At 54.1% G+C, this 551,160-nt stretch overlaps 25 protein-coding genes, 6 long non-coding RNA genes, 2 other non-coding genes and 1 pseudogene across 83 annotated transcripts in view; 18 read left to right on the top strand and 16 right to left on the bottom strand.

The window, feature by feature from the left end:
• The window catches only part of PIAS4 (protein inhibitor of activated STAT 4), a 27,784-nt gene extending 5,662 nt beyond the window's left edge, over positions 1 to 22,122 (top strand). The window contains exons 3-11 of one of the 2 annotated variants that reach the window (XM_032465927.1): positions 9,747 to 9,831; positions 10,460 to 10,501; positions 10,859 to 10,949; positions 11,070 to 11,198; positions 11,296 to 11,401; positions 13,843 to 13,916; positions 14,009 to 14,169; positions 16,576 to 16,706; positions 19,699 to 22,122. In XM_032465927.1, the coding sequence (XP_032321818.1) occupies positions 9,747 to 9,831; positions 10,460 to 10,501; positions 10,859 to 10,949; positions 11,070 to 11,198; positions 11,296 to 11,401; positions 13,843 to 13,916; positions 14,009 to 14,169; positions 16,576 to 16,706; positions 19,699 to 19,703 (824 nt within the window). In that variant the 3' untranslated portion in view covers positions 19,704 to 22,122. Of the gene's footprint in view, positions 1 to 9,746; positions 9,832 to 10,459; positions 10,502 to 10,858; positions 10,950 to 11,069; positions 11,199 to 11,295; positions 11,402 to 13,842; positions 13,917 to 14,008; positions 14,170 to 16,575; positions 16,707 to 17,022; positions 17,524 to 19,698 lie in introns of those variants that run through there. The other variant, XM_032465926.1, reaches the window with a different exon arrangement.
• Positions 21,762 to 41,206, bottom strand: ZBTB7A (zinc finger and BTB domain containing 7A). 5 transcript variants are annotated; one of them, XM_032465925.1, is made up of 3 exons: positions 40,211 to 41,206; positions 29,325 to 30,607; positions 21,762 to 25,715 (listed from the first exon to the last, which is right to left on the bottom strand). In XM_032465925.1, the coding sequence occupies exons 2-3, from the start codon at positions 30,590 to 30,592 to the stop codon at positions 25,205 to 25,207; spliced, it is 1,779 nt and encodes a 592-aa protein (XP_032321816.1). In that variant the 5' UTR covers positions 30,593 to 30,607; positions 40,211 to 41,206; the 3' UTR covers positions 21,762 to 25,204. The 5 variants fall into 5 exon arrangements, with proteins under 5 accessions (XP_032321816.1, XP_032321812.1, XP_032321815.1 ...); XM_032465921.1 differs by lacking the exon at positions 40,211 to 41,206 and adding an exon at positions 38,961 to 39,287; XM_032465924.1 differs by lacking the exon at positions 40,211 to 41,206 and adding an exon at positions 33,469 to 38,910.
• Positions 40,507 to 42,723, top strand: LOC116659060. The gene is made up of 3 exons (XR_004314353.1): positions 40,507 to 40,623; positions 41,919 to 41,986; positions 42,448 to 42,723. It is a non-coding gene; the product is annotated as an uncharacterized LOC116659060 (long non-coding RNA).
• Positions 42,724 to 49,209: 6,486 nt separating this feature from the next.
• Positions 49,210 to 49,282, top strand: TRNAD-AUC. The gene has a single exon. It is a non-coding gene; the product is annotated as a tRNA-Asp (tRNA).
• Positions 49,283 to 61,611: 12,329 nt separating this feature from the next.
• On the bottom strand, positions 61,612 to 83,567 carry MAP2K2 (mitogen-activated protein kinase kinase 2). Of its 3 annotated transcripts, XM_032465918.1 has the most exons (11): positions 83,174 to 83,564; positions 79,783 to 79,993; positions 73,998 to 74,144; positions 70,652 to 70,729; positions 69,959 to 70,010; positions 69,756 to 69,880; positions 69,262 to 69,475; positions 67,310 to 67,374; positions 65,963 to 66,024; positions 64,961 to 65,006; positions 61,612 to 63,099 (listed from the first exon to the last, which is right to left on the bottom strand). In XM_032465918.1, exons 1-11 carry the CDS (start codon positions 83,263 to 83,265, stop codon positions 62,986 to 62,988), a joined length of 1,206 nt encoding a protein of 401 aa, XP_032321809.1. In that variant the 5' UTR covers positions 83,266 to 83,564; the 3' UTR covers positions 61,612 to 62,985. The 3 variants fall into 3 exon arrangements, with proteins under 3 accessions (XP_032321809.1, XP_032321808.1, XP_032321810.1); XM_032465917.1 differs by lacking the exons at positions 61,612 to 63,099; positions 64,961 to 65,006 and adding an exon at positions 65,476 to 65,716 and having other exon boundaries at positions 83,174 to 83,567; XM_032465919.1 differs by lacking the exons at positions 61,612 to 63,099; positions 64,961 to 65,006; positions 65,963 to 66,024 and adding an exon at positions 66,054 to 67,077 and having other exon boundaries at positions 83,174 to 83,566.
• A 26,370-nt stretch (positions 83,568 to 109,937) lies between these two features.
• CREB3L3 (cAMP responsive element binding protein 3 like 3) lies at positions 109,938 to 118,615 on the top strand. Of its 3 annotated transcripts, none has more exons than XM_032465910.1 (10): positions 109,938 to 110,091; positions 110,571 to 110,699; positions 111,124 to 111,421; positions 112,429 to 112,541; positions 114,010 to 114,144; positions 114,684 to 114,790; positions 116,282 to 116,350; positions 117,235 to 117,319; positions 117,524 to 117,620; positions 117,823 to 118,615. In XM_032465910.1, exons 1-10 carry the CDS (start codon positions 110,065 to 110,067, stop codon positions 118,134 to 118,136), a joined length of 1,374 nt encoding a protein of 457 aa, XP_032321801.1. In that variant the 5' UTR covers positions 109,938 to 110,064; the 3' UTR covers positions 118,137 to 118,615. The 3 variants fall into 3 exon arrangements, with proteins under 3 accessions (XP_032321801.1, XP_032321802.1, XP_032321800.1); XM_032465911.1 differs by having other exon boundaries at positions 111,121 to 111,421; positions 112,432 to 112,541; XM_032465909.1 differs by having other exon boundaries at positions 111,121 to 111,421.
• A 715-nt stretch (positions 118,616 to 119,330) lies between these two features.
• SIRT6 (sirtuin 6) lies at positions 119,331 to 126,590 on the bottom strand. 4 transcript variants are annotated; one of them, XM_032465916.1, is made up of 9 exons: positions 126,478 to 126,590; positions 124,495 to 124,622; positions 122,934 to 123,116; positions 122,569 to 122,628; positions 121,178 to 121,273; positions 121,019 to 121,099; positions 120,325 to 120,448; positions 120,131 to 120,241; positions 119,331 to 119,835 (listed from the first exon to the last, which is right to left on the bottom strand). In XM_032465916.1, exons 1-9 carry the CDS (start codon positions 126,541 to 126,543, stop codon positions 119,353 to 119,355), a joined length of 1,332 nt encoding a protein of 443 aa, XP_032321807.1. In that variant the 5' UTR covers positions 126,544 to 126,590; the 3' UTR covers positions 119,331 to 119,352. The 4 variants fall into 4 exon arrangements, with proteins under 4 accessions (XP_032321807.1, XP_032321804.1, XP_032321805.1 ...); XM_032465913.1 differs by having other exon boundaries at positions 119,336 to 120,241; XM_032465914.1 differs by lacking the exon at positions 126,478 to 126,590 and adding an exon at positions 124,898 to 126,365 and having other exon boundaries at positions 119,668 to 120,241.
• A 115-nt stretch (positions 126,591 to 126,705) lies between these two features.
• Positions 126,706 to 150,872, top strand: ANKRD24 (ankyrin repeat domain 24). 7 transcript variants are annotated; one of them, XM_032465902.1, is made up of 22 exons: positions 126,706 to 126,840; positions 129,387 to 129,458; positions 136,868 to 136,954; positions 137,055 to 137,185; positions 137,261 to 137,349; positions 138,269 to 138,333; positions 138,882 to 138,939; positions 140,481 to 140,551; positions 140,737 to 140,843; positions 141,019 to 141,206; positions 141,732 to 141,760; positions 142,344 to 142,424; positions 142,546 to 142,653; positions 143,355 to 143,399; positions 143,485 to 143,586; positions 144,538 to 144,610; positions 144,838 to 144,956; positions 145,110 to 146,612; positions 148,492 to 148,659; positions 149,921 to 150,046; positions 150,276 to 150,341; positions 150,523 to 150,872. In XM_032465902.1, exons 2-22 carry the CDS (start codon positions 129,423 to 129,425, stop codon positions 150,598 to 150,600), a joined length of 3,330 nt encoding a protein of 1,109 aa, XP_032321793.1. In that variant the 5' UTR covers positions 126,706 to 126,840; positions 129,387 to 129,422; the 3' UTR covers positions 150,601 to 150,872. The 7 variants fall into 7 exon arrangements, with proteins under 7 accessions (XP_032321793.1, XP_032321791.1, XP_032321794.1 ...); XM_032465900.1 differs by lacking the exon at positions 126,706 to 126,840 and having other exon boundaries at positions 129,408 to 129,458; positions 143,488 to 143,586; XM_032465903.1 differs by lacking the exons at positions 126,706 to 126,840; positions 148,492 to 148,659 and having other exon boundaries at positions 129,408 to 129,458.
• Positions 150,873 to 151,018: 146 nt separating this feature from the next.
• EBI3 (Epstein-Barr virus induced 3) lies at positions 151,019 to 159,475 on the top strand. Of its 3 annotated transcripts, none has more exons than XM_032465908.1 (6): positions 151,019 to 151,896; positions 152,524 to 152,644; positions 153,784 to 153,962; positions 155,496 to 155,653; positions 157,754 to 157,898; positions 158,532 to 159,475. In XM_032465908.1, exons 1-6 carry the CDS (start codon positions 151,830 to 151,832, stop codon positions 158,609 to 158,611), a joined length of 750 nt encoding a protein of 249 aa, XP_032321799.1. In that variant the 5' UTR covers positions 151,019 to 151,829; the 3' UTR covers positions 158,612 to 159,475. The 3 variants fall into 3 exon arrangements, with proteins under 3 accessions (XP_032321799.1, XP_032321798.1, XP_006179379.1); XM_032465907.1 differs by having other exon boundaries at positions 152,521 to 152,644; XM_006179317.3 differs by lacking the exon at positions 158,532 to 159,475 and having other exon boundaries at positions 152,521 to 152,644; positions 157,754 to 157,906.
• Positions 159,476 to 159,658: 183 nt separating this feature from the next.
• Positions 159,659 to 174,186, top strand: YJU2 (YJU2 splicing factor homolog). The gene is made up of 8 exons (XM_006179318.3): positions 159,659 to 159,804; positions 161,776 to 161,876; positions 163,295 to 163,439; positions 165,714 to 165,848; positions 168,172 to 168,353; positions 169,540 to 169,660; positions 172,428 to 172,572; positions 173,563 to 174,186. Exons 1-8 carry the CDS (start codon positions 159,781 to 159,783, stop codon positions 173,673 to 173,675), a joined length of 966 nt encoding a protein of 321 aa, XP_006179380.1. The 5' UTR covers positions 159,659 to 159,780; the 3' UTR covers positions 173,676 to 174,186.
• LOC116659058 lies at positions 169,815 to 171,408 on the bottom strand. The gene is made up of 2 exons (XR_004314348.1): positions 171,196 to 171,408; positions 169,815 to 170,099 (listed from the first exon to the last, which is right to left on the bottom strand). It is a non-coding gene; the product is annotated as an uncharacterized LOC116659058 (long non-coding RNA).
• On the bottom strand, positions 172,557 to 180,397 carry LOC106728970. Of its 3 annotated transcripts, none has more exons than XR_001365243.2 (3): positions 180,179 to 180,397; positions 175,328 to 175,406; positions 172,557 to 172,691 (listed from the first exon to the last, which is right to left on the bottom strand). It is a non-coding gene; the product is annotated as an uncharacterized LOC106728970 (long non-coding RNA). The 3 variants fall into 3 exon arrangements; XR_001365242.2 differs by having other exon boundaries at positions 180,187 to 180,389; XR_004314347.1 differs by having other exon boundaries at positions 180,229 to 180,378.
• A 65-nt stretch (positions 180,398 to 180,462) lies between these two features.
• On the top strand, positions 180,463 to 186,888 carry SHD (Src homology 2 domain containing transforming protein D). Its single transcript, XM_006179319.2, has 6 exons — positions 180,463 to 181,586; positions 182,679 to 182,784; positions 182,863 to 183,051; positions 184,010 to 184,133; positions 185,255 to 185,374; positions 186,478 to 186,888. The coding sequence occupies exons 1-6, from the start codon at positions 181,290 to 181,292 to the stop codon at positions 186,662 to 186,664; spliced, it is 1,023 nt and encodes a 340-aa protein (XP_006179381.1). The 5' UTR covers positions 180,463 to 181,289; the 3' UTR covers positions 186,665 to 186,888.
• An 803-nt stretch (positions 186,889 to 187,691) lies between these two features.
• On the bottom strand, positions 187,692 to 193,707 carry TMIGD2 (transmembrane and immunoglobulin domain containing 2). 2 transcript variants are annotated; one of them, XM_032465899.1, is made up of 5 exons: positions 193,655 to 193,707; positions 191,634 to 191,996; positions 188,592 to 188,627; positions 188,415 to 188,516; positions 187,692 to 188,081 (listed from the first exon to the last, which is right to left on the bottom strand). In XM_032465899.1, the coding sequence occupies exons 1-5, from the start codon at positions 193,698 to 193,700 to the stop codon at positions 187,711 to 187,713; spliced, it is 918 nt and encodes a 305-aa protein (XP_032321790.1). In that variant the 5' UTR covers positions 193,701 to 193,707; the 3' UTR covers positions 187,692 to 187,710. The 2 variants fall into 2 exon arrangements, with proteins under 2 accessions (XP_032321790.1, XP_032321789.1); XM_032465898.1 differs by having other exon boundaries at positions 188,415 to 188,627.
• Positions 193,708 to 194,543: 836 nt separating this feature from the next.
• Positions 194,544 to 196,235, bottom strand: LOC116659056. The gene is made up of 2 exons (XR_004314346.1): positions 196,107 to 196,235; positions 194,544 to 195,392 (listed from the first exon to the last, which is right to left on the bottom strand). It is a non-coding gene; the product is annotated as an uncharacterized LOC116659056 (long non-coding RNA).
• Positions 195,288 to 206,485, top strand: FSD1 (fibronectin type III and SPRY domain containing 1). Of its 2 annotated transcripts, XM_032465895.1 has the most exons (13): positions 195,288 to 195,435; positions 196,423 to 196,518; positions 196,688 to 196,819; positions 197,540 to 197,641; positions 198,343 to 198,365; positions 198,568 to 198,689; positions 199,268 to 199,477; positions 202,624 to 202,722; positions 203,537 to 203,696; positions 204,049 to 204,128; positions 205,644 to 205,895; positions 206,000 to 206,088; positions 206,181 to 206,485. In XM_032465895.1, the coding sequence occupies exons 1-13, from the start codon at positions 195,421 to 195,423 to the stop codon at positions 206,289 to 206,291; spliced, it is 1,491 nt and encodes a 496-aa protein (XP_032321786.1). In that variant the 5' UTR covers positions 195,288 to 195,420; the 3' UTR covers positions 206,292 to 206,485. The 2 variants fall into 2 exon arrangements, with proteins under 2 accessions (XP_032321786.1, XP_032321787.1); XM_032465896.1 differs by lacking the exon at positions 197,540 to 197,641 and having other exon boundaries at positions 195,298 to 195,435; positions 206,181 to 206,367.
• Positions 206,486 to 206,701: 216 nt separating this feature from the next.
• STAP2 (signal transducing adaptor family member 2) lies at positions 206,702 to 215,237 on the bottom strand. 3 transcript variants are annotated; one of them, XM_014554746.2, is made up of 13 exons: positions 215,018 to 215,236; positions 211,880 to 211,951; positions 211,617 to 211,739; positions 210,619 to 210,675; positions 210,009 to 210,109; positions 209,406 to 209,540; positions 208,957 to 209,026; positions 208,763 to 208,865; positions 208,572 to 208,637; positions 207,431 to 207,574; positions 207,250 to 207,342; positions 207,095 to 207,169; positions 206,702 to 206,863 (listed from the first exon to the last, which is right to left on the bottom strand). In XM_014554746.2, the coding sequence occupies exons 1-13, from the start codon at positions 215,117 to 215,119 to the stop codon at positions 206,757 to 206,759; spliced, it is 1,248 nt and encodes a 415-aa protein (XP_014410232.1). In that variant the 5' UTR covers positions 215,120 to 215,236; the 3' UTR covers positions 206,702 to 206,756. The 3 variants fall into 3 exon arrangements, with proteins under 3 accessions (XP_014410232.1, XP_014410234.1, XP_006179382.1); XM_014554748.2 differs by lacking the exon at positions 211,617 to 211,739 and having other exon boundaries at positions 215,018 to 215,237; XM_006179320.1 differs by lacking the exon at positions 208,572 to 208,637 and having other exon boundaries at positions 206,705 to 206,863; positions 215,018 to 215,208.
• Positions 215,238 to 218,558: 3,321 nt separating this feature from the next.
• MPND (MPN domain containing) lies at positions 218,559 to 228,095 on the top strand. Of its 8 annotated transcripts, none has more exons than XM_032465878.1 (13): positions 218,566 to 219,057; positions 219,155 to 219,417; positions 220,157 to 220,462; positions 222,860 to 222,989; positions 223,509 to 223,593; positions 223,796 to 223,892; positions 224,171 to 224,243; positions 224,322 to 224,398; positions 225,197 to 225,365; positions 225,451 to 225,521; positions 226,159 to 226,248; positions 226,952 to 227,044; positions 227,802 to 228,095. In XM_032465878.1, exons 1-13 carry the CDS (start codon positions 219,051 to 219,053, stop codon positions 227,952 to 227,954), a joined length of 1,614 nt encoding a protein of 537 aa, XP_032321769.1. In that variant the 5' UTR covers positions 218,566 to 219,050; the 3' UTR covers positions 227,955 to 228,095. The 8 variants fall into 8 exon arrangements, with proteins under 8 accessions (XP_032321766.1, XP_032321770.1, XP_032321773.1 ...); XM_032465880.1 differs by having other exon boundaries at positions 218,576 to 219,057; positions 220,157 to 220,393; XM_032465881.1 differs by having other exon boundaries at positions 218,589 to 219,057; positions 220,157 to 220,393; positions 227,868 to 228,095.
• A 192-nt stretch (positions 228,096 to 228,287) lies between these two features.
• Positions 228,288 to 258,410, bottom strand: SH3GL1 (SH3 domain containing GRB2 like 1, endophilin A2). Of its 2 annotated transcripts, XM_032465888.1 has the most exons (11): positions 258,176 to 258,410; positions 233,672 to 233,740; positions 233,279 to 233,351; positions 232,307 to 232,450; positions 231,958 to 232,091; positions 231,645 to 231,803; positions 231,214 to 231,317; positions 230,444 to 230,568; positions 230,224 to 230,283; positions 229,680 to 229,797; positions 228,288 to 229,045 (listed from the first exon to the last, which is right to left on the bottom strand). In XM_032465888.1, the coding sequence occupies exons 1-11, from the start codon at positions 258,218 to 258,220 to the stop codon at positions 228,682 to 228,684; spliced, it is 1,395 nt and encodes a 464-aa protein (XP_032321779.1). In that variant the 5' UTR covers positions 258,221 to 258,410; the 3' UTR covers positions 228,288 to 228,681. The 2 variants fall into 2 exon arrangements, with proteins under 2 accessions (XP_032321779.1, XP_032321780.1); XM_032465889.1 differs by having other exon boundaries at positions 228,903 to 229,797.
• On the top strand, positions 246,570 to 251,357 carry LOC116659055. Its single transcript, XR_004314345.1, has 3 exons — positions 246,570 to 246,636; positions 249,403 to 249,405; positions 251,345 to 251,357. It is a non-coding gene; the product is annotated as an uncharacterized LOC116659055 (long non-coding RNA).
• A 2,227-nt stretch (positions 258,411 to 260,637) lies between the features above and the next one.
• CHAF1A (chromatin assembly factor 1 subunit A) lies at positions 260,638 to 285,552 on the top strand. Of its 2 annotated transcripts, XM_032465865.1 has the most exons (15): positions 260,638 to 260,925; positions 263,412 to 263,462; positions 264,651 to 265,516; positions 270,849 to 270,905; positions 272,994 to 273,223; positions 273,332 to 273,392; positions 273,761 to 273,829; positions 276,055 to 276,281; positions 276,793 to 276,961; positions 277,101 to 277,181; positions 277,583 to 277,675; positions 278,471 to 278,723; positions 279,312 to 279,802; positions 284,439 to 284,535; positions 285,076 to 285,552. In XM_032465865.1, the coding sequence occupies exons 1-15, from the start codon at positions 260,658 to 260,660 to the stop codon at positions 285,174 to 285,176; spliced, it is 3,114 nt and encodes a 1,037-aa protein (XP_032321756.1). In that variant the 5' UTR covers positions 260,638 to 260,657; the 3' UTR covers positions 285,177 to 285,552. The 2 variants fall into 2 exon arrangements, with proteins under 2 accessions (XP_032321756.1, XP_032321757.1); XM_032465866.1 differs by lacking the exon at positions 270,849 to 270,905.
• Positions 285,553 to 287,738: 2,186 nt separating this feature from the next.
• On the bottom strand, positions 287,739 to 298,977 carry UBXN6 (UBX domain protein 6). Its single transcript, XM_032465890.1, has 10 exons — positions 298,774 to 298,977; positions 295,684 to 295,847; positions 295,173 to 295,237; positions 294,032 to 294,160; positions 290,525 to 290,622; positions 289,987 to 290,062; positions 289,251 to 289,335; positions 288,791 to 289,141; positions 288,408 to 288,556; positions 287,739 to 287,891 (listed from the first exon to the last, which is right to left on the bottom strand). The coding sequence occupies exons 1-10, from the start codon at positions 298,854 to 298,856 to the stop codon at positions 287,766 to 287,768; spliced, it is 1,326 nt and encodes a 441-aa protein (XP_032321781.1). The 5' UTR covers positions 298,857 to 298,977; the 3' UTR covers positions 287,739 to 287,765.
• A 6,950-nt stretch (positions 298,978 to 305,927) lies between these two features.
• HDGFL2 (HDGF like 2) lies at positions 305,928 to 328,243 on the top strand. Of its 3 annotated transcripts, none has more exons than XM_032465872.1 (16): positions 305,928 to 306,100; positions 308,480 to 308,556; positions 308,651 to 308,789; positions 315,070 to 315,261; positions 318,842 to 318,958; positions 319,069 to 319,140; positions 319,890 to 320,055; positions 320,165 to 320,240; positions 320,321 to 320,633; positions 321,688 to 321,791; positions 325,553 to 325,626; positions 325,826 to 325,896; positions 326,279 to 326,380; positions 326,554 to 326,767; positions 327,494 to 327,626; positions 327,927 to 328,243. In XM_032465872.1, exons 1-16 carry the CDS (start codon positions 306,029 to 306,031, stop codon positions 328,024 to 328,026), a joined length of 2,022 nt encoding a protein of 673 aa, XP_032321763.1. In that variant the 5' UTR covers positions 305,928 to 306,028; the 3' UTR covers positions 328,027 to 328,243. The 3 variants fall into 3 exon arrangements, with proteins under 3 accessions (XP_032321763.1, XP_032321762.1, XP_032321761.1); XM_032465871.1 differs by having other exon boundaries at positions 305,929 to 306,100; positions 319,893 to 320,055; positions 327,924 to 328,243; XM_032465870.1 differs by having other exon boundaries at positions 305,929 to 306,100; positions 327,924 to 328,243.
• PLIN4 (perilipin 4) lies at positions 328,216 to 340,348 on the bottom strand. Its single transcript, XM_014554751.2, is given in 8 exon segments — positions 328,216 to 330,600; positions 332,812 to 333,002; positions 333,121 to 336,145; positions 336,147 to 336,773; positions 338,420 to 338,481; positions 339,371 to 339,518; positions 340,024 to 340,091; positions 340,210 to 340,348. Coding segments are annotated over 7 exon segments (4,437 nt in total). The 5' UTR covers positions 340,075 to 340,091; positions 340,210 to 340,348; the 3' UTR covers positions 328,216 to 330,267.
• A 3,211-nt stretch (positions 340,349 to 343,559) lies between these two features.
• On the bottom strand, positions 343,560 to 351,000 carry PLIN5 (perilipin 5). Of its 4 annotated transcripts, XM_032465884.1 has the most exons (8): positions 350,861 to 350,999; positions 349,999 to 350,079; positions 348,980 to 349,175; positions 347,991 to 348,073; positions 347,439 to 347,619; positions 346,389 to 346,588; positions 344,773 to 344,901; positions 343,560 to 344,610 (listed from the first exon to the last, which is right to left on the bottom strand). In XM_032465884.1, exons 2-8 carry the CDS (start codon positions 350,056 to 350,058, stop codon positions 344,080 to 344,082), a joined length of 1,380 nt encoding a protein of 459 aa, XP_032321775.1. In that variant the 5' UTR covers positions 350,059 to 350,079; positions 350,861 to 350,999; the 3' UTR covers positions 343,560 to 344,079. The 4 variants fall into 4 exon arrangements, with proteins under 4 accessions (XP_032321775.1, XP_032321774.1, XP_032321777.1 ...); XM_032465883.1 differs by having other exon boundaries at positions 343,560 to 344,901; positions 350,861 to 351,000; XM_032465886.1 differs by lacking the exon at positions 349,999 to 350,079 and having other exon boundaries at positions 343,560 to 344,901; positions 350,861 to 350,984.
• A 940-nt stretch (positions 351,001 to 351,940) lies between these two features.
• LRG1 (leucine rich alpha-2-glycoprotein 1) lies at positions 351,941 to 354,454 on the bottom strand. Of its 2 annotated transcripts, none has more exons than XM_006179355.3 (2): positions 354,304 to 354,454; positions 351,941 to 353,327 (listed from the first exon to the last, which is right to left on the bottom strand). In XM_006179355.3, exons 1-2 carry the CDS (start codon positions 354,354 to 354,356, stop codon positions 352,310 to 352,312), a joined length of 1,071 nt encoding a protein of 356 aa, XP_006179417.2. In that variant the 5' UTR covers positions 354,357 to 354,454; the 3' UTR covers positions 351,941 to 352,309. The 2 variants fall into 2 exon arrangements, with proteins under 2 accessions (XP_006179417.2, XP_014410238.1); XM_014554752.2 differs by lacking the exon at positions 354,304 to 354,454 and adding an exon at positions 353,992 to 354,297.
• Positions 354,455 to 357,680: 3,226 nt separating this feature from the next.
• Positions 357,681 to 389,342, bottom strand: SEMA6B (semaphorin 6B). Of its 3 annotated transcripts, none has more exons than XM_032465868.1 (17): positions 389,009 to 389,342; positions 369,174 to 369,323; positions 368,910 to 369,033; positions 367,233 to 367,293; positions 367,009 to 367,071; positions 366,457 to 366,558; positions 365,957 to 366,047; positions 365,497 to 365,616; positions 364,907 to 364,995; positions 363,398 to 363,615; positions 362,464 to 362,595; positions 362,097 to 362,246; positions 361,232 to 361,414; positions 360,998 to 361,144; positions 360,151 to 360,228; positions 359,963 to 360,021; positions 357,681 to 359,576 (listed from the first exon to the last, which is right to left on the bottom strand). In XM_032465868.1, the coding sequence occupies exons 2-17, from the start codon at positions 369,292 to 369,294 to the stop codon at positions 358,669 to 358,671; spliced, it is 2,646 nt and encodes an 881-aa protein (XP_032321759.1). In that variant the 5' UTR covers positions 369,295 to 369,323; positions 389,009 to 389,342; the 3' UTR covers positions 357,681 to 358,668. The 3 variants fall into 3 exon arrangements, with proteins under 3 accessions (XP_032321759.1, XP_032321758.1, XP_032321760.1); XM_032465867.1 differs by lacking the exon at positions 389,009 to 389,342 and adding an exon at positions 370,175 to 370,835; XM_032465869.1 differs by lacking the exon at positions 389,009 to 389,342 and adding an exon at positions 370,007 to 370,086.
• Positions 389,343 to 422,617: 33,275 nt separating this feature from the next.
• Positions 422,618 to 436,410, top strand: TNFAIP8L1 (TNF alpha induced protein 8 like 1). 2 transcript variants are annotated; one of them, XM_032465893.1, is made up of 3 exons: positions 422,653 to 422,755; positions 429,528 to 429,674; positions 433,906 to 436,410. In XM_032465893.1, exon 3 carries the CDS (start codon positions 433,911 to 433,913, stop codon positions 434,469 to 434,471), a length of 561 nt encoding a protein of 186 aa, XP_032321784.1. In that variant the 5' UTR covers positions 422,653 to 422,755; positions 429,528 to 429,674; positions 433,906 to 433,910; the 3' UTR covers positions 434,472 to 436,410. The 2 variants fall into 2 exon arrangements, with proteins under 2 accessions (XP_032321782.1, XP_032321784.1); XM_032465891.1 differs by lacking the exon at positions 429,528 to 429,674 and having other exon boundaries at positions 422,618 to 422,755.
• Positions 436,411 to 437,596: 1,186 nt separating this feature from the next.
• On the bottom strand, positions 437,597 to 445,765 carry MYDGF (myeloid derived growth factor). Its single transcript, XM_032465894.1, has 6 exons — positions 445,512 to 445,765; positions 444,406 to 444,456; positions 441,826 to 441,887; positions 440,436 to 440,517; positions 439,205 to 439,277; positions 437,597 to 438,083 (listed from the first exon to the last, which is right to left on the bottom strand). The coding sequence occupies exons 1-6, from the start codon at positions 445,683 to 445,685 to the stop codon at positions 438,004 to 438,006; spliced, it is 522 nt and encodes a 173-aa protein (XP_032321785.1). The 5' UTR covers positions 445,686 to 445,765; the 3' UTR covers positions 437,597 to 438,003.
• Positions 445,766 to 450,875: 5,110 nt separating this feature from the next.
• On the bottom strand, positions 450,876 to 488,533 carry DPP9 (dipeptidyl peptidase 9). 7 transcript variants are annotated; one of them, XM_032465860.1, is made up of 22 exons: positions 488,341 to 488,533; positions 487,324 to 487,372; positions 485,057 to 485,144; positions 481,109 to 481,362; positions 475,792 to 475,904; positions 474,623 to 474,796; positions 474,377 to 474,545; positions 473,515 to 473,628; positions 470,327 to 470,455; positions 469,210 to 469,271; positions 467,518 to 467,618; positions 466,755 to 466,932; positions 466,376 to 466,538; positions 464,340 to 464,419; positions 461,612 to 461,764; positions 461,042 to 461,177; positions 458,960 to 459,105; positions 457,838 to 457,984; positions 456,948 to 457,100; positions 456,199 to 456,341; positions 454,694 to 454,805; positions 450,876 to 452,023 (listed from the first exon to the last, which is right to left on the bottom strand). In XM_032465860.1, the coding sequence occupies exons 3-22, from the start codon at positions 485,110 to 485,112 to the stop codon at positions 451,931 to 451,933; spliced, it is 2,676 nt and encodes an 891-aa protein (XP_032321751.1). In that variant the 5' UTR covers positions 485,113 to 485,144; positions 487,324 to 487,372; positions 488,341 to 488,533; the 3' UTR covers positions 450,876 to 451,930. The 7 variants fall into 7 exon arrangements, with proteins under 7 accessions (XP_032321751.1, XP_032321754.1, XP_032321750.1 ...); XM_032465863.1 differs by lacking the exon at positions 487,324 to 487,372 and having other exon boundaries at positions 488,341 to 488,482; XM_032465861.1 differs by lacking the exons at positions 450,876 to 452,023; positions 454,694 to 454,805 and adding an exon at positions 456,691 to 456,825 and having other exon boundaries at positions 456,200 to 456,341; positions 488,341 to 488,427.
• On the top strand, positions 487,905 to 496,180 carry LOC116659054. Its single transcript, XR_004314344.1, has 3 exons — positions 487,905 to 487,955; positions 494,063 to 494,264; positions 494,899 to 496,180. It is a non-coding gene; the product is annotated as an uncharacterized LOC116659054 (long non-coding RNA).
• TRNAG-UCC lies at positions 488,750 to 488,821 on the top strand. Its single transcript has one exon. It is a non-coding gene; the product is annotated as a tRNA-Gly (tRNA).
• Positions 496,181 to 524,513: 28,333 nt separating the features above from the next.
• On the top strand, positions 524,514 to 532,145 carry LOC102523428 (annotated as a pseudogene).
• A 14,481-nt stretch (positions 532,146 to 546,626) lies between these two features.
• Positions 546,627 to 550,238, top strand: FEM1A (fem-1 homolog A). Its single transcript, XM_032465858.1, has one exon. The coding sequence runs from the start codon at positions 546,763 to 546,765 to the stop codon at positions 548,755 to 548,757; it is 1,995 nt and encodes a 664-aa protein (XP_032321749.1). The 5' UTR covers positions 546,627 to 546,762; the 3' UTR covers positions 548,758 to 550,238.
• The last annotated feature ends 922 nt before the right edge of the window (positions 550,239 to 551,160 follow it).

Genomic DNA, 551,160 nt, shown 5'->3' with positions numbered 1-551,160 from the left:
GGCTGAACGTTCCATCCAACCTTCCCTCCTTCCCCTCGCAGAAGGCTGTTTCCTAGTGGGCATCCAGCGGGAGTGACATTGGTCAGGGGGTTCAGGCTTGTCAACGTGGGCCAGCCTGCCAAGGCACATCTAGGTGTACGCCCAGGAGGTGGGGTGCAGTCGCAGCCGGAGGAGGTAATGCCAGGGAACCTCGTATTTACGTTGACTGCGCGCCTGCTGTGTGGCGGGCCCCGGCCCCTCCCAGACAGTTCTGATGACAGAGCTGGGGGTGGATGTCAGCCTGGACTCAACCTCAGATACTGTCTTGAGCTCCAGGCCGGGAGGCCGACTAGCCACATTTTCTAGGGCTGGAGATGGGGTGGAAGGCAGTGGGGCTCTTGTCGCTCCTCCAGTTTTACCAGGTCCCTGCTTGTTCCTAGAGAACCCCCCTCATCCATCCACTCACTGGTTTATTCACACGGCACGCATCTAAGCGCATGGAGCAGACAAAGCCCCCACCCTTGTGGAAGTTCCCTTCTTGCACTCCTTGTCTGGGGCCTTGGGTGCCCCCAGCCTGTGCTGGCCCTCTGGGTCCTGCAGCCCATCATGGTGAGCCCTGCGCACCGTGGCAGAGGTCACGGCCCTTCCACCCAACTAGCCGCTGGGCCCCTGGCTGCGCGGTTCTCTCCCTCCCACCCTGCTGACCCAGCGGACTGCCTTGCTTGGCCAGGGGCCCTCTCTGCACATAGGCTTTAGTTCAGCCCCACGCCCACTGGCCCTCTCGGTCCTGCCCTAGGTTTGGGAAAGGGGAGGGGGACAACTGCCTATAGTCCTTGGACTTGGTGAGGGTGGGTCGGAGGGGCTGTGGTTCCAGACGAGGCTGCAGGAGGCCAGTGAGAGCTCTGGTGGTGGCCTGGCCCTGGGATCTGAGGGCCTACACTCCAGCCCGGGGCTCTGCCCTCCTCTGCTTTCTCTGATTTGAGCAGGCATTTCTCGCCAGCCTTCAGGTGGGGAGCAGGTTGCCTCAGCAGCACCTGTTGTGGGAGTGACGTGGCAGCACTGAGGCCCAGAGTCCCCTCCCTGCGTTTCTCCGGATGACCTCCCCTGCCTCTGCTCCCCACAGTGTCTCATAGATGCAAGGACCGGTTCCCCCACCCTGCCCCTAACAGGCTTTGAGGCCTCAGAACTGGCTGGCTGGCTGGTTCTGAAGGTCGAGCTGATGATTTAGGCTCCTAAGGACTCCCAGCATGATCTTTGTAACAAGGAGTCTGGGTTTTTACTGGGGAGCTGCAAGGCGGGTTTGGCATTGGGCGGAGGATGGGGCTGGAGGTGACTTTGAACTCAGGGCGGCAGCCTCCCTCCCCTGCCTGGACCGTGGGCTTCCTTCCTGCACGGCGAACGTGCAGTCCTTCCGCCCCACAATGCATCACTTTGCCCTGAGCCCCCGGGGACCCCGGTCACCTGATCTCCGGGAGAGTCTGCTCCCCTGTCTATACCGGGAATTACTCTGCTGGCGGCTCAGAACAAAGAGGCCGACCCCACCCTGCCTTTGCTCCCACCCACTCCCCTGCCCCATCCCAAGGTGTACGCTTTTCTCATGACTCTCTTTTTTCTCGAGGACTCCCAGCGGCTGCCCGGTTTCCTAGGGAGGGGCCTCATCCAGCACAGACGCTGGCCCCAGAGCAGGCCAGCCCCTTCTGTTCCAGGAGAAGTGGTTCTGCCTGCCCAGCCTGCACCCTGGGTGCCTCCCTGTGGTGAACCCTGCAGCGCTGGCTTTGCCCAAGGGCCACTTCAGGAGGTTCTGGCCAGCTTCCCCTTCCCCCTCGCCCCTGGTCATGACCTGCCGACCAAAACAAGGCCCAAACAGTCTGGTCCTGTTTCACCAGAAGAGCCGCCAGCCAGCTCCAGGATGGAGACTGAGCTAGGCCGACAGGAGACATAAATCACAAGGAGAGGAATGTTCGGGTTGGGGGAGGGGAGGGGAATAATAGAACCACAGAGCGAGAACTGGAAGGACCTTAGGAGACAGATGATCTGCTCCAGCAGGGGGTGAGGACCAGTGCCCAGAAAGGTCAGGAGACTGGCCCAAGGTCACACAGTCTCCTGAGGAGGGGAGTCTGGGGCTACGTGCTCAGCCATCTTCCCAATTCTCACCCCCTCCCTGCACTATCAGTGCCTTGCTCCCCTGTGGGGAAGCACCTGTTCTGAACCACATGAAGCTTCTGGACCCCAGGCCTCTTCTCAGGATGGGGACCCCAGCCGTCTTCCCCTTCCCAGTTGGGAGAGGGGCCAACGGCCAGGCACACTGGGACCAGAGGCTCTCACTGCCCAATGATGGGGTGGGGCTGAGAATGCAGCCTTGGGTTATGACACTGCTGCTGGGGGCTCACTGGATATCTGGTGACCTGAGGGTCCCCCAAGCCTGGCCCCTTGGGGTGTCAGCAGCCAGAGTTTGACTGGTGACTGTCATGAGACTCAAGGACAGACAGAAGAAAACACAACCTGGCCTGGTGCTGAACCTGGGCTCCTGGCATCCCCGTGGCCAGCGCCTTGCAGGGTGGGCCCACTCCCATGGCCCAAGAGAGAGAGTAAGCTGTCCCTGGTACTCCAGTGCCCAGAGAAGTGGCTGATCGAGAGCCAGTGGTCTAGTGCCCGCTCTGTCCTGCAGAGCCCACACATGTCCCTCATTCAGGCTTGACGCCCCTTTGGTTGGTATTGCCCAAATGACAAGCAAGGTAATAGAGCCCTGGCCTGGTGCATTTTGCCAGGAAGCTGCACTGGAGGTGATGATAGGGTGATGGGTGAGGAATGTTCTAATCAGGGAGGGCAGGGTTCCCAGGGAGCCAGTAATATTTCAGTACCAGGAGCCCCTTATTGCACATTTGTGGGGAGGTGGCAGTCAAGGAGGCTTCCTGGAGGAGGTGGCATTCCCATCTGGATCTGAGGGATGAGTAGAAATTAAGCTGGACCAAAGGAGGTTAGGGGGTGTGTGTGTTTTTTAGGCAGAGGCTGGGTGGTGAGAGAGGGTCGTGAATGGAAGCCATTGTGACTGGAGCATGGTGTGGTGCAGGCTTGGGGAGGGAGAGCAGCCCAGACATGGGCCGCAGAGGCCAGGAAATGCAAGATGGGTAGGCCATTGGGAACATTGGGAGCCAATTGGACTGTCCTGAGGGCTTCTGAGCTTTTCCAGGTCTTGTTTTCTTGAGTCCTTTCTGCGGCAGGGAATATCCTTGAGGCACAGAGGTAGGGTGGCCTGCCCGCCACCCCATAGCCTGGAGTAGTTCATACCAGGCCCCTGGTGCCTCCGTGGCATCAGGTCCATCTAGTGCCCTGGGAACCTGGACAGTCATGTGGCACCCCATGTCCTGTGTCCCAGCTGCAGGGCAGGTGGCCTGTCCCACTGGGCTGGTTGGTGGCAGGAGGGGCTCTGCCAGCTCTGCCGTAGGTGCCTTAGGGAGCATCCAGCACAATCTGTGAGGAGCCTGCAGGTGGGCATGGAGGTGGTCCTGCCTTCATGCTTTCCCCCCAGCAGCCAGAGGAAGCTTTTAGACTAGCAGGCTGGTTACGTTCCTCCTCTGCTCAAAACCATCTCATGATCTGGTTTTTCTTCTCTGTCCCCTCTATGCCCTTACCACCTCCCTCTTGCCCGCCCACCTTGCTCACTCTGTTTCAGTCTCCTCCAGCATTCCAGGCCTGATCCTGCCCCAGGACCTTTGCATGTGCTGTCTTCCTGTCTGTCACACTCTTCTCTATACACCCACATAGTCGTTCTTCCCCTATCGCGTAATCTGAAGCTCATCTGCCTCTTCTCCTTGCCCTCCCTCACCACTCTCTCCTCCCAGCCTGACATTATTCAATGCCTGGGACTGGCTTGTTCCCCCACTGCATCTGCAGGATGGAGTGGGGTGGGGGCAGAATGAGCAAAGGCTTGGAGCTGAGGAGCAACCTGGGGGCTGCAGTGAGAACGACTTTGAACTCACGTTCTCTTTCAGTGCTTGTTCCTCCCACGGCCCCACCAGCAGGAAGTCGGGAGCCCAGGTCCCTTGCCCCGTGAGTGGAGGAGCGTGGTTTTGAACCCAGAGCCCCCAACTGGAGTTTGTGGTACCCGTCTGCTCCCTGACATTTTCGAGGCCTCTGTCCTCAGCCCAGGACACCTGTTTTCTGGCCTTGTCCATGACACCCCCCACATCCGACCAGCACCACCTGCTGGGGCGGGGCTTCAGCCTGGACGCCAGGCCTGGGGCCCCAGGGGGCTGCCATCTAAAGGACTTCAGGCCAGTGGGAGAGACACCAGTCCCATCCGATTGAATTCTTAAAAGGTCTTTTTCTTCCTATTTAAATTTTTGTAAATATGTGTTCATCATAGAAATCACAGGTTAACACCAAGGAAGCCCGTTGTCCAGGGCAGGGGCGGTCCCTGTGGGCGGTCTCGGCTAGTTCTTGCCACCGCCTTCTCTGTGTGTGTGCGACCTACGAAGTGTGGTGTGTCCTGACTACTGGTGTGTCACCTCCTACCCCCTGGTATATCGTGCGCACCTTCTGAGGTCACTAAATATTATTTGCTAGTGGCAGTTTGCGAGGCTGTGTGGTAATGCGTATGTCATGCTCTGTGTTGGGGTCTCAGATCGAGCAGGCAGCTAGTTCCCCGTCTCCCTGGTCCATTTGCTCCTCCCGGGATTCCAGCTCCCCTGAGCACCCTGGAACAGGGGCTCTCCCTTTAGTCCTGAGGGGCGCTCTGCCTGGTGAGTGTGCTGGAGGCTAGGAGGGCGATTACCTCCTCCGCCCTGCTCCACCTGTGCAGCATGGGTGACAACAGAGGTACCTTTGGCACAGCGTCCACAACGAACCAAAGACATGGGAAAATTGTGTTCACTCTAAGAAGATAAAAGTTTTGGAGAAAACAGAACAGGGAAGGGGGTGGGGAGCGCTGGAGTTGCAGGTGGGTTGGGGTGGAGGTTGTGGCTTTTAAATAAAGGCACTCAAGGGAAGACTTCTATTCCAGGGGCATTTGCGTAGACTTTCTTAAACACCAGGACTGTGTAGGTACTTGAGGAGGGGAACGTTCTGGAAGAGGGGATGGCAAGTGCAAAGGCTTCTAGGCGAGATGTTCTTGGCAGGTGAGGAGCATGAGGAGGTGGCTAAGGTGGCTGCCGTGGAATCAAGGCCACCAGGGCTGGGGACAGAGTGCCCCCTAAGGTCCTGAGCTGAGGGAGCCAGGAGACCAGCATCGGGTCTGCATTCTGATCAGATAAGCACTGGCGGAGAAGGGACCACCCTGGATGCATTTGGGATTTGAAGTGAGCAGGATTGGCCTCAGGAGCTGATGGTGAGGATGGACGCCACATCTCAGCCCTGAACAGCCCGAAGGGTGGGGCCGCCACTGGCGGTGGACGGCTAAGGCACGGTTTTGGGGGACCCTCACCCCCTCCTGGTGGTGTAGGGTGTGCTGTGTCCCTGCTGAGGTGGCAGCTCACCTCCCACTGGCCATTTGGCTCCCTGGGGAAACAGTCACAGCCGTCCCAAGCTGATGGCACAGCAGAAAATCTGGATTCAGTGTGCATCCCCTGCCCCCACAGCAGCCTCACCTAGAAGTAGGAGTCCTTCTCGGAAAGGGACCCCGGATTCTAGTCCTTCAGTGACCTTTCTTGCAGTTTCTACTGGCAGAGCTCCCTGATTACCAGGTGGACCGCCCCCCTCCCCTGCCTTCCAGGGGACTCGGTGGGATCTATCAGATGTGAGACCCCCTCCCCCATAAATAATTGCCCCAACTCTTTGGGCAGGTCTGGGCATGTCTGCAAGTAGCCTCCCTGCACCCAGCCCTCCAATTAGGCGGCCCTTTTCCAGGGCCCCAGCCAGGACTCTGGAGGGACCAGCCCTCCTCAACAAGCAGGAACTGGCGGCAACAACGTGGCAGTGTCAGTGGCCACCTCTGACTGGCTCCATCTCCAGACCTAGCCCTGAGAGATGGGTCCTGTGCGTGGAGGCTGTCCAGGCTTGGGTGGGGATGGAGGTGTACAGGGCTGGGTAGAGCTGGGGTACGAACCAGTCCGAGCTGGTTTCAAATTTGAATTGTGTTTGCTTTTTAAATAGCTTCCCCATTGTGCTGCTTTGGACTTCGGAAGTAGGGGTGGGCTGACCAGGGCCTGTTCCCTGCTGGTCTTGGCCACGCCAGGCCTGTGCTCAGCTCTCACTGGCGGCTTGCGTGGTGCAGGGCAGAGTGGGGACGTGGAGGCATAAGCCACGTGGCTTACAAAGCCGAAAATATTTACACCCCTACTCGTTACAGGGACAGTCGGGCCATCGCTCTTCTGACGGGTTTGCAGTATGAAAAAGGCAGACGCCTTACCTCGTGGCCACTCCAAGGCTGACATGTGGCCAGCTCTCGCACCCCCAGAGACAGCTCTTGCACAGAGCCCCTCCCTCGGTTTTGGGTTTTGATTACACAAATAGCAACCCCTGCTCCGCACCTGCCTTTTTCACTTAAAACCATCTTGGGGATGAGTCTGTATCGGAGCACCTGTTTTCACGGTAGCATAGTATTCCCTTGTGTGGGGTCCCGTGTGGATGTTGACCAGACCACACGGGTGGGCACCTAGGTCATTAACAGTCTTCTGCTGATAAAAACCATCTGGAGTCGCGTCGGGCGGCAGGCGTGGTCCTGCTGCGCGTGCGCGCGTCTACCGGCGCCGGTGGCCGTGGTCCGGGGTCTGTTCCGGCTTCTCCGCAGAGCCTTTCCCTCCTGCCAGCGCGGCCTCGTCAGTGTTTATCAGACTTCTCCACCTCTTCCAGTCTTCCAGTCACATGACTGCCCAGTGTAGTGGGTTTTGTTGGGGGGGGTATTGGTGTTATTTGTGTTTTGGTTTTTTTGCTTCATCAAATTTATTTTTACATTGAAGTGAGATTTTTTTTTTTAATTGAAGTATATAGTCAGTTTACAATGTTGTGTCAGTTTCTGGTGTACAGCACAATGCTTCAGTCGTACATGAATATACTTATATCTGTTTTCATATTCTTTTTCACCGTAAGCTACCACAAGATATCGAATATAGTTCCCTGTGCTACACAGTATAAACTTGTTTATCTATTTTATGTATACCAGTCAGTATCTACAAATCTCAAACTCCCAGTTTATCTCTTCCCACCCCCTTCCCCCTGGTAACCATAAGTTTGTTTTCTATGTCTGTGAGTCGGTTTCTGTTTTGTAAATAAATTCTTTTGTCTTTTTTTTTTTTATTGGATTCCACATATAAGTGATATGTCATACAGTATTTTTTTTTTCCTTTTTCTGGCTTATACATTGAGTAAGATTGACCTATAATCTGATATTAGTTTCCGGTGTACGACATAGTGACTTGGTATTTTTATGCATTACATAATGATCACCACTTCTCAGTGCAGTTTTATATTTTTAATCATTGAGGTATAATTTACATACAGTGAATTCCAGATATTTAGGGTGTAATTTGAGTTTTAGCAAATGAACGTACCCGAGTAAACCAAGTGCCATCAAATACAGAACATTCCCGTCACTGTTAAGTTTCCACGTGCCCCTTCCCTGACAGTCCTTGCCTACCCTGGCCCCAAAGGCCACCATTGTTCCGAGTTCTGTCACACAGGTTCATTTTGCCTGTTCCGGAATGTGACACAACACACAGGCAGCACATACTTCTTTGCATCTGCCTTCTCTGGCTCAGCGTTTTGGGTTTCAGATTCATCCATGTCAATGTATAGATAACAAGTTTTATTTTATTGTATGATTGTAACACATCTTGCTTGTTCTTCCGTTGGCAGGCTCTTGAGTTGTTTGCAGTTTAGGGCTACTAGGAATAAATTTACCAAGCATTCTTGCACAGGTCTTTTTGTAGACGTTTATTTGGGAAATACCTAACAGCAGATTGCTGGTTATAGGGTAGGTTTAGATTTAACTTTATTAGAAAGTGCCCAACCATTTTTCCAAAGTGATTGTACCATGTTACAACCACCATCACCCCCAGCAGAAAGTTCTGGTTACTCCACATCCTCATCAGTTGGAATTGTTGGTCTTATCATTTTAGCCATTCTAAGTCGACGTGCGGAGGTTTTAAACCAATCTTGCATTCGTAGGCCAAATCCCAGGGGCCCTGGCTGTCTGCTAGTATTTTGTTAAAGATTTTTACATCTATGTTCATGAGAGCTGTTTGTGTTTTTCCTTTCTTGATGCATTATTGTCAGGTTTTGGAAGCAGAGTTATGCTGCCTCATAAAATGAGTTGAGAAGTTTTCTTCCTTCTCTGTTTTCTGAAAAAGTTTATATATAAAGTTTATATGGATTCTTCCTTAAACATTTGATAGAATCCACCAATCTGGACCTGCAGTCTTCTTTGTGGAAAGGTTTTTAATTATGAATTCAATTTCTTTAACTGATAAAAAGCTTTTCAGACTCTCTATATCCCTTGGTGTCAGTTTTGGTAATATGCATCTCTGGAAGAATTTGTTCATTTCATCTAAATCGGTGAACTTACTGGCATGACGTTGCTTACGACTGCCTCGATTGAACCGGAAGGCTGTAGGGTCTGTCCTGTTGTCCACCTTTCGTCTCTGATAGTTCATGTTCTCACTGTCTGACTGTCCGGTCTGACTAGGTGTTTATCAGAAACCTTGGGTGCTGTTGGGCCGTCTGTCGTGTACTGGGCTTTCTGTTTCATCGGCTTCCATCTTCATCTCCTTCCTTCTAATGGCTTTGCTTTTAGTCTGCTCTTCTTTTTCTAGCTTCTTGTGGAAGGAGGAAGCATATGTCATTCATTTTAAACCCTTTTCATTTTTTTTTAATAGAAGCACTTAAACCTATAACTTTTCCTCTCACGACTGCTTTAGCTGCCTTCCACACACACATTTTGGAAGGCTGTGTTTTCTCATCCAGGCCAGAGCACTTTCTGATCGCACCTGGGGTTCTCAGTGCAGGTACGACTGAGAGTAAAGACCCAGCTCTTCACCACCAAGGTCTCAGTCCCCTGGCCGACTCCCCTAGCCTCTAGGGGGTCTCCAGTGGGTGCCTTGTGACGCGAGCATGGCTCTGTGTGCCCTGGCCCTGCTGCCCTCCTCACACTTCCCACTGTGAGCCAGGCCAGACTGCTCTGTGACTCTGATTTTGTGCACTTGGACTTTTACTGCTGGTTCAATTCCTTATCTCCTCGGCCAGCCCGTGAGTGCCTGAGGCAGGATTTTGTTCAGCTTGTGCCCTGTCCCCTCTGGCAGTGCTGTGCAGGGCCCACTGAGAACCCATCACGTGCAGGACCTGGGCCGAGTGCCTCACAGTTGGGCACATGCTCACAGGTGCCTGGAACAGCCCTGCGATTTAGGGACAGGGCAGTCACTGGTGTCTCTCGGACCTGGAGCAAGCGGCTGACCTGAGGGCACTTGGCCTGTCGTGCTGTCTCCTGCCAGCCTGCCGGGCTCTTCTCCTGGCACGAACAGCTCTCAGTCCTCTTGAGTAGATGCCTGAACTCTGGAGGGCTGAGAAGGCTGTTACTCCCCGAGTGGCCCTCAGTGGGGGGCGTGGGGGACACAAGTGTTCCCTGAACCATAGGCTGTGGTTAGTGGCCCCAAGAAGGGGCAGGATCCCCCATCCCTGGAGGTCCCCCGTCCAGCCTACATGTCCAGCCACATGGATGGGGCTCAGCCTCCCATTTCCTGCTTCCCAGTCTAAAGATGGCCAGGCCTGTAGGAATGACCATGGTCAGCGCCTGCGCCAGGAACCAAACGTGTCCCTGACCCCGAATTTGTCTCCAGTTCCACAGAATAATGAGAAGCTTCAGGAGAGCCCATGCATCTTCGCCTTGACGCCCAGACAGGTGGAGCTGATCCGGAACTCCAGGTGCGCCAGGGCCACTGCAGAACCTGGGCTCAGCACTGGGGGAAGGGAGGCCCCAGCCTGCTCGGGGCCCGTGCTCTCATGGCCTTTGACCCACAGCCCTGAGGCAGGCCAGCCGTCCTTCTTTAACAGAGCCCCGCCTGGGTGCTGCCAGCATCGGGGCTTGCGTTCTCTTGGGGGGGTGTGGAGCAGACTCCCTGGCCCTGCTGTCCCCATGCCAGGAGCGCCCCGCCATGACCACCAGAGACGTCCCCAGACATCACCAGTGTCGTGGGGGCGGGACTGCCCGGTGAGGACACTGGGCTGTAGCAGATGACGGTTGGAGGCTGGTTCCGGGCTGCGACTCTGCTCTCTGAGGCCTCCATCTCCAGCCATTTGTCAGGCACCCACTAACCCACTATCCACACCAGCCCCCCACTTTTCAGAGAGAGGAGGTCATTTGCCCAAGTCACCAGTGAGTCAATGGCAGGAGAGAATGTTCTAGATAGTACCCCTTGGCCTTTGGTTGTTATAGAAGGTAACAGGTTAGTCCACCCAGCTGGCCCAGGAGGGGCCCACAGTCCCCAGCAAAGGATCAGAGTGGCTCCCGGCACGCTCCCCCACTGACCCCTCTTCTCCTCCCCGTGCACAGAGAACTGCAGCCCGGGATTAAGGCCGTGCAGGTCGTCCTGAGGTAAGCCCAGGTGTGCCAGGACCCCGGGCGGGGGCACGGCAGGGACCCTTACCTGACTCTACCTCCCTGACCCTGGGTGGCCAACGTCCTGCCATGTCCCGCCCCAGGCCCCTCTCAGAACCCCCTGCTTCTCCTTTCTTGTTATCTGGCCTTGTCTGTGGGGCATCACTATCCAGCCCCACTCAGGCCAGACACGGGACCCCTGACACCTCCCACTTACAGTCCAGCATTGAGATCTACCCATCAGGCCTGACAGGGCCTCTGTCGCCTCCATCCACCGTCTGTCCTCCCTGCCGTCCCAGCGGGCCCTCCCGTGCCCGAGGTGCTGCGGCCCTATGGTCCCCACTGTCCTTGCAGAATCTGCTATTCAGACACCAGCAGCCCCCAGGAAGACCAGTACCCACCCAACATTGCAGTGAAGGTCAACCACAGCTACTGCTCTGTCCCGGTGAGTGCGGCCCTGCCTCCGGCATCTGTGGTGGTGGGGGGGAGGGGGCAGAGAACAGAGAGTAGAGGGGGTGACGCCGAACACCTCGGCGATGGTGTGAGCTGGTCTGTTTGCTCTCAGGGCTACTACCCCTCAAATAAACCTGGCGTGGAGCCCAAGAGGCCGTGCCGCCCCATCAACCTCACGCACCTCATGTACCTGTCCTCGGCCACCAACCGCATCACCGTCACCTGGGGCAACTATGGCAAGGTGAGCGCGCCCTGCCACCCCTGCCCTTTCCCTCCTACCCCCTCCAGTCACCCACCCTTCCTCCAGCTCAGTCTTGACTCCCCTCCCCCGCCCTCAGAGTTACTCCGTGGCCTTGTACTTGGTGCGGCAACTGACCTCCTCGGAGCTGCTGCAGAGGTTGAAGACCATCGGGGTTAAGCACCCGGAGCTGTGCAAGGCACTGGGTGAGCCCTGGGGCCTTTGTGCTGATGGGTGGGGCTCCCACGGCCCCCGGGGGTGGTTGCAGCTCCATCATCTCAGACGTTCCCTGTCCCGGGTGTGAGGTGCAGGCCCAGTCCTCATGGGAGCGTGTTGCCTGTGAGGGGCCCCCTGACAGGGCACCTTGACCTCCCAGGGCCCAGCTATCACCCTGGGGGTTAGGGAGCTCTGAGAGGTCTCTGGAGGGTGTGGAAGGAGGAGGGGGAGCCAGGCAGCGAACCGTCAGTGCAAAGGCCCTGAGGCAGGGATGAGCAAGGAGTGCTGACAGGCCCCAGGGAGCCCAGTGAGTAGGGCAAGGAGAGCTAGGGTGGGGGCTGTCGGGGTCCACCGGCCAAGCACATGCGGCAAGGAGCCTTGGAGCCTTGCTGGGAGGGGCCGACCCACGTGGTCTGTGCTCAGGCAGGTGCTTCTGGCTGCCCTGCAGGGGATGGGGCAGGTCAGGGTCGGGGCCGGGGCTCAGAGAGTTGGAGCAGAAGACGGGCTCACGGCGGAGGTGCATGCCTGGTGATGAAGGTCTGACCAGAAAGCCGAGACCACTCATTTGGTGTTGTGCTCTAACAACCGAAGAAAGGGGGTGAGAATACAGAGGGCATTTTAACGAAGCCAAAACCTCCCCTTAGACCAGCAGCGGAGCGGGGCTGCCCGGCACACAGTAGTACTCAGGAGTTTCCTCCCGGGTTGCCCAGACGCCCGCCTGGCTTGGCTTCTGACCCCAGCCTCACAATGGCTCTGGGCAGTGGGACCTGGCCGTGTCCCAGTCTGACCAGTGGGGACAGACGTTGGGGTGCAGAATGGCCGAGTTAGGGGGCTGTGACCCCGGGACCTCTGCCTAGGCGCCCTGCTCCACCACCTCTCTCTTTTCACAAAGGGCCCTTTTCCTTCAGCCCCACCCTCACCTGCCTGTTGGCCTGCAGGGACGGTGGCCAGCTTGACCAGAGGAGGCAGGCTCCCCGCAGCAGCTCGGCTAGCCGCAGTGCCTGTTGGCAGGTGCACGGATTGGTGCAGGGCTGGGTAGGGCTCATCTAGGCAGCAGGGGCTACAGGGGGGGGACCGGCTGGTGGAGGCTTAACTCCTCAGTGACCAGCCAGGAGCCAAGGCCTAAGGCAGTGCTGGGGGCCCTCAGGGTGTGTGTCGCTCTGTGCGTGCCAGCCTGGGCCTGTGCTGGGCAGGGCTCCCTCTCTGCAGCCAGCCTCCTGCCGGGCATCACCGCTGCTGCATTTGTTCCTCTCTAGTTTCGGCCACGAAGTTCTGTTGAACCTTTTCTGCTGCACACGCCTTGCCTCTCTTAGGTAGGGGAGGAAGAGGCCTTGCTTTGAAACAGTGGATGCTGCATCCATTCTTAGCTGTCCTGGGTCTTTTAGAGGGGCCGAGGCCTCTGGGTCCACCATCAGTTAGCACTTGTTAGCCAGAGAGGGGAGCCACAGGGTAGAAATTCATACTGAGGTGTGAATGACTGGTGTGACCTTAGGGACAGTGGGGGAGTGGTGGGGGAGAGGGGGCAGGGGGCAAGCTGGCAAGTCACCCTCAGCCCCCTGTGGGATCGGCTTTCTGGAGGAGAGGGCGCAGGAGTTGTGTTGGGGGAGGGGCAGTTCCAGGCCCCTAGCAAGGTGGCCTCCCCCACTGCAGGGCCCGGGGTTGATCTTCTCCTGAGCCATCTGGGAATGAAGTTTAACGAGGTGCCCCTCAGGTGCGTCCGCCAGCCTCCCTGCACCCCCTGCAGGCCCATCCCCAGGGCTGCAGTGGGCGAGTTTCCTTCCAGGCTTTTTCCAGCCTTGTGTGTTTGCGGTAGGGTGGCTTTAGTGGCAGGTACCCACTGTCTTCTCATCTGATAGAGAAGCAGACTCAGATGGTGCCAGAGAGCCGCGCTCGTGGGCCTGCTCTTGCCCCCCGGGTCCGTGGTAGGCACTCCTGACCTGGCATCAGGGCTTCCCAGCCCTTGGAGTGTTCAGGAGGCCGTCGGCACTGCCTCACCCACCCCAGAGTCCTCAGGGATGGTTTTCATGGGAATTAACAGTCACAGTAGGTGGCCTGTGTTAGCTGCTTGTTGCCTGGATCTTTTCAGAAAAGTCACATGGGTCATGAAAAGCCCCAGCAGGGCAGGCTTATTTGGGGGGCCTGTCCCCCATCGTCACGCACCCAGAAATAACTAGCTGCTGCCCAGAGGTTTTTAATATAGGTGGTCTCTGTAGCCCCTCGCCCTGGAGCTAAAACTCATGTCTCATCATCCTGGAGGTGGGTATTAGGGTGCTCTTTATGTGAAACGCTGCCTTTCTGAAACAAGGGTGCCGAGCGTGCTCGCTGCTGCCCTCCGAGCACCTCTGAGTGCTGCAGAGAACCCGCCTCTGGCCTCAGGCCTGCAGGCATCTCCGTCCCTTCCCTGCTGATCTAGGCTGCCCCTTCCCCACAGTCAAAGAGAAGCTGCGCCTAGACCCTGACAGCGAGATCGCCACCACGGGCGTGCGGGTCTCCCTCATCTGCCCGGTGAGTGAGGGAGCGCGGTGGCCTGGGGCAGCCAGGCGGGCGGTACTGGGCCGGGTGGCCACTCACACCTTGTCATCTTCCCGGCTCCGCAGCTGGTGAAGATGCGGCTGTCGGTGCCCTGCCGCGCGGAGACTTGCGCCCACCTGCAGTGCTTCGACGCCGTCTTCTACCTCCAGATGAATGAGAAGAAGCCCACCTGGATGTGCCCGGTGTGCGACAAGCCGGCCCCCTACGACCAGCTCATCATCGATGGGTGAGTCGCCGGGGCGCTCATGGGGCTGTGCTGGGCTCAAGCTCTCACCTCTCAGGGCCCCTGTGGAAGGAGGAATGGAGCCAGGCAACCTGTGAGGCCTCTGTGGCTCCTCCTCCTGGGACCTCTGGGCAGCCCTGTGGGACATGTCAGGGGTGTTGCTGTGCAGTGGCAATGGTGTCACTTAGGGTTCAGAAGCAGGGCTAGGGAGGTCCACTGTTGCTTTCCACGTGACCTCGCTGCACGATTCAGGAAGCTGCTTCCTGGGTGGCATTCAGCACAGGCTCCGTCACATCCTGCATGTAGGACGGTGAAGGGGATATGTCTCCCCAAAACTCTGGCCCTTTCTGTTGGTCCCTTTGCTAGGTAGTGCCAGCTTGTGGCCAGTCTGCCTCCCCAGTCTGACTGGCAGGCCCTCCCCTTGCCACAGGGGAACGAGGGGAAAAAGGCCATTCTCCCCAAAAAGGAACCTTTGCTCTGGTCTTAGGTTTCCAGAAACTGAGCCTAGCACCTGACTGACCAGCTCCTGCCAGGCGCCAGCCACACCCGTTTCTGTCCCCAGAGCCGGGGCAGGGGAGGGAACAGGGTGGCCCAGGGAGGAGCAGGCCAGGGGCAGCATGGCTGAGTCTGGTAGCCACTCTCTGAATCACCGGCTACACGGCCCACACCAGTGCGTGGCGGCCGAGGTGCAGCTAGGGCACATGCTGTGGGGAAGGGAGTGGCCGCGACCTGCAGTGGCCACGTGTGAGTTGTCCCCACGGTCAGCCACTTGTCTCCATCTGATCACCGCACGTGAGGTCCTGCCAAGCCCTCCCTCTCAACCATCCTGGGAGCTGGACCTTGATCCTCTCCACCTTACAGATGAGGAAGCTGAGGCTCAGAAGGTTCCCCCCAGCTCACAGGTGGCCAGGCTGGGACTCTGACCACACTATGGCAAGCTCTGAGCCTGGGTCCTCTCCCCAGGAGGACTGAGCTGCCACCCCCATGCAGTCCAGCCTCAGGGTAGAGTGAGGAGGCCCCTGGGGCCGGGCACAAGGGCTGGGCCTGAATGGCAGCTCTGTTCCCGGCCTGGCAGCTGTGCGGCCCAGAGCCCGACTTCCCCCCCACAGGCCTGGAGTGGGCCACCCAGGCTTGGGTGGTGGTAACTGTGACAGCTCTAGGGACAGAAAAGACTGGGGCTGGGCATTGTGATGGTGTCCCACACAGACTGCAATTCCACTAGCCCATGGAGCCTGGGTGTAGCCAGGGAGGCTTAGGGTCTTTGATTTATGCATTTATTCCTTGAGGCTCTACCACTTTGTTCCTGGCCCTGAGCTGAGTGACTCAGGGGTCCCCAAAAGGACTCTGTCCCAGACTCTGCGTTCAGGGAACTCCCAACTGGGCATGAGGGGTGGGGGGACCAAGCCAGACACAGATAATTCCTGTTGTCTGTGCTCTGCCTGGAGATAAGCCATAGAGTGGGGCTTTGGAGGGTGAGTAGGAGTTTTCCAGGTAGTGAAGTGCATTGCAGGGAGAGTTGTGTTCACACCAGGGTAACCCTGGGGTGGTGGGTCTGTGAGTGTGACGGTGGAGACAAGGCCTCAAGGTGGGCCTGGGAGGGTCCACGTCAGCCACAGCGGTGTCCTACACAAGGCTTCCCTCCTGCGTGACCACGACCCAGGTGGTCGAAGTCACCTAGAGGCAGGTGCAGCGTTGAGGTTGAACAAACGCTGGGGGCTCTGGTATGTTCCCTGCACCCAGCCTGGTATGGGCACTTGGCCACTCCTCAGATCCCTGCAGCTGCTGGAGATGGTGGGCCCTGTGCCTGCCTCATCCTGCAGACAGAGAGACCAAGGCTGGTGGTCAGGAAGTAGCTGGGGGTTAGGACCTGAACCCAGGCCTGCTGCTGCCTGGCCTTGTGGCCTCAGGAGGACTCACCTCCCCATCCCAGGCTTCAGTTTCCCCAACTGTAAAATGGGCCTTGCTGGCTGTACCTCAGAGAACAGTGCCCAGGGCCACAGCTCGCCATGGGGCCCTCTGGGGTTGCTGCTGGCCATATGGGAATTATGTGGGCTCATTCTGTTCCCAGGTGAATTGAGCCTGTTTCCTCATCTGTAAAAACAGGGGCAACACAGAATCAGGATGGGAGGGTGGGAGCCCCTCATTTAGGGGGTCAAGTGGCCCCCTAGGCCTCATGCTCTCGAGTAATTGGAGGGCAGGCCCCATTCTCTGCCCCGGCCGGCTGTCACCGCAGTCCCCTTGCCACGAGTAGCTCATTGCAGGCCCTCCTGGAACCCCAGGTCACCAGGCCTGGCCAGTGCTGCCCCAAAGCCGCTTCTGCAGAGAAGGAAGTGGCTCAGCAGGCATCTCACCCCATCCAGGAGAGCAGGGTGTGGCCCAGGAATCAGCACCCACTCCTCCCGCCCCCAGGCTCCTCTCTAAGATCCTGAGTGAGTGTGAGGACGCCGACGAAATCGAGTACCTGGTGGACGGCTCGTGGTGCCCGATCCGCGCCGAGAAGGAGCGCAGCTGCAGCCCCCAGTGCCCCATCCTCGTGCTCGGTGAGGCTTCACCCAGGCTTGACCCAAATCCCTGTTCCGGGGTTTGGCACTCTTTGAGTTAGACTTGTATCCACTGTGTGGCCTTTTTGTCTAAAACACAACCATCCCGGGGAGTCGATCCCCTTGGAGCAGGGTGGCTGAGGTGGTTAGTGAGTGCTCGCTGTGTGCTGGGCCCTGTGCAGAGCGTGGGGGACCCGGCAGCGTCAGGCCACCTCACCCCGTCCTCAGAGGTGTGCTGCGCGACACGGCTGGCCTACCCTTCGCCGGCCTCAGCTCCTCGACAGCCATCCCGAGCATCTGTCCCTGTCTCCCGCAGGCACCTCGGACGCCAGTGGGCTCCTACCCACCCCCAGCGTCAACAGCGGGGGCGGCGGTGCTCTTGGGGGCACCGGAGGCGGCGGCGGCGGGGGTGGGGCGGCGGGCGGCCTAGAGAACGGGAAGCCGGGAGCTGACGTGGTGGACCTCACGCTGGACAGCTCGTCGTCCTCAGAGGAAGAGGAGGAGGAAGAGGAAGATGAAGAAGACGAGGACGAGGAAGGCCCCCGGCCCAAGCGCCGCTGCCCCTTCCAGAAGGGCCTGGTGCCGGCCTGCTGACCGCCCGCCGCCGCCGGCCGGACGCGCGACTTCCCTGGTGCTCACCGCGCAGAGGGCGCAGGCGGGCCTCGGGCGCAGAGGGAGGGGTGGGTGTTTTTTTTTTCTTTTTATTGTTGTTCATTTTGTTTTTCCAACCCTTTCCCTGGCTCCTGGCACCTGTACCTCTGGACTCTATCGGAGGATTAAAAAAAGTAAAATGACAAAAAAAGTACAAAAAAAAAAAGAAAAACAAAACAAAGAAAAATCAAACTTAAAAACAAGGCCAGCCACCCACACAGCTGCTTCCTCGGCCGGAGTCAGAGCCCAAAGACAGCTGACCCTGGGAAGGGCGGGCGGGCCCAGGATGCCGCGCCTCCGGACGACCATTCCAGCTGGTGCAGGGGACCGGGCGGTGGGGGCTCAGGGAGGACTGCCGGGCATGCGGCCCTCTCCCCGGCAGCAGACACGACTTCGACATTCGTCTGTTCCTTTGCTTTTTCTCTCTTTGCAAACGTGTCCTCTCCTGAGACCCTGGAGCAGGGAGCGTTTTAGCCAAGAAGCCATGGAGTGGGTGGGGGCGGGGAGGGGATGATGGGGGGCGGGTGGCAGGGGTGGGGCAGCGGGGGGGAAGTGGTGGGCTGGGGAGGGTTTAGCCACAGATGTGTTGTATTTTTTGAAAGTGCAATAACTTGGTATTTTGAAGACCCGGCATGTGGCCAGGACCGCCTGTGGAAGGCGGGGGCCCCAGAGTGCGGCACCGTGTGGCGTGGGGGGGTCTCAGTTTTCTAGCCAGCTACCTCGGTAACTCCAATTCAGGTTAACTTCCCTACGGAACAGCGCAGATGTCCACGGGTGCCGCCGTCACCCGCCCCTCCTCAGCAGGGCGCGGGGCGGCCACTTCCAAGGGGCAGCAGGGACCTGCCCGGCCTCTCCATTTGGGGCAGTTCCTTCCCCCTTTTCTTGCTCTTGGGTTTTCTGACGGGTATGAGGCCTGCCCGGCACCCCCTCCCCCTGGGAGCCTCAGTCTCGTCTTCCAACAGGACTGGGCTGGGCCGCCCTTCATCTACCCGCCTGGCCCCAGGTGGCCCCTGGCCTGGGGTCCAGTGACCACGGGGCTCCCACAGCTGCCCCAGATGCCTCCAGGGACCCGCAGCTGGGTGCCCAGCCCCCAACCCAGCACCCTTGCCCCCGGAGGCCACCCCTGGTTCTCCAGACTGCCTGTGCCCACCGTCCTTTTTGCTTTTCTTCTTCCCCATGTCCCCACTCCCAAGCCCCAGAATAATTTTTCTTTATATAAACAAATCTAGTCAGGAAGCAATATCATTTCAGGTCTAAAGAAGAAAGGGACACAAATCTGGTCGAGGACAAATTCAGTTTTACTGTATAAACTCGGTTGTGCAGTTCGGCCCCCACCGCCCTCCGCCTGCACTGGCAGCCGAGGGCCGCTGTTTTCTAATATTTGTATTCTAATTTAATTGTTTTTTAAAAACGCAAATAAAAAAGTCAAGGTGAAGCCACTGAGGCGTCCGCTTCTCTGTGTATCGGGGCTGTGGCGGGGAGCAAAGGACAAGACTTCCCGCCATGTGCTGCACAGCCTTCGGGTTCCAAAGGCACAGCATTTGGTCAAATGAGGAAGATTGCATCTTGAGCTGCCAGGTCCAGTGTGTTTGCTGGGCCGGACAAGGAATTCAGACAGCCACTGAATCCCAGGACCGTCCCTGGCCCCCTGGGTGACCAAGAAGATACGCAAATGCTCAGTAAGCTCAGAAAGATGCTCAACATCTCCAGTCACCAGGGAAACGCAGCTCACGACCACGGGAGGCCGCCCCATGGCTCACCCGCACCGGGTCAGCGAGGATGAGGACGCAGAGCCCTGGAGGGCGCCGGTGGGAATGTGAGATGGGGCAGCCTTGGTGGAAGGGTCCCAGGTTGGAGTTGCCATCTGACCCAGCGGCTCCTCTCTGAGGTATCTGCCCCAGGGTAAATGGAAACAGGTTCACAGAAACACTGGCACGTGTGTTCGTAACAGTACGATTCACAACAGCCAAAGGTTTGTTGGGAAGCAACCTGGGTGTCCATCGACAGGTGAATGGCCACACAAAATGTGCTCCATCCGTGCAGTGGAATGTTAGCCTTAAAAAGGAAGGCAGTTCTGACACCCACTACCACGTGGACGGACCTTGAGAACACGATGCTCAGAGAACCAGACATGGACGCACAGTGTGTGATTCCATGGATGTGAAACATCCAGAATGGGCCAATCCACAGAGGTCAGAGGGTACCAGGGGCTGGGGTAGAGATAGGGAGTAACTGCTAATAGGGAACGGGTTTCTTTGTGGGGTGTTGAAAATGTTCTGGAACTAGATAGAGGTGATGGTTACATAATTCTCCAAATATGCTAAAACCTCTGTTTCACTAGGGTGAACAGTGTGTGAACTTGATGAAGAGCCAAAGCCTCCCCCCTCAGCAGAGGAGACAAGGGAGTGTGAGCGAAGACGCCCTCCAGGGCCCAGTGGCTTAGAACCTTCCTCCACCGTTCTGACCAGAGGCCTCCAGTCTCCTTCATGGCTGGCTCACCGTCCATAACATCTTCTATTTGCACTGGGTGCCACCCAGCCTGAGCAGGAGACCTGGGTCTACAGGAACACAAACAAGCGACCTTGCTGCTGACGGAGGACCCCCACTCCCCACACCGAACCAGCACTCCGAACCCCTCCCCAAGCTCCTGCCTTTGTGGCATTTCCAGGCAAGGGCTGTCCATCCTCTCCCAGGCTGTGGTGTGGCCATTGTGCCCCCTTGGTGTCCCTCCATCACCCCACCCCCAACCCGGCCCAGGTGGCCCCAGTCTGATTTGGGGACTGGAGGGAGGGCACTCCCCAGGGCCCTTGAAGTGGTGGTATTTGGTGACCCCAACCCAGAGGAGGGGGCCGCAACCCATTCCCCCCAGGGGTTGGGGGAGCAGTGAGCTCAGATCGTGGATCATGTCACAGAGACCCATTGTAGGGCTGCATCTTGGGGCCCTCTGGCTGACTTGGTGCTCCCTGGCCAAGGCCATCCCACCCAGGGCCTCAAAATACCCTGCAGTTGAAGGTGACCAAGGAGCCCGCCCAGCCGGTTCTCCCCACCCACCCCCGCCCTCACCTGGTGGCACCCGCCTGTGCCCAGGGGTGTGGGTCACCTCCTCTGTAGGGGCCCTGGGCCTGGCACTGCTGGCAACACCCACCCCACCCTGGGAGCCCAGAGGCAGGGTCGCTGCGTGCAGACCCCTGCCTCCCAGGCCTGGTAGGAAGAGTCAGGCTGAGCTTGAGGTCCCCTCCTGGAACCCGAGTAGAGGGGCCCCCCAAACCCTCCATCCCCACTCCCAAACCTTCCCCCAACAAAACACAAAGAACATCAAAATCAGGCAAATGAGGCAGCAGCGGTCGTAACAGGCTGCGTTTAGTGGTTTTTTTATGTACAAGAAAAATGATTTTTTTGTCTGGTTTTTCATCATCTTTTGTCCTTTTGTTTTTTTTTTTTATTACTTTCAAAGCTTCTCCCTCCCCACCCCCAAAAAGTGCATTTTTATCAATTGTTTTTTTTTTTAAATCTCCCACACTTTATAAAGACTCTCAAATACAGTCTATGGAATGTCTGCTCTGTGCTCTGTGACCCTGTGGGCGCTGCCCCCCGCCCTTCTCCACCAGGCCTGGCCCCCCAAAGTCCAAGGCACCTCGTGTCTGGGCCCGGGCAGGGCGGGGAGGACCCTGGGCATCAGGACCCCTGGCCGCAGCCTTCAGGCAGGGATGGGGGAGGTTCTCCTTAGCCCCCTCCATCTCCTGCCCTGCCCCCATCCCACATGTAAATCTATATATTTAGTGCGAGCTAGTCTCACTCTGAGGTTATGGCTCCTGGGGTGCCCGAGCCCCAGGCCCTGACCCGTCCTGCGCCAGCCATCATCGCCCATTCAAGGAAGGCTGCTTCCTCAGCTTAAATAACTTTTTTAAAATAAAACTGCAAATATAAATATCTTTCTTTCTCAAAAAAATAGGATTTTTGCTCTTTTTTTTTTGTTGATTTTTACTTTTTTTCCCCGCTTTTCCTTTCACTCTCTTGGTCTCACCTCCTACGATCCCGGCTGCCTGGACTGCCTCGGTCCTGGGGGGGCCCTGGCCCCTGCCTCCGTCCCATGACCTGTGATGAGGCAGTCACAACCACGGCCAGTGGGTCTCAGTAGTGCAGACTCCCCAGAAGACCCTGGAAGGGGCTGGGGGACTCCCTCCCCTCCTACCCAAGACACCCCCCACCCCTTTAGAAAGAAGCAAAGGGACAGCCATGTACAAACAGGGTGACAAGACAGGATGGCCACAAAGGGCCTCCTGGGCAAGCCGCCCATGGGGGCAGACTTTGGTACGGCCCGGGGGAGCCCGCAGGGCCCAGGCCCAGGCCCACACCCGAGCCCGGCTGGGCCTGGTCCGGCACTTTACATTCACTGGTTTTTGATTTTTTTTTTTTTTTTTGCTTTTTTTTTCTCTTAATCTCAAAAGGCAGGGTGGGGATCAAGGTCGGGGCTAGGCAGGTGCAGCAGCAAGGGTGCTAATCTCTCTCTCCCTGGTCCTGAAGGCTGGCGACCGCTCCAGGTGAGGGCTCCGTCCCCCACCATCCTGTCAGGGACCCCTGCCCCTGCCCCGGTGTGCCCCTCTGGAGCCCCCACCTGGAGCCCCCCACCTGGACCTCACTCTCGCACACACGCGCACACACATCCACACAACTTCACCAAGATGATGGAAATAACAATTTTGCTGTTTTTCTTTTTTCTTTTTTTTTTTTTGTACCAGGCAGTTAAAAAAACACCCCAAAAAAAGAAACCACAAAAAAAAAACCCCAAACAACCAAACAAAAAAACTTTTTGCTGTGTCCTTTCTGACCAGTCAGCACGTTCCCCTCAAATATTTTTGTTTGTTTGTTTCCTGAAACGCAAGAATTCAGCAGTATCTTTGGCAACACTTTATCACGACCTTAATTTAAAGAATAAAAATAAAATTGATCCACGTCTATATACAGTATGTGATTGCGCGGAGTTGGGGGACTGGGCTGGGAGGGCGCGGGTCCCGGCACTGGGCCCATGCAGATGCTGCGGCCCCCGGGACGGGCTGGCGGGCAGCAGGAGAGGGGTTAAGGCGGAGTGGATGGGCAGGGCTGGCAGAAGCTGAGCGCAGAGCTAGGGGCAAGGGTTTAGTGCAATTCCCGAGGAGGTTTGTGTTAAAGTGTGCTCGGCGGGGTTCGGCCCTTGCCCCCGCCATAGTCCCAGAGGCCTCGATCCCCCAAGTTCGGTCGCCCCCACTGGCCAGGACGACAGCTGTGATTTTTTCAGTTGGTTTTATTGCGAGGGGGTGTATGAGTAGTGGGGAGAGGGCTGTCCCCTCGGGGAACCTCTCTGGGAGCTGGAGTTGGGTGGGGGGGTCCCTGGCCTGGGCACTTGAGCTCTCCGCTCGGCCTCCACAGATGGTTCTCAGCAAGAGCTCGCCCCATGACGCTGGGTTGTGGACGGGGCCACCCGGCCCTGGGCTCCCCTGCCACCCCCCTCAGGAGGGGGGGTCCTGAGACATTTGGGGGGCTGACGGGCTCGGGGGGGTAGGGGGAGAGCAGGAAGAAACAAAAACTATCCTGTAGAAACAATGATGAAAGTTGCCTTCTTAAAAAGCTTCCCTTTAAAAACAAGAAAAAGATGGGGTTTGTCACAGAACAAAGGGGCATGGGGTAATGGGCCAGTGGCTGGAGGTGGGGAGCAGGGACACCCCCACACCTTGGGTATTGACGAGGAAGGGTCTCAGCTCAGCAGAGTGTCTATTTACAGGGTCCCACGCTAGGGTTGCATATGCGACAGTCGGGGAGGGGGGAGGGTGCCCTGGCCTCTGGCAACACGGTCTCCCTAGCCCTGGCCCCAATCCGTGGCCTGTGGCTCGGTCAACACCGGGCCTTTGGGGAGCCAGAGGCTGGGGGGAGGCAGGTGCCAGCCCCCAGATTACAGTCAGTGCCTTTGAGTAAAAAGAGGGGTGTCGGGGAGGGTGTAAGGCCCTGGAGACGGGGCCCCTGGTCGCCCACCTCGACGGGGATGGCATATCCAAGATGGCAGCTCCTCGGTGGCCACAAGGAAGGGCGGCCATGTTGGAGGACGGGGGACAGCGAGGGTTGGGGACAAGGGCAGGGACACAGGGTTGCTCTGGCTGGTTGGAAGGCCAGCCCTCTCTCAGGCCCATCCCTGAGCTGGGGAGTCGGTAAGGAGGGTCCCCGTGGACGTGGGTGGCCACTGAATGGCTAGCAAGTAATGAGACATCTCCAAATCAGAACCCAAAAAAAGGACAGGACAGGGTGGGGGTGGAGGGGTTGGTGGGGACACGGCAGAAACACAAAAACCCCACAGTCCTGCCTGCAAGGCAGGCCCCCGTGGTAAAGCACAAACGCCTCAGAAGGCCTCACCCTCACCCGTGCCTTCCTGACCCTTCTCACCTCGGGGAACAGAAGTGGATTCTACGTCTGCAGTGGGTTTCTTTTTTTATTATTTTGTACAAAAATAAATCGACTTTTAGGAATTTGTTTGCTCTCTCTCGCTCTCTCTCTCTCTCTTTTTTTTTTTTTTTGTCTTTTTGACTTTTCATAGAAGTTGGTTGCAACTTGTAAACATGTTTTTTAAATTAAGAATTAAGATAAAGCGTAGTACCCGTTCTGTTACAAAGTGCCAAGACTTCTATTTGTGGTTGGTTGTCTTGTGTTTTTTTTTTCTTTTTTTCCTTTCATTTTGTAAAATCTTGTTTTTATTGCTTTTGTGACATTGGAACTTCTGGACATTCTCTCCCCTCATCCCTGCCACCGTGAGACCCTGGGTTCCCTCTCCTCTTGGCTCTCACCCCACACTGTTGCCTGCTCCTCTGAGGAAAAGTATATTTCATATATATATATATATATCTATATATAAATTTTGTTTTTAAGGAGGAAGAGAAAAAAAACCTTAAAAGTGCTTTAAAAAATTGGGAGAGGGCTAGGGGGAGGGAAGAGGGTGAAGACAAAAAGTTTCGAATCTCCAAACATCTCATGTGGTCTGGGGGGCTGGGGTCAGGGGATGAAGACAGGGGTGGCAGGGAGCCCTGAGCGGTGGCCCGAGGGTCACGCTGGGTCGTAAGTGCCATGAAGGAAGGCAGTGGGGACCCCGGGGAGCCTCCCTGGTGTCCCCCCCACCTCGTCTTCTCCCCTTTCTCCACACCTGGAAATAAATAGATTTGTGTCCCAGTGGCCAGGAGATACGGGGGACCACAGGCAGGAAGGAATGGGAGGCGGGGAGATGGAGGGGGAGACCCCCACTTAGGAAGTGCCCTGAGGAAGGAGGGTGGGGGTGGGAGGATGGGGCCATTTTAACGTCCGCTCACAGCGGACAGAAATCATTTAAGGTCTTGTCTAAAAGACTCTAGAAACCAGCGAGGAAAGGAAAGGAAAAGCCCATCCCGTCCCCGGCCCCCCGAGGCCCCACTCACCCCTGCTGGGGCCCAGGGCCCTGACCGAGCCTCGGATGGGACCCCAGACCCCGAGCCGGCGGCGCCCGGGGAGCTCAGAATCCTTGTGTCCCACAAAAACCCCAAACCGAGCCCCGAAAGCCATTGTCGGGGTGGGGGGAAGAGGGGCCGCAGGTGGGGTGGGGCGAGGGTCCCCGTGGAGGGAGAGAGCATGAAGGAGAAGAATCTGAGAAAAGCACTACCCTAGATTCTGTGACGCTTCATATATATATATCTGTATATATATATATATATATATAGATATAGATATCTGTATATAGATAGATTTTCTTTTTTTGTGTTTTTGGGGGGGGGTGGGTGATTTTCTCTCTCTCTCTCTCTCTCTTTCTCTCTCTCTCTCTCTCTCTCTCTCGGGTTTCTGTTTTCTCTTTTTGGTTTTCAGGCAAGTCCAGCCGCGAAGCTGCCATCGGCGGTGGCCCCGGCGCCCCCGTCGCCTCCCCCTGCGGCGCCCGCTACATTCAACCTGCCCAGGCCCTCGGGGCTGGCCTCGTCCTCGTCCTCCTCCTCGTCCTTAAAGTGCTTCTCCTGGCCGTTGCGCCGCGCGTCGGGCGAGCCGGGCGGGGCGGGGGCGCCGGGCGGCGCGGGGGCCCCCGGGGCGGGGGCGGGGTCGGGCCCCCCGAGCCCCCCGAGCCCCCCGCTCCGCACGCGGGGCTTGCGGCCGCGGCGCGAGGGCACGCCGTTGCAGCCGTCTTTCTTGAGGTGTCTGTGCAGGTGGTCGGAGCGCACGAAGGTCTTGCAGCAGCTGTCGCACTGGTAGGGGCGCAGGCCGGTGTGCACGCGCATGTGGTTCTTCAGGTCGTAGTTGTGCGCGAAGGCCGCCCCGCACTGCTGGCACAGGTACGGCTTCTCGCCCGTGTGCTTCCTCATGTGCACCTTGAGCTTGTCCTGCCTGTGGGCGGGTCGAGGGTCAGCGGTCGCCCGGCTGGGCCCCCGCGGGGGACAGCAACCCCCCTCCCCGCCCCTGCTGGCCTGGCGCTGAAAACCTGGACCCTTGTGGAAAGGGGAGCTGCTGCCAGAGGCGGCCCGGGTGAAATGGGGCCAGCGGGTGCAGTTTCCCGTTCTGAGGACAGCACCAAGGGCCCCTGAAGGTCTGAAAAGCCCCTTGGACCCTGCTTGCTGCCTGGTCTTGGGGAAACAGCTGAATCTCTCTGAACCCTTTTTCTTAACCACAGAAGGAGGAAGATAACAGGTCTCCCACCCCCACGGGCTCTGCTCAGTGGCAGGTGCATGCCTTCACAGCACAGGCATTTATCGAGCACCTGCTGAATACCAGACCCTGTTCCAGGTGCTAAAAATGCTACAGGGAACAACGCAGGATGCCAGAGTGGTAACAGAGAGGGTGAAGCTGTCCTGGTTTTAGCACTGCAAGTCCTATGTCCGAGGAAACCCTTCAGTCACTGAAAAGCCTGGGCAGTTGATCACAGCAGTAACCAAGTCCTCACTCTAGGGATCCCCCAAGTTCCTGCCAAGTCTCCATTCACCTCTGGCTCACTCTGCTCTGGCCACACTGGCTCCCTGGCTGTCACCCCCGCATGCCAGTAAGCACAAGCCTACTTCAGGGCCTTTAAACATGCTGTTCCTGCTACCTGGAACACTTTTTTCCTCCCAGATCTTCACAAACTTCAGTCCAAAGGCGACCTTGCCAGAGAGGCCTTCCCCCACTCCCCCATTCCTGGTCCCTCACGGCACAACCTTGTTTCTCGAGAGCACAGACCGAGTGTGATTACAGGGCCCCTCCCTGCCCATCTCACCCCACAGAGAAATGTGGACCTGGTTCAGTCTGGGGCTTCCAGCCCACAAAGCTGGTCACCATATCAGTCCTGGGCTGACTATGGCCCAGTCGCTGCTCTGTCCCCAGCCCTTGGCTGTCCAAAGTGAGATGTGTAGGAAGTGCAAAAGGCACACCAGATTCTGAAGACTTCATTTGCTCAATGCAATGTAAAATATTCCATTTATAATTTTGCATATCAATTACATGTTGAAATGGAACTAATGGATTATGTAAAATTTGATTAAAATTACTTTCACCTGTTCTTTCTACTTTTTAAAAATGTGGCTGCCAAAAAATGTAAAATTACGGAGGTGGCTCACACGATATTTCCATTGCACTGAGCTGGTCCGTACTGATTGGGCTGTATTCCTTTGTGGACTCCACAGGGCATGAGCAGGGACCTAGGTCTCCAGAGCTCTGGCTACCATCTGATCTGCCCCTTGCTGCAGCCTTTTGTGTGCCTCTGAGTCACTCTGGGTCTCTTCCTTCTGATGCCCACCAGACTGAGAGGTTCTTCGGTGCCAAGACTGACAAACTCCTACTCATCCTTCAAAGCCCCACCTGAAATGCCCTTCCTCCCCCAAGAAGCTTTTCACAACCCCCAAAGACCTAACTGCCTCCCACCCTTGGGGCTCTTCTAAGTCCCTCCCTCTAGCACCACCCACACAGCTGGTGTCCCTACTTGCTCCAACTCTTCTTACGGCTCCTTATTGTCCTGAGGATCAAGACCTGGCCCTTTGCAACAAGACCCTTGCCTATTCTCTGGCTTTGTTACCTCCAAATGAGCCAACAGAACTCAGGCCACAATGAACTCAACACTCCCTGGATTAACTGGGACTGTTAACAAGGGGCAGCAATCACCAGGAGCTCCCCTTCCCCCGGCCTCCCTCAGAGCCCACTAACATGGTCTCCCAGCTGTCCTGCTCAGATCTAGGAGCCAGCTCATGGAGGGGACGGAAGGGACTCAGACTGTTCTAGCACTAAACAGAGATTTCCCCAGCTGAGGCTTGGAGGCTCAGAGAGGGGAAGTGACTTGCCCCGAGTTGCACAGAGGGTTGGGGGCTGCGCCAAGTTGGGGTGGGGGTGGAGGCAGCCCCAGTTTCATCACCTCAAGCCCCGGCCCGGGTAATTATAGCCCCGGCCGCCACAGGCCCTGCTTACTCAATTCTCTAGTGTGACTCAGAGGGGCCCCTGGGCTCCCCAGCCTGGAAGGAGGGGTGGGGGCTGGGGCCCTGGGTGGGGGGGCAGAGAAGAGCCAGGCGGGTGCATTGGAGGAAGGGGCCTGGCCTGGTGTCCTTCTCTATGCCTCAGTTTCCCTGACTGGCAAACAGGATCGGCCCTAGGGTGGGATGGCCAAGAGAACTCCAGCTCAGAATGAAACCGAGCCTGGGAGGGTTCAGTGGGGGTCACCTACAGGTACTCTGGCTTGCTGGGCCTCCATCAAGCTGTTCTTCCCAGGCCCAGAGACCCTTGAGGGTAGGACCCACAGCCAGCCCAGACCCCCCATCTGGAGGAAGAGGTAGCCCCAAGACCACTGGCACCCTAATCTCACCAAAGGGAGAAACTAGACTGCCTTCCTCCCAGTAGCTGCCCTTTGCCCCTGCCTGGCACTCCTGGGCCCTGGAGTCCTGGCCACACCCTCCTCTCTTGGCCTGCTGGGGAGGGGGCTGGGGAAACTGGGTCGGGGGTCAGTCCCTAGATCCTGTCCCCATTGGGGTAGGGCCGAGAAGCTGGGACAATGGCTTCTTTCTTCAGCCTGGGTGGGCGTGGCTGGGGGAACCCCAGGGCGGGTGGGGGTAGGGGGTGGTGCTGAGTCATCCAGCCTGGCCAGGCCCCTGCATGCCAGCCCCCCACCCCCACCAGGCTGGCCCCACAAGGCCTAGCCAGTTACCTCTGGACTCTTAAGACCAAATCACAAATTACCCCCAGCCTGGCCTCAAACTCCTCCTGTCCAGGGACCAAGCCCAGTGGCTCCTGTGCCCTTTTCCGTCCACTGGCTGTAGTGATCCCCTAAGTGAACTGGCCTCTGGGCCTTTGCACTGGCTGTTCCCTCTGCCTTTCTCTTTCCCTTTCTCCACGGCTCCCTCCCTTTCCTCCGTCAGGTCTCGGCCCCTGGGGAAGCCTCCCTGTTTAAGGCAGCACGAGCAGGCAGCACGAGCAGCCACCCCCAGCCCTGTGCTCTGCTCTCTTTTCCTCCCAAGCACTTTCCACCAACCAGTGCCATCAGTTCTGTGGTTTCATCTCGCGCATGCTCTGTCACCCCCACGGGGATTTTGGCTTGCTTCTCCACTTCAAGAACAGGGTCTGGTACCCAGTAAGCACTCCATAAATGTTGGCTGAATGAAGCAAGTTCCCCAAGTGACACAATAACCAGGGTTCCCTGTTCCCAGTGGGGCTGCCGCCCTCTCTCGTGGCCCAAATTCTCCAGTTGGAACAGGAAGAACCACCCCAAGAAAAAGAAGAGCGACTCCTTGGGCCCTTCCTTCCAGCCTCATGAGGTTCAGCACCGCCTGGCACGCTTTACATTTATGTAGTCACCTTGTTTAGGGCCTGTGCACCCCCCACCCACAGGCTCTCGACAGGCACACAGGGATGCCCTGATGGAGAAGGCACCCTGGCAGGGCTGGGCAGTGCTGGTTTTACAAGCGCACAGGCACGTGTGTGTGTGACGGGGCAGGAAGCCCCTGCCACCCCCGGCCACCCCCCGCCACGGTGGCGCCAGCTCACCTGGTGAATCGGACTTTGCAGATGTTACACTCGTAGGGCTTCTCGCCTGTGTGGGTCCGGATGTGCCGCGGCAGCTTGCCGGCGCCCTGGATGACCTTCTCACAGATGGGGCACTTCTGGAAGGCCTTGGCCCGGATCTTCTTCTCCACCTTCTGAGACCAGGCCGGGTAGACGTCGCCATCGTGGGCACTGCTGAAGTACTTCAGGTAGTAGTCCACGACGCCCTTGTCATCAGCCCTCGACTCTTCGTCGCTGTCCCCTGCCGTCGCTGCCCCAGCCCGGCCCACAGACGACATCATCTGCTGCAGCAGAGTGCTGGCCGCCAGCCCGTCCGCGTCAGCCCCATCCCCGTCCTCGCCCTCAGCTGCGCCCGACAGGAAGCCCGGAGAGTCGCCTGGCTCGGGGGCCGCCTCTGACAGCGAGGCTGCCTCCTCCTCCCCACCTCGGCTGTAGTGGCCATTCTGCGTGGCGGTGGACGGCGGGGCCACGGGAGGTGGGAAGAGACCCCCAGCAGGGGCATCCTCGTCCCGCTCTGGCCACAGACCCGGGTTGCTGTCGCCCTCATCCCCATCCCCAGCTGGGGGCCGCTCAGCCGGGGGGCCCGGCCCGTAGAAGTCCAAGCCGTTGCAGTCGCCAGCAGCCACAGCAGCCACTGCAGCAGCCACAGCCTCCTTGGTGGCATCCAGGTCATCATCAGATGTGCCAAAGGCAGACCACGGGAATGTGGCAGCGGCGGCAGCAGCGGCGGCAGGCAGGCTATTCATGGGGTTGCTCTGGAAGAACTCGAGGTACTCCTTGGCGCGAAGGAGGTTTCGTTGATCAATTTGATCTACGAGGTCCAGCTGCCCAGCGTCGGCGCCCGCGTCAGCCGCCAGGATCTGCCGATCGAGGAGGTCGGCGCAGACGTGGCTCACGGCAGGGATCTCAAGTAGGCGGGCGGCGCTGAGGATGTCGCCCACGTTGGCCGTGCTGACGGTCAGCGTGGCCGTGTAGGCGAAATCCATGAGGGCCGTGAGCGCCTCGGCACTGACAAAGTCGATCTCGTACACGTTCTGCTGGTCCACCACGGCGCCCGACGTGAACAGCTTCTTGAAGTACTGGCTGCAGGCAGCCAGCACCGAGCGGTGTGTGGGGAACTCGCGGCCCTCCACCAGAATTACCACGTCGCACAGCAGGCCCTGCGTCCTCTGCTCGTTGAGTCCGCTCAGGATGTCACTGCTGTGGTCGGGGAACGGGATCCCGATGGGGCCGTCCACGCCGCCGGCCATCTTCCGCGCCGAGACCTGCAGTGCCGGGAGGAAGAAGCGGTCATGAGGGTGGGGAAGGGCCGAGCCAACTGGCCGGGGTGCAAGACCCTAGGAAAGTAGTGCCCCCCTGCCCCCCAGACTCAGTTTTCCCAGCTCTGCACCAGGATGGTCGATGTCTGGTTCTGCATTATCCATGTGAGATTATGCTGACAAAATCCAACTGGGCACTTCAGAGATGAACACCAGCACCCTCCACCCTTCACTAGGAGGCCCACTGGAGTGCCCAACCAAGGGGCGATTTGAAGTGGCATAGGTGCACACAGTAGGTGTTTGATAAATGCCCAACACGAGGTGTTTCCCAATGCATCTGAGCACAGGCTTCTGCCCACGCTCTCTCTAGGGGGCCACAGCGACATAAAGCACTCACTGTGCGCTGTCGTGGCCGAGCACCCAGCAGTCCCACAGCCAGCACCATCTCCGCTGCAGAGGTGAGAAAAGGGGGCTCAGGGAGTCCCAAGGCCCCATGGCTGCACCTGACCCAAGAGCCAATATCCAAGCAGAATGGCCATCCATCCCTGCCTGCCCCTTCACCTCCCTGACCTTCCCTCCTGCCTCTTGGTTAGGCCTAGTTCTCCTGGGGGGGCTTTGAGTCAGCAGGAAGGGGTGAGGCCAAGACCCAGGGACAGGGTTAGGGTCACTGGGGCTGTGGGCGTGCCCCAGTGGGGTGGGGTGATGACTCTGCAGGACAAACCCCTTTCTGCTCTGCGGAGCCCCTAGGATGTGGCTCCCCTAGTACTGAATAATGAGGGAAACCGGACCACTGCCCACCGAAGCTGAACCCCCTCAAAGAGTGGGGGTGCTGAGGGCCTCCTGCTCAGCCCTCTCCAACTTCTGGCCACCCTGCCTGCGCTGTTCAGCTCAGGACAAGGCCCTGCCATACTCTGGGCCTCAGTCTCCCCATCTGTTGAATGGGCGGAAGCCACTGGAAATACAGGGGCGGGGGGGGCTCTGTCTGTCCCGCCCCTCTCCCCCCCTCCTTTTTTCCGCCTTCCCCTGGGCTGTGACTCATCCACCCACTCGGGCGCTTGTGCAACCCTCTGGCTCCTGTCCCCACCCCTCCACCCTCTCCGGGGAGAGCCCCCGGCTGCCCTAAGCCACCCAACACAACCCACAATCCTCTTGGCCCAGCCAGCCTTTCAAACCAGAGCCCCCGAATGTCTCTGGAGAGAGGGCCCAAACCAGATCTTTCTCAGCCTCCTAAAGACCCGGGGACCCCAAGCTGAGTGACCCAGCTCAGCTCTACCCTGATCCCTCCCGCTGCGTCTCTAGTGGGATGCAGGCGGTTGGCCCGGCAAGGGAGCTGGGGTTGGTCTGGGAGCCCCAAGGCTAGGGCAGGACTGTCCCGAGTCAGGCCTGCCCTGGGAGCGGGCTCCAGGCTGCGGGGCCGACACAGAGGCCTTTGTGTGGTGCGCAGGCGGGCAGTGCACTTCCCGGGACGCCTCTCTCTGAGGCCCGCCCTCTTTCCCGCCGACCGCACCAGCTGCTCTGCTCCCCCCCTCTGTTCCGCCAGCCCGCAGTGGGTACGGGGGGAGACTCAGATGTGGCTGCTGGGAGCAGGAGGATGGGGGGGCGCGACCCCATCCAAGGCTCGGCCATGGGAAGCCTTGGCGGAGCCCCCTATGGCGGCTTCCACCCCCTGCCACCATCTGCCGTCTGGCCTCGGCCCCAGGGAGCAAGTGGGCAGATGGGACTCTGGATCAGACCAGCCTCCGCCCCTTCTCGCCCCCCTCCTCTGATCCAGGCCACCGATGTGCCAAGATGGCCACCCTGGCCCTGCTTGCCAGTGTCCCTCAGGTGTCTCCAAGGGCTTCTAGGTCAGGACTTGAACTGGTCCAGGTGACTCACCCCTCCCCATGGCCACTCTACCCCATCTTCCCACCAACACCCAGCCCACCAGGCCTACTTCAAGCATGAAGCTGCCAGGTGCCCACTTGCTGGAAGCCACCCAGCTGGGAAGGAGCAAGCTCGGGCCTTGAACCCAGTACCCAGTCTGGGGCACTGGATGAAGCCCTGGGCCTGGGTCTCCACCAGCCAGCTGAGCAAGGCCACATGCAGAGAGCCTGTTGTGTGGGACAGCCCTTGAGTCTGGGCTGAGTCTGAGGGTCACGTCCCTGTCCTCTCCCAGCTGGGGCTGCTATTTCTCCAAATAAGCAACAGAGACCGTCCCCCAAAGGGCAAGGCCTGGAGAGACGCCAGCCAAGGACAGCCCCCGTGACAGTAGCATGATCCCCTACTTACAGACGAGAACACCAGAGAAGCTGGAATCTGGGCCAAGGGCGCCCAGCAAGGCTGATCCATAGGGCTGACCCAGGAGCTGATAGAGGCAAGAGGTTGGCCCCTGCCCTCCCCACCTGACACCTCCCAGCAAGCCACAGCCTCTTCCCTCCCTCTGGAAACTAAAATGGTCCTGCAGACACCTGACCCAGCCCTCTCTCCAGGAACACATGCTACCTGCCTGCCACGTCGGGCCACTGCCCCCACCGGGGCCTCTCAGGGCCCCCCCAAAAGGTGCGAGGTGGGGGAGGGAAATCAGGTAGGGTCCCGGCAATAAAAAGCACCGATTACGAGCACCCACTGTGCGCCATGGCATCTTCTAACCATGAGAGGCTTGTGGCTCCCTTCCTCGCTTTATGAGGCCCTGCTGGCACCTGACACCTAGTAGGTGGCCCCACACGTGGCGGTTTCCTCTAATGACTAGCCAACGAAACTTCTCTCCTCCAGGAAGCCCCACCCCCACGCTGGCCAGGTCCCCACCCTCAACGGCCAGGGTCCCCTGAGCTCAGGCCCACACCCACCCAGGGCCCCGTCTTTCATCACAGCTCCACCCCCACACTCGCCTCCATGGGATTTCCGGGGCTGTTCAGTGCTGACTCGGCGGCCAGCCGAGGGGCAGGCCTCAGCAGGCTCCTCCTGGGCTGGAGGTGGGGCGTCCTCCTCCCTCTGGGCTGCTCCCAGGCCCCCACACCCAGTCCTCTCCCGGGCAGCGCACAGTAGGGATGCAGCAAATGACAGGACAAACCAAAGACCAAAGAGCTATGCGCTGGAGAGAGCCCACACCCAGTCCCGCCCACTTGGCTGGCAGGCACACCCAGTACCAGGGGACTGTGCCAGTCCCACCTCCAATCTAACCTAGGGTCACTTGCTGCACCTACTTTCCAAGGCAGCGGGACCCAGGCCTGCTTTCAGCCCTCCCAGGAGCCTCCTCTGTGCCTGAGAGCTTTCAAGAACCAACTGGGCTCCTTTATTTTTCACCCTCCCCACTGTAAAGCCCTGGGCTTTACAGATGAGGAGAGGCTCAGTCAGGGAGGTGATGGAGACCAGAGTAAGGTCCCACAGCAGACCAGAGGCCAGGTTGGAACTCATGCTCTGACCTGAGCTGCCACCACTGAACTGCTGGAGATGCAGGGTGAGGTCAGAAGTGTCCTGACCTGGTGCCGGGAGCAGCAGGGGCCGCCCAGGAAGGGCCCCGGGATTGCAAGGAGGGTACCCTGGGCATGCGGACAGCAAGGACAAAGGCCTGAGGGTGGGTGCCTGGGAGAGGGGCAGGGGGAGGAGGAGGCTGGGGACTCCCCAAGGTCAGGAGCAAGGTGAGGGCTGGGGCCAGGCCTCCTACTCCCAGCTATACTCCTCAGGAAGGAGGGGCGGCCAGCAGGAGGCAGGCAGGTAACTGCCACACGACGCCTTCCTGAAGGAGTGTCTAGGGATGGGGGCAGCTTAATGAGGTCTTAAGGGCTTCCACCCCCACCCCCACTCATGGAGAGAATGAAAGAAACTAAATAAGGGACCTCTAACACCTACTGTGTGCCAGGAATGGCAGCTTGGGTCCAAATCCTGGCTCCTCCACTTCCAAGCTCAGTGACCTTGGCCAAGACACAGCACCTCCCTGTTTTCCTCAGGGGTTGGAATGGTAGTAAAGGGTCCCACTATCGTCCATTCAACAAACTTTGGCCTAGGACCTACTGTATGCCAGCGCCAGTTCCCAAAGGCCCAACAAGACTGTTTACCCCCTCCCTTGTGAATTGGGGGACTTTGAACTTCACTGCTGAACATTATTTTGGGAGTCCAGCCCCCTTCCCACCTACTATGTGCCAAGGAAGTGTGTGGTGGGCCCCAGGAGGAAGCTGAACCATCATCTGGAGGGGAAAGCCAGGCCCAGAGAGGGTGGGCAGCCGGCCCAAGGTCACACAGCATGTCTGGTGCCCAGGTGTGGCTGCCAGGCCAGCGCCCAGCCACCCCCACCCCCTCCCAGCCTGGCAGCCTGTGTTGCAAGGTTGGTCCTGACGGGTTGCCCCGCCCTGACCTGGTGCCAATCCCCGCCTGGCCCAGTCCCCGGCCCGGGGTTTAATGGGACAGGAATGCAGTGTCCTGATCGGGGGGTGGGGGGCACCAATGGCTCAGGGTGACTGCTGGCTGCCAGCTGTCAGCCTGCCCCCTGCCCGCCTATCCTCACAGGCCTCACTCCAGTCAGACACCAGCAAGCAGGCCCTCGGCCATTTTACGTGTCCATTTATTGCCCTAAATGGGGAGGGGCTTCCTGCCCGGGCCTTAAAGGGCCAGAGGCAGGAAGGCTGCGGGCCCAGTGGGAAGTGTGTGTGGGGAGGCTGCTGGGGTGGGGATTAGGAGGTCATGGGGATCCCATCTCACCCCCAACTCACGGGTGGGGTTAAGGCCCACCCTGTTCTCACACTCCGAGTGCTGTCAGGGGCCAGGAAGTACAGCCCTGACACCAAGACCGGGTTCCAAGAGGAAGCCCCACGAAGAAAGAGCCGTTCTCGGCGGAGTTGGACGAATGAGCTTCCCGTCACTGGGAGTAACCAAAGCCAGGCTTCACAGAATCCCATCACTGTCTACCCTGCCCTCAGCTCAGGTTGCACCTGCTTATCCAAGACCTGGATGACCTCTAGGAGTCCTGCCCCTCTCTACCTCCAGACTGCTCCCTTCCTCCCCTGAGGCATGCTTGTCACCTGGAAACACCTGCACTACCACCCCCAACCCTGGCAAGTGGAGGGCTCAGCCTGGAAGCCCCAGACAAAGGGGTGCTCAGCCTACTGGGGCCCAGGGTCCCGTGCCTACAAATCCAGCCAGTTCCCTCCCATTAAACACATCCTGATGGGAGGTGGGACCTGGCCTTGTTTTCCAGTCAAACCAGAAAGGCGTGGGTGGGGACGCTTCCACTGAGTGGCCGTCCACAGCCTGCTGGGGGGACAGATGGAGGGACTGGTCCTGTGGCCAGATTCTCCACAGGGCGCCTTCCGCACTTTGGTGCTCCAAACTCAGGACTCAGGCCCACAGGGCAGGGGCTGCTCCTCAGTGGGGCTTGGTGGGGGGCCTAGTCTTGATCACCTCAAAATGGATTCTCATAGCTTTGGGAGGCAGGCTCTGCAATCACTGCCACACTTTACGAGTCAGACAGCCGAGGCAAAGAGAGAGGAAGCAACTAGCCCAGGGTCACACAGCAGAGCTAGATTTGAACGCAGGTCGTCTGTCTGCCTCCATCTTGCCTAACTAGTCCTCCCAGGGCTCCACCCCCACCACCCCCACCATTGCCCCCAGGTACCAGCTGGGACTAAATCCCCCTACCCTGGGGGCCTAGAGGCTGAGGACAGCTTATTCTCACGCCTCCTCAGAGCTGCATGATGATGGCTCAGAAAAGGAAGAGGTTTGCCTTAGGTCTGGGGCAGGGCTGGAGCCTGCGGCAGGGCTGGAGCCCAGCTGACATCTGTGAACTCAGGGCATGAGGACAGGGATGCAGGAGGGGCTCCTCCAGGCCCTGACACCACACAGCAGTCACTCAACAAACATTTCTGGGCAATCACTGAGTAAATTCTCTGTACAACACTTTTGGGCTAAAGGTAATCTCCACATTGTACTGATGGCAAAACTGAGGTTGGCAGTGGGAGGTGACCTCCCTAGCTGGACCTCAGGTGGAGGTAAGGGCCAGGCTGAGACTGGACCACACTGGCCCCCACCCAAGCCTGTTCCTCTGGTCTCACTGCCCAGGGCTGTGGCAGGGCGGTTTATGTCTATCAGGTGCCTGGAGCACAAGGTGACAGGTGGGGGCCCATCCCTGCTGGGCCCTAAGCTGACCCAGGAGCTTCGTCCATGAGGGAGGGAAGGAGAGGGGACACAGGTGTACCTGCAGGCAGCACCTGGGGGGACCCTACAACCCCCTTTTACAGAAGGGCTCTGAGAGGCCTCGGGGCTTGTCCAAGGTCACAGAGCAAGTGGGCCGGCATTTGAAACCCCAGTGGCCTCTCTCCTCAGGCCAGCTCTGCTTCAGAAAGGATGGCTCTGAGTCTTGGCTCTGTGAGGTGACCTGGGTCTCCTCAGGAATGATGGGTCGTAAAACCCAGGGCCCTGCCAGTCTCCAGGGGCCAAGGGGCCAAGGGGCCAAGGGGCGGGGCTGCAGCTCAGATGCAGTGGGAAGGGCCTGCCTCTGAAGGTGGGAGGCAGGACTGAGGCTCCTGCTGTGTGACCTTGGTCACCTTGCTGGCCCTCTCTGAGCCTCACTGTCCTCTTTGGGCAGAGTTTCATAAGCCTTAGGCAGGTTCCATTCGGCTGACAGGTGCCTGCTATCAACCTCCAGGCCCTCTGGAAGACAGGTGGGCAGGCGCCCCTTGGCTGCGACACAGAGAGGACTTTGGACGCGTCCTGAGCTGGGAGGGAGGACCACAAGGGTCAGACCCAACTCTGGCTGGGTGACCTTGGGCTGCTCTGTGCTTTCCCCAGGCCTCAGTCTCCCTTGCCCACCACAGTATCGTTCTGAGGCTTGCTCTAAGGGCTGAGGCTCCACACCTGGGTTTGACTTCCCCTCCTGGCCTCGGTTTCCTCACAAGGCACTGGGGACTGCCACTGGCCCAACCAGCTACGGGTCAGAGGGCCCCAGGGAAAACAAAGGGAGGAAAAAAACCAACACAAGGACTAGTTACTGCCTTGGGATCCTTCCCCACTGGACGAAGCCTGAGCTCTGCCAGGCCTCAGTCTTCCACACCGAGAAAAGGGTGCATCCGCCGCCTGTAGCCACCCGCAGCTGAGAGTTACGTGGCTCCCCGCCCAGCCCAGGGTGCTGACTGGCCACCATGCAGCCAATCAGAACTGAATAATAAATACCCCCCCAAAGTGACCCACGAATTAAAATTTCAGTGTCCCCGTTGGCTCCTCTTTCCTTCATTAGGCATGCGGATCCCAGGGCTTCGCTCTTCCAGTCATCGGCTTCTGCCCCCCCTTCTCCCCCAGGCTCCCGTCTCCACAGCGATGGCTGGCGGTAAACAGAGCCCCGAGCCCAGTCGAAAAGTGCCAGGCCTGGTATGCTCAAAAGGCCCCACCGGGGGTGGCCCTCAGAGAATGCCCCGTGCCTGGAGCCTTAGGGGCCTGGGCAGCAGCAGGGCCCAGCCTGGACTCCCCGACCTCTCCCAAGACCAACTCTGCCAATAGGAAGTGATCGGCTGGTCCTAGGGAGGCCCCCCCAGTGTGGGAGCGGCACACTCAGGGTTACGCCCTGGCCTTGTTGCAGGGGGGCGCTGACATGGAATCCCGGATGCCCTCTCCGGCCAGGCTTGCTCCAGGAGGCAGCTGGCAGGGAGCAGGGAGCAAACCAAGCCCGCCACCCATGGGTGAGCCAGGTGGGCACACCCGGTGGAGGGGCACCAACACCTCTCTCACTTCCGCCGCCTGGCTAGGGGGAGAGAGGAGTTGCCTACCTCCCTCTGCCACCATGCCAATTGCTAGCTGCACTCCCCAAACATTTAGTGGGCGCCCACTGGGTGCCCAAGCCTGGTTGGACAGCAGTCTCTTGCTGCGGTCCACTGGACTTCCTCACCAGCCAGCCAGCCAGCCAGCCAGCACGGGCAGTGCTTCCCAGGACCTGCAAAGGCCTGGGCCCGGGGGTGCACTGGCCCCAGCGCTCAGCTCAGGCCCCTGCCCGGTTCCCAGGCCAGGAGCTGGGGGAGGGGGCCGGTTCCTAGGCCAGGGAGGGAGGGAGAGCGAGGGAGGGGCCGGATCCCACCAGCTCACCCCCTCCTCTGCCCGGGCTCTGGGTTCGCACGTGGTGGTGGCGTCAAGGGGAAGAAGGGGGGTCTGGGCCAGAGGAGACGGGGTCACGAGCTTTGGGGGCGCTGGCAGGGGAGAGGGTGCTCTCTGTCCCCTTCCTGGAGGCCAGGGCCGGGCGGCCGCGAGGGCAGGGAGAGGGGCCAGGCCTGTCCCCCCACCCAGGGCTGAGTCAGGCCCGGGCGGGGGCAGGAAGCGGCCCCCTCCCCCGCCCCGGCCGCAGAGCGCGGCCCCCGCCCCGGCCCGCGGGCCCCCGCCGCGCCGCCTGCGCGGGGGCTCCTACCTCCTTCCCGGGGCAGCGGCGAGGGGGCCCAGCCCCGGCGGCGGCGGTGGCGGCGGCTGCGGCTGGGCTGGCTCCCTCCGAGGGGCCGGGAGGCGGCAGTGAGCCTGGCCCCGCGCCACCCCCCGCCGCCGGCGGCCAATCCCCACCCGGGCTGGGGGGAGGGCGATGCAAATTACCCCGGATCTGGGTCCGCCCGCCCGCCCGCCTCCCCCACGCCCGGGCCCAGTCTGCACTAGGCCGCGCATCCCCGGGCTCGCCTTCGCCGCGCGGCTGCCCGGGCCGCCGCCCTCCCCGGGGAGCGCCGGGTGGGTGACCCCCCCCTGGGGCGGGGGGCTGAGGGGAGGGGGGCTGGGGACGGTTACACAACCAGGCGGGGAGGGGCCCCGGGGCGGGGAGGGGGCCGGCCCGCGGGCCGCGCAGCCGGAAGCCGGGGACCGCCACCGGCCCCCGGCAAGGGGAGCCCGGCTCCAGGCCCCGCCCCCGGCCTGGCAGGGCCCGCCCCCAGGCCGCGCCGCGCGATCGGCCGGCGCCCATTGGCTCATCAGCCCGCCGCTCACCGCCCCTCCTCCGCACCGCCCCTACCCGCGGGCCGCGGCGAGCCGCCAGCGCGGTGCAACCTGGGACTTGTAGTCCAAGCCGCCTGCCACCTGCCAGCCGCAAGCGCAGGGGGACTACGACGCCCAGAGGCCCCAGCGGTCGCGCCCGCCCACCCGGACACCCCACCCCTTCCCCCTCCTTTGCAAAGCCCCCCTCCCTGTTTTTTCAGCCCCCTCCCCCCCATCCCCCATGGAGCTCAATCCTGGCCAACTCCAACGTATGCACGCAGCACCGAATAGGCCCCCGGGGGGCGAGAGCGCCCCCAGTACCAAGCTGCAAACTTAGCACGCGACGCGCCCCCCTATCTCCCCACGCCGGCTCACCCCCCACCCTCAATGCAGCCCCACTTCCCCTCCCCCTCTCCCCGCGCGCCTGGGAGCCCCGAAAAAGCATGCACCCGGGGGGGCTGCTGGCACACAAGCCCTTGCACTTCGCCCCCAATACCCCCTCCCGGACAGCACCCCCTCCCCGCGCTCGGGATCCAGGGCGCCTCCAGCCTCCCGGCAGCTGCCAACCACCCCCTCCTCTGAAACTTGCGGAACGTCCACGGCTCCCGGAATCGCCCCTTTCAGAGAGGGCAGGGGTGGGCGCAGCGCCCCCAGCCCGTCCCGCCCTGCACCCCATGCTGGGGGCCGCGCCGGGCGCTGACTTACCTCGCGGGGCCGGGCCGGGGCCGGGCCAGGCCGGGGCGCGCGGGGCCGGGGCCCGGAGTTGGGACTGGGCTCCTCGGCCGCTCGCCTCCGGGGTCCGCGTCTCGCTCTCCCTTCGCTGGCTCTCCCCTCGTCGCTCTCTCGCTCCGGCGGCGGCGTCACTGCCCCTACAGTAACTGTACAGTACAGCCAAAGCCCCGTATGATGCTCGCGACTCCCTTCCTGGTTTCTCCGAGGGCAAGAGGGGTCCTCCCTTGTCTTAAAGGTGCCGCAGCCGCCGGCCCCCCCCACGCCCAGCCCGCCCCCCCCACCCCGGCCTCAGAGGCCAGAACAGGCTCGGCAGGTCCCCTCTTGCCACGTCTCTGCCCTCCCGTGGGGCTTCGCCCGCTGCGCCGGAGAGACCGGGCTGTTACTAGGTTTTGTCAAGTTGGGGGGGGGTCCAGCCCGCCCCCAGCGCGCCCCCCCTCCTCTGACCTCTCCGCCCCGCTGCGCGGCGCCGTGCCAGCCTGCCAGCTTATCTGGCCCCAGAGCTCCCCGGGGCGCGGGGGGAGCGGGCCCCCCGGGGTGGAGGGGGGTGGGGGCCTCCAGATAAACAGGCCCCCAGCCTCCGCGCAGAGGCGGGTGCGGGGGGGCGCGGGCTTTGCCCCCGACGCCTGGGGCGTGGCAGGATGGCAGCGGGGGCGGGGAAGGCTGTGCGCACTGCGTGGACCGACGCGGGCGTGGGTCGCGGCTGCCCCGGCTGCTGGGGGTGGGTGGGGGGCTAGGGGGTGGGGACCGCGGGCCATGCGCCCGCCCTCCCGGAGCCTCAGTTTCCCCAGCCGCGGAAGGGACCCGCGGGCGGGCTTTCGGATGACGGCTCGGGTCCGCTGGGCACCCGGGTCCCTAAATGAAACAGCCAACCTGCCCGCCCGCGATTATATAAAGGAGTCGCCTCCGCCCGCTGCGCCAGGGGCGTAGCGGGGGAAGGGGTTGGCGAGGGGCGGGCTGGGCTGTTGTTTTCCTGGCTTTCCAAGTTCCCCTACCCAACTGCGGGCCACTGGGCGGGACAGGGACCCAGCTGCGGACGCCTGGGTCCTGCGGTCCGCTCCCCCAAGGGTCTGCGTGGCTCAGGAGGGGCGGAGGTGGGGAGCGGGGAGGCGTTGCCTCAGCCCAACTTTTTTTCCCTGTCCATTTCTCCCACTTCCTCCCCGGTCGTGGGAGAGGTCCGGCGGGGGACGGGAGAGCGGGAGGAGGGGACGAGTGGTGAGAACAGCCTGACCCGGCCCGGCCAGCTGCCCGCTGCACACAGTAGGCGCCCGGGGAGGGCCGGCTGGTGCGATCAGCCGCTTGAGGGTCTCTGAGCCTCAGTTTCCCCTTCCTTATTCCCTTGGTCGGAAAGACTGGCACCTGCTTCATAGTTGTCGTTTACTGCGCGCTTCTAGAGTGGCTGGCTCTGTCCGGGGTCCTGTTTACCTCCATTCTAACATCTAATGCCATTATCATGATCATTCTTTATTGTCATTATCATTTTTACCACCATTACCTTACAGGCAGGAAACTTCCACTGCCTTGGGTGAAATGCACCCAGTCTGTCCTTCTCTGACTTCAAAGCTTACTTCCCCCCCACCCCCCTAAACTCCTGCCCTTTATTGCCTCTTCACACACGTATTAAAAGTGCCTTTCAACTCCCAACGGGTTGAATTGGCTTTTGTAATAATAATTTGGCTTCAAGGGGAAACCCGGGAGGCCCCCAGAAGGGAAGTGACAGCCCCAGGACTTGCAGCCTGAAACCAGCCCCGGGTGAGTGGGAAGGTACTGAGGGAGGGGCCACATGGGTCCAGAGTGAGGGCGGAACCCAGGGACTTTGCTCTAACGACCCTGCCTGGGATATAAGCCCTCTTCCTTCCTTAAACCACCCTGCCATCAGCCTTGGGACTAGAAGGGCCAAGGAGAATCACAGTCTGCAGATCCCAGGACCGTGCTTGGGCTCTGTATATACCTGACGCTCAGGCCTTAATCCTAAATGGTCTTACTTGCTATCCCCCCAAGCTCCAACTATTCAGCCAGAGGCAAGGGGTGACTCAGTGGCCCCACCCCCACCCCGGGTACCACCCAGCCTCAGATATCCGGCGCCCTTCTCTGCAGTTGATAACCTGACTCAGAAGGGGCAGGGAACTCGTATGTAAGATTGGCATTGAATCTAATCCTTATCAGGCCCCTGGAAGAAGCAGGTGTTACATGATTTCCACCTTATATTTCAGAAAATTGAGGCCCAGAGAGGGACCGTGTGCAAGGATGTCAAATCTAGCTTCCTCTGGCTCTGGACCCTGCCAGAGGGGCTGCAGATGGATCCTTCAGGAAACTCAGAAATGGCATATCCCTCCTTCATGACCACTCCTGCCCCTGCAGTGAAAAGAGAGGGAGAGGGGGCAAAGCTTTGTCCTGACCCTCACTCTTTAGTCCCTACCCTCTCCTCGCCCCTCAGAAGATACCCAAATAGATACTATTTTAAAACCTAATAAAGCATGTAAAATTGAGTTATTGTGTGACCTTGGGCAGATTACTTAACCTCTCTGACCCTCAGAGTCCTTTGGAGAGAATACTGATAGAGACTTCCTAGGTTAATGACAAAGGAGAAACAAGGTGGTACATGTAACACACTTAAATAGTACAGTGCCTATGGTGGGAAGTCCTCAACACACCATAGATGTGATGATGTTGTTACTGTAATTATTCTTATTTGGGCCATGCCCTCCGCACCCTGTTCCCAGCCAGGGTAGAGGTGAAACCCACATTTCCAAAGGTGAAAAACACACACACTCAAGGCATTTTTTAATTTCAGACCACCCCCCCACCCCCTGCCAAAGATGCTTGGCTAAAGGGTTCTTGGAATGTAGCAGGACCAGCTCCATCTTAGCAATAAAACAATATAAAAATTGATAAATATTTGGCACTTACCTCAAAACAGATTTGTTCTAGGGTGAGTATGAGTTCTACCTTTGAGTGCTATTTTATTCATCTGCGTAGCAGGGTTTATCATCCCTGATGTACACAATAAGACATGGAGACCCAGAGAGGCCAAGAAACTTGCCAAAGACACACAGCATTGGAGTGGGTGACTTGAATTTGAGTTACATTGGCTAGGCTGCAAAGTTATATAATATTTTGAACAGATGATTCTTGTCACCATAAACGGGTTTCTTCTGGGGTGGACAAATAAGGAGAATGGGGAGCAGAGTGAGAGAGTTTCTGTTCATTCTCTACTCTTTGATATTTTGAATTTTGTATGATACATGCATTACTTATAATAAAATCAAAAGAAATACTTCTAAAGTAACACATTCCATAACTAATGTGCTTCAAATGACACCATTGAGAAAGTAAAGGAAAAACTCATAGAACAGGGGAAAGTATTTGCAAATCATAGATCTCCTAAGGGTCTCCTCCCGAGAATATATAAAGAAATCTTAAACTCAGCAATAAAAACACTACCAGTTTTTTTAAATGGGCAAATGACTTGAATAGTCAATTCTCAAAATATATATATAAATGACCAATCAAGCTCATGAAATACTGCCCAACATCATTAGTCATCAGAGAAATGCAAATCAAAACCACAAGGAGACACCACTTCACCCCTACTAGGATGGCTAGAATCAAAAAGACAGCTCATAGTAAGTGTTCATGAGGGTATAGAGAAACTGGAACCCTCATATGTGGCTGGTGGGTGTGCAAAATGTTACAGCTGCTGTGGAAAACAGTTTGGCAATTTCTCAAATGGCAAAACAGAGAGTAACCATGTGATACAGCAATTCCACTCCTAGGTGCCTACCCAAGAAAAATGACAACACAAATACTCACACAGCATTATTCCTAGTAGCCAAAAGTAGAAACAGCCCAAATGTCCATCAACTGGTTAACGGATAAATAAAATGCATTCCATCCATACCATAGAATATTATTCAGCCTTAAAAAGGAGTGAAGTACTGACACTCACTACAATGTGGATGACCCTTGAAAACCTGATGCTCAGCGAGAGAAGCCAGATACAAAAGGCCACATGGTGTGTGATTCCATTTGCATGAAACGTCCAGAACGGGCAGATCCACAGAGACAGAGTGGGTTAGTGATGCCCGGAGCTGGGAGGTGTTGGGGAGGATAGAGAGGGACTACTAGACAGGAAGTTTCTTTTTGGGGTAAGGAAAATGTTTTGGGATTAGACAGCGGTGACAGTTTCACAACTCTGTGACTATACTAGAAATTGCTGAATTATACACTTTGAAAGAGTGAATTGTATAGCATGGGAATTATATCTCAATAAAAATCATATGTATATACACACACATATATATATACACACATATCATTCTTTTTAAAAAAAGTTTTATTGAAGTGTAGTTTATTTGCAATGTTAGTTTCAGGTGTGCAGCAAAGTGATTCAGTTATACTAGATCGTTCCTTTCGACTGCAGGACATTTTGCAGCTTACAAAACCCTTATGACGTTATTGTCTCATCTAACCTTCCAAATGCCTGAGATACTTTCAGAGATGATATCTCAGTACTACAGAAGGTCATATAGGTGCTGAGCTTCAAAGGGGGACTGGAGTTCAGGTTTCCCTGGGTTGTAAAGATTTTCAAGTGGGGATGTTAGGTGCCATCTTGGGAGCTTCTTTGCTGGTACACGTTGAGTTCCTGAGAGTTCCCTCCCTCCTGGGGGATGACGTAGAAGATAGTCTCTGGACCAAGTGAGCTCTGGGCAAGATGGAGTCTGCCATTTCTCCAGACCTGGGCCCTGAGCTGAGTTTGCACGGGGAGCCTGCTGCTTTCCATCCCAGACCCCTGCTCCCCCACAGTCTATGGGGGTGGTTGATGAACCCCTAAGTCTCCCTTGCCTGAATCTGGTGTTTCTTAAAACCAGTCATTTTGTCTGACCCTGGTCACCCTCCCATTCTGGGCCTCAGCTCGCCAATGGCAGTGAGGGCTGTACCTCTTCCACAGGCTTACAACGCAGCCACAAAACAAGGTGAGGTGTCTTCGGGCACTTGGGTCAAATATCTGTAGGTTTTTCAACAGGTATTGGCCGTTCTCACAACCATGATCCAAGGGAGAGTGGATGAGGGGCCTTCCTAGCTGCTGTGGGTGAATTTGGGGGTGTAACTGGGCCTCGAGGTATTAAAACAGTTTGCACGTGGGCCCAGGGACTCCTAGTTCATATTCCCGGAGGAAGTTCTGAGAAAGAGAGCTGGGGGAAGGTGTTCCACCTTTGAAAAAGGGTGGGACACAGGCAGGTTCTAAAACCTGCAGGGTCACTGAGCTTGAAGAGGACCCCATGATGATTCGAGAACATTCTGCTCAGCGATCGGTCTTCCTGGAAACCCACTTAGCCAGCCCATGAGCCAAGTCCCTGATCTCCAGCTTGTATTCTAGTGGAGGATAGAGAAGACAAGCAAATCAAAGGAGTTCAGACAATGACTGGTGAGCTGAGTGAAGACGGTTAACCCGAGGCACTGAACAGACATTGATGGGGGTCTGGGAGCTTTGATTGTTTGTTTCTTTGTTTGTTTGTTTGTTTGTTTTTTAATGAACATGTGTCAAAAGATTTTATTTCAATCATTAATTGAGGGAGCCAGTAAGATGTTACAACGGGTTCAAAGGAAAATCTGAAGAACATTCATATGTAGACAGGTGGGAAATGCTGGAATGAATTTACAAACAGAAGCAAAACATGACTATGTGCAACCACTTTGTATTTCTGGGGACAAGAATCATTGCTCTAAGCAACCGTTTTTCACAATGTACACAGTTGTACAATAGCCCAAAGACAGCAGAGGGCACAGAGACCCCATAGAATCAGACAACGTCTAGGTTTGTCTGGGAGCTGGTTCTTTTATTTAAATGGTCATCAGGTAGAATTCTTCAAAGGAGGTGGTGTTTGAACAGAGACCTGAATGAGGGTCGGAGGATGGGTTACCAGGCATGTGGGTAAAGGGTGGGTCTGAGTTTTGTGATGGAGGCCAGTGTGGCTGGAGCAGCAGATTAAGAGGGTAGTGAAGGGGCACCTGCAGGCCAGGACTTTATTTAAAGTGTCATGGATTTAGCCATAAAAAGGAGGGAAGCACTGACACTTGCTACCATGTGGATGGACTTTGAGGCCACGGTGCTCAGTGAGAGAAGCAGACACAGAAGGACACACAGCGTGTGACTCCATGGATGTGAGGCGTCCAGAACAGGCCAGTCCTCAGACGCAGAGAGGGGGTTCCTAGTTACCAGGGGCTGGGGAAGGGATGGGGGTGACTGCTAATGGGGACTGCATTGCTTTGTAGGGTGATGGAAATGTTCTAAAACAAGACAGTGGTGAGGGTTATGTAAATCTGCGAATATACTGAAACCACTGTATTGTACACTTTAAAGAGCAAATTTTGGGGTATGTGAATGACATCTCAATTTTCAAAAAGCAAAGCAACACCCATGTTTAACGGCCGCGGTACTCACAATAGCTAAACCATGGAAACAACCCAAATGTCCATCCACAGATGAATGAATAAGCCAAATGTAGTCCATCCACAATGGAATATTACTCAGCCTTAAAAAGGAAGGAGATTCCAACACCTGCTACAACATGGATGAACCCTAGGGATGTGGTGCTCAGTGAAATTAGCCAGACAGAAAAGGACAAATACTGTCTGATCCTACTCACAGGAGGTCCCTAGAGGATGTCACATCCATAGAGACAGGAAGTAGACGGTGGGGGCCAGCAGCTAGGGGAGGGGAGGGGGAGTCAGTGTTTCACGGGGACAGAGTTTCAGTTTGGGAGGATGAGAAAGTTCTGGAGATGATGATGGGGATGGTTGCAGAACAATGTGAATGTGCTTAATGCTACTGAATTGTACACTTAAAAATGGTTATAGTGGTAAATTTTATGTTACCAGAAATTTTTTTTAAGTTGAAAAGGAAAGTCGGCCTGGAACAGAATATGAGTGGCCATGTTCCAGCTCATTCCAAAGTCTGGGAATGTCCCATTAGTATGAAGTGTGGTTATTTAGGAATAAAATTAAATCTTTTCCCTTTGGAAAAAATGAAAATTAAGAGAGTAGGAAGTTCCCCCCCAGAATGTTACTGGAAAGACATTAGCTGGGATTTGAGCAGAGGAGTGCCCTGCTTTATGATTTGTTAATCACCCCAGGGTAAGGCCAGTAGGGAGCTGGTGTGGGCATCCCAGCGAGCACAGTGGGAGAAGGAGGAGAGGGTCTCTTTTGGAGGTTGAATTGAGATGATTTGAAGCTGGGTCAGATGTGTTGCGGGGACAGAAAGCAAAAAACCCAAAGAGCATGCCTGGTTTTACGGCATGATGGATGGGTTTGGGATGACAGCCAGGGTGGGGTGAAGAGTTCTGTTTTCCCTTTTGTGATGGAGTGTCCATCAGATGTCCAGCAGAGGAGCTGAGCAGGCAGGTGGGTAGAAGAATGAGGAGTGCCAGGGCGGGGGTTGGGTCTCCCCAAACTCTGAGGCACATGACATCCCCCAAGGAAGTGGGGACTGAGAGGGCATCCCAGGGCTGGGGGACGCCAACGGTGGGGTCCAGCAGAAGGGGCTGGGAAGGAGGCCAGTGGAACAGAAGGGAGTTGAGAGTCAGGTTACAGAAACCAACTTCCGGCAAAGTGGCCTGGCTGTTCACCGTCTGATCCCCAGGGCTCAGAATACTGTCACTGAGAGAGCGGTACCCAGTACAGGTTTGGTTCAGGAATGACAGTTTGTCTCTAACCTCATGGACGAGACAAACAGTGAGCATTGGGAACCCATGCGAGCTCCCTAGAGGCAAGTCATGCCGAGGGGATCTTCATTTGCTTGTTGGACCGAATAATAGGCAATGGCAGGCAGAGGGTTACCTGGACTCCAGCAAACTGTGGCTGGGGTGGTGCAGGGGAGTCTGGAACATTCTAAGGAATGTTGATGAGCAAATAGAACACAGTAGATAAACGTGGCATGTCCTTAGATCTGCTTGCTGTGTGTGTTACTGCATGTACACGTTTATTTTTAATATTAATTAACTATAAGTAACTATGTATATGTGATATATACACACTGACTTAAAAATAAATTTTTGTTTGTTTCTTTGTGGGGGGAGGTGATTAAGTTTATTTACTTACTTATTTATTTATTTACTTATTTACATTTATTTATTTATTTATTTATTTATTTAATGGAGGTCCTGGGGATTGAACTCAAGACCTTGGGCGTGCTAGTCTCTCTCCCCTTATATACCTATTTTTAAAAGGCTCATGATCTGTTTCCTCCAGCTTCAAAACCAGAAGCTTGACATCCTCCCATCTCTCTGTCTCTGACCCTCCTACCACCCTCTTATAAGGACCCTAGGAAATATGTATATAAGTTAGTTTCCTTCAGCTGCTGTGAAAAAGCCCCTCAGACTGGGTGGCTTGGAAGAGCAGAAATGTGTTTTCTCTCAGTTCTGGAGGCCAGAAGTCCAAAGTCAAGGTATCAGCAGGGCCATTCTCCCTCCAAAGGCGCAGGGGAGGGATCTGTCCCTGCTTCCTTCCGGTAGCCTCAGGCTTTCCTTGGCTTGCAGGTGCCAGCTTCCCCCAGATGCCTTCACGTCCTCTTCCCTCTGTGCGCGTCTGTCTCTGCATCCAGACGCCCCTTCTTAGGAGGACAGCAGTCGTATTTGATCAGGGGCCCACTCTGCTCCAGCACGAACTCTCATTAACTGATTACATCTTTAACAGCTCTATTTGCAAATAATCGCATTCTAAGGTCCTGGCAGCTAGGACTTCAGCATGTCGTATATATGTGTGTATGTCTACGCCCATATCTAAACATATCCATCTGTCTAATCTTTTCCACCAGTGAATTCGAATATAGATGCTAAGATGTGGGGGAGGGTATAGCTCAGTGGTAGACAGCATGCCTAGCATGCAGGGGGTCCTGGGTTCAATCCCCAGTACTCACTAAAAAAATAAATAATTAAGCCTAATTACCCCCCCCAAAACAAACAAACAAATAGGGAGAGGGTATAGCTCAGTGGTTAGAGCACATGCTTATCATACACAAGGTCCTGGGTTCAATTCCCAGTACCTCCATTAAAAGAAATAAGTGAATAAATAAATCTAATTACCTCCTCCCAAAACAAACTAACTAAATAAATAAACAAATCTAATTATTTCTCCCCACCACCAAAAAATTAAAATTAAAAATGAAAACAAGATATTGAAGCTGCTGAAGGCTAGCTTACCAGCTCTACAGGAGAGCAGTCTGGGAGAAGGGCAGTAAGTTTGGATTCAAGGTGCATCGCGACAAACACACAAATAAATACTAATAACTTTCCTGGGGGAACTGTGAAGTTCTGTGCGCACTTTCAAAAGTCAGCTGACGGCTGGGAAGAGAGTTTCAGTTTGGGAAGATGAGAAAGTAGTGGAAACGGAAGGGGAGGCTGGGAGAAGCGTGCTGGGAAGCCTGTCTAGAGTCTTCGTGATTTTTCTGTGAATCTAAAATTTGTCCAGAATAAAGCCTTTATTTAACAACAAAGAAAAGAGCAAAAATTGAGGCCACGTGGGTATATACATTTGTCAAATTCACCCAAGTCTATACTTAATATCTGTGCATTTTACTATATGTCACCAATACCTTAATTAAAACATACACACACACAAAGAAATAAAAACACCAGAAAAAAAACCTCTCTGCTGAAAATGCCTAAAAACATGTATCGTGTTTGACCCAGAGATTCCATATCTAGAAAGGTATCCAAAGCAAGTAATTTGAAAGGTCAGGCTGGAGAAGTGAGAAAGGTGGGCTACAAACCGGTGACTCATGAAATTCCTCTTGTTCTTTTTTTTTTTATTTTACTTTTTAAATTAAAAAAAAAGCATTTGGGGGAGGTAATTAGCTTTATTTATTTATATTTATTTATTTTAAATTTGTATTTATTTTTTAATGGAAGTACCAGGGATTGAACCCAGGACCTTGTGCAAGCCAAGCACACACTCTACCCCTGAGCTGTACCCGCCCCCCAAGTTGTATTAGTCTTAACAATATGCGCACGGCTACTCACAATATACACACTGAGGTCTCGACAGCGCACGTCTTCAGGTGGTGGGACAGGACGACTTTGCTTTTCTGAATATTTGAGTTTTCTTCAATGACTATATATTGTTTTTCTAAAAAGTAAGTAAATAAATAACTGCACAAGATAGAAAGAGAATATCCTATGAGGGTTTTGTATGAGTTTCCTAAGGCAGTTGTAGCAAATTACCAAAAATTTAGTGACTTAATACTACACAAATTAATTTTCTTACATTTCTAGAGATCAGAAGTCCAAAATGGGTCATAAAGGCTAAAACCCAGGTGTGGGCGGGGCTGGTCCCTCCGGAGTCTCCAGGGAGAAGCAGCTCCTGCCTCTTCCAACTTCTAGAGGTGCCGCATCCCTGGCTCGCGGCCCCGCCCTCCATCCTCACCACCAGCAGCGTGGCATCTCCCGTCTCTCTCTGACTTTGACCCTCCCGCCTCCCTCTGATAAGGACCCTGTGGTGACACTGGGCCCCTGTGCGTAATCCAGGATAATCTCCCATCTCAGGGTCCTCGACTTAATCCCACCTGCAGAGTCCCTCTAACCACGTAAGGGAGCACACTCACAGGTTCCAGGGGTTAGGATGCGGACGTCTCTGGGAGACCATTATTCTGCCCACCACAGGTTTGAATGGGCAAACCAGGGAATTAGGAGTGCAGCTAGGATTCTGGAAAAGCTAATGTGATTTCAGGCCACATTAATAGAGGTCTAGTGTTCAGCTCAAGGGAGGTCGTAGTCTTACCAAACCATTCCAGGGATGAGACCAGGACGCTGAAAGGAGACAGGGAGCCATGTCCCACAAGGAAGGACAGACAGACTGACCGATAGCAGAGCCTGGTTTGCCGGAGACTTCTGTATGGCTTAGGGCTTATAGATGGAAGGGGGACTTGATTCTGGAGCATTCCCAAGGGAGGCAGGATGTCAGACCTGGCCTTGGTCCTGAGTCTCCTCTCACTGCCTAGCATACAGCACTGGGCTCAGTCAGCGAGTGGGACGCTCTACTCCCGGAAGGCGAATCAACACACTGTCAGGAGAACCTCCTGGAAACCTTGTGGGGGTCCTTCCACCAGACTCATTTGGTCAAAATGCTGACCAGGCTGCCAAGGCCTAAGTCAGATAACCCAGAGCAAAGTTCAATTCCTAAAACTGTACAGGTGTTTGTACGCCTGTGTTCATAGCAGCATTATTCACAGCAACCAAAAGGTGGAAGAAACCCAAGTGACCATCGACAAATGATAGGGAAACAAATTGTGGTCTATCCACACAGTGGAATATTACTCAGCCTTGAAAAGGAAGGAGAGTCTGACACAGGCTACACTGTGAATGAAACTTGGAAACATGATGCTCAGTGAAATAAGCCAGACACAGAAGGATAAATACTGCCTCATTCCACTCACATGAGGTCCCTAGAGGAGTCACATCCATAGAGACAGGAAGTAGATGGTGGGGGCCAGGGGCTGGGGGAGAGGATAGGGAGGGTCAGTGTGTTTTATCTTATTTTATTTGTTTTTGGGGGGAGCCAGTTCGATTTACTTATTATTATTATTTTTATTTAACACGCGTCCATGACCTGATGCATACTAAGCATGTACTCTACCGCTGAACGGCACCCTCTCCCTTGGGGCGGGTCAGTGGTTTTTTTTTTTTTTTTTAACATTTTTTTATTGAGTTATAGCCTTTTTACAGTGGGGGCGGGTCAGTGTTTAATGAAGGCAGAGTTTCAGTTTGGGAAGATGAGAAAGTTCTGGAGATGGGTGGAGGGGATGGTTGCATAACCATGTGAATGTGCTTAATGCCACTGAGCGGTGCTCTTAAAAATAGTTAAGATGGTAACTTTTTTTTTTTAATTGAAGTATAGTTGATTTACAATGTTGTGTTAGTTTCCGGGGTAGAGCATAGTGATTCAGTTACACATATATGTTCTTTTTCATAGTCTTTTTCATTATAGGTTGTTACACATTGACTATAGTTCCCTTTGCTGTACAGTAGGTCCTTGTTGTTTATCTATTTTATATACAGTAGTTAGTATTTGCTAATCCCAAACTCCTACTTTATCCCTTTTGTCCCTCCCCCTACCCTTTGGTAACCATAGCTTTGTTTTCTATGTTTGTGAGTCTGTTTCTGTGTGTGTCATTTTTTCAGATTCCACATGGACATGATAGCATATGATATTTGTCTTTCTCTGTCTGACCTGCTTCACTATTGGTGGTAGGTTTTCTGTATGTTTTACCACAATAAAAAAAAAATCATGGTCTGTTTAAACAAAAGATTTAAAAAAAAAAAGAAAAGAAAAGAAAATACTTTGGGGTCCCACGTAACAAAGCCCAGCCTTTTAGTTTGGGCAAGTGAGGGCATTAGAAAGGAAAGAACATGAAGGCCACTGGCCACCATACAGAGACCAGTGGCTCCCCGCCCCGGCTTTGGAGGCTTCAAGCCCCGCTGTGACCACTTGCAGGCCTGAGGCTGGGCCTGTGGGCAGGGACTTTGCCTGCCCTGGGTGCCCAAGAAACCCGGAACCGGTGCCCGGGTGCGCGGCAGGCCAGGTGAGCCTCCGGAAACCCCTCCGGTTCCCCGGTGGGTGGAGGCCTCCTCCCGTCCAGGCTCCTCCCAGGGCCCGGGCCCCTCCCAGGCAGGCTCTGGGGCAGAGCTAACTTTTAACTAGCACAGCCCGGGGTGGCCAAACCAGGTGTGCAAGTATCGAAATACTTCAGCTGCGTCACCGAGCGCCCAGGGCCCCTGCCCTGAGCCCTCTCCTCGGACAGATGGCCCCCAGCATCACGGAGAAGCGTTTTCTAAGCAGCAGACGCTGAGTTCATAGCCGAGGTGGGGGCGGTGTCTGGTCTATGTACCCCCGGGGGTCTATGCACCTCACGTAAGAGGTGGCATAGACCCCTCCAGAGGTGGGACACCTGGTGCCGCCCCTCCTTCCCTCCCTCCCCTACTCTCTGACTCCCGTCTGCGCAGCGAGCCCTTCCAGCCGGAAGCTCCTGGTCCCCGCGGGCCCTGGCTCCCCTCTCCACCTGAGCGCTGGTCTCCTGGACTCCCCTTCACATCCAGGCTGGACAACAGCTCCAAGGGGCCTCTCAGAACCTCGGCTGAGTGCTCCAAATCTGGGGTAGGGGGTGAGCCCGCCTGCCTGCCTCTGGGGTTCAGCCCAGAGCTCTGTCCCTGTCACTCTCCACAGCCTGGCTCAGGGAATTTGCTTAGGGCAGTGGGTCCCATCGGTGGGGGGAGGGATGTGATTTCCCCCCTCCCCACTTCCCTGGGACAACTCTGGTTGTCATATTGGGGGCGCTCCTGGCACCAAGTGGATGGGGGCCAGGGAGGCCGCTCAACACCCACCAGGGCCCAGGAGCCCCACCCCCAAGATGGCCCGATGCGGGGGTGGGGGTGGGGGTTGCTATGCCCAGGATCTAACGCGCCTGCTTGCTCCTCCCTCTCTGTGCTCTGCAGAGAAGGAAAACCACTTCCTGGTGGCCTCCACTTGACTGGTGGCCCAGTCCCAGCCCTTGAGCCACCCGGCTGCCCTCCCCACCCCGACTCCCCACGCAGAGCCTCCTCCCCATCCCACCCTGCACTGCCCCAGGCAGCCTGTCTCCACGCCGGGGGACCTTGGTTTTCCATGTGTGCAGGGGCCTGAGGCTGGATAGTAAGTGGAGATGGGCCCCCTCGATCATCTTTACCCAAGGGACCTCGAGTGAACCAGGCCAGTTTTGTGCCCCCTCGCCCCTGCCCCAGGGCCTTCTACAAGATGGCATCCCCCAGCGAGCCTGCGGAGCCAGCGGACCCACAGCCAGGCGAGGCAGTGGAGGAGCGGAAGGGGAGAACGTGGCAGCATTTCTGGCTGGCTGGACCTCCCCCTCCATCTTTCTTTTTTTAAAATCACCGCAATTTAAGGAGCGACTCCTCCCTCCATCCCGCCTGCCACGTGGGCTGTCCGAGGAGTCACCGCTAGCTCGCCCTCTCTCCCTCGCTGGCTTGGCTGAGACGCAGTAGCTTCAGTTTCACTTTGGTGTCACCAGTTTCACTTTCGGGGAGGGAAAGAGGAGAGACAGAGAAGAGGAGAGAGGGAGACAGGGAGGGCGGCTGTGTCAGGTGCAGGGTCAGGGAGGGCTGTGCCCTGCCTGCGGGGCGGGGGGGCCACCACCTGCCGCCCGCTTTCCTGACCTTCCTCTGGCCTGTGGATTCTCATAGTTAATGTCAAAGGGTCAAAGGCAAGTTCTCCCTGTGTGACCTTGGGCCTCCAAGAGTCCCCCCCCTCTTGGAGAAGGGGATCTGAGGATCATGCCCACCCTACTGGGTTCTGGGAAGATCAAAGCCCTGATGACTGCTGACCCGGGCCGGTGAATGTCAAGGACAGTCCCACAGTGTCCCCGGTAGGAGGGCGCAGAGCAAGGTCCAAGGCAGAACCGGATGTCAGCTGCCTCTACCCAGCAGGGACCCTTGGCCCAGAAACCACCAGGAAGGAGGCTCCATGTGGCTTGAGTCAGGGCTAGGCGGCGAGTGGGGCATAGGCAGTGTCCCCCAAGGCCAAGTGGCTTGGGGCTCGTGGTCTGGCCAACCAGGACTGGAGGCCCACCTGCTCTGCTTACTTCCCAGCAGGCCTGCTTGTCTCTGGGAATCGGTGTGACCTTGTCCCCCTCAGCCCTTGCTGTTCTTCCTGTGGCGGGAGGTCCATGGCCCGGGCCGCAGAGCTGCCGCCTCAGGGGAAGGGGAGGAGGTTTTTATTTACTTGTTTTTAATGGCGGTGCTGGGGACTGAACCCAGGACCTTGTGCGTGCTAAGCACGCGCTCCACCACTGAGCTATCCCGCCCCCTCCCCCCTCCCCGAGCCACTGTCTTCTGAGCCTGGCTGAGAGCCAGTTAAGGGCAAGAGTGGGCCAGTTCACCCGGCTCAGGTCCTGTAAAAGGAACCCCTAGACTGGACAGGAGAATACAGCTCAGGGAGATAGAAAGTGTGGGAGCCAATGGGAGGGGGCGGCTCGTTTTTAGTAACAGCTTTATTGCGATATCATTCACATACCATACAGTTCACCATTTAAAGTGTGCAGTTCGCTGGTTTTCAGGACATTCACAGAGTTATGCAACCATCACCACTGTCTAATCTAGAACATTCTCATCAGCCCAAAAGGAAACTGTCCTGTCCCCTTCAGTATTGCCCCCAGCCCCTGACAACCACTAACCCACTTCTGTGTCTGGGGACTGGCCTGTTCTGGACGTTTCACGTCCATGGGCTCACACACTGTGTGTCCTCCTGTGTCTGCTTCTCTCCCTGAGCACCGCGCTCTCGGGGTCCGGCCCCGTGGGGGCGGGTGTCAGGGCTGCTCTCCGGGTCACGGCGGAGCGATGCTCCCGTGTGTGGAGGGACCACATTGCGCTTATGAAGCCCTCAGCTAATGGCCAGTGGGTGGTCTCCACTTTGGGCTGCTGTGAATCATGCTGCTGTGAATGAGGGCAGGTGTTAAGGTAACCGAAGGAGGTTTTGATTAGTGCGTGTCCACCCACAAGTGATATATGGGGACCTTGCATTTTCTGGGGGTAAGAAGCACACCCTAAAATGCACAGAGAGAAGGAGCACCCCAGGGGCAGCCTGGCACCCGGGCTCTCTGGGTGTCTGCTGGACGCTGGGAAAATCCTTTCCCCACCCCCACCCCCACCCCCACCCAGTTGGCCCCATTATCAACCCGGAACTTCAAAAGGGAGGGGTCTGAGACGCTCCCAGAACCTCAGGGGCTGACCCTGGGGGTGGCACAGAGCAGCAGGGCTGGCAGGCTGGTAACTAGGGCCCCTGGAAAATGGCCCCACCCTTTTAATGAGAAGGAGAGCTGGGGTAGGAGTGGGCAGGCCGAGGGGAGGGGTGGGGAGGGAGGAGGAGAGGGATGAGGGGAGGGGCGTCCTCACATCCAGGTGGGCGGTCGGCTTCCCTGCACCTGTGCCCGGCTTGCACCTCCCCTTTGTTGGAGAGCGCCCGGCAGGGGAGGAGTCAAAGTCACACAGGATCCCATTCTTGCCACTCTGGAGCCACTTCCTGCTCTTTAACATGGGGTGAAAGCAGGAGACAGTGCACCTCGAGGTTCATGTGTACCGGGGAGACCCCATCCCTCCGTGAGGAGGCTGCTCCCATCGGCCCCGCCCCCTCCAGCCCAGCTCCGGGTGCGGGGAGACCCGGTCCAGCAGCTCCCCAGGCGCTCACCGGGCACCTGTTCAGCGTCTCTGAGGAGGCGTCCCTTCAGGTCCTCTGCCCACCTTTTTAATTGGGGCGACTGTCTTTTGGTTGCTGAGTTGTAAGGATTCTGGGCACTGGACCGGTCTCCCATACAGGATTTGCAAATACTTTCTCCCACTCTGTGGGCTTTCTCTTCCCTCTCTTGGTGGTGTCCTTTGATGCACCCTAGTTTTTAATTTTGATCAAGTCCAAGTTCATCTGTTTTTGTTTGTGCTGCTTGTGTGTATGTATCATGTTGAAGAATCCACCACCAAGTTCAAGGCCATGAAGATGGGCAATGGGAGAGTCAAAGGAGCAATCATGCTGAGGGTTTACATGGTGGGGGGTGTCTGGCAGCCCTTGGCAGGGGTAAGGGAAAGGCTGCCCTGAGGCTGCCCCCTCCCCACCCGTAACTCCTGAAGCAGGAGTTACGGGTGGGGATGGGGGAAATGGAAGAGGAATTCCAGAACAGGGAACAGCAGGTACAAAGACAGGATGCCAAGAGTGAGTGAAAGACTTGCACAGCTTCTCCCTGCTTTCCCCTCCCCTCCCCTCCTCTCCCCCTCCCCTCCCTCTTCTCCTCCCCTCCCCTCCTCCTCCTCCCTGACCCTGACCCCTGGGCAGCCCTTACCCCTGGACCCTTGGTTCCCCCATGGGCATCAGGGGTGAGGTGGGTGATGTGGCTGCGTTTAGAAGCTTTCTGGGTCCCCACTGCAAAATCCAGGGCTGTTATAGACGAAAGGAGATGGGTTGCCAGGCAGGGGGATGGCAGCTGACCTCAGTGCCTGACCTTGCAGGTGAGTATGGGGGTTGGGGGTGGGACGTCAGCCACAAGGGAAGGTTATGGGGGTGTGGAGAAGGCAGAGAGGCCTCCTGGAGGGAAGGTGACTTCTGAGCAGATCCCCACACGTGAGGGAGCAGGGGCAGGAGCTGGGCAGATGCAGGTGGAATGTGCGAAGAGGCTCACGGGAGAGCAGAGAGGAAGTGCGTCAGCACAGAGGGTGCTGGCTGGGGACAGGACGGCTTGGCCTTCTGGGAGGAAGTGGGGACATGGGGACGGAAGATAAGGGGCTAGCCTTCATCTCCATCTCCACCCAGGGCAGGCCACCTGGACGAGGCTGTTTGTGGACCGACAGATCTGAGCACTGGGTCCCGGGGGACCGCCTGCACGGGGGTCTCCAGTCAAAGGCCTTGCCCTGCCCTGCAGGCCCAGCTCCCTGTGACTTTTTGCAGGACCTGTAACCTGAGGCCAACTTCCCTGTGGCCCTGTATTCCTCCCTGGGCACCCATGCCTTCCTAGCTGCTGTGACCCCAAAGGATGGCCATGGTGGGGACTGGCCTGCACCCCTGTGGTGGTCTTTCTGAGTGTCCTGCTCCTTTGCTAACTCATCTTCCCAAACCTGCTTGTCTGAGGTCACTGCCCAGTTTGTAGTTGGCCACCGTCCCCACCATAAAGTTCCAGTTCTTAGCCAGACATCCAAACGGCCTGGCTTCCCGCTTGGCTACCACCTGATCCTGCACCCAAGGCCAGTGGGGGCTGAAATGCCAACATGCTTCTTTTTTGGTTTTGGGGGTTTTTTTCTTGGGAAGGGAGGTGATTAGGTTTATTTGTTCATTTATGTATTTCGCTGTTTTTATTTTTTAAACGGAGGTACTGGGGATTGAACTACCACTGAGCTACACCCTCCCCCTCTGAATAGGCTTCTGCTCGCCTGGTGGCAGTCAGTGCCCCAGCCCCTATGCCCCCCACACTGGCCACCAGAAATTAAAGGGTTAACACGAGGCATAGTGGGACAGATCTGACCCTCTTCGGAGCCAAGGTCCCTTCCCGTGCCAGTTAGGAGTGGTCACTGCTCTGCTGGACAGTTCTTAAAGATTTTGTGCGCCGTCCCACCGCCACACCCTTGCTCACATGGGGTCCCCTGCCTGGGGTGCGCTCTCCGCGTGGACGCCCAGTCTGTCAGGCGCTGCCTCTAGTTCTGTGAGCTCTCTCCAGGGCACTGGGTGCTGCAGAACAGCCCCAGCTCTTTGTGGCCCACAGAGACAGTGACCAAGGGGAAACAGGGCTGCAGAGTTGTGAGCCAAGGTGGTGGGAAGGCCAGTCTCTGCACCGATCCCCGGTCACCAGGGCTCAGAGAGGGAAGATGGGGTTACCGAGATCAGCTCTGCCCACTTCCTGGGGTGCAGCCAGGGGGAAGGGAGAAGGGATTTGGACTGCTCAGGAGAGGATCTACTCCTTCCTGGGGGTCAGCAGATACCACCTCATTTAGTCCACTATGACCCCCTGGCAGGGGGCGTGGCCTTCCCCAGGGGTGAGTGTCAGGCTGGGGGCGGTGGCGGGGAGAAGGCGTCCTGGGTCCCTCCCTCACCTGATTCTCCAGGTGCTTCTCTGCGGGCCTCCTTCTCTCCCCAGGGAAGCCTGGGCAGAAACCCGAGCCTCCACCCCAGTTCAGGCTGCCATGGGGCCCTGGCCTCTCCCTCCACCCTCCTTCCTCCTCCAGAGCCACCCTGTCGTTGCCACTGGGACTGCAGAACAGGCAGGTCCTCCACCCACCTGGCCTGCGGTTGGAGGTGTGGCCTTCAGCCCCCTGCAGCCTGGGCCCTCCACACCTGGTCAGCTCAGAGCCTGAGCCCTAGAGAGGAGGGTTGAGGTCTGGAGGGGCCCCTGCTGGTTTCGTTTTGAGGCAGTCCCTTCCCCTTCCTCACTCCCACTCCACCCGACCCCCGCTTTCTGGGAAACCCTGTCGCAGCTTCCTCTGAACTGAACCCTGTTAACCCGGAGTCCACTGAGTTCCGCCTCCCAGACCTGAGGCTTCCTGCCTGGCACACACCTCCACCCCTGGGCTGGCTGAGCACACTTCTGCTGATTCCTCACCTTCCAGAAGGTTCTGGGCTGCTCCTGCCTACATCCCCGCCACCCCACGCCACACTGTGTCCCAGGCTCTGGACACAGGAAACCTGGTCGCTTCAAGCAGGGCAGCCCCGGACACAGATGACCGAGGGTCTGACTTCTGCTACTGACGACCATGGCCTCCTACACCGTTGGATGCGGGGAGGGGTGTGGGCCAAACCAGCTTCCTCTCATCACTGCTGATGGGGGGGGGGAGGGGCTAGGTGAGGGGTTGAGCAGCACCCCTGGCCCCACCCAGTCAATGCCAGGAGCCCAGTCATGACAACCCCAGATGTCCCCAGACCCTGGCCAGTGTCCCCTGGATTGAGGGGACAAGACGGTCCCCATTGAGGCCAAGTGGGTATGGCCAGCTGGGAAAAGACAGCACTGAAAGGCTTAGAGCTGTGCTGCCTGACATGCGGCCACTGGCCACGAGTGGCCTCGAACACTCAAGATGTGGACCGTAGGAACTGAGATGCTCCCTGAAGGCAAAACATACCATCTTGCCAAGACTTCATACCAAAGAACAAAACAAAGCAAAAAACAAACAAAAAATCTAAATCAGAAGACCAGACTTATTTTCCATATTGATTACAAAGTGAAATGGTAATATTTTGGCAATATTGGGTCTAATAGAACATACCATCAAACTACCTTCACCTATTTCTTTTTCTTGTTTTGAATGCGGCCTCGAGGAAATTTACATCGTGCCTGCAGCTGAGTGATGCGCGTGCGTGGTGGGGGCATGGGGCAGCGAGACCCGCCTGACTCTGCCTGCTGGTTCCGCACATTTTTCTTTCCATTTCCCCCTGCCCCATCCCTGGACCGTGTGTTACACTCAGAGAAGGGGCTGATCTGATCCTGGGTCGCCCGTGACCCTGAGCAAATTAAACAGACTCTTTAGCTGGCTCTTACCCGCTAGCTCACACACTGCTAGCCGGGGCTGCGGGTGGAGGCTGGAGGCTCTCTGATGGAGCTGGGCCATCTTTTCCGGATCATCATTTATTCCTCAGTCACCTGTGAGCTGCTCAGAGCTCAGGGAGAGGAACCAGGTGGGGACAGTCTGCTCTCTGGGGACTCAGGGGACAGCACACGTGGTTTTGAAAAGTGCTTTTGAAAATGATGCAAACATGGAGCTGAAGAAAAACTTGCACCTACAAGACACTTGGTATCTTCTTCCAAACCAGGTGCAAAACAAAACGACAACAAAAGCAAAAAACCCAGGAGCAAAGAAAACCCAAAACCCAAAGGTAAGAACACCCATTGGGCAAGATTCCGAAGCTCTCAGATTCATTTTCTGATTGATTTGTCTTTGCACCCAGAGGTCAGAGGAGCACGGAGTGGGGGGGGGGGTCCCAGGGCCCCCAACACAGCGGCTGCACCATCTCACACACTTGGCCATCTTGGGGTTTAAGGAACAGCCACGAGGAACCTTGACACAGAACAGGGTCTCTCACAAGAAGCTTGGGAAGGCCTGGAAGCCCCCAGCGACCTGGCTGCTGGACCCCACATTCTGCCTGGATCCCCGCATGTCAGGAGACCCCCGAACAAACAAATGTTACATTTTAAGAACCTGCCCCCTCAGAACAGAGGACCTATAGGCTCGCCTGCCTGTGGCCACCCTTGGCCAGACCGTGCACCAGGGGAGACAGGGTGTGGGAACAGAGGGTGCCAAGTCTAGGGACGTCCACAGGGAGCAGTGGGCAGGGGAGAGAGGGAGACCCCTGGCTGTCAATGTCAGATCTTGGTCTCCAAGACTCTGGAGTGTTCCCAGCTGACTCGGAGAGGGAAGGGAAAGAGCCACGTGTTGGTGTCTGGCTCTTTTTTTGAAGGGCAGTGGGGTCCTGGCGAAGTAACACAACAGTAGAGGATGCAGACCCGGCCGAGTGGAGCAGGTGGGCTGGGAGGTGCCAGGGCCCCTCTCTGAGGCCACACTGTGGGAGGTGCCTGCTTTTGAACCATCACCCCACCTCCCTCACCAACCCTGGAGGCCTTACCCACTGGCCCCAAACTCCCACACTGCTAGGACCCTGTCAATGTGGTCTTACTCCTTGCAAATGGGAGCCAGCTGTTGGCAGGAGTTGGTCAAGCCCAGGGCCTGATGGGTACAGGACTGGCCCTAAGACGCACCTGTCTGACCGCCAGCACCAGCACCATGGGCCAAGACGCTGAGCCACAGTTCACCTGTTAGGCCTTCCTCTTCTGAAGCTCCTGAGGGAGCTGGGGGACCCACAGAGTGACACCTCCATTGCTTTGAGTTATCTTTTTTATTCTTTTCTAAATCAGGTGAGTCTTGGGCGGGGGTAACTCAAAAGGCAGAAGCCTGGAAAGCTGGTCTAAGGAGCTACCAGCTTGTCTCCTCTTTGGTGACCACAGAAAAAAAAAACACAGACTGGAAGGGTCACCCTAAGAAGAAAAGGATCCAACAGTTCCCACAGGGCCACAAGTCCCCAGCTTCTGCTGCACCTTCTCCAACCCCAGGGCCAGAGTGGCGCCAGGCCCATCACTCTTGGAGAACCCTTCCCCTGCAATTTATCACAGATAAGTATCAGCTTCTTTCAGGAAGTATTGGGGAGAGGGGAGGCTCACAGCTCATCTTCAGAGGGCCCTGCCCTCCACCACTTCCTACTGCCCTTGGCCTGGAGGCAGCCTTCTCCATCAGAGGTGGCACAGCCCTAAAGGTGGAAAGGTTGGGCTTTGGGTCTTGGGCAACGTGCAGACCACAGCAGGGGGCCTGGCTGGACACCCCAGAGGACACCGGGAGCTAGGACCTCACCCCCGCCGCCTCATTTCCAACTAGCTGCAGCTGAACAGTTCAAAGCCCAAGAGTGACGTGCCCTGGGCGGTCACTTCTGATTTGCTGGGCGCGTGGAGGTGACAGCAAGCCACCCGCCCACATCTGTCGGCCTGCAGGCGTGGGGGTGCAGGCCTTATCTACAGGATCTGCTGGGGTTTCCAACCGCACCGACAGCTTGGAAACCCAGCACTTCCTTTCTGCTGAGTGAGTGTCGGCTCCTGCTGCCGCGAGCTGTCAGAAGTCTCTGTTCCACGAAGCATGGGTGAGGATGAGAGAGTCCCTCTGAGGGGCAGGCCATGCTCTGCTGAGGATGGGCTGCGGGACCAGAGGCAGGAGTGGCCGGGGGTGGGTGGAGGGAAGGGGACCCCGTGACGGCCATCAGGCTGACTGCTCTCTGGGAGGTGGTGCCTGGAGGACCACCTCACAGGGGCAGGTGTCAGGCCAGGGGGACACTTGAAACCTAGGGCAGCAACCCCCCTTCTGGTGAAAGGTGCCAACGTTGGGGTCCCTCCGAGGCTTCACCCCTTGGAAAGGAGCAAAGCCAGCTCCCAGTGGCTCCCCATCTCTCGCGGGTCAGGGCCACCCTTGCGGGAGAGACCGCCCTAGGCTGGCCAGGGCTGACGCCCAAAGGGCGAGGAACAAGAAGCACAAGGGGCACGTTTGCTTTTTCTTTCCCGGTTTTGTTTTGGTTTTTTCTTTAAACCTAAGGAAGCAGGTTCCGAGAAGACGGCACGAAGGTGGCGCCCTTCCCAATGCGCGTGGGTCTCCACGGAGGGCGCGGCGGGAGGAGGCGGGAGAGGAGGAGCCGGTCCTGCAGCGGGACCGTCACACAGCGGCGCTGCGCGTGGGCGTGCTGGGCTGGTTCAGCCGCAATGTTTTACACAACCAGCCGGCGAAATCCACTTCTTCTACCTCCGACCGTTTGATGAAGGCATGGTTCTGAAAGGGAAGGAATGGCGTGAGCAGCCTGGCCTTGGCCGGACGTCCAGGCCCCCGGCCCAGGGCACGTGCAGGACTGGGGAGGGGAACCAAACCCAGAGCGGGGAGGCCCCAGGCCCCCCAGCCTGGGACAGGGTCTCAGGTGAGGGGGAGGCTGCTCTGTGCCCCCTGGAGCTCAGGGTCTCCTCTGTCCCTGACACCCTGCACTTCTGACACCAGGGCCAGTCTCTGCAGGACCATCCCGGGCACCGTGGGGTGTGTGAAGCAGCCTCCCTGGCCCCACCCAGACAATGCCAGGAGCAACCCCAGTTGTGACAACCACAGATGTCCCCAGACATGGCCCAATGTCTCCTGGGAGCAGAGTCACCTGGGTGAGAGCATCTGATCTGAACAACGGAACTCTCTGTGAGGATAGTAAGTTCCCTATATGTCCCGTCCAGGGCGGGCAGCCACCGGGGCCATGAGGCTCCTGAGCCCTTGAAATAGGGCTCATGTGGCTGGAGAGCAGAACCTCGTGTTCTCCATCAGCATAAGTAACTTAAATAGCCGCCCTGGTAGCGGTTCCCGAACAGGATGGCTCAGTGCCAGAGGCTCCTGGTTTGCAAGGCCAGGACCACTGCCTCTTATGCCAGCTGGGAGCGGGCGAGACCACCCTCAGCCTTCCCAAGGTGGGCGCGGGCCTGGTGAAAAGCCAAGCCAAGGGAAGAGGGCTCCTGTGGTCAGGGCGGCGAGCTCAGCCTCACACGCACGCAGCGTTACTCGGGAAGGGGCCTGGAAGCCCTCTGTGCCCCGCGAGATGCGCAGAGCTGGGGGCGGGGGTGGCACCATGGGGGTTTCAACTCCTCTGTTCCGGGGATTTGCGTATTCCGCAACAAAGACATTTCTTATATCGTGTGTTCCTTGGATTCACCAGACTCAATAAGGAGATTCTGGAAGCAGGTGGCTGCAGACCCAGTCCCACAAGGCGCTCCAGGCCAGGCCAGCTCTTTGGCCCGCAGCAGACCGACTGCCACTGGGACACACTGCCTGTAGCCACAGCTAACCGAGGGTGGGCTTAGACAGGGTGCTTTCCTGGAGGAGGCAAGGAAGCGGAGGCCCAGAGGCAGCGAGAGAGAGCAGCAGGACACACCCCGCGGGGGAAGGAGCGCCCTGTGCCGATGCCTGCGGTGGGGAGGACCTGTGGGGGGACGTGCGGGAAGGCAAGGAGTCTGGTCCTGCAGGGCAGCAGGCAGGGGCCTGGGGCCCGGGGCCCACCGCAGGGCGTGGCTCGGTTATTTAAGGTACCACATCGCAACTACCCTAAGAGGCTCCCTCTCTCCCCCGTGGACAGCTGAGACTGAGAATCCATGTCTTACGTCTGTAACTGGCAGTGTTTTCTCTCTCCGGGACACGAGAAATAATTAAGGGGCTGCCTAGCATCGGGGGAGACTCAGGTGGGCAGACCTGGTGGCACAGGAAGAAGGCCTCGCGTCCACTGCTGCCGTGGGCGCAAGGCACTGCGACAGGCAGCCCTGCTGGGGGAAGGCGGCTTTCGGTGACCACCTTGGTTTTCAAGGATATTGAATAGCGTGGGTTTAGAGGAAGGCAGACACCCACATGGTGTCAACGACGCCTTGGAGCCCAGTCATTCAGTCATGTGTCCCAGGCATGTGGGCCCCTGTGTTCCCCCGCAGCCGCTCCCCATGTCTCCCTCCGGCGAACCCAGGAGACCCACGGGGGTCCTCCAGTTGGCCAAGCTCCCCATGTTCCCTGCGATATGCTGGCTTGGGGCAAGGACAGCCTGCCAGGGGCCCATCTCCCCACAAGGAGGAAGAGGCCCTGGGCACAGCCTGTGACCCCAAAACCTGTGTGCCTCACTTACCATGAGCATCTTCAGATCCGCTCGCTCTGCTGGGTTCTTAATTAGGCTGCAGGTTCCGGGAGGCAGGAGAGGACAGAGGGTGGGGAGACAAGACAGGCAGACAGTCAGTGGCCGTCAGGGAGCCCTGGGACCAGGCAGCCCCCGCCCTGGCCGGTCAGAAGCCTGCGTCCTGCCGCCCTTTGCTGCCTGGCTCCTGTGGTGGGGGGCCCCACCGTGCTCTTGGGTGTAAGAACAGGAGGCCCCGGGAGGGAAGAGCAGAAGTCTCAGCCCAGGACAAGAGGGAAAGAGGGTGGGAAACCCCTCGAGGCTTCTGGGTTGGAGGCCCAGCAGCAACCAAGGCTGCATTTCTAATAAAAACCCCAAGTTTGGGAGTCCAAATGTCAAAATGGAACTTTTTCCTTCAGAAAAGCAGAACTGTCTAAAGGCAGCTGCTCTAAGTAGCTCAGGGTGGTGTGGCAGCTCTTCAAATACAGGCCTCACAGGCATAGGGACGTTTACGGGGCGGGGGGGGGTGGCCGCACCCCAGGGAGCTAGGCCGTCCAGCGGCTGTGCCCGGGGCCGGCCGTGCTGGCGTCCTGACACGTGGGGCAGCGGGGCGGCCCTCCCTCCAGGCCCCAGCCCACCTGCGAGGTACTCCTCGGCCTCCAGAGGGTGGAGGGGCTGGGACAGCCCAGAAGCCGGCTGGGAAGGCGTGCTTGGGGGCTGCAGGGCCCTGGGCTTGCAGGATTAGGAAACCAGGGCGCCTGACGGCAGGAGCTGAGGTGGGAACAGTATCACTTCCAAAGAGCCTGGACTCCTGGTTCACTCCAGGCGGGGACACTAGGGGATGGCAGCTGGACACCGTGACTCAGCAGCCTCGGGAAGGGAACCTGGGCTCTCAGGTGAGCTCTGCGTCCCGCCAGACACTGCCACCGGCCTGGCATCCCTGACAGCCAGGGACCAGGAAGCAGGCAGTCTGGCCCCCTCCCTGCCCACCCCAGGCTGGGGGCTGTGGTAGCTCACCATTTATTTACAAACTCCTGGAAGTCCTGGGTGAAAACGACGCTGGGCAGCTTGGGAGGAGGCTGTGGGACAGAACAGACAGGTGGGGGTCAGATGCTCAAGGATGATTCTGGAATCAGGGGAAGAGACGCTTCCCAGCCCTGCGGGAGTGGGGACAGCGTGGCACTTTCCAGGCACCCTCGGGTGCACTTCTCCTGGCCCTGAGCCTTTACTGTCCTGGGGGCAGCCCACTGCAGGCGGGCAGAGGGCACCCACCCCCAGGCTCCTCCAGCGGCTTCCCAGGCAGCCAGCTGGGTTGGGCTCTTCCCAGATTTTCTCTCAAGAGCTCTTGTCTGGGGGTCACAGCTGGTTCTAGAAGGAAGAAGGACAGGGCTCATCCTCATTTTACGGACGAGAGTGGTTACTCTTGACCACAGGTCATCCTGTCTCGGCCACCCCGCTCTGGGGGTGTCTTGGAATGAGCTGAGGGTCTGGACCTCAGGGAGGCAGTAAGCTCCAGGGGTTTGGGCCCCAAAACAGGGGGAGTCTGAGGGGTCTGTCCTGGCACAAGTCTGGGCGTGCAGACAGCGGTGTGCAGGGTCAGGCCCCGTCTGGAGCGGGTACTCGCTGGGCCTGGGTGTCACTGCTGTGTCACCAGAGCCACCTGCCCTGTTCCACCACCACTGACTGGGCCCTGAGCTGCTCACCTCAAGACCTAACCCTGGGCCAAGCCCGGCCACCCCAACTGCAATGGGCCACTGGAAACACACTTCAGTCAGAGAAGGCCCAGGGAGGGTGACCCGGTCGTGCTGAGACGGAGGGCCGTGGGGTCAGGCCTCACTCAGCCCCTTCCCAGCTGCAGGCCTTATGCCTGGATTCACCCATCTGCACAATGAGAGTATTCGTGCTGCCCTCTCCCAGGGTGGGGAGGGACTGGGTGTGCACCCTGGGCCTCCTTCCCAGAGATGGGGGTCTGGGGGGTGGGGACAGGGACGCTGAACTTTCCCCGAGGAAGGGGGAATGATTTAGGACTTCACGCACAGATGTCAAGATGCTCAGAGAAGGAGCTGCTGGTGACAAGAGCTGCAGGGAGGGGCCAGGCTCCTGGGCTCAGGGTGGGAACTCTGGGTTCACCTCTATGAAAACAAACAAAAAGGAGTCCTTTGGGGAGGGTGGGCTTGTGCAGGGTTGGGGGAGTGAGGCCATCACCTTCATGCCTCATAACCTCCTGACAACCACAGCTGGTCTCCATCTCTCCCCACAGCCCCTCCCCAAAAGAACCCGGTCTACAAGTCCGGCTCCCTTCTTTCCAACAGGAACGGCTTAAACCCGCTGGCCCGAAGGCCCGCCAGGGCCCCAGGCACACACCTCATTCACGATGTAGTCCAGCAGCTCGAAGATAGCCATGGCCGGCCGGCTGTCCACCCCATGACCTGCCCAGGGCAGAGACAAAGATGGGTGAGATGGGCAGGTGGCCGCAGCACTTCTGTCGGGCATCAAGGTCCGAGTGCGCTGAACACAGCCGAGCGCCTCCTCCCCACCCGGCTGGAACCAGAGGCGTGGTGCCCCAGCCCGGCTGCCTGGCGACTGAGCTTGCCTTCCTGGGAAAGTCACTTCTCTCCTGAGCCTCCGGTGAATTAACAAAACAAAACAGCAAAACGAACAGGAATGTTTTTTGAGAAGTCACAGGTCTGGCACAGTGCCAAGTCTGTGCTGTACCGAAGTCAAACCCCTGCCCCCTGGTGCCGGTGGGGCATGGGGGGCCGGGCAGGCAAAGGCGGCAGTGTGACCTTGTGTGGACCTGCTGGTGGAGACGGCCGTGGGCCCGAGAGCCGCTCACGACGGTGGCCGGCTGCATGGCTGACCCCTGTCCTAGACCCAGCTGGCCAGGCCCGTGTTTGGCAGCTGGACTTTCGCCTTCTGTCCCCAGTCCTGAAATGGGCACTCGGGCTAGGGCCGGGGCTGGGGGAGGTGCTGGCAGGCCGAGTGGCTTGGCACAGCCCACCGCTCCTCCCCGCCTGGAAGGCCCAGACACCATCTGGGAGTCGGGCTGGGAGGGCGGGGCCAGGGCCTGAGGACACAGATGCAGGGATGGGGGTTCTCCCCTCGGAGGAAATCCAGACACCTCAGCAGTGTGGGTGTGGCACCAGGAAAGGGGAAGGTCTGGGCTTGAAAATACTGTGACAACCACCATCTAAAGACCCAAGTGTCCCATTAACGGTGAATAGGTACACAAAAGCCACCCACACAGTGGAATACTACGCAACCATAAAAAGGAACAAGGCACCAACACTTGGCACAGTGTGGACAGACCCTGAGAACACAAGGCTCGGTGAGAGAACCAGACAAAAGAGGCCACACAGCGTGTGACGCCACTGACGTGAAACATCCAGAACCGGCCAGTCCACAGAGACGGAGAAGGGGCTCCTGGCTGTCAGGGGCTGTGGGGTGGACAGGGTTTCCTTTTGGGGTGATGGAATGTTCTGGAATCATATAAAGGTGGTGGTCAGACCTTATGAAGATATAAAAATCTGCTGAACTGCATGCCTGAAAAGAGTGGGTCACAAGGTAGGTGAATTCTACCTCAATAAAGCTGAGAAATCAACTGATCAACTGCAGCCCAAGGCCTGGTCCTCTGGACCCTCACTTAATTCAACTGTCTTCCTGTCACTTGACTTAAAGAAAAAAAATCACAGAGCCCTAAGCGCTGCTTCCTAGTTAGACCACCTGAGCCGTGACCACGAGCCGGGACCCCGAGCCGGGACCCTTCCCCTCGCCAGCCCCCGGCCTGGTGGAAGTACCAGCCTGAACTTCACAGCACAGGTGGTGGCTCTAGGTACCGAGGGTCCTCTGGGGGCCCCGCCGGCCCTCCGGCCCCACCCACCCCCGCTGTGTGTCGGGGCTTCATCCAACAAGCCACCCAAGGAGGTCCTGGCCCAACACAGCAGACGCGGCACCGCAGAGCCCAGGTGGTGGGCACAAAGGTGCCTGCTGGGCAACCCTTTCAGCTTTTCTGCACCCTTGAACGCTTTTGTGATAAAATGCTGGAAAAACCGCCCACCCCGCGCGCGGCTTGGCTGAGGAGAGTTTCTGGGCCCCGCCAGCTGGCAGCAACAGGTGCAGCTGCCCCGGACGGGACAGTTTGAGGCGCTGCTTGCAGAGCTGTCCCCAGAAGCCTCGGGACCATCTGAGGACTGCTGACCACAGTGAGCATGACCCAGGGGGACAGGTGGCGCTGAGAGAGGCCAGAGGGGAGGCAGCTGCCATCCCCGGGCGCCGCGTGCCCTGTCCAAGCTGGAAGTCCCAGGCTCGGGCCCTACCGCTGATGGGGCGTCCGGGGGGTCTCGGCCGTGGTGAGATGCCGTGAGGCTCTCCTTCTGCACCGTCGACCATGGGCCGGCCAAATATCGCCTCCAGCTCCTTGGCGTCTGGCGGGGGGATGGGGTACCTTCCGATGGACAGCTCCACCAGGGACAGGCCCATGCTCCAGATGTCCGACTGCACCGAGTAGTGAGTGCCTTGCAGCCGCTCTGGCTGTGGGCGAGACAGGGAGGTGGAGGGGGCTGGTGCATGCGGGGTAGGGGCTGGCACCCTAGAGTGTCTCCCTGGTTCCCCTGCAGCCCCATCATGCCCTGTCATCCCTCTGGAGACCAAGTAACAGGAAGAAAGCAATTCCGTCTCCTCCCTCCACCTGCTTCCAGCTGTGCTGACGGTGTCTCCTTAAAGACCCACAACCCACAGGTCGTTGTCTCTGCTCCTGGAGAAAGACCAGTCCAGGAAAGACAGCTGTTAAGCAGACTCCCGCCAGACTCACCGACATGTAGGACCGCGTGCCCACGAAGGAGTTGGCCATGGAGTCGATGAGCTGCCCGCTAACCCCAAAATCGCACAGCTTGATCTCCCCTCTGGAGTTGACGAGGATGTTCGATGGCTTCACGTCTGGGAGGAGAGCTGGCGGTGAGGATGCCCCGGGCCACCCGCCAGCCCCACCGGGCCCCAGAGGCTCCCAGCCCTTACCTCGGTGCATGATCTGGTGCTTTTCCCGGAGATACGCCAGGCCCCGCAGAACCTGCAGGGAAGCCGCAGGGCGGTGCTGTGTGGGGGACTGTCCTCTGGACAGGCCCTCAGGCCAGACTGCAGGGGCCATGTGATGGTGATGACATCCGCACAGGCACGCACCTCACTGACTCATATGACTCCCTGCCCGGAAAGCAGACACTGCTCCTCTCGTGAGGCCCGTGAGAGCTGGGACAAGGCCTGAGGCCCCGTTAGTGGGCCTTTGAGTGTCCAGGCAACTGCCCCACCTCGGAGGTCACCCCTGTTGAGCACTTTGGTGCTGAGACAGTGCTCAGGCCCCAGGCCGATGTGGTGAAGGACGCAGTGGCCCTTTCACCACGTCAGAGAGGAGACACTCCATGATGACAGCACGGAGGGACACTGTGTGCCTGGGACCAGGCCCCCAGCATCTCCAGCAACCCATCCGGATGGGGTAGGGGAGCATCATCCCCACCATATAGGGCAAAGGGACACCACCAGCTCAGTGCCACAGCTGGTGGAGACTGGCACCAGAGGCCATCTTCGCAGGGGGCCACTCTAGTGCCTACTACTGGCTCCCAGGGGCTCCTCGAACCCTGGCTGCGTGGCATGGGGGCAGGAGTAAGAATGAGCGGGCGAGAGCGTGCAGCCAGGAGCGCACACTCGCACACTTACCGCGATGCTGACCTTCCCCAGGATCTCTTCCGGAATTCTCTTGGCTTCTTTCAACACCTGGTCCAGAGAGCCACCATCCTAGGGGCAGCACAGAAGAGAGAGGAAAGCCACTCTGAGCCGTCACCAGGCAGGGCTGGCAGTGCAGAGACGGGTCCCCAGGGGGATGCCAGGGCAGCAGGTATAAGAACAGAGCATTTCCCTGTTTCCCAGTGATCTGGTGCCCAACTTCCTCCACAGGAAGCAGAGACCAGACCACAGCCAAAGGCAGCCCATCGGCCAAAAGCAGGGACTCTGGCGGCCCCTGCTGCCTCCGGGGCCTCAGGAAGCGGAAAGGGTGCCAGCACGCTCCCCAGGCGGCTTGTCCTTCCCGGAACTGAGGCCCACAGCTGGATGGCGTGACTCAGCCTTCCCGAGGTTGCCACGGCAGCGGCGGGCGGAGCAGAGCCACGGAGGCCAGAGCTCCACGAGGCCTGTGGCCGAGCCACCCACTCTGGGGCCTGGGTCTCCTCCGCAAGCTGGGTGCAGCCGTGGGAAGTGGAGGAAGAACCCAGAGGCAAGGCCCGTAACTGCCCAGTGCAGAAGGAAGGCCAAGTCGACTGACCCCTCCACTGCTCCCTCGCCCAAGCCCCCAGCTCCACCAGGAAGGCTGATGGCGGAGGGGCACGGAGGAGGAGGAGGAGGGGGAGGAGGAGGATGGATGGCTCCGTCCCTCTCCTGCAGGCCTAGCCCCTGCTCACCGCCCCGTGTGTGGGATGTCCTGCAAAGGACCTGACACAGGTGACTGCAGTCCATCCCCCAACCTGGGCGTGGCCCCAAATTCACATGGTTAACGAGGAAATGGCAGAAATCAAGTGTCTTGCGCAAGGTCTCCTGGCAGTACTTGGAGACCGAAACCCAGGGCGTCGCCAACAGGCCCAAGGCGCTTCTTCAGAGGGGGCTCCAAGGGCCCCAGGTCACTGGGTGGACTGGAGCTGAGGCTCGAGGGGCGCAGTGGGGATGTGGCCAGAACCTGTGCTCGTGGCCAGGTGGCCCGTGCTTTCTCTGGGGCGTTGCTCTAGGGCTCCCGTGGCCACCAGCTGCCTCTTGCTTCACTTGGGGGAGGGGGAGAAGCCTGGGTGCTGCCCCAGCTGTGCTCGGTGAGGAGGGCACGGTGGGAGTTCTGGAAAACCCAAGGCACTCTGAAGCTTCAGGATCCTGTGTGCGACACTGTCGGCTAGCGCCAGACTGAGGGCGGGGGCCGAGTGCAGGCAGATGGTGAGGGTGGCTGAGGAGGAACCCAGGCGATCGGCATTCTGCCCAGCCCAGGCCTGTCTCACATGGGGGGAATTCCTTTTATTCTTCTCATTTTTTGTTTTAGCAACCTTAAAATTTTTTCTTTAAAGTTAGTGATCTCTGCTCCCTAACACAGCCCCTTTCATTCTTAATTTTCTGTAGAGCTGTGATTTGTTTGCTAGAGGATGCTCAGGGTGAGCATCCACGGAGAGGCTATGGTGGCCCAGGCCCCGTGCCAGGGTCTCAAGTCAACTCAAAACAGCCCCGTGGCGCAGACAGCACTGTTCTCCACAGCAGAATCCCCAGGGAACTGAGGACACGGGGCGGGTCACTCTGGCAAACGGGGGAGAGTATCCTGCGTGTCGTGTGCGTGTAAAGCAGCATGTTCGGCCCGCATCCGCATCTCCCGAGTTGTGACAACGCAAATGTCCCACACGTCGCCCAGGGGAGAACCCCTGGTCCACAGCTAAGAAGACACATGGACAGGATGTGGCGTGGGGGCGTCACAGCTGGGTCACTCCTCACACACGACCACACGCTTTCATTGTGTGTGTGTGTGTGTTTCTCCTAAACATCTCCGAAACCACACTTGCATTAAGCAGGGAGTCTACAAATACCTTTCTCTTATAAAAATTCAAATGCAGATAAATTACACTCTGATCTCCAACAACTCCACTTGCCTCCCCTGAAGTGTAACTTAGACTCTTCCAGCCCCTTCTGTGCACACACAGAGAAACACAGAGTTCTAAACCTGTCTGCCTGCCTATCTATGTGTCCATCCATCTAGATCTGTCGCTGGGCTCGGATCGCAGACACCTCGCCCCACAGCCGACGCTTCACACCCACCCAGACCCGGGGTGGGGGGTTGATGCTGACCCGCTTTTCTGCAAGGGAAAGAGACTCCGAACTCAGGGTATTTGGGGAGGACGGGAGGAGGGGGGAGGGGGAGAGAGAGAGGAGGGGGAGGGACAATCTACAGTGCAGACCTGGCTCCCCTCAGACCACACTGACTTCACGCCCTTTCCCCGCCCGATTCTGTCTGCACAGTGGCTGCCGGGGGGGGGGGGGGGGGGGGGGCAAATCTGGCCGCCATCTCCCAAGTGAGGAAGGGGCTCCGCCAGGACAGGCGGGGGAGCCCCTTCCCGGGGGCACTCCCCGGACGCTGCCCTCCCTGCAGGCGCCTGCTCAAATTCATTTCCTGCCTCCGTTACAAAACTGTCAGAGGGGACAGCGCACTCGAGGCGTAACCGAAGCTGCCTGCCTAAAGCCACATGGCATCCTGGTTTTGCAAGGCCCCCGAGGGCTAGGGCCAGACAGCCGAGGGCGGACAGAGCCCTACCTGGCGGACGCTGGGCGGAGGAGGGCCGGAGGTGTTTCCTCCGGGGGCCTTCGGCTCTGACCACTTCTGCTTTCGATACACCCAATCCCACCCATTTCTGGGCCTCGATACCAGAGTTCCTCAACAAGGGGACACAACAGAATTGACCGTGGTTTAAAAAAATCACCTGCCACCGCAGAGGTCTGATCCCACAGGCCTGCAGCCCACCGCCCTCTCACTGGGGGATCGTGGGAGGGAGAGACAAGGCTCCCCCTGTGCACCACTGCAGGCCTCAACGCTCACACAGCCTGCTTGGGTGCAAGGACTCTCGGAGCAGCATTACTTGTGACATGGTGGGGACTGGGAGCAGCCTCAGCGTGCTCAGCACATTACCTGCCAGCTACCTGTGGATGCCAGGAGGCTGGACGGTGGGAAAAGGCAAAACTGTCAGGAAGGTGGGGTGGGTACAGCTCAGTGGTAGCGCGGGCTTAGCATGCACGAGGTCCTGGATTCAATCCCCAGTACCTCCATTAAAACCAAAAAATATTAGGAGGACAGTGTCTGGTATCCAATAAAACAAAGGCATCTATACAAGCATACGGCTGTACTGCATCCACCATCTCCACACGGGTCCCCTTGGAAATAGGATGGGGGCCTTGAGGGTCTCAGGCAAGGGGACGTCTGTTCCTCAACCTGTGTGAACTCTGCCCGGTGACTGGGGGACACTGACGCGGCTCCGGGGTTGGGGGTGCTCACCATGTGCTCCATGCAGATGCTGATCTCCCCGTCGCTGTAGAAGGCCCCGTAGAAGCCCACAATGTACGGGGAGTTGCACTCGTGCAGCACCTGCAGCTCGCGGATGATCTGGTTCCGGATGGCCGGCTTGATCTCCAGGTGGATCAGCTGCAGGGGAGAAGAAAGTGGGTTCAGAGCCAAGCCGCCTTCTAAGGGGAGCCGGGAAGCAGCGGGTATCCATCAACCCATGAGAACTGAGAACACAGCCACAGACTCGAACGTGAATGTTCGCAGCAACGTGAGTCACAACAGCTGAAAAGCAGAAGCAGCCCAAGTGTCCTGAGTCAGCTGAAGAAGGGACAGACACACGTGTCCCTCCACACGCGCGACATCAGTCACGGAAAGGAGAGCAGCCCTGACACTCGCTGCCACGGGGACTGACCCTGAGAGCACGGTGCTGAGTGAGAGAAGCAGACACAGGACGACACACAGCGTGTGAGTCTGTGGATGTGAGACGTCCAGAACAGGCCAGTCCACAGACACAGAGAGGGGGCTCCTGGCTGTCAGGGGCTGGGGGACGGTGGAGTGACTGCTAAACGGGCTGGCGCGTATTTCTGGGGTGATGGAATGTTCTAAGACTAAGGTGGTGATGGGTGCATGGCATTGTGAAAATATACTAAAAGTCACTGAGTGAAATGCTCTACAAGGGTAAATTATATGGTATGTGAATTACATCCCAATGAAGCTGTTTTCAGAAAAATGTCATAGGAGGCAACATTTTTCACTTGGTTATGGGGGGAGTTCTTTAAGACTTTTCTTCCCACCAAATCACACAAAGTGCCAGCCTCTCCCAGGAGAAGGCGGGTGACGCCCTGTCAGACAGGACGACTGTGTCACTTCTGCCCCCAGCCCCACCAGCAGTGGGCTTTCGGGGCCCTTCATCCCTCCAGCCTGGAGACAATACAGAGAGAGCTGCCACCTGCCACCTGCCACCCTAGGATCCCAGCTCCTCTTCTACTCGAGTTCCAGTTGGCAGAGGGGACTGTCACCAAATTCGTCACAATGTGTGGAAAGGTGAGAAACAGAAAGGATGGTCCGGAGAGACATGGAAAAGACAGCTGACAAAAGGCCAAGAGCAGTGTCCAGCTCCAAACCCTGCACAAGCCAAGACCCACCGCCCAGCGGGAGAGAGCCACGGCTGTGGGTCCCTGTCTTAGCTCCTCAGGATCCTAGACGCGCCAGCCATCGTGACAAGGCAAGAAAAGGGTGTGATTTCCACCCCTTTGTCAGAGAGGCAGACCCAGATCCCTGGTATCTGAAAATGACCAATACCAATTCAACAGACATTTCTGCAGAGTGGGTTATATGTGGGGCCGATGATGGGGAGAAAGACACAAAGGTGGCTCTGCTTGGAGAAGACCTGTCATCAGGGGAAGAGAAGGGGTCAAAACAACCCCGGTATGGCGGAGGTGCCAACGGGGTGACTCAGGGCGTGGTGATACTGAGGCCAGGCCTCCAAGGACAGGTGCGAAGAAGCCAGGCGGACAAGGTGGGGCAGGCGCTGGAGGCAGAAGGACAAGAGCTGCCTGTTGGAGGGGCGTGTGCTCAGTTCAGGGGGGCACAGGGTAGCACGGCCTGCTCACTGGCCCACATCGATGACCATCAAAACCTTGAGAACTGTGGCAGATCTGGGTGAAACCGTGCCTGGTGCCCCCGCCGGCCCCAGGCAAAGCCTCAGCCCTCACTTGAAGGGTCCCCACTGACCCAACCTGCAGAGCCCAGCTCTGGCCGTGGGCCTGGGACACTGCACTTCCCCCTCGGGCTCCTCCAGTGGGAAGGTGGGTCACACCAGAACTCCAGTGGCCACACCAGGGAGGGAACGCCCAGCATGTGCATGCAGACATGCATGGAAAAGGTGGGATGCGGGTCTGAGAGCAAAGTGCTGGCGTCTGTGTGCAGTGCGGCAGGCTCACCCGGGAGCTGCGAAGTCAGCACCAGCGCCGCCCACAGAAACACGGCGTGAGCCACCAACCGAACTTTGAATCCTCCAGCTATTGCGTTAAGAGTGCAAAGAGACAGGCGAAACAAATCTGTTTTGTTTAACTCAGTGAAATGCATCAAAAATTTACTGTTTTGACATGAGATCAAGGGAAAGAAAGATATTAATGAGTTTTTTCACACGGAGCACCGGAAACCTGGTGTTTCTGCACGTACAGCACAGCCCCGGTTCACCCTGACTGTGTTCCGAGGGCTCGGCACCCGCGTCTGACCAGGGGCTTCCTCAATGGATGGTGCTACTCTCTGCCAAGAACTTCAAGGAAGCTGCAGGTGAATGGGGCGGGGGTTGGGGGAGACAGAAGGGGTGGACAAGACTGGGCCGAAGTGGACGAATCTCATAGGTCCCGGGAGCCTGGAGTTGGCGCCTTAATGTGAAATAAAGCCAAAGGAAGTCAGGGGCTTTCGAGAAAGATCCAGTGAAGAGAGGACACAGGGGTGGCTGCTATGTGAACACAGCTTTGGTGGATATTATAACTGGCGTGTGTAAAGTGAACCTTCCAGATTGACTAGGAACCACTGCTGAGGGTGTGCAGAGAAAAAGCAGGAATGGGATGAGGGCCATGTTTCTGAGCACAAATGCTTGCAATCTGCCCTGGCCCTGGGGGGCAGGCGGGCAGGGAGGACTGCCCCACTGCACTAACCAGCAAGTTCAGGTTCAGAGACGTGAAATCACATCCCCAGGGGTACACAGCTGGTGAGTGGTCAGGTAGGGTCGGGCCAGGCTCACAGAACACCAAAATCCACACTCTTTCCCCATCAGCACCTGGCTGACAGCTGATTAGATAAAAATGGTGCTAGTTCAAACCCCTGGAGTTTACGGCTGTTCTGACTGCAGAATGGGGGATATGTGTTAGGAACGGGGCAGGGTGGGTGGGTGGTCCACAAACTAGGAAAAGAGGGAAATGGGTTATGGAGGCAAAGCCTTGACAGCTCCCATTGGGTCATTAACTGCAAAGGGCAGACTCTGCAACCCAGACACTGCCCCAGCTCAGACTCAGTTTCTAGTCTGTGAAGCGGAGCTGCTGACCCATGTGAATGAGAACACGTGTCAAGGTCTCAGCACTGGCTTTGACTTTGGGCCATCACTCGAAAGAAGGCAGCTAGTGTTAGGACAGAGCCTCGGGCAGGTCCATAACCTCTGTTCTGGAAGCAAGCAGGGGCCGACGGGAGGGACACACACGCAAGGCCGCAAACGCAGTCACCTGCTGCAAGCAGAGGGAAGCCAAGCGCGCTCTGTGTGCACAGCAAACGCGCCGAATTCTTTGCAGATCCCCTCTGGCCCCCGCAAAGCAGAGGTTTGGTTCCTAGGGCTCTCACAAGGACGCACAAGACAGGACAAGATGCTCGAGTCAAGAAAATATGTACAAACAACAGTGAAAATGGAGACCAGTTTTCTGGGGTCTTAGGAAGCTGGTCTCACTGCTCTCCTGGTGGCAGGTCATACTGGTCACGACGATCCCCTGCCCATCAAAGGGGCCGGAGGGATGCTAGCCCACAGCAGATCTGGACAGGCCTTCCAGAAGCCCCAGCCCTGCCCTCACCCTCACACCTGGCAGGGGCTGCATCTGGAGATCTGATAAGCTCACACACTTGGAATGCATGGAATTCCTACTCAACTTCCTGGGAACTGGAATTCCACCCAAGGCAGTGGAGGAAGGACTGAGGCCACTGTTCCTTAAAACCCACTTTGTCCCGTCAGTTTTCCCACCTGTGTCCTCAGCTGAATACAGGGTGAACTGGCATTCCGGAAGCCCTGCACCCCCACAGACTGGCCAAGGGCTTCTGGGCCACTGGAGACTGACAGCCCTGAACCGCACGCCAGCCGGCAGGTCAGCCTCCGTGCTCACCATATTCAACCAACACTGGTGGGTGCCTGCTCCGACTGAGGTCCATACCCCCTAATTTTTGGACCTTTCTTAACTTTTTATTTTGAGACAATATAGAAGCACAGCAACGTTTGCAAAAGCGGCAGAGAGAGTCCCGTGCACCCTTCCCCCAGGCCCCCCAGTGGTGACCACATCTTCTGTGACAGAGGCCAGTATCAAAGCTACGACACTGACATCGGGACAGGACCGCAAACTAGACTACAGGACTCATCTGGCCCCCCAGCTTTAAACCCCAAAGTCCTACTTCACAGGCTTTCAGGAGGCTGTAGGCAAACTCATGGACTCACGTCTATGCAAGGCATGCTGGCGGCCGGCCAGCGAAGCCCTCCGTCCCCAGCAAGGACTCTGTTCCCAAGACCCCCGTCTCTGCCTGCACCTCACACCTGCCCTTTACTCCCCGTGCTTTGGCCGAGCAGACCAGGGACTTCTGGGGCTGCTCTGGTTTTGAAAAGGCTGCCTGCAGTAAGCAGACAGAAATAGAAAGCGTGTGCCTGTAGGTTTCAGGAGAGAGGGAGGTGCTCTGGAGGCAGGAGGAATAGCTGCAGCGCTAAACCCCAATGGAAACCAAGTGCAAGGTTCCCAGGAAAGGCGGGCAGATCCACCTGGGTGCGGGGCGGGCAGTTTTCCAGAGTACAGTTCAGAAACTACAGACCACGGGCTTCTGGGAAAGGGGGCTTTCTATGTCCAAAAAAATATGCCTGTATGAGCAGAATAATCCTTCAACACAACGTCCACTGGTTACGTGGGTCGGAGCCCCTCTGTCCATGTGGTGACCTTCTCCTCTGCACCACTCGACATCTCTCAGGGATCCCTCCCCAACAAGTGGGGGGGAGGCCACACTGTGGCACAGGAGCCCTGATGAGGAAGGCACCAAAGGGTGGGGTGACAGTTGATTTGATGTGTCCACTTGTCTAGGCCACAGTACCCAGCTGTTGGGTCAGTATCTCTTTTTTGGGGGGAGGGGGTAGTTAGGTTTATTTATTTATTTATTTTTAGAGGAGGTACTAGGGATTGAAGCCAGAACCTTGTGCATGCTAAGCATGTGCTTCACCATTGAGCTATGCCCTCCCCAAAGCTGTTGGGTCAAACACCAGTCTAGATGTCACTGTGAAGGTATTTTTTAGGTGTGATTTGACATGGAGATCATCAGACTTTGAGTAAAGCAGATGACTCACTACCATGTGGGTGGGCCACATCTAATCAGTTGAAGGCCTTAAGACAGAGGTCCCTCAAGGAGGAAGGAATTCTGCCTCCAGAATGTCTTTGGGCTCAAGCTGCAACATCAACTCTTCCCTGAGCCTGCAGCCCACTGACCTGTCCAACAGACTTCAGACCTGCCAGCCCCATGACTGTGTGAGCCAATGCCTTAAAATACCTCAACCTGCCCCCCAACACACACACACCTCTAGTGGTTCTGTTTCCCTGGAGAACCCCAACTAACACAGGTGGTTTGGGTGCCTCATTGCCAAGGGACTCCCCTCAATGTGACCATCACTACTGGCAGCCCATCCGGGTCGGCAGGGTCTTCTGGTTGTGCAGTCAGGGTGATGCCGACTCTAGGGGACCTGATTCTCCTCCTTTCTTCCCCCAAACTCCGCTTGCTACCTTTCTCAAACCAGTCCCTTTCTGGCAACCTCAATTTAAGACATCCCAGAAGGCAGAGAGCGGTATCAAACGGAAGAGTTGTGTGAGGCAAGCCTGCATTGCCACATTCTAACTAGAACCCATGGCTGGGGGCAGGGCTTCCGAGCCCAGAAGCCAATCAGACACCAGAGGCCTGCACCTTTCAACCCTCTCTCCCATTTTCACGGGACCTGCCCCCACCACTCGCACCATGCACGGCCCTGCCGGCCACCTCTTACCTTTCTTGCCATGATGAGGCCCGAAGGTCTGTGCTGGACCTTGGTGACCACCCCACCGTTCCCGGCTCCCAGCTCTGAGATCCTTTCAAAGTCATCATCCTTGAGCTCTCCGACCTTGGCCTTCTGGGTGAGGAAGGCTTCCAGCCGCTTCTTCTGTTGCTCGTCGAGTTCTAGCTCCTCCAGCTTCTTCTGGAGGTCCACCAAGTTTGCTCTGCAGAGACCCCAAGGGCACGGGTTAGCCAAGAGCGTGCAAGCCACCCAGAGATGATTCAGGCTGAGCCGAGTTTACCGCGTGGCCACTGCACGCCAGGTCCCGGGCTTGTAGCTGGGAGCTGAATGAGACCTGATTCCTGTGCTCAAGGGCCCTGTGATCTGGCAAGAAAAAAAAGACCACCCACAGACACAGCCAAACTCCCCGAGAACTGGGGACACTGCTCCTCTCCCCACTCATAAAGGTTAGGAGGCCTCAGGACTTAAAGGACCAGCTCTAGTCTGACAGCCCTGGTTTCAGACCCAGGAGCCCTCCTTCCTGACACAAGGGCTCCAGACCACAGGAGAAGGAGACGAGAGGATGGGGGAGACAAGCCCCAGGGTTGGGGGTGAAGACAGGATACCTGTCTTTCACGAGGATGGAGGCGCAAACTCATCTTGAGTGGCCTCAGAGCAAAGAACTAGAAACCAGCAGGCGGATGACAGAAGCCACAGCATACATGCTTCTAATTTACGTGAGTTACACACAGGCACCGGAGGGGGAGAGGAGAGAGGCCCAACCTAAACAGCGAGGACCACTCCAGGGCATTCTGTTCAACCAGCATGCTCTTATTACATCCTGAGCGTTGCTGTAAACATTAGGCCTTTCTACACACACATATTCCCAGACCTGGTTATTAAAAGCCAGCCACGTACACTGCACTGTACTGGGTGACTCGAGGAACTTTCAAAGGAAATTTTGACAGTAAGCTATTTTCACCAGTGCCTTGACTTTGAACCAACTCCTGGAGTAAAAAGCAGTTCTTTATAAGATGCTAGCTTAGAGCACACAAGGACTACCTCAGTGCAGCCACAAAGAAATAGAACATAAGCCATGTGTGCAACTTAAACATTTCTAGCCATGTTAAAAAAAAAAAGTGTCAGGTGAAATTAACCCATCTGGAATGCATAGTGTACTTACAGCTCCCCCGAATCTGGACAAGCTACATTTCAAGTGCTGGCTACGGCCAGGGGCTGCTGGACCAGACAGTGAGTGCAGCTCTAAGAAAAGTCTCTAAAGGAGAATGGGCCACCTCCGGTGGTCCTCAGCCACTGTGTATCAGGGCACGTAAGCCAAGGTTGATGGCCCACCTGGGGGAGACCTCGTGGGGGGATTCGGGCAGGGGATGAAGGGGAAAGAGTGGAGTTCTTGCAGAAACCTTCCAATCCCCAAGTTCAACCATGACTTCCTGCAACTTACAGAGGCATGAACAGAAGGGCACACAGGAGCAAGATGACATGCCGCTGGGTGATTTGACCTGAGCTGGTACTGCGAAGAGGTCGCTGGGAGGTGGGGGCTGGGGCCACTTCCTGAGCAGGTACTAGAGCTTTGACCATTTTGTTTAATTCTCATGACCCTCCTGGGAGGCAGCTCTCTGGGAGACCCAGCCCACACAGGAGGGAAAAGGCTCAGAGGTTAAGTAACTTGCCTGAGGGTCACAAGGCAAGGAAGTGGCAGAGGTGGGAATCACACCTGTGTTGTTCCTGCCCACAAAGCCTGTGCTCGTGGTAGTGACCCCTTGAGCCAGGACAAGGGCCTAGCAGGTGCTCACTGAATGCCTGGTGAACGCAGACCTGGATGAAGAGGGAATGAGGACCCACATGGACAGAGGAGGGAAGGCCAAAGAATGAGCGTATGTGCCACCACTCCCTCACCGTAGGGCTGAAGAGACAGCATTTGCGGCCAGACCCTGGAAGGTCTCCGGCACTGGCCTCTGACATCTAAAATGCATTCTGGAGTCAGCTGATTAATCCATTTTTAATTTATTGGCAACTCAATGGCGGTTATAAAGAAAAAACCCTGGAATTCCAATGGCTAGCTTCCTCTACAGGGGGAACTCTTGAAGGGATGGGAATCAGAAATCACGTAAAAGAACAAGAATATGACAACGGAGCTCTCTTGTAAGAATAAGTGCATTTTTTGAGACTAAGGAACACATCCCCAGACGGATCTGTGCCCTCAGGGACAGAGAAAGATGTTAACTCACACACACGTGCATCAAGTCTGGCCGCCTCCATCCGGTGGCAGAAGGCCAAGCCCCCTGAGAGGCACCAAACGTGCCATTCGCCCCTCATACCTGGGTCTCACGGGTCACAGCACAAGCACAGCACCCGGACCTGGGCCAGGGGCCCCCACCAGTGCCCCCTGCTCCTTCCTCGGACCCCTTCCCTCAAGTCCTCTTGTCACCCTCAATCACCTCAAACCACCTGCATTTCTCCAGCTGCTGGAGGCTTTGCTAATTCATTCGATTCAGAACCTCTGCTAATCTGCTGTCAGGGGTTCCAGGAGCCCTGGACTTCTTTCCTGCATGGCTCCCAGTTCCCCCCACACCCCGAACTGTCAAAATCCCCCTTACTCCTTGCCTCTTCTGGGCCTCCTCACCACTCTCCCCAGGCTCAGGGGCTCCACCCTCTAACCCCTAGGATAGCAGGATCTTCTTAGGTGCCCCTCCCCCCAGATTTCCTCAGAGACCTCCTACTCCTGAGGAATCCCTCCCTCATCCTCGTCTAGCAGGCACCCCTTTCCCTTTTCCTGGACCTCCTCACCCCATGTTCACTCCCAGGGACCCCTCCTCACCCCATCCTTCCCTCTCAGGAACCCCATTTGCCCTGTCTTGGCATGCAAGGAACCCCCTCCCTCCACATCACTACTCAGGGACTCCCACCTTCACTCCGATTTCACTACTAGGGGCCCTTGACCCATCCTCACCTCTCAGGAACTCTCCCACCATCACCATGGCTTCACTATTTAGGGCCCCACACTCCCGTCTTTTCTCCACCAAGGACCGATTCACCACTCAGAGACCCCCACTCCATCTTCTCCCATCAAGAACCCTCTCCCAGCCCGACTGCACCACTCAGGGACCCATTCCCCCCAGTCTCGATATTCAGAGACCTTCATCCCTCCTCTCCTCGCAGGGATCCCTCCCCAGACTTTGCTACCCAGGGTCCCCTCTACCCGCCTCTCCTCTCCGGGACTCCCTTTCTCGATCTTGCTACTCAGGGCCCCTTCACTCGCGTCCTCTCCACCCAGGGCCCCGTCCCCCTTCCTCCCCTCTCAGGGACTCCCTCCCTCAACCTCGCTACTCAGGGACCCCCCCCCCCATCCTGTGCTCGCCCCGGCCCTGCCCAGCCCACTCACTCGGAGGCGCCCTCGCTGGTGGGGGACGGGCCCTCGGCGATGGCGGGGTTGATGGTGAGCGCCGGCAGCACCGGCTTCCTCCGGGCCAGCATCGGGGCTCCGCGGGCCGGCGGCGGCGGCACCTCTATCCGGGGCCCATAGGGGGCGGGCCGGGAGCGGGCGGCGCCGACGCGAGCCCGGGGCTGCGGCCTCGGCCTAGGCCTGTGCCCGGGTGGCAAGGATGGGCGGCGCTGAGGACTGGGGCCGAAGGGCGCCAAAGGGCGCCGGGGCTGAAGCCGATAGACCGCGGCAGTCGAAGACGGACCAAGGCTGGACCGAGGCTGACGCTGCAGCCAGAGCCCGGGAGGCCAGAGAGGGAGGGGGAGCGACGAGATCACGGGCCGGTCTCTCGCGAGAGCCAGAGCGGGGGAGCGGCCCCGGACCCCGCCCCTCGCCGGGGCGCGTGCGCACCAGCCTACGGCCGCCTCCCAGAAGGGGAAAGCGGCGGAGACCGTCTCGAGGCGGTGCCCGAAGCATGCGCAATCGTTCGCCTCCACCACCGAGCGTGTGCGCATGCGCTTGGGGCTCCAGGTTGGGGCGCAGGAGGAAGCAGGGCGAAAGGAAGGATGCGATGCGGTGGGCAGATGTGCGTAGGGAGAGGTCAAACCCTCAGACTCTTGCAGGAGCCAGACTGGGACTACAGGAGCCAGTAAAATCTCAAAAATTGTGGGAGATTTCAGCTGACCTCAGAATCAACTTAAGTATTTTTCCAATTATGGACACCCCCCCACCCTAGCCCCCACCCGCCAACGAACTTATATTGGTTACCATCATTCTTTAAAGAAAGAGAGGTCATTAAAAAACTTTTGTCCTAATGGTGATGGTGGTGCTAGTACGTACGTGCTACATAAAATTTACCATTTTGCCATTTTCAAATGCACAGCTCACCAACGTTAAGCGCATTCACGTTGTTGTACAACCATCCTCACCATCCATCTCTAGAACTTTCTCATCTTCTAAAACGAAACTCTGTTCCCGTTAAACACTCACTCCCCTTTCTGTTCTAGTCCCCCACACTACCACTCCACTGTCTATGAATTCAGCTTCTCATGTAAGTGGAATCAGGCAGTGTTTGTCCTTTTGTGTGTGGCTTATTTCACTGAGCATCACGTCCTCAAGGTTCATGCATGTTTGGCGTCCGTCCAAATTTCCTTTTAAAGGCCGAATAGTACTCCTTTGGATGGATGGACCACATTTTGTTTATCCATTTATCCATGATAGACATTTGGGTGTTTCTGCCTTTTGGCTGTTATGAATAGTGCTGTTACAAAATGGGTGTACCAGTATATATTCAAATCCATGCTTGCAAGTCTTTTGGATACCTACTTGGAAGTGGCATTGCTGGTGAATCTACGTTTAGTTTTTTTAGGAACCATCATACTGTTTTCCACAGCGACTACACCATTTTAAGGGAAAGGTCATTTTAACACCAACTATAAAAAAAAGGAGGAAGTATGTGGCACAAAATAAAGGGACAGCCGTTTAAATGGGAGAAAGTTGACTTCATGAAAAACTCACCACATTGCTTTTCTTTTTGTCACGTCTCTGAGCACCTGTGCGCATATCATGGTGGGGTGCGTCTCCAAGTGGGAAGAAACAGGAAGAGGAAGATTCAGTCAACCTCTTCTAGAGTCCAGCTGGAGTCCCCTGGTCACCCTGACTCAGTCCTGCCCACTTCCTGTCCAGCCACCCTGCAGTCATTCTTTTAACAGTCAATTTGCAAAGCCCTTTATGTGCTAGACACTGAGCTGGGAACTGAGAGATACAATGTTTTAAAAATAGATATATAATATAAATATACATAATCGCAAAATGTGACAATGCTCTAAAAATGCAAAGATGTATCCATAGCTCTCCCTGATGGAAACTGTTCCCGGACAGTTGCTCCTCCTTGTCTACAGTCTGAGCATTTTTCGTTTTGCCTCTCACTGCTCTCACTCCCTCACCCAAAATTCAGGATAATGCCATGACCTTTCCCAGATCTGGGCTTTTCCACCTTCCTTCTGTTATGCAGAGTAATCTATCATTTTATTTTAGGCTATATATACAATCTTTTTCTTTCATTGAGCTATATAACTTACATATATTAAACATTACAGTTCTTGAATGCTCAATTCCTTAAGCTTTTACAATTGTATGTACCCATGAAACCATTCCCAGAAACAAGATGCAGAGCATTTCCATCACTCCAGAAAGTTTTCTCAGTGTCCTGTTCAGTTAATCCCCCTCGCCCCAGGCAGCAGTGGCATGCTGGTTAATGTTTAACCATTAGGAATAAGAGATTTAGAGAGCGGGGAGGGGCACTGCTTTACCACGTGTCCTTTTTGTGGTGTAAGTATTCTTACCAAGAGATTGCCAGTTACTATGAAGTAGGGAGGAATGGTAACAATAGGCACTTAGGCTTTTTGCAGTGGTGGGGGGGCAGGGAGGAGGAAGTAACTAGGTTGGTTGGTTGGTTTGTTTGATGGAGGTGCTGGGGATTGAACCCAGGACCTTGTGCATGTTAAGCATGTGCTCTACCACTGAGCTACACCCTCCTCCCCAATAGTAGGTACTTATGAGCCAGGACAAGCTGACTGCAGCCCATCAGTACTCCACAGGTACCCTAGATTCTGATTTCTATCCCCATAGATTAGTTTTGCATGTTCTGGAGCTTTTTGGAAAGGGAACTGTGCAGTATATCGTCTGTGTCCGACTTCTTTTGCATGATATTTTTGTGACTCATCCATGTGATTGCCTGTAACAGCAACTTGCTCTTTTTCCTTGCTGTATGATAATCCGATTGTGTGTATTTGGGGGGCTGCCCTTCCTGTTGAAGAATAGATTAGCTGTTGAGGAGGATAAAGGGATTGAATCTTTTCTAAGGATCCAAGTTGTCAGTTCTGCTCAGTTCCTAGTTGGGGCTCAGCTCACATAAAGTCTAATTCTCCCAGTTCCCACTAGTTCCCTGCTTCTTGGAATTCCGATACACCCTGCTTATTTCTGGCTTATGGCTCCTGCTGCAACATTTTGATTCACATCCCTGTTCTTTCATTATGCCTTCCCTTCTAGTTATGAGTATTTCAAAGGCAAGGAAGCAGGTGGATCTGCCTCTTTCTCTCCCAGTCCAGCTCCTTGGATAGCTGAAGCCCCGTACATATAAGCCTCCTGAATGAACGAAGTGGGTGTTCCTGTCCTTGGGAGACAAGGTTCCTGCTAATCACTTGATTCTCAGCCCTGGTTATAGAACATGAGCTTTTATTGTTGCGATTATAGCACAGACTTTTGCCCTTCACCCCCTTCTCTATCTCAACTAGTGAGCACATTTCACTCTGCAACCTCTCCCTGTTACCTATCTCTCTACTTACCGTTGGTTCCAATCACATCTCTCTTAGTACATCTGTTCCCTGGTCCCCGAGACTTGGGTGTCTCTTAAATCTCCTCCACCCCGGGAAATAAATTTCTAATAGCTTTGTTGATAGATTCAATCCAAAGTGACGTTTATCTTGTTGAGGCACCGTTTAGTATTAATATCACATGTGTACACTCTGCCTATCTCGGAATGCACCCTGAACTTTATCTCTCTCACCTGGGCAATGGATTAACTGAAAGAACAACTGACCTGACCCCTTTGAATAGTGCAGTTTAGTTCTATCTAGACCACCTACAACCCAGCAACTCTGCCCCTAGGAATATACCCTAGGAAACCCTTGCCCTTATGAAACCAGGAGACATATACACTAGTGTTCTCCATGGAAAAAATCTGGAAACCACACAAATATCCATCGATGGAAAAATGGAAAAATATGTTCTGGTCTAGCCCCCCCCCCCCCCGATACGAGGCAGCAGTAAACTCCCAAATGATAACAATGTAAAAAAGTCTTAGACACAGAAAGTTATGGGAGACTCCATGACCCCATTTTTATTAAATGAAAATGGCTCAGAACCATTAGACATGGGAGAGATGCAAATAGAAACCACAGCAGGCCGCCACCACACATCTGCTGGAATGGCTAACGTGGGAAAGGCCGACAACACCAACTACTGGTGAGACTGCAGGGCACCCTCATATGTTGCCGATGGGGATACAGGCGTGGTGCAGCCCCTCTGGAAAGTGGCTTGGCTTCTTTGAAGGTTAATCACACATGACCCAGGAGTCCCAGTCCTGGGTGTTTACCCAAGAAAAAGGAATGTTGAGGTTCATACAAACACCTGAACATCAGTGTTCATAAAAGCTTTGTCTGTAATAGATCCCAAACTGGAAACAACCCAACGCCATTCAGAAGGTGAATTGATACACAATTGTGAACTGAATGAATCGTAAAGATGTGGGTTAATTCTACACAATGAAACGCTACTCAGGAACAAAAAGGAACAAACTATAGATCCACGCACCAACTTGAGTGAATTTCAAAGGTGTCAATGCTCACTGCAAGAGGGCAGTCTCAAAAAGTGACGTAGTGCTTGGTTCCATTTAATGGCAGATTATAGCGACTGGCAACAGATCAGAGGTGGCCAGGAGCGAGGACTGGGGGAAAGTTGTGATGTGAGGGGTTTTCTTTGTGGTGATGGAAATGTTCTGTATTCTGATTATGGTGGTGGCCACAGCAATCTAAACACGTGACAACTTTTTGTAAGCCTGTACACATAGCAAAAGGAGTGCATGTCAAAGCTGGTGAAATCAGAATAATGTCGATCGTACCAATGTGAGTCCCCTGATTTTAATATTTTTCTATGACTATTTAGGATTTTATATTTGGGGGAAGCTGGGTGAAGGGTATAGAGGAACTCTCTGTACTTTTTTTTTTTTTTTTGCAACTTGTATGTGAGCCTGAAATTATTTCAAAATAAAAAGTCTTTTAAAAAAACAAGGAAAACATGGCAGTTCCTCAAAAAATTAAATAGAATTACCGTATGTTCCAGCATTTCCACCTTGGGGTATACACCCAAGAGAATTAAAAGCAGTGACTCAGCAGGTGCTTAGACACTCATGTTTACAGCAGCATTATTCACAGTCACCAAAAGATGGAGGCAACCCAAATGGCCATCAACGAATGAATGGACAAGCAAAATGTGACATATACACACAGCGGAATACTACTCAGTCTTAAAAAAGGAGGAAATTCTGACACACACTATGCCATGGATGGACCGTGAGGACATTTTGCTAAGTGAAATAAGCCACTTACAAAAACACAAGTACTCTATGATTCCAGTAATAAGAGGTCCCTGGAGGAATCACTTTCATAGAGACAGAAAGTAGATGGTGGGTGCCGGGGCAAGAGGGGAGGGATGGGGGAAGTTACCTAACAGGTCTGGGTTTCCTTCTGGGGAGACGACAGTGTAGTTTGGTCATTTTGTGACCAGAGCTGATGACACGAATCATTGTGAAAGCAATAAATGCAACTGAACCCCTCGCTCCGGAATGATCAGCTGCGTCTCACTCTGTGGGCCCTGCATCTGTCTCCTGCATCTACTCAACCCTGAGGGTGTCCTGGGGAAGCAGCCGCAGACAATGCTCACCAAATGGGAGTTGCCGTGTGCCAATAACGCTTTATTTACACAAACAAGCAGAGGGTCATAGCATGCCAACCCCTGGTTTAGGCTTAAAAACGTGGTGGAGAAAAGTTATTAATGCATTTGGTTTGTTTGTCTTATGACGGGGGTACTTAGGTTTATTTATTTGTATGTGGAGGAGGTACTGGGCATCGAACCCAGGACCTCGCTCATACTAAGCATGCGCTTTACCACTTGAGCTATACCCTCCCCCTAATAACGCAGCCTGCACTTCAAAACGTGTGGTGTCTGCCATCGTTAGGCTGTGAGCAGCACACGCGCACAAAACGGGAAGTAATTTTCCCAGCGTTCACAGACTGCTGTCTGATTCACCAAAGAAGACGCTCACATTATCCGTGAACAAGTGAAATCCCAACGAAGGTCTTCACTTTCGCGTTGCTTATTAACATAAACGAAAATATTGCCAACGTACACGTCAGAACTACACCTGTTCTGCTATTTGCTACCAGGGGTTGGCTATGAATACGAGAGTCTGGCAAAAATCAACACAGACCTATTTTGAGATTCAAGTGGCTATAGAGAATTTGTAACACGGTATTGTACACCTGATCATTTGTAAACCGTGCTCTATGCATCCTTTATGTCCGTGACATTTATAATAAATACGTGTTCTACAATGCAAGTGTATCATGTGTGTGTCATATATACTGGATTACAGAGGCATATGAAGTCCCTGCCCGGAGAGCAGGCTGTTAAACGCTGACCAGCGCACGGTGACTTTTACACATCGGCCAGTTGAAATATTCCTCCGCCAGCTTGGCGGGCGTTCATTCAACTAACATTTATTGAGCGTCTACTTCCTGCCAGGCAGAAAGACCTACCCCAGGGGATATGGAAATTCACTGATTATTTCACTTGACAGAAGTGTCTCGGGGGAAGGGTACAGCTCAGTGGTGGAGTTCTTGCCTAGCATGCATGCGCTCCTGGGTTCAATCCCCAGCACCTCCAGCAACAAATACATAAATAAACCTGATTACCTCCCTCTTACAGACAAACAAACAGTCCTGTTATCCTTCCCTGCATCAACATCGGTCCAGATGCTCAGCTGGTCAGAGAGAGGAAGGGGGAGGGGGTGGGAGAGCCCAAGAACGAGCAAATAAACGTGCCAAAGCACGGAGGCTCATCTCTGCAGTGCCATTCCTAGGGTTTCTTTCTTTTTTTTAACCTCTTTTTATTTTTTGATTGAGATATAATCGACCTATAACATTATATTAGCTTCAGGTATACAACATAATGATTTCATAATGGTTCGGTTTGTGTATATATTGAGAAATGATCACAGTAAGACTCAGTAACAACTGTAACCACATACAGTTAACAAACATCTTATTTTTTCCCTGTGATAAGGGGGAAAAAATTTTGTACAGTACAGTATTATTACCTATAGTCACCATGCTGTACATTCTGTCCTCAAGACTTACTTATTTTATAACTGGAATTTTGTACCTTCTGATCCCTTTCACCCATTTCTCCCACCCGCTGCCCCTACAGGTTTTGTGTGTGTGTGTGTGTGTGTGTGTGTGTGATTTTGTACCATGTCTTGACCAATGGATGGTCAAGATGACATCTACTTACAGCTGTGCAAAAAGGATTCATGCAGGGGGAGGGTACAGCTCAGTGGTAGAGTGTGCCTAGCATCATGAGGTCCTGGGTTCAACCCCCAGTACTGCCATTATAAATAAATAAATGAACCTAATTACCTCCCCCTTAACAACATTTAAAAAAATTAAAGATAAACTTAAAAAAAAATTTTTTTTTTGAAGGAAGTGAAAGAAAAAGAAAAAAAAAAAAAAAAAGAATCCATGCAGATGAACAAGAACCAGGAGGGGATGTGGAAAAAATGAAAGGAGTTTGACTTGGGCTGGGGTGGGGTGGGGGGCGTGGTTAATAGATGAGATTTATTTTTTGCTTTCCTGTTATTTGTTTATTTCATAGCACTATTATCCAGTAATAAACAGATGGGCATTACATTTTAAATTTTATTTATTTTTACATTTAAATTTTCATTGTTTTTTCTTATTTTAAGAGAGGAGGTAATTTGGGTTTTTATTTATTTATTTTAATAGAGGTAGTGGGGGCTGAAACCAGGACCTTGTGCATGCTAAGCACATGCTCTACTACTGAACTCTACCCTCCCCCTTAAATGTTTCTTTTTTTAATCAAGGTATAGTGTATATAATGCAAAATCCACCTTTTCAAAGTTTACAGATCTGTGGTTTTTAGTATATTCACTGTGTTGTGTAACCCTCACCACTGTCTAATTCCAGAACATTCCAGAATATTCCAGCACCCCCAAAAGAAAGCCCATCCCCATTAGCAGTGACTCCCCATCCCTTGCCCAGTCCCTGGAACCCTGCTTTCTGTCTCCACGGGTGAACTCTGGTCTTTGCCACCAGCTTCTGACTGTGCCAGTATATGCCTGTAGGAGGGATGAAGTCAAAATGGGGTTTCCATGCAATGTCATAATTGCTCGGATCAAAGTCCCAAACTAAAGGTTTCCAGAAAGAGCTATGACTTTTTTTTTTAAACAGGGCCAATTAAAATCTCCTGGGCTTGGCAAGATCATTTGGCTGGGTGCAGATTTCTCTCTCAAGGTTGGTAACTCAGGTTACCTTCAGTATATGAAGGTGTTTCTTCATCAGAAGATTTCTTTGTTTCCTATAAAGCATCAGAGACATTTTTTGGGTAATTTGGCAAATGAGGACTCCCTCAGAAACATGGGGCCTTGGAAAACTCATTTCAACCCCCTGGGCCTTAGTTTTCCCTTTGGCAATACAATTTCCTCCTTGACACAGGAGCAAGGCTCTGCAAACTCTTTCTGTAAAGGACTAGATAGTAAGTATTTTCTGCTTGGAGGGCCAGACAGTTTCTGCTGCAACAATATAAGACGGATGGGTGTGGCCACGTGAAACAGACATTTGCATTTTAAATCATTTTCAACATCAGAAAATAATCTTAAATTTTTTTCAACTCATTAAAAAATGTAAAATTCACTCAAGGCTGCACAACAGGTGGTGAGCTGGCTTTGGCCCATGGGCTATGGTTTGCCAATCCCTGATCAAGGGCACTGGGACATCTGTTACACTGGGAGGCATTTGGGGTCTAAGAAACGGCCCATGTGGGGAAAAGAGAAACAGAGGCCCAGGAACTTGAAATGAGTTTTCCAAGGCCCTGTGCTTTGAAGGACTCCTCATGGCCCAGTGTTTCCTGAGTTGGTAAGTGCTGTAGAGGAACATAATGCATGTACAGAAGGTGGGAATAGGACAAGTGTTGCAGTTTTAAATAGAATGTCAGGGAAGTTCTCACTGAGGAATTGACATTTGGGCAAAAGCACCGAAAATTATAAGTGTGCCCCATGGTGATCTGTAGGAGGAGTTTTGAGGTGGAGGAGATAGCCTGTGCAAAGGCCCTGGGGCAGGACCTTGCCTAGTGTGTTGGGAGATCTGGGTGGCTGGAATAGAGTGAGTGAGGCAGAGTGGAAAGTACTGCTGATGGACTGATGTGGGGCCGTGAGGGAAAAAGGTTCCCAATGGCTTCCTATAGTGGAAGGAATAAAATGGAATATAATTTTTTTAAAGTGGTGTAGATTCACACTGAGGGCCTTTGGAAAGTAACAATGCTGTTCAAATTTTGACACTAGCTGAGTGGGACTTAATTCACTGAGAGCCCTTCAAGCGTGTAAAGCACGGAGGGACAGTGGGAGTATGGCCCCTCAAGGACAGTCCAATGTTTCAACCTTGAGAACCTGGAAAGATGGAGGTTCTGTCTAGTGAGACAGGAATGGCAGCAGGAGGAGCAGGTTTGGGGGAAGAGCAGGTGCTCGGTCAGCTGTTTTGAGCGTGAGATGTCTGTCAAAAGGCAGTTGAATATACAAGCTGTTCTCCATCCTTCAGCAGTTAACCCCACAGACAAGATCAGGCTTCTAGAAAGGACAGATTTAGCAGGAGAACTCGCTGCATTTGCGGTGGGGATGGAGAGAGTTCATTTTGAATCTCTTAGCTCACATTTGATATTTGGAGAGGTGGCCCTGGACTTTATAATCGCTGCTTTTTTTTCCCAAGGAGAAAGGTCAAAACATTATTCTAATGTTTGAGAAGGAATAGGTAAAGTCTTTTTATGTTCAGTGTTTGATAAATATTTGATGGGGGAAATGAATGAATGAATGAATGAATGAATGAATTATTCTTGAAGGAAGGGAGGAAGGAGGGCTCTGAAGAAGAGTGATTTATCTTCGAAAAAGTTCCTGGCACAGCTGGACTGGATGCCCTCTCCCAGAGGAACCAGCCTCCTTTCTGGCTGCCACACTGGTGATGCTCTGCTCACATCCCCAAACATAATAGCCACGCTTTCCCTCACGTGATCCACCCAGGAAATCCCTAATTTGTAGCATTTGCCAATTTCCATGGTGTAAATACTCAACCCTGGCCAATTTCAAGCTACCCACATGATATCATTGAATCTCACCAGCCAGAGCAAGCCAGTGCCAGCTCCCCACTGCCCCTGAGTTCTTTCTGGCTTTGACCCCAACATCCCACGGTAGCCTGAGCAGATACATGTTTTACGTCCTCTGTCCTTCTATTTCTTCACTGAGAAATACCAGCCAGTCCCTGCAGATGTCAGATGAAATGATGCAGGTCAAAATACAAGGCATACACACAGTTAAAAAACACAAATTAAGAAGTGGTCTATTCTGCTATATAGCACAGGGAACTATGTTCAGTATCCTGTAATAAACTTTAATGAAAAAGAATATGAAAATGAATATATGTATGTATATGTATAACTGAGATATTGTGCTGTACACATGAAGTTGACACATTGTAACTGACCATATTTCAATTAAAAAATAAAATAAAGAACTTGTGACAAGTCTGAAAAAAAAAGAAGTGGCATAGCCGTAACCTATAATGAAAAAGAATATGAAAAGGAATATATGTATGTGTATGCATGACTGAAACATGATGTACACCAGAAATTGACACAACACTGTAAACTGACTATACTTCAATAAAAAAAGAAAGAAAAAGAAAGAGTGGAAATCAAATCCCGTAGCTGTTCTGTTTAAAACCCTCCAACGGCTTCCTATAGTGGAAGGAATAAAATGGAATATAATAAAAAAAAAAAGTTTCACACGAAGGGCCTTTGGAAAGTAACAATGCTGTTCAAATTTGTCAACATCTTTGACACTAGCTGAGTGGGATTGAATTCACTGAGAGCCCTTCAAGTGTGTAAAGCACGGTAAGACAGTGGGAGCATGGCCCCGGGAAGGGGCAGCCCTGGAGACCTTGGCAGGGGGCAGGGAACAGAATCAGAGCAAGAAGGCGACGCAGAGACTGCATCCCACTTCCCAGGAGAGCCGATGAGAGCGGCGGCGGGGCCGCCAGGGAAGGAGGCGGCTGAGGCAGTTGCTCGTGGAGTCCACTAGAGGGCGCCATGGACTGAGAAGCCGACCCGTCTCCGCAGCCTCAGGCCTGGCCCTGGTGGTGGTGGGACGGGCAGCGGTCCGCTGGGTGACTGCGCAGCTAGAAGAGGAGATGGGGGTCTTAGGTGTGGACCTGGATGGCCCTATCTATGCTTCCAGAGTTGGGGTTTGGGAGGGGTTGGAAAATTAGAGCAGGAGTCTGCAAACTTTCTTAAAGGGCCATGTAGCAAGTAGTTTAAACATAGCCTGTCATAATTAGTCACCTCTGCCCTTCTAGTTCCAAAACAGCGTAGACCACACAGTGGGCGCGGCTGCGCGCCAATCAAATTTTATTTTTGGAGGCTGAAATGAGAATTTTATTTTTGGAGGCTGAACTTTGAATTTCATGTAATTTTCCTGCATCATGATCATTTTTTCCCTATATTTTCAACTGAAATAATCATCCTGTATTTTTTAATTATTTGAAAATGCAAAACGCTCAGGCCTTGCAAAGACAGACTGTGGGGGCCTAGTTTGTCAGTGGAATATGGATGATAATAAATATTGTCTGACGCCAGGAACCGGGTGCTAAGTGCCTAAATGCAGGGGTTTACATATGACGTTTAAAAGCCGGAGGAGATCTTGTTTGAACACCCACTCCTCTATGAGACAAAAAGTTTTAGTAATAATTATGAAAAGCAATCGATCATCGTCATAGCCAGAAAACAATTATAGAGTGAAATTTTTTCTTTTATTGAACGCCACATATGTGATCACACCAGTAACATACATAAAACAGGGATCACAGCCCAATAAAGGGGGCAATGAATGGACACCTTTCAATTCCAGTAATGAATTTTTTTGAAGAAAAACGTACCTTCCCATGTGTTTACATGTATGTACATGTCTTTACTGATCTATCACAGTAATGAATAACAGCATTATAGTTTAAAAACAAGTAAATCGTCAAGTAAGAATAGATATTTAAAGGAAGAAGTTATTTCCATTTTAAAGATATGGCTCAAATCCAGTAAAAATGAACCGTGTTTGAATTTAAAAAAACTTTTTTGTAAATTGAAATATAGTCAGTTTACAATGTGTCGATTTCTGGTGTACAGCATAATGTTTCAGTCATATATATGCATATATATGTTCCTTTTCATATTCTTTTCCATTATAGGTTACTAAAAGATACTGAGTACAGTTCCCTGTGCTTTACAGAAGAAACTTGTTCATCTATTTTGAATTAAAATATGAGCTTACCAAAATATAATTTGCAATTGCTACACTGTTTAAACTTTTAAACAGAAATAGAACATCCAAGTGGTCAGATATGGTCAGATAGAAGAAAAAAAGGGGGGGAAGTGAATTAACTCAAATTCCATTTCTCGGCTTTTGAAATCACTATCATTGTTTATTTCGAACCTACTGTTTAAACACAAGATCATGTAACATCAGAAGGGTTGGAAATGGGAAATGTGTCCAAAGAGAACTCAGAAGGTTTAGAATCATTAAGAACTAACTATCAAAATGAATGTGCATAGCTGAGTCTGTGTGTGTTGGGGCCAAACACATCGTTGACGGAATTCTCCCAAGTCCACTTCCATGTACAATACAATGTTTATTAAAGGATAAATAATAAAAATGTGCTAATTCAAAACTTCCAGTGGTTAAATGTCAACAGTAACCACAGCAATTGTTCAGACCAAGAGTGGACAGACCATGGCTTGCCAGCCGAATTCAACCCCGTGTCTATTTTTGTAGGCGCTAAGGAGGTTTGTTTGTTTGTTTTTTAAACTGTTCGGGGAAAAAATCCAAAGGAGAATAATATTTCACATGTGCAAAGGATAGAGGATTCACATTTCAGTGTCCGTAAACAGAGCTTTCCTGGCTCGGGGCCACATTCATTGACAAATTTTCTGTGGCAGCTTTCTTGCTGGGATCACAGCTGAGTAGTTGCCATCTGGCCCACAGAGCTGAATATATTTACTACCTGGCCCTTTATGGAAAAACTCTGCTGACCAATAACAAATTAGGCCAATGAAATATTTCTTAGGGGGAGATTACTTTGACACTGACATTGTTCAGAATTTGTCTAGACACAGTGATAATAAAAAAGCAAATAATACAATTAGATTTATCATTTTTTGAATTCTCTATAGACAGTGGGCCCCTTTTTCACAGCACCTGGGGTGGACTGCTCCGCTCTCCCCGGCTGTAGTATGCCACTTCCTACGTATTAGAGCTCACTGGACCTTTACTATTATCTGCATTTTGGAGAGGAAGAAGTAGAGGCACAGAAAGGCCAAGTAACTTGTCCAAAGTCACACAGCTTGTGAGAGGAAGCGCTGGAATTGAATCTACAGAGCTGTAAGCACCATATCCCCGCTGTCCTGGGTAACATGGCAAGGCCCCGCTGATTGCCATGGGCACTGCCACCTGGGGTCCGCTCTGACTCACGGGGTGGGGGGTGGGGCGGAGAGGCTCTAACTTGGTATCTGCCTGGAATTTCAACAACATCACTTACATGCTGCACAACCTTGGGCGAGAGCATCCCCTCCCCAAGCCTCAGTTTACTCATCTGCAAAACAGATATAATAAGGCTCTCACCCCACTGGGTGTTTTGGGATAGAATTTATTTCTGCGCTTAGTGCAGTGCCTGGCACGGGGAGTGATCAGTAAATTTTAGCTGTGATTTTGATTAGATTGGGTGCTTAGACCCGGAAGCTGGGCCTAGGAGGAGTGGCCCTGTTTTTCTTGGAGAAGGGAAGTCCAAGAGAGTGGGGAGTTGAGCAGATTCAATGCACAAAGTGAGTTCTCCGTGCAGGTTTGCATGCAAATTGCATGCACAAAATAAACCTAATGAAAGGTAAGAAATGACTTCCTTTTCAATCCTCTTTTAAACCATCTGATTATGTCAAGAAGCACTCAAATTGGATGCTGCTGTGCTTTTAACACCTATTTGCTGATTTCTTCGTAACAGTCACCTAATCCAGGGCCTTCCACCAGCAGCAGTAGCTACTTAGAATTTAATGACATTGTTTATTTTCTTTCACATCTGTTTTAGGCACCTGATACATTTTTTACATTTACCCTGGCGTTACAGTGTTTCCTTTTAAGATACATTTGTTGAAGAAGGAAAGTTCTGTAGGATACGTCACTTATTTTCCTTCAACAAATTTATTTTAGAAAGACACCTGGTCAGGGAGGGTAGCTCAGTGGTAGAGCGTGTGCTTAGCATGCACGAGGTCCTGGGCTCAATCCCCAGGACCTCCATTAAAAAAAAATACAAAGAGTAAACCTAATTACCTCTCCCCCACCAAACAAAAAGGGACACTTAGTAACACGGTAGTAAATTAGACCAGTATCAGATGCCCAGATTAGAAGGTAATTATAAAAACAAATGTAACATAAAAATAACTTATTAAATTCTGTTGAAGGTTGTTGTTGATCTTTTAAGGATAGTCTAACCTGGAGATTCCACTGGTGATCCAAGAGTTCTGCGGTGTTCTTCCTGCACCAAGAAGGAAATTCTGGGCTTAAACACATTCCTAGTGAGAAGAATCAGGGTGCGGGGCTTCGCTCACTCTTTCTCAGCGCGGCCAGTGTCACTCATGCGGGGATGGAGTTGCTCCCCACCTGGTGGGCTTTTCCATTACGTACGTAGACAACGTGGTCCACAACTCCAACCAGACTCTGCTCCTGGTCAGAGTTTCCCTGGGATTAAACATTAACCCCAGTGTTTGACCTGGCAGGGGCTTCATCTTATGTAACCGTTAGATGAATCTTCACACTTTACAGATGGAGAAACAGAGTCTCAGAAGGGAGAAGTGACTTTGTGATGTCACAGTCAGGTTGATTGTAAGACTTTGGTCTCTTGGCACCCAGTCCAGACAGCAGCTGTGCGCAAAATGGGGAAGTTATGACTTGATTGGAGATGAGGCTGACATCCCAATTTGTCTGCTAGCAGGTGTGTTTATCTTGAGATCTGAGGTGCACGCTGAGTTGTGTGGTTCACTCCACAAACATATTTGGAGCCACTTCAGTGGTGGGTGGGCCATTCCTGGGGCCGGGGTATATCAGTGACCAGAATACACAGGTCCCCGCTCCCTGGTATAAACAGGCAACATAGATAAGTAGGTTCCCCCAAAGGTGTTACATTGGATGTGACTAGGGCGGGGGTGACTCTGGCTGGGTGGTCAGGGCGGCTTCTTGGGAGGCATCTGTTGGGCTGAGACTGCCAAGCTTGGGTTTTATCACAGCTTTGAGAGGCATTAGGGGATAAGTTGTGTCCCCAGCCCCAAGTTCATGCTGGAGCCCTAACTCCCAGAGCTTCAGAATGTGACTGGATTGGGAGATGGGGTCTTCATTAAGGTGACCAATTAGAGTAGCCCTAGTCCATAAGACTGGTGTCCCTATAAAAACTCGGACACAGAGATACAGGAAGAAGATGGTAGTAAAAGGCAAAGATAGCAAGCTGAATGTCCATTGACAGATGACTGGATAAAGAAGATGTAGGGGGGGTGTGTGTGAGTGTGTGCGTGCGTGTAGTGAAATACTACTCAGCCATAAAAAAGAATGAAATAATGCCATTTGCAGCAACATGGGTGGACCTGGAGATTGTCTTTCTAAGTGAAGTAACCCAGAAAGAGAAAGAAAAATATCATATGATATCACTTATATGTGAAATCTAAAAAGAGAGAGAGAGAAATGAACTTATTTATAAAACAGAAACAGACTGAGACACAGAAAATAAACATGGTTACCAGGAGGGAAGGAGAGGGATGGAGAGAGAAATTGGGAGTTCCAGATTTGCAGATACACACTACTGTATATAAAATAAACAAGGTCCTACTGTAGAGCACAGGGAACCATATTCAATATCTTGTAATAGCCTATAATGAAAAAGACTGTGAAAAGGAATATGTATGTCTGTATAACTGAATCACCATGCTGTACACCAGAAATTGACACAACATTGTAAACCAACTATAGTTCAATTTTTTTTTAAAGGGATAAAAAGCAAGGAGAGAGGCCTCAGAAGGAACCGCCCTGCCAACCTCTGATCTCAGGCTTCCAGCCTCCTGCGCTGGGAGGGAATCCATTTCTGCTGTTTCAGGCCCCCAGTCTGTGGGACTTTGTTTCGGCAGTGACGGCAAACAGATTCAGAAGGTGAGGGACGGAGGGTCAGGACAATTCAGGATCTGGAGACCTGGACACGCCTCCCGCACCCCTACCCTCGTGGCTCCTCCCCAGAATCCCCCCTGGTGGGGCCTGCAGAGACACCCCTCCCCCAAGCAGCCTCCTCCCCATCAGGGCGAGGAAGCTGGGGTGACCCCATCTGCAGTCAGGGAGGCCTCCTTCTCCTGGGGAGAGGGTCAGCCGTGACCCTTGGACCCACTGGCCATAAAACAATCACCGGGATGAGGTGAGGTGGCGGCTGGACGTGGAGGGGGGACGGGCCAGAAGGTGTGGGTCCTGAGATCAGTGCTGGGGGCTGGCAAGATTTGCTGGCCTTGGCTCAGGGCCCTCAGGGGGCACTGCCCCAGAGGCCACCTGTTCTCCTGAAGCTGGGGGACCACCTTTCTTGGGTCGGCTGGCTAAGGGCAAGCCCCAGACACCAACTTGGAGAACCCAATCTCCAGTACTTCCATTAAAAATAAAGAAAGAAATAAACCTAATTACCTCCCCTGCCCTGACAAAAAAGAAACTGAAAGAATGACTTCTCAGACATAAGGTCCTTCATGCTTTCGGAAGGGCAGAAGGTGCCCACCCCGGCCAAAGCCTCCTCCTGTGTGGTACTCAAACCTCCAGTCTTCTCAGCCCACCCCGCCCCGCCCTCCCCCCACCCCAGGGCCCAGGGTCCCCAGGACTGCAGCCTGGAGGATTAGGTGCTAATCACCTGGCATTGCCCAAGAGGCGGATCAGAGTCCCCCTGTCCCCAGCTCCCGGCCTGCCCCTTCCACACCCATGTCACAAGGGTTTTACTCACTGCCTGGCCTGGCTGTACCCGAGGGAGGGTCCCGGGGAAGGAGGAGGAGGAGGGGGTGGAAGGAGAGGAGGGGGAGAAGGAGGAGGGGGACGAGGGAGAGGAGGGGGCGGAGCTGCTGCTCCCCCACCCCCTCCCCCTTCCCCCTGAAACCGACCTAAAGGGAAGTGTAGAGCCACCCCTCTGGTAAGCAGTCAAGGCAGAGGAGCAGTGATGTGGGGATCAGAGGCAAGTCCCCATCTGGAGCAGGGGACATGGGCGTTGTCTTGACGGTGGCAACTCATGGAATGGCTCTGGTGAGTCATAAACACTTATTGGTCCCTCTGTTCTCCTGTGCAGAACGGGGACTGTCGTTATGACCAGACTTGTGCTGAGGCCAAAGGGCTGAGGCAGCCGGGAAGTGACAGCAGACGTCTGGCCTCCCGGATCCTGGGGACTGGAGCCTGACGCGTTTCTTACAGACACATACACTGGTAATAATAGTAACAAGCATAAAGGCGGCCAGATTGGGGACCTGATGTGTGACTGTCCCTTCTGAGCACTCCACATGTTTTAATGGATCGAACCTCCCCAACGACTCAGTGAAGCAGGCTCTTTATCCCCTATTTTTCAGATAAAGAAACTGAGGCAAGAGGAGCAAAGTTATTTGCCCACAGTCACGCAGCCACAAGGGGCAGAGGCAGGATTTGAACCCAGATGCTGGTCTGCACCAGCCCCGTTCCACAGAAATATTGTGTCTCACTTTAAAGTTTCTAGTAGCTACACTGAAAAAGTACAAAGTAAAATGAAGTTTCCTCTTTATAACACATTTTTGTTAACCTCCACGATTGGATCGGTGAACCCAGGCTGTTGCCATTTCAGCGCACAGTCAAGGCCACAGTTTGAAAGCACTGTTTCACATTTCCCACGCTAAGTCCTGGGCTGGGCATCCAGTGTGCACCCTGCAGGCGCAGCTCGTCTCGGTGTGGACACTCATTTTTCATCAGAGATCCTCCACCGGTATTTGCAGAGCTCAGAAAATTTACAGCAAAAATGTAGATTCACATGCCCGACTTGTTCCATACGTACTCAAAAGTTGTCCATTAACTGACCTGAGTATCAATTTTCATTTTTATTTATTAAAAAAATTGTATTGAAGTATAGGTGATTTACAATATTGTGTTAGTTTCCAGTGTCCGACAAAATGATTCAGTTATACACACATGTATCTATTCTTTTTCAGACTATTTTCGATTATGGGCTATTACAAGACAGTGAAGAGTACCAATTTTAAGAATTTAAATTAATAAAAGTGAAGGACCTGCTGTAGAGCACAGGGAACTATATTCAATTTCTCATAATAACATATAATGGAAAACAATCAGAAAAGAAACAATGTATATGTATGTATATGTGTAACTGAATCAGTTTGCTGTACGCCTGAAACTAACATTGTGAATCAACCACACTGCAATAGAAGTGTCTTAAAAAATTAATAGAAGTGAAATAAAAGTTAAAATGCAGTTCCTCTGTCACAGTTCGAGTGCTCTGGCCCCCTACCGGGCTGATCAGGTCCGACCCTCAGAACCTGTGGGTTACAGGGAATGTTCTCTGAAAACAGCCAGGTGGTATATATTTTCGGCTCTGTGGGCCTTGGGTCTCTACCACGTCTACTCACCTCCACCGCCATTGTGGCCTGAAAGCGGCTGTAAACAATACACAAACGTGTTGATGGCTGTGTGCCAATAAAGCTTTATTTATACAAACAAGCAGCGGGCTGGCATTTGCCCATGGGCTATAGTTTGTCAAGAGTGCACTAAACTCCTGTTCTGTTCCTTCTGCAAGTATCGACTGGGCAGCTGCTGTGTTCCAAGCACGGTTCCAGGCACTGAGGTTACTGCACTCGGTAGGTCTTGTTCTGATGGTCTTCCCTGTTTTGCAGATGAATCCTACCTGCAGACTGTCTAGCTCCCCACGCCACACCCCTTCCTCTCCCTGACTAGTTATGCCCCTGGACCAATGCTGATGTAGAAAAGGAGCAAAAGACATCTTGGTTGAGTGAAATAAGTAATGAATATTGCTATCCCCCAGCATGTGTCCCTCCGCCTGGAACGGAACTGTGACGCCATGAGTGTCTGTTGAATGAATGCACGCCGTGATAAATTAACAAAATACATCGTGTGTCAGGTGATGGTAAGTTTCTATGAAGACACATAAATCGAGATAGGGGGTGGAGACAAGGGGAGGTTGTGATTTTAAAGAAGGTGGTCAGGGAGGGCTTCATGGAGGAGGTGAATTTGAGCAGCCATCTAAAGGTGAAAGAAGCCAGTACACTGGTCCAGCCAAGTGACAGTGGGGCTGACCAAGACAGTGGAAATGGAGTAGGCAAGGACTGGATGTATTTTGAAGACAGAGCAGTCAAGACTTGCTGACTAACTGTAATAAACATGTGCAAAGCCCACCGAAAGACAAACAGACGGACAAGAGAGAGGGAAGTAATGGAGGGAGGAGGGTGGCAGATACTCAGGAAGCAGTGAGAGCCAAAGAATGCCTTGGAAGTCAGAACAGTGGTTGCCTCTTCAGGGAGGGTAATGCCTGGAGTTCTGGAACATTCTATATCATGATCTGGAAGTTGCTTACACGGGATCTATATGTATATGTGAAAATTCATCTACTTGTATTTTGCACTATGTATTGTACGCTTAATATCTGAGAGGATAATATTTTAAATTTTTTAAAAATTTTTATTGAAGTATGGTTCATATATAATGTGTTAGTTTCAGGTGTGTAGCAAAGTGATTTAGTTATACTTATACATGCGTATTCTTTTCCAGATTCTTCTCCATTACAGGTTATTGCAAGGTATTTAATATCGCCCCCTGTGCTATACAGTAGGTCCTTGTTTATCTGTTTTGTATACAGTAGTGTGTTTTTGTTAATCCCAAGCTCCTAATTTATCCCTCCCCCCTGCCCCTTTCCCGTTTGGTAATCACAGTTTGCTTTCTGTCTGTGAGTCTATTTCTGGTTTGTAAATAAGTCCATTTGTATCATTTTATTTTTGCATTCCATATATAAGTGATATCATATGATATTTGTTTTCCTCTGTCTTACTTCACTTAATATGATAATATATAGGTCCGTATAATAATTATTTTTAGTTTAAATATAATTTAACTTATTTTTTTCATTTAAAAATTAAATAATAATAATTTTTTAATTAAAAAATTTATGCAGGCTCTTGGTGCAAACCAATGCTAATAGCATGCTGTAAGATTCAAGTGATTTAAGTGATTCAAGAGTATAAGTGATTCAATTATGGACCTTTGACAGCCAGATAAAACAAGGCAGAAACAACTCAAAGATACATGAGTAGGGGAGAACTATTTTGGCAAATTCAGAACTAGCCAAACGTTCCTGAGTATCCACCACGTCCTGAGTAGTGTCAAGAGAGATGAAGAGACCTGCCTTCAAGGGGCTCAGTCTAGTTGTGGAAAGACAAGACAGACAGGCAGGACCAATCAGCAAGTACCTAAGCAGAGTGTGTTAAACACTGATCTCTATGAGCTACATTCAAATGTGAAGTTTGGGTGGAAGGGAGCTCTGTGGACAGAATCAATCAGAGGAGGTGAATAGTTAGTCTTTTTGAAGCCAAAAAGGGAATTCATTGGCTCACATCATTGCCATGTGTCTGAAGCCAAGGAGTGGACTTCAGGTATGGCTGAATCCAGGACTTCAGACCATGTTGTCAGAGATGGATTGCTCTCTGTCTGTTCTGCTGTATTCTGGATGGGCTTCATTCTCAGGCAGCTTCTCCCATCATGGGGTAACGATGGCCAGCAGCCCCCAATCTACACCCCTACAGCACAGCATCCCCAGAATGCCCATTCTATAGACGTGGAAAGGGGAGATTTGGAGTGAAGTCACTTCCCAGGGTCCAACATAATATCCGTGAGGACTGAAGGTAGAGTTCAGACACAGGTCCATCTGGCTCCAGACCCTGAGTTCCTACCACTGAATCATACTGCCTCCTACGGACTGTCCCCAGGCTGCAGAGGAATATGGTAGCATTTTCCCCAATGTTGAGAGTTCTCTCATATGATTTTTTTCCAGTCTTTTCTGACTTTTAACTACCACTTGTCTGAGCTAAAATCTGGTACAGTATGCAATCTCCAGTCACTAAAGATTCGGGAAGCAGTTCTTACGTGCCCTTAACTAAATGCTGGGATTTTATGGGTGGGAAACTTGTATGTTTAAGCATATGAGACTGAAAATCATAATTTCAAGGTGTTTCGTGTAGAACCCAGTGGCTTTTGGACAGCTTACCACTCAGTACACCTGGAACCCACATAGGGAAGAATTTTCCCTGGGCAAGATGTTAAGAGCTGATATGGATCTGGGCTGCAGTTCCTTCAGGTTCCACAGGAAAATGTAAATAGTCCCAAGAAAAGTGAGATACTCACCCACGTCAGTCATTCACATTTTAACTAGATCTAGTTATATCTAAGTGTCATCCGAGAAGGGAGATTTTTGCCCTGGGAGAAAAGCTAAAAACTAATCTTTGAGTTACAATGTCACAAGGAAATGTAAATGCTCTCCAGGAAAGAACTATATGTGCCTGCTATCAGTCATTCACACTTTAGTTGGAATTAGCTCAAAGTGCTTTGAGCACATTTTCCCTTTGTCCTGTCAGAAACCACCTGAGGTAACTTTAGCGATGGATTTAAGAAGAGGGATCAGTGAGAAAAGCAGGGATACAGTGAACTGCCTCCTGGCAGGACTTGGCTAGAAATTATGGAAATGGTAGTGTTCACATTAGAACAAAGCAAAATAGTGGAAGGGACGCATCACCTTATTTAGGGAGTGTTACAGGGGAGGCATCTAGTCTCAGTGGGAATGCTGGAATGTGGGGACCCAGGTGGATCCATTTACTTTTGTAGGAGAGGGAACTCCTAAACACTAACTTTAATACAAGGTGAGCTTGTATTAGAAAACTTGGGAACCTACAGAGAAGGTATGCTTTGCATTTAATGTGTATTGTTTTATTCTTTTTTTTTTTAAAGTTAAATTGTATTTCTTTGTTTGGAATGTGTGCAACATGCACATGGCTCAAAATTCCAAAAGTGTAAATAACTGTGCAGGAAAAAGCCTTCGTCCTCCTCAAGGCCAGCTCCCGGCTCCCCACCCCAGAAATATTCTAGGAATACACAAGAAATGAATACATACATTCGTTTTTCCTTTTGTCACACACAGACAGTATCCTGTGTTTTGCACCTTCAGTTTTTTACTTAAATGGTGCACTTTCAACGTAGAAGTTATTGTCTTCAAGGGGAGTGAACACTAATTCTTAGGAGGTGAACAGATCTAACCCTTTTAATGTATAAAGCACAGATATACATACAGTACGCAAGCATATATGTAGTATATACTTGATATTGCAATTCTCTGGGAGAGCAGTTAGAAAAAATGTCTTCAAAGGCTCCTTGTGGGAGGTGAGCATTAAAAAAAAGTTGAGGGGGAGGGTACAGCTCAGTGGTAGAGTGCTTGCTAGCATGCACAAGATCCTGGGTTCAATCCCCAGTACCGCCATTAAAAACAAACAAACAAACAAACAAACCTAATTACCCCTCCCGAAAATAAAAATAAATTTTAAAAAAATTTTAAGAAGTTGAGAAACACTGATATAACTATATATTTTCAATATTATCCCATTTCAGTACATAAAGAATAATCCTCATTCATTTCACAGCTACATAATATTCCATCGTGATAATGAATCGGACTTTATTAATCAGTCTCCTGTTGAGGGGTATTTTGGTTATTTCTAATGTTTTAGTAAATGTATTATATACATGGTTGTTCATTATATATTTTGTGTGCTTTTTATTGAGGCAGAATTAATTCACAATAATGCACAGGTCCTAGGTGTGTTCAATTTGATGAGTTTTGATGATTCTGTACAATCATGTAACCATGATTGAAAATAAGATATAGACTATTTTCACCACCCGAGAAAGTTCCTTCATGTTCCTGTCCACTTAATTCCCCACTCTATTCCAGGCAACCACTTTCTATCACCAAGAATTACTTTCTGTATGACTGAAATATTATGCTGTACTCCAGAAACTGACACAACATTTTAAACTGATCATACGTCAATAAAAAATTTTTTTGAAGAGTTACTTTCACTTCTTCCTTGGGTTTTATATAAATGGAATCATACACTGTGTATTCTTTTTTGTCAGATTTCTTTTGTCACAATGCGTTTGATATTCATCCGTGTTGTGGTAGCTTGCTCCTTTTTATGGCTGAGTAGTATTGTGTCTTATGGAAATACCAGTCTGTTTATCCATTCTCCTGTTGTTGGATATTTGAATTGTTTCCAGTTCTGGGCAATTATGAGTAAGACTGCTATGAACATTTGTACAATTCTTTTTGTGAACATATATTTACGTTTCTCTTAGGTAAATACACAGGAGTGAAATTGCTAAATCATACGGTAAGTACATGTTTATAAGAGGTTGCCCAATTTTCCAAAGTTTCCCAAAGTGTTTGGATCATTTTGATTCCCACTAACAATGGATGAGCCTTCCAGTTGCTTTATATCTTCCACCAACATCTGATATTGTCTTTTTTATTGTAGTCATTCTAGCGAACATCTTTATAAGCGTTTTCATATGTCAGAAGTGTTTCAGTATGAATTAAGCAAAAATTCAAAGCAAAACTCACCTACACAATTATGTTTGGGAAATGCTACAAACTCTGTCTCCTCCAAGAGTATTACAGAGAAGTGTACATAAAGGCTCTGATAAGTCCTGTAAAGCTGTTTATTAGCACAGTTGGTCCTCAATCTTGTTTGACCACGACGTCCTCTCGTGTTGTGTCTCATGCTTAAACACATTGGTGGCATTTATTGTGGGAATTTTACTTTAGATTCCAACTAAGCATTGCTTCGAGGCATGTGGTTGTGTCCAGGAAATTAGATCATATGATGTCAAGGGCATTAAAAGTCCTCTTGTCCCTCAAATGCTTGTCCTTATCCTACTTTTTCAGATCTCTCTTTACTGGGGGCATTTAAAAGCCTTCTAAAGTTCATAATTATAAAATTACAAAAAAACAAACAAATATCCTGCAGGGGGGACTATGGGGTCTAAATCTACACGAAGGTGTAAATGAGCAATGCCAGGTCCTTTCCTCTGGCAGATTTTGGGTAGAGGAGGAAGAAGAGTGCTATGTCAAGGACACTGGGGCTCTTGAGAGTCATTCATGGGGGTAAGAAAGAGGCAATGACAAGTCCAGATGTCAAACTTCACCTACTTTCTACACCAGGAGAGACTGTGCCTCCACAGCAAAGGCTGAATAAATATTATGACAGGGCTTGCTAAAGCCAAACCAAACCTCACAAATCCCTTCAAAGTCCAGCACAGAGTTAAAAAGGAAATAAAAGAGCTCCAAAGGCTGAGGGTGAGAATGGCACCAGCACCCAGAGGTGGGCAGGTACCGTAAGGCAGGGTCTCTCGCGCTAGGCACTGTGACACCAGGGCTGGGCATGCTCCTTGGGGGCCCAACCTGGGCACTGTGGGATGTGGGGCGGCGCCCCTGGCCCCCACTCACTTCGTGCCAGGAGCACCCCCAGTTGCGATAATCACGGATGCCACTGTCAGATAAGAGAACCACAGCAGGCGCGGTACAGAGTAGGTCTTCATTAAATGTTGTTGCATGAATACACAATAACTGGTCCACGGAGAAACATACACCAGGATGTGAATTTCTTTTTTTTAATTGAAGTATGGTCAGTTACAATGTGACAGTTACAATGTGTCCATTTCTGGTGTACAGCATAATGTTTCAGTCACACATATGCAGACATATCTTTATTTTCATATCCTTCTTCATTATACGTTACTACAGGATATTGAATATAGTTCCCTGTGCTCTGCAGAAGAAATATGGTTTTTATCTATGTCATACATTGTAGTTAATATTTGGAAATTTTGAACTCCCAATTTATCCCTTCCCACCTCCTCTCCCCACCAGGATGTGAATTACTTGCGAGCAAGGAGTGGGTCTGAGTTGCATGTACACCTAGCACCTAGCATCATGCCTGGCGCACAGAAGGCTTGATTTAGTCATGCATTCACGCAGCTCCCAACAGCTTCCTGTTGTACTGAGTATAAGCCAAACTCCTTCCCACAGAATGCTAGGCCCTGCATGACCTGCCCTCGTCCCCTCCTTCCCTCACCTGCTCCCTCTCTCCCCCTCACTCAGTCTGTTCTAGGTGCACGGGCCCCCTCACTGTTCATCCAGCATGCCAGGCACTGCCTTGCCCCAGGGCCTTAGCACACGCAGTTTCCTTGACTTGAAATACCTTTCCCAGTGGCTGGCTCCTTCTCATCATTCAGAACTGTACTTAAATGTCACCTTCTAGAAGAAGCCTTTGCCAGCCCTCTATTTGCCCTTTTCTGTGGCTACATTTAGTTTCTTAGTAGCATTTGCCCATTTACCAGTTTTCTGATGTGTTTATGCATTTATGGTCTAGCTCATCTGTTGCCTTATCTGCAGTGCCTAAAATAGTGGTTGGCACACAAGAGGTGTTCATTGAGTAAGCATATATATATATATATATATCTGTATTTTGCTTCCATTTTTGTGTGTGTGTGTGTGTGATTTGGGGGGGGAGGGAGGTATTAGGTTTATTTATTTATTTATTTATTTTGATGGCTCAAACCCAGGACCTTGTGCAGCTAGGCGTGTTCTCTACCACTGAGTTGTACCCCCCGCGTTGAGGAAGCATTGACTGAGCACCTCCTGTGTGCTGAGCATTTCCTAGACACTGGGCGTCCAGAAGAGAATAAAAGAGACTCTCTTCTAGCCCCTAGGTGCTTACAGGTAGGGGCAGGGGAGGAATGAGGGAGGAATATAGGCAAGTGAACAAATTAGAGAATTTCAAATAGTGAGGGGTTCAGTGAAAAGAGTGATGTGATAAAGAAGCACGGGATGGGGGCTCCTCTCTGTTGGGGGGTCAGAGACAGCCTCTCAGCCGTCTGGGCTGAGATCCACAAATATCAAACATTCACAAATATGTGAACAGAGCGACCAGAGTTGGAGTGGAGGGGATAGGAGTTCCAGGCAGAGAGAACAGCTAGTGCAAAGGCCCTGAGGGGGGAATAAGTTTGGCTCAATAAATATTTATTGAAGGGAGGGTACGGCTCAGGGTTAGAGTGCGTGCCTAGCATGCGCAGGGTCCTGGGTTCAGTCCCCAGGGTTTCCATTAAAAATAAATAGATTTAAAAAAATAACCAACTAATTACCTCCCCACACCAAAAGATCTAATAAATATTTGTTGAGAACAAATGAATGACAGAGGATTCTAGAAGGAATTGGTTGCTCTGGTTTGGCCATGCAGGGCTTGCCGGGGGGTGGGTAGGGGCTCACCAGCTGCGATGGGGAGGGAAGCTCCTGGCAGAGGGAATGGCTCTGCCGAGGCCTGGGCTGTCTTGGTTTTGCTCTCTCCTGGGAGTAGACAGGACCCCGCCAGGACCCCGGGCTCTCTCGGAGCTGATGTCCAGGGACTATGACAAGAAACAGTCCCTGAAAGTAGGGGAGAGGTCATGGCAGAGCGGCAGCACGCCAGACTTTGGCCTTTGCCCTCTGCCGGCAGGAAAAGCACAAAATACCGAGATAACGGTCTTCCCTCCCCTCCCCCAAGCCTGCCCCGGTGTCACTGGCCCTCAATCCTGTCTGTCTTGCCTGTCCCCCAATCAGCACCTGGGGGTGGTCTGGGAGCTCCTCCTGACTATTTCAGCATCTTTTGAGGGTGGTGACAGAGCCACAGAGAGGAGCGGGCTGAGCCTGGGAGCCCTGGTGGTGGGGCGAGCCTCCAGCTCGGAGCAGACGCAGAAGTGTCTGGAGACAGAGCTGGTCGGGCTCATGGATGGGGATTTAGCAGCTGGAAAGGTGAGCCCTGCCACGGGGGAGGGAGGATTTATGCCAGGAACACTCCCCAAGCTCTCAGAATTGGCAGGAACCTCACACCCCATTGCACAGATGGGAAGACTGAGGCCCAGAGGGAGCATGCAGTGACCAAAATAGTGCCTCCATTCTGGGGCTGCTCTTGGTCTTTCTTCTAGCTTCCCCCCCCCCTTCCAGAAGGGGGGAATTTGGGCAGGATGGGGATATAAGAGAAGGCAGCTCACCCCCACGGGAGCATCTGTCAAGCACTTTTTAAAGAAATTGGCTCTCAGGCCGCAGAGTGTCTGGGTCAGCCTCACAGCACAGATTTGGAGACCGAGGCTTAGCAAGTGGGAGCGGCAGGTTCAACCTGGGGACTGAGCTGGGACTGAACTGGAGTGGGACGGACCTTGGGGTGGTGTGCAGATGGGTAATGGGGAGGAGAGGGGCTAAGTGACCTCACAAATGTCCCCTCCTTGCCCCAGATGACTTCCTCCACCAGTCCCACGGGCCCCATCGACAGCCTGGAGCTCTTGGATCTCCTGTTTGACAGGCAGGATGGCATCTTGAGACATGTAGAGCTGGGCGAGGACTGGGGCCACGTCGATGATCAGGTGATAACCGACTGCAGGCACCGGGGGCCAGAGCCAGAACTCCGCTCAGCTCTGTGCATTCACTGCTCGTGGTGGGCGATTTTAGCAAAGCAAGTTATTGTGCTTAACCTCTCAGCTATCCTAAGGGGCAGGTGACATTACCTCCTTAAAGGTGGGGAAACCGAGGCCCTGAGAGGGGTGGTAACTTGTCCTGGGTCACACAGCGTTTTGGAGCTGGGCTCAGACTTCAGCTTGGGGCTCGTGCCTCAACACAGTCGGATTGTGTTCAGGCGCCAACACCAGAGGCAAGAACATTAGTTCTTTCCACCTTGCAGAAGGGACAAGTGAAGCCCAGAGATGGTCAGTGGCTTGCCCAGAGTCACACAGTGATTCAAAGCAAAGCATAGGCCTCCTAATTCCCACTCATCCTTCTCCCTCCCAGCAGGTCCTGCCAGGCCCGGACTCTGATGATTTCCTCAACTCCATTCTGGGTTCTGGAGATTCAGTGCCCAACTCCCCGACCTGGTCTCCTGCAGGCAGTGACAGTGGCATCTCAGAAGATCTGCCCTCTGACCCCCAAGACACCCCTCCACGTGGTGGGGTGGCTGCCACCCCAGTCAGCTGCCATACCACGGAGTCTGGCAAGGAGCTCTGCCTCTCCTACCATCCTGGGCCCCTCTACCCCACCAGGCACCCTGGGCCAGTAACCCACGGGCTCGAGGCCTCCGTGGCCATAGACCTGGGTGAGTTCCGTGTCTTCACTCACTACCCTCACCTTGTTCCAGGCACTGTACGCACATACCCGCCCTTTGAGGTGGGTGCTGGGACGCTGTTGTGGGCTCAATTTGCAGATGGTTAGGGGATGAGTCAGAGCTATAGAGCTGGGTGAGGGGGTGTGGAGCTCAGTGGTAGAGTGTGTGCTTAACATGCATGAGGTCCTGGATTCAATACCCAGTATCTTCATTAAAAAAAAGTTTGAAAAAAAGAGCCACAGAGCTGGGATGCCACCCTGCCAGGCTGGCTCCAGCCCCAGACATCATGCTGGCAACCTCTGTTTTGTGCCTCCCATGCCTGGGTCCCAGTAGATGCTCAGTGAAAGTGTGTGAGGTCGTAGGAGCTCAGGCCTTGGGGTGCACCTTCTGGACTTGGGGAACAAGTCTCGTGCAGAAGACGCCCCCAGAAGGGCATCTTTTGTCTCTTGAGCCTCGCAGTGGGGTGGGAGCTCCTATTTGTCCCATTGGAGACTTGACAAAACTAAGGCTGAGAGACGTTTCATCGCTTACCCAAGGTCACACAGCTCTGCCCGGTCGGGGATTAGAACCGAAGGCTGTCTGACTGAAGTCTGGGGCTCTCCAGAGCACCTACGGTGTGCTAGGTACCTGGTGGGAGGGAACCACAGGTGAATCAGACCTGGTCCCTGCCCCGAGGGGGGAGATAAGGCCAGGCTGGCTGCAGATCTAGCCTTTAATCCTGGGTGATAACGGCCGCTCCCTCCTGGGCTGGCAGTGGGCTCCTGATAAAGTCCTGGTGAACTTGGGTTCCTGTGCTGTGGCAGAGGGAGACTGAGGCATCAGCTGGGGCTGTCCCCTTCAACCCAGGCCTGGGGGTCCTAAGCTGCGCCACAAGTCCCTAGCACACCGAGGTCAGTACTGGGAGCTTTGCTGGAGGAAGCAGGTAGAAGCTGGGACCTCAGGGCCCCCCCCCCCCCCACCGACTGTCTCCTTGTCTCTTTCCCCACCTGCCCCGTCAGAAGCGTGGAGCCCAGGACTGCACACCGAGGAGCGGGCTGGGCCGGCCAGCTCACCCCCGCGCCGCAGCCCCACGGTGAAGGACCTCCTGCTCTCCGGCAGCGGCGGGGCCACGGTGAGCCGCCCTGCCCCCAACCGGGGTAGTGGGGCTGGGGGACGCGCGGTCCCGGGGGCCCCGCTGCCTCCATTTCAAAAATAATAATAATAGCTAAAACTCACCAAGCACCTGCTATAGGCCGGCTACGCTTCTAAGTGGTTAAATGGGTTATCTCTTAATTCATAGCAACCCATGAAGATTCAGGTTCTTATCTCAGTTTTACATAGGAGCAAATGGGCACAGAGGGGTTCAGTAATTTGCCCTAAGTCACACAGCTGCTGCAGGCTCAATTCCTGGGCTGGCCCATTGGACCTGTTGTGCCCATTGCATGTTGACCAAGGGCCATCTGTTTCCTCTATCGGTAAACCAGAACTGCCAACCCAGTTAGTGTCCCCATTTCACAGATAAGCAAGCCAAGGCCCAGAGAGGTTGAGCCACAAAGTTACACAGCAAACAAGTGGCTGAGTCAGGATTTGAACTCCAGTTTGCCTGCTGCCCAAAGTTGTCCTGACAACCTCGAAACAAGGCCAGAATGCCCCTCCCAACTTAAGAGATGTGAGGTGAACACCAGCTGTGTACTCAGCCTCTGAGGACCTCATGGTCAAGAGGGGACAACTGACTACTCATGGAAGTGTATCGATAAAGAGAGAGGCAAGTCCAAGAAGGCTTCCTGGAGGAGGCAGAACTTCAGCAGGTCTTGAAGGATAGGAAACGTGAATGACTACTTTGGAAATGCTAACTGGCCTTTGTAAATGCATTAAATTTAATGTTGCATATCTGTGTGTAGATGACCTTGGAAAGTAGGAGACCATATCCCCATTTTGCAGATGAGCACACTGAGGTTTGGACCCTAAGAGAGACAATGGTTGTGCTGATTGATGGTCCGGAATTCTAGGGAGTGGAGTTTGATCCGATGAATGGGAGCCTGCCCCAGTCTCCCCCTTTACTCCTGAGCCTCCCATTCCACCCTGTGACATTGCTAAGACTTGGCACTCAGACAAGATTCTTTAATTTTTAGTGTTTCTATTTCATAATTTAAATTTAATTTTAAAATTGTTGCAATAGGCAAATGCACTCACACAGTCCAAGTTCCAAATGTACAAATGGGCACGTGGGGAGACTCGCCCTTCACCCCTGTTTCCCGGAGGCTCACTTGTTTAACTTGTCCCTGTTTGTTGGATTTCCCCTCTGCTGTTGCAGATGGCATTGCCATGAATGTTCAGAGCCCAGAGCAGTGCCTGGCATGGAGTAGGTGCTAAATACATAGCTGTCGAGTGACTATTTGTTAAACAAATGACAAACTTGTATCTGTAAGATTAATTCCTGGAAGTGGAATTGCTGGGTCAGAGGTCTGTGTGCTGGTTCTTTTGAGCCCTAGTGCCAGCGGGCACGCTACAGCAGACGGATCGATAGTTTCTCAGATCTGATGTCTTATTTCCCCAAAGCTCTCACTAACCCTAAAGCAATTCTCCTGGTTTCCCCACAGCAACATCACCTGGCAGCCCCCCACCTGTTGCGACCTGGGACCGGGCACTGCCAGGAGCTGGTGCTGACGGAGGATGAGAAGAAGCTGCTGGCCAAAGAAGGCATCACCCTGCCCACACAGCTGCCCCTCACCAAGGTGAGCCAGCGGGGCCCCTGGCTCCCAGGCTTGCCCCTTTCCTGCAGCTACCTGCCCACGAGTCTCACCTTTAGGTTTCTTGCATTAGAATTTTAGGACGTGTCTGTCATCGGAGCCAGAAAAATAATCCTCAGAGACAACTCAGTGGGGCTCTCTGGCTGGCCACAGTCCCCACCCAGCCTGTTCACTCAGCATCAATACCCAAATTTGCCTTTCCAGTCTGAAGACATCTTTAAGTCTTGATAACAACCAGCCCTGGGAAGGGCGCTGTTCCCACAGGTGGCCAGAAGGTGGCGCGATTTCACCAGCGCACAAAGTCGGTACCCAGTAACCGACTAGGATTGGGAGCTGGGACCCAGAACCCCCGCCTAGAGGCTCTGCAGGAATTCAGGGGCAGAAAACCTGGTCTTCAAGTCATTAGGGGTCTGCCCCCAGGTCCCTGAGTCTGGGATGGCTCCCATGGGAAGATAACAGCGTGAAGTTGTAGGGAGAATGGATCCTCCAGACTGACTCAGCCACCTCCCTGTGTCACTTTGCAGTATGAGGAAAGAGTGCTGAAAAAAATTCGCCGGAAAATCCGAAACAAACAGTCGGCCCAAGAAAGCCGGAAAAAGAAGAAGGAATATATTGACGGCCTGGAAACTCGGTAAGGCTGGGGCCCAAGGACTCTGCACTCCGGGGGGATCTTCACTCTGAGAGAGGGATGCAGTGGGGCTAAGGTCACAGTTTTCAGGACCTGATGAAATTAGAGCTGCTTCCTTCTCTGGGAGAGACCGTTTTTCATGTGAATAGCAAGGATGAAAAATGCTTACAGGTGGTACAGGGCTAGGGTTCGAGGTTTCTTTGTCTGCTAGCATATGTGATTTCAAGAAAGAGGACGGTATCATCCATCTAGTCCTGGCTCTCTGCTTGAAGATGGGACACTTACTTCCCTTGTCTGAGAATCACTGGTCCTGAGAGCTGCCATGGCTTCCTTGGGTGAGGAAGAAGGAAGGCTGAATTTCCTCAACTTAAGAATTGTGCACCCCAATCTCATCCAGTCACCTCTCTCAACTCATTTAGGGTACTGAGCGGCAGGCTCCTTATCATTCTTTAATAGAAACATAGGAGCTGAGCTAGTTCACTTTTTAAACCAAAAGTGATTTTATCACATTACAGGTCTCTTTGGGTTTTCTATTTCTTCTCAAGTCAATTCTGGGATGTCATATTCTCCTGGAAAGTTGTCCACTTCAAACATATTGACATAAAATTCTTCATAGTTTTCTTCTATTATTTTTAAGCTCTGAGTAATCTATAGTTATGCCCTTTTAAATAACTCATATTGTGTATTTGTGCCTTCTCTTGCTTTTTATCTTGATCAGTCTTGCCAAAAGTTTGTCTATTTTATTATTCTTTTCAAAGAATGAATTTCTGGACTTTCCTCTCACCCCACTGTATTTTTGTGTTCTAGTTCTTTTATTTCTACTCTTAGCTTTATTGTGTCTTTCACTGATTTTTTTTTTTTTTTGTGGGGAGTTTATTCTGTTGTTCATTCACTAATTTTTAAATGTGTACGTTCAGCTGGTGAAGCTGTATTAAGGCTATTCATTTTCCTCTCAGCACTGCTTTAGCTGCATCTTACATATGTGGATTTGTACCATTGTCATTACCATACAGTCCCTAGGTCTTCCCTAATTTACACTGTGGATTCTTCTTTATCCCATAATGTATTTAGAAGGAGAGCCTTTTAGTAGGGGAATTTATTCTCCTTCCTGGTTGGGATATGAGGACTAACATATTCTCATGCCAGGATTTGAGAGTTCTGACTCTACATCTGAGTGGTCTGGGCCAAGACCACATTCACAGGTGGATGCATACGGGAAGCATCACTGCCTAAGTCTGGCATTCCATTCCCAATCCTGGGTGCTCAGGCTGGAATAAAGCCCCCACATCCATGCAAAGATGGCACCTAGAAGCCAGGCAGAACTGTGTTCGAATATTGGCTTTGTCACAGACTTGCCAGGGTGCCTTTGGATGAATGACTTCCCCTCTCTGGCCTTGGGTTCCCTGCCTATAAAGTGGAGCCTCACAAAGAGATATTAATTAGACCTATTGATGACAGGCATATTCTGAATGTCTCTGTGACATTGCCCTGCAGGATGTCAGCCTGTACTGCCCAGAACCAGGAGCTTCAGAGGAAGGTCTTACATCTTGAGAAGCAGAACCTGTGAGTCTTCATCCAGCTGGGGCAGAGGACAGGGGGAGCTGGCTCCACAGTCTCTTGCAGGAGAGGTGGACATGGGGGTACAGCCTGTGTGCTGGCAGGGCAGATCAGGGGGTAAGGGCTCCACCTAGAAATGGGCAGGCTGCATAGAGGAGGGGACTTGGACTTGGACCCTTGAAGGATGTATAGGAGTTCACTCGATGGAAGATGCTCCCAGTGGGGGAATTGGCATATGAATGGGCAAAGGCTAGGAGTATGTTGTGTAGAACTGTGGGTGATTCTGTCTATGGGGTACATCCACCTAGTCCATTTTTATTTAGCATCTTCTAGGTGCCAGGCATAGTTCTGGACACTGGGACCCCAACAGTGAGCAAAACAGACACGGCCCCTCCACTTAAAGAACTCAGTGTTGTGGGAAACATACTCAAGGCAAACAAAAATTATAAAAGACCTTTCAAATAGTGATTGTCACTGGGAAGAAAAGTAAGAGGGGGCTGTTTTAGACAGAGAGATCAGATGAGGTGATATTTGAGATGACACCTGATGGATAAGGACGAAGCAGCTACAAAAAGACCCAGGGGAACAGTGTCCTCGGTACAGAGGGAACAGCTAGTACAAAGGCCCCGGGGCAGGAATGCTTGTGTGTTGGAGGAAGAGTGAGGGAACTATTTGTCTGGAGCAGAATGAGAGATGGGGAGAGAAGGAGGAGGTGAGGCAGGAAGGGGATAGGAGCAAAGAGGGAGGGTCTGGGACTTTTAAAATCAGTGGGGCCTTGAGGGATGTATGGGATTCAGAACTCAGCCCTCAGCTGGGCAGGGGACTCACAAAATGGACAAGGAGCCAGTCAGCCATGTAGGGCTCAGCCAAGCCTACCCATTTCCCCCAAGGTCCCTCTTGGAGCAGCTGAAGAAACTCCAGGCCATTGTGGTCCAGTCCACCACCAAGTCAGCTCACACAGGCACTTGCATAGCGGTGAGTCCTGGCCCCTAGCTCCGAGGGGATCCTTGGCCTTGGCAAAGGGGCCTGTGGGAGGAGGTGAGTGTGAGTAGGAGAATGGCCCTGAGCCCCAGCTCAAGCATGATCCAGTCTTCTGGGCCTTGGTTTCCCTGCCTCTGAGATGAGTGTGCTCACAGGGGAGGGGGAGGGATGCGGTGACCCCGCTCCCATCTCTGCCAGGTCCTGCTCTTCTCCTTCGCCCTCATCGTCCTCCCCTCCATCAGCCCTTTCGCCTCCAACAAAGCTGAGAGCCCAGGAGACTTCACACCTGTGCGAGGTAGGTGGACATGGGTCAGTCCTCCCTCAAAACCTCTCTGGGCTTCACCGTGGGCACACTCCCCTTGGCTCCCCAGCCCCCATACTGGGTCTCTGGGGAACTGGACCCCTTGCAACTGCTCCCTGAGGCTGGGAGCTAAGGAAATAAGGGACACCAACCCCCCACCCAGCCCATCCCTCATGCCTCCCCAACCCTTGCTCAGTTTTCTCCAGAACTTTGCACAACGACGGTGCATCTCGAGTGGCCCCAGATGCTGCACCAAGCTCCGAGGCCCCAGGACCCTGGCCCGAGGCTGGTGTACTTCAGGAAGGGTCTCCAGGCAGCCCCGGGGGGTACTGGGGACCCCGGGACACGCCGTCTGTGGACAACTCGACAGAGGATCTAGACAACTCTACCCTGGTCCAGGGCACTGAGATGAAGGAGCTGGATCGGGCCACCCTGCTGGACTGTGCTCCACCTAAGCCAGCACTCAGCCCGGGACAAGTGGGGCTGGAGGCGGCGGGTGGGGAGCTGTGAGCACCACGGGGACATGACCCCAGGCCCCTCTGCTCGAGGGTGCTGCAGTGGACAGTGACAGGCCCGGGGATTTCAGGTGAGGGAGAGACCCCTGAGGAGATACCAGGACGGAGATGCATAGACTCACAGCTACAGACCCAGGGACCCAGGCATATGCAGAAACTGACACTCAGACACAGGGTGACCATAGGGCCACAAAGCCTGAGAAACACACACAGACCCAGGTGCAGGAGGAGACAGGAAGACACGCACAGACTGATCCACAGACCCAGACAGATATACATACCAGGCCTCAACAAATCCCCGCCCCAGGGACTCCCTCCTGCCCCCTCGCACACAGTGGGGAGGAAGCAGCCAAGACTGCAGGGACGCTGGTCCCGGAGCACGGCCTGAGCTCTGAACTTCCAGGCAGCCATGGCCCACAGCCACCCCTTTTTCTAAGACTGCCGTGATCTTTAATAAAGTATTTTGACAGAACACGTCTGGTGTGGAGACAGAGTAAGGTAGGGGCTGAATTAGAGTCTGGGGCTCTCCAACCTACATAAGGAAGAACTGGAGGGCCTAGAATGGAGAGGAGTGAGGTGGAGAGACCTTGGACTCTTAGGCTGGAGCGGCGAAAAGAGAGGCGCCAGAGGCGTCTTCAGCACCTTGGAGAGCGGTGACGGGCGGCGCGCAGGGTTCTGGAGGCTCTGGAGGGCCCCGGAGGCCCTTCAAGGGTGTCCGCGGAAGGTCTGCGGCAGTTGCCTTCCTGGGGGCCGGGCTGTCCACCCTGCTTGTTTACCGGTTGAGGAAACGGAGGCGTCGGAAGAGATGAGACCCGCCTAAGATCGCAGCAGGGGAGGATTGAGCCCTCCCCCACTGCGCCTGCGCTCTTCCCTTAACGCGTCGCCCGCCGCAGCGCTGCCTGCTTTGCGCAGGTGCCGGAGGATTTCAATCGCGATGAGGAGACGCCGCCTCTCTCATCCCTTTAGAAGGGATCATAGCCTAGTAGCAGAGGGCACATATTAAGAAATCACACTAATAACAATTACAGTCTTAGGGCTCAAGGAATGCCAGCTGCTGGTAAGGCCCTCTTTCACCCCAGGCCTAGATTGCAAGGACGCACTGGCAGACGTTCCAGGGGGCGAGAGGACCACACACTCATGCTCCCGGGGACTAGGACCTGGCACAAAGTTGTGGATGTTAAACACAGACTCAGATGCAAGAAACTCTGCTTTTATTGCATTGAAGGCTTTTCTGGAAGCCTGGTAGAAGCCAAGTGGACCCACCTCTTTGTCCCTCCAGCCCCGAAGGCAGTGCAACCTCTATTGTCTGTCCTGCCATGAAGTTTGGCTCCTAAATGGTGGCTATGCCTCCTTTCCCTCGTGGAGGGACTATGAAGGCCATTTTGGAGTAGGCAGGGGTTGGGGAGTATGAGGACCTGGGGGGCAGAGGGAGTTAATTCCTGTTTAGGCTGGAAACCAGAGAGGGCCTGGCCACACCTCCCAAGAACATCCTGAGTCAGGGGCTGGGGCCTGGGGGAGGAGCAGGTGCCGGGGGTGTGAGCTCCAGGGTCAGGGTTTAGGGCGAGGATGCTCCTTCCCAGGCCCCCAGAGCTAAAGGGGGGTGCAATGAAGGGCAAGTCTGCCCCGGAGTCTGGAGCCCAGCTCTCAGCGCCCTGAGGGCTCCCCCCAAGGACAGAGACAAGTAACAAAGTGAGACCAGTAAGAAAAAAAAGAATCCATAGTTTCTATAAAAAGCCCCGCCCTCCCCAGGCCCCCTGGTCAGCTGGAAACCACCTCCGCCTTCACTCTTTTGGGGGGCCTGTGGGGGACAGGACTGTCCAGCCGCTCCCTTTTGGGGCTGGCGGGCCCAGAGCCGTTGTGCTGGGCAGAGGGCTCCACTGTGGGCTCCTGCTTGGGGCTGGCAGGCGCTGGGCCGTTGTGCTGGGCGGGGGTCTCCTCCTTGGGCTCCAGCTTGGGGGCTGGCGGGCGGGGCAGGGGCGGCAGCGCCCTCTCCAGCACGCGGGGGCCATCCCAGGCTGGGATCTCAAGGCCCAGGTGTTTCATGAGCCGGGTCATGACCTCATCTACGTAGCCGTGGATACGCAGGTCGGCATGACGGTCCTGCAGGGGTGGGGGCCGGTCAGGAGAAGGCTTGTGGGGGCCCACAGCAATGTTAGGGGTCAGGGCCGGGCTCTGGAACGTACATGCTTGGTGGGCTGAAGGTTGACGATGACCAGCCGGCCTCCGCGGCGCTTGGTGGCCAGTGGCAAGTTCCCACTAGGCCGGATTTGCAGGGAGGTGCCCAGGGTGACGGACAGGTCCGCGTTCCTGGGGCCCGGGAGGCATGATGAGTCTGAGCCCCTTGGCAAGGGTATCTGCAGTCCTCCTCCTGCCCTGTGAGGCTGAGGTGTGGGGGGGGGGCGTGGGGGGAGGGAGGCGGGGAAGCCGGCGGCAGGGCACCCAGCCACCGCGTTCCTGACCTGCCCTGAATCCTACCCCTCCCGCCTCCCTTCTGCCTGAACCTCCCACCCGGGTTGGCAGAGGTAGAGTTGCTGATGTGGGACTCCTGGGTTCCAATCCTGGCTCAGTCCCTTCCTGGCTGGGCAGCATGGATGGAGGAGTCAACTTGTGGCAGCCTCAGTTTCCTCGTCTGTAAAATGGCCCCAAGCAGCCCCCTCCCTGGGCTGTGATGAGGAGGGTGTGTGAGAGGCCTCTAGCCAGGGCCAGGGGTGTGAGGGCTCAGTATACAGGAGCTGCCACTATTACAGGGGAAGCAAGGCCCAGAGAGGGTGTGGACTGCTTCTTTCTGGAATCCTTTCCTGGTGTCCCCTGTGCTGCAGCTGGCTGTTTCTGCCCCCTCCCCCACCAGCCCCACCCTGGGCTGGTCTTCCGTCAGACCTGCTGGCCTCGTCGGCGAGAGCCAGGTCCCGGTCAGGCAGGGCATCCTCCCAGTCCAGGATGGTGTCTCTCAGCTCCCCCCTGCGATGGAGGGTTGGGGAGTCAGCAGGGAGACCCACCACCTCTCCTGGGGTCCAGGGCATGCGGAGGGCCGCTCACCTGCAGGCCCGCAGCCCCCTTGACTTGGCCACTGTGCAGAGCCGGCCGGTGGCCTTCAGGCCCATGCTGCCCACGACGGCGTCCCGGACGTACTGCCTGTGTCGGGGTAAAAGTGAGTCAGCCCACCGCCTGCTCCCTCCTGTGCGCCCACCCTGCGGCCCCACCTGGATGCCTCTTGCTTTTTTGTGGGGAGCTGTTCTCCCAGGAAAGCAGGGGCCACACAACCAGAATCTAAACACAAGGAGACATCCGGCAAACCCAGCATGGGGGTCTGGGGGGGCTGGCCTGGCTGCTTCAAAAGGCCCACAGCTGGGGAAACTGAGAAAGGTGGGAACTATTCCAAATAAAGGAGATGGATGAGACTTGACAGTGGCTCCCTGGGTTGGGTCCCGGACCAGGGAACACTGGGAATATGGACTGAGGATTGAATCATCGCCTTCTGTGGTTTTTACATTTCCCGACTTTAGTAACTGCACTGTGTCTCCTGGGAGATAAATGTCTCAAGGATTTAAGGGAAAAGGATGAGGAAATCTGCCCCTTGAACAGTACAGCAAATCCTAGCAACACAGAGAGAGAAGGAGAAACAAGTCGTGGCAAAACAGTGACACTGGTGAATCCAGGTTTTCAGGGTCAGCAAACTATGGCCACGAGGATCCAATTCAGCCCTCTGCTTCCTGCTTTTGTAACAGTTTTACTGGCACACAGCCACGCCCATTCCTTGATGTGTTGCCTACGGTGGCTTTCACGTTACAAGGGCAGAGCCAACGGTCATGCCAGAGTCTGGCCCAGAAAGCTGAAGACATTTACCATCTGGCCCCGTGCGGGAAAAGTTTGTGACCCCTGGTCTAGGTGAAGTGTGAGTTCATTGTAAGGTTCTTGTGAATTTTCCACAGGTTTAAATTTTTTCAAAATAAGTTTAGAGAGAAAAAGAATGTTTTAAAGTTGGGGCCCAACTGGTCTCAAATATTCCAGCTGCAGGGGAGCCCGGTGCACCTCTCCCCCCTGAGATGCTCACACTTGTGAGGCTGCCAACCAGCAGCGGGAGCCACGCCCAGAGCCCACCCGCTCCCGGAAGCTGGAAGAGGCAGGAAGGGTCCCTCCCGACAGGTTTCAGAGGGAGCACGGCCCTGCCAACACCTTGATTTTGAACTTGTAGCTTCCGCAACTATGAGACCCTCAATTTCTGCTGTTTTAAGTTACTCAGTTTATGGCAGTTTGTCCCAGCAGCCACAGGAAGTGAATACACCTCCCCAGGAGGAAGACATGCCCACAGGTCCCACCCTGGGGGGGTCACGCCCTCATCTCTAGTTCACCTCTCGAGACCCTTGTACAGAGCCTGCCCCGGGTGGTCCCCACCCTGTGTGCCCGCCCGCACCCTCCGCAGCACTCACGTCTTACACTTGACACATTCTTCTACAAACATGTTTCCGTGAAGCTCTGCCAACTTGTCCCTGTGGGAGGAGAAGGAAGACGCTTAGTGGAGAAGGAGGGACCCCGGAGCCCAGGCCGAGCGAGATGCAGGGATCAGGGCTGGAATTGCCTGGGGACTAGGAGGAGGGGATTCCTCAGTTCTCCAGAGGTGCCCAGGAGGTGCTGGCAGTGACAGCTGGGCACCAAACCTTTCTCCCAGTTGAAGCACCACATTGGTCTTGAGAGGGAGGGGCTACCATCAAAGCCCATTTTACAGATGAGGAAACTGAGGCTTGGGGAGGGGGCGGCCCACCCAAGGCCAAGCAGGGCTGGACCCCGGGTGCACCTGGGGAAGCCGGAGCGCACATGCAGCCCGTCCACATTCTGGCTGACTAGGAAGCGGAGGAGGCCCACGCGCTCCAGCTGCACCAGTGCCATGTGCGTCTTCGTGGGCCGCGCGTTCTCGAAGGTAGTGTCGAACTTGGGTGCCAGGCCCTGCTCCTCCATCGTCCAGACGCCATGGGGGCCCCTGAGGCGGCAGGTAGGAGAGACAGAGTTTAGGGAGCAGGGAGAGAGGAGGATAGAGGGAGAGAATGGTAGACAGAGAGACAAACAGAGGCAGAGAAAGATGGAGAATCAGAGAGAGACAGAGAGAGAGTGACACAGACAAAGATGGGGTCCAGGGGAAGGAAGGAGGGAGAACGCGGGATGCAAGGGCAGAAACTATTCAACAAACCCTTACTGCTGCTGTACTCAGCCTGGCCCTGTGCTGGGTGATGCTGGGGCCCCAGTGGACCCAGGCCCTGCCCTTGAGGAGGCCTCAGTCTTGTTGGGAGACACACAGGTGGACACAGGCCCTCCAGCCCTGTAGGGCTGAGGCAGAGGGAGGACCCAAAGCTGGGGCGGCCCAGTGGAAGTGGTGAGGGCTCTCTGTGAGACTGCGGGAAGGCTTCCGAGAGGAGGTTGAGCTGTCTCTTGAACAGAGAGGAAAGGGCAGGGCAGTTCAGACAGAAGAGGTACGCAGAGGCCAGGGGGCTGGCAACAGCCTGTGAGTGGTCTGGTGGCTGCTGTGGGAGCAGCAGGGGCTGAGGTTGGAGAGAGGATCCAGGGCTGGGTCAGGAAGGGCTTCGATTTCCAGTTTGAAGTACTTGGAACTCTCCTGTGTGGCAATGGGGAGCCGTGGCAATTATGGAAGGGGGATGAGCATCACACCTTAGAATTCTATCATTCCTCCAAGAATGAGGAATCTGTTCTGCTGTGAGAGTCTGTGCTGGGGGCCTGAGAGGCCTTAGAAAGAGAGTATAAATGCAAGAGGCCGGCCCTACGGGGTAGGGTTGCAAACTTAGCACCTACAGGAGCCACTCAGGGGCCACCAGTTTGAGACCCCTGCTTTTCAGCAACAAGACTCTTGTCTGACACAGGCTGCGTGAAGCACAGGGACGTCAGACATCATCTGGTCTCACACCTCATTTACAGGTGAGGAAACGGAGGTCCGCGTGGTTAAACCACCTGCCCCACCAGGTCAGATAGAAAAATATTTGCAAGTGAGTATGGAGCTAACTGTCCCCTTCTTCTATGGAAATAATAGAACCCCAATATTTAACCAAACACAGTGAGCCTAGACAAAAGACTACATTTCCCAGCATCACTTGCCGCTAGGTATGGTTAGGTGACCAAGTTCTGGCCAATGGGTTGTGCATGGAATGTTGGGTATGATTTAATGGGATAGGCTTAAAAAGGAGGGGTCTTTCCCTTCCCCAACACCCCAGGTGACTGACTGATCACCCCAGACTCAGTGGGAGGGAAGGCAGCAGGAAAGGTTCTGATGCCTGGGCATCTGTGAGCACACAGGGAAGCCCCTGGTAGCATGGCAGGCCCTGCCTCAACTTCCCTCCACACCCATGGACCTGAAGTCGGGGATGCCTGAGGCGGTGCTAATGCCCGCGCCTGTGTGGAACACCACGTTGGAGGACTGCCAGACTAGCTGCGCCAGCTCCCACACCTTCTGCTCCAACTCCTCAGGGGGGTCAAAGACCTGTTGGGTGAGAGAAAGCAGAAGGGAGGGGTCAAAACATGTCCCACAGTGCAAGGCCACAAGCCACAGGCTGAACTGCCCTGTCTTTGCCCACGGGGAGGAGAATGGATGGGAAAAGGCAGTTTGTCATCAAGTCCTTCCTCCACCCACAGCCCTCCAGGGCTCCCATCTCTCTCAAGGGAAAAGCCCAAGTTCTGTTCAAGGCCCACAAGGTCCTACACCACCTGCCTTATCTCCTCCCTGCCCTCCCTCCTCCCTCTCACCCCCTCACTCACTCTGCTCCAGCCACACAGGCCTCTTCACTGTTCCTCCAACACGCAAGGTGTGGTCCAGCCTCAGTGCCTTTGCGTGGGCTGTGCCCTCTGTATGGAATGCCCTTTGCCCAGACACCCACATGGCTCCCTCTTCACCTCCACTAGGTCTTGGCTCAAAAGTCATCTCATTTGTACACTCACATTCATAGCAGCATTATTTGTAGTAGCCAAAACGTGGGAGCAACCCCACTGTCCATCAACAGATTAACGGCTAAACAAACATGGTCTATACATAAAAGGGAATGTTATTAAGCCTTTAAAAGGGAGGAGATTCTGACACATGCTACAACATGGAAGAACCCTGAGGACATTATGCTCAGTGAAATAAGCCAGACACAAAAACACAAATGCTGTAAGATTCCAATTATGTGAGGTCCCTAGAGGAGTCAGATTCACAGAGACAGAAAGTAGATGGTGAGTGACAGGGGCTGGGGGAGGGGATGGAGAGTTGGTGTTTAGTGGGGACTAAGTTTCAGTTTGAGAAAATGAGAAAGTTCTGCAGATGGATGGTGGAGAAGGTTTCACAAGATTGTATGAATGTATTTAATACTGCTAAACCATACACTTAAAAGTGGCTAAGACAGTAAATTTTATGTTATGTATATTTTACCACAATTTTTGAAATTAGGGGAAAAAATAGTTATCTTAGTGATGTCTCCCCACCACCTGGTTTCAGTGCAGCCCCCAGTTCTCCTCATCATCTGCTTTACTTTCCTCCATAGCACATACCACCATCTGACTTCTTATATTTATTTGCTCCTCATCAGTCTCCCGGCTGGAACCAGGAGGTTTGGCCTGTCTGGTTCCCCAGTGTGGCCCCAGGGCAGAGAAAGGGGCTGGTGCACGGTAGGTGCTCAATAAACGTGTATGGAATGAAATGAAACACAGGAGAGAAGAGTGGGGTTTCACACCACCAGAGAGTTCATTAAATGCCTGACTCCTGACCCCTGACTCAGAATGAACCGCCTAGCCTTTTCGGGATGCCGGCAATCTTCCCACCAGTTTACAGAAAGCGAGAGGAGGCCAGAAGGGATGTGACCCGGCCAAGGTCTTGGTGTATGGAAGGACCTCCTCTCAGTGTGGCCAGAGGATCTTTCTGACTTAAATCCTCCAGGTTCCTCTCCAGGTCAAAACCCTTCCTCATCACCCTCAGGATAGTGCCAACGCCCCAGTTTCGCATTTTAGGCCCATCCTGGCCTCGTTCTGGAAACCTCTCTGGCCAAATCTGTTCTCCAAGTTTATTTTCACTTCCCCGCCTTTGCCCCTTCCGCCTGGAACTACATCCCCTGCTCTCCCATCATTACTTCAAGATGTCTCGGACGCGGGTCCTTCTCTCAGTCCCAGCCTGACCGACCCAGAGCTGGGCGTGTACGCGTCCTGGGGCGCGCTGGGGCGTCACTTCCCGCCCCCTCCCCACTGGGAAGTCCCTCCCATTGTCTAGCCTCAGTGTCTCCTGATATTCCCACAATACCCCGCTGTTGGCCGGCCCCGCCCAGGTCACGGCCCTGGGGACGGCCGCCGGGACCCCCGGCCGCGCTCACCTCCGGCAGGCCGCACTTGCCCTTGTCTGCGTACGGCGACAGCCCCGCAGCGTAATTCACCGACATCCTCGCGGCCCCAACGGGAACAATAAAGTTTCCCTTGTTGCGGCCGCTTCCGCCGGAAACGGGGGTGGGAAGGGGGAGGAAGGAGGAGCCGCATTCCCATCCTCCGTACAGGGCCGCCCCTCCCAAGGCGCATGCGCTTCGCGCTGACGCCGCAGTCGCCATATTAACCGATGGCAAAGAGAAGCTGGTTTCCTACTGTAAGCTGGAGAAGTGGGGAATGGCGGGAAAAGGGCTGTCCAGTGACCTGGCTGGAAACTGGGAGACTTCCCATGTGTGAGTTCTCCAGTAACTTCCAAGGTGAGGGGCTCAAGTGATGAGTGCCCGCTTTCCCTTTTCTACAAATGAGTAAACTGATTCTCCCTACCTTCCCCCATCCCCCCAGGACAGAGCTGGAGAGAAGGGGCCAGGATTCACGCTTCCAGTCCAAGGTTCTTTCCCCTGCACATTTCAGAAGTTTCTACATTTACAAATGCAGGGTACCTTGCATGTGTGCTGCGGGGGCGGGGGCAAATTGGGGCTTCACTTGGGAGGGTCACGGACGCCACTCTCAGTTGTCTGAACATTACCCAAATGGGTGATAAACACTCAGCAGGACAGGTCCTGATGGCACCAAGAGGCTCGAGAAACTGGTCAAGGTCACTGGGGCTAGTGACATTCAAGAAACGTGTTGAGCACCTACCGTGTGCTGGGGAGACACTGGCGAACAAAGGTGGCATCTTGTGATGAGTGATGGACACAAACAGGTGACCAGGCAGTGGTGACTTAGAGTGACTGGCATGTAATGAGGAGGCACCTGATCCAGTCTGAGGGGCACCTGGGAAGGCTTCCTGGAGGAGGGGATGTTGCAGCAAAGATCTGAAGAGTAAGGAGTGAAGTGGGGAGAATCAGCCAGCTGGGGGGGTGACATGAGGTACAGAAGGTGGCCTCTTGGCAGAGGAACAGTAAGTACAAAGGCTGGGAAGAGACAAAGAGGGTGGCTCATTCCAGAAACTGAAATCAGTCCAGTGATGTTAGGGAAGAACATCGGTGTCTTCCCGCCAGAGCCCGTTGGCCAACAGTTAGCCCCGCTGCCAGCCTGTCTCCTCCCTCAGCTCATCCCCGGCCCCCTGGGGCAGCTGCCCGCTCAGAGCTGATCAGGTATCAGAGCTGAGTCCTGGGAGCTGCTGGTGCAAGCTGGTGGCCCAGCTGGGAGCAGGTAACCGGAGCTGGCAGTGGACACGGTGGCCTGGTACTGGAGTCGCGGAGCTGCAGGAGGTAGGAGAGGAAGGAAGTAAGGGAGGCCCAGATGCAGGCTTCCCTTAGGGCCTCGGGCTCCTTGCCCCTGAGCCCTGGCATGTGGGAGACAGGAGAGGCCTGTGTGTGTCCCCGCCATGCTGAGGCACCCAGGCACCCTGATACGCGCGCGCACGCACACACACACATACACGCACTTTCATGTGTGCACCTCCCACTTCCCAGCCTTTGCCCTGTCTAGGGTACATACCCTCCTTTCCCACAGCTGCCGCTCAGTATCCTGCCTGGCCATCAGGCCCTGCTGATACATCATCGCCTCTTTCAGGAAGCAGTTCCCTAGATGAGGGTACGCTCCGCTCCCCCAAGCCCACAGACCCCCTCCTGCCCAGGCAGCCCGTGGACTCCTCCCTTGGGTGTCAGCTACACTCTGCTCCAGGTGTGACTGAGTCCTTTAGACAGGAGTAGAGAAAAAGGGTGGGGTGGGCAGTGAGTGAATGGGGGCGTTGATTGAATAGGGTGAACTGAAGAGATGACTGGATGGATGGGCAGTGGATGGAGGGGAGGGTGGATGGATAAATGAGTGGATGGGTGGTTGCGTTTTGGATGGATGTACAGGTGAGTGGACGTGTGAGTAGATGAATGGAACGATAGTTTGGAGAATTTATGGGCAGGTGAAGGGACAGGTGAAGACACGCTTTCACAGAAATCCCACTCAGACACGGGAAGGAGTCCTAGCCAGACACCTGGCAAAACACCCTCTTGAGATCACCCTGCCTGACCTCTGTACCTGCATGTGCACGCAACATGGAACAGGCCAAGCTGGACAGACATGCGTGCACACACACCTCAGCTCACATGTGCACATACATGCACACAGCCATCACCCCAAACCTCCACGCATCTTCCGTGACTTGCCTCCATTCTCTCACTCACGCAGAAGCCAGGCTGGTGTAAGGGACTTAGCTGCAAGGATGTTCTGTGCTAAGAGGCCTCAGCTCTGGGCCTGGCCCCCCAGAAGTCCCTAAGTATTTGGGAAGACAGATCCAGTCCAGACACTTCCAGCCTGTGGAGCCAGGGATGGGGCAGAGGAAAGGGTGGGGGAACCAAGTCTGGGAGTTGGAACTCTGCCTACTGGCAAGAGGCAAAGCTGATTAGAACATGATAGGATTTGGGAACTGGGTTCTGAGGGATGCATAGGAGTTTATTAGCGAAGGAGAGGGAAGGCATTCTAGGCAGAAATACCTACACAGATGACAACTTGGAGACCAGAAGAAGCTTGATCTACTTGGGCAACAGGGAATACTGGTGAGATGCATTTATTGGGCACCTACTGTTTGCCAGGCTCTCTGCTAGGGGTTTCAGTGAAAACTGGCCATGATTCAGTCAAGAGGGGATTATCTCCTGCATTTTAAGGCCGAGGGATGCAAAATTCAGAGAGGGCAAGTGACCTGCTGAAGGACACACAGCAGTTAGGAGATAGGGTAGGTCTGTGTCCTACTCTGGGTGCTAGGATGGCCCAGGGAGGATGAAGAATTACTTTTAAGGAGTGGGAGGCAGCCGACCCTCCTGCCCACCAGGACTCTTGTCCCTCAGACCCTGGCCTTCCCCAGGTGGCCTGGAGGAAGGAGAAACCAGAGACGCTGGCCATGAAGACCCTCCGGGCACGATTTAAGAAGACAGAGGTGAGTCTGAGGCCACTGAGATGCCCAATGTCCCCCAACTTCAGGCTCCTGTCCTCTAGGGCCTGGCTGAAGATCCCCTGGGCCTTTGGACCATTATCTCTGTCCTTCATCAGATTCTTTTGGCAACTTCCACATGACCAGGTACCTCCCTGTTCAAAACTCTTCAGTGGTTCCTCTCCATCCACAGGTTCAAAGGCTCTGACCCCCTCCCCTCTCTTTCCTCTCTACTGCCCCCTGCTGCCCTGATCCCCACACTACTTCCTAGTTCCTCAAACCCTAGTTCAAGCTTTCCAGCCACCATCCTGTGCCCAGTTTCCTCCACCGGAAGTGCCCATCCCTGGATAAACCCTCCCTCATCCCTCACAATCTGGCTCCAATAACCTTCCTTCCAGAAGATCCCACATTCCCAGCTGCAGTGACCATTTGCTTTTCTGGAGCCTCCCTTTCTTGGGGACCGCGATTTCTTACTGTTGAGTATTCAGCAAATATTTGTATTGGATGCTGTTCTAGGTACAGAGGGCACAGCAGCGAATAGGGAGGACAGAAAACCCCCGTCCTTGTGGAGCTGGGAGCTGAGTGGGGGAGATGGACACTAAACAAGATAAATAAGTGAAAAAGCATATTTTGTACCATGGAGACAAAGAAACCAAGGAAAGGGAATTTGAAACATCTGGGGCAGGGGAGACGGTTGCCATTTTAAATCAGGTTGTCAGGAAAGGCCTCACCAGGAAGCTGATATTAGAGCGAAGACCGGAAGGGACGGGAGGAGGGGATTGTGTGTCTATTTGCAGGAACTGCATTTCAGGCAGAGGGAACAGCCAGTGCAAAGGCCCTGAGGTTGGATGAAGTGGCTTCCCTTGCAGCTATATCTTGGACTGTGAACTTCCAGAGAGCATGCTCCTTCCTCAGCCATCCCTCATCCCTCCCAGACCCCCAAGTCCCTGCCAGTGTGGAGGCTGGTCCAGGGCACAGACTGAGAGAAACTAAGTGAGGATTCACTCGTGGAGTCAGGCAGCCAGCCTTCCTGGCCTCTGTCAGGCTAGATTTCACAATTACAGCACAAAGAAACCAAGGCCCAGAGTGGTTAACTCACTTCTCCTGGTCACAGAGCAAAGTGGCAAGAGCAAGATTCAAACCCACACATGTCTGACTTCAGAGCCCTTGGTCTGTCTACCACAACAGTGCCTTTCCATCCAGCAGGTGTGGCCCATGGCAATCAGAGAAGCTCCCTGGAGGAGGAAGGACAGGGAAGAGTCAGACAAGTGAAGACCCCCAAGGAGGGGGATGGGGGCCAGTGTGGGCAAAGGTCTGGAGGCTGGGCTGGGTCTGGTTGATCCAGGGCACAATGAGGTGGTGAAGAAGTTATTTTGGCTGGAACAGAGAATGTGAGGAGGAGCTGAGGCTGAGAGGGCCCAGCCTGAGGAGTCTTTGAATGTCAAAAAGAGGGGAACAAGCCTGGTTTTATTATTTTTTTAACTTAATTTATTTATTTAATCTTTTTTGTTGTTGTTGTGGGGAGGAAGGTAATAGGTTTATTCATCTATTTATTTAATGGAGGTACTGGGGCAAGCCTGGTTTTAAAGTCGAGTGGCTCTAGACTTGAGTCCTTCCTCTGCCCATGACTAGCTTGGTGACTCTGGGTATACCTCCACCCTTCTAGGGCCTCCCCTAGTTTTCCCAACCCAATACATTTTTACATTTATTTTTAGTACTTATCAATTTTAACATTCCTTCTCATTTTATTTTAACTTTTAAAATTTAAATTGAATGTCACTGAATTAGTTTTTTTTGTTTCATCCTATTTTTGTTTTTATTGATTTGTTTTCAAGTAGTGAAAGGAGCTTACCTTGTGCTTTGTCAGCTCATTTAATCCTTATACCAATCATGTGGGGAAGAAGCTTTTATTATCTCCACTTTATAAGTGCGTAAAGGATGCCCAGAGAGGTTAAGGAACTTGCCCAAGGTCACACAGCTAGGAAGTGAGATACCTGCCTTCTCCCTAGGCTGTTACTATGAATGTGATTGGGCCTTTTCTTGGGAGGAAAGAGAGTTGATTGAAAAGAGAGAGGGAGAGGAGTGGGAGAGAGAGACAGACAGACAGAAGGAGGAATAAATAGCTTGTTAATCCCTACAAAATGAGTCATGGGGTCAACTTCATTCATTGTGGAAGGATCCTAAAATTTTCATCCCACTTGGAATCGACTCTTAGTTAGATTGTTCACATTTCTCCCCTAAGAATTCCTGAGAAGTTGGAGCCAGTGGTAAACCAAACCATATAATTGTTGAATTTCAAAAAGCAGAATTATTGAAGTCAAATCCTTTAAAAAAAAAATTGGAGCCACTTAAAAAAAAAAAAAGGCACAGAAAATTTGGGCCGTCAGTGCTTTGATGGGTGCCTGGCACTGAGTCAAGGTGTGGGGGTGGGGACGGGGGTGTTGTTAAAACCTCAAACTGCAGGTGAGGGTCCCTGGGGGTTTTAGGGAGGGTGGAGGCAGCATTGGCTCTGAGCAGAGCCTGCTTGGGCTGGAGCGGGAGCAGCAGATGGGAGGCCTGGGAGAGGAAGGAGCAGAGAAGATGCTCCTCCATCCCCTCTCCCACAGCCCCCAGCTCCCATCAGTCCCTCCACCCGCCGGCTTGTTTCTCTGCAGGCAGGTGGAGTCAGGTTCAGCTTTTGTTCAGTGGCCCTGAGGGAAGAAAGCAAACACCCGTGACTGCAGCAGCCCTGCCTCTGTCCCTCCAGACCTTCCTCTCCCCTTTCTCAGCACAGAGTCCAGCCTCCACACTTTGGCTCCAGCCCCTCCCTCCTGCCCCGTGTGTCCTCTCTGCTCCTTCCTGCTTCTCTATCAGTACAGCCTTCTCTTCAAGGCCCCCATAGTGCCTGTTTGCTCTTATCCTTCTCATGCCCTCTCTGGGCCTCAGTCTTTCCATCCACAAGATGGGGATTAACTGGAGCCAGAGTCTAGTCTTTGAAATCCCACCAACCTTCTGCCTTTATTTCTGGTTTTAGAAAAATCCCATAGGGAAGAAGATTGTGGATTTGTAGAAAATTTTAGAGATTCCTAAACTCCTGATGCCCCAGGTTTCTTGGAAAGTCTGTCTGTCTCTCCCTCACTTTTATTCCCAGAGTCACTATTTCTTTAATTCATTCAACAAACATTTATTGAGTACCTACTGTGGGCTGGAGATCAGGGCTGGCGTCACAGACCACTACTTCCCCTCCACTCAGAAAGGCCCTGTGTTTAATTTAGTGCTCTGTTCTCCCCGTCATGAAATTCTTAATAATTTTTCAACAACAGGCCCTGTATTTTGATTTTGCACTGGCCCAGCAGAATCTATATCCAGTACCTCCTGGGGCTAGGGACAGTGACAAAGGTGGACAAAAATTCCTGCTTGTGCAGAGTTGACATTCTATGGAGAGATCAAGAGGAAATAATATTTTTGGAAAGGTACACAGTATGACATCAGGTGGTCAGAGCAGGGCTCTCTGAGTAAGTGTCTTCCAGTGCAGCTGACAGTCATAGAACCAGCCTTGTGGGTGGTAGGGGAGGGAGGTTGTTCCAGCAGGAGGACACAGCAAGGGCAAAGGCCTGGAGGTGGGACAGAGTTTCTGAGGACTGGAAAGGAGGCCACTGCGGCAGAATGCTTTGGACCAGGAGAAAGGTAGGGGAGATGAGCTCAGGGAGTTGACAAGGAGGACTGTTTCGAGCAGGGGTGGGCACATTTGTCCTGTAAAGGGCCAGACAGTAAATATTTTTGTCTCCACGGGCCCTCCAGCCTCAATTCTGCCATTTTATCTTGTGTGCGGCCATAGGCCGTTTGAAATTGGATGAGCATAACTCCATCCCAATGAAACCTTTTTTATGGACACTGGAATGTGAATTTCATGTAATTTTCACGTGTCATGTAGTATTATTCTTCTTTTGATTTTTTTTCCCCCAACCACTTACAAGAGTAAAAACCATTCTTAGCTCTTGAGCTGGACAGAACCAGGTGAGGGCGGAGTGAGGTGGGATTTGCCCCAGGGGGACCGCACTTGGCAGACCCCTTGCTGTAGAACCTCCTGGGCCCTGCGAGTGGTTTGCATTTTATGCTGGGTGAGGTCACTGGAGGCTTTTGAGCAGAAGAGTGCGGAGCTCTGATGCAGGCTGTAGGTAGCTGGTGGACCAGGGAGGGGAGCAGAAGCAGGAGATCCTGGAGGAGGTGTCCCCAAGATGGAGCCCTCGGTGACGGGGCTGGACGCTAGATTGGATGTGGGCTGAGAGAGAGGAGTCAGATGATACCAAAATTTGGCCTGAGCCTCTGGGAGAACGGCAATGCCCTTGGCACACCACAGGGGCAGTGGTGGGGAGCTTCTGAGCTTGCATAGCATCCAGAACAGGCTGAGAGCAGTTGGAAATCTGAGGCCTGAGCTGGGAGATCCATTTCAGTCTCCTCTCTGGACAAGCCTGAGGGGGTCACCCCGCCTCTGAATGTAAGAGGGAAAATGAGCCCTCAACACCCTCCCTCCACCTCCCTAATTGCTTATCAGCAGCCTCTCCATTTACCTGGCCCCACCTCTCCCTCCGCCTATCTGAAGGTGTCTAAGAATAATCACGGACAGCAGAGGTGATCCCGCCCCCAGGGGCACTGGGTGATGTCTGGAACATTTGTAGTTATCACACTGGCGGGGGATGCTCCTGGACCAGGGACACTGCTCAGCCTCCTCCTAGGGAATGCCCAGGTCCCAAATGTCAGCAGTGCCTCTGGGTGGAGGAACCTGGCTCTGTGGTGTCTGTTCCATGATCTCTCCCATTTAGCAGCTGAAAAATTAAGACCCAGAGAGGGAAAGTGGCTGGCCCCGGGTCACAGAGCAGGTATAAAATGCCCAAGCTGGGTTTAAAGCCCCAGTGCCTGTCGGCAATCACTGCTCTTAAATTCGGTTTCCTGAAGGCCTGTCTCCTCACTCATCTCATCTCTCCCCTGTAATCCTAATCTTCCTCTTTCTCCTGGCCCCTTCGTGAATTTGCAGCCACAATACCATGTACTAGCCTGCCTTTTGGAGCTGTTTGTGGCTTTCCTCCAAACTCATAATTTCCCCCTCCTCCCCATGACCTCCTCATCCTCCCTACCCTTAAGTGTGCCCCTCCCAACACCCCAGTCCCTGAAGCAGGGCAGAGGCTCCCGACGTGGTCCAGGAGAGCAACAATTTCATGTTTTCTCAGGAATATGATCTTGTTCCTGCCTTCTCCAACTCCTGCCCATTCTTCAAGTTTCAACTCAGATGTCCTCTCTTCCAGGAAGCCCTCCCTGACTCCCCCAGATGGTGTCAGGAGTCTCCCAGCTCACCTGGACTTCCCTCATCACAGCCCTGATCACCTTGGTTCATAAATCTGTGGGTGTGTCTGTCTCCCCAGGGACCTCAGTGAAAGCAGGGACGTCTGTCTTTGTCACCACTGAGTCCCAACGCCCAGTGCAGTGCCAGACACCGTATAGGATGAGTGGACTGAATGCATAAACTACACATGGCTTAGAGGGCTTGGCCTGTGAGTCATTCATTAACCGAGCCAACATTCACAAATTGCCCCACCCCACCCTGGGGTGCTGGGCCCTGTGCCAGGGAGGCCTTGGTGGGACCTGCTCTCAAGGGTCTCCCGGTCTAAGAAAAGAACCACTGAAACACTGACCCTCCTAGCCCCTTGGAGTTAGAGCCAAAGGCTGTGTGTCCTCTGTCAGTGGTTTAACTGAGCACCTACTGTGTCCTGAGTCCCCAGGATTCAGCATTAGATGTGCACACGGGCCCAATGGCACCTTTCTTTGATGAACGAATCCACGTTTGTTGGGCACTTGCTACGTGCCAGGCAGTGTGCTGTTGAGTGCTTCCCGTATGTAGCATCTCATTTAGTCCTCTCAGTAATCCTCCCAGTACCTGCTGTTTAATATGAAACCCCTTTCCTGGATGAGGCAAGTGAAGTCCAAAGCAGGTAAGTTTCTGGGCTGATCTCATAGGTGGTAAATGCGGGGGTATGGAGGGCGGGATGGGGGTGTGGTGCCCTGGATTCAAATTCAGATTTGTCAGACTGCAGAGCTCCACTGGCGGATGACAGAATGAGTGAATGAGTGATGAGTGAGTGAGTGCGTGAGAGTCCCAGCGGCAGCGGGACCAGGGCCGGAGTCACCTGAGACCCCCTCAGGCCATCTCAGAGGAGGCGGAGACGGATGCAGGCGGGTCCATGGAGAGCCTGGGAGCCTGGCCCCCTTTGCCTCAGCCTCCCGGTGGCAAAAAGGTCAGGTCGGGCCAGGGCGGGCCCCTCCTCCAGAGTCCAGCCCCCAACCCCCCACCCCCACCCTCCCCGCCGCCACCCCCCCCGCCGCCCCACACTCCTCCCTAGTCGGAGGGGGGCTGCAGGCGGGGCGCGCGGGGGAGGGGCGGCGCCGGGCTTGGCAGGACCGCGCGGCCCGGCGGCTGAGCTCCAGCATCACGGGCCCCTCCCTCCGGCCCCTCTGGTCCCCTCTGGGCGGGTCACCTCCGGGAGCCCGGCCACCCGGCGCCCTGGATGCCATGAAGCAGCTGTGCCTGTGCGCCGCCTCCTTCGCGGTAGGGCCGGGGGAGGGGGCGCGGGCGCGGGAACGCGAGCGGGCGGGCGCGGGCCCTTCCCTCCCCTCCTCGCCCCACTCCTTCCGGCCCCCTGCCCACGCGGAGCCCAGACCCTCCACCCCCTAGACCTTCCAAGGATGATCAGGGAGGAAGGGTCGGGGGCAGAGATTGGGGGATGGATGGGACATTTGGGGAGACAATTTGGGGACAGATGGGGACATTCCAGAGAATTCAGGGGGCATTTAGAGGGACAGTTTGGGGGAACAGTTTTGGATGGGATCATTTGGGGGACAATTTGGACGCTACACTGGGGACCTTTTTTGGGAAAAGATATTGGCATTTGGAGAACAATTTCAGAGGACATTTGAAAGATTTTGGGGGGAGGACACTTTGCGGACAGATGATGGGGTCGTTGGGGGGATGACTTTGGAGAACATCGGGAATTTGGGGAAGATATTTTGGAATGCATTTCAGCCTTGGGACATTTTGGGGGGCAATTTTGGCATCTCAGGGCAGTTGAAGAAGGCTAGATGGCAGAGGAAGGTGCTGAGGGACATTTAACGGGAGCTTTTAAGGGTTCCTATGGGAAGATTTCGAAGTGTGGTTCAGAAAGACATGGTGAGGTGATGCTGGAAAGGGGCCTTTCACTAAGGGATGGGCTGGGCCTCGGTTTAGGGGACAACTGTTTGGAAAGATTCTGGGAGCTGATCTGGGGATGATTTAATGGTACAGTGCTGGCAGTGGGGGTGGGATGACAGCCGGGGCCGTGGACCTGGGGGCAGATGCTGGGGGGACACTCTCTCAGGCCCCCACCCAGGACCACTTCCCCCGGCAGCTGCGGCTCAGCCCCACTGACCTTGGCTCCTGCCCGCCCTGCGGCCCCTGCCCCATCCCAAAGCCTGCAGCCAGAGGCAGGCGCCAGGCAAGTGCCCGGGGCGGGCGGCAAGAGCCCAGGGCCCTGCTGAGGGAGCAGGGATGGGCAGTGGCCACCAGCCCCACGCTCCCCTGGGTGTGCCCCACAGAGCCAGGACTGGGGCAAAAGTGACGAGCGGCTGCTGCAGGCTGTGGAGAACAGTGATGCCACACGAGTGGCTGCCCTCATTGTCCGCAAGGGGCTGGTGCCCACGAAGCTGGATCCCGAGGGCAAGTCCGCGTGAGTGCCCATGACCTGGGGGTGATGGCTGAGGAGTTGCCACCCTGCAGCTGACCCCTGACCTCTGGTCTGTAGATTCCACCTGGCGGCCATGAGAGGTGCAGCCAGCTGTCTAGAGGTGATGCTGGCACACGGCGCCAATGTCATGAGCACGGATGGGGCAGGTACCACCCGCCGGGCCCTGGGGGAGGGAGAAGGAACTCAGACCAGGTGCCCAGCCTGAGGGTCCAGCTGGGCCATGCTTCATGGCCCCAGTGTCCTGCTGAAAAAGAGGGGTTCCCTTCAGTGCCCCCAGGGAGGCTCAGAGGCGTGTCAGGCTGCGGTGCCCTGATGGAGGACCATGGCTGGCACCAAACAGAGTGGGTCAGCTTGCGGACTGGGAGATCTGGGGCGCGGTTAGTAGTCGAGTCAGGGGAAGTAGCTGGACCAGAGGAGTATCTGAGCTTGAGGGGCATTTTGGAGGGGCATGAGAACAAGCACAGTTTGGGGGGAGTGTCTGAGGTCCATGAAGTAGCTGGGGTTTCGAGATAGAGCTGGAATCCAGGTGTGTGACTTACCTAGGCCCTGAGGGAATAACTCAGAACTAACTCCGAGATAGAAGCCATGGCCAAAGGGAACAGAAGGGACTCAGGGAGTAGCTAGGCGTGGGGTATAGGCATGTCTGGAGTTTCGGGGCACGGGTGCAGCGGCCAGGGTTTATGGAGTACTGGGGATTTGTGGAGCGTCAGAGTCAGGGACTTGGCTGGCACGTGGAATGGTGTGTGGATAGCAGGAACACTGAACAGCTGTGGGTGCTGAGGGCTGTGGCTGGCGCTGATGTCACTGAGTTTACCGAGTAAGTTGGGCGCGGGGACGAGCAGAGGCTGCAGTGCTTGGGGAGTGGGTGGGTGTGGAGCGGATCTGGGACACAGACTGTGTGGGGCTTGGAGGGTCTCTGGCTCCAGGAAGTAGTGCAGTTTTGAGAAGTACCTGGGCTGGGGACTTGCTAGATGGAGTTGTCACAAATAGTTGACACAGGTTGGGGAGGGGCAGCCGGACGCTCCTTGAGTACCTGGAGCTCCAGCCATCCTCGCTCCCTTTCAGGTTACAATGCCCTCCACCTGGCCGCCAAGTACGGGCACCCACAGTGCTTGAAGCAACTGCTACAGGTCATTTCCTTTTCTGTCTCAGATATTCCCCCAACCCGGATACTCCTGGAACCCCAGATACTCCCTTGCCCTGACTAGTCCTGAGTTCCAGCAAGTCTCTGAGCCCCCAGTTCCCCCTGAATCCTAGGTATTCCTTGGTCTCTTTGACTCCAGAGTCCTGGCTACTTCTTGGACAGCCAGATACTCCCGGAGTGTCCAGCTACTTCCCACACCCAGGATATAACCCCAGTGCCGACATTTCCTGAGCCCCCAGCTTCTCCCCAAACCTAGACACTCTCTTAGCCGCAGCCACTCTCAGCTCTCATCTATTCTCCAAACCCCCAGCTGCACCTGGGCTCCCAGCTAGTCCTTCTTCCTCATCAATTTTCAAAAAGCAAAGAAAATCACTTGGGAGTTGGTTAGACGGGGTCCGCAGAGCAGGTGGGTGGGAGGGAAGGAAAGGGAGAGGCAAGGAGCCTGAAATGTAGCAGAGCCCAAGGAGGGGCAATTCCGAGAGGAATTAGGCAGCGAAGAGGGATGGCTCTACCTCAAATGACCTGCCCCCCCAGGCATCCTGCGCGGTGGATACTGTGGACAGCAGTGGGTGGACGGCCCTTCATCATGCAGGTGGGTGCAGCCCAGCCTCACTTTGGCCACTGTGGCCCGGACGGTGCTAGGTTTGGGGATTATTCTACCCGGGGCTCTGGGGACTTGTCTCGAATATTCTGCCTCCTTCTTCCTCCTTCCTCATGGAGCCCCTACTGTGTGCCAGGCACTGGGTTCCACATTATCCTCAGTGACCCTTTGAGCCGTGGACATTGACCATTGGACAGACAAGGTGATTGAGGCTCACCAACAAGAAAGTGGGGAGGATCCAGGCCATCTGACCCCTACTGTAGGTCAGGCCTGGGTGAGGACGATCAGAGGGTGACCAGACTGAAATCTCCTTCAAGCAACTCATGGGGCATCGCAGGAAGGCCAGTGGTCCGGGCAGCCTTCATAAACATCAAATCCAAACTCCTTTCCCGAAGGAGGGGAGGGAACTACCCTCTTGAGCCAGAGCCCAGCCCAGCTGATCGTCTGTCCACCATGCTCATGACCCTCAGGAACGTCTTTCACTGATGACTCAAGAAACGTCTATTCTCTTGGGAGCAAAGAGTAAATTTGCTTTGGAGTTTTATTCGCTGTAGAAAAATTCCCCGTAGTTGGAGTACACTGCCACCTAGTGGCAGTGAGGACCTTGATCCGACTAAAAAAGCTTCTTGGTTTTTTTCTTTCCTTTAATTAAAAAAAAAAATTTTTAACAGAGGTACTGAGGATTGAACCAAGGACCTCATGCATGCTAAGCACGCACTCCATCACTGAGCTACACCCTCCCCCCTTGTTTTTGTTTTTTGATTGAAGTATAATTGATTTACAATGCTTGTTTTTTTTTTTTCATTCAATGCGTAATTTTTGAGTACCTGCTATTTGCTAGGTTCTGTTCTAAGCACTGTGATTTCAGCAGCAAACAAAATCCCATAGCCCCCTGGGCACACAGCAGGTAATCATATAGAGTTTGATTTTCCACCGACATCTTGCACAAAGCCTTCCCTTCCCTCTTTGAGGCTCTGGACATACACACCTTCTCCTACTTTCTTAACCACCAACTTCTTCCAGGCTCCTTCCCACCTCAGAGTCCTTGCCCATGCAGCAACCTCTGCCCTCCCCCTTTCACCATCAAAACTCAACTCAAAACCCAAGAAGCCTGCCCAACCTCAGCTGAGGTCTGATCTCTCTCATAAACATTAAACCCTCTTCGTATGAGGGTTTGGTACACAGTTGGTATGCGATAAATGCTGGTTGAGTCAATAGGAGGGTAAATACAGGAAAATCAGTCAAAAGTTCCACCTTAAGAGGGACCCTCGGTGGAGTGTGGCAAGAGATTGGGACTTGGAGTTAGCAGACCTGTGTCCTCATCCTGGCTCTGTCTCTGACCTCAGTGGGTGACTTTGGGCCTGACTGGGCCTCCGTTTCCTCTGTAAAATAGGAGTCATGCCTTTGTTATTTATCTTCTGGGGGAGGCGGGAATTTCTCATAAAATAAAGGGTAAGAATCACACTCAGGCAGAAGGCTCCCAGAAAGTGTCGAAGCCTTGCCCTGCCTACCCTCCTTCTCTCTTTTCCCAGTGGCTGGTGGCTGCATCTCCTGCTCAGAAATGCTCTGCTCTTTCAAAGCACATCTGAATCCCCGAGATCAGGTGAGGCTCTAGGATCTTTCTGGAAAAGAGACTGCATTTGAGGTATGCTGCCACCAAGTGGCGGCATCCTGGGCACCTCTTGAAAAGTGTGAAGATTTGGAGTGAAGCTGGCAGGCAGTCGTGGGCTTCCCTGCCTCCTGGAGTCAGCCTCTCATGCTGTGTCTCGTCCCTCACCCCCTCCCCAGTTGGGTACAACACCCCTCATCATAGCAGCTCAGATGTGTCACACAGATCTGTGCCGCCTCCTCCTGCAGCAAGGGGCTGCTGCGAATGACCAGGACCTGCAGGGCAGGTGAGCATCTCCTCTCTCAGCCAGTCCAGTGTGTGCTGTATGACCTTGGGCAAGTCTCTTAACCTCTCTGGGTGTGGGACCTGGTTGGCCTCCTCCCTGATCCAGCCTGCGTGTTGAGAAGGAGGTGGAGGTTTGAAAATGTCCTCACCCCCTCAGTAGCCCCCTCTTCTGGTAGGACGGCCCTGATGCTGGCCTGTGAGGCGGCCAGCCCCGAAACAGTGGAGGTGCTGCTGCAGGGCGGGGCCCAGCCGGGCGTCACCGATGCGCTGGGCCAGGACGCTACTCACTACGGTGCCCTGGCAGGGGACAAGCTCATCCTGCACCTCCTGCAAGAGGCAGCCCAGCGCCCATCACCAGCCAGCGGTATGCAAACCCCAACTCAGAACAATTTTGAGCACCCTCCTCCATCTTCTAGGTAGTTTCTTGTCACCCCTCTCTCTCCCTACTGGGGACAGTTTCAAGGTATCCCTACTTGCATTGTAGGCGGTTCCATGGCTTCCCTTATTACTACTCAGCACAGTTTCAAGGAGCCCCAGAGCTTTTAGAATAGCCTAGGGGTCAACTCTGATTTCCTGGGTCATCCCTATTCTTGGATCTTTGCCTTTCCTAAGATTTGGCATTCCCACTCAGCACAGCCTGTAGATACCACTGCTCACTCTCTTTTCTTTTCTTTTCTTTTCTTTTTTTTTTTTTTTGAGAGTTTCAAGGTCCCTCCTATTAGCATTCTGTCCAAATGATTGATTCCTACCTTGAAAGTCCTGATTCTGGGGGGAACTGGGAGCCCCCTCAAGTCCCCTGGGCTCACTGATGCCCTTCCCTCAGAGGGCTGGGCACGGAGTCCCTAGAACAGGGCCTGACCCTGCTTCCCTCTCTCCCCTGCCCTCCTAGAGGACGACTCAGGCGAGGCATCATCTCAGGTATGGACCCAGAGCAGTGAGTAAGTCCCCCTCCTTATGCACACACTGCCTTCCCCCTCGCCCCAGGGTTGTGATCTGGAAGGACTTATTTGGGAAGAATGCTACTTTCAGGGTACACTGCCACCAACTGGCAGCAGCACCCACAACATGCCTCCCAGAACTGGGCGAGAACCCTAGGGGGAGGGGGCCAAATCATGGGGCTGAGCGGGGATGGCAGAGGGAACTGAGACTGGTGAGGGCTGGTGTAGTCAGGGGAGGGGGCAGGCCTGGCCTCCCAGCCCTGCAGCATCTAGCTCCAGGGGGAGAGGAAACTTGCAGGTCATGGGGTCTAGCTGGGGCAAGTCCCAAAGCCTGGAGGTGGGCACAGAGTAAAACATCAGATCTGGATCGCTAAGGGGATGTGGCCTTGCCCCGTTTTGTGTGGGTAAGTGAGGACTGGAGAGAGGCAGGGAGTCACTCAGAAGCACACAGGAAGTGAGCGCAGAGTTGGGGCTGGTAACACATCGTGGGTTGACTGTATTGGTTTATTTGGGTGGGAGGCTGGCATGTCCCTCATGTCCCCTCTTTACCCTCCCCCCCCCAGAACTCTGTGTCTAGCCATGAGAAGCAAGGGGCTCCCAAGAAGCGGAAGGCACCTCAGCCCCCAGCCAGTATCCCTGTGCCGGTGAGAGATGCCCTGGCCGTGGGGGGAGGTGTGCACGCCTCCAGGCAGGATGGGGAGAAAGCTCTGGCACAGTCCTTGGGCCTCACATTAAGGTGGTGGGTCCCCGGGGTGGGGGGGATAGGATGATCAGGATGCCTATGAGGAGATCGTAAGGCTGAGACAGGAGAGGGGCCGCCTGCTGCAGAAGATCCGGGGCCTGGAGCAACACCAGGAGCGCAGGAAGCAGGAGGTGAGGGGTGGCAGACACAGGCCTGGGGCTAAGCCCAGGGCGGGCACCATTTTCAGGGGAGGCCCCTCTACCTGTCTTATCACACTCCTCCCTCTCTCCCCATGGCTCGCTCTGTTCCAGCCACACGGGCCTCCTTGCTCTTCCTCCAACACGCAGGCATGGTCCTGCCTCAGGACCTTGGCACGTGCTGCGCCCTCTGCCAGGAATACCTTCTCCCAAATGTCCCCATGGCTCCCTCCCTCCCCTCCTTTTTTGCTCAAAGACACCTCCCTTGCCTCCCTCGTTAAAATTGTAACACCCCCCCACTCACTTCCCAGTTCCTTTTATTTTTATTCAAAGCATTTACTGCTATTGGATGTACCATTTATTTTATTCATGTTCACCCATTCGACTGTAAATCTGTAAGGGCAGGCGTGGTTAATGGTGCCTGGCTCATAGTAGATGCTTGATAAATATTTATTGGATGAACGAATATTTGAGTGAGTGAGTGAGTGAACAAATGAATAAATGTATTAGTGGCCCCAAATGGGGTAGGCACTCAATAAATACTTAGTAAGGAGTGAGGGGGTGGAGCAGGACGGGGTGGTCAGCGGGTGCACAGAAGACATCTGTAGGATGAAGGGCTACTAATACTAAGCAGGAGGTGGTCCAGGGAGGCCCCCCAGCCCAGATCCAAGCCCAGTACCCCTTTCTTCCGTCAGCTGCCAGAGGCAGAGGCCAGCTCCCTCCACAGCCTGGAGAGACAGGTAGGGCAGAAGAGAGGCGGAAGCTGGACCCCCAGCTGCCCAGTGTTTTCTCCCAGAGGCCAGCTGAGCCCCTCTCCCCTTCCTGCAGGTGCAAGAGCTACAGCAGCTGCTGGCGGACAAGCAGGAGGAGAAGGAGAGTCTGGGACGGGAGGTGGAAAGTTTGCAGAGCAGGCTGTCCCTGCTGGAGGTGGGCCCAGCCGGGAGCAGGGATGGGGTGGGGCTTCTAGGGGGTGGGGCCAGGGGGCACTGGGTGGGGCTACTGGGCGTGGCCACTGGGGGCAGGGCCTCCTCCTGCTGCAGCTTCCTGACAAACAGCCTCACACGCAAGCAAACACACCCAACAAACACAATCACACACAGGTAACAGACACACATCCACATAATGGACACTTTTTGAAACATGCAGTCACACACACGTACATCCAGAGGTGGGCAACCACACTCGTACTTACACGTGCAACAGGCAGACATACAACAAACACACTCGTGAGTGTATAATCACACACACACGATACATACTGGTGCATACACACCAGATGCTTCTCCTTCACACACCCGGGCACCACACCCACAATACTTGCACAGACATAAATATTTCTCAAAATATATAATTACACAAACATAGATACACAAACACAGACTCACACATATACACAAACACAGAACAATCATTCATATGCCACAGACTACAACAGAAGAGCAAAATCACACGCAGTCACAGGAACTCACACAGGAGAGGCGGGGCCACTGTGCACGCCCCACAGGGACACACACACACACACGCAGACACCCCTGACTTGACGTGGCCCTGATGCTGAATCCCAGACGCACCCTTGTGAGGACACCGCCACCACTCTCTCAATCCCACGTTCCCGGGTGGCACGTACAACCCTAGTCGTTGGGGTTATGGGCACACACTCGGGCAGTGGCTGGACTGTTTACTGGCCTTACTAGGGAGGTCTGCATGCCCCCTGGCACACAGTTGGTGCTCAATAAATACCTGTGGGTCAAACACAGACAATCTGAGGCTTGTGGGGAGTCACAGGGACACATGAACATCCCACTGCAGATTCTGGGGGAGACGTGGGGGCTGGAGGGAGGGCAAGACCCTTAGCTGTACCCTGGTCCCTGCCCCCAGAATGAACGGGAGAACACCAGCTATGACGTGGCCACCCTGCAGGATGAGGAGGGGGAGCTGTCCGACTTCCCAGGTGAGCCCCCCCCATGCCTCGCCCCCTCACGTCGGGGGCCCCAGGGTCAGAGCCTTGACCCACAGGCGTGGAAAGATATTGAAGCTGGGAGGGAACTTGACCCGCACACGTTTATTCCGCTCACCCCAGCCTGCCTGCCCCAGGGGCCCTGACCCCACGCTCCAGACCCCCAGCTCCCATTTCCTGGAGCCCAGGACCCTGGGGCCTGACTCTGTGTCCCCGGCCAGGGGCCGAGGCGCTGCTCTCCAAGCAGATAAGCCCGTCGGCCCGGGAGCTCTTGGCCTCGCTGCAGGAGCAGGTGGCTGCACTTACCAGACAGAACCAGGAGCTGATGGAGAAGGTCCAGGTGGGGAAACCAAGGCCCTGGGGAGGGGGTGGGGAGAGACCTGAGGACCCAAGGTGCACGTGGCTGAGTCTGTGGTCAGGGAAAGTGGCATGGCTGCCCTGTGCCCCACCCTGGGCCACTTCAGCCCCTGCCTGGCTCCCCCACCCTCACCAGATCCTGGAAAACTTCGAGAAGGACGAGATGGAGGCGGATGGCTTGGCCGAGGTCATCCCTTTGGCTCTCTATGACTCTCTCCGGGCTGAGTTTGACCAGCTTCGCAGGCAGCACGCCAAGGCCCTGCAGGCGCTGGAGCAGCAGGAAGCACGGGAGGCCCCTGGAGAAGACGAGGCAGCCCCTGGGGAAGGCAAGGGCTTGGGAGCCAAGACCACCAGAAACGGGCCAATGGAAACGGAGCTGAACGGCACCGCAGCTCCGGAAATCAGGGTTAACGGGGCCCAGACCACAGACGAGGAGGCTGCAGGAGTTGAAACCATGGGAGCCAGGTCTTTGGAAGCAGCATCCACGGTGGCTGAGGCCACGGAAACAGGGGGTGGGGGGGCCGAGGCTTTGGAAACAAAGGCCATGGAGAGTGAGGTCACAGGAATGAAAACTCTGGAAGAAGCAGGAAACCCGGAAGCAAAGGCCACAGGAGCAGGGGCCACAAATATGAAAGCAGAGGAACCAGAAATGAAGGCCAATGGAGTGGGTGCTGTGGGGGAAGAGCTCACAGGCACAGACAGCAGGAAAATGGAGGCCACAGGACTGGAGGCCACGACCTCCAGGGTCCCCACAGGCCCCGTCCTGCACCCTGGTGCTGCCGAGGCCTCGAAGAAGTTGCAGGCCGAGCTGGAGACCAGGATCCGCAGCTTGGAGGAGGCGCTGCGGCAGCGGGAGTGGGAGGCAGCGGCCGAGCTGGAGGCGGCGCACGGCAAGTGCGAGGCGGCCGAGGCCGAGGCGGGCCGCCTGAGGGAGCGGGTGCGTGAGGCCGAGGGCACCGGGACCTGCGGCGGCGGCGGCGGGGACACGGCCCAGCTGCGGGCGGCCCTGGAGCAGGCCCGGGAGGACCTCCGGGGCCGGGACTGCCGCCTCCGGGAGCTGGAGGCGGCCTCGGCCCGGCTGGACGAGGCCCAGGCCGGCCGGCTGCTGGCCGAGGAGGAGGCCCGGGGCCTGCGGGCGGAGCTGGCCCGGCGGGAGGAGGCGCGGCTGGAGCAGAGCCGGGAGCTGGAGGCGCTGCGGGGGCAGCTGGCCGCCGCCTCGGCCGTCGGGGAGCAGCAGCGGGCCGCGGCCGCAGAGCTGGGCCGGGCGCGGGACGCGGCCGAGGCCCGCGCCGCTGAGCTGGCCGCCGCCTGCGAGGAGGCCCGGCGCGGGCTGGCGGAGCTGCGCGAGGCCTCCGAGGCGCTGCGCCAGGCGGCCGTGCCGGCCTGCGAGCACCTGCGGCTGCAGGAGGAGGCGCTGGCGCTGCGCGGCCGCGCCGCCGGCCTGGAGCAGGAGGCGGTGGCCGCGGGCAGGGAGGCCGCGCGGCTGCGGGCCGAGCTGGACCGCGAGCGCGCGGGCAGCGTGGCCCGCCTGGAGCACGAGCGCGTCGTGGCCGCGCTGCAGGCCGACGTGGCCCGGCTGGAGGCGCAGCTGGAGGAGCTGGCGCGGCGCCACGAGAAGACGAGCGCTGAGGTCTTCCAGGTGAGCGGGACGCCCCGCGGCTCAGCCCGAGGCCGCCGCCGGCCTGTCTGGCCCCGCCGCCGGGCCCGCGTCAGCCCCGCGGTGTCAGTCCCACAGGCGCCTGGCCCTGCGGCGCTCCGGGGTGGGCCTCTGACCCTGCAGCCATTCTGACCTCCTGAATGTCTCAGCTTGCGGGGCTTTTTGTTTTTGGCCACTTCAACTCCTTCATTGTTTCTGATGCTTAGCGCTTTGTGATCTGTGTATAAAACCTGTGCATCCCAAGGCCGTGGAAGTGTTTTCATACCCTTTCTTCCGACATCTTTTTTGTTTTAGCCTCACAGTCACGTCTGTGCTTTGTCTCTAACCGTGTGTGTGGTGTGAGGGAGGAATCAGCATCCACCCATTTTTTGGTAAACAGTGAATTGGGCTTTTTATCCTGACTTTTTTAATCTAAAGTCCATTTTCTCTGTTGGTCAAAATGACCCTGTGGGTTTTTTTTTTTTTTTCAGCTGGCAGTTTTGAGATTGTCATTTTATCTTCTGATCATTTTTGATGCTTGAGCCCAAAAGTAGGGGGGTGTCACGTGTAAAGAGTTTTGATCCAGTTGTTTTGGACCCAGTAGATTTTGATCCCAAATTGTTTTCTTTGTTTTTTAAATACAGGGAATACTTTTTGGACCTTGATGGTGGATCTTTTGACTCCATCTTTCTTCTTAAAAACAAAAAAACAAAACACAAAAGATCCCTAGCAACTGTCTTAACAAATATGTGAATAAAAAGCCACATTTATTTATTTATTTTGCATATATATAGTTTTTGTTGAAGTATAGTCAGTTTGCAATGTTGTGTCAATTTCTGGTGTACAGAAAAGCCACATTTATTCATTGTCATCAGAAAAGCATTTTTCTCTCCATGCCTTTGTTTACTCACCCATTTGATGGAAATAATAGTAGTTCCTAGTCCTCACATGACCATTAAATGGTTTAATTTCTGTAAGTGACAGGACAGTGATCGTACAAGCCGTTAGCGAATGGCAGCCAAAAGTGCTCTTTTTCCAGGAATGTGCTCTTTTAAACCGGTTAAGTGTTTGATTACTTCTTAGAATTCACAGTCCAGCCTAAGTGTACTAATCTTCATATTTATTCTCCAAATTTTACTTTCTCTCATGAGCACTTCTTTTTGGGGTAAATTTTGCAAGTCTGATTTGATTCATCAATCAGTTTAGGGCTTTTAAAAAAATTACTGTTAATGTGTATCCAGTCTGTACCAAGTAGAACATCAGATTATTATCTGTTTTCCCGGAGCTGTCATTTCCATAAAGGCCAGTGTTCCCCCCAGGATCAGTTTCTGCAGATCTGACATTGCTCCGATCTCGATACTTCTGTGAAAATGCAGTCTTCAGGTTTTGGACGTTTGTTCACTTTTCATCCAGATTCTTCTGTTTTTCCTTCACTTTGTAAGAAATCTACAAACCTTCATACCCCTGGCAGAGAAGAGAATATTAGTAATTAGTTATAATTATAATATTAGTTATTTGTAATAATAATAGTAACAACAATATCACAGGCTTGAATGTCGCACCCACTGCGTGCCAGGCACTGTTCTAAGCCTGTTCCTCATTTTTGCTCATCCTACCCTGATGACCACCCTGTGAAGTGGGGGCTCTTACTCTCCTCACTTTGCAGATGAGGAAATTGAGGCACAGAGAGCTTACGTCACTTGTCTAAGGCCACACAGATTGGCAGAGTCACGATGTTCATAAGTCCCCAAGGAAATGCAGAACTTCCCTGAAGCAGTTTCCTTGAGGTCAAATGGGCTTGAAAGTCCTCAGGCCCAAATAGAAGGGTCAGAATCTTTAGGGTCCACATGTCCTCGGGGTCACACGTGGGCTTGGGCCGCAGGTGCAGCGGGAGGCACTGTTCATGAAGAGTGAACGGCACGCGGCTGAGGCCCAGCTGGCCGCAGCGGAGCAGCAGCTGCGTGGGCTGCGGACCGAGGCTGAGCGGGCACGCCAGGCCCAGAGCCACGCGCAGGAGGCCCTGGAGAAGGCCAAGGAGAAGGACAAGAAGGTGGGCCCCCTTCCCTGTGCTCAGTCGGGGGGCTCCTCCGCTCAACAGAGGTTGAGGGGAGTCTGCGGACGCCCCAGCTGAAAGGGTCTGGGGAAATCAGCCCCATTTTCCTGATGAGCCAACTGAGGCTCCTAGAGGCCAGGTGAGTGGCTCAGAGTCACACAGCACATCACTAGACAGTGGATGGGCCCCAGGGCCCCAGGTGCTTTAGCACAGAGTCACCCAGCCCCAACTTTTGTGACCTTGGACAAGTCACTTGACCTCTCTGAGTCCCAGTTTCCACCTCTGTAAGATGAAGAGAAAACTATGGTAAGGGTTATGGTTTATTTGTAGCAGAGTTCTGCCCCCTCAACAGCGGTGACACTCCAGGCTGGGCCAGTGTCTGTGGGGGACCATCCCGGGCTCTGTGGGGCGTGGGGCAGCATCCCAGGCCCCCACCCCCTCAGTGGCAGGATCAGCCCCGTCGTGACAACCACAGATGTTCCCAGATACTGCCTGGCGTTCCCTGGGAGGTAGGCTCACCTCTGGTTGAGAACCTCTGATCTATAAAAATAACAATAAAGCCCAGCATTTATTGAGCACTTGCTGTTTGCCGGCACAGCTTAAACTTCGTCTCTGTTCAGAATCGCAGCCACCTACCAGGGTCCGAGTGGGAACCGTGATTCTCCTTACTTTACAGATGAGGGGACCGAGGCCCCGAGGGGTCAAGTCATCTTCCCAAAATCTCCTGTGAGGAGGCGACTGAGAGGGCCTGAAACCCCAGCCTGTGTGGCCCAGCCCCACCCGGCTGGGCTGCTTGCAGCCCTCCTGTCCTGTCTGCCTCCCCCTTCACTTTCCGGAGCCTCCGAGGTGGGGTGTGACCACCATTTTTCTGTAAAGGGCCGGGTGCTCGGTGCTTTCGGCCCTGCAGGGCAACAGCCCTCAGCTCTGCCTTGGAAGCGGGAGCCATAGATGCTGGGTAACCGAATGGGCGTGGCTGTGTGCGAGGGAAGTTTACGTTTGAGCAGGGAAATGTGACTCTGGCTTAAGGTTCCCGTGTCCTGAAACCGTCTTCTTTCCCCTTTTTCCCCAACCATCTGAAATGTGGAAACCGTTCTCAGCTCGCAGGCCAAGCCCAGCCTGCCGGGCGGGGTTTGCTAACCTCTAGGATGTGACTTTCCCTCCAAAGCCTGCCCCTCGCCCCTTCCCGCCGCCCCGGAGACGTCCCCAGCGCCCGCCCCGGGCTCTGGGACGGCTGACACTGCCCCGCTCCCCCGACCAGATCACTGAGCTCTCCAAGGAAGTCTTCAGTCTGAAGGAGGCACTGAAGGACCAGCCGGCGGCCCCAAGCACTTCAGAGGTGGAGGCCCTCCGTGGCCAGGTGAAGGCTCTGCAGGAGCAGCTGGAGGTGAGGGCTTCACCCGCGGCCCCGCCGGGCCCAGGGCAGGGGTCCCAGGAGGCTGACGGGCAGGCAGGTGGCTGGGCATGTAGGCCACGCACGGGAGGAAGATCTTGCAGTATTTCAGCTGCCACCTGGTGCGTGCCATCCAAACAGGGGCTTGGGCTGCAAAGGAGGCTTTGGGGCATATCTTGAGGGGGGTCCTGCTCTGCTGAGCGCCTCTCCCCGACACCCACAGGAAGCTGCCAGGGACCACAGTGCAGTGGTGGCTTTGTATAGGAGCCACCTCCTCTACGCCATTCAGGTGAGTCCCCCCGCCTTTGGGCGCAGCATTGCTGCTCTCTGGGCCTCAGTTTCCCCATCTGTACAGTAGGGGGCTGGTGGACGGGAAAGGTTCATGGCCTCCAGGGATGGGAAGGGAGGGGAATGGAGAACCCGGGAAAATGGGAGGCGCCCACGCTCTCCCTCTGCTGCCCTCTCCACAGGGTCAGATGGACGAAGATGTGCAGCGGATTCTGAGCCAGATCCTGCAGATGCAAAGACTCCAGGCCCAGGGCCGCTGAGATCAGAGCCCTGCCCTCTGCCCACCAGGCCCCGCCCTGGGGTGTCCAGACTCACGCACTGACCACCCGCACTCGGAGACCGGCTGGGGCCCCTTCCCGACTGTCCCTCACTGTCCGTGTTGCCCCTTGGTCCCTGCACACCCTGGTCAGTCTAGACTCAGGCTCTGACTGTGCCCCTGACCCCCAACCGGACAATCTGTGTGTCCCCTCTCCCACGTCCGGTCTGGTCACCAGGTGCCACCATAGGAATAAAAGCTCACGGAGCAGAGGATGAAAGCACCGTGTGGCCTGGTTGCTGGGCTCCCGCTGTGGGGCGCGCAGGGGCCACCCCCGAGCAGGGATGAGGGGCTCGGGGGAGAGTGAGGCCGGATGCAGTCTCCGCGGTGAACGCCACGTGAGCGTTATTTTTGGAAAGTCAGAAGGGACACCCAGAAGTTCACGATGAACAAACTCTCCGAGTGTTAAGTGGAGACAGGATCTTACCTCACTGCCCTCACCCTAACCCGGCCGGGTGGGGGTGCCCCGCCCCAGCCCCCCTGCCCTGGGGCGGCCCTCCCGGAATCCCTGGGGATTCTCTTTGCTTTCTGGCTCAGGCAGGGGGCAGCCCTGTGTCCAGCCTGTCTCTGGGGTTTCCTTGGTGTCCTGCACTGGCTCAGCCTGTCCCTGGGCACCCCAGGCCCTCAGAGGCTGTCCACAGGGGGCTGCCTCCCCAGGGCCTGTGTTTCCGTCTCCCTGTGGCCTGGAGGGCGGAGCTCCGCGGCGGCGGTGGGGGGGTCCCCAGCACTGGGGTTGATGCGTGCATGGGCATCTCCTGTGTCGGTGCCTGGTTCTCTCTGTCTCTCTGTCCCTCCCCTCCTCGGCCTTTCTCTGTCTTTCTCTATGTCATCATCCCCCTCCCCGGGGTTCCCCCTCCTCACTGCAGCCAGAAGGAAGGCTCTGCTGGGAAAGGCCATGGGGTCACCACTTCTCCCTTCTGTGGCCTCCTCTCCCTGCCCTCTGTTGGGGCCTTCCATCCCCGAGAGGTGTGGCCAAGGAGGGGACCAGGGGCTCCTCCTCCATCCCTGCTTGACTCTCCACTGGCCCCATGTACCGGGCAGTGAGTCAGAAAGGGAAGGGGAAGTGGGGGGCCTCAACCAGGGCCTGGGCTTCCCCCTGGGTGGGACCTAAGTCCTCTCTCTCCCTGAGGGTTCTCCCTGCCCCAACCCCTGGAAGCAGAGTTCGCCAGAGCCATGGCCACGGGACTTGTTCTGGCCCTCGCCCTCTGGGTGGGCTGCTCACCCTGCCTCGGGAGAGAAGGTACGTGGGGACCCCAAGGGGTGGGGGGGCCAGGACAGAGGGACACTGTCTGGGGACTGGGCTTTGTCTGCTGTGGGACATTCTGGGTGGATTAGGAGCTCACACACCTACTGTGTACCCCCTGGTGGGAAGGGGTGACCATCCCATTGCATGGACAGGGAAACTGAGGCACGGGGAGGATGAGTCCTACCTGAGGGTGACACCAGGATGTGGCAGCTACAGCCTGGAGGGAGGGAAGCAGAGAGAGAGAAATTTTAGTCGTCTGCATTCATTTCATGTGATTAAAAATAAAACTATCACAAAGAGGGGGGTCCAGTAAAACATCTCCCTCCTATCAGAAATCCCCTCCATCCCCAGGTCCCCTCTGTGGCTCCCACAACCTCAGTTTCTCCATCTGGAAAATGGGCTAACAGTCCCTTCCTTGCTGGGTTGTAGCAGGGCTGAGAGACGAGGTAGACGCCTTTCATTCAGGTACTTATTGTTTCCACAAACCCTTGTTAGTCACCTACTGTGTTCCCAGCACTGGCTGGCAGCGCGGCAGGGGCTGAGGCATGGTAGAGCTTTGACAGTCCTGGGTGAATCAGAAGTTCACGAGCCTCTCCACTTCTCTCTCTGGGACCCCAGCAGCTCCCACCCAACCCAGGCTGCAGTGTCAGGCCTCTAGGTACCCAGTCGCCGTGGACTGCTTCTGGACCCTGCCGCCTGCTCCAGACTCCACCAGGACCACCTCCTTCATCGCCACATACAGGTCAGAGAGCCTGGAGGGCTTCCTGGGGATTCCAGGGCTGGGCTGACACGCTAGGATCTGGGCAACTGGAGACTTAATGAGAGCCTGAAACCCCTGGGATTCTAGAGCAGGCACCAACCCTTGGAAACATAATCCCTAAGCTACATTCTGCGAGCCACGTGTGGAGGGTGAAATTTTCTAGAAGCCACATTTTAAAAAATAAAAAGAAATGGATGACATTGATTTTAATATTTTATTTAAATAATATCTGAATATTACAACCAGCATTTAATATGGTTGAACGCAATGTAATTTAACACGCTTATATATGATTCATATATTTAAATTTATACCAGAAGTTGATTTAATATCACTTAATATGATTATCTAAAGTATTATTTCAACAGGTAATCCATACTTTAAAAATTAATGAGTTATTTTACGTTCTGTCTTGTTACACTAAGTCATGGAAATTCCATGTATGTCTTACGTGATAGCATGTTTCAATTCAGATGCTAAATTTCCATCAGAAATTCTTGGTCTCTGATGAGATTTCATACAATTTATGTTTGGAAAAGCAGATTCACCCACCAAAGTTGTCCTGAGAAACTTTTCCAAGGCTTCTGATAACTGGAAACTTTTCATTTAGATGAGATAAAATAAGATAAAAAGTTGCAGTTGGTTGCCCTGGCCACACTCGAACTGCGGGGTGGCCACCTGGGGCTGGTGCTGCCCACATCCACACGCAGAAGCCCAACATTTAGGATGGATGCTGCACAGAGCTCCTGGGAGCGTGCTGAGCTCGAGTCTCCAGAGTCTGAAATCTTGGGATGTCAGAACTAGAGAGAATTGGAATCTTATTATTTCGGATTCTGGCGTCTGTGAATCGTAGGCCTGGAAGTACTGGAATTCCAGGGCTGGAGTGTTGACATTCCAGAAACCTTTAGAACTGGACCCTAGCATCTTCCCGTGGGGTGTTACCCCAGACCCTGGGTCACCTGGGCTCTGTGATGTTGGGGTGAGCAGCTCCCCCAGGGACCTGCAGCCAAGAGCAGGACCCCAACCCGGGGCTGCTCACCCCCTGTCCGCACTTGGGGTCCAAGGCACAGGCAGGGCAGCAGGAAGTGCTAGGACCCTCACAGCGCCCGCCCCGTGTCTAGGCTTGGAGTGGCGGCCCAGGGGCAGAGCCGGCCCTGCCTCCAGCCCAGGCCGGAGGCCACCAGCTGCACCATTCCTGACGTCCAGATGTTCTCCATGGTGCCCTACGTGCTCAACGTCACAGCCGTCCACCGCCAGGGCGTCAGCAGCAGCTTCCTGCCCTTTGTCCCGGAGAACATCAGTGAGTGGGGGTGGCGGTGAGGGTGTGGAGGGGCGCCGGCTTGCTCCTGCTCCTCCCTCCTCTCACCATTCCCCTCCTCCCACCTGTCACTCATCCTGTCCATCTGTCCTGGATCCTGTGGGCCCCGCCTTCATAGCTCATCAAGAATCTGCCCACTTCTCCTACTCCTGAGCCCCTACCTGGTCAGATCTCTATCATCAGTGCCTACCTGGACCAGCGCAGTTCCCTCGGTTCTGGTACCCCAGCTCTTGCCCTCAACCCCTGTCTGTCTTCCCCACAGCGGACACTGGAGGGCGCCTCTGAGCCCCGAGTCAGATTTTGCCCTAGGCTCCCATCCTCTCCCTCACAGTCTGTCCTCCCTGCAGTGGCCACCAGAGGGCGCCTGTGAGCTCCCAGTCAGGTCCCGCCCCTCTGCCCAAGCCCTCCAGGGCTCCCACTTCCCTTGGGGTAAAAGCCTGAGGCCCCCCCCCCCCCGCAGCCCACAGGGCCTTGACCTGTCCCCCGTCCCCTTCCCGCCCTCTTTCCCTCCCTCTGTCCCCCTCACTCTATTCCATCCACACCTGCCTCCTCCTTGTACCTCCAACAAGCTAGGCATGGTCCTGCCCCATGCCTTTTGCAAACTGTTCCCTCTGCCTATATTTTTAAAAATTGCAGCCGTCATACATTACTGTTGATTACTAGAAGATAGTCTGGCAGAGTTAAACATAAGCGTTAAACGTAAGTTACCACGTAACTCCCAGCAACCCCAGTTCTAGGCATGTATCTAAGAGAAATGGAAACACATGTACACATGAACACAAGTGTTCATAGCAGCACGACCCGTAATAGACAAGTAGAAACAGCACAAGTGCCCCTGCAAAGCGCGTCCCTCCACACACGGGAGCGTCGCTCCGCCGTGAAAGGGAGAGCATCCCTGACAGCCGCCCCCGCGGGGACGGACCCCGAGAGCACGGTGCTCAGGGAGAGAAGCGGGCACAGAAGGACACGCAGCGTGTGGCTCTGTTCTTAATGAAACATCCAGAACAGGCCAGTCCACAAAGAGAGAGAGTGGTTTAGTGGTTGTCAGGGCTAGAGAGGGAGGAATGGGGGGTGACTGCTAAGGGGGATGGGATTTCTTTTGGGAGTGATGGAATGTTCTGGTTTAAATAGTGGTGATGGCTGCACAACTCTGTGGATATACTAAAAATCAATGAATTGTATATTTTTAAAAGGTGAGTTTTGTGGTATGTTTTGTGGTATTTCTGAGACTGTGTCAGAAAACATTACAGTCCGCTCCCCTCTTTGTGCTCCTGAATTTTCTTCCCTCCTTTTTATGACCTTCAGATTTGCCTCTTGTCTGTTGTCTTCTGCTCTGATGGACCGAGAACCCAGAGGACAGGGCTTGGGTTGGGGCTGGCCCTACTGTGTCCCCTGTGTCCCCAGTGTCCAGGACATGGTTGAACACTCAGTAGGCACTCAGTATTTATTGGCTGATTGTATAAATGATTGAACAAATGTGCCTTCCGCTGACCCTGCCTCCTGCTTGCCCGTCAGTCAAACCAGACCCTCCGGAAGGCGTACGCCTGAGCCCCCTCCCTGGGCAGCGACTGTGGGTACAGTGGGAACCCCCCCGGTCCTGGCCTTTCCCCGAGATCTTCTCACTCAAATACCGGCTTCGCTACAAGCGTCATGGAGCTACCCGCTTCCGCCAGGTGAGGAGGACTGGGGGACGGGTGGATGGTCCCAGGGCGAGGAAGCAGCACGTGCAAAAGGTGCAGTGCGCCTGGATCACAGCTTGGGGCGCTAGAGAGCGACATACAGGCAGCCCGGCAGTTTCCTCCTGGGCGTCCACTCAAAAGAATTATAAACAGGGACTCAAATACTTGTACACGAACATTCCCAGCAGCACTAGTCACAACGACCGAAAGGTGGAAACAACCCAAATGCCCATCAGCAGATGATGGAGACACAGAACGAGGTCCCTCCACACACGGGAGCATCGCTCAGCCGTGAAAGGGAGAGCAGCCCTGACACCCGCTCCCACGGGGACGGACCCCGAGAGCGCGGTGCTCAGGGAGAGAAGCAGGCACAGAAGGACACGCAGTGTGTGATTTCACATATATAAAGTGTCCAGAACAGGCTGGTCCACAGAGAGAGAGAGTGGGCTCCTGGTTGTCAAGGGCTGAAGGAGGGGAGCGGAAGTGATCGCTGAGTGGGACAGGGTTTCTTTTGGGGTCATGGAATGTTTTGGAACTCGAGTGGTGATGGTGGCACAACACTGCGAATGTGCTAAATGCCTCTGAATTGTGCATTTCGGGATGGTTACATTTATGTCATGGGAATTTCACCTGAATGGAGAGCAACACACATTGTTTTAAATTTTTAAAAATTTTATTAATTTTTGTGGGGGGCAGGTAGCGAGGTTTATTTATTTACTTAACGGAGGTGCTGGGGATTGGACCCAGGACCTCATGCATGCTAAGCTGGCACTCTACCACTGAGCTACACCCTCCCCTGCCATCGTTTTAAACTCTTAAAAAATAAAAAATAAAGGCAGGGAACCGCTGAGCATCTGGGAAGGTCAGTCGTGTCCTGGGCAGCCTCGGGCACTAGGGCAAGGAGCTGAGTCTCTGCAGGGTTGAGGCTTTTGCCATCCTGTCCCACAAAACTTTCTGCCACAGTGGAAATATTCCATATCCACATTGTCCCGGATATGAGCTACCGGGCGGTAGCAACATAGAGAGTAGCCAAGGAACTGGCTTTAAGTTTTATTCGGCGCTCATTAATTTCACTGTGTAAATGTTTGCAACTTTTTTAAATGGAGGTACCAGGAACTGAACGCATGCGCTCTACCACTGAGCTATTTCCTTCCCCCCCTGCAATTTCAAAATTGAGACAGAATGCACATGCCACGAAGCTGAGTGTTTTATAGCGCACAAGCCAGGAGCCCTGAGTGGACTCATAGGCTGTTCAACCATTAATTGATCTAAATTTAAAATGTAAAGTGTCACATCCAGCTGCCACATGGGACAGCTCGGTGAGCGAGGAGGGAGACAGACCTGGGCTTGGGAAGCTGCCTGTGGTGGCTGGCTGGGGACACGCTGAGGTGAGGGGGGACCTGGACCAGGAGGAAGACTGTGCAGGGGCCAGGGACAGAGAGGACAGGCCAGATGGAGGGAGAACAGAAGAGGCAGAGCTGAGCGGGTGTCTCATCACAGATGAAATCTGTGCCTGAGTGAGGACACGGAGCAGTCAAGGCAGTGAAAAGAAGAATTTATTACATTTCCTGAGAGAAAGGGGCACACTGCACCACACAGGTCACATCAGGCCTGCGGGGCCAGGGGAGAGCCCAGGCCGGAGCGCAACTGGGGTTCCCGCGGGAAGGGTGAGGCATGGCAGGTCAACAGCTTAGAGGTGGCGCGTTTCAAGAATTCCAGGGGCTCCGGGCTGCAAGGTGGTCTCCAGCTGCCTGGTACCCAGCTCTGCGGTGATTCAGGGCCGGGGCAGGGGGTGTGGGATGGTGTGTGAGGTAGAGGAAGGGGGTTGAATGGGGTGTGGACTCAGGATTGATTGGCTTGTCTATGAAAGGCATGCTCCTGGTTGATCAAGAATTGATGAGCTCCGGGAGGGGCAGTCTCTCCCTGGTCAGCAGGATGTTTAAGATGTCCAAAGACGTGGAAGGGGCCGCCGATGGCATGCCTTTAGGATGGGCATTTGGTGCCTGAGTCCTGGCACAGCAGCCTGAGCTGGGGGACAGAAGGCTCCATCACAGCCTCCTGTTGCTACTCAGCCGGCACTCCTTCTGCTCTCAGGTGGGGCCCATTGAGGCCACGTCCTTCACCCTCAGGGCTGTGAGGCCCCAAGCCAGGTACTGCATCCAGGTGGCTGCCCAGGACCTCACTGACTACGGGGAATCGAGCGCTTGGAGTCTCCCTGCTGCTGCCTCTGTCACCCTGGGCAAGTAGTAGGGGCCTCCCAGCACCCCCTAAAGAGGGGCTGGATCCTTGCCATTCACCTGGGGATGAATGGGATCTATCTGACCTGGGTTCGCTGCTGCCGAGTTGCTGGACAACCTTGGACAAGTGACTTTGCTTCTCTGAGCCTCCAATTCTCAATCTGTGAATGGGGATGTATTCCTTCCCTCTTTTGAAATAGTGCAAAGTTTCGTGAACTGTGAATATGAGGGGTTTTTTTTCACTTGTTCAATTAGAAAAGGGTCATTGCCACTGGAATCGGGACTCTTCCTCCTCTTCCTTCAACAGAGGAGAGTCTGGGAGGAGAGGGCAGACCAGACACACACAGTGAATCCCTGCTCTGTGTGTGAGGTCAGGGCTGGACCAGAGGAAGAGATGGGCTGGGGGAGTCAGGGCAGGGGTGGAGGCGTTCTGCCTGGGATAGAATGGTGAAATGCATTCGGTTCAGCAGTTGGGTTCACTTGCCTCCTCAGAGGCTACCTAGTTGTGAGCCCCACTGTGGTGGGCACAAATGGGACATGAGTTTGTCTGGGAAGATTTCTCTGAGGAGGGGGAAAAACAGCCAGTCCCTGAAGCGTTTTCTCAATCCAGGGGTTTCTCTGTGCTTTTCACTCAGGTCTCAAGTCAAAGGTCAATTCCTCCAAGAAGCCTTCCCCGACCACCTCATCTATGGCAGGCAGAATAATGACTCCCTAAAGATACCCATGTCCTAATCCCCAGAAGCTGTGACTATGGTACCTTACATGGCAAAAGGGACTTTGCGTATGAAATTAAATTAATGATCTTGAGGATTCTTAATTTAAAGATTAAGGATCTTTCATTAGCTTAATGAAAATGAAGTAAAGTTATACTGCGTTATTCAGGTGGCCCCAGGTAATCACAAGTGTCCTTATAAAAGGGAAGCAGGAGGGTCAGAGGGAGACATAGGAGGTCATGTGACAATGGTAGCAGAGGTCAGAGTGAGACAGGGCCGTGAGCCATGGAATTCCGACAGCGTCTAGGAGCTGGAAAAGTCAAGGAAACAGATTCTCTCCTGGAGCCTCCAGAAGGAACCAGTCCTACCACCCATTTTAGGCTTGTGATCTCCAGAACTATAATAAATGTGTTGTTTTGAAGTATTGAGCTAGTGGCATTTTGTTACAGCAGCCACAGGACACTGACACATCGGAAGTAGCCACTACTCATCACTTTTTATCCTGAAGGTCTCTGACACGGAACAAACATTTGTAAAAAGGAGGGAGGAGGTCAGGGAAGGGACATCCTCTTTAGAGGGACTATGCAGAGGCAAGCAATGGTGGGAGGACAGCAGGGAGCTAACGTGTGTGTAGGGGTAAGTAGATTTGGAGCCTGGTCTTTGAGTCTCTGCCTGTGACTCAAGATAAACTTGGGGTAGGGCGACCAGGGTGCTCCTTTGTGGACATGTGTGGCCCTTGAGAACTGTCCCAGTCCCCAGGTGAGCGCTAGGGACACAGGAAAAGTGTGTGGGTTCCCAAGGCCCAACACACAGGGTAGGCGCCCAACAGTGAGCCCTTTATTTGCTGAATGAAAGAACAAATCCGGAAATGTCGCGACCACCGGCCACGTCGAAATTTTAACGAGACGCCGCTCACCTCTAGGGGGCCAGCACCTCCCGGAACCTTTGTTGTGCACCACCGAGTTTGCAACTCGGAAGGGAAGACAGAATGGTTAGGACCTTGACAGGCGGGCTTATAACCAATGAAAAGGAGAGCTGTGTGTGCCGCAGCCAATAAGAGCGGGTGGAGGATGTGACGTAGTCGGAAACATGGGACGGACGATCGGGGAAGTTCGATAAGCACCAAGCGTAACCAGTACGTTCGTGCTAGTGACAAGAATAGGAGGCAAAGATGTCGGAGCGAAAAGTTTTAAACGTAAGTGTTGGGCGATTAGGGCTTTTACTCGGGGCGGGACATTTCGGAACTCTGGTCGTGGTGGGCTTTCGGTATCTTTGCCTTCTTCCCCAACGGCCTTCCGCAGGCGGGCTTCTCCACACTCCTCCCAATCACTTTCCGCGGGGGGTGGGCCTTCGCTACACCTTCCCCTCCAGGCTGGGCTGTACCCAATCACCTGTGGGGGCGGAGCTTGGGGTAGCTAGTCAATCACTTCTCCTGATTGGGTTGTCCTAGGGAATTATCCAATCACTTCTATTGGGGGCGGAGATTCCGTAAATCATTGGTATGCCCACTCTACACCCTCACGTTCAGGAGGCGTGGCTCTGTTAACCCCGCCCCACTTGGGGTCTCTAGCCAATCGTGTTCCTTGGAGGGGTTAGACTTTGCTAAACACTTCTGCTCTGCTGTCAGAGGTGCCCTTCCAGTTGCCGCAATTTCTCCCAGCTCTGTTGAGGGAAACCAGGACTCTTGGGGTTTAGAGGGGGTGTCTGGAAGGCAGGATTCAGCTTCTGGAGAAGAGAGCTCCGGAATTCTAAGTCCCTGTTTCCCACTCTCCAGGAGGGTATGTGCTCCCAGGAAGGGGATGAGCTCCCCGGCATGGGAGTGTGTAAGCTCAAGATGTCAGGACGGAGTAGACAGCAGACCTCCAGACTGATGGCTTGGAGCCCAGGTTTCCGAGGTCAGGTTGATGTCCCCTTCCTGTGACTCAGTGCCCTAATCTTTTAAACACCTATGTTAGGGATCCAGCCCTAGCCACCCCACATTCTACTGCAGCGTGCTAGACTTCGTGTCCTGAAAGTCTTTCCATTCTGAGGATCCAACTGGGGGCCCATCTATTTCCATAACTTGTTGGTTGATACTTCTATTTGCCAGCCATTTCTCTAAGTGCCATACTTAACAAGTCCTCGCAGGTGGACAGGTTATCCGTTCTTCAGATGAGGCAATTGAGGCCCAGAGAGGTTATATAATAGCCAGGGAGTAGAGGACTCAAACCCATCCCCCCCCCAGCTCTGTAATTCATCTAATTCATCACTATACTATAGTTTCCCAGAGTCATGTCTCTAGGTCTGAATCCTGGCTCTGCTGCTTACGTTGTGTGATCTCCAGCAGCTGAAACCACTGGGATTCAATTTCCTGTTGTGTAAAATGGGTACATCACTCTCATCTCATGGAATCTTTGCAAGGATTCTATGAGGCAAGGAATATAAATCTCTCTAAAAAGCAGCTGACACCAAGTAGGTGCTCAAAATGCAAAGTGCTTTATTTTCTGATTAGCCTACGTAGTTATTTTTTTCATAATCCAAACTCACCTCCTCCACATCTCTCATCCCAGGCTCCTGTGCAGGAAGAGTTAATACAGCAGGCCTGAGACACCTGTCCTTGCAAAGTCTGGCTTGCAATGTTGGACCTGGCTGGCATCTGTGAACTTGAATTTCAGGATGGTTCCCACTGTTCTCTGAAAAGAATGGCTCCCTGAGCTTAAACTGTGTACAGACAATGTGGTTTCGCTGAGCATCTGCTCCCCTCCTGGGTTCTGGCCTCTTTGTACATGCCAGGCAGAGATGCCTGCATGATCGGCCCCCAGTGAAAACCCTGGGGACTAGGTCCCCACGAACTTCCCTGGGAGACATTCCACATGTATCATCACAGTTCATCCCTGGGGAACCTGACTCCATCAGGAGAAGACTCTGGAAGTTTGTGTCTGGTCTCCCTGGGCCCCACCCCATGTGCCTTTTCCCTCTGCTGATTTTCTTCTCTGTCCTTCTGCTGTGATGAATAGTAGCTGTGAACACAAGTGTGTGTGGAGTTGTACGAATCCTCTCACCAAATCATCGAACCTGGGGGTGGTCTTGGAGATCTGGACACAACTCCCCAGAGCCCCTTCCCTCTGCCCCTGGCCTACCCCTGCATCTAAAAGCAGCTCCCCTGACCCTTCCTTTGTCCCCACAGAAATACTACCCGCCTGACTTCGACCCATCGAAGATCCCCAAGCTCAAGCTGCCCAAAGACCGGCAGTACGTGGTGCGGCTGATGGCCCCCTTCAACATGAGGTGAGCGACCCTGCAGGTCCCGTGCACTGGTCAGGGCAGACAGACCCAGTGCCCGGCGTCCACAGGGCGCAGCCCATCCCCAGTGCTCAAACCAGGTCACCAGTCCTGGCTCAGGCATGGACCCAGTGAGAGAGTGACCGTGCCAGACCTTGTTTTGCTGCCATTCAGGATTAATCTCTCTGACCTCTCAGAGCTCCTGGCTGGCTCTGGCCTCGAGATCCTGATCAGCGGTAGTAAAAGTGTTTACCATGTATTCACTCCCTCCAAAAGCCTGGTCCACTGCTGCCCCAGGACCTTTGCACAAGCTGTTAAGCTGTTCCCTCTGCCTGGAACATTCTTCCTTCTGCTCTCATGTGGCTGGCTCTTCTTCACCATTCAGGGCTTGGCTTAAATCTCACCCCTTCAGAGAGGTCCTCCTGACCCCCGCCCAACCCTCTCTATTCTCCCCTAACTCCCAGTAGTCCCCAGACCTGGTCCTTTATACCACCTCGGAATTACCAGAGCTCTCCAATTCTAAGCCCCACAGTTTTTCACACTTTAGCCTGCTGGAAATGAAGTAGTGATCAGAGACACCTTTGTTAAACTCAGCACCTGTTTACATGTTACTGATCTGCTGCTTTTCTCTCTCTTCTTCCTTTCTTCATTTTTACCCCTCAGCAGTCAGTTTTTTGGCACCTGCTGTGTGCCGGGGCCTAGGCTGTGTGCCAGGGACACAGTAGGGATCAGGACTTGACCCCAGGGACCCCAGTCTGGTGGGAAGCAGAGATAACAAACAGGTGCTCAGGCTTATTCACGAGAGGCGTTTCTAGGACTCGTCAGTCACCGTGAGAGAGAGTGACTGGTTGGGGCAGGGAAGCAGGGCTGCTTCGCTGGGGTGGTCAGGGAAATATCAGAAGACATGCCAGTGGAACTGGGACCTGAAGAGTGAAGGGTGTCACGGGCGGTGGGAATTGCCAGGGCCAAGGCCCGGAGGTGGGACCAAGCCAGAGTGTTTGTAGGATCAGCCAGGAGGTTGGTGTTCTGGGCCCAGGGACGGGCTGAGGGAGGGCAGGGGGTCAGGACCTCTGCCTTGCTCCCAGTGGCTTTCCTTTTGGTGGAATCTCCCCCCTTGAGGTCAGGATGCCCTGTGAACATCAGGCTTGCTTCCAGGAGTATGTGACAGGTGAGTCTCACCTAGTCTGCATGGTCTGGGTGCTTCTCAAGAAGGCGACACTTGGGCCGAGACCTGGGTGGATATTAGCGATAAGAGTGTGCCAGCTAAGAGAAATCTGTACACATAGTGGGCCAGGCTCCTTGGGAGGGAGGGAGCTCCCCATCCCGGGAGGCATGTAAGCAGCCATCTGCCAGGTAAGGCTAAGGCATCCTACCGGTAGGAACCAGGGTCCCGACCTGGCTTGAGTCCCCATCCTGCCCCACAGGTGTAAGACATGTGGAGAGTACATCTACAAGGGCAAGAAGTTCAACGCTCGCAAAGAGACGGTGCAGAACGAGGCCTACCTGGGCCTGCCCATCTTCCGCTTCTACATCAAGTGCACGCGCTGCCTGGCAGAGATCACCTTCAAGGTAGGCGGCCAGTCGGGCCTATCCCTCCTCCCCTGGGGTCACCGCTCCTGTCCTCTCCTTCCTAGGAAATCCAGGAAATGGCAAATGTTTGGGGAGAAGTTCCCGGCAGTGCTGTTTATAAAGGCAAAAACCCAGAAGCAGCCTAGCTGTACAATCATGAGGGATTCAGCAGACAAACTGCTATACGGTGGGATAGTTCCCGCCAGCAGGGTCACGCTGTCACTGCAACTGTTACCCCAAGGGTGGCATTAAAGATGTGGAGAAAGGATGAAGAGAACCTACAGCTTTCTCTTCACATACTTCACAAGTACCGTTGGAGTGTTTTGTTTTGTTTTTTGCCAGAGGCTTTTTTCGTTCAGTTAAAAACCAAGATTTTAGTGGGGAGGGTACAGCTCAGTGGCAGAGCATGTGCTCAGCATGCACAAGATCCTGGGTTCAGTCCCCAGTACCTCCATTAAAAAATAAATAAACTTGCAGAGGAGGGTATAGCTCAAGTGGTAGAGCGCATGCTTAGCATACAGAAGGTCCTGGGTTCAATCCCCAGTACCTCCTCTAAAAGTAAGTAAGTAAGTCTAATTATCTCTCTCGCCAAAAAAAAAAAAAAAAATCCTATTAAATAAATAAGTAAACTTAATTGCTTCCCCTCCCCCTCCCAAAAAATCCCTCAAAACAACAACAAAAAAACCCCACAAGATTTTGAATAAACAACAAGGTCCTACCGTGTAGCACAGGCACTTGCACTCATGACCTCGTAACGGCCTATAATGAGACGGGATATGAACAAGGGATGGATTTATGTGTATTTATAACTGAATCACTGTGCTGTACGCCAGAAATTAACACAGCATTGTAAACTATAATTCAATAAAAAAGACCCAGATTTGATTAAAATAAACAGAGTACATTTGAAAATTATGTATTTTAATTATTTACTTTTTTGACAACAGCTTTATGAGATGATTTATATGCCATACAATTCACCCTTTTAAGTGTGTAATTCAGTGGTTTTTTAGTATATTCCTAATGTCGTAAACTGTCTCCTCTGCCTGATTCCAGGACATTCTCAACAGCCCCAAAATAAGCCCCATCCCCATTAGCAGTCTCTCCCCATCTCCCCCCACCAGCCCCTGGGACCCAGGAACCTACTCTTTGTCCCTGTGGACTGGCCTGCTCTGGACATTTCACATCCATGGAGTCACACATTGTGTGTCCTTCTGTGTCTGCTTCTCTCACTGAGCATCGAGTCCTCAGGGTTCATCCAAGTTGTAATGAATGTCAATGCTTTACTCCTTTTTAAGGCCAAATAATATTTCACTCTGTGGATGGACTGTGTTTTGTTTATCCACTCATCAGCTAATGGACATTGGGGTTGATATGTCCTGAAAATGATATTTTTAACCTGAATTGTGGAATATGTATATATTTAGATATTAATGAATACACGTGACTTTTTTACGGACTGGAGTATCTATGGCACAGTGTTACAGACTGGCCTTTCTTGTGAAGAATTTCAGTTGATTAAATAACTAGGATTACACATATATGTGTATGTGTGCGTGTGTGAGCATGTGGTAAAAACAGAATTCAAGCAGTGCTTTTGAAATAGTACACTTCTTGTTCTGGAATACTTTTAGGCTTGCAGAGAAGTTGCACAGACAGCACACAGAGGCCCCATCTGCCCCCACCAGCTTCCCCTCCTGCTATTACCTTCCGTTTCCACAGGACACCTGTTGCACAAGAAACCAACACTGGAACATTACTGTTAACCAAATTCCAGACATGGTGTGGATTTCAGCATTTCCACTAATGTCCTCGTTCTGTTCCAGGGTCTTATCCAGGATGCAACGTTGTATTTTGCCTCTCTGCTTTATAAATGCAAATGGGAGCATACCCTGTGTGTACTTGATGTGTAATTTATAATCAAGGGAAAAACGTCAAGTGTGCGTGCGTACACACACAACAGAAGGGAAATGTGCAGAGGCCCAGAGACTTTTATTTGCAAATGTGGGGGGTGAAAGGTAGCAGGGAGGCAGTAGGCAGGTGGAGAAGGGTCTGAAATTCCATGCTAGGGAGTTCAGCGTTTCTGTAGAAGGACACAGGAGCACTAGAAAGAAAGAACTGTTCTATCCAAAGCAATAAGACAAGAAAAGAAAGAATCAATATTAGGAGGAGTGAAGCACAGAGAGGTGTCCGAGGCTGCTGGCTGCTGTTTAGTAGCAGAAGCTTCGATGCCCAGGGACTTATGAGCTGACATCTGCCCATCCTCCCTCCCAGACAGACCCTGAAAACACAGACTACACCATGGAGCACGGAGCCACGCGGAACTTCCAGGCCGAGAAGCTCCTGGAGGAGGAAGAGAAGAGGGTACAGAAAGAGCGGGAGGACGAAGAGCTGAACAACCCCATGAAGGTGAGCCAGGTGCCACGTGTGCGTGCGTGGCTGCACACGTGTGTGTGTGCATGCGTGCATGGATGCTGGTGGAGTCGGTGCCCCTTCCTGCCTCAGGCCTCTGGGCAGGGTGATGGGGTGGGGAGTGTGGTCAGCAGAACTCTTAAGATGTCCCCAAGACCCCCACCTCCTGGTCACACGCCCTGCATAGTCCTGGGACTGGGTATACTAGGGTCTGCTCCTGTGATCACATATGTTAGATTGAACTGTAGCCCAGTTGTTGCCGTCAGGAAAGGGAGATCACATGAAAGGGAGACAGGTGGACCTGGCCTGTCACCTGAGCGCATTAGTCTGGGTCTAGAGTCAGAGACAGAGGACATCAGAGATGTGAAGGAGTGACACTGTGGAGAAGGCCACATGGCAGAGAAGGTGGGCAGTGTCTAGATGCTGAGAATGGCCCCCGGCCCCCAGCCAGCAGGAAGGCGGGGATCTCAGTCCCACAACCACGAGGAACTAAATTCTCCAGCAGCCTGGGCAAGCTCAGAAGAGGGCCCTGGGCCCTTAACCTCAGCCTAGTGAGACCCTGCTGGAAAACCCAGCCACGCCAGGCCAGACTTCCAACGCACAGAAACCGTGAGACAGTGAATTCCTGCTGTGTTAAGCCACTGGGCTGGTGGCAAATTGTTGCACAGCAAGAGAGAACAGACTCAGGGAGCCAGGAAGTTGGACTTCAGAACACAAGGTACTTCCTGCAGGCGGCTACCCTACAGTTTTCTACAGAGGTTCCCGTGACCTGTTAGACCAGTAAGGGGGTTAAGTCTAGGTTATAGAAGGAAAAGTTCTCTTGACCATTCCTTGGCTATGTGACCTTGGCCAAGGCACGTGGCCTCTCTGTGCCTTAGCATCCTCATCTGTAAAATGAGATCGAAACTGTCCCCTCCTTATGTGCCTGTGGTGAGGATTAAATGAGCTCATACACATAAAACTGAGGACGGGGCCTGGCACATAGTCAGTAGTCCATAAATGTGCAGACTGTTGTTATTCCTTAAAGAAATTATTTTCATCTGTAACTGGACATTTTTGCTACTTTTCTCAGAAATACTGAATGTCCGTGTTCCCTCCTGTCTTCTCTCGCCCCGTAATCCTCCTCTATTCCTGGTCCCTCCCGCCTCTACCAGTTATGATCTGATCTGACTCTTCAGTGGCTGCACAGAGCAGCAGGGAAAGAAATGGGCCTTAGAGACAGTTTGCTGTGTGCCCAGAGCTGCTCCAGTGCTGTCCGTGTGCAGCTCCAGTTACCGCTACACTGGCCAGCAAGGGCTTGTTACCCTGGTATGGGTTAGCTGTCCCTGTGTAACAAGTTACCTCAAAACTTTGCAACTTCAAACGTTTATTACAACTTGAAATGTTTATCATCCCACAGTTTTTGAGGGTCAGGAATCCAAGAATAGCTTTGCTGGATGGTTCTGGTGTGGGGTCCCTCACACAGTCACAGTAAATCTGTCGGCCGGGGCTGCCTCACCTGAGGGCTGAAGGAGCTGCTTCCAGGACGGCTCCCACGTGTGGCTGTGGGCTGGGGGCCTCAGCTCCTCTCCACGTGGGCCCTTCCGCAGCTCGAGCCCCCTCACAGTGTGGGGGCCGCCCCCCTCCCCTGGTGAGAGTCCTAGAGAGAACAAGGAGCAGCCCAGGGCCTTCTGTGTCTCTGAAGTGACACACATCATTGGTCCTATTCTGTTCCTTAGAAGCGAGTCACTGAACCAGCCCTCCCTCCGTGGGAGGGGAATTAGGCCAAAGAACGTGTGACCGTGTTTCCAAACCACCACGAACGCCAGAGCTTTCCCAGAGGGCTAACACAACAAGGCGACAGAGCCAGGAAGGAGTCACACCCAGCCCTGCCGGGCTCCAGAGCCACCTCTCGGACACCTGGGGGGACCAGCCCCGCCTCTTTGAGCCTCAGTTTCCTTGGCTGTAAAATGGGGTTGTTGCAAAGAGTAAATGACGTTATGTTTGGAAACACCTCAGCCTGGCACCTGGCACATGGCAGTTGCTCAGGTTGTCTTTGTTAATCTGCTTTATTATTTTTACTGAGTGACAGAGCCAGGCTGGATGTCCAGGCCACCTGGCTCCACCACTGACCAGCCACATGGCCTCAGGCAGTCCCTTGCCCTCCCAGAAACTCAGTGTTCCAAGCTGTGAAATGGGTACAGTGACGGGACCAGGCGCTGTGGATCGAGGCACCAGGGTGTGGTGTCCTTGCCTTGCCCCCATGACCCCTGAGGCCAGACAGGCTGTGTGGCGGGGTGAGGCCCTAGCACACTGAGCCCAGTGTCTGCCTGCCCGTCAGGTGCTGGAGAACAGAACCAAGGACTCCAAGCTGGAGATGGAGGTGCTGGAGAACCTGCAGGAGCTCAAGGACCTGAACCAGCGGCAGGCGCACGTGGACTTCGAGGCCATGCTGCGGCAGCACCGCCTGTCGGAGGAGGAGCGGCAGAAGCAGGAGCAGGAGGAGGACGAGAGGGAGGCGGCGTGAGTCGGGGCGCGAGTCATGGAGGGCAGGGCCGCAGTCCCGGGAGCCCTGGGTGTGCCCACCCAGCGCACAGCCCTCGTAGGTCCCTTCCTTCTGCCTGGAATTCCCCGTCCGGATCTTTCCACGGCCCCCTCAAGGGTCACCTTCTCAGGGAGGCCTTCCCTGCACCCCTCATCTCACGTTCTCTTTCATGGCATCTGTATCGGGGCCCCAAGACCACCCCCAGGTTCAATGGCTAATTGTAGTGAAGTTACAGAGAAACATCAGCAGAGGGGAAAGGTGCCTGGGGCAGAGTCGGGGGACCGGGTGCAAGCTGTCCTCTCCCGGTGGCATCCCACAGGACGGGCTTAATTCCCCCAAAACGAGATGGGACAGTGCAGGTGAGCTGTCGTGCCCAGGGGGACTCATGAGACCCAGTCACGCAAGCACCTCTGTCCAGCACGGCCGAGACCCCAGGCTCCGAGAGGAGAGCAGGTGCCTGTGTAGACCCCATGTTTGCACAGACAGTGCAGGGACAGGGAGCCCCTCATCAGCAAGGGTGGCAGGAGCCCCAGGCCTAGTTCCAGACACCCCCAAGGGCCAGGCTGGTGAGCAGTCTTCGCAAGACATGGCCTCAGGCCTGTTGTGTTCATGCTTCTGCACGGCGTCTCCCGCTGTCCAGAGCCATCTTGCTGATTCACCCCTTTCCAGATCTATCGTGTCTTCCCTCGAGAGTCTGAACAGGGACTTGGTTTGGCTTCTGGCTCCGGGGCCTGGAACAGGGTCAGGCACGTAGTAGGTGCGCAGTCGGCACTGTTGGGTTGGCAGATCGGTGATTCCATGACTAGCAGGGAGCGGTGTCTGCATTTATCGAGCCCCTTCTGGGTGCCAGGCTATTTGGGGTTTGGCCCCATCATTATGGTGGTCGAGAGAACTGAGGTATAGGGAGCTCCAGGCACAGCCCTGACCAAGATCCCCCAGCTGGGGTTCGAATCCAGACAGCCTGGTTCCAGCCTCCAGGCACTTAACCACCCCACTGGGCCCAGTAGACAAAGCACTTTTACTTTTTTAAGGTATTTGTGCACCCTGCATCCCCTGCTCAGTGAGGTCAGGGAAGCACGCCTCAGCAGGTGGGGAAGGGACTGTGTGTCTCAGCCACTGCCCCCCACCAGAGTGCATCCCCAAGTCCCATGTTCCGTCCCGCAGCACCTTAGTGGAAGAATCTAGGAAACGAAGACTCCTGGAAGACTCTGATTCAGACGAGGGTGCTCCTCCCTGCCAGCCCCGGCCGGCTGTCTGGCCCAACCCCACTGCCATCCTGGACGAGGTGAGTGGGGCTGCCTGCATCTCCACCCGCTCACAGGTTAAGCAGGAACCAAGTGAACCAGGGTTTGGCTTAACATTGTCTTGAAAGAGGAGTCTGGGTCGTAAATGCTCACCTCTGCCGTCGTAGCACAAAATAGGCATAGATCATGTGTAAATAAGCCAGCGTGGCCATGTGCCAATAAAACTTTATTTACAAAGACAGGTGGTAGGCCCTGTGGATCAGTAGTTTTGCACCCCTGCTTCAGCTGCAGAAACCAGGAGACTCCCCAAGTTGTGGACTCCCGGGCAGCCCTGCTCCGTGCGATCATTCAGGGATGCAGGCTCCCCCGCATCTTGTTCTGCCCTGTCCTGGAACGTGGATTCCAGCTCCGTGGTTACAGTTGGCTCAGCGCACCCTGGGGTTCCCGCTGCAGGAAGGCTGAGGGTGTGCGGAGGAACGCCTGCAAGCAGCCCGAGGCCCGGATTCAGATGCAGCCCACCTCCACTCCCCTCCAGGCCCAGGGCTGGACGTGGTCACGGGGCCATATCTGCCGCAGTGGAAGCTGACAGCTGCCGCCTCCAGCTGCCGGCGTTGGCAGACAGATGGCAAGAAGAGGGTTTGGCCGGGAGGGGCCAGGGATGACTGGCATTTTCCAGCATGGCCGTCTTACCCAAGGTGGTCAGGGCCACTCGGTTTTGTTAATCGAAGGAGAGGGGTTAAAGTGGGAAATTGTAAATAACACAGACACCCCAGAGTGTTTCTATTTTAATTCAAACCGTGTTTGTGGTCTGTATTAGTTAAATACAAGTCTAACCACTGGACACCACCCAAAGGAACAGCGGTTTCAACTGCACAGAAGTTACTTTTCTCTGAAACAACAGTTGTACAGGGCCATGCAGAACAGGGAGGGTGGTTCCCTGGTGTCCCGGGCCCAGGAGGCCTCCTCATTGTCCTGCCGTTCCGAGCATGGTGCCCTCACTGCAAGGCAGCTCAGTGCCACGTCTGCATCCCAGCCAGTGGGAAGGATAGGGCAGGGGAGGAGGGTCTGGAGGGTCCACATACCCTGGGCTGAGTACATCCCTCTGCTCACACCCCATTGGTCAGAACTGGACCACCCGACCACACCCCACTGCAAAGGGGCCTGGGAAATGTAGTCTTTCGTGGCACAGCCATGTTTCAGCTGAGAATTCCGAGCGTGGGTTTGCAGGCCACTCACTCTCACCCATTAATCTTTTGACATAGGACCTAGATGTTTTTTTTGAGGCTGTATCCCCTGGTTAGAGTTCTCACACTGTCTTGTACCCTCAGGATTCATTGTCTAAAATTTCCTCTTTATTTTTTTCTTTCAAGTGGAGGAAGAGATTGAAGGTTCTCTCAGCGCAGTCTGACCTTTTATGATTTTCCCCGTCTTTTTTTATAGTTACCTTGTTTGTCACTAATTTGATGGTAGACCTTCTGTTTTCTTTTGTTTTACACAAACTTCCCTATAACCCTTAGGGAAGCACCTCTTTTTTTAGCCCTCTCTTTCCCTTGGTTTAGTTTAATCACACAAGCACCTGGCTTAAACAGGCTTGGGGTCGAATACACGCAGCTCTCAGCGCCCAGCCCGACACCGGGGCCCGTAACGGTGCTTGACAAGAGGTGAAGGACAGCAGTTATTCCGCCAGTCAGCTCGGTGGTGCCGGATAAGAAAGGTTCAGCTGGGACTGCCAGTCTCTCTCTGTCCCTGCCCCGGACTGCGTCTGTCCTGGTCACCACACACAGGGAATGCAGGGTGGCCACTGTGTCCTCCTCCTCCCCCCACCCCACCACTCCAGTCGCACCAGCCCCCTGAATGGGCCAGGCCCAGTCCCCCCCCCCCCCACCTTTGCCTAGAGCGCCCTCCCTTGCATCTCCTCGTCTGACCTCAGCACAAGGGCACCTCTCTGATGAAACCTCTGCTGACCAGCTTAGCAGCAGTGGCCGCCCCCCTGTACACTGTCACACCACCCTGACTTCTTTCTTTCACACCACTGGTCTGATGACTGTGTCCTTGTCATCTGCTTGCTCACCCACCCTCATTGGCCCCTGTGGTGAGCTCCCCTGCACCCCCAGCTCCTGGCTCTGACGGCCTCCTGTACCCAGTGGTTTCCAGTTCCTCTATTTAAACATCAAACAGATGCAAGGGGTCCCTCCTGGTGAGATAAAAGAGCTGGAGGTGGGGCTGAGTCTCTTTCTGCTTCCCCCTAACTAGTTCCCAGTGTGGGTTCCTGCATCTTCCATCATTCCTTAGAACATGTTGAGCACCTAATACAGACCTAGCAGTGAACAAGACAGCACACCACCGCGTGGTTGAGGAGGCAGTTAATAAGGCAGTAGAGGGCACTGTGGTCACAGACATGCAGCACTTACTTGAACTACGGGGAAAGGCTTCCCAGGAGAGCAGATACTTGCGTTGGGTATTGAAGGATGAGTAGGGGTTCACCAAGTGAACTAGAAGCAAAGGGAGCATTCCAGGTGAAGGGAATGGCGTGGGTAGAAGCGTGGAGGTGAGCAGCCACGGTGTGATTTAGGAAGTGTAAGTGCAGGGTGTGTGCCGTAGAAAATGGGCAGACACCTTGAGTGCCAAGCTTAGGGCAATGGGGAGCCACAGAGGAGTTTAGAGTAGGGGAGAGAGTTGGTCAGCACAGCAGGGGAAATGGGAATGGTAAATCTCCTGGCTCAGCTGGGTACTAGGAGCAGGGAGGCCAGAGAAGGGGTGGGATCTGGGACAGACCCCTGAGTCATTCCCCACCACCACCACCTGCAGGCCCCAAAAGCCAAGAAGAAGGCAGAGAGCTGGGAGCGCAGCGTGGGCACCCTTGGTAGCAGGCCCCAGCTGTCGGGCCTGGTCGTGGTGAAGAAAACAGACCTGGACTGCAGCATCGAGTGCGGTGGGGCCCCACCTGCCCAAGGTAGGTTCCTGCTGACCCGGAAGCTGCATGCAGTACCACAGGTGGCCACCAGGTGGCAGCAGCGCTCCTGCTGTTCAGAGCCTCCGTGGGGTGTGAGCTGGGGAGTGTGTGCACCCCACCTAAGGTAAGGGGAGAAGGGTGGAGTTTCCTTTTTTCTTTTAATTACAAAAAGAGCAAGTGCTTGTTTTTAAAACTCAAGTCGGATGAGGATGTATAGGGTAGATCGCCAGATCCCGCCGCCTCCAGTACCCTGTCTTCCATTGTCCACAGACACCAGCCCCAGGCCGGTTCCCATGTGTCTGCCTCCTGGTGGTTGTGTCGCTTACGCTCTGTGTATGTGGCCCCCGAACCTTGGGAGATGGAGAATTAGGGTGGGGTCGGCCCAGCGAGGTGGAAAGAGCAGGATTCTGGGGCACCACGTGCTGGTCTGTGGCCTCGGTTGAGGAGCCTGTCCCCCGTAAGACGTGGATGACAACAGGACCAACCCCCAGGGCCTCGTAGAGTTTGGGGCTGATCCCTGAGCTGCTCCACATCAGGTGCCTGCAGTATATCCTGGTGCCCACCGGGCCTTCTGGATACGTGGGCCATTGTTACCAGAACAGTTACTACCCCGCTTATCAGATGAGGAGACTGAGGCCCAGAGAGGTGAAGCCACTGGCCCAGAGCCACACAGCCGGGTGGGTGGCGAAGCCAGTGTCTGCCCCTCTTCATCACAGTGGTACACAGGTTCACTTGGGACTCGGAACATTTCCATTTTCTGTGCTGTACTCCTGCACAGGCACCTGTGCCCACCCAGGTCAGCTTTCAGAAGTGGAGCTGCTGGGCTAAGGGGTGTGTGGATTTGCACTGTGATGGGTCTGCCAGGCGGTTTCCAGAAAGGCTGCAAACAAGCAGGAATGGCCGACCTCACCTGGGCTCAGCCCTCCCAGAGCTGTCCAGAGAGGGGCTGCAGGGAGACGCCTGGTCAGCTAGCTCTTGCCTCTCCCCCAGGCGCCACAGAGAATGGGCAGGTGGCTGACCCTGCTCCCCGGATGCCCGGCACCTCCTCCCTGAGCCAGCTGGGTGTGTATTCGGACAGCGAGGACAGCAACAGCAGCAACTGAGCCCTGCCCCCGGCCCTTCCTGGGGTCAAGGTCACACATCCAGCTCCAGACGGTGGTCAGTGGTCGGGCAGGAGGCCTTGGGACCAACTGGAGTTACGACCAGACAAACACGAATGTCTTCCGAGGCCGGTGGGGCCAGCGAGAGCTTCCGCCAAAGGACTCAGTGTCTCTCCTGTCCCCCCGCCCTCCCGCTCTCTGGAGCTCGGGGTCCGCAGCTCACACCACAGCATCCCTGGAACAGCTTCCAGCAGGCCTTGGAGGTAGTCTCTCGGACAGTCCTTGAGTTGTCAGAGGTGTTTTGTGCACGTGGATGAGCCCTCCCACCCCAACTGGCTCTATCCCTTCCCACCACAGAACCATCTGGAACCAGTGAAAGGAACCTGCTGATCTGGCCTGGGCACCTTGTCTGTGCCAGCATCTGAGGAGGGGCTGTAGACCCACGCGACCCAGCCAGTCCCTGACTCCTGACTCTCAGAAAAGACGAGATAATAAATGCTGTCTAGCACATGCAGTTTGGGGATAATCTGTTAAGCAATAGGAAACTGATATGGTCACGTGGCCAGTAAGTCTGGTTCCACACCTCGTGCTCCTTGAGGGTTGCCTCTCCTACTGCAGTATTTTCTAGCTGAAGGTCCTGTGCCCCCACAAGACTCCTCCATATCCTGATCAACCCCCATCTCTTCTCTCCCAGGGTTACTGCCATCAGCCCTTCTCCAACACACACTCACAAACACACAGACTTGCGTCTGGCATCCGATAATTAGGTTTTGTGCTTTTCGCGGTCAGAGTTTGGGAATGAAACGCCCCCACTCTGGGGATCTGCTTCCTACCATGATTTCCCTGCTTAGGGACAGGATGAAGAAGTGAACCGGGATCCAACCAAGGCTTCTTGTGAGGGGCAGGGGGTCTCACATCACAGCTCCATGGCTGCGAGGATGGAACCTGGGGGTCCTGATTCTGAAACCCTGAAGCCAGCCCCCACTGGCAGCTGGTGAGAACTGAAGCCTCCTGCATCTCTCTTCCAAGTTCTATGCTCAGCAGCTTACAGCTGGCCACGGCAGGAGTGTTTACACCATGGAAGTCAGCAAATGCTGCAAATCGGTCCTCCATGCCAGAGCCAGTTGTGAAGCATGGACCAGCACCCATTTCCTCCCAACTCAGCATCCTACAGGCAGGGCCTGGGATGTTGGCCACTCAGAGACTCTGGGTTAAAATGAATCACCCGGGGGAGAGTCTAGCTCAGTAGTAGAATGCATGCTTAGCATGCACGACGTCCTGGGTTCGATCCGCAGTACCTCCATTAAAAGTAAATAAATTAATTAACTCCCCCCTCAAAAAAATACTTAAAAAATAAATCATCCAGCTTAAGTAGTTGTGAACAGAGACTTAGGGGAGGGACCTCTCTGGTTCATTCTGATTCATTCTGTCAGACTGTTTCCTGAACTTCCAATGCTCCTGATCCACACAATTTTTGCCTTGTACGCGGCCAGTTATAAGTTGCTGAGCACCATCTGTTACTATTATCTACTTAATATTATTAAGTCTTAACCTAACTCCATTCTAAAACATGGGTCACTATACTATGGTCCACAGGCCAAACCTGGCCCCTCGCCTATTTTTGTAAATGAAGTTTTATTGGCACACTGACATACCCATTTGTGTGCATATTATCCATGGTTGCCTTCACTCTCCGGCGGCAGAAGTGGGTGGTTAAGACAGTATTTCTAGGACCTGCAAAGCCAAAATATTTACTCTCAGGACCTTTATAGAAAAGGTTCTCTGGCCCCAGTCTGGGTCACACAGCTCTGCTCCCCACAGCCTCCAGGGAAAGGTGGCCAAGACAACTCCTACCCTGACTTCTAGGCTCACACTGTTCCTACATCCCTGCTGGCTGATGTCACCCTGAGGACAGGTGACACGGTGGATGGAGTACGTGGGGTCCATTTAGGGAATAATAACAGCTAATGTCAGTGAAGCACGGACCGTCTGCCAAACCTCTGCTAAGCTCTTCACATGCACTCATTTGTTTAAGCTTCCCAAAGCAAGTGATTAATCCATTTGCTCGTTCCAAACAATTATTGAGCACCAGCTATGTGCCCGGCTCTGTTTTAGGCACTGAGGCTACAGCAGTGAAGAAAAACAGCCTCATAGACCACTCTCAAATGTGACATACTTGTTGGAAGATGAGAGATAAAAGGCTAAACATCTAAATATCATATTAAGATATAAAAAAAATACAAGAGGTGGTGATAATGTTTGGGAAACTAAAGCAGGGTAGGATGGTTCTGAGGGGGTGCCTGAGAAGGTGAGTTTATTGCCTGTGGCCCCTGTATTAGTGATCTAATGCTGCATAACCAGTGATCCCCAAATTCAGCAGCTTAAAACCACAGGAATCTGGGTGTGGTTTCGCTGAGTTGTCTGCTTCAGGGTCTCACAGCAGCAGGTGCGGTGTTGGCTGGGGCTGGGGTCTCATCTGAAGGCCCAATGGGGGCAGGATCCATTTCCAAACTCATTCACGTGTTTGTTGGCAGAATGCATTTCCTCACGGACTCTGGGCCAGAGACTGCCCTTAGTTCCTTGCCTGCACAGATGTTTCCAACAGCTGGCTTCATAAGGAGGGTCTGGTAGAAGCGGCACCCCATCACTGTGGCTGCTCCACTGGTTAGAAGTGAGCCACAGGTCCCTCCCACATTCCAGGGGCTCACAGGTGGGTGCAACCACCAGGAGACTGCAGTCATTCGGGACCACCTGAGGGTCTACCTGCAGACCACCCCCTGGACAGTGAGCTTTGCAAGGGTCAATGTGTTGATGAATGAGTCCCTAGCACCTGAGATCATCTGAGCACTTAGTAGGTGCTCAGTGCATGTCTGGGGCCTGAGTGGGTGGCCCCCACTCACAGATAAGGAACTTGAAGCCCAGGGAGCCCCATGTCCCCGCCCCCTCCCCCCCCCCCCCGCCTCCTCTGCACTCCACTGGAACTGTTTCTTTCATTCTTATTTTCCTTGCAGGCATTGTTCTCCCACTCAGAACAGTGTGTCTCTTGGCCCCCAGTTTCCTTGCGGGGGTTCCCAAGGCCGAGCAGGCAGAGGCACAGCACAGCCACACATGGGGGTCTGTCATGTGTGCTGACCCCCCAGGGCCCCAGCCCACTCCCTGCCCTGAGCCTGCCTCCCCGGGATACTCCCCTTTTCACTCTCTGGGGCCTGCCCTTCCCCATCACGGCTGACGGTCCCCATTCCCCCTCAAGCTCTGTGTCTGTCATCTGGTCCTTGGGAGCTGTCAGGCCTCATCCAGAATCTCCTCCGTCAGTTCCCCTGGGGCTGCCTGGCTGCCCGAGCACATCAGAGGGACTTGGTGGGGGGTGGCCTCCCCTCCTGCTGGAGCCCACTCCCGCCAGGTCCTGGGCTTCACAAAGGAGAGGAGGGGCCGAGGGGCCGCTTCTGCTTCCCCAAGCTCCCTCCACCCCAGAGCTCGCCGCCCATGGCCTCGGGCACACACTCCCTTACACGCAGAGTGGGTGACAGGCAGGACCTGGGTTTGAAACTGCAGGGCTGCGAGGCTGCAGCTTTGACCACCACGCTCCGTAGACTGGGAGCTTCTGGGGGCGGACCAGTGCCTTCCCCATCAGCCTGGGGCCCTGGAAGGCAGAGCCATGTCTTCTCCGTTAGACTGGGAGCTCCTGAAAGCAGGCACGTATTTCCTCTGTCAGGCTGGGTACTTCAGAGGGCAGGGTCATGCCTCCTCCATCAGACTAGGGGCTTCTGAGGGCAAGGCCATGTCTCATCAGACTGTGAGCTCAGAAAGGCAGGGCTGTGTTCAGGAGCTTCTGAGGATAGAAATTACCTCTCCTATCAGACTAGGAGCTCCTGAGGCCACACCTCCTCCATCAGATCAGGAGTGTTTAGGCCCCATCATGGGCCATGCCCCTCTGGTCCCCTCCTGTCCGGTGCCTTGGTTCCCACCCCCCTGCAGACATGGGGATCCATGAGGCAAGAGAGAGCAGGCACAACCCCAACCAGGGACCTCCTCTCTCTTCTTCCTGAGGTCCCATCCACCCTAAGCATATACTGAGCACCTACTGAATGCCATACAAGAAAGTACTGTTCAGCCATAAAAAGGAATGAAACACTGACACTCACTACCATTTAGATGAACTTTAAAAACATGGTGCTCAGTGAGAGAAGCCAGACACAGATGGTAGCATAGAGTGGGATTCCATTTATGTGAAATGTCCAGAACAGGCAAACCCACAGAGAGTGGATTCACGGAGGCCAGGGGCTGAAGATTTGGGAAGAATGGGGAGTGACTACTAACGGTGTGGGGTTTCTTTGGAGGATGATGAAATTGTTCTAGAATTAGTGATGATTACACAATCTTGTGAATGTACTAAAACCCATTGAAATCTACTCTTTAAGTGGGTAGATTATGGTGTATGTGAATTACATCTCCAAAAAAAATGTTTTAAGGTGCCCAAAACAGTGCCAGGCAGTAGCATTCAACAGAAGTTAGCTGTTACTCTCGTTGTACAGACAGGAAGGTAGTCCAGATCACTTACCCAAGGTCAGAAACTGAGCCCCACCCAAGAGGAGGCCACTCGTGCTGGGGGAAGGGAGGTCCCCTCAGTCCAGGACCCCTAGACTATCTGCCTCCTTGTCTTTGTCCATGCCAAAGCCCCCTCCTGGCATGGCTCCTTCGCTCCCTCCTCCCCCAGTCAGAAAGCCAAAACCCGAGGGGAGGGTATAGCTTAGTGGTAGTGCAGATGCTTAGCATGCAAGAGGTCCTGGGTTCAATCCCCAGTACCCGCATAAAAAAAAATTCCCTGCCCGCCCCACCAAAAAAAAAAAAAAAAAAAAAAGAAAAGAAAATCACACCCAAGGTTATGTGGCTATTCAAGGTCACACCACCTTGGGGTCGCTAGACCCCCAGCCTGACTCTCCTCCTCATCCATGACCTCCCGCTCCCTCCTCCCCAAACCTCCTCCCTTCTCTTGCGGTGGGAGTCGGGGCAGCCCCAGGAGAAGCCAGCTCAAAAGCGCAGGAAAGTCAAACGCCGTTTGATTCTGCCTCCGGGGCCCTCTAATTGCTATTCCTGACACACACTGTAATTAGAAGGCCCCTTTCAAATATCTATACCTTAGACATCGTGTATTTATCTGACAGGGAGAGGACTTGGATTTGATGAGATCTGTCAGCAGCTCATCCCTGGCTGGGCAGGGAGTTGCCTTACGGCTGACAGAAAACAGGACAATCATCCGCCTGCTCCCTGGCAGTCCCGAGGGGTGCTGCCTTGCTGCTGATAGCAGAGGGCGGGGTGGGGTGGGGGGCTGTATGAATGTTTTTTGGGAGGGAGGACCGAGTTCAACAGGTTTGTGTTGGGTGAGTCAGCCAAAGCAGGAAAGACGAGGGGAGGACAGACCTTGCCTTGTCAGCTCTGGACCTCATTTGCCCCATCTGGGAAATGGACTAATAGTGGAGGGGAGACAGAGAACCTCTGATTCCATGAAGAGACCTGGCAGGTGTCAAATGTCACCCCAAGCCAGGACATATCACGGCGTCCAAGCAGAAATGAGCTGTGTGGGGTGTCCCTCCCCTCTCTGTGCCTCAGTTTCCCCATCAGGAAAAAATTCACTCCCTCCTTGGCGATCCTTCCTCAAGCTCTCTGGGGTTTTCCTACCAGAAGCACCATTTTTCAAATCAGGAGAGCAAAGTGCAGTCCCTATAGACATTGCCCTGGTCCCACTATTCTTGGGGGGGGGCAGCTCACACCAGTGTCACCTCTGACTTGTGTCCTTCCTCCCCTCCAAGCCATAGGCACCTGCCCACCCTAGGGGGCTTGGAGAAGAAAATCTGAGGGCCCATCCTTTCTGACCACCCCTCTCTTACTGCACTATTAGGGGGAAATGAGCAAGCCCCTTTATGGGAAAAGAAAAAATGTGTTTGCTCTAGAACTGGCCAGCAGCTCCCTTTGCCTCTCTCACTGCCCCCTAACCCCTTAGCGTCCTCACCCCCAGACAGCTGCAGCTGCCTACAGGCAGCCAGGCCAGGCAAGACGGAGACCTCTCTCATTTGTGACCCCTCCCTGCCTCCACCCCCAGAAACCACAAAAGGACAGATGCTGAAGACACACGCAGGCACAGATACCATCTCCCTTCCCATGGCCAGCTGCCCCAGCCCCCTTCCCCCATCCTGCAATTAATCCCCTGGGAAGAGGGGACGGAGAAGAGCCCTCTTGGGGGACGGGAAGGCAGAACCCCGTCGCTTCTGTCGTCTGCCCTCTTCCTTCAGCTGGCTGCGTCGATACCCATTTTAGCCAGTGACCTCTGGAACAATTTCCACACCCTCAGTCTCCTGGTCAGTTTCACCTCAGATCCTTGGTCGATTTCAGTCCTCAGCAGTGGCGACTCTCACCCCCTCTGCCGGTCAATTTCACCCTTTCTGGCGGTCAAGTCCAGCCCCACACTTCCCGGCCAATTTCCACCTCCACTCCCTCTCCCACCTCCCCACCTCAGCACCTCTCGCTCTCCCGAGCAAGGTCAGCCTCTGTTGGTTCCCACCTCCCGCGCTTCTCTCTCGCTCCTGCCAGCCTGGGTCCTTCGGGTCACTGTCCAGTCGCCGCGGCCTCAGCACCCGCGACTCCCGCCCCGCATCCCTCCTCCCCCCACCGGCAGCGGCTCCCCTCCCTCCCCAGAACAGCTGAAGGTCTCAGTCACCTCCGAGGGGAGCGCGGGGGGGGAAGAGGGGGCGGGAGAAGACGCGGTGGGGGGGGAGGGGAAGCCTTGACGTCGCTGCCCCGGACGCTGCCCTGAGCTGGTGGGGCTGGGGCGTCCGCCCTAGCGCCCCCTCCCCAAAGTCCCACCTCCCGACCGTGCGCTGCCGGCGCGGCTAAAGTCTCTCCGAAAGCGTGAAGGGGGATTGGAGGAGATTTTATTTCCCTTTGTGCCCGCGGCCGGGGCCGGATCGAGGCGGCCGGGCCCCGGGGCCGCGGGATTGGGGCTCCCCCGGGAGCGGCGAGGAGCGCAACAAAGGATGCGCGGCACCGGGGTCACCGTCCCCGCGGTCCAACTTTGTGCGTGGAGCCCGGGTCCCCGGGGAGCCCGCCCGCTGCGCTGAGAACCCAGGCGTCTAGGCTGAGCCAGGGCTAGGGGGCGTCCGCAGGCGGCACTTTCCCGGGTCTCCGGCTCCCGGCCTCCAGGAGGGGATCCCCGAGCTTCCCGTAGACAGCGGGCGGCCGAGCCACGCACGGAGACCGCGCTGCCGGTGGGAACTCTGCGCGCCTCCGCGGATGCCCCTAGCTCCGGCCGGTCGACCCCGCGCTCGGCGTTCAGGGCCCTGCGGAGCGCCCCCTTCCCACGCTGTCCTTCAGGAGCCGGGCTAAGGTGCGCTTTCTCTCCTCCTCCTTCCTTCTCTTTCTCCCACCTCTATCTCCTCCTTTTTTTCCCCTTTTCATCCTCTTCTGACCCCAACCAAGGGGCACACCGGGTCTTTCTCCTCCTCCTTTCTCTCCTTCCTCCCTTCTCCTCCTCCTCCCTGGAGACTCTACCGAGGAAGGGGTCCAAGAAGGGGGCGTGTGGGTCCGCCTCTGACGGTGGACAGGTTTGGGGAGACACGCGCTCAGATGGCCAAGTGGCTACGAGACTACCTGAGCTTTGGCGGTCGGAGGCCCCCTCCGCAGCCGCCCACCCCCGACTACACGGAGAGCGACATCCTGCGGGCCTATCGGGAACAGAAGGATCTGGACTTTGAGGACCCCTATGAGGACGCCGACAGCCGCCTGGAGCCCGACGCCACGGGGCACGTGGACTCCAAGGGCCCTGGAGACGCCAAGTACGACTCTCCGAAGCACCGGCTCATCAAGGTGGAGGCAGCCGACTTGGCCAGAGCAAAGGTTTTGCTGGGCAGCCCCAGGGAAGAGGTGCGTGGCTAAGTCCCAGAGGCTGGATGGCCCCAGGAGACTGGGTGGGGAGGGCCAGGCTGGGTCTCCCCTGGACTTTGGGGATGTTGTTTTATGTGTGACCCCAAGGGCAGGCCAGGGCACCGGCCAGACACTCCCCAATCCTCCACCTGCTTGGCAGAGTTTGCTCTCTGTCCCTTTTCAGTGTGCAGCGTTGGCTGTCCTCCTGCCGCTGACTGGCCCTGCTGTGTCCCCTTGTCCTCCTCCTTCCCGATTCCCCCCTGCCAGATCCCTCCTCCCAGCTTCCCTTCCTCTTGGCAGCTGGAGGTATCTTCCTAAAACAAATATGAGTGAGTCAGGTCTGGTACATCCTCGGCGCTACTCCTCACCCCTCTTCTGTTATTACTCCCATTTTACAGAAGTGGAAACTGAGGTTCACAGAAGAGAAGTGACTGTCCCAAGCTCACATGGCTCTAGTTTGTTAGAACTTTTTGTACCTAGACCTGCCTCCAATGCCCGTGCTTTTTTCAGCATTTTTCCTAGAGGATCAGGGAGTCCACCCCAAACCCTCAGTAGACAAATAGAAGGCTTCTAGGAAGGTTACGGGAAGCTGCGCTGGGTAGTGGTTAATGGCACAGAGAAAGGTAGGAGGAGGCAGGGACTTGGGGAAGCAGACAACCTAGGATCAAACCCTGCCTTTTACTTATCAGCTGTGTGACCCTGAGCAAGTCACTTGCCCTCTGTGCCTTGGTTTCTTCCTCCATAAAGAAAGGGGCTAATGTACTTACTGTTAAGTGTTGGTATTACACGTAAATATATGTGAAGCCTTTAGAATAGTACTGGCATCTGATAAACATTAAAATTATTGAAGGAGGGAGGTAGAAGTTCTGTGTCAGGGAGAATTAGAACAGCATGGAGGGAAAAAGCAAGGGAAGCTGGCATCTATCTATGGACACTTGTGAGTGGAAGATAAGACTACTTCCTTGGAAGGGGTGTGTCAGTTGGCCCAGAGATGGCAGGCAAGGGGTGTACTATTGCCCAGCAGAGGTACCCAGGGCTATAGGCTTGATCCCCCTGAACCCTTGGCCCCCTCCCCTTCCTTCCTTTCTCCAGTCGGAAGTCGACACTGAGTACTCAGACCCCTTTGATGCCCAGCCTCATCCCCCACCCCTGGATGATGGCTACATGGAGCCCTACGATGCCCAGCGAGTCATGAGTGGTGAGTGAGCAGGGCCTGGGGGAAGGTGTTAGGGCCCCAGGTGGGAGTGGGAGTTGACCAGTGTCCTCTACCTCCCAGAACTGCCAGGCAGAGGGGTGCAGCTGTATGACACTCCCTATGAGGAGCAGGACCAAGAGCCGGGAGATGGGCCTCCTTCAGGGCAGAAACCTCGACAGAGCCGGCTGCCCCAGGAGGATGAACGGCCAGCGGATGAGTATGACCAGCCCTGGGAGTGGAAGAAAGACCACATCTCCAAGGCATTTGCAGGTGCTTCTCTGACCCTGACCTCTGAATGCCTGCCTCCCTCTATTTTCTGCTCAGGTCACATCCCCTGTTTCAACTTTCAAGTAAATTCCCATCACCTGACACTTTGGTAGTGTGTTAATTCTCACTAAAGTGTGAATGACTGATGGTCATAAATTCCTCTTCCCGCAAGAACCTGAATCTCCCTTGAAAACTGAAACCCCTTTTAGAGTGCAATGGAACTTACTCATTCTGCTCCGTATAGTGCAGGAATAGGCTTTGGTGTCAGACTAGACCTGAGTTTGGGTCACTTACTTGGGCAAATTACTTGATCTCCCTGAGTCTCAGTTCCTTTACCTGTAAAATAGGGATCATTCTAGTACCCATCCAACAGGGTACTTGTAAATTGAATGCTAAAGTGCTCAATTATTCAGGAGCTGTTAGGGAAGAGGGTAGCATTTCTTGGACTCAATTCCTAACTGAGTTGGGTAAGCTTGGATAAGTCTCTGAACCCCAATATTAAGGTCAGCTTTAAGAAGTAAAATAACTTGGACCAGGAAGAGTTGTGCAAACCAAAATCTGCCCCAGAAGTTGTATGACTGTAAGGGAAATTGGGACACAGTGCCTCAGTCTGTCTGTCTGCATATTGGGAGTAATTTTCTAGCTCTATGACTTGGCCAGAATCAGGCAGAACTTCCAACCCACCTCTCTAGCCACGCCCCCTACTCTCTGATTTATTACTCATGGAACTACCAGCCCCTCTTTGCCCCCAGACTGATGAATGACCACACCGCTTTCTTCTGAAGCTCCCGGTTGGTTGCCTGTGTACCAGTCTTGCCCCTGCCTCAAACCCAGCCCCTCCTCTTTTGGATTCTAATAGGTTGCCCCAAGTTGGCACCGCCTTCCTACTGAAATTCCATTGGCTTGCCCCCTACCCCAGGTAAGCGGAACTTAACTCTTCTCTCTAACCCTCCTTGTCCAGTGCAGTTTGACAGTCCGGAGTGGGAAAGAACCTCAGGCTCAGCCAAGGAGCTCCGGAGACCCCCGCCCAGAAGCCCCCAGCCCGCAGAGCGCGTGGACCCAGCCCTGCCCCTGGAAAAACAGCCGTGAGTGGGGAAGTGAAAGATGGAAGAGCCCGGTTAAATCCCTCCCCACCCCATACCAGCCACAGATTCCTCAGACCAGGGAGGCTGGAGACACTTCAATTCATTCATTCACTTCGTTTGTTTCTTCAGCTAATCTTCACTGGGTGCCAGCACCTGCTGTGGGCCGGATCCCCAGCTCAGTTCAAAGAATCAGATGGAGTTTCCATTCCCTCTAGCGTCAGATTCTTGGTTCAAACCCTTTCTCTGTATCCTTTGGCTGTGTGACCTTGGGCAAGTCACTTAACTTCTCTGAACCCCAGTGTTCATCACCCCCAAGATAGTGCCTGCCTCAAACAGAATAAAAGGGGATTTCCTCCCTGCCCTTGACTGGGACTTCTAAGCCTGAGAGCAAAGACACAGAAGTCATTCTCACTGCCACGAGATTTTATGATGACAGTGGGGGGAGCAGGATTGTGAAGGGGTCCCAACTTTAGGCTAGGGTGAAGCTCCCAAGCTGGGAGGGGCTGGATGTTCTCTGTGTCTCTCCAGCCTAGTCATTCCTGGAGGAGCTCCTTGAGCCCCTAGAGGCCAGCCCAGGGGTACTGGGGTGTGTTTATCATAGTCATTCTCAAACTCTTTGGGAAGTACAGAACTGCCTAATTCATGCTGAAGCACAGGGTATTTTCTTTCAATACAAACAACTGGTGCTTATCTATCTTTGACACCTTGCTGGCACTGCTATCCTCTCTTTCAGCGCATTAAAAAAAAATTAAACAATGGTACAGGTGGGTGGGGATACAGGTTGTGGCGAATCTCATGAAAGTGTTATGCAAGTGATTCGAGCTGAGGGATTAGGGAGGTGTTGAGAACACTTGGGGACCCAGCTGAGGGAGATTAAAGATCAAGGTCAGGGGTACGTGTTTAATTGAAAGGAGCAGCTCCAGATTGACCTCGGCTCAGCTGCCTCCCAGAGAAAACCTTGTCTGCCTGAAAACTAGGCTCCTCTTGAGAAATCCAAGGGAATTTTTCTCACTTGTTTGCCTGGACGTCACAAGTCCTTGAATGAGCTGTACCCGCACTCAGCCTCAGGATGTGTTGGAAGGGGGATCGCCCTTCAGGAGACATCCATCTCCACCCGCTAGGTGGTTTCACGGCCCGCTGAGCCGGGCAGATGCGGAGAACCTCCTGTCGCTCTGCAAGGAAGGCAGCTACCTAGTGCGGCTCAGCGAGACCAGCCCCCAAGACTGCTCCCTGTCCCTCAGGTGAGACCCCAGCCCCCTGGAGGGACAGAGGGTCACAGGACTGCATGCTTTTGACTGTCATGCTTTCAGTTGAATTCAGTGGGAGCAGAGAGGTGTGGCTCCTGCAGCCAGTGGGCGGGACTTTCAGGGCTCATGGATGGAGTTTTCAGGCCAGTGGGTGGGACTTCTAAGGAGGGCACCAGTGTGGTTTCCACTGAGAATGAGCTTACTGTCACTAGAGGTATGTAGGAAGATGGATAAGAAGCCATTCAGTAGATCTAGGACCTGAGTGAGATGGGGAACTAGGGAGTCCCTTCGGATCCCCCTCCAGCCCAAAAGTTGAAGTACATCCATTTGTATGCGTCCAGGGCCAGAATCTCAGAGTGTAGAAATCTCAGTCTGAGACTTCAGTTCTACGTGCTTCTCTGCCTCAGATTCTAACTGTGTCTGATTATAAAACCCTCCTAAGAGTCTACCAGACATCTGAGTATGAGATTCCTAAAAGGTCAGGATTGAAGAGGGCTTGGAACCAGGTCCATATCCTGCCTCTGCCACTTTGTAGCTGTGTGACCTCGGCTAAGTCATTCAGCCTCTCTGGGCCTCGGTTTCCTCAGCTGTAAAATGAGCATAATAATAGCATCAACATCTTTATAATACTGTGATGATTACATGGGAAAATGAAACAAAACAAAAACGTGACAAAGCATTAAGAATAATGCCTAGGAAACAGGAAGTGCTTAATTCATATTAATAATGATGATAAAATAATTTCCAGGTTCTCTCTCATTCCCCCCACCAGAGATGGAGAGAAAGGAAAGGGACCCTAGACTGAGGGTAACTAGCGAGGAGCCCACGATAGGTAGCAAAAGGAGTCAGGAGGTTTGGAGAGAAAGTGCCTTCCGTGTTCCCGGGGAGGGACCTCCACCTCGTAGGAGCTCCAGCCTGCCTTGTTTGGGGACAAGCTTGGAAGGGTTCCCTGCAGTGGGGAACTAGCCGGCAGCTTGAAGGCAAGTGGCTGTTAACCAGAAGTATTTTGGAACGCCAGCCCAGAGCTCCTGGGCTCCACGAGGTGGTGACTTGAGGGTTGGAGAGTGTGGGTGCCTCCTCTGACCCCTCTCCTCCAGGAGCAGCCAGGGCTTCCTGCATCTGAAGTTCGCACGGACCCGAGAGAACCAGTTGGTGCTGGGTCAGCACAGTGGCCCCTTCGCCAGCGTGCCCGAGCTGGTGCTCCATTATAGCTCCCGCCCGCTGCCCGTGCAGGGCGCTGAGCATCTGGCCCTGCTGTACCCAGTGGTCTCACAGACCCCCTGACCGGGAGCCTCAGCCTCCTGCCTTGGGCTGCAAGGACCCAGAAACACTGGCTGCAAACGTTGGAGGTCTTTCCAGCCCTGGAGGAGGCCAGATGGAGACACTCCCTGTCCCTCAGGCCCTGGGTCCTCATCAGAGTCGCCTTGCTCGGCCCCCTTCTGGGTTCTATGGCCCAGAATGGTGTCTGGAAACCATCCTCTGGCCTGGAAAATAAATAAGTTATTGTATGTTTCAGGTGTCCTTTCTGGGAGATGGGGATCTCAGCCCCTCGGAAGGAAGAGGGGAGACAGACCCTTGGAGGGGGAAGAGCACCCCCAGCCCCTGGTTTTGGGGCACGGAGCTGGGGTTGGTGCCTGAATGGCTCACAAGGAGGGACCAAAACTCGGAGAGCTGGAGACAGGCAGGGAGAGAGAGGTATGGAGGCAGATAAAAACCCGGAGAGAGCAGAGACCTACAGACAAAAAAGATGGAGACACCAAGGGGCCAAGGCTCTCCGGCCAACCCCACCCCCACCCCGCTCCTCCTCCCCATCCCTGCGGGTGGCCACCGGCTGATGCAGCTGCAGAAAGGACATCTGTCCCCATGGAAACAGCAGAAGGGGGGAAGGGAGCCAGCCCAGCTGGTGTCACTTCAAGGTGACAGTCGGACAGGGGACCCGGGACTGATAAATGCCAGGAAGCCCCAATCTCCCCACTCACTGCCCCCTCTCCCTTCACCCCACCACCACCGCACCGGACTCGAAGCCTGCCCATGGGGAGATACCAGCTGGGGAGGGGGAGAGCTTTCAGCTCAGGGCACTATTCAGAGACTAGGGACATCACTTCTCTGCTAATTGGACATGTCCCTCCAAGGATAAGAGGAAGGAAGCTGGTGAGTCGTCAAAGAGCCCTCACCACAGTGGTCCTCTGAGGCCCCCCCCCCTCAGATGACTGATGTCTTCAGCATTCCCAAATTGCCACAAATCCTGGCTTTGCTTTCTTTACGAGCTTTTATTTGGTGTTCTGGGGGCAAGGGAGAGGTCCAGCCTCACAGAAATAAGGATGGGGGTCTCAGGCTGGGCTACTGGACTCCCTGATCCTCTTGGAATCCATCACAGCTGCTGGGGGGCCCTCTCTGGGTCTGGGGGTTCTGATTCCCCTTCCCACTCCCGGGAACGCTCTTGGCCTTGGCTGCCCAGAGGAGCCTGGGCCAGGAGAGACTCTGACTGTAGAGATGGGCGGACTGGGCCTAGGACTGGGGCAGGATTTGGGAGCTAGATGCCGCTTGGGGGTGGGGGGCTGGGGAAAAGAGATCAGATAGAAGCTTTGGCCATTCTCATCCTCCCTGGGGATGTCCAGCACCTTCCCCTCCACAGACCATGCCTCACTCTTTTTGGGGGTCTTCCAGGGCCGGTATAGGACATTGCTGTAGACTGGATTCCCTGCATTGGAAAGCGGAGGGTATGACACCAAGAGGGAACAGTTACTTAAGAGAGCCTGGCCCGCTCCAGCTCACTTCTGGGGGCTTTGTCTATACTTCTGAAAAACATGGGTGTAGGGACCAGGCTTCTCCATCTATTCCCCTTCTCTGCCCCTCCAGCCCCACCCTCCCCCCTTCCAAAAGGGGCAGCTATGGAAGCCAGACGGGGATGTAGTCTATCCTTCTCTCGCAGCTGCAGTTCCCGCCTCCGCCACCCGGGGGCGGAGTCGCCAGGGGATGTCAGCGCCCGTGGGAACCGTCTGCCCTCCGCGACGCTGCCTGCGCGGCTCCCTACCTGCGTCCGTGTGCCGGCGGCGGCGGCGGCCCCAGATCCAGGCGCCCAGAGCGAAAGCGGCCACAGCCACAGCCCCCGTCACCAGCAGCGCGAGAAAGAGCCCTTGGAGGGGAGGGAAGGTTGTGGGTGGTCCGACGGGGGGCGGGGCTAGAGGAGGGACACGTGGGCGGAGCTCACCTGAGAAGCTCTGGTCCAGGTTCAGCGGCGAGCCGTCTGCAGAGAAGAAACCTACGTCTCGGGGGGTGCTCACCTTTGAGTCCAGCTTCCTGCACCCGTTCAGGGTAAGAGCCCCTCTACCCCGTATGGGACCTCAGGGCTCCTGCCCCTGCCGTGCTGTGTGAGTTTAGGGAAGTATTTGCTGTGAACCTGTTTCCTCTTCTGAAAAATGAGACTAATCATTACTGTTTTGCTGAGTTATTGTGAAATAACTGCCAACGGGACTTTTTCATCGTGAGCCCTATTGCTCCCATAATAGTCTACACCACTCCCATCACAAACCTTATCATCCCCACCATAAGTCCCATCGTCCTCACCATGAACTTCATCAACCCCACCATGAGCTCCATCCTCCTGGTCATGGGACCCATCATCCTCATGGCTCCTGTTTTTTGAGCCTCAGAGAGCCTGAGTCACTTGCCTGGGGTCGCACACCCTGCTTTGAGCAAAGGCATTGCTCCCCTCAGCTCCCCCACCACTTTCACTGTTTCAGAAAACAAACAAACAAACAAAAACTTACACTGGCCTGAACTTTTGAGTCTTGCTGAATAATCAGCACCGCAGACACAATAATAACCACTTCTGTTTATTGAGGACTTACTATGTCCCAGACCCTGTAATAAACTCTTCCGGTATGCTTCCTTTAAATTCACCTAGTCTGATGAGGAAAGCACTATAAGCTGTATTTTGATAACTAAGGAAACAGGCACAGAGGGGTCAAGTTACTTGCCCAAGGTCACACAGCAAGTAAATAGCAGAATGGGCATGTGCTTTTATATTTTAAATTATAATTATAATTGACATGAATCCCAGCCAAAGGCTCCTTCTTCTGTGACTGAAATGAGTCCAGGTGCCCCAGCCCCTTAATTCTGCAGATTCTAAAGCTGGCAGTGGTCCCGGGGTCGGGGGGCTGCCAAGCAGCTGTTCAGGGGTGAGGAAGCCAGCTGTGTGGAGCTGGACCTGTGCCCGCCAGCTCCCACTCCCTTGCAGCTGCCAACAATTCACAGCCTGGTGCCTCTGCCACCCCGCCTCTGCTAATTGGTAATTGGCCCCTTCGTCACTTGGAGGGATGGGGGGCAGGCAGGACAGCCATAACACACCGCCTTGGAGGCAGGCAGTGGGTGGGTCCTGCCAGCTGGAGAGACAGGGACTTCGGAGTTGGGAGCCCGCGGGCAGTTCTCCGTTCTGCCTGATAGGGGCTGGGCATGCGCACAAGGCCCTTCAGACCCTCTGAGAAAGCAGGACCCTATCTGGGTCAGCTTGGGTCTCCTGCCTCATGCAGGGTTAGCCCATGAGGGGGTGTCACGCAGAGTTGGGCAAACGTGTGACTGGGGCTCCCGGGAAAGCTGGCAGCACCCCTGGCTTGCGTGTGTGGCTTCATGCTCTGTAAACCGAGGCAGCTGCAGCTGGTTTAGCTGATCCGGGAAGTTTCTGCCAGTCTTGAGAGTCAATGGCTGTCGAGTCTCGATTCTGGAATTCTAGAATTCTCTCCTCTTACACACTCTGAGACTGCAAAATTCTCTAAGCACCTGTCTATTCAAAGTACTTACAATACTACAATTCTAAGATTCTAGAATCATCCATTCCTTTATTTCAGTGTTTCTCAACACTTTTTCATTATCACCCCCACTAAGGAGACTTTTTAAGACTCTTAATTTGTTCCCCCATGAAATTTTAATATCACAGATATACTGAAATCTGTTTATCTGCATGTCTGTGCTTTATATATAAAAAAAGTAAGATTTTCTTTGCTCCCCCAAAACCAATTTTTGCCTCCTTAAGAGTGGTAGTCCCCATTGAGAACATATGCTGTAATTCTAGGGGCCTGGAATTCATGTCCCTAGCATTCTAGAACTGAGAGATTCTATTTGTAGTTTAAGATTCTGGAATTGTCCTAGGCACAATAGAAATGTGCCCGAAAGTTGACCAAAAGACAAGTTCTAGGTTGTTAAATAAAATATGAAAGCAGTCAAAATAGATTTACGCTGTTAGGAGTTGGGATGATGTGAGAGGGGCATGAGGATGGATCTGGGGGTGCAGATATGTTTCTTGAGCAGGGTGATTGGTACCTGGGTGTGCTCAGGTTGGGAGAATACATTGCTATGGTTTGCATACGTCCCTCCAAAATTCACAGGTTGAATCCTAACCCCCAATATGATGGTATTTGGAGGTTGGGGCCTTTGGGCCGTGATTAGAGAATGAGGGTAGAGCTTTCATGAATGGGGTCAGAGCTCTTATATAAAAAAAGACCCCAGGAAGCACCTCCACCCCTTCCGCCACATGAGGACACAGCGAGAGGGTGCAGGCGATGAACCAGGAAGAGGGTTCTCACCACCACACGACCCCGCTGCTTTGATCTCAGGTTTCCAACCTCCAGAATTATGAGAAATAAATCTGTTGTTTATAAGCCACCCAACCTGTAGTATTTTTTTAAAGCAGCAGCTGAATTAAGACGTCCATTGAGCTGGCCGCTTCTGGCATGTACATTTCTCTGTATGTAGGATATACTTGAATAACACGTTTTATGGGATTGTTTTGACTCAAAATCCAGAATTATATATATTCAAGAGTCTTTATGAGTGTGATATCCTGGAACAGGGCTCAGCAAACTACATCCTGTGGGTCGAATTTGGCCCACTGCCTTTTTGTTTAAATAAAGTTTTATTGGAACCCAGGCCCGCCCGTTCTTACATGTACATCTATGGTGAATTGCATGCTACGAGGGCAGAGTGGAGTAGTTACGACAGAGACTATCTGGTGTACAAAACAAAAAATATTTACCAGGTGGCCCTTTACAAAGGAAATTGCCAAGCCCTGGTCTGAAATTATAGGTTCCAGTGTGTCTTTGGTTCTGTTACCCAGAATTTGATGTTCTTGCGTTTGTAGACTCTCTGTTCCTAAGAATCTGATTTGGAGAATTTGTGTTTCTAGGAATTTGAGAGTCTAGAGTCTTAAGATTCTAGGAGTTCCAAGCCCCGGGCTTGCCCCCCCTTGCTCTCATACCTGTTTCCTCCACTAGGAGCTGCGTCCCGTTGCCCTGGGCCTCCTCCAACTCGGGGATCTCCATGGTCGCCCAGCACACGTAGGACCCGCTGTCATTGAGGCCTACGCGGTCCAGCTGCAGGGTGAGGTGGCCAGGTGGCCACCAGGAGAGCCGTCCCCAGGGCCCACACCCCCCCACGCTGAGACTGCTGTTGGTGATGTGTGTCTGGCACAGAGTGTCTCCGTCCTTGGTCCACTCGACATGGAGCCGCTCCCAGGCCGGGGCCTGCACCACCTGGCAGGCCAAGGTCACTCGGCTGTCCTGCCTCACCTGCAGCACCTTGGGTGCCTGCTGCACACTCAGGCCGGTGGCTCCTTGCAGGGCTGGGGGACAGAAGAGGTGAGTGAGCCCTTTTTCAGTACGTGTGTGAGTGTGAGACTTGCTCCGCTAGCCGGGCCACAGGGATGGGGCACTACCAGTCTGAAAGCTTGCCACCTGTGTGATCTTTGCAAGGTCATTGCTTGCTGAAGCTCAGTGGCCTTATCGGTGGAATGGGTCTAAGTCTCTCGGCACTTGTGAGATTTCACGGTGGACTCTATGACGTGTCCAGCTCTCAGCCACGTAGATATCACCTCATGTGTGCCAGACCTTGTTCTGGACACTGTGGACTCAGACACAGAGGTGACTGAGATAGACAAAAATCCCTACCCTCATGGAGCTGACAGTCTAGGGGGAGAGAGAGGCACAGGAAGTCGTGAAATGAGAATCATGATGGAGGAAAGGAATGGGGAGGAGCAACAGAGGATAAGGATGAGGTAGGAGGGTCTACTGAGTGACAGTGGTCAGGAAAGGCCTCTCCCAGGAGGCGACGTTTGAGCAAGGATCTGAATGGTAAGAAGTAGGCAGTTATGGGAAGGAAGGAAGATATGGAGGAAGAAGCACTCCAGACAGAGGGAATGGCCTGTGCAAAGGTCCTGAGGCTGGACTGTGCCTGGTGAGTTGGAGGAACAGGGAGGAGGCCCCTGTGGCTGGAACAGAGTGAGCCAGGGGGAGAGAAGAAGGAAATGGGATCAGAGAAGTTGGCAAGGAATGGCTTATAAGAGGCTTGCCGGCCATAGGGGTCGGGTGCTGCAGAGGTAGGGAGGTGGGGGTGGGGAAAGAGGAGCAGTTTACTTTTTAATATACGAGTGATGGGAAACCAGTGGAGCAGGGAGGAAATGGGGTCCAATTTAAGTTGACTGCTGTGGTAAGAACAGATATGCCGTTGAGGATATCGGGGCTGCTGGGAAATGAGGGTCCAGGAGAGCAGTAATTGGGGCCAGACCCTCAAACAAGAGATCAGAGTCCGAACAGATTTTGAAGGTTGCCCCTGGAAGAACTACAAGAAGAATTGAATTGGGAGAGAGGGATGGTGGCAGGTTTCCAAGGTTTTAGCTCGAGGGACTATGTGAACAGCGATGGCTTTGTTCCAAGATGAAGGACACCAAGGGAGACGCAGGGCTCGGGGGAAAGAAAGAGTTTGTTTTCGGCCAAGAGAAGTCAGGAGCGCCTGTGAGACTCCCCAGAGGGGTGAATTTGTGTCAAGTTCCTGGCATTTGGGATGCCATTGCAGCCGAAGCTAGAAAGAGGAGATCCGGGCAAGAGTGTTCTGGGCAGAGGGGACAGCACGTGCAAAGGCCCCGAGGTGGGATCAGGCTTGATGTGTTGAGGAAAAAAAGAAAAGAGAGAGGAGTCAGCAGCTGGACCCCAGGGAGAGAGGGAATGCAGGGGATGGTGGAGACACGAGAGGCCAGCGGGGCCAGGTCACACAAGACTTACCTGCAGATTGTGGTGTGAATGTTATTCTAGGGGCCCCCTCTGGGGATCCTTGCTAGAATCCTTCAATCCCTGTAAAGTTCTGAGTATCAAGGAGAGAGACGGAGCCTATCTGGCACAGCGGAGAGATTAAGGTTTGCAGGGGCTCCGAACTGGACGGGCAGGCAGCTGGGGTGATGGGCCCCAAGAGGATGGCCACAGAGGGAAGGGAGGACCAAGTACTCACCCCAGAGCTGCACCAGGAGGACCAGCATTGTGCCTGGGGACCCCATTCCTGGCCCATCAGGTCCCCCTCTCCTGGGTGGCTCCCCACCACCTCCACTCCCCCTCCTATTTGACAGACTTCCTGCCACAAAGGCATATGTGACACTCCATCCCCGCCACAGGGGCCTATGTGACACCTGGGCCAGCCGGCAGACATCCGGTGGCCACAGCTGCTTGGGGCTCCACTTCCTGTCATCTCGTGCCTCAGTTTCCTCAAAGGTTTTTTTCCCTAATCTGAAAGGTGGTATACACATGCGATGGAGATACTGTGAGTGAAAATCTTTCTGAAAGACTACATAAACACGCCTAGGTTGGGGGGACACATTGGAAGGGCAGGTAAAGCAAGGACTAGGGAGGGGAACAGATGACACGGGCCTGAGCAGAGGACAGAAAGACAGAATCCCAGCCTCAGTTATTTTGCCCCTAAGATGTCTTCTTTTGAGGTTCAGAGAAATGGATTTCTGCTGATGACTTTGAGTCCTGCGGCAGGTAGGGGCGTTCCCCTACCCCCACAGTCTGGGGAGAAGTTTGGGGGCCCAGTTGAGGGGGTTCATAGGCTCTAGACTTTCTCCCAGCCCTGCACCCATCACAGCTGGCAGTACCCAGCCCCGGAGGAAGAGGAGGTTGCAGACTCCTGGGCCTCAATGTCTCATCTCAGACCACAGTGTGACCTCCTTTTTCAACTAGAAAGAAGAGGGTCAGTGTTCTTCACAGAAATGTTCCTGTCAACCACAGGGAAGTCCCTCTGGTGGCGCTCTGCCCACACGTCCCAAGTAGGTACACACAGCTTCCCAGCCTCCTGCTGCCCAGGCCTCCCCCCTCCTTCAGACTTTCAGGAAGGACTTTTTGTCTTTTAGGTTATTTATTTATTTAATTTATTTTTAACGGAGGTCCTGGGGGTTGAACCCAGGACTTTGTGCATGCTAAGCATGCGCTCTACCAGTGAGCTATAGCCCCCTCCCCAGAAAGGACTTTCTGAAACTCCACTCTTCACCTGTCCTCTGCAAGGGGTGATGCTGGAGATCATGGATAAAGTCAGCCCCAAGCTGACGGGCTAGACAGAGCTGGATGCAGACATTCCTAGCCCTATGGATTCTGGGCAGGCAGAGAGGCTTCTGGAGATTGTGAGCACCTGGGGCTTTGTGGGATGTATAGGAGTTCAGTTGTGATGTAGGGAGGGAAAGGCAGCATTGGTAACTGAACAACTGCTTAGGCAAAAGACTTTAGCTTTTCAGTAAATGCAAAGTGTGAATAGTCAAGGGCCAGATCTTGGGGTGGATGTGTGTGTAGGGGTGGGGTGGGTGGGTTGCTGTGGAATTCCAGTTTGATTAGCAGCCAAGAAGTTGCTTGGGTGAACGCGTGGACTAACTGAGGCACTAGGAGGACTAGGGATGGGCTCGAGGTCACATGGCAGTTGAACCCAGGCATCTTGACTCTCAGTTCCGGGCTCTCTCCACCTCAGACATCATTAGCAATATTGCCTGGTGAGACCCATGCTCTGGGGGTCCCGGGTCTCGGCGACCCCAGCGCAAAAGGACTACATTTCCCAGCGTGCCACGACGGGCGCGCCTGCGCGCAGCGGCCAGTGATGGAGCGCTGACTGGGGGCGCGGCAGCGGCGGCGAGGGCTCGGCGGGCCATTGGCTCCCGGCAGTGGCAAAGGCAGCCTGGGGACTAGAAGGGCGAGTAGGACCCGCGGGCCTGGCAGGAGAAGACCTGGGTTGCAGCCATGGAGCACCAGAAGGTAAGACCGAGGCGGGGCGAGGCGGGGCCCGCAGCGAGGGTGGACGATGGAAGAGGACCAGGTGATGCCGCAGCGCCCTCCCCGCACCCCTCTCAGCTGCTCTGCGGCCGAAGCCCCTCCCCGCCGTAACCCCGCCCGGATCTAGCCCCCATTCTGGATGCAGCCCCCGACCCTCGCCGCGACCCCACATCATCTTGGCCTGGGTTCAGGCGCATCCCCTCCATGTTCCCCTCACCCGCCCAGTATCCCAGACCCAGCCTTGACTCCATCCCCTATGCCTTCCACTGGGACTGCGGACCAGGTGTCCCGGCCCCCGCCCCACCCTGGAGGACGCCCCGTCAGCTCAGCACAGGTGACCCCATTGATCTTGCCCCGCCTGGAAAAGGACCCATCCAAGGCCTGGGTAGGGCCCCAGGCCCCAGTAGGATCCTCCCACGCCGCCTCTTTCCGTCCCGGCATCCCCGACCCCAGGCCTCCGGGCCCTTCTCCACTTACCAGGTCTTCCTCATCCCCTTCCTCAGGTACCTCCTTTCTCCTTGTTAATCCCACCTCCCAGCATAGCCCCTTCCCCAGAAGACCCCGCGTTCTGCAGGCATCCTTTTCCTCTGGAGTTTCTTTCCCCAAGCTAGCCCCTCACCCCAGGTCACGCCCCGCCCTCAGAATATAGGTACCTGGTTAAAGGCATTGTGCTCAGGCAGACCTGGCTGGGCCCCAGGGTCTGTCCTTTCCAAGACGCTCTCTTGGAGCCTCAGTTTCCTCCCCTGTGAAATGGACGTGCTCACAGAGCCCACCTGCTCTGTGAGGAATGTAGGGCCAGAGCTCCGCCCAGGTCCTGCCGGTGGCAGGTGCCCAAGCTCATTGGCAGGGTAGCCCCCACATGCCCTCCCTGGATCCCTGGAGGGCAGAACAGGGAGCCTCAGGTCAGGGGTCCCAGCCAGGCAGGTTGGGGGGCTTCCCTGTGTGTGTGTGTGTGCTTCCCTGGGGCAGGAGGCTCTGCGGAAGATCATCACGACGCTGGCTGTGAAGAATGAAGAGATTCAGAGTTTCATTTACTCCCTCAAGCAGATGCTGCTGAATGTGGAGGTGAGGAAGGCAGCCCCCAGGAGGGAGGTGGGGAGGGGCAGCCAGAGGGGCTAACCTGATGCTGATGTCCACGGGACTCTGGGCTCGGCTGCCACATCCAGGCCTGTTTCCCCATCTGAGCACTGGTTTGCCAGTCCTGGCCGTTCTGACCCCATGACGTCTCTCCAAGGCAAACTCGGCCAAGGTGCAGGAGGACCTGGAAGTGGAGTTCCAGTCCCTCTTTTCCCTCCTGGAGGAGCTGAAGGAGGGCATGCTTATGAAAATAAAGCAGGACCGTGCCAGCCGCACCTATGAGCTGCAGGTATGGGGGGCAGGCTCTCTCCAACCCCTGCCCAGGTGCCATCCCCCACTGGACCCCTCACACCCAGCAGAGCCCAGCCGGCGTCAGTGTCTTCCTCCAGACTTGCTCTTCCTCCTGTGCCCCTTCCCAGAGATGCCCCCATGTGTCCCCAGTGTCCAGAGCCAGACCCTCCAGGGGTGCTGGCCTCACCTCCTCTTTTCCCTGGGCTCTTCCCAGCCCCTTCCTTGGCCTCCTGCTCTTCCCCTTAATCCCCCCTCCCACCCCCCCACCCCTCCTTTACACGGCCCTGCCCCGACATCTGGCTATTCCTCCCCTCCCATCCTCACCCAGCGCTTCTAATTCCTCAGCCCTACCCCCTGGTCCCCCAGATCTGACGGCATCACTCCTTACCTGATCCCCCCCCATGGCTCCCATGGGGTCTCAGATTGCAAGCTGGGGTCTCTGGGGCTGCATTAGAACCTCCTGAGCAACTTCCTGACAGCCCAGATTCCCATCCCCAGGGAATGTAGCGCCCTGGGCTCAGGTGGGGCCGGGCGTGTGTGATCCCCAGGTGATTCTGATGCCTGTCAGCAGAGAGGCCCAACCTCCCCCTAGCCTCTGTCTCCCACCTGGAGTTGGAGAAGGGCATGGGACCCGGGGGCCCGCAGGCAGTGGGGGTCCCTGGGAGGGTTTGATGCGGTGGGGTGAGGTGTCTCTTCCCTTGGTGCCATGAACCTGTAGAACCAGCTGGCTGCCTGCACACGAGCCCTGGAGAGCTCCGAGGAGCTTCTGGAGACGGCCAACCAGACCTTGCAGGCCACAGACAGCGAAGACTTTCCTCAGGTGGGCACTTCAGAAGCCAGACTGCTAGGGCTGCCGGATACAACATGGAACACCCAGATACATTTGCGCTTCAGATCAACCACAAGTCGTTTTTTAGAATAAGAGAATAAGTGTGGCCCATGAAACATTTAGTCTAAGTATGTCCCAAAGATCACCTGGGACATACGTACACTAAAAAAAATGTATTTGTGGTCGATCAAAAATTCAAATTTAACAACGAATAATTTTTCAGTATGAGCATATCCCGTGCAAACGTTTGGTGTAAGTATTTCCCACGTGCTACGTGGACATATTTATGCTAAAATACTTATTCATTATTTATTTGAAATCCAGATTTAACAACGAATAGTTTCTTAGCAACACACTGCAAGCGGTATCTCGTATGTCTGAAATATTGGATGGGACCTACTTATACTAAAGAAATCATTTATTGTTCATCTGAAATTCAAACTTAACTTGGCATCCTGTATCTTTATTTGCTAAGCTAACCGACCGTATGTCCTGGGCACTGGCCAGAAGGCAGAGGTTGGAGTGGGAGCCTGTCTTTGCCCCCCGCCCCTTCGGGGCGCGCTGGGGGCTCTGCCTCAGGGCTGGGCACCTGCCCACCAGCCAGCCGGCTGGGCATCGTCTTCCTGTCTGCATTGTGGCTTTCTAATCCAGTGCACAGAACTCTGTGGATTTTATTCTGTTCCTCTTTCTAGGCTGCCAAGCAAATCAAAGATGGGTAAGATGCTGGGATCTGGCACCCACGCCAGTGCCCCACCCCGGGTGTGAAGGTGGGGACGCCCAGGTGAGGGTCCCTCGGCCCAGAGCCCTGGACCAGAACAGGGGGGAGGGGGATCCCTACGCACACCTCAGAGGACTAGGCCTGGGCGTCCACCTCCTTCCCTGCAGTGTGCAGGCTGCTTCCACCTCCTTCCCTGCAGTGTGACAATGGCCCCTGCCTTCCGGCTGTCACTGAAAGCCAAGGTCAGCGACAACATGAGTCACCTCATGGTGGACTTTGCACAGGAGCGGAGGATGCTGCAGGCACTCACGTTCCTGCCTGGTGAGAGGAAAACTCGCTGGAGGGTCAAGATTACAGGGAAATAGCCAGGAGTCTGGGGGGTCCCTGAGGCAACGCCTGGAGTAAGGATGACAACCATTTGTGGAACCCCCAGGAGGCCCTGCTCCAGGGGTGGAGCCCTGGGGATGCCCACCCCCAGTGGGTGGAGCCACGGGGGAAGCCACAACCCTGGCTAGTGCCACAAGGAGGCCTCACCCCTGGGTGGAGCCCCGAGGAAGCCCCATCCTGTTACCGAGCCCTGAAAAAAGCCTCACCTATCAGGTGGAGTCCCATGAAGGCTGCACCCCCAACTGGTAGAGCTCTGGAAACGTTCTGTCTCCAAATAGTGGAATCCAGAGAAGGTCTAGACATTTGTTGGTTGAACTCAGAGAAAGCTCTTCTCCATTCCCTACCCTTTGGTGAAGCCCCAAGGAAGCCCCAGAATCCAGAGGGGTTCCCCCAACCCTGGGATCCTGAGGAGACCCCACCCCGAAGAAGGTCTGTGTGTGGGCGGGGTTACAGCAGGGCCTGGCCCTGCAGGCCCAGTACCCTAACCCCACCCCATCCTCTGCCCTGGGCAGTGCCTAGCGCCCCCGTGATCGACCTGGCCGAGTCCCTGGTAGCCGACAACTGTGTAACCCTGGTGTGGCGCATGCCGGATGAGGACAACAAGATTGACCACTATGTGCTGGAGTATCGGCGGACCAACTTTGACGGCCCGCCCCGCCTCAAGGAGGACCACCCCTGGATGGTCATCGAGGGCATTCGGCAGATGGAACACACCCTGACCGGTAAGGGCAGCTCCGGGCTCCCGTTTCTGCATCCATCAGCCGGGGCTCGTGGATGATCCTCAGGGCTCACGGGGTGAGGACAGCCTGGCTGGGCTGACTGGGAGTAGCAGAAGTAATAAGGAAAACACTGCTGGCGGCCTCCACGCCGTGTATTGAGGGCTTCCTCTGCGCTAAGCATTTTACCCACATGTAATGGGCATGCTTATTATCGCCATTTTACAGACGAGTGAACCGAGGCATAGGGAGAGAGGGCATCCTCCATCCCTGTCATCTCTCTGACCCAGCGTTCATTCATTCATTCATTCTAATTTACTGAGTGCCTGCAGGGTACCAGGCACTGTCCTTGCAGTAGTGAGCAAAGTGGGTGAAACCCCCCCCTCTCCTGGAGCTGGTGTTCTGGGGGTCACCGCCCCACAATATGGGGGTCTCCTTGGCAGTTATAAGAAAGCAGAAAGCCAGGGGGAATCCATCCGGCTGGTAGGGGAGGGTCTGCAGGAGGGTAAAGTCAGGGGTCCCTAATGAGTTAAGAGGCCATCCTGAGCCAGAGGAAACCCTCACGGGCGGGGAGAGTCTCGCTGACAAGCTAACTAACACCCCAGCGCTTGGACTGTAATCAGTCTGTTCCTTGTCTGTAATTAGCATGCATGGGTGATAACGAGTATGCCAATTGCAGGAAAGAAAAGCCACCGGCAGACCAGAGGGCCTGAGCTCTTGGTTTATCCTTTGCATGGGAATCAAAATAAACACATCCCATTTTTCCCCCAATCTTTTTTTATTGTGGGAAAAGACACATAAGGTAAAATTCGCCTTCTTAATCATTCTTAGTATACAGATCAGTTATTCAGTCCATTCATAATGTTGTGCCAGCACCATCCCCACCATCCATCTCCAGAACTTTTCATCTTGTGAAAGTGAAACTCTGTCCCCATTAAACACTAACTTCCATTCCCTTACCCCCAGCCCTTGGCACCCAGCATGCTACGTCCTCTCCCTGATTGTTAGTACTCATAAGCACCTAACATAGGTGGAATCACACAGAATTTGTCCTTTGGTGTCTGACTTATGTCGCTGAGCATCATGTCCTCAGCGTTCATTCACCTTGTAACGTGTGTCAGAGTCTCCTTCCTTTTTAAGGCTGAATAATATTCCACTGTATGGCTAGACCTCGCTTCCTCCAGTAGTGGCAACTTACATAACTAGGGTCCAAGACCAGGACCAGGACGCTGGCCTGGGTGCACTCCGCAGTGCTGACTCACTTTTCACTAGTTTTACACGCATTCATTCACGTGTGTAATCCCGTAGGCAGTTTTATCCCATGTGTAAATTCATGTAACCACCACCCCAATCAAGGTGTAGATCTTCTCTACCATAGGCTTCCTGATGCATCCCTTTTACCCCTCTGGCCTTTTCCAAAATTCCTTGTGAGTGAATTCCTCAGGGCAGGAAGTTGAATCCCTCACAAAGACCTGCGATATTGATCATGAGGAATTCACTCACCTGTGTGAATAGCCTGTGTGATTATTTGCAGTCCACCTACTATCTCGTTGATTGCTTGAGAGACAGGAAGGTTTGGGTTAAATGCTTGTAACTGACATTCCTTGACTCATCTCATCGGCACACAGAACCCTGCTCAGTGTGGGGAATGCGACTGCTGGTTCGCAGAGTGGGTGGTGGTCTTAGCTCTGGGGCAGTAGGTGGCGCTAATGAGCAAACCACAGACTTCTCAGAGAAGGGATCCAAAGAAGGGTGAGGCAGTCTGGGTGGGCACCTGGAGGAGGTAACAGCCAGACTGAGGGCCAAAGGAGAAGGGGGGAGAGCAGCCTCCAGGCAGAGGAACAGCCTGATCAAGGGCTCAGAGGCCAGAACACCGAGCCTTTATGCCTGGATCTAGTTAAGTTTGCAGAGGGAATACCTGTGGGGAGAGGGGAGAGGAGGAATGGGGACTTTACACTGAGGGCAGGGAGAGCTATGGGAGGGTTCAAAGCAAGAGGTGCTGAGTGTTGCTGGAGAGGCCCAGAGAATGAGCATCCTGCAGGGAACACTTGAGGCAACCGGATGTGTGGTCTGAGCTAGAGGTGGGGCTATGGGTGCTGTGGGTGGACAGGTGGTGCCTGAAGGGCGAGAAGGGGACAGTGAGTAAAGTGAGATGAGCAGGGGTCCCAGACGGAGCCACCTGGACACTGAAGGGTACAGAGGAGCCTGCAAAGAAGACCAAGGCCGGGGAGGGTATAGCTCCAGTGGTAGAGCGCGTGCTTAGTGTGCACGAGGTCCTGGGTTCAGTCCCCAGTACCTCCTCTAAAAATAAATGAGTAAACCTAATTACCCCCCTCAAACAATTTAAAAAAAAAAAAAAAAAAGAAGACCAAGGGGGAGCAATCAAAGGGGGCAGCTAGGAGAGAGCAATGCCTTGGCGCCTAACTTCCATGAAGGAAGGAGTGCTCAGCCAGGAAATCCTGCAACATGGGACTAACAAGGCCAGAGGAGGAAGATGGAGTGAGGCAGCCGAGGGTGGGGTGTGGACAGCTATCCAAAGAGGTTTAGCTTGAGGGGGAAGACAGATTGATTGTTGCCTTTATTTTTTTAAGATTAGAAGAAATTAATAAGGAAAAAGGACAGAAAGGGAGGGTGGGATCTATCCTAGTAGCAGGGAAAATCTTTAAGGAATCAGGCATGGCTAGATCCAGGGGCTCAAGCAAATGACTCGCTCAGCTCTGTTCCACACACTTATCGGCTCGAGGGGCTGCGTTCTCAAGGAGGCTTGCCAATGCACTGGCAAATTTTCCCAGGATGAGCTTCCTCCTAGCTGGCCAGCCCAGGGGAAAGGGGGACTCTGTTGGCTGTAATACCAGCCAGAGTCCCAGGGCAGATTCTGATTGGCCAGTGTGGGTCATGTGCTTTTCCCTGGATCAATGGCTGTGACTGGGCCATAGGGCATCCTGATTGGCCAGCCTGGGTTGGGGGCAGAGCCAAGTCATCCATAGCCCCTCAGATAAATGAGATCAAGGATGGTTTCTCAGGGGTAAGATGTCATTTGCAAGGTGCTCCTTAGAATGAGGGGCAGTGGGATTACTGTGGGACACAGGGGGCCTCTAATCTATTGCTCAAAGTGAACAGAATGTTGTTAAGATCCCTCTGTTGCCTCGTAGGTCTCAAGTTTGACATGAAATACATGAATTTCCGTGTGAAGGCCTGTAATAAGGCAGTTTCAGGCGAGTTCTCCGAGCCAGTGACCCTGGAGACACCAGGTGACTGGCTCCCATCCCTACCCCGGCTGTGACTCCATAACCCCTTACTCTCAGGGCCCCAGGGACTGCTGTCTAATGAGAATCTTCTATTCAGGGTTCTGTGGCCCTTTTTGCCCTGGTTGCCAGGAAGCTCAGTGCTCAGTCTACAGTTGATTCCTTAGCCTGAGTGTCTGGCATAAACTTGGTATTGTCCTTTGGTTTTGCAGTTAATTTATGTAGTTGATTCCATTATACCTGGATGGTTTTCACACACACACACACTCACTCACTCTGTCTCACTCACTCTCTTTTCCAAAAAATAGCTAACTGCTCTATAGAATTGGGAATGGAATGTCAGTAGTGAAGATAGATTACTTAGCCTCCCAGAGTGACAAATTTGTGTGTCCAGATAGGAAGTCCTTCTGCAGTCTAGCTTAACTCTGTCATGCTGTAGCCCAGCCCCTTTCCTGGGATTAATCCCCAGTGGATGTGTAGGGCAGCACAGTGGTTTGAAAAAGATTTCAGACCTGGGAGACCTTTAGGCAGCAAGCCCTTGGCCTTCACTCCTCTGGCTACATGTTCTGCCCCCTCCACTCTTCCTCATCTCATTGCCTGGTGTCTTTCTGCCTATTGTCTCCATATCTGTCTCTGAGCCTTTGTCTGTTGGTCTCTTTGTCTCTCTCTGTCTCTTAGTCTCTGTTTCTTTGTCTCTTTCTGTTCTCTTTCTTCTCTCTTTGTTCCTGTCATGGCCTGTCTTGGTCACTGTCTGTCTCTCTCTGTCTCTGTGTCTCCGGGTTTCCCCATCTCTGTGACTCCCGCGTCTGCCTGGCCCCAGCGTTCATGTTCCGCCTGGATGCGTCCACATCCCACCAGAACCTGCGGGTGGATGATCTCTCCGTGGAATGGGACGCCATGGGCGGGAAGGTGCAGGATATCAAAGCTCGCGAGAAAGATGGCAAGGGGCGGACGGCGTCTCCCGTCAACTCCCCAGCCAGGTAGCCTGCCCCCTCCCCTCCCTGAGTCTCTGGTGGAGGAGATCAAGCTGGACATGGACACACAGAGCCCAGTGTGGTCAAGGCTGGGGTGGAGGGAGGGACACAGAGCTGGGCGAGCCCAAAGAGTGAATGAAAGGAGGGGAGACTTTGAAATGGGTTTTGACAGTTGAATAGGAGTTTTGCTGATGAGGAAGGGCACAGGCATGTTCTGACATGAGAGGCCCAGTGTATGAAAAGAACCACATACTGTCAAGGAATGATGAAAAGTCCGTGGTGGCTGGGGTGGGCCAGGGAGCCCTCCTATGGGGAGGTGAGTTCTGAATTGAGCCTTCCCCCTCCCTGTCACCCACAGAGGTACTCCATCTCCCAAGAGGATGCCCTCGGGTCGTGGGGGACGGGATCGCTTCACAGCTGAGTCCTACACGGTACTGGGTAAGGAGAGGAGGAGGGAGAACTCTGGGCAGGGCCCTGATGGCGGGTGATGGGAGAGAATTCCTTTGGTTGGGGAAACCAAGGCAGCTAACAAAGATTCTGTGGGAATGGTCCCAATAATGTGTTACTGTGTCACTGGGGGAGTGGGCAGATTGGGGGATGAGGGATTACTGGGGGGAACCAAAGCATATGGATGCTGTGGACTGGGGAGTGGCTGGGCTCTGGAGGGGGGATTTCCCAGGGTCTGTGGAGTAGCTGAGACTTGGGGAGTAGCTGAAAATCAGGGAGCAGCTGGGACTTGGGGAGTAGCTGGAAAGAACAGTTGCCTTTGAGCAGCTGGGTTTATGGAGGAGCTGAAGAAAGACGGGGGCTCCAGGAGGTGGCTTAGGGTGTGTGGAAGAGCCAGAAAGAGTCACTGAGTCTAAGCGGAGAGAAGGACTAGGATTAGAGGAATGGTTAGCACCGCAGGAGTGACCGGACCCTGTGAAGGAGAAGCTGGAGTCCAAGGAGGGGCTGAAGTTTAGAGGGAATCACCAGCGTCCAGAAGAAAAGCTTGAAAAAGAGGCTGGGGTGTGTGAGGAAGCCAGTGTGGTCTGTAACATATGGCAGGTGTGGGTGGAGGATGACGAAGTTGAGGAGTAGCTGGTTTTTAGGGATAAATGAACACCTGAAGAGATGTTAAGGTTCTCTAGAGGGTCTGGATTTTCTTGGAAGCATCTGGGATTGGAGCAAGTTGGGGTCTGGGGAAAAAGCAGGGAATGGTGTGGGGGAGCCTGCAGAGTGGCCAAGAGTCAAGAGGGAGATATCTCACCCATCTGACCCCCAGGAGGAGCCCGGACTCGTGGTTGGGAGCAGCAGGCCTAGAGAAGAAATGTACATGGGGACCTGTCCTGTGTCTTGGGGGGAGCTGAGGTCTTAGATGGAGATGAGCTGCCGTCTGGTGGGGCAGGAGTGTGCGGAGAAGCTGCAGCTCAGGAGTAGCTGGATCAGGGAGTAGCTGAGGTGGCCAGAATCTGGATCTGGACTCCAGGGAGGATGTGGACCTCGGGATAAGCTAAGGGTCTGGAAGAACCTGACCTCCACCAGGAGCTGTGGGTGTGGGTAGAACCTAGATTCAGAAAGCAAAAGGAAGGGGAGTATCTCAGCATCCTGGGGAGTATCTGGACTGCAGAAGGACTGACTCCCCGGAGGCCTGCGGGATTATGTGGAGTCGGACAGGAGCAAGGTTTGGGGATTATCTAATCTCTGGGAAGGACTGAGGACAGAGGAGTATCTGAACATGGAGGAAGTTTCTAAGGCCTGGAAGTATCTGGAAGGACTAGCTCAGACTTATAGAGAATCCGAAAGGACTAGTTGAGGCTTGGGGAGTATCTGGACTTGATGAGTATCTGGTGGGAGCTGATGGAGCCTGGGAGACACCTGGAGGCACTAGCTATGGTCTGGCTGCCCCTTTCTGGAAGGGCACCTAGGACCCGATTCTACCCAGTCCCCCCGCCCACCTGTCCCACCCGACAGGGGACACGCTGATTGATGGCGGGGAGCATTACTGGGAGGTGCGCTACGAGCCGGACAGCAAGGCGTTTGGCGTGGGGGTGGCCTACCGCAGCCTGGGCCGCTTCGAGCAGCTGGGCAAGACGGCCGCGTCCTGGTGCCTGTACGTCAACAACTGGCTGCAGGTCAGCTTCACTGCCAAGCACGGCAACAAGGCCAAGGTGCTGGACGCCCCCGTGCCCGACTGCCTGGGCGTGCACTGCGACTTCCACCAAGGTGACCCCCAAGCACCCCCCCAGCCCGTCCAGCCGCCTTGTCCACTGTCTCCCTGCCCAGACCCCTCTTACTGGTCCCCCTGTCACTCTCGCCCTCCACCCCAGGCCTCCTGTCCTTCTACAACGCCCGCACCAAACAGCTGCTGCACACCTTCAAGGCCAAGTTCACACAGCCACTGCTGCCGGCTTTCACGGTGAGGCCTCCTCTGCGGCCCAGAGATAAGAGGGGGTGGCGTGAGTGCTGGCCTCACTGCTGAGCCTCTCGGGTCCCCTCCCTGTCCCTCAGGTGTGGTGTGGCAGCTTCCACGTGACGACAGGCCTGCAGGTCCCCAGCTCTGTGCACTGCCTGCAGAAGCGGGGCAGTGCCACCAGCAGCTCCAACACCAGCCTCACCTAGGCCCCCAGACCGCTCACCAGCTGGGCTGATTTGTGGGGGGCTGCCTCCAGGCCTTGGCTGTTTCAGCCGGGCACCCTCCTCTCACTTGCTGCTTGGAGCCTTAACTCCTGATGGAGGTCACCAATGGGGAGCGGGCCCTGGGGTGGGCCCTTCTCCCCACCTCACCTCCTAATAAAGGTCAAACACTGGCCAGGCTGCGCTGCTGGTTCTTTGGGACTGGGTGGCCCTGGGTGTGCCCGGCCCTCTCTGGACCTCAGCTTTCTTGGCTGTAAAGCGGGCTTTTCTTGCAGGGTCAGGTGGCAGGTTTTGCTGAGCTGAAGACCACTGGGACTGAGTGGGGCCAGCTGTGGCCAGCCATCTGCCGGACCCCCTCACTGCCCCACCAAGCCAAGCCAAGCCACATACATGGGTCCTGGGGTCTCTGGAGCTTTAATTCTGGGAGGAGGGGTCTGCCTGACTGATGTGTCATGCTTGGAGGTTGGCCTGCTGGTCCCCAGTGCGCGCAGCTGCGTGCTCCAGCGCCCGCCTCCTTTGCAGTTTCTCTTCCAGCTCTGCTGTCACACCTGCCAACCCTGGGATGGAGGGTGGGTACCCAAGGCCTCAGTGGCGCCAGGGGTCCCCAGTCCAGGCTCTCTCCCCTTACATGCACCCAGGACCACTGCAGAATTTTCAGGGCCCAGCACAAAACGAAAGTGTGTTCAGTGGGCATGAAGCATTTCAAGACAAACACAGCAGAGCATTAACCCAAGAGTGTCCAGAGTGTGGCTCCCATTTGTAAAGCCCACCCTGCACTGACCCCTTACCTGTTGTAGGGGAGAAAACCTGTGCTGAGCTGACTGCCAGCTTCTTCGCCAGGCCACTGTTGAGGCCTTTGGGCTCTGAGAAGAAGGCAGATGAAAGCTGAGGCTGGCCCTCCCTCCACTGGATGGGGGAGGGGCTGGGAGGAGGGACCCCCTACCTGGTTTGGGCATAACAGGTGTCTTTGGAGGCTTGGCCTGAAACTTGGCCAACTTCCTGGGCTTCTGGACAACTGGCCGACTAGGGGAAGGCACTGCGTGGACAAAGATATGGTGTGTCACATCCAGTTGTTAGCCTGTTTCCTGTCCCCAACTCTCAGCCACCCCTGGTCCCCCACCCACCGTCCCCGTTCACGTAGTTGGCAGCAGGGTCATCTCCAATGGGGATCACATAGTTCTCATCCTGGTTTGGTAGTGGGGGCAGCTTGTTGTGGCTGGACACAGGCGTGATGGATGCAGGAGGCAGCTGCTTGGGGAGTGCAGGACCTGGTGGGAAACTGTGGTCACTGTCGGGGCCCATGTGGTACAGGGACAACTCAGGGTGGGTCTGTGTGCTTCTGTGAATGGGGATGTGTGTGTGCACACCCAGACACAGGCATGCGTCCCTGTGTGTGAGTGTCTGTGCACATGCCCGTTTATGAATCTGTATGTTTGTGTCTGTAGCATCAATGTGTACACTGGGTGAATTTGCAGAAGTTGAATGCATGTAAAGGTTTTCTACACATGCACCTAACCGTGTGTATACATGAATGACACCACGTGGGTACTGAGGTATGGCTTGGGTGCTTGTCGGTATTTGTGTGTACACGTGTGTCTATAAAGCTCTGAATTTGTGCTCGTGAATGGAATGTCTGCATTTGTGTGCCCACACGTGGTTTTGGCTTGCTCAAGGTATATATATATGTGCTACATGGAACTGAAATTGTGTGACGCCCCTGCTCATGCATGTGTGGAGCCATTGTCTGCATAGGAGCTGATTATGCAGGTGGACACAGTTCGTGTTTGTGAGTGAGGCATGTGTGTACCTACATATGTGACCATCATGCACATGGGCTCTGTAACATCTGCCCAGCCCAGAGGGGACCCTGCTGCTCATGCCACAGACCTTTCCAGTCTCTTCCTCTTGCTTCATATGCTGAACCACCTCCCACCCCAATTTCCCAACTCTACCTACTGAAATCCTTTGAAAACTTCAGGGAACACCCCCTCCTGCACAAAGACTTCCCCCTACTCTGCCCTGCCCCCTCTTCTCCCCATCTTCAGGTGCTGTCCCTGCTCCAACCCCAGGTTCAACCCCAGGGGGCTGGGAGTGTCTGTGCCCAGCCATGTCCACCCCCTCCAAAACCTGGAAGCCCCTACAGGGCACTTTCTGGGTAATTTCTGGGTCCCTGCAACTCAGGGTACAGGCCTGGGCACAGGCAGAGCCACGAGAGTCCTAAGTCTCTACTCTGCCCTGGCAGCGGCCGCGGGAAGGGGGCGTCACCTGGGCAGATGGCCGAGGGCGCCACCCACACACTCTCGCCATTCTCTTTATCGGCCTCCACGTAGCCTGGAACAGAGAGGGTGGCCTGGAGAAGGTACGGTGGCAGGGGGCTGACCCAGGGGTGTCCCCGTCCAGGAATGGGGCGGGAGAGGCGCGGACTGGGCCCCCGAGTTCCCTGATGCTGTACCCACCTATCACTTTCTCGTAGTCCTCATCCAGCAGGAAGGGCACCAGCGCCTGTTTGGTGTGCGACACGAAATAGTTGACTACTGCGTCTAGTGAGGCACAGGAGAACTGGGGGCAGATAGGAGGTGCAGTCAGGGCCTGAGGGGAAGGGGCGCAGGTCCCGCCACTGCCCTTCTCGGGACCCCGGCCCAACGCTCACCGGCTGCTCCACGTCGATCACGTACTTGGGGCCCTCGCACTTCACCTTGTAGTGCCGGACTACCGGAGTCCTGCGAGGGCAGTGGCCTGGCTGAGGACAGGGAAGAGCCCGCCCCTCGCCGTGGCCCCGCACCTACGGAGGGCCTAACCCCACCTCCTGCTCCCCACCACACTGACCACTCCCCGTCCTGGCGTGGCTCTCTGTGGGGGATCAGGCTCTCGACTGACTCCACCTGCACGAAAGACCCTGCCCCTGGTCCTGGCACTGCGCCCCACCACCCGGCCCCAGGACCATGCCCCAAAGAAGTTCACCCCGGGGAGGCCTCGCCCCCGTCCTGGCTCCGCCCCTAGGCTCTGACTCCACCCTTGGCTTGGCCCCGCCCCTAACTCTCAGCTCGCCCCCGCGTCCGACGGCCCCCCAACCCCGGCTCCGGAGCCACGCATGCGCACCCGTTGAGCGCCTGGCGAGTGGTGACCGACACGCCACCAGAGCCGTCCCCGCTGGGCCGCAGCAGCAGGTTCCCGCACTCCGGGTAGCGCTCCAGGAGCAGTTGCGCCTCCAGCCGGCTCACCTTCAAGAAGCACCTGGGGCGGGCCACGTCACTCACCAGGAAAGGCCCCGCCCCCAGGGGCACAGCCACGCCCTCCCTTCGTAACCCCGCCTCGAGAAAACAGCCACGCCCCTGAACGTAACACGCCGCGTCTCCGGGTACCCAGCCACGCCCACTCGTCCACAATCTCGCTCTTAGAGACGCTGCCTCGCACCTCAGGCCCAGGCTGTGCCTCGGGAGACTCAGGGCTGTCCTCCAGGTACAGAGTCCAACACTCAGAGACCCAGACCCGCCTCCCAGGCACCTAAACCCGTCCCTGGAAAACATGTCCCGCCCCTAGACACCCAGTAGGGCTCACAGCAGTGAGACCTAACCCCCGCCCCTGCCCGGATGCAGCCTTGTACTCAACGCAACACCCAATGCCTGGAGACCTCACTCACTGTCCACCCTCAGCCCCAAGCTTTCCAGTCCGCCGCCATCCTGGAGACCCTGGTCCACTTACGAGGGCATCTCGAGCGCACGGCGTGCCTCCTCTTTGGCCAGGGCCTCGGTCATCATGTACAGGTGTCCGGGAAGTAGGGTCAGGTTGAATGGGACACGGAGCTGAGGGGTGATTGGGGCGTCAGGGAACGGGCGGCTGTGCCCATGTCACAGAGGGGCAAACAGAGGCCAGAGTGTGGATGGAGCTAGGATGGAAACTCAGGTTTGGGGCTCCAGAGCTTCCTCACACCTCAAGTGCAAAGAGGGCTTAAAGAGGATGCGCAGAGAGACGGGTGATGGGGAGGAGTGGGGGGCAGATGCTAGAATGCAGGGTCTCAAATTCAACAGCTTGCAGGGGTCAGGCAGGGAACAAATGAGTAAAATAGAAATCAGGAATATTGACTAAAACTCCTGGTTTTTAAGTGATAGCAGCTAACTTTTAAATTTATAGCACTTTGTTGGCAGGCAAAACAAAAGACATTTATGGGCTACATCTGGCTCATAGGCCTCCAGTTTGAGACCAGTGTGCTATACTCAAGAGGTTTTTTGGGGGAAGGATGGAAACACAAAGGAGGATTTCTGAGCAGGCCTAGTGGGGAATGGGAGAGAGGGGGCTGAGGGCAGCCACTCACCTCCACCACCGTCACGATGAAGCCTTTCCACATCTCCCGAGACTCCACACTCTCTACCTGGGGAGGGAAAGAAAAAGATTCCACGTTGATGAGCGTCTGTCTATTCATCTGTGAAGCTGGAATGAGGAATGAGTCCCTGTTTCCAAGGGCTGTTTTGAAGATTAAATGAGTTAGAACAGATTCATTTAGGATGACGTCTGGATATAAATCCTTAGTAATACAGGGTATTATTATTCTTTAATGTTATTATATCAACATTTTTATACATGTATAAATCAGATGATGTATCTCCTATGCTTAAAACCCTCCCTTGATTCCTGCCTCCCTCAGGATATCAGTCCAGGTCCTCCCTGTGCCCCACAAGGCCCTGCATGACCTGCCCTGTCCCCTCCCTGCCCTCCTCTCCTCCCTCTCTCTGCCTCACTCACTCTGTTCCAGCCACATGGACTTCCTCGCTGTTCCTCCAACACACCAGGCACAGTCCTGCCTCAGGGCCTTTGTACATGCTGTTTCCTCTGCTGAAGAGCTGTTTCAGAGATATCTACACTGCTGGCTCCCTTACCTCCTTCAGGCCTTCAATACCGCCTTTCCTGATCATACCTCTTAACATTGCAATCCTGACCCCCCATCCCCTTTCCCCAGTACTCGTCTCCCTAGCATCTACCACCAATCTGACACTCCATATATTTTACACATTTACAGTAAGGATTTTTAATCGTTTTATTCACTGCTGTGCAACTAGAAGGGTGTCTGGCACATAGTAGGTGCTCAATAAAATTAGCTGAAAGATAGAGTATGACAGTGATGATCCTTTTGGATCAGATCTTGTTCTGGGCACTGTACATGTATTATGCCATTTTTCAGTTGGGGAAACTGAGGCTCAGTGACCTACCCAGTGTCACCAACCCAGTAGTAGACTACAACACCATGCTAGTGTGTGTTGATGGTAGGTGTAACAGGGAGGGAGGGTCTCCCACCAGCCCTACCTAGAGACCTACCTTGAACTTGATCTCCTGGTTCCGCAGGACCAAGCAGAAGTGGGTGCCAGGGTCTTGGGAGCTCCCCCAGGGAGCCTCATCTCTGAGCTTCACAAACACTCTTAGGTCTAGCTTCTCCACGTACTGGGGGCACAGAAGCCAGGGTCTGAGCACTACACCTGTGGTCCCTCAGGCCTCCTGACTTGAACACACCACCCGCACCCTCTGCTTGGTCCCTGGGGTCAAGGGTGGACCAGCTCTTGAGCCTTCATTTCCATTCTTACCTGGGAGTCCCGATTACTATTGTAGAAATAAAGAGTCAGGCCCTGGAGGCCTGCCCAGAACTTCTTGTAATCCTGTGGACAAGAGGTGGAGAAAGAGAAGGAAGTGAGGTGGCAAAGCTGGGTAGCTCTATTATACTCTGCCTCAGGACCTTTGCACTGGCTGTTTGCTCTGCCTGAATACTCTTCTAGATTTTTACATAGTTTCCTTCATCACCTGCTTTGGCTCTTTGAACAATTGTTGCCTTCTCAGGGAGGCCCTCTCCATCCATGGCCCAGCTTCTGGGGATCTGTTATTCTCCAAGAAAGGACCAAAGGGAATCTACGAAGGAGGGAGTTCTAGGAGTGATTAGAACTAACTCACTTTACGGTGCTCCATGCGTCCATCCACCCACCCACACATACATACAAATATCCCCCATCCCTTTATGCCATAAATATTTAGTGGCATCTCCTAGGTGCCAGGCATTGGGCGAGGTGCTGAGTCTACAGTAAGATCCTAGGATTTTTTTTCACAAGATATTCCCTAAGCACCTATTCTGCACCCAGCTCTGTTGCAGGCAAAATAATAAATGGGACATGGCATCTGTTGCTAAACAGATAATGTGTCAGAAGGATAGAGAAAGCACAGATACTAAAATTGTCCAGAGAAGAGAAATTAGTACCCTCAGGGAGGGACAGACCCTGGGCCGAGATCACAGAGGAGGAGAGAGGCCCTCCGACTGGGAGATCTGGGAAGACTTCCTGAAAGAGGAGTTACTTTGATTAGTCCATAGTGATAATGAGGGTAGCTTTTACACTGACAGTGATCATCCATCCAGCAATCCACCTATCAATCCATCCATCCTTTCATCCACTTATGTCCCCACCCACCCATCCATCTATTTATCTACAGGCATGCCTCATTTTATTGCACTTCACAGATACTGCTTTTTTTTTTTTTTTTAACAAATTGAAGGTTTGTGGCTACCCTGCATTAAACAAGTCTATCAACAAAATTTTTCCAAGAGCATTATTTTTAAATTAAGGTATGTACATAGTTTTTCTCTTTTTTTAGACTTAATACTATCACACATTGAATAGGCTCGGTATAGTGTCAAGATCACCTTTACATGCACGAGGGAACCAAACAATTTATATGACTCACTTTATTGCTGAGAAGGAAAAGCCGGGCTGGGCTAACAAGATAACTCATAAATCTAAGTGCAACAAGTGTCGGTTTACTGATCTAAGTTCTGCTGGGCTAACTCGTAAATCTAAGTTAGTAGGTGTCAGTTTGCTGATTCCCTGTTCATGTTTTTTGCCAGCCAGCTGGATTTTCAAAGAGACATATCTGGCCTTGAAATGTTGGTTTGCTGCCTTCCTGCCTCTACTTTTGTGATAATGATGCTGCTAAAGCTGTTCCATGCCTATTGGCCGAATACCCCAAGCTTGTAATTAACCCCATAAAACCTCATGCACACGTCTTGGAGATGCTCAGAGCTTTGGAGCAGAAGCCCCTCTGAGCCCGCTGGCGTAATAAATCTGAGTACTCCAACCCTCCAAGTGGTGCTCGTTCCTTGGCTGGCCTGTCATTTCCATAACATTGCAATATTCACTTTTTTTTCATTGCATTTCATCTTTTAAAATTTTATTTTATTGAGTTATAGTCAGTTTACAATGTTGTGTCAATTTTCAACGTGAGCACAATTTTTCAGTTATACATGAACATACATATATTCATTGTCGCGTTCTCTTTCACCGTGAGCTAACACAAGATCTTGTATGTATTTCCCTCTGCTATATAGTATAATCTTGTTTATCTATTCTATATATACCTGTCAGTATCTACAAATTTCGAATTCCCAGTCTGTCCCTTCCCACCCACCTCCCTTACAATATACACTTTTTTGTGGTGGTCTGGAACCAAACCTTCAGTGTCTCCAAAGTATACCTGTATTTACCCAACAATTCACCTATCTGTCCACCCATAGATACATCCTAGATACAGACATACATTTAACTAACATTTACTGAATACCTGCTATGTGCCAACCACTGGGAATAGAGCAAAAAGTGATTAAACTCAGCACGGTCAGACCTGCTTCGTCAGGCTCCAGCTTGTGCCATGGCACAAGTTATTTAAGCTCTCTGTGCCTCAGTTTCCCCACCTAGGAAATGGTAATGATAATGGTACCTGCCTCAGAGGCTGTTGTGAGAATTGGGTGAGTTAACACATGCAAAGTGCCAGTGCTCCCACTGAGTCAGCTCCTGGGCATGCTAAGAGCTACTCCCCTCCTGAAACCGTGACTGTGTTCTTCTTCAACCCATTTTATAATGGGGAAAACTGAGGAACAAAGTTGCAGAATCACTGATACATGGCCTGGGCATTGGGAAGGCGTGGAGCAGGGATGTTGACCTGGGTCTCGCACTCTGGGATCTCACGCTCTTTCTTAACCCTGTGGTCTCCTGCCTCTGAGTGCTTTCTAGGCTAGGGAGGACTTGGAGGCAAAGAGGCAGAAGGAAAGGACGAAGAAACTGCCCTGGCAAAGGCAGGGGAAAGCCTGGTTGGTTTGGGTCCTAGTAGGAGAGATGGGACCTAAGTGGGAACCGAGAGGCTGGGGTTTATTCTCACACACAGACACAGACACACACACACAGACACACAGACACACACACACACACACACACACACACACAGGCACACAGGCACACACACACACACACACACACTGGGCCCCTGGCCAGTATCTGGTCCTGTGCAATGTAGCCCCCACCCCCTCAACTCTCACTGTCCACACCTGCAATCTGTGCCACCCTTGACCTCTGTGGCTGAGGTTCACAGACAAAACTCTGGGCTGGGGGAGGAGGGAGGCATGGGAATCAGAAGGCTCTCCATTTCCTGGAGGAAGAACCTGATCCTATTTGTATCCGAGAGACAGAAAGATTGAGACCAAGAGAGACAGATGGAGCCAGGCAGGGAGAGACACAGAAAGAGAGAGAGACGAGGGACAGAATCTTCCCCAGCTAACCCCCCAATCTGTGCCCTGCCCTACCCAGCACCCACCCCACCCTCCTTGGCTGGCTAGGGAGGTCTAGGCTCAGAGAGGTGCCGCACCTGCCCGGGTGGCCCAGCAGTGACAGCTCCCTGGCCTGTCTTACCCGGTCTCGGGGTCCCTTCTTTTCCAGAAAGCTCTCGTAGTAGTGTGAGGGCTGGATGCTCTTGGGCTTGGGGAGCCGGGGTGGGCTCAGGGCTGAGGCCATGGCAGGCCTGGGTCTTTGGTCCGGCCTCTCCCTCCAGTGGGCGCACCAGCTGAGCCAGGAAGCTGAGAAACAGGTTCCAGGGGAATTTCCTCTCTTCTGTCAGCTCCCGAGCTCCCTCCCCTGCCAGCACTGGGCGGGGGCTGGGCTGGGGCAGGACCTGCCCAGGGATCCCAGGGAAATCCCGGCCTCTTAGGTCCCTGAAGGAGGTCAGGAAAGGCTGGCTGGAGTAAGGGAATGGAGGAGAGCCTTTCAGTGCCAGGCGGGGGTGGGTGGGGGGCAGCCGGGGCACCAGAGGGGGACCTGCTTAAGCAAAGGCCTGAAAGGGAGAAAGGAAGGACTCTGGTGCCAGAGTGGCGAGGGGATGTGACCAGAGAGTGACACAAGTTCCAGGAGGCCCCTTAGGCTGCCTGGATGTTAGAACAATCTTGCTTGTATCTACCAAAAAATCTTGCAGCAATTTTGATAGGAATAGCACTAAACCTGTTTATCATAAGTTGGAGGAGACTTGACATCTTTATGTACTGTGTTGAGTCTTCCAATCCACAGACCTGGCCTTTCTTTTCTTTTCTTCGGGGGTGGGTAGGTAATTAGGTTTCTAATTATTTATTTTAATGGAGGTACTGGGGATTGAAGCCATGACCTCCTGCATGCCAAGCACACGCTCTACCACTGAGCTATACTCTCTCTTCCTTCGACCTTTTTAAAGGGCCCTTGTGATTGATTACATTGGACCCACCCAGATAATCTAGGGTAATCAATCTCTTTATTTTAAAATCAGCTGATTAGCAACTGTAATTCCATCTGCAACTTTAAATCCCTTTTGTCATGTAACTTAAATAGTCACAGGTCCTGGGGATTTGGATGTGCACATCTGTAGGGAACCATTATTTTACCTGCCACAGCCTGTTAAATATGGTGGGTAACAATGATTGAATCTGGTACACTGAACCAGACTTGCATCCCTGGAATAAACTCCACTTGGTCATGATGTGCAATTCTTTTTATATATTGCCGAATTCTATTTCCTAATATTTTGTTAAGGACTTTCGTGTGTGAATTAATGAAGGATGTTCTGTAGTTTACTTTGTACTCTCCTTATCTGGCTTAGTATCAGGCTAGTGCTGGCTTTATAAAATAAATCAGGAAGTGTTCCCTCCTCTTCAGTTTTCTGGAAGAGATTATGTGAAAGTAGTGTTAATTCTTTGAACCTCTGTAGAATTCTCTACCTAGGCGTGGAGACTTCTTTTTTATGATTTTTTTGGGGGGGTGTCTAATTAGGTTTGTTTGTTTGTTTGTTTATTTATTTATTTATTTATTTTTAAGAGGAGGTACTGGGAATCGAACCCAGGATCTTGTGCATGTTAAGCATTCGCTCTACCACTTGAGCTATACCCACCTACCTCTTTTTTGTGATTTTTGAAATTACAAATTCAATTTATTGAATAGTTATAAGGCTGCCTGGACTTTATACACATAGCAAAGAATAGCCTTTGGAATCCACCCAAGAACTGTGTGACTCTGGGCAACCTCTTCATCTGCTGAACTGTCTAGTATTCTTGATTACAAGAACTGCCATATAGGGGTGCCATAAATGGTTAATAGTTAATAAAGTTACGGCAACTAGTTTTAATTTTATTTATCAAAGGCAATGGGGACTCACAGAAGGATTTAGAGCAGGGGAGGGAGATGGTCATAGCTGTATTTTATTTTATTATTTATTTATTTATTTTGCAGGGGAGGTAATTAGGTTTACTTACTTTTTTGATGGAGGTACTGGGGATTGAACCCAGAACCTTGTGCATGTTAGGCATGCATTCTACTACTGAGCTATACCCTCCCCCTGCATAGTTGTAGTCAAGATGGGAGAGGGGTGGGGTTGGGGGTGAATATGGAGGCCTAGAAGATGGCCAGGGTCCAAATGAGAGAGGCTGGAGGTCCAGCCCAGGGTTTTTGAAGACAAAATAGGCAGGGGTATGAGCGGCCATTTTGGGTTCTGCTGAGTCTGAGTGGCTGGGGGATACCCAGTTGGTGGCTAGACCTCAGGTAGGGGTGCAGTGGGGTGACTCCAAAAGGAGACTTGGACTGGACAAGAAGTGTGTTGACAAAAATTCAATTGACTATTAAATTAAGAAGAAAAGTAAGGGAATTTTATTTGAGCCAAATTAGGGATTATAACCCAGGAAGCATATTCTCAGAAAGCGCTAAGAACTGTTCTGCCTGTTAGAAGTTGAAGGCACAGTCACATGCATTTTCAAGACAAAGGATCCTGTGTACATCAAAGTGACATACTGATATTTCACGTAAAATTCACCAAAGACGCATTGTCCAGGTAAGCAAGTACAAAGGGGGCAGCAAGTCATCATGCCCCCTACAGAGTTGGGAAAGAACGCCATTCTTTTAGGTTGCCAGCATTAGAAGAAAGAAAAAAATAGATCTTTACTGTCAAGCAGGCATTCACATCTTTGAGGATCTCTGGTTAATGTGTAATGAAATGCAGTTGTACGCTGCACGTTAGGGAGGAAGGAGGCCCAAACAAACAGAATTTTGTTTATTTTTCCTTGTCGTGCCTTAAAATACAAACTTTATTTCATCGTAAGTAATAACAATCATTCACATTCCTCAGCTCCTACTATTTGTCAAGCCATGTTCTTTAACAAATTGAAGCTGGACCTGTTATTCCCATGGGCAGACAGAGAGGTGGAGACACTTGGCCAAAGTCACAGAGCTGGTAAGTGGTGGAGCAGGATTTGGAGCTAGGTCCAGTCTGATTCCAGATCACCCTGGCTGGACACCCCGCCCCTACCCCCACCCCCAATGTCCTGTCCCCTCTTCCAGACTGTCTTCCGGATACACCCATCTGCAGCTGAGCCCAGTCAAAGGTGCCCTGCAGCTTGGAATCCCCACCCCAGGTTTTCAACCCTGCCCGGGAGTGGGAGTTCCAGCGCTGGGAGGTAACCCTGCGTATTGGGGTAAAGGTCCCGGAACAGTGACCAGAGACAAAAGAAAGGGCTTCAGCCCTCTGGCACACCTCTATCCGGGCTCCGCCCATGAGCTCCGCGCCGCGGGGTTGGGGGACCGCGGTGGACCGTGAGGCACGTTTGTTCCCTGAGCTCATAGGCTGGCTGAGGACCAGAGCCTACAACTGATTGGATGCGTGAGGTCCAGATGCTCCTGCTGATTGGCCAACAGGAATAGCTGATCTTTCCCGGTCGGAGGAAGTAGTAGTTTAACACTGATTGGCTGGAAGCAATCCAGCCTCTACTGTCTATTGGCTGAAGATGAAATGGCCCTTCTCTAATTGGTTGGCGGGCTCCGCTCTGGTCCTATCAAGGAATCAGCCTAGGGGCACCCCGAGGGTGGAGCTAACCCTTTAGAGACTGCCACCTGGCTTCGGTGCTTTATATTCGCGGCGCGAGGTTGCTTCCCCGTTCTGTCCTGCAGCCGCATTGTGGTTAATTCTCCCGGGCGTCAGTTTCTCCCCTGGTCCCAGCAGCCGAAGCCTGTGAGTCTCTCAAGAGGGCTGGCCGCGGAACTCAATTTCCCCGCTCGTCGTAGTGGACTGGGCCCCCCAGTCCACAATCGAGTAGGCTATGTCCTCTGGTGGAGTCATTAGTTCTCTGAAAGTGGAAGTCTCCGGCCTCAGTTTCCCCAATTGCACCATGAGCTCTGGGTTACCACCCCCCTCCCATTTTAGGTGGCCTCGGGCCTCAGTTTTCCTAATGGTCCTGGAGGGCTGAGGGCTCAACTCCCTCTCCCGCGCGCGCAGGCAGAGTGCCTCGGTTTTCCAGTTTGCTCCAGAGGGCCGAGCCCCAACCCGCCCACCGGCGGTGACCAATGGCTGGGGCGCTCCCCGTTCGGGGCGGAGTTTCGTCACGTGCCGGGAAGAAAGAGCCGGAGGCGCACAGGGCTCGGGGCGCGGGGCGGAGCGGCCATGGCAGGTAAGTCGGGCTTGGCGGGGGGCCGGCGTGGCTCGGGGCGGGGTGGCTGGATCCGCTGAGGCCTCTCGGCCCCGCTGCAGCCTGTCGCTGCCCGCAGCTCCAGAGCCGCTGTCCCCAGCTGGGGGCGCAGGCGAGGATGCGCCCGATGAGGACGAGGATGAAGCGGAGGCCGAGGACTCCGAGCGGCCAGGGGCAGCAGGCGGCGCGCGCGGCGGCGGTGGAGGTGGCGGCGGCGGGGCCGGGACGGCTTGTTGCAGCGGGCCTGGGGGCGCGCTCACCAGGCGCGCGGTCACGCTGCGGGTGCTCCTTAAAGACGCGCTGCTGGAGCCCGGCGCCGGGGTGCTGTCAATCTACTATCTGGTGAGCGCCCCCCAGCCCCATCCCATCCCAGCTGGGGCGAAAAGGGGAAACTGGAGTCCAGGGTGTTCCATTGCCGCAGGCGGAGCAACGGTGTGGGGAGGGGAAACTGAGGCATGGACCATCCAGATCTAGCACGAGCCCTTCTGGGCGGGAGAACATTGTTCATCAAACACCCCATTCCACAAATGAGAAACTGAGGCTCACAGAGGACACTACTGCCTTCCTGGCTGTGTGACCTCTTTCTCCCTCTGTACTAGGTTCCCCATCTGCAAAATGAGATTTTCTTTTCCCCCGCTGGGTTGTATGAGGATTCATTGAATAAAGTGCTCAGCAGCATGCCTGCTGCACAGTAAGTGCTTTACAGGTGTTTGCTATTATTACTATTACTGTTACCATGCTCTTTGTGAGTGGGAGCAATTTATAAATTGAGCACCTGCTGTGTGCCAGGCTGTGGTGGCTGTTAGGGACACAGCAGATATCAAGACAGACCTTTGGGGCTCACAGTCCAGTGAAGGGAGGAGGGACATACCCATAACTGGACAATTTCAATCTGGGCTGATCAGGACTGTGATCACGGACATACAGGCACTGGGAGGCTGGAAGGCTTCCTGGAAGGGGTGCTGTAGTGGGAAGTGGGTGCCAAGCCCCAGGGAGCACCATGGGGTCAAGGAAGTCTTCCTGGAGGAGGGGTCTTGATGGGTACCAGATCCTGGGCTCATCCAACCCACTGTCACTGCAGGGGAAAAAGTTCTTGGGAGACCTGCAGCCAGATGGGAGGATCGTGTGGCAGGAAACGGGCCAGGTGTTCAACTCACCCAGTGCCTGGGCCACCCATTGCAAGAAGCTGGTGAACCCAGCCAAGAAGTCTGGCTGTGGCTGGGCCTCTGTCAAGTATAAGGGCCAGAAACTGGACAAGTACAAGGCGGCCTGGCTCCGGCGAAACCAGCTCCATGTGCCTGCAGCTGCCGCCGATGAGGTGCGTCCTTCAGCCTCCATCAGCAAGCCCTCCCTGACTCACTGTCGGACAAGGAGTGCGCAGAGAGAGGTTGTTGGAGCTGGGGACTTGAGGGATGAACTGGAGTTTGTCAGAGAAAGATGAAGGGAAGAGCTTTCCAGAGGAGGGAATGGCATATGCAAAGCCATGTAGGCCTGAAGCAACACATGCTGCTTAGGGAACCATTATTAGCTGATGCAGCTGGAGGTTCAGATGCCTTGGCAGCTGAGGGGGCTGGAGACGTTGGCAGGGATCAGATCTGGGAGGGTCTTGAATGCCATGGTAGAAACAGATATTCCTTAAATGTTCACCAGCTGGGTGAACTTGGCCAAGGAACCTCTCTGGGTTCCTAGTCTTAGTCATATGTAAAACAGAGATTATAATGGTACCCATGTGTATCAGAGATCTCTCCCTCCCTCTCCCTCCCTCTCCCTCCCCTCTGCCCCCCTCTCCCTCCCCCTCTCCCTCTCTCTGTCTGTCCATCCATCTGTGGATCTATATCTGGCTCCTAAGTCTGATATCTGTAGGACCACTGGCAGGCTGGAAACTTAGGCAGGAGTTAATGCTGCAGTCTTTAAAAGGCAGAATTCCTTATTTTCCAGGAAACCTCAGTTTTTGCTTATAAGGCCTTTCAACTGATTGGATGAGGCTCACCGACATTATCAAGGATAAACTTTATTGAAAGTCAACTCATTGTAATGTGAACCACATCTACCCAATGCCTTCACAGCAACACCTGGACTAGTGTTTGATTAAATAACTGGGTACTAGAGCCTAGCCAAGTCGACTCATAAAACCAACTTTTGCACCATGCCATAGGGCTATTAATTCAGCAAGTATTTAGTCAATGCCAATAGGGTGCTAGGCCCTCTTTTAGGTGATAACGATAAAGAAGTGAGCAAAATGAGAAAAAAATCCCTGCTTTCATGAAGAGTGAGACAAACAAAATAAGTAAAACCCTCTTATAGTATGTTGGAAGAAGGGAGCAGGAGCAGGGGATGGGAGTGGTGAGAGGAATAAGGTGGTCAAGGAAGGCCTCACTGAGAAGGTGACATTTGATCAGAGTATTGAAGGAGGAGAGAAAGGGAGCCATGAGGATTTCTGGAAAACAGTACATGCAAAGGCCCTGAGGCTGGCATGTGTCTGACATACTGAAGGCATAGTGAGGAGGCCAGTGTGGCTGGAACAGAGTGAGCAAGGGGAAGAGTGGTAGGAGGTGAGGACAGGGAGGGGACGGGGCAGATTGGGCGGGGCCTTGGGAAGGACTTAGGCTTCTACCCTGAGGGAAGTGGGAGCCCTAGAGGACTGTGGGTAGAGAAGGAACAGGACTGGACTCAGGTGCTCACAAGCGCCTTCTGGTGGCTGTTGTAGGGAGGACAGACTTTAGAGGGGTGGCGAGAGCAGGAGCCAGGGAATCAGGGTGCAGGTGACTGCGCCGGTCCAGGTGGGTGATGATGGGGTCGACCAGATCAGCCACTGAGTGGGGAGGAAGTGGGTAGCTTCTGGTTAATTCTGAAAGTGGATCTGACCGGACTTGCTGATGGGTATGAAGTTGGCATTAGGAGATGTTTTGTTCTGATCAATTGGGTAGATGGGGTTGCCCACATCAGAGATTTAGTTATTCGGATAAAGCAGGTTTGAGGGGATGGTCGGGTGCAGGGTGGCCATGTTGAGTGTGAGACCCCCGTGAGACCCCTGCCTGGAGATGTCAAGGGGTAGCTGGACCCCAAGTCAGGAGCTCAGGGGAGGCCCAAGGCTGGAGTCAGGACTGTGGGCAGTTGTCTTGGGGGTAGATGGCGTTTGAACCCCAAGAGACAAGGCCACCTGGGAAGGGTGTGGGTTGGGGAGGAAAGAGGCCCCAGGACCCAGCCCTGGGCCAATGAAGGAGAGTGGGGAGGAAAGCCAGGTGAGTGCAGGGGTCCCTGAGGAGTTCCCAGGAGGAGGGGGACTAGTCGGGTCAGATGCTGCTGAGAGGAGGTGGGGGACAGAGACTGAGATGTAGCCATTGGGTTTGGACACTGAGAGGTCATCCCAGCAAGGGCAGTTTAGGAGAGAGCAAGAGGAGATGTTACTGAGAGAATCTGGTAAAGTAATCCACGCAAAGCTCTTGCTTGCTGGATGAATGGAGCAACGGCATATATTAAATGCTTTGCACACTCATTCGGCCACCCCTTAGGCCACCCCTGTGGGGCTGGAGGTCATTGTGCCCTGTTACAGATGAGAATAGAGCCCAAAGTCAGTTTGTATAGCAGAGGCAGGATTCCAACCTGCGAGACTGCCTCAGAGCCTAGACCGCCTCTGCTCACTCGCTCCCTCTGGTGGGCACCTCGGGCAACGGCAGGGACCTAAGGCTCAGGCAAAGCAAAGGTTCCGGTGGAACGTGAGGGGACGATCGGGAGCATCCAGCTGAAAGTCTGGTCACTGTCCCCCTAACCCCAACCCCGCCAGAGCCCGGCCAGCGAAGGGGAGGAGGAGGAGCTGCTGGAGGAAGAGGAGGAAGAGATTCTGACAGGAGTCTCAGCAGAGGACAAGAGTCGGAGACCACAGGCGAAGGGCCTCTCTGAGCCTGTCCACCGGGGTGAGATGTGTGGGAAACGGAGGACGCAGGGCGCGAGGGGGACAGAACTTAGGGGGCTGGGGGCAAATCTGGCTTTTCTTTTCCTTACAGCCCCCAAGAAACCTGGCTGACTCCTGGCCCCGCAGCCCTAATTTCACACTCTGCCTTACTTCTTAAGCTTGAATGCTAAATTTCTTGGTCCCACTGCCCTATTTCTTTATCTGGGGCCCAATTTCTTCATCATGCTTACTGATTTCCTTGCCCCCCTGCAGGTTTCTTTGCTCTGTTGCCTGATTTCTGCCCCTGCTGCCTGATCATCACCTCATTTCCTGAGTCTTTCATTTGATCTTTAAATCTCTTCTGCCCAGTTTGTTAACTTGCCTCCTGATTTCCCAGTCCAGCTGCCTGATTTTTAAGGCTGCCCCTGGAGTTTTTTCTTTCTTGGGCTGCCTGGTCTTCGTTTTCCAGTTCCTGGCTAGGGAGACACTGACACTGTCTTTTTTCTTACCTGTGCCCCCCACCCTCCTCCCGATCCCGCAGAGGCCACGCCCCCAGGGAAACGGGTGGAAAACAAGACACGTGTGCCAGTGCGCTACTGCATGCTGGGAAGTCGGGACTCTGCCAGGTCAGATGCACCCCATGCCCACCCCCCTACCCCATCCCCATCTTGTGAGCTCTTGCGGGTGTGGGGGGGCACAAGAGCAGGGGTAGGGTGGAGATAAGACCTCAGACCTCACAGCTGGCCTTGCGGGGCTGGGGAGCCAGTCTGGGAATGAGGGAAGGGCCTGGGTGTTCCTGAGGCTGTGGGACCCTCCTGGCTCCTGTAGGAACCCTCACACCCTTGTGGAAGTAACATCCTTCGCAGCTATCAACAAGTTCCAGCCATTCAATGTGGCCATCTCCAGCAACGTGCTGCTCCTGCTGGTGCGTTCCCAGCTCCCACCTTGTCCCTTCTGAGCCAGGGCTCCCAGACCTGGGCAGGGCGGTGGGGTCCTCAGGGAGAGTGTCCCTGGAAGGTCAGCTCCACAAGGGCAGGGATCTTGTCTGCTCTGTTCACTACCAGTAAACAGTAGCACTCAATGTTTAAACAAAGGAGGAGGGGGGTGGGCTGACTCCCACACAATGCAAGGGCCCTGGCCCCCAGTTGGCATTGGGGCCAGGCAAAGCCTGAGTGGGTCTTCCGATGTCCCTCCCCTCCCCAGGACTTCCACAGCCACCTGACTCGCAGCCAGGTCGTGGGGTACCTGGGGGGCCGCTGGGACATCAACAGTCAGAGTGGGTATTTGGGCCCCATGGGCAAGGGGGTATTTGGGGCCGGGATCGATGTCCACGCCTTCTCCCACCTCCGCGCAGTGCTCACGGTGCTGAGAGCCTTCCCCTGTCGGAGTCGGCTGGGGGACGCCGATACGGCAGCCACCATCGAAGAGGAGGTGAGGGAGCACACGGTGACAGGGCGTTCTGTGGAGGGCTGGTGGGGACACAGCTGTTGGCTACCACGTACCCGCGGCTAGCGCAGTGTCACCACTCAGCAAGGATGCAAATGAGAGTGAGTGAGTGCCGTGTGTGAGCGCCAGTCCCCGCACCTGTGACCCCCATGGTCCTACTTCCTCTGCGCCAGTGCGGGCCTCTTGTTTTCTGAGCCTCGGTTTCCACACCTGCCTGGCACCTGGTAAAGGCCCGATAAATATTAGCTGACGTTCTTAATATTTTCATAATGGTGCTTACTAGGCACCTGGCACTGTGCTAAGCGCTCTAGACCCACCTTCTGTGTCCCCGCAGAAGGCAGGCGGGGACTGGAGAACAGTTGTTTATTCAGCGCGCACGTTTCTCCTCCCACCTCTTCTTTTCACTTGCCTCTACTCGCTCTGCACCCAGGAATGCCTGCCCTATCTCTTCATTTAACTGCTGAGTGCCTACTGTGTGCCAGGCACTGCTCCTTGTGCTGGGGATACAGCAGTGAGCAAAATAACCTTTTGCCTTTGATTTATGATAGGTGCATCTTTTTTTTTTTTCTTTCCAATGTATTTGTTGGACTCGTGAAGGTGGGCAGGATCTGTCTCTGTCACTGCTGTGTCCTCAGGCCTGGTACCCAGCAGGCGCTCATTAAATGTTGGCCACACGTGGGGCTGGATGGGTGCCAGGCACGCTGGCTGCGGGAGTGGTGTGAGTGCCCTAGGGCTGGTAGAGCCTCGGTCCCGAGCTGGCCCTAGCCGCGTCTCTGCCCCTAGATCTACCAGAGCCTGCTTCTGCGGGGCCTGTCCCTGGTGGGCTGGTACCACAGCCACCCGCACAGCCCGGCGCTGCCGTCGCTGCAGGACATCGACGCACAGATGGACTACCAGCTGCGGCTGCAGGGCTCCAGCAACGGCTTTCAGCCCTGCCTCGCCCTGCTCTGCTGTGAGTCCCATGAAAGGCGCGGGCGTGGGGCCCTGCCGACCACCAAACCCCGCCAGGCTCAGCCCCTTCTTTCTCCTCCCCTCAGCCCCTTACTACTCTGGCAACCCGGGGCCAGAGTCCAAGATCTCGCCCTTCTGGGTGATGCCGCCCCCTGAGGTAGGCGGGGCTGCTGGGGGAGGCCGGGCCGGGCGGCGTGGGCGGGGCCAGGAGGCTCGTGGGCAGCACACAGCCTAGAGTCTGGTTCCGGACTCATTTGCGGAGCTGGGGTCTCAGTTTCTCTCCAAACATAATCGCGGAGGTTCCTGCGAGGGCCTGGGTGTGAAGGGTGTTGGAAAGGTGGGGGCTGCACCCGTAGCATGCTGCTTTTGCTACCAAGATGGTCTCCTTCCTAAGCCTTGTTTGGTTTCATTCCCTAAGTCCGTATTGGGATCAGAGATAAGCTTTGGGGGAGGCGGGAGAGAGTATAGCTCAGTGGTTGAGTTCAATCCCCATTAAAACCAACCAACCAACCAACCCAATTACCCGCCCTCCCCCCAGAAAAGCAGCTTTGTTAAGGAATTCCTGAGCCACGGCTACTCCTGCGTGTGTGGTGGTGGGGAATGCCACCCAGCTTCTCTAGCCGCACTGCCAGGTTCCCCGAAGGGCCATAAGGCTCTGAATCTGATCCTAGTGCAGACCCAGGCCTGAAGTATCCATTCTCTGATTCCTAGCCTAGCGCACTTCCCAATGTCCACTGCTGTCTTGGGGTGGGGGCTGGGGGTGGTTAGCGCTGACTGGCTCGTGTCCCTGCCAGCAAAGACCCAGTGACTATGGCATCCCCATGGACGTGGAAATGGCCTACGTCCAGGACAGCTTCCTGACTAATGACGTCCTTCATGAGATGGTGAGCTCACTCCTGGGCGGAGTGGGTGGGGGCCCCAGGAGGAGCAGATGGGGGCTGAGGGTGCCCAGCTGGACAGACCCCGGCTCGTATGACTCAGGAATCTGTGGCTGGATGCGCCACATCGGGACCCAGGGCAGGCTCCTCTTCCACTGCTGAAAATCAAGGGCTCTAAGAGTAGGTCCCAGACCCTTGCCCGAGCCCCTCCCACCTCCCCCTCCCACGCCTTCCTGGCTGTTCTGGAGCATGCCAGCAATGCTCACGCCTTGGCTCTCTGCACCTGCCACTGATTCTCCATGAGGGGACACGTGAACCTCAGGTGTTACCTGGGTGAAGGTTTTTAATTCCTGCTGTTAAACAGGCATTTAAACAGATTGAGCTAGTTGGTCACACCTGTGATTTCAGGGATTTTACTCTCGGGATGAGGTTAAACCAGGGAGTGGTGTCAGGGCTGTGTGGGTGTAAAGAATCACATTCAGTGGGCCGCCTTCCTCTGGCAGGGTTCAGTCTCCTCCGGGGGCCCTCCTACCAAGCTCCCTTATTTCTCCTCGGTGGGGGTGGTGCTGCTTGGCGGTTTACCTCCGGGCAATGCCTAGAGGCCACGGAGGGGCAGAGTAGTGCCTGTCCCACTTGCTGCTGCCCCCTGGCGCCGGGCCTGGGCAGGGCGGGAGCCCGGGCTCTCATCTGCGCCCACCCCGACCCACAGATGCTGCTGGTGGAGTTCTACAAGAGCGCCCCTGACCTTGTCAGGTTCCAGGAGCCCTGGAACCAGGAGCACACCTACCTCGACAAGCTGAAGGTGAGACTCATGCAAACCCCTCCCTGAAAAGATGATCTTGGGGAGCCCCCAAGTCTATATCCATGGGCAGTATGAGAAATAGTGACTTCTTAAGTGGTCCTGTGCAAAAATACTTTAGAAATGAACAGAGAGTCGTGTTTTATCACACATGGGCGGTGACAGCAGTAGAGGTCACCATCCAAATGCAGATGAAAAGGTAAAAGCCCCACATACCCCGTGGCCTGGGGACATCCCACCTGGAGAAGCTGCGCTGGGCCCCCCTTCTCCCCGGGCCACACGCTGGGGTGCAGAAGGCAGTCTGATCCAATCCCGAGCCTTACGCACCAGCAGAGCTGAACTGAGCAGAGCGGCTGGTGCAGGAGCGAGCTTCCCTGGCTCACCGGCCCTACGGCTGGTCGGTGGGATATGTCAAGAGGGCTTGGCAGCCTCTTCAGTGCGTCTCCTTATCTCCTGCCTGAGAGTCATTCTCAGAAGATACTCCCCACTCCCCTTTGCAGAAAAACAGAATTTCACACGCTTGCTTGTTTTGTTAGACTTGACAGCGACCAGGGCTTAAAGCTGCCACTGGTCACCTCCCACCCTGGCACTGGGTGGGAGGGGTGGGGGTGGCCCTGGCATGCAAGGGGGCAGTAAGGAGGATTTGGATTGTGTGGAGGAACCCCTACCTCCCAAACAATGACATCCGGGGCCTTCGAGATGAAATGTGCCTAAGAGGAAGGCACGGCTTTAGGGATACAGCCGAGAACCCCTCTGCCAGGCTGCAGCGCAGGGCCTCCAGGGCAGAAGCGCCCGCGCCACCCTGAGGCAGGCCTGCCTGTTTCAGATCTCCCTGGCCAGCAGGATGCCCAAGGACCAGGGCCTGTGCCACGTGCTGGAGCAGGTTTACAGCGTCCTCAAGCAGGGGAGCTGAGGGCGCCAGCCTCCAAGGACCGGGGCGGCCCAGGGCGAGGGGAACGGGCCCCGGTCTCTGCCTGCGGCTGTGCCGCCCTGTCCCTGCATGCCTGAGCTGCCTGGCAGCAGGGGCTCGCGTAATAAAGGAGAGAAACAAGCAGCCCAGGTGCGTGCGTCACAGGTGCAGGAGGGACGTCACTCGGGCAGCCACGGCCAGCGGGGTGGGGGGGCTCTCCCCGCCCGCACCAGTGACTGGCAACGACGGCCGTCCCTCCCAGGCCTGTATGGGCGCCTCGTGCCCTCGTTGGAGACCCTCGGGAGGGCCCGCCCTGCACCACAACCAGGCAAAAGGCTGTAGAAAGAGACATTTAATACTTTTTAAAAAAAATCAGGATTACATTTTGATCTGCCCTAGGCTGTGATGTCTGTTCCTCCTCCAAGTACTGGCGACCAGGGGGCCTTGGAGAGAAGCGGGGAGGGCCTGGTGATGTTGGGGACTTTACCGAGTCACCGGAGGAGGGGAATGTGAACTAGGGTCCCCTGTTTAGCCAACTTTTAGATGAGGCAAGAGGGGAAGTGAGTGCAGGGCTGGGGCCCTGCTGGTCTGGGCAGCTGCCTACCTTGGTCTGGAGGAGACAGTCTGGGCCACTGTCCAAAGGGTATGGTGGCCGGCTTCAGACAGGGAAGGGCCCGTGACCCCCAACCAAGGGGGCCCCAGTAGCCAGGGGTCTGCGAACATTCACTTATCAAAGTCTTTGTGCTTGACCTTCCGCAGAGTGGAGTCTGGACTGCCGTGGTCCCATGTGTGGCGTGTGTGTGTGTGTGTGCTGGTGGTGGCAGCTTGTGCCAGAGAGACACACTCCATGTGCTTGGCTGGGGGTGGTGCGGCGGGCATGGGTGTGGGGCTCACTGCCCTGCAGGAGGGAAGCATGGCCACCCAGGTGGTGCGGGGGAGAAGGCCTGTCTTTAGGGGACTCGGCACCTGAGGACCCCAGGCTCATCTCTCCCCAAGCCCCCAGCTGGAGGGAAGAGGTGAGGCCCTCCCAGGGAGGTGGCATCTGCAGGTATGCAGGGCTTGGGGAGCCCCGGAGGGAGCTGTGAAGGAGTGTCCTGGGGGAATTTAAGAGAAGGGTGGTGAGTCTCTTAGCCGCGACCCAGACCACTCAGACCACCCCGTTACACAGATGTTCAATCCTATCCTGTTGAGGGCAGGTCTCCCAGCAAAGTGGCAGGAGGGAGGTGGGAGAGGATAGGGCGTGGGGGTGTGTGTGTTTGCACGCGCGCATGCACACAAGTGTTGAAGGGGCCCACCTGCAGTTCCCAGTCCCTAGAGGGGGCGGGAGGAAGTTAGTGTTTCTAAGAGCACCTTAGTGTGAGCCCTTAGTGGGCTGGGCTGGCGGGGCAGAACTGGTGAGCAGCAGGAAGGAGGAACACTGCCCAGCCCTCAAGAGGGCCACATGGAGTGGGGAAGGGAGCCCCCCACCACTGGGGGTGGCGCTAGTGTAAACGGGACCCCTGCTGTCCCTCTGGGCTCTGCCTCCTCCCCTCGGCCCCAGGAGCTGGCCGCCCGCAGGCTGTGAGCACTGCCCTCGCTGCGGGGCCGGTGGCATGCAGAGGTCTGGACGGAGGGGCAGGCGGGCGGGCCGACGCGTGGCTCAGGCGTGGTCACTGGGGCAGCGGCACCAGCACCTGCACGTAGCTGAGGGGGAAGAAGCCGGACTGGCCGTGCAGCATGCCCTCGTACCAGTTCTCGTCGATCTGGTTGGTCAGCGTGATGATGTCGCCCTCGTGGAAGCCCAGCTCCCCATCGTTCTCAGGCTCAAAGTCATACAGGGCCTTGCAACTGGGCTGGTCCAGGGGCGCTGGGGGTAGGGCAGGGGTAAGGTCTGGCTGTCACCTGCCCCTGCGGGTGTGCAGGGTGACACCACTTCCCCTCCTGCCCGGCCCCGGTCCGGCCAACTCACTGCTTCTCAGTTTCCCCCAAAGGAGACCCACTCCCTCCTCTCTGGCTCCCCTCGGCTGTCAGAAGGAGTAAGTGACAAGCAGGGGTTAAAGGGCTCTGTGAGTGGTCACCAAGATGCTCCTGAGAAGAGCTGGGGACGCCTGATAGCATCAGGATGACAGGGTGACCAGAACTGCATGGTCCTCAGGGTGCCACTCAGAGCAGAGGGAGGCCCAGGCCCCAGCTCCACTCCTACTGGAGACGGGGAGCAGAAAGACCCTTCCAGAGCAGATGAGAAGGCGGCATTAAACTGGGAGCAGGGCCTGTGCCTGCGGGGGACACTCACGCATGCTCCTGCTGCTGGGGGTCCGGACGGGCTTGTTGGAAGATCGGAAAGATGATGAATCTGCTTGCAGACAAAGCACAGAGGCGGGCTGAGAACACAGGGTGGGGCCTGGTGCCCACCCCTGGAGGTCCCTCTAGACGAGAACTCGCCCTGTGGTCTGGATGGATGGCAGGTGCCCCTGAAGGGGCCTAGGACACAGCAAACCCCTTCCAATTGTTACCTGAGATTTTGGGAGCCACAGTGCAAGGGAAGCCCCCGTTGGACTGCTCGGGCTCCCCGAGGTCCAAGGGCTCCCGCGGCCTGGGTTTGTACTCCCGCTTGGGGCGTGAAGAGGCTTCCCTCATCCTGCGTGTGGAAGGAAGCAGGTGAGCAGTCCTGAGCCCCCATGTGTCAGGGTCAGGGAACCCCCAGCTGTTAGTGCTGCCGCCCCAGGACCCAGGGAAGCATGCAGGAATTAGGGGGACACCAGGGGGATCCTGGGGGGACCCCAGCCATTTCTCCGAGAATGCCAAATGGTTGGGTTCTACTAAATCCTGAAGTGCCCTTGGTGGTGGCAGCCGGGGAACTGGTGCCCAACAGACACCCACCCCCCAACTGGGAATCCACTACCAACCAGAGCTTCCCTGTTCAGAGCCTGAGTGCTGCCTGACTCCCAGAGAGCCCTCGGAGAGAGGACCCCCATGCACCAGTCCTAGACAAACCCTCCCTCAGGACCCCTCAAGCCTCTCCTCTAGGGACCATGAGGATGTGGTCTTGCTCCCTCCTGGGACCCCAACCCCTACTTGTGCAGCCCGGCGGCCCTTTCTGGAAAGGGGGCAACCACACTGCCCTGGACTGAGCTCACAGCAGGGCTGGGCTGTCCGGGGGCAGGGACATCTCACAGGCTCTGAAGGGCCGGCCCAGGCAGCCACACACCCAGCCTCCTGGCCAGCAGAGAAGGCTGGAGCTCCCAGGGGGAAGGCCCAGGTAGGGGGTGGGGGTGGGGCTCACCTCCGCTTGAGTTTGTCAGCCAGCTCGTCCAGGATCTGCACAGCCTGCCGGTGGTAGTCCAGCTGGGCATCCACCAGGGCAGAGAGCTGACTCACCTGCTCGATCTGTAAAGGACCAGCCAGGGCTGCAGAGCTGCCCTCCTGACACCTATCTCTAGGCCACCCCCGCAGGAAGCCTTCCTAGACTGTTTCAGACACAGAGGCCCAGCCCCCTCCTGTCCACATGACCCTTGAGCTGAGGCTGGAGGAGGGTAAGAAGCCAGAGAAGACCCCGAAACCTCAGTGGGCTGGTCACTGCCCTACTCTGGCCCTCCTGTCTCCCCCTCCTTTCCTTCCTGCCCATCGGCCCCGGGAGGCTGGCACCACAGCTGGGCTCCGTGTTTCAGGGGCTCCCTGGGGTGGTGGGTGCAGGCAGGGAGGCCGTGCACGTACGTCGGTCTCCAGGAGGTTGTGCATGCTGGTCTCAGCCACCTCCTTGGACTCCTCGAACTTCTCCATGGCCTGACGCAGCTCCTCGTCGGGGATCTTGCCCTGCCGCTTCTTCTTGTAGTCGAAGTCCAAGCGGCGGCCCTCCAGCTTCTTCAGGTGGTGCTGGGGGGCGGGGACGAGTGTCACACCACATGCCTGGTGCCTCCTGGAAGGCCGCCCTGATGCCCCACAGCCCTTTCCACTGGGAAACCTGGCCCAGGCTGGGCTGTACTGGGGGAGAGGGGGCGTGAACGTGGCCAGGAGCAGCCCGGGGTACCTGGATCTCCTTCAGGTCCTTGTCACACAGGTTCTGGAGGGGGTCAATGAAGTTCTGCTTGACCTCTATGTCCAGGGAGTCCTTCACCTCAGCCAGGCGCTTCATGGACTCCCCAGCATCCAGCAGGGCATCGCCTGGAGAGAGGAGGGGTCGGGGAGGAAGCCGTCAGAGGCCTTGGCCTATGGGGCCGAGACACACCCCATAGCCAAGGTCCTGAATGCTAGAACTAAGAACAAAAAAGGGACCCTGAGGTGTGACCCAGGCCCACAGCAGCCGGGTGCTCACTCCTGCTGGTGGTACTGATACTCCGGCCCCCCTCTCTCCGCCCCTGCCCCTCCCTCGGCCTCACCGAAGTTGGACTCGCCGCCCAGCTCCTTCCCGTGGCGGATCATGCACTCGCCCAGCAAGCCCTCCGACTGCGGGTAGCCGGGGTTCTTCACCTGCCCGCGGATCTTAGACACCGTGTTGAGCATCGTCAGCTTGGCCCGAGAGGCTGGAATGGGATGGGCCGGGTGGGCGTGAGGGTGGTTTCTAGAGGAGTCGCCAGGCCTGCCCTCAGCCAGCACCGCAGGCTGACCCCCTTTGCCCACGCGCCCGTTTATCTCTAAAGCACTGCCTTGACCCAAGGAACCAGAATGTGGGAAGGGCCTCCCAAGCAGACTCGCCTCCTCTGCTCTTGTCCTCATGAAGGAGCATGAGCAGTGAGCAGGGGAGGGGGCCAGCTCCCCGACACCCCCCGGGCCCCTTGCTCTGGAGCACGGCTCTGACTGAGGAGCTCCCCTCCAGGCTCTGGGGAAGCCGTGCTTGCACCTCTGCCAGCTCCAGCCTGTCCCAGCACAGGCTTTGGGTGGACACAGCTGCTGCTGCCGCGTGTCCTGAATCTGTTGGCTTTCACTACAGGGACCAGCATGTGGATTTTCCTCCTCCTCAGCCTAGGAGACCCCCACCTCGTGCTCCAAAGGCGGGCATGTGGCTGGGGCCTGGCATGCTGGGGATAGGCACCCAATACAAATTGGTACAATGAGTAGGTAGGGGTGAGAAAGATCTCTTTTCTGCTGGGATTGTTAGCTGTAAGGGTGATTTAAGGCTAGGACTGCCATGAGGAATGAGAGCTGACACATAACACAGAAAGGAAATGCATGACCCAGAGAACAGCTTTTGGATGCCTGGATCCAGCCATGCCTGAACTTCCCTACCCCTGGGCATTTCAGTTCTGTGGGCCTACACATTCCTTCTTCCTGCTCTGGTAACTGGAAGATTCCTGACAGCAAAGACCTAAGGAGTTGCGGGCAGACCCCTTGCAGCTAGCGGGCACCCCTACCTGGGTTGGGCTGCAGGTACTCGATGGTTCTGGCCAACACTTCTGTCACAGCCTTGCTGGTAACATCCACCTTCTGTAAAGAGAGGCCATGTGTGGGGTTTCAAAATCACCACAAGCCCCCGGACAGCTCTTGCCCTGCTCCCTGTTCCCTGCCTGCCTCAGAGCCCACCCAAGAACCACCCGCTGCTTCTGGGGGCTGCTGGCCTCCCCTCCTTGTTGTTGGCTGTGCTGTGCCTCCACTGCTACCTGCCCAGGGCTGGGGGAGGCCTGCAAGCCACCCAGGCCCTCCCAGTAAACCTCACCTCCCCCACACACCCCACCCCCAGCTGTCAAAGCCAGGCCCCATGGTGGGCAGTAACTGCCAGGTGTCAGACAGGCACCATCTCCCATTACCTTCTCCATCTCTTTGAAGTCATCGTCAAGCTTGGTCCCTTCAGCCCCTCCAACCTTCTCACTGACCAGCTGGGGGACAGAAAGAGAGAGGAGTGTGAGCCTCAGAGAAGGAGACTCCAGGATGCCTTTTCACCCTGTCCACTGCTGGCAGGAGGAGGGCGAGGGCTCAGAACAGCCACAATGGCTTCTCAGGGATGCTGAACCTGGTACCAATGGCCAAACGGGGTCAACTGAGGCCCCCGTTCTAAATCCACACACTCCTTCAAACCCAGGGCAGGGGGTTCCTGTTGGAAGCCTTCCCTGGCCGTGCCCACCTCATAAGGCTGCAGAGCCCAAGAGTGTCCCCCACCATTACAGGGCTGAGGTGCCCATGCCTGGATGGCAGTGCCATGGTTTGGCTCTGGGCAAGGTGCCCAGGCTCACCGAAGCCCCTTCACTCAGGGAACCGCACGCCTCCTCTTCCCACTGAAACTCTGCCTCTCTGGGAAGGAGTCTCAAGGACCATGGCTCTGCATTCCCCAAGGGCAGGTCCCAAGGCTGAACAAACATGGGGACCACGGTGTCGGACAAGAACCAAGCAGGAGGGAGAGACCTGCCCCACACAGGCCAACTGTCCTGCTGCCCGGAAGTCACTTGTGAATGTGTGCATGCATGTACACACACTCACGCAATTTCCTGGTGGCCAGCAGCCATCTCTGCCCACCCATCAGGGCCACTGAAGGGCTCTTGAGAGCAATGAGGGGCCACCAGCCAGCAGGAGTGCTCAGACCACTGCCGTTTGACGACTGATCCACCACCTTCTGCCTGTGTGAGCTTGGGCAACTGGCTTCACTGGGCCTCAATTGTTGCCTCTGTAAAATGGGGTGACAGGTGAGCACCCACAGAGCTGTAGCCAGGCTTTCGTGGGCTGCTGTACGCAAGTGTGAGCTCAGGGCTACATCTGGCACACAGTAAGCACCAGACACCCATACTGCCCACACCAACGGCCGCTGTTACTCTCCCCAAGCATCTTGTCCCTCCAAGGGGACTACAGGGCAGGCCTAGCCTGTGGGTCTTAATCCCCACATCCCCCTGCCTGGGGTCAAGAGGGGATGGGGCCTTGTGCCCCGGCAGGTCAGTGTTCTCACTGTGGCTGCAGCCTGGGAGTCCAGGAGGGGATGGGGCACAGGAGGAAGCAGGGCTGCTCAGGGCCTGCACCACCGCACACATCCTGTGGGGGATCCTCCAAGGGCAGGCAGGGACTTCCCTCCTGTTTCTGACTTTATAAGGAAAGACCCTGGTCTCTCCTAGACCTTTTTGGGGTGTTCCATTTTATTTCATGGGACAGTTTCACTTCTTTTGATTACGGTAAAACAGGACGTTCGGTGGTTGCCAGAGAGGGAAATGATTCGCTGCCTGCCGTGAGACAAGGCACTTCTGGTGAACAGAGAGGGCAGCTGGAGCACCGGTGCTCAAAAACCACACCTTCCGGGCCAGACACCCTGCTCAGCGTAGGGGTCACGGGCGCTCCCAGGGAGCAGCCCCTGCTGGCCAGATCACGTCCTTCCTCTGTGGGGAGAGGGCATGGGCAGACCGCACAGCTTCTTCCAGACCCCTCAGGAGTGTCACCTCTCTGTCTCCCCGGGAGCCCTGACACCTCCACAGGCAGCTCCATGTGGGGCCATCCTTGCTCTGGCACCTGGGGGGCCACACTGGGAACATCTGGGCCCCTAGCAGTCTCCTTGCCCCACACCCACCCAGGAACTCAGAGCTCTAGTCCCCCTCAACTGACCATCGCCCCACCTCCCTTCTCTCCAAGGCTCAAACCCTTGGAACTGGCACACGTGGATGAAAGGATGACAAAAGGCCAAACGGGTAAAGGGGAAAAAACAAGCTACATGCCAACCACAGTAAGAGCATCAGAGGAGGGACGCAGTGACGAGGGCGGGGCTCCCCGGGAGGGGCAGGCAGGGCCCCAGGGAGGGGCTGGGGATTTGTGGCAGAGCTGGGAGCCACACGGGTTCCCAGGAGACTCCGCAGGCAGGACACTGCTTGGTGAGGCCAGAGGGTGGGGGTGCCCTGTCTGTGGAGGGGGGGGTCAGGACCCCGACACTCAGTCCTGCTCAAGGACCTTGCACACAACTTTTCAGGCCTGACAAGAGCAACAGAGCCATGGTGGAAGGAACACCTCTGTGTGTACAGTCTGCACCCCAACTCCCCACAATCTCATGGTGCTCCTACGCTGCGTGAGAGTAAACTGAGGCACCACCCTGGCAGGGGCCTGGCAGGCTGAGAACTGACGCCCACTCTTCTCTCTGCATCTACTGAGCGGCCGCAGACCCCTGTGCCCTTAACTCCCCAGGGCTCACAGTGCCGAGGGTCTTCAGGAGAGGCCGAGGGTCTTCAGGAGAGGCCGCGCACAGCTGGCCTCAGATCTTTGAGAGGCTGCTCTTGGCCTCTCAGAGCCTGGCCTGGCCCTCCACGCCAGCACACCTGGCTTCGTTTCCACCTCAGAGCGGCGAGGACCCCAGGAGGCACTCAGTGACCGTGTGTCTCACAAAGGCCCAGATCGGGGTCTTTTCCAGGGAGGCCAGGCACCTGTCTATCACAGGGTCCACAGGTGGTTCTGAGACCAGCCGCAGGTGACCGCTGAGTGCCGCTCTGTGACACATCCGAGTGCTCACCTTCCTGTGTCTGTCCTTTGTGACTACGGCTCTATCGTATTGCTAGCTTGTCACTGGACGCAGCAGGGAGCGTGCACTTCACTGCGCTTTTGAGGCAGCACACCTCCGGCCCCGCAGGGGGCTCCCTCTGCTGCCCCTCCCTCAAGCAGGGCCTCTCGGGGAGGCTGCACAGGGGACTCACACCATAGGTCTGGTTTGACCGGTGATTCCCCTGTATTATTCTAACCTCTAACCAGGGCATGAGGGAAGAGCGTGCCCTGCCCTCAATCCAGGCTGCAGTACCTCCAGGGTGGGAGGGAGGCCACAACTCCAAGTCCCCCAAGTTCACACTGTAGCTTAGACTGTACAGGTGCTCACTGCCGGCAAGGAGGTGAAAGGACCCCCACACTGCGTGCTTCCCCGAGTGCTGACCCACTCGGGCTGCTCCCCAAGGGTTGGCCTGGGCCCAGCTCCCACGTGGACACTGAACAGTCCTACTTACAGCAACACACCCGCAGGTGACTGTGACAGGCAGACAGCGGCCTATTTCAGGCTCTCCCACTGATGCGCAGTGGAGCCACATGTCTGATGATGGCACTTGTCCCAGGCACCTGGGGAATGAGCGAGCCTGGAACGGAGGTGGGTCTTCATCCCTGAGCACCTGCATGACCTCTACCCACACGTGCAGCTCGTGGGCACTGATGATAAAGACCAGTAGGAGGAGGGGGCTGCTCTCTCAAAGACGGCGCTCGTCAGCATTCTAGACCTTTGGCCATCTTGAGAGGAGCTAGGAGTCTGACACGCGGGACAGAAAGAGAACATGCAGTGGAACAATCCACAAAGAGAAGAGCTGTGCACCAAGAGCAGGCAGGGCGGCAGCCCCTCTGGGAGGGGTGGGGGATAGATGGTGGCCCCGCACTGGGCAGGCACGTCTGCAGGGCCACGCGGGGGCAGCTGCAGGAGCAGCCTGAAACCTGCTAAGTGGGACACACCGATGAGAGGCCGTGTAATTGAATCATCATGGCAGGGAAACCTGATCAATATGACACGGAAAATAAACAGCCGATGTGCAGGCTTGGTGACCTGGGTGGAGGATTGGCTTTGATGAATTAAGAGTTTAAGAGAAAAAATGTAGCAGGAAGCAGCTGGCATAGAGGAGCCAGGAGTGGAGAGAAAAGCCAGGCCACTTGGAGCCTCGTGGTCAGAGATGGATGCTCTGCACGTCCTGCTCAGCATCCTCGTGCCTCGTTCAGCCGTTACACTCTGGGTGGCCACTTGCTGCGCTCCGTGACCAGCTCCCAGCTTAACAGCGGAGGTCCCCTGTCATCTCCTGGCTTCCCCTCCCGCCCTCTGCCTGTGATTGCTTACTTACTTCTCCCTGCCTGCCTGTGATTGCTAGGGTGAAACTTCCCACCCTGCGCTACAGAGCAGCCCCCTCATCTCCCTCCCTCCTTGGCAGTGAGGGCCAAGCCCAGGGCTAGGCTCAGCAGGGAGAAGCCCCTCATGGGCACTGGCTGACAGGTGGGAACAAAAGGCATGGAGAAGGCAATGGAGACACAGGCCCAGGGGTGAAAGGGCCTCAGGGGTCCAGGCCCAGCCACCCTGGTTCATGGTCCTGCACGAACCATCCTCAGGTCTGCGCCAGTGAATGGCCACCGCCCCCCTGCTGAGGTGTTGTGACCCAAGGGTCCTGGGTGTGAGCACTTCTGACCTCCATCAGCGACCGCTGTCAAGGGAAGCCCGCTAGCCCACCGTCATGTCAGAGGCTGTCCTGGTCTGTCTGTCTGTCTGATGAGAGATAAGAAGTCAGACAGAAACAAGTTTATACTGTACAGCACAGAGAACCATATTCAGTACCTCACAGTAAGTTGTGGTGAAAAAGAATATGAAAACAAATATATGTATGTTCCTATAAGACTGAAGTATTATGCTGTACCCCAGAAATTGACACCAAACTACGAACTGACTATACTTTAATAAAAATATATTAAAAAAAAAAAAAAAGAAGTCAGAGAGAACAGCAACTCGGACGGCGACAGTAGTAAGAGCTACAAGGGAGGTTCCGACACACCAAACGGCAGCAGGACTGGCTCCCAGAGCTGCAGAGCCCCGTGCTGTCTGAGCCGGACCCCACAGGGCAGGGTTCCAGCAGGCAGAGCTGGCCAGGCAGGCAGGTGGTGTTCTGGGTGAGACGCGGGTTCAGGACACAAGAGCTGCCATTCCTGGTCCACCGAACGTGCCAGGCACAGTGTGGGCGCTTCCCACACATCCTGCCACCGATTGTCACCTCTATGCGATGATGACGCAGGGAGGGACCAGTGTGCCCATTTTATAGATGAGGAGACCCAGGGAGGAACTGGGGGCTGTGCCCAGAGCTGTTCGACTGGCTGGTCCTGGAGAACTGGGCAGTAAGGGAAGGGTGAAGCCCGGCGCTTGCGCAGGGCCTGGCCAGAAGGGTGGGGGACACCGAGGGCCATGGGGAGGAGGCAGACTGCCCATGAGCAGGACGCCCAGACATGGGAGGTCCCCAGAGGCAACTGTGATGATCACAGGCAGGGCTGAGAAATTCCTGAACAGGGATGACAGCCCAGGGATGGGAGGGACAGACATAGGGATGGATGCATTTGCTTCTAAATCCCTGCCAACTGTGACTCCCCTCCCTGCTGGCCTCCTAAGATCTGGGAGCTGCTTGCCAACATTTCAGAGCAGCCCCTTCTAGTTTCCATTGCGGTCTTCTGTCTCATGACTCAGAGAGCCCAGGTCATGGGCAGAGCCCAGGCTGGTCTGCTGTGTGGCCGATACACGAAGACGCTGGCCTTTTCACGTCTCCTTTCTCTGCTTGCACTCCGTGCCCCCAACTCAGACATGCTGGCAGAGACATCACAGGGTATGCTCTTTGACTAACTGGACACTCTTTCTGGAAAGGCGAGCTAAGGGCACTTCTGGGGAGGTAATGTATGCAATACACCCGCCCTGAAGCCTCCTGCTTTGAACATGTCTGTCCCTGCCCAGAAACCTCCAGTGGCCCCTATGTTAGGATGATTTCCAAAGCCTGGGCCCTTGTGAGTTCCTTGAGTATGAAATGCTTGCTGACAGGGGTGGCTCTGATTCCAGGGGCATGGTGCTCCCACGTGGCTGAGAGTAAAGGCCACGAGGCGTGGGGGCTGGACTGCCGCCCTGAGGGGTGAGGTGCCACCAAAGTAAAGGCCACTAGAAACACCATTTGTACAGAAATGTACCTTCATACCAGACCAGGAGGAATAAGGGTAGAAATACACTCCTCAGCCCAAGGAGATGGGCCAGTGGGAAGCCTGAGGGCTCTGGCAGCAGGGGAGACCTCATCTGTCATAGGTCTTTTGTAAATATTTGTGAGCTGACGGAGAGTAAGTCACCATCCCCTTTGTTAAGCCCCACAGAGGGAAGTGTCCTGACAAGTCAGCACTTCCTTCTGTATACCGGGAATTCTGAAATTTGCTGGTACCCTTCATGCCTCCAGGCACATACTTCCTCTCCTCCTAGGGATCAAAGCTAAACTTTTTTTTAAAAGCAGCCTTGTAAACAGAAGCAGTGGGAATGATCAAGCAGGAAAGGCCTCTGAAGCTACTTTTCCTGTGGAAACCTCAAACCGGGCACCACAACCATCAGATTCGGCCCCAAGGGGCAGACACGGACCCACAAATGCCCTCCGTGTGGCATGCCTGGGGTTTATCTGGGACTTAGTTCTGGCAGCAAGAGGGCAGTGTCTTTGAAGCCCAAGGCGTTCTCTCAGTAGAAGGGGTGGCTGGGACTGGCAGCTGAGATACTGGCTCAGAAGCAGAACCCCTCAGGTCCCCGAGACTGCAGACAAGTCAGTGTAGGGTCTCCCAGCTACGAGTGGCAGGGGTAGCGTGCTGCTGTGGAGAGGAGCCTGGCCTAGCCTGGGGACCTTGGTCAGACCTGGCCTCTCGCAGTCCGAATGCCTCCGGGTGTCCCGCCCCTCTCAGGACTGCTTGGCTCGGGAAAAGGGCCCCGGGCTAGAGTGGTGGGCAGTGAGTGGAATGGCACGTGAGTCCCAGCAGCCGCTCCCCAGCCTGGCACATGCTTCTGAAATGGGAGGGGGAAACCCTCACGTGAGAAAAGTCCTCTCAAAGTCGCACCTGGTTTAATCCAAGTCTGGGCTGCTCACGGCACGGCACGGGCACCGGGAGCAAAGCAGGGACCGGCTGTCGGGAGGAAATGACTGGAGGAGGCGGTGCTGGCAGATAGGGACGATCGCTCAGTGACTGCTCAGGCAGTGGCCAGCCAGAGGACAGACTCCCGAGATGGAACAGGGGTGCAGCTGAGGTCTCATCCTGAAGCACTGACCTCCGCTTCTGCAGGCTGTGCGGAATCTTGGTGCCGGCACCCAGAGGCCCCTTGAGGGCAGACACCCAGAGAGTTGCCCCTTCTGCCCCGGGCTGACGACAAAGTCACCAGACCTCCCGCCGCTGCTGTCACACTGCTTTCCTGATGGGGCCTCAGGCTGTGCCACTGGCTTTAAGTGCCCCAATCTGTCACGAAGGTCCCTGTGTACCCCCGGAAGCCTCTCCACTTGCCTGAACCAGGCCTGCCCCACCCTGGCTCGGGCTCTCTCACTTCTCCCGGGAACCCCTCCACACTGGCCTCCCCTCCCTGGGCTCTGCCCAGCCTCCAGCCCATGGTAGCCTCCGCGGGCTGAGTCCAGAATCCTCTGTGCGTCAGGGCCTGTCGCCCTGCAATGTTGGGACTGCTCCTCTCCTCCCCTGCGGGTCGGCCCTGCACTGGCCTAAATCCTGCCTGACTTCCTCTTGGTCTCCCTCACCTGCCGGCCACACATCCTATGCTCTCCTCCTGTAGCCGACGGCAAGCTCCCAGGGCGCAGGGACCCGGTGTGTCTTGCTCTTCCATCACCCAACACAGTGCATCTGACCAAGAGCCCAGGCCCCTTCCTTTCAGGCAGTTCCTCCCAGAGAACAGCTAACAAAACATAGGTATGGCAGCTCAGAAGGACCCAAGGCTGGAGGAAGAGTGAGGGGCTGGGCAGACACAGGGGGATGTGGGGTGCCTTTTCCTGCTCCAGGCCCAGCTGAGTGGAACGAAGCCATGAAGACAGCCTAAGGTCTCTGTTTGAGAAAAGTACCTCCCCTCCCCGAGATGACGCAGCAGTCCTTGGAGACAGTGTGACAAAGAACTCACTTCCTGCCTAGCTTGAGCTCCACGTGGCCAGTGGGGGAAGAAGGCTGGCTGAGTGTAGGCTGCGGCCGCGGGAGGCCTGGCTGGCCACAGCAGGGATCCCCCCTCCTCCTCGCAGCCCATCTGGCCAGAAGCCACGGGCCTGAGTGCCCTCCCAGTGCTCTGTGGTGGGACGGGGGGCCTGGGTCAGGGCACCACAGCTCCTAATTCCGCTTCCTCTGGGCTCCCCCCACCGCACCTGCCCAGCGTTGGCCCAGGCTTGACTGTAATGATCGCTGGTCCTGGGATTCCTCCTAAGATGCTGAGTGGCTGCAAAGGGAAGCAGAAGCACACAGAACCGTTCCCCATTTTCATGCATTGTTAACCAGCACCCCAGTTAATCTCGTAGGATCTGGGGGAGGAAGTGGGCCCTCCTGGGTACTGTGAGGGCTCCCCGTTCTCTCCGCTGTGGAAAGCCAGCTCGAGTTGAAGCGCTTTGGGCTTGCAGGGGGAGGAGGACTGCTGAGCCGAGGAGGGCTCACAAAATGTGCATCTTTTAATGTTTCCATGAAACACCGCAGAGACTACATTATTCCTTGGATCTACTGCCTTGCTGGCCCTTTTGTCATCCTTGAAAACCCCAAGAGGAAGGGAAAGAGCCATCTGGGACCTTCAGCACCCACTTCGCCCAGCCACGGCCTTTGGGGAGGTATCTCCTCCTTATAAAAGGGGCCAATTAAGGCCCCAGGAGGTGATGTGCCTTGCCCAGGGCCAGGCAGTGCAGTGTGGGTGCGTTTGAGTGTGCATGCGTGTGTGTGTGCATGACACCAAGCCAGACAGGAGTCGTGAAAGTCTTAAATCACCTCACTCTGGAGGCTGCCCTGCAGCTCTGATTTGCTTCCTCATTTTCAAAGACAGGCCAGGGCTGTCAGGGGTTCTGGGGAGGCAAAGGCCAGCGCTCAGGATTGGGCTGCAAACCCTGCCCTTCCCGTTTGACCGGGGAAGTGTTCCAGCAAGTGTGGGGCCACATCCCAGGCCCCTGGGAAGAGGTGGTCAAGAGGGCCACAGCTGTTCCTGCACAGTGACAGTGACATGGGGGATGACTGCTCAGGACTAACCCTACAGCGTGCTGAGTACACTGGCCTGGAGGTGGAAGACCTGCGCTGGAGGGCCAGCTGTGCCCTGAGCCTTCTGGAACTCCAGCCTCTCACACAAAACCCACCACTCCAGGGTGGCATGAAGCCAAAGCCCCTGGAACACTACAGAGCTTTCTATGAAAATCAATGGCACACCAGACCGAGAGCTGTTAAGGGGGAACAGCTCATGCAGAACCCTGCCCGGGCCATGGTGCCACCAATGCAGAAAGACTCAGATGGATCCTGCCCCAGGCCTCACTGAGCCTGCCCCTGCCCCAAATGCTACTGGGAAAAGTAAGGGTAAAGCCACAGGGCCCGGCTGAGGAATTCAGGCAACAGACTGGGGTGGGGACTCAGGATTCTGCCTCCTCCTGGAGAGGTGGAGGGAGCAAGGCCTGCTAACCAGTGGCTCTGAAGTGGGCCTGATCCAAGCTGGTGCCCCTGGCTGTGCCAAGGGTTTTTATCCAACAACTGAGATGCCAGCAAATCGCATCTGGAGCTCTTGCTGGAGCTGAAAACCCTAGGTGCAAATTGGCCCCATGCACTTTAACTTCTCATCTTAGGGACGAGGCAAGAGGGCTGAATGTCACACAACTGGGAAAATCAATTTCAGATGAAAATTTATAAAAAGAAACATCCAACCCACAAACAAATGAGGTAATAAACCTCCGGAGTCCTGGCTGGCAGGGCCACACCCGCTGCGCACCACTGAGCGCTGGGGTGCACCGCGGGGGAGCTACTGGCCACAGATCTAGAGGCGGGACGGCAGAGCAAAATTCTGTTACGCATCTGCAAGAAAACGATAAGGTGTTTTGCAAACTCATCTTTTGTAAATGGCAGAGCTGACGCAAGAGCAGCCCTTCAGGAAGAGACAGGACATGGGGTTTGGAAATCCTGTGAGGCCCAGAGCTGCTGGGCCTCTGGAAAGCACCGGAACAAACCCTTCATCCAACACCGTCACTGCGGCCTACTACACAAGAGGCTGGAGACACCTGGGCACAAGTCTCAAGGAGGGGCCCGTGCACCCCAACAATTGCAAGCTAAGGTGACCGACCAATTGACATCCAGAGCCCCTGCCTCCTGGAACACAGATGCTGTCTCCCCCATCTCTAAGACCACTTCCATTCTGAAAGGTCTAATGTGAAGCCACCTTTACCAGGAAGCCCTCCTGATTCTCTGTCACCTGCCTCCTTACCCAGGCAGGAGTGACCTGGCCGCTGGCCACCTTTCCCATCACATTACTAACACCTCTCCCTCAGGCCGGCCCCCTGTGGACCTCACCCTGGACCAGGCTGTTCCACAAAGGCACCCACCTCGTCCCACATCAGAGCCTCTGCCCCGCTGTCCTCAGACCTTCCACAGCTGGGTTCTGCCCATCTGGTCTCGCCCAGCATCCCTTCCTCAAAGGGGCTGTCCCTGACCCCTCACATTCTCTCAAGACCTCTTGTTTACAGCTCTCTTCCCACTGGACTGTGAACTTCAAGTAAGTAACCCTGGCACTGCTGTACCCATGCTCAGGACACCATCTGAAACTAGGAAGTGCTGAACTGATAGTGAGCACCCACGGGAGGGAGGCGTGACCTCACAGGGCCTAACCCCATTGCACTAGCCCACGATGAAGCACTGTGAGAGCTGCAGACCAGGGAGCCAGCCGCATGACAGTGCCCCAACCCCTGTACCCCAATTTTATCTTCTGTCAGTTATGGGAAGCTCAGGTTAGGCGATACTCTGCCTACCAGCTGGCCCCCTCACTGGAGAGCGAAGGGGAAATTTACAAAGCAAACAACCTGAGCAGCCGGGGCCCAGGCTGACCCGCATCCAGGGAAGCCCCACTCCCGGAGTGGGTGGTTTCCTATTGACAGGAACCCCTGGTGAAGCGGACAGGTCTGCAGTTTGGGAAGACAGGACACAGGAAAGGAAGGCTGACAGGCAAACAGGTTCTGAAGGCCAAAGGGAAGTGGCTTGAAAATAGGCCGGGGCTGTAGCCAGTAGGGGCCACACACCCAGTCTCTCCGGGGGGAGGGCAGAGCTCGGCCATGGAGCTCCTCCGTGAGACAGCTCCAGACAGAGGCTGAATGGGTGCTGAGGAATGTACCCTCACCTGGCTCCACCACTTGCCTGTGACACCAGGCTGGTGACAACAGGTGACTCAGGGCCACCGAGACCAGCTTCTTCAGGCATGGCTACCAGAAGCACCTGGGCAGGTCACGATCCTGGGGCAGCACACGGCAAGCCAGGGGAAGGAAGCCGTAAACAGCTCTCAGCACAGCAGACCAGCCCCCTGAGGGTTAGTGACGGGCACCGCGAAACATGGCCATGTGTCAGATGCTGGTGCTCTGTCACCTTGCACAGCCGCTCCTCTCTCTCTACCCCACCCTAGTTGTCCAGGGACACCTGCCCTTCTAATCTGCAAAGTCAGCCTTGGGAACCTGGAGCTGGAAGGAATCTCAGAATCACTGCCCAACCTCAGCACACAGATAAGGAGACCAACAGGGGGCGGCCAGGGGGCACCAGAGCACACTGCTCCTGTCCCCTGCTGCTATCCACCCTGCAGTGACAGAGCGGGTGGGCCTCTCCCTCCTCAGGACACACACCCAGGCCTGGCACACACGTCCCCTTATGTTACTGCCTGTGCCCCAGTGGTGGTGAGTGGCCAGATTGAGAGGTTCCCAGGGACCCTGCCCTGGGCCACAGCCGGAGGAGCGCTCTCAGGGGCTGACTCCTTGGCTGTGGATCATCTTCAGTCGAGCATCGGCACCCAGGAGAGCCCCGCCTCCCTACCCACATGCACCCTGTCCCCAAACATTAACTGCCCGTGGGCAGGGCCGGCTGCCATGAGCAGCCAGGGAGCACGATGCACAGTAGGGAGACCCCCGCCTTCTAGAAGCTCAGAGAGAACGCCCCCAGGTGTGTTAACTAACAAGCCAAAACAGGGCGTGCCCGCGAGGTCCCCAGACAGGGCCAGGCGCCAGGGAGCCATGGGGTCTGGACTGCAGCCCGATACTGCCTCCAGCTCTGTCCACCACGCTGTGACTTACAGCAGGAATGTGGACTCCTCTGAGCCTCAGTCTCCTCAACTGTCAAACGTGGTGACGACGACGTGCTGTGGGACTCAGGTGTGAAAAGGCTTTAAGAACCACAAGCTGCTCTACAAAGACGAGCCTGCCATTCCCTGGTTGATGGGCATCCCAAGGAAAGAACGAGGCCAGGAGGGCTGCACGCAAGCAGCTTGAGGTGGTGTCCATGCACAGGTGAGGTTCAGAGGCAGGATACACTGAGGGGCCTGGATGATGGGGACATTAAGGACACCAGGGCCTCTGGAGTGAAGGCCCTCCCACGAGGGACGTGTGTAAAACTGGGTTGATAGCAGGCTGATGTGCTAGCTCTCCATTGTACCAAAAGCTCCTACGGATCATAATCCAGACTCCAGAAGGCTCGAGGCACCAAGTGTATTTGTTGATGGGCAGCTGGGATGCACAATTCTGAAGCTCTACTTGCGGGGAGGAAAGAGTAGAAGCATCAAGAGGTAAAACGACAGGGTTTGAAGGAAGAGGATGGGCCGCAAACTCCCTCATGCCCTGGCCCAGGTTCCTGCCAGTCTCCAAGCCACCCCTCCTCCCCTGCTTCTGTCCAGCCAACAGACCCAGTCTACTGGCTGACCCTCAATACCCCGAGTGGCTTTCTACCTTGATCCTGGCTGACATGATCCTGCACCACGCCCTCCTCCCCGGGATATCCCTCCCTCTCTCCACCTCGATGTGCCACCGTCTCCCCGTTCTTCAGGGAGATGCCGGTGTGCACCCCCAGGAAGCTGCACGTATGCTCTGTGCACAGGAGACCCCATGCCTGGTAAGCTGGGGGTACTGCCGCATTTGCCAAGGCTGTGCGGTGCCGACTCAAGGAGCTCCCCAGTAATGCCTTTTTATTTTGACTTTTGCAGGAGAAAACCGGCCCTGCCCTCAGGTCTTGCTTCTCTGTTGTCATCATGCGATGTGTGTCTGGTGCTGCCACTGCCTCAGTGAGCACCCATAAGAATGAATATTCAAATCCCTCTTCCCCTGATGATGATGGTCTAGCAGCCAGGACCTCCCTCCAGCACCCAGGGCAGCTTCTGCTCCCCTGGAAGGACTGAACCCACAGACAGGCAGTGTCTGGGCTCCTGGACAAGGGACAAGAACACAGCAGGGCAGGCTAGCAACCTGGAGGCCCCAGCACTGGGGGCCTCGCTCCGGCTGCCTGCCAGGGAAATCTGCATCCTTCTTTCCCTTCTCCTTCCTAGGCCCAAATTCATAAAGCCAAGGTCCAGGTCATCTCCTTGTGAGTCATCCCTGGTTTCTCCATACACAGCACCTGTCACAGGACCCTGTGTCACTGTATCCACCCTATTTCAATCACTAAGCCACCGTGCATGTCTGGAACACTCTCCTGCCCTGAGCTGACCTGCTTTATCGGGGTGGGGCTGAACATCTGGGGTCAAAGTCAGCAGGCCAGCTCCCCCCTTTTGAGAAAGCTGCCCTTATTCATCCAACAAATATTTGTTATTTGTATGTGCTAGGTATAGCAGAGGGAAAGAGAGACAATGCTACACACACACACATGAAGAAAAAAATACAAGGACCTATGACAAGGAACCCACAGGAAGAAGCCAAGGGGCAGCCACGAGAAGTCCCTGGACTTGGCTTTGAAGGATGGTTTGAACTTGGATGGAAAAAGAAGAAAGGAACATGATGTGAGGAAAGACAGAGACAGAGGACACGGGGTCTGCACCAGCGCAGACAGAATTGCTAAGGGCTGGCCTCCATACATATTTCCAGGACATGATTCTGAAATACCTCTTTGAAGGTGGGGGGGGCCGTGAGTGAAGAGGTTTGGCATGAGTCTCTAGGCTCCGTGATGGGGAGGTGGTGCCACCAGATTCCAGAACTGCCAACCGCTTGCCACAGTTGGTGGGAAGTGATGCAGGTGGAAACCCCACTGTGCCGTCTCCGCGCTGTGGGACTGGAGGTTTAGACGGGCAACAGCGTTCCTTGCTTCAGTAGAACCTGAACACAGAGCCAGTTTCAAACTGATGTTAAACTATGGGGATGGAGGATTTCCTATCAGTCCACTAGCTACTAAGTCACCAAGGTGAGATTCCAGGAACCAGGGAACAACTTCTATGGAAGACGGCTCAGTGGGAGGCCCACTCTGAGCACAGCACCTGTTGGTCAACTTGGCAAAGTGAATCGGTCCTATTTTCTTGCTGACCTCAGCTATGCAGCTGGAGGTGAGAGCTAAGGAAGGATGAACCACACGTGCCTGCGTGCGCACACACGCACACACGCACACACACCCCCCTTCGATGCTGAGCTACAACCTCTATCCAGATGAGGCTTTAAGACAGTGTGAACCTGTAAGAGTTTCCTACGGCTGCTGTAACAAATTACCACAAACTCAGTGACCCAAAACACAAGTTTCCCAAACAACATGAAAATCTGAAAGAGGGCTGAAGTCCCATGTGGACTTCCCTGGCGAAGACCAAGGTGTTGGCAGGGCTGCGTGCCTTTCTGAGAGCTCTAGAGCTTTCCGGTCTTTTTGGCTTCTAGAGGAGCCCCCGTTCCTTGGCCCACGGCCCCTCCCCTTGTCTCACAGCCAGCAAGGCGGGCCTCTCCTGCCGCCTCCCCTCTGGTTCTCTCCTCTGCCGCTGGGTCTCCTTCTGACCAGGCAGGGGAAAGTTCTGCTTTTGAGGGCTGACTGGGCCCACCTCGAAATCCAGGGCAACCTCTCTACCTCCAGGCCCAAGTTTTTAATCCCAAAAGCAACGTCCCTTTGCCAAGTAAGGTGACACATTTGCAGGTTCTGGCTGAGGGTGGAGACACTCCAGTGGGGGTGGGAGGTGCTCTGCCCACCACGGGAAAACAGTCAGTTCCCGCCACCTACGTGGTACCGAGCTACAAAGTCGCCTGGACTCTGAATTAGTAAATACTGAGCTACTGCTCCCAGGGACACGGGCGACACGTAAACTTACAAAACAACGCTGGAGCCTTCCGGTGGTGCCCCGCGTGCGGGGGCCGCGCGAGGGCGGGGCCTCCTGCTCCAGCGGTGCCGCTTGTGTTTGTTCGCGCTCTCGTGGGCACCCAGCTATGGGCTGGTCATTCTTTATGTCTCTCTCTACATCTGAGACACCTCATAGCACAAACGTGGGTGCCTGAAAATGGACGTGCCCTTTCCAATGCACTGGCGCTGCCTGGCTCTCAGCCAGGCCCGGGAAGGTGTGGGGAACTAGCTGAGGGGAAACTCCCCTGGAAGGCGCCCAACAACCCCCCAGGCTCTGCTGAGAGCTGAGCGGACTCCTGGACTCAGACCAGCCAAAAGGTCCTCCTCCCCACTGCCCTGAAGCAGCACACTTGCCTCCTGGGTCCCCCATGTGCCCGCATCTCCACAACTTCCCCCGACGCCTCCCAAACCCAGCAGTCTGGAGGCCAGAGAGGGACTCAGCCCGCCAGCACCTCCTGCCTGCCCTGGGACGAAGCCAAGGGCATGGGGTGCTCCAGGGCACAGCAGACTGAGCGCTCAGCTGCCCTTGAGTCTGCTGGCGGGAAGGGAATGGTGATGAGGAACTTCCCAGAAAGCCCGGGAGAAACACCTAAGGCTTCTCAGCTGTGAAGTAAGCGCACCAAGGCCTGGGGGAAAAAGGTAAACCTCAGAGCCAGCCTCCGCGGGCATCACACACAACCCAGTGTATCGGGGGCAATCAGCGGGGAGCTGCAGCAGCTCCAAGCCTCCTTGAGGCTGGGACAGCAAGGATGTCCAACCTCCAAAGAAACACCCCAGGGAGAGGAGATAAAGGACAATCCTAGGCCAGGAGGTTAGGGTTAGGGGATAGAGAAGTCCTGTCCCTGTCCCCTCGGCCACCATCTTCTTGACAAAGGCTGGCCTTGAAGGGCCGGGACTGCCCTCTTGCCTTCAGACAATCATGGCTCTGATGAACTGAGGCCTTCGAGTTGATGCCCGTCTGCCCAAAGCACCCAAAGGGCCTCATCCTAGGGAGGCGGATGGCAGGGTACGAGGACGGGCCTTGGATCCTTGGGGGCGAGAAGGGTCAGTAAGTTCCCAGTTTCCCTCCCAAGAGGTGATCTAAGTCTCTGCTCACTCCTGGGGCTGAGACTCAAACCACAGCAGAAAAACCATCAGTTAGTTGCTCCACTTTAGAGAAAGTAGGGCTGGACTGAGGTGTGCTGGCCAGAGATACTTGAATTATAGGCCAAGGTGGTGTCTGAGGACAAAGCACATGGACCAAACCTTGCCTCTTAGTGTCAGGCCTCTCCCCAGACACTCAGGGATATCCACCCTCACCCCAAAGCTTTCTCTTTCATGCCTTAATTCAAGTCCACAGGATTTCCCGGTTCTACATGAAGACTATGAGGGGCAGGGGAGGGGTCTCAAGAGAAGAGGTAACACAGGGACAAGTGAGAGTTACTTCCACCACGATGCTCTTTCAATATCCCCTCATTCTCGTGAGGAGACACTTTCCGGTGGGCACTTACGGTTTCAACAAGTCTTTAGCAAGAGGGACCATATCCCAAGCTTGGAGGGAAGGAATCCAGGAAGAACGGATTACACCACTTGGTTTCTATTGTATTTGGCGATCCAGTTACTATGATTTACAGCAAGAAATAACATCAACTCCTTTTAAAATAAATTTTAAAAGTGAGTCTATTAAAAATCAAGTTAACTAATTCAAGCAACAGGATAGGTGGCAGGTGAGGTGAGCCCAGATGCTGGTTAGAGGCTGGTTAGAGGTTACTGCAGGCCCAGAAGTTGATGTGATAGATGGAGTGCCCCCGTGAAGGCGGTGGGGGACAGGGGAGTGAGGGAGGGCAGGTGAGGAGGCAGGCCTCCGGTGCACTGGGCCTAGCAGCCTGTTGTGTTTCTAGGACCAGCCGGATGGTCGTGGACCACCATCTAGAGGGCGGTCGGGAGTGTCACGTCTGAATGCTGTGACTGGGGGGGGGGGGGGGTAGATCTGGAGGATAGGTACCCGGGGGGTGGTGGGGCCAGGGAGGTAACTGAGGTCCTGGAGGCAGAAGGCCCAAAGCAGGATGGCAAGTCCACAGGGAGGACCAAAGGGGCCAAGCAGAGGAGGAGGAGAGAGAGCGGGCCAGCTGACCGAGGAAATGAGAGAAGAGGCAGAAGAGCAGGCAGGTGTGGAAGCCAGGGGCCGGAAGAAAGGGCTGCACACAGGACCGTGGCTAACGCTGGTCATGTCTAAGAGGTTAAGTCTGGTGGCCCTGGGGAGAGGAGAGCCAAGGGAACTCCTTTTCCAAGCGGGCTGGACACCTCTGGTTAAATTCAGGCTTGGTCGCAGGGTCTGGGTGACAGAGACTGCCTGTGACACAGACCAGACCCCCCTGGTCCAGCCAAGTGCAGGTCCCTCTCAGCCTGGAGCCCTCAAGGCAGATCCTAAGCCAAAGGGAACAACCTCTGAGCTTTGATTTCTTATTTTTTTAAACCAGTCAGACCTGTTTCCGACCTAGACCTTGCCAGTCCTTGCTGGACAGACCTTGCTGAACCACCCCCAGGGACACTGCAGGACGTACAAGCACTGTCACTGGTACCCCCCACTCCTGCTCTGAGAAGGAATCCACCACTTCTGATAACTTGGTCAGCAAGCCATGACCCATAAGGATCCAGGCCTTCACCAGCTGCCAGGCAGCCTGCTCCCTTAGGAGCTCACGCCTGATGAGCCGAAGAGCACACTGGATGTGAGAATGTGCTTGGTGTGGCATGTGGGCAGGAGACTACAGGGCCAGATGCTGGGAGGGTGAAGTACTTCCGGGGGGCGGTCCAGGGAGATAGCAAGGATAAAGGAAGATACCGCAGGGCTCTGAGGAAAAACAGGAAGTGGACACGAGAATGGGCTGGGTGAGGAAGGAGGTGGGAAGGTACAAGTCTGAGCAGACCTGTCAGACTGGAGTGTGCTGTCTGTGAGGGGGAGGGTGGCATTTAAAGCTGGGGCCAGGGCGTGGGCTCCAGAAGGTCCTGAATGCCAGGTTGGAGACAAAACCGCACCTCACGTTGGCTGGGGATGTCCCCTCACAGGTGCCATCTCTGCCCTTCCTAGGCTTGCCCACAAGACCTCCCACTTTCGCACTCTCACAACCCACGATGCAGGGCAAACACATCTGTCCATCAGACATTTGTCGAGTTCCTGGGACAGCGACCCTGGGCTAGGCTGTGTCACACTGCGGGTGCGGTGCTGCTGGAGGGGTTTAGTGCCCAGGTGTGGGAGCTGAGCAGCCAGGCAGCAGCCCTTCCCAGAGCGACAGCAGCTCACGCTGAGTCAGGCCCTTCGGAGGAAACGGCAAGTCTGTTTTCCTGCTGTGGTTGGGAGCTTCTGAGCGTGACCCCGATCTTGGGCCCAGTCAGCAGGTTTTTCTAGGAGCTGAGTGGAAAGGAAGATGAAGCTGTCCTCTGGGAGCCCATGTTCTGGGAACCCTGGTTACTGCTTAACAGGAAATAAGCAAAATCGACCCAAACTGCAGTGCTTGGGAAAAGTGGCTGCAAATCCAGGCCTGGGGTGGTGAGAGAGGAGGGGGAGAGAGGAGGGGGGCAGCGGGGCAGCAGAGAGAAAGAGAGAGAGAGAAAGACAAGAAAAAGAAGAGGAGGAGAGAAGGTAGGAGGGGGAGAGCAGAAGGGAGGGAGGTGAGAGGAACCAGCTGCAGCTACAGGCTGACACATTCTTCCATCCAGCTTTCCAGGAGCAGCTTTAAGAAAGAACCAGAAAAGACCAACCCTAACACTTCCCCAGGCACATTACAAAGCCAAGAAGGGTCTGAGCACAGGGGTACAGATGCCTCAACGAGTCTGTGAGCGCCTAACCCCAGGAGGCAAAGAGGCCAGCGGCTGGAAAGCTTCAGCACCAAATCCTCCTTAAAGCTCAGAAACTCCACCCCCCCACCTCAGAAACCAGAAAGAGAAGACAATCCGACTTTCCTCCGCCACTCCCCTGGCCAGCGGCTGCTCCACAGTGTCAAAACGTGCAGATGCCTCCAAAATCCCAGGGAGGAAGCTGGCTGCACGCCCCAAATTAAAAACCAAGTTTCCCCAGGCTGGACCAGTTTCAGAATATCGGCAGCAAAGAGGAGACGAGAGACAGGGGCCAGGGCAGAGCTAACTGAGGCACACATCCCAAGGTCGAAGGTCACAGGACACACACGCCTCAGGCAAATGGCAGGCCCGAGGGGGCGGTCACAGCCGGCCAGTCTGTCCTCTGAAGAAAGAAGCAAACAGAAGCGCAGACAGACACCTGAAGGGCAGGCGGTGAGCTCAAGGCCCCCAAAGGCACTAAGCGGTCGCTAGGCTGCTCCACAGGGAGCCTGGGTGGACAGGTGGGTGGGTAAAAGCACTGTTTCCTTGGTTCACTTGCTAAGTCTTTGATGGTTCTAGGGTCTCAGCATTGTGACAGCCCCCAATTTCTCAAACTGAACAGGGAGATACTGTGAAACTCCTAACCTCACAGGCTGCTATTAAGTGGCACAAAGAATATAATTAAGTATCCTACAGCTCTGCCTCAAAACACCACCCAGAGAAGCAGGGCGATTAGCTCCCACTTGGTCTTTAATACACACAGGATTCTGAGTCAGAGGTGAACTTTAGGCCTGATGTGCAGCACTCACAGGCAGCAGAATCAGAATGTGATGGCCCCTTGGTCCTGGTGTGTTCATAACAAGAGTATGCAGGATGCTGTTTGGTTACAGGGTGCCTCCCTGATTGCAAACCGTAGGTCCTGTGCCGAGGGGGTCTGGTTAACCTGGTTTTATACACAGGCCTGGGAAGGAGTGGGGTTGAAAGAGGCTCCTGGTTCCTCTGGGAAAGGACAGTCTTAAACGTCTGCCGTAGCTCCAAAGCCCAGCCTAAAACACGGGGCTGGTTAGTCCATCCAAGCAAGGTGGTGACGGAATGCAAGTGGGGAGAGCCCAGCCTGGCCACTGAAGGAGCAGGATGGGACCATCTCCACCCAGGGTCCTGCAGGGACACTGCTAGGTCAAGGGTTTTCCTACAGAATGAGTCAGCAGAGTGGCTTCCTGTAAGAGTGGACTTAACCCAGTTCCCATTGCACGTGGACGTGGCAGTGGCCAAAAGCCCTTCCCGTGTCTGCTGTCCCAAGGCCGAAGGTCTTCCGGAGGTTAGCCTGCAGCTGCTGAGCTGAAGAGCCTAGGCGGGGACCCCTCTCCAGACCCTGCCTGACACCTGTTGTTCCCAGCTCATGGGTTCCACACTTCTATTTGTGCTGAGACTAATGGGTTACAAGTTTCAGATTTTTGTATCTTAAGATCATTCCATGTCCATTACTTAGCATGCCAAGAACTTTGCTGGGAAATCAAAAGCCATTTGTGATTCCACAAAATGAAGTTTAAAAAATAGGTCAGAGCAGCCAGTACCTGGGGATGGTCTACATCCCCCAGCTACTGCTGACTCCAACAGGGTGGGGTCCTAGGTCCCCCAGGCCTGCCCCTACCCTATGTCTGTCTTAGGAAGTTCACTCTTTCCTGCTAGACACGAAGCTGGGGCCCAGCGAGTATCCAACAAACTTCAAAGCTGTGGGATGTGGTGGTCACGAATTTCCCCCCCGGCTCAGACGGGACCAATCTTTTAGAGTTCAAATTCTCTCCCTCCTTTCAGGCAAAAAAAAAAAAGAAAGAAAGAAAAAATCAGGCCAGCCGCCATATCTGTCCCTAGTTACACTCTCAAATCTCCGCACAGCCCAGCCACAAGAATTATCAGGAAACCAGTTAGCAGTTTAGGTCTTGAAATTAATGTCACCCAAACATACTACAATGAGAAGTGAACTTTCGAGTCTAGATCTCACTGTTGGGTTCCTTTATCCTCCTCAGTTCCCCAGAAAGACTCATAAAAGCGTGTCCCTTAATTCTAGACGTGCGGAAGTACAAGGTCGAGGGAGTGACATTACACCAGGAGGCTGGAGGGGACCAAAACCGTGAGACCAAGACAGACGACTATTTCTTTGGCTGCTTTACTCTCTAGATTCTTCAACTTTCCTCAGCCCAGGCCCTCAGCCAGTCGGAGACCAGTTCACAATAAGAAGTGAAAACTCACAAACTTCCCACTCAAGCTCAAACTGATTTTATTCAAGACTGGAAAGTGTTCACCAGAGATGAAGCGGCGTGGAATTTGCCGGTACACTGCCAGATACTGGTAGCTGACTTGTTGCCAGTATCATCAATGAGACAGAAACTTCTAATTAGCATCACAGCCTCACCTACTAGAAACCAAGCTTCTCTAACCCCGGCGCGCTCTCACACATCCACCTGGCTTCTATTTCTCAACTTAGAAACAATGCTGTTACAAGCCTTTGAAATCTAGAACCTGTTTCAAAGTAGGGTTTCTGACCTTTGGCGATTCTGTCATTCAGGGCCAGGTATTCTTTGTTGTGTGGAAGGCTATCCTGTGTGTTGTAGGATGTTTAGCAACCATCCCAGGCCTCTACTTACTATCATGAAGGTAGCACCCTTTTCCTAAGGCGTGACAACCAAAAAACCACCTCAAATGTTGCCAAGGTCCCTTGGGGGGTGAAGAAAGAGGGAAAGGTTAGTCACCTCTGGCTGAGAAGCACCAGTGCAAGCTTACACCTTCTTAAAAGTGCCAGATGACAAAATACACTCTGGGCGTCTCCTGAGGGCCTGGGATGGGGAGACTTGGCATCTAGCTGCTGAGTTTTATGTACGTGTCCATCTGTGTTTACGTGGTTATCTGTGTTTTGAGAACTAGGAAAAGCAGGCAGCTGCCACAAGAACGCCCAGGAGGGATTTTCTTGTTGTTGTTTTGTTTTGATAAAATTATCCTCACTTTTCTTAAACCTTAAAGCAAAGTTTCTCAACCTCAGCACTGTTGACATTTGGGGCCAGTAATTCTTGGCTGTGTGGGGCAGCCCAGGGCACGGTGGGTGCTGAGCAGCATCCCTGGCCTCTACCCACTAGATGCCAGTAAGATGGACCACTAGATGTCCACCGTGTTGTGACAAACAAAAATGTCTCCAGATACTGCCAATGTCCTCTGGAGGGTGGAACTGGCCCTGGCTGAGAAGCACTGTTCTACAGGAAGACAAATGCCCCCAACTCCTTTTGTGTAGAAAGAAGAGTGCACTTACCCTTGGGCCAGATGAGACAAATTGAGACTGACCAGTTTAAAGCTTAGTACTGTTCACAAGGTGAAAACTCAATCTACCCATTATCACAACATAACAAGAATATTACCCTGGAACAGATGACCGTATTTTGAGGGCATAGAAGAGGGTAAAAGAGGTGTTCCTAAGATCGAGAAAAGGTGCTTGCTTTGGCAGCACATATAGTAAGATCGAGAAAAGGAACACACAAAGAGATGGACACATCCAGGTGAAGGGTGGAGATGCTGAAGGTCTATGGAAATTATTACGAAGGAGAACGGAACATAACCAGGGTGGTTCTTGGGAGCAACAACTCAACAAAGAATCCATTAGGAGGCCAAGACAACTGTCCTTAGAGTAGGATGTGGCCACTGCAGCAATCCTTTGGGACTGGGCCTCAGAATGTCGAGTTAATAAGTCGGTCCGAACCACCAGCTTACACTGCACTGTGCTTTCCATGTTTCAAAGCGCTTCCCACAGATCTGAATGCAGGCCATCCTTCTTCCCCAAGAGGAAAGCTCTGGTGGCTGGCTGAGAGGCCCAGCTAGTTCCTCTAGCACAGCCTGTCTGCTGGAGACCGTATGGGCCACCAGCCTGGGCCGTGATGGCTAGGGGTGGTGGGGAGGGCTTCCAGAGACCTGTCTACACGAGGGAACAAAGTGACCCAGGAATTCTTCCAAGACCTATAGCTCCTGCAGAAGGGACTACATCAGGGTCTAAGAGAGTGAGCAGCACTTGAAAGTGTTCCTGTCAAGTAGGCGGGGGCCTGAGGCCTTCTAGTTGAGGGTCTAACCCAGGGCCAGGTCACTTAATTTCACCCTGCTGGGGCAAAGAGCTGTACTCTCAGCAACAATCCCAGAATCCCTCTGGATTAAATCTCTCTTCCACCAGGGTTTAGCCTGGAGTCTAGAGATAGTCTCCAAATACCTTTAGCTCTGGACAACCACTAGGGTCATTACTTTTTCCCTCAAGGGGCAAAAGGTACCAGCTGTGTATTACTGGGGACTCATTTCTCTTCCCTCCCACTGGACCTCTCCAAATTGTGGGTAGATTCCAGTTTGCCAGGACACTGTTGCCCATCCTTCCTGGAATTTATCCACACAAACTTCAGACCTAAGGTTCTTATAGGATCAACAAATCTGCAGCTTCTTGGATCTGAAATTACAAACTGAATTTTGCGTTTGCCCAGTTTTATGAAGAGTGGATCCACAGCTTCCACCAGACTCCTGAGCGATGGGGCCTGGACCTTCCAAAACACCTATTCTGTCTGTCACGTGGATAACGCTTATTTTCTTGGATTCAGCATTCCACTTCTGGGAACTTATCCTATAGATCCAATTCCACCTGCGAGCACAGATATCCCTGGCTATTCACTATAGTACTGCTTGTAGCAGAAAACTACTGAAAATCTAAACATCCACTGCCACACAACTAGCTAATTAAATTATAACAGATTTCATGGAATGGGGTATCATGTACCCATGAAAAAGATCCAAAAAGCTCTAGGAGTAGGCTCCAGTGTTGTAGCTCTCAGAGAGAGGAAGGGAAGGGGTTCCCCTAAGGACATTCAGCAGCATCCGGATACATTTGTGGTTATCACAACTCAGGGGGATGTTCCTTGTATCGAGTGGGTGGGGGCCAGGGATGCTGCTCCATGCCCCACAGGGCCCAGAACGACTGCCACAACAGAGAATGATCCAAGGTGGAGGATTCTGTCCCTAGTGTGCTCTCCAAGACACATTAAATGAAAAACACCAAATACACAGTTCTACATAGACCATACTACCACTATGTGTGTTTTTCAGGGGAAGGCATACACTTTTGTTTGGTAAGAGACATAAGTCGCCGGTGACAGTCCCTATCTCTGGGGAGAGGGACTGGATGCCTGAGGGACTGAAGTGGGAAACTGACTTTTCACTCTACCCTTTCAACTTTGTACCGGACTCACGGAAAAGGTTTTTTGTTTAAAAAGAAAATTGGTCTAGACACAAAATTTCCCTGCCTCTGGGCTCTCTGGCAAGAGTCCTGTGTCGACAGCCTCAGGACTGTTTCTTCCCCTTCTCTCCCTCCCCACTCCCTGCCCTTTTAGAGGCGAGGACAGGAGGGCAGGGGTCCACGTCCGGGGGCCAGCCTCTGGGGAAATCTCTGCTTCTCTCAAGTCTGCCCACCCTTTTCGAGGAAACTGGAGCCCACACAGCGGGCAGGGCCTGGGCCATCTCGCACGCAGACCTCGTCTTTCTTAGGCTGTCCCCACCCTGTGGGGGACACGTGCCAATGCCGCCCCCTCCGTGGCCCGGGCCCTCTCCCGAGCCCGGGCCAGGCCTGCCGTGGCCTGGCCCCTCTCCGAGCAGCCTGGGGCCCGGGGGTCGCCCCCGCCACGGCCTCCGCTCACCTGGCTCGCCTTGTAGAACTGCTTCTTCAGCCCCGCTACCGACATGCTGCCTCCCGCCGTCGGGCCTTCTGCTTGGACCCACCGAACCGGAGGGACCGCACAAGCGACAGGCTCCCGGGCGCCGCCAACCCCCCACGCGCCTCAGCGGGCCCCTACGGCACCGCCTCCACCGCCCTCTCGCCAGCTCCGCGCTGGCCCCAGCGCCGCCCCAGCTCCTCGCGCGCTCGCGCAGCCAGGATATTACATGGCAACCGCACACTTCCGGTGCCGGCCCCCGCGCCCGCGCGCTCCCGACCCCGTCTGCACTCGCGCGCCCCCTGCCGGCCGGGAAGCGCACGGGCACTTAGCCGGCTGCCCGGAAGGACACCTCGGCGAGTGAGTGGACCAGGGCGAGCCTAGAGGGGCCGTAGCGGCTGTAGCGACCCCTGGAGTCCCGGAGGTGGCCCTAACGTCTTAGGAAAGGCGCTTAGACCTTTTTGCAGAAGTTGGGGAGGCCAAGAGGCAGGTAGAACTCCAGAGGCTGGGTTTATAAATCTTAAGATCCATGTTTGCTGATCTCAGCTATACCCAATTATTCTGTGCGTTTAATTCCTTCCACTACCACCCGGTCCAGCCCTGTGTTCATCCATTCAGTTGCCCAAGTCAGACATTAGGGTATCATTCCACCCTCCTTTCCACCTTCCCAGCTCTCCTCTCTGCTAGGATCAGACCATTCGGCCAGCCAACCTGTTCTCCCCTCCAATTCATCCCCTACAAGACAGCCAAAAATAAGCTTCTATAATACAATTCTGATCACATCAGTCCCCTATTTAAAGACCATCTACTGGCCTTAGAATACTCTCCCAATTTCCTAAAATGGCCTACAAAACTTGCATAATTTGGCCCTATCATCTTTTCTGACTTCGACTCTCTTCCTCTTTTATAACCCATGATTCCCGTTGCTCATGGGCTTTGCTAACATTGCTCCTCTCTTGCACATTCTTTCCCAATCTTTCCCCTATCCTTTGTGCATAAAAGAGGATGCTGTTTGGAATGTCACCTCCTCCAGGAAGCCTTCTTGGATTGATGCATGCTTATTGATTTTTTCCATCAATTGTTGTTGTATTGAATGAATTGGAAATTAATAGTGAATCAAAATGTGTAAATGAATCCAAAAAGAGGAACAAGAAAATGACTTCTGCCAAAGTGCTTACAGCTTCAGTGCTGAAATCTCTGACAGAGTTGAGTGATTTTCTGAAGCAGAAGATTGCTGGAAGTTTCCAAATGCTTCAACAGAAGATGCTGGGCTAAATCAGAGGATTGCCTCAGAATATGCATGACCTAACTTCCTTCCCCCAAGATCCTAGTGGGGCTATTATGAATAGTTTGAAAAACCTCCCCTGTGATTCTGATGGGCACCCTGAATGCTGATCCACTGGTCTACGTCATTTCAGACGTCAGAATGTCAGAGAAGGAAGGGAAAACATCCTAATGGTTTAAACGAGGAAACTGAGGCCCAAAAGTGATGTCCTCAAATTTCCTGTTTTTCCATATTATTTCCAACTAATTCTACTGATTTAATCATCCAACCTACAGGATAAATAGAATCCCAAAATTGGGCCAAATTTAACTCCTCTCTCCTCATTTCTGTTTGCTTGAGAGATTAAATTGGTGCTGAAGAAAACCTGTTCTGAGGCTCGCAGGCTGACTCGGAAAGTCTCTGTTCTACATGAGGCTTTGTGTTCACTCAAATATATATTGGGTACCTACTAATATATTAGTCACTGATAGGCCCTGAGGATACAGTGATAAATGATTCCTGCTAATGACAGAAACAGAAACTAATTCATTAACCAAAAACACGCTAATAAATAAGCATAAGCTGTAATTGCTCCAAGAAAAAGAACAGTGTTGTAGAAACTTCATCTGGTTGGGAGTAGGAGAGGAAAAGTTTCTTTGGGGTTTCAATCTAAGATCTGAAAGTTAGGTAGAAATCGACCAGGAGAAGAGCTGCAGAAAGTGTTGCAGGCGAGGAAACAGTATGTGCAAAATCCTGAGGATTAAACCAGAAACAACCACTTAATTCATTCCCTCTGAAAATATTTACTGCATCTCAAATGCTTCTGAAGAGATGCTCAGAGTTTATTTATTTTTATTGTTCATATAAAGTAATTTATAATTTTAACTGCTGTTGCTATATTCATCTTAAGTCCAGGTAGTGTAAAAGAACTTCAGTTCACTTAAATCGCATTTACAGGCTGTCACTGGCGCCTTACGTAAAGCGTTTCGTCATGACGTAGGAGCCTGGCCCTCCTTCCTCCCACTGACCGATCCCACGCGCTCAGCCAATCACAGAATCGAGCTCTCAGCGTGACACCACCCACCCCCAATCGCAGGGCATCTGCTCCCCGCCTGAGACTGGCCGCCGAGAGGAAGCCCCGCCCTCTGCAGGAATATCAATAAGGGAGGTATGTGAGGAATGGAAGCCTCGGCTCTCGCGAGGATGCTCCCGGCGCTCCCTTCTTCCCGAAGAGGGCCGTCACGTGATGCGGCCTCACCCAATCGAAGCGTGGGCCGCGGGGGTCTCCGCGGTTCCCGCCAAATACGAGCGCGGCGGCCGCGGCAGCAGCGGCGCGGGCGCGAGGGCGAGCAGCAGCGGCCGCCGGAGCTGAGCCGGCGCCTCCGCCGCCTGAGGGAAGCTCGAGACGCCGCCGGGGCAATGTTGGAAGAGCCGGAGTGCGGGGCGCCGGGCGCCCGAGCAGCGGCCACAGGTCGGTTCTGGCCCGCGCGGAGGGGAAGGCGGGGCGCGGCGCGCGGCCTGTGCGCACGGAGGCAGCAGTTGTGGATGGACGGGCCTCCCGGCTCCGGGCCCGCTGCTCGGCACCTGGCGTTCGGTTCGCGGGCCGTTACAATCCCGAGACAGGGCCTTGCGACCCGTAGGGCGCCCTCCTTGACGTTATTGTTGCGGCCGCGACCATTTTTTCCCGGCGCTTTTGCGTCAGTTCGTCCTTCCAGAGCCCTCTGTGGTGACGGGTCATTGTGGCCAGGAGAGGAAATTGAGACCCAGTGTGGTGAAAGGGCCGGCTTTGCAGGTTACTAAGTGTGTTTGTGTCCCCTGAACAAGTTGGACCCTGCAGCGGCCTTAGGGCCGGGTGGGGAACCTGAGGTCGGGGGTCACACGGGCTCAAGGACCCTAACAGCTGCGTCGGCGGGTCTGCACAAGCCCAGGTAAGAGGCCCAGATGGTAGGGGTCCCGGGTTCTTGATGCTGCCGGATATGCATGGTGAGGACTTGTCTTTCCTTCCTGTGTCTTGGGAGGGGGCTTTCTGGTGCCTGGCAAGCCCCCAGAACTTGGAGTGGTGAACCAAGGAAGACCAGACTGCTTGTCTCTCTTGCTTGACTCCCATTTTACCTCCAGCACTTGGCGCAATGCTTGGCATGTAGTAGGTGCCCAATAAATATGGATTGGTTGAATGAATTAAGTGTTGGCAGGGACATCAATTAGTCTAGTCCAAGGCTTCTCAGCCTCAGCATTATTGACATTTGGGGCCATCCTGTGCACTGTAGGGTGTCCAGCAGCATCCGTGGCCTCCAGCCATTAGATTTCAGTAGCAACCGCCCCTTCCCAGTTGTGACAACCAAAAATGTATCCAAAGCATTGCCAAGGGGCCCCCTAGTTGAAAACCACTGTGCTAATTGTTTCCAGACTGTGGGATTTTAAAGAGACACAGAATTCATATAAATAAAGTTGGGACTGATTGTTGTGGACAATCATTTGACCCAGTAAAGATGTTCAATTAAAAAAATTTAAAAAGCACCATTTGCTGTGACCATAAAAGGGAAGGATGTTTTAATGCTAAATAAAATTATGAGGGATATAATCTCAGAATAAAGAGCATTGGTAAGTTTGTATGTGTACCTTTGAGCAGTCTGGATCCCTGGATGGGATCCTTTTTTCTGTAGACCTGAGGTTGCTTCTGGGCCCAGGTCACTTCTGTTCCATCTTCGGTTCTGTTGCATCAAAGCTGGTGACTCAGGGCCATGCCTGTAAATCCTTGTCGTTGTCCTAAAAATAAATTTAAGTGGCTAAAGGTTATATATCCCTCAGTTGAGGGAAGAAAAATCCTTGTTTTTAGTAACTGAGAACTTGAGAATATTACCTTGAAATGGACAGAAAGGAAATGTGAGTCTTCTGGATACCTTTCTTATATTCCAAGCTTGAAAGGGGGGAGGGCAGGTTCATCTATGGAAAGCTGGGTTTTTTATAAAGCCGTGATCTGCTTTTTACTAATACCCACATATATATATCTTTTTCTAAAATGTAGATTGGCCAAAATAACTAAACTAGATTTTTCCAAGCCAGATCTAGATGTCAGCTTCTAAATTTATTTTAGCCATTTGAAGATATCTATCTAAAGATTTGATTCTATTTATGATCATTTCTGCATCAGCTTTGATATTGTTAGGTGCTTTTTTTTGAGATTGTGTGTATGTGTGTGTCTGTGTGTGTGTATAGGAAAATATTCTCCCTTACCATTTCTTGATAGCACTTCAGCTCTAGCCTGGCAAACTCAAAATGCTTTCAAGTTGTATTATCTTTATAAACTATATTTTAAAAGGAAGTAAGTTCTATTCTAATTTTACAGCTTTGTTGATGGGGGAGTGATTGGATTGGAGGAGGTTGTTTTGGGGTCATATTCATGTTGAAATCAGTGATACAGTGTTTTCTCTCATCTCTACTTTTACTCAGTCCCCTTTTCATTGTTCCTGTTACTGTGTTCATTGATTTCCCACTATGTGCCAGACCCTGGGCTGGTGGGACAGGTACAATATGGAACAAATCTTGTCCGAGTGCTGGCGTTCTGTTGTAGGGAGATAGAAACACAAAGGTCTCAGAATGATAAGTGCTCAAGGAAAATAAAAGAGTGAAGATGTGACAGTGTCCAGGGCAGAATTTCTCAACCTATTAACATTTGGGGCCAGATAATCTCTGTTGTGGGGGGCTGTTCTGTGCTTTGCAGAATATTTAGCAGTATCCCTGTCGCCTACCGAGTCGATGCCAGTGGCATCCTGTCTCCAGTCATGACAACCAAAAGTGTCCTTAGATGTCACCAAATGTTCCTGGGGGCGGTGGAGGCAGGCGGCGCGAAATCACCCCCACTGAACAAGCACTGTGTGCATAACAGGTACTGCGTATGTATTTGCTGCTTCACTGTTTCCAACATTTAATAACTTACCCTTTGACACTTATTCACAGCCATGGATTGCAAAGACAGACCAGCTTTTCCAGTCAAGAAGTTAATACAAGGTAACTTTCTGGGAATGGATTAAATATTTTGTCTCCTCAATTATATTTTTAATTCCCCTTGGGCAGAGGCCATCTTTTGGGGTCCTCAGCAGACGCATCAAGGGGTTAGAGGGGAGAAAACAATTGCACCTTAAAACTGGAAACTAGGAAACCCATTTCATTACACTACTGTCCCCAAGATCAAATCCAGAGGTTCTGCCTTTACAGCTGGGTTTCTCTACCTCAGCACTGTTGATTTTGTCATTTTTTGTCATGGGGGAACGTTGCTATCCTGTATATTGTAGAGAGTTTAACAGCATTCCAAGCCTTCTCCCCAAGTTCGTGACAACCGGTAATGTCTCCAGACATTGCTGGATACCCCCTGGCAGGCACAGCTGCTCCTGGTTGAACCACTTTTTGCACGAATGTCTCCAAATCCTTTCATGTAGGCCAGATTAGTGGTTGGATTATATAAAAAAGGATGGTTTCTGGTTTTTAAAGCTTGGTTGTCTCATTCGCCTGTAGCAGCCTGCCTTCTGTGACAACTGATATCAAGTTTGATGGTGGTGGCAACCCTCTTCTGAGGTTAAAGGGTTAGGGGCAGACTAGACTCTGAGGGCATGATTGTTTTATAAACTGCTCAAGAACAGGTTTGTTCGGTCTTACACTATAAAGTAGTTAATGAGATGCTTTGGCATTTGAGGAAATGTGGGCGCCTTGGGAAGACACCCATCTGAACCTCCTCACACTCCTGAGGTGTTGCCATGTATCTCTTCAGAGCAGCCAGAAGGCTGGCATGCAGTGGGAGGGTAGTTGTTTCATCGGCAAGAAATGCTGAAAGCCTGGGATGCTAGGGGCAGAGAGAAATCTTTCTGCAAATGGATCTCCTTTTTGCTTTTCAGAATGAGAGGCACTTATCTTCAAATGGGATTTCCACCCATAACAAGTAACTTTGGAATTTGAACAGATCAGAAAATGTCTCTTTCAAAATTCTGTCAGTATCCCTGCTATAAAAGCTTGTCAGTTTTTTGCTTTTGCCTTTAGTTAGGATGTTGGGAAACTACATAATGAAAAGATAACCCCTTTTTAAACTTGAGAAATCCCCCCCCACCCCCAGGCACAGCAAGGTTGGTCGCTTGTGAGCATATGGAGTATGAGAGTATTGATCACACTCACTAAAAAGGTGGCCTCCTTCTCTTCTTGTTTTAGCGCGTCTGCCATTCAAACGCCTGAGTCTTGTCACAAAGGAGAAGACTGACGACGGGTTGGAGGACACGAGGGGCTCTCAGAGCACCTCTGTGCAGAGTCAAGACCCCGACTTAGAAACCTCTTTGGACCACTTGGAGAACGGCTGTCATATGGGTTCTGACATAGATTTTAGGCCAAAACTTGCCAATGGGAAGGGTCCCTTAGATAACTTTTTAAGAAGTCAAGTCGAAAACGATATTGGCCAGAACATGGTCATGATCGATTTGATGGAGGACTTGAGTGACCTAACCGACAGCAACATGGGCCACAATAAACCAAATTCTGCCGCCTCTCTCTCTCAGAAGAATGTAAATGGGGTCACAGAAGAAGCTGGAGGTGAGAGGGGGCTGCCGAAGGCCAGTCAGAAGGACAAGCTGGCGTTTCCTGAAGAGGCCCTTTCAGACATTCCATGCAAAGTGGAGGAGAGAGGTGCTGAGTCAGGGAGTGCAGAGAGGAGTGGACTGGAGCAGAAGGGCCTGCCCCAAAGCTGCCCTGAGCTGAGAGGCGGCCTGAGAACGTGCTCCAGGCAGGACCAGGACAGGTGGAGCGAAGCCAGGGGCATCCTGTTCAAAGGGAAGGTGCCTGTGGTTGTCCTGCAGGATATCCTGGCTGCCAGACCCCGAGCCAGGTCTCCTCCCACCACCCCTCTGGGCCAGGGCATGCCCTCCGAGAGCGAGACGCTGGGGTCCAGCCCCGAAGAGGACTCTGTCCTGAGCCATTCATCCCTGAGCTCCTCCTCTCCTACCAGCTCACCCGAGGGGCAGTCTGCTCCTGCAAAGCAGCGCAACAGCCCCAGCCCCTTTCCCACCTCCACAGCAGCCCACAGAGTGAGTATCTCCCATAAACCAGTGCTGATGGAATCCAGAGGCTTCTGGGTCCGGCCCCTCACTCTTAACTCGGATACTGTGTCACCCAGATGGCTAGTGGCCAAGTGACTGGGGCCACAGACCAGATCCTGTGACTTCTGGTGCAGAACTCTTTCTGATTTCAAAAGCCGTTAGAAGTGTTCAGCTCCATGTACCCTGCGATGTGCTGGTAGTTTGGTTAGTTACTGTTGTGTTGGTGCTGTCCTGGTCGCCTTGTTCACATCTAATTGATGGTACTGGTCACCTTAGCCACGTTAGTGACTAACAGATGTAAGCAGGCAACTGACCGTCACGTCAGCCTTTAGCTTCAGCTCCCTGCACTCCTCTGGTTCCCACAGAGACTCGTAGGGCTATTGCTGGTAAACAGTCCATAAGCTTTGGTAAAGAAAGCCCAAGACAGCAGGGAGAATCAAATGGGGAATTCTGTAGGGTTGGCTCTTGTCAGCATGGCCACCCACTTTGAAAACCTCACCCAGAGCAATCAGAAGGAGAGACCTAGCACCATTTTTAAGGACCCCTGTTTCTGTCACTGGTTTCCCATCAGCACAATGGCAACTGTCTCTGTTTTCACCTGTCCCTAAGGTCCTGTGGGTAGAGCTGTTAAAATTAGTCAAGAATCCCAAATTGTGTTTAAAAGTGTTCTTTGATTTTGTAGCACTTGTGTTTTTTCATATCAGGTTTTCATAGAAGATTGGATCCTGGAGTGGGTGGTTCATTTTCTACTGTACCTGCTTAATTTGACCGTAACCAACCAACCGTGATTGCTTTCTGAAATTTAATCTCTAAGGGATGAATTATTTTTCTAGATGATTACATTTCTTGTCTTTTACCCCCTGAGGAGATCGGAGAAAGGGAAAAATGGCTTCCTCTTTAGTTCACAAAGTATCAGTCACGAGTGGGGTCATCATTTTTTCTTCTAAGTTTCTAAATACGGCTGACTGAGATGCTCATTTTTTAAACTTCCATCCGAGCCATTAGTCGGACTCAAAATCCGAGACTGAGTTTCACTGTCAGTCGTCTCGTTCTGTTCTGTCCAACCATTGCTCCAGGTCCTTCCAGGCGGCTGCTTGTGTTTTGCAGAACTGCTTTGTCATGTGACTTGTTATAGCCAGTGAGCCTGGACATCAGGACATGTACACCTTTTCCATTCTTCTTAACAACTTCCTTTTTTAATTTTGTTTTTATGTCCATAGACAATCCTGGGGATTGGGAAGCTACATACTTGGGCCTTGACACAGAACAGTTTTCCTTCTTGTCCACTGTCCCAAATGGCCATAAATCAGCTGAGCACATGAACCAAGAGTGCTCAGTTTAGGAAGTCCTGCCTCTGAGATGCTAGGTCTTACTCTGAATGCAGACTTGGAGTTTTGAGATGTTCTAGAAGACAGTGTTACCACACAGCTTTGCAAATAATTCACACTGCAGGTGGCGAAGGTCCCGCCCTGGGCCTTTGGCAGAAAAGTGCCCCAATCACCCACCGGCTGGAGGTAGAGCCCCTGATGCTGGGCAAAACCGCAAGTATGACGGCGAAATCAAGGGATGACCGGGAACCTGCGGGCGCTGTGATGGCCAGACAGCCTGAGACAGCAGCCTCCAGCATCACACACTCAGCTTTCTAGTTTATCTGTTTACCTTTCAGGAGTGCTGGATTTCCTGGTTGGTTGATACCTAACTCTGACACCTTTCCCTGCCATGTGGTTGGTTGGTTGGTTGGTACCTAACTGTAGCACCTTTCCCTGCCGTGTGCCCCTTTTTCCTGACCCCTGTTACTGTAGAGAGTACTTTTCTTTTTCCTTCCTCCCTCTCCACTTCCTCCTCCTCTCCAGATTGTAGGCAGAAATTTGTTGAAGGCTCACAGATTGTTTCCTCTTAACCATGTCATAGATTGGTTTTCATTGGGCTCAGTTAGTCCTGGACCGGGTACTGAGAAATCAAGCCCCCAAGCATTTACTGGTCCCCAGTGTGTGCTTTTTCCAGGGGAACTGGGTGCGATGCGGGTCCTGCTGTCTCTTCCCAGGGAGTGCAGGACAGCATCCCCCGAGAGAGCTTTATTTTGTTTTGTTTTGTTTTGTTTTGTTTTGTTTTGTTTGGAGTACTCCCAGGTATCTAGAGAGTCTCACTTTGAAAAACAATTTAGGAATACCTTGTTAAGATAATTCAGGACTCTCTTCTGTTGGTGCTTAGCATCAGAACTTTTTAACACCTAGGCTAGAACCATTTCTCCAGTTTGCTTGCAGTTAAATGTGTAATTTAGCCTACATTGTTGATGACTCAAGATTATTGTTCCATAAAGGGCTGTGTGGTTAGTGGTGTGACTGGAATCTATGTCTCACCTCTATACACATGAGCCCGGATTGCTGGAATTTTCCCAGATAATTTAAATTATACGAGTACTAAATTCTTCGTGTTAAAAAAAAAAATCACTGAAACATTGCAGCTCCCTCTGGCTTTTTTCTGTCTCCTAGGCTGCCGTTGTTGTCAGTCATAGTCCTCTGTGTGGTGCTTGTGTGGGCAATCCCTGGGAATACACAGTATCATTTTGTTTCCTTACATGAGCCATGATACCGTAAACATGTTTCTCTTTGATTCCAGGGTGTCTTAGCTGTGTTTCACGTTGGGATGGGAGTATCTGTCTCTGTTAACTGCTGTATCACGTGCTGATGGTGCGATGGTGCGGACGTACTGCAGTTTGCACAGCCATTCTTCCTGGATGGATGGATATTTCTCTTGTTGCTAATTCTCGGTCTTGACAGACAGTAGTTGCCATGAGCTTCCTTGGGCTGCTGTTAAGTAGAACTGCAGGCTCACAGGAATGGGCGTGTGGGTTCGGCTGCTTGCAGTCCCCGTGTGGCTGGGCCTGTCCTCAGCCACCTCTCCTCACCTCAGCTGCTGAGACTTACTTGCTCTGGGCTTAGAAATTAGATCTCCTTACGTGTCACATCAGAGTGAGTGGGCTCTAGGATTCTTCTGAATACAGTGCAGGAATTTTATTGCACAGACATAGTCATATCAGCCTTGACTCTTTGGAATGGTTGATGTGTGTGTGTTTCAGCTTCATTCTGGGATCCTGGATCTCGTTTTTGGTGGCCAAGTTCCAGATAGGTCAACTGTGGCCCATATTTTGAGAGAGTTCTATAAATACTTGGGCCAAGTGTCAAGAAGATAAAATATCCATTCAGTAAGTTCCATCTAGATGTCTAGTAAAGCAAGAGAGATACTGGTTTTAAATCATAATTGCTCTGGTTGTTGGATATCATAAAGGCAGCTTCTGGTGGTCATGTTACCTCCAGTGCTCCTGGACTCACAGCAGAGGGGAAGCATTATAAAAGGCACTGATTCTGCAGCTGAAATTCAGCAAGTATGGGCAAGACTAAACAAATGTGTTTTCGTCCCCAAATATTCTCATATTGCGGTCTGGCAGTCACATTTGGTGCTATCATCTTTGAACACAAAGGACAATGACATAGACACAGCAACTTAGACTCCTGCCGTTAAATCCTTTATTGTGGGGGTGAAGTCCAAGTTGGCTGGCAGAGTGGATTCTGGAGAGGCAGATACATCCTTCTAAGCTCTTGGTGAGACTGCGTTAGTAACTGGCGTTTCTGTCACGCTTGCCCGGTGAGACGGGGTTGCGTGTTCTGCCAGTCATATGGCTTTCATGCCTGTGAAACATGTGGCTGTGCTTGGCCCTCTCTTGAGGGAAGGCTTAGTTCAGAAAGAACTCAGGGTATCCCAGGTAAGAAGGATGTCTTAATCTGTGAGTTTTTTTCAGTAGAAAGTCTTAGTCAGGTCTGAGTCTTTCCCAGTAGAGAAATAACTGTTTTTACATAGTTTTGTTGGAATGTCAGACCATTTCAAAAGAAATGGGCTTTTGGTTTTTCAGCTCAGCTTGTCTCATCTTTTGACTACTTCCCCAAGTCTACAGTGAGCCTCGGTATGTATTTCTTTCCGGCCTGAATTCTCCCCATTGCTCTTCCAGCGAGTGCTTTGGTTACCAGGATTCCTGCTCTGGAGATAGCTTAAGCCTGGAGTCTGGACTCCTCGTTCGTGTTCCTACCTGGGACCATCTGGCCAGCACGGCGAGTGAGTCCAGCTGTGCATCTCAGTCAATCCTTGTAGCTCACACTCAATTCATTTTGCAGAGACGATAGAGACTGCTGTGCTCCAGAACGTAGGGTTCTAGAGCAGATCGCCACCTCTGGCAAGCTGACCTTTTCTCCTGGGCATTCACTCTGTATTCTAAAAAGCAGAGCTGTGCTGGGCAGGGAGTACAAATTGGTGGCCGGTGGGAATCCAGCCCGTAAACATGTCTTTCTTGATTCACACGGTGGTGATCTTTAGACATTACAGGCAGACTGCCGAGATGGTGCGGGTTAGGTTCCACACCCCCACAATGATGCAAATATTGCAGTCAGGCGATCTGTTGGTTTCCCAGCGCATATAAAAGTTATGTTTATGCTGTACTGTAGTCTATAAAGTGTTATGTCAGAAAAAAAAGGACATACCCTTTAATTTACAAATAAAGTAATTTACAAATAGTTTATTACCAAAAAAAAAAAACCACTGTTGTCTGAGCCTTCCGCAAACCATAATCTTTGCGATAGTAACATCAAAGATCGCTGACCACAGATCACTGCAACAAATGAATAATGATGAAAAAGTTTGAAATACCGTGAGAATAAAATGTGACACAGACACACAGGGAGCAAATGCTGTTGGGAAAATGGCGCCAATAGACCTGCCTGATGCAGGGTGGCCACAGACCTTTAGTTTGGGGGGGGGGGGATAAAAGTGTCTGGGAAGCACAATAAAGCAAGGTGTGCCTGTGCTTACAGAATTCACAGAAAATTCCCACTGTCAGCCTCCCAGGAAAATCGGAAGAGGCAGCAGTGCTGGGCTTCGAGCCTTTAAGACCCCGTCCTCTTCAGACAGGGCGAGTCCTTCAGTTGGCTACAGAACTACCACTGTGTCATCTCCCTGATGGCTGCTGGCTGTGGCTTCTGCTTTCCAGCTAGGCCTCCTTCATTTTTATCATCTGCCTTCTGGTCTCTCCTTTTATCCCCAGATGCACACAAGTGCACATTCATTGGAGATTATGACCCACCTAAGATGTTTTGGTTCTGTTCAGTGGAAACTGGTCACCTGGAAAGGTTTTCGCTGTTCTTACTTTGCAAAGATCTTAACAGCGTGGGTCACTGTTTCCTCCTTCCCCTCCCCAAGGACTATGCGGTATTTAAATGTGTTAAAGTGATTGAAACAGCCCATATTTACAGATAAATGTCTTTCCTTTCAGATAAGTAAGAAATTGGTCAAAGACTCTGCAGAGAAGAACAAGATGAGATTGCAAAGAGTAAGACATTTCCCCTAAAATAGAAAGTTCCCCTGCTGTGCTTTTGGCGGTACATAGGAAGCGAAGCCTCTGCCCTTCTTTGGCCCAGTTTTCACTTTCCCTTGCTTGTCCTGAGCATCATTTTGCGTCTTGCTTCATTTTACATAACTGGGCCTCGTGCTTGTGGATTGTATCATTTTTAGCTTTGCTAAATCCTAAGGTTTTGCGTGTAGTGTTTTCTAAGCTTTTATTACAGTGAGTACTGTCTTAATAGCTGGGCATCCTATTGTAGTTTAAAACTTCCTTAAAAAGGGCGGGGAGGGTGTAGCTCAGTGGTAGAGCGTGTGCTTAGCATGCATGAGGTCCTAGGTTCAATACCCAGTCCCTCATTAAGTAAGTAAATAAATAAATGAATAAACCTAATTACCTCCTCCTCTCCCCAAACAAACAAAAAATTGCCTTAGAAAGAACCCCATCCGTCTCCCTGCACCCCAGGCTCCTACACATAGATTGAAGTTCAGTTCCTTCCCAGGTGTTGTGCTTTTTGGTGTTCCCTACGCCAGATGGTAGATTAGTGTTTAGTGGTTCCCTGCTGAGTCTTCGATTCTGGTCTCTGGAGGGGGGTCACCAAACTTCACACACAGCAATGCAGGGGCCTTCTTTCTTACTGGGTGAAGAGCAGAGAAAGCCATGGACTTCTCCCCCGCCAGCTCATGGAAGGGGTGCCTGTGACAGTTGGCTGAGTATTCACCAGGTGCTTCCAGTGCTGTCTGCCTTATGGCTGCGTTTGATTTTTGTGCATTTTGGTATTTTGATGGCTCTTTTAGAGTTTATCTCACTCTTCATTGGAATTTCAGAGATAGGCACCTGCAGGGCAAGGGGTAAGGAGGGGCTCAGATGTGGCTAAAAAGTTCTGATTTACACATGATTCCAGAAGCCTTTTGTCCTCTTAGTTAGCAGTGGGGAGACGACTCCTCCCTGCCCTGCACTCGCAGTGCTGGTCTCGTTACTCGAGTTACTCTGTCAGACCAGCCCCTTCTCCAAGGACCCCACGTGTCAAGTGTGGAGGGTACTTGGCAGGGACGTCCGCACATCTCCAGCCGCATGCCTCATGGCTTTTGTGAAAGGGACCAGAGGTTGAGCAGGCTGAAGAGCAGGATATTCTCCGGGGACAAGAGCATAGGCACAGGCCCAGACCGAAAGCTGAGCTGTGAGGCTCCTGCCAGATGGGAAGCCATCATTGATGATGCCAGTCCTTGAAACTCACCCAGTGCTGTGTTGGAAGATGACGCCCTTCCACCCTGGAGGTGACACTTGTTCAATGTGAATTCTGATTAGTCACATTCTGGGCCACATATGAATTCTGTGGATGTGATAAAATGAGATGTTCCCATTTTAAAGACTATCAAAGAAACTGGCAGTTTCCTCCTGCTGGTGGTGAAACAGCACTACTGTAGTCATAGAGATCACTCCTGGCCCTTCCTAACATTTGATCTTCTTTTCAGATTCTGAGAAGTCTTTGTTTTGCTTTTGAGAAATGGTTTTAAAGATGAAAAGAATTTTTTTTTGCTTTTATTCTCTATGTGTTCTCATTTGTTTCCCCAGTTTTAAGATTTACTCATCAGATTCCCCATCCTTGCCTGATTCCACTCTCTCATTTCAAGAGAAGTAAAATAAACCCTATTGTCTGGTATAGTTTTGGGGGGATGGGAAGGAAATTGTTTTTGTTTTGAAGGTAGGGAAAACCTGTGGGTGTTTTTGTGTCTTCATTTTGCCAAGGTATTCTGATAAATTAAGTGCCGTTCAGGCCTAACAGCGGGCACTCTGCATAAGTGGCCCAGAGGTACTTACTTAATCTTTTTTTAGTTCAATAAAAAATGACCCTCATCCTATGTGAAGATGGTGTCTTAAAGGAAGGCCCTGTGGTGTCAGCTAATTCTCATCACCCTTCTCACAACAGCACGAAGTATAATGGACTGAAAGCTCACTGCTGTGAGGACAGTGGCCGCAGGCCTCTCCCGGGGCTGGCTCCCTAGTGCTCCCCCTGCTGTTTAGCGCGGTTGCCCTCGGGGCGGCCGCCAGGCTGAGCTGTGGCTGGTCTCTGTGCAGGACAAGGAGCGCCTGGGCAAGCAGCTGAAGCTCCGGGCCGAGAAGGAGGAGAAGGAGAAGCTGAGGGAGGAGGCCAAGCGGGCCAAGGAGGAAGCCAGGAAGAAGAAGGAGGAAGAGAAGGAGCTGAAGGAGAGGGAGCGGCGGGAGAAGCGGGAGAAGGACGAGAAGGAGAAGGCGGAAAAGCAGCGGCGCAAGGAGGCGCGGCGCAAGGAGCGCCAGGAGGCCCTGGAGTGCGTGCCCCTGCCCCCCCCCCCGTCCCCTGGGGCACCCCTGGGTCCCCCCTGCGCCTCCACGCGGCGCCCGTGTGGGGCGGCTAGAACTGAGTTTCACGTTCACAGGGCTAAGCTGGAGGAGAAGCGGAAGAAAGAAGAGGAGAAACGGTTGCGAGAGGAAGAAAAGGTAGAATATTCTTCCAGAACGTGCAAGTTCCCATGTGCTTGAGCAGCGGGGGTTTTGCCGGATTGCTCTTCAGCGTTGGTTCCCTGGGTGGTGGGAAGCCAAGGCCCCCAGGGACTGACACATGTAAATAGACACACTCTTGCTGGCCTGTCACGTGCCTGCTGCTGGACGTCCCGGGCCCTCTGCCCACAAGAGTGGCCCTGACCCTTTGAGGTTGCCTGGTACCTGCTTGTGGGCTGATGGGTTTTGAGAGCTAACATCAAAATGATACTTTCAACTTAAAAATGCTTAGGGTTCAGTTCTAGAGGCTTTTACGTGTTTTGCATGTTTCTCTTCATTCTTCCTCATCCTCTTCTCTTAAATTGCAGCGCATTAAAGCAGAGAAGGCTGAAATCACGAGGTTCTTTCAGAAACCAAAGACTCCACAGGCCCCCAAGGTGAGCAGCTGGCTTCCTCTGGCTTTACTCATGGTCTCTGTCAGGCTCTTCCTTTTGAAAAAATAAAAGGATGTCTTTGACCTGCTGGCTCTCCTTTCATCCAGAGGGACCTCCGCTTGCCCAGGGAGCTTTGATCTCTGGTCGCATCTGGAGGCTCATTGTCACTCACCACGTCCCAAAGACGCAAAAAGTGGCACATGTGCGAAAACTTCCAAGTGTTTAGACGTTGCTTCATGAGCAGTTTTGTGCTGGGAGCTGTGTGGAAAGGTGTGAGGGAGGAGTTTCTGCTCAGATAGGAGACCAGGCGTGGAACAACCATGTAGGATCCAGCACAGAATTCTGCCTCCCCGTCTGCCACCCAGTCAGCGTCTAACCAGCCTCTGCTGATGGAGCACCCAGACCTCCGTCCCCTTCCTCTCCTTGCTCCAGAGGTAACTCATCTCCAACGCAAGGGTGTCCTTCCAGATCTTCTGGGCATTTACATCCCTTGGTGTACTTGTGTGTTTATGCACATGACAAACTAAGAAGTTACTGTGTTACCACTCTGTTCACTTGGCTGTATTTTGGATTCTTGCCACGGTGGCCCGTCTTCATTCTCTCTTGTTGCCACACAGCGTGTCCGGGTGTGGGTGGCCTTGCGATTTACACCCCTTCCCGTCTTGATCCCCTCTCCAGCAGTGCGTGGATGTTACCAGTGCCTCTCTGCATGTGCGCCTGCTGTCAGACGGCCACCTGGACATGGGCTTGCTGCTGGTCTAGGGACGCACGTTCTTGAGGTGGTATTTGTTACTGTCCAGGTGCCCTCCCAGCACCGGCTGTGATGAGTTTTCTAGTAATTGTTCCGACCTGACGGGTGGAAAAGACGTATCTTTGCTTCGCTTTACGTTTTTCCTGATTCCCAGTGCAGCTGCACATCTTTTCCTCTGTGTCTGCCATCTTACTTCTTCTGTAACTTCCAGGTTCCTATTTCTCACCCATGTTTCTGCAGTTGTGGCTTTCCCCCCCAGTCTCCAGTTCTTTACGTAGTCTGGATTTTCATTCCTGGGGCTGCACTGCACAGGCTTTCTCTCAGCCCGTTCTGTGCCTTTTGACTTGTTTATGGTATCTTCTCATACAGAAATTTTTCATTTTAATGTGAACAATTTTAATCTTTTATGGCAATTGGTTTTTGGTACAAAGCCTGTAAGACTATATATAATATCACGGTCATAGACGTTTTCTAGTTTTTTTTTTTTTTTTCAGGTTTTTTTTTTTTTTTTTTTTTTTTTTAGCTTAAGCCTTGTTTTTTATGTTTAGTTCCTTGGCTTAGCTAGAATTCTTTATGCCCATGGCCCTGTTTCCCAAGTGGATACTTGATCTTCCCAGCACCTATTAGTGAAGAGAACAGTCTGCTGGTCCTTGGCCTCGGCTGCATGTTGGACTCACCAGGAAACTTGAAAACTCACTGGGGCCTGGATTCCATCCCAGAGAATCTGATGGGCTGGCTTAGGCATTGGGATTTTGAACAGTTCCCTGGATGGCCCTGCCGAGCGGCCACGATAAGGGTGTCAGCCTCAGCTGTTGTTTCTTGCTGGGTTGACAGGCTCGCTTCCTTACGCTCAGCCTCAGAGATGTCGACTCCTCCTGACCCCCACGTTGTCCACGTGTGCCACCAGTCCTGGGGCCCGCTGACACGGACACTCACGCAGCTGAGGGAGCCCCGGGGAGGGCACCCCAACTGCAAGGATTACCAAGGACGAGCTTTAGACACAGGCACTGCTTCAGGCTCAGGACAGGCTTTGGTGTGAGGTCAGCTCTGTCAAGCCATCATGTGTTGTAATGGTGTGGCTCTGGGTAAGCTGGTCATCCTCCCAGGTCTTAGTTTCCTCACCTGGACTCTCAGGTCCTAGTCTTTAAAAAACAAAAAACAAAAAATCCAGGTTCACTGGGGTGTACTTTCAGAATGAGGTCTGTCCTTTTCAGGAGTGCGTTTCCAGCATGTCTGTCACCCCAGACGGCTCCCCTGCTGTTCACCCCCTTTTTCGGCCCCGGCAACTGCTGATGGAGCCTGTGGCCCTGTGGTTTTGCCTTTTCCAGAAACCTGTGTAAATGGCATCACACAGTGTGTGGCCTATGTGCGTCTCCTTTAACCTGCCAACCTGGGTGACCCTTAAAAGCACTGGCCAAGTGTTCGCAGCACCTCGCCGCTGCTGAGTGTGCACCATCACATCCCTTCTCCATTTCAGACCCTGGCTGGTTCCTGTGGGAAGTTTGCCCCTTTTGAAATTAAAGAGCACATGGTCCTCGCCCCTCGCTGTCGGACTCCCTTCGACCAAGACCTCTGTGATCGGTTAGACCACCTCCTCCAGCAGCAGAGCAGCGAATTCTCCTTCCTGAAAGATCTGAAAGGCCGGCGGCCCCTCAGGTCTGGACCCACCATGGTTTCTAACCGGAACACAGACCTTTTTAACAGGTTAGTGCCCAGGGAGACTGCTGTTTGCCTCTTGGTGAAGTCAGAGAGCCCTGGGTTCTGGTTCGCTGCTGAGTCCTATGGCCTTGGCCACTCCTTTCCCTCTGGAACTCCATGCTTCATCAGTCCTCTCTCTTCTGGCTTCCATGAACCTCCAGAGTCTCTCAGGTGTGGTGGCCTTGCTGAAAGCCACAGCTTTGGAGTGCAGGCTGCCTGTCCCACTGCCTGGACCTCTCACTTCCGTGCCAGCCTCCCTGGGAGGGTGTCCTTTGTTCTTGACATTTGTGTGTCCTCCTCAGCCCCACTTTTGTACTTGCTGTGGGGCAGCAGCCTGATAGTCTAGTGTCTCCCTCCTTGCACTGTGTCCCTGGGGTGAATATTAGCTTGCTTTGGAAATAGGGACGCTGCTGCAGAGATGGGTGGCCGATCTCTGTAGAGTGCCCAGCCTGCTGCTCTGGGGGCGGGTGAATGCGCCACAGAAGGGGCGTTCCTGAGTGGGGGTTTCACTTCTCAGCGACATGGTGATCGTGGAGAGCAGCAAAGTGGATGGTGTTCCTGAAAGGAGGAAGTTCGGCAGGATGAAACTCCTGCAGTTTTCTGAGAATCACCGACCAGCTTACTGGGGGACATGGAACAAGAAGACGACAGTCATTCACCCGAAGGACCCCTGGGCCCAGGACAGGGTGAGCGCGAGCAGCGGCTGACCCTCTTGTGTTTCCTTCTCAGCGTGCTGTGGAGTCCATAAGTGTTCCAGCCTTTCCGCTCTGCCTTTCCCTTCCAACCCTGAAGACAACAATGACCACTGGGTGTTTGTTTTCTCAGGACCTCCTTGACTACGAGGTAGACAGCGATGAGGAGTGGGAAGAGGAGGAGCCAGGAGAGTCCCTCTCCCACAGTGAAGGGGTGAGCACTTGTAGGTTCTGAGCAGAAGACTGCGGCGGCCCCAGGCCAGCACCCCTCACAGACAGCATCTGTCTAACCTGCTGGAAATCCCAGCTGGCTTGTAACACCTGCATTTCCAGCTTTTCTTGAAAACCCTTATTTGGTGATACTGCCCTGTCTGGCAGTGGAACCCTTGGGTTGGGGCAGGCCCACTCCCTGCTTCACCAGGGCCCCAAGCTGACCGCGGTGCAGCAGGACTAGTTAGTGGGATCTTAGCCAGTCCTCACGGTGTCCGTAGGAACTACACCTGAAGCGGTAGACGGTGTTTTCTTTCTGAGGTTTTCAGAGATTAAAGCCTTACAGGAAGCGCACGTGGCTTCCACGGATTATGATCATGTGCACTTTTTTTCCCTCTTTTTGAGGATGATGATGATGACGTAGCAGAGGATGAAGATGAGGACGATGGGTTCTTTGTGCCCCATGGGTACCTGTCTGAGGATGAAGGGGTAACTGAGGTGAGAGGTGAATGGGGAGGCGTCGGGGCTGGTGCTTGGCCGCTGACCTGGGGGTGGTGACGTAGGTCCCAGCCCGCCTCATAGCCGATTCCACGTGCACCTCGCTCCTCACAGCCTCAGAGGCTCAGCCCAACCCCCCAGCTTTCTCAGCTCTGCCAGGTGGTGGGACTTTTGGGGAAGCCATCTCTAGGGCTCAGAAGGCCTGCCGGGTTGTGGTGTTTTGGTGGCGGGGAAACGGTGACTGGTGCGATACCAGTAGGGGGTGATTTTTTCTCAGGGTCAGACTTGAAGGGCCTGGGTTCTTTCTACCTTTCCGGCCAACGAGGCAGACATGCCTCATGCCCACGGGGTAGCTGTCTTAGCGAGTGGCATCGGTCTGGCGTGGGAGAGGCCACACATGTGATTTCGGGTTGCTGAGTTGACAGCTCCAGGATCACATGTTAACCAGAGAATCCAGGGTAGTGTCAGAGGATCACTGGCGAGGTTATCAAAATACCTGTGCCTCTCCAGTGATGGCCGGAGAAGAGGGTGCATTTCAGACCCTGAAAGGGCGAAAGTACCACTTACCATTCAACCTGAAAATGCTTTCTGCCTGTTTTGTCACCCGTCAGGGGTCAGAAGAGGGATGACTAGACATGGCGGGCAGTCTGGGGAGCTGCACTGGCCCTGACTCTGTGAATGGCTCTGCCCACTGCGGCCTGCTCTCTCTCTCACTGGCCCAGAGGCTGGGACTGCGGGTGCTGGGGAGCAGGGGAGTGGGGACCCTGAGCAAGTGTCTGTTCTCTACCCTGCAAGGAGTGTGCTGACCCGGAGAACCACAAGGTTCGCCAGAAACTGAAGGCCAAGGAGTGGGACGAGTTTCTGGCCAAAGGGAAGAGGTTCCGGGTGCTCCAGCCTGTAAAGATCGGCTGCGTCTGGGCGGCCGACAGGGACGGCGGTGCCGACCTGAAGGTGCTGCAGCAGTTCACGGCGTGCCTGCTGGAGACCGTCCCCTCTGAGGAGGAGCCGATGCCCAAGGCCTCCAAGAGAGAGAGGAGGGACCAGCAGAGTGAGTGCCAGCTCCGGGCGGGATGGAGGGGGCCAGGCTTCCAGCTGCTCCGACTCCCAGGTGGTTCCTAGGCCAGGGGCCGGAGACTTCTTAGTCAAGTGGAGTGATAATTTAGAAATTCTTAAAAAAATAGCAGAAGCCACCACTTTCTGAGCATGTCTGTCCTTTCTGTGATACAAGAGCAGTGCAGCCACGTCACCGACTGGCATAAGACAGCACCGGGCCCAAGGCCACACACCTCGGTCCCTGGCTCCCCAAAGCCCGGGAGGGCCGTGACAGTCTATCTGAACGAATCCTGCCTTGTGCGGCTTGGGCTTCCAGAATCTCTTCTGGAGCAAGTTCACGTGTCTTAAATCTACCCATAAAAGACTACCCGCACTAAACCTACTGTGGTGGTCACTTCGCGATGTTTGTAAGTCACATCATTATGCTGCATACCCTAAGTTTACACAGTGCCGTGTGTCAGCTGTCAGTAAAACCGGAAGGAAAAGAAAGGCCGCTCGGTGGCAGATGGCAGAACCATGTGCGGTGTTCATTCCGCTTCTCCCCGAGTCTCACAGCTGCCCCGTGTCTCCCTGTCCCTGCCAGTCTTGGCCCAGCTGCTCCCATTGCTGCACGGGAACGTGAACGGGAGCAAGGTCATCATCCGGGAGTTCCAGGAGTGCTGCCGCCGAGGACTGCTCAGCAAGGACGCCGGCAGCCCCGAGCGCGGCTCCACCAGCCCCCCAAGCCCTGGCCCTTCCCGCCCCCAGACCCCCACTGCCGGCGAGGACGCCGCCATCCCCTCCAAGGCCAGGCTCAAGCGGATTATTTCCGAGAACTCGGTTTACGAGAAGAGGCCCGATTACAGGATGTGCTGGTACGTCCATCCAGAGGTGCTGAAGAGCTTTGCCCAGGAGCACCTGCCTGTGCCCTGCCAGTGGAGCTACATCACTGCAGTGCCCTCGGCCACCAGGGAGGACAGTGGCAGTGTCCCCATCACGGGGCCTGGCCAGGGGATGCCCATCTCGCTCAAGAGGAAATCAGGGGGCAGCATGTGCATCACCCAATTCATGAAGAAGCGCCGGCACGACGGTCAGGTGAGTGGCCGGGCTGTGCGGCTTCGTCATCTGTAACACATTCTTTCAGAGCAGTTTTAGATTCACAGCCAAACCGAGGCGACAAAACCGACCAGACCTGAGGGGAAGGACAGAGATTTCCTGTATGCTTCCCTCCCTCACACCCGAAGGCACAGCCTTCCTGCTGTTGGCACCCTGCCCAGAGCAGCGCGTTGTTACAGCTCATGAGCTGTCGCCCCGAGTCCGTACTTCACTTCAGGGCTCACTCCTGGTGTTGCACGTTCTGTGGGTTTGGACAGACGTATGACAGGTCTGCACTGTCACAGTATCTCACAGAATCACGTCAATGCCTTAGAAATCCCCTGGGGTCTGCCTATTTCTCCCTCCCTCCCTCCAGGCCCTGGCAACTACTAATCCTTTTACTGCCTCCATAGTTCTGCTTTTTCCAGAATGTCCTATCCTTGGAATCGCACAGTATGTAGCCTTTTCAGATTGGCTTCTTTCAGTTGGTAATGTGCATTTAATTATCATGGCTTGCTAGCTCATTTCTTTTTAGCACTGAATAACGTTCCATGTGGTGGCTTTATTTAGTTAGTAAGATAGTTTTTACATCATTCAATGCAGTTTCTAAGCACTTACTCTGCGCCAGGTCGCCTGCTAGGTCTTGCAGGCACAGTGGGGAGCAAAACACCATATAATGGGAGACGGGCTCGCAAAGCGAACAGCCGTGTACTTGCAAACTGACAGCGCACGAAGGAGAAAGCCCACGGCCCCATGGGGACCTTGAGGTCGGTGGGCTTCCTGAGAAACGCCCCCAGAGTGAAGTCTCCAGTGCTGCCTGTACCCCCTGGTACAGCCTGGGGCCCTGACTGCAGCCGCGGGCACTTTGGTTCTTACTGAAATGTGGGTGTAAATGTGTCTCGTCTCATGTCTCTCACTGGAGACCTGGTTTGCTGTGTAAGCGCTGGGCCCTCACTTTAGGCAGGCATCTCACAGAGCTAGAGGTTTGGGAGACTCCATTTCACAAGGATGAGATGGAGGTGTGGTGAGAACTGGGTTTCCGGCTCTTGTCTCGGGCCTCCCTGGAGGGAGCCGCCGCTTTAGGAGCTGCTGCTGAAGGCTGGGTGGTGTCGGAGGAAGAGGGGAGCCACAGTGTGTGCCCCTCACCCCACTCCTGCCCCTGCCTCTCTGATGTTACTTACTGGTGAGGTCTTTGATGTGTCGTAAACCTTCCTAAACTGTCACAGCATGGGGACCATCAGCGGTCTGACGTGTTCCTGTCGGCTGTTCTGTTACACCCGGACCCTGTCCGGGTGAGGTGTGGACATGGCTTGGTTCAGGGGAGCCCACCTGTTTAGGAGTCAGGCCTCAGCCCCACAAACACTTCCCTCCCTGGGCTCAGCCCAGAATGGTCCACTGTGTGTTCAGGCTGCACTCGGGCCGCAGATCGTGCCTGGCCGATGCCACCATTACCCAGACTGTCCCAGAAGGAGCGCAGGTGCGGCTGCTCTGGTGGAAACCAGCTGGGCAGCCAGTTTTTAAAAAGCCGGGGTTGGAAGACACATTCTGTTTCCTTATCCAAGCAGTGTTCGCAGGCTTCGTCCCCCATCCGCCTCCCTCAGGTTCCATGTGAGGGCTGCAGCTGCGTCCTGAGCCCCCTCTGCTCTTCCTCTCCTGGCAGGGGGTGTCCTCACACAGGCTCGAGGCCTGTTTCTCTGCGTGGAAAAGGACGGCGTAACCCTTATCACCTGAAGCCTCACGCCAGGCACTTGACGTGGGTGCCTGCGTTTTCACTGGTACTTTGTTATTTACTGAGCCTCCAGGAGAGAGAAAATCCTCCCAAATAAACCGGGTGCCCCCTCCCCAGGGGAGAGGCGTTTCATCTGACGATATTCCTGTGAACGGTGCTAGTGCGACTTCTCTCTGTTCATAGGCAGTGCCTTGAGGCTTCGCAGTGTGGCGGGGACTCACGGAAGGCTACACAGCCCGTGGCTCGCGCCCCAGCCTGGGCCTTCACTTCCCTGGGCACGCTGGCCGCAGCCAGTCTGACTCAGCGAGTCTCAGGGCGGGTGCCAAGTTCTTACAGTTTCAAAGCCCCTTCTCAGGGAGTTCCATGGGAAGGGCCAGGACCACAGCATGGGCTAGCACACTGCATGCATCACAGGAAGGGAAGCTCTGAGCTCGGGCTCTTTGGGGTGGTGGGGAGTCATCCCTGCCGTTCCTCTGAGCACTCGAGGTGGACAGCACTTGGTCTCCCAGGCCTGTGCAAGGCCGCAGGTAACAGCCCCCACGTCACCTTAAATGCGTGTGGGTCTGTCTCCAGCAAGCAGAAGTCCTGAGCTGGTGAACACTCATCTGGGGCCAGCCTCCTCCTGCCTCCCACTGCCTCCTGACTTCATCTGTGGCCTTTGTCTTCATGGTTGCAGAACGGCTGCCACACCTCCGGGGAGCAGGACCAGGATGGCCGGGGCCTTCCTAGGGGAGGATTCCCATTTAGCAGGAAGGAAGCAGCTTCCATCTGTATCTTTTGGCACAGCCACCCCAGCTGCTGGGGAGGTGGGGGAGGTGAGACCTTCACCACCAGCAACAAAATTCTGCTTGTGTGGAAGGGCGGGTGGGAGGACAGCTCTGGGTGCGTGCTGAGTGGGGCCTGTCACGTGCGCGGGAAGGGGAGCCGTGGGCACAGCTTCCTGGAAGTAGGGCTGGAGGCCCGGGAGCATGCAGGGTGCCTCCCCTTGCATTTTGGTAAAGCCACTAACTGATGCTTCCACCCCCTTGGGGATAATTTTTGCTATACCATAAACATATGTGAATATTTTAGATTAGTTTGGGCTTTCTAAATTTGTGGCAATTTAAACTTTTCTTTTCACGAACCAAATAGTCATAATACCTTCTGCGTCTACAAGGCCTATGCTCCAGTGACACCTGTGGTTATGTGCCAGTTCTGACACCGCGTATGTGTGTGGCCCCAAGGTGGCTCAACTCTTTGGCTTTGGTTTTACTTTTAAATGGGGGGAGGCTCTGTTTGCTCTTTCCAGTCAAAAATATTCTGTGATCAAAAGGAACCTAAAAGATAGACGGGATTTCAAAATTGTAGAATAGATACGCAAGATTATACTGTACAGCACAGGGAAATATACACAAGATCTTATGGTGGCTCACAGAGAAAAAAATGTGACAATGAATATATATATGTTCATGTATAACTGAAAAATTGTGCTCTACACTGGAATTTGATACAACATTGTAAAATGAATATAAATCAATAAAAAGGGTTAAAAAAATGGGGAAAAAATCTAAGAAAAACTAAAAAAAAAGGAACTTAAAAGGAGACCAGGTGTTACCCAGTCTCAGTTCTTTATGGTTGTTCACCGTCTTCCCAACTCCGGAGGCTTCCCTTCTGTCTCTGCACGCTCCACCTGCAGGACAGCGACGTGGTGAGCTCCGCCGCGCCTGCAGACTGCTGACAGCTCTCAGCACAGCAGGACTCAGGATGTCGTCCTGAATTCTTCATTTTAGAATGTTGTGCGCCCGGGGAGCTGTGGATGGTGGCTCCTCTAAAAACTTGTGGACCCAGAGAAATCCTCGTCCATCTGCACTTGCACCTCCTGTCTGGAGGGCCCGGGGACCGGGGAAGGCTGTGCAGAAACCTGTCTGTCCCATTGCTCACCAGACCCAAAGGAACACCCCCAGGTTGGCGTGGTTGAGAGCTGCTCAGTTCTTCTGAAACAAGTAGTTGGAAACTGCCTGCAGCATCCTTCCGGCAGCAGTGCTCCCTGCTTGCCTGGGGCCATTCCTGCCTCCGTGGCTCCCAGCCACGAGGACCTGGTGTGGTGCTTCTACCTGAGAACTGGGGACTGCGGACATGAGCCTGGTCTGCCAGCCAGGCCGGGGAACCCGTGTGCAAGGCAGAGGGTCTTGTTGCGCTGTCATCCTTTTTCCAGGCAAGGATGACAGGAATTTCACAAGTGTTTTGAGAAATAGCCTCGCTTCAGAAGTAAGCCCAGCTCTGACTCCTCTGCCGGTTCTCTTGTTCATTTATAGAGTGTGAAGCTCGGGTGGCTGGTTGATGTTTACAGTTAGGCCTGTTACTTTCTCCATCCTCTCTCTCTGTCCCCTCTGGTAAAAGCCCAGGCTCAAGATCTCATTGGAAATCCTACCCTCAGTAGAGGCTTCCCACTCCTCCTGACCCCTGTCCACGCAGCGCACATGGCATCCTCAGAGCAAAGCTGGTCTGAGCATCAGTGAAAGGAAAGTGTCACCAAAGCATCAGGCAGAGGGGACTAAGCTGTTGGGCAGAGAAGAAAACACTGACCAACTAATGTCTCAGCCACTTAGTCCCAGTAATAATTCAGGGAAGGTGTGTGCCTTATCAATCTCTCTTTCAAACCAAACCAGAAACCCAGAATTCTAATTTAAAAACAATTCACAAATTGTTTCTGTAATAGGATAAATAACGATGAGGGTAGTTTTCAGAAATCTGAACACAATTAGTTCGTGTGAGAGGACTCCCCAAAGTTTCCTCTGGGGAAACTGACCAGACTCCTCAACTTTTGTTGCCAAAATGGGCAGAGGTCAGGAGTACAGAAGCAGGTGATGGGAGGGATCACACCATCCCTGGCTGCTGCTGATGGACTGTGTGCCCTTGTCTGTCCAGGTTGAAGCTGGGGACCTGGATGGCTTCCAGGCGGACACGGAGGAGGAGGAAGAAGAGGAAGGAGACTGTGTGCTGATGGACATCTCGGATGTTGGGGGTGAGAAGGGTCCCAAACCCTCCTCTTTTCCTTCAAGTTGGCAGGGGAGGGAAGAACGGGCACCTTCACTCTCCCGCCCGCCTTCTTCTGTGACTAACGAAGACTGAGTTCAGAGGCCCTGGAAGGCACTGGGCAGGCTGGCCAGGCGGCGGTGTGGGCACAGGGCTCCAGCCCAGGCCCGGACCATCTGCCCTGGTCTGAAAGCTACACGTGGGACACCAGCGTCCTGAATGTCGGCAGTGATGAGCCGCGTCGGGAGGCAGGCTCCAGGGGCGGGAGCCGAGCCTCCCCGGGGGCAGGGAGCCTGGGCCGTTGTCCTCGGCCTGCACAGCAAGCCGCTGGGCCTTGGTGCCCGCCTCCCCCGCCTCCGCCACGGGCTTCCTCTCCCGGGAGGTCGGGTGCAAAGCCAGCTGAAGGGTGCCAGGGAAAGCGCCCGGGCACGAGGTGGACACCGCCCAAGCCTTAGTGAGGAGCAGGGCCTGCCCGCCCACTCCCACGGCAGGTGCAGTGGCTGAAGCCCCTCCCTCTCTTGCCTTGCAGAGGTCCAGGCCCCGTGCGGAACCACTTCTGGAGCTGGGGGGGCTGTGGGAGTGGACACCAGAGCGAGCCTTGTGCCCTCCAGCTCGCTCGGCCCCTCCTGAGCCCCTGACGGGCCGTGTGTGTACGTGGACTGGTTAGGGCACTCTCGGCGCCTCTCAGATACTTGAAAGTCCTGACTCCTGTGTAAAGAGCACTTTGTCCTGCTTCGCAGACCTCCCTGGAGGTCTGGAAAGGTTATATAGGATGCTTGATTAGTTCTTTTTGATACTTGTAAAGATTTTCCCCCAAAAGCTGCATATTAATCTGCCTCTTAATAAAGCATTATTGTGATGTGATGCCCTGCACGGGGAAAGCCTGGTCGTGCCCTGTGGACCCCTGGCAGATGCCACGAGGAGATGCTTGTAAATGAATTGAAGCCCGTGGGTGTGGCGTGGTGCCCGGACCGGACGTGGCTGTGTATAAACTGTCTAGCCCTGACCTGGCACATTGTCGTCTTTTCAGATACGTCGCCTCCGTGAGCGGTGTGTCCGCTGCCCAGTGCTCTGTGCCGTCGGGTATCTGCTACCCCCTTCCCCACACGCGGACCCGTGATGTTTGTATGAAACTTTACGCTTTGCAAAAGCTGTCTCATCGCTTTGTACCTCTTTGTTGTGAAATACTCGGCCTTCCCGCTGACCCAGTTCAGAGGGCTTCTCAGCAGGTGCTTACTTATGCCAGTTAAACCCTCCTGCTCCTCAGGTAGGCAAGCAGAGGGTATTTCCAACCTCCATGAGCTGAAACCCGGCTTCCAGAGCTGACTTCTGAGTAAGGCCACACCTCAGGGAAGCATCGAAACTGAGGACAGTGGCGCCAGCACAGCACCTGAGCATGGTGTGCAAGGCCCCGGAGCAGCCCGACACGGGGACTGTGACAGGCCCTGCAGAGGTGTGCGAGCGTGTGGTGAAGGCCGGGGCAACTGGGGTTTGGGCAGAGTTCACAGGGAACTAGACTCCTGTCCTGCTAGCCCTTCCCGTCACGTTGTATTTGCTGTCGACATTCCCGAGGGAGAAGGGGGGCACCATGGATACAGCTGAGAAGGCAGCTCGACCCCGCCATCGGGGAGCTCACTGTGTGGCGCAAAGCCCCTGCCAGGCCTGGGAGGACCCTGGCCCCACCCAGGACTAACTGCCGCAGGTTGGGTGCAGCTGCCGAGCGCCAGCACAGGGACGGGGCTCACGTGTGACTCCCATCTGTGATGTGACTACCTGCACCGGTCAGGTCAGCTTAAAGCCATGTCAGTTGCCGCCTGACAAGCTGCAGCCACTCCCAGCAGCAGCTGAGGGCGGAACGTGAGACCAAAGTGACAAGCCTAGGCAGTGCTGGGTTTCAGCGATAAGGCGGTAAGGGGGGGTGCCCAGGTCCTGCCCCCACGTGAGAACAGAGCTGCCGGCAGCCCAGATGTGAGACAAAGCACTGTGGGGGCTACTCACCGGCTGGGGGGCTTGTTTCTACTCATACTTGGGGCCTGGAAGCTTCAATCTCCCAGAGGCCAGAGGAGTAGGCCCCACAGGCCCCCATGCAGGCAAGGGTCTAGAAGGGACTAGCACCGGGGAGAGTGGTCTAGAGCCCAGGCTCAGGCAAGTGCAGCCCACACTCCAGGCCCCGGGTTCCGCCTGTACTCACTCCTTGTGGCTGTGGTAACAAATCACCACAAACCTGTTCTTACAATTCTAGGGGACAGAAGTCTGATGAGGTGTCAGCAGGGCTGGTTCCTTCTAGAAGTTCCAGGGGATCCACTTCTGTGCCTTTTTCAGCTTTTAGAGGCCATTTGAATTCCTTGGCTCGTAGCCCCTTCCTCCGTCTTTGAAACCCACAGCGTCACATCTCCCTCTCCCGCTTTCTTCCATGTTGTTGTCCTGCGATGACACTGGGCCCAGCACCACAACAAGGGCCATCTCCCAACTCACCCTTCATCACATGAGTGACATGCAGTTTCCGGGAGTGAGGATGTGGACATCGGCAGGGAGCCTGGTCTGCCAGGCCTGCACAGCTCTGGCCCCGACAGCCCCAGGCCCTGGGAAGCCCTCCCCAGCAGGGTGGGCTCATCTGGCAGGTGGAGACAACAGTCAGGGATTGCCCCCCCAGGAAAGCACAGGAAATGAAGAGCTTGCCCCGACACGCGGGCTCCTGGGCCCCCAGACACGTCCCCAAGAGCAGGTCCCACTTCACCAGGAGCCATAGCCAGCCCTCTGGCCAGCAACTCTGCAGCTTCTAAACCTACACTTCACCTGACAGCTTGGACCCACCAGGAAACTGGTCAAACAGCCTGTTTATTCAGGTTCATAATTTTACAGAACTGTCCTGACAGGCCCAGTGTCTCCCTCTGCTGCCGGTCACCTCAGGGCCAGCCACAGCCACTTGGGCCACAGTACACGGACACTGGGCCATGCTGCAGGCCCGCCCTCCTGCCTGGGGGTTCTGTACGCAGGTCAACAGTGACTGTCCTCTCCAGGCCACGGTCACAGCACATGTCCATGGCCAAGCAGTGCCCCTCCCCACACCCACGTGCACTGGGGGCCAGGGCAGGCGGTTCCAGAGGAGACCGGGAGGCCCTGGAGTGGTGGGGGGACTGGGACGAGAGGAGTGTGAGGGAGGCAGGAGGAGCACAAGACAGACCCACGGGGGCTGAAGCCAACCCTGCTTTTATTTCACTAGAGCCTCTCAATGGCCGACAGGAGCTCAGGTTTCAGGATAGATGAGTCCGGCTCGGCCCCCGCGGCCCTGATGTCTTCCAGCACCGCCGTGTCCCACGAGAAGGACAGGAGGGCTGAGGGCACCTGCAACGGGATGAGAAGCCTCAGCCCTGCTCTGGCCTTTATGTGACAGAAGCCCTGTCTTCATGTTAAAATCTTTAAGCTGGAGCCAGGCCCACCTGGGGCCACTCCCCGCCAGTGACAACACAGTCATGCAGTCAGTCCGTCCCCGTAGCAGGGGATCCTCTGGCAATGGCCAGGCTGACGCTGACCCAATATCCAGGGCAGTCAGGCCCTCCCAGACTCCCTGAATCAGGGTCTGGTCACCCTCAGGCCCCCTCCTGCATCCTCCCCAGTAACTCCCTGCGTTTCGAATGCCACACTTGTCCTGCTGCTCAGAAGACTACACACTTGCCACACTCCCGTTTTATAGACAAGAAGTTACTCAAGATCACACTGCAAGTAAGTGGAAAGGTGGGACATATTAAACCTGGGAAGGCTGGCCCCAGGATACCTTCCCCTAAGGCCACCCCAAACTAAAGAGCATCCCCCTCATCAAGAATTCAAGAACCTGAGAGACCCCGGACCTGCTGCACTCACCAGCCCGCACTCATTGAAGGCCAGGTTCTCATCCTCGGACAGCTTCTGCCCACCTGAGGCCAGCAGCTCAAAAGGCAGCCAGTCACTCTGCAAGGCCTCCCGGACAAACCCGTACAGTGCCGCCACCCGCTCCCGGGCATAGAAGGTCCCTGGGGGCAAGACAGGCAGGTGGCGCTGGAGCTCGTGGGAACCCGCCTGGGCCCACCCAGCCCCCTGAGCTATCACCCTCCTCGCCTGAAGATGGGGCTGGAGTGCCTCCCCCAGGACGAGCTCAGACCAGAGAGGCCTTCTGCTGCCTCCCGGGCCCAGCAAGCCCAAGGCAGCAGCGGCCACGCCGCGCCCAGAGCCCAGCCTGGCAGGTCAGCCGGGCAGCAGGCACGCACCCTGGAGGAGGCAGCCGTCGGGGAAGCGCACGCGCAGCAGCGTGTACGTGTACTTGCGCAGCTCCCTCTGCTCCTCCCGCTCGCGCATGGCCTTGGTCCGCAGCACGCTCAGCCGCTCCACGGCCTCCGACCGGAGCCTCTGCTCCCGCTTGATCTCCTCGGCTGTGAGGTTGAAGAAGTCTGCAGGCAGGTCAAACTGGGAGGCCAGGGGTGAGGGCCGGAAGACCCGGCGCTGGCGGGCCAGCGTGGCCCGCACGGGCTCGGCGCGCAGCAGCTGCTCCTTGTGCTGCTCCAGGCTCTCGGGCTGGGCCAGGACGTCCTCGCTCAGCACGTAGAACTCTTCAGGGCCCTCTGGGGCACAGACGGACTGATGTCACTGCCGCGGGAGGGAGCCCCCCCGCACCGGGCCCTCCCACCCACTCCTCAAGGCTCAGCCAAGGCCCTTCACTGTCCCTCTTACCCTGGTCAGGGACTGGAAGCAACACCTTCTGGAAGCCGATAGCCTCAAAAAACTCGTGGGTCCCTTCCAGGCAGTTAATGCGCTCCTGGGAGCGGAGCCAGAGGTCACACAAGACCCTTGGGGCCTTCTTGTGCCCCATGAATCTCACTGCCCACACCACCCTCCCAGCCCAGAGGCCCCAGTCTCAGCAGCGGCTGCCCCTGGACAGGATGAATCCCGAAAGCAGTCTGCGGGACTAAGCTCAGAGGGCCTGGGACCCCTAACAGTCGACACTAAGGTGAAGGAGGCAGAAGGAAGAGTCAAAGGACAGTGTGGGGAGGCGGGCTGTGTGATGCTGGATGCAGGTGGGGGCCACCAGGAGACAGCAGTACCCTGCCAGCTGCACGGGTACTACAGGCCAGGGTGGCAGGACCCTGCGATTTCTCCATAGAAATCAAAAGTCCGCATTTGTGTGAAAAACCTCCCCAGTGCTAATGTGTTCCCAGCTAATTCAAAGAAAAGTCAAACACACTGTGGGTGGCAGGGAGAGCAGACAACGTCGCGTATTGTGCACGACATGTGCACCTCAACTCCCGAACCCTGTGGGGGCCCTTCTGCAGCCTGGCTTCAGGCACCGCTGGGTGTTTGCAGGCTAGATGCTCCCACCACCAGACTGGGTCCCCTGTGGCCTCATGGGCCCAGCCACGCCAGTCACGCCAGCCACACCAGGCTACGTCACCCTGGTGGCAGCCCTCACCTGGAACACCTTGTTCTGCAGCTTGATCTTCCGGTACTTCTCCTCCTCGGGATGCAGGTGGATGTTGTCCAGGTACCTGGGGAGGACAGGACAGCCACTCAGAGCCACACTGGCTCATGCTAAGAGTGACCCCAGGGAAGGCTACCATCATACCTTGGATACCCAGCCCCTGGTGCTGCTGAGGCTGGGCCTCCTTCTCTGACCTGCCTCCCCCTGAGGGCACCGAGGAACCTGCATAGAGGGGTGGAGCAGGCAGAGCCAGGATAACCATCCCCAGAGCCAGCTTGGGGACTCCTGAGCAACACAGACCTTTGAGTCCCCGGGGACCTGCTCAATCAGGCGACTGGGGGTGGAGATACCACGCCTCCTTCACATTCTTCTGATGATCCCGAAGGGAAGCCGGCGGGGGGAACCCCCGATTTGGTAAACCCTTTCATAACACAGACAGGTAAACTGAGGCCCAAGGAGGCCAAGCCCCTTCCCTGAGGGCTCAGGGGAGTGAAGGGTGGGACCCCATGGGATGGGGCCACCCACTCACTTGGCGATGGTGTCCACGCCCAGCTTCACCCGGTCCCGGTCCTTGTTGAAGGTGTGGATCTTCATGATGGAGGCAGCCACCGGGTCGGTGGAAAAGTGCTGGGAGGAGGGAGGAAAGCAAGTCAGAAAGCACCCACCTCGGGGCCTGGAGGCCATGCCTGCTGAGCAGCCTGGTCTCAGCACTCAGGTGGCAACGGTGACACGGGTGATGATGGTAGGAACTGTCTCATAGCAGGCCCCAGCGTGTGACTGATGCAAACTCAACTGTACTTGCCCAGCAGCAAAGGAAGAAGAGCTCTTTTGATGACTCCATCACAGGCCTTGGCCCTGCCCTCACCTCTAGGGAAGAGGGGGCGTTGGCAGCTGAGCCGACGCCACCCCTCAGGTCAGTCTGACACAGACCTCTGCCTTCCGCTCTGACCCTGGAGCCCGACCCCAGCACTGAGCTCTGCCAAGGGCGCTGCAGCTTTCTGGGCACCCAGAACCCAGTGGCCACCGTGGATGCACCATCCCCTCCTAATCTCCCAGCCCGACAAGGGGCGTTTCAGAAACAGGTGGCACAGACAGGACACAAAAGAGGTCTGTGACCCGTGGCTGCCTGGCACACAGCTGGGGAGGCAAAATAGTGGAAATACCACTGACCAGTCCCCGAGCCTCAGGGGTTCCACCTGCTTCCCTGGGGAGGGGGGGAGTTGAAGCTGGAACTCTGGAGAGGTCACAGGGCCTACGTTTGATCCCTCAGCCAGCCCAGCCTCTGAGCTGCCCCCCAACGCCAGGGACTTTGTGAACAGCATCCCGGCGGGGAGAGGCCGAGAACGGCAGCTAAAGCGAGGAGCAAGACTGCGCAGCAGATCTGCCCGCGCTCTGGACAGCCACCGCACACGGCCACGCCATGTGGTCTCGTTTCTCTGCTGTCCTAGAAAGGCAACAGGCACAGGGCGAGCAGGGCTGCCACCCGCATCAGCCCCAGTTCATTTGCACTGTCCGGTTGACAGCTGGGTCACCAGAGGCGATGTGTCAGAGCACAGACAAGCCGGCACGCTCAGGTCACCCCGGACAGCCTCACAGAAGCCCAGCCAGAGGCCTGGCCCGGGCACGCTCAGAGCTCAGGGAAGGCAGGTGTGGGCCTTGCCCCGGCCCTGCCCCTGCCCCAGCCGCCTCCCTAAAACTACACAGGCGTGAGCCTTCAGCAGCCACGCTGGTGGCACTCGGATGTCGGATCCAAGCTAGGCCAGCTCTCCTGTGAACCTCAAGTTGGGACCCAGCCCAGCCGGCCAGTTTAGTTGCTGGAGTAGGACAAAAGGGCCGAAAAGGGCAGAGAAAGCAGGTCTGCAGAGAAACAGTGAGATGGGGGCATCAGGACACGGCTGAGCCAGGCCAGCCCTGGCAGACCACCCCACCTACCTCCTAAGAGCCACCCCCTGGGGAAGAGCCGCAGCTCCAAATGCCGTTCTCAGATGTTTCCAGGTGGCCTGCAGCCTCGTTTGAATTAGGGCCAGGGCACACAGACAGACAAGGGGCAAAGGAACAGAGCGTCCGGGAAGAACAGAATCCATGTAGGGATTTACCTGGTGACAAGGGCAGATTTCACAGCTGCGGCCAAAAGACGGGTGTTTTCAATAAATGGGGACTGGGAAAAATCGGTAACTATCTGGGAGAAAAGAAAACACTAGCTCCATGCTTCATATTCTACACAGGGATAAATTCCAGCTGGATCAAAGCTTTAAACATTAAAACAAAACACACAACAAAAAGCAAAACAGAAAAGCACTAGAAAAACCATGGAACTGTTTTAATCCCGAGGTGGGGAAGGACTTTCTAAGTATGCCACAAAACCCGAAAGCCATAAAATAAAACTGACACACCCAATTATAGAGAGAAAAAATTTCTACGTGGCAACGTGGTGTATGTCGACTAAAAGTAAACAACCGGAGAGAAGTATTCACAACTCGAACCACAGCCAAAACACTAAGTTTCTTGATTAAAAAACTGCCTACAAATCAGTAAGAAAAAGAACCAACACCCAACACAAAAATGGGCAAAGGATGCATTCTCATATGAAAACATAGCCAACCTAACCCAAAATAAGGGAAATGCAAATTAAAACTAAGCTCTTGTTTTTACCTATCAATTTGGATAAAGACAAAAAAAAGTCTGGCAACAGTGATGGCGGAGGGGACAAAGAAGTGGGTACTCTGTCACGCTGCTGGCAGGAGTGTGAGTCCGGACACCTTCATGCAGGGTCACCTGCTCACAACCATCCAAAGCCCGACACAAGTGTCCTTTGTCCCAGGAGCTCTGCTTCCAGAACAACCTACAGCTCGAAGTGACGTGCAGACGTTTTCATATCAACTGTCCTCACTAGCAAAAGATGAACCTTCCCACATGCTCTTCCACGTGGGGCTGGGTAAACAGGGAACAATTTGCAGTGAACAGCACACAGTCGGTATGGAGAAAGCGGACTTTCCCTCAAACTGCTCAGAAAAAAATAAGGGTGACAAAGCAAATGGGATTAAAAATGTTAACAACTGGCAAATCTGGCTAAGATGGGCTGAATGATAGATATGTGTGTCCTGATCCCTGGAACCTGTGAATGTGCTAAGTTACCTGGCCGGGGGCAGGAAGGAGGCAGGTAGAGTTGAGGCTGCTGATCAAGTGGACCTTAAAATAGGGAGATGAGCCTGGATTATCCGGGTGAGCCCAGCAGACTCAGTCCAGCCCTTAAAAGGGGGATGAGGGAGAGGAGAGAGCAGCAGAGAGATGGCAGTTGAGAGAGCCCTGGCCTGGCACCGCGGGCAGCGAAGATGGAGGAAGGAGGAAGGAGCCACGGAATTCAGACAGCCTGACTCCCCTCAGGGCTCCCAGAAGGCACCCTGACTGTAGCTCAGTGAGACCCACGTCCCACTTCTAACTTCCAGAACTAAGAGGAGAGACATGCTGTCTGAAGCCACTAAGTTCGCAGCAATTTGTCAGAACAGTAGTAAGACAAATTAGTAATAAGTTCCTACTGGAACTCAGGCCCTGGGTAAAAGGTATTCAGGTGTTCTTTTAGTTCTTGCAATTTTTCTTTAAGTTTGAAATTACTTCCAGATACAGGGTTTTAAGGAATAAAAAAGAAAAAAATGGGAGTTCTCTCTGTATTGACATAACACCCAGCAGTTTCCACGTCAGGTATAAATGATACATTACCTGTTACATAAAATAAAAACACAACAAGTGTGGGGAGCTACAGAGGCTTCGGTGGTTTGTACGCGTTAGGACTCTGTCTGAATAGGGACGGAAACCACCACCGACAGCTGCCTCGGGGAGGGTGGCCCGGAGGTGGGCGGGAGGCAGCTTTTCCCCACCTACCCTTCTGTATTTTGAATTCTATCCCATGTGTGAATATTACCTCCTTAGAGAGAGATTAAAACAGACCACAGCATACGCAGGTGGGGACGTGACAGGGCCTCGGTGCCAGCCGGGCTCCTGGGAGGCGGCTCCAGCACCGGGGCGGGCGGGCACTCACCGAGAGAATGGCCTCTCTGATGCGGGTGTCCCGCTGGTCCTTCCTCAGGATGGCCCCTGTGAGCGGGCAGGTGAAGTACACTCCGGGCACCGCCAGGTGGGTCGAGCCTTCTTCTTTGGGCTCAGGCACCTGGGAGGAGGGGTGAAGGCGTCTCAGCTTGGATTGTGAGCCAAAGCCCTGAGAGCTTGGTCCTGGGAGCCAAACACCCCTGGTCCCAATGCTGTCCCCTCCGCCTACTGGCCATGGGACACCTTGGCCAAGTGGCCAAGCCCCTTTGAGCCTGTCTTCTGGTCTGTAAGATGTCCCACAGGACCACCTCAGACTTAAACAAGGTAAGGAACGTGTGGCAGCTCCAGACAGGGCAAGCGCTCAGTCGATGGCTCCTGCTGTTCCCATTCCCCCTCTGGTGAGGAAGGGGCTTTAGTGGAGAGTCAGGAGTCATGGTGCCCTGGACCAGTCCCAGCCTCACCCTGGCCCTCAATTCCTAGACAATCTTCAGGGTCTCCTCCTTTCTAAAATTCAGTGAGGCCTGACGGGAAGCGCTGCTCAGAACAGCCTTTCTGCTCAAGTTCTCCTTCAAGGCCTGCCTCCTCCAGGAACCCTGTCCTGATTGCACCAGTCTCTGTGGCACCCTTCTACTTCTAAGTAAGGCAGCAGAGGGCAGTGCTAGGGTAAGGGCTTTAGAGCAGGACAGACTACGGCTGTAGTCCTGCCCTTGCTGGTTTTGAGGTGCATGATTGAGGACAGCTGGCCTCACCTCTCTGAACCTGTTTTCTCTTCTGGAAAGTGGGAGCTATAACAGTACCTACTCTCATGGGGTCACAGGCTGTGGGGATGACTTAGTGGAGGTTCAGTCCTTCTCCCAACGTCTGGGCCTGGTGTCGTTAGGTGCCAAGCATGCAGGTCCCAGAGGACACCACGTTCCACCACAGCCACCTCTACCTTTCAAGGTGGGGTCCCCCAACCTCCTTCACACCCCAAGGCCAGAGGTGACTGATCCACTGGGACATCTCTTCTGTGTCTCCCCAGCCTCCCCACACCTGACACAGGAGAGAGCCCAAGCAGGGCCTCTAAGGGCCCCCAGCTCGCCAACCCCAGGCCGCCCCTCAGGATGTTGTGCTGCCACTAGGGAGGCTCTTACCGTGTTGGTCCCCAGGGCGTCCAGGTTCCCACTGATAGTCGCTTCAGCTCGAAGTTCCTTTCTCACTGGAGAGACAGGTATGGGTCGGTGTGTGAGCCAGTGAGCCAGGCACACGCCCTCCCCAGCCCGGATCCTCACGTGGGTCAAATTCGAATTCTTGCAGCTCAAGGTCCCACGAGGCCCCACCGCCTCTCCAAACCCCCAGGCTGTGCCAGACCATGCGTTCCTCCTGTCTCCCCTCCGCAATCTCCCTGAGGTCTGAGCCACCCAGACCACGGCAGACCCCTCTGCCTTTCACCTGCATCTCCCCTTTGTGGACCGGTTCACAACTGTGATTTAAACCACCCCTCCAACTCCAAATCAATGGTTAATGCAATGATTTTCACCCGGAGCCAAGCACAGGGTCTGGGACCCACGAACAGTGGAGGATCAGCCTCGAGGGTGGAGGGGCAAAGGCCCGCACCACCTCTCCCTGCGTCCCGACAGCAGCCCAAGGACGGCTGCAGCTTACCCTGGTTCCGGATGGAGTCCTGTGACGTGGGGCCCCGCGCCCTGGGCTGCTTCTGCTCAAGCCGGGCCAGGGCTGCCGCGGCCGCCATCTGCGCCTCATCAGTGGGTCCCTGGCGGGGCTGCCGGATCGCCGGCTGGTTGGGCTTTTCTTTGGGGGCCTTTTCCCTGAGCAGACACAGAGGGACAGTGAGGCAACGTGGGGGCAGGCAGATGGTGGTTCTGCTCCCAGCTCTGCCCCTTTGGGCAAGTCCTACACCAGTCTGAGCCAGGTAGCTGTCACCTGTTAAGTGGAGGTAAGAGCGCCTGCCTGTGAGTGTGGGGCCGTGGAGCTGGCATGAAGCACCTACCGTCTGCAGGGGCCGAGACCTCAGGCCTCTCACTCCCTTCCCTCAGGAAGTCTCCCCCTCCACTATCTACAACGGTGAGACATCCAGGCTTCATTTACTGAGCACCTGCTATATGCCAGGCAGTGTGCCAGGAGCTAGCTGGGGTTCAGCCTGTGTATTCCTCACACCAACATTCCTCTAGGGGAGGTCTCTAGATCCCCTTTCACAAGCCCCAGAGGGTCACGGAAGCTTGGGCAGCATGCCAGGTCACACACAAGCCCTGCGTGGAGTGTGTTACAAAGATCTGGTTTCATCTCCCCTCCTCCTGGGAGGTAAGCAGGTGATTACCCCATGGGATGGGCAGCTTCCTAATCTTAGCACGAAAATGACCTGGTCTGACCTCCTTTCCTCAGGACCCTCTCCCAACCTCGGTAGCTGGAATCATCTGTGCTGTATCTCTACCAACTTCTCAGGAACCAAGGCTGTCAGTTCATGACCCTTACGCTGCCACTCTGCTCAGATCCCCAGGCAGCCCTCTTTTCTTGTCCCAAGGCCTCTGGGAGATTCCTGCCTAGCCCTGCCCCTCTCTCTAGCCCTCCCCATAGCTGAGGATTTCGCACTGAAGAAAAGACCAGTCGTGTAGCTCCACCCAAGCCCCATGTGGTATCTAGATCTTTCTATAAAAATGCCATTTTCCAAGACCCCTCACGCACTCCCTTTATGCAGCCAGAGGGATCCTTCTAAAACCCAGGCCAGGGCTTGTCCCTCCTCTGCACAAAGCCCCCGTAACAAGCACAAGAGAATCCTGCAGCCTCCAAAGCCTACAGGCCCCTTACAACCTGACCCTTTCTCTCATTCACTCCTATCTTATCTACACTCCTTGCTGTTTTCACATAGGCCCAACCATTCCTACCACAGGACCTTTGCACTTTCTGTGCCTTATGCCTGGAGTGTGCTGTCTGGGAGCGGGTTGGCAGAGACTGCTTCACAGGGGTGTGTGGGTGACAGGGGTTGATTTCCGAATGACTGAGTCTCACCTCATCCAACTCTCAGTTCAAAGGTCACCTTCTCAGAGAGGCCTTCCCAGACTACCTAACAGTCCCCAACGTCCCTATCTTGACACTGTTTATTTTCCTTCATGGTTGATCTTTCATCATTTATACATTGGTTTACTTGTTCAACTCTCCCCACTAGAAGGTGAGCCCTGAGAGGGCAGGGGTTTTCTCTCTTTGCCACCGTAACAGTGCTGGACACACCCTCCCACACACCCTCAGTTTCCAGTCTCATTCCAGGGAAGTCACAGAAGCCCAGATCTCCATCTCACTGCCCACTCCTCCCCTCCCAGGTCTCCAGTCTGACAGAGCCATCGCCCACTCGGCCCCCACCTCCTTCCTGTCACACAGTCTCAGCTGCACCAGCCCCCCCCATCTCCACTGACTACTTGCTGAACAAATGAACGGACCCCCTTGTCTGGCCCACGGCTCCCCTGGGCCTGCTGCCCTCCTCTCCCCACCTCAGGCTCCCAGGACCTGCGCTTTCCTCCCTTATTCACAGACCTGGCCTTCATGGGCCTCCTTCACCCACACAGTGCTCCCCTCCCAGGAACCCCAGGAATGCCCAATCCTTGTGACAGATGCCCTGATGTCCTTGCCACACACCCACTCTCCCTCACCCACGCCCACTGCCTCATGATTCCCTCACCATCCCTTCCTGCCAGCCTTCCAGACTCTCTGACTCCTCCCAGTTCCCGCCTCTTCACAATCCCTTCCATCATTCCTCACAGACCCCTCCCCAGCCTTACATCTTTCTTAGTCACTCCCCATCCAAAACTTCCACAGGCCCTCCAGCACCCTCTGTAGCTCCCTGTAGCAACCTCAGCCCCTCTGAGACTCCCTCTGCACAACCCACCCCGCAGTGATGCCTCCTTCTCAGCCCACCATCCCTTGGTCTGGCATCTGTACCTGCTCCAGCTTTTCACAGCACTGACCCCTCACACACCTCCCCAAGGAGTCTCCAGTGTTGCCCCCAGGCCCTTCTCTTCTCCAAGTCCTCCCAGACAAGTCAGAGGCCTGGAAGTGCAGGCCACCTCCCTCCCCTCCCAGATCTCCCTCGGGGCCTCCAGGCCAGCTCAGCCATCACCCACACAGCCCCCATCTCCTTCCTGTCACAGACTCCTCCAGCTCCTCGCCTCCACTCACCTGCCTCCATTCTCCTCTCAGATCTTCTTCAGCCCCTCGCAGCATCCCCCAGTTTATCTGGACCTCTCAAGTACCTGACCACCCCTCCAACAACGCCTCAGACTCCCTGGCCTTCCAGAACCTCATCCCGTCCTCCCTCCTGCTCCAGAACCAAGGCCCAGGTCCCTATTGCCATGGACTCCAAGTCTCACAACTTTTTGCGACCCCAGCTCTACTTGCTTCTTCAGGATCAGTCCCCAATTTCCGGTCACCTAGATTCCCCCCAATCTTAAGTGATGCCCATTCTCCGCTCCCCTGGTCTCTCCTTTACTGCCCACCCTAGCCCGCCAAGATCTCTCCAGACCCCTCACTTCCTGCAGCCCCGCCCCCTTGGGCCTCGCCCATCCTGCCCCGCCCCCAGAGGCCTCCCCTCCCCCTTATTTCCACTTCCCCCTTGCCCCGCCCCCCCAAGGTCTCTCCCCACCCCCTGACTCTGCTGCCCCTCCCTGCCTCTCGCCTTCTCTGTCCTCCCCCAGCCCACACCCTCCCCCTGCCCCCGGGCCTCAAGCCCCAGCACCCGTCACGCACCCCACCGACTCTGTGAGCTTCTGACCGGGCCCCGCGCTCTTGAATTTGATGTCGGCCTTGATCTCCTGGAAGAATTTCTTCATGGTGGTGGCGGGCCCAGCGGCGGGGGGCCGCGGGGGCGGGGGGCGCAGGGCCCAGTCAGGGAGGGGCCGGCAGGAGCTAACAACCGGAAAGAAAATACAGTGCTGCCGGAAGTCCCGCCTTCGCGCGGCCACCCACGTGACAATCGGCTGGGCGTGCCTCTCTAGCTCTCCGCGTCTTGCTGGCCCCAGAGTGACCGCTCTGCACTCTTGGGCCACGTCTCGGTGGTTCTCCAGGACTCTGTTGCCATCGGCAACGAAGGCGCTCCTAGGCTGTGTGTGAGCGCTTTTCACCGCGTTCTCCAAAGAGAGACAAGAGAGGGAGGGACAGGCCGACTGACCCTCACGGAGAAAGCAATGGCTCTGTCCTTTCCGCTGCTCAGGAACCTTCCCTGGCTCCCCAGCGGTTACGCGATAAAGTCCCAATTCAATGCGGGGACATTCAGGGCCCCCACACCCCAGCCCCGCGGTCAGCCCAGTAGCCCCCACGCACACAGTGGAGGAGAGAATGAAGAGGATGCTCAGGGCTAGGGTTTGGAGACCCGCGATGGCGGATCCCCAAGGGGGTTAAATTAAGGAGACGGAGATTATCCCAAGGGCGTGGGCGGGATTTAAGGAAGAATCTAGTGCAGACCACCTTCCTGAACTTCAGTTTCCTGTCTACAAAATACGGATAAGAATAGCACTGGAAAGAGATCACTGGGGTCCAGCTTGGAGGCGGCCCCACCACACTAGAGCAATGAGTACAAATGCAATAGAGGGTGCTTTCTGCCCACCAGTTTGCAGCAGGTAGAAAGCATGCTATGGAAAAACAAGGCAGGAAAGAAGGGCAAAATTCTAACACAGGTTACTTGGGTTTGGGGGGGTTATAGGGGATTTTTCTCCCTTTTTTCCTAGTGTCCAAGTTTTCTTTAATGGAGCTCTATTAATTTTACAATAGAAAATATTATTTTAAAATACAAGACAATTGAATTAAGCCTCTAGGTCTAAGTTACAGGAATTACAAGGGATGTGAGACATTCTCCAAGCTGGCTGACCTGCTTGCTCCAGAAAGTCAATGTTGTGAAAAATAAACAAGATTCTAATTTAAAAGGATTAGAGGAACACAATCCTTACTTGCAGTGCATGAACCTTGATTTGATCCTGGTACAAAAAAAAAGAAAGCTGCAAAAACTTCTTAAAACAATGAAGAAATTTAAAATGGACTGAATATTAAATAATATCTTGGCATAAATATGATTTTTTGGTGTGATAAAGGTATCTTACTTATGTAATAAAGTTTCCTTATTCTTAGGAAATGCTGAAGTATTTAAGGGTGAAATGTCATGCTAGATGTATGAAACTTACTTCCAAATTTGTTTAGAAACAAATATGTATATATTTACACACAGATATATAAACCACGTATGGGAAAATGTTAATTGCTGAATCTAGGTACAGTGTTGTGGTAGTTTTAAAATATGTGCATAAAGTCTTTGACAGTCCCCCTTTCCAAAGGTGGAGCCCAATTCTTCTCCCCTTGAATGTGAGTTGGAGTTAGTGACTCATTTTTTTTAAATTTATTTATTTTATTTAAATTTTGTTGAGGAGAGGTAATTATGTTTATCTATTTTATTTTTTAATGGAGGTATGGGAATTGAACCCAGTGGATGCTAGGCATCCACTCTTGCCACTGAGCTATACTCTCTCACCACCCCTGGACTGATGTCTCGACTGCAGTCTCATGAGAGACCCTCAGCCAGAACCCCCCAGATCCCTGGCCCACTGAATCTGCATGAGACATTAAATGTTGTTTTAGGTGACTAAATTCTGGGGTAATTTATCAGGCACCAATAGGTAACCAATAGAAGAACATACTGTGTTCATTGTGCTACTCTTTTTATGCTTTCTAAATGTTTGAAATATTGAAAATTACAGTTTAGCACTGTGAAATAAAGGATTATATCCTTTATAGTCTCAATGGAGGTAAAGAGACAGGCCCAAAATCACACAGCCAGACAATGGCAGTGACCCCTCCACCCCCGGCCACTTCCCTGAGAGTGAAGCCCTGTAGGGCTCCTCTGTTTGACATTCAAGATCAGGAGGCTCCTGGGGGTCTGCCAAGCCTCACCTCTTGTCATCACCCACTTTGCCCTCTCTGCCTTAGCTAATTAGAACTATTCATAGCTTATTACCTCCAGGCCTTTGTCCAAGTAGTCACCTCTGCTGGAAGAGACCTCTCTCCAATCCATCTAAAGTAATCCTCTTCCTCCAGGAAGCCCTCCCTGACCACCTTTCTCATGCTGGATGTAGTCTTCTCTGAGCTCCCAAAGCAACTCCCTCTTGTAATAACCATTGGTTGTATTTGCTGGGTGTTCACTATGTGCCTGGCTCTCTTTTGAGGGTTTGGCCCATGTTCTCTGTGTTATCATCACAATCTTCACAGCAGCTCTGTTTATAAACCAAACACTGTTGTGACTCCCATTTTACAAATGAGTAAACTAAGGCCCAGAGAAATCAAACCACTTGCTTAAGATTGCCCAGCTTTTGTGCAGCAGAAATAGTACTTCGACCCTCTAGGGTCCATACTTTGAATCCCAGGGGCCAGCAGAAGAGTGGGCCCTAAAGATGACCATGTCCTAATCCTGAGAACCTGTGAATATGGTGACATTTGTGGCAAAAGAGATGTTGCCGATGTAATTAAATTAAGGACCTTGAGATGGAGAGGTGATCCTGGATGACTTAGATGGGCCCCGTGTGATCACAGCGTCCTTATAAGAAGGAAGCAGGAGGGTCAGAAGAGATGTGTGACTGCAACAACACGAGAAGGACCCAACTTGCTGTTGTAGCTTTGAAGATGTAGGAAGGGGCCACAAGCCAAGGGATGCAGGCGGCTTGTAGAAGCTGGAAAAGGCCAGAAAATGGCTTCACCCCTAAAGCCTCTAGAAGGAATGCAATTCTGCCCATACTTGGATTTTAGCCCACTGAGACCCACGGGGGGCTTCTGATCTCCAGAATGTACCATTTCCAATTAGATTTGCACTGTTTTAAGTTGCTAAATTTGTGGTAATTTGTCACAGAAGTAATAAGAAATCCATACCAAACCTTTGAAACAAACAACCCTAGGAAATAAGTACTGATATTTCTTACCAATTTATAGTTTCGGATGGACTTGTCTATATCCCCACAGCTTGCAGAGGGACATTCAAACCTAGGACCATCAGACCCCAATCACACTCCTGGATTCCAACCCCCGATGCTATCCCTCTGCCTCAGTTTCCTTATCTGGAAAGTAGGGATGGAAAAGAACAATTGACAGGGGAATGAAATTAACCATGTTAAATTCTTACTTACTGTTTGTGGCTTGGAACTGCTCCATAAATGTTAGTTATAATTCTACTTGGGTAAGTGCTCAGTAGGTATCTGCCAAAGACAAGACTGATAGCTAATGGTCCAGGCTGTAAACTGGAGAGCAAGCCTGTGGCACACAGTAGGAGCTCGGGCCACCTGCTGATTAGAAGGGGACGTTTCATGCAGTTCTGGGCGGGGCTGAGACTGGCGCCTTCCCCACCTTGCCTCCTCGGGCCAGGTGTCAGGCCCCATCTCTCAGGGAACAGGAAGTAATGTCACCTCCCCAGGTGATTACTATTGGCTCAACCTTGGGATTCACTGGCCTCTTATTTGGCGGGAAGGCATGTATCCTCTCTCTGCTCAACCCGCCACTTTGAGGGCCCTCCTAAGCCTCTTGGGGAACCCTGCACCCAGCTCTCAACAGAGCTGATCTTTTTTTCATCTGCTTGACATAGCTCAGCCAGGCCTGGGCAGGAAGCTTCTGGTTTTCTGCACTGGCTCAAGGTCTGGGGGAGAAGTTTCCACCGAATCAGGAAGGCGTTGGAGGTGAGGACTCGCAGAAGTGGCTCTCTTGCCCTGGGATGAACTGAATGTGTAACCTCAGGCAAGGCATGCCCCTCTCTGGGCCTCAGTGTCCCCATCTGTACCTTGGCCTAATCCAGGCCCCTCTGCACCAACTTCCTCATTCATTATGGGACTTCCATCCCTAAGCATTTCAGCAAATAAAAATACAAAACGCCCAGTAAGATCTGAATTTCAGATAAAAAACAAGTACTTTATAAAAAAAAAAAACAAAAAACAAAAAAACCCCAAATACTTTAATGTTTTATAGTTTAAGTTTACAATTAAATTTTTTTAATTTAATTTTTTGGGGGGAGGTAATTAGGTTTATTTTATTTATTTATTTTTAATGGTAGTGCTGGGGCTTGAACCTGGGACCTCGTGCATACTAGGCACTCACTCTACCACTGAGCTATACCCTTCCCCTAAGTTTACAATCTTAACCATTTTTTAAAAAGCTATTTTAAAAAATATTTTTACTGGATGCTATGTGCATTTATTGTTAAGTATTTTCATTGTGATAAAATATACAATCAATTTACCATTTTAATCATTTCAAAATGCACAGCTCAGTGGCATTAAGCACATTCACATTGTTGTGCAACTATCCTCACCATCTATCTCCAGAACTTTCTCACTTTCCCAAACTGAAACTGTCCCCATTAAACACTGACTCCCCCTCCCCTAGCTCCTGGCCCTACCAACTACTTCCTGTCTCTGTGGATCTGACTCCTTTAGGGACTTCCTATGAGTGGAATCACACAGTGTTTGTCCTTCTGTGACTAGTTCCTTTCAGTGAACATAATGTCTTCAGGGTTCACCCATGTTGTAGAATGTATAACAAACATTTCTTTCGTATAACTATGTCACAAATATTGCATGGAACATACGTAACACTAAAAGAGTATTTGTTGTGTATCTACAATTCAGATTTAACTGAATTTTATCTGGCAATTCTACCTACAACCTTTCTTCCCATAGCAGCCTCCAGCAATTTTTTTAAATAGCTTTATTTGTTTTATTATTATTTTTAACGGAGGTACTGGGGATTGAACCCAGGACCTCGTGTATGTCAAGCATGCACTCTACCACTGAGATGTATCCACTCCCCTGCAAACAGCTTTATCGATATCTAATTTACATGCCCTAAAATTCACCTTTCTAAAGTGTACAATTAAATGAATTTCATTGCATACTTACAGAGGTCTGGGACCATCACCACAATCTAATTTTGGAACATTTCCGTAAGCCTAAAAAGAAACCTCATACCCCTTTGCAGTCACCCTGGATTCCTACCCTCAGCTCAAGGCAAACACTGATCTACTTTGTGTCTTGAAGAATTTGCCTTTTTTGGACATTCTATCAAATGTCTTATGATGCTGGAATCATAGAGTATGTGACCTGCCTGGCTTTTTTTTTTAACTGAGTATAATGTTTTTGAGGTTAATCCCTGTTGTAGTGTGTATCAGTGCTTTGTTTCTTCTTACTGCTGAAGAGTCAGCAATACAATTCATCATCAGGGTACACCACATTTGGTTTATTTACCTGTTGATGGACATTTGGGTTATTTCCTCCTTTTTTTTGCTTTTGTGAATAATGCTGTTATGACTTTTAGTTGTATATGTTTTGGTGTGGACGTTTGTTTTCATTTGTCTTTGGGTAGATACCTAGGGTTGGAATTGTTGGGTCATATGGTAAGTCTATGTTTAACTTCGTTTAAAAAAAGTCTTTTTTGAGATATATTTCACGTGCATAAGGATGTTTCTTGACTTTAAAGTATTATCTCTGTACCTGGTGATCAAATCTCTCCAGTTTTTTTGTCCAAGAAGTCAAAATAAAATGAAAGTGAAAATAAAATTTTAAATTTAAAAAAATAAAAAAGAAGTTAAAATAAAACCCAAACTTCTCACAGATATTTACAAGGTATATGATAGGTCCTCAACAGATCCTTTTGTTAATCCCTCTGCCCCAGATGCCCTCCCGGCGCCCACCCCACTAAATGGACCTGTCTCTAGTCATCTTTGAACTCTGGTTAAACTGTTTCCTCCACAAAACCTTCCTGGCCCTCCGGGATAGACGAAGTCTCAGCCGTTACTCAGCTTTTTCTTAAACACTATTTTACTTTGAGTTTCTTCCACGGATCCTAGTTACAAAGGAATTAACGTTTCTTTGCCCTGCTAGACGTTGAATTCCTCAAGAGCGGTGGGTAACAGTTCTCCCAGTATTTCCAACTGGTAGGCACAGTTTCCAGAGCCTTAGGGGTGGTGAAATCGTTTAATCCTTACTCCCCTATAAGATCGGTATCATTATGAGTCCCATTTTACAGGCAGGGAGCCTGAGGCATAGAGGTTACGTAATTTGGCCAGCCAGTGCTCAATACATTTTTCTCGACTGAATTAATATGTATATTGGGTATTCTGTGGCTCTGGCATATGGTAATAAATTTACCGTGAGAGAAGAAGTAAGTGTTCTGTGCATCTTTTGGCTGTTTATCCTCAGACCCCGCCATGGCCCACCCCTACCCCTAAGTCCCGCCTCCTCGAGGAGGCAACGGCGCGGCCCTATTTTGAGTTGAACCTTGTCTCTTAAGATGTCCAATGGCGGACAGCTGCTTAAACCTTTCCTTCTGTGACAGCCAATCCCCGCTGTCTACCTTGAGCCGCTTCACCCGCGGTACCCAATGGCCTGCAGCTCTATATTAAGCCTCTCCTCAAGGGAGAGGGAGGCTATCAATGACCCGCCCCTATATTGATTGGGCCTTCTTTCCTGTGGTATCCAATGGCATGCTTCCTGCTTAAAACTCCTCCTCCTGCGGCGGCCTAGGGCCCGCCCCTCTGCCCTAAGCCCCGCCCAGAAGAAGCCTGACTGCCCGCCTCTTCACTCTTGGAGCGCCTATGTTTCTCTCCTCCCACCTTTTCTCTTTCACCTCCCATAACCTCCGTCCACTCCCATTAGGCCTCTGGGTCACGCCCCCTTGGCTCTACCCGTTATCCAATCCCGTTAACTTGCTCTGCTCCAACCCCTCTTCTCATTGGTTCCCCTGCGCCTCTATCCTCGCACGTGGTCATGAGCGACGGCGTCGCCAGCCCGTGACGGCCGGTGGGCGGGACTTCCGGTGGCGCGCAGCCCAATAAGCACGTTCAGATCCGCTACCCAGGCCGCCGCCACCGCCCCCTCGGCGCTCTGCTCCCGCCCCCGGCTTCGCCTCCCGCTGCCGCCGCCTCCGCCGCAGCCGCTGCCGCCGCTGCTGCCGCTTCCCGCGGCCTGGGCCTCCCGCCGCCAGCATGCCTCACGCCTTCAAGCCTGGGGACTTGGTGTTCGCCAAGATGAAGGGCTACCCGCACTGGCCGGCCCGGGTGAGGCCGCGCGGGAGATGGTCCAGGCAACGGGGGTGGGGGGGTGGGGCAGTAGCGGCCCCCGGCCTGAGGAACTTGCGCCCTGGGGGTATGTGGGGCTCCCGGCCTGAGGAAGCCTCGTGCCTGGAGGCCTGGTGGGGGGGGTCCCCGGCCTGAGGGACCCTAGTACCGGGGGTGTGGGGGACATGGGCCTGGACGTCTCAGGGTCCCGGGCCTGAGGGACCCGCCCGATGGGGGTTTGGGGAGACCCCGGCCTGAGGGGCCCACTCCGGGGGTCTCAGAGCCGAGGGACATGGGGTTGAAGGACCTGGAACCTGAGGGACCAGGGTTCAAATTTGAAGAAGGTCGGTGGGTGTCAGGGGAACTGAGAAACCTGGGATTTGAGGAGAGGGCTCAAACTGGTGGGAAGGAGGTACCCTAGACTGAAAGACCTCATTGGAAGGCAACAAGAAGCCAAGTTCCGAGGGGCTGGAGGTCGTAAGCCACGCCTGAGGGGGGGGGGTGGCCTAGGGATAAGGGATAAAGTAAGAGAATGGTTGAGGGTCAAGGTTGAGAGGTGTTTAGGGAGGCCAGGGCTGGAAATGGGGCTGGGGGCTGTGTTTACAAGGGCGCTGGAGCTGAGAGGACTGGATCTGAAAATGTGGGGCATCAGAGACCAGAGGTTGGAATGAGACTTATTTGGGGAACCCTGGGGTCTGGTGCCCTGTGAGGACCATCCCCCCCACCCCCAGACCCTACTGGAGGAGACTGGTTGGGGCACCAGTTGGAGGGAGGGCTTGGTGTGGAGTGATGCTTGAGACCAGCCACTGGGACGCAAGCTGGAAAGGAAGAGCATCTGAGGGAGGGGGCTGGGCCAAGCGGAGTTTGGGGATCCCTTTTGGAAGAAGCTGGGATTCAGAGAACCTAGGTGATTCGAGGGGTTCAGGTCTGAAGGGCGTCTTAAGTGAGAGTCCCAGATCTGCAGAGTGGAGTTCCATGCACTGTCTGTGGGCCAGGCCAGTGTGGAGGAGGGGCCAGGAGGTTGCTGTCATACACAGATCTAAGTCACCCTAGAACTGAAGTTGTTGGAATATGCTTGGTAGGACTGGAGAAATTTGGGGGGTGGGATGTGAGGCCCAGGCAGCAGTGGAAGCAAAGGACAGTAGAAAAATGAAGCTGAATGTTCAGCTGGAACAGGAATACAGGAGTTGCCTGGGTGGTACTGTGGGGTTGCTAGAGATTTCGCCCTCACTCCCTACTAGAGCCCCCTCCTTGCCTCCCTCTGGGTGGAAGTAAGCAGAAGGGCATCACACAGAGCTGGGCATTTGGTTGCAGAGAGTCTTCCATAAGGTGCCAGGAGAGGGCTCTGGGTCTGCTAACCAGGCAGCCCTGTGAGTAATCCAGAGCCGGTGCTGCTGCTAGGATGTCTGGGCCTCAGGCTCAGATGCAGGTCCTGGGTGAGAGCAGAGCAGAAGTCAGGCCTGGAAGGCATGGCAAGCTGGTCCTCAGGGTGATGGAAATTGGGGATGCTTCTGTGCAGGAGCGGGATGCCTGGGATGAATGAACAGGGCCCAGAGCTCAGGGAGCCACGACTCTGAAAAGTAGCGCAGAGAACTGAGGAAGGAAGCTGGGTGAGGGGGCAGGGAGGATTCCAGCAGCCCCTAGGCTTTGAAGAGGATGGGAAGGAATTAGTGGGGACCAGAGAACCCAGTATAACCTCGTGTGCTCGGGCTTACTTTCTTGGGGGCACCAGAGTGATAAAACTTTACGGGCACTTTCCTTATTCAAGAGTACCAGCTTCTCCCTCTCCTCCGCGCCCCACTCCAGCTGGCTTTCTCAGCCCAGAACGTTTCCAAGCACCTGATTGGAAGTGAAGAGGCTGCTAGCCTCCTGTGGGGAGGTGACTGACAGCTGCTGGAGCCCATGGGCCTGTAGGGAGAGGGTGGGACTTCCTGGATGCTCAGGCCCTGTCTCCTGCAGCCCACCCCCCACCCTCTGCATCCTTGGAGCTGCCAGCTGGAGCCTGTGGGAGACGGATCACTGATCACCTCTTTACGGGAGGGGTGTCCTGTGGGAGGGTCCTGGGAGTTCATAGAATCTGGGCTAGGCCCCACCCCCTGGCTCCTCAGAGGACCATATTTGGCTTTGCCCAGGTGAAACATCTACCTTGGGGGCACAGAGAGCACCCTGGGGGGGAGGGGGCAGGTATGCAGTTTTTGGGGGGTTGTTGCACAGAAGAATGCAGATGTCTAACTGGAAGCTGATGTGTCTTCCTCTGTTGAAGGCTCCCCCTCCTCCCAGCATGATTTCCCCCAAGTAACTTGGCTGATTTCTTGGTGATTTCCTGGGTCAGTGGATGGAGCTAGCCCCAGCCACCCCCTGACTGGTCTCTCACTGCAGATCGATGACATTGCTGACGGTGCTGTGAAGCCCCCACCCAACAAGTACCCCATCTTCTTCTTTGGTACACACGAAACGTAAGTGTCCTCAGCTGGGGCTGGGTTTTCCCCACCTGGTGCCTCGTGGGGTGGTCCAGCTCACCTGTGCCCGGCCCGTGCTTCCTTTCTCCAGAGCCTTCCTGGGACCCAAGGACCTGTTTCCCTACGACAAGTGTAAAGATAAGTACGGGAAACCCAACAAGAGGAAAGGCTTCAATGAGGGACTGTGGGAGATCCAGAACAATCCCCATGCCAGCTACAGCGCTCCTCTGGTGAGTACATGTGGGTGGAGAGCCGCTGGTGTGGTGTCTGCAGAGCCCAGGTCAGCACGGGGACCAGAGGCGGTCTTAGCTTGTCTCGTGGCAAAGGAGGAGGCCTCTGGGATGGTACTCCTCCAAACTCGGCCCCGCTGACATGTGGGGCCTAATCGTCCTCTCAGGGGCCATCCTGGGCACGGTGGGTGTTCAGCAGCATCCCTGGCCCCCACCCACTCGGTGCCAGGAGCTCATTCCCTACCCAGCTGTGACAACCAAATATGTCTCCAGGTGTTGCCAAGTGCCCTGGGTTGGGTGAAGGGGTGCAGGGTCAACCCTGGTGAGACCCACTGTGCTCGGATTAGCCTCAATGCATAACTTTGTTGTTATAGCTCCAAAGAAACCTTTTGTTTCCTAAGGAAAAGAATTTTTTTCTTTCAATAACACCCCTTCCTTCCCCTATTACTGCCAGATTTCAGACTCAGAAAAAGGCCATAATTAGCAGATGTTAAAGAGTTCTTGGTTAGGTGAGAAAGAAATGCCAAGAGTCACAGATGACATCTCAGTGGCAAATCAGTGTCTGGAAACATTCAGGGAAAAGAAAAGAATTTAGAGAAGTTGAAGTTAAATTCATAAAAAGCTGTAGAAAGCTGAGGAAGGACGGCAGGGGGAGCTTTGCTCTGGGTGTGTGGGGTGAGGTTGGCGGATGAGGGGAGGCTGGGCTGGGGGTCTCCACTCTGCTTTTCGCCACCACTCTTGGGGTTCCTGCGGGAGGCGCGGAGAGGTGGAGGAGCCTGGCCTCAGGAGGGGTGGGCTCGAGGTTGGCTGGGAGGCCAAGGGAATTGACTGCAGGGCTCAGAACTCAGCTGTTAAGAAAGAAACGGACCTCCCATGTGGTCTGCGGGCAGGGAAGCAGAGCTGGAGAGAGCCTGGTTTGTGTGAGCGAAGGACTGAGTAGTTCTGTAGCGTCTGGTCCTGCTTGAGAATTCGGGGTCTCAGGATGGTCTGGATGTGCCTCTCCTGCAGCTCAGTCCACCCATCCATCCGGCAAATGCTCCTGTCTTGACCCCTGCCCTGCTCGGGCCTTGTGGCCTCCTAGGGACCAGGAATCCACGATGAAGCTGACACACCTCTGGCCTCCTGGGAGCTCAGGGTCCAGAACCCAGGGTCCTTCCACAGGTATCTGTCAAGCACCAAGGGCTTGGCAGCACCTGCCCGAGGGGCTTGGCCCACATTCCATGCGCCTGGATGTCTCTTACTTTTTCTCCCCTGGTGGGTCTGGGAGACCGAGGTTCCCCCTGCTTTGATCCCTGCCGTCCCTCTGGGCTTTGCTTGTTCCTGACTTGGGTAAGTGGATCGGAAGTTCTTTAAGGTGGTTGAGTTTCATGAGCTCTTTTTCTGGCCCCAGCTCAAGATCTGTTTAGTCTCATCCTAAGCTTATTGCCTCCTGGTGAATCATCGCACCATTTAATACTTATTACACACCTTCAGCCTGCTAAACACCGCGTAGACACCTGCCCTCGAGGAAATGAAACTCAAAAATGGTGTAACCTGGACATTAAACCAGCCCTCTGCAGACTCCCCAAGTTGAGAAGTAGCTGTAAGTCTGAGTGTTTGTGCTGTTGCTGTTGGTTCCCTGACCCATCTACACCTCCAAACTGAACATCGGCTTAAAAATGCAGATACCTGGGCCCCACCCATAGAGATTTAGGTTTAGTAAAGGCCTAGGGCTGAGGCCTGGGCTCCTTGAGGTATTCGTCCCATGCGTTACCCTTGATGCTTCTGATGGAGCCAGCCCACAGCAGGCTTCTGGAAGCACCGCTTTGAGGGTGCCTGGGCAGTCTGTCTTTTCATCCTGTGAGTTTTTAGTTTATTTTTACGTTTCAAGTGGGAATACAGACTTCATTGTACAAGACTGAAAAATACAAAAGGGCGTACGGTGTGAGGTCAGTCCTGCCTCCCAGCTGCTCTGTTTCGATTTCCTTTCAAGGTAGCCCCAGCTACCAGTTCCTTGGGTGTCCTTCCATGATCCTTTATTCATGTAAAACCCTCCATAGCTTGCTTTTTTAGAGCATGTAGTTCTCTACTTTGCTTTATTCCATCAGTAACGTATCTTGACAGTTGATCCCTCTTGTCGTGCAAAGAATAGCTTCATTCTTTCTGACAGCCTTAACCCAGCGTGCTCCCACCAGGTGCATCCTGCCAAGCCCAGAGGTGGAAAATGGTATCTCAGGGTGGCTCCAGGCACACAGTGATCCCAAGATGGGCTGGGCAGGCCATATCTTTTCCATTTTACAGCAGAGCACACTGGGGACCGGAGGGACCCTGCTAGAATCTGCCACCTCTGAGACCTAGACCAGGGTTTTTGAACACTGTGGGCTGGATCACTCTCTAGGGGCGACCTGAGCACTATGGGCTGTGGAGCAGCCTCCCTGGCCCCACCCACTGGATGCCAAGACCACCCCCCACCACTATCTTGACTATCTGAGTGTCTCTAGACTTGGCCACATGCCCCCTGGGGAACCGGATCACCCCTGGTTGAGAATCACTGACGTTAAAGGTCCCCAGTTGAACATCCTCGTGACTGGACAGAGGAGGAGATAAAGGGACCTGTCCCAGTAGCTGGTTAGAGCTGAGCTGGGACTAAGACCCAGGCCCCTCGTCCCCCAGGCTGAAATTCTTTTCTGGTCAGTATAAGATGGGGACAGGGGATTACTGGAGCAGGAGGCGGCTGGGAGAGTGACGTCTGTGCAGAGGGACCTGGGGCGAAGAGCCCTGCTGTGTGGGTGTGTGGACCTGCATTCGAGCCCTGGCCCTTCCTCTTGCTCACCGTGCACCTTGGGGATCGACGTCACCTCTCTGAGCCTGTTTCCAAATCTAAAACAAAGGCTCAGGGTAGAGCCAGCTCTCGTGGGGCTGTTGGGAGAACGCAGGGAGCAGTGTGTGCCTGGCACCCAGCATAGCCACGTGGGTAGCGCTCAGTGGGTGAAGGGGCGGTAGTGGGGACTGAGGAGGCCAGGCTGGGCTTGACTTTCCCCTTCCACCTCAGTCACCCCCCTGACCTGTGAAGACGGCTAGAGAAACCCACACTCATCCCACTCAGCCAGCGGGTCTTGGGGTGGGCCAGCTCTGGGCCTTTACTTCTTGGCTCCTCTCCCAGCCGCCAGCATTCTTGTCCCCTAAACATCCCCATGGGGGTCAGATTTCCCAGAACCTTTGCTGGCAGGTGGTTCGATCCCATGGGCTGAGCCCAGGAGATCCAGAGTTCCTGGCTTTATCCACAGGCACAGTGGAGGGCAGGTTACTTACCTTCCCAGAGATTCTGTTTCCCGACTTGTGGAATGTGCCCATTTGTCCTGGTCACCTGCCCGGGCCATCGAGGCACAAATAGGGTCACAGTCAGTTGAGAGTTTGGCAGACGCAGGGCGGGATTTTCCATGAGCAGAAGTGTGTCCACTGGGTCAGGCTTCGAGGCCGAAATCGGGCTGGCTTGCACCCCAGCACTGTTGCTTACTCGCTGTGTGCTCTGGGGCTGTCATGCCGCCCTTTGCCTCGTTGGCGGAGTGAGGATGCCAGCTCCCACGTGTGACATGGAGAGTGGTGACCACTCGTGTATGGGGGTTAGACCTAACTAGTGCTGCCTCTTCCTGCCACGGTGCTGGGCCCATCCCTCCTGCAGATCAGGAGGGTCTCGGACCTGCCATCTGCTCGCTCATGCTCCAAGCTGCTGTTTTCCCCGAGAAACCCCAGGGATGTCATCTCCCTCCTCCACTTGCCAGGGGTGCTCCAAAGAGAAGCGACGCCCCGGAGGAGAGGTGTGAGGGCAATCCCTCTGTAAGTCTTATTTTTCTCTCCTGGGGTTTCAGGTTCAGGGCTTGACTTAGTTGTGTGGCACTTTTTAGTCTTGTCACACAGCAAAGCCAGGGCCCTGTCGTTGTGCCTGGGGGCCTTGGCCATGATGACTCAAGGATGCTGGTCGATGGGGTCCTGGGCCTCGTCTTCCTTGCTGGCTCAGTGGACACCGTTAGCCCTTCTGCGCAGAGGCTGTGGGGGCTCAGGACCTCTCGGCGAGGAGAGCAGGGGCCACGTACAGGGTGAGCATGGAGCAGGAGGAATGGACCGCCGGGCCCCTCTGTCCACACCCTCCACCCAGGCTGTCCCCGTCCTGGCCCCGGCACCCGCCTCCTCTCCCACGTTTCCGTCCCCTTCCACGTCTTTCTGCTTCGATGTGCTGCCGAGGCCTCGGTTCGGCCTCTGGTGCTGACCTGGGCCCTGCGCCCTCCTCCAGCCCCCCGGCCACGCACACTGCCTCTCCCGGTTCCTTGTGCCCAGTCTCACTTGGTGCATCTCGTCACCGTGGCCCTGGGGTCCCCCTCTTGCTCCTCCTCATGTTTTTATTGGCCAGCGTGCGTGCCCACTCCCATGCATTGACCCCTGGCAGTAATCACACCAAGGGAATGTGACTTTTTGGAGTCTGTTGGAATGTCCTTTTTTTTTTAATTGTGGTAAAATCCACTTAGCATAAAGTTCACCATTTTAAGCATCTTAAAGTATATGCTACAGTGGCTTTCAGCGCGTCCACAGTGTTGTGCAACCATCACCACTGTCTGATTCCAGAACACTCCCATCACCCCACCGAGAAACCCCCTCCCCATTAGCAGTCACCTGTAATTCTTCCCTCCCTTCAGCCCCTGGGAGCTCCTTATCTACTTTCTGTTTGTATGAATTTGCATATTCTAGACTCTTCATATAAGTTGAATAATGTATTTGGTCCTTTGCATCTGGCTTCTTTCACTTAGCATGTTTTCGAGGCTCATCCACATCGTGACATGATTCAGAGCTTCGTTCCTTTTCTTGGCCAAATAGTATTCCATTCTGTAGCTGTCCCATGTTTTGTTTGTTGGTCAGTAGATGGACACTTGGGTTGTGGCTTTTACAAAATCTCAGTCTCTCTCTTTCTTTTAAAAAAAAATCATGATTTAGAAAAGAAGTACCATTGAATAGTGCAGTCAGATTTTACACTCGGCCTTGGCCGTGATGGGTGCCCCGGAGCGGTAGCGGCTCCCTGGAGCCGGGACCTTGTCTTACTGGTCTCTCGCCCCAGCACCCAGCACAGGGCTGGGCGCGTAGTCAGTATTCCACACATTCACTGGATGAATGAATGATGGCTGAATATGACCAGGCCTCCTCCACGTTTCTCCTACAAACATTAAACACCCAGAACAAGTTCAAAAACAGACCCAAGAAAGCCCTGTGGCCTGACTCACTGTGCTCCTCTGGACCCGTGATAGGCCCTGTGCGGTCCGGCCCTGGCCCACCCTTCCGTCCTCTCTCCTGCACCCCAGCCACACCCACCTCTCCGTGTCTCTAAGGGCACCTTCACCCTGCCTCCTGGAACTCTGGCCCCGTCCACTTTGCATGCTGGGGACGACTCCTCAGCTGAAATGTCATGCCCTCCAAGGGCCCCCCCACCCCCACTTCAAAATCTTCCTGTCACTTTGCCCCCACCTTCCCCTGATTCCTTCACTCCTATGCACCAGTATTTTCCAGTCAGCCCATCACTAGAGTGACGCTGATCTGTTGAAGTGGCTGTGCTCAGTCTCTCGTTAGATAGTAAGCTCCCCGGGGCAGGGGCCATGCTGCATTCACAGCTGGGTGCCCACCGCCAATCTAGCACAGTGCCTGGCACCCGGCAGCTGCTCGCAGCCAGCTGAGTGTGTAGTCAGGTCCAGCAGGCGGCCAGCACGGAAGAGGTGCTGTCTGCGTGTTTGCAGTTTTTGTGGCTGTGACTGCCTGAGCCTGCATTTTGGGTTAAACACGTAGAAGCACCAGAAGTTCAAGCCCAGCAATCCTGCCCTAGGTCATCTTCCTCCTCAAAAATAATGGGATGATAATGATTTTTACAAAAAGCAAACCTTGATGGACTTCTTGCTATTCTGTGCACTGACCTGAGTACATCACTTCTGCCTCATCCTCGCCACGGCCCCATGAGGCCCAAGCGGTGTTGTGCCCATTGCTCAGATATGGGAACTGAGGCACAGAGAGGCTTACGTCACTGACCCAGGGTTTGCCCTTGGACCCCACAGTGCTTGAATCCTAGCGCCCAGGACGCGTGTCCACTTTGCCCTCCCACCTCAGTTCGCGGGGCTTTCTGGGCCTCCGTTCCCTCATTTGGGGAACGAGCGGCCGGGCCTTGATACCTGAGACCCTGCAGGTAGGCGCTGTCCTGTGAGTTGCCGTCTTGGTTGGGAAGCCCTCCCAGCCTGGTGGTGACCCGCTGTCTCTGCCCCCGCCCCAGCCGGTGAGCTCCTCCGACAGCGAGGCCCCTGAAGCAGACCCAGTGGGCGGGAGCGAAGACGAGGAGGACCGGGGGGTCATGGCTGTGACTGCCGTGACTGCCGCAGCTGCCAGTGACAGGATGGAGAGTGACTCGGACTCGGACAAGAGCAGCGACCACAGTGGCCTGAAGCGGAAGGCAGTGGCCTTGAAGGTAGGGGCGGGGCGGCGCACCTGGCCTGGGGGGGACTTCCTCCCACCAGGGGTCCCATCTGGCAGCCTGCTCTCCCTGCCTGTCCTTTCCTTCTTTTCTTTTTTAACATATATTAAAAAAAAAAGTGAGGTAGTGTACACATATCATGAAATGCCCTCTTTCAAAGTGTACTATTCAGTGGGTTTTAGTACATTCACAAAGTTGTGCCACTGTCACCTCTGTCTCTCTGTCTAGTTCCAGAGCTTTCCATCATCCCAAAAAGAAGCCATGTCCCATCAGCAGTCACTCCCCATCTTCCTCCCCAGCCCTTGACAACCAGGAATTCACTCTCTGTCTGTGGACTGGCCTGTTCTGGACGTTTCATATCTATGGAGTCACACATTGTGTGTCCTGTGTCTGCTTCTCTCACTGAGCATCATGTTCTCAGGGTCTGTCCACGTGGGAGCGGGTGTCAGAGCTGCTCTCCTGCTCACGGCTGAGTGATGCTCCCGTGTGTGGAGGGACCACGTGTTTATCCATCCATCTCTTGATGGACATTTGGGTTGTTTCTGCTTTGGGCCGTTACAAATAATGCTGCTGTGAACATTCAGGTAACAGGTTTTTGTGTGGACGTGAGTTTTAAGTTCTCTTGGATAGATTCTCTTTCCTGCCTTTTTTCCTCTCCTCTGCCTTTTGACTGCTTCTGAGTATTTGGGTGCAGAATGGAAGGACCAGGATTTAGCAGCAAGTTCTTTTGCTAGAGTAAGGCATTCTTTTTATGATTTGTAAAAATAACATTTGCTTTTGGTTCCAGTTGTAACCATAAGCCACGCTCATAGATAAGTTAGAAGATGCAAAAAAAAAAAGAAAAGATGCAAAAGCATAAAGAAGCTGGTGGAAAATGCCTGCACTGAGACAGTTTCTGCGCCGAGGACTAGAAACACCCTGATGTGTTTCTCAGTGTTCCTGCGTGTGCCTTGTGTCGGGGTGCGGGTAAAGTACAGAGTTGGCAGTCATACGTACAGTATGTGCCGTGCTGCTTCTCCACCTAAAATGAGAGCATTTCCTTGTCGCTAAATATTATTTTATGATGCAGTTTTCAGTGCTTGAGAAGTAATCTATGGTATGACTAAATTCTAACTAATATCTTGGTAAGATTTTGGGCATTAAGCTTTCCCTCAACTTTTCATGATCTACTGGGCATTGGTTTTAAAAAGTCCCTGCTGTTTCGGTTTACAGTTGTTGGAGAAGTTAAACAGAAATAAGTAGAAAATGAATGCCCCCCCATCCTACCCCATAGAGATAAACCACTATTTGTAGGTCAGTATATATTCAGCCTTTTTTTTTTTTTTTTGTGGTGGATGGTGGAGCCAGCTTTGCATTAAACGAATTTGAGAATTCACTACTACGACACCTTTTCTCCGCACTCGGAGACATTTAGAAGACCTCTTCCCTCCTAACCCCGTGCCCCGGCTCGTCGTCGGTGTTCCTTGCCCCCATGGCAGGGGCGGTGGCGGGGAGGATGCCATGGTTTTCCGTTGGGTCAGCTTTGTGCTTTCTCTCTAGTTAACATGACTTTGTCGCTGTTTTCCTGTGAGTCTCTGGATCTGGTCTTCATGTTCACACTTCTCAGTCTCTCTGTGGAAGGCCTCCTGTTGTGAGGATTTCACAGCAGAGCCCGCCGCCGCCTCGGGGAGTAGGGGCCCCAGAGTCCGGCAGGAGGGTTGCTGAGCCGTCTGCCCGGCTCTGTTCTCTCTGGGGTCACAGGTTCTTGCTGCCCAGATCCCTCCCCACATCCTCCCCTTGGGCCCCGCCTAGAAGGTCCTGCCTCAGTCATCTTAGTCGTCACGATTCCTGCCCTTCCATCTGGGGAGCCAGGCCCCACCCTGGCTTGAAACGCCCAACCTGTGACTGCTTCGAGAATCTGACAGAATGTAACTGTGCATGGGGAACAGAAGTGTCCTGGGGTTATGCTGGGTTCCCTGAGTGCTGGGTTGAGTCCCTGTGCTGACAGGCGAGAAGGGAAAACACACATTCCCTGTCCCAGTGAACTGGACCCAGGGTCCCGCCCATCCCCATCCCCTCCTGCCCAGGAGGGGGCCTGCCGAGGTGTGAGGGGCGCCGGCCTCAGCATGGCCGTTCGTCCTGGGAAATGGGGCCAGACTCCTGCAGGCCCGGCCCCAGCCGTGCCCCGTCCCCTCCCTAACCACTCATTGCCCTCTCCCACCGCCTCCACCCAGGGACTTTGTGCCTGCGTCTCCTCGGCCTCCCTGCAGGCTTCCCCGTGCCTTTCCCTGACCGCCCCGCCATGGCCGCCCCTTCCCGCCGCACCTTTCCTTCCCCAGGACTCACTCTTTGATTCCTCCCTGAAGTTTCCGCTGGTCTCTCCCGACCAGAGGACAGGTTAGGTGGAGTTGGGGCCTCATCTCTCATTGGCGCATCACTGATATCATTGACCCACAGACAGGGGCCTTAAACAGCAGCCGTCTGTCCTCCCACAGGCCTGGAGGCTGGACGTCCAAGATCCAGGGGTCGGTGGGGTCAGTTCCCTCTGAGGCCCTTCTCTTTGGCGTGAGGACGGCGGCCTCCTCCCCGTGCCCTCGAGTGGTCTCCCTCTGTGTTTGTGTCCTGATCTCCTCTCCTTACAAGGACACCAGTCACACTGGATCAGGGCCACCCTAATACCTCATTTTATCTTAATTATCTCTTCAAAGACCCTGTCTCCAAATAGTCGAGTTCTGAGGTCCTGGCAGGGCAGGGCTTCAGGGTAGGAATTTTAGGGGAACACAGTGCTGCCCCTCACACCTGGCCTTGGACAGGCCCTGGAGTTGGGGAGATGCTCCATGAATGATTGTGAAGAGAACCAGTGAGTCTCGGCCGTGACAGGACAGAGGCACAGGCGCAGTGTAACTAAAGCGACGGCCGACGACGCGAGCGGACGAGGCCGTCAGTTGGCAGAGACCTGTCTCTCAATCTCAGTCCTCTGCCTCCTCAGTTCTTCTTTTATATGATTTCTGAAGTTGGCTTCTTTGGGTGGACATCTGGGAGTCCACGGGCCCCTGAAACTGAATTCAGAATTGTGTATGTGTGTACTTAAACAATCTTTTTTATTAAGGTGAAATTCAGAGAAAAACTAACCGTTCTAAAATGTACAATTCAGTGGTGTTTCGTACATTCACAACGTTGTGTAACTACTCCCTCTGTCTAGTTCCAAAACATGTTACGTGTTTTTCTCGGGAAAAGATCCCTGGTTTGGTTTTTCTTTATTTTTTTTCAATTGTAGTAAATTACACAGAACGTAAAATTCACCATCTTAGCCACTTTTAAGTGCACAGCTTAGTAGCACTAAGTACATTCACACTGTTGTGCCACCATCCCCATCATCTGCCTCCAAACCTTTCTCGTCTTCCCAAACTGAAACTCTGCCAGTGAAACACTCAGTCCCCACCCTCTCCCCCAGCTCCCTGCCCCGCCATCTACTTTCTGTCTGTGGATTTGAGCCTCAGCTCTTCCCGGGCTGTGGGTGGTCAGGAGGGAGACAGCTCTGCCGAGCACAGGATTTTTCTCAGTTGCTGATCCATTCGTGCTGCTTCCCTTCCAGATGTCGGTCTCAAAACGGGCTCGAAAGGCCTCCAGCGACCTGGATCAAGGCAGCATGTCTCCATCCGAGGAGGAGAACTCTGAAAGCTCCTCTGAGTCGGAGAAGACCAGTGACCAGGTGAGCCGCTGGCTGGCCCCAGGCGGGCATGCCGGGGGAGGGGGGCACAGGCGGGGCTGAGTGGCAGCCGGCCAGCGAGTGCCACATCCAGCCCTCTTCTCTCTGCCCAGGACTTCACCCCTGAGAAGAAAGCCGTGGTCCGGGCCCCGCGGCGGGGCCCCCTTCCAGGACGGAAGAAAAAGGTACAGAGTTTTGTCTTGTTTTGTTCCTATTTGCCGGCCTGTGGAAGCCCCTCAAGCAGCAGCAGCCATGGTCTGCGGCAGAGCCGGTCCGGTTTGGAGGAGGGTAGGCTGCAGGCCCCCAGGAGACCCCAGGGACCGCTTCTGCCTCCACTTTCACTTGTGGCTTCGTCCTGTGGTTTCCGAGCACTGTGTGCACAAAGCACCTCCCCAGCGCAGGCGGCCACCCAGCCGCCACCGACCCCGAGAGGGACTTAGAGGCAGTTTGGAATATGCAGTGCTGGGATGCTGGCGTCGGAAGGGATTAGCGCACTCTTAGGGGCCCGTGTGAGAGAGAGAGAGAAAGCATGTGTGTGTTGTGTGCGTGTGTGCATGTAGGAGTGTGTTGTCTATGTACAGGAGTGTGTGTACAAGCGTGTGTCTGTGCCTATATGTGTGGGTGTGGAGTGTGCGTGTCTGTGAGCGTGTACACGGGTATGTATTACGTGCATATACAAGTGAATATGAGTGTGTGTGTGGTGTCTGTGAGCATATGTGGTGTGTGTGTGTGCGCACGTAAACATGCATGTACAAGTCTGTGCCTCCTGCATTTGGAGGAGGCGGTGAGGCGCAGGGAGGTCTCCCACCCTGACTCAGGTGAACAAGCAGGCAGCTGTGGGCACAGATTCTGGGCCAGAAGGAAGGGTTTCTGGTTTGGGGAGGTGGGTTGCTGCAGGGGCACTTGGGGGCACCCTCGCCCCGGCCTCTTCCAGAAGGCGCCCTCAGCTTCTGACTCAGACTCCAAAGCAGAATCAGACGGGGCCAAGGCTGAGCCGGTGCCCATGGCGAGGTCCGCGTCCTCCTCGGCATCCTCCTCTTCCTCCTCCTCCTCTGACTCAGAGGTGTCTGTAAAGAAGCTTCCTCGGGGCAGGAAGCCAGGTAGGCCGGCTGGGGAGGTGCCACCTGGTTCCCTGGGCCTGGCCTGTGGGGGTTGGGGGGCTCCTGGTGGCAGAGCTGGTTGAGGCCACCCCCTCCTCCTCTGCCGCAGCTGAGAAGCCTCCCCCCAAGCCCCGGGGGCGGAAACCGAAGCCTGAGAGGCCGCCGACCAGCTCAAGCAGCGACAGGTGGGTGCCAGGGCCCTGCTGCGGGGCGCAGGCGGCGGGTGGACCCTGGGACCGGAGCCCTGACCGGCCCGCACCCGCAGCGACAGCGACGAGGTAGACCGCATCAGCGAGTGGAAGCGCCGGGACGAGGAGCGGCGGCGCGAGCTGGAGGCCCGGCGGCGCCGGGAGCAGGAGGAGGAGCTGCGGCGGCTGCGCGAGCAGGAGAAGGAGGAGAAGGAAAGGCGGCGCGAGCGGGCTGAGCGCGGCGAGGCCGCGCCCGGGGGCAGCGGGGGCAGCAGCGGCGACGAGCTCAAGGACGACGACGAGCCTGTCAAGAAGCGGGGCCGGAAGGGCCGGGGCCGGGGCCCCCAGTCCTCATCCGACTCGGAGCCAGAGGCCGAGCTGGACAGAGAGGTGCGCGGGCGTCCCCGGGGCGGGGGCAGGGCGCGGGGTGCGGGAGGCTCCTCCTCTCGCTGGCGCTTCTAGCAAGCCCGTCCCTTTACCTTGTGCGTCTGCTGGGCGCCAGGAACCGGCAGTAGGGCCGTATGGAAACAGAAACCCACTGTTAAGGAGCTGACATTCCGGGCAGGGAGGCTGGCAGTGGTTGGTCACGAGTGGACGGCCTGAGGACGGTGTGTGGTGTGTTCCAGGGCGTTCAGTGCCAAGGTGAAGAGTGAAGCCAGGGGTAGGGGGTTGTGAGCTGCTGGGGTGAGAGGGTGTAGGCCTGAAAGGCTTCAAGTGAGGAGGTGGCATTGAGTAAGGATCTAAATGAAGTAAGATGAAGTGAGAGGTGATCTGGGAAGATACCTGGGGGAAAGGCATTCTTTGCAGAGGGCGTAGTACGTGCAAAGGCCCTAGGGCAGGACTGTGTCTGGTGTATGGGAGGAACAGCAAAGAGGCCTTTATGTCTGGACCAGAGTGATCAAGGGGGAAGAAAAGGAGGAGGGGAGGACAGGAGGGACAGGACCATTAGCACTGTGTGCTACTGCAGGCCCATTAGCTCCCTGTCCTCGTGGCACTCAAAGGCCAGCCTGAATCCAGGAATCTGACCATCTCCCAGGCCCATCACCTGCTGGTCCGAGCCTAGGGCCCCGCACAATGGGAGAGGAGGAGGAGGAGGAGGAGGAGGAGGGAGCAGGACAACGCCCTCTCCTCTCCCCACTGCTCTCCCTTTTGTCGAAAAAACGGGACCAAGTTCCCTGGCCTGGGAGGGGTCCTGCTCAGCAAGAGGAGTTCAGTGGGGCCGCCTCCTCATTGGGTAGTCCTTTCAGGGCCTGAGAAGCTGCTGTCCAGGGATGGACTGGAAATGGGGTCCTTCCTCCTATCCCATCTCGCCCGACCCACCAGCTCCCATCAGCGCGAAGGTGGCAGCAGGGTGTGTCCAGCTATATCTTTAAGGGGACAGCTCATGGATCCTGGGCAACCCCGCACTGCCGCTCCAGCCTCTCCCTTTCTCTGGCTGCTGCAGGTGAAGAAATCTGCGAAGAAGTTGCAACCGCAAAGCACAGAGCCCGCAAGGAGACCCAGCCAGAAGGAGAAGAGAGGGCGCTCTGAAGAGAAGCCTCGAGCCAGGTCAGTTCCTGCTCTGCCTCTCCTCCCACAGCCCCTGGGGGTTCTCCCGCCTGCCTGTCCTGGTCCCCATGATCCTGGGCACCCCTACCCCTTGCAGGAAGGTCCTGGCTTATTCTGGTTCTTGGGGCCCCATCAGGTTATGCAGGAGCCGCTGCCTTGGACTGCGGTCCTTCCTGGAGCATGCCTCTCACTCGGAGTGACCCTGCCCCCAGGGAACAGCAGGCAGTGTTGTCATGCTGGGGGGCTTCTGGCATCCAGTAGGTGGGGTCCGGGGAGGCTACCCAACACCCCACCGTGCCCAGGATGCCCCCCACCCCGAGAATGACCCAGCACCCAGTGTTAGAACTACCTAAGGGAGAAAGTGTCCCTGGACCACTGGGGACTTTTTAAGTCCAAGGCCCACTGACGTTGGGGAACAGAGCCCATCTCCCTGCCCACCTTCTCCGTGGAATCCCAGCTGGCAGTGAGCAAACCTGTGCACTGGGAACATGGCAGCCGGACCCCCGAGCAGGACAGAGTCGGAGGGGTGGTAACATGCATGCTACCATTTCCCAGTGTCAAATTGGAGCGCCTTTCATTTATTTATTTATATTTTTCCAAACTGCTCCCTTGTCCCCTTTGGTAACCATAAGTTTGTTATGTCTCTGAATCTATTTCTGTTTTGCAAAGAAGTGTATTTGTATCATTTTTTTAGATTCCACATATGAGTGGTATCATATGATATTTGTCTTTCTCTGTCTGACTGACTTAGTATGATAATCTCTGGGTCTATCCATGTTGCTGCAAATGGCAATATTTCATTCTTTAAAAAAATTTTTTTTCGTGTATATAGTCCATTGTGTGTATATACACCACTTCTTCCTTATCCAGTCACCTGTTGGTGGATATGTGGGTTGCTTCCATGTCTAGGCTATTGTACATAGTGCTGCTGTGAACACTGGAGTGCGTGTATCGTTTCAAATTAGAGTTTTTGTCTTTTCGGGATATATGCCCAGGAGTGGGATTGCTGGATCATGTGATAACTCTGCTTTTTAGTTTTTTAAGGAACCTCCATGCTGTCCTCCATAGTGGCTGCACCAGTTTGCATTCCCACCAAGAGTGTGTAGGAGGGTTCCCTTTTCTCCACACCCTCTCCAGCATTTGTTGTTTGTGGACTTTTTGATGATGGCCATTCTGACCAGTGTGAGGCGGTGCCTCATTGTAGTTTTGATTTGCATTTCTCTGATAATTAGCGATATGGGCCATCTGTATGTCTTTTTGGAGAAATGTCAGTTTAGATCTTCTGCCCATTTTTTGATTGGGTTGTTTGGTTTTTTGATACTGAGCTGTATAAGCTGCTTGTATATTTTGGAAATTAAGCCCTTGTCAGTCACATTGTTTGCAGATATTTTCTTCCATTTCATAGGTTGTGTTTTCATTTTGTTAATGGTTTCCTTTGCTGTGCAAAAACTTTTGAGTTTAATTTGGTCCCATTTGTCTATTTTTGATTTTGTTTCCATTACTCTAGGAGATGGATTAAAAAAAATTTTGCTCAGATTTGTGTCAAAGAGTGTTCTGCCTGTGTTTTCCTTTAGGAGTTTTATAGTATCTAGTCTTACATTTAGGTCTTGAATCCATTTTGAGTTTAGTTTTGTATAAGGTGTTAGAGAATGTTCTAATTTCATTCTTTTTACATGTAGCTGTCCAGTTTTCCCAGCACCACTTATTGAATAGATTGTCTTTTTTCCGTTGTATATTCTTACCTCTTTCGTCGTAGATTAATTGACCATAAGTAGGTGGCTGGATTTTCCTGTTCCATTGAGCTATGTGTCTGACTTTGTGCCAGTACCATACTGTCTTGACGACTGTAGCTTTGTAGTATTAGTTTGAAGTCAGGAAGCGTGATTTCCCCCATCTCTGTTCTTTCTCAAAGTGGTTTTGGCTGTACAGGATCTTTTGTGTTTCTGTACAAATTAAAAACATTTTTTGTTCCAGTTCTGTGAAAAATGCCATTTATAATTTTATAGGGATTGTATTGAATCTGTAGATTCCCTCGAGGAATGTGACCATTTTAACAGTATTGATTCTTCCAGTCCAAGAACACAGTGTATCTTTCTGTTTGTGTCATCTTCAATTTCTTTTGTTAGTGTCTTAACAGTTCTCAGAGTATAGGTGTTTTACCTCCTTAGGGAGGTTTATTCCTGGATATTTTCTTCTTGTTGATGCAATGGTAAATGGGATTGTTTCCTTCATTGCTCTTTCTGATATTTCATTATTAGTGTATAGAAATGCAACAGATTTCTGTATATTAATTTTGTATCCTGCAACTTTTCCGAATTCATTGATGAGCTTGAGTAGATTTCTGGTGACGTCTTAGAATTTTCCATGTATAGTATCATGTCTGCAAACAGTAACAGTTCTACTTCTTCCTTTCCAATTTGGGTTCTTTTTATTTTTTTTTCTTCCCTGATTGCTGTGGCTACTAGGACTTCCAAAACTCTGTTGAATAAAAGTGGTGAGAGTGGGCATCCTTGTCTTGTTCCTAATGTTAGAAGGAGTGCTTTCAGCTTTTTGCCATTTGTATGATGTGAGCTGTGGGTTTGTCATACGTGGCCTTTATCATGTTGGGGTACATTCCTTCTATGCCCACTTTCTGGAGTGCTTTTATCGTAAATGGATGTTGAATTTCATCAGAAGCTTTTCTGCATCTATTGAGATGATCATACAGTTCTTTTCTTCAGTTTGCTAATGTGGTGTGTATCACACTGCTTGATCTGCAGATAATGAAAGAGCTTGCACCCCTGGAATAAATCCCGCTTGATCATGGTGTGTGATCTTTTAACATATTGTTCGAATCGGCTTGCTGGTATTTTGTTGAGGGTTTTTGCATTTATGCTCATCAGTGATAATGTCCTGTAATTTTCTTTTTTTGTGATATCTTTGGTTTTGGTATCAGGGTGATGGTGGCCTCATAGAACAAATTTGAAAGTGTTCCTTCCTCTGCAATTTTTTGGAATAGTTTCATAAGGACAGGTGTTACCTCTTCTCTAAATGTTTGGCAGAATTCACCTGTGAAGCCGTCTGTCCTGGGCTTTTGTTTGTTGGGTTTTTAAATTACTGATTCAATTTCAGTACTGGTAGTTGGTCTGTTCATGTTTCCTATTTCTTCCTTGTTCAGTCTTGGGAGATGGTGCCTTTCTAAGAATTTGTCCCTGTCTTTTAGGTTGTCCATTTTATTGGCATATAGTTGTTCATAGTGGAGTCCCTTTTAGGAATTCATGCACTGGGTTTTACACAACTGGCCACTGACCCCTAGCCCCTGTTTTTTTGTTTTGTTTTGTTTTGTTTTTGTAATTGAAGTGTATTTGATTTACAATATTGTGTTTCTGGTGTACAGTATAGTGATTCAATTATATACATTGTTTTTTATATTCTCTTTCATTGTTGTTTATTATAAGATACTGAATATAGTTGTCTGTGTTATACAGTAGGACCTTGTTTATTTTATATATTTTTCAGTTACATAATTAAACAAGGAATTCTGGGCTTTCGTGTTGTTTTGCTAGAAAGACCCAAAGGAAGGGTGAGGTCTTTGTCCCCTCGGGTGCAGCCCTAAATCAGGTCACACCGGACCTTGAGCCCTCTTCTCCCAGATTCCTGGGCCTCCTGTAGATTTCCTTCCACAGTGACCATGGGTCACCCCTTGTGGGTCATCCCTTGGTGGGGAGGATGGAGGCTGTGGGGACATTGGTGGGGCCGTCTAAGGGCTCAACTCCCCACAGGCCCATGAAGGTGGAACGGACCCGGAAGCGGTCAGAAGGGTTCCCACCGGACCGGAAGGTTGAGAAGAAGAAAGGTGAGGGGCCGGTTGCCTAGTTGCAGCCCCCGTCGTCACTGAGAGGGAGGAGGGATGGCTGTGGAAGGGCTGGCTCCTGTCACCGGAGCGGTGCTGGGGCAGGTCCCCAACCAGCTCCTGGGAGGGGCCGCAGGAGCACCTCGGTGCAGCCTGGGGCTCCGTGCTCAGGCCTCGGTGCCACCTTCTCTCCTGAGCACAGAACCTTCTGTGGAGGAGAAGCTTCAGAAGCTGCACAGCGAGATCAAGTTCGCTCTGAAGGTTGACAATCCGGTGAGACCTTCCCCTGGGTGCAGAGGTCATGTCACGGTCCCCCTGGCCCCTCACTGCTAGCGCTTCCTTAGAAGTTTCAGGACACAGAGGCAAACCCAGGCTCCCACAGGGTGGGCAGCATGGGGTCCTTGTTCACGTGGGGGTCCCCCCTGCTGAGGGCCTAGCTTGGCCTCCTGAGGTGCAGTGCTCTGCATCTCCACTAGGTGGTGCCATGCAAAGTCCAAAGATCCCTCAAGTTCTGGGTCCTTCCCACTGTCCCTGGGGTCCCTGTCACTCAGCCCTCCCCTGCAGGGAGAGCCCCAGGGGGTCCTTCTCTGCCCTGTTGGGCCCCAAGGACCCTCTCAGCTAGGAGCTGTCCCTCATTGCCCTTGCCGCCCTGCAGGATGTGAAGAGGTGTCTGAATGCATTAGAGGAACTGGGGACCCTGCAGGTGACCTCACAGATCCTCCAGAAGAACACAGACGTGGTGGCCACACTGAAGAAGGTATGGCAAGAGCCTGGGGGGAAGGGGCTGGTCAGGGGGGCAGAGGGCAGCTTGGGAGCCGGGTGCCCGGCCACAGCAGCCACAGTCAGCGAGGAGGAAGCTGTGCACAGGGGAGGGTCTGGGCGGGGGCTGAGGCTGGCTGCGCCTCCTGAGCCAGACCTCTTGGTGGCCAGATCCGCCGCTACAAGGCCAACAAGGAGGTGATGGAGAAGGCTGCGGAGGTCTACACACGGCTCAAGTCTCGGGTCCTGGGACCAAAGATCGAGGCCATCCAGAAAGCAACCAGAACTGGGACGGAGAAGGAGAGGGCCGAGGTGGAGAAGGCCGAGGAGGCGCTAGCTGGAGAGGAGGCCCCCACGGAGAGGGCGGAGGACGAGGCGAGCACTGGTGAGGAGCTGGCGGGAGAGGGCTCAGCACATTCAGGGCCCTGAGAGCATCCTGGAGCTTCTCTCCAACAGCCCAGGTGGCACGATCCTGTTGGCACTCTCTGCACAGGCTGGCTGTGTACACGAGGCATTGGCGCCTGGTACACACACCCCTAGGCCACTCAGGCTCCAGACCCTCAGTGCAGATAGCATGGGAGGCTGTCTGTGTGCAGCCAGGTGTGGAGCGTTACTGGGACAGGCAATCGCAGAGGTCTGGGAGGGAAGGGGCACAGATGGCTGGGAGGAGAAAGGGCATCTTTGTAGGGGACCAGAGAGCCTTCCTTCCTGATGGGGTCACATGGTTGTGGTGAGAGATGCTTAGAGCAGCCCTTCAGACTGGCATCAAGATAGCTTAACCAACACTGCCTGGGGGAAAGCATGGAGGGGGAGCCTTTCCTCATCTCTGGGCTGTGGCAGGCTTTTTACCAGTGTTGCCCACCGCCCCTCCCTCCTCCAGGCTGTGTGGTCAGGGCTGGGGGCAGGCTAGAGGAAGGACCTGCACACAGCCAGCTGTCCCCATGTGTCCAGAGGCTCAGGGGTGGAAGTGAATGCAGTCATGCAGGCAGGTCCAGAGTCCTCCAGGACTCCTGCCCCAGACCGACTCGCCTCCTGCTCGTTCTCTATGGGCACCGTTTAAGGGGTCCCCGACAACAGCCCCACAGTGTCCCATGAGGCTCTCTCCCCCCAGATCTCTCAGCCCCTGTGAACGGTGAGGCTGCGTCCCAGAAGGGGGAAAGCACGGAGGACAAGGAGCAGGAGGAAGAACAGAACTCAGAGGAGGGGCCAGGGGGCGGCTCCTCCGAGGACCTGTTACACAATGAGTAAGTGTCACTGGGACTGCGGGGCGACTTTCTGAGAGAAGGCACGCTGATGTCTGAGCTGCTCCCAATGGGGTAAGGGCCACAGGGACTTCTGCCCCCACATGCTGGCCTCCCACCGTCACCTTTGCGGCTGCCCCCTAGACCCCTATTGAGGGAACCCTGGCCATGCTGAGCGTCCAGGGCCAGCCTGTGCGTGCGGGGCTGCAGGCCTGGCTGGGGGAGCGTCGGTCTCTGTAGGTGATAGGAGGGGGACAGACAGGAAAGGGGTCTGCTCACCCAACCCGTGCCGTCCACCAGCAGCGTGCGGGAGGGCCCGGACCTGGACGGGCCCGGGAAGGAGCTGCAGGAGCGAGAGAGGGTGCGGATGGACTCGGAGTCCCTGGACGACGAGGACAGCTGAGCCCGGCAGCCTGCGGCCAGGCCCCGCTGCCACATGCAGATGGCCCGAGGCCAGCCTGGCTCCTTCCCGGCGCCCGGGGAGCAGAGAACTGTTGGGGAGACGCTGTGCTGTTCGTTTGTATTTGTCCCCGTGGGTTTTTTTCTGCCTAATTTCTGTGATTTCCAGCCAACATGAAATGACTATAAAGGGTTTTTTTAATGAAAAAAAAAGTCACTTTTATTGGCTTGGTTTTCTAGTGGTGTTACTGGTACAGCTGGGCCAGAGCTGGGGAGCGGCTTGCAGCAGTCAAGGGCCTGTCGCGGGACAGAGGGTTTTAAGCCATGGGGTCACCGTTAACAGCGCTTGTGAACTTGGTTCTGATGCTGCTCCCAGCCCTACAGGGCTGACAGTCAGTGGGGGTGGAGCAAGGCCTTTCCAAAAGTCCAGGAGGAGGAATACAAACCTCTCAACTTCGGAGCTCGGAAGGAGGCTGTGGTTTGATGTTCCTGTGTCTGTGGCCCAGTGCTTGGGTGGGAGCAGCCGCTGCCTCACTCCATCAACTGACCGTTTCCTGTTCCCGCTCAGGCTGCGGTGGCTCTGGGGCCCACAGGGCAAGACCCAGAGCCCTGGCAGCACCGACCCCAGCCCTCAGGCCAGGAGATGTGTGCAGACTGTCCACTGTGCTTAACAGAGGGTGTGGGTGCTGGGGGCAAGCCTTGCTGTGTGATGTGTGTGACGTGGGACAAGTGGCAATCCCACCTGGGGCTTCTCTTGCCTCACCTGTCACCTGGATTCAGATGGCAGACATGTGCGCGGTTCTCAGCCACGGTAGCTGCTGCTTAAACTGTGGCCTCTGCTGTGTGTCCTCTGCCCTGCCCGTGGCTGAGCCCCTACATCCCAACTGAGAGAGGGGCCATGGTGTGGTTAGACTTGAGGTTGTCACTGAGCTCAATTTCTGGGAATGACTGTTTCCAGTGTCACCACCTCTGATGACTACGTGATGGAAACCAAGGAAGGAAGGACCGGGTGCAGGTCACAGCCAGAAGTGCAGGGCCTCTCAGGGCTCCTGGCAGCCATGGTGACCCTCTGAGGGGAGCTGGCGCATCCGTCCGGGAGCTCAGAGCACCCCATCATTTCTGAGAGGAGGGTGCGCTTCAAGCCCTCCATCAGGGAGACAGCCAGGGGTTTGCTGGCGTGATACAGGTTCTAGGAAATAGGGGCTTTTAACAAGGGTCAGGCTGCTGGTGTTCTGCCCCAGGGGAGCAGGAACAGGGCAAGGGGTGGGGGCAGGACCTCTGTGGCTCCAGCTTCCCACATGCGGCATCCATCACCAGGCTGCCCTGAGGCTCCAGGGAGAGCAGGGCCAGGAAGGAAGGGGCCGTGGACCCACGGCTGCCATCCCAGCCCGTCTGTGGGCTGGAGCATGTGACCAACACCTGAGTGCATGTCGAGCACATTTTGTCGCGTGCCCTCTAGGGTCCTGTTCCTTGTAAGGGAGCCCTTTTATTCCTTCATCGGCAGCCTCTGTGCCCAGGCACCTTGGGGACCCAAGAACATCAGCTCTGGTGTCGTTATGCTCAACCGTGACCATGTGGATGGGCCAGCAGGCGAGTGGGCCGAGGCAGGAAGGGACGTGTGCTCATCCCCTGCCTGCAAAGGCCAGTCCTCGCCTGTGGTGGCTGCTGCAGCTTGGTCTTCTTGAAGCCTCTTGGCCCCTCCAGGGGTCAGCAGAGGCGGTGGGAGCCTGCCTGCCTCAGGACGATGGTGGCGTTCTGGTACTTGGGGTGTGGGCTGTCTGCTGAGGGGTGTGTGCTTTGAGAGCAAGGGTGGAGCTGCCTGGAGCCCAGGACGGAGGAGCAGAGCCGCCTGCTAAGCTGGCAGCTAAAGGGCCCAGACTTGGGTAGATGACCTGCCCTAGACGTGAAGGATAAAAGGGTCGGAGTGCAGGTGCTGAGTGGAGAGCCTTCGAGACTTAGGCACGACTCCAATTCTCATTCCTAATTGGAGCACTTGCTCGAGATATTCAGGCGAAGGCCCCCGTCTAGGGTCTTAGCAGCCTGAGGCCGCTCGGCCAGGAGAAGGTCCAGCCGTGCTCGGGGAGAAAGGTGGACAGTGTGGGCAGGGCGGGAGCCGGGTGGGTGGTGTGGCAGCTTGGTGTCTCCATTGGTGCCAGCCTGCAGGGGCCGGAGCTCCGGGGGTTGGAGCTGGTTTCAGGCCAGGGAGAAGGCTCGGCAGAGGGCTCCCCAGGCAGAGGAGGGGCTCCTACAGCTGCTGCCCCCCGGGCTGCAGGGCAAAGGGCCCCACCAGCCAGCTGAGCGGAGGGCTGTGCTGCACGCCCTCCAGCAGCTGCTCCAGCCGCTGCCACGCCTGGACTACAGCCCAGCGGCTCTGAGCCAGGCGCTCCGCCGGCAGCTCCGCACCGCAGTCAGCAGAGGAGACGACGCTGTAGAGCTCGCAGAGGCTGCGCCGTGCCTGGCCGACCTGCTGCTGGAGCTCGGCAGGAAGGCCCTGGAGGCCGGAGGCCAGGGCGCTGTAGGCCACGTGGAGCTGCTGAATGAGGCCGCAGGCCTTGGACAGAGCCCCGGCGTCTGGCACCTGTGGGCAGAGGAGTGAGGTGAGCGGGGGCTCAGGGGGTCGGGGGGCGGGAGCGCAGGCCCCTGGTAGCACCTCTTGGGCACCGGCTTCCTCTGCTCCGCTGCTCTGATCCTGGTCCTGCCTGACTGGAGCCTGCTGGGCTTTCTCAGTCTGGAAGGAGAGCCCAGCAGAGACATGATGGATTCTCGGCAGGGACCTTTCCCACGCCCCCCACCAGGGGCAGCATTCCCAGGCCTGGCTGGCCCTGGAGCCTGGTGTTCACCTTTCCCATGGCATGGCGGAAAGGCCTCCAGTTCAGAGCCAGCCGCACCAGGATGGTGCATCTAGAAGCAGTTATCCAGATTCCTCATGAGGTACTCGGGGGCTCAGACAGCAGAGTGTCAGTGTCACCATGACACACCGCAGCTCCAAAACCCTCTCAAATCTCCCAGTGGCCTTTGGACCAAATCCACCTCCTCACCATGGCCTGCACGGTCTGCCTGGGACACCTCCGACTCCATCTCCGGCTGACACCCCGTCATGCACTCTGCTTGGGCCACGCTGGCCTCCTTTTGTCCCCTAACCATGTCCTGCATGCTGTCCCATGTCCTGCCTCAGGGCCTTTGCACTCAGCCTGGAGAAGGCTTCCTCTGGCCTGGTGCGGTGGCCCCCAGTCCTTCCCTGTCAAATCTCTGTTACTCTCCCCAGAGGCACATCACTGTCTAGCTACCATGTTTCTTTGTTGTTTATCTCCCCCCTTCGGTGGGGGCTCAGTCGGACCTTTTCCTCCTGGATTTTTGGGTCCCTGGTACATTCGGAGTCCCCTATCCCCCACCATACATTGGCTAATCTTCCTTGTCCCCCTAAGAGCTGGTGAGGGTCAGCGTGTGGACCAAATGTTGGCCCCAACTTTCGATCACCCATCCAGCTGTTATCCCAGCAGCTGACTCCATCGGGGGGCCTACTAGTCATCTTCAGCTTACGTTGTCTAAGGCCAGGCTCTTAATGTTCACCCCACCTACCCGGCATCTCCAAGTGTCTGCTGCTAAAAGTCTCCAAGGCTTCGTAGGGTCTCTTTCTCACTTCCCACATCTAACCTGGCTGCAGACCCTCACAGTTCTGCTTCTGAAACATCCAGAACCCACCTGCCTCGCCACCACTGCTGCTCTCAAGGTCCTGTCGGCACTTGCCAGGATTTTTGCAGAAACCTTCTCATCTCCCAGCTCCAGCCCTTGACCCCCTGTGGCCTGTCCTCTCCACAGTAGCCAGAGTGCTTCTCTTAAATACAACCTCCGGTGGATAAGGCCATTCCTCTGCTCACAGTCCTGGAGCCGCATCCCCGGCCCCACCCACTGGCTGCCAGGAGCACCACCAGTGTGACAACCCCAGATGTCCCCAGGCATGGCCTAGTGTCCTCTGGGGACAGGAGTGTCCCCTTTGAGATCCTCTGGGTTGGAGCAGTGGTTTTCAAATTGGGGTTCAATTTGACTGGGAACACAGGTGCCTGAGCATACCCCAGGGATCCTGACTCAGGCAGCATTGCTGGGTTCCTCACCACCTGTGTCGGTGAGGCTGTTCAACATTTAAGAGCCATGACCTTGAGAACTTGGAGAGTCTCAGAGCTGGGGGCCTATCACCATCTGCATCCGCTGTGGATGGGATGCTGCTAAACTTCCTACCATGCACAGTTCCACCCGCACTACCCACAGGGAGCTGGCGCAAGTGTCAGCAGGGCTGCAGCGGAGAAAGCCTGGGTCAGAGGAAGCGAGTGGAGACAGCGAGAGAGCATGGCCTTGCTGGCCCAGTGCCTATCCCCGGGATGGCATTCAAGTCACCTTTGATTGGGTCCTTTTTTGCATCACTGAACCCCACCCAGATCACATGGGCTCCTCCTACCCTGTCCCCCACTTCACTGCACCTTCCAGCCCCAGCCGCCCTGCTGCTCCTTGGAACACATTAGCTGGTTCTCAGACCACTGTCTGTCCTTGGGGTCCCCACTTCCCCATGACTCCACACCATGTGGCTCAAAGGGACACACTCCTGCCCAGCCCACCCCTCTGCACAGCTGCCCTGCCTCCTCCTCGGCACCCTCATCGGCTGCAAGGATCTGGCCTCGTGCTCACCGTGCTCCCTGGACACGAGCCTTGTGAGAGAGCCATCTTAGTGGCCGACAGGCGTGTTTGTTGAGTCCCCGCACTGAGGAAGGCACCAGGGGAAGGGGAAGGCTCTTACCACCTTGACAAAGGCATCCTCGAGCTGGGCCAGCGCGGCCCTGGCCTGGAACTGGCCATGCTGCAGGTGGCTCAGGGCGTGCTCGAAAGCCCGCTGTCGGAAGCCGGGGGCCAAGTCACCCAGACGCACAAAGTAGCTTCCTTGGTCGGCCGTGAGCACTCTTGGCCTAGGTTGGGAGACAGCCAGCCGAGCTGGAAGGGAAGACAGTGGGGGTCATTCAACCCAAGAGGCCCCTTGGGCATCAGGGGTGTGGGTTGTACAAATGACCTGCCCCTGCTGGGAACTGGGACCAGCCTGTCCTATTCTCACCTTGTTCCTCAGCACTCATGGGCTGGAAGATCTCCCCCAGCTCCTCCAACTCATTCCGGAGTGTCACGAAGCTCTGGGCCCCTTCGTGGCCATGTGTGGTGGCCCCGTGTCCCACATCCTCCTTGCCCAGTACGGCCTCTTGTGTGAATGTCATCACAGCTGACACGAGGTCCTCTGTGCTGGCGGTGGCTTCACCTGCAAGGTCCAGGCCTTCACAGAGACTGTGCGGGGATGTGGAGACCCAGCAGGACTGAGCCTCATGAGGGCTTTGAATGGTTTGTTCCCCTCCTTCATCCGAGGTCCTGGAACTGGCGAGTCTACTTGAGGTGGCATCCTGGGAACCAGGCAGCCAATGCTGGATGGTGCCGAGGCCAGTTTGCACAGCTCCTTGGGCCACACCCCCTGCCCTGCGGAGCCCACTGGTCACAGCATCTTTAGAGTCCACAGAGACGGCCTTCCAGGTGTCCAGGCCCCCCTGGGCGGCCACTTGGGCCACATTCACGGCATTAGTCACGCCACTATAGACGGTGTCCCATGTGTCTGTTGCAATGTTCTGGGTTGTATTCAGCCCAGTATGCACAGCCCCTTTGGCCACACCCACTGCTCCAGTGAGCCCAGTGGCCACAGTATCTTTGGTGCCGGTCGAGACAGTCTTGGTGGTGTCCATGCCAGTCTGGATGGCCCCCTTGGCCACACCCACTGCCCCAGTGAGCCCAGTGGACACCACATCTTTGGTGCCGGTTAAGACAGTCTTGGTGGTGTCCATGCCAGTCTGGACAACCCCCTTGGCCACACCCACTGCCCCAGTGAGCCCAGTGGCCACTGTATCTTTGGTGCCTGTCAAAACAGTCTTGGTGGTGTCCATGCCAGTCTGGATGGCCCCCTTGGCCACACCTATTGCCCCAGTGAGCCCAGTGGACACCACATCTTTGGTGCCGGTTAAGACAGTCTTGGTGGTGTCCATGCCAGTTTGGACGGCCCCCTTGGCCACACCCACTGCCCCAGTGAGCCCAGTGGCCACTGTATCTTTGGTGCCTGTCAAGACGGTCTTGGTGGTGTCCATGCCAGTCTGGACGGCCCCCTTGGCCACACCCACTGCCCCAGTGAGCCCAGTGGCCACTGTATCTTTGGTGCCAGTCAGGACGGTTTTGGTGGTGTCCATGCCAGTCTGGACGACCCCCTTGGCCACACCCACTGCCCCAGTGAGCCCAGTGGCCACTGTATCTTTGGTGCCTGTCAAAACAGTCTTGGTGGTGTCCATTCCAGTTTGGACGGCCCCCTTGGCCATGTTCACTGCCCCAGTGAGCCCAGTGGCCACTGTATCTTTGGTGCCTGTCAAGACGGTCTTGGTGGTGTCTATTCCAGTTTGGATGGCCCCCTTGGCCACACCCACTGCCCCAGTGAGCCCAGTGGCCACTGTATCTTTGGTGCCAGTCAGGACGGTTTTGGTGGTGTCCATGCCAGTCTGGACGGCCCCCTTGGCCACACCCATTGCTCCAGTGAGTCCAGTGCACACTGTATCTTTGGTGCCTGTCAAGACAGTCTTGGTGGTGTCCATTCCGGTTTGGATGGCCCCCTTGGCCACACCCACTGCCCCAGTGAGCCCAGTGGCCACTGTATCTTTGGTGCCTGTCAAGACGGTCTTGGTGGTGTCCATTCCAGTTTGGACGGCCCCCTTGGCCACACCCACTGCCCCAGTGAGCCCAGTGGCCACTGTATCTTTGGTGCCAGTCAGGACGGTTTTGGTGGTGTCCATGCCAGTCTGGACGACCCCCTTGGCCACACCCACTGCCCCAGTGAGTCCAGTGGACACTGTATTTTTGGTGCCAGTCAAGGCAGTTTTGGTGGTGTCCATGCCAGTTTGGACGGTCCCCTTGGCCATGTTCACTGCCCCAGTGAGCCCAGTGGCCACTGTATCTTTGGTGCCAGTCAGGACGGTTTTGGTGGTGTCCATGCCAGTCTGGACGACCCCCTTGGCCACACCCACTGCTCCAGTGAGTCCAGTGGCCACTGTATCTTTGGTGCCTGTCAAAACAGTCTTGGTGGTGTCCATGCCAGTTTGGACGGCCCCCTTGGCCACACCTATTGCCCCAGTGAGCCCAGTGGCCACTGTATCTTTGGTGCCTGTCAAGACAGTCTTGGTGGTGTCCATGCCAGTTTGGACGGCCCCCTTGGCCACACCCACTGCCCCAGTGAGCCCAGTGGCCACTGTATCTTTGGTGCCAGTCAAGACGGTCTTGGTGGTGTCCATGCCAGTTTGGATGGCCCCCTTGGCCACACCCATTGCCCCAGTGAGCCCAGTGGCCATTGTATCTTTGGTGCCAGTCAAGATGGTCTTGGTGGTGTCCATGCCAGTCTGGACAGTCCCCTTGGCCATGTTCACTGCCCCAGTGAGCCCAGTGGCCACTGTATCTTTGGTGCCTGTCAAGACGGTCTTGGTGGTGTCCATGCCAGTCTGGACAGTCCCCTTGGCCATGTTCACTGCCCCAGTGAGCCCAGTGGCCACTGTATCTTTGGTGCCTGTCAAGACGGTCTTGGTGGTGTCCATGCCAGTCTGGACAGTCCCCTTGGCCATGTTCACTGCCCCAGTGAGCCCAGTGGCCACTGTATCTTTGGTGCCAGTCAGGACGGTTTTGGTGGTGTCCATGCCAGTCTGGACGACCCCCTTGGCCACACCCACTGCTCCAGTGAGTCCAGTGGCCACTGTATCTTTGGTGCCTGTCAAAACAGTCTTGGTGGTGTCCATGCCAGTTTGGACGGCCCCCTTGGCCACACCTATTGCCCCAGTGAGCCCAGTGGCCACTGTATCTTTGGTGCCTGTCAAGACAGTCTTGGTGGTGTCCATGCCAGTTTGGACGGCCCCCTTGGCCACACCCACTGCCCCAGTGAGCCCAGTGGCCACTGTATCTTTGGTGCCAGTCAAGACGGTCTTGGTGGTGTCCATGCCGGTTTGGATGGCCCCCTTGGCCACACCCACTGCCCCAGTGAGCCCAGTGGCCACTGTATCTTTGGTGCCAGTCAAGACAGGTCTTGGTGGTGTCCATGCCGGTTTGGATGGCCCCCTTGGCCACACCCATTGCCCCAGTGAGCCCAGTGGCCATTGTATCTTTGGTGCCAGTCAAGATGGTCTTGGTGGTGTCCATGCCAGTCTGGACAGTCCCCTTGGCCATGTTCACTGCCCCAGTGAGCCCAGTGGCCACTGTATCTTTGGTGCCTGTCAAGACGGTCTTGGTGGTGTCCATGCCAGTCTGGACAGTCCCCTTGGCCATGTTCGCTGCCCCAGTGAGTCCAGTGGACACTGTATCTTTGGTGCCAGTCAGGACGGTTTTGGTGGTGTCCATGCCAGTCTGGATGGTCCCCTTGGCCATGTTCATGGCGCCAGTCACCCCACTGCAGACGGTGTCCTTGGTTCCGGTCAGCACAGTCTTGGTGGTGTCCACACCTGTCTGAACGGCCCCTTTGGCCACACCCACTGCCCCTGTTACCCCACTGGCCACAGCATCCTTGGTGCCTGTGAGCGTCGATCGGGTCATGCCCAGGCCTCCCTGGACCACGCCTTTAGCTGTGTCCACCACGCTGGCCATCCCAGAGGAGATGGCATCCTTGGTCTTGGTCATCTTGGAGCACACCAGGTCCTTTGCTCCGGAGATCATCTAATGAGGAAGTACAGTCATGATCAAGCATAGAGTTGAGAGGCACCTAACCACCCCCAACCTCCTCCGTTGATTCCTCATGTGCCCTGGGGAGAGGGACATCCCCCCCATCAGCCCTGCCTGCTCAGCTCCCACCCAGCATACCTCCTCCCTGCTTTCAGGACACAGCCTCAACAAGCTCTGCTACAGTGGTCCCCCTGATTCAGGAGACCCCCCACCACTGACACTGCTTCTGAGCACTTCTGGGACCCTCCTGAGCTCGCTCAGCAGGCCACTGAATTACACAATTGTTCATCTTGCCTAATCTCTATTTATGGCAAATTTTCAGCCTGGTTTTCTCATTATAGGGAGAAGTTTGAGGAGACCAGATGCTTCTTAAAATGAATGTATTCAAGTAAGAGAAGAGGATCAACGTTTAGAAAAATAACAGGAAAAGCACAGGTGAAGCACAGGGTGTGCACCACAGCCAGCTGTCAGTAACTTGAGTTTTCGACCTTCCAAAGGGCAGCTTTCTCTAGTTCATCGTTTAAACTGCTGAAGGGTTGTGGTGGCCTCAGGGTCACCACCCCCCAGGTCATGCTGTTTCCAATTCAGGGGTTCTTAGCTGGGGCGATCCTACCCCCAGCGATGTCTGGGGACACCTGTCGCAGTTACAACTTCGGGGAGTGGGTGTTCCAGGCATGGAGTGGGTGAGGGCAGGGAGGCCGCTGCACACCCCCCAGCGCCTGGGACACCCCCCACAATGAGTGACCCAGCCGTGTATTGTCCGGAAGGCTGAGGCTGAGAAGCCCTGAGCACTTTGCAAGTAGCAGGTGCTCCATTAACACGAATGAGGATGAGTGGAGGGGGCAGGGAGAAAAGATGTGGAGGGGTCCCTCAGCTGCGAGGGTCTGTTTTAATTTGGGCCAGAGGGTGAGCCTGCTGGTTCTTCCCCCTCTGAGATGCTCCAGTCTGGCTGAATTGAGGGCAGAGGGGAGTTGAGGAAGGCTCCAGAGTGGGGCGTGTGCTGGGTGGAAGGGTTATATTAGGGCTCTGCCATGCCTGCTGTGGCCCTCAGCTGTCTTACACCAGCCACTCTGCTTGTCCAGGCCTTGGGGACACGATAACATGGGCAGTCCCCATTTATCCAAGACTGAGGATAGATGCAGTGTCAGCTATTATTCAGCCTCTGCCTGCCCAAGATTCAGATCCCACACTACCCTGTCTTGCTGTGTGACCTTCAGCAGGTAGCTTGGCATCTCTGTGCTTCAGCTATTGTGCAGGGTACTACTGCTCCCTTCCTCACAGGGCGGTTGGGAGGATTAATTACTAAGCAGCACGTGTGAAGTGCTTAGCCCAGACCCTAACAGGTGGTGAGTGAGTTACCACTGTTTCAGCTAGGCCTGGAGCGGGGTGGTAGGTGTGTAGACCGTATGGAGCCTTATTGTTTCAGGTAGTGAGGCAGTACTGCACCCATTTCACAGATGTGGAAACAAAGGCCTAGAGAGGAAGACTGCCTGGAATCCCACAGTGGGACACACAAGGGTGCCTGCCCTCACCCTGGCCTATGACAGCCCCCCCAGATGGCAGGAACCAAAACATCCCAGGAAGAGGTAGCCCAGAGGGAGATGGAAGCCATCAGACTAGGCTCTGCCAGCTTCTCTCACCTTGTCTGAAGGCGGCAGCATCTTCTCTGCCCCCTTGGCCATCTGCTCCGGGTCGGTGGCCGCTGTGGGGACAAGAGCCAGTCAGGCAACCCAGGGAGGGTGAGGGACACAGGCTGGCATCAGCCGCCCTGGTGCCCATTGCACAATCGGTGGGCAAAGCCTGAAAGGTCAGGAATGTCCTAGCCTCCCTATAGGGACAGCAGAAGGTGACATCCACAGCCGTGGGCCTGGCTCAGTCACTAGCCCCGCCGGGGGCTCCCTCAATCCCCAGGGCCTCGGTCCCCTGGAGCAGGGGTTCTGTGGAGTTTTCTCTGCCTGGGTCCTGGGTGCTGGGTGCCCACCCGGGGGGCTGCAGGGAGAGGAGTCGGGGCTCACTCTGCCCCACCCCCACCCCCGCTGGCAGCTGCCTGTGGGCCTGAGGACATGGAACAGAAGTCAGCTGGCTGCGCTCCAGGCCCAGAGCAGGGCCCAGCCCGGGCAGCCACTCCAACCCGAACTTCCCTGCACTAGCTCGTCTTCTGGCCTTGGGGCTGGGGCTGCCCCGGGCACCCTGGCTGAGCAACAGTGTGACCTCAGGGAAGCTGCTGCCTCCCTCTGGGAACACAGTCAAAATCTGCGATGAGCTGAGACATGCAGAACACCCAGCCCCTGGTCCTTGGTGCATCTGAAAGGGGGTGAGGGTAAGCAGAGAAGGGGTTGAGAGTGTGGGGGGCACTGCTGTGTTCACACCCCCATCTCACTGGCTATGCCACCTCAGACCACTCCCGCTCCACATTTATGCCTCAGTTTCCCATCTGGCGCTAAATAACTGTGCCAGCCTCATTGGGTCTATTGAGATGATGCAGGCACATATGAAGTGCCCCCCCAAGATGGGCAGGAGTCCCTGCCAGGGCACCCCCATTCCTGAGGCCCACCTCCAGAGCCCCCGCCTCCACGGAGCTGTGCACTCACCCTGAGCCTGGGGCTGGGCGGCCTCGGGGGCTGGAGCACCTGCAGGATCTGCAACTGGCCGGGACTCTCTTGCTGAGCTGTGGGTGTTGGCCACCAGGTTCCGAGCAGAACTGAAGCCAGGCAGGGACCCGAAGAAGCTGCCCAGGGTCTACATGGGGTGGGGGGCAACATGAGTGGAGCCAGGCTGTGGCGGGGGTGGGGCAAGGGAAGCATCAGACAGCCCTGGGTTCCAAACCGCCTTGGGCCCTTGCTCCTGGGCGACCTCAGGGACGTGTACTAGCCACTCTGAGCCTCAGTCTCTTCGCCTGGGCAGTGGGCAGGTTCAGCCTGCCTCCCGTGGACAGAGGAAAAGTTCCTCCTCTACGTCTCCAGAGGCCTTTTCCTTCCATGGCCCACATTTCACAGATGGGGAAACTGAGGCTCAGAGAGGAGCCAAGGCAGGCCCAAGGTCACACAGAGGGGAAGGAGCTGAGGCTTGTGTCCCCCACCCTCCAGCCTGAGACTGGAGAGAAGATTGGCACTGTGGCTCTCAGAGCCCTCCCACCCCGCCTGGGGAAGCCCCACCGGACCCCAGGACTTTGGAGGTCCCTTTCCCAGGGTTCTGGGGGCTCTCCGTGCCCCAGCTGGAGTCTCCCCCTCCTGCCTCCTCTCACCTTGCCCTTGGGTTTAGGGGGGTCCCGGCCTCCTTCATCTTGAGCAGACATGGTAATCCTCTAAGAAGCTAGAAGGAGGCAGAGAAAGAGCGTGAAAGGGGGCTTCAGGCCTCCTGCCGCACACTCAGAACCCCGAGGAGCCCCCGACGCCCGCCTGGAGGCCAGCCGTGCCCTGGGATTGCCCACCTGGACCATGCGGCAGTCCCCGGGAGTGACGGGCAGCACCGCTGGCAGCTGGCTCTGCTCTCGGCTCCCAGGCCTTATAGGGTCTGGGGCAGTGCAGGCCTGGCCGCGAGAGGCAGGCGGCCAGAGGGCCAGGGGAGGGCCCTGGACGGTCACATGCCTGCCTGCCCGGCCCAGTGTGGGCCCCGGGCCCAGCACCTTTTCCCTGCTCTCAGCACCAGGCAACCTCTGCCCACGGCACCTGCCCCGACCAGGCTGAGTGATTCATGGGCCTTCCTGTACCCTCAAGGCACTGCCTGCTTATTCTCTTGGCCTCCGGTTTACATCTGGGTTTGGTTCAAATCTTTTCTCTGCTGGGCCACCTTGGCCAGTTACCAGGCTTGTGCCTCAGTTTCCCCTTCCAGACTCCTCACCGTGGCCCACAAGGTCTTGCTTCCTCCCTGCCCTCACCTCCTCCCTCTCCCCCTCACTCACTGTGCTTCACCCACACAGGCCTCCTCTCTGTTCCTCCAACTCTCCAGGCCTGGTCCTGCCACAGGGCATTTGTACCTGCTGTTCCCATAGCCTGGAGCACTCTTCCCTAGACACCCACGCAGCTTCTTCCCTCACCTCCACCAGGCCTGCCTTTTGTTTCCTGCTATGTCCCCTGCAATAGAACAATACCTGGCACACAGACGGCACTTAATAAATATTTGGCTAAATGGACCAACTCATAGGGTGGATGTAAGCATGAAATGAGGTTACACGTGTAACCTGTTTACCACAGTGCCTGGTACCCAGCAGGTGCTCAGCAAACATCAGCTTAGCATTGTCTAGGCAGAAAGAGGAACAGGGTCTGTCCCAAGCAGGGAGGGAACATGCCACATTGCAGAAGGGCTTCCCTTTAAGGGCCAAAATACATCCCAAGACAGGTACCAACAGGATTAGGGGGCCCCTAAGAGGAGATCCAGGCCTGGTGGGCTTGGGCCAACCCAGGGCGGCTTCCCAGAAGAGGTACTTTGTGCCTGAGGCCACAGACTGGGAAGTGGCAGAGACAGGATTTGAACCCAGACCCAGAGCCTAAGTGCTGAGCAGGCTGCCTGTGGGTGGGTGTGCAGGCAAGCAGAGACATGATTACTATGCCCTTCCTGAACACCCACTGCCTGCCCCTGGGACAGGGATCCCAGCTGTGTGCTGGCAGTGGGGTGGGGGTTCTAACCTGCTTGGTGGCTCTGGGCACTAAGCCAGGAGGAGGGAGGGTCCAGCCACTGGCCCTGATGACCCCCAGGTTGTTTCCTTGGAGTCACCACTGTGTTTGCCAAACAGTTGGGGAACAAAACAGGATGTCTCCCAAACTCTCTCTTCCCAGCCAATGCTTCTCAAAGGTGGTGGGGGCGGAAAACCCTGAATGTGCCCCTCCCCTCCCCTGCAGGGCTGCCACAGAACAGTGAGGGGGAGAAACGCAGCCAAAATAATAAGAATGATCATAAACACCAATTCAGGTCCCACCCCTCCTCTGCCCACAGCCCTCCAGGCCTCCCACCTCCCTTGGGGTAAATAGCCCAAGTCCTCCCCGCAGCTCACAAGACCTGCCCCATCTCCCTGCCCTCCCCTCCTCCCTCTCTCTCCATTGCTCTCTGCTCCAGACACATGGGCCTCTTGGCTGTTCCTCCCACACACCAGGCCCAGTCCTGCCTCAGGGCCTTTGCACAGGCTGTTCCCGCTGCCAGGAATGCTCACCAGTCTGCAAATATGTCACCTCTTCAGAAAGGTCTTCCCGAACTCCTCCTTTCCTATTTAAAAAAAAAATCACCCTCCTTGTACCCCCGACACTCCGTATGTCCCATCTCATTTTTTTCATCATTAACACTGAGACAGTTTACTTTTCTTGTTTATTGTGTGTCTCTCCTACTGTATCGTAAGGTCCTAGAGGATAGAATTTTTATCCAGTTTGTTCATTTCTGTGCCCCCAAGATGGAGAACTGCCTGGCACACAGTAGGTGCTCAATAACTAATTTTTTTGAGGGAGGAGGTAATTAGGTTTGTTTATTTTTAATGGAGATACTGTGGATTGAACCCAGGACCTCGCACATGCTAGGCACACACTCTACCACGGAGCTATACCCTTGCCCTCAGTAACTATTTGTTGAATGAACAAATGAATGAGTGGGTAATAGCTTCCATGAGTGAAGCGTCTGTTAGGATTGAGCACAGCTGCCTTACCCCCACTTTCACACCCACTTCACAGAGGAGAAAATGGGGGTTCAGAGAGGAAGAGTCACTTACCCACTTGAAGGCAAGGCAGGGACTCAACCCCAGGGCCTTAACTACTGCTCCCTCCCCGCGGATTTCAGGACCTCCCTCATTCTTTCCCTCCCCTCTGCTCTGGTCAAACTGATTCTCAACTGCTGCGCCTTTACCTGAGCCGGTCCCTCTGCCACATGGCCTTTCTGTGTGCCACTCTGCTCCCGCTCACTGAGCCTGGCCCTCCAGGGGCCCCCAACCTCACGGGGGAAGAGAAGGCAAGGCTGCCTGTGGTTTCTGTCCAGGTAGAAAGGGCTTGGAGTTCCAAGAAGGTGGGCTCTGGAGGGGCAGAGCTGTCCCACTGGGGGAGTCAGGGAGGGCCAGGGAGGTGGTGGTATTGGGGCTGGCGTGAGGATGGGTGAGACGGCATTCCAGTCCCAACCTGAGCAAAGGCACCAAGGTTGGGGAATGTGCACCAGCGTCTGTGTCAGGCCGAGGATGAAACTGGAAGTCCTCAAACACCAGGGTGAGGAGCATGGGTGTTTGGTCTGAAGGTGACAGGGAGCCATGGACATTCCTAAGCAGCGGCAGGAGGTCAATCTGGCTGGCGGGAAGTGGTTGGGATTCCCAGAGCCACCCTTGGACTGGGTCCCAGGGAAACCAGGGGCCACCCTGACCTCACCACAGCAGACTGCAGTTTCCCAACGCCCTGCCTGGCCACAAGGGAGTCTGAGGGGCAGCCAAGAACACGGTCAGAGGACGGGAGGGCCCCCATGAGGCTGGCCTGTGGCCCTTGCCCTGCCTTTGTCTCCCCCATCCTGACTGGTACAGCTGGTCCAGGGAAGTGGGCAAGGAAAGGCTGCTCCCTCTGACTTCTCCCTCTTCCTGATCCTGCTGCCTGCAGTTTCCAAGAAATTCATTTAAACTAAGGTGTGAACAGCTTCCACACTAAGAGGCTACATTTGAATGCTTTAACCCAGGTGGGCTGGGCGCTAACAGTAGAACCCCAGACAGGTTGACAAGCTGGTCAGGGAGGCATCACTCCTTTCAAACCTAGAACCCTGGCTGGTGCCATACTCTCACACACCTCTCAGCCACCCTCACCCCCACCCCTGGAATAGACACTGGCCTTTGGACAACATTAATCACCTTTATTCTGGAGAGTAGACACCAACCAGCAAAGCAAGTGGGTGTGGCGGGTCCAGCTGTAGCAGCCAGATATCTCTGGGGACCCCAGTCCAGGATGGACAAGAGGAGGAGAGAGATGCTCACTTTTCAAAGCCCCAGATAGAAGCTTGTGCTTCTACTTGGGCAAAACGTATGCTTTTCTGGGGAGTTTTGATCAGCTGCTTGGGGTGGGACAATTGGGACCACAGGCCATGAACCCAGCTTGGGGCTAGTCAGACCTGAGTTAGGTTAAAGTCCTCACGTGTTCAAGGGGAAGACTGGGAATGGTCTGATATCAATGAAGCTGGTCTAGATTCAGAATTCAGCCCCTAATCCCCACCCAGCTCTATTCCCCGGCCAAGGCCAAGGCCAAGGCCAAGGCATCGGCTAGTAGTGCTGGGGCATGACCACTAGGGGGCAGCAGAGATAGCCTGGTGCAAGACGGCCTCCCGCTGCCTCTGCTGCCCCACGGTCCCCAACAGGTCAGAAGTCCAGCTCTGGCATCAGAGTGTGCTTGGGGTGGTTGAGGGGCTCAGGCTCCTCCTCGGGAATTTTCCCTGGGAGGCCTGTCCCGTCCCCATGCTGAGCTTCCCAGGCTCTCTGCTGGGCTGGCCAATCCAGGTGTGCCCAGCGTGGGTCGGGCCCCCCCACGACCTCGTCCACCAGGGCCTCCAGGTCGGGCGGGGGCCCTGACCGCTCCACCAGGATGGGCGCGAAGGGCCCGACCAGCCAGGGCAGTGGCACGGCCTGCACCACCAGCTCCAGCAGCTCGTCCACACAGGCGTGGGCCCGGGCCATGCTGCCCCGGCCCTCGGCCAGCACGGCCGCCGGCACGTCCCCGAAGCAGCGGGCGTCGGCGAAGGCGACCTGCAGGGCGTCCACGCTGCGCCGCACCTCGGCCACCTTCTCCTGGGCGTTGGGAGGCAGGCCCCACACGCTGGTCTCCAGTACGTCCACGGTGCTCTGCAGCTCCCGCATCAGACTGCGGGACAGCACCAAGGTCTCCAGCTCCGCCTGCGGGGGAGGGGAGGACTTTCGCCAGGAACACTGCCCTGCCTCAGTTTCCCCAGGGACACTCCAACCAGCTGACCTCAGCACTTGGTTGGAGATGGCTGGAGTCTGGCCCCTGGGCGGATCCAGACCACCCTCACTTTCCCTTTCTCCGCACCATCCTACCTGGCTGCGGCGGCGGCGGCGGCGGCGGCCGTTCTCCGGGGAGCACTGGCTCCAGTCCTCCCACAGCTCATGCACCTTCCCAGGGCGGGCTGGGGTGATTGGGGTCACCCCACACTGCATGCGGTCGATCTGTGGAGTGGGAGTTAGAGCTGGAGGATTCGGGGGTTGGGGGAGCCAGGACCCTAGCCTGGATCTGGCCTCAGTAAGCATTTAGGGAACAACCCCTGTACATAACCTTCCCCACCTGCTGATTCAGCCTGGCCAGCCTGCCATTTCTCTCCTCTGCCTTTGGCTAGACCCTGTGACCCGTGGTTCTCCTGAAGCTCAGGTTCATTGCCAGGCTTTTGCCCACGCTGGTGCCTCTGCCAGCTACTCCCCTTCCCCCTGCCTGGTTCACTCCAATTCAAGTCTCCTTGTAGATGTCACCGTCACCCCCTCCAAGAAGCCTTCCTTCCCCTACTCCTGGCTGGGCGGATCCCTCCTCTGGGTCCCACAGCACCCAGCATGCTCTCCTGACTCTGATCCCCCTACTAGACTGTGAGTGTCCTGAGGGGGCCACTGTGCCTTCAGTGCCCGGGACAGGAAAGGTATTAGAAGATTAATAGAAATAAATTGTGGTTCATCCGTACGATAGAACAGTCTGCGCTCTGTGTCCACGGGTTCTGCATCCTCAGATTCAACCAAAATTCTCAGTTTGTTGAACCCTTGGATGTAGAACTGGTGGATACAGAGGGCAGACTGTCCTACATACGCTGTTTTGTAGAAGTGACCTGAGCACCCACAGATTTTAATATTCGTGGGAGGTCTTGGAACCAATCCCTCACGGATACCAAGGAACGACTGTATTATTCAGCCTTAAAAAGGAAGGAAATTCTGACACATGCTACAATATGGATGAACCATGAGAACACATGCTCAGTGAAATTAGCCGTCTCTGGGGCTCACAGGTGCCCTCTGGTGGCTGCTTCAGGAGAGACAGACTGTGGGGTATGGGATGAGAGCCTGGAACCAGGTGAGCCATCTGGGGGCTGGACCCAGGTGGAGGGACGAGATGTCGGCCGGCTCAGGGCAGACTTTGAAGGCAGAGCCAACAGTACTGGCTGATGTGTTGGATGAGGGAGAGGAGGAGAAGAGGAGCGTTGAACTTGGCTCTCAGGTTTTGGCCTGAGCCTCTGGAAGGACAGAGCTGCCGTCAGTTGAGATGGGGAGCAGGGTGGGGGGTGTCTGAACTTGTCAAGCCCAGCAAACAGGAGCTGTTAAGTTCCTTTGGAGCAGGGAGGGGTGCACGATGAGGGAAGAAGCTGGGTATGAGATAAAACCCAAAGTCTGGGGAAGATTGGGGTTGGTGACTGGAAAGCCCAGAAAGAAGTACCTCCACCCACTTCTCATCTACCTTCACTGCCTGTAAACTCCAGCTACTACTTCCCTCCTGACTTTTCAGGCTGAGCCTTGGTGCCCACTGAGTGCCTCCGGCCCAGGTTCCCCGACTCCCCAGCCCTGAACACACATGGCTCTGCCTCCCCTTTCAGACTAGCCCGGAACCAAGTACTCCACTGGCACTCCCTCCATGCTTACTGGCCTGCATCTCCGGGCTGGGGTGGGCAGAGGGCTCTCACCAGCTCCAGAGTCTCCTGCAGCTGGGCCAGCGTGTCCTGGGCATCATGTTTCCTCTGCCTCAGTTTCCCCAGAGAGTGCTCATATGCCAGGTGGCGGAGCCGCGCAGACAGGGAGCCCAAGCGCACAAAGTAGCCCTGATGTCGCCTCTGCTCTTCCACCGAGCCCACTTCCGGGCCCTCCGCCTCCGCCGCCAGTGCCGCTGGAGGAGGGGGAGGGGGTGGGGGTGGGGAGTCATCGTGGCTATGCCCTCTGCCTCTGCTCACCCTCCTGGGTGGATAAACCCATGGGTGCCTAAATTTATAGTTTCCCTTTACGTATTAACTCATTCGACCTTCCCCAAGCCCTACAATGCAGGCACTATTATTAGGTCCATGTATAGATGGAGAAAACAGAGATAAGAGAGGTTAAGTCCCACAGCGTCCAAGAGGCAGATGTGGGATTCGAACCAGGCACTCTTAACCATTCTCCTAACTGCTTCTGAAAGAACTGATCACAAGTGCTTGGCACACAGTAGGTGTTTCAAAGATGCTTCACAGCCTTTCTGCCAAGGAGGGAGTATGTCCACATGTACGTCTAGGGCCGTAAAGCAGGGCTGAGAAGTCAGATGGCCTGCAGGGTCAGCAGACAGGATGTAGAACTTGGAGAATGGTGGGGTTTAAGGGAACCATGTAAAGGGGAGGATGCTATTCGACCTAACTCTCCGGTTTTTCAAGGCAAGCTAGAAATCAGGATTTGTAGGACAAAATTTGATTTTTCAATGCATGTGATGAATTAAACCATTTTAAAGGCATTGCACAGGCCAAATACTACGATATGGAGGGCCACCAGTTTGACACTGTGGCCCTCGAGTCTCTAGTCCTGTATGCTCTTGGGGGTCTGGGCAGTCAAGTTTCTAGGAGGGTGTGTGTCAGGGACTGTGTTAGTGGACGGGGAGGTCAGGCCTGGGCCGGAGCTCCTGCTGATCTGCTGTGTGGCCTTGGGTGAGTCCCAGACCTCTCTGATCCAAAACCCTCAGGGATGGGGACTGGCAGGAGATTCAGGGACCTTACCGAGCTCTTCCTCAGTCATGGGCAGGAAGTGGTCCACCAGCTCCTCCGACTTGCCCAGCACGACGTCCACTGCATGGCTCATAGATTGTTTCAGCTCCACACTCCAGCGGCGGCCCTGCCGCGCCAGGCCCACCACGCCTGTCACACCACTGGCCACTGCGTCCTTGGCTGAGGTCACCACCTGGTGGGAGGGACCCCTGGTTTCCAGCTCCCTTCCCCTGACCTCAGCTCCCTGGGGCTTCAGGGCAAGGACCCCTGGCTCCTTCCTGGCTTTGGGCCACAGTTTCCCCTCTATAAAATGGAGGGAAAGAAAATCGCTTCCTCACAGGTTTGTCGATGGGCTTCCCAGCACCAGCTGGCACATATTAAGTGCTCAGAAAATGTGGGTGTCAATTATTTTCATCTGGCTGGTGTTTTGCAAGTTGACGAAAAAAGCCTGACTCGTCCTTGGAGTCTAACCAGCCCAGCCATCCAGGCCAGCTCAGAGGAGACTGCATTCCTCGCTCCCACCTCTACCCACTGCAGGTCCCCACAGTCTGCCGGTGCTGGTACCGTCTCCGAAGGTTGCTGGAGAAAGGGCAGCTTCTCCTCCAGCTTGTCCAGGCCCATGCAGGCTAGACTGTTCACTGTAGCCACTGCAGACAGAGAGGCAGGGAGTGAGAATCGAGGAGATGTGGCAGGAGATAGGGACACACAGAGGGTCACAGAGGGAGGGGGTGCTGAGGGAGAGGCAGAGAAAAAAGGAGACACACACAGAGGGAAGGAGAGAAACTGGGAGAGACAGAGAGAGGCCTGAATCACGGGGGGCACTTGGCTGGCCCCCTGCAAGGGGCTGGGGGGCCCTGAGGGTGTGGCTGGGCCACCAGGCTGGACCCTACCTCTCTGCCCTTCTCGCCTCTGCCCTACCACTGGCTACTGCCAGCACCAAGGTGACTCCTCACTGGTGCCCAGCTCAGATGCCCCAGGAAGCAGGTTCAAGGTCACATAAGCCAGCTGAGAAGGAAGCGGGTGAGGCCCTGGGCTGGGACCCTCAGGTGATCCCCTTCCTCAGTGAGATGTGAGGCCCAGGGTCTCTCTGCCCCCTTTCCCCACCACCAGGTGGGGAGGCAGGGACAGAGGGGCAGACTGGGGAGAGAGGCTGGACTCAAGGCACATCAGGCCAAAGAGATGACAGTGAGATGGACAAAATGGGACGAAAGAAAGGGGACCACAAGTAAACAGCTCAGGGCAGTCAGCCAGGCGATCAAACTGCAGAGGGACAATAAGCAGAGGCAGAGGGCAGGAGGGATGCAGGTACCATGGTGGGGGTGGAAAGGCAGAGAATGGAAGGGAAGATGGAGCAGGCAGAAGGACCCAAGAGAGGGTGACACAGGTGGCTGGGGGACAGGCAGGCAGAGACTAAAGGCACACAGGATAGGTAAGGTGAGGAGGAATGCCAGACCCCTGGGGTCCATGGCAGCCCATGTCACGCAGAGGGAGCATGAGTGGCCAGGGGAGTGGGACACACCACAGGACCCAGGACATGGGCTTGGGCGACTCACGCTGGGGCTGCAGGTGGCTGAGCAGCGGCTGGGCGTGGTCCAGGGCATGGGTGGTCAGGCTGCACACGCAGCGCTCGGCCAGGCGACAGGCAGAGCCCAGCAGCGGGTGTTTGTCCTTGGTGGCACTGTAAGCATCGGAGACTGCGGTGCACGTGGCCCTGACCAGGGGCAGGGCCGCCACGCGCTGCAGCACGTTCTGCAGGAAGGGGGGGCGTCAGCGGGGACCTCAGGGGTGGTGAGGGGCTCAGCCACATGCTGGATAGCCCACTCACCCTCTGGGGGCCAGGACGAGGGGTGGGCAAGAGGGGCCGGGGCGGGGGGCGGGGCGCGCTTTGAGCACAGCTGTGTAGAGGCAACGGAGACCCGCCCAGAGGTGCGCCTGTTCTCAGTAGCATGCACAGAGTGGGGCCAGGTCTGAAGGAGCTGGTCTGCTCTGCTCCAGGGAAGAGCCACTAGTGTCTGGCCATTAAGAGCACAGCCTCTGAAGCAAGGCGACCTGTGTTTGGTTCCGATTTGGCCACTTCCAAGCTGTGCGAGCTTCGGCAAGTGAGTGCACTGCTCTGTGACTCAGTCTCCCCATTTGTAAAATGGGTCTCTAGGGCTGTGGTGGGGATTCAAAGAGCCGATGTATGTGGCTGCTTGGGACACTGAGTGATGCCGAGTATAGGCCATGATTGCTGCTACTATTATTGTTGTTAAGAGTGCCATGATGGTGGACACAGAAACAGAGAGATACAGGCAGAGACCCAGAGATGGGAGAGGGAGAGAGTTGAGCAGAGGCCACGTAAGCTGGCCGGGAGTGTCTGGAGAGACATGCACCTCCCTGGGCCTCACTTTGCCCCTCTGGGAAATGGGTAGAATGTGCCTCTCCTCCACCCCCACGGTCCAAAATGCTGTGAGTGAGGCACTCACAACAAGGATAGAGGTGAGTGGAGCAGATCCCATCTGAAACTACCCTAGGAGGGACTGTCCCCCCACCCTCTCCCGTGCCCTGCTCCATGGGGGCCACAGCCCCTCACCTGCTGGTCCTGCTCCCACAAACTGGTTCTGGGGGCCTGAGCTGCCTCCTCTTCTGACATGCCTGCTGCAAACAGGTCACCCTGGGGGGCAGGATAGAGTGAGGGCCCTGGCACGCCAGCTTTCTCGGCTGCTGCCCAGGCCCTGGGCTCTGTCCGGCTTGGGCTTTGTGACCCAGGCAAGTCTCATTCCCTCTTGGGGCCTCAGTTTCCTCATCTGCAAAATGGGGTAATGATGATACCTACTTCAGAGCATCACGGGCAAGGACAGTGCGTGCACAGGGTTACAGTAGGTGCACACTAGAGAGCCTCTGGCAAGGTGGGGCCCCTGTCGTGATTCAAAGCATGGGCTCTGGGGAGAGAGACACCAGCATTTGAATCCTGCCTTGACCGGCTCCCTGACTCTGGGCAAATGCCTTCACCTGTGTGGGCTGCAAAGGGAGGCAGACCCCTGTTGCCCCTGGCCTGGGACAGAACTGGGCAAGTAGTCCCCTGCAGGGGTGCTGGTGGTAGCTCAGGAATCCCAGTAAACCCACAGTCCAGCTTGACAGACAGGGAAACTGAGGCCCACAGCGGGCCCATGCTGGGCCCAAGGTCACTCAGTTAAGTATACTCAGAGTGGGAGTTCTACCTCACACTCCCCGCCTGCAGCACTTCCCCCGTCCCCACCCAGCATCCTCTGAACCCTAGTCCTCGCCCAACTGGGTCCTGAGCTTGGGCCAACTGGGCCAAGGGTCTCAGCCACCTGCTCCGGCCCATCACATCCCTATCTCCCTAAGCCGCTGGACTCTCGCTCACCCGCTCGCGCACCCACCCACCCACCGGGCTGCAGGGCGCTCCTGGACGCTGCCCGCGCGGCACTCACCTGGGCGCGTGCAGCCTCAGCCCCCAGGTACCGCGGCGGACCCTAGACTCAGGCTCCAGTCTCCACCCCCAGACCGCCCCGCCCGCCTTATAGCGGCTTGGGGAGGCGGGGGCTGAGGTCCCGACCAATGGAGAAAGGCTGTCCGGGGGCGTGCCCAAGGGCGGGGCTTAAGACCCCTCCCCTTCTTCCCAGTGGCTCCTGGAGCGCTCCTCAGTTGCCATAGCAACCTGGAGACGCTGGTGCCCAAGGATTGAGCTACTTTTGTTGGCCAAATTGGCCACCTGTCACCCTCACTGCTGTTGCAGCAGAGACAGTGGAGGGCGATTACAGCCCCCACAGATTCTCCCCGTGACCTTGGGCAAGTCCTCAAGGTCTTTCCTTTTATTTTTGAAAATCTGCCACTTAACTAAATCAGGAGACAGACCGGAGCAAAATGAGGCTCACAGTGCTTAAAACCACTTGCCCCAGGTCGCCTAGTGATTGAGCAATCTGATTCAACCCCAGCTCTGCCAGACTCCCGAACCCTGGCTTTCATTGCCACTCCTGGAATGACCACGGATGTGGGCACTACCCTCCTTCCAGGGAGGGTCAAAAACCGAGCATGCCCAAACATCCCACGATCCTCCCAATCTGACCTTGACCCCACCATGCCCAACGCTGTGTTGGCAGGTGGCCCAGAGGTTCTGGAGCTGTGAAAATACAGCCCCCCTGGGCCTCTGCCCAGGTGTTCAGCCCTATCCAGCCTGCCCACACTTGCCCTGGGCAGCTGCCCTCCTGGTTATCATGGGCCAGTGTGAAAAATTATTTGGAGCCCTGAAGCAATCTGGTTTAATTTAAACCTTCCCCAGGACGCAAGCTCTATCAGGAATCCACTGGTAAAATGACACCCAGGGCAATGGTCAGGGTTTTATTTCCAGTTCAGTCCTGGGACGGGAAGAGGGGGAGGAGCAGTCATGGCTGTCAGATCTCAATTGCCATTCGTTTGGGATTTCATGGCGTGGCTCCTCTGTCCTCCAGCTTCATCCTGGAGACCTAGGAATTCGACTTGGGAGATGTTAGGAACACAGCAAATACATCCAATTCCATTCCAAGTTATTTATTAACCTCTTCTGGTCTGACCCCAAACACAGTAATGCTAGGTTAAGGGGAACCCAGCCCCAGGCCCTGCACTCAGAGAACCCCTCAAACTAGGGGACAGAGTCAGATGGCCAGGGCAGGCTGAGGGAGCCAGAGACCAAGAGATCTGGGAAATGGTGCCTCTGGAAGAGGGTATAGCTTGAGCAAATTGCAGAGGCAGGGAAAAGCCCCAGGTGGGTTTTGGGAAGTGTGGGTGAAACAGGTCCTGGCAACAATTGGAAGCCCCAGTCTCACCCTCAGAAGGTGGGATTATTTGCTAAGTGGGGTGCAGTGTTCTGCCAAGCCTTGTCTTCCCACCCCCACCTCAGCCCTTCAAGGGGACCTGGCCACTGCCAAGAGCATCTGGCCCTTCAAGGCTCTAGGGCCAGCGCAGCGTGTGTCATTCCGGGAGAACATCTTGTCTTCGTTGGCCACAAGCCACTGGTAGAGGTCGTCCAGTTTCCGGTCACAGATCCAGGGGTTACCGGAGATGTCAAAACCGTCCTTCATGTTCCCAGCGGCCTTTCCCAAGGATGTCCAGAGCCCCTCGGGCACAGTGGTCAGCAAGTTGTTGGAGAGGTCCAGCATGTCCAGCCTCTGCAGACCTCGGAAGGCGCCGGCTGCCACTGTGGCCAGCCTGTTGTCGCTCAGGAAAAGGTAGCGCAGTTTTGGTTGGGGCTCCAGAAGTTCCTCTCCAAGCACCTGCAATCTATTGCCCTCCAGGTGAAGCCGTTCCAACTTCAAGGGGCCCCTCAGAAGATCAGGGGGCAAAGTCTTCAGGTGGTTATTGCCAAGGTCAAGGGTGTGCAAGTCGGTGAAGTTGGCCAGCAGCCCAGGGGGCAGCATCTGGAGCTCATTTCCCGACAGGTCCAGATGCCCCAGGGCTTTCAGGCCATGCAGCCACGAGGCCTCCAGGCCTTTCAGCCGGTTTTCCTTCAGCACCAGGGTGTGGAGGGCAGCCGAGACCTGGAAGAGGCCGGCGGGCAGCCGGGTCAGGGAATTGCGGGTTAGGTCCAGCACCTTTAGCTGAGGCACAGGCAGCAGGAACTTGGCAGAGAGGTCCTCCAGCTGGTTGCTGGAAAGGTGCAGTTCCTGCAGGTTAGGGACATCCTGGAGGGTGTTGGCAGGCAGCTGAGTCAGGTTCAAGAACTCCATGGCCAGGTAGATGGTGTCAGCTGGGAGGGAGTGGGGGAGTTTGGCAGGTGGGTGGCAGGAGACGGAGCTGCCATTGCTTGACTGGGATACCAGGCAGGCATCAGGATTCAGATTTGGGGTGACCCCCTGGGCTGAGGTCACAAAGAGCAGTAGCAGGAAGAGGATTCTAGAAAGATGGGGGTCCCAGCCGGCTGGGCTGCAGGCAATGACAGAAAGTGCTTAATAAGTCAAAATAAAGATATACATACAGGTGGAAAAATACCTGCTTGCTTCTTCCTGTCTCTATTTCTACCACCCTGGACCATGCCACCTCGTTGCTGGGCTGGCCTAGTGCGGTAACTTCCTCTTCCTCTCCTTGCATCCACCCTTACCCCCTACAAAGCCAGAAGTAGCTCCTGTCCTAGGAATAATTCTAGTTCTATGAAATCTGAGTTTCTTAGTCTGGCCCCTAAATGCTACCCTTCCCCATTGCCAGCAGCCCCAAATGGCCTATTAATTACTCACTAATTTATTCTGCTCTCACTTGTTTCCTGGGTCATTTCTTTTCTCCCTGGCTCCATGTTTTGAAGGCAAAGCCCATGAGCTCTTACTCATCCTGCAAAGCCCCAGCTCCAATGCCCCACTTTCCACAAAGCTTTCTCTGAACTTCTCAAGCAGAACTCTCAGTTTTCCCCTCTGGGCTCCTTCTCTTTTTGTCCAGCCCTGACCAAACCAGGTTAGGTTACATGTGTCTGGCCCCATCTCATTCCAAAGTGCTAGGGTGCAACCCAGGACTCCAGGTACAAACAGGACTCTAAGCATGAAAAGTGCATCCTCCTTTGCACAGGGCTGGCATTTGGCTTTGGGAGGGGGTGACTTACAGTTGGCACTGTAACCCTTGGAGGGTTGGGGCTTCTGCTCCTTCTGGTGACTCCAGCAGTGATGTCCTAGCCAGCAGCACCAGAAACCACCCAAACATCCTTGGTGGCTGTAGCCCGTGGACCACCTGGGGCTTCTGCAGTGAGTGTGTGTATGCGAGTGAATCTGTCCATAGTTTGAGCCTGGGTGTCAGTCTGTTCCAGTCTGCAGGCCTATGTCTGGCTCTGTGACTTCGGTGGGACAGGCGGACTACTATCCATATCTCTACCATCTGATGTCCAGGACTCCCCAGGATGGGTGGGGTGAGGACCTACCTCTGTTTTCCCTCCAGGCTCCAAGAAGACATGGCAGCCTTTCTCTTTTCCATCCAGTTTCCCTTGGTCTGGCAAGGTGGCCTTATACCTGCCTGGGCTGGGGGCAGGGACACCAACCATAGGGAAGTCCCCACCCACGTCCTGTTCCTGTTAGGGGCTGGACTTAAGCCAGGCAGGGGAAAGGGAGGAGTCAGGATTGCAAAATTGCTTCCTGGCCGGGAGAGGAGAGGAGGAGGGCTGACCACTGCCTTCTCTCCGGTCCCTGCCCCTCCCCCCCCCATTCCTGCATTTGGAAGGTATCTGAGGCTGAGTCCCACTTCCCCCAGCCTAGGAATCAAGGGTCAAGTTCGCAAGGCACCAGTCTTGGGGGATGGGGGCAGCTCTTTGAGCAAGAGGTACTATTTACAAAACAATCTGAGCCACCAGGAAGCTCAGTGAGGAGAACAGAAAACACTTGTCTTAAATTCATGACATACTGTTATTGGGTTTTTTAAATAAAATAATTTTTAAAAACAGAATTTAAAACTGAGTGATACCAAAAGTCTCTACTGTCTTTGAACAACAGTCTAAAAGGAACTAAATCTGGTTCTTACCTTGTTCCGAATCCCAGCTCTGCTGTGCCTGCTTTGCTTTGTGAGCTTGGGCAAGCGGCTTAGCTTTTCTTGGCCTCAGTTTCTCCATCTGTGAAGTTGACCTCCTTCTCCGAGGGCCCCTTCTGACCTTTCTTTCTTCAACTGAAGTGCTACTTGTTTCGGATCTTTCTCGCTTCCTAATAAATGTATTTGGAGGCTACACATTCCCCTTCGAAAGCTGCTTTGATCGCATCTCACAGGCTTGGTTATTCAGTTATTCAGTGCTTTAATTCTTGCTGAGTTTCTAAACATCCAGGTGTGATGTATTATCTTTATCTGCATGTCTGGCCATGGCCTCTTTTCAAACCCAGCCCAATTTCTGAAGGATTTTGTCCCTGTTCAGTTCTCTCTTAGTGGACACACAAGCTGAAAGGGAAACAGGCAGGCTGGCATAGGAAGGCACATATAAAGACAGACAGATACCACCTACATGAATACCCGGACACAGGCAGGGACACAGAGATGGGGGAAATACATAGAACCAGAGACACAGGCAGAGCAGGACACACAGGAGAGAACAGCAGATCTGCAGAGATGGAAAAAAAGACACACACACGAAAAGGCAAAGGACCTGAATAGATGTTTTTCCAAAGACATACCAATGGCCAACAGGTACACGCAAAGGTGCTCAATTCATTAATCCTCAGGAGAATGCAAATCAAAACCACAATGAGACGTCACCCACTCCTGATGGAACGGCTTCATCAAAAAGAGGAGGTAACAAGTGCTGGTGAGGATGTGGAGAAGGGGGACCCTTCGGCACTGTGGGTGGGAATGTAAGTTGGTACGGCTGCTATGGAAAACAGTAGGGGGGTTTCCTCAAAAAATTAAAAATAGTAATTCCACATCTGGGTATGTATGGAAAGGAAATTAAATCAGTATCTTGAAGAGATATCTGTTGTGGGGTCGGGTATAGCTCAGTGGTAGGACATGTGCTTAGCAGGCATGAGGTCCTGGGTTCAACCCCCAGTACCTCCATTTAAAGAAAAGACATTAAGAAAAAAAAAGAAGAAGAAGAGATATCTGCACTCCCATGTTCATTACAGAATTGCTTACATCAGCCAAGACATGGAAACAACCTAAGTGTCCATCAACAGACGAGTGGATAAAGATGTGATACATATATATGTATGTATATATATGGTGGAATATTATTCAATTATAACAGGCAAATCCTGACATTTGTGACAACAAGGATGAAACGAGGGCATTATTCTAAGTGAAATAAGCAGAGAAAGACAAAGGCTGAGTGATCTCAATTATAGAAAATAACCAAATTCATAGAAACCAAGAGTAGAATGGTGGTTGTCAGGGACTTGGGGGGAGGGGAAGATAGGGAGACGCTGGTCAAAAGGTACAAATTCCCAGCTATAAGATGAATAAATCCTGGGGATGTAATGTACAACGTGGGATTACTGTTAACAATACTGTGTCATATACTTGAAAGTTGCTAAGAGATTAGATCTTAAACATTCTCAACACTCATACACATACAGTAACTATGTGCGGTAATGGAGGTGTTAACCTTATTGTGGTGATAATCTTACAATACATATCAAATATATCAAATCATCAAGATGTACACCAGAAACCTACACAATGTTGTATGTCAAATATATCTCAATCAAGCTGAAAAAAACAGACATGTTCAGGAGGAGCTGCTAATTGCTGTCATGTTGTTTTGTGTTTCTTTGTTTAAATCAGTCTCCTCACGATAACGGGGGAGGGGGTCCGTCTTGTTCACTGCTCAGTCCCCAGAGCCCAGCGCACAAGAGGTGCTTTATCAACATGGGCTGGAAGGAAGGGCTGTGAACTGTAATGACATAATGCTAACATGAGCTCTTAAAATGAAATCAGATCATGTTCCCCGCTTAAATCTCTCTGATGGCTTCCGGTCCCACTTAAAGTTCATAAGGCTGGAGGAGGGGGATGGGGAATCAGTGTTTCACGGGGACAGAGTTTCAGTTTGGGAAGATGGAAAAATTCTGGACATGGATATCAGGGATGATGGTACAACAATGTGAATGTGCTTAACGTCACTGAACAGTACACTTAAGAATGGTTCAAGTGGTAAATCTTATCTTTTCTGTTATTTACAATTAAAAAAATAGTACTCCTCACCTGAGAGGCCCTGCCTGCCTAGGGCCCTGGACTCCCCTCTCACCCACGCTGCTCCAGCCACACTTACCGCCTTGGCCCTCCTCCAACCTTGTTCCCACCACAGGGCCTTTGCACTGGTTGTCACCGCTGCGTGGAACACTCTCTCTGCACATCTCCGCCCAGCTGCTTCTACCAGCCCATCCCACCTTAGCTTAAATGTCACCTTCTTTGGCAGGCCTTCTTCAACCCAACCCCCACCCCAACATACAGTCACCCCTACCTAGCACGTTATCTGTTTTTTTTCTTCATTACACATACTACTAATTCAAGTCAAGTCCTGATTTGCTTGTATGTGGTCAGTCTCCCCCACTAGGCCGTGAACTCCATCAGGACAGGGGTCTTTGTCCCCACAGTGTCTGGCACACAGTAGGTGCAGAGTAAATATTTGCTGAACTACCAGACACTGGCCCCCATCTTGATGAAGTTGGAGACCCCTAAAACTCTCCCACTTCCACATCCAGCTCCCCAAAATCCTGTCACTGCTGTGACCTTGCCATGACCATCATGGGTGCTCCCAACTGCCCCAGGCCACGCCGCTGTCCAAGTCCCACCCCCAGGAGACAGAGCAGACCCAGAGCCTTGGGGGCCGGTGGTTGTAAACAGTTTTATTGATGGGGGAGTGGGGGGCAAACTCCAGAGAGGGTCCAGGAATCAGCTGGCCACTCAGCTGGCATGCATGGTCAGCTGGAGGTCAAGGGGGAGGTCCTAGGGGACGGGTGGCATGGGACCCTCTGACCACCCTGGGGCCATATTTACAGGGGGACCCGCCCACCTTTGCCGTCCCCTAGACCCCCGAGCCCTTAGACAGCTGCCAATATGACTTCTGGGCAAGCCCTCCCAACCCCCTGCCTGGAACCCTCTCCTCATCTCCTCATCTCCCCTCAAACTCCTAACCGGCACCTTGGAGGCCCCCCGGCCTTCTGGAAGCCCCGGCGTCGGCTCAGCCAACACCCAAGCCGCTGGGGCCTCTGCTCACACACAGACACGCACACTGCACGTGGTCGCCCCCACGCGCACGCGGCAGCAGCCCTCGGGCACACACGCACGCCTCCCTCCCCTCCCTGGCCCCTTGCACACAGACACGGCATGCACACAGACACACACACACACACACACACACACACACACACACACACACACGCCGGGGACCCAGGGCGAGGAGGGCCTTTGGGTGGGACGGGGAGCTTGGGTCTGCGGCCGTGCCCCCTCTTCCCACCGCCTCCAAGCCCCCGGCCGCCACCCCGAGAACGGAGTTGTGCAACTGGTTAGAAAACTGCAAAAGAAACGCAAATTGGAAAACAAACCAAAAAAACCCACGCGCAGAAGGTCAACCTCAAATCCACAGCACATTCCTCCCGCCCGCCCACCCCGGTCCGCCTCAGTGTCCTGCGGCCCCGGGGGGACCGGGCAAGGGGGTGGGGGGCGAGCCCGTTGTGCTTCCGTGCGGCGGAGGGGGGCCCCGACGCGGCCGGGCTGGACGGGGTCAGGGGGAGCTGAGCACCCACTCGGAGCTGGCCCGGGCCCTCGCTCCTGGTTCCCGTGGCTGGCACCGCCGAGGCGCGGGGGCCCCGGCCTAGGGCACGGGGGGCGCAGTCCTGTCCGGGCCCCCGTACGCGAGGAGGTGGGCCAAGTCCGTGCCGGGCCGGGCGTGGCGGCCGCGGGGCCGGGCCTCGCCGCTGTTGATCGTGTGCGTGCGGCGCAGCGCGGCGGCGGGCGGGCCGTGCGCGGCTGGCCTCCGGAGGCTGCCCGTGGGCGGCGGGCTCCAGGGCCGAGGGAGGCCGTCGGCGGCGGAGCTCGGGTCCGAGGGGCCCGTGGGCGCCGACACCACCCGCCGGCGGTCCGGGCTGGCGTGGGGGGTGAGCGGGAAGTCGCTGTGCGAGGCGCGGCCGGGCCGCGCGGTGAAGAGGCGGCCGTCGGGGGCCGGCTCGCCGGGCGCCGGGGGCGGCTCGGGGGCGCGGGCGGGCGCCAGCAGCAGCAGCGAGGACGAGGCGGAGGCCGAGAGCAGCGCGTGGCCGTGCTCCCAGGCGCGGGGGCCCAGCGCGTGCGGGGCCGGGGCGGGCAGGCGCTTCTGCGGCAGCGGCGTCTGCTCTGGCGTGGGCAGCAGCCCGGAGTCCAGGTCGTGCGGGCCGCCCTGCAGCAGCGTGGCCTTGGCCCACCCGTTCTGCATCAGGGGCGCCAGCAGGGCTTCGGGAGGGCCCCCCGTGCCGCCGCCGCCGCCTGCGCCCCGGCCCCCGGGCCCGCCCGCTCGGCGCTCGCCCAGGCGGCTGACGCTCAGCACGGCCTCGCCGCCCCCGTGCGCCAGGATGGCCTCCTTGTCCTTGCGGCGGGCCAGCTCGCGCCTCTCGCGGAGGCCCAGGTACCAGCCCACGCTGAAGCCGGACACCACGGCGCCCACCACGAAGGCCGCCACCGACGACGTCACCAGCAGGTTCACTGACACCAGCCCCGCGCGCTCCTCCGAGAGGCTGGCCCGCAAGAGTCCTGGCCGGGAGGGCCGCGTGAGAGGGGCCGGCGGGGTCGCTCCCCCGCGCACCTCCCGCGGCCTCAGGCTTGGCTGTCCACCCAACTGGCTGTCCGTCTCTCTGCTTCATGGCGTCCCTCTGTCCTTTCCAGAGCCCCTCTCCTGTCTGTCCGGCCCCTGGCATCTGTCTTCTCAGAGTTTGCCCAGCTGCCTGTCTCTGCCCCTTGGGGTCTGTCTGTCCTTTTCCCACCTCCCTAAGTGGAAGTGGGACCCTCTGCCCTTCCCCAGCCCTGGCAGATGCCAGTCACCCTGCCTATCTGGGCATGGGCAGCAAACGGCGTGAGAACCCTGGAGGACCAGGATTTAGAGTTCCCAGGCCTCCTCCCCACCCCTCCCCTCCACTTACCTGTGCAGTCCCCTAAGCCTGAGGTGCTGGCCCCGGACACGTCCTGCTCAAAGGTGGCTCTGATGGGGGGAGGGCAGAGAGGTGCAGTCAGCAGAAGCCCCTCTCTCAGAGCTGTGGTTGGTGGTGGGGGGATTCCCCGATCATCAGGTGGGTCAAACACCCTCCCCATCCTCCCTCTTCCCCAGTACCTGGTGCCGGGGCTGAGGAAGATGCAGGAACCATCGGGGGTCCACCCGCAGTAGGGGTCCTGACTGCCAATACAGTTCCTAGAGCAGACAAGGGACCCGGTGGGCAGATCAACCACCATTCCTTCTGAGGCACCTCCTACTGTCACCACTGGGAGTTCTCGAGACATATCTTTGAGGTGGGGGCTACTCATTCCCCATTTTTCAAATTAGAAAACTGAAGCTTAGGAAAGTTTGCTTTTGCCCAAGTGACAGAGCCAGGCCTGGAGCCTAGGCAGGCTTGCCCCAGTCCGTGGTTTGGGTCTGTGCAATGGCATCATTATTGCTAAGACGGCGTGGGTGGAGTGCTTCATGGGGAGGGCACACACTGAGTCCAGAAGTGTGCCAGTATTTTATCTGCATCTGATTTTGCCACCCATTTTAGAGGCAGATGAACGGCCACCTCTCTGGTCCCTAGATTCTGCTCCTGATGCTCTTAAAAATGTCAGTCACATCCCATCCCTGCCCTGCCCGCAGCCTTCCATGGCTCCCACCTCCCTCGGGGTAAAATTCCAAGTCCTCCACCCACCCCACAAGGCTCTGCACGACCTGCCCCATCCCCTCCCTGCCCTCACCTCTTCCCTGTCTCCCCTTCACTCTGCTCCAGACACACAGGCCACCCCGCTGTTCCTCCAATACAACCAGGCCCAGTCCTGCCCTAGGGCCTTTGCACGGGCTGTGCCCTCTGCCCTGCTCATCGTTCAATGAGTCAGGATGCTGTTGGGTCCTGGACTTGAACTTGGCTTTCCCCCTCTTCCATGCTCATCTCCCCTAGCTTCCCCTCTCCACAGCTGGCCCAGGGGGCACTCACTTCATGCATCCTGAGTACTGCTGGCAGCGCGCCACAGGCACTCGGACCACACAGCGGGGGAAGGCCGCCAGCAGGCCACCCGAGGCTGAATCCAGCTCCAGGCTCAGCAGCCGCTGCCCCGTCTCAGCACTGCCAGACCATCCACACCTGGAGGTGAGAAGATTGGTAAGACTCTAGGGGCACGCCCTATCTGCTGCCTGCTGGCCCTGCCTCTCGGCCTCTGCCCAGCCTCACCTGTCCGGCCTGTAGGTCTCAAACTCCTCCAGGAAGACACTGGGCCCGGCAGTGCCCGAGGCGCTGGCGTTGGGCCAGACAAGGAACTTGAGGACAGTGCCCGCCTCGGAGCCCAGGAAGACGACAGTCTGGTTGCCCCAGGGGCCAGCGCCAACGTCCACAGCCACTCGTGTCAGCTGGTGCCTGCAGCCAGGGTGGGGCAGAGGTCAGGCTGCCTCGCAGGCCCTGGGGTCCCCCGGGCACAGTCAGAGACACCACCCACGCCAGGCAACGTGGGCATGGGCGTGGCTACCCAGGTGCACATCGTGGAGAGAAATAGACCCCCAACCCCATCTCCTTCCAGTGTGCCTGTCTCTCCGTGTCCCCTTCCATCTCTCTGTCTCTGAGTGTCTCCCTCCCTGTCTCAGCTCTATCTTCCTCCGTTTTCTGTCTCTCTCTCTCTCAGGATTTGTGGCTCTTGTTTGCTCGATCTCTTTCCGTCACTCTGTGTCTCTCTCCATCTTCTCCATCTCCTCCGTCTCCATCTTTTTTTTTTTTTTTAGTCTCTTTATTTTTTTGGGGGGGGAGGGTAATTAGGCTTGTTTGTTTATTTATTTATCAAATGGAGGTACTGGGAATAGAACCCCGGACCTCGTGCATGCTAAGCACACGCTCTGCCACTGAGCTACACTCTCCTGCCTCTCCGACTCCATCTTTCTGGGCAGCCCCGGAGCCACATGCTCAGCTTTCTTGAGTGTCTGGCTCTCCACCTTCCCCTCGTGTCAGAAGTTGGCCCTGTCCTCCCTCTTCTCCCACCAGCCTGGCCTGGGCTCTCATCCCTACCCAGACCTGGCCACCAGGATCCCAGCCACGTGGAGGGACTGACCGCATCAGAGTCCGAACAATCCAGGGAGCATGGCCCAGTGAGGGCACTGCCTCGTCCATCAGGGGGTGCGTCTTGACAAAGTTGAGGATCTCGTCGGGGAAAGCGCTGGACGCATTGTACTGCATGCCAGGAGCCGCACAGCACCCGGGCCTGGGTGGGGATGTGGAGGTGGTCAGGGTGGATGCTGAGGCCCCCCACATAGGGGCTCTGATTCACCAGGGGACCTGCTGCCCTGCCCAAAGGGCCTCAGTTTCCCCCATCTGCATAATAGGTACAGCTGAACTCAGCAACAGCTAAATAACTGCCTGGAAGTCCCAGGGTCAGGATCCTACCCCAGCACCTAACTCAGGATTGAGGGGGCTCTCACCGGGGCCGTGGCACCTGATCCTCCGGCACGGGTGTCCAGATGGACTCAGGGGACTTCTGCTCACGGAAGCGGCCTTCAAACACGGCAGCCACCTGTGCCATGTCAAAGGCACAGACTGCCGAGCCAGGGATGCTGGGGAGGAAGAGAGTAAGATGAAAGGGAGTGGTGAGCCCAGCGGGGGGGGGGGGGGGCACCACCCTGGGGAAGCACGTGGAGGAGCATTTGTCCTCTGAGCTGGCAGGCGTTCAGGCCCCTGGGCCAGGCATTGCTGCTCACTTGTCCAGTCCACCTGAACAGTTCTCTGATAGGACCATAGTTCAGCCCCTCCCTGGACCTCACTGTCACTTGCCTGGTCATCCAGTCTTCCAGGAGCCACTATTGCCTCCTTTCAACCCATTCCCCGGGGGGCTTTTCAAAAATGCAAACCTTGCCCTTTTCTGCTCCTCACTGTCCCATGGCTCCGTAGTGCTCTCAGGGTAAAATCCAGGCTCCTCCCCACAGCCCATCACCTCCCTGCCTTCATATGCTCCTCTCTCCCCCTTGCTCCCTCCACTCCAGCCACATGGGCCTCCTTCCAACTGTTTAAACATATCAAGCTCATTGCAGCCTCAGGGCCTTTGCACATGCTATTCCTCCAACTTGGAACACTTCCCTCTTCCTCCATCTCACACCCATTGATGCCTAGTTCCAATGTCCCCTCCTCCAGGAAGCCCTCCCTGATCCCTCCTCCAAAGGCAGAGGATGAGGACCTCCCCATCTGCCCAGTTCTGACCAAAGGGCATTGGAAGGTCAGTGTCTGGCTTAGCCTCATCCTGACCTGGGACCCAGGCCTCTTGGGAGTCCAGTCTTGCTCAGTGCAGTGTGAGAGAATATGGGACGTCTCTGCCCATGCCCACCTAATGCCCCCAGTTTGCTCCCATCAGTGCCCGCTGACCTGTTGCTGGGTGTGGAGAAGACAGCAAGGACCACGGGCCGGCCCCCAAGGCTGACCACGGCGGTGACGGCCCGCAGCACGTTGAAGTAGAAGTGGGAGTCCCCCGGCACAGAGCAGTTGAGCCGCGCCTTCAGGAAGGACGTCCACTGCTTCTCCAGCACGCGAGGGGAGCCACCCACGTCGTTCTTGCACACCCGGGCCACGCGGGACACCACCACCTGGCATGTCAGTGGCAAAGTGGGGCCTGAGCCCTGTGTCCCACAAGGCCTGCCCGCAGGTTGTACTGCCTGCCACCCAGGATGGAGGAGCCTGGCCCTGGCTTACTGTGGGTCCCTGGCCAGTCACCGTACCCCTCTAGGCACCAGATTCCCGGACATAAATGTGGAGGTGATGATAATCACAGCCACCATGACAGTCATAATCACAGTCACCTCCATTCACCATACAGATCACTCACCATGTGCCAGGCACTTTATTTTCACCATCTCTTACATCCCCCTCAAAGCTGTACAAAGGGAAGGCCTACTGATATCCCCATTGTATGGATGGGGAAACTGAGGCACACAGGGAAGTAACCAGCCCAAAGTCACTCTAGTTGTAAGTGGTAGTCTGTGTGTTTAACTGTCTGCATGGATTGAGGGATGGAATGGATGAGTGGGTGTGTGGACGGATGGATGAATGGCTAGATGGGTAGATGAATGGGTAGGTGGATGATTGGATGAAAGGATAGTGAGTGGATGAACAGGTGGTTGCAAGGAGAATGAGTGGATGGATAGGCAGATGAAGATGTTGGATCCCAATGGATGGGTAGATCCATGGGTTGATAGGAAGATGAATGGAATGGATGAGCAGGTTATAAGGAGGAAATGGGGGCAGGCAGATGGAGAGACGGATGGTAGATGGATGAGGTGATCAGTAGGAGGACAGATGGATGGATGGTTAGGTATATGAGTGAATGGACAGGTAGATGGATGAATGGGTGAAGTCAATGAGTTGGAGGGGGTGGATAGACATAGAGGTGTACGGAAGGGTAGATGTGTGGATGGATGGGTTGGTGGATGAGTGAGTCAGGGGCTGGGTGGATGGATAGATGGACAAATGATTTGATGGAAGTGTGGGTGGGCCAAAGAACAGATAGGTGAGTGGGAGGGTGGCTGAGTGGGAGGGTGAGCAGGCAGGTGGATAGGCAGTGGATGAAGGATGGGTAAGTGGATGGCAGGTGGATGGGTGGACAGGGGAACAGCAAAGGAGCACCAGGACTGGAACCCACCGGCATATCTGACTTCGGACCCCAGAACCTCACCCCAGGGCTGTGTGCACGCAGGCTGCTCCAGAGGTCTTTGAACCTCAAGGCCCTGGTCCTGGCTGGAGTGGACAGCCTTGAGGTCCTGAGGGACCCTCTCACCCCAGGTGGAGATTCAGGGACACCCCTCTGCTCCCCACTTCCCATGATTGGAGCCTCTCAGCTACACTGCATGGGCCCCTCTGGGAGGGGAAATCGGGCCTTACCTTCTCCAGGTAATTAAACTCCATCGCGATCTCCCGGAAGAAGAAGTAGATGTGGCTGCCCCACTCCACCGCATGGACGAAGTAAGGCTCTGTAGAAGAGGAGGGGTCAGAACCCAGCCCGTGGCGTAAGAGAGGGGCTTTCTGGGCTGGGAGCACATTAGTCTGGGTGGTTGCTTTTACAGTGAAGGGAGGCCATCAGCCAATTACCAGGAAAAAATAAAAGAGACTCAAAGATCTGAGGGGTTTTTTTTTGGGCGGGGGGAGTGGGTGTCAGAACCCTAAAATCACCATGTCTACTTTCCACAAACAGCAATGTCTACTATTTTGCCTCCTTCCTCCCTCAGGTGCTGAATTGCTGAGCTCCTGCCATACCTCCTGTGGGGTTCCATTCCAGGCTTCTAAGCCACCCATTTCCAGCAAGTTCTGCTTTAGGTCCAACTTAAATCTTTTCCTTCTAAGTTTATCTTCAAAGAGGCCACTAGCTTCCAAAGATGAGATGAGAGCCTCCTGCCTGTCTCGTCTGGGACTGGTATTCTGGTAGGGGGATCTGACAAAGGTCAGCCCTGCCAGGTCGGCCCTTATGGCCCCACCTTTGAACCACTTGGAGTCGTGTTTCACGGTGCGCAGAGTGGGCCGGTCCCCAAGGCTGCGGTAGATGACTGCATCGATGGCCAGGAAGTCGGTAACGGTGGCTGTAAACAGCATCCCTTCTGGATTGGGGGAGTCGAGGTAGATGAGATTAGATCCCAGGGGTCAGGGGCTGGGTGGGTCAAAACTTGATCTTTGAGACTAAGCCCTGAGCCTGAGTGAGCCCTGTCTAAGCCCCCTGGCTGAGCCCCCACCCTGCTGAGACCTTGACCTCAGGCTGATCCCCAATCCCCAGATGAGCCGCGACCTCAGCTGAGTCCTGACCTGGAGATTCTGCCTGTTTCACAGCTGGACAGATGGTCTCCCAGCCACTTTCTAAGGACCCAACTCCAAGAGTAGAAAATGCCATGCCTTGCTCGGGCCCCGGGCCTCATCGGATGGTCGGACTTAGGGGACACTCACCAGAGAAGAGGGCGACATTGGCGTGTTTGGGGTCGTAGGGGCAGCGGGCCATGCCGCTGATGTTGTCCCCAATGGGCTGTAGTGTGTCCATCTGCAGGGGGGACAGGGCCTGAGTGACAGAGCTCCTGCTATGCCTAGCAGCCCCTAGCTCCCCCAACCCCTCCTCCAAGGGGAATCCTGACGCCACCTTGGATGTTGTGTGACTTGGTCAGTCACTCAACCTCTCTAGGGCTCAATTTACTGATCTGGGTCTAAGATCGATCTTAGTTAATCCTCTAACTGGCTTGTAGCTTAAGAAGCTGCAGCCTGTACAGGCCTCCTTGGGAAGCCTCGTCTGGAGCTCCGGGTGAGGGGGCGGGGAGAGTATATCCAGTAAGGCTTCCTGTAGGAGGTGATGTGGCCTGGAGAAAGGGCACGACCAGTGACCAGTGGAGGGCCGGTGAGCAAAGGTGCGGAGACTGAACCTGTAGCGGACAGGGCTTCGAAGGGCAGTGACTCACGCTGTAGTTGGCACACACGGGGTTGAAAGCATTGGAACCACACACGAAGAGGGTGGATTCGTCCCGAAGCAGAAGCACCTTTACAAAATTTCGACATTCGCCCTGGGTTTGAGGCGGGGGAAAAAAAAAGCTAGGGTGGGCGTGGTCATGAGCGTGGGCGGAGCCAAGACTGGCGGACAAAATGGGACGTAGCTATGGTGAAGAGGGATCAGAGCAGAGGTGAGGCCCTGCGGAGAGGGGCCAGGGGTGTGGGCGTGGCCAAAGGAAGGTGCTAAACTAGGGCATGGCTGAGGGCGTGGCCATGACTAAGGGAGGGGCCCAGAGAGGGAAATAAGAGTATTTGAAGGGGTAGAGCTTTGGCAAGATGAGGGCTAGGGGCGTGGCAACGGCTGAGGACAATTTTGGGGGCGTGGCCAGGCTGCAATGGCAACACCAGGGGTCCTGGCTTGGAGAGAAAGCAAAGGGCTATTTGCCCCAGGGGTGGCTGGGACGCATTGGGGGGTGGTTGGAGGCGTTGCCAGGGCTGACCGGGCGTTGACCGGGCCCACTTACCTCCTGTTTACCCTTCATCCGACACACGTTGATGTCGCTGGGGTTGGAGCGCCAGGTCAGCTTCTGGGGGCACAGGGAGCTGGTGAGGGGAGCAGGGTCCCTGACAGCCCTAGGAACCGTGCTAGGCAGGACCAAATCCACCTTGCTCCCCAGTCAGTGTCAGGTCCCCCTAATGGGAGCCCCAAGCGATTCCCCCTTGGCTCCCGCCTGCACCCCCTCCTCACCCTCTGGTACCGCAGCTCCGTGGATGTGGGGGGCTCCAGCTCCACTCGATACAGGTTGTCCCTAGAGGAGGGGTGCAGTTAGTGAGAGTGGGGGGCCTCCTGCCAACATATTCTATTCTCCTGGCGGCAGACGTGGTGTCCAGGATGTATCACACAGGGCCGTCGAACGCCTCTGCCCCGAGAAGCTCCAACACTGAGCATGTCCTAACATGCCTCTGCATGCCCTAAAACGAGCCACGGGTTCTAGCACACTCCACATGCCCCACCAGGCCACCCCACGCTACACACCCCACGGCCTAAGGGCCTACACTCAACACGACGAACTATCAGATGCCTTTACATCAGATCTCTGCCCTTCAGCATCCCTTGGTCACTCCCTGGATCTCACCCCTCCCCCCATGCCCAGAAACTGACCTGATCACGGTCATTGACCATTGTTAAGTCCAGCGGTCATTTCTGTGTCCTCCTCCCCCTCTCCACAGTGTCTGACATGGCCAGTCCACCCTCGTCCTGGGAACTCCATCCTCACTGCGTCCCTGGACCCTGTGCTCCGGGTTCTTCCCTTTCCCATCCATGCCCCTCCTGGGTAGCCTGGTCCACTCTTAAGGCTGGAACTGCATTTATGCCAGGAACACATCCACAGTCCTGTCTCCACCCAGGGCATCCCCTGAGCTCCAGACTTGGAATCCAGCTAACCCTCGAGGTCTCTGTGAGGAGGGCTCACAGATGTCTCACACTCAACTTGGCCACGCTGCACCCAACCATCTCCCAAACCTGCTCCAACCCTGTCCCCCATCTCGGCTGAGGCAGCTCTGTCCTTCCAGGGGCACAAGCCACAACTTGGGAGTCACCCTCAACTCCTCTCTTCCCCTTCCCTCCCACACATCAGCCAATACTGTCAGCTCTGCTTCCAATATCTATCCGGAGTTCACCCACTTCTCACATCCTCTACAGCCACCACCCTAGTCCAGTCCCCATTAATGCCCACCTGGACCAGCATAGTCCCCTCTGCCCTGGTGTGGTGGCTTCCACCCTTGCCTCCACAGTCCGCCCTCCCCAAAGCAGCCACCAGAGAGAGCCTATGAGCACCAAAGTCAGGCCCTGCACCCCTCTGCCCCCAGCCCTCCAGGGCTCCCATCTCCTTTGAGGTACAAGACCAAGTCCTCACCGCCGCCCATAAGGCCCTGCACCACCTGCCCTGTCCCCTCCCTGCCCTCACCTCCTCCCTCTCTCTCCCTCGCCCACTCTGCTCCAGCCACAGGATCTCCTTGCTGTCCCTCCACCATTTCAGGCACAGTCCTGCCCCAGGGCCTTTGCACCAGCTGAGTCCTCTGCCCTGATTTCTCCCTCTTCCCCAGATTTCCTCATGGCTGGTTCCTCATCATTCAGGTCTAAACTCAAATGTCACCTTCTCAGAGAAGCCCTTGGGGTGGCACTTCAGCACTTTCTGTAGGCACCCAGTAAATTTTGACCAAATAGCTGTCCCCACCTGGTAACACACCATAGCAGGCTCTGGGCTCCAACCACACCCAGAGTTCAGCACCCTTAAAACTCCCACTCCCAGGACACACATTCACTCCAGCCAAACAACAAGCCCTATCACGCAAACCTCCCTAAAATGCTACCACCCGCTCCCCACACCTCACCCTGCACCCTCTCCCGGACAGCCCCTCATACCTGTCCCCGATGAACAGCGTTCTGTTGACCCGCAGAACCCGCTGGATGTTGAGGTCGTCAGCGCCCTCTGAGAGGGTCAGGTGTCCCGGCCCGAGGCCCACGAATACGGGATAGTGGTTCAGGTCTGGGGGAGGGCGGGGAGGGGTGTGATCTAGGGCTGGGGGGAGCCTGGCCTGGTGAGCCCCCGGGGGGAAGGGGGCAGCAGATCCAGCTGAGGAGCAAGACCCACCCGCGGGACTCCCCCTCTCCAGGATTCCCACTCACAGTCCCTGGGGGCCACACTGAGCGGCGGCGGCTCCTCGGGGAATAGGCCGCGGGCGCCTCCCAGTAGCAGCAGCAGGAGCAGTAGGGCCGGTTGGGGAGGGGGCGCTCGCGGGGTCCACATGGCGAGGTCAGGGCGACGGGAGGTGACACCTGCGAACGAGGGGAGGGGCGGTGAGCTGTGCGGTGAGCAGCGCGGCTTGCAGTCCCGACTGTTGCCAGCAGAGGGCCACAGAGGCCAAGACCTTCAATTCCCAGAAAAATCCCCCACTGGGATAATAATTTAAACATAACAACAATCAGGGCAACGACAATAACAATACCGCCACTTGTTACTTACCAGGACAACCTTCTGACCACATTGTAATGAAAGCTCAGGAAACGGTCTAACAAAAAATTACTACTAATGAGAATATTTAAATAATTTAACAAATGCTTTTCAATGAATAATAATAGATACATTTCAAAATATATTTAAAAATTCAATCTCAGAGCATATGCTAAGGATTACTAGCATTAAAACACAAAAATCTTGAAAGGCTCAAAAAAAATTCAAGGGGGAGAAGGCCTAGCTCAGTGGTGCCTGTGTTAGCAGGCACGCGGTCCTGGGTTCAACCCCCAGGGCCTCTATTAATAAATACAAATGAATAAATCTAATTCCCTCCCCCCAAACATTTTTTTAAAAAAATTTAAAGGCTCTTGGAATTTTGTAAACCACAATCTGGGAACAGCAATAATTTAGAATCACAGAATATTCCAGCTGGCCAGGAACTTCAGAGGCCCCATAAGTCCGACTTCCTTCCTGAGTCCAGCCTTCCTGCCCTCTGCTCACATACCTCCGTGACAGGAGCCTCACTGCCTCTCTGGAGGCTTGTACCCCACTCTCGATCAAGAGAATTTGAAGAACCTTCCAGGTGTGCAGAGCAGGGACACCACCCCCACCCCTGCCCCAACCCTACACCCCCATCGATGATCTGGTTGGTGGAAGTGTGAGCAGAACTCACCCTCTGGAACCCAGCCCTCCACGCCCCTTCCAGAACGGGTGCAGTCCAGAGGCCCCAGTAAGAAACCCGCAGCCTCGTCCTTCTGGAAAGTCCTGGGCAAACCCCATGCCTCAGTTTCCCTGTTTGAGCAGCAGGGACATCTCCAAGCCCTGCGCTGGCCTTGAGGCTCAGGGATTCCGAACGAGGGGAGGTGGACTTGAGGTGGGAACTTTGGCCCTGGAGGATTCAGGGCCAAAAAACAGGAAGGCCTTGCGTGGACCAGCAGAGTTTCCTCTCCATGACCCTGAACTTCCGGGATTTGTGACTCAGCGGACGCCTGCGTCCCGTGTGCGTGGACCTGGCTCTGCTTCCTTACAAGTTTCCTTCCCCGGCTCCTCCCCTGCTCCGTAGTCGCTCATGGCTCCCAGTGACCCCACATCCCGGCCCCAGACTCTGCCTGCCCCTTGAATCCCCCAACTGGACTGCCAGCCCCCCTGCTGCCAACTCTGCCCTGCACACTTCATCTCCACAACACCTGCTGGGCACCCCACCTCCAACTGCCCTGAGCCTTTTTTTTTTTTTTAACTTTTTTTTTACATTGAAGTAACATGTATATAACATAAAATTTGCCATCATAATCATTTTTAAGTGCACGGTTCAATGGCACTTTCTCATCTTCTCAAACTGAAACTCCGTCCCATTAAACACTCACTCCCCATCCCCTCCCCAGCCCCTGGCCCCACCGTCTACTTCCTGTCTCTGTGGATTTGACTCCTCTCCATTCTCCTGTGAGTGGGATCAGACAGCATTTGTCCTTCTGTGTCTGGCTTATTTCACTGAGCATTGTGTCTTCAAGGTCCATCCATGCTGTGGCGTGTGGTCAGAATTCCTTTACTTTTTTTTTTTTAACATTTTTTTTGTTGTTGTTGAGTTATAGTCATTTTACAATGTTGTGTCAAATTCCAGTGTAGAGCACAATTTTTCAGTTATACATGAACATACATATATATTCATTGTCACATTTTTTTCTCTGTGAGCTACCATAAGATCTTGTATATATTTCCCTGTGCTATACAGTATAATCTTATTTATCTATTCTATGTTTTGAAATCCCAGTCTGTCCCTTCCCATCCTCCACCCCCTTGGCAACCACAAGTTTGTATTCTATGTCTATGAGTCTGTTTCTGTTTTGTATTTATGTATTTTTTTTTTTTTAGATTCCACATATGAGCGATCTCATATGGTATTTTTCTTTCTCTTTCTGGCTTACTTCACTTAGAGTGACATTCTCCAGCAACATCCATGTTGCTGCAAATGGCGTTATGTTGTCAGTTTTTATGGCTGAATAGTAATCCATGGTATAAATATACCACATCTTCTTTATCCAGTCATCTGCTGATGGACATTTAGGCTGTCTCCATGTCTTGGCTATTGTAAATAGTGCTGCTATGAACATTGGGGTGCAGGTGTCATCCTGAAGTAGGGTTCCTTCTGGATATATGCCCTGGAGCGGGATTCCTGGGTCATAAGGTAAGTCTATTCCTAGTCTTTTGAGGAATCTCCATACTGTTTTCCACAGTGGCTGCACCAAACTGCACTCCCACCAGCAGTGCAGGAGGGTTCCCGTTCTCCACAGCCTCTCGAGCATTTGTCATTTGTGGACTTTAGAATGATGGCCATTCTGACCGGTGTGAGGTGATACCTCATTGCAGTTTTGATTTGCATTTCTCTGATAATTAGTGATATTGAGCATTTTTTCATGTGCCTATTGATTATCTGTATGTCTTCCTTGGAGAATTGCTTGTTTAGGTCTTCTGCCCATTTTTAGATGGGGCTGTTTGTTTCTTTCTTATTAAGTCGTATGAGCTGCTTATACATTCTGGAGATCAAGCCTTTGTCGGTTTCATTTGCAAACATTTTCTCCCATTCCGTAGGTTGTCGTTTTGTTTACTTATGGTTTCCTTTGCTGTGCAGAAGCTTGTAAGTGTCATTAGGTCCCATTTGTTTATTCTTGCTTTTATTTCTATTGCTTGGGTAGACTGCCCTAGGACAGCATTTTTGAGATGTATGCCAGATAATGTTTTGCCTATATTTTCTTTTAGGAGGTTTATTGTATCTTGTCTTATGTTTAAGTCTTTGATCCATTTTGAGTTTATTTTTGTATATGGTGTAAGGGAGTGTTCTAGCTTCATTGATTTACATGCTGCTGTCCAGTTTTCCCAACACCATTTGCTGAAGAGACTGTCTTTATTTCCATTGTATATTCTTGCCTCCTTTGTCAAAGATTAGTTGACCAAAAGTTTGTGGGTTCATTTCTGGGCTCTCTATTCTGTTCCATTGGTCCATATGTCTGTTTTTGTACCAATACCATGTTGTTTTGATTCCTGTAGCTCTACAGAATTGTCTGAAGTCTGGGAGAGTTATTCCTCCAGCCTCTTTCTTTTTCTTCAGTAATGCTTTGGCAATTCTAGGTCTTTTGTGGTTCCATATAAATTTTATTATGATTTGTTGTAGTTCTGTGAAGTATGTCCTGGGTAATTTGATAGGGGTTGCATTAAATCTGTAGATTGCCTTGGGCAGTGTGACCATTTTAACAAAACTGATTCTTCCAATACAGGAGCATGGGCTATCTTTCCATTTTTTTAAGTCTTCTTTAATTTCCTTAATCAGTGTTTTATAGTTTTCCATGTATAATTCTTTCATGTCCTTGGTTAGATTTATTCCTAGGTATTTTATTAATTTGGGTGCTATTTTAAAGGGGATTGTTTCCTTACTTTCTTTTTCTGTTGATTCATCATTAGTGTAAAGAAATGCAAATGATTTTTGAACGTTAATCTTGTAACCTGCTACCTTGCTGAATTCTTTGATCAGCTCTAGTAGTTTTTGTGTGGACCTTTTAGGGTTTTCTATATATAGTAACATGTCTTTGGCATATAGTGACAGTCTTACCTCTTCTTTTCCAGTTTGGATCCCTTTTATTTCTCTCTCTTGCCTGATTGCTGTGCTAGGACTTCCAGGACTATGTCGAATAGGAGTGGTGATAGTGGGCAGCCTTTTCCCAGATTTTAGTGGCAAGCTTTTGAGTTTTTCACCGTTGAGCACTATGCTGGCTGTAGGTTTGTCATATATAGCTTTTATTATGTTGAGATATGTTCCCTCTATACCCACTTTGGTGAGAGTTTTTATCATAAACGGGTGTTGAATTTTATCAGATGCTTTTTCTGCATCTATTGCGATGATCATGTGGTTTTTGTCCTTTCTCTTGTTGATGTGATGTATTACACTGATTGATTTGCGTATGCTGAACCACCCTTGTGTCCCTGGGAAGAACCCCACTTGATCATGATGTATAATCTTTTTTATGTGCTGTTGGATGCTATTTGCTAGTATTTTGGTAAAGATCTTTCCATCTATGTTCATCAGTGATATTGGTCCGTAATTCTCTTTTTTGGTGGTGTCTTTGCCTGGTTTTGGTGTCAGGGTGATGGTGGCTTCATAGAATGAGTTTGGGAGTATTCCCTCCTTTTCAATCTTCTGGAAGAGTTTGAGAAGGACTGGTATGAGTTCTTCTTTGTATGTTTGGTAGAATTCCCCGGTGAAGCCGTCCGGTCCTGGACTTTTATTTGTAGGGAGGTTTTTTATTGCTAATTCAATTTCATTCCTAGTGACCGGTTTGTTCAAGTGGTCAGTGTCTTCTTGGTTCAGTCCTGGTGGACTGCGTGTTTCCAGAAGCTTGTCCATCTCCTCTAGGTTATCCAGTTTGGTTCCATATAGTTTTCCGTAATATTCTTGTATGATATTCTGTATTTCTATGTTATTTGTTGTAATTTGTCCATTTCCCTTTCTTATTTTGCTTATTTGTGCTGTCTCTTTTTTCTTCTTTGTGAATTTGGCCAGAGGTTTGTCGATTTTATTTACTCTTTCAAAATACCAGCTTTTGACTTGATTGATGTTTTTCTATTTTTTTTTAATCTCTATTTTATTTATTTCCTCCCTGATCTTTATAATCTCCTTCCTTCTGCTGCCTTTTGGGGCTTTTTGTTCTTCTTTTTCTAATTCATTCAGCTGGTGGGTTAGATTGTTTATTTGAGATGGTTCTTTTTTGAGGAAGGCCTGTATCACTATAAACTTCCCTCTTAGCACTGCCTTTGCTGTGTCCCATAAACTTTGTGTGGTTGTGCTTTCATTGTCATTTGTCTCAAGGTATTTTTAAATTTCAGCTTTGATTTTCTCATTGCCCCATTGTTTTTTTAATAACATATTGTTTAATCTCCATGCTTTCCTTTTTTTCTCCTTTGTTTCTCTGTAGTTGATTTCTAGTTTCATGGCATTGTGGTCAGTAAAGATGCTTGAGATAATTTCCATCTTCTTAAAATTGTTGAGGCTTCTTTTGTGCCCAAGTACATGATCAATCCTAGAAAATGTTTCATGTGCACTTGAAAAGAATGTATATCCTATTTTTGGGGGGTGTAATACTCTGAAAATATCCACCAAATCTAATTTTTCTATTGTATCATTTAATTTCTCTGTTGCCTTATTTATTTTCTGTCTGGAAGATCTGTCTAGTGATGTTAATGTGGTGTTAAAATCTCCAACAATGACTGTATTCCCATCAATTTCCCCCTTTATCTCTGTCAGTAATTGTTTTATGTACTTAGGTGCTCCTAGAATTCCTTTACTTTTTAAGGCTGAGGAATATTCTACTGTGTGGATGGACCACATTTTATTTATCCATCACTTGTTGATGGACACTGGGGACACTTTTGGCTGCTGTGAACAGCAATGAACACAACTATGCAAACATTTCTTTGACAACTTGCCCTCAATTTTGTGGGGTACCTTGCCCTCAATTTTGTGGGGTACACACGTGGGAGTGGGGTTGCTGGATCATACAATATTTCTATGTTTAACTTTCTGAGGAACCACTAAGCCCTCTTCCACAGCGGCTGCACCATTTTCCATTCCCACCAGCAATGCCCAAGCGTTCCAGTGTCTCTTGCCAACACTTAATTTCTGATTTTTGATAGTAGCCATCCTACTGGGTGTGAGGTGGTGCTCTGTGCCTTTTATTCCATGTTTTTATTGAATAATATCTAACTTCAGAAACTTCAGACAATAGCTTTGGCCCACACACCATGCAGCACTTATGGCTGGGAGGGGTTGAGTCCCAGCCCTGCCGTTTACAGGCCGTGTGGCCCTGGACAGGTCGCTCCACCTCTCTGGGCCTCAGTTTCCTCACCTGTAAAATGGGCAAAGTAACAGTATCGACCTCACAGGCCCGTGGCAGGTGTTGGCATGGCATGTGGCTCACTGTAGGTGCTCAGTAAAAGCTAATTATTATTCTTGTTGCCGTGGACATATTAAGTACCAGAGGCTGGGCTGGGTGGTTTGAAGGAATTGCTTCACCGAGCCCTGCAATGGCTCTAGCAGGGTTGGTGTAAAATTCAGCCTATTTTGCAGATGAGGAAACTGAAGGGGGCTGACTCAGGGGCCACGGCCCCACCAGAGAGGATGCAGCAGCTGGACTGAACCCAGGGCTCTCTGGCTCCAGGATTTCGCTCCTAGGGGTTGAGCATACTAACAGTCATGACAAGACTAATAATCGCCCGTTCCCTCATCCCTCCACCTGGTGAGGCCAGCAGTAACTTAATACCCAGTTCACAGATGGGCACACTGAGGCCCCAGCTCGGGATGGGACCTCACGGTTACTTATTACTCCTGGTTTTTGTTAATTTTGTGATGAAGCAATTCAGGGTTAGAAGGATGTTCACTTCCTCCCTCGGTCTGCAGCTGCCCCCAGCCTCAGCACCATCCTGGGACCCCTGAAACCCAAACTGGGGTTTTCTTGCCTCAAACCTGCTTCTCTTACCAAGTCCTTGACTTAGAACCAGTCCTTTTGCCCTGGAGCCAAAGACCAGGGTGTCGGCCTACCAGTCCCTTCCTCTGCTCTGAGCGCCCCACAGCCCAGCTCCCACCTCCTACCTGGTCCCCCACCTCCAGTCCTGCCCCCTCTTGTATCCTCCTCAAGGTGGCAAAGGAATCTTTTGGGAACCCAAATCTCACCTGTTTCTGACCTTCTCTGAACCAAGGTCTCACCACTGCTGCACTGCTAACATTCGGAGTCAGATCATTCTCTGGGGTGGGGCAGTCCTTGGCACTGTGGGGTGTGGCACAGCATCCCTGGCCCGCACCCACTCGATGCCAGGAGCATCCCCTAGTTGTGACCACCAGAGATGTGCCCAGACATCACCCAGTATCCCCTAGTGGGGCAAAACCACCCTCAGCCAGAACTTCTGTTCTAAACCCCTCTATAGCTCCCCGGTGCCCTTGAAATGAAGTCCCCTCTCTTTCATCTTTGCCTCTGGGCATGTGCACATGCTGTTCTCTCTGCCTGGAACACCGTCTTCCTGCTCCCAGTAACCTGGTGAATGCATTCATCAGGTCTCAGACACCTCCTCCAGGAAGACTTCCCAGATCAGCCCAGATCGACTTCCTCCAGGCTCCTGCCTGCCAGTGCATTGCCCATAAGCAACCTGATCAGCCTATCTTCCAAATGCCTTGTTAACTGTTAGTCTTCCCCACTGGACTCTGAGCCCCCGGAGAGGCCAGGACTGAGTCTGTCTTGGCCACCACTGTGTCGCCACCACCCAGCACAAGGCCTGGCATACAGTAGAAGCTCAATAAATAATAAAAACAAACACCAAGCACTTGCTATGTGCCAGGCACTGTCAGAAGAACTTAAATTAACTCACTTAATTCACATAACACACTCGAGAGGTGGGTCCTGTGAATATGCCCCCTACACAGAAGGGGAAACTGAGGCACAGAGAGGTGAAGTCATTTGCTCAAATGGAAATGGTGGAGCTGAGACTGAAATCCACTCAATTAACAGTAGTTATTTTGACAATCATGCAGAACTGAACCCCACATGCTATTCTTGTGGAGTCCGGGCCGCTTTGGGACCAACCCACTGCCCCTGGCCTCAGTTTACCCCCTGACCTGGGGTTATCAGAAGCCTCAGCACCTCCCCCACCTCCCCCAGACCATCTGCTTTTCTCCCTGAAACTCGAGGCGCCTCTGCCAGCAGCCGCCTGGCGCCCGCCTGCCTGGATGTGGCCCCACCACCTGCCCCAGCACCTGGCCACTGGGAGCCGCCCCCTGGGGCCGGGTGGGGGGAGCCACGTGGCCAGCGTGTGCACCCCACGGTGTGCAGGGCACCCTGCGCCCACATGTCTGCGTGCCTGCGAAGGGGGGTGTGGCTCCTGCCTGCAGCCCAGGGATGTGCATTCATGTCTGAGGGGGCGGCAGGGACGGTCTGAAGGAGACAGAGATCCAGCCCCTACCCAGGAGGACTCTCTGCCTGACCTCGTGACCATCACTCCAAGTCTTGGCACACAGACCCACTGCACAGATGTGGAACCTGAGGCAGGGATGGCCACTCCCTGCAGGCCTCCCCTCTTCACGCTCCCACCCGCCTTCCCAGGCACCATGCGGCCCTAGCTGCTAGCACTTCACCATAGCTTGATTTCCCTTCAGGAACGTTTCTCCCACCCGGCACTGCTTCAGGCCAGGGTGTCTGGGCTACTCCTGGCGCCCCCAGCGCTCCAGCATAAACTTGAGGATCAGCTGGTAAGTTCCAGAATGAACAACATAAAACATAAAACATAAAACCTGTTGACTGGCAGGCTCCCTGTCTCAGCTGATGGCTCAGGCCACACCTGGGAGTCATCCCCCAGCTCCCTCCCTCACTCCCCCTACTTCCCCCGCCTCATTCTCTCACCTTCACATCCAGTGCCAGCAAGTCTGGTGGAGTCTGCCAGATTCATCCGGAAGTCTTACCTCTTAACAGTCTGCTCCCTGGTTAGCTCTCAGCATCTCCTGCCTGGACCCCACAGTTCCCTCCACCCCTCTCCTCAGCTCCCACCCTCGCCCCCAGTCTGTCCTCCCCTTAGCAGCCGCCAGAGGGCAACTGTGAGCACCTGAGTCAAGCCTGGACCCTCTGCCCACAGCCCTCCAGGGCTCCCACCTCCCTGCTGTAAAAGCTCAAGTCCTCGCCATGGCCCACAAGGTCCAAAAGAACCTGCTCCGCCCCTTCCCTGCCTTCACCCCCCCCGACACTTCACTCTGTTCCAGCCACACAGGCCTCCTTGCTGTTCCTCCAACAGACCAGGCCTGGTCTTGCCCCAGGGCCTTTGCACTGGCTGTTCTTCACTCCTGAAAGCCTCCTCTCGCAGATTCCCATGTGGCTCCCTCCTTATTTCAGGTCTCCACCCCCACCCGCTGGACTCCAGAAATCTCTCGCCTCCCCATGCACCCTCAACACCCAGTGTCCAGTGTTACCCTCTCTGTTACTCTGAATATGGTCTTCAGACCAGTGGCAGCAGCAGCCCCATTTGGGGGCAGTTAGGAATGCTGAGTCCTGTGCCCACCCCAACCAGAGCCTGTGTTTTAGGCAGGAGAACCCTGAGACGCCCGGCTCACGTGTGGAGCTCACCAAAGCAAATAACCCCTGATCTGCCCTCCTGGAAGTGTGAGCGCCATGAGGGCAGGCCTGGGTGCGTCTCGGCCAGCAGCACGTCCCCACGGCACCAGGCACACGGTCAGCGCTCCACGATGGCTTGCTGCGAGTGAATGAGTGAATGAGCGAAGTGTCAAAAATCAGCAGTCGGACAAACAGCTGGTCTCTCCCCGCTGGTTCACGTTAGCCCGTCACCTCTGCAGTGTGCACGTGGGTCCACAGGCAAGTGGGGCCCCCCATGAGTGTCCGTGGGCCCTGACATCTGTGTGTTCGCACGTGGCCACAGACGCAACCCCAGCACACGTGTGTGCCTGTGTGCACATGTGTGCGCACACCTGTAGCGTGTCAGAGCCTGTATCCCACCCCCACCGAAGCTGCTGCCCGCACCCCCGACCGATGCCTTTCTGGCCAGGACCTCAGTTAACTGTGGGCACCAGGCTGGCCAAACCCATGTCTACCCACCCTCCCGCTGTGCTTCGTTCAGTCCCACTGGTGGGCTGGGGAAACTGAGGCCCGGCGTGAGGTCTGGACACGCAGTACTGTCAGCTACGAGCCCCAGTTTGGCAGCTTAGTTTCCGGAATCGTCTGGCCCAGGTTCTAATTCGATCTCTGCCTCTTAGCAGCCCCCAGACCCCCAGCGGTCACGTCCTCCGTCTCAGCCTGGGGTGGCCTCCATTTGTAAACTGCAGGTGACTGTAGGTCCAACCCTAAAATGTTACTGTGAAGGCGAAGGGACATAACCTAGACAAGGACAGGAAACCACGCCCACATACATGTGGTTTCAAATTTCCTGGTGGCCACATGCAAAAGGTGAAACTCACTCCAATAATGTTTCATTTAGGCCAGCAGATCCCAAATACTGTGATTTCTACCTGTCATCAACACACACACGGTTAACGAGGCGTTCTCCACGCTGCTGCTGGTGCTTCATCTCTGGACTCCGTTGGGATTTTTTCATCTACAGAGCATCTCGAGTGGGACCAGCCACTTGTGATTCAACAGCCACATGTGGCCAGTGGTACCGTTTTGGACAGCCCAGTAGATGAAGGGCGGGGCATGGCCTGGCACACAGTAAGCCCACAGTAAGCCTCAGTTACCATTATTATCATTGTGCTGTTTTTATTCAAAAAATGTCCAATTCCGTTCCGTGTTCCAGTTCCGTGCTGGAGGGTCTAGCCACAGGCTCCCCTGGAATAAGCCTGCATGTAGGGAGGATCTACCTCCACTCTCTGCCTGAGCACCGAAGTTCTACTTTCAATCTGCCTTAAACCCCTCTTGCTTCCAGAGAGTGCCGGAAGCAAAAGTCTAGGGGCTAGAGTTTTAGTCCCTCTGGCCTGGGCACGTCCAGCCTGGGATTTTGAGAATTGGGGCTTGAAGGGCAAAGCCCACCCTCCTCTCTAATCCCCCTTCCACTACCATCAAGCAACTCCTTTATTGTACATCACAGGCTCAGCTCAGACCCTGCACTCCCCTGCTCAGAGGCCTGCTATGGCTCCCTAGTGCCCACAGAGGAAAGAGCCAACTTCATACCTTGATTATTTAAGGACACCTCCCACTCTGGGAATGGCTTTAATATTCCACCTACTCTCACCTCCTGCCAGCCAGGCCCAGAATTCACAGGTCTCACGCCCAGGCCTTTGTTTAGGCTCTCCCCTTTGCCAGGGGGACCTTTTTGGCTTTCTCAATCCCCAAGCTGCCCCTGGAATCCCCTCCCAATCACCCACACACAATAACCTCACCTTCTCTCCTTGAGGACCCACAGCCAATTCCTGCTCACTCATCAAGTCTACCTGTGGATGCCCCCTCCTCCAGGAAGCCTTCCCTTATTGCCTTCCCTGGGGGAGCACGGTTTCCCTAGGAGCCAACCAACCTCACCAACTTGGGAGCATCTGTGGCCAGCTCTGGCTCCCTGTAGCCCAGACTGGAAGCTATTACTGAGTGCCAGCTGTGCACCAAGCACTGTTCCCTGGGACACAGCAGTGGTCAAGACAATTGCAGAGTCCTGCCCTTGGTGGGGGGTTCTCAGACCAGCAGGGAGATGAGGGTACACGCATTCCCAAAAAACAGAGCTCAGCTTCTGACAATGATGATGAAGCATGAAGAGGAAAATGCACAGAACAATGGGAGACTGACAGCAAAGGGCTGTTTTAGTAGGTGGTAAGGGGGACTTCCTGGAGGAGGGGATGGTAGAGCTGAAGCCTGGAGGCTGAGAAGGAAGCCACAGTGAAGATGAGGGGAAGGGTGCTGCGGGGGTGGACATCGAAATGGCAAGGTTTGGCGGCTGGAACTGTTAAAGGAATAGCAAGAAGGTGCCGGTGGGCGGGAGGCTGCCGTACCATAAGAGAGGGCCCCAGGACATCCGCCTTTTCTAGACAAGACCTGCAGCCTCAATTTCCTCATTTGTAAAAGATGGCACTAGAGCAGGGCCTGGTACACATGTTTGCTCTATGTGAAATGACCTTGCTGGGTGACCTTGGGCAAGCAGCCCACCCTCTCCAGACCACAACAGGTGACTGGGTGACCCCGGGCCAGGCTCGAAGCCCCTGTTTCTCCATCTGCCATAGCGAGGATGGGGGTGGGATGCCCGTCTCCAGTTCCATAGAAGGAGCTCCTGTCAGCCCGGCCGCCCCAGGATTCCAGCTCCGGGGCCCCGCGTCCCCGGGGGGATCGAGTAACCCGGCTGGGCAGCCAGGCCCCTGCGCCGTCCAGGTCTAGTTACCGGCTCTGCTTACAGCTGCCTCCTCCAGCTGCCTCAGTCGCCCCGGCGCAGCCCAGCCGGGCTCTGGGGCTGTCTAGGAACTTGGTAGAACAGCCAGAGGAAGTCCCTTGGGGCCCTGGCCATGGGGGCACTGAAGAGAGAGGCACCCTCATCCCCCAACGCTCCCTCCACGCTGGTTAACACCCCTCCCAAGCCTGGGAGGCGGCCAGTGCACCCTTCAGTCCTCAACCCTCCTCCTTGCAAATTTGGTTCCCGGAGCCTCAGTTTCCCCATCAGTGAACCAAGCATGATAACCTTGGATAACCAGCTTCAAAGGGTTATCACGACGGGTAAGGGAGCTACACACAGTAGGTGCTTAATTAACTGTGCTGACTGCTGTGCAGCCCAGGGTTACAGCCTTCATGTCTCTGGGTTTGCCTCTGTAAATCGGGGATGAGAGTGTCACCTCCAGGAGGGCGGGGGTTCCGGCGCACAGGCGGTGCTCCACAAACACGATGGAAGAATGTCCCACTAACGGTCCCTACTTATGAACGAGAGACACAGATAAGTTCATTCCAGCCTTCCTGAGCACCTACTGTGTGCCAACATGGCCGGGGACTCAGCCCTGACCAGGATCATGCATGTCAAGGGCTTGGCACAGAGCCAGGCATGCAGTAAGCACCCAATTAATGCTGAGCATCTCATTTAAAGGGGATGGTGCACAGAGTACCCGAGCCATCTCCTAGATGCACAACACAGCAGCCCAGCAGAGCAGGGATTTAAGCTAAGATTTTATGAAGCCCCTACTGTGTGCCAGGTGCTGGGCCAAGCCCTTTGCATGTGTGAACTCGTTTCCTGCCTGCACCAACACTATGATGCAGAGACCAGCCCCATTAGCCTCATTTCACAGAGGTAAAAACTAAGGCTCAGAGAGGTTAAGACACTTGGCCAACGTCACACAGCACAGAGGGGTATAGTCGGGATTTGAACCCAGGCCACATGGCTCTGCTGCCTCTCAGTGACATTTACTGAGCACCCACGATTTACCATCTGCCAACGAGGCTGCAGAGCCTAAATGCACATTTTGCAGATAAGCAAGCAGAGTCCCAGAGAGAGAGGCCACCCCAGTCCCAGGCCACTCAGGGAGCCAGGGTGGAGACCAGGTGGCAGAGGCAGGACCTTGGGTGGGGGACATGGACAGGTCCCCAGGGCTCCCAGCCCAGACAGAGAGGGGGGCTCCTGGGTAATTAATTTTAATCACTGTTTGGCAATTGGGCCGCCAGGAGGCAAATTGGAAGCAGCAACTTGTAATTAGGAACAGGGAAGAGGGGGCTGCTTTCTTGGTGATGCGGCGACCATGCCGGGGAAATGAAAGTGTCATTTATAGCCAGTGGGTAATTAGGGGGCCTGGGAGGGGGCCACTCAAGGGGGCTGGGGACTCCAAGGGAATCTGGGCTGGGGCTGGGGTTAGGGGTCAGGCACCTACAGACTCCCAAGTGGGGGGTTCTGAGCAGGCCTAGGGACAAAGCCCCCAACTTAGGTCTGAACCTCAATTTGGAGGAAATAGAAAAGAGTCGGGTCCTGCTCTTGGGGCTCATTCTGGGGGACAGAGGGGAGTACGGGTCGGCTCTAGGGGGCTCCACTGGAGAGGGGACAAACAGGTCAGTTCCCTGCCCTCGGGGGTCCTCGATCTGGAAGCAGAAGATGATGAACCCAGCCCCCCTCACTTAGGGTTCTGGGAGCCCTCCTCTCCCCCAGGCTGATGCTCCCACCCAGAATTCCTCTGGCCACTGCCCCTCCCCTGAGGCCCCTTCTGGGAGGCCAAGTGGGATGGGACCAGAAAGGCAGGTCTGGAGGGGCACATCTCTGAGAGATGCTGGGCCGGATGCAGGTGGGGCTCTGCCAAGTGCTGCTGGGAACGGAAGACCTGGCGAATGAACTTGAAGAAGACAAAGGCGGGAAACCGGCCCTGGGGGATGGCCCTGGGGTCACAGCGGACCACAAGTCCTGGTGAGTCAGGGCTCAGGAATGGCAGAGATGCTGGCAGAGTGACGCGGGTTCCAGGGGATGGGCCGTGAGAACTGCGCATCAATGGAGCAAAACAGCCAGGGGCAGGGGCCCCTCATTTTACTGGGTGACCTTGGGGATTTAGATCTCAATCTGTGTCTGTCTTCCCAGAGCCTGGAGCTTAGACATTCAAAGGGGAATAAGAACAAACATTTATGGAGCACCTGCTGTGTTCCAAGCCCTGTGCATTGGGCTTTGCAGAAAGGACTGGTGGAGTATGTGGGAGGGGTTTCCTTACCATTTTACAGGTGAGGAAATTTAGGCCCTGAGTGGGCAAGTAATACGCCCAAAGTGGCAGAGCTAGGAAATGGCCAAACTGGGATTTGAACCCAGGCCAAATGGTCCACATGCCACCCTTTTAACCACAGCACTACACGACCCCAGAGAAAGGGGCTCTCAGTCCCTCTGTACATCCAGCAAGTCCAATCTACCCTCATCCTCTCACTTCTTTTCCATCTGCTGCCTCAGCCTAGCTGGGCCCCATCACTGCTCACCTGGACCAGTGCAGTCCCCTTCATCCTGGTCCCCCAGCTCTAGCCCTTGCTGCCCACAGTCTGCACTCCCTGCAGCAGCCAGAAGGCACCTGTGGACACGTGAGCCCTGCCCCACCTTGCCCCACCTTGCCCCTCCTCTGCCCACTGCCCTCCAGGACTCCCACCTTCCTCGGAGTAAAAGCCCAAGTCCTGCCTGCTGCCCACAAAGTCCTGCACCACCTGCCCCATCCCTTCCCTGCCCTCGCCTGCTCCTTCTCTCCCCATTGCCACATGGGCCTCCTTGATCCTCCAACAGGCCAGGCACAGTCCTGCCCCAGGGCCTTTGCATGGCTGTTCCCTCTGTCCAGGATGCTCTTCCTCCAGCTCCCTGCATGGCTGCTTCCTTTCTGCGTTCCAGGTCTCACACAGATGCCACCTTGTCAGAGACATCCTGTCTTACCCCATCAGCTAAGACAGCCCCTCCCTTCTCTGCGACATCACACAGTGCCATTGTCTTCAGGGCCCTTGTTATTCTTGATTTACTTCCTATCCCAAGTTAGTGTCCACGCCCCCATCCCCCATGACTGGTCTGCCCTGGTCATCGCTGGGTTCCCAGCATGTGGTACACAGTAGTTGCTCATTAAATATCTGTCAACTCATGAAATGAGAGCAAAAACCTCACAGCTCCCAAGGAGGTTGGGGCCAGAGGCCACAAATTTCAGCTTTTCAAAGTTATTCCTTGTTCTAGAGTAAGAAAAGAACAGGACCAGGCCTGGGATTTCACCCACGTCCTCTTGTTTAAATGTTCAGCCTAAGGGCGAGAGAATAGCACTCAACTTTCACAGCTGTGGACACTGAGGCTCAGAGAGGGGGCAGGAGTGAAGTGAGTGAATGAAGAGATGGATTCAAACCCAGGTGAGTCTGATCCAGCTGCTGTGGTGATCTCTAAGGGCGAAAATTCAGAGGGGCTGTCTCAACTGCCCCACGGATTCCGATTGGGCCTTCAGGGAAGGGAGAAGGTTCCGAAACTATCAGAAAACACGTGGCCTCCTCCTGGTGAACTGCGCACCCGCCACGGTCCTAGCTGCAGTGCCCCTCCTTGATGCATCTTCCCTGATCCACTGGGCAGAGCCAGTTTTTCTCGGCCCCATTTTGCCCTGACTCTGATCTCATATAGCAAAGAGGGCCAGTTTCTGCCTCTGTTTTCTCCCCTTCATCCTGCAAGACTTCTGAGGGCCAGCCAGGCACTGGAGCTAAAGCCTCCCACTCCGGGGTCTCAGGGCCACCCAGCACAGGGCATGGCACATGGGCTCCACCGGCAGTAGTTTTTAGTGCCTGATCTCCCCACCTGCTCTGGCCCAGGTCTCCCCCAGGGCCCTCCTGCGAACCTACGAACCACAATCCTCCCCAGGCTCCTGCGGTTGGGAAGTTGTCTCTTAGGTCTGTCCTTGGAAGGCAGGCTCAGCCTGGGACACGATGCATCCTGAGAAATGCAGTCCTCACTGGACTGGGCCTCCCTCCCAGCAGGCCCTGGGGCTGCCACCTTTGGACCCTGGGGCCAGTGAAGGGGCATCAAGGGTGGCTGGCGGGGGGGGGTCCCCCTGTATCCCTGCCCAAAGAGATGGAGAGGGGTCCTTGGCCTTCCAAGTCACCTCCTTAGCACATTCTAATGCCTGCCCCTTCAGCTGGACATCCCTCAAGGACAGGTGATGAATGACCAGGGTAATGAGAAAGAATTATGTGGCCCAGGCCCAGACCTCTCAGGCCACACACCAAACCCCGGCTCTGGCAAGCCAAACCTATGCCGTTCACAATGGTGGGGGTACCTAGCAGGGGGGAGTGCCCCCTGGGATCCCCTACCCCGAAGCCAGCTTCTAGGTAATTTGACCACAGGATGTAGGGGGCTGAGGTCCCCTCCTGGACTGCCTTGAGCCACAAGATCCCTCTTTCTGCTCGATGAGGCCCCACCCACAGTCAACCCCAATCACTGTGGGTCTCAGGTGAATCAGTCTGAGAATCTCCAGCCCTTTAAATGGCTTAGAATTTGGGAATCACTGCATCTCAAACATTTTTCCAGGATTCTGCCTCCCAGGATGGGTGGCTCTCCACCTCTCTGAGCAGCTCAGTTGCTAGTAGCTACCCTTTCTTGTGGCTGCTCCAGGTCTGAAACATTGCCCATTCCCTCCTCTGCTCTAAAATCTTCCATGGCTCCCTATTGCCCTTGGGATAAAGCCTGTTCCTTAGCTTGGCATCCATGGCCCCTGCCACCTCTCAGAACTCACTGCTTATCGTCTCCCACTTAAAATAGCCCAGCCACTCAGGGCTCCCCCAACACACCCTTCCGTGGCTGTCCCCGCCACTCCCTCTGCCTGCAAACCCTGTTTCTCTCTCCTCCTGGCAACACTGGCAACATCCTTCTCATCCTCAGTGCCAGCACCCCCTCCTCCAGGCAGCCGTCCCTGCTCCCACCTGTCCTGACCCTGGCTGAGTCCTCTCTGGATTCCTAGCATCACCTGGCAGGGGGCTGGATACACAGGACAGGGCCACACCCCAGGGTCAGCTAGGGGCACCCTCCTTCAGAAGATGGTCAGCGACTGGCACGTCCTTCAGCCCCTGGGGACCCAGCTTACCTGTCCCGCCAGCTGACGTCAGGGTCACCTTTGCAAGGACAGTTTGATTTCAATCTTCCTGGTCCAGTCCCAGGTAACCCCAGCAACTCCCGTCTCAAGCCCTGGGTGGCCACTGCAGATGCCAAACCCTGCCACAGCGCAAATCGCCAGCACTTTCTCTGCCCAGTGGACAGAGGTGAACGGCCCCTCCTAGGTGATTCAACCTCTGCTGGGAGACCCTGCCTCACCTCAAAGCAGAGGCGGTGACAGGCCCTTGAGGCCCCATGGGTGCTCAGCCCTGGTGGAGGGCAGGTGGGCAGGTGGAGGGAGAGAGAGAGGTTACAAATCCAGGGTATTCCTTGGGACATCTCTCTGCCTCATCTTCCTTCACTCAGGTTCTAAAACCAAGAGTAGCTTCTGTGAAGACCGCAGCCCAGAGATGGCTAGAGGGCTGTCTGAGGCCACACAGTGGCACCCCTCCTGTCCATCCCCGGACTTCTCTATGCCGCTTTTTTGTTTTTGTTTCTGTTCTTGTTTTTTTTTTTGGAGAAGGGGGGAGAGCATTGGAAGCTCCAGGTCTAATTTCTGCCCTGCCCAGATTGGCAGGCAGAGGGGGGTTGTTTCCAAGGAAACCTTTGGGGCAGCATTTGGGTTTCAGCCGATGTGAGGCTCTTTCCCCCTTGATCTAATCTAATAGTCCTAGTAGCAGAGAGGCCTGGCCTCCCTCTCTACCCATTCTGCTGCCTCCCTGGACCTCAGTTTCCCTGCCTGCTCTTGGAAGTGCGCCAGTTCAGGGAGGACATGCTACAGTTTAATGAGTCTCCTGCCAGGCGCTCAGATACCCAATATCCAAGGGGCCTCCTAGGGCCACAAGGACCACCATCTACCTTCCCAAAGAGCTCAGGACCCCTTCCAGGAGAATCCTGACCCCATGCACGACTCCCAGCCATCTCTCCACATCCAGTACTCTGTCTAAATAGAGTTGCAGCAATTGCCCAGATACATCCAAAAATTTCATCCTTGAAAGAAACCATGTTTACTAGGATGTGGGAAAGGGGCCGGTGGGTGTCTGTAGAGGAAGGGATGGCCCAGGGGTACTCAACTTTGATTTTGGAGAGTGCGTTGTACCCCTTGAGAAGCTGAGGGAACCCAGAAAAATATGAAGCAATGCAGTTAGGGAAACTGGGGGGCTCTTTTGTAGCCCCAACCATTAGTCCCCCCCTTTCTCCAGAAAGAAACATCCAAAACTTGAGGGTCCCCTCCCCAACCTCAAGCCCCAGTTCCCCTCCAGTCTGGAGGCCAGAGATGACAGCCTGGTGGGGGGATGCCCCAGACCTCAGCCAGAGAGGGCCAAATGGGGGCTGAGTGTCTGGGAATTGCCCCCAGCCCCGGGACTCTTGCAGATCCTCCCGGCTCCAGCGTCTACAGGTCCCGGGCAGGGTCTAGGGCAGGGGCGACGGTTCCCTAAGGCAGTGCCCCATCTAGAAAGTGCCCCAAACTCGGAGGGTGCCCAGAGGCAGAGAGCAGGACAGGGGGCATGTGACCCCGCCCTGGAGACCAATCAGCGCCCAAAGGAGGGGGACCACACTCTGAGCCCCCCACCCCTCCCGGCGCACGCTTGGAGAGAGACGCTTTCTTTGTCCCTTTGTCAGCTCTTGGGGGGCCCGCGAACCCCTGGGCCCCCACTGCAGCAGGGGGACCAGGCTGGTTGGCTATCTACCCCCTCCTCGGCCCCTCCCCCACGACCCAGGCCCTGGACTCGTTCTGGGCCAGGCATGAGGTTGGAGAGGGCTCAGGGGCACCCAAGGTGCGGCGCTGGACCGCGGAGCCGGGCGGAGGGCCCTCACCTCACGGGGACCACCGCACCAGCCCCCTATCGACCTCGACTTAGCTGTCAGGGCTCCGCCTCCCAACACCACCCCCAACCCCGGGCCAGCAGGCCCCCTGCCTCCCCTGAACCCCCCACCTGGGCCCAAATCCAGCTCCCCAGCGGCGCAGCCGCGAGCCCCCATTATTGTGCCTCCTACGGCCCCCCTCCCGAACAAAAATCTCCACCCGCTGCGGTGCCGACAGAACCCCCATTATAGCTCCACATACAGGCCCCCAGTCAACAATCTAGGCCCCCCCCTCAGCTGCGGTGCCATTAGACACCCCCATTATGGAGTCTCATTCAGCGCCCCAGGCCCAAATCCAGACCCTTCAAAGCGTTGTTACTGGACCTCCATTATACTGCTCTACACTGAGACCCCCCTAAAATCCGGCCCCCTCCCTAGTTGCGTTGCTGACAGATCCTCCCGTTACAGCTCTCCACAAAACCCCTCCCCGGCCCAAATCCATCCCCCTCCCCGTGGTAGGGCCCCCAGGCCGCCCCATTATAGCGCCTGACCCGGCCACCCCAGCCAACAATTCAGCCCCCCAGCTGCGTGCGGGCAGACACCCCCAGGATAGCGCCTCCCCAGCCCCCTCTCGCAGACGCCCCGGGGCGCTTACCTCGGAGCCGCGGCCGCCGCGAGTGCGCGGGAGGGAGCGCGAGGGCGGGAGGGCGCGGGTAGGGGGGGGGGTCGGTGCGCGCACCTGTCCCGGCCCGGCCGGCTCAGCCAGGCATCCCGGGGTGGGGAGGGGGGCTGGGGGCGCGCGCTCTCCCCGCCCCCGGGCCCGCGGTGCTGCGCTGGGGGTGGGGGCTCAGCCCCGGCCCCGGGCGCGCTGGCGTCGGCTCCGGGGGGGGCGCTGCGCGGCGGCCGGACCGGGGGCGCGCCGCGGCCGCATCTCCTCCGCCCGCCGCGGCCGCCGCTGCGACTCGCGACTCCGCCACCTCCGCCCCCACCTCGACAACCCCCCCCAACCAAGCTGGGCCGGAGCCGCGCAAAACCCGGCCCGGAGCGAAGGCGGCGCGGAACGGAGGGCGGAGCCTGGTGGGCGGCTGGAGGCGCTGGGGGCGGGGATGGGGGTGGTGGAGGAGCAACCCAAGAGAAGACACCCTGCTTTTGTCCAGATGGAGGGCCTAATTGCCGCTCCTTCCCGACTTACTGCCCTGGTTCACTCTGGCCAGACCCGCAGCCCCAGGATCCATCCCCCATTTGATCTGAGAGGATGACAAGGATGCTGCAGCGGCAGGAACCCCGGGGGTCTACATGGCCTTCTTCACATATGAGGTCATTTATTGGATCCACAAGCATTATATTTAACAGCACTCAGTAGACATGCGAGGAAACTGAGGCATGTGGGGAGTCTTGTCCAAGGTCACCCAGTTAGAAAGTGGCAGACCTGGGATTTGAACAGAGCAGGCTGGCTGCAGAGACCATGGGACCCAGCCCTAGAGGCTGCCTTTTGTCAGGCCCGATGGGGCGTGACCCTGAAGCAGGATCCTAGGTGGCTGCAGCATCCCCTCAGCCGGTGGGGCGCACTCCTGCCCCCCGCCCCCACCTGTGGGACTCCAAGACAAATTGGTTTTCCTGTTTCAGAGACCTCCCATAACCTCCCTAGCCCCTATGACGCTGAAACAGCGGGAGCCCCTCTCTGTCCAAAGCACCTCCCCATGTGGGTGTGACTGTGTATGTCTCCCCGCTGAGCTGCATGCTGTCCTGGTCCCTCTGGCATCTCCAGTATACCGTATAACAGAGATGCTCGATAACGTTTAACTGTTATGTATTCCCTTGACATTTCTTGCACACCTACTGTGTGCTTATGCTGACACATAAATCACATCATTCAGTCCTCAGGGCAGCTGCATGAGGCTCCTGCGGATGGGAAACTGAGGCACAGAGAGGGCGACTGGCTCGCATTCGTCTTCTTGCCTCAGATTAGGGAGCATCTGTGATGTGTGACTGGCCTGCTAAGTCCCACCCATGGCCCCCAGCTGTACGGCAGCGCAGGCAGGCTGTGTGGCCTCCCAGTGGCACACACACGCAGTGGGGACGTGGGGGTCAGAACTTGAACCCCGCTCTGCAAGTCACACTGGGTCCTGGGCCACCTGCAGCCTCCCTGGCGTCCATGGAGACAACCCGGTTCTTCCAGGGCCCTCAGCATCTGCCCAGGGGCTGTCCTGGTAACCACAAACCTCCGCCAGCAGCCAGGCCTTCCTGCCAGTGGTTTTTCTCTGGCACACTTTCCGGCCCAGCCAGAGCGTCAGGCAAATCAGCCAGCACCTGCCCTCGTCCAGACCCTACCCCATGTGCCACCCCCCACCCCGGAGAGACTGAGGCCTGCCTGACGAGGGAGGGCTAAGTCCCAGCACCTCAGCTTGGTATTCGCCTCCCACCTCCACACCATTATGCATTGGGGCCCGTCCCCTGGCATGCCCTCCCACCTCCAGCCTTGGGCCTAACTGGGCTCCTCTGCAACCTATTTTTTCAACAGACATGTATTGAGCACCTACTGTGTGTCAAGTCCTGGCCTGAGCAGTCAACAAGGCAAACTGTCTCCCTGCCCACAGTCTAGCAGGGGAGACAGAAGAATGATTGGGGGCAGAACTCAAGGTATAAGTACTGGCTGAGATAGAGGAGAGCATCCTGGGGGCTCAGGAGAACCACAAGGTGATTTTGGGGCCTTAGAAGGACCACAGACAGATTTGGCAGAGCACATGGGGTGCAGGGGGTGGTGGGAAGGGTATTCTAGGCAGAGGGACCTGCTTAGACAAAGGCCCTGAGAGAGGCCTCACCCCTGCAGGATGGCTCAGCTGCCACCCAGGCTCAGCAGCCATGAATGAGTCTTTCATGTCCTGGACTAGGGCAAGGTCAGACTGGGCTGCTCCCTCCCCTGCCCTGGGCTCCTGACTGTCTGAGCCTTGACCTGGAGGAGGGTGGCAGGAAGTTCACCGCTTGCCCCAGGCCCGTGGAGGGGCAAGGCCTCGCCCGAGGTCACCAGCGCCAGCAGCACCCTCCTAGTTGTGTGACTCTGAGCAGAGCCCCGCCCCTCTGGTCCTCAGTTTCTCAGGCCGGGTTGAGCTGCGCTGCGCTCCCGTCCAGCTCCGACCCGGAGGAATCCAGTGCGTGTTTTGCGGATGCCCGCGGCCACTAACACCTCTTCCCAGAGCGGCCGGTCTGCGGCCCCAGGTCCAAGGGGTCCCGGGGAGACCTGGAGTGAGTCAAGAGGCCTTTGGAGCCCTCAGGATGGACTGAGGCTAAGTCTGGTCCTGGTGCCTGGAGCCTGCGGGGAAGAAAAACCCCGCCCCGCTGCCTGCGCACTCCCCATCAGCGCTCCCTGCCTCGCCACCCTGCTGTGTGACTTGCGCCGGCCCCTGCCCCTCTCTGGGCCGCTCAGGACACAGGCCAATGGGCAGAGGCTCGGAGAGGTCAACAAGATCCCGCCCCCTTCCAGGAGGGTCCCAGCCTTGGTTTCTCCAGTCAGGTCCGGCCCTCTTTTAAGCCCAGGTTGGGGGTCGTAGCTGCTGGGTCGAGCCTCGGGTCACGGCTCGGGCCTGGGAATCCCCCGGGGGCTCGGAAAGGGCAGCCCCGATTGGCTGAGGCCGCCTGTGACGTCAGGGCCTCCCCGACACCCCCTCCCCCAGAGGCACGTGGGGGCGGCCCTAGCAGGGGAGGGGCCCGGGGTCCCGGAGGATTCGGGGTGTCCCCCCAGTCTGAGCCGGCAGCTGGGCAGCGCAGACGCGATTCTCCTCGGACAGATTTTTCCCTCGTCCCAAATCCCCCTCCAGCCCCCCCAGAACGGCAGCTGTTCCGGCGGCAGATGCGCTGGCTAAATCCGCCCAGCTGGTCCCTCCGCAGAGCTAACCGCCTAGAGCCCATGGTGGGGGGTAGGGGTGTGTGTCGGATGCAGGGGTAGGGGGCATGGCCCTGACCCATCTCTGCCCCTTGCCCTTTGACCTCTGCCTGCTCGCAGAGGAGGGTGGGAGCTCCTCTCATGGACTCTTTCTCAGGTTCAAAGACACTCCTGGGTCCCCTGGAGGATTTGGGAGACCTGGTGCCCATAGAGGGTGTGGCCCTTTCCAGAGACTATGCAGCACCTCTGGACCTGCTACCCAGAAAATGCCCCATATTGTTCATGTAATATTTATAATGATGAGCTAACATTTATTGAGCATCTACTGTATGTAGCCCCATGATTCTAGAGCATAGCTATTGTTATTATCCCATTTTTAGTGTGGAAACTGAGGCCAGAGAGAAATGGCTTGGCCACTCACATAGCCAGGAAGTGAAGTTGGAATTTGAACCCTACGCTTTTAATCATTTCCATGGGCTCAGGGAACCCCTAGCTAAGAAGGTTCTTAAGGCAAGTGACTTGGGGTCACTCACTTGAGTGGGGTCTTGATGACTCTTCCTTGTCCTCTGCCTGGGCACCTCTGAGCCTGGCACAGATCCTCCCTCTCTTACTTCTTCAGCCACATAATGGGTGCCACTCTCATATGGAAGCACTGAGGATCCAGGGGGGCTTCCTGGAGGAGGAGGAGGCTCCACTCTGAAATGGTGGGGGTATAGCTGTTAAGGGCTTGATGGTATTGCTGAATATGTAGTTTCTATACTGAACCTGTCCTGCCCCAGGGCCTTTGCACTTGCTGTCCTCTGCCTGGAATGTTCTCCCCATGTGGCCCCTCTGCTCCTCCGAGTCTCAGCTCAAATGTCATCTCCACAGTGAGGCCACCCTGACCTTGCACCTACAGCAACATGCTGTCCCTTTCTATCTTTTTACCTTGCTTTGGTTTTCTTCATTCTATTTTTCACAACCATTGTTTAGTGTCTCCCCTACAGCATCATTTTGTTCCCTGCTGAAGCCCCATTCCAGAGCAGCACCTAGCACACAATAGGTACTTAATAAATGCTTGTTATCCAGAAATCTCAGGGACATGGGCACAAATCTAGGTTGGAAGGCAGAGGGCAGCCATGGGGAAGGTGCATCTGATAATTCTGTCTTGGTGTGTCTAGGAGCCTAGGCCATGGCCCTGTCCTGTGCCCCGATCCGGTCCTCCCCAAGCCCCACTTCCTTTTGCCCCCCCCCCATCATTCTACTTCAGACACATTGGACTTCTCCCTCTTCACTGTTCCTCCAACATGTCAGACACCATCCAGCCTCAGTGCCCTTGCACTGGCTTTTGCCTCCACCTGATCGAGGCATTCTTCCTCCAGCTCTCTGAATGACCCCTTCCCTGGCTACTCCAGGTCTCAGCTCAAATGCTCCCCTGACATCCCCCACCTAAATAATCACTCCCAAATAGTCACTCTCTTTTCTCTGTTTGGATTGCTTTGCTGTACTTTTTGCCAATAGAATTTCTTGTACCCATTTACTTGTTTCTTTCCCATTCCTCTCCCCCAGCCCCATCCCTACCTCCCGTCATCTCTGCCAGGGCAGGGCCAGAATCTGCCTTGGTCTTGGCTGAGCCCCTGGGGCCTAGAACAGGGCCTGGCACACAGCAAGCACTCAGTAAATGTGTTGAACAAATGAATGAATGAATGAATGGGGCCTGAGAGCTCTCTAGTACCTGCCTTCATTGTACAGAAGGGGAAGTTGAGGCCCAGCTGGGCAGGAGGCGAGCCCAGGGTCACTCAATTCCCTCATTAGCAAAATGAGGCACCTCTTCTGGCTGGGGGAGGAGTATCCAGTGAAGTAATCATCTCAGGAGCACTTATTAAGTGCCTGCTGTGTGCACTGCATGGCTCCAGGTATTGTATACATTTTGAGCCAGAGCAGGATTTAAACCCAGGATGCCTGGCCCCTGAGTTTGCCCAAGTCCCCCTCCGCTGCAGTGGAGAAGGTGTGTGTGAGGCCTGAGCACAGAGTACACCTTCAGCTAGGCAGCCAGCGGGGATGGCTGAAGGCTGCCCAGCCTGAGACGCTCTCTCCAGCCCCTTGGACCCAGGGTTGTGGCTTGAGCTGACTGTGTGTCTGGCTAGAGCTCAAGCCAGACACTTAAAACACCATGCATACCCTGAGGAAACAGTACAGAGAGAAGCAGCAGGATCCACTCCCTGATTTGTGAGTGGAAATTAATTAGAGCACTTCCTCCCACTCAGAACCAATGACATCCCCAGATAGGCCTGGGAATGTCCAGGATCATCACAGAACCCCTCTGCCCACCTGCACCCTGCACTTCCTGCACAAGTCAGAAGTGGCGAGGCACACAGAGACCTTCCAGCTCCCTGGGTCTGTTCTTGGGTATGGAGAGGAAACTGAAGAACAGAAAGGGCAAGAGGCCAGTGTCACTTGAGGGGAAGGAGAAAAGTGTCACATTCTCCCTGTTCAAAATCTACCCTCCCCTGGGCCCCCTGTCCCAGCCTAGCCAGCACGTGGAGCTCAGTTCCACCTCAGGGCTTTTGCACTTGCCGATTCCTCTTCTTGGGAAGGTCCTCATGTGCTTGGTCAATGTCCTGTTCTCCGAGAGGCCTTTCCTGACCATCCCAGGAGAAAGGGGGGACAACCGTTTTCCACTGTCTCTTTTCTTTCCTCTGAAATCATCTTGTTCATTCATTTAAAAATCAGAGATGGAGTGGTGAGCTGCCCTTCATTGGAAGCAAGCAAGCTGGTGGAAGAATGGTTGCTGTCTCTGCAGGAGATTCTGACACCTGCTACAGCGTGGATGGACCTTGAGGACATGATGTTCAGTGAAAGAAGCCAGTCACAGAAGAACAAATACCGTGTGATTCCACCCACAGGAGGTCCCTAGAGGGGTCACATCCACAGAGACAGAAAGTAGACGGTGGGGTCGGGGCTGGGGAGTGCGTGTTTCAGGGGGAGTTTCAGTTTGGGAAGATGGACAAGTTTTGGGTCTGGATGGTGGTGATAGCTACAGAACGAATGTGAATGTATTTAATGCCACTGAATTGAATACTTAGAAATGGTTAACAAAGAAATACTACACTATATATATTTTACCACAATTAAAAAAAAAATCAAAACTGTTATGGTGAAAAAAAAATACCCAGACCAGACAGCCACAGTAGAGGGTGTGTGTGAATGACCTCAGCTGGTGGCAATTCCGTCATTGCCACCAAGGCTGTCGACTCAAGTGACGCTGACGTCGCCGTGTGGAGGTGCAGTTGGCGGTCTCTGAGCTCACCCTCCACACCCAGGCTCCTTGTACCCTTAGGGCCCTGCCTGGGACAAGCTCAGCTTGCTCCGATGTCTTCAGGAAGCAGAACTGAGCCCTTTGACCCTCTTGGCCTATTTAGTCAGCTAACTTTATTGAGCACCTACTGTGTACCAGGCTCTGCTAGCTGGTGCTGGGGACACAGTGGCGACCAAGACAGAGCCAGGTTTTATCCTGCCAATGCTCACAGCCCATCGCAGGAGATTAACTTCCTTAACAAGTATTAATTGAGTACTTACTGGACGCCTAGATTGTTCTAGTCACTGCGACCCAGCAGCGAACAGAATAAATAAAAGTCTCTGGCCTTATGGAGCTGACGTCCCAATGGGATTGACAGATAAACAACATAAATTAGTGAGAGCTATCCTGAGCCAGATGATGCTAAGGAGAAAAATTAAGCCAGGAAAGAAGATGAGGAGTGATACTGGGAGAGATATTAAGCAGGTGGTCAGGGAAAACCTCATGGAGGAGGTGACACCTGAGCAGAGACCTGAAGGAGGTAAGGGAGAAAATCATGCAGGGCAGGGGAAGAGCAGCGGGAACTGCATGTGCAAAGGCCCTGGGACAGGATCCTGTTGGAGAAACAGCGAGGAGGCCCATGTGGCTGGAGCAGAATGAGTGAGGGGGAGAGAGGGAGGAGGGGAGGGCAGAGAGGTATTGGGGTCATGGGGGAAAGTTCAGATTTTATTTCAAGGGCACAGGGAGCCATGGGAGAGTGTACAGTGAGCAGGTGAGATGATCTGATTTAACTTTTAAAAAGGTCCCTCTGGCTGCCTTGCAGAGGACGATGCACCCAGGGCAGGAATGGGCCCAGGGGAACAAGAGGGAAGGTGACTGCACCAGTCTAGGGGAGCAACATGGGGGCCTAGACCAGGGCAAGGGCTGAGGAGGTAGAGAGGAATAGGCAGATATGAGAGGCATTTTGGATGCAAAGACATGGGACTTGGGGAGCAAAGAAGAGAGAAGAATCCAGGAGGGCTCTGAACTCCTTCCCTTGCAACACCCTCCCCTGTTTGGCTCTTCACTCCCCATCTCTCTCATCTTTCATTGAGCTCAACTCATATCACCTCCTCCAGGAAGCCCTTCTGACTGCCCTGGCCAAGTCTAAACAGTCTGCCTTGGTCCTGCCAGCTTCCCAGCGCCCAACAGAACGCAGAAGCCCTATGTGTTCCCTGAGAAGGAGGAAAGATTCCAGGGTTCTGGAATTCAAAGATTTCTACAAACCAGTAATCCTCACCTCTGGGCTTAGAATCTCATCTGCATCTCCCAGGGATGGGTCCAGTGATGCCCCTCTTTTCTCAGTCACCTGGCAGGGGGAGAGGAAAGCAGAAGAGGTTGAGTTCATTGGGGGAAACTGAGGCACTGCCAGCCACTTCCCTCCACTGCTTTCCAGTAGGGGGTCCTTGGGTTTGGGGGCTTCGGCTCAGCTACTGGAGTGGGAGCCTAGCCAGGAAAGATCTGGAGTGGGAGAGAGGCGAGGCCAGGAGGGGCTAGAAAAGTGTCTATTTTTCTTCCTGCAGCTGTATTTATAGATTCCCTTTGATGTCCCAGCGGTTGGCTGACCTGGTTCTCAGCTGCTGCAGGAGGAAGATAGGTTCTCGGAGCTGCTTCTCAGAGCTGAGTTGGGGTGCCTGGATGTGGAGAGAGAGGTGTGCAAAGACTGGGTCCCCAGGCCTGGGACAGAGGAGGCAGGGAGCTGGCCTCAGTTTCCCCACTCGCCAGATGGGGCTATCAGTGTACAGTTCTCAGCAAGTTGAAAGTGTGACTGGTCACAGTGTAGAGTAAATGCTCATCAGTGATTAATTATTATTCAGGGAACCAGTTAAATGGTCAAGCTGGTTCTGAAAGCATTGAAGGAACTGGGTATTTATCAGGAGTTTTCTTTTTTAAGAATGTTGGTGGTGGCGAGGTTATAGCTCTGTGGTAGATTGTATGCTTAGCATACGCGAGGTCCTGTGTTCAATCCCCAGTACCTCCATCAAAATAAATAGATAAATAAACAAACAAACAAACATACCAAATTATCTCCCCCCAACCAACAAAACAAAACAAAAAGAATGTCAGAATGTGATTAGGCTGGATACACACCAGTGACTCTCCTATATGCAACAGACCGTAATTGCAGTTTTTTCACCAGACAGAAATCTGCAAGTTAACTGTAACTTCCCAGGGCCTGGGCGCTAATCAGGTGAACAGGAGCAAAGTCAAGCAGAAGCATTTTCTCATAGAACCACGAAGATCAATAGAACTTTATGTGATGATGAACATATTTAAACTCACTTTCCAATACGGCAGCCATCAGCCATGGGGCTTTTGAGCACTAAGACTGGGGCTAGTCTGAGTGAGGAATCGGATTTCTAATTTCATTTAATTTCAATTGATTTAAATTTAAAGGGACATTGTCATACGTGGCTGGTGGCACTATTTTGGACAGTGCAGCAAAAATGAAGTCATCTGTGATGGACATAGACAGTACCACCAGGGGAACATGGAAAGCCCAGGCTGCACCCCCTTTTCCTTCATTTCCAAGTTTTGTATGAATTTTCTTAACAGGTATAACAATAACATAACAGCAGCAATTATAACAGCAGCCCTGTTCATGGAGTGCTCCCAGTGTGCTAGGTGTTCTCACACAGACACCAGAGAGATATCTTGTTGACCCCAGCGGAGCTCAGTTATACAGCTTTGTGACTTTGGGCAAATTGCTTATCTTCTCTGGGCCTCAGTTTCCACATCTGTAAAAAGGGACCATATTTAGTTTGGGGGAGAATTAAATGAGTTAATCCTATAAAGAAGGCACACAGTGAGCACACAGTATGTTGTTATCGTAGTTATTATTGATTGGGTTATTTCATCCTGTGAGTCACATAAGCTCACTCTGTGCCTCAGTTTTCACATCTATAAAATGGGGTCACCTTGGGAACTCAGAATCCTACTATAAGATAGAGTTTATTCATAGAAAGGCTCTAAACATGGCCCCAGGCACAGAATATGCACTGAGGATGTGTCAGCTGTTATTAGCATTGGTGATGGCAGTGACCAGAGAGGCTGACTAACTTTCCCAAGGCCACACAGCCAAGCAATGCCAGAACTAGGAGGTGAAGTGGGGTCTTTCCAGCTTAGGTTGGGAGCAATGCCAGGGCTCTCCATGAGGTCAAGAGGGACAGTGTTAGGCCTCTGAAGACCCGGCGCCCAGGCTCCAGGGTTAAGCCCCTGTGGCAGCTGAACTTCCGTGAAACTACTCCTCTGAAATCCCTGGGAAGCAAGGCATCAGGTGTTCCGGAACAGGCGCCTGCTCTTGACAGGCGGGCACACACATGGAGGGACAGCTGGTGGAGGACGGGTGGGCCAGGGAGGAGGGGCCCAGGGGAAGGGGGCACCTTGGCCAGAAAAATAGGTCACAAGCTGCCCCAACGCACCCACCCCCAAGGTGGGGGCTATAAAGCTTCTCTTTCATGACAACCCTCTAGAACCTCAATTCCTTCATCAACATTTGGCAAATATTTATGGCACGCCTGTTGTGTTCCAGGTGCCCTGCTGAGGACTCCCGTCGAGGACTGGGAAACTAAGGCTCAGAAAGAAACACTCATTGTCCAGGTTATACAGCAAATAAACAGCAAAAGCTGGGACTGCAAGCCAGAGGCTCTTGCTCCTGCCTCAGGGCCTTTGCACTGGCCGTTGTCTCTGCTGGGAACACCCTCTCTTGGCTCCTAGTGTCTCTAGTCTCAGTTTAGATGACACCTCCTGTGCGAAGCCTTCCTTCCTCGACCCACCAGCTCCCTGACTTCTCCTGCTGCCTGTGTGCCCCCATCACAGCCCTCTGACCCCCATCACCCCACTGCCCATCTCCCCCACTGGACCGTGAGCCCCCACAGGGGGTGCTTAGAAAGGCTGAGATAGAAGAGGAGGCTCAGTTAGAGGAGGAGGCAGGAAGGAGAGAGGGCGCTGAAAGGCGAGAGGCTGAGAGTGGAGGGAACTCCGAACACGGAGGGGGCTCAGGAAGGGGCGGGGCTTGGCGAGGGGCGGAGCTCGGCAAGGTCGTGGAGCCGCCCTGGTTCAGTTCTCTCCTGGGTTCCCTGGACGCCGGGGTCCGAAGTGTATAACGTCACCGGGATTAGCGTCCACCTAAAAACTTGGCCGCATTCCCAGGCTCAGGGTCGCCGCCCATCCCGCACCCTACCCCCCTCTTCTGGGGTCCTTCAGGTTCCTCCAATCCTCCTTCCCCCCAGTCAGCTGTGTCCATATTTATAGCGGTGGGGGCCCAATGTCACTTCACTTCCGAAAGGGATTGTGCCCCTTAGTCCTGCCTTCAGAAGCCCCCACACCTGTTCCCGGCACGAGCCCCGTGGCCTGGGGGAGGGGCGGCCTCTCCAGGAGCCGCCGTGGGGGAGGGGCTAAGCTCCCTCCTCGCTCCGTCCCCCCCCACCCCGAGATCCCTCCTCCCTGAGTGTGCCTCCCGCCCCTCTCCGAGCCCTCGCCCTTCTTGGAGCCTCCGTCTGATCTCAGGACTCCACCTCCCTGCCCAACAACCCCGAGCCGCTCCGTTCCCAGGCCCCCGAGGCCCCAGCGCCGCCGGCCCCTCTCCTCCCCCGGCCTGCCCATTGTTCTGGACCCGGGGTCCTGGGGGCTGGGCGGGCAGGGGTCTGCCTGCAGGGGGCGGGGCCCGCCGGCTGCCCACCCGTCTCTGGGCAACGCTGACAAACCTGGAGCGATGCTGGCCCCGCGCCGGACACAGAGGCAGCGCTGTTCCCCGGGAGGGTCCGGAGGGCACTTAGGTGACCGCCAGAGATGGGGGCATTTCTAACTGCCCCAGGTCAGAGAGCGGTTGGTGGATGGGGCCATGGGAAACCCTGCGCCGTCCCCATTGCATCCGCAACTCATCAACGGCCCTCTTTCCAGCTCAGATCTTACTGTTTGGCGGGACCCCACATCGTCGCTTTACCCGGCTGCTCACACGTGGTCCTCATAACCCTGCCGCTGGCTTTGGCAATTAAACCCACCTTTCCGATGGCAGTCTGGGAAAGCATGTGGTGACTGGAGTGGTTAAGAGACCGGGTTCTGCTGTCTCCTCCCAGCACAGCCCAAGGGATCCTCTGAGCCTCAGTTTCCTCATCTGTACAGTGGAGGCTGGATTCCACTGCCCCTGTGTGGGAAATCAAATGCTTAGCACAGGCTGGGTCTCTCAGAGAGATAAGAGTTCAAACTCAGGTTGCCACTTACCAGCTGTATGACAGACAAGGCCTCGTCACCTCTCTGTGCCTCAGTTTCCCCAACAATAAACCGGGAACTGTAATAGTATCTCCTTCTTAAAGTTGTGGTGACAGCTAAAGGGGTTAATACACGTACCTCCTAGGGTGTAATGAAGCCTTCCACAATGCTAGCGGTCACTCCTGTTTTCCCTCCTGAGTCAGTGTTGTTTCTGAGACGGGCTGTTTGCGTGGTGGGAGGGGTGGGTTGTATTCCCAGGGCCTCCCAGGCTCCTGGGCTTGGAGTCGGAGAGTGAGGTAGGTGTGTCTAGGACTGATCCCCCTGCCTATTGAGTGACACTCCTCCCTCCATCTCCTTGGCCTGAACTTCGTAGACCACCCAGAGCCCCTCCAGGCCAGCAGGCCCCCAGCCCTCTCCTTCCAAGCAGAGGCGGTGGCGGCTTCCCCATCCACCCGCCCAGCAGTCACCCAGGTGGGGGCCCCAGCCAAGGGCATCCTTCCCAGAATGCAGTTTCCCGGTGTGGGGGCCCCACGGAGGGAACAGGAGAAAAGGTAGTGGGACAGAGCACAGACACCTGACTCTTGGAAACCGGGTAGTCACTGGAGAGGAATGTGGGATCAAGGAAAGGGTTTTAAAAAGTGCCTGAACTGTGTAAATGCTCCCCAAACGGATGCTGCTAAATATACTTTTATTAGATAATAATTAAAATCGTTATCCTGATGATGGTTATTACCAGTTCCCGATGCTCTGGGCTCTAAAGTCTGTCACCCCCTTCGGCTCACAGAGGAAGAGCTAGGAGCGACAGCAGGCGGCCAGGGCCTTGCAGCCCGAGGTCTGGGCCCCGGAGGGGCCACGTGGAGGCATCGGCTTCTATTTTAATGTGCTGCCTTCAAAGCCCAAGAGGCTGCAGAGTCCTGTCTCTTGGGCTGGGAGCGGTATTGAGGCCGATCCAGGGAGGAGGGAAAGCTAGAATCAGCTCTAGAAGCATGGTGGCTGGGGCGGGGACAGCCGGAGCAAGGCTGGGAGGTGGGAGGCCTCCAGCCTGGCCTCTTCCAGCTGCCGGTTTGCAAGCTCTGTCTGGGAAGTGCTGTCTCAGAGCTGGGCCTGAATGCTGGCCCTGTCAGCAGGTGTGCGTTTACTGAGCACCCACTGTGTGCCAGGCTCTGGGAGCTCAGAGGCTCCTGTGACAGATATAAATGAAAGAAACTCCCAAATACACATGCAGCTGAAGCCAAGAGAGCTTCAAGGAGTCAGAAAATTGCAAGGGAGTGAGGGAGCAGAAGGGCTCTCCTGAGCAAGTGGCACTTGAGCCGAGAACGAAGGATGAGGACCGGGAGGGGGTGCCTGGCAACAGAGCAGCAGGGGCAAAGGCCCCGATGCCACATGAAGCATGGATTGTTTCAGAAGCTGGGTGGTCCCAAACACCAGGCCCCGTGTTAAGCATTTTCTAACTATTAACTTCTTTAATTCTTCTGGAAGCCCCATGGGGGAGAGGGGACTGTTACAATCCCACTTTAAGATACATGCACCCGATGTTCACAGCAGCACTATTTACAATAGCCAGGACATGGAAACAGCCTCAGTGTCCATCGACTAATGACTGGATAAAGAAGTTGTGGTATTGGGGGGGAGGTGTAGCTCAGTGGTAGAGTGCACACTTAGCATGCACGAGGCCCTGGGTTTCACCCCAGTACCGCTGCTTAAATAAATAAATAAATAAAAATAAATCCCCCCCAGAAAAAAAGAAATAAAAATAGAAGTTGTGGTATATATATACACAATGGAATGCTACGCAGCCATAAAAAAGAATAAAATAACACTATTTGCAGCAACATGGATGGACCTGGAGATCGTCATTCTAAGTGAAATAAGCCAGAAAGAGAATGAAAAATACTGTATGATATCACTTATATGTGGAATCTAAAAAAAAAGACAGACGAACTTATTTACAAAACAGAAACAGACTCAGACATAGAAAACAGACTTATGGTTACCAGAGGGGAAAGAGGGTAGGAAGGGATCAACTGGGAGCTGGAGATCTGCAGATATTAACTACTGTATATAGAATAACTGAACAACGAGTTTCTCCTGTACAGCACCAGGAACTAGATTAGTAGTTCCTATAATGTAGTAACCTATAATGAAAAAGAATATGAAAACAAATGTATGCATGTATATGAATGGCTGAAACATTTTGCTGTACACCAGAAATTGACACAACATTGTAAACTGACTATACTTCAACTAAATAAAAAAACTCTGAAATTAAAAAAAAAATAAAGACTTGTGGAGATGGAAAAAAACCCATTTTACAGTTGGGCAGACTCACGCTCAGAGCTGTTATGTGCCCATGTGTCTCACCACTTTGCTACACTGCCTCTCTGTCTGGATCTGTGGGTTGTGAGTTTGCATGTGTTTGAGTGTTTGCATGCATCTTGATGTCACCAGGTATATAAAGATGAAACATACCAGGGGCTTGCACGGGCCTGGGAGGGGGCCCTGGGCCTGAGGTCAGTGGGTCCCCCAGTCCTGGAGGCTAGAGACAGAGAGCAGGTGGGCAGCAGGCCCCCTCTGGTGGGGCAGAAATTCCTGGAGCAGGGCTCCCTCCCACCTGCCGTGGCCTGGCCCTGGTCCAGCTGCCGACCTTGGGAACTTGAGTCCCCCTGGGGGATGCAGGCAATCAATTAGAATTGGCAGCACCCGCCTAAGTAAAAGGCTTGCTTTAATGCGGAGGCCAGAGGGCTGCTGTGAGTGGCAGGCAATACGCTGAGACAGGCCTGGCCAGGGTTATGGGTTCCCGTGGCCACCAGTCCCCACCTGCCTGCCAAGTCCATGAGACCCTGTGCATGCTCTTAATCTGTGTATCATCATCAGGCCAGAGATATTTACAGATCTGCGTAGAGCAGCCTTCAAATCTTGTAAGCTACTAACATTTATTGGACACCAACTGTGTGCTAGGTAAGGACACAGCAGGGACAAGACACACCCTGGCCCCAGAGCCTCTCAGTCTAGTGGGAGTGACAGACATCACCAGGTAACCCACACAGGGTAGTGAGGGCTGTGATGATGCCACACAGGCAGCAGTGGGGACAAAAGGAGACCTGAATTACTGGCTCCTGAGTGCCGGGCCCCCTGCTGGGGGTCCTGGGGTCACCATAATGGCCAAGATTGATTGGGGCCCCGTTTTCCTGCCACTCACAGTCTCATTGGAGTGACAGACTTGAAACCAGGCAATTACAACTTAGGGTCATGATGAGGGACACCCAGGCATTTGAGGGGTGCAGTTGAGGTACCTGGACCAGCTTGGGGATCAGAGAAGGCTTCTCAGGGCAGGGGCCACTGAAGTTGAGACTTGAAGGCTAAGTAAGAGTGGGAAGAGTAGAGAACATGGTCCAGGTATGGGTGTAGCATGTGCAAAGGGCCTGGGGTCAGAACCAGAGGAAGGATTATTTTTAAGAACTGAAGCAGAGAATAAGATGTTGGTAAAGGCCCAGCCCTGTATGGGTGGGTCTGGTTTATTATTCTGAGGGCTTTTGGGGGGGATTTATGTTTTCCTGGTAAACTTTTTTTCTACTATTTGACTTTCAAGCTTATCTGCATCATTCTTTTAAAAAATATTTTATTATGGGAAATTTCAAACATGTATAAAAGCAGAGAAAATAATACAGTGCACCCCCCACGTACCCATCATCAATGCAACATTAATCAATTCATGACTGATCTTGTTTTGTCTCTTTTGGTATTATTTTGAAGAAAATTCCAGAATCATATAATTTATACATACATAGATCAGTTTGTACCTCTAAAAGCTAAGGGCTCATGGTTAAAAAATTAACAATACTTTCATAATATCATCAAATATACTATCCGTCTTTAAATTTCCAATTATATTTTAAAAAGTCATAGTTTTTTTCTACAGTTTGAAGCCGGATCCAAATACTATTCTCATACAAAACTGGTTGACTTCTCTTTATGTCTCTTTCAGTCTATAGGTTCTGATCTCTTTTTCTTTTTTTTTTTCCCTTGCAATGTATTTATTGACAATACAGCATTCTGTTTCAGGTGTGTGTTCTGAAAAGAACATAGAGCTGGATTTGGGGATTTTTTTGTTGCTGTTTCTACGTATCTAACCTGAGACTCCATGTCTTTCAAGTGTGAGTTTAACCTGTTTATAGTTATTGCATTTACAGATGTATTTGGACATATTTCCATCACTTTATTTTATTGTGTTTTCTATTTAATGTAATTTTCCCCCCCATTGCTTCCTTTTTATCTTCTCTTTAACCTTCTGAATTTCTGGGATTTTCTTTATTTCCTTTTTCATTCCCTCTTGTGATTTAAAATTATTCATTCGATTTCTGTCTTCTGAGTAGCTGCCCTTATACTTAAAGAAAAAACATTCATTCTTAGGTTATCATAGCAGAAAGTTAATGAATGTCTCTTTGCGTCTCTCAACAAGACAAGATCTTAGGATTCATGCATCCCCGAGCCTGCTCCCTTCCCCTCTATACACACCACACATGTGTGTGCATGTCGTTCTTGCTGGTCTTTGAGTCCTGCCTTGGCACACCCAAGGATGGAAGTGCAGGAGGGGTGCCCATGTGGGTCACCAAGGCCTGCAGAAGTGGTCAAAGAGGTGGAGTTGGATTCCAAAGGCCCTAACTCTCTGACTTCAGGCAGTTCCTGCTATGGGCCTCAGTTTCCCCATCTGTAGAAAAGTGTTGAGTCCCTCCTGCATCTGAGGATTTTGACCCCCACCTTCCCGCCCTCATCTTGGTTCCCACCACTCAGGCAAAAGACTGTGCAGGGGACTAGGGCGCAGGACTGAAGTGCGGGGAGGGGGCTCCAGGCGCTCGCAGGAGACGCTAATGTCATTATTTACTTCACTGAGCTAAATAATCTCGGGAATTGCTCATCAGGGCCTGATAATTCGATTGGATTTCAAGCACAATTAGGCCTTCAAGGCTGAGGCATTCGTTGCTTAGGGAAGAAGCCAGGCTCCCTGCCAGAGAACTCAAGGTGAGGGGGCAGCAAGGGGGGCACCCAGCCCCGGAAAGGGCCAATATGCAGGCCGGGGGGGTCTGGATGCCCCCACCAGTGGGGCCAGCTGGAGCTGGAGTTGAAGACCCATCAGTCAAAGCCAATTTGGCATCGTTCATTGATTAGTTGATTCATATTTGGAGAATTTTTTTTTCTTTTGACACACAAAGTCCAGAGGATGCTATCATGTCAGGACCAACCTCCGCTGATGAACCCAAGTTAAGGTTTTGTCACTTTTGCCTGAGATTTTTGGTTTTCTTCTTCTGTGGAAGAGTTCAGAATGATCACTTTAAAATCTAAGCCACAGCCATCCCTCCTCTGCACACAGCCCTCCAGGGCCCCTGTCTTTCTCAGGATAAAAACAAGTCCTCCTCTGGGCCCACAAGGCCCTGCACAACCTGCCCTCCTCTCCTCCCTCTCTCCCCCTCACTCACTCTGCCCCATGCAGGCCTCCTCACTGTTCCTCCAACACACCAGACGTAGTCCTGCCCCAGGGCCTTTGCACAGGCTGTTCCCTCTGCCAAGAATGACTTTCCCCCCAAATCTTTTCTTCCTAGTGATTGGTCACCTATTTAGCCTTTGATGCTGCTGCTCCAAGCCCCTCTTCTGTGCAGTCTTAATTCTCCCAGTCTCCTCTCCCCCTTCCCCTCTGAGCAACCTCCACCCCCATCCCCCACTCCCTTCCACCCCAGCCTGACCACAGGGCCTGTGGACTGGTCTGTGGGCAACCATCTGGGCTCCAGCACCTGCCCAGGTACCCAAAGACAGCTGCTGAAAGAAGACAAAGCAGCAGTTGAAACATATGTGCTCCTATTGTTACTGTGAGTCTAAGGCTGGCTGGGTCTCCCTGGCTGATCTCTGTGATTCTCTCTCCATCTCTCCTAATCTGTGCCGATCTCTGTCCCCTGGTGTGTCTCGGTGTGTCTGTGCATCTCTCCCTCTCTCTGGCTGTGTTCCCTTTTGTCTCTGTCCCTCCCATGGGGTGCCTGCTGCATTCACTGCCTCTCTCAACGTCCCCCACTTCCCTCGTCCTCAGCCGCCTCCTGCCCTCTCTCCCTCCTTCATCCCCCCTACTCCTCCTTTCCAGTTCCCCCTCACTGCTCCTCCCTCACTCTTCCTCCCCTCCTCTCTGTCCTCCCCTCCCCCAGGACACTGGGGACCCATTACCTCTCTGTCACTGGCCACAGGTGGGAAGATGGCCTGGTCTCTCTCCATCAGCTCCCTCCCCCCATCTCCTTGCCTCTCCTCTCTCCTCTGACTTTGCATTTCTTTGTTAGCAGGGATCTCAGGCATGCTGGGCGCTCTCCCTCAGTGCTGCCCGTCTCTGAGCCCCGCATTCCCCTTCTTTGCTGCGCTGGGTCCCCCTCTATTTCTGGGTCCCTCCGTCTGCTCCCTACCTCCCAGGTACTCAACTTAGGGCTGGGAGGCGGAACTGAAATGTACCCCGTGGCCTCGCCTTCTCCCTGCCTGGCTGTGAGTGGGGGCGAGTGGGACCAGAGAAGGAAAGGGCCCTCCCCAAGGTCACACAGCATCTGGCCTGGGACCCCCTGAGCCTCAGGTGCGAGTCCAAGTGGGGTCCATGCTTGCCGTGTCCCCCTTGGCAGTTCAGCTTCCTCATCTGCATGGGGTCAATGAGAGTGCCACCTCACTGAGAAAGTGGAATCAGGGAACCTCTGCAGACATGGATTTTCCCAGGAGGTGAAAGCGGACGAGGGAGGGGCTGGCCGGCTTTGGACCCGCAATTTGGTTCAGAAAGGGTGGTGGAGGTGCAGGTCTTGAGGGGAGGTGGGCTGGTGGGATGAGCTGGTCTGTTCTACCCCAGGAAAGGAGTGTGGAAATGGGGGGCTAGAGTGACGTCAAGAGCACCAGGTTCCCTAGCAACAAAGATGAAGCTGACAGACAGGGTCAAGGCCACTGATGTCTGGGGAGGGGGGCACATTTAAGAAAAAGGAGTTCATATTCAGGATTTTCTGGGGGCAGGGCAGACATTAATCAAAGAATCTGTGTGTTACACAAACTCATTTGTTCAGTGCATCTCTATTGAGCACCTACTGTGTGCTACGCTACTGGAACACAGTCATGGACAAAACGGACAGAAGTCCTCACCATTGTGGATCCGCACTGGGAAAGAGGACTCAAGATGAATATATAAGGTCACGGGATGAGCTGAGATGTGGATGAAACAAAGTAGGGTGTGGGGGTGAGGGAGGGGGAGGGGGCTATTTTAGACAGAGGATGGTCAGGGAGGGCCTCTCTAAGGAGGTGGTGCTTCAACATAGACCTGAAGGAGATAAGGGAGGGAGCCATGCAAAGCCATGAAGGAGGAGCATTCCAGGCACAGGGCACCGCACGAGCAAAGGCCCTGAGGGAGGGCCATACTCAACTATGAGGGCTGTTTATATAAATAGAAAATACATGTTTCAAGAGTAATAGGATAACATTCTAAATTAAAACCCCCCTATGACTTTTAACAGCTGTGTTGTATTCCGTAGCATGGGCCTAAAGGGATACCCTTAATAAAGCCTCAGTTCTAGAATGACCCTCCAAGGATCCCCACCTCCTGCTTTATCACCCGCTGTGTAAGTCCCTCCAATGGGACGTGAGGGGGCCTGCGACTCACTTCTAAACAATAGAATATAGCAAAAGTGATGAGACGGTACTTCTGAGATTAAGTTACATGAGATTGTAATGCTGTTTTGCAGTTTCTCTCTCTCTTTCTCTCTCTCTCTCTCCCTCTGGCTCTTCTCACAAGCCTGCCCTGACAGAGAAGCCACATGGAATGCCACCAACACACACCTGGCCAGGCTGGACAGCGAGCCTGCCCCGGTCGCACTTCTGGTTGAGACTGCGACCCGAGCCATCTCCCTGAACGTGGCCTTGTGAGTCGCTGAAGCAGGGTGCCCGGCTAAGCCAAGCCGGGTTCCTGACCTGCAGAAACTATGGGGTAGTGACGTGTGCTGCTTGAAGTCTTTACATTTGGAGTCATGCCTTGTGCCACCAGAGATGACCAAGCCAGCGCATGTGGCTTCTTCAGGCTGGAAGGCAGGTTTCTCGGTGGGGAGCACAGAGTGCGGCGGGGAGAGGAGTCTTGCTGGTAGGGCAGTGGGGAACCACGGGTGTTTGGGGGCAGCGTGGGATGGGACGAATCTCGGTTTTCGCTTGGTCGTTCCGGTTATGGCTGGCTGGGAGGGGACAGAGCTGTCAGAAGGCAGGATTGGAGGAGGTGAGGGACCCCCGATGGGACCCCAGAAGTCTCCTGTCCCAGCAGCCCAGACTGTGTAGTTGCCCAGACAGTTTTACATCTTCTTCATCCTCCAAATCCCCATCTCTCTCTGCCCTACTCCCTCTGCCACTGCCCGTGATGGAAAATGGAATTATATTTTTGTAACTTCTTGTTTTTCCTGAAATGAGTTCCATGTGCACTGGGCTAAATTTAAAATCAGATGGATGCAGGGTGATCGTGCTCACTCTCGTTCCCCTTGGGGAAAAATAAACGCCTCTATCCAGGTGCTGTTTCCCACAGGGGTGGGAGCCGGGGCGGGGGGGTGTTTTCACTGAGGAGTGACAGGGCTGAATTGGCACCTCTGGAGTCCCCCATCTTGGCCCTGGTCACCCTGCATCGCAACCGCCTGCTTACAGGTTTGTTGCTTCCTCAGGACCTCCGCGTTTGCTGTTCTCTCTGCCTGGCACACCCTTCCCACACGTCTCTGGGGACAACTCACCCTTCAGCTCAAATGTCACCTCCTCTGAGAAGCTCTCCCTGACTAACCAGCTCAAAAAGCTGCTTGGTTGATTCCTATTTCACCATCTTCCGGCATTTTCTTTATGGTGCTTGCCACCACCTTAGGCGAATTCTCTCAGGCGGATGATGGCAGTTCATTCAGTGCAATTAAGCGAACCAGATCTTGGGTGCCCAACTTGTCCCAAGTCCAAACGACAGGCTGGCAGAGGCCTGCCCGTCCCCCTCACCTCTGTGATTCTCCCCGAATACCTCATTACCACTCAGCCAGCGGGTGTGAGTGGCCACTGCTCTAGACCATGTATCCAGTGGTCCCTGACACCGTGTGCATGTGAGAGTGACCTGGGGAGCTATTAAATCCTGCCGCCCCCTTCCAGCCTGCCCCTGCCTGCCTGAGATTCTGGGTTCATTGGTCTGGAACTGGTGACTGGGAACATGATTGAAATGTGCCACCAGGGTGTAGAATTGACCCTTCTAGGTTTTCTTTCCCAAAAAGACCAAGCTCCCCACTGCCTCTAGGTCTTTATGAAGCTGGTGCCTCTGCCTAGAACGCCCTCCCACTTCCTCCCCACTTATTAAGTCCGCCTCGACTTTCTCCCTTCCTTATAATAATTTATTTTTAATTTTGAAAGAAGTGAAAAAGAGAGAAAAGTGCAAAGACGAATATAGGAGACACCTGTGTATCTCCCAACCAGGGCTGACAGTGAATGGTTAACACTTGTTGTATTTGCTTCAGTTCTTTAAGAAACAAACACAATGTTTGAATGTTTGTGTATGTACATACTCTCAAGCACACACATTCATGAACAGCGAATAGGATTATGTTGTGTGTTAAAAAATGTGAATGTACTCATATGGTAAATATAATTCTGCAACTTACTTTTTTCACTCAGTGTATTTTTAACTGCCTGGGTTCAGATTCAAGCTCTGCCGTGTGCAGGCTCTGTGACTTTGGGAACATTACTTAACCTCTCTGTGCCTCAGTTTCCTCACTATCTATTGAAGAATAACAAAATACTTTGAAACGTAACAGCTTAAAACAACAAATATTGATTATCTCAAACACTTCTAAGGGGCAGAAATCTGAGCGTGGTTTAGCCAGGTGGTTCTGGCTTGGGGTCTCTCATGAGATTGCAGTCAAGACATTGGTTGGGGCGGCATCATCTGAAGGCTTGACTGGGGCTGAAGGAACCACTTCCAAGGTGGTTCACACCCATGGCTGCTGGCGGGAGACCTCAGTTCCTCATCATGTGGACCTCGCCATAGTGTGGCTTGAACATCATCACAACATGGCAGCCGGCTTCCCCACCCTCTCCCCACCCCCCATTGCTTGTGTGAGCCAAGGAGGAAGCCAGAGTGCCTCAAACGGTCTAGTCTTAGAAAGCACACATTGTCACTTCTGCCTTGTTCTATGCTCTAAAAGCAAGTCACTAAGTCCAGCCCATCCTCGAGAAGAGGGGAATTATGCCCCATTCCTTGAAGAAATTGTCAAAGAATTCATGGACATATTTCGTTTTTAACATTCTTTTTTGAAAATTTTGTAAAGGTTTTTTTTCTTTTAGTTTAGGGGTTTTTTTGGGGGGGTACAGGGGGAGGTAATTAGGTTTATTTATTTAATTTTTTTTTAATGTAGGTATGGGGGTTTGAACCCAGGACCTTGTGCATGTTAAGCATGCGCTCTACCACTTGAGCTATGCCCTCCCCCACTGGCTGTATTTTAAAGCTGCTACATTTGGAAAATACAGACAGTAACACTCCCTCCTTTTTAGTGGGTGCTTCAGGGTCATTTTCTAAGGAATGCTATGTGTTATCACACATAAAGTGCTTAGCGCGGTGCCTGGTACATTGTAGGTGCTCAATAAATGCTGGAAATCATTACTGTACAGATCAAATTACTTCCTTTTTGACTGGTCTACACTATTTCATTGTTTGAATATGACTTCATTTAATTATCTGTTCTCTTGGTGGATTTTTTAAGTCAATTTCTGGTTTTAAAGTTTACAAACACTGCTGCCATGAGCAGTCTTTACACATCTCTTTATGAACTAGGCAAAATATTTCTCTAAGGATTATGATTAAAATGGGGTCACTGAATCACTGGATGTACTCACTCAGCATCATCAGTTTTCCTCCACCATCTCTGCCTACATCCCCCAAACATCAGCTCACCTGAGTCAATGCCTCAGGGCCTTTGCACATGCTGTTGCCTTTGACTGGAATGCTCTTTCCTCAGGTATCCACATGACTCCCTCCTCATTTCCTTTAAATCTCTGCTCAAATGTCACCACCTCAATGATGCCTTCCATGAATACCCTGTCCCTCCAGTAACCTGTTTCATTTCTGGTGAGAGAACTTACCTCCTGCCATCATATTATGCATTTTATTAGATTGTTTACTGTATGTATTCCCCACTGGAATGTCAGCCCCACGAGGCCAGGTATTTGTGTCTGTTTCCTCCACTGTTGCATCCCCAGCATCCAGAACAGCACCTGGCACACAGTAGGTGTCCAGTAAATACTGGGTGAGTGGACATCTAGTCTGAGTGGAGCTCTCCAGGGTGCTGCCTCCTCCTCTCTCCCCCTTGGGTTCCATCTTGAGCTCCTCTGAGCTGAAATTAAGAATTTCACTCCTTCTGGAGGCTCTAGGGAAGAATGTCTCTCCTGCCTTGTCCAGCTTCTAGAGGCTGCCTGCATCCCTTGGCCTGGGGCCCATTCCTCCATCTTCAAAGCCAGCTAAGTCTGGTCAAGTCTTTCTCAAACTGTTATCAACTCTGTTTTTTTCTTCTGTTGTCACATCTCCTTCTCAGACTGGCACTCCTGACTCCCTCTTACAATAGCCCTTGGGAGGACACTGAGCTCCCCCAGGTGACACAGCATCACTTCCTCATCTCAAGACCCTTAGCCTCATTACATCTGCAAAGTCACTTTTGCCGCATAAGGCGACATACACAGAGGTTCTGGGGATTAGGACGTGGGGGTCTTTTTGAGGGGGAACAATTGTTCTGCCAACCACAAAGAGATGTGGACATGGATACATTCACTCATTTCACAAACATGTATTGAGCACCTACTGTATGCCAAGCTATCCTACGTGCTGGAGACAGCAGAGAACAAGGCAAACAATCATTCTGGCCTTCATGGAACGTAAGTTCTAGTGAGACAGACAGAGAGGAAGCACAATTAGTGAAGCCCACAGAGGATCCGACGTTGACTACTAGGGAGGGTCTGCCTGAGGGGGTGACATCTTGGCACCTGGCCCTGGAATCTTGTGGCCAGCATTGCCCACAGCTGCGTGCCCCTTAGTCACAAATAACATGACTTCAGAGGGTGCTTGGCCGGGTATGAAATAACCTCTAACTCCAGCTGCAAAGAGACTCGTCTTAAATGTCATGTCAAGCTTCCTCAAGCCTCAGTTGGGTCCCGGGGGACGGGATGTCTGTAACGCCTTTTCCACCCACTAATCCACTAATCCCGCCACAGGATCAGTGCCTCTGCAGGCGGCAGGAGCCAATGAGATTCAGATTAAATTGTTTTTTCAGTTACCTTCTACCTAAGATGAGAATAGATTTTTCTTTCACATTTGTGATGAAGGGAAGAGGACTTTTTAAAAAATCAATACATGTATTGATGTTCCAGATGTGAGCGGGTATAAAGGAACATTTTTTAAAAGGAAAATGTTAATTAAACAATTATGGGTGCGGAGTAAATGGAAAATGTAAGAAATCATTGGTACAGGTTGCAAAATGTCATCTGTCCATTTTACAGATTGAGAAACAGAAGTTCAGGAAAGAAGGACTTCCCATGACCACAGCCCACTGGTGGGCTGAAGGTCTTTCCCCAGGAGGGGAGGGATGGAAGGGGCAGAAGGTGTTCCATCATCTCCATCCCTTCACCCATCTGTAAGCAGGAGTCTCCTCAACCCTCCTCACCCTCAGCTGATGAGAAGAAGCCCTATGAAGATCTTCAAGAAACAGTGTCCCAGGCAGAGGGAATAGCCTGTACAAAGGCCCTGAGGCAGGACTGTGCCTGGCATGTTGGAGGAACAGTGAGGAGGCCTGTTTGACTGGAACAAGTGAGCTGGGGAAAAGAGGAAGGAGGTGAGGACAGGGAGGGGACAGGGAAGGTCGTGCAGGGCTTTGTGGGACATGGGAAGGACTTGGGCTTTTACCCCCAAGGAGATGGGAGTCCTGGAAGGCTGTGGGCAGAGGAGGGGCGGGGCCTGGCTCCAGTGCTCACCGTGTCCTCCAGCTGCTGCAGGGAGAATGCATTGAAAGGGGAGTGCAATGGTCGAGGGGAGACCAGCCCCACCTCTGCCTCTCACTAGCTGTGTGTCCGCAGGAAAGTGAATGCTCTCTCTGGACTCCATTTCCTTATCTGCTAAAGATGGACCTTAACAACTCCTTCTTCTGAGGGCCACGTCAGGGGCTCTGAAATAATGCTTGGAGGGTGCCTGTTGCCCCAGATTCTGGCTGGATGTGCTGCCGCTGAGTTATTATCTTATGGTGTCAGGGTTCTGCTCACACACCCTCCCCCAGGTGGGAGGATGAGATCAGCGGCACCCCAGCTAAGGCCCTGATGAAGTCACCAAGACAGACGGGTGGGTGTGAGGACAGCGGTGGAAATAGATTTCCCACCTGCATCCAGCGCCTCCCAGAGAGGTGAGGATGAGCAAGCCAACGGGAACATCACACATCACAGGCTGTGAGGTGCAGCCCTCATCACACTTGGCTGCCCAGGAGCCCCCTCCTGCAGGAAGCCCTCCCAGATTGCCTTGACTATCTGAGGTCTTGCAGGAAGATGCTGGCAGGGAGAATCTCGGGGAAATAGTGAGGGACCCCAGAGAGGCTGGCTGAATGGAGAGAAGGGTAGTCAGAGAGGACGGCAGAAGTGACCAAAGGGTGCGGAAAAGTGCTGAGCAGGACGGGAAGTCAGGTAGGCTTGGGTTGGAATTCTGGCTCAGACTCTCACTTGCTTTGTGACTCTAGACAAGTCCTTTCTGGGTTCAGCTTGTTTAGCCACAGAGCAGACAGAAAAGTCTCCCTAAGTCACTTAACAAATATTTAGTAAGCACAGGCAAGCGCTTTCTCCCTCCTGCTGCCTGAGCTCTGGGACCTCTCTTAGGAGGGAAGGTCTGGGTAGACTCTTTTCCCCAAGACTGGGGCTCCTTGAGGTCCAGATAAGGAGGATGGGGCCACTCTGGCTCCCTGATCTCCCAGCACAAGGCTGGACACACAAAGGGATGGGGGAATGAAAATGAAATGAATAAATCCAATAGTAAGGTTTTTCATCCTGGAGGTCTGTGGCACTATGAATCTTTTTTCCTGACTCACACCCTCCCACCCTGCCTCTACCTCCATACACACAAAACCCCTGCATACATCCTATGAAGTGCTAGGAAGGAGATATCTTTGGCTGGATCCAAAGGTTCCAGAAGCTAAAAAGTCCAGGGCCTTCAGGCACAGTTTGATCAAAGGCCTCAGAACTCAGTCTCCTGTGACTCAGCCCCGCTGTCCTCCATTGACTTTTGTGTCAAGCAGCCCCACCTCTCAGACTGACCCTCAGCAGATCCCAGCTCATGTTTCCCCAGTTTAGAGACTCCTTTCCTGTAAGGATCAATCCTGTCCCGGGGCTGGCTCCCCTTGGTTCACACTGAGCTGTGAGCTGTAGCAGATGCTCTCAGAGCCCGTATCTCTCTGGCATTCACAAACACTTACGACTCTCTGCTTTGGGCCTTTCTCTCTGCCCAGAGCCTACATTCTCGGGAGCAGCCCTCAGGCGACGCTGGAATCGGAGGATGAACACCCAGCTCCCTTGCCCTTGCGGTGGAACAATCCTACGCCACCTCCCGGAAGTCCTCAGCACGGCTGAGCCTCAGCTGGCTCGTGGCACACCACCTATTGGCTGCCTTCCCTTCCTTATTTAATTTTCTGCTCTCCTACTGGTGCTAAGCAGACCCCAAGATAAGGTTTTAGCTGCAGAGAGTTTATCTGGGAGGTTGCGGTGGTTTTAAAATAGGCCCACAAATTCTATGACACTCTTCCCTTCAAAAAGTGAGGCCTAGTTCCCCTCCTCTTGCGTGTAGGCTGGACTGAGTGACTCACTTCTGAAAAATAGAATATGGCAGAAGTGACAGCATGGGACTTCTGGGATGCAGCCGTTTGAGGCATGTGGCTTCCTCTTTGCTCTCTCTCCGTGTCTCTCTGATTGTCCATCCTGGGGAAAGCCAGCTGCCATGTTGGAAGGACACTCAAGCAGTCCATGGAGAGGCTCGCACGGTAGAGAGCTGAGACCTGCCAACAGCCATGTGTGGGAGCACTTGGAAGCACAGTGCAGATGTGGGTACATGCACACCAGCCATGTGACACACCCTCATGTGTATCCACAGGCCACTTCCAGCCTCACAGACACCACACATCAGAGATGCATCGGATATTTAACAACCAAAGTGGCCCCGGCATCAACTACCCAGACTGAGGGCTGTGGGGAGGTCTGGAGTTCCCAGCCGGCCAGCTGGTATTGAAAGCTGAGGGTGTGCCACAGACGGGAGTGGGGACAGAATAGCAGCCTCTCCCTGAGCACCAAGAGAGACTTTCTACCCCTCTCCTCCCACAGGCCACTGTCGCTCTGCCCCCTGTGGAGGCCAGGCCTGCCACATCATCCCTCCTTCCACTGGGCCGTGGCACACACCATGGTTCCACCTGCATACATCCTATGAAGAGCTAGGAAGGAGATATCCTTGGCTGGATCCAAAGGTTCCCAAAGCTAGAAAGTCCAGGGCCTTCAGGCTCAGTTTGATCAAGGGCCTTAGAACAGTCTCCTATGACTCAGCCCGGCTGTCCTCCATTAACTTTTGTGTCAAGCAGCCCCACCTCTCAGACTGACCCTCAGCAGATCCCAGCCGATGTTTTCCCAGCTTAAGAGACTCTTTCCTGTAATGATCAATCCTGTCCCGGGGCTGGCTCCCCTCACTGAAGCCCACACATCTGAGTCTCAGCGTCAACGTCGCTGGCCTTCCCTGAACACCTACCTCCCCAACCACCAGTGCGTCGGTGCTCCCTGCTAAAAGCACTCACAACCCTCTGCTTTTTGCCTTTCTTTTTCTCTTTTGGCGTAATGTTAAACTTACCGAAAAGTTGCAGAGTTTCTACATGTCACCCAGCTCCCCCTAGCGTTAAAACCTTGTAACCGCAGCGCATCTGCCCAAATGAACAAAGCAGCGTGGGCACGTAACGATGAACCGACACTATACACTTCACTGAGATGTCTCCCATTTTCCCGCGAACGTCCTTTTTTCTTTTCCACAGGCCCATCCAGGATCCCGCACGGTCCTGAGTGTCGCCTGCGTTTTAATTGCATGATTTAGAATTGCACCATTGCAACCTTAAAACGATTTGCATCATTTCTGAACTATGCCACTCTGGAAAGTCAGCTCCATGAAGGTGGCGGATAAAAAAAAAACAACAAAAAACGGAGGCTGACGGACAGACAGGAAGATACGCGGGCCTGAGCTGGAAACAGCTGGGTATGTGTGATTCAGGAGCTAGACTTGCTCCCTTGTGAGTGGAGGAGTATGAGGAGGGTTCTGAGGGTGGAGGAAACGGTAGGACCACTGGTGTGGCGGTGTGTCCTGGAGAAACTAGAAGGACACTGTCGGGAGTGAGGGTGATGGGAGTGGCAGGTAGGGTGTGGAGGAGGTGATGCGCGGGGCGCTCTGGGTCAAGGTCTGGCAGAGCTTGTTAGAGTGGCTGCAGGTTTTGGAGCAGGTGATGATCTGAGCAGGGGCGGGGACCTGGTAAGTTTCTTGCCTCTCACTGAGCCGAGCCATTCTGAGCCCTGGGGGAAGGAAGGCAGCTCCTTTGGATGTGGGGTTGACACAGCCCAGGAAGGAAGCAAGTACCCCGAGGGGATCCAGAAGAGATGCATCTACTTGGAGAGACTGGACGCTGTGGGATCTGAGATCCCTGGATCCTGGGGCCAGGAGGGGGTGGGGAAGTCATAGAGGAAAGGAACAGGCTCAGCAGGAAACTCTGCCCTTGACCTTCTCTTTGCCCTTATCTTGTCCTCAAGTCCAGCCCCAAACATCTGGATTCTGAATCTTGCCAATGCCTCCCACAACTGTCCCCACCCCAACTATCTCTGCCAGGAAAGACAGCTCAGCCAGCTCCTCTGCACTCTGGCTCTGCCTGTCATCTGCCCTTCTCAAGATCTCCAACTGCTTCTCCTCCACCCTCTGGGGTGCAACTGGGCCAGGGCATCGCAGGGCACCCCCTCTCCTTCCCCACAGCCCCTCTCCTCCCTGGCCTCTCAGCTCCACTCCTGCCCACTGCTGTCCACCCCACACTGGCCACTAGAGAGATAGTCCAATATTCTAATCTCATCCAGGCGCTAACACCCTCTGAGGCTCCCCATTGCCCTCAGGATGAATTCTGGACTTTTATACCTAGCTTTTGATGTCCTGAGGGTCCCTGTGGTCTGATCAGGACACACACTGCTCCTCATCGGCCCCCAGAACTTCGCAACCTCTGCACCTTTGCTCACACCTGGAGTGCCTTTTTCTAACCTGTACTTCAGCCATTTCTAATGTCCTTATACCTCCGTAGCCTGGGAGCTCCTGAGGGCAGGGAATATACCCTTTCCAAATAAGAATACCCATCCTCACACGAGGTTAAGCTGCTTTCTGCATCCTCTCAGTCAGTCTTTGCAACTGCCCTGCAAGGTGAGAATAATGAGTCCAATTTACAGATGAGGAAACAGAGGCTCATAGTGGATCTATGATTTGCCCAAGGTCAACAAACTAAGAATAAAAGGGGCTCTCCTTCCTGCTTCTTTCCGTAGCTGACTCTTGCTCTTTCTTTAAGTCTCAGCTCAGCTGTCATCTCCCCCTGGAAGCCACCCTAGGCTCCCAGGTGGGGTCAGGTGCCTAGTCTGGGCTCCCACAACTGTCCCATCACAGCGCTGACACGGCTGCCTGGCATCTTATAGAGGTGACTGTGCATTTGTGCCAGACTTCCGCTGAGCATCAGCGCTGTGTCCTCGAAGTTCCACATCTTTGAATCTGGTACTGTGACTGTACGCATTTTCCAGATAAAGCAACTGAAACTCCTATACGTGAAGTTTCCTGCTACCGGGAATGACGGCGGTGTTGGGGGCGGGAGGGTGGGGCGCAGGGCTCACTACCCTCAGAAGCACCTGCAGATCCGGCCATCCCCTCCCCAACCACACGCACCCACGTACACACGCGCGCACATAGGCCTACAACGGGCGGTTTATCTCCGCAGACGCCCGCCTCCCACACGCAGGCGGCCGGCGGGCTTCTGCGCGGCTCGCACTTGTAAATACATCCTCCCGCTGGGGCCGACTCGCTCCTCTGCTCCTTCGCTGCCACCAGGAGAGAGATGAGGGGAATGGGGCCAACGGAGGCAGAGGGCTGAAATTGTTTTTAGGACCTTCCGGCCCTACTTTCCTTCTGCCTCCCTATTAGAGGGGGAGAGGGGCTCGTCCGGGACCTGGCCCCCCACTCCAGGCTGAGTCCGTGACCCCGGGATGAAGACAGCCCCCCACGCTCAAAGCCCGTGGGAACGTTCCACGAGACCTCCTGGCCTGGCCCGCGGTGGGGGCTTAAACAAAGTCCGCCTCCTCCTTCCGTCTCCCATCTGGGTCCGACCGCTCCCCTTTTAAAGTGGCTTTAGGAAGGGTCTTGAGGGGACAGACGGATGGGCCGGGGACAGATGGACCGCGGCACGTGGGAGTTATGCCCTGGCATGGGAGCGGAGGTGCTTTGGCCACCGCCACCACCGGTCCCCAAAGCTCTGCGGCTGCGGCTGCGGCTGCGGGGAAGTCTCCAGACGGGGGAGAAGGGACTCCCGGCGGCTCCTGGAGCACAGGCTTGCCTACCTTCCATCGCCGCCGGCGCCACCACCACTGCGGTCCCATTGCGCAGGCGCGAGGAAGAGGCCCAGAGAAGGAGGTCACTCGCTCTGAGTCACACAGCCCGGCCAGGTGCGAGATCTGATCTCGGGGTGCAGGAGACGCTGGATGGGTCTAGGGTCTGGGGTAACTTGGACTTGGGGACCCTGCCCCGCATTCATATCCCGCTTCCCGGGCGACTCATACCTGGAAAAGCAAGGGCGCCGCAGGCCCCGGCTGTGGGCAGAGCACGCCCCCTGCCGGGCACAGCCGGAATCGGAGCAGCCACGAACCCCGGGACCTTGGCTAGAGCCCTACTCCCAATAGAGAACCCACCCAGCTCCGGGCTCCCAGGCTGAAACTGATCCCAGATAAAGCTCTCGATCCTGCGCTGAGCCCCAGTTTTGAGCTAAGCTCAAGACTCCTAGCCGCTGATCCCAGGTTGAGCACCCACCTCGGCTGAGCCCTCAGCCCTGGATAGAGCCCCTTATACCCCGCTAAGCTCCAATTACAAGCTAAGCCTCCGAGCCCAGATAGAGCCCTGTACTGTTCTTCGCTAGACTCAGGAGCACCCCAGTTCCCTGCTCCCTATGGAGACCCCTCCCCCCTAGGATGTCCGACCACCTAGAGGAGCTGTATACATTACTCCCCAGTCAAGACTGTCCCGGGTTCTAGTCCCACCTCTGCCACAACCTGGCTGGGTGGCCTGGGACAGGTCACTTGCTTCCTCTGAGTCTCAGTTTCATCATCTGTGAAATGGGATGCTTGTATCCCATCGCAGGGTTGCTGTGAGAATTTAGTGAGTTAATGTGTGCAAAGTACTAACAGTGACCGGCACATAATAGGCGCTCAGTAAATATTAAGTATGATATTGTTATTATTACCAGATGTGCTGTTAGGCACTTTTAAAAAACCCAGCTTTATCGAGGTATAATTTATATACCATGCAATTCACCCACTTAAAGCATACAATTCAGTGGTTTGGTATGTTATGTTATTCATTTTCTAAAATTATGACAAATAATAAAATTTACCATTGTAACTATTTTTAGGTGTACAGTTCAGTAGCATTAAGAACATTCACAATGCTGTGTAACCATCACCACCATCCATCTCCAGAAATTTTCCATCATCCCCAACACAAACTCTGTCCCCTTAAACACTAATTCCCCATTCCTGTCCCCCCAGCCCTTGGTCACTTCTATTCTACTTTCTGTCTATGGATTTGCCCATTTGAGGTCCCTCATATAAGTGGAACCATACAGTATTTATCATCTTATGATCGGCATCGTAAACCTGTATTTTCAAGGTTGTAGCATGAGTAAGCACCAGAACACGAGCCCCTGGTCCCATGAATAAGAACTTCCTTTTTATGGCTGAATTACCTTCCATTGTATGGATGGACCACATTTTGTTAACCCATTCAGCTGTTGATGGACATTTGGGTTGTTTCCACTTTTTGGCTATTGTGAATAATGCTGCTATCAACATCGTCGTACAAAAGCTGTTCCAATTCCCTGCTTTCAGCTCCCTTGGGTATATTCTAGGAATGGAATTAATGGATCATATGGTAATTCTACGTTTAGTTTTTCTGAGGAACCACCAAGCTATTTTCCATGGTGGCTGCTCTATTTTGCATTCCCACCAACAAAGTATGAAGATTCTAATTTCCTCACATTCTCGTGGGCACTTTTTATTCCTTATTTGTGAACCTGTAGGCTTTATTATTCTCATGTCACAGATTTAGAAAACTGAGGCTTAGAGAGATGAATGCATACAGCAGATAGTGACAGACCTGGGTTTGAACCCACCTCGATCACGCTCCACCCACGCCCATCCTGGATTCACTAAAACAAGCTGCTGTGGTTTGATGAGGTGCTAAAAACAGTCTCCTTTGCCTCTAGGACCTCCATTAGCTACCCTGATCCAAAGGAGTCTCCATAGTTTAGGGCTAGGGGCAGGAAGAGATGGATCTGTAACGGTGAGTCTCAACTGAGGGTGATTCTGCACCCCTCCAGGGAACACTTGGCAATGACTAGAGACATTTTTGGTTGTTGTGGCTTGGGGGCAGGAGTTACTACTGACATTGAGTGGGTAGAGGCCAGGGATGCTGGTCAACACCCTGCAGAGCATAGGAATTACCAAATTTCAATAACCAGTGCGGCGGATGAAAAACCCTGAACTAGGGGGAAGGTAATAGTCCAGTGGTAGAGCGCATGCTTAGCGTGCACAAGGTCCTAGGTTCAATACATTTTATTTATTTTTGCTTCATGAAGTCTGTGCCAAGGTTGTGTCCTATATGTACAGAACAGGACTCGACATACACTGGTTGTCCCATCTGCTCTGCTCTGCCCTGCCCTGCTCCTAGCTGCAACTGGGACCCAGGGTTGGGGCTGCAGGGAGGAAACGGAGCAGCAGGGGAGCTGGGAGTCTCTCCCAGGCCCAGTTCCCAGGACTCACAGCTGCATCCTCCTGGGGCCCCAGCTGGCCTCACCGCCTCCTTCTCCCCGACTGGCGGCAAAGAGGCTCCTGCATACCTCCCTAGCTCATTCTCACAGAAATCGGGGCTAGATCTGGGAGTCCCCCGGTGGGGTCTCCAGGGCCTGTCCATTCAGCAGCTGCCTCAAATCTCATCGCGAGAATTTATCTGCAACCCAGAAACATTTATCTTCAACCTTGGGTCAGATTCAGCCGGTCTAGGGGTACAGGAATCTGCATTTTTAAGGGGCTCCCAGGTGATTCTGAGGGGATTCTGATGTAAAGGGTTCCCCAGAGTCGTAATTTAAAGAGTCCCAGGGGGAGGAAGGGGCCTTCCCAGAACCACACGGTTGTCCTGTTTTTCTTTTTGGGTCTTTTTCTCTCCCCGGCCCCTCATCTCTGTTTTTGACTCAAAGTCTCCTTCCTCTTCTTTCTTGGACGGGGAATGGAGTTAGCCTCGCCCCCGGCATCCGGCCCCTTTCGTGATTCCGGAGGAATCCCCCGAGCCGCCTGGCCCCGCCCCAGGCCCCACCCTCTTGCACGGTGACATACTCCCATTGGACTCTTCGTACACCGCCCGCACTGCCATTGGCTGAGCACACGTCCTCGCCCGCCCCTCCCTCGTCCGGCCCCTCTTTGGTCCTTCCCGCGTTGGTTGGGGCGGGGCGGGGCCGCACAAAGAGGCGGGGCACTGGGGGCGGGGTCGAGCTTCCTGCCCCGCCCCTCTAGATCCTCGTTCTTAGGCACGAGTCTCGCGGCCACAGCAACGGCCCCTCGGAGGTGGCCGGACAGAATCCTGACGGTCGGACCAACGACAGGGTCCCAGCGAGCAGGTGAGGGAGCAGTACCGGGGCGGCCCCCATCTCGGCGCATCTCTGGGGCCACCTGGTTTCTCCGTTTCTCTCGCCCCCTATGCCCCGGCACACCCCCCGCTTCGCATCTGTCTGTATTCCTACCTCAGTTTCCCTCTCCCGCCCTGTTCCTCCCTTTCCTTCTCTCTGTCACGCTTTTGCTGTGTGGGTTACGGGGAGGCAGACTGGATCTGAACCGTCCCCGCTGGTATGGGGTGGTGCTCTGGGACCAGCGCCTTCTTCCCCGCAACACGAGGGCTCTGATGGACTCTGTCTCTTTCACAGTGCAGGGCGCCAGGTGCTAGTGCCAGATTCCAGAGCCAGGAGGGCATTCCAGGTGGTGGGTAGCCAGGCCAAAGGGCGTGGAGGTGGGAATGAGTGTGACTTCTGGCTGCTCCAGGCAGCCAAGAGAGCCAGGCCCAGGCCCACCTAGAATGGCCACCTGGGAGCTCCCCACTGGCCTGAAGCCTTGGCCTCAGTTTTGCCAGCTGTGAACTGGGCCCTTCACTGCTGAGGTAATTGGCCTGACCCAGATATGCATGCATTGCCACCTCCTCTATCCTGGGGGGCCCTCCTAGAGGAGGGGAAGCCCCAGCTGTAAACAGGCCTCTGAGGTCACTTCCTGAGCAGGTCTGAGCCCAGCTGGGGGAGGTGAACGCCCTGGGGGGATGGCAGCAGGACGAGGGTAGTTCAGCCTAGCGGTTGGGGAGCTCAGCCCTTGGAATCAGTACCTTAAACAAGTGATCTGAGTCTCCCAGCCTCAGTTTCCTGTCTGAGGGACCTCACTCACTGGGGATGAGGTCAGCTTCCTGGATTAATTGCTGGAATGTGGGCTCTCAGCTCCTCCAACTCTCCCCCTCACTCACTCAGCGCCAGCCACACCAGCCTCCATCCACATTCCACCAGTACCCCAGGCATGGTCCTGCCTCAAGGCTTTGCATGGCTGTCCCCTCTACTGCCACGCCAGGTGCACAGGTGCCAACTTTAAAACATAACAAGTTGCCTAGATGGGCCGGGCCAAGGGACTGCCAGGCTAGGGCTGGGCGGCTGCCTGGCTGGGAAGGGCAGAAGAGCAGCCAGCCCAGGGACACTGTACCTATGGAAACCAGAACAAAGAGTCGTCACCCCAGCCACACAAACACCTGGGCTTAGCTCCTCCCACTTGGCAGTCTCAGTGACCTGGGACGCCAGTGGTGAGTGAGTGCCCAGACTGCTGGTGGGGTAGATCAGGGGCTTGAACCCCACTCTGATGGGGGCAGGGTCCCCCTAAGTGAAGAGACCAGTCAGGCAGGTGCAGATTGGAGGCCCTGTAGATTCCTCTCTGGCTGTGTGGCCTTGGGCAGGTCACGTGCTCTCAGCCTTATCCGAGGCTTGGGCAGGTGAGGGGCATTTTGGTTGCTTGGTGGTCTGATAAGGTGGGTTTAGGAGGCCTCCATGTCCTTATCTGTCAAATGGGGCCACAAGATGGTGCCTAGGACAAAAATCCAGCTGTTGTCATGAAAACAGCCTCTCCCAGAGGCAGATGCTGAAGTCATGCTTGTGCTGGTTCAGCCCCAGGTGTTACAGACTGAGAGGAGGGTAGGACCTGGCTACCTTGAGACAGGCAGGACCTGGCTCAGTTACAGAGAACTTGAGCTTTTAACCCAGAATCCCCCTCTTCCATGAGATAACCTCCTCTGGAATCCCACCATCTGAGCTTTCACGCAGACACCTCTGACCGAGTCCTTCGGAGCTTCTAAGTCCCCATCCCCCAGGCCTCAGTTTTCCCTTCTGTTCAGTGAGGCGGTGGAGATTGGGGAACATCTACCTGGGGGAGCCCACTCCAGAGGGGTTCATGCTGTGCTGCTATGTGACCTTGGAGTATCTCTCTGGGCCTCAGTTTCCCTGGCTGGACAATGGAACCCTTGGACGAGATCTCTATGTGCCCCTCTGGTACTGGAAGGTCATCAATTCATTCAACAAAGAGGTTCTGAGCACCTACTGTGAGCCAAGTGTCGTGCAGGGCACCAAGGACCCAGAAATGACCACGACTGATCTGGTGCCCTCCCTCACTCAGCTAACAGACTGGGATTGGGAGAGATGGTCATTCATCCAAAAAGTCATTATGCTGAGTTGTAATTGCATGAAGAAATGGAGAGGCAGATGGATGGGGAAGTTAGTTTAGATGGGGGTTCTGGGGGACGGCCTCCTGAGGAGGTGACATTTGAGCTGGAGCCTCAATGATAAGAATGAAACAGCCATGCGAAGACAGGGGAAGAGCAATCCCGGCAAGGGCATAGTTCATGGAAAGATCCTGGGGCAGCACCATGCCTGGTGTGTTAGAACAGCCAGGAGGCCAGTGTGTCTGGAGCAGAGTGAGCAAGGGGAAGAGAGGGAGAAGGCGAGGGCAGAGAAGGGACAGAACAGATTGTGCCAGGCCTTGTGAGCCACCTGGAAGACTTGGGCTTCTACCGGGAGGGAGGAGAGGTCCCTGGAGGGCTGTGGGCAGAGGGGCAGGACCTGACTCAGGTGCTCACAGGTGCCCTCTGGTGGCTGCTCCAGAGAGACCAGACTGTGGGGGTGAGGGCAGGAGCCAGGGTACCAGAAAGAATGCTGTTTAGAGGTGAGAAGTGTGTGGAGCCCAGACTCATTTAAGGGCTGCATCCACATTCCTGCAAGGTGGCCCTCCATCCTCCTCTGCTTGCTGTTAAAAACCTTTTGCTCAGCCTGAGCCCCAGCCCGTCCTGTCCTTCTCTGCAGTGGGGTGGGCCGTGTTCTCCCAACGTTCACTTTTGCCCACCCTGCCCCCAACTTTGTCTTCAGTGGAGATCAGACCACAGATGAACATGTCCCAGCTCCCACTGCAGCCTGGCAGGCAGCCAGACCCTGCACGTCCTTGGGGTGGCCTCCACAGGCTCTGGGGACAGGCTGAGATCTGCTGGTGTCTTCCTCTCCCTTCAGACGAGCAGATGCCCACCCCTTTGTCATATCAGAATGGGCACTGACTGTGAGATCTGAGTGATGGTTGATAAGGGGCTCAAAGCAGTGGGTGCCCTGACACTGGCAGAGGGTACAAGGGCTGTGGGGCATTTGTTATGGTGGGCAGAGCCCTGGGGCCCATGAGGCCATCCTGGGCTGCTGCTGCCGGGGCTGAGAGCAGAGAGGTGGGGCGGCTGGCTTGGCCCTGCTGAACGGGCCCATCAATTATTGACACCCTTTGTTGGGGCATGAAGAATTCATGTGGAGGACGGGCTGTTCCATGGACCAGTGGCATGCCGGAGCCTGCCGCTCGCCCCAGCTCACAAGAACCACTTGCTGTACTGGCAGGAATTTTGCAATCCAGCTGTTAACATCACCACTATTAAAAATGACAGACCTAAATCAATTATACTTCAGTTTTAAAAAATGACAGGCCATCAATAAAACCGGAAAAAAGAGGGAGGGTATAGCTCAGTGGTAGGATGCGTGCTTAGCATGCACGAGGTCCTGGGTTCAATCCCCAGTACCTCCATTAAAGAAAAAAAAACTAAAAACTAATAGTGTAATACAAATACACGTCAAAATTGGTTAAAAAAATAAAGTAAAAAAAGACAGATTATGAACTTATAGTCCAATATATTATATTTGAAACAGAGATAGGGAATACCATTCAGCCATAAAAAGGAGAGATGCACTGACACTCACTACAACCTGGGTGGACCTTGAAAACATGATGCTCAGTGAGAGAAGCCAGACACATAAGACCACACAGTGTGTAATTCTTTTTATATGAAAAATAGGCAAATCCATAGGCGGAAAGTAGACGAGTGGTTGCCAAGGGGCTGGGGTAGAGAATGACTGCTAATGGGGTCGGGGTTTCTTTTGAGGCTGATGAGAATATTCCAGAATTAAATAGTAGTGATGGCTCTGAATATATATTGAAAAACATTGAGTTGTACAATTTAAAAGGGTGAATGGGGGGAGTGGGAAGGTAATTAGGTTTATTTGTTTATTTAATAGAGTTGCTGGGGATTGAACCCAGGACCTGCATGCTAAGCACACGCTTTACCACTGAGCTATACCCTCCCCCACCAAAGGGGTGAATTTTATGGTATGTAACTTGTATATTTCAACACAACTTAAAAACAAGCGAAGGTCCTTAACGGTCAAAAAACCTTACTTTCTAATTATTTTACTGCATTTGCGATGATCTATGCTTTTGAGGTTATTTTCATCTCGTTGGTGGAGACTGAGCAGTTCTTCCCAACTCCAAGTTCAAGTTGGAAGTTTGAAATTGGCCATGGTGGGATAATTTACACCATAGAAACCGGCAGATGCTACAAATCAGGGCTTGATGTGCCGTTTTGTTGATAGTCTAATCCAGATGCTGGCCAATCTTTTTCTGTCAAGCCAGACTAAATATCTTTGGCCTTGCCAACCGTATAGTCTCTGTGGCCCCTATTCAAGGCTGCGTTACAGTATGTACACAAGTGGGGGTGGCCGTGTGCCAATAAAACTTTATTTACAAAACAGGCGGTGGGCCAGTTTGCCACTCCCCTGGTATAACTTCAGGAAATGTCAATAATAAAAATTAAATTTAAAAGGGTGGCATGTGTCTAGCTGCTTCCTTGTGAATAGCACAGAAACACGGAGGGAACTATTCTCTCACTGTTCAAAAACCACGCTCTGATTCGGCAAGTAAGTTGCTCCCTTGGCTGAGGAATGAATAAGTGAAATCCAAATTCTCCTTGTTGGTATAAAAGAGACCACCAAGTGACATCCGTGTCAGAACGACTCTCATCTGCCCGTCGCAGCTACAGACTGGCTGCTGGTCCCAGCTTGGCAGAGCTCATGGAGGACATTTAGTGAGCATCAGTGGCCTGTGGAATTCCCAGCGGGGAGTGCTGTGTGCTTCCCTGTGTCTGCAAGTTGCTTGGCACACATCCGTTGTATCAGGAACACTTATGATACACATTTGTTTTTTCCTGGAAAGCTGGTAGGTAAGAATTTTCCAGCATGTGGTGAATGGGACGCGGCATTCACGGTGCACCGGGGGGCAGTGGGGACCCTGGGAAGCAGGATTTCCTGCCCTGTGGAATCCCAGCCACCCCCACACCTGGCATCCAAAACCCGGGAAGCGTGGGTTAAGGGGTCACCCCAGCACAGCTGTGACCTGGGTTGCCGCGTGCGCAGCTCTGGTTGGATGGAGGGGAGGTGGGAGGAGTCCCCCCACCTGGGCATTCTAACCCGCAGGGTCTCAGCAGAGGTGCTGAGGCTGGACTGTGCCTGGAAGGAGGGGAGGTTGTTGGGGTGTGGAGAGAGGTTGGCCTTGCTCTGGGGTTTGGGGACCAAAGGGACTGGGATGAACAAGGTCCACTGCCTGCACCTTCCCCTTGGGGGAGGCTCAGATACAGTCCTGCCTTGGGGCTTTGCCTGTGCTGGGGGCAGGGATGGGTAGGAGGAAGGATGCTGTCATGTCTAGAGTAACCCGTGGCTCCAGGTCAGTGTCTGTAGCCAGTTTGGGAGCTGGAGTGCCCAAAATAAGGACAGGGACAAAGGTCAGAGTCCAAAAGATAGTGTGGTTGGCAGAGGGTGAAAGTCCGAGATGTGGACGGCGGCTGGGGTTCCCAGAAGAACATGGGGGGTGGGGTGGGAGTCGGGCTGAGCCAGGGACTCAGGGACTGGACACCCAATTCACAGATGGGAAAGCTGCCCCCGGGGGCTGGGGTTTGTCTGGGGTCGTGGTGGGGAGATTTCAGGGCTGTGGGAGGGCCTGGACAGTGGCCTTCATGGGGACTGTGGACTCCCTGTTCTTGCAACCCATCTGGCACTGTCCTGCCCCAGGGCCTTTGCACAAGCCATTCCCTCTGCCTGACTCACCTTCTCCTAGACCTTATCCTCCAAGTCCCAGCTCCAGGGGCTCCACTTCAGAGAGGCCTTCCTGACTACCTGGCCCAGGTCACCTGCCATCCCTGGCTGTCACTGCTCCCTGCCCCTGGGACTTATCTGTCCCTGAAATTATCCTTTTTATTTTCACATTCACTGTTTCCTGGTGCCTCCTTCCAGTGTGGGTGACCATACCTCTGCAGGGGCTGTTTTGATAATTTGGAGGGCTTCCCCCTCCCTCGTGACAATAACAAGATGTACTAGCGGCTGGGGGGCAGGGACCAAGGACACAGGCATCAAGGCACACTCGGGCAGCCCCTCGGCCCTCACAACCTCCTAATGTCCTTCCAGAAATATAAACCGACGACTGGGGGTCTCAAAATTCAATGACTACTCCCGAAATTCAACTCCTGGGTAAATCAAGGGAAGAGGGAACTCTCTTCTAATAGGAATTTGTAGCTACGTGGCCACTGCGATGCCCTGTCTGGGCCAGACCTCGGAGAGAGCCACTCCACCACCAGGTGCAGGGAGCTGGAGCTCTTACAGAAATTCTATTTCACCAAACATGTATTTAGCACCTACTGTGTTCCTGGCAAGGTGGAAGTGATTTACAAATCTCAACTTGTGTAATCCTTTTATTTCTGTTCGTATTACTGTTTGGCCTAAATCCTGATTTTCAGATTTTTAAAATTTAACATTTTAAAAATGAGGCATAAAATATATAAAGTAAAAGGCCCAGAGGTATAAAATATATACACGATACATGTACAGTAAGTATTCAGCTTTTGAGATATAAGCCACATATTGTAAAATGCACCACTTTAAACTGCTCAAATTCTAGAACATTCTGCCACCCCCAAAAGAAATCCTGACCCCATGAGAAGTCACTCTCCATTCTCTGCTCCCCTAGTGCCTGCAACCACAAATCCACTCTCTGTGTCTGAGGACTGGCCTGTTCTGGACGTCTCACATCCGTGGACTCACACACTGTGTCCTTCTGTGTCTGCTTCTCTCCATGAGCACCGTGCTCTCAGGGTCCGTGCACGTCGGGTCGAGGGTCAGTGCTTCCTTCCTTTTTATAACTGCGTAACATCCCAGTGGGTAGATGGACCACATTTTACTTGTCCATCTGTCTGTTGTTGAGTGTTTGGGTTGCTTCCGTTTTGGCTATTACGAATCATGCTGCTATGCCCGTGTGTATGAGGTTTTGTTTTGAACACATGTTTTCACTTCTTTGGGGTAGATATTTAGGAGCGGAATTGCTGCATCACGTGGTAACTCTGTTTGTTTGAGGAACTGCCAGAAAACTGTTTTCCACAGCAGCCGCACCATTTCCCGTTCCCACCAGCCGTGTAGAAGGGTCCCAGTTTCTCCCGCCCTTGCCGGCCCTTGTTCTATCTGTCTTTCTGGTAGCAGCCGTTCCAGTTGGGGTGGGGTGACATGTCACTGTGTTATGGTGTTGAGCATATTTCCACCTGCTTATTGGCCATTTACCCATCTTCTCTGGAGAAATATTAGATTTTTTTTATAAAATCAAGATATAAGTCACATACCATAAAATTCCTACTTGGGAAGTTTACGATTCGCTGGTTTTGCGTGTATTCACGTTGCTTTGTGACCATCGACACGGAAGACTTTTTACACTCGTGTAGACCCAGATGCGGACACGGAACAAGAAACATCCCAGCCCTGCTCCCTGTACAATCCTCCTCACCTTTAATAAGGAGGTGGCAGGGACCTAGAAGGCTAGGATCCCTGGGAAGGCAGGGACGCGATCTCTTTTGGTCCCTGCTGTATCCCCAGGGCCTGGGACACGGTTGGCACTCCATAAGTGCTCACTGAGCAACTGAATGAATGTTCCAGACTAGACCTTGAAGCTTTAGCGGGATTTTTTGGGTTGTGACAATAGTGGGGTGTTCTGGCATTTGATGGGCAGGGGCCAGGGAACTGACCGTCTGGCCACTGGGCCCCTCAGCAGCCCCTGGGGACGCCCTGCCCCCAAAGGGCTGACATGGTGCAGCCGGGCCCCTCCCGGCTGGTCTGCCCTTGGACCTGGATGAGCGCAGCTGGCAGGAAGGAAGGCTGGGGTTTATTTTGGTCCCCAGCGTGCTCCCCTGGGAGAGCAGTCATCTCCCTGCCTGGCTGCTTGGATGGGGGTGTTTCTGGTAGAACAATGGGTTGGGGGGGGGCATGCAGCTGGGCTGGTCCAGGTGTTGCAGGTCTGGGGGCTGGCCCAAGGGGCTAGGAGTGGGGAGGCCGGGAGGGGAGGCCACGGCTGCCTTTTCCTTCTGTGCTTGGCAGGGTCAGGGTAGGGGTGGCGCTGATGCTGAGGGCCCAGGCCCTTCCTGAAGCTGGTAAACAGGACAACTTTCCCTCTGAAACAACATGCCGAACCTCAGGACTTGCAGATGGGAAGGTCAAGGCTCAGAGAGGGGCAGGGCCCAGCCTGGGGTCAAACAGCAAATAGGCAGAAAGGCCTGGGCTCCAGCACCCCTGGAATCCAGGGAAAGACATGCTCCTCTCTGAGCCTCAGTCTGTCTATCTGTAAACTAGGGAGACTTGACCCAGGGTGTTGGGAGTTCCAGTGTCTGCAGATATCCTTTCCCTCATGTATTCAGCACTTATTGGGCACCTGCTGAGTACCAGGCCCTGGCTGGCCACCAGACATGGTGTGAAGAGAGATGCACCCCCTACCCATATCGCCAGGCCAGGGAGATGGACACCAAACCCAAGGTGCTCAGGGCTGTGATGGAGGATGCCCAGGGCACGGTGGGGGCTGAGGGGGCACCCGTCCCAGCCTGGGGCATCTGGGAAGCCTTCTAGGAGGAGGTGACAGTAACTGAGACTTGAATGAGGAGCAGGAGTTTACAGGATGAGTGATGCGGGAGGAGGGCTCCAGGTAGAGGGAGTGGAATAGAACGTGGTGAGAAGGCGCCCCCGAGGCATGGGTACTCCTCACTGTTGCTCCTTTTTCCAGACAGCGTCACAGAGAAGTCGGTCTGTACATTCAGGGACCTGAATGGCGTAGAGCTTAAAGGTTGGAATTCCAGGCAGTGGCATCCAGCCTCTTGCCCAGGGGACACTCACAGCCTAGGGGGCCTGGGGTTGGCCACAAGCTTCTGCCCTAGGATGGACTTAGTTCTCTGTCCTAACATTCTCCATCCTCCATTTTACAGATGGAGAAACTGAGGCACAGGGCAGATATGTTCCTTAACCAAGTGGTCAGAGCTGGGAGCAGGTCCTAAATATTGGGGTGGTTTTGTCAAGGGAGGCAGCTCCCAGCCCTCTGAGACTCGGGGAGACTCGCAGGTGTCAGCTAGGGAAGGCAGAGGGAGTTAGGCGTGCAGAGGGTGGGGGCAGGCAGTCACAGTGTTGCTGTGTGGCCTTGGGGAAGTGGCTCAGCCTCTCTGCAAATTGGCAACCAGCCCCAAACCAGGCAGAAATGATGAAATGGGCACACGCCACTGGCACAGGATCTGCCACACGGTGCTCAGTCAACCACACTCCTGCTCTGGCCCCAGCCTGTGTAGCCCCAGGGTCTGGGACTGGTGTAGGGGGCAGGGAAGGCTGGTCCATTAATCTCCGGGCCCACCCTGACCTCTGCGGGCAGGGAGAGGGCAGCTGAGGGTTGGGACTTCTCCGGGAGTCTGAGCTCACACAAAGACGGGCTTTGTGGGGGCTCCTGGGGGTGAGAGAGTGCCCACGTGGCATTCCTGGTCTGGCCTGGGGCTGGGGTGGGGGTGGATTCTGACCAGGGCCTGCGGCAGCAGCGAATGAAGCCTGGGGGTGGGGCTGAGGCTCCCTCATTCATTCGGCAGATGTTTCTGGAGTCTCCAAGGACACAGCGGATAAGGAGTCAGGCCCATTACCTCCCTATGTGGCCTGCAGTGAGGCAGACCACTGAGGAAGCAAAGCCGATGGGTGGGGGCAGAGCAGTGATGGGGGATGCGTGGGGCACTGTGTGGCTCAGAGGAGGTGCCTCACCGTCAGTCTGGCAGTTCAGGGATGGCTTCCTAGAGAAGGTGGTGTCCAGGATGAACTGAGGGGAAGACGCAGGGGATTAGGGGCCAGGGCTTTGGGGGATGTATGTGAGTCTGCCAGGGACGGGGCTGGGGCACGAACGAGGTGTGGGGCTTGGTCCTGGGAGCCATGAGGAGCTGCCAGTTGGTTCTTAGAAGGCAAGAGCTGTGCCCAGATGTACAATTTAGGAAGAATTCTGGTGCTGCGAGGAGGTGGTTGGAGGGGGAGGCTCCTGAGCCTGGGAAGCCTGGATGATGGCCACAGCAGGAAGAACAAAAGGAGGGAGACACAGGGGGCCCAGGCTTCCACAGCTGGAGGCCTGGCCAGCATTCCCAGAGAGCTAGCCTGCCATTCACACTGGTCATCTCCCTGGCCCTTTCCTGAGTGGAAGCTGTCGCAAGTCAACGTTTCTGTATTAGAGGAATCACTGGAGAGATGCATTTCCAGAAACTCCAAAGATGGCCCTGGGGAACCCCCACCCACCCAGCCTACTGCCCACCTGACTCATTCGGGGCCTGACTAAGGCCTCAGAGATGTCTGTTGTAAATTCACCAGGGAATTGGTGGCTGGGCTGTGAATAGCCCAGGGGCTGGGACTGGGACCCTGTTTCACAGAACTGCGGGATGAGGGTGGGGGAATGATAAGCTGGACTCCCTGTGATAACCTCCCTTGAGCCCCTTCTCAACTCACAGCAAGGACACAGTGGGTTTGGAGGGCTGGTGCCAAGACCCACAACCAGTAGGGGACCACAAATAGATTTCACCATTATGCATTAATTCCTTTGACTTAATACCCTCTTTTTTTTTTTAAAGGAAAATAAATTCCCTCGGGTCATCCTCTCTTCAGTGTGAATGCTCTTTTTTCACAAGCTTTTCCTATGTAGGTCTTTGCATTCTGTGCTCTAGCTACTCGCAATTTCCTGCCTCCAGGCCTCAGCGCAAGCGGATCTTTGGGCCTGGGATGCCTTCCCCGTTTTCTAACCTGTCCCCTCCTCCAGGAGGCCTGCCTGGGCCCCCTTGAAATGCTGGGGTGCCCTGCTGTGGGGCTCTTGCAGCTTCCCGGATTGTGGCACTTGCCGTGTGTTCCTGGGGGGCTCGTTGGTCGGCCCTGCACACCGCGTCCTGGCACATAGTAGGTCTGTGGCCTGGGCACACTGGAGACAGGTTGCTGGTGTGCACCCATTTCCGGGTGGGGAAGCTGGTGGCCGCGCATGTCAGCAGCCCGGGCCACGCGGCCTGACGGTGGGTCTGTCTGTCTGTCCTTGCCAGGGCGGATGGACACCTTCAGCACCAAGAGCCTGGCCCTGCAGGCCCAGAAGAAGCTCCTGAGCAAGATGGCATCCAGGGCGGTGGCGGGGGCCTTCATCGACGATGCGAGCAGCGAGGTGCTGGACGAGCTGTACCGCGCCACCAAGGAGTTCACCCGCAGCCGCAAGGAGGCCCAGAAGGTGGTCAAGAACCTGGTCAAGGTGGCCGTGAAGCTGGGCGTCCTGCTGCGCGCTGGGCAGCTGGGCAGCGAGGAGCTGGCGCGGCTGCAGCGCTTCCGCCAGCAAGCCCGCCGCCTGGCCATGACCGCCGTCAGCTTCCACCAGGTGGACTTCACCTTCGACCGGCGCGTGCTGGCCGCCGCCCTGCTCGAGTGCCGGGACCTGCTGCACCAGGCGGCCGGCCCGCACCTGACTGCCAAGTCCCACGGCCGCATCAACCACGTGTTCAGCCACTTTGCCGACTGCGACTTCCTGGCCGCGCTCTACGGCCCCACCGAGCCCTACCGCTCCCACCTGCGCAGGATCTGCGAGGGCCTCAGCAGGATGCTGGACGAGGACAGCATTTGACCTCCGCCCTCTGGCTGCTGCGGGCTTCCCGCTGGGGGCGGGGCTTGCGGGTTTTTTTAACCTCTTTTCTTCCAGTCTGACTCTGGCCAAACACCCCGCGCCCCCCCCCCCCAGAGGTGACACGTCCCTTCCTCGGAGGACTCTGCAGCTCCAAGGACCCCGACGCCTCTCCTCCGGCCCAGTCTCCTGGGGAGCGCTCAGCGCCGAGCCCGGCACAGCCCGCCCGAGTGCGCTGCCTCTCCCTGCGCCGAGACCGCTGCCTGCCTGGGTGCCTGTCCGAGCAACAGCCCTGAGTGACCGGCCTGTAACCCTCAAATCACCTGGTGTCTCTGAAAGCTGGTGGCTTCCCGCTTAATAATGCTGCCTGGGCTTCTTCATTCCTCCAGAGAGGGTCATGGTGGAGCGGGACAAAGGGAGTGTTGGCTATCCCCCCCAACCCCTCCGAATTCCTAACCCTCAGGACCTCTGAATATGACCTGATTTGGAAGTAAGGTGATTGTAGATTTAATTAGTTAAGATGAGTTCATACTGGAGCAGCGTGGGCCGCTGACCCTCATGACTGGTGTCCTTATAAGAAGGGGGCATGTAGACACAGACACAGAGGAGAACGCTATGTGAAGATGGAGGCAGAAACTGGAGGGATGTGTCTACAAGAAAAAGAACACCAAGGATTGCCAGCAACCCCTAGAAGCTGGGAGAGAGCCTGGAACATACCTCAGAGGGAATCAGCCCGGCCGACACCTTGGTCTCAGACTTCTGGCCTCCAGAGCTGAGAGGGAACAAGCTCCGTTGTTCCAGCCGCCCAGGCTGGGGGGGCCGTTCTGCAACCCAGGAAAGGAACCCAGGGAGCCGTGGCGAGGGCTGTGGTGGGTGCAGGCACAGCAGCACGGACGCCGCCTCCATTTATTTGGCTGGAGATGCAGCCTTGCCTCCCACTTGGGAGGGGACGGATCACCCACCCATGCAGGGCACAAGGGGAAAGCCATCTGAGATGCGTGCACGTTTTGAAACAACCATTTCACATTTGGAAAACAAACACACAAACAATGGTTTCTGTAAGACAGACCTCAGAAAACACAGCTCAACAAATCTTGGCTTCAGCGACACCCAGCAGATAGGGCGAATCTTAACCTGGGGCGTGGATGGACACGCGGGGGTGTGGGAGCGCATTTGCCCTTTGTTTGTCAGAAGTGGGGCGTGGGTTTTAAAAGACTGCAGAACATGGCTGCAGGCCTGGTCGTGTCAGGGCCGGGAAGGTTATTCTAGGCACCCTTAGGGGAGAGGGGAATGATGTCCCAGGACTGTTTTTGCAGATCCTGGTCTGTTTAGGGCAAAAGCTCCAAACAGGAGGCCTGCAGGCCTCATTAGAAGAGAGAAGGTGAGTCTGCTTGGCCCCATCTGGTGTTTTGAGACATTTGGAATTAGTTGCCAACACTTAAAACCAAGGAAATTGCACATACCAATCTAGATCTGGAGTTTCTCTAGAAAACTCGCCTGCACTGCCCACTGGTGAGGCTGCATCGAGGCTGCCCCTCTTCGCTTTGCCACCGTCGCCACCACTCCCTTTGGCCTCTCCACCGTATGCTGGGCTGGCTGATAGACTAGAACCCCAGATTCAGGGCAGCATTTCTCTGGTTTCTGCTGCCCTGAAAAAGCCAAAAGGCTTTCACCAAGTGCCAGCCATTCCTCCCTCTGCCCTCCGCGTCTAAGGCAGACTTCCCCCATTATCTTGGGTCAAGAGACATAAATTCAAATTCAAGAACAAACGTGCATTTTGAATACCCCGAGAAGCCCCAGGTGAACTCCTTTGCCCTCTGCTCTGCTGAGCAACATCTACGTGCCCAAGGCTCACACTTGTTCCCTATCCAGCCTGCCTCAACTCTTCATGCATGAAATTTAATTTAAATAAAAGCCAAAGAGCACTAAAGAACTATGTAAATAGAAGCACCTCCTCTCACCTGCCCGGGGTTTCGGTCTTTGGAATCAAGGTTGCACATGAACGTCACACACCTGTGGCCTGTTGGCAGGTTTAATTCCCACCAAGCCGGGTGCCAGACGGGAGGAGTGGGGGTGGCAGAGCTGGGTTTCTGCAGCCCAAACAGGGCTCAAGTCAGCTGCTCATCATGACTAAAGGTCCTGGGGCCGGGCAGCTTTGCTCACCAGACAGCTCCACAGACACACATGCACGCGTCATGCGGGACTGGGAAGTGGTACCTGATTCCGGGCCGACTGGGGCAGAATCAGCCCCGCCTTGGCTGGGGTCCGGCCCTTGCGCACCTCAAAGCCCAGGGTGCACCGTCGTCTCCACCTGTCTGGCTGCCTGGTTTTTGTAGGAGGCCCCGGACAACCAGCTCCCGGGCCCTGCCGAGCCCTGCAGGTGGCGTGCTGGGTGGAGCGGGCCTTCCGCGGACGTGCAAGTGTCTGGAACCCCTCGCGAGGTGGTGCGGACCGCGTGTGCTTGACCGTCGAGGCTGCTAACCGCACCCTCTCAGCTGTTCCTGGTTCTGAGAGCAGCTGCCCTTGCGCCACCCTCTGGAACCGCTCCTGGCCTAGGGCAGGGCCCCACACCCTCGGCTGGCATCTCCTCCGGCGGTGGGGGTCACAGTAGCGCCGGCTCGGTGGTGGCACTACGGAGAGCCAGGTGAGTGACAGGCACGGAGAGGCCTCTGTCGACCCAACAAGGCAATTCTAATTAGCAAGGATCCGTTTCACAGCCACACGGTTTCTTTCCCCACAGTCAAGAGGCCAGGCTGACGGTCAAGTGGGCAGTTAGACGCTCAGCCCGAGTGGCTGAGACATTTGGGGATTTCATTTATTTACTTTTGTTTGCCTGTGGGTGTTTTTTTAAGTCACTGAGCTGCAGTCCAGCTTCAAAAAAATAAGCAAAGCCAACCACAGGGTGCAGAGGAGCAGGCCTGCCCTGGAGTGCTCCCCTCTGCGGGGTGTGGCCAGGTCCGTCCCATGGGCTCAGCGAGGTCCAGCCGCCTTGGCGCCCGGCAGAAGTTGTGCCTGGAGGTTCCATGTGGCCGGGGTGACGCAGCTCGCCTGTCTCCAGCAGGGAAGGGAAGTGGGGTCCCCCGTCCCAAGCCAGGCAGGCACCAGCGCCACATGCTGAGACTGTGTGGTTGTTTTTTTAACTGTCTTATTTATTTAAATAGGAAAGAACATTTCATTTCCTCCTAGTCCGAAAGGAAGTCCCCTGGGGAATCATAAGAAAACAGTCGGCTTGGGGTCAGAGGGCAGCAGGATGGCTGTCTGGGAACATCTCAGAGTTTGGCCGATCCCGGGGGAGTCGTGTGCTGGCTTCAGAAAAGCCATGACCCCTGGGGCGGGGAAGGTGGGAGCCTGGAGAACGGTCCTGGCCCCCCAGACTCTGTCTGGGGGTTTCAGCCACCCTGTGTGCCCCTCCGAACAGGGCAACATCAGCCCAGGCAGAAAACAAACAGGCCCCCTAGAAAATCAGTTCTGAGCCCTCCTGGGGCCCGGCCTCTTCAGGGGAGACGGGAAGAGCCGCCCTCAGCAGGGCTCCTGGTCAGAGCTCACTGCGCATCGCCTTGGCCACGATCACCAGCTTAGACAGCTCAGCCTTGAAGGTCCCAGGCCTGTGGGACACTGCAAAAGAAGAAACGCTTGGTCGGCCCGACTCGGCAATCCTCCCAGGATGGGTGGGCCCGCTGTGGGAGCAGGTCAGGGCAGGAGAAAGGTGGGGAGGTTGTGGGCCTGACCTGAGGGCAGGGGGAGGCCACAGGAAAGGCTGAGGTGGGAGAAGCCGTGGTCCTTTGTGCCAGGCTGAGGACCGATGGGGGCTGGAGGTTTGCACTGGCAAACTTGTCTGTGGCTCTTTGGGCAGCGTCAGGGAACCTGGCCGCCCAAGCCGCAGCCTGCCCCCGATTCCCTGTCTGCCCCCGCTGTCTGTGCGCCTGGGGCTCAGGGTCTGCCAGTAACCCAGCCCCTCTGTCCTTGATCACTCTGAACAGGCCCTGCGCCAGGAGGACCTGGGGGCCAGACCCAGGCACCACCCCCTCAACTTTGGTGCCTGGTGACGTCCATGGCCACAGGGTTCCTCACTGCATCTCTCCCCTATCCCTCAAGACCTTTGGGGCTCCCAGACTCAGCTCAACCCTGTGTCCATGGCTGAAGCTGAATGTGGGTCAGAGGACACTGGGGTCTTGGGGCCTCAGGAGGTAACCCCCACCTCCCCCAACCCGCACGCACAAGGTCCTGACCGCGGTGCTGTGCTGACATCCTCCACTGGAGGCATCAAGGCCGTTCCTGGTCACAGAGCCCAGGACAGACCGAGGACGGGCTTTCACACTCCCCGTTCCCTACCAGGCATTGGCAAAGCGTGTCTGCCACCCATGAGCTAAGGGTGGTTTTGCATTATTACACAGCTTTAGCAAGAACCAAAGGAAAACTGGTGTCCTGTGATATGAGAAAGTGACATGACATTCACATATCTGTGTTCACCAAATAAAGTTTTATTAGAACACAACCACACCAACTGATTCACTGACTGGCGGTTTACTGTGGGGGCAGGGAGAGCTGCTTCAGAGGGGGCTGTCTGCCCCCAAAGCCGAAAATATTCACTATTTGGCCCTTTACAGAGGCCGTTTAGGGAGGCAGCCTTCCCTCACCACAGGGCCCCGTGATCGCCCTCCCACAGGGGTCCTGTCCCCTCTCACCCTGTCCCTGCTTGAAAACCTGGGTTCCATCTCCGTCATCCCTCTCCGTACCTGCTGTTTTGGTCACTTCAAATTCCTCATTCTTCAGGGGAACATCACTCTCTCTTTCAAAAGCAGCTTTTGACTGAAAGGGAACAAGTGGAAACTTTTCTGAACAGGAGGGAATATGACACGGTTTGCCTCCCAGAACCACAGAGACCAAAGCTGTGTGCTTTTGCCGAAGAGCTGCGCGATGCTTTTTGCAGCACACAAAAGTGAATCCAGGAGAAGCAGTGGCTTAATCCACTTAAGAGACTGTCAACTGGCTTAAAAGTTCATGACTTCCCAGCAAATCCTCGGAGGAAAGAATCTAATTCAGTTTTTTTCTTTAGTTAATTTATGGAATTGGTACTAGTTAGGCAGTCTCCTGAATGCAATTTTTAAAAAATCAGAATTGTGTCTTTCTCAAATCAGTTAAAATAATAAGAGTTTGAAAGTAAGAAGGGACTTCAGCAAGCAGTCAGTTCAACAGTGTGACTGATAGTCGGTCTGACCTGTCAGCCTGGAGCAGACACAGGGCCCCAGTTATACAGTCAGACCCCTGCTGGGAGTCGCTGGGAGGGAACTCAGCAGATGTGACATCCTGAGCTGACTTTAAGTAGAAGAGATTATCCTCAGGGACCTGGGTGGGCCTGATTCATTTGGGGGAAGGGCCTTCAGAGCAGAGCTGAGGCTTCCCTGGACAAAATCCTGCCCAGGAAGGCAGCGCTAACGTGCCTGGAGCACCCGGCCGGTCCTGCAGACTCGGGCCTGCCTGGCCAGGGGCCCCTGTGGCGGAAGCCAGTTCCTAACAGGCAGTCTCTTAACGCCCGTCTCCCGCTGGTTCTACTTCTTGGGTGGTAAAGTGGTTTTCAAACTGTTTCTGACTCAACGCAGAAGCAGGGGGGCCGGGGGTTGCGGAGCAGCGGGAAGTGCTGCTCGGGCCGCGGATCACTGGGGCCAAGGGTCGCAGGGCCCTCCTGACACCAGTGAGCCGCGCCGCCTGACCCCCTGGGCGCAGCTCCGCCCTCACTGTCCCTGCCCCCGTTCCAGTGCCAACCCCCCTTGCCCCCTGGCTTCCTGTTGGCTTTGCCAGCATGAGGCACCGGTGGGAGACTGGCGGGCTATACAGGGGAGAGGCCAGGGTGTCCACTTCCTGCTGCACCCGCCAGGTCTCCAGGCCTCAATGTCCATCTCCCCCCTGCCATCCCCAATGCACAGTGGGACGGCTGGGTGGCCACCCCTACGTGCGGGCGACACTCACATAGGCCATACCATACTCGATCTCGGCGCCCCGCACCTCCGCCTTGAACTGCGTGAAGTACAGGTAGGACTTGCCCTGCGGCCTGCAAAGAGAGGTCAGGCCAGGGGGTCAGCCCAGGGCTGTGTGTGCCCCCTCCTCCGGGCCTCCGCTTCCAGGCGTCTCTGGGAAGGTTGGAGGGCCCCCTTAACATAATCTGCTCTCTCCTCTTTGCTGGAGTGCTCTTCCTGCTCATCTACGCACAAGCCCCTTTCCCCTGCTGGGTGCGTGCTGTGCCAGGACTGGACCCCGCATTCACTCACTGAATGCTTCTCATCCAGTGGACAACATTCCCAGTGCTGCAACGAGGGTGAGAAGTACAGGGGTTAACTAGGAAGGGGGTGTGTCTGGGGCTGAGCGTGTCCTTAGGGGCTGCACGGGGGTGGGTCAGCTAAGAGGCTGAGGACCCTGCTCTGGGCCTGGCTGCCCGGGCCTGCGGCCACCTAGAGGGCTGACACTGGAGAGCCCCCCACGAGACAGGGACGTACGGGCAGAGGGATGCAGACCCGACTGCCGACCCGTAATTAGGTGCCCCGCCCCAGCTCCTTGCCTCTCAAAGGGGCTGGCGGCGGCCTGATGAGGCCGCAGGGCGCCCGGGCCCGCAGTGGTAGGGAACCCCCCCAACACCAGGCACTGAAACACCTGCTGCGTGTAAAGCACCGAGCGGGAGACCGGGCTGTGCGCCGCCGCCGCAAAGACGTCCTTTAATTAAAAGGCGCCATCGTGGCTCTGACTGTGTCCTGTTCCCTGATCTGGCCCCTAGGCTGACCCTGGTGCCCTGAGGGGGAGAGCACGGCTGGGACTTGTTTGTCAGGCACTGGGTAAACACTGCAGAAATCAGTCCTGCTCAGAGTGACGCACTCCAGGCCGTGGAGCTGGGGGGTGGAGTGGGGGACAGATGAAGCTCCGTCGCCCTCCTCCCCATCCGAAGGCCAGGCGCCCCCTTCCTTCATCCCTTCTGGGCCCATCAAGCTGGGCTCCAGGCAGTGGAGTCAGGGCGTCAGCCCCACAGCAGGAGATAAAGCCCTTGAAGGATGAACGTGACTGGGGGTGACATGAAGGGGACAGAGACTGGGGGCCCGGCCCCTCTCCTAGGGCTGCAGCCCCTGCCTGGACCCCACCTCCCAGTCCCCTCAAACCTCTCTTGGCCTCAGTGTCCAGATGCTCCCCTGGGGAGTCCTCCTTGCCCCCAACTCCCAGCACAGTGTGGCACCCCCTTTCCCACCTGCCACCCTCCCAGGATGCAGGGCCCCATCAGTCCGTGTGCTGCCTGGAGCAGTGGGGCAAACGCCCACAGCCGTGAGCAAAGGCACCTCGTCCAGGGAAAGACCCCACCCCCGGGACCCTCGCTCACCTCCAGATGGTGCAGGTGAAGTGCTGGTGGTCTTCACTGGTCCCCAGACTCATCTGCCACCTCTGGGGAGAGGACAGACAGGTCAGCCCGGGACACACAGCCTCACCATCGAGTCCCGCCAAGTGACAGAACCCCTGGGTCCCCCGCCCACCCCCCAGTCTGGAGCCTGGTCTCAGGGTCCCCTCCCTGCTCCGGGCAGTGAAGCTGCTCCGAAGGACACCAAAATGGTGGATGCCTGTCATTATACTTTCATCCAAGGCCACAGCATTAACAACACCAAGAGTAAACCCTGTTGTCAGCTGTGGACTTGGGCTGACAACACATCAGTGTAGGTTCAACTGCCAAATGTCCCCCCTGGTGGGGGGTGATGGGGGGCCGCGGGAAATCTCTGTGCCTTCTGCTCAATTCTGCGGTAAGCAATGAAGTCTACTGAGACAGATAAAGACGAAAATAAAAGGAGGAAAGTCAGCACACCCAGGCTGCTTGTACCAGCGCAGCGCAGTCCTTGGGGGAGACACAAGGTTGTTCGTAACCGTGGTTGTACGCTGGACATGGGTGGGCCCCGGACAGGTGAAGGCAGCGGAGAGCTTTTTATGTTTTTTTCTTTTTGAATGGTGTGTGTGAGCTTTTTAAAATAATTAAATTTTCAGAAAGTAATATTTTAAAGTGGTTCCAAAATACACCACTACCAGCGTATTCTCACTTTCAGGGCCTCCAAAAACCCAGCCAAACACGAGGTCTGGTGGCCTGCAGCGTTTTTGCACTTTGCTGGTAAAATGAGTGTCCAGTCCTCTCCCAAGAGTAGTGATGGACTCCGATGACTGGTAATCTAGTTAAATGGCAGAGCTTTTTCATTAATAAAAACAAGGCCATCTTAATGTTAATTATAATGGGAGTAAATGGCCACTTCGAAGCCTTCTGCCCGCAGCACGAAGTGGGGAGCCAATTACACGGGCGGGGGAGGCGCTCATGGCGGGGCGCGCACAGCAGGGGCGGCTCCAGGCCAACCCGCCCAACATCTTCATTTTCTATTTAAAAACACCTTCCCAGAGCTCCAAGGCCTCTAAGCACTGGGAAACAGGTTTGTGCTGTAAAATGTATCTGGGAAGTTTTCCCATAGCTCTTAAAAGGATCACGAAAATGAGGCAAATACTGAAACATTTTCAAAAGATTATGAAAACAAACAAAATGACAACCAAGAGTTCCTCAGCAATAGGGTTAGCATCCCTCTGAGTGGTCCTGTTATATGAACTTGACAACAGTCTCAAGGCCACGGGGCGGGGTGGACAGTGGGTGTCCTTGGTAAGGCTCAGGGTCTGGCATCAGACACTCACACGAGTGTGTGTTGTGGGGCAGCCTGTTCAGCCCGAGCCTCTGTGACCTTCTCAGTGAGGCTGGGGATCAGGAATATAAGCACCCGTGTGTAATAACAGACGACAGGTCCACGGTGACCACTGTTATTTTTTATTATGACATGAGTCACAGATGGTTAAATGCACCCACGTCAGCACTCTGTCCTGCGAGTTCTGACAAATGCACACAGCTGTGTATCTATCACTGAATCAGGACACAGATCAGTTCTCTCCCCAATTATATTTCCCCCATCCCTCTGGAGTCAGTCTCTTCTGGCAAATTCCTGGTAACCACTGATCTGATCTGTCCCCATAGTTGCTGCCTTTGCAAGATGTCACTTGAGTGGAATCACATATCTTTTTTGCGGGGGCCTCATTCCACTCACCACACTGTGTAATAAATTACCACAAACATAGTAGCTTAAAAGCAACACCCATTCATTGGCTCACAGTTCTGTAGGTCAGAAGTTGGGTACGAAGGGGCTGGGTCCTTTGCTCAGACTCACCAGCTAAATCAAAGTGCCAGCCAGACTGCCTTCTCGTCTGGAGCTGGGGGTCCTCTTCCAACTCACGTGGCTGTGGCAGAATTCGGTTCCTGGCAGTTGTAGGATTGCTGCCAGCCAGGGCCCCTCTCAGCTCCTAGAGGCTACACGCCGTCCCCGCCACGTGGGCCCACAGAGCCAGCAGTGCTGCACCACCACCTCCTCCTCGTGCTCTGTCTCTCTTCCTTCCTCTTCTGCCACCAGCTGGAGGAACCAGTCAGCAGGGAAACAGGGACCCCAGGTCCACACCAAAAGGAACTGAATTCCACCAACAACTTGAATGAGACTAGAAGACGGTTGGCCCCAGAGCCTGCAGATGAGAGCCCAGCGCGGGTGACACCTTGATCTCAGCTTTATGAAGCATCCAGCTGAGCCGATTGGGACTTCTGACCTCCAGAACCATGAAATAAACGGGTGTTGCTGTAAGCCGCTCAGTCTGTGATAATTTGTTACTCAGCACAGAATGGAGGCTCGTGGGAGTGGCAGGTTCACGTCTCACGTCCCTCCTTCTGTCCAAACGTTTGCTCACTCTGTGGAATTACGAGTGGAATCTGCCATCACTATTTAACTTAAGCGCTTTTATCGGTCAGGCAAGAATAGTCCTATGTCCAGTGTCCCCTTGAGAGCACTTCTGTATGACAATGGACACTGCTGTATTAAGCTACATGGAATTTTGAACAACTTACCTCATTGGTCCCTCCTTGAGATGCATAGGTGAATGCACAGGTGTATTTGTCCTAGAGAATGGAAGGAAAAGAAGGTCTTGGTAGGAGATAAGCCTTAGTGCTTAAAGCACAGGGAATGAGGATGTACTTCTGAGATCCAGAGTCAAGATGAAGAAGATCCTGCTTTTGAGTACCTGCACTAAGGGGAAGGAGGTGGAGCCAGACTCCTCTGGCCGATGTCCCTGGAGGCCAGCCCTGCAAAGCCTGCCAGTGTGTGCAGACCTGGAACTCCCCCACCTGCCTCCCTACTTGTGAGCTCCTGGTTCAGGACAAACAACCCACATGGCTTCTGGGGGATAAACAGGAAGGGGGAGGTCACATCCCCTCCAACACCCACCCATCCAGGAACATGAACATTGGAAGCGGGGACACCTGGGGGCCCATCTCTGCTCCGCTGTGGGCCTTGGACAAGCACAAACCTTTCTGAGCCTCTGTTTCTTCATCTGTTAAATGAGTCTAACATATAAAGAATTTGGCACAACACCCGGATATAAGGAAGTGCTCAACAAATAATGACTACGGATACCATTGTTACAGAGGACGAAAAGGAGAGCGGGAGAGGAAGCAACTTCTCCAACTAGCTAGGGAAACACTACACTAGACCCATGCCTGCTGCCTCCAGGTAAGGAGGACCTGGCCTCACATTTCAATGAAAGATGCGGGACTTGTGCAATGGAAGGAAAGGGCAACACCTGTCCACTTCCTCCCTGGTCAGAGTTGCAGCGGGACGAGCTTCTGCAGGGCCTGGAAGCATATGCTCCTCAGCCTCCAGCTCCCCTCTCCCCTCCAACAGCCGGGGACCCACCTGGGTCTGGGGTGGAGCTGCTTGGGCACGCTGGGCGAGCGAGAAGGGACAGGGGCAGAGGCTCGTCATCCAGCTCCCTCAAAGTCGCCAGCCCCCGGGAGGCCGCCCTGCGGTTAGCCCAGCCCTGCCTCAGTGACGACTTGGCCATCCCGGCCCGCGCCCCCTCCTCCGGGCCCGCCCCAGCGGCCCGCAGCACCCCCTCACCCCACCCCGCCTCGGCGGACACTAGCTCACACGTCTCGGGGGCGGCTGAGGCACCTACCCCAGGGCCCACGCTGTGGGAGAAGGAGTGCACGACGCCGCCGGGCCGCACGTCAAACGCCACCGTCGTGGGCTCGGACACCGCCCCCGCCGGCCTCAGCGCCACAGCCGCCAGGAGCAGCGCGGCCCACAAGCTCGCGCCGCCGCCTTGCCTACTTCCGCTGGGCGCCGCCATCTTGGGAGCAGGTTCGCGGGCAAGGGACGGCGGACGGGGCGCCGTGAGGGACACGCGGGGCGCTCGCTGGAGGCCACGTCGGCGGCGGCGCGGGCACGTGACTCGCAGCGCCCGCGTGCCCCCGCCCTCGGGGCCGCCATCCTGGGGGCGGGGCTTGGGAGACCAGGGAGGGGCCTGGGTTGGGTGGCATTGGAACCCGTTTCTGGGCTAAGGGTGCAGTCGTCCCTCACTAGACGAGTGCCTGACCCTTCAGCGCTTCCAAATGAGTACATGTGCAAGGAATGAAGGAAATAAAAGATTACTAATCACAGATAAACACATGTAGGCACCCTTGGGCGAAGGCCTCATGATGGCTGCTGCCAAGATTCGTGGATTGTTGCTAGAAATTGGTAGGGGAAAAGTGTGGTGACAAACGGGTATTTGCATTGTCGCAAAGGATGTCCGCCAAGGTACATATTGGTTACACAGATAAAAATAGTAATTTTACAGTGGAGACAGCATCTTTAGCTCAATATTCAAAGTCAACGTCGCTGAAAATGAGGCTGGCATCATGGAGCCCCTGACGGGATGCTGAGGACACTCTCAGTGGCACCTCCGCGGAGTTCCTGTCCAAAATGCATGTCCTTAATCTAATCAAAGCAAGTATCAGACAAACCCCACTTGAGGGACAGTCTACCAAGCTAACTGGCAGCACTCTTCAAAAGTGTCATGAAAGACAACGGCTGAGAAACCATCACAGAGTGAGGAGACCAAGACATCAAAAGGCAACACGGGATCTTGAATAGGATCCTTGCCTTAGTCTGGGCTGTTACAACAAAGTCCCACAGACACGGTGGCTTAAACAATACATATTTATTTCTCACAGTCCCAGGGGCTGGAAGTTCAAGGTCAAGCCTCTGACAGAATTGGTGTCTGGTGAGAGCCCACTTCCTGGTTCACAGATACCTCTTCTTGCTGTGTCCTTAAATTATAGAAGGAGTGAGGGAGCTCTCTGGGGTCCCTGTATAAGAGCACTAATCCCATTCACGAGGGCTGCACCCTGGTGGCCTAATCACCTCCCAAAGGCCCTGCCTCCTCATACTATCACACTGGGCGCTGGGGTTCAACATGAATTTGCTGGGCTTTGTGGGTGTCAGGCACACAAATCTTCAGTCCATAGCAATCCTGGACCAGAAAGACAATGTTAGAGGGAGAAAGAGTGAAATCCAAATAAGGTCTGTATATTAGATAATAGGATTGTATTGATATTAATTTCCTGGCTTGTTACCGTAGTGACTTAAGATGTTCACATGAGGGTGTGAAGGAAAAGCCCAGATGGGCTAACAAGCTAAGTCACAAATCTAAGTGTGATAAGTGTCGGTTTACTGATATAAGTTCTGCCGGGCTAACTCGTAAATCTGAAGTTTAGTGTCAGTTTACTGGGCTAACAAGCTAACTGGTAAATCCAAGCTCAACAAGTGTCAGTAACGTGATCTTTTCCGAATTGATAAGCTTCAGTGTACTGATTCCTTACTTTCTGTTGTTTGAGCCTTATTGGCTAATAGCCCATACTTGTAATTAACCCTATAAAACCTCATGTACACGTCTTGGAGGTGCTCAGAGCTTCGGAGCAGAAGCCCCTCTGAGCCCGCCGGCGTAATACATCTGAGTACTCCAACCCTCCGAGTGGTGCTTGTTTCTTGGCTGGCCTGTCATTTCCGTTACATGGGGAAGTTACGTGAAGGGCATTAGCAAACTCCACTGTTTCTGCTGCTTTTCTGTAAGTCTAAAATTACTTCATTAATAATAATAATAATAATCCTTACCTCAAGAAATTGTCAGGAGGATGAACTGAGAGAATTTAGGTAAAGTTCCTACAAAATAGAACTCTGGAGTCTAGCTGTTACTGGCATTAAATGCCAATGAAGAAATCTCAGGTTTTCAACTACAGAAGGAAATCCTTTTTTTCTATCTTTTCTTCCTCCCTCCCTTTCTCTCTTTTTCTTTCCCTTTCTTTCTTTTTTTTTTTCTTTTTTCTTTCTTCCTTCTTTCCTTCTTTCTCTCTATCTCTCTCTCCCTTCCTTCCTTCCTTTCTTTCTTTCTTGCTTGCTTGCTTTTTCTTTCCTTCCTTCCTGTCACAAATTGCTTAAAATTTCAAGAAAACACCAGTGGCCAGGTCTGGAGTGTCTAGAATGAAGCCGGCTTTCCCAGTCTTTCCTAACTTGAAAGAACAGAACGCAGAGAAAACACCACAGGTCACCCCTAAGCTGAGCTCTATTGTGCTCGCTGAGGAGCTCAAATCTCCCTACCCCCCAACACAGAATGAACGTTAACTTCAGGGAGGTCACAAGGGTCGTGTAGGAGGCTGATGATCCTGCAGATAACCCTAACTCTAGAATTCATGACTTTCTACTGTGGTAGCCTGTCCTAAATTGGGGTACCTGCTTCTGTTGAAAAATGTCTTCCTCCTTGCAACTGGCTCCATTAGGAATTGGCTCCAAATTGGAGGACCACAGTCCTGTGTTTTACACAGTACAGTTACATTGATGTCACCATATCCTCACTGCTGTGTTTGATCTTCAGCCTGTCACTGAAGGATTCGATTAATGTCCAAGCGCTGTTGCTAACACGTGTATTTCAGTTGTGAATGGTTTGAGTCTCCTACTCAAGAGGGATATGTGTGTGTGTGTGTGTGTGTGTGTGTGTGTGTGTGTGTGTGTGTGTGTGTGTTTTCTTTTCAGAAAGACTGAGTCCCAAGCCTCTTGTTTCTCCTTTTTCCTTTTTGCCTCCAAACAAACAAAATCCACACCGAAGGGATTAAAAGAAAAAAAAATCATTCCAAAGATCCCTGCTTTCCCAATCATGACATGAAGCCTAGCAGTCCTAAAGGGCAAAGATTTGATAACACAGATACTAAAACGACTTCTCTCTCCATGGTCAGGACAAGGTAAACAGGGTGGGTGTGGACGTAAAGGGAGGGCATGAAGGAGCTCCTTTGTGGGGAATAAACAGCTCTGTATTTGGACTGTGGTGGCGCTTACAGGAATCTGTACAGGTCACAAAGTGGAGTAGAACTACACACACACAAACGAGTGCGTGTGAAAGCTGATAAACCCCGAATTAGGTCTAGTTAATTACCTTGTATTCACATCCATTTCCCGGTCTGACAGTGGACTAGGGTGAGGTAAAATGTAAGCTGGGTGAAAGGTATGCAGGACTCTGTACTGTTTTTGCAACTCCTATGCGTCTATAGTTAGTTAAAAAAAAAAAAACCCCACCATAAACATGTTTGAAAGGCAAGTGACATACTGAGAAGATATCTGCAAACACTATGACAGGGTTTTATGTCCATCGCTTACAGGTTCTTGCCAGTTAGGGAGGAGGTAAGGACTCGAGCCTGAATACAGACAATGTGAAACAGCGCCTGGACCCTCCTGCAGACAGGAGCCCCACCAGTACTGGGGAAACACGTGGTCCTGTATCAACCTGGAGGAAACAAAGGCCAGTTAACCTGCCACCTCCAAGACCAAGACCTGCTTCCAGCAGACACTTGTCCTCTTATAGCTGCCCCTCATCCATCCCCCTTGTCCCTTCCCAGAGTACTGACTGAGCAAGGCAGGGGTAGTAAGTCCCGGTGAAAAGTTCCGGCTTGAGCTGATTGCAGGTTGACAGCTGCCAAGCCTCCCAGGGCAACCCCAATGCCCCCTTTCTCACCAGTTTTTGTCATTCTGTGATTTGTGCTTAGTTCCCTCCCCACGTTATTTCACAGCAGATTGCAGGAAAGATGTCTTGTTTCTGAGATCGTTTTAAACATGCATTTGCTGAGTTTCCTACCTGTAGACATTTTAAAATCAGCAACACCATTCAATTTCCAACATATATGACCATGGACCGATTTCCTTCATATATAAAGAGTGTCTATGAATCAGTGAGGCCAGTGTATGCAACATGTATGATGAGAGACTGGTTTCCTTCATATATAGCATCTGTAAGTCAATGAAGCCAATTGATCAAGAGAAAGATGGGCAAATGATTACTAGTTAACAAGTGTCTTGAAGCATGAACATATTTGCACACATGAAAGAAATGTGAGATGCCATGTTTCACTCCTAAGACTGGTAAAAATAACAGGTAGTACTGAAGGAATGGAGGAACCGGCACACTTTGCCAAGAGGTCTGTACATTGAGGTGTTCTTTTTAGAAGGCAATTTGGCAATAGTCTTCAAAATTAAAAGCAAAATGCCTTTTGATAAACCCTATAAACTCAAACATCTGCCCCAAACAAGGCTATTTGTTGCAGGATCATTGACACCAGGGGTTGGCCAGTTACAGCCTGTGAACCAAGTCTGGCCAGCTGCGTTGTTTTGTAAGTAAAGTTTTATTGGCACACAGCCACGCCCACTCATTTACATTTCACCTGTGGCTGCTTTTGAACTGCAAGGGCTGGGCTTGAGCAGCTGCAGCAGAGACTGCCTGGCTCGCAAAGCCTGAATCTTTAGGTTCACTATCTGGCCCTTTGCAGAGAAAGTCTGTTGACTCCTGATTTATACGCAAAGCCCAGAATAACCTATGTTATCCCTTGATAGGTGCCTGGCAAAATAAATTCTGGCACATTCACAGGGCAGAGCAGAAGGCAAGGATTAAATAGACTGGGGAGGAGCTACCTCTAGGAAGGGAGGGCGTGTTTTTCCTCTATGCAGCCTTTTGCACTGAAGCTTGTTTTCTTTAAGATGGAGAGGGTGATGGCACAGGCGAGGCCATCCTGCTGTTATAAACTCAAGTACCATGAATGCCAGTCTCCTAGGTCTCTCAGCTGTTAGGACAAACATGGAGAGACACGGCCTGCCCTCCCTGGTCCATGTGTCCTGATCCTGAGACCGAGTCAAACCTCTGGACACGGCGAAGTGCAAAACGAAGTAAGGGCCAGGCCACCCACGACAGCCGGGGCGGGGTCCCTACGTGGCACGCACCGGTCGCCTTGTGACTTCTGGGGCTGTCCTTGACGCCCTTCAGCAGCAAGTGGGTGGGGCCTCAGGCGAGGGGCGGGGCGCCTTCCGGTGCCACGGGGCGCTCCTCCCCTTGGGCTGGCGCGGCACCGCTGCCTGCAGACTGCTAGGGCCCAGTCGCTCCCTGGACCCCCGCCCACTCAGGGAGTCCCCAGCCCCAGCCCCAGCCCCAGGGTTTAGAGGAACCTCAGGCGGGTGGCAACGCTTCCATCTGGAATCGTTTAATGAGTCTACTACTTACACGCATAATTATAAAAGAATAGGAATCGACAAAAATATTTTCTTTCCGTAATATGTAGAGGTGGTTCGTCTCTGGTGGGTTTTTTTTTTTCTTTTTTTTCTTTTTTTTTTAAACCCGCCCCTGGCAGAACTCTTGGCAGGGAGGAAAAGGTAGGGGTAAGGATAACCCTGAGGCGGAGAAGGTTCCACTCCCACCCCCAGAACCCCGGTCTGTGCAGGCCAGGCGGAAACGTGGCCAGATGGCTGGGCTGGGGAGGGGGCAGCAGCCGCTGACCAGCAGAGGGCCGAGCCGGGCGCGTTTCAGAACCGGCCTGAAAGCGGGGCGGGGTGGAGGGACGGGGGGGAGGCGGGGCCAGAGGGCGGCCCCGCCTCCGTGCGCGCCCTCGCGGCCTGCTGGGCGCGCCGCCCGCTGCAGGCTTCCGGCGCTGGCTGGGCTGAGCCCCGTGACCCGGCGGCGGGCCCTCACTCTAGATTTAGGCACCCGTTGCTTTCTGTCTTTTAAATAGTTAAGAAAAACGGCCCCCACCCTCAAAACAAAACACAAATATGAAGTGGACGGGCGGGGGAGGAAAGGCAGTCACATGCTTCTGAGCCAGTGGCCAGGGCGGGCTGGTCGGGCCCCGGGGCAAAGGCCCGGCTCCTCCGGGTCTCCTCTGGCCTCCATGCCCAGTGGAATTGAGGACTCCTGCTCCCTGACAACGGTGAGAGGAGGGATGGCTTGAGGAAGTGACTCACGGATGTCTGCCTCATTTCTCCAACCTGACAACCTAGAAGCGGCAGGCAAAAAACTCAGGAGCGTTTAAAAAAAACCCAAAAAACCAAAACTGATAAAAGGCGCTGGGGCGAAGGCGGCGGCTCCCAGGGCGGGCGGTCCAGCGGGGCAGGGGGAGGCGGCGCCGCGCGGGGCCTGGGGCCACTTGGCAACACCCCCCCCCCGCCTCGTGCCCCCCGTGGTGGCAGCAGTGACGCCACTTGTGCTCTGACTGTGCAGGCCCCCCGAAAGTGCCAGCCCGCAGGGGCTCAGAGGTATTCTTGTAGAAAGTGCAGCAGTGTGACTTCATAGTGCTCGCCGGACTCCGGGCAGCGGATACTGTGTCTCTCGTTGGGGTAGATCTGGGTGGACAGAGAAAGCAATGCTGGTGGCACCGAGGGACCCTCATCTGCTCCTCCACTCCAAGCCCTTTCCCTTTCTAGCTCAGGGCACCTGCCCTTGGGGCCCTGCCTCAGTCCCCACCACCCTTGGACGTTGCAGAGAGGGACGAGGTCGTGTCCTGGGGCTGATGGACCTGGGTTCGAATCCCCCCTCCATGGCCAACTTGCTGTGTAATTCAGGGCAAATGACAGCCTCCCTGACCCTTGAAAACTGGGTGAAGACTGCAGACCTCTTGAGGTCTTTGTGAGGCTATGGCAAGCTAAGGTCTCTAAAAGGAAGAGCACGAGCCGCTCTGCTGCATCCCCCAAACCCAGCGCCGTGCAAGGGACCCATCTCCACAGAGCGGCTGGGGCTTCAAATCTCAGAAACATTTGGCGCCCTCCACCTGAGCCACTTTCACTCTACCGACAGGACCCACTGGGGACAGGACACGCTTGCCGCAGGACGGCCTCCCCCAGGCTTTGCCAAGTGTGTCCTGGGTCCTTCCACCACTTTGGGGGGTATCATCCCCCGAGAGGGGCAGCAGCATGCTGGAGCCAAGGGCCATACCCAAAGAATCACCCAGAGAGACCCGGCTGAGCTGATGTCCAGGCCCTTGGCTGGATGGTGATAGGGGAGCAGGTCTTGCCCCTGACCGTGAAGCGAGGGCTCTGGCAGCCCCACAGCTCTCGGATGAGCCCCGAGGGCTCATGGGACCGGTGTGGAACCTGCTGCAGGTCCTAGAAGCGCATTACCTAGGAATCCATCAAACCGCCCAGAGGTCTCCCCTCCTCCCCCCTTGCCTTGATGAATCCATCCTGATCACACTGTCCCCAAAGCCTGGACTCTGGGGCCGTGTTGCCCCTACAGCCTCACAGGCCCCACTCCTTCCGGGCTTGGGGCACTGGCACTGCCTGGGACAGACCCTGCTGCCCCCACCCCCTCATGCCACCCCGGATCCTGGCTGCCTGGTTACTTCTTCCTCCTGGGCAGTGAGGGCAGGGAGAGGGTCTGTCTGGCTCCTCATTGTGCTCCCGGACCCCAGCCCAGGGCCTGGTATGTGATGACAAAGTGATGCATGAGCAACCTGGGGTGTCAGCCTCCAGTCCGACTGTTTCAGGGTGTCTGAGGCAGAAGGTGGGTGCACTCCATCTCCTCACTCCCACCTCCACAGGAGTGTCTTGTCTCACCTTCAGCTGCCCCGGGGGAGGCAGCCCCACGAGCCTCAGGGCCACCCCGTGTGCTAAATGCTTTTCCTGTGAGAACTTATTTGCCCCTCACAGCCTCTGGGAGGCCGAGGTTATCGAACCCATTTCACAGATGAGGAGGCGAGGCCCAAGGTTAACAGACCTGCCACCTATGGCCACACAGGGATGGCAGGGAGCAGCTATTTCAGCTGCAAGGTTCAGGATTTCAGGCTCAGAAGGGACATTGGAGGTTCAATCCTGGCCCTGCCTGACTTCTTTGCCCTGATCTGCAGCTGCCTGTGGCCTGTTTTGATGAGCCTGTGAGTTGGGGCGGGGCTACCAAGGGGCGCCCAACAGCTCTTCACCCCCACGGGGAGCTCTGCCTCCCTCCTGCCCTGTTTGGCAAGCACGTGCCCAGCCACAGTTCAGGTCCTTGAGACCTGTCCCTCCTGCCCTGTGACCCTGTTTCCCCACTTGTTGAATGGCAACGTGGCGCCCCCCTGACAGTGCAGAGCGCATGGAGGTGTCCAGGAAGTACTATTTTATTAGTGGTGGGAGCACGTAATAAAATCTGTCCCTCTCGCCTCCAGCACATTTCCACTGGGCCTCTCGCTCCCTACTGCCAATCCCTTTCCTACTGGGACAACTGACTGTGGCTCATGTCCCACTGGCCCCCCTGGGCCCCTGCCTACAGGGCTGCTGGTCACAGCCCTGCTCACAGGCCGGGCACCTCACCTTTAGAACAAAATACAGCTGAGGCCCCACCCCACTGGAGCCCACACCATACTGCTGAAGCCCAGCTCTCCTGAGGTCCCACCCCTTACCACTAAAGCCCCACCCTCTCATGAGGCCCCAACCTTGTCTGAGACCCTGCCACTTACCGCTGAAGCCCCACCCTTACCTGAAGCCCCACCCCTACTGCTGAAGCCCCGCCCCTCACCGTAGGCTTGCCTTGCAGGTCACCCTTCCCTGGTCCCCAGCTCTTCTGCTTGCTCCCTGTTCTCCTGTCCCCGAGTTGCTCGCTCCTACTAACTTCCTGTGCCTGGTGTCCTCCACAGCTGCCCCTCAAGTCTAGCTGACTCCCTTCTCAGTCTTCAGCACCCTTAAATGCCACCTCCTCAGGGAATTCTTCTCTGACCCCCAAAGTAAACCCCACGCCCTGCTGCTTTCAGCGTTCTGTACATTTTCTTCAGAGCAAGGTTCTTGGCTTAAAATAAAACGTGTGCATGAGCAGTAATTTTGGTACAGTCGGCCTCCCTCACCAGCCAGGCCCAGTTCCCCAATGTGGCCAGCAGAGGGCAGCACCGACCAGGAGCGATCAGGTCGCTGAACGGAGAATGAGACTGTGGGGACCCTGGGAACCCAGATAAGTGTGGAGCCGGACAGCTGCGTGGGGGCGGGGCCACAGGTGCCCCCACTCTGCGGGCTCCTGGGGGGACCTGGAAGCTTCCAGGAGCCACTCACCTGGAGCTGGTAAGGCTTTCCTGCTCGGATTAGCTGGGAGACGAGGAAGTTTGTGTGGAAAAAGTGCACGTTCTCATCCAGGAAGCCGTGCAGGATGAGCAGACGGTTGGGCCTGGAAGACAAGGTTGGGGTGAGGATCTGGGGCGGGATCCTCTTCTCTGGCCCCCAGGCGGTGGCTCTGGTGGCATCAAAGCCCACGCTCAACCAGGGCTCTGGGCCCAGAGTCCCGCCCCCACGAGGTCAGCTAGGGTGAAAGTAGCAGCCAGCAAGCTAAGGTGGCAGGGCTGAGGGACAGGGCGCGCCAGGGGCCTCGGAGACGCCTGGCCTCCTTCCCAGGGAGGAGGGGAGGGGTGTGCGCCCGCGGCTGTGCCCGAATGCCCTGAGCCACAGGGCAGCTTGTGGAGCAGTGCCGCCCACGCACTCTATAGAAGGTGGAAAGTTCTAGAATTGCCTTGCCCAACAAGGTTGCTGCCATCACCACCATGTGGCTACTAAGTGCTTGACATGTGTCAGAAGTGGTCCAGGAACTTATTTTTTTAAATTTTGATTTATAAAAATAACTTATTGAGGTGACATTCCCATAACCTAAAATTAACTCATCTTGAAGGGGACAATTTAGGTGCATTTGGTGCATTCACCACGTTGTGCAACCATCACCCCTGTCCAGGTTCAGAACATTTCCATCACTCAGAGGCAAACCCCCGTGCCCTCAAGCAGTCACTCCCAACCCCTGGCCCACCAGCCCCGTCCGTCTGGATGACTTTATTGTTCCAGTGAACTGGAATGAATGTAAATGTCAACGGAAGCAGCCACGGGTGGGTGTCGGCTCCCACAGTGGACAGCACAGGCCGGGAGCAGTGGGTTCCAAGCTGGGCTGCATGGTGGCATCCCCGGGAGCCCAGGCCACGCTCCAGACCAGAGAGCAGCCTCATGGGGAGAGGGACCCAGGCAAGGTCAGCCTGTGACAAGAGCCCTGGCACTAAAGGTGGGACTCTGGGCGGATGTTCACCAGACAGAGCCATACCAGAAAAGTGGCCATGCCATTTTCTTTTGATCGGGAATCAGAAGCCAATGCCAAAACTATGACATGGGACATCAGAGCTAGTCCAGCACGCCTAGAATTTACGACCACAGTGGACCTGTGTTCCAAATCACCGTGTCCAAACCCACAAGACAGCGGTCATTCAGGTTCAAGACCGACTCAAGGGGCCCATGGGTGGGGTGAGGGAAGCCCACGTGTGCAAAGTGATGCAACTCTACGTCTTTCCTTCCATCTTTCTGGGGGCAGGGCTGGGGGCTTCCTTCCCTCCTCCCTCCAAGAGAACTGGGCACCTGCTTTCTGTGAGGGGTGGTGAAGAGGGAGGGCTGCAGGAGGGGATGCCAGGCGCAGGCAGAGAGGGGGTGCAGAAGCCACGCCCGCCGGGGGCCACAGGGGCGCAGCAGGGCCCAGCTTTTCGGCAGGCTGGCCCTGGCCACCTGGAAGGAGGGGCGGGTGTGGGCCTTACTCGTTGGGCAGCTTCTCCACGTGCAGGGCCACGGAGCCCGCCTCGTAGCCGAGCTGGTTGTTCTCTGGGACATCCATGTAGCGTTCCGTGTACCCCGTGTCGTAGGCCATCCAGACTGTGACCGGGGCGCCTGCGATGGCCACCTGAGGGCCACAGTGGATGAAGTGGGAGAGAGAGGAGAGAGAGGGAGAAACACACACGGGCGTCAGGTCCTGGGAGCCTGCGCGTGGTTGGCTGTCCCGGGGCCCCCTGGACGTGAGGAGCGGGCATGCACACGGGGCTGGCAGGGGAGGGGCCCTCACATGTGTCTCCCCCGTGGACCGTGCATCGCCTCAGGAGGGCGGGTGAGCCGAACAAGCGCGCTCAGACTGGGCCCGGCCCCTCCCTGGGCCCACTGCCTTCCTGCCGCCGCCTCCTCATCGCCGCCCCGCGGTGCCCTGACAGTGCCGCCGGCCTGGGGGCCCCCCCGACGCTCTTCACACCATGCCCCACCTCTGCCCATCCGAGGCCGGGGTCCCGGGCTCAGCCTCCCACAGAGAGCTGCTGGCGGGGTTTTGTGCAGCCGGATGCCATCCTGGGGTCAGCAGTGGCGGGCAATGAGGAGGGGGGCTCGGCCCCATGGGGCTGCTGCAGGGAGAAACAGCCACGTGGCAAGGCCCCTGCCAAGATGCCTCCCCCAGGGGGGCGGGCTCCAAGGGGCACGGGCAGGCGCTGGCCAACAGGGGGGAGGAGGCAGGGTGGGGACCCACCTTGAACACCTGGGGCTTGTGGATCAGCCCCATGAGCGAGAGGAAGCCTCCGTAGGACCAGCCGTGGATGGCGACCCGGCTCAGGTCAATGAAGCCATACTTCTCAGCCACGAACTGTAAGCCCTCCACCTGGTCCTCGATCTCCACCTGGCCCTGGGAGACAAGGCCAGGCACCTCTCAGTGGCCTCCTCGCAGGCACGCGCCCTGCTGTCCCACCTTTTCCCTTGCAGGGAGCCTTCTCCCTCTTGGATCAGCAGCAGCTCTCTGGAAGCTACTTCTCTCTCCAGTCCCTACTCAAACCTGCATTCTGGGAAGGTGGGCAGACCGGCCTGGCACCCACCCTGCCCTGCCACCTCCTGGCTGACTCTGAGAAAGTCACATCCCCTCTCTGGGCCTCAATTTCCTCATCCCCAAAATGAGGATGTTAACATGAACAGGATCAGTTCTACAGTGGGTGTGAGGATGAAAGGAGATTGTGAGTGTCCTGTACTCAGAGGCCTGGCAGATGCTAAGGCTGAATGAATAGCTGGCGTCACCCCCCTCATCACCACCATCACCACCATCACCACCACCATCACTACTGTCACCACTTCCACAGTCACCAGGGCCTGTCTGGCCCAGCCCTTGGGACTTCCTGTGGACTGGGCCGGTACTGATGTGTCTGGCTGCATCTGGGTCTTAGGCACCAGGTGGGATGAGCATATACCCATCTCCCCGCAGGGCACAGCTCAGAGCTGAGCAGCAAAGTGGGGATGTCCCCGCTAGTTGCAAACTGCCCCACTTATGACTGACATCCTGGCCAGGGCCGTCCTTGAGGAAGGTGCTTTGGGCCGCCCCCAAACCCCAGGTCTCCCTTCACCATCCGGGAAAGGGCTGGGAAGAGCCATTACCATTTGGTTTTTCAGGGCCCCTTCAAACCGAAGCCCTCGCTGACATGAGCCTCTGCCATCGATCACGACCACGGCGTAGCCAAGAGACGCCAGAGTGTTGAGCCGCAAATACTTGATTCCTTTGAAGGAGTTATTCACCAGCTGCACCTGAGGGCGGAGGGCGAGGAGAGATGAGTGGCGAGGGGTCCAGTGTCAGACGCAGGGCTGGACGGGCTGGATGGGCTAGATGCCAGCAGGTCAGGGGTTGGGGGTCTTCTAGCCTAAATAAGGGGCCTGTACTTTATCGTGGAGGCTGTGGACGGAAGGCCTGGAAGGATTCTGGATGTGGGGGGAGTGGAAGGTCAGACGGGGGCCCACCGCACACCAGACCTTGTGCTTGGGACGTGCTACAGAGAGGAAGGCCCAGTTAGGTTCCCTTCTCAGCCGGCACCTCTGCCCCAGGCCCTCCCTGAAATTGCTCCCTTAGTTTTTCAGCCACATTCTGCCTCTTTTATGCCCTTCAGTTCTCTCTAAAAACAGACAAGAAAACTGACAATGGAGGGCGCCAGGCTGTCACTGTTGGGCAGTTGTGCCCTGAGTGACTTGATTTATACTAACTCCTGACTTGGGCACTGTTAATGTTCAGGCACTGTTATCATCTTCTGGGGATGGGGGAGGGACATCCCGGTCACTGTAGGGCGTTGACAACATCCCTGGCTTCTACCCACTCCATGCCAGGAGTGTCCCCCACCCCAGCTGTGACAACTAGGAATGTCCCCAGACATCACCAAGTGTCACCTAGGGACAGACTACCCCCAGCTGAGAACCACTGTCTTAGATGGACCTGCGTGCCAATCTGCCTGCCTCGCCCCGTCCCTTTCTCAGAGAACTGGCCTCAGGGCCTTTGGCCACTTCTGTCAGCAGCTTGATGAGAGGGGTCACTGCCCTGGGCAGGTGGCCCCGCCACATACCTGGGGTTTAGAGGGGCTCCCCAGAGGGACAAGGGAGTATTGGCAGGTGAAGAGGGAGGATACTGCTGGGTAGGAGGGTAGGGTGTGCGGAGACCCAGAGACAGGAGAGCGAGGGGCCCCCGGAGCCCTGGCTGGGGGTGGGGGAGGGTGTGGGGAGCAGGGCCGCGCCCACCTGCGGGCCTCCGTACACAAAGAGGACAGTGGGGTGCTTCTTCCCCGGCTGCACGGCATGTGGCTTGTAGATCATGCCGTAGAGCCGCACGTCCGCCCGTGTGTGGAAGTGGAAGATTTCCGGGGGCACGTAATCCGGGGGGCAGCCTGTGGAGACAGAGGTGCTGTGGCTGCAAGGGCCAGAGAGGGCCGAGGCTGGCCCGGGAATCCCAGTTCCAGGCGGGGCCCACATCTGGCCGACACCCACGCTCCCCTAGCCTCAGAGGGCGGACATGAAGCGCCCCGTCCTGTGCTTCCCAAGGATTAAAATCAGAACCTGAGGGCCGGAAACAAGCCTGCACCCTGCGAGCCTGCTCGGGCCAGGCTGTGGTCTGGCCAGGACCATCTCCAGGGCTCCCTGGCGCCTGCTGACCTCCAACGGAGGTGACAACAACTCTGGGATTTGAGGAAGGACCAGTTTTACTGGGGCCTTCTCTCTGATTTTTATGGTTGTCTTTATTTTTGCAAAGCAACACTGGTTTTCCAATCACAATGGTGAGGAGAACTCTCTATTTAAGATAAGCTTATTTAGGTAAACAGGGTGTCGATTTAAAAGGAAAACAAGTAAATAGTGATGTAGGTCAGGGGTCTGTAAAAGGTCAGATAGTAAATATTTTCGGGTTTATGTGCAGAAGAGACATTCTGTGTCTCCGGGTTGTAAACACAGTTGTCCCTCGGTATCCTCGGGGGACTGGTTCCAGGGCGCCCCTCAGCTACCCAAATCCGTGATGCTCCAGCCCCTCATGTTAAATGGTGTAGCATCTGCGTATGACCTACACACATCCTTCCTCATGCTTTAAGGCATCTCTAGGCCCCTTACGATATCTGATAAATGGAAATGCTAAGTAAGGAGCTGTAAACGCAGCATGAGTGCTAGCTAGGCAGCTGCGGTGAACAACAATCCAAGCTCTGCTTTTTGGAACTTTGGAACTTATTTTCCATCTGTGGGCAGCTGAATCCATGGATGGAAGCCCGTGGGGGACTGAGTGTGCTCCCCTTCGCTGCTGCAGCCCCGGAACAGCCAGATAATGATGCCTAAACGCCTGGTCGTGGCCCTCATGGCCTGTGTGGCCCGGGGGCCAGTCTGCCAGCTTCTCACAGAGGTGGTCCACAAGCCTGGCAAGACTGGCGTTTCGGAGAAGTGGTGCACCTGCCTCACGCCCAGGGCTGGGCCCCCAGGCCCCCGCCGTCCCCTTTGCTGTGCTGGGTGCCTTGGCAAGATCCCGCCTCCCCTCGGTTTTCTCATCTGTGAAGCCAGGGCCAGAGTTCCTGCCCCGTCGCCCGTGGTGACGCGGGGAGAGGTGCAGGCTGAGCTGTTACATGGAGGAGGCTGCTCATCCACTTAGGTTCCAGAGGGCAACCATCTAACAAAATGCTTCCCAGCCCATGAAACTCCCCGCAAACTCCAGGGATTCCTGTTTCCTACAATGTTCTGGAAATGCACAAGAGGCAGGGCTGGGGTCAGGGAAGGGCATCCTTTTTAGTGACTCCCATGAGCTGGGCACTCTGTGGGGCATCTGGTTTACAGCCTGTGGACTGCCGTTGGACTGGTCCGTAGATAAGGAAACACTTAAGGGAGATGAACTGAATTGCCTTCGGTTCTGCAGCCGGAATCAGAGCCTGGGGACGCCCGAGCAGAGTCCTGGGCAAACTGACAAGCTGCCCCTCTCTTCCCAAGGCCCCTCTCGACTGACCCCAGGCTCCTTCCACAAACAAAGGCTTTGGAATGTCTGCTCTGCACAGGCACCCTTGGAGACAGCTGCCCCAAGGATGAGGATGGCCCGTGTTGGGACCCCGTCTGTCTGGCACAGTTGCCTCCTGTACTTTGTACGTGCTCAGTCCTTAACAGCGGCACAGAAACCAGAGACAGTCTCAAGGGGCGGGGCCCACAGGACAGCTGGGGCCGTGGTTACGCAGGACCAGCTCCCGGGGCTCCGGGCCACTTACTGCCTGGAGCTCGCCCCACGGCCCCGGCTCCCTGTGTAGCTACCGGGGCCGCACAGGCAAGGACTTGGTCGAGGGCCCAGGGTCCGGGGCTACTCACTGGCCGCCTCCATCATGCTGGCCCAGAACCGTGGCTGCTTGTGTAGAGGGTCGTCGTCAGGGCCGCTCAGCTTGTAGACGTGCACGCAGGGTGGCGTGCCCACGCTGCTGTAGTGGCTGACAAACATGTCGAAGTTCTGTGGGCGGGACAGGGCGCTGAGACCGCGGTGTGCCCCCCACAAGCCCCCCGGCTTTGGCTCCTTTGCCCCATCACCCGCCAACCTCCCACCACTTACCATCTTTACCCTGTGTGGTGTGGCCCCTCGCCTGCCCCTCAGAACTCAGCCCACGGTGGGTGGCTGCTGTGCCCCCCACCTCCATTTTGCAGATAAGCAAACTGAGGCAAGAGGAACCTGTCCCCTGGCCAGGATCCCCCGGGTGGTGACTGGTGGCCTCAGGGTCAGACCCAGACCTGCCTGATGCTAGAGCCTGCCCATCTTGTTGGTTCCTCAGTCAGCAAACTGCCACCAGATGCTTGCCCAGGATGGGGGAGGCCCTGTGTTCATGTTCTAGCATGCTGTCTGATGTTCTGGGAACGTTCCAAGGGAGAGCGCATCGCGGAAGTGCCCACCTGGCTCATGGAGCAGCTGTGGGAGAAGCCGGGCGTGGTGAGGCGCACGATCTCGCCGGCCGTCTCGTAGCTGACCACGTAGAGGTGGTGCTCCAGGGGCGTGTCCTTCGTGCCTTGGAAGTACACCAGCTTCGTCTCCTCATTGACCCAGATCTGTGGGGGCACAGGGGCTCCTGGTGACACGGTTTCCTGGGTCTCCCTCCCCAGCCCCAGGGAGGGCCCAGCATTCTGTGGACAGGGGGCCCATTCTCCCCATGCTGGCTTCAGCCTGCCAGCTGGAGAACTGTCTGGGAGACTTCTCGGGCCCCATATGGCTGAGTTAACCACGTGTCCCCTTGGAATCAGAACTCCAAGCCCGGACAGCTCCTTCTGGGAGTGCCCAGAGCTGCAGGTGGGGGCTGAGGGCGCAGTGCTGGGACAGAGGCTGAGGGAGGGGCTATCCTGGACCACTGGCCCTGGTCCCCAGTGGGGACAACCCACTCCTCTGACCCAGGTGTTGGGGGTTAAGAAGTGGCAACTCCCTGCCCCACCCATTTCCTGGGGGACAGCCCATCAGACCCTAGCATGAGGAGCAAGAAAGAACCTTGCTCTGGGGACAGTAACAGGCACTGCCTTTCTGGGGCTGCCCATGCAGTGTGGAGGCAAAACACCAAAAAGGCTCATCCCCTGAATCAGCAATTAGGCTCCCGGGAATTGCTCCTGGGGTCTTCACCCCAGAGGTAAATTCAAAATGGAGACATAAAGATGCTCAAAGTACTCCAAAGACTAAAGAGAGGTGACACCCTGAATGTCCAAAAGACAGACTTGTACCATAATTACGGCACAACTCTCTGTGGCCACATAAAACCGTGTTGTCTAGAAAATCCTACAGAATCCTCTCAGATAACAAGGTTCCTCCGGAGACGTGTGCAGATGGGAAGGGTGTGCAGCGATTTCCTGCCGCGGTCGCCTCTGAGGAGGGGAGGTGACGGGGGTCTGGGTGAGGACGGAAGGGGATCATTCAGAACAATTCAGTTTTTACAGCAAACACTGATCTGTTCATTGTCACTGTTCTTTTAAAATAAATGCAGGTTTTCTAGAAATAAAGAATGTCATTGGAAAACCCCCAAACCATAGGTAGTTATGGGCTGGTTTTGTCATAAGGACCCTGTGAGGAGATGCAGGGACGGGAAGGAGGTGCTCCAGGCCGGGGACCCACCGAGGCCTGGGATCGGCTGGTCGCTCACTCTGCCAGCACAGCCCAGGTAGAGCCCGAGGCTGAGGGCGGGGATGGCAGACAGCACTCTTTCCCTTCTGAATTCTTAAAATGCTACTCTTTTTAAAAAATTTCTGAGTCAAAAAGTAAGGCGTGCAAAGGGTAAAACTTTCGTGATAAAGATTTTAATACTGTCCTGTGTCTGCCAGATGCTATGCTGTGGGCTTCAAGTTAAAGGAGGGTCCTGACCTGGGGCGGGCCATCCTGGCCCCTGGAGGACATCTGGCAGCCTCTGGGCACATCAGTGGTTGTCACACCTGGGGTGGGGCAGGGAGGCTATCGCACACCCATGGTGCCCTACCTGGCCCCGAGACTCCACAGCGCCGAGGAGGAAGTGCTGTGGAGGTGAGCGGACCGGAGCTACCTAACGCTCCCGTTCCACAGGTGAGGAGGCTGAGTCTCAGTGCCCAGCTAGCGAGGGGCAGGGCCAAGCTCTGAGCACAAGGGGGCCTCCAGCAAGATTCCACCACACAGGGGACTGAGGAGGGGCGGGCGCGGTTACCTGCAGCCACCAGCCCCAGCGGGGCCACGTCTGGTCCCCTCGTTGGCTCGCCGCCATCTCCCGCCATGGGGGCAGCACTGTGACGCACACTCGAGTGTGCCCTGCGGTGGCCCCGTGAGGCCCACCCCTAGAACTGGGGCTTCTAGCTCAGAGAGACGTGGGGTGACTCTGTCATAGATGCCACCTCTGTGCCCCGGAAAGGCCGAGCCATGCTGCCTGGCCGCGCTGGCCCGGGATGCCCGGCCCCCTGCTCTCAGCAGCACCGGCAGCACGAGCCCCCGCTTCTGGGCTATAAGGGGGCTGACCTACATCTCCTCCTGGTCACCTGGATGGTTTAGTTCTTTATGTCTAAGTCTCTGGTCCAGGAGGCCTCTATGCTGGGGTGAAGTAGGGAGCCAGGATGTCTGATTAAAGAGTCTCTATAAAATCTGGAATTTTGTAGACCTGGACCCTGGAGAGAGACTCTGGTCAGAGGCAAAGCCTCGCCATGTTTCTGCGATGGAGCACCTGCACCGGGGAGTGGAAGGCACGCCTCTTGGCCCTACAGCCACATCTTTTGTTCCTGAACCTCCCAGGACAGGCATGGGGCTGGGCCCCGGTTGGAAGCTAAGGGTCAGTTCCATGGGGCACCACCAGTGTCCCACAAAGTGCTGTCCTGGGGACAGGCAGTTTCATGCAGCAGAAGGAAGCTAAGTGGACGCTGCAGGCAGCACTGAGAATGGGTGCCCCCTCCACCCCTCAATGAGATCCAACCTCCAGTGCTCAGACCCAGGGTCTCCAGCGGGTCGGAAGGACAGCCTCTGTGGCCCTCTGCGTGCTGCTCGTTGATGGCGACAGAGCAGGAGGGGGCTGCTGGGGGCGCCGAGAGGGGCCGAGAAGCCACAGGCATGTGGGGTCTGGAGAGGGCAGGAGCGCGTGTGCACTGGTCTGCGCACATGAGCGTGTACAAGCGTTCACGGAGGCTCTGGTACCTTGGAGCCGTGCCTCGCCAAAACCTCCCATTCACCACTGGTCAGTGCGATCTCCTCCTTGATGGGGCATTTAAATTCATCTGGAAGAAAGGAAAAGAGGTGAAGGGGGCCTGGGAAGCTGTGATGGGGGACTCAAAGCACCGTGACCAAATTCCACGAGATCAACTCACCACGGAGCCCAGGCTGCCTGTGCCAGGTGGTGGATGGGAGAGGGGACAGACTGGGTTCCAGGCACAGTACAGGGTGGGGACCTGCCACACTGTGGCCCAGGGAGCAAGGTTCCTGCTCCGTGGATGGCAGGCCTGGCATTTCCCCAGAAAAACCAGGGATCTGCATTTTTATCAGAAGCACCCAATCTTAGAACCCTGCACAGGCCAAACTGTTACCTTCCAGGCCCTGGAGCTGTGACCACTTAGGACATGCTGGGATATGGGAACCAGACCCTGGCTAAGGAAAGGCTCAGCTGAGTTACAGTGGAGGGGTAGATCTTGCTTTTGAATTTTTACCAGGTAAGTAATACAAAACGTTTACGTATTAAAAATGACTGAGACAGTTTACGAGCAGTGGCTAAAAATTTTTTTCTATCCTCTCTCTAAAGCAAACTACTGTCTGCGGTTGTCACGACTGGCGGGCTCCGGGCATCGAGCCGGTAGGGGCAGGGAGGCTGCTCCACACCCCTCAGTGCCCAGTGACCCGGCCCTGATGTCAACAGCGCCAGTGAGGAGACCCTGCTCCAAGCCCAGGAGCCCTGGCTTAGCCCTCAGACCACACCCTTTCCGCCCAGCCTGTCCTGAGGCCGAGATGCCATCGGTGTTTGAGGAAGCACATGCTCCCGCCACGGATCCACCCTGCTTCCCGGACCTGCACAGACCACTTCCCCCTATCGGGTGCTTCAACCTGAACACATCCAAAAGCCAACTCAAGGTTTCTCTCCTAAACCGTCTCAGAGTCTTTCCATCTCAGGCTGGATCTCCAAAACCTTCTAGACATCCACGCCTTCCCTCTGTCTCCGACCCAAGCTCAATCCACCAGCAAACTGCATTCAAAGTGCATCCAGAATCCCATCCACCTGGGTCAGCTCAGCCCTACTGCTGGACCCCAAGCCTCGTCACCTCTCCACACCCCTCAGGCTCTGCTCCATGAACAACCACAGGACTCATTTTAAACCAATTTAAGGTCAATGGTAAAAGCCCAAGTCCTTCCTGTGGCCCACAAGGCCTGGTACCACCTGGCCGTCCCCTCCCTGCCCTCAACTCCTCCCTTTCTCCCCCTCGCTCAGTCTGCTCCAGACACACGGACCTCCTCACTGTCCCTCCAACACACCGAGCCCACTCCTGCCCCAGGGCCTTTGCATGTGCTGTGTCCTCTGTCTAGAGCGCTCTGTGTGGCTGCCTCCACCCCCTCCCCCAGGTCTCTGCTTCGTGGCACATTATCCAGGGACATGGTCCTGGCCTCCTGTTCCAGAAGGAAGGCCCCCTGCTCCCCACCTCTTATCTATTTTCCCTGTGCCATGTTTGTCACGTCCAAAACAGCACCTTTCACGGTTTTTGGATGACTGCCTGCCTCCCCCGCTAGAGCAGAGATTTTCATTTTCCTCTTTCTACAGTGGCAGCCCCTGCACCTAGGGCCAGCCAGCTTTCCCTACAAAGAGCCAGACAATAGATACTCCCAGCTTTGGGAGACACAGCTCCTGTCACGACCACTCAACTCAGCTGTCGAGGCGTGAACACGGCCACAGACAATACGCAAATGCATGGGCATGACTGTGTGCCAATAAAAACTTATTTACAAAAATAGGCGATAGGCCTCGGTGTGCAAAGGGCCTGGCATGTAGTAGGTGCTCAAAAAATACCGCTGACTGAATAAACTAGAGCTGTGAAAGGCACTGGGCAAGGCTGGCCTCTTATTCATCAGCGCCCACTCCCACTGGGGCATGCGGGCTCGGGGCGAGGCCGGTGAACAAACGGTGCAGAGCCGCCAGCCGCTGAACCCCAGGCGGCTGGCTGGTGAGCAAGGTGTTAGCCAGGCTCGCTCACCTTCCCCAGGGCTGAAGGGCTGGGTCCAGTCATAGCCATGGGGCCTCAAGACAGCGGTGACCTTGTACAAGTGGCAGAAGCCTGTCTTGCACTCATTGGCGCGGATGAAGCAGAGTTCGTCCTCTCCCTCTGCTTGGGGGAAGGGATAGAAGATGTCGTGAACCTGTCCAGGCAGAGAGAGAGGACTGTCAAAAGGCGAGGGGAGGAGGAGGGGGACTCAGAAACTCGGGCCGCGTCCGTTCAAGGAAGGGGAGGCTCCAACAGCCTGGTGTGGAGGGCGGACCCCACGGACCCTACCCCCAAGCTGGCTTCTCTATCTCGCCAGCCCCTGCCCCACTGGGGACCTGGGGGTGCGGACGTGGGACACCCCAGCCCTTACGTTGATCCACACGTCAGTGGCCTCCTCGTAGACAACATGCGGCTGGACGTCCCGGGGCACCGCTCTGGCGAAGGCGGCCCGCTGCTCCTCGCTCTCAGTGGTGGGGACGAACAGGGCCGGGGGCAGGAGGACGAGCTGGAGCCGCTGCTGGGGCCGGTCCAGGAACATGGCCCAGGCGCTGGGAGGGCAACGCGAGAGAGGGCCGGGGCCTCAGTGGCCAGCGGAGGTGAGCCAGGCACTGACTCAGCGTTGGGGCAGAGCAACTAACACCCCGCCTAAGGAGCACTGCAGGGACGCAGAATCCGGCCAGAGCCCGAGGGCTGCCGAAGGCCCCGAGCCTCAGCTCGGGTGGCCTCTGCTCTCGGGAATGCGGCCAGTGGGGCCAGATGGCCACTCCGTGGGACAAAGTTTCTTTCACAACTCAACCTTGCCCCTGTCGTGCGAGCGGCCACAGATGATGTGAAAATAAACTGCGTGTGGCCATGTGCCAGAGGTTTATTTATGGATGCTGAAATGTGGATTTCCTATCAGTTTCACATGTAACAAAATCTTCTTCACCTTTGGATACCTCCCCCAACACATCACTTAAAAACATAAGGCCATTCTTGGCTCGTGGGCAGTACAGCAATTGGCAGCAGCCTATTTGGCCCCTGGGCCAGATTTGGGGCCCTGGTTTAGGGCCGTTTGCCCCTGATCTGGGCAGAAGGGCTAGCAAGTGACTGCAAAGGGACACCCGCCTTCTCTCTGTGATGGAGACACTCACTATTTGCCGTCCCGGGTCCAGCCGGCCCGGGCGATGTACTCCACCTTCGGGAAGAGCGTCCGGAAGGGCTGCACCAGCTCCTTCTCTTGCGTGGACACGATCTAAAGGGAGGGCAGACTCCGGTCACACTCCGGCCTGGCTATGTGTGCCCAGGAGGACGGGCCACCATGTTGCCCCAAAATCGATAGGTTGGAGTCCTGAATCCCGGTACCTCAGAATGGGGCCTTACATGGAACCTGGGTGGTGGCAGACGTAATTAGTTACAGGGAGGTTGTACCAGTGTCAGGGGCCCCAGTCCAACAGGCTGGTGTCCTTATGGAAAGGGGGAAAGGTGGACACAGGCTGCATATGGGCAGAGAACATCTTTAAAGACACAAGGAGAAGGCGGCCGTCTACAAGTCAAGGAGAGGCCTGGAACAGGGTCCTCCCTTAAGGCCTCAGGAGGAACCAGCCCTGTTGACACCTTGATTTCTGACTTTCAGCCTCCAGAACTGGGAGACAGTAAACTTTGGTGGCTTAAGCCTCCCAGGGTACTTTGTTAAGACAGCCTGTTGGCTGGAACCAAGGGTTCTGGTCTGGGCTGTCACTGAAGAGCCAGGTGGCCCTGGGTGAGACACAGCCTCAAAGCTGCAGCTTCCTGGAGGTAAGTGGGCCAGCAGGGCATCTCCTCTGGAGGGTGGACAGGAGGAAGGCAGGCAGGGCCTCAGTGTGTCCCCGCAGCCCCAGGCTTGCCACCACCCCATGTTCCCCAGCTGCCCGTTCAGTGGGCAAAACCCATGCCCACCTCAGGACCCTGCTCATTTGACAGGGCCAGGAAGAACCATTTACAACAGCTGGCGGGGGCTCAGCAAAGCCACTTAATGGCAGATCCCTGTCAAATCTGCCAGAATGTTGACTGGTTGAGAGTGGAGAAGGGTTCGGTTAGGGCCTGATCAGGCCACAACCAAAAACCAACCCCTGAAATCATGAAGGTAAGTGTACTTTATCTCATGCTTTTTTTCTGAAATGTTACACAAGAAGCTGGTTTGGCAAAAATACTCAGGGGCTTCCCCGGCTCTTCGACGTGCTCCAAGCTCTGCCGTGAGGGGCATTTTCCTGTGACATCCCCATGTGGGGCTGGGCATCCCCACTGCCCTCCTCTGCACAGCTTCCTTTGCCCTCTTGGCTGTGGGTCTGGAGGAATGACAGCCTGTGTGATGAGGACCCTTGTCCTTGGTGCTGACTAGGTGAGAGAGAAGAATCTAGAACACTGATGGGCCCAGGGCAGTGATCCGTGAGGAGCTGCCCAACGCGGGGGCGGGGGAGCGGCCTGGCCTGAGGCCAGGGTCCCCCAGGCCACTGACCCCAGAGTTCTCTGTTCTGGAAGGCCTGCAAGCCACCAACCTCCTGGGGAGCCCAACCCCTGTGGGACTTTTGGGGCAGCTTACTCATGGGCAGCCCCTTCCTGTGCCTCGGGGCCATGTGGAGGCAGGTGAGGCCGGGCTCAGGGTGATCGGCAGCGGGCCTGGCCTGGAAGCTGGGGCTCCGCCAGGCAGTGCCCCTTTGAGCTCAGTTGGCCAAGAGAAGCACCTGCCCCAGCATGAGGGCGGGTGGCCTGCTGACACTGCCCAGCCATCCACCTGTCCCCCATCACAGACGCCGGCCCTCCTCTCCTCGTCCAGAAGCTTCTCCTGGGCGCCCAGGCACTCTTACCTTGCCCTGACTGTCGGTCTGGAACTCGGCCAGTTTCAAGGCGATCTTGGGATTCTTGCTGCCTGCAGAGACGAAAGCAAGGCGGCCCTGGCAGGTGTCGCCAAGAGGGCTGAGAGCAGGGCGGGGGTGGGGGTGGCGCTGGGTGTCCACAGGTCTCTCTGTAAGTCTGTCACCTTCTCTGGCCCTGGCACAAAGTCCCTTAGGCAGGACTTTCTGACTTTGGCCCCGGACCTTGTTCCCGACAGTGATGTGGCCATATCTTTGCTGTTTAAGAACACAGGTCAGATCCGTGTGTGGGGGGAGACAGACACGAGGAAGATGCCTCCCTGCCTCCGGAGAGCTTGAAAGCTGGCTGCAAAAACAGCGCACGCCCATAATAAAACCACCAGGGACAGAGAAAGGTGGCCCATGTCCCAGCGACACAGCCGGTCCTCAGCTGTCAAGAGGCAGGTGGTCTACGGGCTGGAGCAACCAAGACACACTTTCCAGAGGTGGGACTCGGTCCAGGCTCGTTATTTCTAAGACAAATCTCAGCTGTGGCCCCCGTGGCTGTCACACCCCAACAGGGAACGTCTCTGAGCCTCCGCTCCTTCATCTCTTGAACAGGGAAAAGGAGACACCTGGTGTCCCCGTCCACACCCGGGGCTGAAGCAGCGCTTGGTGGGCTCGGCCTAGCGTGGCCCGTGGTCGGCAAAAGCAAATCTCTCACGTGCTTCCTTGAGGTCTCGATGATGCTACATCTGGCCAACACTCAGGGTTTTTAAATGATTTGAGTGACATTTGAGAATTGGGAGACTCTTGGGTCAGTCTGGATTTCCGGCTTCTCTTGAGAAATGGGGCAAACTTGAGTCTGTATTCTCACAAGGCAGTGAGTGTCTGACACGCCCCAGGAGAGCCATCCCACCCACCACTGGCTCCTACTGTCTCCTGGGCCATGAGGCAGGATGTCGGTCACCACTGATCATGGCACTGGCCCTGCTCTTGTTCCCGAGCCCAGTCTGCTTCTCTGGGTCCGTCCCTGCTTGGGTCCTGTGCGCCCATCCTGGTTGGTGCCCGACCATGTTCTAAGAGGCTCTAGACCATTGCCCAGACACCCACACCTGTCCTGGGCCCTCACCTGTCCTGGGGTACCGGTAGGAGTCCGTCTTCCTTTCTTCTAGCGCAGGAGAGGGCACATGAATGATCTCAACTTCGGACTCATCGACTTCCTCATATAGGATCCGCAGAGTCTTGCAGCCTTCGGAACCTGGGTGGGGGCAGGGGAGGCTGCTGAGGGCACCAGGCATCCCTGCTGTCACCCCAGCCCCGCTGCACACGCAGGGACCCTGCTCTGTCATGGCGGGGCCCAGACAAGAGCGAGCCCTGGGGCTGAAACCCCGGCTCTGGTGTGTCCTAGACCTTAAGTCAGCTCCATCTCCTCTTGGGGCCCTAGCTTCCTTCCCTGCACAGTGGGAGCAGGAACTGATCTCTTCCCAGCATAGAACGGCAAGGCAGGCGGCCTCGTGGGGGGCTTCGGGCTAAGTGCACCCCCACCGAGTTCTGACGTTCAAGCCCTAAGCCCCGGGCCTTGCAGTGGGACTGCCTTCGGAGATGGGGTCTTAAAGAGGTGATCTGGTTAAAAGGGGGCCCTGAGGGTGGGCCCTGATCCAGTGTGACAGGTGTTCCTGTTGGAAGAGACTGGGACCCAGACACGCACAGAGAAGAGACCCCGTGGAGACGTGGGGAGAAGCTGAGGAGAGAGGCCTCAGGACAACCAGCCCTGCCCACACCTCCCACTCGGACACCCAGCCTCCAGACTGTGAGGCAGTAAATGCCTGTCGTTTGAGTTGACTCGTTTGTGGGACTTGGTTACGGCTGCCTGAGCGGACCAGCAGCTGGGGCGTGGCTCAAGAAGGATAGCAGTGACGGTTGTCCTGAGAAGTAAGCGAATCTCCAGGAGCTGATGCTCAGCAAGGAGCATGGGGACTGGCAATGCCAACGGCAACGGACGCGGCCCAAGGCAGGTTCCTCAACCTGCCTTTCCCTCCTCGGCTGCCGAAAGGGTCCCCAGCTGCTTCCTGGACCCCACCTGGCTCACTGCAGATAGACAAATGACAGCCCCTGACCACAGCCAAGCCCACCCCGCCTGCAGGTTGCTGTCTCCACACCTGCCCAAGGGGTACTGGAGGCCTGCAGGGCTGAGGGTGGGCAGAGGCCTATGGTTAGGGAGCGCAGTGCTGTCAGCACCCAGGGCTTCTGTGCCCGTCCACTGGCCCCGGATCATTCTGGGGCCCTGAGCTCCTCAGCCAGGAAAGACCCTGTCGGGCTGCCATGGTCCCTGTAGCCCCACAGCGCACAGCATGAGGGGGGCTGCAGCAAAAGGGGTGAGCACCTACCTGGCGGCAGATTTGGGGGCTCTGAGGGGCTCTGAGCTACTGCAGAAGAGCAGAGTGAGAAAGTGACGTCATCCAGGCCAGTGGTTCTCAACCAGGGGTTCTGTACCCCGGGGGATGGTGGCAATGTTTGGAGACATCTGTGATTGTCACACTGAGTCACCACAACCCCCCACGGAGAATGATGTGGCCTCAGTGTCCACAGGGCCAAGGAGAAGAGACCTTGTTTTCCACACCAGGAAGTCGAAGGGTGGGATGGTCACCTGCTTCCGGTAGGCAGAGTCACCAGCTGAGGGATCTGATCCAGGACCCTGACTCCTGACTGGAGCCCCTTTCCCCAGAGACACGGACCAGGGGGCCCACACGGCACTGCAGTGGTCAAAGACCCTGGCCCAGATGGAGCAGCATGCAGCATCCTCCCCAGGATCCTGCCGCTCCCACCAGGTGCCAGCAGCCCTTAGACACCTCTGATGCCACGACTCATCCTCCTCCTGGGCGCTGGCTGGAATGTACGGCTGGCTTCTCTCCATCGCACGGCTGTAATGCCTAGCTTCTACTTACGGTAGGACCGTGAAGTTTTCTTCTCAAATCAGTTTTAGGAAAAGGCTCGCTGATGTAAAGTCAGAAGTGAACAGCAGATGACGGGGCACTCAGCTGCGATGGTGGACGCTCAGCGGCCTGTGCCCAGGATCCTGGCTTTCATAGCCACATGCCCCACTGACACACACAGAGGCGCTGAGGCAGGCAGAGCTCCAGCAGAGGGGGCCTGGCCCATGGCCGCGTCCCAGGGAGGGAGCTCATGCGAACAAGGGGGCCTCAGTTCACGTGGGCTCGCGTGACGGAGGATCTCACGCTACCCACACACCCCGGGAACCCTCCCCAAACCCCGTGCTCGGGAAACAGACTTTGCTTGACTGAGTAGGGGAGGGGAGACGACACCCCTGCTGTATGCACAGGGCAGAAAACAGATACAGAGGGGCCTGCTAATCTGGTTTCTTTCATAACTTGTGGACAAAGCCCAACAAGATGTAAGATGCAGGAAGCCTCAACTCACTTCTCTGACAGCTGGGAGTGTTCTCCACGGCAAGATTTTCGACACTTGGCACTGAGGACACTGGGGGATGGATTGTCCTCTATGGGGGTCCATCCGTGGAGCAGCCTCCCCGGCCCCACCCCCTCAACGCCAGGAGCACCCCAGTCATGACAAGCACAGATGTCCCCAGACGTCGCCCAGTGTCCCCTGGGGGCAGAAGCACCTCTGGTCGAGAACCATTAACGCACCTGCAGGTGGTCACCAGGGCAAATGCATGAGGATCTCAGCACAGTACAAAGCAAGAACGTAACCCCAAACTGGAAACAACCGAAGCATCCACCGGTGTGGACCAGTTAAATAAACTGTGGAACATCCCCACCCGCAGGACGTCCACAGTTAAAGGATTCTCCATGTGCTGCCTGCAGGGCACCAAATGTCTGTGTTGCCCCAGAATCCAAATGTTAGATTCTACCCGCAATGTGATGGGTTAGAGGTGGGGCCTCTGGGAGGTGATTAGGTCATGAGGGCGGAGCCCTGGTGAAGTGGATTAGTGCCCTTATAAAGGGGCCTCAGCGAGCTCCTCGCCCTTCACCAGGTGAGGACAGGGTGATAAGACAGCATCTCTGAACCTAGAAGAGGCCCTCCCCAGGCACCGAATCTGCCTTGGTCTTGGACTTCCAGCCTCCACACGGAGAGAAATAAATGTCTGCTGTTTACAAGCCACCCTGGCTGTGGCACTGTCACAGCAGCCTGAGAGGACTGAGACACAGGTGTTGACAGGAAGGTTGCTGAGGTTTATTTTAAGTGAAATGAGCAAAGAGCAGACAAGCACATAGACTGTGACTCTGGTAATAAAAGAAGTGTGTGCAGACACGTTTTTAAAAACGGAAAGGCACCTACCCTCCCAGGAGGCTGTGGGACACCACCAGTAGCCAGTGAAGCGGTCAAATTCTTCCTGGATGACGAAGGTGGCTACGCCTGCAGATCTGGGGTCGTCGAGGACACTGGACAAGCCTGGAGTGGGAGAGAGCCGGCTGAGAGATGAAGAGTCTGGCCTCGAGCAGGGCTTCTTCCCTTGCACGGCTGACATCAGCCCAGACTGTTCTTTGTGGGGGGCCGGCCTGGGCCGGCCCTGTAGGGTGTGCAGCAACACCCCTGGCCTCCACCCGTTGATGCCAGGAGTGCCCTCATCCAGCTGTGACAACTAAAAATGTCTCTGGGCATGACCATTGTCCAAGTTGCCCCGAGGCTCAGGTTTAGAGAGAGGGCGCTGGAGCCCAGGGGGAGGCTGGGAGGCTGGGACTGGGGTCTCAGGTCATGACTGGTGCATTTCTGCAGACACCTGTAGAAGGGTGATGACACTTCTGGAGAGCAGGGGCCTGCAGGAGAACCTAGGTCAGGTGAGTTCTGAGCTCAACTCGAGGAGCTGGACAGGAGAGCGGAGGCAGGAAGGGTGGAGGTGAGCAGAGGCACAGAACGACATTTGGCGGGGAGGCCAGACCGCTGCAGCCAGGCCGATCCACACAGAGGAAGACCACACTCCAGGCAGCTGGACTCTCCGTGAGGCCAGAGGAGGGATAAGGGAGGGTGGCCCGTGAGATCAGGGTTCTGGAAGGTGCCTGGTGGGCTGGCAGGAAGTGCGGTGGCGGACCGGGGCCTTTCTAGAAGCTGGAAGGGTGGCTGTGATGGCCATGCACAAGCAGCACTGGCCGGGCCCGGCCGACACCACCCCCAGGTGCAGGCCCGTCCAGCCCGGCCTCACCTCTGTGGCAGAAAGTGAGCCGCCGCTCCTCGCCCGTCTCGATGTTGGCCACCCACAGGTCACTGCTGTTGATGAAGGAGAAGAAGGCAGGGTCGGCGGGGCAGATCTTGGGGTCCATCCGGGGCCCGGAACACTGGGTCTTGATTTCCAGGGGCTTCATGGGGGACACCTGGGGATAGAGAGGCCTGGCTCAGGGGGGCAGGATGCCACTGCCCACCCTGCCCCCCGCCAGCGAGCGCGGCTCACCATGAAGCCGTTCTTGCCCCCGTCCCGACAGTGGAAGAGGCTGTTGCTGGCCTGGAAGAGGAAGAGGCCGCTCTCACTGTGGAAGTCGTAGGAGGTGATGCCGAAGACGCCCAAGCGCTTCCGCTCCCGCAGGAGCTCCTCTTCCCGGGAGTAGACCCCGTGGTGGGGCGTGGCCTGCAGATATGGGGACACCAGCGTCAGCAGCCAGAGGCCCTGGGACTCTTGGCATAGACCCTCCAGCCTGGGCATTGTTGGGAGGAACCCATCTGACTTTGGTCCACGAGAATGTTCTGATGAGCAGAGCTGTGCCCAGAGAACAGGTGGCAGAGCCCCCACCACAGTGGCCAGAGAGGGCCCTCACCTGGTGGCTGCAAGGGTGACCAGTGGCCTGGGGTTGTTGGGCTCACCCGGAGCTCCTCCCCTGTCCCCACTGCCATCCTACAGACCCCCTCCCTCCAGTTCTGATCACAATCCCTTCCTGTGAGAGATTTTCAGCCGAACCCACCCAACAGCACGCACTCCTACTCTCTGCGTGGGTAGGAGCGGGGCAAATGCAGGACCACATGACCACCCATACGCTTGATCTTGGGTCGGGCGGGCAGGTAAGCCACAGTGGACACCATGCAGCTGCCCGGGGGTAATTCTGAAGATATATGGAAATGCAGAGGAACATTAAAGGAAGAAACTTGGCTTGGCGACTCTCCGGAGCAGGGGACAGGGACAGGGGACAGGCAAAAGTGAGAGCAGCAGCATGGGCCCTCCCCCAGAGCCCCTCCCCCCGCGTACTGTCGCGTTATATTTATGAACATAGTCAGTGCAAAAGACACTCTCACCCCTCACCAGCCAGCTCCTCCCTGGGAGCGAGGAGACTGGATAACATTCATTATCAGCTAAATTTCTATTAAAGGTTCTTAGTTCAAGTTACTTCCATGCCTTCGATGAGGCATTTAAAGGGAAGAGGTGCTTTTGATGCAAGCTGTCATCACCAGCCCAGCATTGGGGTTTGGGTATGAACTGAGGGAGCGGGGAGGGTGGGCCTCCATGCAGGGCTGGGTACTCATCTCAGCAGCACGGGTGTTAATGGGGCATCAGGCTGGGGCCCCTCGGGGTCAGGGCCCACAAAGGCCGCCTGTCCCGCCTGCGGGCAGGGCCCGACACGTGCAGCTCACCTGGAAGTGATCCAGCATCTGCTTCCAGGACAGGAGCAGCAGGGCCTCCTTCCGGACCTTCCTGGGGATCTCGGAGTAGAGCAGGGAGTTCTCTCGGCTGCCATAGGGCATCCCTGGGGGGAAGAGATGAAAGCCGGAATGGACGAGGGTCTTGGGTGGGGCTCCCCGCGTGGGCCCAGCTGATTCCTCCTGCTTCTGCAGCGCCGGGCAGCACACGCCTCCCCACAGAAGCCATGGCCCCGGGTGTGCACACGGCAGCAGGTGCAGCAGGGGCTTCCACCTTGGAGATGGTAGTGCTGATCACCTCATTGCCCGAGCTCCTGAAGAAACAGCGCACAAGGGGACAAAAAATGGGAAGTAGGTGACCCCCACCTCACCATAGGCTGGGCTCCGGTCGAATGTCCTGTTCGATTAAGGGCTTTTGCAAAGGCTAGGAATTAATCTAGGATCAGAGCAAGGGCAAAGCCATGGCCAGGGATCGGGAAATGTGTATCCAATCCAGCGCCTCCCCCCTCGGCACTGCTGACCCCAGGCCGGTCCTCCTCTGTGGGGCTGTCCTGGGCACTGGGGGGTGCAGAGCAGCCTCCCTGCCCCACCCACCGGATGCCAGGAGCCCCCCCTAAGTCATGCCAACCACAGACATTCCAGACATCGTCCAGTGTCTGCTGGCGGGGGAGGGGGCAGGATCACCTTGACTGAGAACCACTGACCTAGTCTAACCTTATGTGTGAACTATAATAGCTGCCTATTGAGGCTCGCATGCAGACTATGAGAGGTAGGAAGTATAAAGCACTCAGCACAAATGGTGGCAAATAAAATAAGGGCATGTCCTCCAACTGGCAGTGTCTTCGCCTCAGTGGGTCTCGGTATGACTGCTGTTAACAAAGTTCACGGTGGGGGTAGAATGGCTCTCTAGGGAAGCCTGGGGGTCCCCACTCTCTGGTCAACGAGGCGGGGGCCCACGCAGGGCTCCCCAGCAACAGGCAGGATGCTCTGCAGTGGTCCAGGAGTGTGCTGTGAGTGGCTAGGTCCCTCTGACTCCTTTCAATCTGAAGTTTTCCAGAAGGAAGATCCGGCTTGGCGCTGGTCTCTTTTCAGAGGCTGACCTCCCCATACATACACTCACTTTTTGTATATATATTTTTTGTCCATCTATTTTATTTTTATTTTTTAATTTAAAAAAACTTGGGGGGGGGGAGACTTAATTAGGTTTGTTTTATTTTAATGGAGGTACTGGGGATTGAACCCAGGACTTCATGCTTGTTACACACAGGCTCTATGGCTGACCTCTCCCCTGCCTGCTGCTGTGGGAGAACAGGTGGGCCCCAAGCTCAGCGCCTCTGGAGCCAGAAAGAGCTTATATTTATACCTGTTCCACTGCAGTTACCACTACGGGCAGCTTCTCAATATGTCAAGCAACCTGGGTTTTCCACTTATGACAAAGTTTGCATGTCAAGTATAGTTAGTAAAAGAAAGCGTTTAAAGAAAAATATTAGGTTAATGAGGTGCAATTCAGGAAAATGCAAAGCTAACTTAGACTTGCAAGTGAGAATCATCCACAATTCGCTTTCTAAGGAGCCTTTAAGCTGCCACAGCCGGGCTCACTCACAGCTGGAGGCTCAGACGTGCCGCCGCCTTCCCTCCCAAGTTCACAAGACAAGTGGGGACGAGAATCATGTGGCGTGTGGTTCCATTTGCGTGAAATGTCCGGAACAGGCGAGTCCAGAGACAGGAAGAGCATGAGTGGCTGCCAGGGGCAGGGAGAGGGGGTTGGGGAGTGACTGCTGAGGAGCACGGGGTTTCTTTCTGGGCTGATGGAAGAGCTCTAGGATTAAGACTGCAGTGATGGTTGCACAATACTGTGAGTATACCCCAAACCACTGAGCTGTCCACCTTTAAAAAAGGGAATTTTATGGGATGTGAATTACACCTCAATTGAAAAAACAAAACAAAACAAAACCAGAATCCAGGGCCGGTGTGGAAGGCCGGGAGGGAGCAGGTGGCCGTTCTTAATTGAGTGCCACGTGCTCTGGACAGCTTCCGTCCTCAGGCTCTCTGGGAGAGCCAGAGCCTTCCAAACAGGAAGTTAATGGTACAGCCTTGCCAAGGACACTGGAGCCACCTCCCCTCCCCACCAGTTAATAAGCAGTGACATGAAATGGCCCAACCCGGCACATTCCCTGAGGGACCTGTCCCCACACCTGTGACAGTGGTGGTTGGTGCACGAAGCGAGGGTCTGAGATGGCTGACCACAGCCGCTGATTTCCGCCGTCACAGTCCCTCCTGTGCCTTCTCTTACCAGCTTCACCCCATCCCTGGGGACAGCACCCCACCCCAAAGCCCACCCATGTGGCAGGTAGCCCCAGACTGTGCAAAGACCACGTGGCCTTGGTGACGGGCTGGCAGGGCACGTGACCCTGGACCTGGACACAGGACATGAGGACACAAGAGGCCTTGCTCTCCCCTCAAGGGACTCCCAGTGCTGTCTGCGCCTGCGCCCTCCATCACTGGACACAGGATACCCACCTGCAGCGGGGAGGAGCTGACTGGCTCATAGCAGCCAAGCCCCGGAACCTGAGCCCGTCTTACGGGGGCAGAAGCAGGCACGTTCCCTTCTCTGCTCCATCCCACCTGCACTGGGCTCCCAAAGAGCCTCCCTGGAGGACGTGACTGGTAAGGCTGGGCCCCTCTCAAGCAGCATGTTTAGAGTGGCTGGCTCGGCATTGCTCTGGGCTCTCTTTCCATTTAACCCATCAATGTCTCTGGCTGCCTGCCTTCCCCTGCGCTGGGCTGGTGCACACTATTATAAATATGCGGAGGCTCCGGGGAGTTCAGCCCAAGGAACATGGATGTGAGGTGAGGTCAAGGGTACCCCAAGGGTGCTCAGTGACACAGACCAGATCAGCTCAGCCAGCCCTAGTCTGGAGCTGCCCCCTACACGGGTGGGCCCTCAGCCTCCTCTGGAGTGCAGAGTCCACCCACCCCAGGCCCAGACATGCGCACAGGCTGCAGCTGACTGGATGCGGGGCTGTCCCTCTCCCAGAAGTTCAAAGGAAGCTGGTCTGCTTCTGCTGGTGGCCAGAACCTGAGACGTGCAACCCTAGGAGCGTGGCAGTGGAGGGCAGGTAGGCAATGAGGGTGGATCCGTGGAGAGAAATATCCGAGGGCAGATGCCTGGGCTCTATACGGCTCAGGCTTGTCAGAGCCCCGTCATAGGCCTTGAGGGGTCCCTGATATACCCGTGTCCTTACTATGAAGGGCCCCTGGAGGCAAAGTAGCTTGGAGCATTTCCATCCCTTTCGGCAGCTCTGTGGTTTGGCTTCACAAGGGCTCCCGAAGATGCCCGTGTCCTAATCCCTGGACCCTGTTACCTTCCTGGCAAAAGGGCGTCTGTATATGGCATTAAACTGAAGACCCTGAGCTGGGGAGGTTAGTCTGGATTATCCAGGTGGGTCCTAAATGTAATCAAGTGCATTGTAAGAGGGAGGTAGGGAGGTTTCAGACACACAGAAGAGGAGGCAGCAACGTGACCATGGAGGCAAAGACTGCAGTGATGGAGCCACAAGCCAAGGCCTGCCAGTGGCCACCAGAAGCTGGAAGAGGCAAATGGATTCTTCCCTAGAGCCCCCAGAAGAAGTCTGGCCCTGCTGACACCTTGATTTCCACCCAGAGAAACTGATTCCAGACTTCTGGCCTCCAGAACTGAGAGAGAATACATGTCGGTTGTTTTAAGCCCCTAAATTGGGGGTCACTTGCTTCAGTAACAGCCCCAGGAAACTCAGACAAGTACCTCGACCTGGATGGCCACCTGAAGTTGAGTGAGTGAGGGGCCCAAGAGAGACTGTTCTTGGAGACAGGGCTCAGGGGCCACAGAAACATGGCGGGGAGAAAGGCAATGGCTCACCACAGTCCCACAGTCTTGGCCACTCAGAGTAGTAACAGCCAGCTCTCCCCTGGGGAAATGAAACCTGAGGCATGTCCTAATCTCTCCTGGGCTAGAGCTGGCAAACTTTTTCCCATAAGGGGCCAGACAGTATTTTTGGCTTTGCAGACCACGTGACCCCGCTCAGAAACAGCCACAGATGGTCTGTAAACCAATGGGTGTGGCCGTGCCCCAGTAAAACTAATTTCTAAAAACAGACAGCTGTCACTGGCCGACCCTTCTAGACCATTCTCTGACTGTGTTTGCCAAAGCGTCGTCTGGTTTCCACATGGGCCTCCACGGGGACCGCCTGCATTGGACCATGGGGAAGGGAGAGCCATCTGGCCTCCATTGGGGTCAGTCTCTGGCAGAGGAGGACCTTCACTCGTTCTCTGGCCTCATATTCACTCTGATACTGACTGAGGGCTGACCAGGTGCAGGCAGAGGAGACCCAGAGGATGACCCGGCCCTGCACGTGCAGTGCCAGAGCTGAACACCTGCTTTGGGTCAACAATCACGTGCCAGGCTGCTTACAGAGGAACATGCCTGGCACCGCTCCTTCCTGCCCCGGGAGACCTTCAGCCAATAGTCATTTGCTCAACAGGTATTATTTGCTGTCCACCTACCAGGAGCCAGGCCCCAGGCAGGCATGAGGCCTAACCTGAGCCCCGGAGGCCCTCACACAGTCCAGCAGGGAACACAAACGCGTTAGTAACTGCCGATGGCGCAGAAAGTGCCGCTCACGAGGCACGCACCCAAGAGCGGAAGCGATTAGCAATTAGCGTGCTCATCCAGGTATCCAGAGCGGGGAGAGCAAACCAGCCGGCCGCTGTCAGCTCCGCGGTCATGCAAGCATGCCACCTTTCCCTGAGCCTCAGGTTTTTTTTTTCAATTCTCAGGATCCTTCTTAAACACATCACTTGATTCTTCTTAGTCGACAAGCATCTACCGGAGTTACTTTCGACTCCCACTAGGGGGAAGCCGCATTGTTCACTGGCCAGGCCTGACCCAGCCCAGGTGGCCTGGAAGCGACTCAGGGGTGAGTCCAGCTGACTGGTACTGGAAACAATCTCAGGGCTTCGGCCCACACCCCGGGCCCGAGCCATGGCACTGCTGCCACACAGATGGGGCAGGCCTGCCCTCTGAGCTGCCCACCTACACACCTGACCCTCTTGGGGGACTCGCGCCCTGGCCTTCACTGTAAACAGATGTCATCCGTGGGTGGCAGCATCTCATTCATTTGGTGGTTTGTCCGGGGCCAGGCCCATCTATCCGGATCTTCTAACTAATTGGACCAGCTGGCCTCTGGAGGCTGGAAGACTGAGTAACAGCCGCCCCAGAAACACTGCCCTGCCCTATGGCAGCGTGGGGGGTGCGAGGGAGCTGGGGGCTTACCTAGGTAGTAGAGGCGGTGGGAGTGGGGGCCCGACTCATCCGTCTTCTGCACGAACTGGAAGTCGTGCGGAGCCTTGTTGACGATCAGGCCCGAGTTCTTGCGGCTGCCGTGGATGATGCTGCGGAGCCCGTCCCATGAGTGCTTCTGCACCTGGAAGCGGGAGGCAGGGTCCTCCATCTCGACCGCGTCGCCCCGGTCAGACGTCGGTGCCCCAGTGGCCATCCTCTCCGCCCCCTCAGAATTCAGTGAGAAGCTACGAGGAGGAAGGGATGGGCAGGAAGATGATGAGAAGGGGGGTGGTGCCCCCTATCGGACACTCTGGTTCCTCCAGCAGAGCCCCAATCCGTGCAGCTGTCCCCATCCCAAGTATTTCTCAAATTGTTCCACTTCTTTCCAACCATGAGCCCTAACATCCAAGCCAGCGTCACCTCTCGGCTGAAGGACTATAACCATCTCCCAACTCAACTACATATCCATTGCAAATCAGACCCCGTGGCTTAAAACTCTTCCTTGGTTTTCCACAGCCCTTACAGTAAAAGCCAGCGCTTACCTCAGCCTTCTGTGCTTTCTGTCCTAATCTCTGCTGGGCCCTCAAACCTCACCCCTCTTCATCACAAAGGCCCCAGGCAAACTGACCTTTTCTCAGCTCCTCAAATAGGCCAGACTTCTTCCCACCCCAGGGCCTTTGCATGTGCTGTCTCATCTGCCTGGAACACTTTTTTCCCCCTCTTTACTGGACTAACTTCTAATCAGATCTCAGCTTAAATACACCTTGGGTCCTTAGATGACCATCTGGACCAAAAGCTGTCTTTCCGTTCATCTTCACAAGCCACCTGGTTGCCCCACCCTCACAGCAGTGGTTGTCACAGTGGTTGGTCACGGATCCCTGCCTGTCTCACCCGCATCTGTCCCGTTCACGGCAGTGTCCCTACAGCCTCACAGGGGCCCGGGCCACAGAATGACTGCCTCTCATTAAGCCCGCTAGGAGACATGCTCACTCACACACAAAGAACTAAGCATAAATGGGTCAGCAAACCTCGCTACCTGTGCCATCAGCTTGCTGTCCAGCAAGGGCACCATCTGTGTCTCACCAGAGGTGCTCAGAGACCCAGGCAGACACCCGCTGGCTCTCTGAGAACTCCAGGGGAGAGGATGGCCCACCCTTCCCCAGAGGCCAGCCCACTTTCTCCTCCCACCCTGGGGCGGCTGCGGCTGTGCAATGGCTCTTGCCCCTGCCCTCCCCGTACCCCCCTTGCTGCTGAGCACACTTCTTGACTGGACTGGCTTGGCCAGGCAAATATTTGTTTTAGGGAAATCTAAACACGGCCACAGTGACCCGGTTTCAGAAGAGCCAGGGTCATCTGGTGAGGCAGGAGAGAGGCCAGCCAATGTGAGTGGGCCAGCCTCGCCTTCCTGTCAGGGCACCAAATGGCTTAAGTCCTCCCTGGACACTGGGATTCCTTGTCGTCCAGGATTAGTGGCTCTACGGGCCCAAGTCCGCGTCCCCTTGTCAGAAGGGGTGGTGTGGCAGTACTGGCGGGACAGTGAGGGCCAAGGGACAGCTTTAGGATAGAGCTGATGTTCTCCCTTCCCGTGGGAGCCTTAAGACTCCTAGAAGGTTTTGCCCCTGGCTGATACCAGCCCCCATAGAGTGACCACCACGGGACAAAGGACCCCTGCCCATTTTGAGAGACAAGGGGAGAGACACAAGGAGATACCCATGGCCTGTGAGCATCTAATGTGGGCTGATTTCAGAGTCCCTTTCCAACTCGGCCCCCTGCTCAGTTCTCCCTGACCTGGCCTGGCTTGTGGGGACAGGGGTCTGGGCCACGGCAAGCCTGCGTGTCCTGCCCCCCGCCACGAGAAGCAGTCACTTTAGCTTCTCCCACAGTGGCTCTGAAGACACAGACCACAGGCTGCTGGAGCCTCCAGGCCCTCGGCTCACACAGGGCGGGTCCCAGCCTGCTGCACCACTGTGGTTCACCTCTGGGGCGGCAGGAGCCATCGTCCCAGAAAACCAAGAGCCAGGAGCTCCTCTAACCAGCCGAGCCCCGCCCCACCCCACCAGCTCTGCCGCCACAATTTAAGCCTCGCTCACAGGAGAAAAACAGAATGTGGCCTCCAGGTCTCCCGGGGGCCCCCTAAGCTGAGAGCCCGGCAGAAGCACTCACAAAGTCTCTGGCTTGTTTCCATGGCAGAGAACAGTGAAAATGATCTTGCCTGCGATCAGCACAGAGAGCCCAAGAAGCAAAAACACGGTCCAGAAGGTGAGCCATGAAATGAAACATTGGGAGAAGCTTCTAGGAATCTTCGTGATGTGGCCGGGCAACCTGAGCTCCCAGACAGGCTACGGTGAGCTGCCAGACCCTGGCCCTCCCCTCGCCTCTCTCCTCTCCAGGGCCACAGAGAGGCTCGGAGAGAGGGACAGGGGAACAAAATGCAGCCCTTAGGAAGCAAGCCTGTGCTGGTCCGGGCTCATCCAGCGCCAGCCGCGGCTCGGCTTCCTGAGTCAAGAGTTTACACAGCTCGTGAAATGAAGGCGGATTCCAAGCCACTTAAGCCAGGTCCACCTACACTTTTCTTCTGCCAATCGGCAGGATGCCTCGCAGCCCGTGACGCTACCAGCACCCGGCTCAGGACCCCCTCCTCCCCCCGTGCACGCCCGATGGGATTTTGCGGTGCTCCGTCTCAAGAGCTGGGACCCCCCGCCCATAGGGACAGCTGCTAGGGACACAGGAGGGGCAGGCCACGAGGCAAGCAGGTGGAAGGCAAGAAGAACTGCGGATTCTCAGCACCGGCTGCAGGTCTGGGGGAGTTTGGGCCCACAGAGTGATAATGCAGGAGGGCAGGGAGGAGGCGCCGGCCAAGGCGAGGTGAGGGGCGGGGGGGGGGGCCCACCATGCTCCCGAGATGCCTCAGAGTGGCCCTCAGGGAACCTGCCATGTTCCTGCAGGTGGAGGTTCCCAGGAAACAGCAGGCCACCCTCTGTCCTACAGGGGCTGCCCCGCCACCACCCAGGCACAAGGCTTTTCCAACCAGCCTCACACAGTCAGTTTGCACCCTGGCCCATGCCTACCAGAGACCTACAGCACCAGAGAAAAGAGACTTGGGGGCCCTATCACTAAGCGGTCCCCGAATGCACAGGCACCTCCCGTTTTCAGAGCCTGAATCTGGGAAATGAACGGCTGTGCTTAACATCAGCCCTGTCTTCCAGAACCATCTTTGATTCCCCTCCTGCCTCCCTGATCACTTGCACCCACTAAAAGCAGATAAGCCTAAAATTATCTGAAAACTGAGACTGAGACAGGTTAACTCGGTGTGGGGTTCCTGTGGTCTCTTCTCCTGCCAGGCCTCACGTGTGGAATTTATGAGGTGCCTGGGCCTTGTCTGTATAATTACGTTTAACCCTCACTGCAACCTTGGAAAGTGCGTTCTGGGCTGGTCCTCGTTTGGGAGACTGGAAAGTGGGTTCAAGGTCAAAGTGCCCCACCCAATGCCCCCCCACCCCGCCCCTGAGGAAGAGCAGGAGCCCAAGTCCGTTGGATCCAGAACCCACGTTCCAGGCCACCAGAGCAGTGTCTCTCACCTGGGGCTAATCTTGTCCCCATGGGACACTGGGTGAGGTCTGGGGACATTTGTGGTTGCTATGACCAGGGTGGGGGGAGTGGGTGTGCCTGGCACCCAGGGGTGCTGCTCCACACCATCCAGTGCCAAGACAAGCACAGGATAACCCAGACCCAGTGTCCAAAATGCAGAGGCTGAGGAGCCCGACACCAGCCCACACTGCCCACGCTGCTGCCCGCAAACAGCCAGAACGCTCCTTGGAAACACAGAAGTGTGGGGGTAGGGCCGGCGGCGAAGGGGCCTTTCCAGACCTAAGACTCCTGGAAATTCAGGAACCTCTGAAACGTCCCCACCAACCCGGGCTCCCAGAGCGTGCCCCCCACCTTCTCCAACGTCCTGTGTTCGCCTTGTCCAGCCGCAGCTTCTTAACCTTCCGCATCAACCACTTGGCTGAACTCAGGGTGGGTGAGCCTGTGAGGGGAGAGACCACAGGGCTGCACGGCTGGCCATGCCGGGTGCACGCCCTCGCCCCCTCCCACTCCCACTCCTCCGGCAGGCAGGAGGGCTGCCTGCGGGGAACACTCCGTGCCAAGGGCATTCTTGTGAAGCAGATGGCTCAGGCCCAGCCCTGAAATCTGCAGAGGGACCAGGCACCGGCCAGGAGCAGAGCAGTCCTCCCAAGGTGAGAAGTCCCGGAGAAGATGAGAGTTTCAAGTGACTCACGGGATGCCACCCACGGGCGCTTGCTGGAAATCACATCAACCCAAACTCCCCACCCTGGTCCCCCGGGCCTTCCTGACCCCGCCCCCTCCCCACCCTCTCCCCACCCCCGACCAGGATCTCCAGTCAACTGGCCTTAACCTCCGCCAAACGCACTGACTCATTCCGGCCTTGGAGCGCTTGCGCTTACCAGGCCCTCTGCCTGGAATACACCTGCCCTGCTCTTGTACAACCTGCTCCCTCTTGTCCTTCGGGTCCCAGTATCACCTAAAGAGGAGTCTTTCCTGGCACGCAATGCAGAGTTGCGACCTTGTCACCCCCAACACGACGCCTGGTCTTTCTGCACAGCGCTCATTCAGGACAGCGGTTCTCAGCGGGGGTGACTTCGCACCGCGACCCCCAGACCCCTGGGGGTGTCTGTAGTCATTTTTTGGTTGCTACTACTGATGAGGGAAGGGGGTTGCTATGGGCATCCAGTGAGTAGGGGCCAGTGGTGCCACTCAACCCCCTACAGCGCCCGTGATGGCCCCACTCCAGAGAATGATTCAGCCCCAACATCAGCAGTGCCAAGGGGGAGACACTCTGTGTTATTATTTGACGGAAAAAACTGAGTTAGATTCTTAGGCTCAAACTGGACACTAAAATCAATCCCCAATGGTTCAGATGGTATAAACCAGGGTGGTGTCTGTGAGCTGCCTCCTCCCCTCCCAGTTTGTGTACTGAAATGCGTGCAGCATCCTAGGACCTCTGTAGGTCAGATGGTTGTGGAACAGAGTCTCTTGTGGGTCAGTGGAATCCCCTAACCCAGGAGGTCCCAACGAGGGACCCCTCGTTCTGCCCCCCATGGAATGCATGCTGCTGGCATCTGATTGGTGGAGACCAGGGATGCGGCTAAGCAGCCCACAATAAGCAGGATGGCCCCCCAACCGCAAAGAATAACCTGGCCCCAAACATCACTTGTGCTGAGGCTGAGAACCCCTCTCTGGGTGAGTGGTGAGCACCTCCCCCAGGATGCCGGCTCCACAGAGGCAGGCCCACACCCGTCCTGTTCCTGCTGTAGCCCCAGCGCACAGGAAGTACTTGGTAAACATCTCGGGTTGAATGAACGAGTCCCTGTCCTTGCTCAAACACTGGCTAAAGTCAAAGGGACCCCTGGTTGGGTGGGTACCCCATCACCTTCTTGACAAGACAGGTGCCCAGAGGTTTAAAGAAAAAGAAAGCAGTACTGCTCACAGCACAGAGATCACACGGAAGAACTGAAGCAAAATGTCAGCACACAGAAGTACTGATTTCACTCTCAGTCTAGTGCTGAAAACCAGGGGCTCTGGTGTCAAAGAGATTTGGGTTCAAATCCTGACTCTGTCACTACTGGTTATGTGATCTTGGAGAAGGTGTCCAACCTCTCTGTGCCTCGATTTCCCCAGCTATAAAATGGGACTGCAGGAACTACACCTAGGGCTACTCTGAGGATCAAATGAAACTGCACAGGTAAAGTAGCTGACAGAGCAGAAACCACGTGACAGCTAACACTATCATCTAAACAAGTTACTTAAAATTACATCAAGAGGAGAATTGGATCAAAGTCCCTTTCAGAGCCAGAATCCACACCACTCGCAGATTCAGTGCCAGGCGCTGTCTTAGGTGAGGGGAGTGCCTTCACACCTCTGCCAGATCCAGCTAGAATCAGCACTCCCTCCTTTTTCTTCCCCAGTCCTCCAGGGGTTCTTTCTGCACTCAGCTAGACTAGGATGCTGGAGAGACAGAAAAGTCTCCAGCCAGAGCACAAAGCTGCAGTCAGCCTTCCCTGAGGGCTGTGACCCCAGGGCTGCAGAAAACTACTTCCTGCCAACTTCAATATCCTGGAAAAGACAAATGAATCCCACTGCCCCACACTCAGCCTTCCTGGCCATCCCGCCCCAGCCCAACTGACCTTCTAAAGGGTCCAGAAAGCCTCCATTCCAGCTGCATGGGACACGGACCTTGACAGAGTAAATGTGTTATTAACACGGCGATTTAAAACTACTCACTCTCCTTACGCTTGGGAAACCCGACAGTCAAGCCTGACTGTCTACCCAGTAGATCCTAATGATGCCTCACAGCCCTGCAGCGCTTCCTGTGTGCCCCGAACACACCCAGGAGAAAAGTCCTGCCACAGGGCCCAATTCGCCCAGGATCCAGCAAGGGGGTACAGGAACTGAGACCACAGTGCACCCCTCCTGGGCTTTAGTCCCAGGCTCCTGGAAAAGTTGATCTCGCCGCTGAGGCAAGTGACTTCCTCACGATGGTGGTGGGGGGAGGGGGCAGGGGTGGGGTCAAAGGGGACGGGCCACTTCGCAGGGATGGGGGAAGCGTCAAGGCTGGTTTAAGCCTCTGTGGGAAGAAGGTGGGTGGGGGGACAGGCCTGGGAGGGAGGCTGAGAGAAGGGGCTGCACCCTCTGGGGATGTGGGTGGGGGGAGGCCAATTGATCGGGAGCGGGGGAGGGGTGGAGGCAGGACGCAGGTCAGGGAGGTGGCTTCTGCTCTCCTGCAGGTAGCATGTGCTGCTATGGGAAGGGAGAGAAGGTAGGGACCTCCAGAGCCTACAGGGAAGGGAAGGCGTTACCGAGTGCGGCCACCCCCGAAAGAGGCCAGAGCGGCAACGGGATGGGAGAGGAGGTCGGGCCGGGCCGCGGGGAGGCTGAGGTGGCCCGATCGGCGGAGGCGACGCGCGGGGAAGAAGGGGCGAGGAGAGGCTGGGACGGGAGCCCGAGGCGGGGGCGAGAGGAACCGCGAGGCTGGTCGGTGGCGGGGCCGGGGTACGCGGGGGCCGGGGTACGCGGAGGCCGGGGCGGAGGGCACTGCGGAGGCCCGTCCGCGGAGGGTCCAGGGTCGGGGCCGAGGCGGGGCAGGTCAATGGCGGGTCAGGGTCGCGGCCGAGGCCGGACGGGGCGCGCGGGGCGCTGCTCACCGGGGCTCGGGGCTGGCGCGGGGAGGCGGCCGGACTGGGCAGGGCGTCCCAGGGCCGGCGGCACCTCAAGCTCGCGGCTCCATGCCCGGGACTGCGGCCCCGGAAGTGGCGGGCGCGGGGGACGGCGGCGGCGGCCACGGGGTACCCGGCAGCTCGGGCCCCTTTGACCCGGAAGTCGAGCGGCCCAGGCGGCGGCCTCGGATTGGTCACCGGCCGGCCGGCACCAAGGAGCCGGGGGCACTGGGGGTGGACGCTCCAGCGCCGCAAGTAGGGTGAACGTCCTATGGGTGGCGTCTTCCTGTGCAGGGAGGGAAGGTGGGGAAAGACACCCCCGTGTGGCTTGGTATCGTCCAGACAAATACCTAATACTTCTACTAAAAGGACCTAGAGAAATACGGCTCTCGACTTGGCGTTGGTGGTATAGTGGTTAGCATAGCTGCCTTCCAAGCAGTTGACCCGGGTTCGATTCCCGGCCAACGCAAGTCGTTTTTCAGTTCTTCTGAGTTTTACTATCCGTTTAAAATGTTCTACATTGAGCTAGAATTTGTATAATTTTGCAATAACTTAAAAAATTCCATAATAATATCTTTAAAAACCAGAGAAAAAAAGAAAAGGCACCAAACCAGGATTTCTACCGCAGTTACTTTTGAAGCAAATTCTAAAATCTGCAGTTACAGAAACTATGGAAGTGTTCTTGCCAGGGATTAAACTGGGGACCTTTCGCGTGCGAGGCGAACGTGATAGCCGCTGCACTACGAAACTGTTACATGTCGAAGTTCTTGAGCTCATTATAGATAAACAATGTTACAGATACTGTCACAGTGTAGCACTTAAAACAAACACTTTGGCTCTTTCTGCCTGGGTGGTTTCCGCTCTTCGTAAATACTCATCGCTGTGCTTCATGCGGTTGAAGCAGGCAGGTGGAAAATACAGAAGTTTAAAAATCCAGTAACCCCATTCTCCATTCGCACACACACAAACACACTATTGAAATAATCCAGGACAAAAATTGCTCACAAACCCATCCTGAAGCCAAATAATGTTTCATTAGTTCCTCTCATAGATACTTTATTTAAACTCTTTCCTGTCTACAAATATAAACCATGTTGCTTCAGCCCAAACCACTTTTTACAAGAACTTTCTGCAAAAGACTTCTAGGGACGCTAGGTGTAGCAAATTTTGAAAGGAAAAAACAAACAAAAACAGACATACAGAGAAGATAATTAAAATGACTTTTCATTTCATAACATGGAGTTAACTCATTTTAAGCTAGTCTTCTTTTTTCTTTTCTTTTCTTCCTTTCTTTCTTTTCTTCCTTTCCTTCCTTTCTTTCTTTCTTCCTTCCTTTCTTTCTTTCTTTCTTTCTTTCTTTCTTTCTTTCTTTCTTTCTTTCTTTCTTTCTTTCTTTCTTTCTTTCTTTCTTTCTTTCTTTCTTTCTTTCTTTCTTTCTTTCTTTCTTTCTTTCTTTCTTTCTTTCTCTTTCTTTCTTTCTTTCTTCCGAGAGATAGTAGAAGGAAGGGAGATAATGGTAAGAATTTAGGATCAGATTGCAATAAAATCTTTTTTTCCCTTGCACAGCCAAGACTAGGGTGAGAAGAGTGAGACACTGGCCTCAGATGCAAAAATTAAGGAGGGGAGGATGTCAAAAAACCTCAATAATGAAGATAAACAATATTTTAATGCACTATTCTAAAATATCAAAGTAATGGCAAAAAGCAACCCCATAGTGAACAAAATATCAAAATCTTAAATCAAGACAGGTTTTGACAGTGTCCTACCAAGTTACATTGGAGTCTGAGGTAAAAATGTGTCTGTTTTAGTAGGGTTTCTTTCTTTTTTTCCTTCCTTCTCTCTTTCTCTCTTTCTCTTCCTTCCTTCCTTCCTTCCTTCCTTCCTTCCTTCCTTCCTTCCTTCCTTTCTTGCTTTCTTGCTTTCTTTTAGTGGGGAGGTTGTTTTTATGTATTTTTAATGGCTATTTCCCCCAGAATATTGTTGAAAATATAGAAACTTAAAAGTAGGTGTATTAAAATTCTCAACATGAGGAGCTTATCATTTTACTTTCCTATATTTAATGGAAGCAAACTTTTGCAACATATGCCTTCAGGGTGGGGGGCAGGAATTAACCAGTAAAAATCACATAAAACACTAAGCAACACACAGTTTTGCTTTTGCCTCGGACCCCAGTGTGGCTCAGCTGGGCTCTGTCACGCAGCGATACATCTTGAAGATCTTCTGTGTCAGTTCCCTACTGCTGCTGTGACAAATGGCCACACAACAGCTGAAACAACACAAGTTTATCATCTTACACTTCTGGAGGTCAGAAGGCCAAAAATTGGTCTAAAGGGGCTAAAATCAAGATGTTAACAGGGCTGCATTCCTTCTACATGCTCTGTTTTTTGAGAATTCAGGAGAATCCATTCCTTGCCTTTTCCAGCTCCTAGAGGCTGCCCACATTCCTTGGCTCATGGCCCCACCTCACTCCAACTTCTGGTTCTATTGTCACATCTTTGATTTTGACTCTCTTGCCTCCTTCTTCTAAGGACCCATTTGATTACATCAGACCCACTCAGATAATGCAAAATAATCTCCCCTCTCAAGACTCTTAACCTAACCCTGTCCACAAAGTCCTTTGTGTCATGGAAGAAAGCATCTTCACAGGCTCTGGGGGCTAGGATGTATACCTTGTAGGGGAGCAGTATTCTGCCAACCACACCTTCCCTCGTCATTAAACATTCTTCTCTGACATCATTTTTGACAGCTGCATATTGTTCCATCTGTTCATTCATTGAACAAGCATTGCCTGACCATTTACTACGTGAACTGGAAGGCGGGCCGTGGGTGAGGCAGAAGTTCAAGCTGGCCTGGAACTAGAAATGAGTAGGCTGATCTGAGGAATGTTTAGTACCTAATATGGACCAGACCTACCACTTCACCACCACTCAGAGGGCTGTAATCAAGAAAAACAATAAAAGGTGTTGCCAAGGATGGAGAGAAACTGGAACCCTCATACTTTGTTGGTGGGAGTGAAAAATGGGGCGGATGCTGTGGGAAACCATCCTCAAAAGGTTAAACATAGTGTTATTATCCAATACACCAGGTATGGTCCTGCCCCAGGGCCTTTGCACATGCTGTGTCCTACTGGCTTCTCCCAGTTCTTTCCAGGACTCACTCCCTCTCCTCCAAGTCTGGGTTTCAATGTTACCTCCTCAGAGGGGCCTTCCATGAGTCCAACTAACTTTAATCTTCTCCCCAGACTTGGCACGCACAAATTCAGTTCCTATCACTTCACCATGTTCTTTCAATGGCTTACCAGTCTCTGAAATAATGCCATTTGTAGATTTGTTTGCTTGTTTCTCCTCTGTCTACCCCACTGAGCTGTGAACTTTACCAGGTCAGGGTTTTTGTTGTTGTTGTTTGTTTGTTTGAATCTATTTTGTTCCCTACATGCCACTATGGGCTCGTAAACATTTGTTGAAATTATGAACAAATGAACAGCTGGTCAGAGGAGAGAAAATGCCTGGGAATGGGGACGGAATAACACAGGTGGGCTTCCTGGTAGAGGGAGAGAACCTCAGAAAATATGTCTCTCCCCCTTGAACCCCATCAAGGCCTGAGAGCTCATTTATCTGAAAAAACAACAACAACAAAAACTCCTTTAAAATGATTTTGATTTCCTGCATCCTTCAAACCCACTCAAGGCAGCTAATGCGCTGTGACACCCAGCAAGTCACTCCCTCTCTGTGCCTGTGCTTTCCTGTTTGAGGTCTGGTTCCTGTTCTCTGAGAGGCTACAAACTCAGGCAGTGCCTTGGATGAAAATGGTAATTCCTTCTTTCCACTAGGTGTCAGCAGGAGCCCAGATGATGGACATTGTGCAGTGTCTCACCCCCCCCCATCCCCCAGCGTTATCCCCTGCCTGCCCCTCACCCCCTCCTCCCTTCCAGCTCCACTCTGAGCCCCAGACAACAGCATCTCAAAGTCAGCCCCTTCCTTCCCCTAACACATACCCCGGCATTTGCAGAAGTGTCTCTGTACCCAGCAGGCAGAGCTGCTGTCCTGTTCTACCAGGGGTCTAGCCTTCAAAGAATCTTGAGGAAGGTTACAGGGAAGAGAAGGAAAGAGAAAAGAAAGAAAGGAAGCCGGGAAGAATTCAATGTTTCCAGTCTGGAAAACATTTCTTGCCAATGCTAGCTGCAACAGATCCCTTTGGATGTCCAGGATTAGCACTCATAGAATAATGAAAATGTGAGCTGAGACATTTCTAAGAAAAGGTCACATTTTAAACTCATTTAGTCCTCCCAGCAACCCTGTGATACTGCCTCTATCAGCAGCACCATCCCCTCTTTAATTAGTAAAGAGACCCAGGCATATAGAGGTTAACAACATGCTCAAGGAGACACAGAGAGGTTAGGCAACTTGTCCAAGGTCACACAGCTTATTAGTAGCAGAAGGAAGATTCAAAGCCAGGTGGCCTGGCTCCAAAGCCCATGGCAAGAGGCTAGACTGCTTACTACATAGAGGAAGGAGACATGCTGTTGTAGAAAGACCCCCCCCCACACACACACACACACACACTCCCCAAGTAACAACAACCAGGACATTCAAAGTTAAAAAGAGCAAACAACAGATGGGTCTCCATCTCGTGGGCAGATGTGTGAAAATAGATGCTTTGGAAATTGCTAGAATCGAATAGGAGACACCATTGAGAAAGGTAATTTCTGGCAGTACCCAGACTAGACTGCCTTCTACATAGATGAGATCCAAGGTAATCAAGATAATTAAAAATAAAATAAAAGTCCATTGAATCTTTTTCAAAAGATGGAAGAGTCTCAATTCTTGTGGCATACCCCTATGCAATGCTGAATTTTGGTGAGCCACATGTCATAATTAAAACTCACTAAAATGGTAAGAATATAGGATATTTGCTTGGATCTCTTAAAAACAATAAATAAGTCATTTCTGATACAGTTCATGTCCTCTGTGAACTGATACTACGTTTTCAATTAAAAATTAGTTCAGAAAATAATCATAGTTCACTACTCATTAATGAATTGGTTAACTAGTAGTTAATAGTGGTAGTTAAGGTGCCAGGTCCTGAAATAGGTGTTCTAATCACTTCTTTATCATAACCCATCCTGATGGGGGGCGGGACTTTCATTAAGCCTATTTTACAGATGGGGAAACTAAAGCTTGTCAATTTAACTTACACAAGAAGCTGTGTACTGGAGAGCGACAGAGACGGAGAGAGATTGATTTCATCAACAATCTCGCTCACTCCACCCCCATACTGGTCCCCACAGCAGTGCTATTTCAATGAGAGGAACTTTTGCTATTGACAAATAATTTTAAATTAAACTATTTATTCCCTCGGTGTCAAAATAACCATGTTTATTCTCAGGGCCACAGTGGCAATTCTTTGATTGATTTCCAGGGGAGGGTTGCAGTAGCTGGGAGCTCCCTGGTCCTCCCCGTCTTTGCAATTTTCATTGATTTGTGGAATGGTCCCTTTTGTCTGCAGCCCATGCTGGGGTTTCTCGAAACACACAAAATTCCTGCCATTTGGGGAGGGGGTTCCTACATTCTATCTCACACACCACCGTCACCACAACCATAACAGCAGATGACATTCACTGGCAACCTCCTGGGCACTGGGTACACTTCTAATATATTTCACTCTCACAGTGACCCTGTGAAGTGTGATCATTATCCGGTTTTATTCATAGGGAAACCGAGGCCCAAAGAGGTGGAGTCACCTGTCAGCCAGCTGGAGAGTGGCGATTTTAGCCCCGGCAGGCTGACTCTGGAAGGCACGTCTCCAAACCTCTCCATAGCTAACCCTGTGCCTATAAATATTGGAAGGGCCTTCTCAATCAAGAGATGATGACAAAATCAGCTGGTTATTTTTGTCGTGGGGATACAGGAATGGTAGGTACAAGAAGCAGAAGCCCTGGGCTGTTGGCAGATTGCAGAAGAGGGTGTCTTGGCATGGGGGTGGGGGGTACGTGTGGCTGAGACTCGCTCCCTCTCCCTCCTTCCTTCTCGGCCTCTCATCTCCCTGCGTCTCCAGGGCTCTCTGTAGCTGAGGGGCATTCTTAGCTCCGGACAATCAACCCATCACTGTCTGAAGTAAATGAGATGGGAGACGGGATGTGGCGGGGTTGGGGGGTGATGGCGGGGCGTGAGAAAGCTCTTCTCATTCCCCATATGTCTCTCTCCTTCCCCCCTCCCCAAACACACACACACACACACACAAACACACACACAGACACTCACACACATACACACACAGAACCTACTGGAATTGCCCTCTCATTGGGCTGGGTTTCTCTCTCATTCTCTCTTGAGTGGCCTGGTGAACTCAGCCTCACTGTGTGACACTGGGCAAGTGGCTTTCCCTTTCTGAGCCTCAACTTCCTCATCTGTGAAATGGGGATGATAATTGTAGCAATATCTTGTGGAGGGTAATGGGAAGACCCAGTAAAATAAGGGCTAGCCTGGGGCTTGGTGCATGGCAGGACTCAATACAGAGCATCCATGGGGATTTTTATTTTGCCCCCAGGCTCTTCCAGGTGGGGACACTGGTATGAATCCTACCACTGACTGGGAGTCTCACTACACAGACACTTGTCAGCACCTCAGATCCAACAGAAGGATCCTCACCCCGACACCATCCCAAGCCCATGATGAAAAAGAATCCACAGGCTGGACCATCACGTGACAACTCCCGCCAACGATCTTCAGCTGAATGTTCCAGCTCCTTCACTGCCCGTTCTCGGTGCACCAGTCCTGCCCCAAGCCCTGACCCAGCTGGAGAGTCTAGAGCACGGACACGCCAGCGAGCACCACTGCTACTTGGTGGGCCCCACCCAAGATGCTGGGCAAGCAGGAGCCGGTGCCAACCTCAGTGTTCTCATCTGAAAAATGGGGGTTATGAAATCACCTCCCTCCTGGGGTTGTATGAAGTGGCTCACACAGTGGGACACAGGAAGGGTTTCCCATGGCAGGTCCCTGGCCCCTGAGAGTCCACGGCGCCCTTTCTCCTGTTGCTCAGCCCAGTCCCCTCCCTGACCTGTCCCCACTCAGGTGGAGAAATGCCACGGTCTCCAGATCGTCCTTTCAGACACCTTCTTGCCCTGTTAGTCCCCAGCCTGACCCACCAGCCTCGGCCGCTGCTCTGTCCACAGCACCCGGCCCTGGCTGCTCGGGAAAGACAGTAACTGTGTGAATGAATAAATGCAAGTTTTGTGTCTTCCTTCTAGAAATCTCTTTCCAGCAAATGTTTCTAATGTTTTGGCATGAAATTCAAAGTTGAGTTATTGAATTAACAGTAGGGAGTTGCCAAAGATACTAGATACATACATGCTATTTGTCTTCCAGAAAGCAGTGACATGTGGAGTACGTGGAGGGGCCAGGATAGCAGCCACGTGCCTGGGCTCTTCAGCCGCTTCCCCACGGAGCGCACAGAAGGGCGCCCGTCACCCGTGATTCCCTGGCACTCAACTAAGGGCTGGACGTAGGACGGTGGAAAGAACGGTGCCGCTGGCTTCATGGAGTTTCGAGTCTAGTCCAGTACATCCTAGGCTTAATGCTTGGCCCCAGCCACTTCCATCTAAAATGATTCGATCTACATTCTGTATTATCATCTGATGAATAAAGGGGTGATGGCTTTGTTCTCTTGATAAGTGAATAAATGATCACATGCTTACAAAACAAAACAAAACTCTTTCCTTTGAGGAAGGCCAGCTTACTATATTCAAAGTTCATCCCCTAAACTAAGTTCACACCCTAAGCTACTATAGCCTAGTGGTTAGGAACACAGGCACCAGACCCAGGGGCCTGGGCTCAAATCTCAACTTTGCAACTTAATGGCTGTGTGACATCAGATGTGCTGCTGACCCTCTCTGAGCTGCAAGCCACCATGAAGAGTGGTTTCATGTCAGGGTTAATTTGCATGTCAACTTGACTGGGCCACAGGGAGGGAGGGGTACCCAGCCTGGAGGGCTTCCAGCACTTTCCTAGATTCACAGAACTTCCTGTTTTCCCCCAGGGCAGCTGGGGAGGATGGAGGCAGGGTGGGGGGTGGGTGAGACAAAGCAGGGTTGGGGTCTGTTTATTAGCTCTAATCACTGGCTCCTGGGCTGAATTAGACCAAATTACAGCAGGCTGCCCTTAAGGACAGCGGGCTCCCAGCATTGTCTGCGGGAGCGGAGTGAGCAGGCTGCTGTGGGGAGTGGGCGGGGCGGGGCGGTGGGGGGGGTCTGGAGGGACCCCTCTTGACAATGAAGCCCCCCAATTAGCCAGGCAGGGAGGGGCAGGAGAGCTGCGGCCTGGCCCCCCTTCCCAAGACCACGCAGTGTCCCAGTGAATTCAGCTCCACAAAAGCCAATTAAAGACTGCAGGGGGCCCAGTGGGCTGCGGGGGAGGGAGGATGGAAGAAGAGGCAGAGGGAAAGGGACCACGTGAGCCAGGGTGGGGGCACCTGGGCTGGGCGCCCAGGCCCACCGATACCTGTGTGCTGCAGGGGGACGCCGTGGGGGCAGCTGGACTCCCCAAAGCACAAAAGGGGCATTGTTCTGACCTTCGCCTTGTCTGTCCTCACCAGTCCTAATGAGGAGGGTGGGGCTTCCCAGGGGTCCCAGAGGGGAGACAGGGGGTAAAGCACATGGAGGGACAGAGCAGGCTTTCCAGGGTCAGCAAGGGTCCGCTGGTCTGTCTCTTGATCAGACACACATGGGGTCCCTCTCCTCCAGGCGGAGAGGAAGGAGTGGGAAGGACCTGCCCAGGGGTAGGCAGTCCAGGTGTCCAGGAAGCCCTCCAGGATTGCTGTAGATCCCTCTCTGGGGATTCCTTATTCCCAGCTGCCCTCCCCTCCTCCCCTCTCTGACACCCCCCCAGGGCTCCTCCCCTCCCTGAACCCCATCTCTGAGACCCTCTCCCTCTCTGTGAGCCCCCTTCCCCACCATGAGTCCCCTCTCCCCCAGGCCCTTCCCCCTCTCCTCCTCTTCCTCTTGACAACCCCCCTACTCCAGCCTCCCTCCTTGGGGGCCTGAGGATGGGACTCCTCAGCTGGGTCTGGCTCGAGAGGTCCCAAGATTCTTCCTGAGCCAAGTTTTTGGGGTCTGGGGGGAGAGAGGCACCTATCCATTCTCCCTTCTCTGCATCAGAGCAGGCTGCTGTGAGTCTGCAGTTAACACTTGGTGGGTAAGATGGGTGGGGGCTGCCATTAGGGAACATGCGTGGCCATCAGCCTCCTGGGATTCAGTGTGGTGGGGGGCTTCAGCCTCTGCCATGGGGAACCCCACCCCCAGGAGCTGCCTCTGTTACTCACACACACCCTGTCACCCACAGCACTGGCTGCTGGAGAGACCCAGAGACAGAGACTCAAACACAAGAGACAGACAGACATGCCGAAAAGCCGGGAGGCCCAGGGTGGGGAGAGAGGAGAGAGGATGCCAGCTAGGCCATGAGGCCAAGGAGCTGCACGCAGGCAGGGCTCTCGCGCTCTCTCAAGCGCATGTGCACACACGCTGGTGCACCGCAGCCCCCTCCGGGCCACACTCTGTGCACAGGTGCCTGCATTTGGTGTCTTGCTTTCTTCCCTGCCCCCAACGGCATCCGTGTCGGTGGCTTTCATCTGTGGTTCCAGGCCACGCACATATATGAAGCACCTGCTAGGGACCTGGGACAAGCTTCTGTTTGTCTCCATCTGTCCCTAATGATTGCTTTCTCTTTATCCCTCTCTGATTCTCTCTGACTTTCACTGCACTTTCTGTCTCTGTTTCTTTCTGTCTTTTAATTCCCACCCTGTCTCTGTCTCTCCCCATCTCTGGCCCCCTGACCTGAGCCCCTGACCCTGGACTGCTAGGTTCTGGGATTGTAGAAGGTGACATTCAAGTACCTGCCTGTGAAACAAGAAGTGGCCACATGACCGTCTAGAGGTGGCGCATTCCTGGAGGAGGGATCAGCTGGCAATGGGAATGGAGAGAGGGGAGGCCAGAGAGATGGGTCAGGACTGAGCTGAGGGGTAGCCCCCAGGGCTTAAGAATGTGCGCTCTGGAGCCAGACAACCTGGCCTCAAATGCCTTCAGTCCTCCATGCTTTATCTTCCCCATCTATGAAATGGGTGTAAGAAGAGAGCCTGTGTCTGAAGGAGGTCAGGAGAGAAAGGCAGCCGGTGCAGACAAGCTCTTCGGACTAGATGGCGTGCCTGGTGTGCAGCCACCGCCCGCCATGCCATTGCCGTCGCTATGATTTGCGTGAGTTGCATCCTCACGCTGATGGGACTCATGGGAGGATTTTATGTGGCAGAAACAGGACCAGATTGACCATTTGAAAGACTTCCTTGGAGACCCCGGGGGGCCTAGGATGTTCCACACAAGCAGCTGGATGGTGGTTCCACTGCCTACACACATGTATGATCTCGGTGCTCCAAACACACAAGATTTGTCTGCTTCACGTGTGCACGTGACATCTCAATCAAAAGTAGAAGATGGGGGAGAGTATAGCTCAGTGGTAGAGTGCATGCTTAGCATGCACGAGGTCCTCGGTTCAATCCCCAGTGCCTCTATTAAAAATAAATAAATAAACAGACCTAATTACCTCTCCACCCCCAAAAAGAAGAAGAAATTCCACAAAGGGTCCCACTGGTGATTTCATACAAAGTGGGCTGGGAGGGCAGCAGGGAGGAGGTGGGACAAGCGTTTCTAGAACCCCAATGTCCCTGCCCTGCTTGGCCACTTTTGTGTCCACATCCTGAGCTTGGCTGGGGGTTGGAAGTGTCAGAAACCCACAGTGCAGGGGCCTGGAAGGTGGAGCCTGGAAGACTGGCTCCTTCCCTGGCTGTGTCACCAATAATCTGGGGCCAGCTGTCCACAAGCCCCATCTCCCCACTGGCTCAGCCCAGACACTCAGTCCCGTCCTGGCCAGAGGAGCCAGGCACCGAGCCCCTGGGGCACTGGGCTGTGGAGAGTGGGTGAAGGGTCCTCCTCCCTGCCTTTTTGAATCTAAAAAGCTAACCTTATGTAGTGCATTCAATGTGTTCCCCCCAAATTCACAGCTGCCCAGAACCTCCAATTGTGACCTTATTTGGAAATAGGGTCTTTGCAGATGTAATTAGTTCAGATGAGGTCATACTGGATTTGGGGGTGGGTCCTAGATCTAATGACTGGTGTTCTTATAAGAGGAGATGTCACACAGGGAGACAAAAAGGAGAAAACGATGGAAAGATGGAGGCAGAGATTAGAGACATGTATCTACACACCGAGGAACACCAAGGATTTGGGGCAACCCCCAGAAGCTAGGAGAGGAAGGCAGTTCCTCCCCACCCACAGCCTCCAGAAGCAAACAGCCCTGCTGACACCTTGCATTAGGACTTCTGGTGTTCAGCACTGTGAGAGAAGAAGTTACTATTGTTTTAAGCCATCAAGTTTGGGGTAATTGTTACAGAAGCCACAGGTGATGAGTACACCCTCCATTATCTTAGCTCCAAAGTCATAGAAACTTGTAGAATCTTTAGAAAATATAGATTTGACTTAGAAACTAGAGTTGGGCACCCCTGGGCTCCCAGCCTGACCCCTGTCTCTAACTAGCTGGATGCGCCTGGGGGCAAGACATTTCACCTCTTGGAGCCTCAGTTTCCTCATCTGCAAAGTGCGATAACCATGCCTGCTGCAGAGGGCAGTTGTCCAGGTTAAATAAGAGAAATTGTGTCCTAGAGGGTTTGGTGCCAAGGACACAGCAAACGCTCAGCTAGTAGTAAAAGTTAAAGTCCGCAGGTGATGGACAAGGTAAGCACATTTTGAAACTAAATTTTAATGGTCACTATTACCATTGATAACCAGAAGAAACAGCAGCCACTCCTAATTCCACTCCCCAATGGTTACCTTTTGGTGAATATTCTTTTCGATGAAAATGGAAAAAAAAAATTACTCCAGCGTCCTCTTGGCTCTTCGAATAAACCAACTGTGCAAAAACGTTATGTGCCCTGACAAGCTAGTCCAGGCTATTAAGTTTATTAAAGATTATTGCTAGTTTTTTAAAGAGTGGTGGTGATATTGGGATTATACTTTTAAAAAGAGTCCTTATGTTTTAGAGACCACGAAAATATTTGTGAATGAGATGTGATGTCTGGGAATGCCTACAACATTGAGATGGGGGGACAGGGGAGTCACTATTCTGTTTTTTCCCCTTGTGTGTGTTTGAAAGGTCCCATAATCACATGCTTTTAAAATGCTATGATCCAGTCTTTCCACTCCTAGGAATTTATCAAAGAGAAAAGGGAATTTACATTCATATAAAGACTTGTTTCCCATGCATGTTCATAGGGGCTTTATTTGTAATCAGCTGTTGTATTGTGAAGAATGTATCGGGGGGGAGGGTGTAGCTCAGTGGTAGAGTACATGCTTAGCATGCACGAGGTTCTGGATTCAATCCAGTACCTCTGTTGAAAAAATTAAATTAAAAGAAATAAATACATAAATAAACCTGATTACTTCGCCCCTCAAAATAAATAAATAAAAGAATATATCTGTTTTTTGTCCCAATTTCCTGGAAGATAACCTCTAAATTCTTGGACTTTTCCCAAGCTATAGGAGTGTCTGTTGTTCATGGTGAGGCTCGATCCCATCTCAGTTTATGCAAATGAGATGAATCAGGATGGGGACTGGTCACGCAGGAAACACTGATGAGGTGATTAGATGTCAACCTGATCTTAAGAGATTGGGGGGTTGACTGGAGACTGAGTTCAATCTCCTAGCCAATGATTTGATCAATCATACTTATGTCATGAAATGCCAGGAAAAACTGTGGGCAACAAAGCTCAGTAGATTGGTTGGTGAATTCCTCTGAAGTGAAGAGAGTTTTGTTGGAAACTGTGCCCTTAACTTATGGGGTCTGCCTTAACTCCAGGTGATAAGTGTCAGAATTACATTATGTTATATTACAAAAAACCTAGAAATGACCCAGATGCAATTTCAGGTGAATGGATAGACTGTGGTACATCCACACAATGGAATACTACTCACCAAGAAAAAGGAAGGAACTATACACTCACACAACAGCATGGCTGAATCTCACACAGCTATGCTCAGGGAAATAAGCCAGACAAAATGAGTACATATGGTTGGGTTCCATTTCTAGAAAACTCTAGAAAATGCTAACTCATCTATAGTGACAGACAACAGATCAGTCGTTGCCTGGGGACAGGGAGGGATAGGTGAGAGGGATGACAAAGGGACAGGAGGAAACTTTTGGGAGTGACAGATGTGTCCATGATCTTGGTGGCGGTGAGGCTTTGTGGATATCAGTAAGTTGTACACTTTGCATATCTGCAGCTCATTATATGTCAATGACACAATAGAGCTGCTTTAAAATGTATTCATCTCTTCTTTCTTTGTCCATCAATAAACATTTATTGAGCACCTACTGTGTGCCAGTCTCTCTTTAGAGCTAGGGGACATGGCTGTGAACAAGACAGACCAAGACCCCTGCCCATGTGATATTTTAGCTAGGGAACACAGACAACTGTAATGAAATTCAAATATGTATTCTCTACATATTCGATTCTCATTATTTGCAGATCTGACATTTGCAAAATCACCTCATTTCTAACATTTATTTGCAATTCCAAAATGAATACGTCCAGCTTTCACAGTCATTTTCGAACATGCACAGAGTGGCGAAAAGTGTGTCACCCACCATGTGTGTTCCCCACCAAGGCTGAATCAGGCAATGCTCTGTCTTCTTTCAGCTCAGACTGTGAGCAAGTGTCCACTTCAGGGTGTTTTTGTATTGTTGTTGCTGCTGGTGGTGGTGCTTTGGCTTTCTAAAAGGGTCCGCAATTGTGGTGCTGAAGTGCTGTTCAGTGTCCTAAGCTCAGGAAGGCTGAGATGCTTATGGAGGAAATACGTGTGTTAGGTGAGCCTCATTCAGGCATGAGTTATAGCCCTGTTGTTTGGGATCAATGCTAATGAATCAACAATATATATTAAATGAGGTGGCCTTAAACAGAAACACACATAAAACAAGGCTGTACATTGCTTGGTTGATGGAAATCTTGCTATCAGAGGCTTGCAGAGACCTAACCTCAGATGTCCTCCAGGAGGCAACGTCCAGCACTGGCTAGGTCACTGTGTATGGCGACTTTATTGAACAGAACTCCTATGGATAGAGAGAATCAACTGTGATACAACAGATGGGAGTAAGTGAAGGAAGGGAAATTAATTGGGGTGAGAAGGAGGTGCTTTTTAGAGGGTTTCAGGGATGATACATTTGTGCAGAGACCTGAGTGGAGGGAATGACTGGGTCGTGTGGATCTCTGGGGAAAGGCAAAGGCCCTGAGGGATGTATGTGTGATTCAAACACGTGCCCTGTATCTGCTCTATTGTAATCTGCTTCTTCCCTTAATGTAGGAGAAACATACTCTCACATCAATACGGAGCCATCAAGATTTGTTTTCCAATTTAGTTATTTATCAGAGGAAGATTTATCACACCAAATGCCTTGTGTGCCAAGCCACTGTAGAAGATAGCGTGGCAGTTCCTCAAAAGATGAAACACGGAATGACTGTATGATGCAGTAATCCCACTCCTGAGTATGTACCCAAAGGAAGTGGAAGCAAGGGCTCAAACAGATATTTGCACACCCGTGTTCATAGCTGCATGATTCACAACAGCCAAGAGGTGGAGTCAACCCAAGTGTCCATCAACAGATGAATGGGTGAACAAAACATGGTCCATCCACACACTGGAGTACTATTCAGCCTTAAAAAGGAAGCAAACTCTGACACACACGACAACATGGGTAACCTGGAGGACATGATGCTCTGTGAAATAATCCAGGCACAGGAAGACAAACACTGTCTGATTCCACTCACAGGAGGTCCCTAGAGGAGTCACATCTATAGAGACAGGAAGTAGATGGTGGGTGCTCCAGCCTGGGGCGGGGGACGTGGAGTTCCTGTTTAATGGCGATTGGCATGGCTGCAAGGTGGTGACTGCTGAAATTTTGCAACCAAACAATTGGCCTTTTTTTTTTTTTCATGGCTGTTTCAGATTCTGGATGATAAAACAGTGGCCACTGGTCTCGTCTCAGCAGACTTCCTGGTTCCCCTAATGGCCCTGAACTTGGGCAGTCACATCAATGGCTGATTTTAAATTCAGAAAGAGTTGAGTTCTTAAAAAGAACTGTGTCCCCCAGCCTTACAGGCACCCTCCAGGGACATAGCTGGCACACAAGGAAGACCTCAGAGTGGCCTAAAAGAACAGTGGCTATTCTCTCCAGGACCCAGATGTCCCCTTCTAGGGACATTGTATTAACCATGCCTTTCAATTTCGGATGCTTTGACATCTGGGGCCACACGGGCCCTGGAGAACGGCCCCTCCCAGAGCTAACTAGTTCTGAGAGAGAGTGAACAACCTCCTGCGAGTGCACTTTTCAAAAACAAGCCAGCCAATCCAGAGACCACACTGTCAGCCCCTCCTCCGTGGGGCTCTCACAAGCTGGGTCGCTATCCCCCTGCCCTAGTCCCCCAAGGACCAGATACTGGCCAACTGGGCATCCCCTCCACCCAGACCCTGCTGACATCCTCCAGACAAGCCCATCCTAAGCCTGCTTACCCTGCGCTGCTTGTTCCTTCTCTCGGAAAGCACAGGAAAGGCTCCAGCCCATGTCCCCCTTTCCCTCGCCTCCTGGCTGACCCTGGCGCCTCCCCGTGAGGCTCTGCTTGGCATGGAGAGCCCTCTCCTCTCGTTTTCTGTTTTTAAGGTGAAGTATAGTCAGCTTACAACGTTGTGTCAATTTTTACCCTCCTCTTTTTTTTTGCATCAGGTAATTAGGTTTATTGTTTATTTTTAGAGGCGGTACTGGAGACTGAGCCCAGGACCGTGCGCACGCTGAGCACGTGCCCCGCCACTTGAGCTGTACCCTCCAGTTTCTCCCCTCCTCTGAAGAACCGTAACAAACTCTTTCTCAATGGCAGTTGTCTCCTGATCTGTTGGCCTTAATGAACCTCAAATTTTCTATTAACACACTGTATTTTAAAAATTAGTTATTTTTACAAAATTTTGGTGGCATATACATAAAACAAAATTTATTTTTCAATGCAACCATTTTTAAGGGCATGGTTCCATGGCATAAAGTACATTGTCACTGTTGTGTAACCATCCCCACCATCCCTCTCCAGAATTTATTCATCTTCCCAAACTGAAATCCTGGTCCCATGAAACACTCACTCCCCATTCCTCCCTTTCTCCAGCTAATACACTATACTTTTAAACAAACACACCTGCAGAAGATGTCCCATGCACGGGGGAAGCTGCGGTCCCCAGGACGTCATTACAGCAGCATTCAAAAGCCACTAAAAAGCCACTGGCTAAATCAATTATGATATGTCTGTATGTTGGGATGTTGAAAAAAATGAAGAGGGTTTGAAATAGCCTGAGTAGGAGGCTCTCACTGAATGGATCTGGAGAAATCTCTGAGATGGATCGCTAAGTTTAAAAAAAGAAAAAAGAAAAAAGCAGAGCACAGAATGTGTAGCGCTTGCTGCCGTTTATGCAGAAGGATGGCAATACTGTATCAGATATTTGAAAGCTGCTAACAGAGTCGATCTTAAAAGTTCTCATCACAGGGAAAAATATCTGTTACTGTGTGAGGTGATGGATGTTAGCTAGACTTATTGCGAGGACCATGTTTCAATATATTTAAATGTCAAATCGTATGTCGTATACCTTACACTATGTCGATTATATCTTGATAAAACGAAGAGGAAAAAGCAAAGGGATTATATCTCCCCCAGCCCCGAAAAGGAAGGAGTAAGAATATGTTTTTCTAAAAGCTAAAAAAAATTCATTGCTTCTCAGCCTTTTCGCTGAGATCAAGTGTAGTAAAAGCTAAAAAAATTCCTATCTGGGAACTGGGCAAATGGGGACAGAGCTGGGAGAGCTGTCACTCCTGTATCTCTCTCTCCATCTCTCAGTGTATAGATGAGTTAGACATTTTATATAAAATTCGGTCCATAAGTATTTATAGTCTGTATATATTATATGTATATATATTTAATCTATATATTATACAATATGTGAGAATATAATCTATTATATAGCAAATAATACACACACCAAGAGTGTCTATTTCTACATATATTTGTATACATTTATATTTGCCCCAATTAGACTAAAATCTCAGAAGACAAAAGCAGCCAGTACCAGGGCTTCCCTGGGGAGAGGCATTCGGGTGACAGGGAGAGACTTTCCAACATACACTCTGTGGTGCCTTCAGAGTTTTGTCCCATGGTCCGTGGATTACTTACGCAAAAACAGATCCTATTTGCAAAAAGAGAGAGGTAGCTCTAGGGGCACCGCCCTGGCGTGTTGTGTGCGGTGAGTTAAATCAGGATGAAATGAGACTCTGTAAAGCACACCTGTGGGAGGGGACGTGCGGAGAGGGAGAGACAGAGGGACCCGAGTCCCATCAGGAGACGCCCGCAAGGCTCTTCACTGGAGCTCTTCCATCTCCGCAGAAAGTTACTGGTGGGGCTGGAGGGCACTCTCGGTCCTTAACTTAAATGTGTTAAACAAATAAGAGAATACATTGACCTTATGGGTAATTTTTGTACCCCCTCCCTGTGTGTTTCTCTGTCTTCTAAATCTTTGCTAATAGACACACGTTGCCTCTCTAAGCAAGGTCTGCAGGGTCTGCAGGGTCCCCTGCAAGTGTCCGTGGGTCACACGAATCTTGCTGCTGTGAACACGTGTGTATGGGCTGCTGGGGGGACTTAAGTTTTCATTGCTCCTGAGTAGATAACTAGGAGCCGAATTGCTGGGTCATGTGGTGATTCTATGTTTAACTTTTGGAGGAACTGCCAGGCTGTTTTCCACAGTGGCTGTACCATTTTCTATCCCCGCCAGCCACGTACAAGGGTCTCAATTCCTCCACAGACTCTCCAGAGCTCATTATGGTCTGTTTTTGCCTCGAGCCGTCCTGGTGGGCATGCCACAGTATCTCATTGTAGTTTTCTTTCATTTTCCTTTTTAAAAAATTATCATTTCATCTTATTTTGGGGAGTGGGAGAGGTAATTTGGTTCATTTATTTATTTACTTACTTATTTAACAGAGGTGCTGGGGATTGAACCCAGGACCTGTGCATTCTAAGCATGCGCTCTACCCCTGAGCTGTACCCTCCCCCTACATTATGGTTTTCACATGCTTTTCTTCACCTACTACTGATGCCAGCATTTCTTCTTGTGGTCCTTGGCCATCCGTATCTCTTCTTTGGACATTCAAATCACTTGCTTTTTAAATTCTTAATTCTTTTCATTGTTCTTTTTTTTTTTTTTCATTCTGTGAATGTTCACCAACAACCGGTCTGTTACAGAACTTTCTCCTCTCCACTTTACAGATGAGGAAACAGGCTCAGAGAGGGGCAGTGACTTGCCCCAGGTCACTGAATAAGAACCAGTGGCAGCCAGGACTTCGAGCCAAGTCAGTGTGGCCCCAGAGATAGGAGCGGGGGGAGGGGGGAGGGCTCCTGGGAGGCCCTGGGAGGGGGGGTCCCCACCCACCCACCGCTGAGAGATGGAAGGTCCTCTCTTCCAGCTCAGCACAGAAAGCAGCCCTTGTGAAAAACGAAGACCCAGTTCAGGCAGAGGTAGGTCTCAGGGCTGCCCCACCTCACCACCCACCTCTAACATCCACTCGGTGCACACAGAGCCAGAGGCACACACCAAACGCGGGCGAGCGCACTGGCACGCGCGAGCACGCACACACACACACTCACACACACACATTCACACACACATACACACTCATCTTCCCATTCTTCAAAATCAGAGCCCCTGGGAGAACCCAGCTTGGCCCAGCGGCCTCCCTGCCTCCTCCTGGCTTGGTCTCCCAGCCGCTCATGTGAACATGTGTGCATGTGACAGAAAGGCGGAGCTGGGGTACCAGCAGAGAAGGCGCAGAGGGAGGCAGACATGGGGAGATGGAGAGGACAGGTGATCCTCCCTCTGTTCCCTGGCTGAGTTGGCCCTGGAGAGGAGGACTGTTAGGATGGAATTTTCTGGAAGAGAAGGTGAAGGGATTGCCCAACTATTCACAGCATGGCTGGGCCCTTGGCAAAAGGGAGGCCGAGATCTAAACCATCAGTTCTGCAGGTTTGGGGTTTGGGCTGCACTCTTTTTTTTTTTTTTTTTTTTTTTTTAATGGTTTTGTTACGGAAACGACAGGCCAGTCAAGAAACAAGCACCACTCAGAGGGTTGGAGCACTCAGATGTATTACACTGGCGGGCTCAGAGGGGCTTCTGCTCCGAAGCTCTGAGCACCTCCAAGACGTGCGCATGAGGTTTTATAGGGTAAAGTACAAGCTTGGGGTATTCGGCCAATAGGCATGAAACAGCTTTAGCAGCAGCATCATCACAAAAGTGGAGGCGGGGAGGCAGCAAACCAACATTCCAAAGCCAGATATGTATCTCTGAAAACCCAGCTGGCTAGCAAAAACACATAAACAGCAAACCAACACTAATTAACCTAGATTTACAAGTTAGTCCAGCAGAACTCAGATCAGTATTCCAGTACTTAGATTTGTGAGTTATCTTGTTAGACCAGCCTAGCCTCTCCTTCACATTCCTAGACTTGTGAGTTATCTTGTTGGACCAGCCCGGTTTTTCCTTCACAGTTTCACATAAAAATTGAAATCTCCAGCTTCTCCAGAAGCAATGGTTGGCTCAGGCAGGGAGGGCCTGCTTTCCTGCCTGGTGACATGTGGCCGTGAGCAGAGGCTGTGCTTGTGTGTTTGTGATCTGCGAGTCTTTGCAGGATGGGCATGTGAAGGTGGCCTTGCAGCCCACGTGGATGGGATCTGGACTTGCGTCCTCCTGTGCATCTGCAGCTGGTAAGTCTGTGCCTGGCTGTGTGTGGGAGACACTTAACTCATTTTGTGAGAGCATGTCCTTTCCAGTTCTCTGTGCTTGCGTCTCCGTCTGTGTGTGAATGTGCACCGTGATCTGTGCACCTGTCACCAGAGGTGAGGGTCTGTGCTCATGACATCTGTGATCATGGGGGGTGTCCCTGAGTGGGAACCTTTGGGTGGCAGTCTCTGGGATCTGCAGTGTGCGTACCAGGCAGGCCCTGCTCCTGGGGTCCAGGTTCCAGCCTCCTTGCCCCTTCCAGCCAGCCCAGTGCATGTTCCCAGGACACCCCGGACCCCAAAATGGAGAGGTGTTCTCCTCCCACCTTACGCTCCCTCCCTTCTCTTCCTTCCTCCCTCTCACTTCCTTCCCCTTTCTCTCCTTCCCCTCCCCTCCCCGCTCTGCTCCCCTCTCCCAGCTCTGCAGTGGAAGCAGCAGGGGAGAGGCGGCCGCAGGCTGCCGTCTTAAGTGGCCCATTTCCTGGGCCAGCCGGGCTCCCACCACAGACACCCTTAGGGAAATGAGCCCACAGTCCCTTCCCAGCCCCAGGGCTCTGGCAGGTCAGGAGGGGGCATCCCCAGGCCCTTGGGGCTGCTGTTCCCTCCCCTGTGCACTTAAAGGGGATGGGGGCAGGGAGGCGGGAGGGAGAGCCCCAGAGAGAGGCCGAGACAGCGGACAAAAATGCACACGGGGTCAGGTGGGGCAGAAAGAGGGAGACGAGATGGAGAGAAAGAGAGAGAAGGAGAGCCAGAGACACAGAAGGGCAGAGATGGAGAGATAGAAGGAGAGAAGGAGATAGAGGCAGGAAGAGGTGGAGACAAAGACAGATCAAAAGTCCGGCGGGGAGGGAGAAAGGGAAATGAGGTGAAAGGGATACTGACAGACAATGACAGACACACAGCGTCTCCAAAAGGGAGAGCCCCAGAGGGCCTGGGGAGACAGGGTGGGGAGAGATGTAAGAGAGAGAGACAGAGACAGAGGAGAAAGACACAACCAAACATAAAAAGAGAAAGCTGTCCAGGCCTGTGAACTGAAAAGTGACAGCCCTCAGAAGGGAGATGGGGAGGAAAAGAGAGAAAGCCTGGGGGATCTCCCCAGGGAGGGAGGTGGGTTGTGGGGAGACCAAACACAGACTCAGGTGGGGACAGAACCTGCCCAAGCCTCCCCCACGCCTCCCAAGGCATTTTGGCATAAAACCAGTAGTTAAGGTACTGAGTGTACACCAAGCTCTGTTGGGGTCACTTTGATCTTTCATTTATTTATCCAGCACCTGCTCATGCCAGGCACTGGGCTAGACCCTGGGGATACCGCGGCAGTGAAGAAACGAAGGGAACTCCCTGTCCTAGTGGAGCTGACCTTCCAGGGGGAGAGGCAAACCAACACTCCATAAGAAACAGATAATCAGAGACGGTGGTCACAACTGCCCAGCCTGGGGGCTCGGAGCATCCCCCTCCTCAATAAGTTGCCAGGTGATCCAGCAGTTCCACTCCTGTCTATACCCAAGACAAATGGCAACACGTGTCTGCATGAAAATGTACACGCCAGTGTTCATAGCAGCATTGTTTATCATAGCCCCAAAGCGCAAGCAATCCACACGTCCATCAGTGGGTGAATGGATACGCCAGATGTGGTCCACCCTTAGAGTAGAATATTATTCAGCCTTCAAAAGGAGCAAAGCACTGATCTGTGCTCCAATGTGGATGAACCTCGGAAACAAGATGCTCAGGGAAAGAAGTTGGACACAAAAGGTCACGTAGTGTGTGATTCCATCTGGAAACATCCAGAACAGGCAAATCCACAGGGACAGGAAGTGGATTAGTGACTGCCAGGGACTGGCAGAGAGGGAATGGGGAGGGATTATTGGTGAGGATGAGGTTTTCCTCCAGGAGGAATGAAAATGTTCTGAATTAGATTGTGGTGATGGTTGCACAACTCTGTGACTATACTAAAACCAGAAAGAAAAAACAGTACACCTTAAAGGGGTGAATTGTATGGCATGTGAATTATATCTTAATAAAACTGTCTCAAAGAAAAAAGCATCCTCGAATCCAAGCTGGAGCTCATGACAATGCCCTGTACACCAGCTCTTTGCAGCCCTGAGACAAGATCTGGGGACTCATCATTCACGTAGGGGCAGAGGGAGCCCTGAGGGGAGGGAGGAAGGTAAGATGGAGCAGGGAGGGGGCAACGCATAAGGAGTTCACCATGGGGTTTAGGGAGACTAAACAGGACACAGTCAGAGTCGGCTCTGCCTTTATCCAGCAACACCTGGGGGTCCCATCTGGAGCAGGTCCCCTCACATGCTGACCAATTTCAGTGCCCTGACCAGAGAATACCCTAAACTTACAAGACTCAGGAACTGACAACAGGTGGCATCTAGTGGGGGCTGAGGGGATGTGAGAGGGGCAGCAACTGTGACTAAATTAGAAACTTGGGAGTTGTCCTGTTGGTCTGACTTTCCACATCTCTCCATATGTTAAAATCTGTGGGCAAAAGTTGGAGGAGAAGCAGGGTATGTACATCGTCTCATTGTATCTCCCCCAAGATACTTATGAATTGCAAAGAGAAAAATGGTAACTTTCCAGGAAAGACTCCTGGTAGGTACCACTGTAACCAGGTGGTCAAGGTTAACTCAAGGTTAACACCATCAATGATGAGACATATTGACATGATGTACTTCCTGACTGGATGCCCTGAAGACATATCACTTCTGTGGCATCCTTCCCCTAAATGCCTAACTTCAATCTAATTATGAGCAAACATCAGACAAGCCCAAACTCAGGGATGTCCTACAAAATAGTTGACCAGTGCTCGTCAGAAGTGTCAAGGTCATGAAAGACAAGACTAGAGGTGATGAGATGCCAAGCGGGAGCCTGGACCAGCATCCTATTAATATTTAATAGGGTTAAGTTAATAATTGTAACAATAAGATTAATCAGTTAATAATATTAATCTCATTAAGAGGAAAATTGGTGAAATTTGAATAAGATCTTAAATTAGTTCGTTGTGTTGTATCAATGTTGGTTTCCTGTGGTTGTCAATGATATTAAATTAGAAGAAGATGGGTCAAGAGTAGATGGGAATTCTGTACTATTTTTGCAGCATTGTATAAGTCTAAAATTATTTCAAAGTAAAATAAACTAAAAAGAAACAAAATGAAACAAAATCTAACTAGAATCCAGCCCCCTGCCAACAGCTGTGTGAGTGGTTTTAGAATCAGTTCCTCTAGCCCCAGTCAAGCCTTCAGATGATGCAGCCCTCACCAGCAGTTTGACTATAACATCACAAGGTTCACTGAGCCAGAACCATCCAGCTAAGCTCTCTGGATCCCTGGCCCACAGATGCCATGAAATAATGTATGTTCATTGTTTTAAATGGTTACATTTTGGAGTAATTTGTTATACAGCAATAGCTGACTATTGATACAGTAGGGAATGGACAGCTGCAAAGAAAGTGTTTCAAAGGCAGCCTCTAAGAGTTTGGGAACATTAAAATACCCAATTGTTTGTGGTGGTGGTCCATGTAGAACATGCCTGGGGGCAGCTTCAAATCACAGAGAAAGATCCACTCATTCATTTAACCCACATTTATTGAGTGCCTCCTGTGTACCAGGCACAGTCAAAGGAACAAGGACATAGAGTGCACAAAGTGCAATTAAAAAATCACTTCTCTGGTGGAGTTCACATTATAGTAGAGGAGAGAGTTAAGAAATGTTATCAGTACATAAACTATATTATATTAGATGGTATTGAGTACTAAAGAGAAAAATAAATCAGAGAAAACGGCTGGGGAATATAAGATGGGAGGTGTGTGAAAAACCGTAGATAAGGTGCCCAAAGAAGGCTCACTGAGAAGTCATCATTTGAGCAGAGGCTTAAAGGAGTGAGAGAGTGAGCCATGTAGAGTCTATAGGAAGAGCATTTCAAGCAGAGGGAATGGCCAGTGCAAAGACTCTGAACAGAAACATATTTCACACAGACACACATGCACATGTGATCCATTGGCAACACATCATTATGCATTTTGCGTTATTCATTTAATAACAACATCCTGAGGGTATTTCTATCTCAGTACACAAAGAGCTTTCTTGTTGCTTTTACCCGTTGTATGATATTTCATTGCATGAATTTCTCATAATTGATTTAACCAACACCCTCCCAAGTTGATGAACATTTATGTGGTTTTTGCTCTTCTTATACACACACACACAATGCTGTGAGAAACACTCTGCTGTGTCATTTAGCACATGTGTGCTTCCATCTGGAGTGTAAATTCTCAGCAGTGGGATTACAGAGTCCAAGGGCATGCTGACTTGTAATTTGGGTGGATGTCATCAGATTGCCCTCATGGGAAGTTGTTGTTTTTCAACAGCTTTCTTTCAACTGGTGATTACAAATAAATCTGCCACAAATGTGTATGGACACATCTTCATGTAGACATATGTTTTCCTTTCTCTTGGGTAAATAGCAAGGATTGGAATGGCCCCTCTGGCGGGGGGGTGTATGTTTAACATTTTAAGAAGCTACTAAATGGTTTTTCCAAGAGGTGGTACCACTTTCTGTTCTCCTAGGAAGGTTTTATCCAGGAGAGTGACTCGCTCAGGATGATGTTTCTAAGAGCTCCCTGGGGACATAGAGGGGGAAGACAGAAGCGGTCATAGGGAGCCAGGAGGAGGCAGGGCCATTATCCAAAAAGTGATGATGGCAGTCTGGACCACAGCCATGGTGGGAGGATGGAGAAGCACTGGGAGAGGGAAAGAGAACCCTTAGCAGCTGATGGGGCACTAGGCTCAGGGCTCTGCTGAAGGTCCATGGCGGAGATGTGGGGGACTTCTTGGCTCCCCTGGGTACTCTCAGAATAGCCAGATAGGAATAGGGAAACCAGGTCCATCCCAGGCTCTTAGGGGCAGTTGGAGCAGCTGGACTGGGTAGGACCACCCTATGTGCAGCCACCATCATTTCAAGCTGGAACATTTCAGATGGCACAGGCAGCGTGGCCTCCTATTGGGAGGCTGTCCTTGGCTGGCTTTACCTGAGATTCAAAGACAGTATCCCATGGGTCCATCTTGACCTACCTGACTCCCACCTCCCCTGCACCAGCTAGACCTCCTGCAGTTCAGCCCGTGTGGAACCACTCTCCGCCCTAGTATATTAGTTACCTATGTCTGTGCAATAAATTACCCCCAAATATAGAAGCTTCAAAAAATATTCATCATCTTGTTTCCAAGGGTCAGGACTCTGGGATGGATTCATGGGGTGATTCTGGCTAAGTCTCTCATGAGGTTGCAGTCAGATTGTCAGTGGGGGCTAAAGAGTTGACTGGGGTTGGAGAACGGTTCCCTCACATGGCTTACCATGGGGGCTTCTCCAAAGGGCTGCCTGAGTGTCCTTGGGTCATGAAAACTGACTTTCCCCAGAGTGCATGATCAGAGAGACAGCAAGAGTGAGAGAGCCCTCACAGACCAGCCCTGGTATAGTGACGAAGAAGCCCACCCAAAAGTGTAAATACTAGGAAGTGGGGGTCACTGGGGATCACTTTGGAGGTTAGCTACCATACCTACCAAACTGGAGGATTTGGGTTCCCTTCTCTGAGGCACAGGCTCACCATCATCTATGACATAGTAGAGGCACACTCATTTTCCAGGGTGCTAGAGTCTCCTCATTTTGAGCCAGCTTCCTAGCGGTCTGCAAAAGGGCACCTGTACTCTTTAGAAATCTTTTGGTTACAAATGAAAGGAACTCAACTTAAACTGAGTTGAGAACAAATATAATAAATGGAACCAGCTGGCTTGTGGAACTGGGAAGTACAAGATTAACTCACTTCAGACATGGCTGGATCTAGGGGTTCAAACACTATCTTTCAAATTTCCATGCAGTCACCTGCTCCCCAGACACACACTCTTCTCTCCTAGCAACTCCAGTGGATGCAGAGAATCTTTCCCATTAGATCCAGCAAGAAAGTCCCAGGGGAGTATCTGATTGGCTCAGCTTCGATCATCTGTTCATCCCTGAACCAATCACTGCAGCCAAGAGGATAGGATATGCTGATTGGCCAGACTGGATCACAGGTCCCATCCTGTGGTCCTGGGAGGAAGGAGCATCTTAAATGATGCTCCTTCCCACCATGTCCCATTAGAAAAAGAAAATATACCACAGGCAAGTCTTGACATGCTACTGATCATAAGGCATGAGCTGCTTTCACAGATGTTAAAAAATGCATGGCTTAGAATCAATGAAATGTGTGTTATTATTTCCATTTTACAGGTAAGAAAGCTGAGGCACAGAAAGGGTAAGTTGTTCCCCTGAGGTCACACAGGTAGGAGGCAGACAAGCCAGGGTTTGAGTCCAGGTCCAGAGCCCCTGCATCTAACCACAGCCCCACGTTCAAAGCTCTCTTGGCCTGCGGCCTCTACACCAATGTCTTCCACATCTGAGATGAACACAGACATCTTTTCACAGGTTTCCTGTGGCTGCATTGCTCAGAAATGCTTCAGTGTTCCGAAAGCTTGTTCTAACATTCTCAAGTGTGCTTCCCTTGTCAGTGGAGTGGTTGTCACTTTGAGAGTCCTTAGGGGCTCCTATGTGGTCCAGCAGCCACTGACATTTCTTGGCCTCTTTTTTTTTTTTTTTTTTGAAGTGTCTCTGGTTTTGAGGCATTATAGTGTAATGTTTAAATGCACCAGCTTTAGAGTCACACTGCCTAGGTTCAAATCCCTACCTCTGCTGCATCAGAGCATGGGTTCTTGGGAAAAATACCTTAACTCTCTGTGCTCAGTTTCCTTATCTGTCAAATGGAATTGTTGTTTAAATTAAATTAGTAAGTTATATCAAATGCTTAAAATAGTGCCAATATCTATTAGCATTAGAGGTAATTTGTCTTTGCTAGCGTTCCAGTATTTTCTCTTTTTTTTTGGACTGGTGTGAGTGCCTCACTTCTAGAGAATACTCCCCCTCCCCCACCCCCCAAGTTAGCCATTCATGCTGCCCCCTAAAATGCCCAGCCTTCTTCCAGGCAGGATTGGGAGTTCCCTACCCCCCACCCCAAGTAGTCAGCTGGGGGCCATGAGATTTGCTTTGACTAGTTAAATGTGAGCTGAAATGACATGTGCCCTTTCCAGGTGGAAACTTTAATAGCCAGGGTACAACTTGTTACATTGTCTCTTTCCTTCAGCTACAGTGACCAGCAAAATTTGAGATGGTGGTGACTCCATCAACTTGTATATAGAGGTATATACATACAGCCCTCAGCCAAATCCCAAAAGAGGGGCTAGCACAAGCCAGAAACACATCTTAGGGTTTTGAGTGACTGAGATTTGGGGGATGTTTGTTACTGCAGCATAACCTTAGCCTTTCCTAACTGATACACCCTTGGTTTCTGAAATCTCATTGTTTCCACCACAGACACAAGCAGAGATTTTGCATTACCTGATCCAATATGCCATGCCATAACTGTTGGTATCCCCACATCTAGGACAATAGAGGTAATTTTTGTGCCCCAGGATCCTGGCAACATCAGCTACTATGTGCTCTTCATCCAGAAATTCAGAGACTGAATTGAGGGCTTGAAAAAAAGTCATCATCTATGCCACACTCTCCCCTGATGTCTCTACATACCTCCATTCTTTCTCAGAGATGGACCTTCCTATTCCAGTGACATTTTAAGGCTCTGCCTGTCAACCACCTTGCTGATGACTCATTTTTTATTCCTGTTCTAGTAGCAATCCTGCACACAGAGAAAATTTCTCCCATTCCCTCCCACACATTCCCCCACCCCGACTCCAGAACTGGCAGGAAAAGAGTTTCATTTGCCATCACTGTGTGATCCTGGGGAAGCACTTCTGCCCCTGTTGGACTCAGTTTACCTTGCTGTGGATCAAATAACATTTTTTTTTCCTGAGGGCTATTCTGGCCCTGCTAGCCTATGTGGCTCCAGCATTTTTGCTTTTTGCTTTGGTTGAGCTGGGAACTTGACCTCATGGAAATCATTTTCCTTAACTAAATCCTCTGCTTCCTTCTGTATACAACATCTACCCACGGAGACTTCACCTTCCTGACCATATCAGCTAGGATTCTTTGGGTTGCAAGTAACAGAAAATCCATCTCAAACAGGTTGTTTCTGGTCAACAACAACTGCCTATGACAATAGCAACAAAAGAGGATCCCCCATGCCTTGCCTTTCAATGCTCACAAAAAATGGTACCTGGATCTTCACATCTTTGTCCATATCACATCACAACCATGCTTGCAAAGAAATACAGAACAGAAATGGCAGAAACACAGCCCCTGCATCAAATACTGCATGACTAAATTCCCTTAACAGAATTGAACTGCACCCAAAGTTTAGCTGCAAGGGATTCTGGGAAATGTAGTTTCTACGCTTCCAGTCCCCACAGTACAGCATGTAGAGAGAGATCCCCCTTCCAGACACCCTACAATGCCCCAGACATGTGGATATGACCACTTCAGGCCTTTCAGCCCAGCTCAGTTGCCCTTTGAGCCCAGCTGCATGAATAAGCACAGGCAAGAACCACCCAGCCAGACCACAGAATCGTTAGAAATAACATAATGTTGTTGTTTAAGCCTTTAAGTTTTGGGGTGGCTTGTTATGCAGCAATAGGTAACTGATACATTACTGGCCTGTTGAGAAAATGCCATTGATTGACCAATTAATTGGCCCATTATTTTAAGCAAGCAAGTTCTCAATAGAGGCAGCAAAGGCTTAGTTTCTCTCTGTCTGTCTCCTTTTCTGTGTCTGTCTCTCTTTCTGTATCTCTCTGTCTCTCTTTACATCGCTGCCCCTCTGTCTCTCTGTCTGAGTTTCTGTCTCTCTGTCTCTCGCTACCTCTCTGTTTCTATCTGTCTCTGTCTCTCTCTACTTCTCTGTCTGTCTGTCTGTCTGTCTCTTTCTTTCTCTCGCTCTCTCTTTGCTCTGCCTGGCCTGTCTCCCTCCCTACCCTATTCTCTCTCTGCATCTCCATGTCTCTGCCTCCCTCCCCACTCCCACACCCCTTCAACTCAGGACCCTGGGGTATGAGGAGGACCCCCACAGCAGCAGGTGGTCAGACAACTTGAAACCCAGGGATTAGCTGCTCTGCCTCTCCCTCCCCTGCCAAACCAAGAGACTTGATACCGCTGACTTTTCCTCTCCAGCTTGATTAAATTTTCTCGTCTTCACCTGAGAAGTCCCACACATCCTCTGATGTGGTTGATCCTGCCTTTCAGTCTGCATGTTCCCAGTCCCCTCCCATGTCCTGCCGGGTCACCAGACGGCCACATGCCTGCTAACACCAACTGCACCTGCCTGGGTCTGGCCAGAGCACCACTCCTGCCCCCACCTCCCACCCCCAACACAGATCCCTAAATCGCCATCTCCCACCCAGGACACTTGGGGACAACAGCCATGTTCTCAGATAAAAAGCTTGCTTAAAAGAAATCATCAGGTGGCTGTTTAGATTTTGTTTCCATTTTCTCCTGCTTGTTTTGAGGAGACACGAAAATGGGTAAAATTTGTGCTTCTCATCCTCAGATTTTTTTTTAAAAAACTTTTTATTTTTAAAATAATTATAGGCTGTACAGGAAGTTGCAAAAATAGCACAGATGGTCTCTTGTACCCTCCTCCACCTCCACCTCCTCCCAGTAGTAACATCTTATATAACTCTAGTACATTCTCAAAATCAGGAAATTGACATCGGGACCAACTGTTGAGTAGACCGTGGGTCTTCATTTTCCTGATTTTTACTTTAAGCTTCCCTCAGGCACACACACCTAAGTATGTGCATACACGCTTCTGGAGTTGCACACACATGACATACACACAGGCATGGAGACATGCTTGTATCTACGGCCATGAGTGTCACATGAACAGACATGTACAAGTCAATTCAGATGTCTTCACAGATGCACACGTGCACACAGCTGATTACACAAATACATGGAAAGGGGCACTTGAGCACACATAGGACTCTGCACATCTACATAAAAGTGCACACTCATGCTGTCACACTTGTGCACAACACACATGCAGCCACACACCTGCAATCCACGTGCATACAGTCACTCACACACACACACACACTCAGACACCTGCCCAGAAGTGCACACACACAGCCACACGCATGCATGCATATGCGCATGTACACACACACATAAACACACTGCCTTGCCTATACAGTAACCTGTGCTGGAAAAGCCCACACAGCAAATTATTAATACCATCAGCACCACCCCCCCAAGTCACACTGATCACTATGGTTTCAGGAGGACATTGTCTGCATTTGCCAGTTTCTCTCTCTCTCTCTCCTCCCCTCTCCTCTTCTTCTCTCTTTCCCTCTGTTTAAAGAAAACATTTGCTACCTTGGTATAAGTTTTACTAGCTTTGAATTTAATAGATAATATATATATATTCAAAGTTCTGGAAGGGGAGAGAAAGGAAGCTGTACCAAGTTCTGCAATTTTAACCCTCACAGACACCACCTTGTGACCCACAACCTAGGGTCACATAAACCTGGCCCTCTTCAAGCCTCAGCACCATCCATCCTGCCTCCCAGGCCAGAGTCTTGGAAGTCCTCTCAACACTTCCTCTTCTCCCAACCCGAATCCCACCTCCCACAGCCAGCTTAGTCTCAGCCAGCAGCAGAATCAGGACCCTCCCAGTGACATCTCCAACTGGGATCCCCCTCACTCATGCTGCTCCACACTGGCCTGGTTGCAGTGCTGGGATGGGTCATGTTCCCTTGCACCTCAGGGCCTTTGCACATGCTGTGCCCACTTCCAGGAACATTCTTCCCTCTCTGTGTCTCTTAGCTGTGCCAGTGCATCCTTCTGTCTCAGTTCACATACCATCTCCGTAGAGAAGTCTGCCCTGGTCACCTGTTACATGCTCACTCATCATTCTGTACTTTTCTCCAAGGCCCTGGGTTAGAATGCTTCCTCATTTAGTGTCTGTCTCCCTTTCTAGGTTATAAACTCTGTGAGGGTACAGATGTTTGTCTATTTTGTTAATTGCTCAGCTAGCTCTATGTCTGGCATATGGCAAATGTTCAATAAATACGTACTGAATAAACAAATGAGCGAGGGAATTTTCAACCTTTGGGTCACCCACCTGATGAAAGGGAGAATCGGATGGGTCTGTGCTTTTGATGTGATCAGAGCAGGAAAAGGGGAGAATGAAGACAGTGTTACTCATCTTAGAAAGAGTTTTATGTTTAGGAACAGAGTGAGCTCATATTTTGTATGAGGGAAATTCATGAACATAGGTTTGGGTCCATACCAAAAAAGCTCTGGCAGGGTGTGCTCCAAACTGTCAAGAGTTGTGGTACTGAGTGGTGGGGCTAATTGAAATGTTTGCTTTTCCTCTTCACTCCTTCTTTAACCTTTTTCACAAATTGCATTTTCAAATTGCATGATAGTGAATAACACAACTATCAACTGCATCACAGTTGGAGGTAGCAGATAAGTTGTCATTTAAAGAATACTTCTTGGTGGGGAGGATGTAGCTCAGTGGTAAAGTGTGTGCTTAGCAAGCACAAGGTCCTGGGTTCAATCCCCAGTAGCTGCATATAAATAAATAAATTAAATAAACCTAATTGTCCCCCAAAACAGAACTAAAATAAAGAATACTTTAAAATGAGTGTGTTTGCTGATTCAAACCAATTATCTTGAGGAAATTAACACAAACTTGTACAAAGAGTTAGTCCCAATGTTGCTTTAGACCCAAACTGTGATCAACCAGGATATCCAATAATGGGGCACTTAGACTGTGGGGCAGCTGTGTCAGGAAATACAATGTGGGAAAGGATTTCAAGACGCAAAAAGACTTTCCCATCTATTAAGTGAAATAATGTGCTGAATGATTCCATTTTCGTAAATATACGAACAAGAACGCAGATATATTAGGGAAAAGTCAGGGAAGGGTATTATTAAAATCTGCCAGCAGCAATCTCCTCTGCATGGGGTCATCGTGGGTGACTTTTATCTTCTTTGTTGTTTTCCTCTAATTTTTAAATTGTCTGCAGGGAATATGCACTCATGTCATAAGCAAAAGATAACAAGTAAGATTATTTTTGAAAAGATGAAGTGAGATGAAACGAACTCCTTGCCATTGACACAGATCAGGGCTTCTCCCCCTTGGCACTGCTGAGACTTGGGCCAGGATAAGCCTTGCTCTGGGGGGGCTGTCATGGGCATTGTAGGATGCTAGGCTGCATCCATGGCCTCTACCCATTATATGCCAGTAGCATCTCCATCTAAAAATGTCTCCAAACATTGCCCAGTGTCCCCCAGCTGACCGTACTGGTTGTCCCTATATGACCGCCCACCCACGCAGATTCTCCCTGTTTCACGGGCCCCTGAGCTGGCTCTCGCAGGCGAGCTGGGACACTCTGCAAAGGACAAGAGTGACACAGGGGTTAGAGGGCTCTGTCCTCATCAGCGAGGCCTCATTCCCAAGTCCCTCACCTGCCCGGGGCCTCTCAGCAGCTGTCCTCAGCCGTAACCTGAGCTCTTCTTCTCACAGCTGTGGCTGGTGACAGAGCCTGGGCAGGCAGCGCGCCCAGACCCACCGACTCAGCAGATGAGCCTGGGGTGGTGCTCTGGGGGCCCAGCAGGCTGGCCAGCAAGCAGTGTCTGACTACAGCTCGGGAAACCTGACCTGTGTGAAACCAGAGATGCTGAGGTGCTCAGAAAATGACTTTAGACCGCTCGGCATCACTCAAGCCTTGGCTGTGTAGGGATGGGGTGCTGGTCTCCTCGTCGTGGGTGGCTTCAATCACTGTCATTCTCTAACACTTACCACAGATCAGTGGTTCTCACCCAGGGGAGTCCTCCTCCCCAGAGGACACTGGGCCGTGTCTGGAGACACCTGTGGTTGTCATGATCAGGGGAGGGGTGCATCCTGGCATCAAGTGAGTGGGGGCCAGGGATGCTGAACAGGGTGAACCCAGCACAGAGAACGATCCAGCCCAACTATCAGCAGTGCCGAAGCTGGGGGACCCTGAACTAGATTCACAGAATAATAAAAATCACGAGTTAATTTTGTTTATTGTGCACTGGTGTTTAGCAGTCTTACCATGTGTGGTGCCACGGCATTCTCCGAACCCTTTGTAAGTGGTAGAGACTAGCATCGGCCACATTTCCCACATGAGGAAAGTGAAGCTCAGAGAGGGAAAGTGTCTCATGCAAGGGCACACAGCAAGTGAATGGTAGAGTCGGATGTTTGGCCAGGAAGGGCTGAAAATCTCAAAGCACCACTACAGCCCACCCGTCCGATAGCTCCATCACACAGCTAGGAAGTCCTGTTCGCTGTGTGATGCAGCACCTGGCGTGTAGTGGACACTCATTAAATGTTTGCTGGATGAACAAAATGAGTTAGAGAGACCATCAGACAAACATTTAATGAGTGTCTACTACACTCCAGGTGCTATACCCTCCGCCTCAAAATGCCTCTTAATACTTCACTGCTGACACCTAAATGTGTAAGGTTTTCCCACACACAAAGCAATTCTCACACACCAACTGGGTGTCCTGAATTCAACTCAGTTCTGACACAATGAACCCCGAGATACCATCAGACCCCACAAGCTCAGGACCCAGTCCTGCAGGACTGCCCCCACTTCAGATGCCAGTTGCAAGTCCAGGTCATTACCTGTGCATCTGACTGACTGGCTATAAATTGGAGGCTCCCCTGATAATTTGCCAGAATGACTTACAGAACTAAGGAAAACAGTTTACTTACTAGATTATCCACTTATTATGAAAGAATACAACTCAGCAACAGTCCGAAGGAAGAGCTGCACAGAGCAAGGCATGGGGAAGGAGGTGGGGCTTCCGTGCCCTCTCTAGGCGTGCCACCCTTCCAGGACCTCCACGCATTCATCAACCTGGACGCTCTCCAAACTCCATACTGTAGGGATTTTTATGGAAGTTTCATTACATTGGCACAATTGATTAAATTATTGGCTATTGGATAACAAAAGACACCAATTTCATCTTTACAGCTCATATCACTTAGGAAATTCCAAGGTTTGTAGGAGTTCTGCGCCAGGAACAGAGAAAAAGACCACATATATCTAAATCTATATCTGTATCTGTATCCATATCTATTATAAATTACAATATCACACCACTCCAACAAGCTCTTCCAACAGTTTTCCTCTCTGCATCTCACCCCACTGTCCTCTTAGTATCCTTCCCCACGATCCCAAAGCCTTAGTGTGAGCCTGTAACTCCCATCTCACAACCAATATGTTGATTAACTAAGTCCCCGGTCCTTAATCGCTCTTTGTCCTTTCAAATTCACCTGGCAAGATCCGGCACAAAATGCAACCAACTGTCACACCCGTAAGAATTAAAAAAAAAAAAAAGCAAATGTTGTAGAGGATGCAGTGAAGTTGGATCCCTTGTGTGCTGTTGGTGAGAATGTAAAATGGTACAGCCACCATGGAAAACAGTATGAACAGTATGTAGGTTCTTCAAAAAACAAAAAATAGTATTAACATATGATTCAGCAATCCCACTTCCAGGTACATATCCAAAAGAATTGAAAGGAGAATCTCAAAGAGATATTTTTACACTCATGTTCATAGCAGCGTTATTTACAATAGCCAAGAGGTAGAAGTAACCCAAATGTTCATTGATGGATGGGTGGATAAAGAAAATGTGGTCCCTCCATAAAATGGAATATTACTCAGCCTTTAAAATGAAGGAAATTCTGACATGTGCTACAGCATGGATGAATCTTGAAAACATTATGTTAAGTAAAATAAATCAGACACAAAAGAACAAATATGGGGGGGCATGGTATAGCTCATGGTAGAGCACATGCTTAGTGTGCAGGAGGTACCAGGTTCAATCCCCGTTACTTCCATTAAAAAAAAGAGAAAAGAACAAGTATTGTATGATTTCACTTACATGAGGTACCTATAATAGTCAAATTCCTAGAGACAGAAAGTAGATGAAAGGTTACCAGGGACCGGGGGGAGGGGAGCATGGGAAGCTTTTGCTTAATGGGGAGTTTCTGTTTGGGGTGAGGGAAAAGTTTTGGAAATTGTGGTGATGGCTGCATAACATTTTGAATGCACTCAATGCCACTGAAATGTGCACTTACAGTGGTTAAAATGGAAAACCCTATGTTATATATAGTTTACCACAATAAGCACACACACAAACACAAAGTAATGGGATGTTATCTCCATGATTAGGCTATAAAAAAAGAAACCATTGACTTCCACCTTACTAGCAGACTTCTGTCTCCTGGGCTTACATGCTTTAATGAAGCAATCCACTATGCTGAAGAAACCCACGGGGCAAAGAACTGAGGGCCACCTCTAGCTAACAGCCTTCTAGGAACTGAGTCCTGCCAAGAACCACATGAGCTTGGAAATGGATCTTCCCCAGTCAAATCATCAGATGAGACCACGCCCTGCCCAACACCTTGAATTCAGCGAGAAAGGCTCTGAGGCAGAGCACCCAGCGAAGCCACACCCGGATTTCTGACCCACAGACACTGTGAGATGATAAATATTGTTTTTTCAGCCACTAAGTTTTGGGTAGTTTGTTACATAGCAATAGCTAAATAATATATTATTACTACTACTACTACTATTATTATTAGCTTAAGTTTTATACACTGAATAAGGATGTGGACTTTAATAGACACACCCTTGAAGGGTGGAGTCCCTGCCTCCTGGTTAGATGCTTTCCTCATTCTGAACCTCAGTTTCTTCATCTATAAAATGGTTTTAATATGCACATAATGAGGATAAAATGCAGGTAAAGTGCTTAGCTGAGGCCCTCCGCATGAGAGTGGTCAGGTGCAGGGGCTCCTGTGATGAGGATGATGATTTAGAGGACAGGGACTGTCTCATCTCTGCCTTGTCTGTTGTCACCCCCTCTGAACACAGGGTCTGAGGCTGGTGGGCTCTCAGCAACAGTTTCTTTGTTAATGCAAGATCTGTGCGTCTCTGTTCTGTCTGTACACCCTGTCTGCAGGTGGGGGAGTCTCTGCTAAGGGTCCCACGATTGCTCCCTGGCTCCATCCGTGACCCTGAATCTGCTGTGTCCGCCTTCGCGGATGACACGTCTATGGCGGGGGGCCAAGGGCGACTGGGCTGCAGGGGCTGGGCCTGGGGAGAGCTGGGGGAAAGGAGGCAGCTTGACTCGCTCTCTGGATCCCCCTCCTCGCCTCCCGCGAGCCTTGAGACCCTCACGCAGCCACTTCTCCCCGGCACTTGGCAGAGAGGACGAGCGGCAGGCGTTGCCTTGGCAATGCTGGGATGCCCAGCAACAAGTCGGCGGCACGTGTCACGTGCCCAGCGCGGACCAACCCGAGTGCCCGCCTGGAAGCAGGTCAGTCTGGGCCAAAGTCCGCCTCCCCCACTCCTCCCTCCCCGGCGAGCTGCTCGGAGCTAATTACCGTAATTGCGGTGGGAGAGCACCCGAATGTGCGGGGTGGGGGGGCGGAGGGGGGCTAGGACTGGGGGCTGGGCAGGCTCCGAGGGGCTGAGTGGGCAGGGCAAGAAAGCAGACCCCTCTTCCTCCAGCAGCCTCGCCTCTGCCTCCATAACCGCAATCAAAGCGCTCATTAAACGCCTACTGTGTACACCTACTGTGGGGGAGGAGCGCTTGCGGTGGGGGTGGGGAGCCCCAGCCTCCTGCTTGGGTATTTCTGGATTTAGGAGCGCAAGTCAGCTCAACGGATTTGATTCCTAAGGTTCTGGGTCTCAAAGGTTCTGTTCAATCGCTCTGGGGTGTATTGAATCACAGGCACCCCCTCACCCCCTTTCCGCTGAGCGTCTGTTTCGTCCTGAACGAAAATACGGAAAATACTCCCTTGAAGGGAGCGAACAAAGACTCAGCTCTGGGCAGAAGAGTTCGAATTCTGTCTCTGCCATTTACTGCTGTGTGACGCTGGTTGAGTCTGTCAAACTCTCTGAGCCTCTGATGCCTCATCAGTTAAAAAACGAATAGGGAGATCCCAGTATCTATCCGTGGGAGTCGTATTTACTGACTGAATGTATGTGAGGTATGCAGTAGGCATTCAATAAAAAGAAGTTAACCATCACCACGGTCCCAGCTCTCAGTTAGGGGCTGTGAGATCTCCCGAGTGTCACTTAATGGCTCTGAACTCAGTTTCCTCCATAGGGACTGGGTAAGGGCCCTCATGCCAAGCTGGCTGCCACTGGGGTTTGTTTCTGCAAATAATTTTTTTTTAAGAGTCCAAATCTCAGATTTCACGTGATACGCCCATGCAGGCGTTTGAGTTTTCCATTCCTGTACTGGCTGATCTCTTAAATCCCTTCCAGTTCTTTCCTTCGTTTGTTCTTTCATCAACAAACATTAACTGAGCACCTCCTGTGTACTAGGCCTTGCGGTGGCTCTGAATCCCCAGCCTCATCACAGAGAGCACAGACCCCAAGGACCACCTGAATCCCTGGCCGCAGGAAGGGCCCAGGATCTCAGTGGGCAGGGGGGTTGTCTGGCTTGCTTTCAGTTTCTTCAGGGCTCGTTCAGACCTCCAGGCCGTCGCACCTGCTGTTCCCTCTGCCTGGAAGGCAGACTGGCTCTTTCCTACCTTTCTGTCTCTGCACAAATGTCATAGCCGCAGAGGGGCCTCCCTGATACATGCACATCTTTTCTCTGCCTCAGCTGCAGATGTGCTCCCCTCCAGCACTGTGGCTGTTGGGAGTTCTGTTCCTGTCCGCCCCCACCTCCCACCACTAGGATGAGCAGTCAGAGGAAGGACAGTTGGGAGGGAGGGTTGTACCGGAAATTTTGTCAGTATTGCTTCTGAAACACGTCTAAAAGCTGAGAGAGGAGAACACGGCATTCATTCAGGGTCCTTTCAGGACTCCGGGATGGAGAGGAAACCAGGTCTATAAGTCTGGGCTTTCCTCCTGGACTCTGAAGCCCAAGAGCCACCCTTCAGAGACTGGGGGCTGGTCCCACTCGGGACACAGACACCAACCAGAGAATGTGTCTACACATGGGGACTCTGGATTCAAATGGCAGCTCTGCCCCCTTCTCTGTTATGTGTGTTTGGGCAGATGTCTTGATCTCTCTGAAAAGCTACTAGCACCGAGCTTGGGATGTTATTCTGAGGACGAGGTGAGGTAGAGATCTCCCACCTAGCAGATGCTCAATAAATAGAAAATTGGTTTTGAAAACAGGCAGGTACTGAGAGAGGTGCCTTTCAAGGGAGTGGCAGGATGCAATGGGGGAGACACCCAGCCCCAGCCAGCGACCCTCTCTTGGTGTGACTATAAAGCTAGCAATCTGACCTCTCTGGGCTTCCCTTCCCCCCTCACCTTTCAAACAGTGACAAAACTTCAAGTTCTGGCCCACTGGAGGGCTAAGGTATAAGATCAGAGGAGACAACGTGAGAAGGGTTCTGGAAGGCCCAAACCTGGCACCCACAGCATCACTCACAAATATCTACTGGGGCCCAAGTTTTGCGAGACCTTGCGCTTGGTGCTAGGGCTGCAAGGAGCTATGGGAGAGCCAATATAGGAGTGGGACTTCCAGTCCCGGCTGGGCCCTGGACATACTGCGTGGGCTGGAGAAAGGTGCTTTCTCTCTCTGGGCCTCATCAAAATGAGTGATAGGGGGTCTCTAGAATAGGAAGACCTACTTTCAGATTCCTCCTCTGCTCCTTTGGGCCTGCAGGGAGTCCTGGGCGACTTTAATTTTTTTCTTATTTTTTTTTTAATTTTGGGGGGGAAGGTAATTAGGTTTATTTACTTATTTTTAGTGGAAGCACTGGCAATTGAAGCTAGGACTTCGTGCGTGCTAAGCATGCGCTCTACCACTTAAGCTATACTCTCCCACAATTTTTTTATTCTTTAAAACAAAAAGCTGGTGTCACATCACAGCGGGGTGTACTTGGGGGAACCTCCCCACTTCTCTGAGCTCCAGTTTCCACATCTGAACAATGGGATTCAGTAACTATGCTGCCGCGTGGCTATGAGGAGTAAATGACATCTTTCGTTCATTCATTCACTCAAGAGCTATCAGTTCCAGGAACTGGGAAATACAGTGGGGATTAAAACGGGCAAAACCCTTGCCCTTATAAAGCTCTAAGCATATGGTTAATGACAGATAAATAAGCATTAGTATCATCATAATCATTACACATAAAGTGCTTCATTATGCACTTATTATACATGATGTGTGCAGTACTTGGCATAAAATAGATGCTCAGGAAACACTAGGTCCTATTATTGCAATAGTTCCAGGACACTGGAAGATGCTCCCCTCTCTCACAGGGTCTGAAGTGTTAAACTGCCTGGCCTTTGGGATGATTCTCACTCAGGAGGGGAGGGGGACTGAGACCTTCATTAGGGATTCCCTGGTGGCCTTAGGTGGGGAGGGCAACCTGTGTGTGGTCCTGTTTGTGTGCTTTGCCCCTTCTGGGTAAATGCCTCCATTAATCTCCCCCTGCCTGGGCTGGAGGGTCAGGTTTCGGGGCCCCAGGCAGATGTTGTACAGAGTAGCCCTGTTTCCTTAATCCTCAGGGCTCCAGAAATTGTCCTTAGAAGAGAGAACAACAGGCCTGCTGAGGCCACCATCTGTGCAGTCTCGATTTGTAAATGCTCATGAGGGTGGCAGGAAGGTCTCTATAGTAACGGCTGAGGAAGGGGCTGTGTGTGTGAGCGTGCGCTTGTGTGTGTGTGTGTGTGTAAGGCAGGGGACAGAGAGGAAGAATCACCCCAGACCTTTAACCCTTATTTCTAAACCTTCATCTTTGCCATGATGAGCTATTAATTAACACTCACTACTGGCTTATTATCCCCAGAGATAATTAGCTACTGTTCCTAACTCGAGTCTCATGGGGAACATTTTCTAAAGAGATTCATTCACTTCTGCCCACCTGCACCTGCCTGGGACACAGGCAAATGTTGCAGATCCTGGGGACCCAGGGGGAGAAGACTGAACAAAGGGGACTCTCCATGAAGCTGAATTCCCAGCAAGATGACAAGGGCAGAGCTCGAATTAGCAAGGGCACAGTAAGTGATTTTTAAATGCCAGCTATGATGATTCTGGAAGGCAGAATGGAGCCTCCTAAATGGAGTGTTTGCAAGGAAAAGTCATCCCATCTGTTTAAATGGACCAGTCAGATCCAAAGGCTGGTAGAAAGGGGTGAGAGGAAGAAAGACTCTGCAGCCAGTGGTCCTGACTCCAAATGTGCCAAGTCCAGATTCTTCCCTGGCCTTTAAACATGCTGTTCCCCCTGCCAAGAACACATTTCTTATAGCTTCACTCAGTTCACTCCTCCTTAGCCTTAGGTCTCAGTTTAGATAGTGGCACCTCCTCCAGAAAGCCCTCCTTGACTTACCCCTCCTTTCTAAACCTGGATGGGGACAGATGACCTCCCTAGGTTCCCACAGTGCCCCAAGTCTCCTCCATCACAGCTCTGTTCACTCAGAGCTGTCATAGCTTGGGGCTGTCTGTCTCTCCTAATAGACATTTTGTCAAGGACTATGTCGTGTTCTTCTACAAGCACTATTAAGTAAAAAAAAAGAGTACTTTACAAAGTGTGTGTAGAACGCTTCCTTATGTATTAAAAAGGAAGAGAAGACACTACAAACTTATTGGGTGGCTCAAAAAGAAATTGACAATACTGACAACACCGAGTGCTGACAAAGATGCCAGGCAATTGGAACTTCCATCCATTGCTCAAAGAAATGCAGCATGGTGCGGCCACTCTGAAAAAAAGTTTGGCAGTTCCTTGGAAAGTCAAACGTACACTTACACATGACCCAGCCATCCCACTCCTAGGTATTTGCCCTAGAGAAATGAAAACGTGTTTTCCATGCAAACACCCGTATGTAAATATTTATAGCAGCTTTACTCATAATCTCCAAAACCTAGAGATGTCCCTGAACCTGTCTCACTATGGGAGGTTATCTTGTTCCATTATTTGTTTACTTGTTTATTCTCTTCTGCACTAAATGCAGGGCAAAAACCATATCAGCTCGGTTCCCTGTTGCACTCCCAGTGCCTGACACATAGCAGATATTCAAAAAAATTGTGTGTGTGTGTGTGTGTGTGTGGAGTAAATGAATGCATGAAGTAGTCTTAGGGGTGCACAGATCTGGCCATGACTTTCTAGAATGTTGGAGGAGGAGGGGACTTAAGAAATCCTCTAAACAAACTCTTGTTGTAAATAAGGGGGAGTGCAGACCCTGTGTGTAGTGCACACCCTTGTAGAAGTCAGTGAGGGAGGCAGATCTCAGAGCTGAAAGAATTCTGGGGTCTGAGCCATCTTGCTACTACGAAGCCCACCGCTCTGCAAAAGGGATGGAAAACAGGACAGTGAAATGCATTGTGCGATCCTGAACTGTATCCCAGCTTGGGATGAAATGCCATAAAGGACCATACTGGGACGACTGGTGAAACTGGAATGTGGACTGTGGATTAGACAGTGGTGTTGTAACAACTTTAACTTCTTGGTTGCTATCATTGCATAATGGTTACATAGCAGACTTGATCTTGGGGAAAGCATGCTGAAGTATTTAGGAAAGAAGGGAAAGGTTGTGCTTGCAGTTTATATGATGAGACAGAGATAAAGATTTATGGAGAGAGACAGAGAGCACAAATGTGGCCAAATGTTAATGACAGGTGGGTGAATCTAGGTAAAGATGATACGGGAGTTCATTGCACTATCCTTGCAACTTCTCTGTGGGTTTGAATTTCTTTAAAAAAAAAAAAAGAAAAGATTTTTTAAAAAAGAGGAGAACACATAAAACGAGGCAGCCACCCCCAGGCTGCATTGCTGTTTCTTCCTCTTCCTTTTGGAGCTGGCTCCTTGCTCCTCCTTTGAAGCTGTGAAGCCAGAACTGGTCTCCCGCGTGGGAGGCAAAAGGGAAGAATTAAGCCAGAATGTTCTAGATGAGCTCACACAAGTCACGTAGCTGACAGTGAATTTGTTGAGTACCTACTATGTGTCAGAATTCCATATAGTTTCTGCACCCATCCTATGGGCTTGACTGAACTTTTCCCCAGTTATGGATGGAGTAAACCCTTGGTTTGGGCACTTTGTTGACAAATGCTAGGTGTCTTATCTGCTTCTCCTGAATCCATGGGTGATCTGCAGGCAGCTCACTTTATGAGCTCAAATTCCACAAAATGAGCAGCTCCTTCAAGGGATGTTCATACAAGGGAAATAGCAAGCCAGGTACAAATCCCTCTACTGTCACACATACTACATTTGAGTATAGTTACATCTTCATGTCTTCACTATCCCTAAAGGCAAGGTTGATTGCTGAATTCATGTATGTGCCCCTGGTGCCTAATACCATGAAAGTTTGTTGAATAAATAAATGAATGGAATGTCTCTGAAAATAATAGCTACATCATTGGAAAACTTATCATGTTCGACATTATTTCTAGCACCATGTCAAGCTGCATTGGAACCTGAGGCAAAAGGGAAAAATCAGTAATGCTGATCCTGTCTTTCCTTAAATTTTGATATTTTGTTCATTGTAGTTTTTTGCGTTAATTTTGATTTCATAAAACATTGTATTGAAATATTATTGATCTTGATTACTGAGGGGGGGTTTTGTGGCTCCTTAAAATTTGCATCTGAAGCTGATGCCTCTCTCACCCTAGTTCTATTTATTTCCAACATGCAATCTACACCAGATCACTAATTCCTCATCGTAATGTTCTGAGAAGGTACTAGCATCATTGCCAGTTGAGGAAACTGAAGCACAAAGAGAGCTGATTATACCCAAAGACCCACAGCAAGGAGGAGAAAAACTTGAATTTTAACTCAAGCTTGTGTGTTTTTTGGTTCAGAACTTGCGGAGTGAAGCACAACTAAGTTATGAGTTGGGTTTTGAGTCAAGGAATCAAAAGATCTAGGCTTGAGTATCACCTCAACCCCAGGCTCCTCTGAGCCCTCCAGTCCCACAGACCTCAGTGTCCTTATCTGTAACTGGACTTGAATATTCTGAACTCTGCCGTTTTCCCCCCAACACAGTTTACTAGCTTTAGTAGTCATCCAGCAATAGCACAATCTGGGGATGGAGAGAAGCAGGTACTGGCCAGGTTTCCTGATACTCCACGGAGCTCAGAGACCCAGGACGGTGTTGGACCGTGTGGGAGGACCCTGGAGAACACAATGAGGGTCCCCTCCCCCTCCAGAAAACCCCTGGCCCAGGTTTGGGCAGATGCCAGACTTTTATTCTGAAGCCGAGCCCACAACCTATGAGGTAATCTTTGGAGTTGCATTCGAGGCGGAGTCCCATTGGCCAGTTGGCGAAGCCCCTCCCCGGGTTCCCGGCGCCCCGCCTTCCCTGAAGCCCATAAAAGCACACGTCCCTGCCTAGGCAGCAACTGGACACCTGCATCTTCCGACAAGACTGGAAGCAGGTGAGGCACACAGGGGAAGGGCCAAAGCCGCGTGGGGGAGGGGTGGTCTGAGGCACCAGGATCCCCGTGGCTGGGGCTGGTTTACAGGTCAGCTCATGGACATTTTCCGAGAAAGTGACAAAGACTGAGAAGTTTGACGGTCCGGAAAACAGGCCAACCACGCTGACTACCTAGGAGGTAAGTTCTGGGAACATGCCACGAGGTGGGGAGCAGGTTTGAGACCTAGTTACGACCTCTCCGTGTTTCCCCCGCCTAACCCTGGGAAGCGCACCTAGAAGATTGGAGGGGAAAGAATTGTAGTGGAGGGGGGTTCCCAAGAGTCTGAAGAACAGAGAACGGAGGGGACTGGGGTGAGCTGGGAAGAGAGGTAAGCAAATCAAGTTTTCTTCAGCACCAAGGCGGAGAACAGTTCTCCGATGACCACGAAAGGAAATTGCTATTTATTTCAGCACCGAGACTATGGACAGCGCCCCTCGGGGTCCAGGAAGGGAACCGCGATCTGCTTCAGCGCCAGGGCTCCGGACAGCTCCTGAGGGTTCTCGGAGCCGACTTCATTTCAGAACCAGAACAATGGACAGCTTCCCTGGTACCGGGAAGTCCTTGCACCCTGATGGGGGAACAGAAGGTGGTCTGAAGTGTCTGACGTTTCTGGAGACTGCCCCTCACTTAATGGATTTTTCAACGAATTATTTTCCAGATAAGCAGGTGAGGTGAAACCACACACAGAAATCCGTAATTTTCATCAGGTGAGATGGCCACTAGGTAGGACTGTGGGGGGACAGTTGCCTGCCAAGATGATATATCTGTGCTCTTTCCAAACTTCTGCGAGAAGCATTGTGCTAAACATTTTACATACATTATATCATGTCATCTTCAGCCCTAAGACATGCTTGTTATTATCCAGGTGACAGTTGAGGAAACTGAGACCCAGAGAGGGGCATATAACTAGCCTAAGAGGTTTCAGCTCTAAAGTGAAGCTGCAAGTCAAGCCCACAACTGTCCAACTCCAAATTCCATGTTTTTGACATAGCTGGGTGGGAGTTGGGCCCTTGGAGTTCAGACCCTGTCTCTCTCCAGGAGGACCAGGAACAGAAAATAGGAGGCAGTGGAGAAGCAGGAAGCCCAGTTGTTATGGCTTAGCTCAGGTGAGGGGAAAGAGCTGGGCAGGGCTCTCAGACAGGGAAAAAAGGGTAGCAAAGAAGACTGGAGCGGTTGTGGTCTAGTGCTGTGTGGAAGACTAGTGATTTTGTTGTTCTGATGTACTATGACAACAAGTCACAGCTTCCTCATAGCGTGGACTCCCGTCAACCTCCACTCAAGATGAACAAGCAAGTGTGGGGGTTAGGGGTTCAGGGAGGAATCACTTCCATCCAGGGACTGGAATGACTAATTCCACAGGACAAGGGCAGAGGAGGGAACAAAATAGGGGCATGCACCCCATGGACATACAGCAATGTGCCACTGTGGTGGCACTAGAGTGTTGGCCATGTCACTTGCATGCCTCCACAAGTCTGGAAATACAAAACATCTGACTCTGAACCAAGGTTCTTAACCATCTCACTACGCTTTCCTGGGAATCAATGAGGGAATGGCATTTGAAGCCCTTCCTAAACTAGGATTCTACGGAGATTTCTCAATAAAAGTTCCAGGAAGCATTTTTCCCCCACCCCGCCATCAGTTCCAAGGACGAATTACAGGACAAGTGTAAACTTCTGTCTGGTAGGTGCGTTGAAGCATCTTCCACGGTCACCCCCAATTCTCTGCAACATCCTAATCAAATCACAGACACTATATCCAGCTCATTCCAGCCTCAGAACAGCCTTTGCTTGTGTTTCCTCATTTTGGAATGTTCTGTCCCCACCCAGGGTGCTCAATGGCTCACTCTGCCTTCTCATCCAAGTCTCATCTCATCAAGGGAAACGTTCTCTGCTGCCTCACCATCCCCCATGTCAAGTCTACCTTACACATTCGCACAGATCTTCTCCCCAGCACTTAGTCTAGTTTTGTTGTTGTTGTTGTTGTTGTTGTTATCTATTTACCGGGCTGTCTTTCTCCCCCATTACACTGTGAGCTCCATGGAGGGCATAGACTGTGTATTTTCCCTGCTATGTAATCAGCACCCAGTCCAGGACCTGGTACACAGCAGGTGCTCAATAAACATTTGCTGACTCAATAAAGGCACCAGGGAATAAACCAATACATCAGTCAGTAAGTGAATGGATGGTTTTGGTACACACACGAAGATCCTACTTCTCTTCGGTCTCCCCGACAGAAATACCATAGGGGGATGTTTGTTGCAGGTGTTTATTGGGGAGTATAATTAAATTTGTGGACACTCAAGGGCCAGCCAGCCAACTAATAGCCCCAGGGGAGAGCCAGGCTCGTTTAATTAACAATTATGAGGCATTGATTCCTCATTAGCTCTGGCAACTCCTGTCTCCCTCCTCAGCCCCAGACAAATGAGATCTTTCTCCCGGGAGTACTGCCTCAGTGGGTCCATTAACAAGCAGAGAAAATATGATTACAAGACACCTAAATGCCAGAGGCTCTTCGTGAGCGGGAGGGGAGAGAGAGTTCAATGTCTGCGTTAAGGCAAACTGTGAAAGACCTTCCGGTATATTTAGATTTGTTCTCTGGGAGTGGGAGAACTTTCAGATAGGAAAAGGCACCCAGATACTGCCCTTTAGGGACCTCGACGAAAGAGGAGGTTCTGCCCTGGTATTTCGATGAATATCTCTCCAAGGGTGTCTCACCACCGTCCAAATTAATAATATAAAGCTGAACACCCAACCCACCCACCCCCCAACTTGCCCTTCCCTCCATGCCCTCATCATGTGGCACCCTCTCCATGTCCCAGAGACACTCCCTCTCCCCATCCACCTCCCATATTCCCCAAAGCAAGTCATTCTCATCAAACCTGTTCACCAGACCCCTACCTCCATCACTGCCTGGTCATCTCATGGTCTCTTCCCTCCTCTCCCAAAGATCGCACACAGACAATTCATTTACCACATACAGTGAGGGGTTTTTCTAGAACACAAATCTGATCAAGTCCCATCCTTGCCTTCAATCCTTCCAAGACTCCTACTGCCTACAGGATAAAATTCAAATATCTTCACACAGCTTGCATGATCTGGCCCCTCCCCGCTGAGAGTAATTGCCTATCATTTTTCCCACCAGCTACACTCAACAACTTGCCCACCCATGACCACCTCTTGCTTGAATTCCCCAACTCGAATATGAGGACGATTCCCCTAGGAAACCCACAGAGAATGCAGATTCCCAGGATCCTCTCAGTTTCAATAAGCCAGAGGTGGGGCAAGCCCAAGATTCCCCATCGATCTGTACTTTGGGAAATCCTTCCTTTGATTAAAAGAAAAACCCACCAACCTTATATTGCTCCCAAAGACCACTGGTAGGGGGAGGGGAACTTCAGTTACTCTCACCAGTTTCATCTTTATATCCCACCATGCCCAGCGCAGTGCTAGCCCCTAGTGAGTATTCAGTTGAAGTGTAAATGCTAATTTCTGAACCCCTGTCACCTTCATCAGACCCAGAAGCACAGGGACCACATGCACCTATAAAGATGAGACATCACCCAGAGAGGTGCTGTGGACACCTGAACTGAAGGTACAACCCACTGAGCTATCTTATTCTAATTGGGCAGCGTCCAACTGTCTTAAAGTCTGAGACAACTGTAGTTTATTTGGAAGGTGGTCCCTGAAAGCAGAAGTAAAGAAACCAAAGAGTGAGGCAAAGAAGGAGGGGATGCCAATATATGGGGATATAATGGAGTGACTCTAAGAGACTCAAAATAATAGTAGCTTAAACAAAATGGAAATTTATCTTCTTCCCTTTGACTCAGCAATGCCATGCCTAGATTTACATAGAAGATAAAGGAAAACCTTTTTCCACAGAATGAGTTTTACAAAAACAGTCAACAACGGCTTTGTTGGTAACAGCCAGAAACTAACTGGAAAGTGGGAAAACAAGCTGTGGTATATCTACATCATGGGCCACCTCTTAGAGGAAAAAAAACAACAACAAACTGGTAATACAAGCAGCAGACTAAGATGACTGAAAGTCATGCTGAACAAAAGAAGCTGGACACAGAAGGATACACACTGCATGATTCCACTTACCTGACATTAAAGAGCTGCCAAACCTAATCTGTGTTAATAGAAATCAGAACTTTGGGTGTCTCTGGGGCAGGTAGGAGTCAACTGGAGAGGGGCCCATGGGAACTGTCCAGGGTTCTGGAAAAAACCCATCCATATTGATTAGGGTAGTGGCTATGCGGGTGCATAGAACTGAAAAATCATCGATTTAAGGTCTATGCATTTTACTGTATGAAAAATCCAACTCAATTTCTTTAAGTAAAAAAAATGTAATGCAGTTACTTTATGTCATATATCTGTATGCAGTTTGGGGCTGGGCTGGTGGTCCATGATGGCAGGACTGAGGCTCCTTCTATATCATTGCTCTGCTATCCCTTAGTGTGTCACAGTCATCGATGTGGTGTGGTGCACCATTTAGTAAAGTATTGTCTATATTTTACAAGCCCACATACACTCAGATAAAAATTGGGGTTCTAGTGCTGTGAGAGAGAAGGGGAGAATAGGACAGCTAGCAATCTCTGCTACAGATATCTCAAACAGTTGGAAATACATCCAATGTTGTTCATATTGTCCAGGCCAGTTTCTGTCTGAGACCTCCTGTAAGCCTGTATCTCCAGGATTATATTTCAAAACAGAGTTGTAAACTCCTGAAGAGGGAAGGCAGGTGAATGTGCAACAGGGCAACATGGGCTTGGGGGCAGAGCTACCTCAAGCCATGTCACGGCAGCTGCTTCAAGACCCTGGAGAGGCAGACCAGGGCAGAACAAATAAGACAGATAATCCAGGCCACAGTGGAGGCAACACAGTTTCAAAACCTAAAAGCACTCATGGGAAGACAGAGTTTGAAATAGGGAATTATCCACTCAGGTGACACTGCAAGAATGAAATGCTTGGAAACTTGTAAAGAGCATGTGAGATTGTGCCTCTGAGGCAGTGTATGGGTTGAAAGTTAAAATTAGCCAAACTTGGTGCCTAGACCAACGTTTTCTGACATTATAAGTCTATGCAGGATGCCGAGGACATTCACAAAGTTCCAGAATCATCAGCACTACTAACCTCCAGAACATTCCATCTTCAAAAGGAGCCCCATTCCCATTAAGCAGTCACCACCTCTCTTCTCCTCTCTCCACAGCCTTTGGCAACCATTAATCTGTTTTCTCTCTCTCTATGGATTTGTCTATTCTGGACATTTTATATAAATGGTATCACGCAGCATGTGGCCTGTTGTGTCTGGCTTCTTTCACTGAGCACAATGCTTTCAAGGTTCATCCTTGTTGTAGTGGATGTCAGGGCTTCGTTCTTATTCATGGCTGAATAATATTCCATTGCGTGAACATACTACATTTTCTTTATCCAGACACTGTTTTGATAACTTTAGCTATGCTATCTCCTGTAAAGTAGGTATCATTAGTATAACCTATTTTACAGTAGAGGAAATGGGGGCCCAGAGAGGTAAAGCAAGTTGCTCAAGGTTGCACAGCTAGTGGATGGTAGAGCCAGGATTTGAATTTGGGCACTCTGCACCCAGGGTATGCATTTTGAACCATGACCTTACACCCCTCTCACAGTTTGGTACTCAGAGATAACGTGGCAATTGTGATGTGTCCCTCTGTCACTTCCATAGGGAAGGAAGCTGAGGTGCCAACAGGAACAGAGACTTGAGGTCAGTCACACAGCAGGTCATTTCCAGCCAGAGGAGAAAAGCGATGGTGATGGCAGAACTCAGATGCTTCATCATCCAGAGGCTGCTGTTCAAATGGTGGTTGCCTCCCATCAGAGAGAGTGGGGGTCCACCAGGGAGAATGCTGATTATACCCTGAACTTTAATGGTCCTTCAAAAGAGAGCGGCTTAAGTTTCCATGACAACGGCAGGCGGCATCACAAGGAGATAGCTGAGTTTCCTCCCTGGACCCACATCTGGCTCTAGAATCTGTCCCCTTCCATCTCGGCCTTTCTGGATCCCACCAGCCCAGCCGCTAACCAGACCAGACCAGAGAAGGCAGCTGTGTGAGTGGTTAGAGCTCACACCCACGGGGATGCTCAGAGCTCCCTCTCTTTGGTCTGGTCCCAGCCTAGTGATGGAGGCATGGACAGAAACAGCACATACCAGGCACACATGCGAAGCAAAGCAAAAGGGACAGGGCACAGCAAGGAGGTGGTCCCAGGGGCCTCCAGATCACCCTGGGTTTCCCGGATACATGATACATGTCTAGCCAGCCAAGAAGATGGAGAAAGCTCCGAGATGGAAATCGTTAACAGGGCTGGACAAGGTGAGATTTTCTAAACTGACAGTGACTGGACAGGTTACAGAATACTCCCCTCCAGGCAGAAAAGAGATATTTGACAGACCCCAGAATAAAGGTTGCCAAGACTCCAGCTTACTTCCTTCTATATACATTGTATGTGTATATACATTTATTTATTTATTTATTTATTTATTTATTTATTTATTTTATGTTCTATGAATTTATAATATATTTATACATGCTGTATTATTTAATTTTATTATGTGTAATATGTATACAAAAATGTAACATATATTCATAATACAGTATATACTTTATTATGTCATGTTATAAATACATGATACATCATACAATGTAAATATTATAGATTATTTATATTTATACACTTATATGTATTATATTATATATATGTAATAAGTATATATTATATAGACAATAGACAATAGTCTCTATAATTAGACTATACAATAGTGTGTATGCCAGGAGAGAGAGAGTATGATAAAGCAAGCACGACAGAACGCAAACAATTGAGGAACCCAAAGATGCAAAAATAATTCGCCTCTTCTTGCAACTTTTCTATACGTTAGAAATTATATCAAAATATAAACAATACAAGGTTGGTTTAACATTTGAAAATCAGTGTAATTCATTATATTAACAACTAAAAGAAAAACCACATGATCATCTCAATAATGGCAGAAAAAGCATCTGACAAAAGATTTTGCCTTAATAAGTCTGTTTTTAAAAAGTCACAGACACAGGAAAACAATACAGTGATGTTTCAAAAAGTTAAATGTAGAATTACCATATGATTCCACAATTCCACTCCTAGCTATATACCCCAAAGAACTGAAGGCAGGGAATCAAATACTTACACATGAATGTTTATTGTAGCACTAGTCACAATAGGCAAAAGGTGGAAAGAACCCAAATGTTCATCAGTGGGTGGATGGATAAACACAATGTGGTCCACCTATCTGGCAGAATATTACTCAGCCATGAAAAGGAGAGAAGCACTGACACTTGCTACAACGTGGATGAACCTTGAAAACATGATGCTCAGTGAGAGAGCCAGACACAAAAGGCCATAGAGTGTGTGATTCCATTTATACAAAACATCCAGAACAGGTCAATCCACAGAGACGGAGAGTGGGTTTGTGGTTGTCAGGGGCTAGGGGAGGGGCGTGCAGAGTGGCTGCTAATGGGGACGCGGTTTTCTTTTAGGGTGATGAAAACATTTTGGAACTAGATAGAGACGATGGTTGTACAACATTGTGAATGTACTAAATGCACTGAACTGTACATCTGAACACGCAGGGGGAGGTTGGTCTTCATATGTCAGGCTTTTGCAGTTAAAAAAGTAGAAAGACACCTCATCATAGGCAGCTGAGGAAGCCGTGCGGACGACGTCTGTCTGCTCCTCAGCAGTGCCTTAGCTCGAGACTTCCAGAAGACCTCTGCTGAAATGTCCTTTTTTTAAGGCGGGGGATAATGAGGTTTATTTAGTTACTTTTAATGTAGGTACCAGGGACCGAACCTGGGACCTTGTGCATGCTAGGCACGCACTCTACCACTGAGCTGTACGCTCCCCCCTGAAATGTCCTTTTGACAGGTGTGTTTAGCCCTAAATCTCTCATTCATTATGTTACAAAAAGAACCCAATGTGCAATTAATTTAGGGGCTTTTAAAAAGAAGGGAGTATGCCTTCATCTTTGGCAGGGAATTCCCTTGAAATGCCGTCTTGTCACCACGGGGTGATTCAGTGAGGTACTAAATGTGCGGCACCTCCCCTGTGGTCCGTCCTCTGGGTCTTTGCTCCCACGTGCGTGGCTTTAAAACATATCTGCAAACTTATTGACATCCCTCCCACATCTAATTCCCTTCCCCGAGAGGGTGGCGTCTTGATCCTCTCCCTTCAGAGGGGGCAAGACTTAGCGACTTCCTTCCAGCAGATAGAATGGGTATAAGTGACTTACTAAAGCTACATGATTCCTGTCTGCAAATACAGTCACGCTGGGGGTTAGGGCTTCAGTGAATGAATTTGGGGAGGACGCAATTCAGCCCCCAGCAGTCACTCACCGTGGGGCAGTCTGCTGAGCCCAGATGGACAACGAGAGTGACCGCAACACCACTTCTTTCAAACACTGTACGTGAAAAATCCCTGTCTATGAACGAAGCATCCCCCAACTTCCTCCTCCTCTCCCCAGCCAGGTACAACCCACCGTCGCCTGGGCTCCCACACCCCCGTCACACACGCTGACTCAGATTCCCTCCTGCCGTCAGATCCCTCGGTGTCTGTCTCCCTCGCTGCTACATCGTTAGCTTCCAGCATGTGGCCCAGCACCTAGTAAGTGCTCAGAATAGAAATAAGCATGGCAGAATGAATGAAATAAAGATACCAATGCCTCAGGCTGTGCAAAACAACATCAATCTATTTATCCCTTCAGGGAAGGGAGACACGTTGAGGTTGTTTCTTAAGAAACTAAACTGTGGCATCTTCCCCAATGAACAGGCAGCTCCCCAGAGAGGCAGCAGACAGTAAACAAATTCTTGGGGGAACTGAGTGATTTGGTTAGTAATTATAGACATGCAATTTAAAGCCACAAGCTACATTTAAGGCTGTTCCGGTTACCACTGCTGCATCAAACGATTCCAAAACACACAGGCTTAAAACAATGATTTTTTTTTCTATCTCACAGATTCTGTCAGTCAAGAATCTGGACAGGCTCAGCTTCTGTGACATGTGGGTGGTGACGGCTCTGGAGGGTCCCAGATGGCTCCCCTGACGTGGGGGACCCAGCCCTGAAGCGGGGAGCTGGAAAGCAGGGCTCAGCTGGGACAGTGGACCGGAGGGGCTACCCGTGGCCTGTCCAGCATGAAGGTCTTTGGACGGTTGACTTCTTTCATGCTGGCTGACTTCCCAGAACAGGCATCTCAAAAGAACCAGGGGACCTTTTATATCCTAACCTCGGAAAACCCTGCACCATTTCTGCTTTTATGGCAGAGCTCAAAGCAGGCACGTGCCCATCTACCTTCTATATTCAGGGGGCACAGACATAAACCCCACCTCTTGATTTCAAAAGTGCCTCAAACACGTATTAGACTATCAGAGAAGAAAGAGGCAGCGCAGAAAGGAGGGAGGCTTCAGGAGAACCAACCCTCCAACAGGCGCCCTCGGGCTCCAGCCTCCAGAGCTCTGAAACAGTGAACACCGGCCACGCGAGCCGCCCAGTCGGCCTCGGTCGGCCTGGTACTGCTGTCAGCAAAGCGCCAAACACGTTCCTCCTGCACAGCGCAGGGACTATATCCGATACCTCGTGGTAACCCACGATGAAAAAGAACGTGAAAAGGAATACGTGTGTGTGCACGCATGACTGAGACATGACGCTGGGCGCCAGGCACCGGCACAACACTGTAACCTGACCACACTTCAACTAAACGAAACAAAACAAAACAAAACGCCACAGACCCAGCAGATCATAAACGGCAGAAATCTGTTTTTCACAGTCCTGGCGGCCGTGAAGTCCGAGATCAGGGTGCAGGCACAGTCGTGTGAGGGCTCCCCTCCCCCTGGGTCCTCACATGCAGGAGGGGCTGGGGAGCTCTCCGGGGTCCGTCATCAGGGCAGAGTCCCATGGGGGAGGGTTCCACCCTCCTGACCTAATCACCTCCCGGAGCCCCCACCTCCTAACACCATCTCGCTGAGGGGGGTAGGATTTCAGCATATGAATCTGGAGGGGGGGGGGGACACAGACATTCACCGGTAACACAGGCCTAGCAAAACGAATATACTTTTCATTTAATTTCTCACCAGCTTCCCCTACTTGAACCAGATTCTGCAGTTAAGAGGGGTTCGTCTATTTTTCTCCCAGTTGTCTCCCAGCTCCTCAAAGCGTGCGGAACACACTGGAAACCTCATGAAATATTTATGGACTGAATGGGTGCATCTAATCTTTGGCACTGCTATCTTTGCGTCTATTATATTATTTTCTCTATTTTTCTGATCGTTTAAAATATGTTCTTAACAAAAAGATTTTAGAGCGCCCTACGACGAAAGCCCCCCAGCTGAGGGGTTGGGCACGCCCCTAGTGGTCCCTTGGTCTCCTTGGTGCTCGGGGCGCCCGGAGCGCGCATCCGCGGCCGCGCTCAGGCGGCGCTGGAGGGAAGCGCCGCCGCTGCTGGCGCCCCGCCGTGCGCACCTGGCGGGCGGCCCGGGATGTGCCGGCGCCCGGGGGCCGGACGCTTACAGCCTCCCGGGCCTGGCGCGGGGACGCACGGCGGGAGAACTGCTCCCCGCCCAGACGCAGAGGGGCTGGGGGGGGGGGCTTTGGCCTGGGTGGGCTAGTCACGGCCGAACGGCGGCCCTCGCCCAGTCGGCTGCCTCCCTGGGAGCCTGCCCGGCGCAGAACCAGAGGAAGGAGGAGGTAAACAGTACCACACGGAGTAAAGTTAGGCAGGGCGGTGCTGCGGTTAAAATGCGCATCCGGGAATGACCACCTTACTTATGCCACTCATTTATTGAGAACCCACTGTGTGCTGGGTGCTGCTGGAAACTGGCACACAGCAGTGAACGTGGTGGACCGAAATCCCTGCCTTTTCCGAGCTGACACGGTAGGCAGGCGGACTGAGAATAAACGTCATAGATACGTAACATGAAGGAAGTAAGGGTGCAAACTGGTATGTGCTGGGGGGCAAACAGCAAAGTCAGGGGGCCCTGGGAGCAGGCTTGCTGAGGATGGAGATACTTCCATCAGGGATGGTTTCCAGCTACCCCGTGGAGTCACAGTGCCAGAAACTGGGAGATGGGCGGGTCCATCCCATCCCTTGGTATTTCCACCACGTAGATTCACAGGCATAGGTCACCTCCGAAGCACAGAGAACAGTAATACTTAGTGAGTAATTAGGAGGTGATGAGTTTTTCAGTATGTATCACCTTTAATTTTTTAAAAATTTATTTTGTGGGGAGAGATAATTAGGTTTATTCACTTGTTTGTTTGTTTATTTATTTCTTTGGTGGAGGTGCTGGAGATTGAACCCAGGCCCTGTGCTTGCTAAGCACGTGCTCTACCCCTGAGCTAGACCCTCCTCCCATCACCTTTGTTTTTATATGATTTGTTAAGTGTTAACAAATTTGCTAATCGCTGTAATTTAACGTTCACTGCTAACTGGGTTTAATATCCGGCTGTCCAAAAATCCTGAAAAGTTAGCAGTGAGCTCTTGTAAACCAGCACACACCAGCTCCAGCAAGCCTGGGAGGGAGAAGTGTGAGCGGGACAGAGGTCCTGATGTGAAGTTGGGAGCAGGGACCAGTCAAATTAGAACTTGCTGTGCACGTGTGTCCTTACTCTGTCTGCAGCGGAGCACAGCTGGGGACGCTCTATGATGTGGGGGTCCCCAAATCTCCCCATTTCCCTCCCCACATCCTGTTCTCGGTCTTTCCTCTGGAAGGTAGATGAAGCGAAGGCGAGCTCTTCCCACTTTCTGGATTCCCTTCCCAAACTCCCCTGCTGTCCTGCCCTATCAATTATCTGCCCCCCAACCTCATTCTGACTCCACCTTTCCCCTCCCCAGCTCTCCTCTCCTCTCGCTTGCTTGTCTGCATTTCCTGATTTTTTTTCCCTATAGAGAGTATATAACATTCTAAGGACAGTCAGTGACATAAAAGATACCGTGGTTTGTCAGGACCTGCAGTGCTGTGGCACCGTGATCTGGAACTTCTAGCCTCCAGAACTCTAAGAAATAAAGGTTTGTTGTGTAAGCCACTGTGATGGTTAATGTCATGTGTCAACTCAGCGGGGCTAAGAGATGCCCAGGTAGCAGGTGAAACATTATTTCTGGGTGTTTCTGGGAGAGAATCAGTAGACTAAGTAAAGAGAATCACCCTCAGCAACGTGGGCGTCATCCAGTCCACCGAGAGCCCCAATAGAACAAAAAGATGGAGGACGGGTGACTTCTCTCTCTTCTTGAGCTGGGACATCCATATTTCCTACTCTTGGACATTGGGGCCCCTGGTTCTTGGGGCTTCAGACTCGGATTGAATTACACCACAAGCTGTGCCTGTTCTCCAGCTTGCAGATGGCAGATCACAGGGCTTCTCAGCTTCCATAACCACATGGGCTAATTCCTACTACATATATATCTCCTACTGGGTTCTGTTTCTCTGGCGGGTCCTAACTAATATAGCCACGCAGTCTGTGGTAGTTGTTACAGCAGCCTGAATTGACTAATACAGAGAATTTCTTTAAGATTCAGGAAGAAGAAAGTCAATGGTGCCAGGGAGGGCAGCCACTAACCACTTGGTCAAGGAGTCATACATGACGACCTGCGTCTCAGCTGAGACCTGAAGAAGGCCCAAGAGGTAGCCAAGTGAAGAAGGAATGGAACAGTGTTCCAAGCAGAGGGAACAGCACACTCAAAAGTTGGGAGGTGTAGAGAACACTATGCATTTCTTGAACATTCCTGGACTTGGCAACCTCCTTCATCTTTCCCATAATCCTCAATAACCTTGGGGCAGGTAGCAGCAAAGTAAAGGAGAGAGAGTGTTGGGATAGGGGTCTGACTTTGGGGATGGGGTTCATGCTTCGTGAGGGTGTCCATAGGTGCAGTCACCCAGGACCCCATGCTCAGAAGGGCCCCACACTTGGGTTTAATGCTCTGCTGTCCTTGTTGGGAAATTCTTAATTACTTTTGGACAAGGACTACATTTTCCATTTGCACTGGACCCTGCAAATCACATAGCCACCTCTGCCAGGGTTCAAATCCCAACCCTGCCATTTACTTGTCCTGTGCCCTTGGGCAAGTAACTGAAATTCTCAAAGTCCCCTACCCCACGGGTTTACTCAAGGTGGTATTGGAGAAGTCCCCAAGCCAGATGACTAAGGGCTGAGGCAAATTAATTTAGATTTTGTATTGAGGCTGTTGAATGCTGAAGGAAGGAAAATTAAATTTTTAACAGGGTATTAGTGAGTGAGTAAATAAGTATGAGTTTGTGAATAATAAATGAATGTACAAGAAGTGAATGGGAAACCATAAAATGAAAAGACAGCTTACAGACTGGGAGAAAATATTTGCCAACAACAAGACTGAAAAGGGCTTAACTTCCAAAATATACAAACAGCTAATACAGCTTAATAAGAAAAAAAACAAACAACCCAATCAAAATACGAGCAGAAGACCTAAACCTTCTCTAGAGAAGGCATACAGATGGCCAACATACACATCAAAAGATGCTCAGTTTCACTAATTATCAGAGAAACGCTAATCAAAACCCAATGAGATATCACCTCACACCTGTCAGAATGTCCATCATTAAAAAGTCAACAAATGATAAATGCTGGAGAGGGTGTGGAGAAAAGGGAACCCTCCTACACTGCTGGTGAGAATGTAATTTGGTGCAGCCACTATGGAAACCAGTATGAAGATTCCTTTAAAAAGTGAAAACAGAGTTACCATATGATCCAGCAATCCCACTCCTGGGCATATATCCGGAAAAAAAAAAACAACTCTAATTCGAAAAGATACATGCACTCCAATGCTCAAAGCAGCACTATTTACAATAGCCAGGACATGGAAGCAACCTAAATGTCCATCAGCAGATGACTGGATAAAGAAGTTGTGGTATAAGCATACAATCAAATATTAACTAGCCATTAAAAAGAATTAAATAATGCCATTTGCAGCAACACGGATGGATCTAGAGATGATCATACTAAGTGAAGTAAGTCAGAGACAGACAAGTATCATACGATATCACTTATATGTGGAATCTTAAAAAATGACACAAAAGAACTTATTTACAAAACAGAGGCAGACTCACAGACGTAGAAAACAAACTTATGCTTACCAAAGGGAAAAGGGGGTGGGAGGGGTAACTTACAGGCTTAGGATTTTCAGATACAAATAACTATATATAAAACAGACAAACAAGGTCCTGTTGCATAGCACAGGGAACTACAATCAATACCTTATAATAGCCTATAATGAAAAAGAATATATACATACATATGTAACTGAATCACTATAGTGTACACCACAAACTAACATAACATTGTAAATCAACTATACTTCAATTAAAAAAAAAAAAAGAGGAAGAAGAGGGAGAGGGAGAAGAGAACGAGTGCGGGCCTTTAACCTTTAGAGCCACCTGTACTCTCCGCTCCCCCAATGTCCCTGCCCCGCCCCACTTTCCTGCGTCTCTCGAGCGCCCCCTGCCGGTGTACGACTCGGCCTCGCCAAGCCCGAATCAGACACTCGCCTGACTTCGCCTTCCTTCTGGCCCCTGACTGGCTCCAAGTCGCTTGTCATGCCCTTTGGAGAACGTAGTCCTTTGGCCCGCGCCTGCGTTTCCCGTCGGCTCAGCCACTGTGACAACTACAGGAAGTACGTACCCGGGTCCCAAAACCCATCGCGATAGCAGTGCATGACGGGAGTCGTAGTCCCTGCGTCGCCAGTTTTTGCCGCAATCTACTTTAGTTGGAACTACAATTCCCACAATGCACCGTGCTCACGTTTCTCCACGACTGGCCCGCGCCCTTCTGGGCGTTGTAGTCCTAATGTCACACCGTTCCTTTTCTGCCCATGGAGTGGGCCGATTTAGAGGACTACATTTCCCTGAACGCTTCCATTCGCCAACGGCACCAGGCCGCGGCAGCCATTTTGTTCCGCCGAGAAGCCCCTAAGATGGCGGCGGGGGAGACGGTGAAGGTTGCAGGCTGCGCCTCCGGGCTCTAGTCCGCCGTCTCCCCGTCCCCCAGCGGCCGGCCCATGGCCTGGTGGAGGCCCAGACCATGGACCTCCACACCGCCGTGTACAACGCCGCCCGCGACGGCAAGCTGCAGCTGCTTCAGAAGCTGCTCAGCGGCCGGAGCCGGGAGGAGCTAGACGAGCTGACCGGCGAGGTAGCCAGCGGGGGGACGCCGCTGCTCATCGCCGCCCGTTACGGCCACTTGGACGTGGTTGAGTACCTGGTGGATCGGTGCGGCGCGAGCGTGGAGGCGGGCGGCTCGGTGCACTTCGATGGCGAGACCATCGAGGGCGCGCCGCCGCTATGGGCCGCCTCAGCCGCCGGCCACCTGGACGTGGTGCGGAGCCTGCTGCGCCGCGGGGCCTCGGTGAACCGCACCACGCGTACCAACTCGACGCCCCTGCGCGCCGCCTGCTTCGACGGGCACCTGGAGGTGGTGCGCTACTTGGTGGGCGAGCACCAGGCGGACCTGGAGGTGGCCAACCGGCACGGGCACACGTGCCTGATGATCTCCTGTTACAAGGGCCACCGCGAGATCGCCCGCTACCTGCTGGAGCAGGGCGCCCAGGTGAACCGGCGCAGCGCCAAGGGCAACACAGCCCTGCACGACTGCGCGGAGTCTGGCAGCCTGGAGATCCTGCAGCTACTGCTCGGGTGCAACGCCCGCATGGAACGTGACGGCTACGGCATGACCCCGCTGCTGGCGGCCAGCGTGACGGGCCACACCAACATCGTGGAGTACCTCATCCAGGAGCAGCCTGCCGGGGAGGAGACGCGGCCAGAGCTGTCGGGAGAAGGCCCCTCCGCCAGCCCAACGTGCGTGCAGCCGCAGGGGGCCCGCTGCTCCAGCTCCTCCCCGGAGGAACCACCGAGCGGTGAATCTTACGAGAGCTGCTGCCCCACCAGCCGGGAAGCTGCCGTGGAAGCCTTGGAATTGCTGGGAGCCACTTACGTAGATAAGAAGCGGGATCTGCTTGGGGCCCTGAAACACTGGAGACGGGCCATGGAGCTGCGTCACCAGGGGGGCGAGTATCTGCCTAAACCCGAGCCCCCGCAGCTGGTTCTGGCCTATGACTATTCCAGGGAGGTGAACACTGCCGAGGAATTGGAGGCGCTCATCACCGACCCGGATGAGATGCGCATGCAGGCCCTGTTGATCCGAGAACGTATCCTGGGTCCCTCTCACCCAGACACTTCCTACTATATCCGTTATCGTGGCGCTGTGTACGCCGACTCCGGCAATTTCGAGCGCTGCATCCGCTTGTGGAAGTACGCCCTGGACATGCAGCAGAACAACCTGGAGCCTCTGAGCCCCATGACTGCCAGCAGCTTCCTCTCCTTTGCCGAACTCTTCTCCTATGTGCTCCAGGACCGCTCTGCCAAGGGCAGCCTGGGCACGCAGATCGGCTTCACAGACCTCATGGGGGTGCTGTGCAAGGGGGTCCGGGAGGTGGAACGGGCCCTGCAGCTGCCCAAGGAGCCCGGGGACTCGGCCCAGTTCACCAAGGCCCTAGCCATCATCCTCCACCTCCTCTACCTGCTGGAGAAAGTCGAGTGCACACCCGACCAGGAGCACCTGAAGCACCAGACGGTCTACCGGCTGCTCAAGTGCGCCCCCCGCGGCAAGAACGGCTTCACTCCTCTACATATGGCCGTGGACGCGGAGACCACGAACGTGGGCCGCTACCCGGTGGGCCGATTCCCCTCCCTCCAGGTGGTCAAGGTGCTGCTCGACTGCGGGGCGGACCCTGACAGCCGGGACTTTGACAACAACACCCCGCTGCACATCGCGGCGCAGAACAACTGCCCAGCGATCATGAACGCCCTGATTGAAGCGGGGGCCCACATGGACGCCACCAACGCCTTCAAGAAGACGGCCTACGAGCTGCTGGACGAGAAGCTGCTGGCCAGGAGCACCCTGCAGCCCTTCAACTACGTCACCCTGCAGTGCCTTGCAGCCCGCGCCCTGGACAAGAACAAGATCCCCTACAAGGGCTTCATCCCCGAGGAGCTGGAGGCTTTCATCGAGCTGCACTGACCAGTTCCGAGAGGAGAAGCCGGGACGGGCGGAGCTCACCGCGTCCTCGACTGAGCACTTCCGGTGCGCGAAACGGGAGAAGGGCTCTCCCGCCTCCGCGGCCCTTCACTTCTGCAGGGACGGGAGAGGAATTAGCGAGCTGTTGGTGCTAGAAGCTTCCAGGATCACGCGCTCGGAGAGCTTTCTCCAAGAGCCCTCGCGCCCATCCTTAACTGGGAGACGATGCTCAGCCTCCCACACGTCCCGTCTGCCTAGGTTTCTGAGGATTCTGCCTTCCGACCCGGAGGCAGAGGGCTTGAAGCCATCGCCTGCCTTCCTTCCCTACCAGAAACACAAGAAGGAGCCGAGAGTCGGGTCGGTCCTCAGCCCCTTTAGCGGCCGGGTCGACACAGCCCCCGGATGCAGTGTTAGGAATGGGGGCTCTGGGGCAGAAAGTGGGAGACCAGCTCTGGCTTCTTCCTGCGCCCCCCACCACCTTGCCTGTGGGTAGGGCCCTCTGCCCGGTGCGGCCTGCCCTTTGCGTAGCGTTTGTGGTTTGCTGTTCTGTTTCTTTACCAAGTGGGCAGGTTACAGGTGCGATACAGGAGTCCTGGGGTTTGCTGCCATTTACCTTTTTTTCTTTCTTTCTTTTTTTCTTTTTAAGATTTTGGTTTGTCAAACACGATAAGTTGATTGCACCCAGCGAGGGTTTTGTCGTGCCTGAGCTGGCCACGGCGGGCAGGAGTGAGCCTCACCGTGTGAAGAATTTGATGCGGGAGGTGCCGTCCCAGGTATTGGTCCCCAGTCCAAGGGTGCCTGGACCTTTCTGAAAACGTCACTCCTTTGCCTTTTCCGTGGGCCGCCCGACTTCTAGTTCTTACTAGAAAAGAAGTATTTTTCCTAACGAGGAGCAGACCAGACCCCGAAGGAGCCGGGCCTCCCACCCAGCAAGAGCTAGCGGGTCGGCTTAGGGTTTGGTTTTCCCAGTTTCCGAGTTAAAGCCAACCGCAGGCCGCTTCCGCCTCCCAGACCGTGTCCAGGGGCCCAGGATAGGCAGCTGGCATCCCGAATGTCTGTAGCCAGTTTGTCACTGCTTGAAGGCCTGCATCTAGGGGTCCCTGAGCAAATGCCAAGTTCACTGTCACCCCAGTGTGTCAGCTAGATGAGACAGTGGGTGTGGAGAACCGGTTGCCGGCCTAGGTGGGACAACCTCAGGAGCCACTCTCCCTCCACCCAGCCCGGCAGGAGCAGCAGAGAGTTCTAGTCCTCTGCAGAGAGCTGCCCCCACAGCTCGGGGGAGGGGTCGCCCTCCCCAGGGCGTCACCATGGAAACCTTCAGAAGCCACAGCGGTCCCGCCCCCCTAAGGGAGCTAGGTCTCGTTTGGATTTGCAGTGTTAGTTAGGACGTTCTTTATTTACCAGACCAGGTTTTGCTTTCCGGCAAGGCGGGAAACGCCATCCTGCCCCCTCAAAAGCCCGGAATAAAGAAATGAGGCTGTTGATTTGAGTCTCCATGCTGATGTTAAACATCGTCGTTAAAAAGACAACATGGGTGGTAGGTGTGCGAGGTCCTGGGTTCAATCCCCAGCGCCTCCATTAAAAAAAAAAAAGACATTGGAAGAGAGCCGCCTGGCAGTCCTGTGTCGGGTGGGTGGGGGAGAGGGTGCCTCTGAGTGTGAAAGGTCCGCACAGATGACCCCAGCCCCCCACGGAGTTTCTGTTTACATCCCAGGGCTTTGTGTTACATTTCCTTAGGAAAATATTGCTGGGGGGAAAATATTAAAACCACTGACAGTCAAAACCACCCCTGCTTTGCAGGAGGGTCACCATAGAGATGAGGATGGCTGGACCTTCAGGACAGGCTTGGAAGGATGAAAAACAGGAAGGCCCCTAACTCAGCCCTGCTTCCCCAACCCCCTGCTGGAGCCCAAGCACCCTCTGGCCCAAGCAGTCTGTCCGTGCGTTTGGTGTGCCTCCTGGGGCCACTTCAGGCTTGGGAGGAAAGCCCGCCCTGCCCCACCCCACCCCTCCCCGTTGTCCTGCCGTCTTGCTGGTGAAATTCCGGTTTCCTCCACAGTTGCACGGCCCACCTCCTCCCTCAAGGCACCGCCCCAGTAGCTGGTCACTGAGTATCTGCCACGGGCCCACTGTCCAGCAGGCAGGGTTCAGGCCCCCTGAGGCGAGCCAGGTACACCTGAGGTTGGTCACCTCCTGCATCCTTACCCTCCATGGCAGTGGGGAGGGCTGGGCCGTGGGGACCTTTCGCTTCCAGTAGTGAATTGGGTGGCGGGTTCTCCGACTCCTGGTTTCATTGGGGGCCCAACAGCGCTTCAGAGCTAACACGCACTCAGCTACAGTGTGAGTACAGGGTCATCGCCCTGAAGGAGTGGAATCTGGATCAGCAGGCGCTCTTGGCAGCCTCTC

The sequence above is a fragment of the Camelus ferus genome, chromosome 22, assembly GCF_009834535.1.
Source record: "Camelus ferus isolate YT-003-E chromosome 22, BCGSAC_Cfer_1.0, whole genome shotgun sequence".
Lineage (NCBI taxonomy): Eukaryota > Metazoa > Chordata > Mammalia > Artiodactyla > Camelidae > Camelus > Camelus ferus.
The sequence above is the reverse complement of the archived record's forward strand: the minus strand, read 5'-3'. Positions and strand labels throughout refer to the sequence as shown.

Bases quoted from the DNA above. Each gene is read 5' to 3' on its own strand.
- STAP2 (XM_014554746.2), bottom strand. From the start codon at position 215,119: ATGGCCTCAGCCCTGAGCCCACCCCGGCTCCCCAAGCCCAAGAGCATC. The intron at 210,676-211,616 runs GTAGGTCTCTAG...TTCCCTCCCCAG, and splicing joins ACCAGGAGATCAAGTTCAAG to GTAGAGAGTGTGGAGTCTCG. The intron at 207,575-208,571 runs GTGACGCCCCCT...GTTTCCCACCAG, and splicing joins GCCCTCGGCCATCTGCCCAG to GTCCTGCACTCCCCAAGCAG.
- TMIGD2 (XM_032465898.1), bottom strand. From the start codon at position 193,700: ATGGGGTCCCCAGGCACAATGCTGGTCCTCCTGGTGCAGCTCTGGG. The intron at 188,628-191,633 runs GTATGAGAGCAA...TCTTCTCTGCAG, and splicing joins GCTCCTAGTGGAGGAAACAG to ACGGCTCGCCGCTGAACCTG. The intron at 188,082-188,414 runs GTAGGGAGCCGC...TTTCCAATGCAG, and splicing joins CCGCCGGCACACGGACGCAG to GGAATCCAGTCTACAGCAAT.
- MYDGF (XM_032465894.1), bottom strand. From the start codon at position 445,685: ATGGCGGCGCCCAGCGGAAGTAGGCAAGGCGGCGGCGCGAGCTTGTGG. The intron at 440,518-441,825 runs GTGAGCGAGGGT...CTCTCTTTGCAG, and splicing joins TTCACCTGCACCATCTGGAG to GCCGCAGGGCAAGTCCTACC. The intron at 439,278-440,435 runs GTGAGTGTCGCC...GTTCCCTTTCAG, and splicing joins TCGAGTATGGTATGGCCTAT to TCAAAAGCTGCTTTTGAAAG.
- HDGFL2 (XM_032465870.1), top strand. From the start codon at position 306,029: ATGCCTCACGCCTTCAAGCCTGGGGACTTGGTGTTCGCCAAGATGAAG. The intron at 318,959-319,068 runs GTGAGCCGCTGG...CTCTCTGCCCAG, and splicing joins CGGAGAAGACCAGTGACCAG to GACTTCACCCCTGAGAAGAA. The intron at 327,627-327,923 runs GTAAGTGTCACT...GCCGTCCACCAG, and splicing joins GAGGACCTGTTACACAATGA to CAGCGTGCGGGAGGGCCCGG.
- DPP9 (XM_032465860.1), bottom strand. From the start codon at position 485,112: ATGCGGAAGGTTAAGAAGCTGCGGCTGGACAAGGCGAACACAGGACGT. The intron at 466,539-466,754 runs GTAAGGGCTGGG...CTGCCTGGACAG, and splicing joins CCACTGACGTGTGGATCAAC to GTTCACGACATCTTCTATCC. The intron at 456,342-456,947 runs GTGGGTCCCCAC...TGTGGCCCTCAG, and splicing joins ACAAGCCCCAGGTGTTCAAG to GTGGCCATCGCAGGCGCCCC.
- EBI3 (XM_032465907.1), top strand. From the start codon at position 151,830: ATGGCCACGGGACTTGTTCTGGCCCTCGCCCTCTGGGTGGGCTGCTCA. The intron at 151,897-152,520 runs GTACGTGGGGAC...CTGGGACCCCAG, and splicing joins ACCCTGCCTCGGGAGAGAAG to CAGCTCCCACCCAACCCAGG. The intron at 153,963-155,495 runs GTGAGTGGGGGT...CTTGCCCGTCAG, and splicing joins CTTTGTCCCGGAGAACATCA to TCAAACCAGACCCTCCGGAA.
- CHAF1A (XM_032465865.1), top strand. From the start codon at position 260,658: ATGCTCCCGGCGCTCCCTTCTTCCCGAAGAGGGCCGTCACGTGATGCG. The intron at 270,906-272,993 runs GTAAGACATTTC...GTCTCTGTGCAG, and splicing joins ACAAGATGAGATTGCAAAGA to GACAAGGAGCGCCTGGGCAA. The intron at 276,962-277,100 runs GTGAGCGCGAGC...TTGTTTTCTCAG, and splicing joins ACCCCTGGGCCCAGGACAGG to GACCTCCTTGACTACGAGGT.
- FEM1A (XM_032465858.1), top strand. From the start codon at position 546,763: ATGGACCTCCACACCGCCGTGTACAACGCCGCCCGCGACGGCAAGCTG.
- MPND (XM_032465875.1), top strand. The intron at 220,463-222,859 runs GTTGTTGGAGCT...CAACCCCGCCAG, and splicing joins CAAGGAGTGCGCAGAGAGAG to AGCCCGGCCAGCGAAGGGGA. The intron at 223,893-224,170 runs GTGCGTTCCCAG...TCCCCTCCCCAG, and splicing joins GCAACGTGCTGCTCCTGCTG to GACTTCCACAGCCACCTGAC.
- TNFAIP8L1 (XM_032465891.1), top strand. From the start codon at position 433,911: ATGGACACCTTCAGCACCAAGAGCCTGGCCCTGCAGGCCCAGAAGAAG.
- YJU2 (XM_006179318.3), top strand. From the start codon at position 159,781: ATGTCGGAGCGAAAAGTTTTAAAC. The intron at 161,877-163,294 runs GTGAGCGACCCT...CCTGCCCCACAG, and splicing joins ATGGCCCCCTTCAACATGAG to GTGTAAGACATGTGGAGAGT. The intron at 165,849-168,171 runs GTGAGCCAGGTG...CCTGCCCGTCAG, and splicing joins AGCTGAACAACCCCATGAAG to GTGCTGGAGAACAGAACCAA.
- MAP2K2 (XM_032465917.1), bottom strand. From the start codon at position 83,265: ATGCTGGCCCGGAGGAAGCCGGTGCTGCCGGCGCTCACCATCAACCCC. The intron at 70,730-73,997 runs GTGAGCACCCCC...TGCTGCCCCTAG, and splicing joins GCATCTGCATGGAGCACATG to GATGGTGGCTCTCTGGACCA. The intron at 69,881-69,958 runs GTAAGGGCTGGG...CTCTCCTCCCAG, and splicing joins GCACCAGATCATGCACCGAG to ACGTGAAGCCATCGAACATC.
- SHD (XM_006179319.2), top strand. From the start codon at position 181,290: ATGGCCAAGTGGCTACGAGACTACCTGAGCTTTGGCGGTCGGAGGCCC. The intron at 183,052-184,009 runs GTGCTTCTCTGA...CTCCTTGTCCAG, and splicing joins CATCTCCAAGGCATTTGCAG to TGCAGTTTGACAGTCCGGAG. The intron at 185,375-186,477 runs GTGAGACCCCAG...CCTCTCCTCCAG, and splicing joins GACTGCTCCCTGTCCCTCAG to GAGCAGCCAGGGCTTCCTGC.
- UBXN6 (XM_032465890.1), bottom strand. From the start codon at position 298,856: ATGAAGAAATTCTTCCAGGAGATCAAGGCCGACATCAAATTCAAGAGC. The intron at 290,623-294,031 runs GTGAGTGCCCGC...CCCTCCTCCCAG, and splicing joins TCAGAGAGGCCATTCTCTCG to CACTTTTCCACCGACCCGGT. The intron at 289,336-289,986 runs GTGAGGGCTGCC...CTCCGCTCCCAG, and splicing joins TGCAGAACAAGGTGTTCCAG to GAGCGCATTAACTGCCTGGA.
- SEMA6B (XM_032465868.1), bottom strand. From the start codon at position 369,294: ATGTGGACCCCGCGAGCGCCCCCTCCCCAACCGGCCCTACTGCTCCTG. The intron at 365,617-365,956 runs GTGAGTGTCCCC...CCCCCAATCCAG, and splicing joins CAATGTCGCCCTCTTCTCTG to AAGGGATGCTGTTTACAGCC. The intron at 359,577-359,962 runs GTAAGTGGAGGG...CCTCCCGGCCAG, and splicing joins AGGCTTAGGGGACTGCACAG to GACTCTTGCGGGCCAGCCTC.
- PLIN5 (XM_032465883.1), bottom strand. From the start codon at position 350,058: ATGTCAGAAGAGGAGGCAGCTCAGGCCCCCAGAACCAGTTTGTGGGAG. The intron at 349,176-349,998 runs GTGAGGGGCTGT...CCCTTCCTGCAG, and splicing joins TGTGGGAGCAGGACCAGCAG to AACGTGCTGCAGCGCGTGGC. The intron at 344,902-346,388 runs GTGAGAGCCCTC...CCCACTCCACAG, and splicing joins TGCAGGAGACTCTGGAGCTG to ATCGACCGCATGCAGTGTGG.
- CREB3L3 (XM_032465909.1), top strand. From the start codon at position 110,065: ATGGATGGGGATTTAGCAGCTGGAAAG. The intron at 114,145-114,683 runs GTGAGCCAGCGG...GTCACTTTGCAG, and splicing joins CACAGCTGCCCCTCACCAAG to TATGAGGAAAGAGTGCTGAA. The intron at 117,621-117,822 runs GTAGGTGGACAT...ACCCTTGCTCAG, and splicing joins AGACTTCACACCTGTGCGAG to TTTTCTCCAGAACTTTGCAC.
- ZBTB7A (XM_032465922.1), bottom strand. From the start codon at position 32,929: ATGGATCAGCCTTGCTGGGCGCCCTTGGCCCAGATTCCAGCTTCTCTG. The intron at 30,608-32,869 runs GTAAGTAGGGGA...CCGGCACTGCAG, and splicing joins CTTCTCTGGTGTTCTCGTCT to GTCTCGGCGCGGAAGATGGC. The intron at 25,716-29,324 runs GTGAGCTGGCGC...ACCCGCCCACAG, and splicing joins TGCAAAGTCCGATTCACCAG to GCAGGACAAGCTCAAGGTGC.
- SH3GL1 (XM_032465888.1), bottom strand. From the start codon at position 258,220: ATGTCGGTAGCGGGGCTGAAGAAGCAGTTCTACAAGGCGAGCCAG. The intron at 233,352-233,671 runs GTAATGGGAGAT...CTCTCTTTACAG, and splicing joins ACTTCAAAGAGATGGAGAAG to AAGGTGGATGTTACCAGCAA. The intron at 229,798-230,223 runs GTGAGTGTCCCC...CCCTACCCCCAG, and splicing joins CCCCAGCAGCAGGAGCATGC to CGCCCCTGGACCAGCCCAGT.
- LRG1 (XM_014554752.2), bottom strand. From the start codon at position 354,260: ATGGTAGAGATATGGATAGTAGTCCGCCTGTCCCACCGAAGTCACAGA. The intron at 353,328-353,991 runs GTAAGTCACCCC...CATTGCCTGCAG, and splicing joins CAAGGGTTACAGTGCCAACT to CCCAGCCGGCTGGGACCCCC.
- FSD1 (XM_032465895.1), top strand. The intron at 199,478-202,623 runs GTAAGGGCAGCT...GTTGCCTCGTAG, and splicing joins GATGGAACACACCCTGACCG to GTCTCAAGTTTGACATGAAA. The intron at 205,896-205,999 runs GTGACCCCCAAG...CCTCCACCCCAG, and splicing joins GCACTGCGACTTCCACCAAG to GCCTCCTGTCCTTCTACAAC.
- ANKRD24 (XM_032465901.1), top strand. From the start codon at position 136,784: ATGACAGCCGGGGCCGTGGACCTGGGGGCAGATGCTGGGGGGACACTC. The intron at 137,350-138,268 runs GTACCACCCGCC...GCTCCCTTTCAG, and splicing joins CATGAGCACGGATGGGGCAG to GTTACAATGCCCTCCACCTG. The intron at 140,552-140,736 runs GTGAGGCTCTAG...CCCCCTCCCCAG, and splicing joins ATCTGAATCCCCGAGATCAG to TTGGGTACAACACCCCTCAT.
- SIRT6 (XM_032465916.1), bottom strand. From the start codon at position 126,543: ATGTCGGTGAATTACGCTGCGGGGCTGTCGCCGTACGCAGACAAGGGC. The intron at 124,623-126,477 runs GTGAGCGCGGCC...CTCACCCAACAG, and splicing joins GCAAGTGCGGCCTGCCGGAG to GTCTTTGACCCCCCTGAGGA. The intron at 122,629-122,933 runs GTGCACCCGGGG...CTCCTCCCACAG, and splicing joins GTGCGCTCCGGCTTCCCCAG to GGACAAGTTGGCAGAGCTTC.